Source organism: Rhyacophila brunnea, unplaced genomic scaffold (genome assembly GCF_057557595.1).
Source record: "Rhyacophila brunnea isolate RB1 unplaced genomic scaffold, BYU_Rbru_1.0 scaffold_9, whole genome shotgun sequence".
NCBI lineage: Eukaryota > Metazoa > Arthropoda > Insecta > Trichoptera > Rhyacophilidae > Rhyacophila > Rhyacophila brunnea.
The window spans coordinates 2,796,215-3,372,930 of record NW_028233361.1 but is presented as its reverse complement, the minus strand read 5'-3'; the positions used below and the strand labels follow the sequence as shown (position 1 = coordinate 3,372,930).

General features: G+C 34.2%; 10 protein-coding genes across 16 annotated transcripts; 4 read left to right on the top strand and 6 right to left on the bottom strand.

Annotated features, from left to right (window-relative positions):
- Nucleotides 1-189,517: 189,517 nt before the first annotated feature.
- LOC147063174 (adenosine 5'-monophosphoramidase HINT3-like) lies at nucleotides 189,518-196,215 on the bottom strand. The gene is made up of 3 exons (XM_085959734.1): nucleotides 195,914-196,215; nucleotides 192,757-192,953; nucleotides 189,518-192,083 (listed from the first exon to the last, which is right to left on the bottom strand). Exons 1-3 carry the CDS (start codon nucleotides 196,185-196,187, stop codon nucleotides 192,057-192,059), a joined length of 498 nt encoding a protein of 165 aa, XP_085815860.1. The 5' UTR covers nucleotides 196,188-196,215; the 3' UTR covers nucleotides 189,518-192,056.
- A 278-nt stretch (nucleotides 196,216-196,493) lies between these two features.
- On the top strand, nucleotides 196,494-424,006 carry Prp16 (ATP-dependent RNA helicase l(1)G0007). The gene is made up of 21 exons (XM_085959963.1): nucleotides 196,494-196,912; nucleotides 197,755-198,039; nucleotides 199,213-199,452; nucleotides 200,790-200,923; nucleotides 201,042-201,244; nucleotides 201,944-202,042; nucleotides 206,765-206,894; nucleotides 207,367-207,480; nucleotides 208,674-208,805; nucleotides 208,901-209,053; nucleotides 212,507-212,700; nucleotides 358,903-359,082; nucleotides 376,535-376,618; nucleotides 412,632-412,782; nucleotides 415,122-415,219; nucleotides 416,029-416,256; nucleotides 418,100-418,271; nucleotides 419,559-419,700; nucleotides 420,718-420,878; nucleotides 422,507-422,747; nucleotides 423,716-424,006. Exons 1-21 carry the CDS (start codon nucleotides 196,596-196,598, stop codon nucleotides 423,915-423,917), a joined length of 3,660 nt encoding a protein of 1,219 aa, XP_085816089.1. The 5' UTR covers nucleotides 196,494-196,595; the 3' UTR covers nucleotides 423,918-424,006.
- On the bottom strand, nucleotides 216,488-237,072 carry l(1)G0469 (lethal (1) G0469 NlpC/P60 domain-containing protein). 2 transcript variants are annotated; one of them, XM_085959965.1, is made up of 5 exons: nucleotides 236,323-237,072; nucleotides 234,943-235,118; nucleotides 228,271-228,378; nucleotides 227,990-228,061; nucleotides 216,488-217,777 (listed from the first exon to the last, which is right to left on the bottom strand). In XM_085959965.1, the coding sequence occupies exons 1-4, from the start codon at nucleotides 236,687-236,689 to the stop codon at nucleotides 228,026-228,028; spliced, it is 687 nt and encodes a 228-aa protein (XP_085816091.1). In that variant the 5' UTR covers nucleotides 236,690-237,072; the 3' UTR covers nucleotides 216,488-217,777; nucleotides 227,990-228,025. The 2 variants fall into 2 exon arrangements, with proteins under 2 accessions (XP_085816091.1, XP_085816090.1); XM_085959964.1 differs by lacking the exon at nucleotides 227,990-228,061.
- A 3,211-nt stretch (nucleotides 424,007-427,217) lies between the features above and the next one.
- On the top strand, nucleotides 427,218-442,252 carry LOC147063170 (ras-related protein Rab-10-like). 2 transcript variants are annotated; one of them, XM_085959648.1, is made up of 5 exons: nucleotides 427,218-427,401; nucleotides 429,977-430,176; nucleotides 431,299-431,388; nucleotides 432,283-432,511; nucleotides 442,120-442,252. In XM_085959648.1, exons 1-4 carry the CDS (start codon nucleotides 427,275-427,277, stop codon nucleotides 432,478-432,480), a joined length of 615 nt encoding a protein of 204 aa, XP_085815774.1. In that variant the 5' UTR covers nucleotides 427,218-427,274; the 3' UTR covers nucleotides 432,481-432,511; nucleotides 442,120-442,252. The 2 variants fall into 2 exon arrangements, with proteins under 2 accessions (XP_085815774.1, XP_085815773.1); XM_085959647.1 differs by lacking the exon at nucleotides 442,120-442,252 and having other exon boundaries at nucleotides 432,283-433,748.
- LOC147063171 (uncharacterized) lies at nucleotides 435,775-438,737 on the bottom strand. The gene is made up of 2 exons (XM_085959646.1): nucleotides 438,642-438,737; nucleotides 435,775-437,334 (listed from the first exon to the last, which is right to left on the bottom strand). Exons 1-2 carry the CDS (start codon nucleotides 438,709-438,711, stop codon nucleotides 436,235-436,237), a joined length of 1,170 nt encoding a protein of 389 aa, XP_085815772.1. The 5' UTR covers nucleotides 438,712-438,737; the 3' UTR covers nucleotides 435,775-436,234.
- LOC147063169 (uncharacterized) lies at nucleotides 439,963-444,335 on the top strand. 2 transcript variants are annotated; one of them, XM_085959643.1, is made up of 2 exons: nucleotides 439,963-440,044; nucleotides 442,120-444,335. In XM_085959643.1, exons 1-2 carry the CDS (start codon nucleotides 439,984-439,986, stop codon nucleotides 443,307-443,309), a joined length of 1,251 nt encoding a protein of 416 aa, XP_085815769.1. In that variant the 5' UTR covers nucleotides 439,963-439,983; the 3' UTR covers nucleotides 443,310-444,335. The 2 variants fall into 2 exon arrangements, with proteins under 2 accessions (XP_085815769.1, XP_085815770.1); XM_085959644.1 differs by having other exon boundaries at nucleotides 439,963-440,514; nucleotides 442,120-443,607.
- tilB (touch insensitive larva B) lies at nucleotides 443,296-449,951 on the bottom strand. The gene is made up of 6 exons (XM_085959642.1): nucleotides 449,774-449,951; nucleotides 446,019-446,219; nucleotides 445,671-445,920; nucleotides 444,965-445,189; nucleotides 443,603-443,872; nucleotides 443,296-443,475 (listed from the first exon to the last, which is right to left on the bottom strand). The coding sequence occupies exons 1-6, from the start codon at nucleotides 449,949-449,951 to the stop codon at nucleotides 443,310-443,312; spliced, it is 1,290 nt and encodes a 429-aa protein (XP_085815768.1). The 3' UTR covers nucleotides 443,296-443,309.
- A 1,743-nt stretch (nucleotides 449,952-451,694) lies between these two features.
- Nucleotides 451,695-462,307, top strand: LOC147063167 (uncharacterized). The gene is made up of 10 exons (XM_085959641.1): nucleotides 451,695-451,936; nucleotides 453,282-453,399; nucleotides 454,252-454,408; nucleotides 454,655-454,778; nucleotides 455,115-455,236; nucleotides 455,913-456,061; nucleotides 456,145-456,281; nucleotides 457,048-457,281; nucleotides 458,444-458,636; nucleotides 459,041-462,307. The coding sequence occupies exons 1-10, from the start codon at nucleotides 451,841-451,843 to the stop codon at nucleotides 460,378-460,380; spliced, it is 2,670 nt and encodes an 889-aa protein (XP_085815767.1). The 5' UTR covers nucleotides 451,695-451,840; the 3' UTR covers nucleotides 460,381-462,307.
- A 1,458-nt stretch (nucleotides 462,308-463,765) lies between these two features.
- Nucleotides 463,766-517,332, bottom strand: Elys (AT hook containing transcription factor 1 homolog). Of its 4 annotated transcripts, XM_085959637.1 has the most exons (35): nucleotides 517,195-517,332; nucleotides 514,086-514,185; nucleotides 513,359-513,491; nucleotides 511,871-512,166; nucleotides 510,212-510,603; nucleotides 509,583-509,732; nucleotides 507,170-507,332; nucleotides 505,858-505,974; nucleotides 505,002-505,175; nucleotides 504,427-504,617; nucleotides 503,374-503,698; nucleotides 502,582-502,768; nucleotides 502,191-502,316; nucleotides 497,996-498,157; nucleotides 497,409-497,520; nucleotides 494,779-495,091; nucleotides 494,089-494,233; nucleotides 491,984-492,198; nucleotides 490,588-490,667; nucleotides 489,694-489,818; nucleotides 488,397-488,625; nucleotides 487,692-487,804; nucleotides 485,829-485,952; nucleotides 485,022-485,158; nucleotides 483,162-483,683; nucleotides 481,440-482,616; nucleotides 479,583-481,039; nucleotides 477,353-477,564; nucleotides 472,887-472,982; nucleotides 472,425-472,502; nucleotides 469,235-469,386; nucleotides 468,186-468,246; nucleotides 467,921-467,983; nucleotides 465,347-465,491; nucleotides 463,766-464,143 (listed from the first exon to the last, which is right to left on the bottom strand). In XM_085959637.1, the coding sequence occupies exons 2-35, from the start codon at nucleotides 514,177-514,179 to the stop codon at nucleotides 464,005-464,007; spliced, it is 8,205 nt and encodes a 2,734-aa protein (XP_085815763.1). In that variant the 5' UTR covers nucleotides 514,180-514,185; nucleotides 517,195-517,332; the 3' UTR covers nucleotides 463,766-464,004. The 4 variants fall into 4 exon arrangements, with proteins under 4 accessions (XP_085815763.1, XP_085815764.1, XP_085815765.1 ...); XM_085959638.1 differs by lacking the exon at nucleotides 467,921-467,983; XM_085959639.1 differs by lacking the exon at nucleotides 472,887-472,982.
- Nucleotides 517,333-534,640: 17,308 nt separating this feature from the next.
- Nucleotides 534,641-576,012, bottom strand: LOC147063165 (uncharacterized). The gene is made up of 8 exons (XM_085959500.1): nucleotides 575,402-576,012; nucleotides 549,439-549,548; nucleotides 546,785-547,046; nucleotides 542,653-542,935; nucleotides 541,947-542,054; nucleotides 539,667-539,866; nucleotides 538,488-538,675; nucleotides 534,641-536,742 (listed from the first exon to the last, which is right to left on the bottom strand). The coding sequence occupies exons 2-8, from the start codon at nucleotides 549,514-549,516 to the stop codon at nucleotides 535,696-535,698; spliced, it is 2,166 nt and encodes a 721-aa protein (XP_085815626.1). The 5' UTR covers nucleotides 549,517-549,548; nucleotides 575,402-576,012; the 3' UTR covers nucleotides 534,641-535,695.
- Nucleotides 576,013-576,716: the final 704 nt, after the last annotated feature.

Sequence of the window (576,716 nt, the reverse complement as noted above, 5' to 3'; positions counted from 1 at the left end):
ACAAATTTAGTCATCCAGTGGTATCCAAGAGGTACAAAACGTCCACAAGGTAGACCTAGAGGCCACTGGATCGATGAAATGATAAAGTTCTGCGGAACTGGCAAACTGGTATCTGGCAACGCAATGCACTGGATCGAAAGAAGTGGAATCACCTTGGAGAGGCCTTCATCCAACAGTGGATAGATTCAGGCTGATGATGATGATGAAACAATTTGCAAATATTTCAATATTCGATTTCGCTTCATTGTACTATGTCTTTCACTTATTTTATTTTTACCTGCAGTATCCTAACCATACTCGTAGGTGAATCGCCAGCAATGTTTATATGTAATTTTAAATAGATATTTTATATATTCGAAAAGTATTATTTATATAGTGATTCCGATACAGTGTGCGGCGTGCTCATTCAGCGAGACGGCTTCAATTCAAGCTTTTTCCCGCCGCACACAGAGAAAAATCATTACCTTTATGAAAAAACAACAATGAGGAATATTTTCAATTTAAATATTACGCCTATTGTTGAAGGTGAGCCGGTTAAATAACGGAATAAATTCAATTCCGACAGCGAACAAAAATATTTTAAAAAAACCCTGTGGCATATTGCATTATAAAATATGCCACAGCCCGTTTCGGTTAAACAACCTTTTTTTTTAATTCATGGTCGTTTAACATATTCACGGCTTAACTTTAGCATTGTTATGTATCAATTAAATTATTTAAATTAATAATAAACGTACCTATCGCAATTTATTTATTATTGTTTCAATTATTCATAATTTCGTTATTAAGTGAACAGGAGTTCACGCGGTAAAATAATATTATAATGGATTTTTACTTTGAAGTATGGTACACGTTTTATAATTTTTCACTTTTTACTACACTGATATTCCTCTTTGCTCGATTACCTCGTATACGATTAGAAAAAATCGAGTGTGTTTAGGAAAAAGGGCGTAACCCTCGATTTTTTTCGAAAAGTGCTTTTATTAGATATTAACAATGTATACAACTAAATACATATTCTATAAAAAGGAAGTAAGCCGCAAATGCCGAATTATTATCTAAATTCAGGTTTTAATTGAGATTAATTCACTTTTAATTTAAGGAAAAAAGCATTTACCCTCATTTTTTATGATTTTTCTGTAATAACTTCTTTAATTATTATTAGATCAAAAATATATTACACCAAATCATCAAACATCATGCACTCAATGTATGTGCCTATTTTAAAAAAAATATTAAACTAAAATCATTCAAAAAACGTTTCTTGCTCCTCCTGTAAAATTTGTTCTGTGAGGGTTACGCCCTTTTTCCTAAACACGTTCGAAATGATATTCATCTCTATCAATATATTATGTAGAAATAAATAGGCAAATAAATTGATAATATATTTTTAAAATATAATTATATAATATATTACATAATCTTCATCTTATAGCCGGAGTGCAAAGTAGCAATTCTACGCTGAATGATCACCTTATTTTAAGAATTTATAATTGGCATCACCAATAGCCAGTTATTTCTGCACCTGAAAACAAATAACTGATGCTCCAGATTTCTAAGATATTTCTCAGGAAGAAATATGTCAATACTAACAAGAATGGCACAGTCCTCATTTATACCGCGTTTAAGTCGGAAAAAATATTAAAATTTGAAGTGATTCTGACACCGGTTAGTAATTAAGGTAATTTAATATTTTGATTTAAAATACAAAGGCCGATTGCACAATAATTAGTAACGCAATTTAGAAAGTGGTTTAGAGAGTATTGTAGAAACGATTTATTAAATTTTTACGATTATATAAGGTACATATAGCATAGTGGTCAGTGCACATGGGTGCGATTCAAGAGGGGTGCAACTTCAAATCCTGCTGGGGAAAAATATCTTTCTCAGAAGTGTTTTCAAATTATGTATATATTTTTATAGTTACGAGTCAAGTCAAGTGTTTGAGTAAATATTTATCAATAATTAAAGCACGAGGACCTTGTAAAGTAAAATCATAGAATTTCAGAGGAAATCAAGGACGACGTGGTTCTAATAAAACTATTCAAGCTACTCTACTCCTGAAAAATATATTAAAATTTAGCTTATTGGCAACATGCAGTACAAAACAATATTTTAGACGAAATAAACTGTCATATAATCTATTATTACTAAAGAAAACATGTGTTTAAATTTTGAATATTTATAATTAATTTGATGACAAAAAGGTACGAATAACACCATCTTGATAGATATGTGAATTGATTTTTTGTTATATCAAAATTTCCAGTAAATATTATATTGTGTAACAAGCGATCCGTATAGTTCGATACCTGGTGAGAGTCGATACTACTTATATTACATTTTGAAATCTGTGAGTTTCTGTGATTGTTTCACTTCTACAGCAATAGTCCATATCGCTACTTTTTGTATTGCGTAAGAAAAGTTTAAACGTATTAAACATACACGGTGGATATATTGTCCGTTAAAAAACTATCAAGTTAAATAACACAAACAAACATACCTACATAATTTGAAAAAATCTCTTATATTTTCTTCTTCTTCTGACCACGTCCGATCCTAACACAAATTAAAAAACAATATGTGTATTCACCAGACTCATAATACGAACCTGGGACCCACGACATTATAATTCTACGCGTAAGATACTCGACCACCGTAGGCGTACCCATAGGGGGCCGGCCATATACCCACTACAAAAAATCTTTTTTTGACAAAAAAATTGTTCAATATATAAAATGTTACGTTCTCAAATCTTGTCTTATTCGTTGAAAAAAATAAACAGTTTATTAACTCAAATAAATTAGAATTAACAAAATCATTGATTAAAAACCATTACTAGTTCCTGCTTGGGTTTATTCATTCATGTAATGTGAGATAAGCTTATTTATTTACGCAAGAAATTGGGAATAGGTATTTACTCTATTTACTTACTACGTAGATGAGATTATGATCTGCACACATAATAAAAAAAATAGAGAGAACGCTGTCTATAATATTTGCAAATTATTCTTAATTTACTATACAAAAATTATGTATAGTTTTATTACCAAAATAATGTATGCAATGTAAGTACAGGTTAAACAACCTACTCTTGCTTAGGCACATCATCTGGGTGAATTACATTTACAAGCTGGTCACAATTTTGATCAAACATCAGTGATATTACGTAGACGACCAGAACACATTAGGTTAAAACAGTGATGGTATACTTAACCTACCTATTTTAATAGTCTAGTAATATTATAAATATAATAATCTGCTGTTGGGGGCAAAGGTTAGGCAAAACGTTAGGCAAGAAATGTATTATTATTTAATACTGAATAGTTATTATTATTTGATAGCACATATTATAGTATTTGAGATGTTATAAAATTAATTTATATATTTTTTTTTAATAAGTAAACAAGTGGCTACGTTGCTTATGTATAAATAATTACAAGATAAAAAGAACTTTTTATATACAACGTTTTTAAATTTTCTGTTGAATCATAATATAAACTTGACTTTACTAGCTTAAACGACCAAATAAAAATTTGTACTTGATAAAAATAATACTGAAATGTCATTTTGACATGTCATATTGATTTCCATAGTAACGCACGTATATTTTAATAATTTAGTTGCTAGGACCCCAGATCCCTAGCAACCAATAATGGTGTCGAAATAATTTTTCATACAAAACAGAATTAACTGAAAATGAATTCAATTCTACCTAAAGATGGCCAAAAGTATTAAAAATGCATTGGCATCGTGTTCTGATATATTCTAAAAGTTTCAAATGTCTATCTAGTCGGGAAGTTAGTTAAAAATCGATTGCAAAATTTGTACCGGACAAAGAACCACGGGACAAATAAGAATACGAGCTAAGAAAAACGTTGTAAAATAGATTAAATGGAAGGTATTGCAAACAGCAATGTTTAAAATTATAATATAGTAAAGCCTAACAAGATAGCGATAACATAAAATAGAAAGAAATTAGAAAAGAAAAGTATAAAAAGAATATTGAATAATTACAAACGAAAAGGTAACATTTCATGTATGTTGAGTATTGTTAAAATTTATACATATTATGAGTAATGTAAAAGAAAACAGAAAACGAGAATAATACGGAAAGAGAAAAGACATACATTAATAATTATTGAAGTTCGGTGAGTGTCAATTGAGCGTAGTTATACGCAAAGCAGCCAGTCCACACAAACCTCAAACAGATATAGAAGCACTTTTATGTAAAGTATGTTTCTTTAAATCCACAAAGCCTCTGTATACTGTTTATACCTTTTGAATGATAGATGTTATATATAATATAATATAATATATATGATTTTATGTAACTTATAAAGAGATAAAAGCATAAAATTTATGAAATTTGGTGTTTTAGCAGTCCAGGCTGTTTTCGTGGAAAACGGGTTTTTAGAATGTTCATTCTTGAATGCAACTAACTCTTATTTTTGTAAGAAAAATCGTTATTTTTGCATCTATTTTCTTTAAAAAAAAACCTTCTAAGTTATTCAAGTATTATGGGAATTTCAAAGATGAAAATAATTTGAAAAACTTGTAAATTATACATTAACATTTAGCTGTCTGGCACTAATTTGTACATGAAAATCTATATATTATATCATAATATATAATAAAATGAAAAACATGTAATGTAATTGAGAAAATAATTTTTATTAATTGAATATAGAAAAACACAGCTTACAGTCAGGATTTTAATAATTAGGTAAGTACATAATATTATCATGTGGTTGCTTTTTTGCAGATCGAATATGGCATATTTTTAGAACGCATTTATATGACATTTTTGTGTGACAGCAGCTTGGTTGCTTTATGCAGATCGAAAATGTCACATTCTGCGATTTGCAAAATCTTTAAAACGCATTCATTTGAGATTTTTGTATGACAGTAGCATGGCTGATTTGTACAGACTGTAAAACAAACGTGTGAGATTATGGAAATCACAATAACTCATTTTTTTTCAAAATTGTGGCCTGGCTGTTTTGTGTATAACTACGCTCAATTATACATTTTTTTTGAATAAATCGCATTTAAATTAAGCAGGTAAATTATTGAATGGATCAACGGTGGAAAAATAACTATCAGAATTTAAACCACAGAGATATAAGTATACCACAAAATAAAATATGTTATTGGTATTTATCACGTATTCAAATGTATTTATTTACATTTGTTTAACTTTACAAATAACAAATGCAAGACATTTACAATATGATATTTTAAAACACCGAAATAGCATTAGAACTGTCGGTATAAATAAAAAAAATAGACGCAGTATTAGAAAAACAGTATAAAGAGTAAATACAAAAATTATAATGTACATATTTTATTATGTACATGGAATTACACTGAATGAACTAAGTGTATCCTATTTTATGAATTTATAAGACGACATCCACCTACACTCATCCTCACGTAAAAAAATCATGAATAAGCTAAGCTATACATTAAAATTATCTTTATTTAAATCATGAAAAAATACAAAAAATAAAAATATACTGTTTATTACTATTATACTGTTAAATATATGTAATGAATCCAAGTTCAATTATTTATGTGTTTGGTTCATATCAGTAGATTGTGTTTTTTTTATTTAGCTTTAAAGTAAAACCTATTTTTTTGTCAATGGTTATTATGAAAAATATAAATTTATAATTGATATTTATTTTTAGGGTTGTCCAAAACTGGTCTAATGCATTATACACAGTCATCGAACAGTATCAGCGGTCTAAGGCCAAAACATTCGACCTCAAAGTTTACCAACCCTCCCCACGTCTTTCAAACCTGAACCAAATGGTCAACACTTCGATGACCGCCTTTGCATACACTGCCTTCAAAGAGCTTTTGTTTACTAAGAAGCCCACGCTAATACACATTACTAATTAACTACTCGTATTCAACATTGTCATAATGGGCCATTGATAGGCTGCATTTCCTTTGATCTTATTACCTAAGTAAATTTGCTTCCTTTCGATTTTTCTTATTTAACTGTAATTATATAAATATAATAATGTATGTACATAATTTAAGTAATAATAATATAAATTCTAACAGATTTAAGTTTTGTACTATTCTATTTGAGTCTTTTTTGCGACCCGGGTTTCATCTTTCGGCATCTTCAGGCATTGTGTACACTCACCAAAAGGCAAACACATGCTGACAGTGAATATAATTAACTGTAACTTATATAAATAATCAATACAATAGAGTAGGTAAAAACGTTATCATCTACCTATTAAGTCAAGGATCACAATGAAAACATAATAATATGTATCAAACAAATTATTAATTATGGAAGTATTTATAAAAAAAAACTATATCAATAATAATACACTAGATAATCTATATAGATCGTCAAAACCTAATAATCGATCAAAAGTAATTAAAAACAATAAAAATACTATACTCAAAGGGTGTAAAATCGTCCATTCTGGGAACAATGGTCACTTATTGGAGTTAACTATAGGTCGCAAAAAACGACTCAAATAGAATAGTACAAAACTTAAATCCATTCGAATTTAAATTAAAATTCCATCAAGTACCTTCGGTCGATAGTATTAATATTAATATAATACTAATGTATTATTTAGTAATAACTAACGCGAAATTGGTAATCCATTTAACTCAAAATAAATTGAAGTCACTAAAAAGATACCAAAAATTAGTAATACCTATCTCTCATTTAGTATCACTGAGTATATTAATATGTATTTTATTTGAATTGTCGTTTACGTGGTAAAACTCCAGTGTAATGGTTTTAATTAATAAATGGATAGTGCGAGACTAGGGAATCCAATCCCGAGCCAAAATTCTGATCTCGGGATTGCGGGATTACAATTTGACAATCCCGGGATCCCGGGACTTGGCATTTTTTCCATAATTAATATAAAATTTTTATATTTATAAATAACATTGATAAAATCGGTCAAAAATAAATTTAGTATAATTTATACCATTTAAGACATTTATTACTAATATTGTATACATAAATCTTGGAAATCTCATTGACTTAGTCAATAGGCCTCCAGGCGCAACACAACAGACTCCTACATTGTAATCTTAGCTAAATATGTTTTATTATTAATTTAAATCGTACCTCATTATCTTTTTGCATGGGGTGTGAAAGGTCCCGGTTTAAAGTTCGGTTAAGCTCAAGTTGTATTTAATTACCATTAGTTTGACATACTTTTAATTATCAATGTTGTAATTTGGGAATCCAATCCCGAGCCAAAATTCTGATCCCGGGATTTCGGGATTAAAATTTGACAATCCCGGGATTGGCATTTTTTTCCAATGTTAATAATATAAAATTTTTATATTTACAAATAACATCGATAAAATCGGTCAAAAATAAATCTAGTATAATTTATACTATTTAAAACATTTATTGCTAATATTGTATACGTTCAATCTTGGAAATACATAAGTTTAATGGAGTAAATAATATTGTAATATAAATAATAATGTAAATTTAATATGAGATAGATGAGATTTCTGATAGTAAAGACTTAATAAATGGGTTAGCGAGATTTAAAATAGTAAAGCAAATCATGGTGTATGGCCTTTCCGCTTCATACATCTAAAAAGTCAGCCAAATATGAAACTGCCGTAAAACGTATGAGATCATGGTAGAATTACTTTGTTAAAAGTACGAAGCATTATTTTTTCCAATCTTTCTCATTTTTATTAATCTATGTGAAAAATAAAATGAATCAGCAACTTAAACATGGGCATAAATCAAACTTTATTCAAACTCAGTTTATATCTAATGTAGTTATTTGTTATTAAAAGTATTTTTCTGTTATATTTTCGTTTTTATTTTATTTTCCATAAAAATTGATAAACAAATCAATCCCGAAAGTTTCGGAATTATGTTTACCAATCCCGGGATTCATAGGTATCCAAAATAGCTCGGGATCCCCGAATCCCTATGCGAGACTGTCACACCAGGTATGGTTTGTTTCTGAATTTCAGTTTCTTGGATCGTTAATAAGCCACCCCCATACCTATAGTAATAATATTATTATACTACGAGTATAATAATATTATAGTAAAATTTAAACAAAATACATGTTAGTTCTATACAGCGTACAAACATTGTAATATAATATAATATCAACAGCCTTATGGCTGCGATGATTTTAAAACTGTAGTGTCATTTGTTTATCTAGAGTTCCTTGTCACAAACACAAATAATATAAACGATGAATACATCGCTAAATTACTTTACTTGAGTGCGTCACGACGTCGGTCCCTTTGCTTACCAGCCATAAAAATTTTAAGATACTAAAACAAGCTTCTATTGATAGGTTCGATTAAGACCGGGTGTTGTGCCAAATAGAATTGATTAGTGAAAATATTTAAGAATCCACTTCATCAATATCTATTATTTTCTATAAGAAAATCAAAACAACTGCCTATAAAACTTATTTGCACCCAGTATTAACTTATAAATCGGCTAACTCTACAGGTGACAGAAATTTTGGAGTCCTGAATAAAAAATTTTGAGCCTGTTACAGAAAATAGCATTTAGAGTTTGAGAAAATTGAGCGATGCGCAACTTTATAATGGCGAAAATATCACATGGCATATGAAAGGTAAGAGAGAGCGCTGAATTTATATATATACCAGAAGAGTTGCTTGCAAGGTGGGCTATGTTCGTATCCTCAATTGAGATGACTGTACTGCACCACGTAGGAAGTGAGGATACTCAAATTAGTTCTTAGAATGTACTGAAAATTATTATAAACAGATCTCATGACATATTTTCATTATTCAACATATCCTGTGACCATAATCGTACCCATCGATTCAAAGATTGAATCAATGGTTTATCTTAGTTCAACACTAACTCTGTTCAACCAAATCACTTCGGATAATGACATATTCCACCTGCATGAGGATGAGTATAGGTGGACATTGTTTTATAAATTCTTAAAATAGGATCTGCCTAGCTCAATCGGGTGTACTTCCTTATATCTAATTTATATTGTTTGTATTTACACTTTTCTACTGTTTAATGCTGATTTATTTCTTTTTTTTTACATATAATACTGTTTTATTAATATTTATTTTCTTCTAAATGTCATGTTGTGAACGTCTTAAATTAATAATTTGTAATGTTCACCACATATATATATATATATATATATATAATATTTGAATTTTGAAAAACACTATTTTCTAAAGTGTAAAGTTAGAGTTTTTTATTTATTTATTAATTTGAAGTGTTTACTTTTCTGAAAAATACCCACAGTGCGGTGATATTATCCGATGGGGCGATACTGAGAGTGTTCAATTTTCCGATTTAATTTATTCACGATAAAAGCGTATTCTTGGCGAAGTTTAAAGCCAGCGCGACGCACAATGGGTGCATGCCCTCCGGAAGCAGGCCTCTCTCTTCTGGGAAATATCGATTGTAAACTTTAAATCGATCGAGTTAATCTAATTATATTTTAATAGCGTCGGGGAACTTTTTCCGGCATGGTTTAAATATAACGCTTCAGAAAGAAATTTTGTTTTCATAATTTTATTCAACATTGGTTTTCTTAAAATTATTTACTGTCCACAATTCAAATACTACTGACTTCAATATTAATTGAAATACGTGCTAGTTATATTTTATCGGAAAAATAACAATATTTGTATGGCTGTCCATAATAGTGGATTGGATTATAGATTTATTCCGAAATAAGTTTTCATACAAAACAGAATTAACTAAAAATGAATTCAATTCTACCTCAAGATGGCCAAAAGTATTAAAATAATGCATTGGCATCGTGTTATGATATATTCTAAAAGTTTCAAATGTCTAGCTAGTCGGGAAGTTAGTTGAAAATCGATTGCAAGATTTGTACTGGATAAACAACCACCGGACAAACAAGAATATGAGCTAAGAAAAACGTGGTAAAATAACAGTAATTCAAGAAAAATACCAATTAAACAATAAAATAGAACTTTAAAAACAAAATACATAAAGCATCGCTAAAAATGTCATCTCTTTGTTATATTAGTTGTTATTTGTAATTAAGATATTTCTTATAATTTTGTATTTATTATGTATTATGGCGCATTGGCTAATCGCTGTAATGCTGTAATACTCTAACTCTACTTCTAAATAAATAAAGTACATTGACTAGCCGCACAGCCCTCGCTATTGGTGCCTGGACAGACTGGCATGAGGACACAGCTTTCACCCAATATAATATAATAATGTATTGTGAAAGCAACTACGATAAATAAATAAACAGTCGAACCTGCTAATATAATAGTATTACTATATAAAATAACTGTATGTATTATTTATCCATGTCTGAGACTCTTAAAACATTCGTAGTATGCTACACATGTTCTACAAGCATACTGTATTCCGGCATCCTGAAAAGCGGCTAAATACAATCCACAAGTTATTTATAATATCCTAAAACTATGAAATGCTGACATGTCAAAAAACTGACGTGTGACGTTTTTTATTTTCTTCGCCATAGAAACAGACATGGACAAAGAGGATAATACATTTTATTAACTCTTACAAAAAAATGCGTATTTGTGCAAGTTCAATATATTATATAATGTTTGAGGCTTCCACGGTTGTTTTTTATATAAACAATATTTGATATCGAAACAATATTCTCAACATCGACAAAGGTCCGAAATATGTTAAGACCAGTAAAGGACTCGCAACCTTTGGACTCGGCAGGTGTATACCAGTTAAGTTGTCGCAGATGCCCAAAAAAGTATATAGGCCAAACTTCTAGAACAGTAAAGAAGCGTGTGAGTGAACACGAGAGGGCATACCGACTTAAACATTACACGATGTCAGCAATTTCCGAGCACTCAATGGATACAGGACACAAATTTTACTTTGAAACCAAGATATTGGGTCGGAATAAAGGATATTTCGCACGATTGGTACAGGAGGCCATTGAAATCCATAGAAACCCTGAAAATATTAATAGGGATGATGGATTACGGTTAAAAACGTCATGGCTTCTGGCACTATCAGCAAAATCCAATATTCGAGCCGGTATCCCTGGTCGTAACGATTGACAGATTACTCTGAGCTACGTTTGCTTTTAGCTAATCGGATTCCTTTTGACATTCTTAGAGCAATGTTTACATTTACATACCTACACTACATTTTCATCATAAAACATATTATCATCTCTTGATAATGGCCTCTGCAACGAGTCCGAAACGTCGAGTAAAGAAGGAAGAAGGACACACGGTGGAAACCCAAAAATCTACTACGATCAATATATTATACTTGATACAAACATATCGTCTTAAAAGTCTCCCATTCACCCCCTCTTCCCTAATTCAGAATATGCCTCAGACTCTTAGTAATTGAATTTCTGGCGACTGTATCATTTGACACCGCTGAATACATTATTGACATCTTAAAGCCATCAAATTGAATTTGTTTCAACACACGAGATGATAGATTGTCGCTTGAAAATGGAAATTTTAGACTCGGGGGGACGGGGATTAAATTAACTCAAAACAAACGCGTTCTTCGAAGAATTTTCGTTATTTTTTTTTACTCTTTTTAAAAGCTCTTATCGAATCTTATATTATTTTGGATCAATTTTCACACTATGAATAATTGACTAAGCAATTTTGTTTATTAGTAGGTACCGAAGGCAGTTACAGAAGAAGGATCGTTATTACGTTTTTTTTTATTAAATAATAAAATAATAATCACTTTGTGGTGTGCAATAATGAAACTGAAAATTTTTTTTAAAGCAATATAAAAAACAGTTTTTGTTCACTCGGCTTAGTATTAATTCATATTATACTATCCGTGGTTTTATCCAACTGGCTTTCTCCTAGGTATGCTTACATACTGTAATTTAAATACTAGAAGATATCAATATTTGGCAACGTATTTTTTTCGACATACGTGGTGTAAATGAGAACTCAGCCATTCTTGGTAGTATTGACTTGTGTGTCCCTGATAACTATCTTAGAAATCGGGAGCATCAGTTGCTTGTTCTCCCAAGGAGCGGAACTAACCCGCCATTGGTGATGCCAATTGGGAGGGCGATAACAAAATCGCTTCGGATATTGATATATTCCACCTACGTGAGGATGAGTATAGGTGGACGTTCTTTTATAAATTCTTAAAATAGGGTTTGCTTAGCGCATTCGGTGTACTTTCTTGTATCTAATATATATTTTTTTGTATTTACACTTTTCTACTGTTTAATAACTTAATACTGATCTATTTCTTTTTTTTATATAATACTGTTTTAATAATATTTCTTTGTTTCTAAATGTCATGTTGTGAACGTCTTAAATTATTAATTTGTAATGTTCACTATTATGTTAAAAAAATGAATTTGAATTTAAATTAAAAGATATTATTAAAGGTAATAACAAAACTATTTTTACCTACGTACCCTTTTATGTTCCACATTTTTATAATAAACCGAAACCGTTTTCGTTATAGGACATGACATAAAAAATACAACATGAAACATAGAAATTGTTAATTATGTAGCTAATTAATTTAACTATCATAATATTATCCTTCACCTAAATACATAATGGTTATTTTACAGAACCTGATGGCTATTTTAATGTGATTAAATTAGTAGCTTTGAAACGGCACACATATTATTTATTTTTCCCTAATATGCAATGGTGATTGGAGATAACCGATGACTCCTGACCACTACTGTCACCCGTCAATTTTTGACTGGACATGGTGGATTTGCTGCCAAGCTCCACATGCTTGAATATACCACTCCACCAACAGCATGTCCATATAGCGGACAACTACAGGAAGCAAACCACATCCTCAGGACATAACCGAAAATATGTCCGACTCCGAAGAGATGTTAAAGATGGTCCAACAAATTGTTGGGCCCAGGCCTTGGTTGCCACAAAGGCCAACTTTATTGCTTTAAAAAAATTGCAATCTCTTGCGGATGTGAATAACATATATATTTTAATATCTATTTTTGTTAGTTCACTGTTATACTCCTCTGTACCTATCGCACGTTTTGTTAAAATCGGTCAAAGCACATTTGAGAACATGGCGACCTTAGTCTTGGGTACCTATCACTGCTTCCAAGACATTTCCATGAGCAAAAAAAATGTCGATGCTTCATACTAAGCGTAGAGCCTTGCGATTCGCTCGTTTATGACTGATTGGGCGGCTCGGTTTGGAGGGGTCTATGTCGATGTGTTGGTAGATTTAAACAAGAATATTCTTTACGTTGGCGGCATAGACTTAATATAATATGTATTTGGTCACGCGTCTTATTTGAGATTTTCTGTAATTGTTCATCTAAATATTTTGAATATTGATATTGCAATGGTATTTAAAAAAACTTTTTACGAAAAGGTTTTTTTATCGGCATTATATACCGGCAAATACATTTTATTCATCAACTTTACTTATTTTAATATATTTAGTATTAATCTAATTTAATCAACTATAAATCTGATAAAGGGGGAGTGTATTACTACTAGTCTATGAACTAACAGATAATTAGCATTTTAAATAGCTCTATTTTTAAGAAATTTAATACAATAATTGGCAATCGATTGTGTTATTAAATTACATTATTCTATACCGTGAAAATGGTATGGGTTGACAATATAGGTACCAGAATAAATAAAATAATGAAGTAAATATTGTAATATTTCATTTGTATTCTGTTAAATATTCTATAATAATAAATAGAAAATTAACATATTCTCTGTAAAATGGATATAATAAAATGCAGTACGAAATGTGTGTTCGAATACCTGATAATAATAATATAATATACCTATACTCTCCACATTCGATCTGAAGTTAGCTGTGATGGGGTAGATCATTACCAACAGCCGCCAGTTGACATGTGCTGCCATCTATTAGGTAAACGATGCGACAGACCTTTGGCTAAACCAAAGCATTCTGTAGTCAGGCCAGGACACGTGCAAACTTCTCAACTATGATGCCAACATAAGTATTCTATTAGTTTGATACTTGAGATGCAAATTACTTAATTGCATCTTTCTCCAGAGGAATATTCTGAAATTTACATTTAGCGTTTTTTAATACTTATTCTTAACGCTAATTTAATGAAATACGGGGATTTCATAAATGAATATGTTTAGATATTTGAAAAAAATGAGCGTCCGAATAAACGAAGTCAAATTAAAATACATGCCTTTTCTATATAATAGCGCTTGTACATGTGCATGGATTTACTTGCAGTAATAGTGTGTATTTTAAACTATCTCAATAATAACTGTTCACACGTAGTTGACTGTCTCTCCAATCTCATTCTTCAAGAGTAAGCGAGACGCGATGTTATCATTTTATAGTACTATTTGACAGGTCGTGAAAATTGGTTAATTTTAAAATGAGTCTGCACGGTGTAGCTCGTTTTTTACGGGCAGGTTTGCCACTATCGTTCTATTGCGAAGGCGCAGCCGCGTGAAAATTGAGAAGCTTCCCTACTTTTTTGAATCATGCATGCGATCTTGTAAGTTGCATGATAATACATGTTTACACGTGCATTTTCTTGTGATGGCCGCGATAATACGTACAATCGATAGTAATAATTCCATGCACGTGTAAACGGGGTAAAATACATCAACAAATTTGATATTTAATATAAGTCGAATCATTGTCGTTCTCCAAATGCTTCTTACGTCTTGAAAAGTCAACTTTATATAAAATCCTCTTGCACCCTATATTATGGATGGATCGCAATTCCGGGTACACAGCAACGAGATAAAGACGTACCTATATCTATAGCGCGCCTATATATATATAATAATATACAAGTACGATACCCAAGAGATGCAGGTTCGATTCCTACGAGGTGTCTTACTTTTTTCAAAAAGATTTTTTCTATTGGTTATATTTTATTTTCTCAGAAATGTTTTCAAAATTATTTACGTTCAAAAAAAATACGTAAAAGTAACCATTTGGATGTTAAAGAAATTTTCATATAAAATTACAGAGACTATGCTTTTTTCTTCTTCTTCCTGCATACTCGTTGCGTGGTGTATATACTGTAATCCATATCGCTCACCAGTCTCATCGCTTCTTTTTATTGTACCACAAATAATTTATATTAATTTATTAGCAAGTACGATTGCATCAAAATTAAATAGTTATTTTATATATTAAACCATTATATTTTATTGTGTATGTTGTTAGCACACAGTATCATCTTTCAAATAATTTATGGCGTTCTGTATAGCATTAAAAACACTTAAAGTCCTAAGTAATAACATCTTTTTCATTGTATGAAAATATATCTAATGAAATATTCAGCACTACGCTTGGATCTCGCATTTTCTTCATGTAGCCTGGATATAGAATATAGATGGCCTTTGGATAAACGTACCTGCCGGAGATTCAGCTGCAGCGAATGAGATCTGCGGGAATTTCCTGAATGCTATCTGGATTATATGGGCAATAATCACTGCACATGGCATTGCTGCAATTTTCAGTTCATACCAGATGGGTTACCAATATATTATTATTGAATTTTATGGGACTCTATTGCGTCATCAAGGAAAAAGCTCGGGGCTTTCCGAAATTACTATTATGCTTTATCAACATACAATAATTTTAAAATGTACATAAATTATTATATATTTCCAATATTGCCTGCGGTAGTATGGTACGATTTTTGTGTTATGTGGTGGTGGTCTCTATAAATTCTTGGTGGAAAGACGTTGTATTAATTAAAATAAAGCACACTATACAGTACGTCTTATTTCATAAAACTTAACAACGATCAAGGCCAATTTCGTCTACTTTAATTGACATTCCTAATCAATTTTAAGATAAAAAGACATGAAACTAATTAATTATTCTAGGAAAATATCAAATTGAAAAATATGTCAATAAAACTAACCCGGTTTTACCTAATTCGTTAATATAAATTGTCGATAAGTACGATATTAGGTCGTGTAAAATGAGTGCAAATGGTAATTTTTTGCAGTTTACATTTATAGCATTTTTTGATATAGCTAGTGTCATTTACTGTCAGTCTCGTATTTACTTTCTTTAATAGATAAATACGTTAAATACATAAATGTATTCTGTCAATTATCTTTATTTTTTCGATTCACTTTGTGAACATCTTGAAATTTTAACACTGGACATAAAAAAACTTAATTCATAATAATACTAATGTTTTATTTTATTGACAATTTATTGCAACATAATTAAAAATACCTACTTTAATAGTTCAACCAAAATTATAACAAAAACCATCAAATTATTCGTGTTTAAACCTTCCCTAATGATGCATAAAAATTGTATACGTAATGTTTTGATTATTTTATAAATTATTATATTATGATGAAGTTCTCAGTTTTCAGTGAAAATTCATGAACAGTATTTTAGTTCAGGCTACTAAACTGCATTTTAACGACTTCATATTTCAAAATGCTTTTCCAAAAGTTATTTATTGCATCTGGTCTAATATTTTAGCATGAAAGTTGTTAATGCACAAAATTAAAAACCGATTTGGATAAAGTTTTAAATATCCTATCATTCAGACATGTTGAAGTTATAACGACCATATTTTAAAAACATATGAATATCGCTTATCTATTTTTTTTTTTCAAATAATAAATAAGCGAATGAACGAGAGATTTAAGAATTTAAGACCTTCTGGATAATTTCCATTCAAAATAATCAATATTTGGCGGTTGATGATGAGATGGAGAAGATAAAGGTAGATATATGTAGCTTGGTTGTTGAGAGGAGACAGTTTTTTTTTAGAATTATTAATAACCATGTCCTTGCTTTATCGTACAAGGTGGTTTTGTGAGTAATTTTGAACAATCACAAACACCCAGGCTTTGAGAAAAACACATACATATTGTGTTGTCCTGACCGGAAATCAAACCTAGAGTCTTAGGTGGAAGAGGAGATAGTTTATTGATCGTTACAAGAATGCACTGAATACAATATTATAGTAAGGATGATAATGAGAGATTATAATCGCGGGTAATAATGTAGTGGTGAGATCGATGTGATCAAGAGATTGATTATATTAATGAACTGAAAGACTTCGAGTGAAAGACTCGTGACAATAGTAATGCGTCTCGTGATGGACTCCATGAGTTGAGTGAGGATTCCTGCATTATTCTTCCAATTTATACAAATGCAGTACATTTATTATTACGAGAGATATTGTCGAAATTACTAACCATAACAGACCCTATGGATCTAGTTATGATTGAAGAAATGCTGACTAATATTATCGCTCTATTGTTTTGTTTTGACAACAAAACATACATATTAAAGTGCGTCACTCATCTGAGTGGTATAATTGCTTGATTTTTCATTTTTTTGTATCTAAAAATAAATATTCAATTTAGAAAAAAACTAGACAAAGTGTGCGTTTTTTTTTTGAAAACTGATTCTATTAAAACATCATTTTATTTTTTAGTTATTTAGAAGGTGATAAAATTATTTCTGAAATAAAATGTATTTAACGTATCTTGTTTCTAATTTTAAAAAAAACATAGATTTTTCCAGAAAGTAGGTATAAATGAATGTAACTTGAAATCCTTCAAACTCAGGTATCTATGTATGGATGTACATGTACTATATTTGATGAAGTTCGCAAAATAAAGCCGAGCTGGAGTTCTCTCGGGTGCCTAAATAAGTCTTCAAATTTAATCTGAACTCACATTGTGACGAATCCACAGTAAGTAATTTCCACAATCACACAATATAAAATGACAAAAAAAAACCTAATAATTAGTAATTTAAAAAAAACAGGAGGAAAGTTTTCTGGAGTCCGAATCCAACAAATCCGACCAAGCAGCGGCTCCCAAAAAGTATAAAACATTCGAAAGTTAGATCTACATGTAGGTATATCAACAAAATAGTTGAGTTCAGCGGAAATATATGGCAGTACAATTCAAAGGATTAAAAGGAATTGAATCAGCTTGAAGAGGCATTTATCCGGTAGTCTATTGATCTAGATTCTAGTATTTCATGATATTTTGTAGTTTGAGTTTGTAGACTAGTTAGCTAAAACCAGCAATTTCGTCTGTATCATTTATTCACTTATATAATCAACGGTTGGATATAGGCGCACATCATTCCATCCACAACTCAATTCATAACTCCACCACTGCTATCTGACATACTCGTAATGAAATTTTACAAGTGCGTTATTTTCGAGTTATTTTTTATTTTACAAGGTTTTTTACAAAGTTTTTATTAGCTCGTATTCTTGTTTGTCCGGTGGTTGTTTGTTCAATACAAATCTTGCAATCGATTTTTAACTAACTTTCCGATTAGCTAGACATTTGAAAATTTTAGAATAAATCAGTACACGATGCCAATGCATTCATTTAATACTTTTAGCCATCTTTAATTCGGAAAGAAAATTTATTTCGGAAGAAATCCGTAATCCAATCTACTATTATTGGTTGCTAAGGGGGTGTTCTTAGCAACTAAATTATTAATATATATATATATATGTATTACTATGGAAATCAAAATGACATTTCAGTATTCTATATTTGTATGTTTGTTGCATAATAGCAAAAAAATGATTTGTTGACAATTGCCTTATTTGTCCTAAATTATTAATACATAGAATTGTCAAGTTTATATGATTCAACAGAAAATTTAAAAACGTGGTATATAAAAAATTCTTTTTTATCTTGTAATTATTATAACTTTAGAATGCCAATAACTATTATATTGGTACCAACTATGTATTCTATCAGCTGTGTAAGTCAATATTGGTTTAGAGCTTTTTTCGTTGTAAAGGAATATGCAAACAGACATAAAACATATTTTGTGCTCTAATGAAAATACTTATAACGATGATCAAAGGGAAAATATTTTGGGCAAATATTAACAGATATTTTTTTTACTATCTATCAAATTATTGCAGTTAAAACAGTTATCCATCTAAAATGCGAAAGATGACGTATATAAAAAATTTCTACTGATTCATTTGTTTCGCTTGTCTGTTTTTGCAATTTGAATTCGTATTTGGAACGATTTTCTATATATTTTGTCGTTATCTTTTTTATTATATACATCCAAATGTCAATAGAAATCGAGCAGCTAATAATATTACTAACAAATTAATTTCGTATATATCGCACATGTATTTCAAAAGTGACACAACTCAAAAACCGGTATTTTGAGAAATAGTCCAAAACCGTTTATGAGCTACGTAGAAGAATATTTGCAAAATAAATAGTATTTCCAATTGTAATGGACGCTAAGAAACATTGATCAAATGTCATTTTTGATATATTATTTGACATATTTCGATTCATCAGCCTTGAAAATCCCACTTTTTGAGGTGTGACGATTTTGATGTTCAGTTAACTCCCAAAGGACCGAATTATTTTGAGTTGTGACACCTTTGATTTTTATTTGTATCAGCCAAAATGACAAAATTAGAAATAATTTTTTTTTTTCATTCTTCTACCAACAAAAATGTCTTGACTCTAAATGTTGCGTCTAAAAGCTCTACGATTCGCCCATATAAATGACCAAACTCAAGATAATACAGTTTTGAACTTTAATCTGCACACAATTTCACCACGTGTTTGAAACAACAAGAATTCCACATGCGCCATCTGTCCGGCTATTTTTGAAGGAAAATTACTACGCTTTGATGAGTCATAGAGAATCGTTACGCAAACTCGTGCATAGTGATAACTAAAAAACACGATTTTTGAGTTGTGTCACTTTTGAAATACATGTGCGATATGTTCAATCAACGTGATTGAACTACCATATTATTAGAGGGTGAAATATGATCTGTCGTATTACAGCATGCACTTGAAAGCAATTCAAATCAATAGAATCAATAATTATATCAGATTACCATCGAAATGGATATTACCCATTTATAGAGGTAACGTAACCATAGGCTACGTCTTTAACATTATCTACTTTGAATAAACTTGGCGTCTCCATGAGCATGACGGGGACTGCGTTCATCCAACTGTATTATACCTATGCAGGCCGTCAATTTATTATATGAAAAAAGCAATTTCAGTATTGTTTAAGGCGTGGCTATAGTGTACCCTTATTTGACCATGACACATCGTATCTGACAGAGGTTTGATGGCCTCAATTTTTGAGTTTTGAGACGGGTGGAATCTTGGGGGACCACTAAAATTATTGCATCAAAAATATCTGACTTATAAAACTTAAATGATAGTAGTGTAATAGTAGTACTGAAACGATTACATAAACGCCCAGGCATTAATAAAAATACATAATTGTATTGTGATCTCACCGGGAATCGAACCCGAAGCCTCCGGGTGGAAAACCAGCACCTTACATACTAGACTGTGAGAGCCATAACCAGACGCGCCAGTCCTTCTTGACAGATAAAATCATGAAAACGAATTTCACATGTCTGTCGCATGTATTTCTAATGCTTCCCGAGAGTGGACACTGTGCAGTCATGTGGTAGGCAAAGCATGTTTGTCAATCCTATTATACTCATGTGCACTACAAGATAGATCTACGTGTTGCAATTTTAAACATACCAAATGGCGGAGGACGAGACGATACCATACCTTTATGCTAAAACATAACAGAAGGATAATCAGTAACGAGGAATCTGTATAGAATAATAAACTATTCGAATACCTACTGTATTGACATACAGAATTAAAATAATCAAATAAATTTTAAAAAAGTCTTTTAAAAAAACGGAAAAAGCACTACCTATATATGCCAGAGGCAGTAAACATTTTCCCTTATCGCCAAGTGCCCATTTGGGATTCATCGAAATTGTCGATACGTTATACGGGCGTATAGGTTCGGAAAATGTCCAGTTTCATTATAATTTTACTGCCATATTCGCGTCGAAAGCAGTCTCTGGAATTCGTTTTCATATATATATATATGCAATATAGTGTTCTATAGAAAACCGATTGTTGTATAACTCTACCCAGGATACGTAGATATTACATTATAAGTACTCGATTTTGTCACACATTGTAGTCGATAATTCAGTACATTTCACTTCCAATCTATGAGCGCCGGGTTTGAATTACATTGACTAGGTTAAAAATGACATTTTGAGATATATAGTCAATATACGTATTTATAACCAGGACATATCATCACACGAATCTGAAAATGGCTAATAACTTAATATCTTCGTGGACAAATGTTTCGACCAAAACTCACTGATAATATATTTAATTTTCAAAGTTTATATAAGAGGATATATAGTTACATCTTACATTGTTTGCATCAGTATGTAATTAACAAAAAGAAATGAGAAAATCGATAAGTCCACAGTATTATCAAAATATTGGATAAAATAATATGTAAATTTATTTTCTATGTTACATAATTTCACAGAATGTATATTGATCTATCGTTATAAGATGTGTTATTATGTAATATTGACAAATTTTTGCTACATTTTCTTTCATGTTATCAAACGGTATCTCCGTCTGTATTAAAATAATGCATAAAATAACACCTACGCTGGCCTAGCGTTTTCGGCTTATAATTCCATCGGTCCCGGGTTCAAATCTAGGATCTGGCAAATTCATATATTGTTTTTCAATGAATGTTTTGAGCCAGCGTATAAACCTAATAGGGAGGCCTTTACTAAATTCACCAGAGCGTACGGAGAGCGGGACAACCCCGACTCCCCTTGCGACTCGTCAAACTAAAGACACTTTGATAGTTGCCGATAAATAAATAAAATCCATTTACTTTTGCACTTCGGTGCAAGGTTGCATCACCAGTTCCGTACGGCTCCGCTCGGGACAAAAATGAGGGCTTAAATTCTTTGAACTGGCACACTTAAGGGTTATGATAGACGGTCGCGCATCGACGTGACTGCATATATATAACGGGAGCGAAGGCGGGAACCTTTTCCAATACCTAATAGGTTGTGCAAGAGGCTAACATCAATTTCTCATAAATACAACCTCCACACTTCTCCACAATTCTTTTAGGATCGAACATGTGTATTATAAAATAATAACCTTATTATTTTTTATTTTTTCATTCATTTTCAATTTATATAAGTAAATTGTAATTTTTAGATAGTCACAATTAAACATTATCGTCAGTAAATCTTATAAAACTCAAAAATCCAATATTAGGTAATATTGAGATGTATAATTATTAATAATATGCTAGTAAGATGTGCCGCTCTGTAAGATTCTTGCACCCATACCAAGGCCCACTACAGTTAGGCCGCGGCACTAAGCTGTAAATTTAAATCGTAGTGCTAATGATTGCTTATACTTCGTATGCAATAATATGGATGATACTTGTTTCATGTTTAAATAAATGGTAATATGTATAATATTGATTTTTACATGCACTCGAAAATCTTCGTTAACTACGAACAGTTTACCGCATTGCATTTGAAAATAACCAATAACTAGCACTACCATTGCGACTCGCAATTAAGTTCCGCGGCCTTGGCCCATCTAAACGATCTAAACGTATCAAAAACAAACTTACAAAACCTATTTTTTTATTATTTCTATTACAGCGCATCTATTTTTATACACCAGACTGGTTTCGGTCGCTATCTAGGCTAGGTTTGTATCAAAGTATTAGCAGTTATTGTAGCAATTACAATAAGTTAGTTGTAATTGTTACAATAAGTGCTATGTTTTAACAGCACCTCTTTTGGCTGTGGTAAATTTTAGAGCGAGATAGACAGTTTTGACTGTTTAGTCGGCTAACTTATTGTAACAATTATAATACTTCGATACAAACACATGAAAAAACTACCCTCTATAGCCGCCGATAGCGGCCGATAGCAGTCTTGTGTATATAATAGATGCGCTGGGGACATTATCAATAAAATTGGTAACAATAAAATACTTTCTACAAATAAAACGATAACTAAACATTTAAAAGTGTTTTTTATTTCTGACTTTTTAGACGACTAACTTATTGTAATTGTTACAATAAGTTCCTAATACTTCGATACAAACCTACCTTAGATAGCTGCCGTAGTCGCTGAAAGCAGTCTTGTGTATATAATAGATGCGCTGACAATGTAAAATAGCAAATGTCTTATATAGCAGGAATTGTTGCATTTTTTATAGTTTTTTTTTATTTATTTTTTATTAAAATTCGACAAATACAATTTTTATTGTCTTCTGAAAAATAATTGTTTTGAATTTAAGAGATTTAAAAAATAAACGACATAATTATTAAATTTAATTAAAAAATACTTTCCAGCGCACGTGGTCACACCAGTAAATGTTGATGACTTTATAAAACTAATAATTTATCACTTTACGAACGGTTTATAATAAAGAAATATTTTTTGGATCGAGTTACCTATCATTCTCCCCATCGCAGGAAAGATGTTTCTGTAGATAACGGATAACGAATAGCGACTAACGGCTAACGATACGTCCAGCATAACGGCAATTGCGATTCGTTTCAATCGTATTTTTATTTCAGGACCATCTAACCACCTACAGCAGCATTCGTGAAAGATAAAAATACATGAGTTCATTTCTATATCGACGTGTCACGTGTGTCTATAAACAATTCGTCCCAAAAATCTTTCTTAAATAAAACATCCATGCAGTAAACCGGACCATCTGCCTGTATAACTGTTTCATGACAGATCATGACAAATCATGACATTACCACAAATATTATGTATCATGATTAAAACTCAGTTGAAATCAGGTAGATCAATTGTTCGTTCCCCATAATAGTTGAAGCAGAAACCAGTATTGTTTTTTCAGTGGTGCTACAACCCAAATCGAGCCCGGTGATCTTCAATCCACGTCGCCCGTGACACTCAGTACTTCACTGCTACCCTCCAGTCGCCCAAGAGCATCAGCTCCCTGGCATTCCTTACCACCCCCACGTTGTCTCTCCAACGAAGTATCGGTCTTCCAACGTGTTTCTTCCTCCTTATGATTCCATTGAGCATCTTCTTTTAACATGGAAGCTTAGACTATAGATACATCTTGACGCAACCCATTGCATTGCTAAATGAAGCTGAGTGCCGTGCGTTTGGTTTGTGGGCGAGCGAACGCATTCGTATACAAATGTTTGAGACCATATAACATTTTGCTAGTGCTCGCCCAAAGTGCTCGCACTAGACGCTCAGGATTAAAATATCATTTTCTATTTTTTTTTTTACGTTATATAGTATTTTTAAGCGGTCAAAATGCAACCGTTAGGTAAAAATAACCATAATTTAAGTTATTTTAAAGAAACACTAGGTCACTTGATATTAAACTATATAATAATATACAAATAAATTATCACGAACATGTATCAACTTACATATGAAACTTAATACCATCTTATTACTTATCAGTACGGGTACCACATTTTAATACAACACACATATCCATTTTTTTCTACGTAATTAACTAAAAATATTTAACACTGACTTATGTTAAACACAAAAAATATCAATTTTAGCAACACGCGCTCGCCGGTTATCGACGCTTAGTTAAGCAACAAACTAAGATTTGGCGGCGACAACATATCAAACCATCTCACACATCTGTAAACCTTTTATCTTACTCTAGCGCATGTCGCAGAGATTATAAGGGTGCCAAATACTTTCTCACTCGCACTTATGCATCGTTTTTGTTCAGGGCTTGCATGGAAGTCATTTATCCGTTTCAGGTGTCCCAGCCATCGAAGCCCAACCATTTTTATATATATGAAAAGTCACGAATCCTTGTATACCTATTCTAAAAAATTCATCATTACACCAGATTTTTAATATTTCTCATAATTTACAAGTAAGAGTATAATATTATATATTTATCGCAGGATTTTTCTTTCGAACCAATTTAATATATCGGCATTCATCATCGACATTGTTCGGGATTTTGAAACCAATAACTGTACGAAATTCTTAAAATTGCTCCGGATTTCGATATATTCTACTTGCATTGCATGCATTGTTTTTTTATTTAATCCAGCTTGTTTCTTTAACACACTAATTATAGATGTTTGTAATCACACTGTTTTTATTGACCAACTAATTTTTCCTTGCATTAGTACCTATGTCATGTTAATTTCATCTTGTTAGCATTATTATTGATTGCATCTGTAGCTTAATAAGTAAAACACAGAGCCCTATTTGCGATGGTTCCAGGTTCAAATCCTATTTCGTGGATTTTTTCTTTATGTATGTATAAATTATGTCCAAATATTCAATAAAGAACGCCGCATTCTTCAATCTTGTGCATTTTTCATGTCTATTAACTCATTCGCTGCTGACTAGATAATAATTTTTGAATTACCACCTTTAAAATGCACGTTAATTACATCGATCGGCCGCCTGGTCATTACGCGCCAGGTGCGTCTTCAGCTTCCAAAGTATTAACTTATTATAGAAATAATCAGTAGGTATATTTTTATAAGATTTTAATTACATAAAAGATTTTTTTAACTGAAGACATTACCTCAAGCGTTGGACTATAACGCCGTGGGTCCCAGGTTCGAATCCTGGGTCTGGCAAGTACACATATTGTTTTTCAATTTGTGTGTGAGTCAGGGTATGGACCTAATAGGTTGAGCAAGTGGCTGACATCCATTTCTCGTAAAAACAAAAAGCTCTCAATACAAACCTCTACTCTGTGGAGGCCCATATGATCCTATTAGGATAGGATATGGTCAAAAAAAATATTGTTGCAACATATGCTTTATTTTTAATAGATTTCCCAAAACAACTCAACATTGTGGTTATTAGGAGTGGAAGAATTCATTGTAATACAACTAGTATCCACTACAAGCCCTAAGTATAAAAATAGTAAAGCATAAGGTTATTAAGGATTCTATAGTTAAGTTAAGGGTCGAACGACATTAAATCATCAAGAATACACATGTCTAGGAATTATGGTGAAGAGACAATACTTCGTGACAATGGCTAAAAGATTATAGTCGGAAGACATCACCTAATGGACACTACCAAAAAGATAGACCTCATATCGTACGATCCAAATAACATTGGGCAAAATACATTCTCCATAAAACATATACGTGGGGGTTATAATCGTGAGATAAAAACGGAAATATATTTTCAAAGGGACAATAGCCAAGAAAGACTTATCAAGTCACTGACTAAAGTTATCGAGATCTTCATTCTGAAAAGAAAACGACGAAGAATATATTGCTCATTGTAGATACTGTCAATGTTTAGAGTCTAGACAATTCACCGTCTAGACTCCAGACGGTGAATTGTTTGTGAGCTGAATATTTCAATCGAACTTTATATTATGGAATAGGGCAATGGATATTTTTCTCTTGGGAAAGGAGGCTTTGGACCAGAAAATAAATTGAAAGTACACATTAAAAGACGTTTATACCAAGAATACGAGTGTTTCTATCACAATATGTGTAACACACCTACACAAAAAACTGGGATTGGGATTTTTAATACAAATTATATCAGACTATATTACTTAATGCGTATGTACCTACTGTTTAATATTATTTTATGTAATAAATATTTCAGTTACTGTCTTATTTTTAAAATGCTACTGTTTGGAGTTAAGCCAGTGTATTAATTCTTAGCGACCTCGCACATACAAACTTTGCATGACTGTAACCCATCGACACTGTGTATGAGATTTAGTTAATATTCACAAAACAACAAAACACACGTGATGTAACATAGCGATGGACACGGTATTGATACAATATTTTTCGTTGAAAAAAAACAGCCATTTAACTAGCGAAATAATTGGAAAGCGATCAACATGAATGTCGCTTAGGAATGTAGCTTAACTCATTTGCTGCTGACCTGCTGACTAGATAATGATTTTTTAATTACCACCTTTAAAATGCACGTTAATCACATCGATCGGCAGCCTGGTCATTACGCGCCAGGTGCGTCTTCAGTGTCCAAAGTATTAAATATTCGCCGCCACCGTTCTGTCAAAACTCTCATAACTCACATTATTATAGTAGGTATTCTTATCGCATATAGCTGTAATTTAGATAGCCATTGCGTTATTTTGTCAGTTGTTACTTTACACAAAACATGAAAATGACAATTATGGCGATCGTAATAACATTTTTTTGTACACGAACATAAAAAGTATCCTAATGATACACCCCTGGGGCATTTGTCCCGCTTATTCCTTACTTCTTTATTCTAATGTCGAGTAAATATATTATTATTATATTGTATTATCATTCATCTCATTCACACCGCACAGTCAATCCTTTCACACTAGTATTTATAATTATTTACATGTTAAATACAGGCATACATTCTAAGTTATATATTTCTATTACAAAAGTCAAATCCATTCATCATCATTCATACCGCCTGCCAGCTGTTCGCCTTACATTTACTGCATCGAAAGCATAAGGTATGGGACTTACTCCTGAAAATAATCATTTTAACTAATCAAGGAATTGGGCATAAGGTTCGTTTAACCAAGTGATTATTTGATGAGTTTACATGTTTAGGCCTTGCAATTGTTTCTTGGTGGACGTTAGTGGAGGACCAATGCCCCAAAAAAACTGTGCATTCGTATATTTTGAAATGATAAAAAATGCACCCATTATATCGATATATTCGTTATCGTTCTTAAGCACTAATATAAACCAGCGTCAGATGTCTGTGTACAGGGTACCTTAGATTGTTATTTATTTATTTAGAAAAAGAGTATTACGGCATTACAGCAATTGGCCAATGCGCCATAATACATAATAAATTCAAAATTATAAAAATGTCTTGATTACAAATAACAACTAATATAACAAGAAAGTAGAAAAAACAGCATGTGTTTATGTAAATATTAAAGAAACATGATATATATAATTATAACTTTAACCTATTTAACACGTCCACAAACATTATATAGTTAATAAAAATAAATCAACCTTTATGCCATCAAATAAGTTCATCGCAAGATACACAGCATCATGAAACATAACATCTGTCCTGCGACGAGGTATCTTGAAGACCGTAGAGTTACGAGTGATATTGGTGGGAACATGAAAATTAATATTTGCCAGTATTATACGGATTGTAAATGAACCCATGAAGAAGTAAAAAGAAATGCTTTAAAAGAGCTATCACTCGTCGGGTGGACAGGGATTGCATTGATAGCATACCCAGATGAAAACGAGTCAGGTCATTTTATTATCATAAGGAAAGAACCCGTGCATGTGAAACAATATTTTCTGTATACACTTAGAGGAAGCATACTATTATTTATTTATTTTATATTTATTCATTTACTTATTTGAAAAAGACACGTTGAGTAACAAATTATTAATTCAGTACGTTCACAACATGACATCTAGAATAAAAATTACAAGTAATCAGTTCGGAAAATCAGAAAAAACAAAGTGGAGGAAAAAAGAAAGCAAAAATAGTTTTATACAATAGAAATAAAATTTAAAAAAAACAACAATGATTCAAAAAGTACAAATTAAACAATAAAATAGAATTTAAAAAACAGAATATATAATGGATCGCTAAAAATATCTACATCTCTAGGGAGTGCATTGAGCAACCGCACAGCCCCAAAATAGGTCATGGCTGCGACCACGCATGTAATTGACGGGTGCGTAAAAAATTAAATTTTCTAGAATATCGGGATTGAAAATGATACCACGTGAGAGCAGGGAAAAATGCTTTAAGAGCAGAAGTGACCTACAAGCTTCAAGAGAATGAAAGGCAAGCATGCCTTGAAGAAATTTAGTCGGAAAAGACTTGAGAAGGTTGAGAGGTCAAGAAGTTGAGAAGGTGTCAAAAGGAAAATAATTATAAACTTTAAAATAGAGATGACGAAGAATTTTTTTCTGAACACGCTCTAAAACAAGACATTTAATTATAATCATTCGCGTCTCTCATGTATGACTAATGTGTTAGGTACTACCTTTATATAGCTCTTAAACTTAGTAAAGATGGAGCAGAAGTTAACGAAGTATTGATGTATTATGTTATATTTAAGAAAATATAGTAAAGTAAAGTAGAATGAAATAGAAATGATTTACCATTGTATTGAACAATAGTTAAACATGAAGTGCCAACTAATTTAATCGATAGAACATGAAATAAAGTACTATTTAATCTCAAGACGTATAGACTCGGCTTTCTGCCAACTTAACTTTCTGCAAGGAATGTATCATCCACTATCTACCTCAAATAAACTGTTACTGATGACCTCGTTTAAAACATGAAATTATAAAATTTGGGCGCCTTGAAAGTGTGTATTTTACAAATAAAATTAGCAAGGAAAAATAAGAATATAGCGTAGTTTGTTAAAAGAGTTATTTAATTACACACAACACAATTACGTACAACAAGCATACAACATTGGAATTTAAAATTAATACAGAAAAATAGAAATTTAATACAAATTTGAGGTGTATTTGTTTGGTACGGGTCATAGAGTATTTAAATGGTTTTGATTGTACTTAACTTTATTTTAAATGAAGGCTGCTATTACAACTTGGCTGGAACTGTTGTTAAAGATACTTCCCGTCCAAAGGTAAGCATCTTTAAATGGCGTTGAACTGTTACTATACGTTGACCGGGTCACGTCGATACTGCATCAATACTCAACTTGGAGTGATGATTTTTGCGGCCGGGAATAGTTTGTTTGTTATTTCCCCTTCCCCTTGTGACAGATTATTCCATCATGCTTTAAAAAGCGGGAAGACTTTTTATTGGTTGATTTATAACGGTTTATTGTTTTAAGGTGCAGGGTTGACACACAATGTTAACAAGGTTGTGCCAAATTTATTTGTTAATTAATTAACGATATTTATTTAAGTTTGCGTTTAAGATGTAGACATGTCACATGAAATGTAACATGACAATTATTATACTTATTTCGCACTATACCCATATATTTATATTCATGGCATGACATGTTTACAATGTATTCGATATGTTTATATCTTTATCTTAGAGCTAAAAGTTCGGAAGTCACATTTTATCATTTTTGAGTTATGTATGCAGATTTAAATGTGGATTCACGTTCTCTTAATGCTTAAAGTTTAGGAGCCCAATATCACATGGTTTTCAAGTTACTTACTTCTAAAACGACAGTAGTCCAATCATTATATACTTTAGAGCTGAAAGAGTGGATTTACAATTTAAGTCATTTTTCCTTCATTAATACTCACTGAAGCGCTTTCTAAATTGAGCTACTATTTGGCGACTAGATTAGATTAACTATGTTAAAACTGCTCTCCTGCAAAACATTGAATATGTGACTTCCAGACTTTCTGCTCTAAGGTAGGTACAGATCATCAACATAATAATATATTAATTAAATTGGCGTTTACGTGATGGAATTGCATTATAATGAACAAAAACATTTTTTAACCAATACAAATATTGCATAAATTCATATTAAATTGAGTTTTGAAGTAGTGTGTCAACTTATCGTATGTTGAATATTAAACATAAAAAAAATCGGTACAAGTCGGTTACGGGAAAACAAGCGGCAAACACATTTTGAAAATAGCCGATATACTGGATTATTTGTTAGGTTGGGTTAGTTTAAGTTATGTTTAGTTAGATAAGGTTAGGTTAGGTTTTCATTCTTGAATTTTGCCAAAATCTGCTATGACAATTAGCGCGGTTCCCACCTGGCTTCCCCATAACCGACTTGTACTAAAAAATCTAATAAAAAAAAAACAATATTCCAAGAGCAACTTCGTGGTAATCTCTGTCCCAAGGGAGGATTTCAGCTCACCAATCCGATAACGGAAACCTCTTTTCTTGTCAAGCCGTCAATGTAGACGATTGCCTACCTTTCACTAATTGGTATCCTTCGCTACTCTCATGCAGATCTCGAGCCATCCTATAAGAGTCCAATTTTTATCCCACTTCTTCTTTGGTTATACTGTTAAGTAGTTTACCAGTTACCCAATTTAGGAATCATTCGCCATTTTACTTATCGTTTCTGCGTAATTAATGTATCTTTAATGCTGTAATTATATTGGTAACATTTTCAGAGTGGGTATTTTATAAATAAAAACTACAAATCAATTCTCAAAACTTCTGTACTAATAATATAATAACACATATTTATTACAATAAATTTCAAAATCGTAAATACATAAAATTATTGACGGAATATAACACATTGCATAACCTTTTCTTGTAGGTATTATCTTTATAATAAAAACACTTGGATAATATTATTACTAGTGAAATATAATCGGGGTTATAATATAGGTACATCTAATAAAAAAAAAAAAATAATAAAGCTTTTAAAATTAAACTGACGGGTTCGCTTTACCTGAGCGCTAAACGGCGTAGGTAGATATAAATATTAAGAGTAAAATAAAAAAAGAAAATACAACCCCTTCGAGAGGAGAATTTAAAATTTCCACCCTCAGCGCACGTCGAGTCTTAAAAGCGTCTCGGTACTAAATCACGGTCACTTGCCCACTGGCGCACACTTTGCCAAACTTATCGAGCTCAATCCCCGTATTTTCGAAAAAAACCTTCATGGCCCTTATATTTTCGAATCAGAACAAAAATATATTCTTACCTAGGGTTGCCAACTATTTTCGAAAACAATTTCAGAAAATTTTAAATTTATAATTTCATAATATTTTCCTCTCAAAAAAATGATCTTAACATTTATGTTTATCCGAGGTTTTTTTATTATTTTCAATAATTGTTCTCGTAACATCCCCAAAACCAGGCCAATATGTGTTCTATGTCTGCCAGTTTTGCTACATATTTTATTTTTTATTTATTTCATTATTAAAAACCACAACAGGCCCTCAAACCCAATCACAATGGAAAAGCTCTCAGGCTTGAGGAATTCACATAATATAAAATATATGAATATATATTTTGATCTCACCAGGTTGAATTCGGAGTCCCCGGATGATGACCAGCATCTTGCGCACTGGACTACGAGGTCGCCAATTCCATCCCATGCATTGTTTTGGAGAAAAATGTCATGATTCTTATCACATTAAGAAAGCAAATAGGCAATTATGCGTACTTAATTTAATATCAATAAAACCATTTATCTATAGTGGACGTGTGGGTATTGGCTGATTTGGATAGACGTACAATTTCTGGCAGGATACATAGATTCTGGGAGGCACCGCATAGTATAATATATATCCAATATAATTCGAACAATTAAGATAAATAAAAAGAACATGATGCTGTATCTATAGTCACTAATATTTATACATATATTATACATACAACTGCACAAAATATTGTACTTATTCTAAAAACTGGTTTTTCCTAGTACTATCAGTATAATTGAAATATTTTCCATTTTAAGTTGACTGAATCCGTTCGTACAAAAAGTGTGTTAATTTAAAAAAATATTTCTTATCACACCCACAGTTTATCTATCTCTGAACTTGCGTATTTACTTTCCCTAGCCCAGTTCAAGTAATCAAGTATGACTTAACTGAAATAGAGTGATGTAACGGTTTTACTATTTAGTGTATAATTTTATAAAAAGGCTTTCATATTGCAAAATTATTATTATTTTTATTCTTTTCATTGTCAACTAAAACATGAACATATTTGCAAAATATATCTTTCCATATGCTGAGGTAAGAAATAGTGAATTTTTAACCACAAAGAACAGCTGTTAAAAATATAATATTCTAGGCGGTATTCCCCTTGGCGTATCACCACGTCCCGCGCTCCTTGCCAAGTGTGTTCGGAAATGTTGTATGAATGCAGTTTACTGTATCACAGATGGCCGTATTATATATATAACAAATTAATATCTAAATATAACACTTAAAAATACGAAGGTATTAATTAAAACCTGCAGAATTCTAGTTATTTATGTTAGTAAATTATAGATACAATTATATCGTATATATTTATGTAAAATATTGGTGCTCAGAAGTATCAAGTCAAACCTATCAAATATCTGATATTTGACTGATATTTGATACCAATCATAAATCTGACCAATGTTATCTTTGAATCCAATAAAATTGGAACGTCTGAAATGTCCCACGATCAATGCATCATTTTTTTAAGCCCAATGCAATAGGTACTCTTTCCGGTATGACATCTCACTGAGCTTGCAATAAACTATACAGCGAAATATTAATTTACATGTAACCGTAATATATACATAACGTATTACCAATTCTATAGTTCATAATTATGAAGTTATACATATTTTATTTGATACGAAGTTAATGATTAAAAAAAATGATATAAGCGATATTGAAAAGATTTCAAAAATAGTGCAGACTACCGGTGATAACCATATGCTACGGAATATGTTTCCATACTGCTTGTATGGGAATTTCGCGACTCTGTGTCGCAAACGACGAATGCATGTGAATTGCTATGGAGTTTGAAAACTCTATAGATAGACGGCGTGACTAAACACTCCCACGTTTTTGTTACCAACATTACCACGCATCATTGATCCCATCACAAAACTCCACATTTTTCCGCGTACATCACCCATGTCCACAACCTAGCCTATCCTAGATATAACCACTCACCAATAACTCATTTCAACCTCTCGTATCCGCACATAGCCACATTATGGCCTAACTTTTTTTAAATTGCGTAAGTATTATTTACTTACCTACTTAAGCTGTCGCTACAGACCATTCAAGTTCATGGCTGACTGGACAACTATCCTCCAGAAATCTCTGTCGCGAGCAAGCACTCTCCCTCTCTCTCTCTCTCTCTCTCTCTCTCTCTCCAATCGGTCACACTCAGCCTCTCTACGCCTCTCATAATGTTATCCATACATCTCCTCTAAATGACTTTTCGCGTTTTAAGTCACTGACTATATCAGACTTAGATTGTTCGCATTCATACGGATGACCTTTGGTAATAATATACTATCTGAGGCTTTCACATTTGTTTGTTGTCGTATTAGGTTTTTCCATGACGTTTTGAGATCATCGCAGAGGCCATTCTGCATGAATCCATAACGTCAAGGAAAGAAGGAAGAAGAATACAAGGTAACAATTCAAAAAACTAATACCAAATTAATACTATACTTAACTTAACCGTAACTAATATTAAAGTATTACATAATAATAATTTATTATCTGTCTCTAATGATATGTAATGATAAAGTAGTCGATTAACATTAGATGTCAACTCTTTACCTAGGTATCTCAATGAATTCCAAATACGATTCCATATTATTTGCTTGCACGAAACTAGGAAAAGAAGACAGGCCGCCTGTAAAACTCGAAACGTGGATAAAAGTGATACATAAAAATATTGTACTTGCAGGAGCTTTCATTGTTTTTCGGGGCAAATTAACGAGCCGACTGAGCTTTCAGCTTTTCAGTGACATACTTTGCCACAGACCGGGTTTTTAATCTCGCTGAGATACTCCTCTCTTTAATGTCACTTAACATTTTGCACAAGCAAAAAGTTTTTTCGTCGCGTATAGTTATTTTTTAAGTTATGTTCGCCTCTAATTATATTACGTTCATTTTGTAATATTTTGGATACCTAATTTTAATATTATAATGTAATCTAGGTTATATAGGTTAATATACGGTAACAAATCGTAACACAATTTTTTATTTTACAACGTTTATTCTCCTTTCAATTTTACACAAATTAAATTGCGATGGAGTCCTCTTAACTTCCTCTATTTATAAATGATAAATCGTAGGTGTCTCGAAAAGTATACGGTATATTTGATTTTATACGGTAATAGTACAATAATTTAAAAAATAAACTATTTTTTTTATTCAACGAATAAGACACAAAATTTCAGAATATAACATTCTATATACTGAATATACATAATTTGAAAACATCTCATGCATATACACACTAGAAAAAATCGTTTATGTAGAAAAAAATACGACGTCAGTATGTTTTACCATTAAACTACGGACGCCTTAGATAATTACGATGATTTTAACTAGTAGTTGTTACATGGAATGCTTATCGAATGGCGTTATAAGGTTGGCTATCGGTTTTGGTATATTAAATTATTATTCTACATAAACGATTTTTTCTAGTGTGTATATGCATGAGATGTTTTCAAATTGTGTATATACAATAATTTAATATGCGCGAGTATAATAAGTTCGTGGTAATTTATACTGGAACTACGGCATAGTCGGACCTTGCGCAGTCGAATAGCTCACTTGACTCTGATAAGGCTTACGGCTATCCGTTTTAAGAGTGCAAGCAAGACCACTGTGGTGAATTAGGTCTCTTGATGAAGCCAAGCTCAACTCAGTTCTAATTGACAACTGAATCAAATATATATATGTATAGTATGAGTCACCAAGGCCAAACGGCCTTTTATCCACGTCATCTGTAGTACTCGCATTTGTATACCTATTAGCGAAGAGCGCATGGTTCTTCGTCGTGGGTCGAAGAAATATATAAAATATAAAATATAGACTTATAATAAAAATCTCACCAAAAATAGAACATCCAGCAGAATTCGAACGTACGCCATTCGAGAATCGCGCCCATGTGCACTAACCACTATATGCTATACGTGTTTTATCTAATTGTGACCAATTGAACTAATGCTTTTACAATGCTATCTGATGCGCTATTTAAATTGCGTTACTTATTGCCAATCGGCTTTTATTTTAATTTTAAATCAAAGTATTGAATTACCTTAATTACTAACCGGTGTCAGGATCACTCCAAATTTCTATTATAACGTACTTGCACTTGCTAATTATTAAATATTATAATTTTATTAATGGTCACGGACAATATTTCAAGTTGAAGGCAAAGCGAGGCAGACTGCTAAGTACAAGAGAAAAAAATATTAAAGATTGCGAAAAGATCGCGTCAATTTAGTGTTGCCAGTAATTTTTAGAATCAATTTATTCCCAAACTGACCACACTGTTATTTTCATTTTATTAATTAAATTGATTTTTATTCATTAAATAATACACCAGATTTAAAAAAATAATATTCACATAATAACATATTTTGAAATATCGTCAGAAACATACATTTAAATATTTACTTGATTAGCTACTTACCTAAAAACAATAATATTGTAGATGTTGTTACAAGATTTTTCATGTCTTCATTTGATGATCCGTTTTCACTGTGTACCTACATAATTGGTTCCATTTTTAATTTAAAAATCGTAGAGAACAATCTCTTAATAAAGATTCAAAATAATGCCAATTTCATGCCGCAATTATGCGGTCTGGCCGCCGCACCCCATCCCCTCCCAGCCGCATTTAATAAAACGTACCCGAAAAGGGTTTTAAAAGCCGAAACACCATAAAAAACCATAATGGTCATTAACGTAAAACAAAAAGCTTGTTACACACAGGTACCAAGCTCTCGCCTACCGCGGTTTCGCCTACCTGGGCGCGAATAAAGAAACGACGTACTATCACACCTGGTAGAGTAAGACAGGTGTATCTTTTCATATTGCGTGTGAGCTGGCAAACGATTTTTGAAAGTAGGGTTTTTGTTAGTTTTTTTAACTCCTCCAATCTTTATCTCAACATAGAGTTGACACAGTCAACTATAGACCCCGATGTATGGAATGACGAAAACAACTATACATATCTGAAAATGTACTGACAGATAGATACTAAAACTGTGACTAACACAATAGAAAACTATTAAAATACTATGTGTTTTTCGTAAGTAAAACGGTAACCTTCATACTGATATAGAGATAGAGTGTTTCAATAAGAACTGTCTGTTTTTTGGATATAAAGTAAAGTAACAAATATTTGTGATTATATAAATGTATTGTGACGCTTGTTTTCATTGGTTTATTTCACAATATACCCACTGTGTTTTTAGTTTAAAGTTAACTAAAAACATCTTTCGATCAGCTTGGTGGCTATACGAACTATGTCTTATGTCATATTTTTGTAGGTACCTACTTCAAATACATATCACCGGAAACTGAATATTGTATTTACTTATTTTTAAGTTAGTTATTGTATTTTCTAGCATATATATTATTCTTATAAATGCAAGTATTATTATAATAATACCCCGTTTACACGTGCATGGATGTATTGTGCACAGTTAGAAAATGTATGGGGAAACATGTATTATCCTCCAGTTGGCAAGATTGCGTGCATAAATCAAACAAGATTGAAAGATTCCAAATTGAGATGATTTATTGCGCGCAAGTAAGATTATTTTCGATCTGCGCCTGCGCAGTAGAGCGATAGGGGCGAACATGCCGGTAAAAAAACGATCTACTCATTTTGAGCACCGATTTTCAATACGACCGGTCAGATAGTAGGTAGTATAAAATGACAACCTTGCGTCTCGCTTACTCTTGAAGAATGAGATTGGAGAGACAGTCAGAACTTTTACGTGTAAACAGTTATTGTTGTGACAGTTTAAAATAAGCACAATTGTCGACAGTAATTCCATGCATGTGTACAGGTGCTATAAAGGCAAGTATTAAAGGGACGTTCTACAGAATTCGCCTTGAGAATTGAAAATATGATTTTTTAACATGTGGTCCATAATATCTGGTCTACTAGTTAATATAAAAAGGTCGTGTCAAAGTTGTTTGTGTCAATAAATTTGCTCTATAACTCGATCCGACTCATATTTCATCAGGGCTGTCGAAGACATAAATCATAAATATTTATAATTTAAAATTTTTATTTATAATATATATTATTTAAGTTTTGTGCATCTAATGCCGGGTCTACACTGGCAACAAGTTAAGTTGCTGGCAACGTCGTTAGATTTTACGATAATTATGATGATTATCGTAAATTTTTTTAAGCAATTATGGTAAGTATCGTAAAATTTTATGAGGTTGCCAGCAACTTGTTGCCAGTGTGGAAATGGCTAAATATCCACTGTGGTTCACGTAGTGGCATGGACCTGGGGTTAACTAATTCAGGAAGTCAACACCCATGATAGAATTTTTTCCAGTTTTGGTTGCATTATATTCCAAAACTCTTCTGTAAAAATCGTTTCCGATTTTATAAATGGAAATTTCTCGGTGTACATAGTAAACAAACCTACGAATAAAAAAGACAAGAAGGAACATACTGATTCATCGCAGTAAAATCTGGCAATCAAATTCGCCATTTTGAAAAGCGACGATTTTGCGTAAACAAATATGTATGTAGTATGTTTGCTACAAAATCCACCCAAGTTATCAGTACGTACTTGCACAGGTTTGACTAAAAACTATGATGAAATTAACATTTTAAAAATATTAATTCATAATATTATTTTGACAGCCCTGTTTTCTGATCGGCGTACATCTTGCAGGTGTTTATAAAATAATAATAATGTTCAGCGGCAGACAATATCAATAATAATAATAATGTTTCTTGAAATATAATCTCCGATGATTAGTGATTTTTGCGAAAAGATCGATTTAAATTAACGGACTTACGACGCCGAGGTCCTTTTTATACTAAATTATATTTAAATGTCAGGCTCTTCAGCCCCCCTTTAACAGGACAGCATTGACTTGACGCGCAGAGGTCGGTCGAAATCCGAATCTAGCGGTTAATTGAAAGCCAATCGACAATCGTAAAGTTAAACAGAGTATCTTTTTTATTCAAAATGACAATTTTTGATCGGGCCAGATGATCAGTGGAATTCTGCAAATCTGCTCGTGTAATTTACCCAAAATAGATGTGAAAGCAAAGCTAAGTTTTGTTTAGATAATTATAATCCATAGTAGCTAAATAATGACGTTTAGGTCTGATTATCGCGTAGTTTTTAAACTTTTCTTCTACTTTCAAAACTAAACGCAACTAAATGTCATAATAATCAGTTTCAGGTGTCATAATTTAACGCGCTCACTGTAACATAAAATTATCAAGATGTAATATTGCGCACGAAGCTCAGGCCTCTTTAAAATGACACTCAACGACCTGAAATGGAATTAATAAACGTCCACAAAGGTTAAATAAATGAAAAAAGGTCGAGAAGCCATGAAGAGTCGTACCTAAGAAATTATGACACCGGCCATCTTAAGGTTACAATTCGCAAAACTTAGCCGCTAACACGTTTTTAATTCACTAAAAAATCATTCAAAATTCACAAGTGAATGTAAATCACCACTCACTATCCAACATATAGTGTAGTAAATGTTATAAAATCATAAATATGCTTAATTAACTATCTATGATCAAAATCTTACACAAACACCGTGTAAAAACACATAATAATAATATTAGCAATAATGTGAGTTAACCCACTCACTACATAAATCAAAATTGAATTATCCATCGTACAAGTGTACAGACGGTGGCACTCAGTAGCGCACCCAGGGGGGGGGCCAGGGGGCCTTGGCCCCCCCCAAAATATGAAAATCATCAGAATGATTTTACATATTGAAATCGAAAGCCAATAAACTATACCTTGGGCTTAGACAAACAACACGGCAAAAAATGATTTGTAATTCTCCAGCACCCTTTTTAGTAATATTTCTTAGATTTTAATTTCTAATACAAAAATTTCGAAACACTAATGTCAGGTTTTTTTAGAAACCCGTTCCCTAATGAAATTCTCGGTGTCCACCCGAATTCCGGAGTGGTATAGGTCATGGCTGGGGAGGGTTGACAGGTCTAGCCTGGGGGCCCGGGCTGTGGGGGGCCCGGCGTGTCGAGTTGACCAGATAAGTGAGATAAACACATATCATAAATTAGCTTTAATAGTAAAAAAAGTCGCCTGCGGCGCTATTATACTTCATGACTGTGAACATTTTAATTTATATAAATGTCCAATATATTTTCTGATTATTATGTGTCGACAGCTCCATTATTAAAGTAGATGACGTACTGAAAATCGCCAATAATTCACTGTATAAGTACCCTCAATTTGAACTAAAACACAATTTGAAAAACGTTAATGTAGTGTTTCACACTGCCTTTAATCTAAGCGGTGGATAGGGGGCCCGTCAAACACCCTAGCCCAGTGGTCGGCAAACTCATTAGTCAATAGAGCCAAATATCAACAGTACAACGATTGAGATTTCTTTTGAGAGCCAAATTTCTTAAACTTAAATTATATACGTAGGTAGTTTAGTTAAAGTCCTAATTAAATTATAGGTAGGTACACTGAATAAAACTGAATATCATACGTAATAATGATCTTATTTATTAATAAAAATTAAATTGTAAGTAAGGTATCCATACAATTGAATCATGACAATGACTGACAATTTCAATGTGAATAATGGCCTTGCATCTCCTTGTAAAGTTTGGGTAAGTCAGGTTAGTATGTTGTTGATTTAATTTTAAGCACGATTACAGGTTCTCATCAATAAATCGATTTCTCAATTTACTCTTGATTTCCTCTCTTGGAAATCTTTTTACTAACCACAAAACTTGCAATATTAACATTGTTGAAAGATTTTATTCAGTACCTAATTAAATACAGAACTTTATTTTTCTTGACTCTTCTCCTCAGCTGCTTTCTTCCTTGCATCATCGACAGAATATTTAGCGCAAAATTACTAGTTTTTAGTTGTAGTATCTCTCTAAATTTGAATGCGTCAATTTTTCCCGACACATAAATACAGGTCGGGAAGCCATTTAAGTTTTGAATAAACGCGAAGTCTCGGTCTACTCAACATTACATTTACGGTTATCCTCTTCCATTTTCTTTGCTTCTTCTTTGTAGCCATGTCAAATATGACAGAGAGCATCTGTGGCAGAGCCGCACTCAAAGGGCCAAAGAGCCGCAGTTTGCCGACCACTGCCCTAGCCTGAGGGCCCGTTTCAGGATGTGGGGGCCATGGTGTAGGTACACCGAGTGCAATAGACAAAAGACCGATAAACGATATAAGGCTGTGTTGTATTGAGTAGGTTGTGTATAATTTAAAGGCAATAATACTTTTTTTGTCCATTTTCAATTAATGAACGAATTAAATAACGAACGAGAACGACTACACCCACTACGGTGGTGGTGTAAATCAAAAGAACATTTTTTTCGGTGGAATTCGGAATAAATATTGTATTGTAGTTTTAATTTAATAAAACGTAATTTTTTTTTAGTACTTATACCACTTTTATTAAATAGATTAGGACCGGTTTCGTCCGCCTCAGAGGGACATTTTCAACTAGTTGAAAATGCCCCTATGTATATCGCCATGTATTGTGAAAATATGTAAAAATATTTATATGAAGAAGAAAAAGAGCCTATAGGACTAATTTACATTCTCCTTCTTGGGCCCCCCCAATAATAATTCCTGGGTGCGCCACTGGTGGCACTTATAAAACTTGACGTAGATTATAATAATTTACCAATATGTTTAGACCAGGGCTTTTTATAAGTTGACAATGTTGCAACAAAATGTTTGTTAATCCCAATTTAAAAACTTATTCTAAGATCATTAACTTGATAATTCAATGGATAAAAATATTTTTTTGCATTGAGACTTTTAACGTTCCAAATTTGTCTGTTTCCATCCATAATATATTATTATGAACTAGGTTCAAACTATTTTTTACCACGTTTTTATTAGCTCGCATTCTTGTTTGTCCAGTACAATTTTGTTCTTGTTTTTCCACATCTTGCAATCGATTTTTAACTAACTTCCCGACTGGATAGATATTTGAAACTTTTAGAATATATCAGAACATGATGACAATGCATTCTTTTAATACTATTAGCCATCTTTATACAGAATTGAATTCATTTTCAGTTAATTCTGTTTTGTATGGAAAGTTATTTCGGAAAAAATTGTAAAAAGTAAAACACTATTATTGGTTGCTAAGGGGGTCCTAGCAACTATATTATTAATATTACGTGCGTTACTATGGAAATCAATATTAAATGTCAAAATGACATTTCAGTATTCTATTTATTCAGTATTTCTATAAAGTACAAAAAGTATTTATTAATACATAGAATTGTCAAGTTTATATGATTTACCAGAAAATTTAAAAACGTTGTATATAAAAATTTCTTTTTATCTTGTAATTATTTTAAATAACGAAGAAATTTTCGATGAAAACTAGAAACCCACTTTTTAAATTTAGAATTTTAAAATATACAACAGCTTTCTGAATATATTTTTTTTTATAATTTTGACGAACGAAATAATATTAAAATGACGTCTGTCATTTAAAACGGTTTCAGCATTTTAAAACAAATGAAATATTATGGCGATAGTCGTAGATAGTATTATTTTTAGTTTGAAATAATTCGTGCTAGTTAATTGAATGTGTCAAATTCAGCATTTTCCAATACATTGTTGTTTATTTCTCGATCAGTTTTACAAATGCGATATGAGTAGTTATTGAATAAAATTACTGTTTCGACTCATTTTAATAATCATATTTTTGAAAAATATCACGCAATTCGGTTGATTACAATGTTAGATAATACACAGCAGAATATTCCATATTATATACATATTATATTTAATATAATAATTACATAAACTGATCTATGCATGCTATTTCTAGACATTATTTTTACGGTATGATAATATACCTAATTTGTTTTATATCATTACATAAAAATCGATTTTAGCAACCTGGATATTTGGCCTTCTATGTTTCTTGGTCTATGAGCGTGTTTTGATAATTAAACAATCCAAAAACAAAAACAATTTTAGCCAGCAGAATTTTGATAATTTTTCAAAATGAGCTCTTTTTAGTTCGACACACTTAGTTCAACAATATTCGAGCGATATTACGCGATTTGTATTGAGTAATATTATTTTCAAAATTCTATATTTTTATCAATTTTCAGCAAATAATCAATCATTTCACTGATACACGAAAATATAAATAAAATTTAGTTGTAAACTTTACAAAATATATATAGATTGCCCAGTATTGAACAGTAACAACTCAAAAAATCGGAGTTTTGAGATTTTACTTGAATATTCTACAATACACAAAATTTGACAAGTTTTAAAAGGAAACATGTCAGAATGTATCTATTTGAAATTGAAACGTATGGCCAATCGCCAGTTTTAAATGGAAACAATTTGAAATGGATCTGTATAAAACTGGTTTTGTTTGTTGTAAAATTTCATATAGGTTTTTTGGCTCTCAAGGTATCTAAATTATTTTTTTCGAATTGTTTCTCTACAAAACTGGCAAGAGCTCATTTTTACGAATATTTTGATAGCAATATCGTGAATGTCAAATTTTTGACTTGTTACCGTTCAATACTGCGCCATCTATCTAAGATTTCTAATATTATAATATGATGTTACCCATTTTATAATGGTTAAACTAAAGGTATTCAAAAATAGAATTATAAATTGACGTGAAAGTTACCATAATTTTTCTCAAACTCTGTTAAATGAAGAGCTCAAACTCGCAATCGAGACATCATTTAAAACACTTTTATTGTTCAAAATAAGCAATCGCTGCACCCACTACAAGCCAAGATACTTCTCTCCAAAATTTAAGTGTCAAATATTTTTCATATCCTTAATTGAGATGCCGACCAGATAACCGAGACTTGTGATTTTATGAAGCATCCAAGGAAGTTGCAGCAGAAAAAAAGCGTCGGCGCACTGGAGTGACCGTTTGTAGGAGATCACTTAAGGCAGACTTTGCCCTAAGAGAAGCAGAGGGTCGAGAGGAGTGGAAAGTCTCGGACGCTCAGAATTTGAATTTCAACCAAGGGAACAACCAAGAAGAGACTTGAGACACAATAGTTGGTGAAACGGCCGTCTTTGGGTGAATATTTGTATAGTATGCATGGGTCTAGGGATTGAATTAGCGGCTGGTCAAAAAATGCATGTTATTGAGTTGATTGCTTCTTTTGGGGTGTTTGGTAGAGAGTGAAATTGAGAACTGCGCGAGCACACCGTTACGAAAGTGCGTGACAGTATGAAGTTAGCAGCGAATCAGTCAGTTGTATACAAACGCAATTTTGATAGTAGAATTGTTCCGTTGAACGAATTTATTATTGTCGGCCATTTGCAATTCCTTACGCAAACAAACGATTAAACGTCAGAGTGACAGTTGTTACTTTAAAAATAAAAACAACGAGAAATAATTATATTATTTAGTAATGTAGGCGCTTTTTCTTGAGTGTGTAATTTAACAAGATAATTAAGAGCTAGTCGAAGAATCTAGGTTTATGTATTTTAATATAATGGGTTGATTGAACAGCTCACAACTATTCATCGTAAAATGACAATTAAAATAATCTTCACTCAGGGGAGATCCATGTTTTCTAATTATGAAAGGACACGGTAATACCTATCCTTTTATTTTTTAAACTTGAGGTTTTTACTGTTTATGCTTTATAATATAACTTTCAAACTTAGGTCGACCAGAAGAAAATGTAGTTTTTCCGGTTATTTTTTTCCTCATTTCTATAAAATCATTTTATACAAACATTTTGACGTCGATAACAGATGTAAAAAAGATATGAAAATAACATTGCTCTCATTCACATTATACCCCGTTTACACATGCATGGATTAACTGCTGACAGTACGTATTATCGCGGCCATAACAAGAAAATGTACGTGTAAACATGTCTTATCCTGCAGTTGGCAAAATCGCATGCACGAATCACAAAATTTTGGAAGCTTCTGAATTTTCATGCGACAGTTGAGAAATTTTCGATCTGCGCCTGCGCAGTAGGACAACAGTGGCGAACCTGCCAGCAAAAAAAGGAACTACGTATTAATTTGAGGTTAACCAATTTTCACTACCTGTCAAACAGTACCATAACATGACAACATCGCGTCTCGCTCATTCTTGAAAAATGTGATAGGAGCGACAGTCAGTACTTTTACTTGTAAACAGTTATTGTCACGATAGTTTAAAATACACACTATTGCTGGCATTAAATTCATACACGTGTACAAGCGCTATTACACACTTAAAAATAGTTATTAAATGCATATTACAAATTGTGGTGGTTCCTTAAAATAATGGGGAACATTTTGCAAAGCATAAAAATGATTTATTTAAAATTGTAGCCTTTAGAAGACATTCTGGTCATTGGATGACTTCATTAATTATGATGTTCTGAAATAATACTTTTACGTACTTTCGCAATATTATTTTCTTTGGATGTTGTAAAAAAATGATGATGTGATTAGTTAACAACTTTATAGTTAGAATTTAAGCAATCTTTTTCTGCTATTTTACATATTGAAGCACGTTCAAATATTAAAAATGCCTGTATAATTTTCATAATAATTTAACAGGAATTTAGATATTTTTTCGTATATCCTTGGATCAGCTTTCTATTAAGTTATAATATGAATATGCATAATATATTATGCATAGCCAAAAACTAATAAATAACATGTAAGACATAATTTCAAATGCTCTAGAGCAGTGTTCTTCAACCGGTGGTCTGCGGACCGGCGCCGATCCGCAAGAATTTATTACCGGTCCACGAAAGCACTCACCATGCTATCAACCGACTATATCGCTACATGATTCGGGGAATTCGCTCTAGAATCTAGCTAGATAAAATGCTGGGAGAATAAATTGTTGAATGCTGCTAAGGCTGCGCGCACACGGCAAAGCGAAGTTTCGGATTCATCCGCCAAACGTCGTTTGCGGGTCGAACGCGTTTTGTTTGCGTTTCGTTTACGGCGATATATCGACGATGCTGTCCAAACATCTGGACAGAGAAAACACAGTTTTCAAGGAGATTCATAAACGCCTTTTTTTGAAACTGCACCCTGCTGCGAGAGTATTTATCTCTCATTACAGTGGTGTACAAGGGTAAATAAATCAATATAAAATCAGTACATAATATTGCATTATACCTACATTTATTTTCCCACTATTGCTTCTTTTGGAGCTGGACTGTTTTATATCGATAGCGTTTTGAAAATTACCTATTATTGTGCCTATTATGTATCATCATAAACTTTGTCTGATCAATACTATCGACCGAGGGTACTTGATGGAGTTTGAATTTAAATTCTAATTGATTTAAGTTTTGTACTATTATTATTTATTAATACAATAAAAAAAAAAGATTATAAGTTAATACACGAAGAAAGGGTAAAAACCTTATTACCTAGATACCCACTAAGTAAAGGATGAAGTATAAAAACATAATATTGTGAATAATTTGAATACTTGCATTGTTTCTAAAAACTTGTTGTAAATACTATTAATACATTCGGTAGGTAAGCAGTTTTACAAAATAAAATAAAAAGTTTTGACACAGCACAGCTATGAGAAGAAGTATTTCATCAGAAGAAAGGCTCGCCATAACTAGAAGGTAAACTAAACTAAACTAAAAAACATACATATACCTATACAAGTACATAGGCACATACCTATCAATAGTAGCAGGTAGGTATTCATTATTCTCACTACAATATATTATTATTGGTACCCGTTTACATTTTAGTGTATATATATATAGATCATCTAGATGAACAGATTTTAAGGGATATATTTCAAATGTTTATTTATAATATGTGACAAAACAGAACACCCGGAAAAAACCTGGCTGTTCTGTTTTATCATGTTCTGTATTGTTATTGTTTTGTTTTGTCATGTTCTGTTTTGTCATGTTCTATTTTGTCATGTCCTGTTTTGTCCGGTTACCATCTAAGTCATACCACGTGTCTGGGCAGTGTAAAAATAAAACCCAATCATGATGAATTGTTTGCAACCAGAAAGATTCACTTGAATGCTTAATGCTTATTTGGACTATGTCTGCATTTGCATATAGCTAACAAAAATCTGATATATGTATATAGATCATCTAGATGAACAGATTTTAAGGGAGATATTTCAAATGTTTATTTATAATATTATGTTTTAAATATTTATTTGATAAAAGATACAATAGGTATAATAATATAATACATTGTTCTAACAAATTATATACAAAACATCTATAAAATATTTTAATTAAATTATATCTGTTTTTTCCCCCATTGCATAAACGCCACTGTGAAATTCTTGATGACACTAATTATTAAGAAAGAAGGATTTTTTCAAATTTTTCGGACTAAAGTAATAAATTATGTCATACAATATGTGCCTTATTGTGTTCTGCAAACTGATAGTAGTAGTCTTTGTTTTCACCCCTAGTGTTATTATGGAAGAATTTATTTATTGCACTATCCGAAGAATTAAAAAAAAACCTTTTTTTGTCTCAGAGGCCAGTGGCGAACTAAGATGTAAACATTACCTACATATTATTAAGTATTTCTTTTTTACCGTTTTACCTTGATATTTTCATAGTGTAGAAATTATTTCAAATGACTTTCATGCAGATTTTTGTTAGCTATATGCAAATGCAGACATAGTCCAAATAAGCATTAAGCATTCAAGTGAATCTTTCTGGTTGCAAACAATTCATCATGATTGGGTTTTATTTTTACACTGCCCAGACACGTGGTATGACTTAGATGGTAACCGGACAAAACAGGACATGACAAAATAGAACATGACAAAACAGAACATGACAAAACAAAACAATAACAATACAGAACATGATAAAACAGAACAGCCAGGTTTTTTCCGGGTGTTCTGTTTTGTCACATATTATAAATAAACATTTGAAATATCTCCCTTAAAATCTGTTCATCTAGATGATCTATATATATATACACTAAAATGTAAACGGGTACCAATAATAATATATTGTAGTGAGAATAATGAATACCTACCTACTACTATTGATAGGTATGTGCCTATGTACTTGTATAGGTATATGTATGTTTTTTAGTTTAGTTTAGTTTACCTTCTAGTTATGGCGAGCCTTTCTTCTGATGAAATACTTCTTCTCATAGCTGTGCTGTGTCAAAACTTTTTATTTTATTTTGTAAAACTGCTTACCTACCGAATGTATTAATAGTATTTACAACAAGTTTTTAGAAACAATGCAAGTATTCAAATTATTCACAATATTATGTTTTTATACTTCATCCTTTACTTAGTGGGTATCTAGGTAATAAGGTTTTTACCCTTTCTTCGTGTATTAACTTAAAATCTTTTTTTTATTGTATTAATAAATAATAATAGTACAAAACTTAAATCAATTAGAATTTAAATTCAAACTCCATCAAGTACCCTCGGTCGATAGTATTGATCAGACAAAGTTTATGATGATACATAATAGGCACAATAATAGGTAATTTTCAAAACGCTATCGATATAAAACAGTCCAGCTCCAAAAGAAGCAATAGTGGGAAAATAAATGTAGGTATAATGCAATATTATGTACTGATTTTATATTGATTTATTTACCCTTGTACACCACTGTAATGAGAGATAAATACTCTCGCAGCAGGGTGCAGTTTCAAAAAAAGGCGTTTATGAATCTCCTTGAAAACTGTGTTTTCTCTGTCCAGATGTTTGGACAGCATCGTCGATATATCGCCGTAAACGAAACGCAAACGAAACGCAAACAAAACGCATTCGACCCGCAAACGACGTTTGGCGGATGAATCCGAAACTTCGCTTTGCCGTGTGCGCGCAGCCTAATATTAACCAGAAAGTCATATTCAACATCATAAGCCAACATTTAAAAGTGTTACCTAGCTGAAAACTTTAATAAATACTTCTCTGAAAATTAAGATAGTAAGTAAATGCAGATCTCTAACCTCTGGATTAATAATCCTTTTTTAGAAGATATTAAATCATGCGCACTTGATCCTCGTGAGAAAGAAAAGCTGATCGAGCTATTTTCTGATGTCACTCTGGTGTCCAGACATAAAATGCAATCATTGTCCTTTGATAAAGAATATCCATCTCTGAGTTATAAATATCAGAATATTGGTAATTTTTTCGACTTCCTATTTATGTGAAAAGAATTTTTCATCTATGTCAGTAATAAAAACCAAAAAGAGAAATCGAATGGATGTTAATGCGGCGCTTCGTCTCTCAGAAACAATGCTGCAACCACGTATATCAAATTTGCTTACAAAGAAGCAGCAGCAGATGTGGCACTAACCAGAAGTTGTAATTTTAAAACATAAGATTTAATAAATAAAATTCTCTCTATAATGATTAATATTTCTAGCTAATACCGGTCCGTGAAATATTTCTCCTATGTTCTCCGGGACTCGGGTGCTAAAAGGTCGAAGAACACTGCTCTAGAGTCTAGAGTAATAGTAATTTAAAATAAATGTATGAAGCATACTTTTATTTATATCATCATCATCATCATCATCAACAACCTGAATCTATCCACTGCTGTATGAAGGCCTCTTCAAGCTGCTTCCACTTCTCTTGGTCCTGTGCATTACATTGCCACGTACTTCCGCAGAACTTTATCATTTCATCGATCCAGCAGCCTCTTGGTCTAGCTTGTGGACGTTTTGCACTTCTTGGATACCACTGGATGACTAGATTTGTCCAACGACTGTCTCTTCTTCGAGCTATGTGTCCAGCCCATCTCCATTTAAGGCTTTTAATAAACTCTATTACATCGCAAACCCTTGTCTGCTTCCTTATCCACTCATTCCTTTTTTTCCTTTCGCGTTATGCCCAGCATGCACCTCTCCATACCACGTTGTGCTACTCTAAGTTTCTAGACCTCTCTTTTACTTAGGATCCATGTTTCACACGCATATGTGATCACGGGAAGCACACACTGGTTGAACACTTTGCGCTTTAGGCACAGTGGAAGGTCACTTTTGAAGACATAATACAGGCGGCCAAAAACACTCCAGCCTAGATTTACTCTGTGAACAATTTCATCGAATATACATCCATCTACAGACACTTGTTGTCCCAGATAGATGTAGCTTTTCACCTGTTCGAGCTGAGCGCCATTGATGAGGACCTCTTTTTGGCCCGCAAAGCAGTTCAACATGACTTTCGTCTTTGTTACATTTATTTTCAAACCTACTTTGAGACTAAGGCACAGTGGAAGGTCACTTTTGAAGACATTATTCATAATGTTTATTATAATATAATTTAATATAATATGTATTACATAATATTTATAGTATGCTTATTATTGTAATAATAGAATAAGAAAGAGTAGTAGATACCCAGGATGGCCTAACGGTGATCACTTACAAAGAATTGACTTTTTCGCTCATATTAAGTAAAAACAACTTAAATACATTGAGAATTACGTCGCACCAATTGCCCCCATTTAAAGTAAATTCAAAATAATTAGGTTTTTCGATATTGCACGAAATTTTCACATGTTCAAAATATTAAAATTTAATAAAGGTTTCAAGAGGCTTAGCGTCCCAATTAAAATGGGATTTAAAAAGTATATTATAATCCCTTCATTAAAAAGTATTCCATTCCATGGTTGGTACGTGAAGCGAACATTTTTTTAACATTTATTTTTACATCATTGTATATAGTTATTTTTAGTTAGTACTTCAACAGAATCAGTTTTTTAATAGCGTCATTTCTAAAGTAGGTTTAAGGCGTTGAGGCATGGTCTAAAAACATCGTGGCTAGGCGATGCGCGGATTGTGCAAATGACGCGTGCTGAATGAAATATAATTTGTCATATAAATCCAACATGCGTCCATTTAATGTTATTTTTATTGTTATATTACTAATAATAATAGTATCTTCATTGACAAGTTTTCTTTTTTAAGTACATACGTAAAGTTTTTTAGTTATCTTTACACTATTTAAAAATATTTTCATCCGAGCCATGACAAAACAAATCGACGTGCGGACACCTCGACGTTCGGTCTCCGATTGGCGACTAGTGAGAAATTTCGTGGCACCTACTGTTGAAAATTATTTGCCAGCGTCAGTAAAATGTATTTAATTAAAAAGGATGCCGCATTTATTGACTTAATTAATGACCTCAGTGATTAGTACAAGTGCAACTCCACCAAACTCTTCCGGGTAGCTGATGACAGAACACGGATCGCCTGACGGTGACCGTGAAATGAAATTTGCGGTGAAATTAGAACATATCTATATGAGTTTATCAAAGCACGTGTATTTCTGTAATTGTTTCACTGATATTACTACTACACTATCTACTATTATTCGGCCCGTGACCTGATGTAATATTAAAAAAATTCCATCTAAAAATATATTAATTATACGATTTTGAAAACCAATGCCAATTTAATTTGAACGTAAACAATACGATGCAATAAAATGTCAAAGCAAGTGATTTATTGGGTTGTTACCTTATAATATAATTCAATTTTTAAGTAAATCATTCAAATAATATGTATTATTCGCCAAGTGGCCGGTATAGCGCAATCGGCAGCGTACGCGCCTGTCATCAAAAGATCTTTGTATTTACCCATTGCCCACTGAAGAAGGAAGCCGCTACTTTTCGCCCCTCCCGTTGTCTATGGATGACCTGTCATTGTCTATAGAGTACTCATACTGACGCATCTGTCGTGTTCACTTGTCGGAGTATTCTTAGTTTCAGATTATTTTAACGTATCTTGGAGACCTTGGAGTTCATCTGATTTAGTGGTTATGTGTTATTAATAATTTGAAGTGACGATCATAGTAAGTAAACTTCTTCTGTGTATCATAATACACTAGGACGTTTGTCAATGTGACAGTCGATTCTAAACGACAATAACTAAAAACTTATTTATACACTTCAGTCATTATAGAATACTAAACTCTGCTTGCTAGTATGTTACCAATAAATAGTATGGCAGTGGACCACTCGTTGCTTGTGCAAAAAGTTATGCTCATGCTTTATTAATCTAGAGATGGCGGTGATTTAGCCCATTCGCTACCTTTATTTTTTATTTCGTTAGTCGAGTAAATCATAACTAATTATTCACAAAATAATTGTTAATATTGTTTATCTATAAATTGTATTGAATATACATTACATATATATGCAATAATATAATATGTCCTCTTATATATTCGAAATTTAAAATCACTAACCTCTGACACAGGTTCCACGTTTCAAGTTATTCGCCGGTAATACGTTCATGTAGGTGCAGTTGCACTAGGCAGAGTCAAGAGTGCATATCGGTAAGAGGGAGCAAGTAGAGGCCTTAATTGGGGGTGTAAGTCTCGCCGCCGAGTTTGATCGAGAGTTACGACATCTTGAACCGGCCCCGGCTAAGTGGGACCATAATTCTCGTTCGATATCGGCTCGCCCGCTACATTATGTGCGGTGCAAACCGTTTCTGCATCCCTGATCGTAATTTGTAAACATCTAATAGATAACACTAATAACTATCTCTGTATTATAACCTTTAACGTCATAATATTGTTCCTAAAACTCTAAGTCATCCATGCAATTATTATACGTTAAAAACAGTTGAATTTTATTTTTATTTTAATTTAGAATATTTTTCAGTGAATACCACCACTATTAATTTTAATAATTATCTACCTGCTTAATGTAATTGAGTCGCCTAGAGCAGTGGTCGGCAAACCACGGTATGCGAGCCACATGTGGCTCTTTTACCCCTTGGGTGTGGCTATGCTACAAATGACCACGTACGACCTAAAACAGTGAAAGATATAACAGTCAAAATGTCTTCGAATATAACCAATTAGCAAGTCGAAGTTCTTTAATTGGTTTCAGCTTTATCCATAGCAGTTAACGAGTCTTGTGACATAAATTATACAGCACAAGTTTCACGTTTTCTACGATTTATTTCATCTACAGATCCTAAAGAAGAACTTGTAGGATTATTGCCACTTAAATATCAAACACGTGGAAAGGATATTGCAAATGCTGTAATTGAGTATATTATGGAAAAAAATCATACTCCACTCGATAAAATTGTGTCGATTTCAACAGACGGGGCGTTAAGTATGACCAGCGTAATAAAAGGGGTTGTTGCTATTTTGAAAGAAAAAAAATCACGAGATACATGCTTACCATTGCACCATTCATCAAGAAGAGCTTTGTGCCCAGACATTTGCAAAGTTATGGAATTGGTGATTAAGATTATCATCTCTATTATAGATAAAGCTTATGGATAAATAATTATGGAGTTCTAAATTTGAACATCTCTGTGCTGATATGGACATGATGGATAAAAACAAATGTGAACATATTTCACAGCACAAGTTTAGTAGTTGAAAGACCTGGAGAAGGAAGACATGATGATTTTTAATACCTGGAATAGTATTCCTGACTCATATGATCAGTTGAAAAAACTTGCGTTTGCTGTTCTTTCTCTTTCCGGTTCTACATATTCATGCGAACAATGAATCTTTTTCAAGCATGAACCTTATCAAGAGTAAATTGAGAAGTCGTTTTATTAATGAGAACCTGGAATCGTGCCTAAAATTAAAGAAAACAACATACAAACCTGACTTATCCAAGCTTTTCAAGGAGATGCAAGGCCATTGTTCACATTAAGTTTTTGTTAGTCATTGTCATGATTTAATTTTATAGATACCTTACCTACAATTTTATCAATAAAGAATATCATTATGTATTAAGAATGATATCACGTTAACAGCGTACCTACCTATATAGTAAATTTAAGAAATTTGGATCTCAAAAAAAATCTCAATCGTTATACTGTTGATATTTGGCTCTGTTGACTAATGAGTTTGCCGACCACTGGCCTAGAGTCATAACTCACATTTTGCAATTGTCTTATTTTTTGAGTTATATATACCAAATGATTCAAAAAGCATTATTATATATATAGTTGGCTATCAAAACTCACTTTAAACCATGTGAAAATCGTTGATAAAGTTGGCTGTTGGTGTCAAAACTCACATTTTTCAATGAATACTATGAGTCTGTCAGCAAGATCTTTCTAACCAATCAGCGAGTTATATTTCTCTTAGTATGCCGTATGTCTGCAGCAGTTATGAGTATTATGTATATATCAGTGGCGACCGGTGAGTTATTTTACTGGGAGTTCACTTTTTTCACCTTTTGACTGCCGTAAAAAGGCATTTGCCTTCATGAAAACTTCACCAAAAAATCAAAAAAAAAAAAAACTATTGGTTTTTTTAATTTAGTACATTTGAAAGAAATAATAAATAACTCACTATTTATTATTTGTTGTACCTCTAAAAACAGTTTTTCTTGAAAAAAAAATGGATTTTAAACTTTAACACAAACTATTTTGTTTTGACCGAATTATTAGTAGTACTGAAATATCTCGTATCTGGCAGTGACCGGGATTTATTGTTCATTTGTATGAGAAATCCATTCTTCTGTTTTTCATCGACACAAATTTTTCAATTACGCGTTTGTTGAAGTCAGGAATCTCTTGTATCATTCTTTTTTCGATACTGAGCATACATAATGCGTTCAATCTTGATTGCGCGATGGTGTTTCTACTAAAACACTTGATCCGTTTGAGTGTGAAAAAACATCTTTCGCTTTCCACTGATGTCATCGGAATAGTAAAAATTAAATTTAATAGTAAAATCGTTTCCGTAAATGTGTCAATGAGATTTTTTTCGATTAAAATGTTATATAATGCTGAGGCGCCATCAGCATTATAAAAATTATCCAAGCTGTAAATAACAGACAATTCATTTTTGAGTTTATTTTTATCTCAAAAGTCAGACGTATTACAGAGCTAGTTTGAAGAGATATCATAATTGATAAACATTTTGAATTTAGTTATCAAACTGAAAAAAAACTTGAAGTTTATTTTTAAATTGTACTTCGCCTAAATTTGAGAAATGTTGTCAACATGTGCAGAAATTTAAATGCGTACTGTGAAAAGAATTTATTTTTATAATAATATTGAATAAAAATTGTCATACAATAATTGTACGTGTGATACGGGCTGTATTGTTTTAAAACCGACGAATCTGCGTTCGGGCCGAGAGCGACTTGAACTGTCGCTCCCGAGCACGTAGAAAAAATATTTACGTATTGCTGTTCCACGCGCCAGACGACGCTCTTTCTCATTGCAAAGAAATCGAAATTAGATTACTGGGCGCTTTGGTCGAGCGATGGCGAATATCGCTCACATCAAAATATAATATTATTATTTAAAATAGCCGGTTAAAAACACATATTAGAATTTGTTTTTGTATATGAATTATTGACTACGGTAATAGATCAGAACACTTTTAATTAATCAAATATAAATTAAATACTCATTTAAAAAAAGTCTTTTCGCATAAATTGAGTGGGTGGGTGTGCACCGCTCCAACGCTCTCAAGGGAGAATCGCCACTGGTATATATATTTTAAAAAATTATGTAAATTGACTCACTCACTCATTAATATTCAAGAGAGTTCAATACTTTTCTTCTAATTACAAAAAAACAGTGCTCTGGTGGTTTTTTGCTAATATCTCAAAACTCGATTTTTTAAATATGTGAGTTATGACTCTAGGCAACTCAATTCTCAATGGCTCATTTTACCCAAGTTATTAATATGTGATTAATAGCATGTACATGCAAATTTTGTCAATCGAAAATAAAATATTGTATTCTTTCCAAAACTCATGATATATTTTTCCCCAAATATATTTACATTCATATGCGGCAGTTTTTAAAAATTATTTTCAATAAAATTATAATTTATTTAAACGCTCGGCATGTTTTGTTATGGTCAACCATTTATGGACCGTAAAAATGTAAATGTGGGCTGCCGATTTCTGACCCTTGAATTTTAGTGGAACTAGCATTCGAACGCACTCAGCAGACTGGACCAAAAGATGGAAACATATCTACATGCCAATCCCGCAAAAGTTTGGATAAAAACAGACCTAAAGTTTTAAAATAAGAATAAAAAGAAAGCTTAGCTGCGATTACAGACCTATAATTTCATAATATTTTTTTAAATGTCGCTAATTTCATAGTTTATTTATTTTCTAGTCATTATTTTGTACGACAATATTATATTATGTCTTGTACCTCACAAACAGAATGATCCAGTCGGTGTCATAACAACTATGTTCACGTTTGCAGAAAGAGTCATAGCTCGGACGATGATAGGGAAAATCAATCCGTTATTAACGTTTCCTGGCTATAAAGTTTAAAATAATGATATATTACTATGCAATCAAATTACGTGAGCTTGATCTAAAGTAGTGTATATTCAATTTATGTGTGTGATACATATTAGTTTTCCATGAGAAGAGTTTTGAGATGAACTGTAAGTAGGATTTGTTTAACAGAGTAAGAATTATTATATACATACTCAGTGTCGCACTCAGGATTTAATATTAGTCCCATAAGCTCTTTTTCTTCTTCATATAATTATCTTTACATTACACGGCGGTATATTTATACAGTTTCTCCTAGTTTTTATTAAATTGAAGGCATAACGGCGGTAACCGTTGAGCATGTCATCAGCGACTGGCGGATTGGAAGTGACTAACAGCGACCATGCTGGACATGTGCGCCTAGTATGCTAAAATATTACTCAAATATTATCGGCTGTGCTACCCGCTTGGTCTAGAGAACTACAATATTTATGCCGAATTCCACTAAAAAAATGTTCTTTTGTTTTACACCACCACCGACTAGTGGGTGTAGTCGTTCTTTTCGCGGAATGTTTGTCGTCGATTTTTGGTTTTTTAATATTGAGGTTCCAAAATATTGATTGAAAATGGACAAAAAAAGTATTAGTGCATTTAACTTATACACAAACCTACTCAACACAACACTGCCTAATTTCTCGTTAATCGGTATTTTGTCTATTGCACTCGGTATACCTAGAATATGGCCCTCAGATCCTAAAACGGGCCCTCAGGCTAGGATATTTGGCGGCCCCCTTACCTACCGCTAAGATTAAAGGCAGTGTGAAACACTACATTAACGTTTTTCAAATTGTGTTTTAGTTCAAATTAAGGGTACTTATACAGTGAATTATTGGCGATTTTTAATACATCTACTTTAATAATGGAGCTGTCAAGTATCGACATATAATAATCAGAAAATATATTGCACAATTATATAATCTAAAATGTTCATGGCCATGAAGTATATTAGCGCCGCAGACGACTTTTTTTTTACTATTAAAGCTAATTTATGATGTCTGTTTATCTCACTTATCTGATTAACCCGACACGCCGGGCCCCCCACAGCCCGGGCCCCTAGGCTAGAGCCCTGTCAGCCCTCCCCATCCATGACCTACACCACTCCGGAATTCGGGTGGATACCGAGATTTTTTTGACAGTTCCATTAAGAATTCGGTTTCTAAAACAACCCAAAATTAGTGTTTCGTAATTTTTGTGTTAGAAATTAAAATCTAAAAACAATCCTAAAAAGTGGGCTGGAGATTTACAAATATTTTTTTTTTCCGTGTTTTTATTTGTCTAAGCCCAAGGTATAGTTTATTGGCTTTCAATTTCAATGTTTAAAATCATTCTGATAATTTTCATGTTTGGGGGGTGCCAGGGCCCCTTGCCCCACCCCCCTCTCCGGGTGCGCCACTGTACTTACTTCTTGACTAATTTCGTTTTAAGATTAATGCGTAATTGCATGTATGTGAACTTTCAATTTTCGTATCCCATTGAACGCGAGAATAATCAGGCTGCAACTTTGATAGAAAATGTCAATACATTATAAAATTTGATGGAAACGTTTATATGAAAAGAAAATAACTAAGTACTTACTTTGTAATTAACTTCGCAGTGTTATTCCCAACGTTAAAAAATCGCTAAGCACTCTCAGTAGCTTTCTTTTAACAGCGCTCTGTTTTAACGAAAGCAGTAAAACTGTAAATTTCATTTAACGATGTAGCATGAATAATCTATAAAACTCTAAATTTATCATAAAATATAACCAGCATTACCTGCTTGGTAAAATGTTCAAAGTATTCGTATACGCCGATACCGAATAATTACCTAGAAACACATATTTAATTAATATATAGTACTATTATTAATAATTATTACTAAGCATTTAGACTATAGCTAGAGGAGCCATGTGAATATTTTGTATTACAATAATAAATGGCGAACAGGCAAACTTTTTTTAGTTTGGTAGAGCCTCAAAACATGTAGGTATGTTCTGTACGTTAGCAGGTTTGAAAGATTGTGACTATAAATTCTTTATTAAATCCCTTTGGTGAATATTTCGTTATTACACCCGTATGATATTTATATACGATGTTTGAGATTGCACATCTAAACATTCTAAATAAGTATGATTCAATAAATGTGTGTATATTCACACTTGTGAGACATATAGGTATAACAACCGATGGTTTGTAGGTAACCCGTGAAAAACGATTTGATACTTGATATATTTTTATTTTCGTTGATTATATATTTAGAATTAAAAATTTATGTATTGGAGCCTTCCCAATGTTGACAGAGAAAAATCATATACCTGAGTGTCACTAAAACTTTGCATTTTTTACGATATAGAAAGAGTATTTTTAGAGAAGAACGTTTTGTGAAAAAATTCAAAATAATTATATAAACATTCAAAATAAGTGAAATGAATTGACATGTTTCAAATGGTAAATGATATGAATACTTTAATGGTTAGAGAACTGATATCAATCAAGTAAATTCTAACACGATATTGTTATTTTATAATATCACACATAATATGTACGTACAAACAACAAATAACTTGACATGGTTCAGTGTAACATGCCTATTATAGATCAAGAGGATTGTATAGTCTTGTACGACAGGTGGTAGTGTGTCTGAGACCCGGAATTCTTAGAGAGTCATTACTAATTCACAATGCTTTTACCCCTCGCCGATAAGACCTCAGTAGGGTGGCAGAAGGCTCCATACGTATCCGCATTATTGTGCTGCAAGGGTTGAAAATTCGCCGATCCTAACAAATTAACTTTATCATCTTTTCCTACTTGTTCAATTTTTCTATATAAATTTTGTTACTATATCAATATTATATTCTTTTTTTAGGACTAGGACTATTATAGATTTTAAGAAATTTTATAGTCCCGAGAAATGTATAGCAGAGGAAGAGGCGCATCTATTCCATACAGAAGACTGCTGTCGCCCGCTATCTAGGGTAGAAAAGTATCCAAGTATTAGCACTCATTGTATAATTACAATAAATTAGTTGTAATTGTTACAATAGGTTCTATGTTTTAACAGCATCTCTCTTGGCAGTGATAAATTAATATTGTAGAGTGAGATAGACAGTTTTCAGACGGCTAACTTATTGTAATTATTACATTAAGTGTTAATATTTCGATACTTTCCTACCCTAGTTAGCTGCCGTAAAGGCCAAAAACCGTTGAGTCGAACAATATGGCAAGATCTTTTAACTTAGATTATATAACTTATTTTAAGATTATAAAATAGTTCTCGCAATAACCAATGTGTTCTTCTCGGCTTTAAACTGTGATGTAAGTAACGTTTTTGTTATATATTATATTTCTTATTAAACTTCCAATCAGCTGGCAACCCTTATGATTATAAAACGTAACGGCCGCTAATGACAGCTTTATTGTTTGTTGATGTAAGTCTAACAATCTAACGGTCCGTCAAAAGCTGTACGTACCGGCCCCATGCCTTATTTGCTGGATTAATGAATAAACTATGTGAACAAAGTGAGACGTGAAACGTATCTCACAATATACAGCTACTTTAGTGTTCCTTGACCGATCCCAGAACTAAATGACAATATCGGGAGTCTCTTTGTTTTAAATAATTACTAGAACAACATAGACCTTTTGAACACAGTTGAGAAACTTTATAATAGACAACTTAGTATAAATTATTGTATTGAATTAGTATGAAAAACATTGAAACTTAAGTTTTTGTAACAATCAAAATGTAAAATTTAGTATTGACAATAGCGTGACATTTCAAATAAAAGTTTCAATTTTCATTACAATTATAATTCAAAACGTAATTATAGAATTATTCGAAAACAAAATTCTTCATTAAAATTGCCAAAATAAATTACCATAAAGTTTATTTTAATATTATTTTTAATGACTTTATCAATACAGATAATAATGCTATATAGCAGTGATTTCTAACCTTTTTTTCTTTGGCACTTCCTTGAAACATTTTTATTAATTTTTCGGGACCCCTAATTGGCTGACACGTGTTAAGGTACATGGTGATAAATTACAAAATGGCCGTACCTACTAAATTTAAGTCAGTCACATACTTAAGTAGACAGTCGACTGGGGCATGTCTCTCTTTCTATATTTTAGTCTCAAATATTAGCACAATTCATTACATACTTAAATTCCTATGTTGCTTTCTGAAACAGATAATATATGCATAGGGAATCCTAAAAAATATGATATTCATCTATATAATCGTATAGAAAATTAACGCCGTAGGGAAAACATGAAATCTTCAGGATTTATCATAAAAAATTGTATTATTCATAGTCTTACTTCAACCTGTCCATTTTTAGAATGTCATGCCCTAAGTAATACTCGGTCTGCCTACCGGTAGGGTTAGTAAACAATAATTAGTACATACATATCTATTATAAAATATATTATAAAAGTTGATAATATAATTTAATTCCTCATTTTTTTTCCTTCATATAGCTGTTAAAAAATTCTCTCACCAAGTAAAATTCACTCTTCTCCAATAATAACTATGATACGATATCTATACATAAACGTGCTCAATTTGCAATGTAGGAAATCTATTGCATAAATGCAGGCTACCATAAATGTTACTTTTAGCCTATTACAAAAAAGGTTGAGATACCTTTGGATGAGATTTTTCGAATTCTCGCGGAGCCCCACGGTTCCGCAAAACCCCGGTTGAAACTGAAACAATTTATAAAACGTACTTTACAGCAAATAAATTATTATCATCATTTATATATCAGAGCAAATATGAATACTTTTTCAATTATTATTATTAAATTATATATGAAACTAATAAAAATAAAGCTCTAATATGGTTTAATGATAATCAGGACCAATTTATAACTGATACAAAATAAACAATATTACAAATATATAATGTTCTAATTATCCATTCACTTTGTTGAATAAAAGAATTGTGACATACCAAATATTTACGAAAAGGTTTAGATCAAATACATACTTATTGAAAAAATAACGCGGAGTTTCAACCAGAGCGTTGGAGCGGAGAGCGGAGCAGAACCACGGAGCAGTGGAGCAATGGGGTTTTATCCGTAGCAGGAGCAGAGCTGGAGCACAGTAAATTTGTACTGCTCCACTGCTCCGGATGTTTTTTTTATTATTAAATTTTCGTCCTATAATCCGATGAAAATATTATATTTGACACTTTGCAACACTGGAATTATTTGACAAAAACTTTTTTTTTAAACTTGACTTTTAACAAAAAAGGTAGATAATGAAAGACGATTTTCTGTCGGTTTGTATAATAAAATCAATAATTTCAAGATTACTTATTAAAAAAAAAATGCATTTGTATACATATAACACCTATTAAAACTTTTGACTCGGAGCGGAGCAGACCCTGGAGCGGAGCTGGAGCAAGTATTAGGTTCCGGAGCGGATCTGGAGCGGAGCAACTCAAAAAAGGGTCTGCTCCAACGCTCTGGTTTCAACCCACACTCATGACTTTAGATACAGTAGCTGAGTGGCTGTACCAAACAATCTTTTGTGTCCAGTCGATTTCCATTTAAGGGTTTTAGAGAACTACACAATCCAATAATTTTATGTTTTATTCTTTCGCGTTATACGCAGCATGTGCCTCTACCATACAATGCTTTTCTAATGCTTCTAATAGGAATACTATATAGGCACACGCCAAGAAGTCAGAAAATATTTTTGAACAGCAAGAATGCCTCAAAATAAAGTAGGTCACTACGGAACATATAACTGTGCGCTGCCCTCTCTGGGGAGAACCTTCAAATGCCGTTAGTACGGCCATCTTTGTGATACAGTCACCTCGTAGGACGTCGTTAGCGATAAGGCGTCGGACTGAAGGCGTCGCGACGGTGTCGTTTTGCCGCCAAGTGCCGCGCTCCTTCCAACGCGCGTTTATGTTCAATTATTAATGTGCAATTTTCACCGATATTATATCAACAATATTGCTATAGAACCATTTTGAGTAGAGTTTTTTTATAATATGTGTACTGCGCGAAACGATTTTCACTGTGATGAATATTTTTACTTCTTCATGTATCATCTTCTAACAACCATTTTCGTAGTAATTCTATATTGACACAAAGTGATTTATATTTAAAGCAATTTATGAATATTTAAAAACATAATAATAATCAATTAATTCTAATTGAAATTCAATCAGCGACCGAATCGTCTTTTGTTGGTCACAAATTGACAATGTAACTCCAACTTATTAATGTCAAAGATACGTATGAATATTTAAAATACTTTAAGACGTAAATTTTCGATAAAATCTATTAATTTGCACGTTTCGTAAGTTAAAGTATTACAAAATGTAAGTATATACATACAGTATAGTATTCTTTTTAACAGTATACCAGGCCATGAGGTCCAATGACAATAGTGTAGTGAAACAGTAGATTATTTAGTAACAGAAGCGAAACGATCACAAACAACCTGGATTTGAGAAAATCACATAAATATATTGTAACCTCATCGAGAATTGAACCTGGAGCCTCCGGATGTAAGGCCAGCGTCTTACGCACTGGTCTGCAAAGGTCGCTCGATATATTCAATTCGATAAAACGATATCACTGCATTTTCTCTTAATAATGCACCATTTAAAATAAATAACATGGAAAACCATATCATATAAAGATCATATCAGATAAATCATAGAAAAATTGAAATGTAGTTTATACTACATTAGAGTAGCGCTAAATATTTTTTTATTATGTTGGTTTAGCATTTATTATGCCTATTACTGTTTATTTAACTAATATCACATGCATAGATTGTTATCAGAAATTGGATCATTATTTGCGAGGTTTTAATAACGCACCTTTTTATACGTGAATTTCTTGAAAATTTCATTTCCTGTACTGGCTCAAATGTCCAGTTTTCCTGTCGTCTAATCGTCCTGGCATCCAGTCAGCGGCAACGGATTGTATGGGACCCAAACAAATTTTTGTCGAGCAAAATATACATATTTCCAACTATGTTAGATGTTTTCAAATACCATCAATATATCGGGGGATGAACGTAGTGTTGTTCTTACCCCCGATGTTGAGTTTAAATTTAGAAGGTTGTTTGATGGCTGTGTGACATGGTATGTTCAGGCATGATGAAGAATACACGAGTCGGTATTATCTTAGTATTATTTTGAAGTAACAATGTTCGGATAAACAAGGCACTAAGAAATGATTGTCACATTGATTTTAGTTTGAGTTGAAAGGTTTACTTTAATTTAGAATTTAGATATGGTGAGAGACACGGAAGTGGCGCGTGTCGACTACATTGTAGGAAGGCCGAAAGACGACTGTGTCCTAGCCTTTTCAATACCGGCAAAAAATAAATAGAAAACCCTCCCACACCGGCATGATTTCAGAAAAATCTTTCATTACATAGTGTTGTACTAAAATGCTTACAAAAGATATATTTATGGAGACATTGGAATAAAACTCAGATTTTTTGACAATGCAATCAATGTTTATTTATTGTGTGGTATTTTTGCCAGCATGATCCTTTTTGTGAAGAGGCACATTGCACTCTTGACAAAGGTATCTGGTCTCTCCTCGCCTCTTATGCGCAGCACATACTTGGCAGACTCGCGATGGATACTGTTTTTTGCAATCTGTGGAATCACCTTCAGAGTATGTCTGGACATTATTCCAGACAATCTATTATTGCCGGTGAATTCATTTAATTCGGGATTCGGAGTATCCGAACTGTCTCCAAGTGTCTCCAACTCTCGCCAACTGTCTCCAACTATCTCCAACTCTCGCCAACTGTCTCCAACTCTCGCCAAATGTCTCCAACTGAGTAAAACTGTCTTCAACTTCTCCAACTCTCGTCAACTGTCTCCAACTGTCTTTAACTCTCTCCAACTTTCGTCACCTGTCTCCAACTATCCCCAACTCTCGCCAACAGTATCCAAATGTTTTCAACTGTCTTCAAATGTCTCCAACTCTCGCCATCTGTCTAAAACTGTCTTTAACTCTCGCCAACTGTCTCCAACTATCTCCAACTCTCGCCAACTGTCTTTAACTGTCCCCAACTGTATCCAAATGTTTCAAACTGTCTTCAACTGTCTCGAATTGTCTAAAACTGTCTCCAACTCTCGTCAACTGTCTTTAACTCTCGCCAACTGTCTCCAAATATCTCCAACTCTCGCCAACTGTCTTTAACTGTCCCCAACTGTATCCAAATGTTTCCAACTGTCTTCAACTGTCTGCAATTGTCTAAAACTGTCTCCAACTGTCTTCAACTGTCTCCAACTCTCGTCAACTGTCTCCAACTCTTGCCAACTGTCTCCGACTGTCCCCAACTCTCGCCAACTGTCTTCAACTGTATGCAACTGTCGCCAACTGTCTCCAAATATCTCCAACTCTCGCCAACTGTCTTTAACTGTCCCCAACTGTATCCAAATGTTTCCAACTGTCTTCAACTGTCTGCAATTGTCTAAAACTGTCTCCAACTGTCTTCAACTGTCTCCAACTCTCGTCAACTGTCTCCAACTCTTGCCAACTGTCTCCGACTGTCCCCAACTCTCGCCAACTGTCTTCAACTGTATGCAACTGTCTCCAACTGTCCCCAACTCTCGCCAAATGTTTCCAACTGTCTTCAACTGTCTCCAATTGTTTAAAACTGTCTCTAGCTGTCTTCAACTCTCGTCAACTGTCTCCAACTCTCGCCAACTGTCTCCAAATGTTTCCAACTGTCTTCAACTGTCTCCAATTGTCTAAAACTGTCTTCAACTGTCTCCAACTCACGTCAACTGTCTCCAACTCTTGCCAACTGTCTCCAACTGTCGCCAGCTGTCTCCAACTTTCGCCAACTTTCTCCAATATCTCCGATTCGGAATTCTCCAAATTTTTCAGAAAACAAAATTTTTCGAAAAATTCTATAGATAGCTGAAAATATTAAATTAATTACGGCCAGGAAAAAAACCGGAAATTTCCGGGTCCGGTATTAAAAGGAATAAACATTAATCACGGAAATTTCCGGGTCCGGTATGATAAGGGCTAGGAAGGCTCATTGACAACTGATTCATTTCCGTTTGCGTTATTGTCTATGCTCTATCAATGACCATAGACAACAACATGAGAGTTGTAGGGTTATATACAAAACCTCTACAAATAAATGCCATAAAAAATAAATTTAAATTAATAAAATTACTAATAAATTTAATTCTTAAATGGCTTCAGGATTGCTCCATGTCATAGTTTTGACGTCCATGTACTAGCTAAAGTTTTGTAAAAATTATTTTTTATTCAAGACGACATTAAACAGGATTATGAAGTATAATTCTTCATGTGTGCTTGAATCACAGTTAGTTCATGATTTTTTCAAGGATTTTTTATTGTAGTCTTCATAATATGTATAATAAATGACAACGTATGTAAGTAATATAAAGATAACCACGACCTATGTTTAGCAAATGGATTACATCAATTTCTCTTAAAGATAAAAATCTTTTAATACCAACCTCCACTCTTAGATGCCCATGTGATCTTATTAGGATCGGACATAGTCAAAAAAATCCAAAGAATATTAAGTACATAGTAAAACTACATTAAAATGATTTTCAAGCAAAGTCATTTTTATTAGCTCGTATTCTTATTTAACCGGTGATTGTTTATCCAGTACAAATCTTGCAATCGATTTTTAACTAACTTCCCGACTAGCTAAACATTTTAAACTTTTAGAATATATCAGAACACGACGCCAATGCATTCTTTAAGTAGAATTGGATTCATTTCCAGTTAATTTTGTTTTGTACGAAAACTTATTGCGGAAGAAATCCGTAATCCAATCCAATATTATTGGTTGCTAAGTGGGTGGTCTTAGCAACTAAATTACTAATATATACGTGCGTTACTATGGAAATCAAAATGACATTTCAGTATTTTATGTTTGTTTGTTTTTTATTTACTTCATATTAAGTACACGTTTGAGCATATTGAGCCTAATAATTGAACAGAAAATTTAAAAACGTTACATATAAAAAGTTCTTTTTATCTTGTAATTATTATAATTCTACTTTAATAATTGGGTCATTTACTTTGACAGCTCGGAAGAGTCGACTATAACTAGTTGAAGACTCGGTTAACTTGTTTCCAATCTCTGACTGTTGTGATAGAGCATGAGAGATGGTACTATATTATAATAGTTATGTAATATCCTAATATGTGTTTCTCGTCTCTTTCATTCACTGTGGCGTAGTCCTACTCAATCTTATTTAAGTAATATTGTTTTTTTATTTATATACATATATATATTATATTATAAGCACACACATATATTATTTATTATACATACACGTTCATACTCATTCAAATATATACATAGGTACATATCATTATAATATCTAGTATTATATTTGTATTTTTCTTTAAGGAGCGGACTATTAAATAGGTTAACATCTATTTTTATAGGATGATCTCTGGACTCTTGTTTTTAATGTAGGTATTTGTTAATCTCAACTTTCCCCTTAAGTTTGAGTCGGTGACCCTTGTCATATAGATGTCAACGTAAATAACTTTGTTTCAAAACCATTGTATTATAATAATAGTGGAATGAGTACCTGCTAATAAAAAATAATTGTAAGTACCTAACTAAATATTTTAAAGTGTTGTTTATTTTGAAAAATAATTAAATTAAATTAATTAAGTGTATTCGGTGAGTGATGAAATAAAGAGATATGGAATAAAATGCTTGTGCTGAATTACCGCAAGCTCTTTCTACTGTCGGCCAGGGGGCACTGTCTAATAAAGCTTTTCACATTATTTCAGTTTAGTTTTACGGCGAAAGCTTTTGTAGGCCAGTTACCTTTTTCATTCCGAATTAAGTATGCACTCTTCCTTAATTATATAAAAGTACCCTGCGTGAAGACAGGATAATACTTTTAAAGTATGACAGGCCGAAATATATAAAGATTTTATGGTCTGAGTGGACTTAGCCTCCTCCCGTCTTATGAAGTTTTAATTTTCCTCGAGATTAACTTTTTTACTATCGCTTTATACTATATAATTAATTAGCCATCTGAATTTATAAATCTTGCCTACGTATTTTCTATCATCATCATCAATCAACACACCGCTGGATGAAAGCCTCCCAAACCTCATTTAAATATAATCGGTTGTCAAAAATCCGAATGAGAACTCAATAATTTACATAATATTATATTGCATTTAAGTGTTGTACTATTCCATTTGAGTCGTTTTTTCCGACCCATGTTTCGCCTTTCGGCATCTTCGGACACTATGTGCACTCTCCAATAGGTAAATACACAATGACAATGTATATAATTAATTCTAACTTAATTATATAATAAATTAATAGAATAAAGTAGGTAGAAACTTTATCACTTACCTACTAAGGATCATAATAAAAATATAACAAATAAATTATAAACAGTTGGAAGTGTTTGTAAATAACCCCTATCAATAATAACACAATCCATAAATACTGCAATCAAGAGGTGTAAAATCGTCAATACTGGTAAATAATGGCAAAGTGTCGGAAATTTAATGGAGTTAACTAATGAGTTATATCAATAATAACTATCAGTCTTTAAAAACGCAAAACCCGGGTCGTAAAAAAGACTCAAATGGAATAGTACAAAACTTAAATCCATTAGAATTTAAACTGAAATCCTGAATTCAAAATTGTATGATTTAATTGCATAATTTTTAGATATTTTATATATATACGAGTATTTTTTACTATTATCAATTATGGGTTGGTTTTCCCAGGGCTTAATTGAATTTTAAAAACTAACCAACATCATTTGTAAATTGTAGTCTAATTTCAATGAAAACAAATACCTATGACTGACAAAGTTTAGTGTGCACTATTAATGGCTGATCAGCCTACCTCTACCCTTCGCCACTGGTACCTAGGCACATACAATGTAAAAATCTTTATAACTGAGAACTGTTTGTTCGAGTTAGAAAAAGTTATCTTCCCGGTCAACGACAGATAATAATTTGTAACATTCAAAGTTTTGACTTTTTTATATCCGGATGTATCGCCATGCCATTTCGAAAGCGTTATATAGGATAACAGATGTTCTGAGAATACAATAATTTTCCTTTATAAAGGATTGTGAAAAAAATAACGGCCAGCGATGGTATTGTGTTTTAGCGTTTGAACTTGTTCAAAAGTTTTTTTGACAGCTCCAGAAAAATTCAGAATTAATTATTGTTAGGCTTAAAAATTACTTCATCCTTTCATGACGGCTCCAGATTGGAATAATTAATTATCATTTTTATCTTGCCGAAACCAAATAAAACATTAAGATTTTTTGGTGACATTTTTCTTTTAAAATATCCACCAAATTCTGCAGCAGATCTGTGAGTACAATTAATTTTGTGTACCTAGATTTGTGAGGAAATTATATTTTTCAGTATCTGTGAAAGAAAAACTTTTGTTAAACATTCAACATAATTATATACAGAATTACTATGTTGCATCGATTATAAAAAAAACTATTTTCACCATATAGGTATATATCAGTGGCGAAGGGTGACTTTTGGAAAGAGGTAGGCTGTGGAGATCTTATAAAAATAACACATTTGTCAGGTATACTTACGAGAAATAGGAAGATAATGACGACACACTAATTTAATGAAACTTTAAAAACTCACTGACGACATAAAATTAAACGATCAGTTTAAATTAAGGACGTGTTTTTTCAAAACATTTATACACATCAAAAATCATTATTTTTAAAAACAGTCTATATTTTATTTGAAACGTAATCCGACCTTTATTTACGTCAAGACAGATGGTGCTCTGTGGTACAATTATTAAAACCTTTGCTGATTGTTTTGTTATTATATGTGTAATTAATACATTCCTACACATACGGCATCTCTCGTTGGCAAAATAAATTATCTTATGGAATATAGGTATAATCAAGTGATTATATAAATAAGTCAATACGTAATTAAAAAATCAAAGCTTCAAATAATCGCCTAGTATGGAGTCTTCACCACTGGTATATATACATAAACTAAGTCATTGATCTATGCACTTTCCCATAAAAGATCATTTTTGACAGCAGTTATAAGACGCTATCGATTATAAAACGTACTCCAAATTGAGAAACACCAAATAATATAAAAACACCATCGCCATACAATTGATGCAGTATGCTAGATTTTCATCGGGTCTACATTGCAATATGAATATTGCCTATCTCCCGAAAAAGACTTTTTAGAAAATGTTCATTAGCTACTCACTTAAGTTCATGTGATCTGAAAGCAAACATATATTCGAAAAAAGAAACAACACGCGAATTATCCAGATTCAAACCAGTAACCCATGATCTAACCGGATCCGGACATATGACTATTTATAGCATAAGTCAAATTGTCTATTATAGATATCAGCTCGACTCACAACCACAGATTTTTATGCCACACTATGCCTTTAAAGATATTTATTTTCATTGATTATAAAATCCGATATCCTCTGATATACATAATATTATTCTTTTTGTGCATTAACCATTATCAGGCGAATGCGATGATTTTTGTTATTTCATTCCGTGTTTGTTGCTACTCTAAATAGGAATGGAGTGCTGAGCTCAAACCAATATCTGAGAGTCTTGTGTCATGCTTGATGTAACTAACTATCCAATATAACTTGAAGATATAAAAGAAGTCAGTGAAAATCATTTACTAAATCCGTTTAGGCTGTATTTTAACAGCGACTGACGGATTTAGAGGCGAGAATTTTTGGCACTGCTCCAGTGACGGCCCTATCCGAAATGCCGCCCTTGGGCAGCGCCAAAATGTCGCCCCATTTTTTATATAGTATTTTGTATCTTCCGTGTAGGGTGTCATTTCTCGTCACCATGGACGTCGAAAGGAAACTGAAGTAAACTAGACATCGCGAACTCGACAAAAAATACAGTCCTGTTAAACATTTTATGTTAATTAATACATTTAATATTATGATATTTTTCGTTATTACTAAGATTAGATAGCTATTTCTATATATACCAAATAATTCTCCTCGATTTATCGCCCTTCAAGTAACTGCCACCCTCAAGCGACTCAACCTGCCTACCCCCACCGGACGTCACTGCACTGGCTCCACTTCACTCTAACCACGTAATATCTAAAAAAAAAATACACTCAAGAGTTGATAATATCACAAAACCGACAACTCGGCTTGACTTGACAATTAAATGTCTGAATGAACCAACAACATTTAAGCGCAACAACCAGTTCAAACAATTTATAATAAAATTAATTATAATATGTACTTATATTTTTATTTTATGAGGTTATCAACTGTGAATACAGCTTAATACACCAATCTTGAATAAGGATGATCAATACGTTCTCTAGAAACTTAGACATTCTGCTTTCAATAATGTACTATGCAATTCATTGTATCGTCGGCAACGGCGTCGAGAGTGGAATCCTTTCCGGAAGGAGTATCTGATCAGGATGGGAAAAAATAAAAGAAGATGGGACCTTGAACGACAGAAAATGCATGGTGTGGGTTGTTACCATGGTTGGTACAGTTGTGATTTCTCATCTGAGCTACATATGCGTATAATAATATGTCAAGTTTGCGTCAGCCGCTTACTTAAAAAAAATTCTACCATATGTGCTTCGAAACATTTGGGGCATTGCTACCCTATGATGTAAAAAATAGTGGCAGTGATTGTATAATAATTTAGCGGGGGGAAAAGGGGAAAATTCAAAGGAGTAAGTTGTCTTGGGTGTACTTGTTGGGTCACTAGTGTGGTGTTCGATGTATAGGTAGAGGATGATGATAACGAAGTCTTCGATGTAGCAGGGTGAGATTTATTAGCAGCGTATCGGTACAATAGTATATTATACATGATAGTTACGAGCTAGGTACTTGGATTCGAGTGACATTGAGATAAATTGTTCTTCGTTATTTATACACTAAAAAGTAATACATTAACATTAAATTCTGTTACATAATCATATTGAACTAAATATAGAGTCAGCGTTTTAAATTGAGTAGCGAAATGAAATATTATTTGTTATTACAGTTGTACGAAAATATAGTACTATAAACATGATTATTCAGCTAATACACCGTAATGGTATAATGTGCTGTGATGTGATGTAATATTACACCGTCTCTAATTTCGCCAATCGACTTTCTGGTCTAGCTGAGTTGTTTACTGGAAATGGATTCGCTGGGAATATATTACTGCAAATTAATTTGATATTTTTATAAACAATAGATATATGCTATTATTCTGCAGCTACATACTTAACGTATGTAAGAAAAATTACTGGTAAACTGTACCTAATATATTTTTTGTCAATATAATGTTTTACTACACTCAATATTATATTTAAAAATCGAATTTATGTACCTTGTTATTGAAATATCGATATTTTGTAGTAATATTTACGTTATGTTATGTTATGTTATATTATGTTATGCTCAAAGCTTGAATTCGGGTTCGAATCCCGGTTCTGGAAAAAATGTCACATGTTATTTTCCAATGTGTGATAGCCAGGTGGCTAATGTTGATTTCGCGTAAAAAAAACAAAATTCTGTTACTAAAACCTCTAATCTTTGAAGGCACACATGATTTTAGGATCAGACAACCTGAATAGTATTTTCAAAGTAACTTCCCACTGTGTAAACTGTGTTAAGTGTTCAATCAATATGTGCTACTAGTGCTCACGTATCCGTGTGAAACATGGACTCTTCTTGTAAGAAAAATCGAAAAATTACCAGTTGAGCAACGTGGAAAGGTACATGTTGGGCATAACGCGGAAAAACCACAAAATAAATCAATGGCTAAGGAAGCAGTCAAGAGTACGCGATGTTATAGAAGTCGCGAAGCAGGTTTAATGACAATGGACTGAACATACCCCTCGGTGAGTGGACAACCACTAGAAAAATGCAAGGTGCACAAAGCCACTATAGGGACGCTCTAAAATCCACTTGCTTGACTAACTTATAAAGCTCGGTGGATGTATGTGGCGCAGCGAAGAACAGGAACTGAAAATAGTAGAGGGAGCTATGGGAGGCTTTCATCCAGCGGTGGATCGACCCTTGCTAATAATATTAAAATAAAATATAAACTATCTTGTTGAAATTTGTATTTGTGTAGTGAAAAAAAAATGTAATAAGCATTACTTTAAAATTAAAATAAAACAAACTGAATTTTAATCCAACTCATTTTAGATAATTTAACTTAAAACAGACTACATTTTCTTGTTTAAAAAAACTAATAAAAGTGCTTAATTGAAACACTTAAATAAGTACATTGTTCGGATTTATTTATTCAATAGCACTATAAAAATGTTTACGCACGAAGTTGGGGCAAGAAATTAGGAATACTCTAAACAATGTTTTACTGGCCTCTCGAAATAAAGCCAACTGCACTTAAAGACTTTATCTACAACTGTGACAGTTATAAAGTTTTGAATGGTTGGCATTAATTTGGAATTGCTCGGGAAGTTCCTCGCTCGTCACTTTCCACAGTTTTTGTTGATTCATTTAAAATACAATTTAGTCTTCTGTATATTCAAATGATTCTAATTAATCACTGAGCGTTAAACAAAGTTCTCAATGATCAATCATTGTAGCTTAAGTTAATTGGCGGACTTAAACAAGTTTTTCTGCAGATCTGACAAGAGCTTTCACCTTCTCTCCAGTACAACGGTGTACAGGAAAAAGAATTCTACGGCAAAAAACCAAATGTGTTGAAGAAAACCTTCACTGTTTAATAATTAAATTATGATTTTTTCATTCGATACTGAATACATACAAGGTTTAACAATGTTATAACAACATAATTTAAAAAAAATAATTAATTTCTTAAGTTTCCCAACACTGTATTTTTAATAAAAAGAATCGAACATTCTAGAAATTTTATATTATATTATATTCAGTACCTATTCATATTGAATAAAAAATAGTAATTTAATTAATAATTATTCCCAAGTGCAAAAACGTCATGAAACCAAACGCCATCCATAATTTGGAGTCCTTATGAGGTTTTCTATAAGCTTGTTTTATAGCGTGTTCAGAAAAAAAATCTTCAACATCTTTATTTTAATGTATATAATTATTTTCCTTTTGACAGCTTCTCAAACGAGTATTTTCCGACTTACTTTCTTTAAGGTATACTCGTCTTTCATCCCCTTGAAGCTCGTAGGTCACTTCTGCTCTTTAAGCATTTTTCAAGCACGTGGTACAGGTTTCAATCGCAATATTCTGGTAAATTTGAATTTTTATGCACCCGTCAATTACATGCGTGGTCGCAGCCATGGCCTAATTTGGGTGAAAGTTGTTTCCTCATGTCAGGCTCACCAGGCACTAATAGCGAGGGCTGTGCGGCTGGTCAATGCACTCTCTAGAGATGTAGACAATATTATCGATGCATTCTGTTTTTAAAATTCTATTTTATTTTTTAATTTGTATTTTTTTTTTTTAAATATTATTGTTTTCCATAAAATTATTTTTTTTACTTTGTTTTTTTTTCTCTACGTTGCTTTTTCTCTAGTTGATTTTTACTTGTACTTTTTATTCTAAATGTCATGTTGTGAATGTCTTGAATTAATAATTTGTTGCTCAACGTGTCTTTTTTTAAATAAATAAATAATCATGTTAGTAATATCATTACATTGTTTAATTTTTAATACAAACTTGGTAGTGAATTTGAAAACCTAAAATAACTTGGTTATGAGAATTATTTAATCATACAAGGATCCGACTGGTAGCTTAAAGGGAATGAGCACTCGCCCGTGCAATACAAAGTGTAACTATTAATTCCACACGGTTCTATTTTTTAATATTTTATATGTATCTGAGAATTTTAAAATTGTGTATTTTATTTTGTTTTTAGTTTCGTAGGCTCTGCAGTCCGACATAGATCTTGACTACCCCATGAAGAGATTTTTGTATTAAATATTTTTTATACACGTCACCGGAAAATACTTATTTAAATGACTACAGTCATTTAAAAACTGCGAGGACGTGTTGCTGAAATTTATTGATGCTGTGTTAAATATAAACTAAGTGGTAATTATTTTTAGTTAATTTACTAGAAAATATGGTTAAATATGTTATGTTTAAATTTGGCAGCCGTACTGAGAGAAGCAACATGGTATAACGTTTCATAGTTAAGTTAATAATAAAATAATTACAAGATAAAAAGAACTTTTTGTATACAACGTTTTTAAATTTTCTGTTAAATCATATAAACTTGACTTGACTAGCTTAAACGATCAAAAAAAATATACTTGATAGAAATATCGAATAAACATAGAATACTGAAATGTCATTTTGACATTTCATATTGATTTCCATAGTTACGCACGTATATATTAATAATTTAGGTGCTAGGACCCCAGACTCCTAGCAACCAATAATAGTGTTTTACTTTTTACGGATTTCTTCCGAAATAACTTCTCATGCAAAACAGAATTAGCTGAAAATGAATTCAATTCTACTTACAGATGGCTAAAAATATTAAAATAATGCATTGGCATCGTGTTCTGATATATTCTAAAAGTTTCGAATGTCTAGCTAGTCGGGAAGTTAGTTATAAATCGATAGCAAGATTTATATTGGATAAACAACCATCGGACAAACAAGAATACGACCTAATAAAAACGTAAAAATGAGGTTCTACTGCGCGTTATCCGCAAAAAACACGGCTTCATTTTGCCGAACAATAGGTACCGACTCTTTTTATATTATTATTCTGAGGTGCAGGTATTATTTTTATTACTGTCGAAATTGGGAGATACTACTATTTTCGCTTCTGTTTTTGCGACAACTTGACTATCAGTGAATGAATATAATAATTTTGACGCTGGTTATCAAGCTGTTTTCAAACACCACCGTGCCTTACATACAATACTTTTTTCGCGTCGCTTAATTACGACCGCTGTATTCGACGGCGAATCGGATACCGTTATAGATGTGTTAACAAGAGTTGAGGCGAAGCAATATTCACACAGACGTATTGTTTACAAAAAGGATGTTTCAAATTTTTAAATCGACATCAACGTATATGCACGTTGTCTTTTTTCACTATAAGAGCAATACTATGGAAAAATGAAGTTTGTTCAACAACATTTAAACAAAAAAAACATTTTAAATCATATCAAAACCTCAGTTGTCTAGACTTGTATGCTGTCCATCTATCGACTAATCTAAAAAAAAACTTGTGGTTTCAAACATGGAATTAAAACTTCGTATTTCACAACCTGTGTTAGCAGATTCATCGATTAGAGAGGTATATAAAATATTATTTTATTACGTTTTTTTCTTCCCCTCAACGTTCTTCTCAAACAAACTTACAAGGTTTTAATACTAAGATGACGATTTTGCGATTTTTAAATCATCTCAAACCCTTCGCGTCTTCTTCTTGGTCGTACACTCGTGGCTGAGGATCGTGACCACTTTTTGATTTTGCCATCCTTTGAGCGGCCAAGACTTTACATCCTTCTCGATCTTCCGCTTCTCTCAGGGCAGAATGAATGGTGCCTCCAGTCAACTCTTTCACTTGGTCACTCCAGTGCGCAGGCGCTCTCCTCTGCTTTGCATTCGCCAAAGCCACCAGTCTCTCAAGGTTATCTGGTCCGCGCCGGACAATATGTCCGAAAAACTGCAGAATGCATCTTGGACATACGGTCGAGCTTGTAACGCTACAAAAAAAAAATTTCGACCATGTTCGATCCTAATAGGATCATAAAATTATGGGCCTCCACAGAGTAGAGGTTTGTATTAACAGATTTTTTTTACGATAAATGGATGTCAGCCACTTGCTCAACCTATTAGGTCCATACCCTGACATAGACAAATTTAAAAACAATATGTGTACTTGCCAGCCCCAGGATTCGAACCTGGGACCCACGGCGTTATAGTCCAACGCTTAAGCCACGCGGCCACCGTGGGTGTCAAACATTTATTTATATATAATTTTGAAGTAAATTGTCTACTTTGGAAATGACAAACGTTATTTAATTTCCAAAATCCTTAACCGAATCCTTTCATTAAGAAATAATTGTCTTTTCCACTCGTTAGAATTGTAATTTATTATTCATAACATATTATTTGCGACAGAGCTTTTGAAATAAAAATTAAGGAGCAAAGTGAAAATCCGGTCGACATTTTGACTTTAGGCTAAACTTCTCCGGGACTAGATTTCCGGCCGAGCTAAAAGCTTTGCGTTGTCGACTTTTTTACTTTCCATTAATTACAACGCTTTCTCTTGTTAGTTTCTCTTCTCTTAATATACCGCTAAAAGATTCTTAGCATCGGAAAAAACTGTACAAATAATATCTCTTGCAGAGTGCATTTTTTAAAATAATTATTTTATACAAAAACAAGCAAATTTAAAAATTTATTTCAGTACAAGCGTTTCTCAAAAACTTTGTTTTATATCCTTCAAAAACCACCAATTTTTCTTTAAAATATAAATGCGTTAAAAATGTAACCAAAGTGCATCTGTGCAAAAGTGCGAATGTATCACTTCAATGCAACTAGCACTATTACATCGTTAAAAACCTTATTATTTAAGTATACACGGTGGCCGCGCGGCTTAAGCGTTTAACTATAACGCCGTGGGTCCCAGGTTCAAATCCTGGGTCTGGCAAGTACACATATTGTTTTTCAATATGTGTATGAGTATTTGACCTAATAGGTTGAGCAAGTGGCTGACATCAATTTCTCGTAAAAATAAAATCTGCTAATACAAACTTCCACTCTGTGGAGGCCCATATGATCCTATTAGGATCGGACATGGTCAAAAAAAAATTCTCAATCATTAGATTTGCACCGGCTCGTGCGAATCGGTTGGTAAATTATACGTTGTTTTCTGAACCCTTCCTTTAATTATTATACTAATGACTTCATAATCATACGGCATATCATAATCATAATCATAAATCATATTTATTATATTATTTAATCAAGAGATTATAAATCGCTAATTCCATTAGATGGAAGTAAGATGCGAACATGTGATCGAAGATAACTCCATAGCCCAGACCAAGGATTCAAATACCTATGATAGATCTGCTCAGTTACCAATATATCGAAAGGTAGTGAAATTAATAAAACTACAGCCATCCTAGTATGTGACATTGTTTTAAAAACATAAATTCAATTTCAATTTATTTCTTTTTTAACATATTGTGGACATTACAAATTATAAGCTTAAGACGTTCACAACATGACATTTAGAAACAAAGAAATATAAAACAGTATTACATAAAAAAGAGATAGATCAGTATAGAGATAGATAGTACGAGTATGTTATTAAAGAGTAGAAATATGTAAATACAAAAAATATTAATTAGATAGGTACCTACAAGGAAGTACACCGGATGAGTTAAGCAAACCCTATTTTAAGAATCTATAAAACAACGTCCACCTAAACTCATTCTCACGTAGGTGGAATATATCAACACCCGAAGTAATTTCGTTGAACATAGTTATCGCCCTCCCAATTGGCATTACTAGTGGCAGGTTGGTTCTGCACCTTAGGAGAATAAACAACTGATGGTCTCTATTTCTAAGATAATTATCAGGGACACACAAGTCAGCACTGCCCAGAATAGCAGAGTTCTCATTTATACCTCGTATAAGTCGAAAAAAATACGTAGCTTAATAAAGATTTGTTCTAAATTGCAGACTGCCGTATGTAAGCATGCATAAGAGAAAGTCAGTTGGATAAAGTCACGGATAGTATCCATACAACCTCAAGTAAAGGAGTCTCAAGAATTTCTTCTGAACCCTCTCCACCGTAAGGCCATACTTCAACTGATGCGGTGCCCAAACAATAGACCCACTCTCAAGTCTGCTTCGAACTAAAGAATTAAATAAAAAAAATAATACCGTAACATCCGAAAAGACCCGTGAAGTACGCATGACGAAGCCCAACATTTTAAGCGCCTTATTACAAATGGCAACTATATGGCTAATAAATGTCAGTTTACTTTCAAACGTAATGCCAAGATCCCTTACAGATGATATTCGTGACAGAACTCTGCCATGCATCGAGTATTTCAAAAACAACACTTTTGAGGCTCTGGTAAACGACAAAAGATTGCATTTATCAATATTGAATTCTAGTTTGTTACGCCTGCCCCAATCTAATATATTATCTATATCAAGTTGGAGCTGACGACAATCGTCCAAGGTGACAACTTCCAAAAAGAGTTTCAAGTCATCAGCGAACAACAAAAACATAGCATTTTTTATTACTAATGTTATGTCATTTATGTAAATAGACAATAAAACACGATTTTCCAAAACGTACCAAAGACCAATAATCACGGGATCGAGGCAAGAGACGATAAAAACAAAACTAAATGTCTATCAAACTAAAGACAGATGAAACACCCCTGAAGAACAACATGAAAGATGAATCAACCCGAGAGATTCGAGAAGTTGAGGATATGGTCAGATTGGGAAGAAAACGAAGAAAGGATATGGTGAAATTAGATTACCACACAGTGTAGAATGTATGGTAAATTGTTGGTTGTTACTCTGGATGCAAGCATCTTACTTGTATTACTGGTTATGTTGAACTAAAATCATAAACTGGTCATGAAAATAAGACAGTATGATTAATATTGATTCGATTATTTAGATTAAATTAATTTATTAGGGTGGATTTGAACTACGCGACATTTTGATACTTGGCTATAAATCCAATTATACTATATTGACTGATTGATTCGAGAACGGAAAGTTATTTAAATCGGATATGTTTTATTTGTTAAGTTGATAGAATAGTTGTAGTATTTCCAGCTGGCGGTTATTATATAATATAACATATAGCAGTAGCGAAGAGTGGAGGTAGGCTGTCAAGATACGCCATAAATAGTGCACATTAATCTTTGTTAGTTATACGTATTTGTTGTTATTGAACCAATTCTATAATTTACAGATGTAGTCGGCTAATTTTTAAAAATCAATTAAACTCTGCCTAACCAAACCATAATGGTTTTAGTATACGTTGGGCGATATGACCAAATTGTGCGCACTTTTTCATTTATACTTATTTGTTTTCGTTGGATTAAGAATACATATTACACATATTGTTGGTTCATTTTTTAAATTCACTAAGCCCTGCCTAAACCAAACATAATATATAGAAAAATATCATTATATCTATAAAATATCTAAAGTTTTGTATGATTCAATTGCATAATTTTAGATATTTTATAGATAGTTGAGTATTTTTTGACTATTAAGATATATGGCTTAATTTTCGCAGGGTTTAATTGAATTTTGAAAACTAACCAACACCATCTGTAAATTTTAGTCTTATTAACAAATACGTATGACTAACAAAGTTTACTGTGCACTGTTCATGGCGGATCTTAACAGCCTACCTCCACCCTTCGCCACTGCTATATAATGATGACTGATAACATAGTATCATTTATTTTATAGAGAGAGATATTACAACTCATGAATCAGAATCTCACCATGCCAAACTCTTTGCGACGGTTCGTCTACTACGAGATTAAAATTAAACTACGAGCCGGTAGTTATAAAATTAGAATGACAGCAATATTTGTGAGGCAGGCGGGCATTCCGCTATATTGATTTAGTGCACTTTCCAAATGAACAACTGCCAGATGATGCCGTCATAAAATAGGAGTAGCTCGTGTGGGCTTTTAGGGCATATTTATGTCGTGACTATTATAGCCTATCGCACTTACATTGGCATCTATACTTTATGCCGCTGTATGGTCGAGTAGCAGTATCACCGTCATCTCCCAGTGGACCGCAACTAGGCATGTCTAACTACACGAATATATTGATAGCCGGATAGTCGAATATTTTCAGATTCATTATCCGGTAACCAGTGCTCGAAATGGAAAATTTCACGAACAGGAACGTTCTATAATTTTCCGAAAAAACGGTATGCTTAATTTTTTTCTTTACATACGTACGTACGTTGGATGTATAAATGCAACAATAAACTTTGAACTTCTTATGTGGATGTATATTGAGCAAGTGGGCAAGGATTGTCAGCGCCGCAGGCGAAAGAACCTCGTCTCAACAAAGTATACTGTCAAGAATTGTATTATTCTTTACTCTTACTTTATCTACCACCCATAATCAGCAGGCATGTTACTTCTACCACCACTCGTCACTGCTTATAACTTATATTACTGTCTCATTTGGGATAGTTCAGTTTGTTAATTAATTAAACTTAAAAAACAACATATCCACATACCTACCATAAAGATTCAAATTAAAAATTAATTTATATATAACAAATTTTACAGATTATAGATTCAAGACGAGCACAGAATATTTAAAAAAAAATCAAAGAAATAGTGTTTAAAATAAAGAAATAGATGCAGCAACTATTAGAAAAAATAGTAAGTACCTATACAGAGACGAGTAAATACAAAATTTATACAGTACATATCTGTACACCGATAGAGCTAACTACGCCATTTAATTATTTAAGAAGTTATAAAACAAAGAATTTATAAATCGTTCACATAAACTCGTTCTCACGCATGAGGAATATACCAATATCCGAAACAATTTGGTTGAACACAGTGTGTAAGCGTTCTTAAGATAAATCAATCGGATAAAGCCATGGATGGCATCCACACAGCTTCAAACAAAGGATCCTCAAAGATTTCTTTTGAACCTTCTCCACCATAAGGGCCATTAAGCCATACCTACTTCTAAGAAAAGCTTCAAGCCATCATCACCAAACTACGTAATTATAGCATTTTAAATTACCAATGGTGTATCATTAATTATCGGCTTTTGAGCTTTGAGAATCGATGTCTCCGCCGAATCTTAGGGGTACATTGGTACGACCGCGTTACAAATACCCGAGTTCGTGAGCACAGCAGCCTTCGGTGATTGAAGTTATCACGAAAAGACGATTTACGTGGCTGGGACACGTATTCCGGATGCCGCCAAAGAGTGCGGCACTTCGTACCCTTGTGGCACAGTCTCAAGGGTTCCATCGCCGTGGCCGCCTCTCCCTCACCCTGCAGCGGTGCTACAAAAGCGACCTATTTGCTGCAGGTCTGACATGGCGGGAAGCGCATGGCGATGGAGCGAGGGAAGTGACGCAAATGCTTGCCCTATGCCCCAATATTAGGACATGACAGGGTAGAAGAAGAAGTATCATTAATTATATAAGATAAAACATGACGGAAGGTGCAACTCAAGTTGCTAAACACGATTCCTATAGAATAATATAAAATTGTCATTAATCAGTAGGTACCTACCTATATTCAACATTATAAGGACTAATATTGTAGTGTATGTATATACCTATACCATAGGCCCCATATCGTGAAGCTGGCCCCCAGGCTAGGATCTTTGGTGGGGCCCCCTTCTTATCGCTAAGAATAAAGGCAGTATGTACGGGGTAACAATAATCTGTATATTTAGTGTTTTATTGTATATTTTAAAACATCCATACGAATTATGGAGATGTCGAGTATTGATAAACAATTAAGAATTGTTTCGTATAACCACATAACTATAAATAATAGTATTGTAAGAAAATTCTTTTTTTTACTATTAAAGCAAATTTGTGATGTGTGTTTATCTCACTTATCTGGTCGATTCGCCTCGCCGGGCTCCTCCTGAGCACGGGCTCCCAGGCTAGAGCCCTTTCAGCCCCTCGTTGTGGAGACCATGACCTATATGTTACAATGATGATGCTTTGGTTACCATTATTGTAATATACCTACACTTACCACCTCAGATTAAAGAACTTACCACCGTATTTATTTAATCTATGACTACCATCTAAAATTATTTGTTGTCGCACTGAACACGTACCTACCTAATTTGTGAGTGTATTTTAAACTAAACGATTCAATTTGTGATGTTTGTCCTTACCTAGTCTCATTATAGTCATTATTATTGCCACGGTGATGAATAATGATAATACAGAACAATAATTTATTATTATGATAGTAATACAATTTTATTGGAGGATATTCCTTTTTTTTAAAACAAAATTACAAACAAAAATTAACTAAAAGTTCTCTACATAGTAGGTATCTATTATTTCTATTATTTTTAAAGTAGCAAGTTACAACGTATGTAATTATAACACAATAGAAACGTGCCTTAACAATAAACTAATTACGGTAGGCTATTCAATAGTTTCATACCAACAACATTTTTGTAGGAAAATGGCATAATGGTGCATTTATTTATTATTCATTGTAAAAATAAGGGTTTACGACACGTCATAAATATTTTTTAAAACGTCGAGTCAATTGTCGAAATGACATTGAATCAGAAAACCCTGTTTCAACTGTATTGTCGATCTTAAATGCTTATCGGAGTGAATTCTTAATGTTTTAGCAGATTTACACGAAGTACCTACTACTTAATTAAACCTTCATAAAATTTATAAATATCCACTCATATTTATCATTTTCAAAACGAAAAAATTCTGCTTGTGGCCACTGGTCAACAGCATTATATGTTAAATCAGTTTGGATAACAACGACAAAAAATATACTTATATGTAATATATAGAAAGGTATCGCCTGCTGAGATGTTTAACCAAATTTTAAGAGAACAAATTTAAATAATACAAAATGTTTTAAAAAACAAGCGACTATCACTAATAAGTAGATTTTAGCGGAATTTTACGATTTAAATTACCAAACTTTATCATATTAATTTTACCACCGAAAATTTTGCCCGCAAAAATAGACGTGGGTATAAAATTAACACGACGATTGGATGGCGATGAAAATAAATAAGTTTTATCACTCACAATAAAATATAAGTTATAAATTAGTAGGTAAGTAAATTCGCAATGCATACCAGTCAAAGGTAAAAGCGAGACTGTACTGAGATGTTTCATACTTTAGAAATTATTATACAAATATGTAGGTGCCAACTTTATTTTTTATTGAATTTAAGTTATTTAAGCACAAAAGGTTTTCAAACAATGTCAGCAAAGGCACAATTCTTTTGTAGCTTGCAGCTGTAGTTACTTTTTTTTATGTAAGTATGCAATTATTTGGAGTGTTTAGGCAATGCATTTAGACACGGATGTATCGACACAAAAAAGAAAATTGAAAGAAATTTAGGGATGTCATAAATTTTATTTTTAACCCTTGCACGCCCGGCATGACATAACTGCGTTAATTTTTAATTTTGAGAAAAACTTTAAAAGATACATTCACAAATAAATATCTCAATCTAACGAACCGCAACGCAATTTTAAATGAATCCACGAGCCGGAACGGTATATTTTGGAATTCCACGAACCACAACGGCGCTCCGGTGCGTTCCTATCCATTTCGAGCGCTGCCGGTAACTAATGGCTTTATATTTTTGATAATAGATTACGTTATAAAAACTCAAGATAGCATGCATATAATTTTTTTGACACTTTCCATTGCGCTGCGGACAGGGTGATTATGAATATATGTAATGAGGAATATAACTAAACTGATTATAGTCGGATTGATTTTTATCAATTCGACTAACTCTCATTTTGTAAGGCAAATTACCATGTTCACTAGTAACTACTAAACCGAGTATAATATGGGTAGATAGGTATCCAAAGTAAAGGTTATTTTTAACGGACGATTTTTACAAGAAAAACATTGTTGCTGGCTATTCACTCTTTAATAGGTAAAAACATAATGTTGGAGAAACCCGATATCATGTAAACTAAGACCCGTTTCACACCTTTTTGGCGCGAACGGCGTGGCGAGATTCCACATTTACACATAACTTAATGGACGCATTCAGACGTGGACACACGAATGTCGCGTTCATTTATGTATTTATTTGTAAATACAGAATCTCGCCACGCCGGTGGCTTGCCGCAGATGTCCCATGTGAAACGGCTCTAACTATTACCTGGATCCAGACACACACACACACACACATTCATACACATGTGTATAATATAAATATATGTATACAAAAAAATAAACTAAACTTTCCGGATATAAAAAGTGGAACAAAACTAATTGTTTGGCGGTAGCTAGCACATACATCCATGTATACCACATTATCAATCTTTATTATTAAACCGTATTATACGAAATAATAACATTTAAAAAAATCGTTATCATTAGTCTGGATGAATTACATTCTTTTTGGTCCCGGAATTCTATTTCCATATATTTTCACATAAGGACTCAGACATATTATATTCACATAATGTCCACAATATGTTAAAAATAAATAAATTGAAATTGAAGTACGACATCCTAATTGGATGCATCTGGAATCAAGTAAAACCTAAGTCGATGCATGCAAACTGCAGTGTCGTGTGTCTGAGCTCTAATTCTTATTCCAGTGCGTAAAGCGCTAACCCTTCATTCCGGAGCTCCAAGTTCGACTCGCTGAGGTCACAATATATTTATCTGATTTTCTCAAAACCTGGGTATTTCCAATTGTTTCTCTTCTATTACTAATTAATAGACTACTGTTTAACGATACAACACTACACTGTTTAAAAGAAAGAAAAAACTTAAATATCTCTTCGATCCAACTGCCTCTCCATGGTATGTCTACTTTTCGGACTTTTTTACTGGTCGATTTCAGCTATCGTTTTTTCTTTAAGCTATGTGTCATACCCATTTCCATTGTAGGTATTTAAAAGACTCGATGATATCATATATTGTCGCTTGTTCCAGTGTAGGGATTGCAAAACCGAATGAATATATCAATACCGTTATTTTGGTATTTCTTATTGAATACCGGTATTAAAACCGGTATACTTCAAAAAATATTATATGAAGAAGAAGTACCTATCAATAGACATAACTATTAAAATCTATTTAAAACACTATTTTATAGCAACCTAATGAAGTACATACACACATTTATTATGTTGACTTTTGTAAATATGTATAGATCATAATATTTTAGAACTGCTAATTTTTTACAAATACTATAAGTCTCGGGTACAGAAAAATCTTTATGAAATTCAAACAATTGGAAATATTTGCCTCGAATGTTTTCTTTTTCGAAATATATTAATTCATCGGAACAATTCTGTACGGATATTGGAGGTATTTTGTTTTAATTTTATTGGTTTCCAGTCAATATATATGCGTTTTGGCAGGATGAAACTTAATTTAATATATAATACAGTAGTAAGTAATGAAAAATGACATAAGTGTATGTTTTCTTAATACCGAAAATACCGGTATTTCGGTATCGATAAAAAAAAATACCGGTTTTGAAATACCGGTATTGCAATCCCTAGTTCCCATCTTGTGACCACCATGCAGCTTTCCGTGGAAATAGTGATTTTTAAACCTTTCTGGGCGTCTATTCTAAAGAGTGTTCAAGTTTTGCATGCATATGTGAATACAGGTATACAGGTAATACAAGTACACAATGAATACTCTGAATTTTAGGCACAGTGGGAGGTCACTTTTGAAGGTATTATTCAGGCGGCCAAAAGCACTCCAGGCTAGATTTAATATTAATACGAAAAGACTTAAGTACATCATTTCCAACATAACGTTTTTCTCCAGATCTAGCATTGAAATTTGTAAAATTTGCATCTGGCTTATCATGTCAAATCTAGCGTTTTAAACTCCTCAAACAGCTTATTTTTTTAACAACCTATAATATTACATTAGATTATCATTGAAATCAACATGCTAGCCTATTATACCTTATATTTTTAACTAAGAAAATAAATATTACCAACAATAATCAATTGAACAATCTCCATGGCTTGATCCAATTAACCGTTAAAATTTGTTGATTTTCGGTTAACCAAAAACCGCAAATTAACTGGTTAATCGTTAATCGAATGGCCATTTCTAACTACAAACTTATAAAACATGATAAGTGTACTATATATAAATACATATAACCCGAATATATATTATGAAAGTATAAACGTCAAAGGCGTTATCTGTATACCGATAGAGTCAAACCAAAACTTTGAGAGAATATCATGCGGCAGAATATCGATGTTGACGGTACTAGAAGGTAGGTTTCACATATTATTATGTTCTTCTTCTTCTTCTTGCGTTAATCTTCTCTCGAAGGCTATCGACAAATACTTAACTTATCATAGATGAATTGCTTCAGTCTTCCAACATAATAAAAAAAATTACAAGATAAAAAGAACTTTTTATATACAACGTTTTTAAATTTTCTTTTGAACCATATAAACTTGACTTGACTTGACTAGCTTAAACGATCAAAAAAAAATGTACTTGACATTTCATATTGATTTCCATAGTAACGCACGTATATATTAATAATTTAGTTGCTGGGACCGCAGACCCCTAGCAACCAATAATGGTGTCGAAATAACTTTTCATACAAAACAGAATTAACTGAAAATGGATTCAATTCTACTTAAAGATGGCTAAAAGTATTAAAAAATGCATTGGCATCGTGTTCTGATATATTCTAAAAGTTTCAAATGTCTAGCTAGTCGGGAAGTTAATTAAAAATCGATTCCAAGATTTGTACCGGACAAAGAAAAACGTTGTAATAAACCAATTTCTGAACCTGTATAAATAGCCAATTTTCTTATATTTTACATTTCATAATACACGAAGTTTCCTTGCATTTGTCATTAATAATTATCATATTTAAAAGATAGAACATTATTTACGGAATTATTACATCTCGTACCCAAGACACAATTATATAATGTGCCCCGATATCAACGCCAAAATATAAAAAGAAAATGTGCTTGTTGCTTCCTCAGTAGGACTTTTATATTTCCCCGCATCCTTTCATATTGCCCAGACATTTCATACAATTAACATTTAGCCAGAAGTTTAAGCCACACTCAACTTCAAGAGCACATTAATTTTATTATTTCATGTATGACCTACTAGTATAAATTATCGTAATTAGATAGGAGACTCGTAGCATAATTAGTTATTCCACAGATTGGCGCGACACCAATGGTTATACGGGTTCAAATCCCGTTGAGTTTCGTATTTTTTTCAAATATTTTTTTTTTCTGGTGGGTATATAATATATATCTGAGGTGTTTTCAAGTTATGTATTTTCAATATATGGAATGTTACATTCTCAAAATCTTGTGGATTATTCATTGAATAAAAGAAATGGTTTAATAATAAAGTTAGTTGGTTTTCAAAGGTAGGGCAAAAATGGGTTTCGACTTGTATTCGGATTTTTTTTAGAAATGCAGAGGGGTCTAGCATGATTTTTGCATATAGACCGAATATTTGTATCGACGTCACTGTTGCAGATATGTACATTTTAACCAAAATATTCCGTATCATTTATACTACCAGCTGTATTAGAATTTTCCGTAATGGAACAGGTTCAAATCGGTAAAACAAAATGTATTTCAGCAATTGTGAAAAGTGCTTTGAATGTGGTTTGAATTTGGCAATGGTAATTTGGAAAGCTCAACCAAAAGCCTGGCTTTATCAGCGAATACATTAAGCAAAATACATTGTATAGCAGTCGAAGATTCCATGATAGGGAAATATTTATCGATTGTGTACATTTTCGCTCGTAAGTACTTGAAATTATTCCAGCACCTAGCTACGTATAATTATTGGTTTATATAAGCATTTCAAAATCGTTTTAACACAAGATATACCTGAAACAATGACATCTTTATTATATTATACAACAGTAGCGAAGGGTGGAGGTAGGCTGTTAAGATCTGCCATAAATAGTGCATATTAAACTTTGTTAGTGATACGTATTTGTTTTTATTGAACTAAGACTATAATTAAACCCTGCCTAAACCAACCCATAATAGTTTTGGTATATTTTGGACGATACGACAACATTTTGCACACTTTTCCATTCATACTTATTTGTTTTCGTTGGATTAAGAATACATATTACACATATTGTTGGTTATTTTTTTTAAATGCAAGCCCTGGCTAACCACACTTTAATAAATAAAAATATATTATTCTATCTATAAAATATCCAAAGATACGTATGATTTAATTGCATAATTTTATATATTGTATAGATAGATGAGTAGTTTTTGACTATTATCTATTATGCCTGGTTTTCGCAGGGCTTAATTGAAATTTAAAAACTATCCAATACCATCGTCTTATTTCAATGAAAACAAGTACATATGACTAACAAAGTTTAGTATGCACTATTTATGGCTGATCTTAACACCCTACTTCCACCCCTCGCCACTGATAATGCCATAATTATAATAAAGATTCCAACATTCTTAAATCTTAAAATAAAGATTCCAAGCTGTACCGTCGTTCACTGCCAATCACTAATTTTATACACCAGAAAATCCACACCGACACCCTCAGCTCATAGAAAACTATGACATTTAACAATCGCCTTGGGCTTGGCACAATATCTGCTTAATATCCCATAGTTGTGCTGCACGTGTCTTTCCTACCAAAGTCGTCCAATCAAGATATGGTAGGTATGCGTTGGTATCATTCTTGTACAGTGTCTATAACTTTTGATTACATCTTTCTGGTTTTTAGGTTTTTCCCAAATATTTACTAGCCAACAAGTGATTGGTGCTTAATAAGTATATCAGTCTTTTTTTATAATTAGATATAATCAATTAGAAATAAAAAACACTTTTAAATGTTTAATTATCGTTTTATTTGTAGAAAGTATTTTATTGTTACCAATTTTATTGATAATGTCCCCAGCGCATCTATTATATACACAAGACTGCCATCGGCCGCTATCGGCGGCTATAGAGGGTTGTTTTTTCATGTGTTTGTATCGAAGTATTATAATTGTTACAATAAGTTAGCCGACTAAACAGTCAAAACTGTCTATCTCGCTCTAAAATTTAGCACGACCAAGAGAGGTGCTGTTAAAACATATCACTTATTGTAACAATTACAACTTACTTATTGTAATTGTTTCAATAAGTGCTAATACTTCGATACAAAACTACCCCCAAAAGCTGTGGATAGCGGTCGATAGGAGTCTTGTGTATAGAATAGATGCGCAGAACGAACCCAATCTAAGTAATATAATATTATTAATTATAATTATTATATTATGGTATAAATACATCATAAAACTATGTCTAACCATTTAAAGTATAGTGTGTTGTTTCTAATAACATATTGTAACATTAGGAAACAATTATTAGTGATAATTATAATCAAAGTAATAATTATTATGCTTTTGTTTCAAATAAATATCATAAAAAATTACAAGATAAAAAGAACTTTTTATATAAGTACAACGTTTTTAAATTTTCTGTTGAATCATAATATAAACTTGACTTGACTAGCTTAAACGATCAAAAGAATTTGTACTTGATAGAAATACTGAATAATTAAATGTCATTTCATATTGATTTCCATAGTAACGCACGTATATATTATTTAATAATTTAGTTGCTAGGACCAATAATGGTATCGAAATAACTTTTCATACAAAACAGAATATACAGAAAATGAATTCAATTCTACTTATAGATAGCTAAAAGTATTAAAAGAATGCATCGGCATCATGTTCTGATATATTCTAAAAATTTCAAATGTCTAGCTAGTCGGAAAGTTAGTTAAAAATCGATTGCAAGATTTGTACCGGACAAACAATAATACGAGCTAAGAAAAACGTGGTAAAATATATAATTGTTTTAAGTTGCGTAGTTTGAACCCAGACCTCTGCCTTTAGAGACCAGGGCCCCGATTTCCTAACTATCGACTCGTGTGGCACCAGACGACATGACGTAATTGTGACGTCAGCCAATCCACGCTCGCGGCATGCCGCCCGCGCGCAGTGCTCACCGTAGATAATTATTACGATGAAACACCTATATGTGTATGGTGACAATGAATAGCGCCGCTGTCTGAGTAGCGTGATTTTTTCGAGTGCTATTATCACTCCGGTAGTACGTCACAATGATGTCATATGACGTCATGTCGACCGGGAAGCTTGCACTCGCAAGTTCTAACATAGGGCCCCTGCATTCTACCAACGGGGTTCCAAATAACAGTCGCTACATTTTTTCTAATCCTTATAAGTTTACTTGAAAATTAAAAGCCATGACTTACTCTTACCAACTCTAATTGACTAAAAAAAATGCATATCGTTTGAAACTTTTCCGAAATAATTTTCTGCAGAATCCTCGAAAGCCAGCTGAAGGCATTCATAAATCTTGAAGTACAGTACGTTCGTAGTGATATAAAAGAATTGTAAGTAGAGAAAACGTGTTTACGACACTCTCGTTCCATATAATGCATCATAAAATGCCACGAGACAAAATAAAGTATGATAACGCGAAGTGCAGAGAAGTCTATGTGCGGTTATAAACATCTTGCCTCGCCACATATACGATCATAATAATATCTTATAGCTAGATAATATACCACCATATCTTTCTTTTAAATAACACCATATTTTTGGCATTCCCACCAATTATTTTGAAGGTTATTTCATACTATTATGTTTTGAAGTAAAACTTATATAGCGGTGTTAGCGAAAAATGTCTCAAGGAAAGAAATATAATGAGTCAAAAAGTAATCACGAAATATCATAATAATAAATATAGTATCAAATGAGCGTAATACCCCGTTTACACGTGCATGGATGTACTGTCCACAGTAAGGAAATGTATGGGGAAACATGTATTATCCTGCAGTTGGCAAGATTGCGTGCATAAATCAAACAAGATTGGTAGATTCCGAATTTCCAATGCGACAATTAGATTATTTTCGATCTACACCTGCGCAGTAGAGCGATCGTAGCGAACCTGCCGGCAAAAAAAACGAATTACTCATTTTGAGCTCAGATTTTCAATACGACCTGTCAGATAGTAGTATAAAATGACAACAACGCGCCTCGCTTACTCTTGAAGAATGAGATTGGAGAGACAGTCAACACTTTTACGTGTAAACAGTTATTGTCATGACAGTTTAAAATTATCACAATTGCCGACAGTAATTATTACATTCATGTGTACAGGCGCTATTTAATAATATGCAAGTAGGTGTTCGATTCGATTCAAATGCAATAAGTCTGATGTAGCAAAAATAGAGAAAAGTATTTAAAATATAGAATATAATACTTATTTGAAACAAATGAATTATATTTTTCTGCCAAATCAATAAATTGATAAGGTATGTCTAACAAAATGAGTGCAGATCGATCTGTTTTCGAAAACGGAAAGGCAATTTTCCCGAGCCAATTGCTCAAATAATCACATTAATTATTCATGAAGACAGTGTTGCATGCTGTTGAGGGTACAGCTATATTTAAAAGAAACCTGGATAAACTACAAATGATTTCATATGAAAATTTTAATACGACGTCTACACTTTTCATACAAGATGAACTGGTAAAGTTTCTACTTAATAAATTTATTTTTAAATTTCAGGTGAGTCAACCACGAATAATGAGTACCTATTCAACAAAAAAAAATCAAATCTCTTAAGATTATATCATATTTTAATTATCATAAAATAGTAGTTATGTCATCCTCAGACTGGAACAATAGATATTGTTATAGAATAAAACTTGAAATATTTTATAAATTACATTCATTTTATGTGTTATAACAAAATTTATAACCATTATTTGTCTATCTTTCATAGCCACGTAAGGCACTGGTCTTTTATCTGAGGGCACCGGGTTTAATTTCCGGTGAGGTCACAATAAACAATTCGTTTTTCTCAAAGTCTATGTGCTTGTGTTTGTGTTCACTTCTGGTTTCTGAATGACACTATTGTCATTGGGCCATATGGCCTATTGTATTAATTGTTAAAAAGAATAATATAATATTTATTATGTGTGCTTTATACCATCTATCATTATTCTTGCACTCATAGCAAAGACGTTTTACATCTGCCACTCGTGGAGTATTTATTCCTGTATATTTTTTTAGCATCGTTACGCCAAGTTAAGATTCAGGAATCTATTGTTATGCAATATAATTAATGACTATATATAACTAATATAATTAATATTATAAATGAATATTCACACTTAAAATAATAAATATTTCAAAATTGTTAAGTGTGTTGTAATTCGAATAAAGTACTTTAGTATATTCTTAATTAATTTAGATGATTCCGATAAATTTTCTGACGAATATCGTATTTTCCTTCTGATAATATCCAGCAACACGGAGCTTAGCGGATTTTTTTCCTCCCAGAGGATGGATTATATAAATAGTTTTCTGTGTGCGAAGAAATACGATATCTTTTCCTACCCCACTTTTGTGACCTACAATGACAAAATATGGTCCATCGATTGCCTGGGCTGGCTCACATACGGAACATCTTTCTTCATAAAAACTAATGCCTCGGCTCATGTGGCCGTACCTTAACAGACCAAACATATTGCTATACGTACATATTAAATCTTATACTATACAAAAAATCAAAGCCATTATTAACGTTAATAAACTAGTATAAAGTAATAGATAAATAGGTGAAGCGAATAAGGTTAAAAAGCTAACATAGCCCCATGATGTTTAAAAAAAATATTAAACCACCGATATTATGTACGTTTTATTTAAATAAGATTTAGGGGTGAGTTAGAAATATTGTCACGAGTTTGTGTACTCAAGTCTCGGATGCAACTACCCATACTCAGTACGTATGGCCCAATAAACTTGTTCCAAAAAACTAGTACGAATGCATGCGATGATATCATCGCAAGTTGCTCACTAGTTGGTAGACTTTCAATACTATTCACATTTAATGCGGGCGAGCAAGATAGCACTTCAATACAAGTACCTATATTTTGATTTATTAGTCTATGCATTCGAAAGACATAATCTTATGTATGAAAAATATGTCATACACGTTGTGTAATTGGCAGCACATTCACTCGGAAATGTGGTGAGGTGGCGGCACAGGCTTGTTATGACAGATCAAAACATGTTTAAAATTTAAAAAAATCATTGTATATTCATTTTATGTTAACAAGAATATTATAACCGAACATAGAAACAACTCATAAATTTAAAATGTGTTTAAAATTTTATAATAAATGAGACATTTCAAAAAGCCGAGCTCACTGTATTTTTAGCGATTCTATTGAAGCCGATATTTCAAATACTAGTATGTATTTTGGAACAAGTTTCGATACTAAGTATTTTTTTTACTGGTAATAAGTATACTTAGTCTTCAAAATCGACCAGTTTTCCCAACTCTAAAAGATTCCTTTCTCTCCCGTCTTTTACGAAAATATATATATAAAATATATAGAATAATCATAATTTACATATATATGCCTACCAATAATTATTTATGCATGGATAAATTATTATGGATAAGAAAGTTATCGATATTTTCTACCTCTTGTAGACTTGTCCAGGGATTATTTATCCTTTTATCTATGTCTCTCCTACCTCTATTGTATATGTTTAACAAACTCTATTAAAATGTATACTCTTGTTTGCTCTCTTTTTCCAGTAGTATTCAAACTGTGTGGCGATACCCAGGAGAGACGCAAACTATTTGGGGAAAAAAATCGGTGTGTGTACTTATGTACGCGCGTTCGAAGCTATTCTTCTTTGGCGTAACAAAACAAAAAACTCATCTTTGCCATACAGCAGTTATAATCGATTCAGAAGTGCCCATGATGAATTAATAAAAAATCAAATTTTATTGGCGTGTTATTATGATTATATTCATTTCGGTCTCAGGGGTATTTTATCTTTATAGTTACCGTCAGGAATAATATTATGTATGCGAATAAATAATATGATTGCAGAATGTACCTACTTTGGAAGAAAAAAAACTCAAAACCTGTTTTTAAAAATTTAGCAAACCGTTATTTCGATCATTTTTGCTTGAACAGTGATGACTGTACAATCACTTTCGTTAACAATAATAATTTATTACAAATCAAAAGTAAAACATAGCCTATTTAATGGTTTAACTAAAACGTGATATTGGCTTTTGTGATGAAACATAATAACTATTATTGTCTTCAACTATTATAAACCGCTAAAATAAATTGACATGGGATATACGACACGTATTATCCTAAACTGTAAAAATATGTAGTTTTGTATATGAAGTGTCTAAATATTGTAAATTTACAATATATCATTGTTTGAATTATTTATCAGCTCAACATTCACAAAATATATTAATTTATTGATATATAATTTTACTCATAAATAATACTTACATAAATATAGCCTCAAATCTTAATGAATAATCGCAATGAAATCATAATAAAAGTTGCAATATTATTTGGAACACCCGAACGGCGCCGCGCAAAATAAATTATGTTGCATCGCCGGGCAAAACTTCCGTCCCACGTCCCACGCCAAATTAATGCGTTACATTTGCGCGCGTCACACGCCAAAAATACACCCTGATCTGGTTATCTGTACACCATGTATACGCCAATGCACAATCATCACCAATCATACCAACTGGTTTCAAAAATACTTTTTGGAAGATCATTTGAAACAGTTCACATGGATTCAAGCAATGCTGATCTCACCATACATAGTATTTTCATTTTCGATTCACGTTGATGTCCATTAAACGAACTTACACTAGTGGCCAAAGCATTTACGCTACAAAAATATGTTAGTACACGTGTTTCGCTCATACAGTGAGCTTCATCATGTATTGCACTTAACACTTTATGTTTAGTTAAGTGAAAAAAATAATTCGTATTAAATTCATTAGAATAACACACAAAATTAATAAGATGCTTTTTTTTTTGAACATAGATAATTTCGTAAAAAATGTAACAATGGAAAAAAATAACCGAGCGGGTATCTATCGAAATATCGATCCTGCATCCATCGAATTCCTACCAATATACTTTACTGATTATGTAACCTGCAAAATACTAATTAAGTACGTCAAAATTTACAACATAACAAATATGCGCCAAAACTGTTTTCTCCAATTGCAGTAATTTTGGCAATTTATAATATAATACATAATATAATATTTTGTGATTTTGCGCGGCTTAAGCGTCGGCCTATAGCGTCGTGTGTCCCAGGTTTGAATCCTGGGTCTGACAAGTACACATTGTTTTTCAATTTGTGTATGAGTCAGAGTATGTATCTAATAGGTTGAGCAAGTGGCTGACATCCATTTCTCGTAAAAAAAAAAAACAACATCTGTTAATACAAACCTCCACTCTGTGGATGCCCATATGATCCTATTAAATTGGACATGGTCGGAATAATCGGAATAAAGTTATTAATAATAGATACAATATACTCACATTGATTACTAAACAGGTATGCAGGTAGATTTTTTTATAAATGTATCAATTCGTTTTAATCGTAATTGTGAGCACGTTGTCTTCAAATACAGAAGATCGCCATAAAATAATATCGTTGATTAAAAAAAATGTTCCATTACTGCGTTATTTCAACGAATAAATATTTGATAGAACGATATACAAAGGAAGCATTCAGATTTTTATTCTACAATATTTTCCGTTTCACAAATATTTCGCAAACAAAAAATATCACCCACCTGGCTGGTGCAAATTTTCCAATGACGCTGGAGATTCGTCAATTCCAACAAAACGCGCAGCCATCTCCCTCAATTATAATTGGAGTAGTCTACTCGTATGATGACATCTATTGTCATTTTGACTTCAATCCAATCTGGAATACCCACGCATCAAATGAAAAATCAGTAGGTATTTGCACAGTACCTTTATATAAAATTGTTACCATTTTATTTCTATCAGGAATTGACTAACATATTATTTTGTCAAGGACCAAATAGTTTTTAGCTGTGCAGACCAAGATGCAAACTCTATCACGTGACGTCACAGTAAGCTGCAGCTACGAGAAAAAAGGGTGTAATGTCGTTTTTCTTGGTTTTTTAAATGTTATCAGACTGATACTCCTATCCCGTAGCACACTTTGAACATTTAAACGAACATTGTCAGTTATAAAAATCTGCCGAAATCACCAGAACAACAATGAGGTCACCTCACGTTGAACTGCACTGCATCGACACCTGCATGACTCAATGAACGTTTTTATCATCTTCTACATGCCTACACTTTTTCGACTCTTATCAAAATCACGTTTTGTTTGTTTTTAACGGTTGGCACTATGTATTTTCTATAAGACTGTTGTCTATTATCTATGGTTAGCATGTTGGGTTCTGTTAAAAATATTATATATGTATGTCATGTCGCAAGTAATTTTAACGTGCGCACATGTAGAAACTGTTAAAGTTAATTATTGGAATTGGCATGAATAATTGATAATAATTCAAATTACTAATACATTATAGTTGGCACTCTTCATCAGTGCCATTCTTCAGTGAATTTCCAGAGATGGTGATCGTTCAAAATATTCTGCAAAATGACGAAACCATAGACTAAATTTGTCGCCACGACAGCATGACAGTAAGCGACATATAGGCGACATGCACCTCAATTTGATAACAATTTCAGTGAAATAACAATAAAAAGAAAGTTTTTATCAATTTATTGTACATTTTAAAATTTCCTAATTAATCTTATTAAATTCTATTAAATCTAATGAAATTAATCTTATTATAAATTTTAATCTAAAATTGAAACGAAAATGATACCTGTGAAAACATTAGTGTTCTTCATATTTTTGTACGGTGTCAAAACAATTCATTTAAGGAATAAAATATCAAAAAGTAGATATGATATGGTACACAAGAAGAGAAATAATAAAGTCACATAAAGAACATAATATACAACGTCGGCATTCAAGGAAACCCATTACCAATGCCAGTACGTCACGTATAATATACCTAAGTACTTATATTTAGGTGTTGTACAAAAAATGTATATATATATATATATGTACCTAAACCATATTTGAACTTTAAAACATTCAAAAATATTAAAAATGCAAAATAAAAAATATTTCTTAGAAAACAAATAATATCCTTTGTGCTGTCTCACTAAAAATTCCAGATGTTTGAAGTATGAAAAATCATTAATTTAACTCTCATATAAGGTTGATATTTTGGACTTACTGTAGTTTACCTCTCGCATACATTTATTATATTATTATTATGTTATAAGTCTGATGCAATGCGCAATGAAAAAAAATTATTTTAAGAAATTTCTTTGGTGACAATAATATGTGCGTAAACTTCTTTTCACACTATACGGTTTTAACCGTAAGGAAAAAAATCGTACGGTAAAAATCCTAATCGGCAACAAGTTCGCGCTTTTTTCTCACTATACGGTTTATGCACGGTTTTTTTCCGTCACTAACTCAGTTTGTGGTTGAGTGTTGTACAGTTTGTCCGATTTACGGTCAAAAACACGTATAATGTGGAAGGAGCGTTCACCGAGCTGCCCTTAAACATTAATACAATTTTATTGTCACCAAATTAACACGTGTATACCGTAAATAATTGTATATTTCTCTCTGCCGTGAAGTGGGAGTTACAAAATATAAAATATTTAATGGAATAACATAACGATAAACTTTGATTTTTAAACTATCAGAAATAATGTTCGTTTAATACCGAGTCTTGCCATACGTCAGTAGATGATTAGAACAAATTATTACATTAAAATAAATTATAATCAACCTAACTGAGAATTTTTTTCATTTACTAGTGCCTGCTGTGTAGTCTGGAAACCAGTTGACGCGTCTTCACGAACCGGTAAGTCTTGGTCTGGACATTCTTCAGAATTTACCTGCAAGTAACTTGGCAGTATGTAAGGATCAGCGAATATGTCTTCATCGCTACCCCCACCTCGTGAACACGCCTGCAAGGACGACAAAGCCCCGGAAGATCGAGATTTAGGAACGGGCCGCCTAAAATCGTCCGCACCCCGTGAAAACACCCGCCTGGCTTTCTTTTTTTTGGATAGTTTTGTTCCCATTTTTCTACTCACGGATTACCTGAAATGAAAAGACATACCTGCATAATATAAAATGATATAAAATTCAAATTTATTCGAATTACTTTTAAAACTATATTGTTTTTGACGTGATTTGACATTTTGAAGATTATCGTGGTTTTTCGTACGAGAGTCCTGTACGATTGAGTGCAAATAAAATCTAGAATCTTCAATATCTTCTCCACCTGAGCCACGAACTGAACAACCCATCGACCTGCTGCTTCGCTGATTGCTGATCAATTATTGATTAAGACTTGTGCATCGCAGGTTCATTTAAATTCAAGAGAACTTCACACTGCTACTCTGTCATTAGTCAATAATTTCACACTCACCTGAATAGTTAATTACATGATTATGTGTAGATAATGCCATAATAAGACGTGGATATTCATAGAATTGGATAATATATCCCTACTTCAATTCTGGATTTCATGTATTTCACAAAAATCTCCGTATCAAAGCAGATATTTGATTTAGATATAATAGTGGTGGAAAAGTAAGCAAAACTAATCCATTGACCATTATGTTTAATGTGAATAATAATAATGTAGGTACGTAGGTTATGTAAACAGGCTCCAAACTAGAATGCGAGCCGCTTTTTTTGGTTTTTGGGGATGCCAATAAAATCAAAAAAATTAACTTATTACATGCAATCATACGTACAATCATTTCGTCTGGGTGTCAACGCTAATGTTTGGCTTTGGTCTACGTGAACATTAAATTCTACTATGGAAAATTACAATAATTACTGGCACACGCATGTCAAAAACATCACCATTTATTTTATTTTAAAGAATTGATCTATGTACAAAGACGTATGTACGTAGACGAGTATGTACAATCCAAACACAATATGTATAATAATAATTGAAGAAGAATATTACGAGAAATGAATATAGAGCTACTGATTCAAACCAGTGGCCTAAATCCATAGTCAGAGGAGGACATTCTATTCCCAACTTTACTCTGGGTGAAAACAAGATGTTTTAAATTTGATATAAATTAATATGAGACGCGATAAAAACAGTCCATAATGAAATATATTTTGTCTATATGATTTATCCACCACATACAAAGATTACAAGCAACCATTGTTTCATTCACTTTACTTTAAAATATTCATTCCGAAATTTACATTTGAGTTTATAATATTATTGTCGATACTGTATGATAGGAGTAGAAAAAGAGTTGCTATGTAATATGTAAAAGAAGGACTTCGTAAAATGAAAAAATAATGAGCAATTCAGAATAAAGGCATTAGGGTAAACTCATAAAGCTAGAAACTACGCACTTACCTTTATATAGCAGTCACTGGCAAAACAATAAACTAACCGTGCCTTTTGAATAATATTAATTATCTTTAAATGAAAATGAAGTCATAATTATTCAATGTGTTAGACAGAACCGCAGGACTGAGTGGTGAGTTCCCTTTTTTATCAATGAGTCCTTATCTATTTCCGGAAGCATGACAACTTCATTAATGATCAAGTATGAATTTAAAAAACGTGCTGCACTGATTTTAAACATAATGATAATAAATATAATTAGGGATTGCAATACCGGTATTTCAAAATCGGTATTCCAGTATTTATCAATACCGAAATACCGGTTTAAAAAATCCAAAATACCGGAATTTTTGGTATTATAAACGATACTTGTTTACATTTTTGAAAATGAATTGAATGTTATTTCTACATTACTTTATACTGTATTGCCTATTAAATTTAGTGTATAAGTTATGTGCTGCTAAAATGCAAATATATTTACTGAACCCAACAAAATTGTAATAGTAATAAAACAAAATCCATCAAATATACCTATTTATAAAATTGTCGCGATAAATTAACATAACATTATTTCGAAATATCAAACATCCGTGACAAATGTCCAATTTTATTACCCTATAATAAAATTGACTGTACAAGCGTTCAATTAAGGAAGCATTTCATGCAAACGCACTTATTTGCACGTCATAATGAACTAATCTTTTTGAGGATGTTAGTTAAAATTATCAATTTATTCAAATTATTTGTAAAAATCACCTATTCTACAATAATATTATCAATACATATTTTAAATGTCAACATAATAAAATAAAAATGTAGGTAGGTAGGTTTTTGCTATAAAATAATATTTTAAAGAAATTTTAATAGCTATATTTACTGATAAGTACTTTTTTTGTTTCAACGAATACCAGTATTAATACCGGTATTCATTAAGAAATACCTAAAAACCGGTATTGATATTTTCATTCGGTATTGCAATCCCTAAACATAATATACGTATTAATATTGAACTGACGTTTAAGCTCGATGGTTGGTGGTTTTTGATAGAGTGATTTTGTTTACTCGGCAATTTTCGGGCTGCAGCTAATATTTACAATGATCATAATGAATAACAATGATAGATAGTTCTGAAGATGTGTTTGTAGCTAAAACAACTACGAGTAACAACGTCAATAACTCGGGCAAAGAAAAGTCCTTGATTATGTCAATGGCGTTATTTTGATAGATTTATTATTGCTCTACATTTAAATATGCAAACTTTAGAATTTAATTATTTTATAATAATCTCAGATTAGTGTTAACTTGGTAGTCATCATTATCAGCAGCCTGAATCTATCCACTGCTGGATGAAGGCCTCTCCAAGCTGATTCCAGTTCTCTCGTACTTCCGAAGAAGTTTATCATTTCATCGATCCATGTCTACCTTGCGGACGCTTTGTACCTCTTGGATACCACTGGATGACTAAATTTGCCCAACGATTGTCCCTTCTTCAAGTTATGTGTCCAGCCAATTTCCATTTGAGGTTTTTTGTGAACTATATTACATCGCAAACCCTTGTTTGTATCCTTATTCACTCATTCCTCCTTTTGTCCTTTCGCGTTATGCCCAGCATGCACCTCTCTATACCACGTTGTGCTACTCTAAGTTTTTGGATCTCTCTTTTACTTAGGATCCATGTTTCACACGCATATGTGATTACGGGTAGCACACACTGGTTGAACACTTTGCGCTTTAAGCACAATGGGAGGTCACGTTTGAAGACATTATTCAGGTGGCCAAAAGCACTCCAGCCTAGAGAAGAATTTCATCAAATATACATCCATCTATAGACACTCCTGTTGTCCCAGATAGATGTAGTTTTTCACCTGTTCGAGCTGAGTGCCATTGATGAGGATCTCTTTTTGGCCCGCAAAGCAGTTGAACATGACTTTTGTCTTTGTTACATTTCTTTTCAACCCTACTTTGTTGCTTACTTCAGCGAGTACTTGCGTGTTACTTGGTAGTATTTCATGATAATTTATAAAATGAGTTTAAAACTTGGCATTCACCATATTATATAGGTAAAAAAGTACAATACTTGTTTGCTCAGACGATGAATGTTTTCAAGTATGACTACCGAAATTAATATTTGACTTTATATAATTGTATAATTACTGTCAATATTGGTGGTGAGGAAAGAAAAGACATTAATATAATGTGGGAAAGTTATAGTTAAGTGGAGGCGGTGGAAATTTTTAGGAGTGGGTTTTAATTAATGTTTAAAATATTGTAAAAACCCGTTTGTTTAATAAAATACACAAAGTAAATGATAACTTATTAATTTTTTGAAATCGTGTATTTGTCGAATATCATAATCGACTGACTGACTGACCTTTTGATTCAATAAATAAATATCCAGTTCATAAAATTTATAAGATTATAAATAACTGCTTATTTCACACTTAAGATTTTTTAAACTTGATTTTTTATGTAAGTATTATAATAATGTTGCAATCGTTTTGAATTAATAATTTATACTATCACATTATATATAATAATGTATCTATACTATATACTACAACTAAAAATAATGGTGATATTGAAAGTTTACATTTGGATGCCTACATATTATTATAATTCAAATTGATTTATTTTACATAATGCACATTACAAATTATTATAAACTTGCATTACATAACATGAAAAAATAGACTACATAAATAACAGTGTTAACCACAGAACAAATTAATAAATACAATTTAAACAGACTATACACCAATATATTACATTTTGAAGCAGGGTTTTGAATATGTGAGTGTCCTACAAAAATGAAACACATATTATAGACGTGCAATAGTGTGTGTTGCAACCTTCAAATAGACTAATATTGAAAGAGTGCCAGTGCATAAACCAAGAGCGGTTGTCAGAACTAAGAACAAGCTTAGAATAACGTATGCATGACACGTGTTTAAGTTTATCTCATATTTGTCCACACTCGAGATCGGTTGCCATTTACTCCACACCCGTTGGGTATTTTAGTTTCCATTAATTCTGTGTTCTCTAGTGCTAACAATATTTAAATAAAATATAGCGTAATAAAAGGAATAAATATGTATTGAGGGCAATGAAAGGGCGGATGATCTGTCAAAGGAAGCTGGCCATTCAAGGATACCATATCAGTGGACACCAGAAAACCTGGACTGGAATGAGGCCATAAGAAAAATGTGCCAAATCATGCGAATAGATTTTCACCATAGGGCATCCCTAGAAAAGGGGAAATGGAGTAAGTCCATTTTACCATCCCTACGGTTGGTGCCCTGGTTTGGACAGTCTCCTTTGAAGAGGATTGAGCTTATTCTAATACTCAGGCTAAGAACAGGGCACACAATGGGTAAAAGATTTGATATTCTCATGTGAAGAAGCGATTCGCAGCTCTGCGATGAATGTGATGATTTGGAGGACATGTACATATAGCAGTACAATGCCCTAAATATGAACGACACAGAGTACAGTTGCAAATTACGGATATCTTTGAGAATGTCGACGAATTGAAAGGTGCCCTGGCGGTGGGTAAGACGGAAGATCTTGGCAAAATTGTAAAGTTCGACAACAAAATTGGACTGAGGACTTGATCGGCGGATCCCTTTCTATAAGAAAAGAGGCGATATGACAGCGAGTCGCAGTCAAAGCCTCAGTAAAATCATAAAAAAATGAATAAGTACAAAACTGAAAAAACGTCACATAGAAGTACACCATTTGAGTTATAAATTATATAGAGACAAAGTAAAGTTAAAATTAAATCAAGACAAGTATCAAAATCGAAGTAATTACTGTAAGTAATCAATCATCCAGGAGTGTTAGTTAACCACTTTCTTAGAAAGTGTGAAAAACTTTGGCGCAAAAACAATGCATTTTACTTTGCCAGTCTTTTGTAGAAAATTTGTTATTTTCCAGAAAGTTTTTATTGTTAGCTTCTGCCATTGTTCCCTTATAAAGCCGCAAAATATTGTGGTGTCAAACGAAAAGTTAAGTGGTTATCCGATTCTTATAGACTTCATAATATTAGGTGAATTTATTATTTTTCTCTTGTAGTGTAATCGATCATATATTATTCACTAATTTTATCAGCAAGTCATAGTTATAAATTGACTAAGATAAGTGTATTTAATAAAAATAATGACAGTTAATTTGTATTATTCGTGACTATAGATCGCCTGTGATTTCATCATAAAAGTATACATAATATAATATACAGCAGTGCTCCGCAACCGGTGTGCCGTGATACGATGATAGATGTGCCGCGATGCATTGCTTCAAAAAAAAACGCAAATAATTTTGTATCAAATTTGTATTTATTATTTGTATAGGCTCCGATAAAATCAAAGGATTCAAAAATAAACTCAAATCTTGGCAGAAGGAGTTTAAACAAAGATCTCTACAAATGTATCAAAGGACCTACCAGACCTCGATTAAAAACAAACAATTAATTTTGGATCTGGCTCAAAAATATTCGACTATGCTGCAAAATAAATTTGATCATTACTTTCAAGTTTCATACAGTTTATACGGAGTAGTACGACTGGATTCGACACATTTTTGCAACCGAAAACAAATAAGTATGAATGAAAAAGTGTGCACAAATTTACCATATCGCCCAAAATATACCCAAACTATTATGGTTTGGTTTAGGCAGGGTTTACTTGATTTATAAAAAGTAACCAATACCATCAGCTGTAAATTATAGGCTTATTTCAACAAAAATAAATATGTATGACTGACTAAGTTTAATGTGTACTATTTATGGCAGATCTTAACACCCTACCTCCACCCTTCGCTACTATTGTTGAGACAAATTGATAGGCACAACAAACATAGAGATCGGTTTCGTTAAATCTGAAAGTATGTCAAATAAAAACTTAAGCAGCAAGAAACAGCGCACAAAATTATATGATATTACAAAATAAAACAGTAAGGTAAATAAAAGGCTTTCACTGAACTTTGACTTGATAGAATCGGGCAAGGTACAAGCGTAGATAGATATTTGGTACTGCGATACTCACAGATAATGTCTGAAATTGACTTATAAACCCTATGAATTTCATGAATGCATTAACTAAAAAGTTTCTAACCACTTTGCCGGAGTTCAAAGAAGAACTTAGTTCACGAAGCTTCCGGTTGCAAATTTACTTTGCAGGTTGAGCTTTCACACCTAGAAAATATAAGTTTATATTATGTACCTAATAATAGTACTTATATTCTTTTCTTTTGAACACAAAACCATCACAGCCATGGTAGTAATTACTTTTATTAATAGTTATACATATTTTTTTAATTTAACAAATATATACCTATACTACATTGACTGTTTATCAGAAAGCTATCGTGAAAAGAGTAGGTATAGATAATATTTGATCAAAACTTTTTCTTACGATAGTTTTGTCTTACGGACATAAAAGAGATATCTCGCGGACTTGGCCTACTTCGACTTATTAGTGTCAAAATTGTGTTATTAAAAAATGTTGATCGTTAACAAAACCAACAAAAGCCGAATAAGGATTTCTGAAATAAATATTGAAGTTATACTTCTTTTGACGCGTTTAGGAAATCAGGTCAGAGTGTATTTTTGGCGTGTCACATGTGACACATAATTTATTTTTTCACACGAAAACAAACGCACTCGATTGGATTCGAACGACCAATTGTTCGGTTATCAGCCGAACGCACTACCTTTACGCCACAGTATGATACTGCAATCGCGAAGATTATACAGTATAATATTATAGTTTAGAATTGTTCCGTTGCCTAGGCAGCGAATTTATTATTGTCGGCCATTTGTAATTCCTTACGCAAAGCAAACGATTAAACGTCAGAGTGACAGTTGGTACTTTAAAAATAAAAACAACGTGAAACCATTATATAATTTAGTAATATAAGTTAAAGTGTATAGAAATAAACCAACGGCGTTCCAATAAGCGGTCCTTTTTCTTGAGTGTGTAATTTAACAAGATAATTAAGAGCTAGTCAAAGAATCTAGTTTATCACAAGTTTTGTTTTTGTTTTGTTACGCCAAAGAAGTATAACTTCTAACGCGCGTACATAAGTACACACGCCCATTTTTTAATATAATATCATTAATACTATGTATATTTTTCTTGTAATTCCTATTATAAAACTAGTTATGAAATTATTATTGTTTCCATGTTTTAGTTTTAAGGGAGTGAAAACGGAGAAAAAACGAAAATGATGCTGATACAACATTAAGAATATCTATGACTTTGAATTATTGATATAAGTACATAGCTCAAAACCATGTATTTTATTATTCAATTGATACGATTGTACATTCTCAGTATGAAATATTCTTTATTAAATAAATCTTACAATAATCAATATTATTTTTTACCACGTTTTTATCAGCTCGTATTCTTGTTTGTCCGGTACAGATTTTTTTCTTGTGTGTCCAGTATAAATTTTTTCTTGTTTGTCCAATCTTGCAATCGATTTTTAACTAACTTCTCGACAGCTAGACATTTGAAACTTTTAGAATATATGTAAAAATATATGAACAATGCATTCTTTTAATACAGAATTGAATTCATTTTCAGTTAATTCTGTTTTGTATGGAAAGTTATTTCGGAAAAAATTCGTTACTAAGGGGGTAAGTAATTTATTAATATAATATACATGCGTTACTATGGAAATCAATATGAAATGTCAAAATGACATTTCAGTATTCTATATTTATTAATACATAGAATTGTCAAGTTTATATGATTCAACAGAAAATTAAAAAAACATGGTATAAAAAAGGTCTTTTTATCTTGTAATTATTTAAGAATTAGTCAATAATAAGAATGCTTTGCAGACCATTACTATTAAATTATAATATATCTGTCTTGATGTATAAGAGAAAATATTATAATTGTGAAAATGTGGAGGATTGAGTGAAACATGCAACCGACGTATTAAAAGTAAGGTGTGAGAAATCACGTAAACGCAAATTCGAAATATAGGAATTATTGTTTACTATAAAACAAATGGTAGGATACTCTCAGTTAGACAGATGTTACGCTCCTTTCACATTATACGGTTTCGAACATACGGCAAAAAATAGAACGGTGGCATTCTTTTAGTGGCGTGAAGAAGAGCATGGCACTTTTCACATTACGCGGCGACGGTTAAAAACCGAAACGGCGCCGTATAGCTGCTGTACTTTCTACTGTATTCACGTCACCCGGATTTTCACCGATGACTCAGTGGTGTACGTGACCTAATGCACGCTTTCACATTAAAAGGTTTTAAATCGTACCGTCAGTACAACACTCAACCACAAACTGAGCTTGTGACTTTTGACGCTTGCATTCTGACGGTGCTGCTTTACGGTAGTGAATCGTGGCACCTTACGAAGGCTCAGAGAAACCGTATACTGAGCCTCTAAAACAGATGTTTGCGACGGATTATGATTTTAGGAGCGATGGGGAGATAAGAGAACGCACCGAGCAGCCTCTCATTACTCTGAGAGAAAAGAGGCGATGTTGGACCTGGCTCGGCCACGTGATGCAGATGCCAGAAGAGAACCTCAACCTGGCTTGCCTGTTCTTCAAGCCGTTCTTCAAGCCAACCGGATTCCGGCGTCCTGGAAAGCCGCTAAATACTATCTATATAGTGTATACGGCGGAGCTATGGGATGCTGGTATGACCTGGAATGAAGCAAGAAAACTGGCGAGCGACAGGAATTCTTGGAGGCGCCGCGCGGTGTCCATATGCTCTAACTAAGGGGTGGATATGGCCTAAGAAAACGAAGGGCCTTGTTTTATATGCCGTAGTAGCAGATATTTTCGGAAAACCGTCATGACCGACTCGACAAACGAAATAAAAATCAAAGACAGTGGGCTGGTTCACTCCACATACATTTTCTAAGATTTGTGCCTGTTGCTTCGTTCTGGACATCGTGTGGGTGACATTTTTAAATCATACAAAACTATAAATTATCGATTTTTATTATTAATTTCAGTTTGTGTTAGTATTAACAGATGGCAATAGATAGTTGTTCCGGCCTTTTCATAACAAAGAAAGTAAAAAAAAATAATTCAAATAAAAATAGGTACTGATTAAATTAATACACTTCAAAAAATACGTCATGTGCAATTTACTTTTAATAAATACATTCGAGATTGGAGTAAACAAAAAGTTTCACGTATATCATGTGTGCTCGCTACACACACACACACATTTCGTTAGACTTGTGTGATATTAGTAAAATTTGCCCTCTGTGCGTAATATTATTATAAATTTTTCTCTTTCAACCATCTCCAATCCTAATAGGATCGTATGGGCCTCCACAGAGTGGAGGTTTGCATTGACAGATTTTGCTTTTTACGAGAAATGGATGTCAGCCACTTGCTCAACCTATTAGGTCCATACCCTGACTCACACACAAATTGAAAAACAATATGTGTACTTGCCAGACCCAGGATTCAAATCTGGGACCCACGGCGTTATAGTACAATGCTTAAGCCGTGCGGCCACCGTGGGCTTTATTATAAATTTAATAACATAAAAATTCTTTGGCATCAGCTGCAAAAAAAATGGACGCACATAACATATCCGATATGATTGTCAGGTCAGCCGAGGAAAGTACAACATTAATCACAAAGATTTCTAATGTCCTACAACACAATACTATTATAATCATGTAATCAATTTACATACCTTATCATTGATTTAAGGGACAACAATATTATTGTTGTTGAATTTATGAGCTAAATTCAATTTTTGTGCAGTCCTGTCCATAGTTAGTATGCAAATTCAAAATGGACGGAGCTCCGTAACCCGTTTCACAGTCGTATTTTAATTTTAAACGTTTCCTGCAGATGAAGGGATTTCGGTGCCGATATGCTTGCTTTATATTCCGCCTTGGAAATTGCAAAAATATTCACGTCCGAGGTACGTGCCCACTTTAATTGAATTTTAAAATTTACTCTTTTAGCTTATTAATTAATTTAAATTAGATCATTTGAATAATTTAAGAGCTTTATTGCTCTTATTACTTCCGAAGTGAGTTTGGTTTCCTTAAAATTAGTTTAATTCGAAAAGCCAAAGTTGCTTATTAAAATTTATGTGCACTAGGAAATAATGTTGCTTCAGCGACTTTTATAATAACTTATTCATATATTTACTTTCCAGCCTGATATCCAAGCACTTGAAACGGAGCCCAAAAGGCTGAAATGTTATTTTAACATCTTCATTCATAGATTATCCAAGTTCTGTAACAAATTTGTTTTTTACACACAATTAAACCAGTGTTTCATGAGTTGTATAGCATGTGGTCATATTCTGTTAAAACCACATATTTTCTAAATCGAAAAAGTCAGTTATTATTTGCCTGTAGCGGCCGTCATTGACGGTAAAGCGCGACCCACGTTGAGATGCATATCACGGTGCTTGTCGCCTACTGTCACGGGCTGCCGCTATGGAAAAAAAGTGTATAATGTCGTTGTTCTTAGTGTTTAAAATGTTATCAGACTGATACTCCTATCCCGTAGCACATTTTGAACCTTTAAACGAACATTGTTAGTTGGAATAATCTGCCGTAATCATTAAAACAAGAATGAGGGCACTTCACGTTGAACTGCACTGCATCGGCACCAGCTGCATGACGTTTTGAACGTTTTTATCATATACCGCACTTTTCGAATGTCATGTCAAAATTACGTTTTTTTGTTTTTAGCGGTTGGCACTATGTATTTTCGATAAGAACGTTGTCTATTATCTATGGTCTGCAGGTTGGGCTTTATTATCTACGAATTTCATGCCGCATGAATTTTAACGTACGCACACGTAGAAACTATTAAATTAATTGAAATTAGCAGGAATAATGAATAATAATTCAAATTACTAGTATATTATAGTAGGCACTCTTCATCAGTGTCATTCTTCAGTGAATTAACGAGATGGTGCACGTTCAAAATATTCTGCAAAATGTCGAAACCATATACTAAACTTTCACCGCGACAACGTGAAAGTAGACGACATGCACCATGACATGTATCTCAATGTGGGTTGCGCTTAACGGTCGCTCTTTTATAATTTTGAAGAATACAGCCAGATGTTGCCTCCAGCTCAAAAACAGCACCAAATAGTAACTTTCGAAGCTTGTAATGGCCTCTATTGAATCACTTGTAGGTTTTCCTTGCCCCAAATATGGCAATTTTGCTTATTAACATACGAGGAAAATGTGCCTCATCAATTACCTTCTCTTCCAAGACCCAATCGGCAAATCTGCTATTCTGCCCGTGGTCTATTGACTTTAGTTCAAATCAAGATTACAATTTATTTGTCCAGCAGTTTATACAGCAGGCAGAAGATTTATTACTATGTATAAAAAGAATTATATTAATGGAAAATACAGAAGTCACAATATTAACAATTATTCGGCAATCACTTTAGAATATTGTCGATTTAACTTTTAACTCATGATCATATTATACATATATATCTATGTGACAAGGATCGTCGATTAAGTTGAGATTTTTAAAAAATACGTTGTAATAAAACTCCAGAGATGACCAACATAACCTGTTTGATTAATAGTCCTCTCTTAAAACTCTTTACCACCCTAAGAAAATTCAACTGCGTAGAAATAAGTCCTTCTAAATATATAATATAAAAATAAAGAAAGTAAATTAAATTACGCTGAGACTAAAAAATGGTGCCGCTTTACGGTAGCGAATCATGGCACCCTACGAAGACTCAAAGGAACCGTATACTGAGCTTCGAGAACAGATATTCTTGACGGATACTGGGTACTGCGCAGCTTAAGCGTCGGGGTATAGCATCGTGGGGTCTCAGGTTCGAATCCTGAGTCTGGCAAGTACACATATTGTTTTTCAATTTGTGTATAAGTTAGAGTATGGACCTAATAGGTTGAGCAAGTAGCTGACATCCATTTTTTTATAAAAACACAATCTTTTAATACAAACATCCACTCTGTGGAAGCCCATATGATCCTATTAGAATCAGACATGGTCGGAATGAAAAAAAAATGGGTATCGGTTAGGAGTAATGAGGAGATAAGAGAGCAATCGAAACAGTCTCTTATTACGTAGGTGTAAAGAGGCAATTTTGGACCTGGGACGACTATATGCTGTAGAAGCCTGAGGATAACTTCTATATGGCTTGCTTGTTTTCATACCAACCAAATTCCGGCGCACTGGAAGGCCGCTAAATATTGTCTACAGAGTGTGCACGACAAAGTTAAGGGATGCTGACATAAGCTGAAATGAAGCAAAAAGACTGGTGAGCGACATAGATGCTTGGAAGCGCCCTGTGGTGTCCATAATATGCTCCAGCTAAGGGGCGGACATGGCCGAAGAAGAAATTGCGCCACAATTGTGTGAAATAAAGCAAATCGGTTTTTTTTAATGTGTGTCGGAATTGGACATCCAACCGTCCAGCATGACTTGGCAGAAAACCATTACATATTTCTTGACTATAATTTATATCGCAACACCTTATTTTTTTTAAATCACAAAACAACACTTATAGTGAAGCATGGGAGCCCATTCCCTGCGGACCAGCTAATTACAATTTAATTACCACATTTAATTAACATACCAATAGTATATAATGGCCATCTGATGGCAACGCACCAGCTGATTTAGCAAAAGTGATATTAATTATTTATTCACAATTTACGAAACAAAACACACCTAACTAATCAAACGTGGATTTCATTGTTATTTCAAAATAGTAACACGATGCAGTTTTTCAACCTATAAAATGCTACACAAATATGTACTTTTAAATGCTCTCTCAGACACTCTCAATATCATTTCCATTAACATGACGTATGGCGTCACATGTGTTACGTCACTCACCGTCATTTCATAATAAAAATATAATTTGCTTGTTTTACTACGGCCATCATATTTCTGTTATTAATTGTAATTTTATTTGATTCGCAGTCGTACTTTATAGTGAATTTCCTTTTTGTAATAATATTTATATTTATGGGGGAATAAACTGTGTATTTTTCTCAATCACATACACCCTATCTGATCTTCTCATTTCAACCTCATTACCCTCGTCCTTTATTCTAATCCCATATTATGTGTTTCATATTATATTATGCTATGTTGTCTTTATCGTGTAATTTGTAATGTTCACATAATAAATAAACAAATGAATTGAATTATTCTGAAAGAAAGCATATTGTAAATCCAAGACTTTCGCAATTAACATCTGGAATAAGTCTCAATAATAATTTGACAGTAAGGTTTTCTTTGAAGACTGAGAAAAACATTGCAGAAGACATTGCAATATTATCGCTGCGCCTCCATCATAGAAGTACAACAACTGTATGGACGCCATACTGTTTACGAGCGAGCAACACGGCTTTTGCTTTGTGCGCTTTCGACAAAGGCGTGCGATTAAATTTTGATTGGATTATTATTTGAAAAGCATTCACGGGACAACCAGAACCGCTCTTCATAGCAACCAAATAATATGAGATAACAAGTATGGGGTAAATAATAATATCTTTATTTACTTCACTTTTAGCAATTCATTTAATTAATAATCTTGCAACTAATTAAAACATTTTGATTTAAGTTTCGAGTATAAATAAGTAAAGATTTGGAGTGATCCGGACGGCGGTTGGTAATTAATGCATTTAATTTATACCTACGTTGATTTAATACACAACAACGGGTAACCCATATTGGTTGGGCCAAATATGCTAGCCCTCATCCTTTCTTCCCACCTACCCTCGTATGCATCATATCAAGTATGGCACGATAGTTTTAACAACCCTACGCGCTTGGCTGTCTTGATGAAACTGAATGTAAATTGCAATCACAGATTACTTCATGACCCGTAACTGCCGGTCGCCCTGGTCTGGCGACAATAATAAATAAGGATTCGAGGGTAGGTGGAAAAAAAGGACGAGGGCTAACATATTTCGCCCAACCATATTCTCCCCGACATCATATAAGCATTTCATATAAGAACTAATAGTAAAATTCGTCATAATTAAGTAAGATGCCCGTAGCTTAATTATTGCAAAATAACATTGACGCTAACTCAGTGTTTACAAGTTCAAGTCCCGTCGGGTGGTCGTATTTTTTTGTTAAAAAAACATTGTTTTCTAGTTAGTATATATTATGTTGTTCAATAATAGTATACTATACTATAACTTTACGCCAAATAAGGCAACAATACTATAATTTTGAAGGATTTAAAACGAAATATGTTCTGTGTACTATAGTTTTCTTAAAACACTATATTTTTTACACTTTCAACTCAATGCGGGGTGTCTGGGACTCACGATTGTACTCGGTCAAAAAAAATGCCGCCTATTTGACGTTTTACGGTGCTGCTTTACGGTAGCGAATCATGGCACCTTACGAAGGTTCAGAGCAACCGTATACTGAGCTTCGAAAACAGATGTTTGCGACGGATACTGAAGAAAATTTCAACCTGGCTTGCATGTTCTTCAAGCCAACTGGATTCCGGCGTCCTGGAAGGCCGCTAAATACTATCTATAGAGTGTTATATACTGCGGAGCTACGGCATGCTGGTTTAACATAGAACGATGCAAGAAGACTGGCGAGCGACAGGAATTCTTGGAGGCGCCTCGTGGTGTCCATATGCTACAATTAAGGGGCAGATATGGCCAAAGAAGAAGAAGATTAAAATTAGTATTATAAAAATATGACAACACTGCTTCACATGAAAAATTTTAAACTATTTGAAATAATTTGACGTACAAATGTAGACAGTAGGCGCGGTAGGTAACACGCTTTCAACCTAAAGCATGTGCAAAACTACTCGGTGTTAATACTAGAATTAAAAAGTTGAACTGAAGTGGATGATGAAGTGATCAAATTAATGCAGACATAGCTACTGATGTTTTATATCGTTAAGGCATCGGTGATTCCAAACTAATAGTGGACTTTGTACGATTCTCAATGCTTCCACGACCACATTATGCTCCAATCCTTTCTTTCCAAAAATATCAGTTTCAAAATAGTTTAGTTTACGACGGGGATAACTTCAATAAAAAATTAGTTACTCTAATCCACTCCTGCCCTGTTCCGGAGTTTCTATCATCGCAGCTCCAGTAAACGACTCGCTTAAAAAGGGGGCGCGAATTAATTTCGGACAGAGTGGAACTGGAAATCTATCCGACGAGCTTTGCATTTGCAAAAGTTCTTACTTAAAATAATTTAGTGCTAATGATTTCAAATATTCATCCCTTACCATCATAAACTTGAAACTTTATAAATAGACTCAAATGAAAATAGCTGATAAAATTTATTACTTACATAATTTGGAACAACCTCATAATAGGCGGCTCTCGTGGTGCAGTGCGTAAGGCGCTGGCTTTTCGCCCGAGAGTTCTGGGTTCGATTCCCGGTGAGGACACAATATTTATGTGATTTTCTCAAGGCCTGGGTGTTTCTGATTGTTCAAAAATTACTAATAACCACCTTGTACGAAAAAGCCACATGAAGCGTGTCTTCGCGACTTCTTCCATCACTAGTCTTTATAGAGAATTTATAACCTACATGGGCATGGCGAGGTATGCAGCTAACTTGTCGTTGTGGAGGTAAACATTGTGTTGAGTGAGAAAATGAGAGATGTGGCAACTGAACAAAACTAAAAGGTTTCGATTTATTTTTTAGTTTTGAAAATGGATGTCCGTCGAATATTCAGACACTGATACCACTGCGTTACAAATACTCGAGATTGTAAGTAAATACGTCAGTCTTTGGTGACGGATGTAAACACGAAGAGGTGCTTCAAATGACCTCCAACGATATGACGATGGTCAGAGGGAAGTGGTACAACCTTATGCTTTACTGGTGGAACGTGACAGAGTGAATAACAACGGTTGTATGTGTTTATTAGGGTACACAAGGTTTCGTGACAACTGTGTTTAAATAAATAAAATTTTTACTTTACTAAAATCTTCGAAAGGCGTTTTCTGTCCACAAAAGGTTGGTTACTGCTATACAAATGTTTAGTATGCAGAAAAGCGGACATGAACTTGATTGAAAACCATCGACAATGGAGCCAACACCTGGCCACGATTTGAACATATTTGCATGCTAAAACGTCAGCCATGGGTGGCGGCGTCCTTCATGGCGTATAGTAATTATTAGTTGTCGTCGATTTGCATGTTTATTAATATTAATTAAACCAAATTTGAGGTGTGGCTAGGAAGTTTATATGCCAGCGAGCCGATCTATTGCGTTCATTATCGAATAAGGAAGGGGTTTCATAAGTAAAGTTGTCTCACACATGAATGTCAATTTAGCCCTGATTTTTTTGAATCGATAGTGATTCCATAGTTATTCTTTTTCTGTGCCCTAGATTTAAGTTAAATCTAAATAACGTCAGTTTAACATGCATACTATACAAAAATATTACGACAGTTTCTAATCTCTTAATTTTTAGTGATACCAGCGCATATATTCTAAACATAAGACTGCTATTATAATACTGCCCTCCCAAGGAAGAAGACAGTAACTCGCAAAATATGTGAAATTGAGTTATAAATGCCATCCGTTAGGTAATTATGAAAGTTATATATTCGGTTCACTTTAAAATCAGTATTATTGCTAAAATGATGCACATTTCTTAGCAAAAATGCAGTCATTGCACCTATTTATTGCAGTTACTGCTTGTTTATTATTTATTTTTTGTATTTTAACATACTACTAAAAATTTCACCGTTTTTTTATTAACTCACAGTACTAAAATTTAAAAAAAAAAAAAAACACATTATGTCATTTATCTCGAAATGTGTGAGAGTCAGTTACTGCCTTCTTCCTTGGAAAGGCAGTATAGGCCACTATCGGCAGCTATCGAGGGTAGTTTTTCATTTTGTATATCGAACTATTAGCACTTATTGTAACAATTACAATAAATTAGTTATACTTGTTACAATAAGTGCTATGTTTAAACAGCACCTCTCTTGGCTGTGTTAAATTTTAGAGCAAGATAAACAGTTTTCACTGTTAACTGTTGACCGGCTAACTTATTGTAATTGTTACAATAAAAGGTAATACTTTGATACAAAAAATGTAAAACTACCCTCCATAGCAGCCGATAGCGGCCTATAGCAATCTTGTGTACTTATATAATAGATGAGCCGATCACGTTTCATCATCATTATTTTGCCATTTATGAATTTTCTATTCTTGACAGACCAGGCTCAACGACTGACAATAAATTTGTCAATCTCAATACGTCACTATCTCGTGGTCTTATAATTATCGCTTGGACGTTGATCATTATTGGAACAAAAAATAATCATATAAAATAAAAATATAATCAAGTTCTTGTTCTAGTCCAAACACAATCTTCAATATTGTATTCTAATATTTAAAATCAAAAAATAAAATGAAAGCATATTTGAGTCGTATCCGGAAATTTGTACGTAAACAGTTCACCGCAGGACACTTATTCGTGCGCCACAGTACGTGAAACATGAGTTCGTGTAACATTTAATCAAATGACGAGATCTTCGTTGAATATTTCACCGTGGAGTATATTTGTACGTATGCTACAACATGTGGCGAATTTTATGAGATGTCTTTACTAGATTAGGTTAGGTTAGGTTAGGGTTAATCTAATTGGAACAGTACTATTTTCAAACTGTCGCCGCATTTTTTAAGATACGTACAAATGTTTTCCACGGTGAAATGTTCAACGAATAACTAATCATTTGATAAAATGTTACACAAACTCATGTTTCACGTACTGCGGCGCACGAATAAGTGTACCACGATGAACTGCATACGTACAACTTACATGTAACCTATTTGAGTCGCCTAAAGTCATAACTCATAATTCACATTTTTCAATGTTCTGTCATCAAGGCCTTTCTAACCAACCAGGGAATTATATTTCTCATATTGTGCTGTGTCTGCAGCCAGGAGTATTAAATATATATTTTTTTTAAATAATGTAAATCGACTCACTCACTCATTAATATTCAAGGGAGTTCAATACTTTTCTTCTCATTACAAATGGTGTCTTTATGCGATTATCTCAAAACTCGATTTTTGGAATATGTGAGTTATGACTCTAGTCAACTCATTTAATATTGCCAGCAAGATGGTCAAAGGAATCTGTATGTATAACAGAGATTTTAGATGTGCAATAAACAAAATTGTTCACGACGATGAGTTTTGGGAATTCAGACTGGTATTACTTTAACTTAACAAATAGGTATATTGTAAACTTCTTCATCTTTTTATTCTTCCTGGTAGGTACTTGAAACCTCTCTCTAGCATCCACATCTAGCATAATCTTCACAAAGATGATTCAAATTGATGGACTGTATGATTTACCCGCTATTCAACAAAGTCTACAACTCTTTATTGTATTTCCATCTCCAGCCTGACAGTTTTCCCGCCGTCGTGTATCAATTAGGCCATCCGCTCACGTGAATACTCAAAAAAGACGAGACTGAAACTCCAATATCTATGTATTTCAATGGCGGCTCGCTGACGGCAAGACTGGAATCTCTCAATTTCAAATCGTTCGCGACTGAAACCGAAAAGACGCGACATGCTAGTCTCCCAGTCTCCCAGTCTCTCAGTTTCCAGTCACACATAAAACAATAGTACCAATACCAATATCAGTAAATTCGATAAATAATCATATATTCTTACCAAACAAACGAGCAATAACAAGTCAAGACGTCAAAATTTAAAGGTGGGCGAAAACGGCGTTTAATTTAAAATATGTGGCAAATGTTGAGAAATACTCCTGCCTGTATAATTACAGGCTGTCAGAATATTTTCGTAAAGATATTACGGAAAAGCTTAGAATAGAGTAGGAAAGACAGAAAAGTAGGTTTGACAGTTTGAGGTTATGAGATTATTAGGTTTCAGTATCGCCGTATACGAAGCATCAGTCACTGGCCAGTTTATGAGTTCATCATCCCCAACCAGTTCGTTAGATTTCAGTTTCTGCATGAGCGGATGGCCTTAGTACTTCCTTAGTACCTTTATTAGAAATAGCGAGCGATTAGAGCGGTTAGAGTGTGATCGGCATAATGATACAGTACAACAGCAATCTCCATTCAAATGAGCCCAGAAAAACACTCTTTTAATCACTTATGGACTTATGTAATCTCTTTTCTGGACAATGTTTTTATGGTATCATTATATAAATATTTATATTTCTCTTTTTCTTGGTCGTGCACTCATGGCTGAGGATCGTGACCACATTTAAATTTCGCCATCCTTTGAGCGACCAAGACTTTCCATCCTTCTCGATCTTCCACTTCTCTCAGGGCAGAATGGATGGTGCCCCCAGTCAGCTCTTTCACTTGATCCCTCCATCGCGCAGACGCTCTATTTCTGCTTCGCCTTCCTTGGAGGCTACCTAAAACTACCAGTCTTTCCAGGTTGTCCAGTCCGCGCCTGACAATATGTCCAAAAACTGCAGAATTCTTCTCAGACATATTGTCGAGAGCCGTTCCTTTATCTTCAGTCTCTGGATGATTGACTGGTTTGTCCTGTGCTCCGTCTAAGAAATGCGAAGCATTCAGCGCCAACACCACATCTCAAAGGCATCAATTGGTATTTAGTGATTCTTGAAAATACAACAATGTACGGTGTTTTACGGTCCACCTCGAATATCAATAAAATCCAAATTGCATAGAATTACCCTGAATCGTTTCAACGAAGGCCTCTTGGCAGGCTAAATCACAACCTTACAGGGTTTAAAACGCGATTCACAATATAATCGTGCAATTATTTCCATACAAAACCTCTGTGTAGCATGTATCGACTAAAGGAAAGCTTTGAAAAGCTCGACACAAGCTTCGACAATACAGTTTCATTTTTAGTAGTCTATAATGACCGTCGCAATAGGTATAAGCAGTATACGAGCGTTATTTATACAATTATGCCAAGTGCCTCGAATAGGGTAGGCTATAATTATCAGTGGCGGAGGGTGACTTTTGGAAACAGGTAGGCTGTGGAGAAAGCACACTTGTTAGATGTATTTACGGGAAATAATAAGATAATCCGACATAACTACTGATGAATAGGTAGGTACACAAAAACCGATGAAATTTCAAAAGCTCACTGATGGTATAAAATTAAGCAATTAATTTGAATTATGTATTTTCTTAAATATAAACGCAAGATACGCTCAAAATATATTGAAAATATCCGTTGTTGTGAATCTATTCCATAATAATTTATAATTTAACCCGTAAACTAGACATTTTAAAATACTTCTATATTTAAAACACAGACTTAGATACAATATCAGATTTTAACTAACATAATTGGCTGAATAAATTGTTTTAGTCTATGAATAAACTAACTGACAAATAAAAATCACGAGATAAATAATTTACTATTTTTAACAACAATCAATATTTATATGTGATTGAATCCCTAGAAATTATTTTTTCAAATTATCTTATAAATTATTTTGAATAAATGTGCACTTACGTAATATGTAAGCGTAAGCGCTCCATAAATAGCTTACCAATTTATATGGGCCGCCGCAGACGTCTTGAAATTGTGAGAAACAAACTTCATATAAAAAAAGTTTTCGATTCACGCGAACGTATCCATACAATATGTGAAGCGAAACGAGATGTCGCTTATTTTTTTAAACCTTCGAGACATTCAATAAATGGTGCTTATTGAAATAGTGGAAAAGATCGTAAAATTATAATTGCAATTATACGATAGATGTCGTTGGGCATATTGAATATATTATTATATTATTTAATAATATGTCAATATAAAATTAAAAAATATTTTTCATAAGAAGGGTAGCCTTTAAATAATCGCCTAGTATGGAGTCTTCGCCAAGAAAGACGGGGACAATATTATTTGTAATTGGAAATAAAACAAGGCGGTAATACGGGGTGCAAATACGAACTCCTTCATTTTTGCCAGTATTTGTGTGTCTCAAAATCAAACCGAAATCAGGAGCATCGGATATTTCTTTTCCAAAATTATTGTAGTATTGGTGATATTTTGTTAGCCATAGTTGTATTTACCGCTATAAAAAAGTTAATCTGAGCTTGAAGTTAGATGGACTTTGTTTTATTTATATTTTTTTTCAATTAAAATCGGTTTAATATACTGTTATATTATATTGAATTAATAATTTGGATTGTTTATATTAAATTGAAATGAATGAATTTAGACTGAAAATTATTTATGTGTGGTTGTTCACCGATCATCTGACTTTATGCTATGACGATCTACTCTATATTAAGATTATGATACATTATTATTACCTTCCAAACATCGCAAGGTAGTAAGTGATCCAGTAAGCTCTTTTATTGACTATATGCAGGACATTGACAAGATAAATAAATTGTCAAAGACCGAAATAAAATCTAAAACTAATGATTTGAGATATCTTTGTGAGTCATTATTTAGGTGAATAAAAGATTACTTATTCTTCTTCTTCGTCGAGACCTGATAACTGAGGATCGTGACCCAAATCATTTGGCTGTCTAACAACCTTTTCAACGGATTGAACCAACTCCTCTCGGTATTCTACGACAAGCAAGGCCTGTAGTATCACTCTCGGGTTGGTGTAACAATCTGGAGCATCCAATGTTTGCTTTTAACATTCTGATGCAGCGTATCTAAAAGACAAGATAGCGCCAACGAAATGAACAGACTTTAACGATACTAATAATAATTATTATTATGATCTCTAATATCACACGCACTATGTAACCACCTTTGGATGTGGCAGGTCGTAGCAACTCTTAGCTGAGTACCCGATGGTGATAGCTAGACTCAAAATGCGAAGTGTCTGGATATGGGAAAATGCGGATTCTTATAATAATCTTTCATTATTATTATCCTAAGAGATTTTGGAAAACGCACTAACGGCTCATTTAAGCGACATTTTATTGTTATTTTTACATCTTCACTTCGAAATGTGCGCTACCAATTCATCTACCGTTTGAATTGACCACATTTCACAAATTTTCAATGATTTTACAGGTACTTGACGTTTATATCCGATATTTTCTTACACACCGTATACGATCGCCATATTTACTGTCCACGCCTGTCAGAATGACGTCTTCGTCGCTTAAGACCTTCTAATCCTTTATTTGACAAACGAATTCGATCATTTTTATTCAAATATCGTAATGTAGGCATTGGCGCACTTTTTCCAGTGAAAAAACCATAATCCTGATACAATTTACTACGTATAATATCTTATGACAGCGGGGTACGCCACTGACGGCCATTTCATAGATAACGTGATATTCGAAATTTGATTTTTTTTAAATACTTTGTGGCTGTTCACTCAATCCTTTTTTATTAAATAATTACCTAGGCTACTAATTTCCATACTAAAAAAGTTGCCATTGCAAACAATGAAAGAAATTAATACGAATTGCTATAGTTATCAAAATGTGTGATATTGTATAATATCTACCTATTTTTTTCGTCCCTATCATCATCAATCTTGACCTATACACTGCTGGATGAAGGCCTCCTCAGCCTTATTCTACTCCTTAGTCCTTACTTACACATGAATTGTTATATTTATCAAAATCAGTGATTTAATATTATTATCTACCTATCTATATATAATGCCATTATTATCACGAGCCTCAATAAATCCACTGCTGGATGAAGGCCTCTCTACGTTGATTGTATTCTTGACAGTATTTAATTTCTAATGTTATTTTTCTACATATTCATATCGTCATCATAATCATCATCATCATCAACTAGGATCAATCCACTACTGGATGAAGGGTTCCGCAACCTGATTCTACTACTATCGGTTTAACGAATTTGTGATATTATACCTATTTCTATCATTCTTATATCATCGACCTGAACCAATCCACTGCTTAATAAAGACCCCCTTAGCCTAATTCTCCTCCTTTCTGTCATATGAATTTCTGTATTTATCAAAATCGGTGATATTATATTTATCTACATATTCATATCGTCATCATCATCATCATCATCGACCTGAACCAATCCACTGCTTAATAAAGACCTCCCTAGTCAGATTCTACTCCTTTCTGTCATATGAATTGCTGTATTTATCAAAATCGGTGATATTATATTTATTTACATATTCATATCGTCATCATCATCAACATTGACCTGAACCAATCCACTACTTAAAGACCTTCTTAGCCTGATTCTACTCCTTTCTGTCATATGCATTGCTGTATTTATCAAAAATCGGTGATATTATATTTATCTACATATTCATATGGTCATTATCATTATCATCATCATTGACCTGAACCAATCCACTGCTTAATAAAGACCTCCCTAGCCAGATTCTACTCCTTTCTGTCATATGAATTGCTGTATTTATCAAAATCGGTGATATTATATTTATCTACATATTCATATCGTCATCATCATCATCATCGACCTAAACCAATCCACTGCTTAATAAAGACCTCCCTAGCCAGATTCTACTCCTTTCTGTCATATGAATTGCTGTATTTATCAAAATCGGTGATATTATATTTATTTACATATTCATATCGTCATTATCATCATTATCATCATCATTATCATCATCATCATCATCGACCTGAAACAATCCACTGCTTAATAAAGACCTCGCTAGCCTGATTCTACTCTTTTCTGTCATATGAATTTCTGTATTTATCAAAATCGGTGATATTATATTTATTTACATATTCATATCGTCATCATCGACCTAAACCAATCCACTACTTAAAGACCTCCTTAGCCTGATTCTACTCCTTTCTGTGATATGAATTTCTGTATTTATCAAAATCAGTGATATTACATTTATCTACATATTCATATCGTCATCATCATCAACCAGGATCAATTCACTGCTGGATGAAGAGTTCCGCAACCTGATTCTACTACTATATTATACCTATTTCTATCGTCCTTATCATCATTGACCTGAACCCATCTATTGCTGGATAAAGGCCTCCCATGCCTGATTCTCTACTCCTTTCTGTCATTTGAATTGCTGTATTTATCAAAATCGGTGATAATATATTATATCTATTTATATTTCCATTATCATTATGAACCTGAATCAATCCACCGGTGGATGAAGGCCTCTCTAAGTTGTTTGAATTTCTGTCGGTCATATGAATTACTATATTTATCAAAATTGCTGATGTTATATTTTCCCATTCATAATATCGTCATTATCATCATCAACCAAGATTAATCCACTGCTGGATGAAGGTTATCCCAACCTAATTCTACTCTTCTTGGTCATATAAACTGCAATATTTTTTTAAATTTGTGATTTTATATCTCCTACCCATTTATATCGTCATTATCGTCATCAACCTGTATCAATCCACTGCTGGATGAAGGCCTTTTTAAGCTGATTCCACATCTTTAGGTCTTATTAATTCCTATTCTTATCAGATATAATATGTATTACTTCATTATTTATCAACATTTGTCTCGATATGAATATCCCACACCGGGAAACTATATTGTTTAAGGTTAATTTTTAAAACAAAATATGATTTTTAAAATATTACTCTGTGGCTCCAAGCATTTATTTTTTATAGACAATGAAACAAAATAATGTTTAAATTTATTTTTTATGCTGCTAACTTTTTTCTATTATGTAAATGGGACACGAAAGAGATTAATATTCGCGTTATATTGGATCGCTATTTATGATAATCACGATTGAGATGTATAACTATTTATCATATTTAAATGCACATACCTACACATATATTGTATTAAAATTAAAATGACAGTGGTAGCAATCGGCGATTGCCAGCTGTTTTGCTAGGCTTAGCAGCCTGAAATGGTGTCAGATGATATTGAGAAGGCCAGACTCCAGAATAGACTACGCACATGACTCCAAATTTGTATTTGCAGTGACGACATGCATATCGTAAAACTGACAAATCAGATAAATTTTCAATTGTCTGACGTGAATGAAAATCCATCCCGAAGGGAAAACTATGGCGCCGTCTATACACACTTTACAATTATTATATTAAAATCCAACACCAAGTCACTATGATGAAAAGCTGTCTGCAAGACCTAGCGAGACAGACTGGCGAGAGCCAGCTGGCTCAGCTAGTCTTTCATTATTATTATCCTAAGAGATTTTGGAAAATTCACTAACGGCTCATTTAAGCGACATTTTATTGTTATTTTTACATCTTCACTTCGAAATGTGCGCTACCGATTCATCTACCGTTTGAATTGACCACATTTCACAAATTTTCAATGATTTTACAGGTACTTGAGGTTTATATCCGATATTTTCTTACACACCGTATACGATCGCCATATTTACTGTCCACGCCTGTCAGAATGACGTCTTTGTCGCTTAAGACCTTCTAATCCTTTATTTGACAAACGAATTCGATTATTTTTATTCAAATATCGTAATGTAGGCATTGGCGCACTTTTTTCCGGTGAAGAAACCATAATTTTGGTACAATTTAATACGTATAATATCATTTGACAACGGGATACGCCACTGACGGCCATTTCATAGATAATGTGATATTCCAAATTTGATTTTTTTAAAATACTTTGTGGCTGTTCACCCACTATTTTTGTTATTGAATAATTACCTAGGCTACTAATTTCCATACTAAAAAAGTTACCATTGCAAACAATGAAAGAAATTAATACGAATTGTTATAGTTATCAAAATGTGTGATATTGTATAATATCTACCTATTTTTTTCGTCCCTATCATCATCAATCTTGACCTATACACTGCTGGATGAAGGCCTCCTCAGCCTTATTCTACTCCTTACTTACACATGAATTGTTATATTTATCAAAATCAGTGATATAATATTATTATCTACCTATCTAAATATAATGCCATTATTATCACGAGCCTCAATAAATCCACTGCTGGATGAAGGCCTCTCTACGTTGATTGTATTCTTGACAGTATTGAATTTCTAATGTTATTTATCTACATATTCATATCGTCATCATAATCATCATCATCATCATCAACTAGGATCAATCCACTACTGGATGAAGGGTTCCGCAACCTGATTCTACTACTATCGGTTTAACGAATTTGTGATATTATACCTATTTCTATCATTCATATATCATCGACCTGAACCAATCCACTGCTGGATAATGGCCTCCCTAGCCCGGTTCTACTCCTTTCTGTCATATGAATTGCTGTATTTATCAAAATCGGTGATATTATATTTAAAAACATATTCATATCGTCATCATCATCATCAACCAGGATCCATCCACTGCTTAATAAAGACCTCCCTAGCCTGATTCTACTCCTTTTGTCATATGAATGTATGTATTTATCAAAATCTGTGATATTATATGTATCTACACATTCATATCGTCATCATCATCATCATCATTATCATATACCTGAACCAATCCACTGCTTAATAAAGACCCCCTTAGCCTAATTCTCCTCCTTTCTGTCATATGAATTTCTGTATTTATCAAAATCGGTGATAATATATTTATCTACATATTCATATCGTCATCATCATCATCGACCTGAACCAATCCACTGCTTAATAAAGACCTCCCTAGCCAGATTCTACTCCTTTCTGTCATATGAATTTCTGTATTTATCAAAATCGGTGATATTATATTTATTTACATATTCATATCGTCATCATCATCATCATTGACCTGAACCAATCCACTACTTAAAGACCTCCTTAGCCTGATTCTACTCTTTTCTGTCATATGCATTGCTGTATTTATCAAAATCGGTGATATTATATTTATTTACATATTAATTCATATCGTCATTATCATCATTATCATCATCATCATCATCGACCTGAAACAATCCACTGCTTAATAAAGACCTCGCTAGCCTGATTCTACTCTTTTCTGTCATATGAATTGCTGTATTTATCAAAATCGGTGATATTATATTTATCTACATATTCATATCGTCATCATCATCATCATCATCGACCTGAACCAATCCACTGCTTAATAAAGACCTCCCTAGCCAGATTCTACTCCTTTCTGTCATATGAATTTCTGTATTTATCAAAATCGGTGATATTATATTTATTTAAATATTCATATCGTCATCATCATCATCAACCAGGATCCATCCACTGCTTAATAAAGACCTCCCTAGCTTGATTCTACTCCTTTTGTCATATGAATGTATGTATTTATCAAAATCTGTGATATTATATATATCTACACATTCATATCGTCATCATCATCATCATCGTTATCATATACCTGAACCAATCCACTGCTTAATAAAGACCTCCTTAGCCTGATTCTACTCCTTTCTGTCATATGCATTGCTGTATTTATCAAAATCGGTGATATTATATTTATCTACATATTCATATGGTCATCATCATTATCATCATCATTGACCTGAACCAATCCACTGCTTAATAAAGACCTCCCTAGCCAGATTCTACTCTTTTCTGTCATATGAATTGCTGTATTTATCAAAATCGGTGATATTATATTTATCTACATATTCATATCGTCATCATCATCATCATCGACCTAAACCAATCCACTGCTTAATAAAGACCTCCCTAGTCAGATTCTACTCTTTTCTGTCATATGAATTGCTGTATTTATCAAAATCGGTGATATTACATTGATCTACATATTCATATCGTCATCATCATCAACCAGGATCAATTCACTGCTGGATGAAGAGTTCCGCAACCTGATTCTACTACTATATTATACCTATTTCTATCGTCCTTATCATCATTGACCTGAACCCATCTATTGCTGGATAAAGGCCTCCCATGCCTGATTCTCTACTCCTTTCTGTCATTTGAATTGCTGTATTTATCAAAATCGGTGATAATATATTATATCTATTTATATTTCCATTATCATTATGAACCTGAATCAATCCACCGGTGGATGAAGGCCTCTCTAAGTTGTTTGAATTTCTGTCGCTCATATGAATTACTATATTTATCAAAATTGCTGATGTTATATTTTCCCATTCATAATATCGTCATTATCATCATCAACCAAGATTAATCCACTGCTGGATGAAGGTTATCCCAACCTAATTCTACTCTTCTTGGTCATATAAACTGCAATATTTTTTTAAATTTGTGATTTTATATCTCCTACCCATTTATATCGTCATTATCGTCATCAACCTGTATCAATCCACTGCTGGATGAAGGCCTTTTTAAGCTGATTCCACATCTTTAGGTCTTATTAATTCCTATTCTTATCAGATATAATATGTATTACTTCATTATTTATCAACATTTGTCTCGATATGAATGTCCCGCACCGGGAAACTATATTGTTTAAGGTTAATTTTTAAAACAAAATATGATTTTTAAAATATTATTCTGTGGCTCCAAGCATTTATTTTTTATAGACAATGAAACAAAATAATGTTTGAATTTATTTTTTATGCTGCTAACCTTTTTCTATTATGTAAATGGGACCCGAAAGAGATTAATATTCGCGTTATATTGGATCGCTATTTATGATAATCACGATTGAGATGTATAACTATTTATCATTTTTAAATGCACATACCTACACATATATTGTATTAAAATTAAAATGACAGTGGTAGCAATCGGCGATTGCCAGCTGTTTTGCTAGGCTTAGCAGCCTGAAATGGTGTCAGATGATATTGAGAAGGCCAGACTCCAGAATAGACTACGCACATGACTCCAAATTTGTATTTGCAGTGACGACATGCATATCGTAAAACTGACAAATCAGATAAATTTTCAATTGTCTGACGTGAATAAAAATCCATCCCGAAGGGAAAACTATGGCGCCGTCTATACACACTTTACAATTATTATATTAAAATCCAACACCAAGTCACTATGATGAAAAGCTGTCTGCAAGACCTAGCGAGACAGACTGGCGAGAGCCAGCTGGCTCAGCTAGTCTTTCATTATTATTATCCTAAGAGATTTTGGAAAATTCACTAACGGCTCATTTAAGCGACATTTTATTGTTATTTTTACATCTTCACTTCAAAATGTGCGCTACCGATTCATCTACCGTTTGAATTGACCACATTTCACAAATTTTCAATGATTTTACAGGTACGTGACGTTTATAACTGATGTTTTCTCATATAGCGTATACAATTCGCCATACTTCTTTTAACATACAGCAGAATGACGTCTTCGTCGCTTAAGACCTTCTAATCCTTTATTTGACAAACGGATTCGATTATTTTTATTCAAATATCGTAATGTAGGCATTGGCGCACTTTTTTCCGGTGAAAAAACCATAATCCTGGTACAATTTACTACGTATAATATCTTTTGACAGCGGGGTACGCCACTGACGGCCATTTCATAGATAACGTGATATTCCAAATTTGATTTTTTTAAAATACTTTGTGGCTGTTCACTCAATCTTTTTTTATGGAATAATTACCTAGGCTACTAATTTCCATACTAAAAAAGTTGCCATTGCAAACAATGAAAGAAATTAATACGAATTGTTATAGTTATCAAAATGTGTGATATTGTATAATATCTACCTATTTTTTTCGTCCCTATCATCATCAATCTTGACCTATACACTGCTGGATGAAGGCCTCCTCAGCCTTATTCTACTCCTTACTTACACATGAATTGTTATATTTATCAAAATCAGTGATATAATATTATTATCTACCTATCTATATATAATGCCATTATTATCACGAGCCTCAATAAATCCACTGCTGGATGAAGGCCTCTCTACGTTGATTGTATTCTTGACAGTATTGAATTTCTAATGTTATTTATCTACATATTCATATCGTCATCATAATCATCATCATCATCATCAACTAGGATCAATCCACTACTGGATGAAGGGTTCCGCAACCTGATTCTACTACTATCGGTTTAACGAATTTGTGATATTATACCTATTTCTATCATTCATATATCATCGACCTGAACCAATCCACTGCTGGATAATGGCCTCCCTAGCCCGGTTCTACTCCTTTCTGTCATATGAATTGCTGTATTTATCAAAATCGGTGATTTTATATTTAAAAACATATTCATATCGTCATCATCATCATCAACCAGGATCCATCCACTGCTTAATAAAGACCTCCCTAGCCTGATTCTACTCCTTTTGTCATATGAATGTATGTATTTATCAAAATCTGTGATATTATATGTATCTACACATTCATATCGTCATCATCATCATCATCATTATCATATACCTGAACCAATCCACTGCTTAATAAAGACCCCCTTAGCCTAATTCTCCTCCTTTCTGTCATATGAATTTCTGTATTTATCAAAATCGGTGATAATATATTTATCTACATATTCATATCGTCATCATCATCATCGACCTGAACCAATCCACTGCTTAATAAAGACCTCCCTAGCCAGATTCTACTCCTTTCTGTCATATGAATTTCTGTATTTATCAAAATCGGTGATATTATATTTATTTACATATTCATATCGTCATCATCATCATCATTGACCTGAACCAATCCACTACTTAAAGACCTCCTTAGCCTGATTCTACTCTTTTCTGTCATATGCATTGCTGTATTTATCAAAATCGGTGATATTATATTTATTTACATATTAATTCATATCGTCATTATCATCATTATCATCATCATCATCATCGACCTGAAACAATCCACTGCTTAATAAAGACCTCGCTAGCCTGATTCTACTCTTTTCTGTCATATGAATTGCTGTATTTATCAAAATCGGTGATATTATATTTATCTACATATTCATATCGTCATCATCATCATCATCATCGACCTGAACCAATCCACTGCTTAATAAAGACCTCCCTAGCCAGATTCTACTCCTTTCTGTCATATGAATTTCTGTATTTATCAAAATCGGTGATATTATATTTATTTAAATATTCATATCGTCATCATCATCATCAACCAGGATCCATCCACTGCTTAATAAAGACCTCCCTAGCTTGATTCTACTCCTTTTGTCATATGAATGTATGTATTTATCAAAATCTGTGATATTATATATATCTACACATTCATATCGTCATCATCATCATCATCGTTATCATATACCTGAACCAATCCACTGCTTAATAAAGACCTCCTTAGCCTGATTCTACTCCTTTCTGTCATATGCATTGCTGTATTTATCAAAATCGGTGATATTATATTTATCTACATATTCATATGGTCATCATCATTATCATCATCATTGACCTGAACCAATCCACTGCTTAATAAAGACCTCCCTAGCCAGATTCTACTCTTTTCTGTCATATGAATTGCTGTATTTATCAAAATCGGTGATATTATATTTATCTACATATTCATATCGTCATCATCATCATCATCGACCTAAACCAATCCACTGCTTAATAAAGACCTCCCTAGTCAGATTCTACTCTTTTCTGTCATATGAATTGCTGTATTTATCAAAATCGGTGATATTACATTGATCTACATATTCATATCGTCATCATCATCAACCAGGATCAATTCACTGCTGGATGAAGAGTTCCGCAACCTGATTCTACTACTATATTATACCTATTTCTATCGTCCTTATCATCATTGACCTGAACCCATCTATTGCTGGATAAAGGCCTCCCATGCCTGATTCTCTACTCCTTTCTGTCATTTGAATTGCTGTATTTATCAAAATCGGTGATAATATATTATATCTATTTATATTTCCATTATCATTATGAACCTGAATCAATCCACCGGTGGATGAAGGCCTCTCTAAGTTGTTTGAATTTCTGTCGCTCATATGAATTACTATATTTATCAAAATTGCTGATGTTATATTTTCCCATTCATAATATCGTCATTATCATCATCAACCAAGATTAATCCACTGCTGGATGAAGGTTATCCCAACCTAATTCTACTCTTCTTGGTCATATAAACTGCAATATTTTTTTAAATTTGTGATTTTATATCTCCTACCCATTTATATCGTCATTATCGTCATCAACCTGTATCAATCCACTGCTGGATGAAGGCCTTTTTAAGCTGATTCCACATCTTTAGGTCTTATTAATTCCTATTCTTATCAGATATAATATGTATTACTTCATTATTTATCAACATTTGTCTCGATATGAATGTCCCGCACCGGGAAACTATATTGTTTAAGGTTAATTTTTAAAACAAAATATGATTTTTAAAATATTATTCTGTGGCTCCAAGCATTTATTTTTTATAGACAATGAAACAAAATAATGTTTGAATTTATTTTTTATGCTGCTAACCTTTTTCTATTATGTAAATGGGACCCGAAAGAGATTAATATTCGCGTTATATTGGATCGCTATTTATGATAATCACGATTGAGATGTATAACTATTTATCATTTTTAAATGCACATACCTACACATATATTGTATTAAAATTAAAATGACAGTGGTAGCAATCGGCGATTGCCAGCTGTTTTGCTAGGCTTAGCAGCCTGAAATGGTGTCAGATGATATTGAGAAGGCCAGACTCCAGAATAGACTACGCACATGACTCCAAATTTGTATTTGCAGTGACGACATGCATATCGTAAAACTGACAAATCAGATAAATTTTCAATTGTCTGACGTGAATAAAAATCCATCCCGAAGGGAAAACTATGGCGCCGTCTATACACACTTTACAATTATTATATTAAAATCCAACACCAAGTCACTATGATGAAAAGCTGTCTGCAAGACCTAGCGAGACAGACTGGCGAGAGCCAGCTGGCTCAGCTAGTCTTTCATTATTATTATCCTAAGAGATTTTGGAAAATTCACTAACGGCTCATTTAAGCGACATTTTATTGTTATTTTTACATCTTCACTTCAAAATGTGCGCTACCGATTCATCTACCGTTTGAATTGACCACATTTCACAAATTTTCAATGATTTTACAGGTACGTGACGTTTATAACTGATGTTTTCTCATATAGCGTATACAATTCGCCATACTTCTTTTAACATACAGCAGAATGACGTCTTCGTCGCTTAAGACCTTCTAATCCTTTATTTGACAAACGGATTCGATTATTTTTATTCAAATATCGTAATGTAGGCATTGGCGCACTTTTTTCCGGTGAAAAAACCATAATCCTGGTACAATTTACTACGTATAATATCTTTTGACAGCGGGGTACGCCACTGACGGCCATTTCATAGATAACGTGATATTCCAAATTTGATTTTTTTAAAATACTTTGTGGCTGTTCACTCAATCTTTTTTTATGGAATAATTACCTAGGCTACTAATTTCCATACTAAAAAAGTTGCCATTGCAAACAATGAAAGAAATTAATACGAATTGTTATAGTTATCAAAATGTGTGATATTGTATAATATCTACCTATTTTTTTCGTCCCTATCATCATCAATCTTGACCTATACACTGCTGGATGAAGGCCTCCTCAGCCTTATTCTACTCCTTACTTACACATGAATTGTTATATTTATCAAAATCAGTGATATAATATTATTATCTACCTATCTATATATAATGCCATTATTATCACGAGCCTCAATAAATCCACTGCTGGATGAAGGCCTCTCTACGTTGATTGTATTCTTGACAGTATTGAATTTCTAATGTTATTTATCTACATATTCATATCGTCATCATAATCATCATCATCATCATCAACTAGGATCAATCCACTACTGGATGAAGGGTTCCGCAACCTGATTCTACTACTATCGGTTTAACGAATTTGTGATATTATACCTATTTCTATCATTCATATATCATCGACCTGAACCAATCCACTGCTGGATAATGGCCTCCCTAGCCCGGTTCTACTCCTTTCTGTCATATGAATTGCTGTATTTATCAAAATCGGTGATTTTATATTTAAAAACATATTCATATCGTCATCATCATCATCAACCAGGATCCATCCACTGCTTAATAAAGACCTCCCTAGCCTGATTCTACTCCTTTTGTCATATGAATGTATGTATTTATCAAAATCTGTGATATTATATGTATCTACACATTCATATCGTCATCATCATCATCATCATTATCATATACCTGAACCAATCCACTGCTTAATAAAGACCCCCTTAGCCTAATTCTCCTCCTTTCTGTCATATGAATTTCTGTATTTATCAAAATCGGTGATAATATATTTATCTACATATTCATATCGTCATCATCATCATCGACCTGAACCAATCCACTGCTTAATAAAGACCTCCCTAGCCAGATTCTACTCCTTTCTGTCATATGAATTTCTGTATTTATCAAAATCGGTGATATTATATTTATTTACATATTCATATCGTCATCATCATCATCATTGACCTGAACCAATCCACTACTTAAAGACCTCCTTAGCCTGATTCTACTCTTTTCTGTCATATGCATTGCTGTATTTATCAAAATCGGTGATATTATATTTATTTACATATTAATTCATATCGTCATTATCATCATTATCATCATCATCATCATCGACCTGAAACAATCCACTGCTTAATAAAGACCTCGCTAGCCTGATTCTACTCTTTTCTGTCATATGAATTGCTGTATTTATCAAAATCGGTGATATTATATTTATCTACATATTCATATCGTCATCATCATCATCATCATCGACCTGAACCAATCCACTGCTTAATAAAGACCTCCCTAGCCAGATTCTACTCCTTTCTGTCATATGAATTTCTGTATTTATCAAAATCGGTGATATTATATTTATTTAAATATTCATATCGTCATCATCATCATCAACCAGGATCCATCCACTGCTTAATAAAGACCTCCCTAGCTTGATTCTACTCCTTTTGTCATATGAATGTATGTATTTATCAAAATCTGTGATATTATATATATCTACACATTCATATCGTCATCATCATCATCATCGTTATCATATACCTGAACCAATCCACTGCTTAATAAAGACCTCCTTAGCCTGATTCTACTCCTTTCTGTCATATGCATTGCTGTATTTATCAAAATCGGTGATATTATATTTATCTACATATTCATATGGTCATCATCATTATCATCATCATTGACCTGAACCAATCCACTGCTTAATAAAGACCTCCCTAGCCAGATTCTACTCTTTTCTGTCATATGAATTGCTGTATTTATCAAAATCGGTGATATTATATTTATCTACATATTCATATCGTCATCATCATCATCATCGACCTAAACCAATCCACTGCTTAATAAAGACCTCCTTAGTCAGATTCTACTCTTTTCTGTCATATGAATTGCTGTATTTATCAAAATCGGTGATATTACATTGATCTACATATTCATATCGTCATCATCATCAACCAGGATCAATTCACTGCTGGATGAAGAGTTCCGCAACCTGATTCTACTACTATATTATACCTATTTCTATCGTCCTTATCATCATTGACCTGAACCCATCTATTGCTGGATAAAGGCCTCCCATGCCTGATTCTCTACTCCTTTCTGTCATTTGAATTGCTGTATTTATCAAAATCGGTGATAATATATTATATCTATTTATATTTCCATTATCATTATGAACCTGAATCAATCCACCGGTGGATGAAGGCCTCTCTAAGTTGTTTGAATTTCTGTCGCTCATATGAATTACTATATTTATCAAAATTGCTGATGTTATATTTTCCCATTCATAATATCGTCATTATCATCATCAACCAAGATTAATCCACTGCTGGATGAAGGTTATCCCAACCTAATTCTACTCTTCTTGGTCATATAAACTGCAATATTTTTTTAAATTTGTGATTTTATATCTCCTACCCATTTATATCGTCATTATCGTCATCAACCTGTATCAATCCACTGCTGGATGAAGGCCTTTTTAAGCTGATTCCACATCTTTAGGTCTTATTAATTCCTATTCTTATCAGATATAATATGTATTACTTCATTATTTATCAACATTTGTCTCGATATGAATATCCCACACCGGGAAACTATATTGTTTAAGGTTAATTTTTAAAACAAAATATGATTTTTAAAATATTACTCTGTGGCTCCAAGCATTTATTTTTTATAGACAATGAAACAAAATAATGTTTAAATTTATTTTTTATGCTGCTAACTTTTTTCTATTATGTAAATGGGACACGAAAGAGATTAATATTCGCGTTATATTGGATCGCTATTTATGATAATCACGATTGAGATGTATAACTATTTATCATATTTAAATGCACATACCTACACATATATTGTATTAAAATTAAAATGACAGTGGTAGCAATCGGCGATTGCCAGCTGTTTTGCTAGGCTTAGCAGCCTGAAATGGTGTCAGATGATATTGAGAAGGCCAGACTCCAGAATAGACTACGCACATGACTCCAAATTTGTATTTGCAGTGACGACATGCATATCGTAAAACTGACAAATCAGATAAATTTTCAATTGTCTGACGTGAATGAAAATCCATCCCGAAGGGAAAACTATGGCGCCGTCTATACACACTTTACAATTATTATATTAAAATCCAACACCAAGTCACTATGATGAAAAGCTGTCTGCAAGACCTAGCGAGACAGACTGGCGAGAGCCAGCTGGCTCAGCTAGTCTTTCATTATTATTATCCTAAGAGATTTTGGAAAATTCACTAACGGCTCATTTAAGCGACATTTTATTGTTATTTTTACATCTTCACTTCAAAATGTGCGCTATCGATTCATCTACCGTTTGAATTGACCACATTTCACAAATTTTCAATGATTTTACAGGTACTTGAGGTTTATATCCGATATTTTCTTACACACCGTATACGATCGCCATATTTACTGTCCACGCCTGTCAGAATGACGTCTTTGTCGCTTAAGACCTTCTAATCCTTTATTTGACAAACGAATTCGATTATTTTTATTCAAATATCGTAATGTAGGCATTGGCGCACTTTTTTCCGGTGAAGAAACCATAATTTTGGTACAATTTAATACGTATAATATCTTTTGACAACGGGATACGCCACTGACGGCCATTTCATAGATAATGTGATATTCCAAATTTGATTTTTTTAAAATACTTTGTGGCTGTTCACCCACTATTTTTGTTATTGAATAATTACCTAGGCTACTAATTTCCATACTAAAAAAGTTACCATTGCAAACAATGAAAGAAATTAATACGAATTGTTATAGTTATCAAAATGTGTGATATTGTATAATATCTACCTATTTTTTTCGTCCCTATCATCATCAATCTTGACCTATACACTGCTGGATGAAGGCCTCCTCAGCCTTATTCTACTCCTTACTTACACATGAATTGTTATATTTATCAAAATCAGTGATATAATATTATTATCTACCTATCTAAATATAATGCCATTATTATCACGAGCCTCAATAAATCCACTGCTGGATGAAGGCCTCTCTACGTTGATTGTATTCTTGACAGTATTGAATTTCTAATGTTATTTATCTACATATTCATATCGTCATCATAATCATCATCATCATCATCAACTAGGATCAATCCACTACTGGATGAAGGGTTCCGCAACCTGATTCTACTACTATCGGTTTAACGAATTTGTGATATTATACCTATTTCTATCATTCATATATCATCGACCTGAACCAATCCACTGCTGGATAATGGCCTCCCTAGCCCGGTTCTACTCCTTTCTGTCATATGAATTGCTGTATTTATCAAAATCGGTGATATTATATTTAAAAACATATTCATATCGTCATCATCATCATCAACCAGGATCCATCCACTGCTTAATAAAGACCTCCCTAGCCTGATTCTACTCCTTTTGTCATATGAATGTATGTATTTATCAAAATCTGTGATATTATATGTATCTACACATTCATATCGTCATCATCATCATCATCATTATCATATACCTGAACCAATCCACTGCTTAATAAAGACCCCCTTAGCCTAATTCTCCTCCTTTCTGTCATATGAATTTCTGTATTTATCAAAATCGGTGATAATATATTTATCTACATATTCATATCGTCATCATCATCATCGACCTGAACCAATCCACTGCTTAATAAAGACCTCCCTAGCCAGATTCTACTCCTTTCTGTCATATGAATTTCTGTATTTATCAAAATCGGTGATATTATATTTATTTACATATTCATATCGTCATCATCATCATCATTGACCTGAACCAATCCACTACTTAAAGACCTCCTTAGCCTGATTCTACTCTTTTCTGTCATATGCATTGCTGTATTTATCAAAATCGGTGATATTATATTTATTTACATATTAATTCATATCGTCATTATCATCATTATCATCATCATCATCATCGACCTGAAACAATCCACTGCTTAATAAAGACCTCGCTAGCCTGATTCTACTCTTTTCTGTCATATGAATTGCTGTATTTATCAAAATCGGTGATATTATATTTATCTACATATTCATATCGTCATCATCATCATCATCATCGACCTGAACCAATCCACTGCTTAATAAAGACCTCCCTAGCCAGATTCTACTCCTTTCTGTCATATGAATTTCTGTATTTATCAAAATCGGTGATATTATATTTATTTAAATATTCATATCGTCATCATCATCATCAACCAGGATCCATCCACTGCTTAATAAAGACCTCCCTAGCTTGATTCTACTCCTTTTGTCATATGAATGTATGTATTTATCAAAATCTGTGATATTATATATATCTACACATTCATATCGTCATCATCATCATCATCGTTATCATATACCTGAACCAATCCACTGCTTAATAAAGACCTCCTTAGCCTGATTCTACTCCTTTCTGTCATATGCATTGCTGTATTTATCAAAATCGGTGATATTATATTTATCTACATATTCATATGGTCATCATCATTATCATCATCATTGACCTGAACCAATCCACTGCTTAATAAAGACCTCCCTAGCCAGATTCTACTCTTTTCTGTCATATGAATTGCTGTATTTATCAAAATCGGTGATATTATATTTATCTACATATTCATATCGTCATCATCATCATCATCGACCTAAACCAATCCACTGCTTAATAAAGACCTCCCTAGTCAGATTCTACTCTTTTCTGTCATATGAATTGCTGTATTTATCAAAATCGGTGATATTACATTGATCTACATATTCATATCGTCATCATCATCAACCAGGATCAATTCACTGCTGGATGAAGAGTTCCGCAACCTGATTCTACTACTATATTATACCTATTTCTATCGTCCTTATCATCATTGACCTGAACCCATCTATTGCTGGATAAAGGCCTCCCATGCCTGATTCTCTACTCCTTTCTGTCATTTGAATTGCTGTATTTATCAAAATCGGTGATAATATATTATATCTATTTATATTTCCATTATCATTATGAACCTGAATCAATCCACCGGTGGATGAAGGCCTCTCTAAGTTGTTTGAATTTCTGTCGCTCATATGAATTACTATATTTATCAAAATTGCTGATGTTATATTTTCCCATTCATAATATCGTCATTATCATCATCAACCAAGATTAATCCACTGCTGGATGAAGGTTATCCCAACCTAATTCTACTCTTCTTGGTCATATAAACTGCAATATTTTTTTAAATTTGTGATTTTATATCTCCTACCCATTTATATCGTCATTATCGTCATCAACCTGTATCAATCCACTGCTGGATGAAGGCCTTTTTAAGCTGATTCCACATCTTTAGGTCTTATTAATTCCTATTCTTATCAGATATAATATGTATTACTTCATTATTTATCAACATTTGTCTCGATATGAATGTCCCGCACCGGGAAACTATATTGTTTAAGGTTAATTTTTAAAACAAAATATGATTTTTAAAATATTATTCTGTGGCTCCAAGCATTTATTTTTTATAGACAATGAAACAAAATAATGTTTGAATTTATTTTTTATGCTGCTAACCTTTTTCTATTATGTAAATGGGACCCGAAAGAGATTAATATTCGCGTTATATTGGATCGCTATTTATGATAATCACGATTGAGATGTATAACTATTTATCATTTTTAAATGCACATACCTACACATATATTGTATTAAAATTAAAATGACAGTGGTAGCAATCGGCGATTGCCAGCTGTTTTGCTAGGCTTAGCAGCCTGAAATGGTGTCAGATGATATTGAGAAGGCCAGACTCCAGAATAGACTACGCACATGACTCCAAATTTGTATTTGCAGTGACGACATGCATATCGTAAAACTGACAAATCAGATAAATTTTCAATTGTCTGACGTGAATAAAAATCCATCCCGAAGGGAAAACTATGGCGCCGTCTATACACACTTTACAATTATTATATTAAAATCCAACACCAAGTCACTATGATGAAAAGCTGTCTGCAAGACCTAGCGAGACAGACTGGCGAGAGCCAGCTGGCTCAGCTAGTCTTTCATTATTATTATCCTAAGAGATTTTGGAAAATTCACTAACGGCTCATTTAAGCGACATTTTATTGTTATTTTTACATCTTCACTTCAAAATGTGCGCTACCGATTCATCTACCGTTTGAATTGACCACATTTCACAAATTTTCAATGATTTTACAGGTACGTGACGTTTATAACTGATGTTTTCTCATATAGCGTATACAATTCGCCATACTTCTTTTAACATACAGCAGAATGACGTCTTCGTCGCTTAAGACCTTCTAATCCTTTATTTGACAAACGGATTCGATTATTTTTATTCAAATATCGTAATGTAGGCATTGGCGCACTTTTTTCCGGTGAAAAAACCATAATCCTGGTACAATTTACTACGTATAATATCTTTTGACAGCGGGGTACGCCACTGACGGCCATTTCATAGATAACGTGATATTCCAAATTTGATTTTTTTAAAATACTTTGTGGCTGTTCACTCAATCTTTTTTTATGGAATAATTACCTAGGCTACTAATTTCCATACTAAAAAAGTTGCCATTGCAAACAATGAAAGAAATTAATACGAATTGTTATAGTTATCAAAATGTGTGATATTGTATAATATCTACCTATTTTTTTCGTCCCTATCATCATCAATCTTGACCTATACACTGCTGGATGAAGGCCTCCTCAGCCTTATTCTACTCCTTACTTACACATGAATTGTTATATTTATCAAAATCAGTGATATAATATTATTATCTACCTATCTATATATAATGCCATTATTATCACGAGCCTCAATAAATCCACTGCTGGATGAAGGCCTCTCTACGTTGATTGTATTCTTGACAGTATTGAATTTCTAATGTTATTTATCTACATATTCATATCGTCATCATAATCATCATCATCATCATCAACTAGGATCAATCCACTACTGGATGAAGGGTTCCGCAACCTGATTCTACTACTATCGGTTTAACGAATTTGTGATATTATACCTATTTCTATCATTCATATATCATCGACCTGAACCAATCCACTGCTGGATAATGGCCTCCCTAGCCCGGTTCTACTCCTTTCTGTCATATGAATTGCTGTATTTATCAAAATCGGTGATTTTATATTTAAAAACATATTCATATCGTCATCATCATCATCAACCAGGATCCATCCACTGCTTAATAAAGACCTCCCTAGCCTGATTCTACTCCTTTTGTCATATGAATGTATGTATTTATCAAAATCTGTGATATTATATGTATCTACACATTCATATCGTCATCATCATCATCATCATTATCATATACCTGAACCAATCCACTGCTTAATAAAGACCCCCTTAGCCTAATTCTCCTCCTTTCTGTCATATGAATTTCTGTATTTATCAAAATCGGTGATATTATATTTATCTACATATTCATATCGTCATCATCGTCATCATCATCGACCTGAACCAATCCACTGCTTAATAAAGACCTCCCTAGCCAGATTCTACTCCTCTCTGTCATATGAATTGCTGTATTGATCAAAATTGGTGATATTATATTTATCTACATATTCATATCGTCATCATCATCATCATCGACCTAAACCAATCCACTGCTTAATAAAGACCTCCCTAGCTTGATTTTACTCCTTTCTGTCATATGAATTGCTGTATTTATCAAAATCGGTGATATTATATTTATTTACATATTCATATCGTCAATATCATCATTATCATCATCATCATCATCGACCTGAAACAATCCACTGCTTAATAAAGACCTCGCTAGCCTGATTCTACTCTTTTCTGTCTTATGAATTTCTGTATTTATCAAAATCTGTGATATTATATTTATTTACATATTCATATCGTCATCATCATCATCAACCAGGATCCATCCACTGCTTAATAAAGACCTCCCCAGCTTGATTCTACTCCTTTTGTCATATGAATGTATGTATTTATCAAAATCTGTTATATTATATGTATCTATACATTCATATCGTCATCATCATCATCATCATTATCATATACCTGAACCAATCCACTGCTTAATAAAGACCCCCTTAGCCTAATTCTCCTCCTTTCTGTCATATGAATTTCTGTATTTATCAAAATCGGTGATATTATATTTATCTACATATTCATATCGTCATCATCATCATCGATCTGAACCAATCCACTGCTTAATAAAGACCTCCCTAGCCAGATTCTACTCCTTTCTGTCATATGAATTTCTGTATTTATCAAAATCGGTGATATTATATTTATTTACATATTCATATCGTCATCATCATCATCATTGACCTGAACCAATCCACTACTTAAAGACCTCCTTAGCCTGATTCTACTCCTTTCTGTCATATGCATTGCTGTATTTATCAAAATCGGTTATATTATATTTATCTACATATTCATAAGGTCATTATCATTATCATCATCATTGACCTGAACCAATCCACTGCTTAATAAAGACCTCCCTAGCCAGATTCTACTCCTTTCTGTCATATAAATTGCTGTATTTATCAAAATCGGTGATATTATATTTATCTACATATTCATATCGTCATCATCATCATCATCGACCTAAACCAATCCACTGCTTAATAAAGACCTCCCTAGCTTTATTCTACTCCTTTCTGTCATATGAATTGCTGTATTTATCAAAATCGGTGATATTATATTTATTTACATATTAATTCATATCGTCATTATCATCATCATCATCATCGACCTGAAACAATCCACTGCTTAATAAAGACCTCGCTAGCCTGATTCTACTCTTTTCTGTCATATGAATTTCTGTATTTATCAAAATCGGTTATATTATATTTATTTACATATTCATATCGTCATCATCATCGACCTAAACCAATCCACTACTTAAAGACTTCCTTAGCCTGATTCTACTCCTTTCTGTGATATGAATTTCTGTATTTATCAAAATCGGTGATATTACATTATTCATATCGTCATGATCATCAACCAGGATCAATTCACTGCTGGATGAAGAGTTCCGCAACCTGATTCTACTACTATATTATATCTATTTCTATCGTCCTTATCATCATTGACCTGAACCCATCTATTGCTGGATAAAGGCCTCCCATGCCTGATTCTACTCCTTTATGTCATTTGAATTGCTGTATTTATCAAAATCGGTGATAATATATTATATCTATTTATATTTCTATTATCATTATGAACCTGAATCAATCCACCGGTGGATGAAGGCCTCTCTAAGTTGTTTGAATTTCTGTCGGTCATATGAATTACTATATTTATCAAAATTGCTGATGTTATATTTTCCCATTCATAATATCGTCATTATCATCATCAACCAAGATTAATCCACTGCTGGATGAAGTTTATCCCAACCTAATTCTACTCTTCTTGGTCATATAAACTGCAATATTTTTTTTAATTTGTGATTTTATATACCTACCCATTTATATCGTCATTATCGTCATCAACCTGTATCAATCCACTGCTGGATGAAGGCCTTTTTAAGCTGATTCCACATCTTTAGGTCTTATAAATTCCTATTCTTATCAGATATAATATGTATTACTTCATTATTTATCAACATTTGTCTCGATATGAATGTCCCGCACCGGGAAACTATATTGTTTAAGGTTAATTTTTAAAACAAAATATGATTTTTAAAATATTATTCTGTGGCTCCAAGCATTTATTTTTTATAGACAATGAAACAAAATAATGTTTAAATTTATTTTTTATGCTGCTAACCTTTTTCTATTATGTAAATGGGACCCGAAAGAGATTAATATTTGCGTTATATTGGATCGTTATTTATGATAATCACGATTGAGATGTATAACTATTTATCATATTTAAATGCACATACCTACACATATATTGTATTAAAATTAAAATGACAGTGGTAGCAATCGGCGATTGCCAGCTGTTTTGCTAGGCTTAGCAGCCTGAAATGGTGTCAGATGATATTGAGAAGGCCAGACTCTAGAATAGACTACGCACATGACTTCAAATTTGTATTTGCAGTGACGACATGCATATCGTAAAACTGACAAATCAGATAAATTTTCAATTGTCTGACGTGAATGAAAATCCATCCCGAAGGGAAAACTATGGCGCCGTCTATACACACTTTACAATTATTATATTAAAATCCAACACCAAGTCACTATGATGAAAAGCTGTCTGCAAGACCTAGCGAGACAGACTGGCGAGAGCCAGCTGGCTCAGCTAGTCTCCTATATATTATTATCCTAAGAGATTTTGGAAAATACGTCAACTTTTTTATTTAAATACCACTTTGTTGATTATTAAAGGAATTCACTTCAATTTTTGGAGTCCCGAATCTACTTCCATTTGAATCGGGCACAATCTGATAAAACTCGACACAATCACAGATACTATCGTTTTTAAATCGCGTTTTATATCCGTCACCATACATTTTCGCATCTTGCAGTCCGTGTACCTCAAATTGATTATAATGTCGTTTAATACTTTTTATATAATCAATATTGCAAAATATCTAAATTAATATTCCACAAAATTATTCAAATCTGTAAGTAGCACATTGGCGTGCTACAAGAAATAAATACATCTTTCCTCACTAATTACTACGAAAATATAATCTAAAACCATGTCACTGCTTTTTATTTGTCAAACTAATAGTCTTAGATTGTCATTTGTTTTCTTTCGCAAAACAAGTTCATTTGACGTGTCAGAATTCAAATTTAGAATTTGCAGAATTAATCGAAAAAATGTGAGATTTCTATTAGCAGCCATTAATAATCAATTTCAATCAAGACATTTTTATTGTAAGATGAGTTTTCTATTAATTAATAACAAATTTGTTTTTTTTAACTACTTCTTTGTGGCTGTTTACGCACTATTTTTTTTATTGAATAATTATCTAGGCTTCTAAATTCCATAGATGTAGTCATATTAAGTTGCCATTGCAAACAATGAAAGAAATTAATACGAATTGTTATAGTTAACAAAATGTGTGATATTGTATAATATCTACCTATTTTTATTATCCTTATCATCATCAATCTTGACCTATCCACTGCTGGATGAAGGCCTCCTTAGCCTTATTCTACTCCTTACTTACACATGAATTATTATATTTATCAACATCAGTGATATTATACTATCTACCTATCTATATTTATAATGCCATTGTTATCATGATCCTTAATAAATCCACTGCTGGATGACGGCCTCTCTACGTTGATTGTATTATTGACAGTCTTGAATTTCATCATCATCAATCCACTGCTGGATGAAGGGTTCCGCAACGTGATTCTACGACTATCGGTTTAACGAATTTGTGATAATTATACCTATTTCTATCATCTTTATCATCATCGACCTGAACCAATCTACTGCTGGATAAAGGCCTCCCATAGCCTGATTATACTCCTTTCTGTCATATGAATTGCTGTAATTATCAAAATCGGTGATATTATATGTATCTACATAGTCATATCGTCATCATCATCAACCACAATCAATCCACTGCTGGATGAAGGGTTCCACAACCTGATTATACTACTATAGGTTTAACGAATTTGTGATATTATACTTATTTCTATCATCCTTATCATCATCGACCTGAACCAATCCACTGCTGGATAAAGGCCTCCTTAGCCTGATTCTACTCCTTTATGTCATTTGAATTGCTATATTTATCAAAATTGGTGATATTATATTATATTTATTTATATTGCCATTAGCATCATGAGCCTAAATCAATCCACTGATGGATGAAGGCCTTTCTAATTTGTTTGTATTTCTGTCGGTCATATGAATTGCTATATTTATCAAAATTGCTGATATTATATTTACCCATTCATAATATCGTCATTATCATCATTAACCAAGATCAATCCACTGCTGGATGAAGGTTATCCCAACCTAATTCTATTATTCTTAGTCATATAAACTGCTAATTTTTTATAATTTGTGATTTTATATGCCTACCAATTTATATCGTCATTATCGTCATCAACCTGTATCAATCCACTGCTGGATGAAGGCCTCTTTAAGCAGATTCCACATTTTTAAGTTTTATAAATTCCTGTTTTTATCAGAATTAGTCCATTCCTCTCATATATAATATGACGTATTGCTTTATTGTTTATTAACATTTGTCTCAATATTACTGTCCCGCACTGGGAAACTATATTGGTTAAGGTTAATTTTGAATTCAAAATTTGATTTTTTAAATATTATTCTATGGCTGCAGGCATTTATTTTTTATAGACAATTAAACAAAACAATGTTTAAATTTGTTTTTTATGCTGCTAACCTTTTTCTATTATGTAAATGGGATCCGAAAGAGTATAATATTTGGATATGATGGATCGCTTTTTATGATAATCACATAATATTTCTGTATATTCGAATGAATGAGATGTATAATTATTTATCATATTTAAATGCACATACCTACACATATATTGAATTAAAATTAAAATGTCATTGGTAGCAATCGGCGATTGCCAGCTGTTCTGCTAGGCCTAGCAGCCTGAAGTGGTGTCAGATGATATTGTGAAGGCCAGACTCCAAAATAGACTACGCATATGACTCCAAATTTGTATGGCAGTGACGACATGCAAATCGTAAAACTGACAAATCAGGTTTACCGAATTTGTGATATTATATGTATTTCTATCGTCCTTATCATCATCGACCTGAACTAATCCACTGCTGGATATAGGCCTCCTATGCCTGATTCTTCTCCTTTATGTCATTTGAATTGCTATATTTATCAAAATCGGTGATATTACATTTGTATATCTATTTATATTGCCATTACCATCATGAGCTTGAATCAATCCACTGGTGGATGAAGGCCTTTCTAAGTTGTTTGTATTTCTGTCGATCATATGAATTGCTATATTTATCAAAAATGCTGATATTATATTTACCCATTCATAATATCGTCATTATCATCGACCAAGATCAATTCACTGCTGGATGAAGGTTATCCCAACCTAATTCTACTCTTCTTAGTCATATAAACTGCTATATTTTTTAAATTTGTGATTTTATATACCTACTTATTTATATCGTCATTATCGTCATCAATCCACTGCTGGATGAAGGCCTCTTTAAGCTGATTCCACATTTTTAGGTTTTATGAATTCCTATTATTATCAAAATTGGTCTATTCCTCTCGGATATAATATGTATTGTTTTCTTATTTATCAACATTTGTCTCGATATAAATATTCCACTCAGGGAAACTATATTTGTTAAGGTTAATTTTGAATTATAAATTTGATTTTTAAATATTATTCTATGGCTGCAAGCATTTATTTTTTATAAACAATGAAACAAAATAATGTTTAAATTTGTTTTTAATGCTACTAACCTTTTTCTATTATGTAAAAGGGACCCGAAAGAGATTAATATTTGGATATATTGGATCGCTTTTAATGATAATCACATAATATTGCTGTATATTCGAATGAATGAGATGTATAATTATTTATCATATATAAATGCACACACCTACACATATATTGTATTAAAATTAAAATGTCAGTGGTAGCAATCGGCGATTGCCAGCTGTTCTGCTAGGCATAGCAGCCTGAAGTAGTGTCAGGAGATATTGTGAAGGCCTGACTCCAGAATAGACTATGCATATGACTCACAAATTTGTATTGGCAGTGACGACATGCAAATCGTAAAACTGACAAATCAGCGAAATGTCTGACGTAAATGAAAATCCATCCCGAAGGGAAAATTATGGCGCCGTCTATACATACTTTGCAATTATATTAAAATCCAACACCATGACATTATGACGAAAAGCTGTCTGCAAGACCTAGCGAGACAGACTGGCGAGAGCCAGCTGGCTCAGCTAGTTATTATTAATAAGCGTAAAAAGTGCAGGATACTAGCTACTACTCCGCCTTTTTCCCCTCCTCCATAAAAAATCTATTATGAATATGGTGGATCCCTCCGTTTAATTTATATGTGTGCGTTGTGATTTAAGCCTGAATACTGTGTAGGCTTTATAGGAAAGGTGTATGTATCTTCATGATCCCTTATCTTAAATTTTAACAATCCATAATCACACAAATGTATAATTATTATACTCCATAAAAAAACTATAATTAGGTATCTTGTTAAAATTGAGAATAAATGCATATCAAATACATCAAATTCCGTAGTTATAGCATTTTTTTAAATATTATTTTGTCATCATTTTTAACTAAATCTTTGTAATTTATCGGTATCTGTATTGCATTTTTTTCGGATGCTTATGATGGGTTTTGGCAATTATATATCAATATAATATATAGATTAAGACCTCCTAAGTCTGAAATTATCGAAAAATGAAGTTTGTTCGTCATCAGTTCTCTCGATTAGTATGCTGTCCATCTATCGAGGATTTTTAAAAACTCGTGGGTCTCGTGGTTTCAAGCATGGAATTAAAACCTCGTATTTTACAATTCATCGATTAGAGAGGTATTTAAAATATTGTTTTTATTACGTTTTTTCCTTCATCTCAACATTATTCCCAAACAGATTAACGAGGTTTTAATAGTAACGTGACGATATAACATTTACGTAGTTTTAGTTAAATTTTGATCATATGCGGACTTATCGGTACCTAGTTGGAAATAAACGTATTTTATATGAATACCTTATCTGCACAATTTTAGTGGTTTTATTCAGCTATATTTTCCATCTGTCTAACAATCCATCAAGCCAAATTGAAACAGGTACTGCAACCACCATGATTTACGAGCTAAAAGCATTCGCATTCGGGCGATATTGAGTTTAATACTTCTGATATGAGCCAAAAACGCAAAAATTCTGGCCTCCTTTACCCCTAATCGTCCATTTTATTGGATAAGGTAAAGGGGATTTTTTACGCCAAGCGTTATAAAGTAACCTTTTACTTGATGGCTCGATTTTACAGGGGGATATAACTCTCGCTTTATATTCATGAAGTTTGTATTTATGTCTGGTGTTGGCATCACGTTGTATTGCATGTGAAATGTGGCAATCAATATCGCGAAGTAGCGTCCGCCGTGTAAACGATCCCCTGAATTATGATAGCCCATCTATTCAATGCTGGTTCAATACAAGAGTTCAAAAGCTGCGAGTTATATTGAAAGCTATTACACACAAGTCAAATACCATTCCGCTCGTCTGTTCATTAAAAGTCTATGCTATACTTACCAATAGCATTTATTTATTTACACGAATATTTAATATCACTTTAAACCAGTGGTTCTCATGTGCAACCACCAACAACATGTTCAGTATTTAATTTAATTAACTGGGCTAACGTTAAATATGCGTTATTGGAAATGAGTCATGACCAAGTACTTGATCGAAGTTATACGTTGACCAAAAATCAAGTCAATTCGAAGAATTGGCAACACTTGCTTTATTAATATTGTCATTTTTTTCCTACTACTGTACCTGTACCTATACTGTGAAAAATCATTCAGTCTAATGCATTTCATAAAAAAACAAATGTCGAAGCCAGTTGACAGAATCTATAACTTAGAATATGTAAACTTAGAAGCAGCCATGCGGCTCGCATTGGAAAAAAGGAGTGTTGAGGAATTTCCATTTACATTATTTTTCAATAAATATATATGTACTAAAATGTTCAAGTGTCTTTTATTAATAAGACTTGTCTATAAATAAATTGATCCATTTTTTTATACCTAAATAAAATTTAGTTTAAAATTTTTCAATCACAACGAAATTTGGTGCGACCACCGGACGTTTCCATGGAACTGTCAATTTCAATTGTGCGGCCATAGTTCAATTTCACTTGAGAACCACTGCTTTAGACCTTATAAATACTAAATGTATTTGGAACACTATTTTTTTCCCGACCATGTCCGATCCTAATAAGATCGTATGGGCCTCCACAGAGTAGAGGTTTGTATTGACAGATTTTGTTTTTTACGAGAAATGGATGTCAGCCACTTCCTCAACCTATTAGGTCCATACCTTGACTCACACACAAATTATAAAACAATATGTGTACTTGCCAGACCCAGGATTCGAACCTGAGACCCACGGCGTGATAGTCCAACGCTTAAGCCGCACGGCCACCGTGGGTGTTAACCCAAAAAAGGGCATAAAAAAATTTGGAACACTACGTATGATCAACATTTATGGCACTACAACCTTTGGCAGACCTTGGCGCCTATAATAACTTTTTTCCATTCTAGACTATCCAGCGCCTAGCGTTCTGATTGCTTTCTCCGGGCATTCTTAAATCTCACGTGGTGCAGTCCAGCAATCTCAGTTCCGGCGCCCAGATCTACTCTTGCTATCAGGAGATAATATGAAGGTACATAACTCATATTAAAGTTTCCGCTCGTCAATATGTCACTTTATACTTTGTAAAATCGGTTTAAAATGCACTCATCCTATATTAAAAAAAAACGGTCGGGATGCGCCTCCCGACTCTTCGACTCCCTCCAGAGGCTTCACCCACCCTTTTTATACACGACAATGCACAATAATGAAATATTTAAGTTTCATTATCTGAATAAGTAGATTGACATTACCCGTTCATTTCTGGAAACTTTCCTTGAGGAATATATTAGTGAAAGTTTCAGATCGATATCGCCATTAACAAAAGGAATGTTATATGGAGGACTCATGTTTAGAGTACCGGACCGCCCCCAGATTTTAACAAAATCTATTCATTACATTAGCATGCATGTAACGAATTTCAAATATCTATATATGGGAGTAAAAAATTGACCTCCGGTACGATTCATGAGTAAAGTGATTTGTGCTAAATAGTTTTTTTTAAATCGTTTATCGCCAAGTAATCGCTGAATATCTTAAAAGGATACAGTACATCTCCCGAACCTTGGCCAATCGTATCTGATCATCAACGTCTTTGATATTAAGCCAGAGGTTATGTAACCAAGAGAATCTTCTTTTATCTATACCTCTGCCTTTTCTTGAATGATGAGCTGGGGTAGATCACATTTCTCATTGCGGAAAATATAGGTGAGGTATGCAGCATTGTTGCATTTGTTTTTGAATATACATAATTTGGAAACATACTAATCACAAAACTATATTAAATCAGCTAGGTACTAGATAATTTTTGAAGTAACACTTCTTTAGGCGCGTTTGGAAAATCAGATCAGAGTGTATATTAGGCGTGTGACATGTAACACATAATTTATTTTTTCACACGAAAAAAATCGCACTCGATTGGATTCGAACCACGATTGTTCGGTTATCAGCCGAACACACTGCCTTTTCGCCACAGTATGATAATGCAATCGTGACGATTATACAGTATAATATTATAGTTTATTCCGTTGCCTAGGCAGCGAATTTATTATTATATGTACGAAGAATTGTTCCGTTGCCTAGGAAACGAATGTATTATTGTTGGCCAAAATAAAATAAAAACAACGAGAAATAATTAAATAATTTATTTAGTGATATAAGTTAAAGTATCTAGAAATAAACCAGCGGCACTCCAATAAGCGGCCCTCCTTTATTCTAGTTTTTATTGATATGGGGCTATTAAAACGTCAATTCTATCTTATATCATACTTTATTATTTGACAGATCTGAAACATGATGTCTCGCGCAATGATGTGATCTTAGCCGACCATAGTGACAATAGCTAGGTGAAAAATATTCTTTCGCGTTGTGAATTGTATCTACTCCTTTTTATATGTGATTAGCTTAGCTTAATATTTTTAAGTGTGATAGTTACGTTACTTTTGATTGGTATTACATATTTAGTTTAAGTGAAAACTATTTTCTAACTGTTTGAATTTGGCGAAGGAGTAGCATTATTGAGGCGCAGAATTAGACTCATGTCGCTCAACGCGGCCATTAAGACCTGGCAGCGAAAGTGGGACGAATCGACCAAGGGCCGGCACACATATACGTTTTTTCCAAACATACAGTGGCGAATGGAGATAACCAAATATCTGACTCCAGACCATTACACCAGTCAATTTGTGACTGGTCATGGTGGTTTCGCTGGCAAGCTCTTCGAGCTTGGACTTGTAAGCCGTCCGACATGTCCATGCGGAGGGGAAATACAGGATGCCAACCACATCCTATGGGAGTGTCTGAGTATGTGCTCCGAACGGGAGGAAATGCTCAGGTCGGTCCAACCAGCTGTTGGACCCATCGGCCCGTCCGACCTGGTTGCTACTAAGGCCAATTATCTTGCTTTCAAAAAATTTGCGGCGTCTTACTACGGGCGTGAAGATCTCTTCACATAAATTTTGCTGCCTGTATGATTAGCTTCGTTCTTTAATTTAATAAACAAGTAGGTTCATTTTCTTTTTAGTAATTTCCATGTGCTTTTCTCTCCCTGGCACTTTGCATTAGAGTAAACTCAGTAAACTCAGTCACAGCTCACTTTGAGCGTAGCAATCTAAGTCTTGGGCATCTTCTCCCAGGACACTCCCAGGCCAATTCTTAGATGCTTCACATCACCAATTGATGGGTCCCGTGATACTCTCGATTAAGACCGAGGGTGGTACGGGGCGGGTTTGGTGGAGGGACTTTAACTTCAATGTTTGAATTTTTTGGTTGATGTGAATTTTGACTAACGCGGTGTGCAAATATTTTATTTTGTTACGCCAAAGAAGTATAACTTCTAACGCGCGTATATAAGTACACATACCGATTTTTTATACATGGAGTGTCATAAATTATGTGGAAAAGTTTTCATTTTGATATATATTATATTTATATTAATATAGACATGCTTTTAACGCGACGTATCTACGTCTTACATCGTATTTACAAATGTTTTACTGTGGGTACGTACCTATTTAATCAGGTGGTTTATTTAATTATCTTTGGAATAGTGCTTCGGATACGATAATAAATTGGCTGCATTCACATATTCTCGAATAGCATGCAAACTTGAGATTTAATAGTCACTTAAAGCTTCTGAAATAAAATTTCTCATGCTTGTTTATTAGCTGGAAAGCTTTTCAATTAAAAGCTCATGCATAAGGAAGAATACAATTCTACGGCAATTTTGAAATGTTCATTGTTTATCATGCTAAGCTAGTACCTACTATCTATCACTATAATGCTATATTTAAGTATTTAAATTGATAGAAAATTCTACAGTATTCAACATTTAACGTATCAGTGACGTGGGGTATCCATTGTGCATATTATCTCAAATTGACTTCAATATTATTTTTAATGAAATAATTGTATGCAGGTACTCAACTTGCTACTGATAATGCCAATATTGAGACGGTGATAACTATGTTCAATCAAACTGTTTCGGGTTTGCGTGAGGGTGGACGCTATTTTAAAAATTCATAAAATAGGGTATCCTTAGCAAACTCGGTGTACTTATTTGAACTTATATGTATGTATAATTGTATTTTCACTGCTTTTGTATATCTATATTTTCATTATTATCCTTTTTATTACTTTTTTTCTTTCTTCTTTATAATAATGTTTTATGTCATGTTGTGAACGTCTTAAATTTACAATTTGTAATGTCCAAAAAAAAAAAAAATATATAAATAGTCAACGATATCGTTTATCTTGACTCTTGGATACGAACACCAGAGTTTGAAAAAAGGAGAGTAATGGAAGAATAAGCATCGCAAAGAGAGCTTGAATAAACTATGGAAATGCAATGTCATATCACATTTGCGATAGCCGAGTGGCTAATCCGTCGGTTTGTAATGTCGTGCGTCCCAGGTTTGAATTATGAGTCTGGCAAAACATAAACTATTTTTCAATGTGTGTTTAGAGTCAGAGTATGGACATAGTATGTTGAGCAAGTGGCTAACATCGATTTCTCGTAAAAAAAGAACAAAAATCTGTTAATACAAACCTCCATTCTGTGGAGGCCCATAATATGATATTCTTAGGATCAGACATGGTGAAAAAATCATTTAATTGGCTTTACACCAAAAAAATTAATGCAGGCAATTTAACACGTACATATTGTTAAGTTTTATTTATGGCAAAAAAAGTGGTGAAAATGCAAGTACTGTTTTGGAAATGTATCAATTATTATTTGAAATGATTGTTTGTCCATAGTATTACAATATATAAAATGTCATAATAGCAAAAATAATTACAAGATAAAAAGAACTTTTTATATACAACTTTTTTAAATTTTCTGTTGTATCATAATAATAATCTTGACAATTCTATGTATTAATAAAAACTTTTTATTGTACTTGATAGAAATACTGAATAAATATTATAGAATACAGATATGCCATTTTGACTTTTCATATTGATTTCCATAGTAACGCATGTATATTTTAATAATTTAGATGCTAGGACCCCCTTAGCAACCATTAATAGTGTTTTACTTTTAACGATTTTTTTCCGAAAGATACAAAACAGAATTAAATGAAAATGAATTCAATTCTACTTAACGATGGCCAAAAGTATTAAAAGAATGCATTGTCGTCGTGTTCTGATTTATTATAAAAATTTCAAATGTCTAGCTAGGCGGGAAGTTAGTTAAAAAATTTGTACTGCACAAGAAAAAATCTGTACCGGACAAATAAGAATACGAGCTTATAAAAACGTGGTAATAATATGCACGCAGTCGATTGATTTACCGATCGCCGTTCAATTATTTTTTGTATTATTTAATAAACTCATTACTTTATGTACGTACACCACTGGATGTTAAACAGCATTGAATGGGTTACACGCGATAATTCAAAACAATGCAATTCAACCATTGACACGCGTACCAAATTACACTAGTACAAGAAGTCATCATTGCAAATTGGAAAGCAACACCTAGTCTAGATTCATTGTACTACCTAACCCGTAATTTCGACAGAGCCGAGCCTCGAACCGAGCAAAGTACAAACTACGAAACTATTTCAAAACCTACCCGTTGAATGGATATTTAAATTTGTATGTATTTCGCTCACATAGTAAAGCTCACACTGTTTAATATTATTTACAACCTGAACTGGAATGAGGCCATAAAGAAAATGAGCCAAAGCATGTGGATAGATTTTCACCAACGGCATCACTAGAAAAGAGGAAATGGAGTAAGTCTATTCTACCACCCCCACGGTTGGTGCTTTGATTTGTAGAGTCTCCTTTGAAGAGGAACGAGCTTAAGCTAATGAGGCTAAGAACAGGGCACACAATGGGTAAAATATTTGATGTCCTCATGGGAAGTTGCGACTGAACTGTCGAGCCGTGCAGACGTGTTTTTGCATCGCTATTATTTCGCTTTCGTTATCTTCAATTTTGACCCTGCTATTCACAAGTTTTTGATCCCGTTTCTTTACTAATACCTTCGCCTGCCCTTGGAATACGATTTGTGAAGCTTTTGTGTGTTTTCCCCTTGGACTTTCCCGGGAATTGTGACTTTTAATTCATTTAATATTAGTTACCTAATTATTGTAACAATAATATTTATTGTGCGATAAATTGTGTTTGAGTGAGTGACGTGTGACGAGTGTTACCTAGCGCCATGGTCAACCACAAAGGGGACCCCATGCAAGTGGAAGGAATGTCCACTAGGAAGCGGAAGTCGGACGTGGCTGAGGGTATTGGTGACCCAAAGCAGGCCCCCAAGGTCAAGGATAAAAGGCCTGAGAAAGAAAAAGAGAAAGACAAGCAGAGCGCTTCCACTTCAAAGGGCAAGGGCGTTAAGTCAAGGGCTGGTTCAGCCTCAGCATCTTGCGAGGAGATCAGTCCCGTGGCTTTGAGTATTCTCTCTGAGTCTCAGGAGAGTGCGTCCAGGGCGACGATTGCCATCAAGAGGGCGTTTGCCACCCTCGAGAAGGACAGTCGTATTGCCAGAGCAACCGTGAACGCAGTAGCCGAGGAGCTTGAGATGGCAATCACTGAAACGTGGGCCATGGCGATAGAGCTGGAGGCGCACAAGACAATTGTGAAGGATCGTGCCTCCTTAACGAGAGCCATCATCCAGGCTCCTTCTAATGCTCCTCCCAGGGCTCTTTGGAGTGACGTAACTCGTAGAGAGGCTCAACCAACTAGAGTCTCCGAATGGCCACCAGTTCCTCCGAAAACTGTCGCCAGGCCGGGGGTAATGTTTTATCCGACTAAGGAGGGCCAAGAATCGACTGCCACAAAGGAAGCGGTCATGAAAACTATTGTGCCTGAAACATTGGGAGTGCACATCACCGGGGTACGGAAGATCCGGGGAGGCGGGATCATCGTGCATCCCAAAAGTGACGACGAGGCTAAGCGGCTCATGGCTGCCCCTGGGCTGACTGAGGCCGGCTTAAAGGCCCAAGTCACGGGGAGAAAGCTTCCCCGCGTCATAATTTTTAATGTACCCATTGAGACAACAGAAGAGCAGCTCAAGGAGGCAATCATAAACAATATCCAGGAGGCGTCTGGCCTTGTATCTGAGGGTTACGCTGGAACCAAACTGAGCCACAAGGCGGGACCGAAGACCGAACGTTGTCATATGATAATGTCGATCCCGGGAAAGGCTCGAGAGGCGCTGCTTAATGATGGCAGACTTTTCATGGGGTGGAATTCGTTCCCTGTGCGTGACTTTTGCGGAGTTGTCAAGTGTGGAAAGTGCCACTTATACGGACACATGGCGAAGGCTTGCAACGCTAAGGTTACAACGTGCGGCCACTGCACTAGAGAAAAGCATGACAGAGCAGACTGCCCCACCGCTGACGAACCGGGCAAGTACCCTGCGTGCACGCGCTACAAGAAACCGAACGGCCACTTGGCCACCGATCCCGACTGTCCCGCGCGCCTACACGCTATTGAGGAGGAAAGAAGCCGCACTGATTACTGTCCGCAATGATCTCCTTTGCTCAGATCAACGTGGGCAGAGGTCGAGCCACATCTGCCGAGCTGCTTGAGGTTGCTCGGGATCAGAATACGGATATAATTATGATACAAGAGCCATACGCCTTTGGTCCCAATCGGGGCCTAAGCGGTGGCCGTATCATACAAGCTACCCCGAAATCTCTAGCTTGTATATTTGTAATTGACACCGCACTGACTGTGTTGCATCTCTCGCATCTATCCAATGAGCTCTTCGCGGTGGCGGAGATTGCTAATAACAGAGGGCTCTCCATTGTAGTTATATCTGCGTATTTTCAGTACAGTTCTTCTACCCTGTATTGCACAAAACAACTGGAGAAAATCTTATATGCTTGCAGAGGCAAGCAGATAATTGTTGGGGCGGACGTTAACGTCCAGTCTTTGCTCTGGGCCCCCTCTGGGCCCAGACGTAATAAGGACAAACCTGGGCCACTCGAGGAGCTCTTGGCCGCCTTTGATTTGACGGTGCTAAATGGCCCTAACGGGCCGGCCACTTTCTCCACCAGAAATGGTGAGTCACATATTGATGTCACTCTGACATCCAGTATCGTTGCCAGACGCGCCGTAGACTGGCAGGTCCACACGGACGCGGTGGCTAGCGATCACCGTCTGATCACATTTTTGTTCAGAGTTGCGGGAGATGCGGCCCCATTGAGCCAAACCGAGGGCGTACTACTTCCCAGGCGTTTTCGGACGAGCGGTGTCAATTGGGATACTTTTGACGTCAAAATTGGTGGACTGGCCTCTGCCATGTCGGCTGACGATCGCCACCAAAGAGCCAATGACTTGACTGCGTTCATTACCCAAACTGCGGAGTCCACGCTGGGTAGAACCTCTCTGAGGCCACCCAACCTTGCGCCATGGTGGATACCAAAATTGACGTCTTTCAGAAGGACCATGAGACTTGCCCAAAGAAAATTGCAAAGAGCTAGAAGATTTTAGAACGACTTACCCAGAAATGACAAACCTACGGAGATTGCTTATAAATCCGCAAGGGCAAAATTCAAAAAAGGGTTAAATAAAGCCAAGAAAAAGCACTGGCGGGATTTTGTCTCTGAAATGGGGGGCAATGATCCGTGGGGACCGCCTTTCCGCGTGATAAAGCTGGGTTCAAGGCCTGGTAAAGTCATAGCGGCTATGCGGCGCCCCGATGTCACCTTTGCGATGGACAGCGCAGAGTCTGCATCCATACTGCTGGAAGCTCTAATTCCACAGGACATACCTACGGCACATGAAGATGACAGAACCTGTCAAATAAGACTATCTGCAATCTTGCCGTTGGAGACTCACCATTCTCCTGAGCTTACCCAGTCGGAGGTGGGATTAATTTTTGATGGCCTCAGGGCGGGAAAAGCCCCCGGACCTGATGGGATCAGCAATGTGATTGCCAGAAGGGCGTGGCTTCGAGCACCTCATGAGATAGTCAGGCTGTATGCTGACTGCATGAGCAGGGGCATCTTCCCAGACTGTTGGAAGAAGGGTCTCCTTAGGATTATACCTAAGATGAGCACACGACCACCGCATGACCCAAAAGCGTACCGTCGAATCACTCTTCTGCCAGTGCTGGGTAAGATATTGGAGCGGTTAATCAGCAGAAGGCTGGAAGACTACCTTGAGAGAATCTACCCTATCTCGGAGAGGCAATTTGGCTTCAGACCCGGCAAGTCTACTGAGGACGCCATCAGATTTGCACAGAAATTTGTTGAGGACTCAGAAGGAGTCATTGTGGCAGGCTTCTTTTTGGACATAGCCGGTGCCTTCGACACCGCATGGTGGCCATTAATTCTATCTAAGCTTCGGCTTCGACAGATCCCGGGGGACCTCTTTGCTTTAGTGCAAAGCTATTTTAATAAAAGGGAAGTTAAATACGACTCTAGCACTGAATTGATTTACAGGGAGACCACCATGGGGTGTCCGCAGGGTTCCGTGCTTGGCCCCTTGCTATGGAATATACTTTTTGACGATGTTTTGACGTTACCTCTGCCACCGGGCTGCGCGCTCGTCGCGTACGCTGATGACCTTCTTTTACTAGTTGGCTCGTCGAGCCGTCCGACACTCAAGCGCGTAGCTAAGGACGCATTATTGAGAATCCTTAACTGGGGTTAGCTTAATAAGCTTGCATTTGCACCTGGCAAAACGGAAGCTATCCTCCTCAAGGGCAGCTCAAGGATAAACATAAATAAGCGATCACCCGCAGTGCGCTTCGGCGACTCTGCTATAAGGTTTTCTCGAGAGGTGACCTACTTGGGGGTCGTTCTGGACGAGAAGCAGATCTTTTTGAAGCATGCTAAAGTAATTGTGGCTAAGGCCAACTCAGCCTATCAGCAAGGTTGTTCGCCTGGCGGGCAACAATTGGGGCCTAAACCCTCGGGCCCTGAGAATCGCCTACGAGGCTATATTCATGGGCATCGCTGGCTATGCCCCAGCGTGTGGCACACCAAAGCCTCGCTGACAATTGTGAAGAGGGCTCTGCTTGGCGGACAAAGGGCTGCTCTGATTGGCCTTACTAAGGCCTATAGGACCACATCTTCGGATGCCCTGGCGGTCCTTGCGGGGGTCTTTCCCCTCGACTTGCACGTTCAAATTAGAGGATCGATCACTCTCCTTATGAGGAGGATCAACACAACTCTCGCCGGTGTCCCTCTGACACCGCCATCGAGAGTGGAGGGCGTGAGCTACAGAAAGACTGTATCTGAGCTGGTCTACAAGACCGCATATGCGGCATGGCAGGCAAGATGGGTGGCCTCCTCTAAGGGCCGCCAGACTTTTCTATACTTTCCAGATGTCTCGGTGAGACACATGACGAGGAGACTGGTGCCGACCCACTGGACTAGTCAATTCATGACTGGCCATGAAAACTTTGCGGCCAAACTACAGGGGTTTGGCTTGGCAGGACATGGGTCGGGTTGCTCATGTGGACACGACCAGCAGGACGCAGAGCACGTCCTGTGGGACTGTCCACTTATGGGCCCCGAACGAGCGGAGTTCTTTGCCCGGGTTTGACCCCATTCGGGCCCAATAGGACACGCGGACATGGTAGCAACCGAGGCCAATTTTACGGCCTTTACTAAATTCGCCAGAGCGTACGGGGGGCGGGACACTCTCGACTCCCCTTGCGACTCTTCAAATTAAAGTCACTGATAGTTGCCATATAAATTAACATCATGCATTCGCACTTCGGTGCAAGGTTGCATCACCAGTCCCGTGCGGCTCTGCTCGGGACAAAATTAGGGCTTAAATTCTTCGATCTGGCACACGTAAGGGTTATGTTAGCCGGCCGCGTATGACGTGCCTGCATATACATAACGGGAGCGGAGGTGGGAATTTACACACCATGTCTTCATGGGAAGAAGCGATTCGCAGCTCTGCGATGAATGCAATGTTTTAGAGGTCATTGTACATATAGCTGTGGTGTTGGCGCCGAATGCTTCGTATTTCTTGGACGGAACACGGGACGAACCAGTCAATCATCCAGAGACTGCAGATAAAGGAACGGCTCTCGACAGTATGTCTAAGACGCATTCTGCAGTTTTTGGACATATTGTCTGGCGCGGACCAGACGACCTGGAGAGATTGGTGGCTTTGGGTGGCCTCCAGGGAAGGCGAAGCAAAGGAAGAGCCGTATACAACATACGGCCGTATGTCGTAGCTTCACCACTGGAGAATGCCAAAAGAAATGGCGTAAATGGAATAATAAAATGCCTAATTCTTATCAAATTTGGGATCACAGAGATTATCAATATAATTTTTTATCGTAAATATTTTACTAAAATTATCTCGTCATAAATTATAATAATGGTTTTATAAATGCGTTTAAAAATTAATAAATGTAAAAAATTTTAACACCACTGCACAGTTATGTACCGAAATATGACTATATTCTAAAACATTAGAGCGAGAGGTTTAAAAGAATACTATTTTATGTAATAAAAATACTTTATGCAGTCATCAAATGTTTAAAATAAATATAAAGGATAATAAGGCTTCAAAATTATACAAATAGATTATCTACAACGTTTAAGGTATGTCCAGGATCATGCTTTGAAAATAGAAAAAAAGCTCCATTTTGACCCACGCTGAGTACGTCCGCCCTTAACAGAATTGGCCACAGTTAAATTTCACGTGAGAACCACTGATCTAGAGGGAAACCTAGAAATATTGTAATTGATTAAATGGAGAAAAATAGGATATCTTGGAAACTGGTACAGATTGGCTAGGTATATGATTCATTTTATGACATTCGTGTAGATATCAAATCCCTGCCTTCATAGGATGCAAATCAGAGAAATAGCAAGAACAAGTTACTATCTATAATAATTATAATCATTTTGCGGCCACATTAGGGGGTAACAGATTCGATTTCGCGTAAGGTCACAATGTAGGTATATGATTTTCTCAAGCCTGGATGTCTCTTCGTAGTTTGTTGTACCGTATAGAAATCAGCCGGGGTCGATCAACTACTGGACGAACCTTTAGTTTTACTTGCTTCCTCGGTTTCTAGGTTTTCAGTCTCGCGTATATCCGCCGAACATCGCGTACCGACTCCTATTAGCCGTCATATCTACTGGTTTCTTGGTTACATGTAAATTGTACGTAAAACATTTCACCGTGGCACAGTTTTTTATTAGATTCAATATGAACATTAATTCAATTTTCATAGCTGATTTTGGCAAAATTCATGATTTCAAGAATGAAAACCTAACCTAACCTAGGCAGCTTTCGTGGTGCAGTGCGTAAGGCGCTGGCCTTCCACCCAAGAGTTCTGGGTTCGATTTCCGGTGAGGACACAATATTTATGTGTTTTTCTCAAAGCCTGGGTGTTTGTGATTGTTCAAAATTACCAACAACTGCTTTGTACGAAAAAGCAATAACATGGTTATTAATAATTTAAAAAAACCTAACTTAACCTAACCTAATATAACCTAATATAACCTAACAAATAATCCAGTATATCGGCTATTTTTAAAATTTGTTTGCTGCTGGCTTCCTGTAAAGAGTGTAAAGCGACAAGAACCGTGTTTTATTTAGACATGAATGTTATGTCAGTACAATACGACCTAAAGAGCTTGGACGATCTTTAATATAGGGCCATATATTTCCGATACAATATTTCACAGTGAAGTGTGATACGGCGAACTGCATACGTACAAGTTTCCAGATACGTGGTTTCTTTTGAGATCTTTTCGAATGATCCCACTCATAGTTTTAGGATCTTTCTTTTAGATTTTACTTATGTAATCATAATATCATTTAATAGCGTATAGATCTCCAAACTAATGTTCGAATATTATCAAACTTATGAGTAATTTACCAATACATTTATCAGTAACATAATATTATTACTTTGATTCAACATTATGTGAAGTAGTAACTACTTCACATAGAGATTTCGTATTCTCACTTTCTCTCCCCGAGGAATCAACTTCGTAGGTATTATATTTGATAGTGAGAATTCCTATTATTACATTATAATAATATTGTTCAATAAGTTAACGTGAACTCGGTTATTACAATATTATCTTTGTTATGTTATATAATAAACGTATTTAGTTTTTCTTTTGAACATTGCAGACATAATCATCATCATTGATTCTACAATCCTGGAGATCTCTCCATACCTGCCTATCCTGATCTGTAGATCAATTTTGAAGAACCATTGTGGTGGTTGGTGTCTGAACTAATGCAGTCAAACCATTTCAAATTAAGTTTCAAAATTAATGTGTCTTCATCCCCTCCAATTTGATTTCCATAGAAATTCACGACAGACATAATAATATTATTTATTTTTATTTCACTTTAAATAATAAAATAATTCTAGATTTAAATGAGTTTAATCAAATTTAAATAATATTATGCCAGCATCGTGTAGAATTCATAAAATTTACCAAATGCTTTTCATTAAATTCTTATGTATGTACCTACCTGAATCAATGAAAAATAATACCACCGTACCATTTTTTAACACCCACAATGGCCGCGCAGTGGAAGCGTCGGCCTTTAGCGTCGTGGGTCCTAGGTTCGAATCCTGGGCCTGGCAAGTTCACATATTGTTTTTCGAACATACATAACCTGAAAACACCTCAGATATATACCCACTAGTAAAAATCATATATGAAAAAAATACGAAACTCAATGGGATTTGAACCCGTATAACGATTGGTAATTAATAGTCCTTGATTTAATACACAAAAACCGATAGTCAATATAACGCAATTTGATAAGCATTTCATGTATATATGTAAAGATAGGAGGCTCGTAGCATAATTGGTTAATGCACAGAGTGGCGCAACATCAATATACGGGTTCAAATCACGTCGAGTTTCGTATTTTTTTTTCAAATACGATTTTTTCTAGTGGGTTTATATCTGAGGTGTTGTCAAGTTATGTATGTTCAATGTATGGAATGTTACATTCTCAAAATCTTGTGAATTATTCATTGAATATAAGAAATGGTTTATTAAATATTGTTTTTCAATTTATGTATGAGTCAGAGTATGGATCTAATAGGTTGAGCAAGTGGCTGACATCCATTTTTCGTAAAAACTAAATCTGTTAATAGAAACCTTTACGCTGTGGAGGCCCATATGATCTTATTAGATCGGACATGGTCAAAGAAGACCATTTTCTAAATGTTTCTTCTAAAGGGATGAAGTTAAAATAGGTACTAGGTATATGAAATTGAATCTTAAAATTACCCCATTTCTACTAATTTTATTTCAAATTCTGAAGAGTCAAAAGGCTTTAATTGATTATCACGTGGAAAAATGGACATTATGACAATCTAAAACTTCAAACACTTACGTACGAATTACTCCACGTGACCAATTTACTATAGTTTTTTATATAACGTTTTTAATAATCTACTCTCTCTACATCAATAATGAAATAATGTTTACCTGTGCAGGTCAGGTTGTAAAGGAATCGTGTATTGATAATGAGAAGTCTTTTCATACAACAAAATCCTTACCTAGATGACTATGTAGGTCGTTTTAAGTAGTACTCCCATGAAACTTCTTCGAAACTATTTTCTCAATAAATACGGAAGCTAAACGAATCATTATAAATAAAAAGGTCAACTTTAATTGGTAGTCTTTTAGTAAAGGAAAAGAAAACTCCGACATAAAAGCACCTGAGTTTTCGACCTATTTAGATATACAACGACGGTCTTTTTGAGGTCATGATAAATTCGTTGAAAAATTTACGGCAGGGATTGATTGATTTTTGATATACTGCTAACAGTGCTAACATCGGTAAAAACTGTGGAAACACTTTTCCTAAATGTTTTCATTCAAAGAATGATCTGTTTTATACATGATCCATTTTCTTTCATTTATATCTGCTTACAACGATTTATTCAGGGCTCGAAATGGATCGGAACGCACCGGAGCGCCGTTCCGGTTCATAAAATCCTCAAAATTATCGCTCCGTCTCGTGGAAATATTAATTTGATCATCTGAGCTAGATATTTCATATAATAAAAAAAAAATAACACACTTATTTTTATAAATCACATTTACAATTGATGTAGTATGGTATAATTTAGTTGATATTTTCGTAAAATTATCGAGCACTCCGGTCCGTAAAATTTTCCATTTCGAGCGTTGGATTTATTTCTATCTATTGTTGACCCTCTTAGGTAAGTAAATATCTCCAATTTTTAAGACATGGTCTACCCAAGTAGCGAGTTAATAGTAAAAAAATAAAATACCATATTCGGTCATATGCAGAGCATATGGGCCTCCACAGAGTTAATAGTTGTTAGTCATCACAGAACCCACTGAGTCCGTACTCTGAATAAACTATACATTGAAAATTATCATAGGTGCATTTTTTGACTATATATGTACAAAGACGGCGGCTCTACGCACCAGGCTAACGTGAGTGCAAGAGACAATAGAGAGATTATTTAACAATGCAGACAGCCCGTGGTTGTATCTTCCTAATCACGTGACGTCCTTACATTCTACATCTTGCATATTGGCGACTTTTTCGTTACCAACTAACTACCTACATCTAAATTCGCGGAAACATAGTAACTATGTAATTAAATTATTGGTTGCGCTTTTAGCAGTGGACTGTAATTTGAAGGTAATGATGGTGGATTCCTGATCTAGGGGGTGGGGTTTAACAGGATTCCAGACACTAACCTTTTATGATATTGATGATGGCTCCGTGGTCTGGTTGCACTATCACTCGCGCGGTATTGTTTGTTGGGTTACCCAGTGCGCTGCACTTGACAGAACACTGCTGAAGGATGATATATGAGATTGTTGAATGATGATGATAGGTTGTATGAATGATGACAGCCGGTATCACGGCTTGCCAGGTATTCATAAGTATCGCTTGGACGACGTTCACACTATATCAAGCTGACCCGGCCTTAGCCCACGAACAATTTCTGAATCAGTCTGTAAAATTGAATTAATCAAAAAACTGTGGTTACAAACTACACGCACCAGTTGTCTTGAGCTAACGGAATGTTATTCGCAATCACGGTCGTCTTATGACCCGTAATTGCTTGTCGTCTGGTCTTGTCACAATAGTAAATAAGGATGTATGGTGGGGGAATAAGGAATGATGGCCACCATATTTGGCGCAACCAACTATTATTGCAAGTGGAACAGTGATGCCAAATATCTAATATTATTAACTCTAGTGAGGGCACTATCAAGGGAGCCAAGAAATACAAATTCGTATGAAATTGAATAAAGTAAAGGAGGTCACAATAATGATTAGGGAAGTCAAATTTTGTAGAGGGGACAAGAAGAAAACTGGTGAACGAGTCAATTCACTATTATTTACTGTAACGAAATCTAGCGGTTTAAAATGAAACGAAAAGATTTCGAGATGCAAAATATTGTATAAAATAATATGGCATATGACCCCCCGAAAATTCCACGTATGTATGAACATCACTAATGCGGCCATCCTTGGATGGAACCGGATATATATTTGAATTATTAGCTTTCGTATCTATAAAAATAAAAACATCCGATTAGGGCCACTTACTGCATGGTACAAAGGGTACCTTGTGAAACATGATGTCCTGGAACATCAAGGGTGTATTTATCTGTAAACGAAAACCGTATTAATTTTGAAAAAAAACATGTCCATTTTTACTCTCAGTAAGTATATTTATTTATTATTAACATTTTTATGACAGTATGTAGCAGTGGAGTAGGGGAGGTAGGTTGTTAAGATCAACCATAAATAGTGCACACTAAACTTTGTCTGTCATGCGTATGTGTTTTCATTGAAAAAATCAATAACTCATGTAGTGTTTGAAATAAATCAATTACAAATCCGTTGTATTTTGGTGGAACCTTCTGAGACTGCATTTCATAAAATGACAAAAGACGTATCAGATGGTAATGATTGTGTATAGAAATTAGGGTCGGTTATTGTGTAGGTATGTCCTTTAACTTTCACGTGCTTCTTATTATTGTGTGCACAAAAAATATTTGGCCACTGTAACATACCTAATATCCGGAGTTAGGGTTTATAAATAAATGTACCTACAGATATTTCACGGGCCCCTTACCTATCGCTAAAGATAAAGACAGTTTGATGCTCTTTTCCAAATGGTGTACGCAGTAAAATTAATGTGTGTTTTTTTTAGTGTTTTTGTATATTTGAATTCATCTATTTGTCTTTTTTTTACTATTTGAGAGAATTTTGTGATGTGTTTAAATCACTTATCTGGTCGATTCGCCACGCCGAGTCCTTCCTGAGCCCGGGCCCCAGGCTAGAGCCCTGTCAGCCCTCCCTTTGTGGGAGCCATGTCCAGTGGTATCCAAGAAGTACAAAACGTCGATCGATGAAAATGATCAAGTTCTGCGGAAGTACGTGGCAAAGCAACGCACAGGACCAAGAGAAGTGGAAGCAGCTTGAAGAGGCTTTCATCCAGCATTGGATAGATTCAGGCTGATGATGATGATTATCAAACTTAGGGTAGGGTTTGTTTGCTATATTTTAACAGCACCTATCTTGCTGCTCTTAAATAGTATAGCATTTATTGCAACAATTACAAACATCTTATTGTAATAATTGTTACAATAAGTGTTGGTCTCACGTTGGATTAACACAACATTAAAAAAAACAACATATGTTTTTTATCCAGTCACGGGATTGAACCCACTCTTTTATATGGAACCGCTCTGCCAAGTCGGATACCATACCTGTATTATCAGGATATGCTAAAGTTAAAGTACCTATGTAGTAGTACCTATCTATAAAGTTACAAAGATCAATCATATCCAAAATGAATTCAATAAATGCAGTCATCTATATAAGTAGGTATATTTATTTTTAAGTTCGTATTTTCAATAATATCCATTTACAAAAAGTTTCAAACCAACATTGTCCATAATATTATTTTAAATAATAATCAAGAAAAATAATAAGAACACACATTTTTTATAATACTATAATAAAATTTTAACATATTTGGTAGTTAATTAAAATAAAACGCAATAAGCCACATTAGACACATTTTAAAAAACAACGTGTATTTTGGTACATCCGAGGGATCGAACCCACTCTTCATAAACGAGCGCTCCGCCAACTCGGGCACAAATATTTAAAATTAAAGTAGGTACTACGTACTTATCTATAAAAATCAATAATATCCTAAATGAATCAAGTAACAGCATTTATCTACATACATATGTACCTATATACATTTATTTTTTAAATTAAAGTAGGTAGGTATTGCCATCTTTGTATTTTCAATAATGCCTTCTTAAAAAAGGTTTCAAATCGACATGCCCATTGTGCACACGCAAAATTTATGTGTATAGAAACATTTAATCTGTTTTTATATACAAATATAAATATACATATTAATACAATAAGAGAACATTTTACACATAATTTTTTTATTCAAATGTTTTGGTAAGATTATAGGATTCTGAATAAAACATTTGAAACCATAATATTCTAATAATAAAGATAATCTCCTAATATAATATTTTACCAATTACCACCAATAAATAGCTGTTGATAATTTATACCTTTAAAGTGCAATATTACTCACTAATATACTAATACTAATATATTACACAAGGAAATTATAAATATAATATTATTTATTAATCATATTTAAAAAATATATCTATTTCGGAAACTGACAATACTAATGTCTAAATAAAACACTTAAAAATACGTAATAAAACCATCGTAATACAAGGAACACACATTAGAAAATAGGTAGGTAAGTAGATTATGAATACAATCACATCGTATAGGTAGGTATATTATTTATGTAGTTTCAACATTAAATTATTTAAAACCAATAAAGACATCTCATAAAATTCGTATTGAATCTAATTGGAACAGCAAACTAGCGCCACATGTTGTAGAATACGTATTCCACGGTAAAATGTATTCCACGGTGAAATGTTCAACGAAGAACTCGTCATTTGATAAAATGTTATACGAACTCATGTTTCACGTACTGCGGCGCACGAATAAGTGTTCTACGTTGAACTGTTTACGTACAAATTTCCGGATACGAATTTAAACAGTGTTGGTTAGTTTTTTAATTTCGATTATTAAACCCTGAGAAAATCAAGCCACATAAGATAGATAATAATCAAAAAATACTTGTCAATCTATAAAATATCTACAATTATGCGATTAAATCATACATAATTTTGGATATTTTATAGATAGAATAATATTTTTTATTTGTTATAGTTTGGTTTAGGCATGGGTTTATCTAATATATAAAAATTAATATATGTTTGTTTGTTTGTTTGTTCGTATTGTATGCACTGCCATACTGTTCATCCGATTGCGATAAAACTTTGTTAACTTATTGCTTGCACTTTCGTGAAGAGTATAGGCTATATCTTATATATAAAAATGAATGTCTGTCTGTCTGTATGCCTGTTTGTCTGTCTGTCTTTCTGTCTGTCCCGTATGCGTTCCTATACCATTCATCAGATTGCGATGAAATTGTGGTAAGTGGTTGTATGCACACCCGCAAAGGTTTATAAATTAAAAAAATCATCATCTTCTTCTTCTTCATCATTCTATTTTCTTTTATTCGTATGGTTCCTATACCATTCATCCGATTGCGACGAAACTTTAGTCAGTTATTGTACACACACCCGCAAAGGTTTCTAAATTAGAAAAACCATCTTCTTCTACTTCTTCTTCATTATATCTTCTTTTATTCGTATGGTTCCTGTACCATTCATCCGAATGCGATGAAACCTTCGTCAGTTGTTGTGGTAACACCCGCAAAGGTTTCTGAATAAGTACAACTATCTTCTTCTTCTTCATCATTATTCTATCTTCTTTTATTTGTATGGTCCCTATACCATTCATCCGATTGCGATGAAACTTTCGTTAGTGGTTGTGCCAACACCTGCAAAGGTTTCTGAATTAGTACAAACATCTTCTTCTACTTCTTCATTATATCTTATGGTTCCTATACTTTATACATTATTCTTTATACGTTATATATTATTCGTATGGTTCCTATAACATTCATACCGATTGCGATGAAACCTTCGTCAGTTGTTGTGGTAATACCCGCAAAGGTTTCTGAATAAGTACAACCATCTTCTTCTTTTTCTTCATTATATCTTCTTTTATTCGTATGGTTCCTATAACATTCATCCGATTGCAATGAAACCTCGTCAGTTGTTGTGGTAACACCCGCAAAGGTTTCTGAATAAGTACAACCGTCTTCATGTTCTTCTTCTTCATCATCATTCTATCTTCTTTTATTTGTATGGTCCCTATACCATTCATCCGATTGCGATGAAACTTTCGTTAGTGGTTTTGCCAACACCTGCAAAGGTTTCTGGATTAGTACAACCATCTTCTTCTTCTTCTTCATTATATCTTATGGTTCCTATACTGTATACATTATTCTTTATACTTTATACATTATTCGTATGGTTCCTGTACCATTCATCCGATTGCGATGAAATCTTCGTCAGTTGTTGTGGTAACACCCGCAAAGGTTTCTGAATAAGTACAACCATCTCCTTATTCTTCTTCTTCTTCAGCATTCTATCTTCTTTTATTTGTATGGTCCCTATACCATTCATCCGATTGCGATGAAACTTTCGTTAGTGGTTTTGCCAACACCTGCAAAGATTTCTGAATTAATACAACCATTTTCTTCTTCTTCTTCATTATATCTTCTTTTATTCGTATGGTTCCTATACCATTCATCCGATTGCAATGAAACCTTCGTCAGTTGTTGTAGTAACACCCGCAAAAATTCTGAATAAGTGCAACCGTCATCTTCTTCTTCTTCTTCGTCATTCTATCTTCTTTTATTTGTATGTTCCCTATATCATTCATCCGATTGCGCTGAAACTTTCGTTAGTGGTTGTGCCAACACCTGCGAAGGTTTCTGAATTAGTACAACCATCTTCTTCTTCATTATATCTTCTTTTATTCGTATGGTTCCTACACTAATCATCCGATTGCGATGAAACCTTCGTCAGTTGTTGTGGTAACACCCGCAAAGGTTTCTGAATTACTACAACTATCTTCTTCTTTTATTTTATATTCTTCTATTCGTATGCATTTCTATTCCATTCATCCGATTGCAATAAAACTTTTGTCAATAATTATGCCAAAACTCGCAAAGGTTTCTGAATTAGAAATAACCATCTCCTTCTTCTTCTATTATATCTTCTTCTATTTTATCTTCTTCTATTTGCAATGAAACTTTGGTGAGTTGTCATGCGCATGCCCACGAAGATTTCTGAATTAGAAAATCATCGTCTTCTTCTATTCGTATGCGTTCCTATAACATTCATCCGATTGCGATGAAACTTTTGTCAATTATTGTGCGCACACCTGCGAAGGTTTCTAAATTAGTATTATATACAATACAACGTTTATTGTTTGTTTGTTCCATGCAATTTTGATTTTTTTTACTACATATTAATGACATTAATAACGTTTGCATATTTTGGATTCGATTTTAATTTAGTGGTCTTTTGTTTGACCTTTACTCCTATTAGAATTATTTTCATATTGCCATATTGTATAATATAGATATTTAATATTAAAAAAATAATTACCTTTTATTATTTTTTAAATATCTAAGATAAATACAACCACGAAGCGAACCTGTGCGAAGCCGGGTACTTCAGCTAGTGAATTTATAAAAATGAACCAACAATATGTGTAATATGTATTTTTAATCCAACGAAAACAAATAAGTATGAATGAAAAAGTGTGCACAATTTTATTGTATTGCCCAAAGTATACCGTAACTTTTATGGTTTGGTTTAAGCAGGGTTTAATTTTATTGATTTTTAAAAACTAACCAACACCATCGGTAAATTGTAGTCTTAGTTTAATAAAAACAAATACGTATGACTAACAAATTTTTATGCGCACTATTTATGGCGGATCTCAACAGCCTACCTCCACCCTTCGCTACTGGTAGGTAGCTCACATTTACAATATTGTATGGTGGTTTAAAAAAATGTTAATTCCATGATATGAATAAACATGGAAAAAGATTCAAAACAAGATTATATAATACCTTATTATATAATACCTATCGTAAATTAAATATTATAGAAAACCACACCAAATAGGATAGAAGATCATTTCACATCCCTTTCTGTAACGTATATGTGATGAAATTGACTGAAAACCAGATGAGTGATTCCTTAATTTCATCATGTTTTTTATATTGCAACTAAAAATATATACGTTTTTTTTAATATCACAACTCACAACAGAACGTGAGGCCCAATGACAGTAGAGTAGTGAAATAGTTGTGTAGTAAATGATAGAGGGTGTATCCCACGATGGCCGCGCGGCTTAAGCGTTGGCCTATAGCGTCGTGGGTCCCAGGTTCGAATCCTGGGTCTGGCAAGTACACATATTGTTTTGCATATTGTCTATGAGTAGTATGGACCTAATAGATTGAGCAAGTGGCTGACATCCGATTCTCGTAAAAACAAAAATCTGTTAAGGCTATACCTCAGTTGAGGCATGGTCTAAAAAGATCGTGGCTGGGCGTTGCGCGAATCCAATGAATTCAAATCCCACACGGCACCTGTGTACAATGTTTTCAAGATTTTTTTTATATGTAGGTATGTTCCTGAGATTTAGGAACTACGCCTGTACACAGGCGTAATCTACATTTAAAAAATAACTTTTCAACAGGAGGCTTAGCAATTCGCATCCTGAATAAAGCGGGAAGAAGAAGATTCAAAATTAAAACGGTTGTGATGCGTTTCAAATACAGTGACAGTTGCCTTCTGCAGGCGCACCGACTGCCCGCCGCAAATCCAACAATGAAACACGTATTCTTACAGCGACGGATGAAAAACAATTAATTAGGGTTGAATGGAAAACAAACGAGGGGTGTATTTGGACCATTAGTCAACCCGGTGGCGACGTGTGGACGACAGGGGTGGGGCACGCCCTTACCCCCGCATCACGCTTAACACTTGCTTAACTAGAAGCGAAATCGGTAATTGAATTTTTCACGGTGGACAGGACCCTAAATTGTAAGTGCTACGGCGTAGATGGCTGTAGCGCTACGGAGGGCTCTACAGCGTAGAGGGTGCATAATGCAATAATCATATTACTTATGATTTATTGAATCAGAATCGTGGAAAGTGGTTATTAAACAAATATTTTATTTCTTTTAGCAAGTTATTTCTTACTTAACAACGACTACAAAAAAACCATGTTAATTTATCAATTAACAATTAAATAACAAAAAACACCGAGTACTTACTTTTGTATATATATTTGCTTGTATTCAAGGCGTAATGATTGAAAATACTAAAAATCATTCCAAAGTATAATTACCATAGATTTCAGTTTCAATTTGTATTGGTCTCAATATAATATTATGGTCAATATAATTTACTAATTAACGTATTATGTTAACATTTAAGCGAGTCACGAGGAGGCATTTTATTACAATGTTTTTATTAGGTCGTGTTCTTGTTTATCCGGTGGTTGTTTATCCAGTACAAATCTTGCAATCGATTTTTAACTAACTTCCCGACTAGTTAGACATTTGAAACTTTTTGAATATAACAGAACATGATGCCAATGCATTCTTTTAATACTTTTAGCCATCTTTAAGTAGAATTGAATTTATTTTCAGTTAATTCTGTTTTGTATGAAAATTTATTTCGGAAGAAATCCGTAAAAAGTAAAACACTATTATTGGTTGCCAGGGGTCTGGGGTCCTAGCAACTAAATTATTGATATATACGTGCGTTACTATGGAAATCAATATGAAATGTCAAAATGACATTTCAGTATTCTATATTTATTCAGTATTTCTATCGAGTACAATTTTTTTGATCATTTAAGCTAGTCAAGTCAAGTTTATATTATTCAACAAAAAATTTAAAAACGTTGTAAATAAAAAGTTATTTTTATCTTGTAATTATTATCATTTAAATTAGAGTCCTCTGCTAAAAGCGCCACCAGTGATAATATTTTGATTTTATTGATATTCACTGTTATGGGGGCGAAAAGATCACGTTACATTTAAAAATCCAGACTGTTCTAGATCAGCTTTTTACAGAGAATTCCGGAGGAACTGAAGTTAAGAGGCAATCTGGACGGCAGAAACAGTGATGGCTGAATGGAGTATTTGTGAGTTAGGGGAAAGTAATTCAAAATCGGTAGCACTGAATCGTTTGGAGTAGACGAGACGAATGCTTGCGAAGGGTTGTAGTACCAACAATAATAACATGGCTCAATTATCTTTATTTTTCTCATTTTCCTTTTGGGTATGAATTTCACCGCTGATTGGACGATTGACATACGGATATTATTAAGTATTAGATAGCGCTTCTGGAGGGTGGAAGGAGTGGAAATGGTGACGATATCATTATAATATCCTTCACATTATCTAGTAAGAAACATAAAAAGACTTCCCACAGAAATTTATTGGCGAAAAATAAACAGAGAAAAATAATATATTTGTATCTAATATAATGCTCAGAGAATTCAGAAGAATTCATAAATATTATATTATATTCCAAGTATTTTACTATTATTTTTTATTTTATATAAGCCTGTCAGTGAAAGTATAACTCTTTCAAATATTAATCAAAAAAAAGTCTGATACAAAAGTTGCGTGCCGAAAACGTTCAACTTCACACTTGTAATGTATTTAGCTTTTAATACAATATATTGTATTTTTCTCGTCAAGAACAGAGGCCCCCGTTGGCTTTTGTCTGTGTTTTTTCTGGAACCACTCTCTGTTGAGAGGATTTAATATGAACAAAGCAAACTTAATGACAATAACTTAAAATGTTTGCAATGTCGACGGCAACCCCGCGACACTTGCTTGCCATGAGTGTTTTTGTTGCCTTCGACGCCTTCAACGCAGAAGTTTTCAATCTAAAACATTATTTAAATACCTTTCGTTTTTTACAGAGTAAGAGGCCTCGCAGATTTATACTCAAAGCAACATCATTTTTAAAGTTATCCTGAAACAAATGATATTATTTTGACACCGATCTTGCCGGTACACACCTCGTAATATTCTATAAAATGCCCTTTTATGTCATCGTGATAGACAAAATTGTCGCTAGATTTCAAAATCAGCCAAGTCTATAATGGATGAATAGGAGAAAAACAGCTTTACATTGTTAATGTGACTATGTGAGAATGAAAGTTTATATTATTAATTTCGAGTATAGAATATATAAAATTAATATGTTCCACATTTCGATAATGCAGAAGTATTAGAAAGCAGAAGTTCTTCAGCAATTCACAAAACAGTAAAAAATACCTAATGGTGGACTTGGCTGGTTTTGAAATCTAGCGACACAATTTAATATTAGATAACATATCATCGAAATCTTTCGGTATATAACAATTTTCTCGTTTGATATTGCTAAATATATGAAGTGAATGATACTGTACAATATTATGTCATCTCCCCATACCGTTTGCCTCTATTAAGAGCGATTTTCTTTGACGTAAAGGACGCAAGCGATTCATCACAAAATTTAAAAAAGGGCCTCCAAATACCAGTAATATCATTATTGAATTATACCAAAGTCAAAGAAAGATGGACATTTCTCAGCACAGCTCCGGTTCATGAAACCCTCGAGTCTACTCCTCCATACTCTACGAGCTCTATCTCATGGAACACTTTTAAATGGTGCAGCGGTTAGGCATTATTTAAGGATATAATTACATTCGCTTATATTATTAATAAGTTTTAATAAGAAATTTTGGTACAAATCGGTTATGTGGAATACAGCGGGAAAGACAAATTGAAAATAGCCGATATACTGGATTATTTGTTAGGTTAACCTAACCAAACCTAACCTAACCTAACATAACCTAACCTAATCTAACCTAATCTTACCTAATCTAACCTAGCCTAAACTAACCTAAACTAACCCAAACTAACAAGTAATCCAGTATATCGGGTATTTTCAAAATGTGTTTGCCGCTGTATTCCACATAACCGACTTGTACCGAAATTTTATATGTCACACGCCCCTATTTTTACAAACAGATTTTTGTCACAAAGATTTTTAGGTGATCTTAATATCTATTTCATTTCGGCTTTCAGTGAACAGAGTTCGTTTTTTTTATTAAACGTTCCTCATAAATACAAAGTCTATCAACACGTATACTGCAGATAAAGTAACGATAAATAATAATAGTATTTTTTACAGCATATTTTGTAAAAAATACTCTTTTTGCCAGCGGCGCTGAAAAACGTTGCCTGCTCAAATATTTATTAGTAATTTATATCAGATGTGTACAGACTGTTATATTATTGTCCGTCTAAAACTCCAAGGTAATTAGATAGGTATATATGTTGTATTAAAAAGCTCTCACACTTTTTGGAAAATTATCGAGCGCTCCGTTTCATAAACTTTCCTATTTCGAGCGCTGGTTACATGCTGCCAACTGCTTATTATAGATTTATCAGTAGTGTTTTGGATCGCATTCATAACATATAATTAAATAGATTCTTGCAATAATGCCAAAGGAGTGCAAAGCCACTGCCAGAAATCGTGTTTTTGCAAAACTTTTGAACGGTATATTGCTAAGCTTCTCTCGACGCTAGAGCCAAGTTTGTTGAGCGTCTTATGTCATTCTCAACGAAATAATAATAGCGCATTACCTACCTAAATATTGGAAATAGCAACTTACAATATTATCCAATTGGATAATATACGCAGTGTTTTCTATATTAAGTATTTTATTAGATTTTTCCAATGTTGGCACTTGTAGAATTCATAAATCTTGCTAACGTAACAGGAATGCCACTAGCATATTGTGAAATTCCTCGATATGACCACATTTCGTGTACAAAGAATTTCAGGAATTACTGGAAGGAGCTGCCTGATATTATTATTAACAAATTAATATATATTTTTATTAAAAAAGGAGTAAAACTATATAATATGACTTTTCTGAACATTAATTATTCATCTGACACGAAGTAAATGTATTGCATAAGGGCGGCACATTATAAAATACGGCGAATGAAGGAACGGATCATAATCAGTGACGTCCCGTGGGGGTAGGCAGATTGAGCGTCGCTTGGGGGCGGCAGTTATTCGAAGGGCAGCAAATCGAGGAGAATCGATAAATATATATATATATATATGAATAGGTACCTAAACTTAGTAATAACGGAAATATCTTTCCATTAAAAAAATTAGCTCACTGGTTGGAAACAAAATGTACCTATTAATTAGCATAAACGGTTTAATAGGACTGTATTTTTTCGTCGGGTTCGTGATGTCTAGTTTACTTCCGTTGTCTTTGGACATCACTCCTTGATGACCAGCAATGACACGTGCAGATTTGCGAATTATATTTGAATTATAAGTAGGTACATACTTAGGTACCTAATTAATTTATCCAAATATTTTTGTCAGTCATTCGCGAGTTCTGAAAGTTGTCAGGTGTATTTTTAAATGTATCTGAAACCGTGGACTCGCAATATTTTTTATTGAAGTAGAGATGACATTTAAATTATATTTTGTGGTACATATTTTGTTAATAATGTATTTCTTAGATATTGAAGTCATGAAAAGATAATAAAAAATATTGTATGATGGGGTGGCATTTTGACGCTGCCTAGGGGCGGCATTTTGTCCAGGAACGTCACTGATCATAATACGAAAACTTTTAAGAGGAGTAGACAATTATGTCGCTTCATTCGAAAGTATGGACAAGTAAAATACTCGAAGCATAAAAAATACTGACATTTATTATTATCGTATTGTAATAGCGATTTTTCGCACATACAACATTTGCGCAAGGGTGCGAGTAGGGATTGCAATACCAAATGAAAATTTCAATACCGGTTTTTCGGTATTTCTTATTGAATACCTGTATTCATTAAAATATTAAGAAAAACAAAAGTAGGCACTTATCAGTAAATATAGCTATTAAAATATCTTTAAAACATTATTTATAGCAAAAACCTACCTACCTACTATTTATTATGTTGAATTTGAATATATTGATCATTTCAACAAAAGACCTCAAAAAGACTAGGTCATCAAGTGCAATAAGTCCGGCTGCAGGAAAAGTTTCTTAAATTCAACGCTTGTACAGTCATCAATAATTATACAATAATTGAATATTTGTCACGTATGTTTTCTATTTTGAAATTCGACAATTATATAAACATACTAATTGATGAATTTTATTTTATTATTATTTCACCTATAATGGATTAAGTCAATATATTTGAATTTTAGCAGCACATAATTTATAATTCATTTTCAAAAACCTAAACGACTACCAAAAATTCCGGTATTTTGGATTTAAAAAACCGGTATTTTGGTATTGACAAATACTGGAATACCGGTTTTGAAATACCGGTATTGCAATCCCTAGGTGCGAGTGATACAGATCTCCGCGTACCTTAAACCACTATTGATTGAGATTATATTTTACGGAAATGCTTTAATAGTGTTTCTATCGATTTAAAGATTTGTTGTATATTAATTAATATTGTCTTTTTAAAATAAATAATATAAAAGAAAATACGTACCTAAAGATTTTGCAGACAATTTGAAACTAAAATGAAAGAAAACAGCATTCTAGTTTGCGTAAGAGCGACACTTTTCCTTGGGATGTCACTGAGAAAATGCCAGGTCCACCCAAGTATATTTATTTCATAATATACATAATATATTTAATATTATTAAACATAATAATTATACATTTTATTATACATTTTACAAGATTTAAGAATGTAGCACTATTATTTGTTGAATATTTGTTTTCGGTAAAACCTCAGAAACATACCTTCTTTTTTCGACCATGTCCGATCCTAATAGGATCATATGGGCCTCCACAGAGTAGAGGTTTGTATTGACAGATTTTGTTTTTTACGAGAAATGGATGTCAGCCACTTGCTCAACCTATTAGGTCCATACCCTGACACCCACAAATTGAAAAACAATATGAGTACTTGCCAGACCCAGGATTCGAACCTGGGACCCACGGCGTTATAGTCCAACGCGGCCACCGTCGGCGCTTAATATACCTAAGTATTAGAAAAATTGTACCGAGCGGGTCCTGTATCCATCGCATGAATGTACCTACTTCACCAATTAAACACTGCAAAATGTGTAAAATAATTAATAATAACTGTTTGCTTATAATTCTTGGTAAATCGCATTGCTTGGAATGCATTGGATCCAAGATGAGCCCCCTATATAAAACATTTTTTCTAATGCATAAGTCTTAATACTATGGTATGTTTCTGAGGTTATTATATAAAAAATATATATATAAATAATAATATGCCACAATTCGGGATGCATGCCCCGTTTGTGAACAGATAATTAATAAATTATGATTAGTAATATTCATAATCCCTGTATCAATTGGTTCCATTCAGATATACATTATCATCGGGACAGTTCATTTACCTGGTATTTTTAAAACTAATATTTATTGCCATTTAAATTCCTACGCTATAATTGAGTACAGGGACCATGCATCACTCGTAAATCAGACCGAATCGATTATTGCCATTGCCGATGCACCTGTACTGGACAGTGGAGTGGCGTTCTGTGAAAATATTTTCTAAATATATTTTTCAACAATGTCCAACTTCGAATAGGTAGGCTGTGATCTACTAGAACTAGTCAGTGTCAAAACTTACAGTAATCTAACACATTCTCCCATTGTTCCTATTATTTTACTTATGGTGGTAAATAACTCAATCCGTGTCAGCATTTATTGATAGGCAATATTAAATAATATAATACCGGAATTACAAATTCTCTAATAATATCAATTGTCCAATTATTTTAAACTCAGTAAATAGCTTACTGCAGATTGTTACCGCGATATCCATTTTTCCACATAGTCAGCTATATCCGATGACGCAAACTCCATATTATAGTAGCTGACTCAAGTACAGTGTGAATTATTCGTTTGAATAAAAGAAATAGTTAATTAAAAATTATTAGCAAGTACAAGAAGTTGCTTAAAAAATATTGGAGAAATTCCTAGACGTCGGTTAGTAATCGTTGTATAGTAACATAACTACCTACTTTGATTAATAAACAAAAATCGATTGCCGAAGTAACATGATTTCGAAGAGCGCTGAGTGGTAGGTATTTAATAGCCAATAGCTTAAATATTGTCGTCATTAGTATGTCTTCCGTAGCATAATGGTTGAATGCGACGAGTTTGGGGCGTTTACCCGTTGGAAATGCCGGGTTCGATTCCCGACCGGTTGGCTTACATTTTTCAAAAAAAAAAGTTTTTTCTATTGGTTGTGATATACTCTCTCAGTTGGTGTTTTTCTAAATTATATAATGTTCAATAATCAGAATGATATATTCTTAAATCTTGTGAATTATTCGTTTGAATAAAAGAAATAGTTAATTACTGTAATTATACTCTTGTACTGACTGTTTACACTGCAAATAAAACTCGCTCCTCCATCCAACGGAGCAAGCACCAAATCTCGACTTCTCATCTCTCCTTCTGACGACCTCATCATCCATCCACACCATCCATGACTCCCACAACTTATATTTGGCTGACAATAAATTATTATTAATACACGCATGTTTTTCTGTAATACTCAATTTTCGATTCGTCGTTAAAAAGGTTTTTTTTTTGCACCCACTGTCATACTTGCTTTTCCCTCCACCACCCGCCACATCTCCACACCCATTATGCAGGCGTATACCGTGGCGAAACGAACGTTAGGCGTTTTTGAAATTTGTGCCGAAAATATCCCAGGAGCACTAGAACAGGACACTAGCAGGGGGGGGGGGGCAAACTTTTTGGATGGAGGGCCAAATTCAAGAATTCAAAATGAGCGGCGGGCCGCAAGTAAAATACCATTTTTAGATATACCTACACTATTTATTATCACGAAAAATAAACATTTTTTTTAAATTCAGGTGTCAATTTTGTGGTTGATATTCTCAAAACTGCTTGTAAATGGGCATCGGAGATATTTGATCGTAAACAATTTTTATCGAGGTTCATGATCAAAAATGTAGGTTGATCCAAAAATAACGAACATTTTTCTTGCATAATCTTTAAGTTGGTCGAATTTGTCTGAATTAAGGGCATTGTAAAGTTTGGAGACTTCACTTCACGACGATGCAATTTTCTTAAATCAGTGTCACACTGCAGATCAAAAATCTCAAGTTGTAGCTCTGTCGGTACACTATCAATATATATTGAAAATGGATCGCGTACTATTGCTGAACTTGTCTCAATTTTTCGGAAGTCAACAAATCTTTGTGAAAAATCATCATTCAGAGCTTTAATAATTTTACCATATTCTTCAAATCTATATTCTGATATATTCAGCAACTTCAAAGATGGAAAGTGATCCACGTCGTTATTCGATATTTGTCGAAGGAATAACTTGAGTTTTAATTGAAATCCATTCAAACTTTTTACCATATCATAGGCATATATTTTTTTTCCTTAAAACGCGGAGTTAAAAGTATTTAAATGTGTCACGATCTTCAACGTAGAAAATAGTTGTTACATAGTGTGAGACGAGACGCAAGGAAGACGTACTGAGATAATACATTTACGAAACAACAAATTCTTCAAATTTTAATCTATTGTCAATATTTTTTAAAAAATTATAAAAAAGTTATTCGTAATCAGAAGTACAATGATGGCGGGCCACAAAAAATACCCGGCGGGCCACAGTTTCCCCCCCCTGCACTAGAGTTTGCGTGATTTCTACCTTCTCGCTCGCCGTAAAATGCCGCAAACTTTTTAAAGGCTGAGAAATTTTCTCTCGTAGATACCAAGTCGCAATGGCCGACCGGTCCAACTAAGGGTCGGATTGACTTGAGAAGCTCTTCCCTTTCAACCGACATATGGGGACACTTCCAGAGGATGTGACCGGCATCCTGCAATTCGCCACATAAGCAAGTCGGAGATTCTTTTAGGCCAAGTTGACAGAGCTTGGAGGCAAAAGCCCGTGGCCGGTTAAGAACTGAGAAGTCCAATGGTCTGGAGTCAGTCTGGTTATCTCCATGCACCACTTTATATTATCAATACTGTGAAAAGAACATATTGCGTGATGATAAGGGAACTACGCCTTTGCGCCTTGCGGAGATTCACATAATCTCTCTATCTCACTCCTGCTGTAGGCTGTAGATGATGTAATACGAATCAAGTGATACGATGAGGTTGCGCGGGTTTCCTCGAGGAACTTTTCGTACCTACCTAAGCAGGTTAAGGAAATAAAAAGAAGAATGGTAAATGCTTCCCTTCAACATCTCACTGAAATCATATTATTATATGACTGTAATAATAATAATAATAATTATTATTATTGTTTTTTTTCTGGTAATGTAGCGTTTTTATTCTTTTTCTTCTTTCACCCTGTCACGACCAAGCGCTGGGGCATGGGGCAAGCATAAGTTCGCGCCATTTCCCTCGATCCATCGCCAACTCTTGAGCCTCCCGCCATTCCAGACCTGCAGCGCGTAGATCGCTTTTGTAGCACCACTGCAGCGTGAGGGAGGGCCGGCCACGACGACGGAACCTTTGAGGCTGTGCCACAAGGGTACGAAGTGTCGCACTCTTTGGCGGCATCCGGAACACATGTCCCAGCCACGTAAAACGTCTCTTCGTGATTATGTCAATCACCGAAGGCTTCTGTGTCTGCTAACGACCTCGGGTGTTTGGTATTTGTAACACGGTCGTACCAATGTACCCTAAGATTCGGAGGAGACATCAATTCTCAAAGCTGAAAAGTCGAGACCTTTGAAGCTTAGTAAGATGACATGTCTCACAGCCATACAGGAGCACAAGTGGCATTTTTTATTAGGCAAGAATAATAATTATTATATATAATGTACCCGCAACTGTGTCTCAATGCAAGTTCAGTGTGCACGCACAGATAAAATTAAATGATAAAAAGCAGACATTGCACTAAATGTGTGGATGCAAAGGCCAGAATTCAATGAATACGTGAATAGGCAAACAAATAAATCGCTGCGATAACAAAATTTGACGGGAATCCAATTGAATAGCTGGCCCGACCTATGCTAGACGTAATATAAAATTCATAACCATTTTTACAACACAAATCGATGTGTTCGAAAATTGGTTACACCGCTAATGCATTTGCGGACAAACTACGCGAATCGGCGCCAATATTTTAACGTTTTTAATTCAGTTGCGCTTGTCCAGAAACGAATTTACTATTTTCGATATGAATGACAGTAAAGGACAGAGTGTTCAATGATTTTTGTAAATTGAGTTTTATTGACAGAGGCAATATAAAAATAAATTTGATGGACATTATTTGAGGGTATTGGTCGCTTGAAAATTTATCAGTTTAGTCCAGGGGTTCACAAAGTGTGTCCCGCAAGATTTATGTTAAATCTGTATTATTTTTTATTCTTCATCTTGAATATTAAAAATTACATTTGAAATTAAATATCCTCTGGCAAGAATGAATGGTCAGACACTTTGATATTTGTGTGTGCGGATGGGCGAAGTGCTGTTGCCGTAAATATACAGTTGTGTAGAGAATGTGTACCAAGCAAAAGTATCTTATCGTGATAAGAATTTAATTGAATTTTACAAAGGACTTTCAATTGAGGTATATCCAATTATAGTTAAACATGCTCATTAAATGGGTTCTTTATTTGGAAGTAGGTACCTATATTTTTGTAAAAAAACATTTTCTACAATGACCATTAATAAAAATTAACAGACAACCATATCGCATCTGTTTTGCGTATTCACGCCACAAACTTTGAGCCTAGATTGCAGGATTTAGTTTCAAATAAACAATAATTGCATAAATCGCATGGTGAAAAAATTAAATATTATTTTTTAGTATAAGTATGTATTAATAAGAGAAATAATAATGTAAGTATATTTAGTTAGAAATATAAGTTTTACACAAAATGTTTGCTTTTTTTTTAAAAACAAAAAATATTTACAAAATAAAGGGCGGCCCGCCAAATATTTTTGATGTCAAAATTGTCCCTTTGACGAAAAAGTTTGTGAACCCCTGGTTTAGTCAGTAAAATTTACTTTATATTTTTGTTGTTCAAGTGGGTACTTTTCTAGCAGAATCAATTAATAAAATTGGGCACTCCGAATTTGGATCGATACTTGTCTGACGGCCCTAGTAAAGTCAAAGATTATCAATTAGGAGGGGGATATAATATTATTATTAAAATTACACTGTGTTACAGTGTAATAAATTCTGTGATCTCTTTCTAGTTATTTTTTTAATCGAATAAATAAATAATAAAGGGCCTCGAAACAGTTCAAACTAGTCATAAAATTATTAAATCACAAATTGATTATGAAATATTTCCCAAAACATGACCAAATCCCTGCAATATCAAAGAGGCCTATGACATAACCATGCAAATAGATACCAGAGCTTGATTTGGAAAATTTTACGAACATTTATCTAATTTTATCTATATTTTATAAAAATTAGTGTGCTTGATTTTGTGATCAAAATAATTTTCCAGGAGACGGCGCGATAATCTCCTTTAACGAACCGGAACTACGCTTCGGTCATTTCGAGCCCGGATGCATACTTGTATACAAAAATTAAATAAGACCACTCACATTATTATTATGACATCACTGTAAAATCAAATCAAATCAAATCAAAATTTATTGTCACTATCACTGCCTATGTCTTCAATAATAATTGGAGAGGGAATATATTATCATACATTGGTAATTTTACCAATATTTACCTATTTTAGTATTTGAATGTATGGATTTTATTTTTTATCGCGGGGGTCTCAAAATCAATCAGTGCCTCGGGTCTCCAAACCCGCCATTGACTGAGATACTTTCATGAGCTTTCAGATTGGTTCATTTTGACTTATTATGGTCTTTTATTATGAATTACTTTTCACGCGATGGAACACTTCGCAAATTCTCACATTTTAATGGAACACCTTGCTTAATTTGTAGATTAGGTAAATAATACATAATATTTTTTTAAAAATGAGAAAAAACAATAATTATTGATGTAATTATTTTTAAAACATAACACATAACTTCGATGATTTTGGGTCCTAGAATTGCAAATCTTCTTGATGTCACGCACAATATTAGAAAGTTTAATTCTTATATCTAGTCTGGCGTCGAGCTTGGACTGTCGACTTCGTTGCAGAATAATAAAAAAATCCTGCTTCGCATAAATATGTTGCAGTAAACGGAAGTTAGCTTGTTTTGACACGCTGGTGTATTCTTCTGATAAAATTGAGGAACACCTATTAACGTCTCACGTTACCATGTAAAACATGTGTATCAGAGGATACTGATTTAATTAGTGCTATCGATTTTTATACACATTCTTCCTGACGAGGAATATGAATTTGTGTAAAATTCCATCAAACACTCAATTTTACATTTTTCTGAAGACTTATCAGGGACACAAATACAAGTATTTATGTAACAATACACCACAATTTCATTTTCAAATGCAATACACAAACTCTCAAGTAAAATCACTGCCATTTATTAACATTCATGATTCAATTTCAATAATCGCAAAGAAAATTCTTTCCTACTAAAAAATGGTCATATGCAATTCAGTTACGATGATCGCATAAGTAAAATCACACCTGAACTGCTTTCAAATTTGTTTAATTTTATTTTATTCTAGAAATACTCCATAAAGTACACACAATTGATTTACAATCCAGGATAGGCGTTTGGTATAATTCACATAGGTTTGACACGCTACCTATTGACATTTTTTGTAAATTAATTGGACCATTAGTATGCAGTTGGTTTGAAACTAATGACATTTTATATTATTAAGTCAAAACTGAAAATAGGCTTCTGTATGATTTTTCCCCATACGGATGTCTCCATCAGTAACCTTCATATAATCGTGACAAATAATACAGAACACAAAACATTGCAATTTCTTCATAATTACAAGTAAATTTCCAACTCCAGTATAAAATTTACCGAATATAATATTCTACCATGTATAATGTTTTTTATTTACTCGTTTTACTTTAATAACTATAATATTACTACATCTATTTCTTTTTTTATATTCATACTGTTTTAATACTATTTCTTAGTTTTTAAATGTCATGTTGTGAACGTCCTAAATTAATAATTTGTAAAGTTCACTAAGCATATTATGTAAAATAAAATTTTAACTGTTGATTAGTAAAATTAAAGCTCCAAAGCATATTATTACGAGGATGGGTCAATAATTCCTTAGAAAAAAGCATTAAAACAGTTTTTATTTTTGTATTTTTTTTTATTTCTCAACATAATCTCCTTGGAGCTCAATACACTTGGTTAGACGTTTCTCAATATTTTTTAAACCGTCAGAAAAATAAGTTTTCGGAAGGTCCTCAAAATAAGCATTTGTCCGATCGATGACTTCTTCATTTGAAAAAAAACGTTGTCCACTTAGCCATTTTTTTAAGTTTGGGAAAAGGAAAAAGTCACTGGGGGCTAAATCTGGCGAATACGGTGGGTGGTCGACCAATTCGAACTTAAATTCTTCAATTTTAGCCATTGATCGTAAACATGTGTGAACACGGGCATTGTCCTGATGAAAGAGGATTTTTTTCCTGTTTAAATGAGGCCGTTTTTCTTCAATTTTGTTTTTTAGCTGGTCCAATAAAGATGCATAATAATCCCCTGTTATTTTTTTTCCTTTTTCCAAATAGTCAACGAAAATAATTCCACGTGCATCCCAAAATACAGTAGCCATAACCTTACCCGCTGATTTTACGGTTTTCGCCTTCTTTGGACATGGTTTGCCTTCGCAATCCACTGCTTTGACTGTTCTTTCGTCTCGGGAGTATAGTGGTGTATCCATGTTTCATCTACAGTCACAAAGCGACGAAAAAATTCATCCGGGTTGCGTTGCATGAGCGACAACAGGGCTTTAGAGGCCACCATCCTATTGCGTTTATTGTCGACTGTGGGCAAACGCGGCACCCATTTTGCAGAAATATTTTTCATGCCCAATTTGTCATGTAAAATAGAAATGACGCTACCTTTTGAGATCCCTGTAACCTCAATTATCTCACTCAACTTTAATCTTCGGTCACTTAACACCATATCGTGGATTTTATTGATCATTTCTGGTGTAGTCACCTCTACAGGACGTCCTGAGCGTGGTTCATCCTTTGTTGATGTACGACCACGTTTAAATTCATTTAACCAGTTATAAATAGTTGCAAGTGAAGGAGCAGATATGCCGTGAACTAAATCCAACTCATTTTTTATTTCCTTTGCTGTTAACCCTTTTATTTACATTTAAAGAGGGTATATTGTGTGCCCGACCATCAATAATTGCTCTAAGCGAAACATGGCTCGACGACACCATATCGGCCAATGAGCTGTTCGGAAGTGAATATTCTGTGCATAGAACAGACCGTCGAAATGGTAGACGAGGTGGGGGCGTTTTGCTGGCAATTAGAAATGGGGTAGCATTATCCACACAAACTTTATATCCAACCAGATCAAATTTAACTGAATATGATTTTGATTTTAATTTGTGTAAAGTTAATTTTAACTTTTGTTCACTGTACTTGGCCGCTGTATACTTCCCTCCCGGCAGCTCAGCGACTACATACAGTGATTTTTTTCACATAATAGAAAATTTGGTACTGCCCAACAAAAAACTAATTATTTTGGGAGATTTTAATTTGTATTCCGCTGGTATAATTGAATCTGATTATACCAGCTTTAATAATTTATTTAATTTAAAACAATTTTCTTCTGTGAAAAATAGTCTCGGTCGGACGCTTGATTTGGTGCTATCTAACGTTGGTTGCACGGTGGTCAGCGCGTGTGATGAGCCTCTCGTTCCTGAAGATGTCTATCATCCCTCTACTTGCACAATTTTATCTTTTAAGCATGTATCGCACAGAAATGATTCGTCGATTCCTCCACTGAATAGGCATAATCCGCAATGGAATTTTTCAAATGGAAATTTTTTAGCGCTGTATAATTCTTTGAGTACTACAGATTGGACCTCTTTATATGAACAAATTGATGTAAACACGGCATTAGCTATTTTTTATAATAAATTTTATAATAGTCTGGACTCCTGTTTCCCTCGCCGGCTCGTTCATCTACCGAAGTACTCATATCCTAAGTGGTTTACGCCAGAAATTATTTATAATCTAAGGTCAAAGGCATATTATCATGCACTGTGGAAAAAACATAGACGGACTGCAGATTATAGTAAATTTTCCTGTCTTAGAAACTCATTGAAGTGTGACATCTCTTCGGCTCACAAATCATATCTAACGTCGATTGGTCGAAATATTGTCTCAGATCCTAATTGTTTTTGGAAATATATTCATTCGCTTAGTTCCAGTAGTACTACAAAAGACAATGCCATGATGACGTTGAATAATGATCCTATAGAGAACCATGTTATATCTGATGCATTTGCTAAGCATTTTGAATCACTTTATAGCTCAATAGAACCGCTACTTGACCCCGATTCTGCTGGTCCTTCGTCTGCAACGCAAGATATTCAAATCTCAGCTTTTGACGAGAAAGATATGGAATATGGGTTTTCAAATTTGTCTCCCAAAAGTTCATTTGGTCCAGATGGCTTGCCACCTTATGTGGTTAAGGGCTGTTACGAACATATATCCTTTCCGCTTAAACATACATTTAATTTAATCATAGCATCCAGCACTTTTCCTGATGCATGGAAAATAACCCGCCTAAGGCCGCTTCATAAAAATGGATCTAGATCAGAGATCTCTAACTATAGGCCAATAGCAGTTCTTTCGGCTCCATGTAAATTATTTGAATCGATATTACATATAAACATCAACCGTCAAATAGACTCTCGCCTCTCCGATTCGCAGCATGGTTTTCGACTTAGGCGATCCACAGTAACAAATCTTATAGTGTATAATAATTTTATTTCAAATTCTATGGATAAGTTAATTCAAGTTGATTCTGTGTACACAGATATTTCCAAGGCATTTGATCGTGTTGATCACGATATTTTATTACAAAAGCTTTGTACATTTGGCGCGTCATATAGTATAATATGTTTTTTTGCTTCTTATTTGAAAAATCGCCGTCAATTTGTTGATTACCATGGGAATGAATCGCGGATTTTTAGAACAAACTCTGGTGTTCCTCAAGGTTCAAATCTTGGCCCAATTTTGTTTTTAATATTTTTTGATGATATTGTCAAAGTTATAACCAATTCTTCTTGTTTGCTATTCGCAGATGATCTTAAACTTTTTCGAACTATTGAAACCCCATTATGCTGTGCGATGTTGCAGTCTGACCTAGATGCTATCTCGCAATGGTCTATCTTAAATAAACTTGAATTCGCTACCTCCAAATGTAATATTATTTCATTCAATCGTTCAAGGCACACCTTATTGTTCCCATACACATTGTCTGGTATAATATTGAGTAGGGTAACGGAGATAAAAGATTTGGGAGTATTGTATGATACAAAGTTCACTTTCAATCAGCATATTCTTAACATCAGTACTAGATCTAGCAAAATGCTTGGTTTTGTTATGAGGGTTTCAAAATCATTCGAAAACGTCCGAGTGCTACGTACATTATACGTATCATTTGTGTTGAGTATTCTTGAATATGCCAGCATTATTTGGAGTCCTAATAGGTTCATGCACACAATTAAGCTGGATCGAGTCCACAATAGATTTCTTAGATTTCTCTACTTAAGAACATACGGGTTCTTTCCTTATGATAATGACAATAAAATGAATTTCCCGACTCGTTTTCTTCTGGGTATGCTATCAATGCAATCCCTGTCTACCCGAAGAGTGATTGTTCTTTTAAAGCATTTCTTTTTACTTCTTCGTGGGTTCATTTACAATCCGCATATACTGGCAAATATTAATTTTCATGTTCCCACCAATATCACTCGCAGCTCCACGGTCTTCAAGATACCTCGTCGCAGGACAGATGTTATGTTTCATGATGCTGTGTATCGTGCAATTAGCTTATTTGATGGCACCATAAAGGTTGATTTGTTTTTTATTAATTATATATTGTTTGTAGACGTTTTAAATAGGATAAATTTATAATTGTATATATTATCATATTTCTTTAATATTTACACATGCTGTCTTTTCCACTTTCTTGTCATATTAGTTGTTATTTGTAATTAAGATATTTTTATATATTTGTATGTATTATGTATTATGGCGCATTGGCCAAAAGCTGTAATGCCGTAATACTCTTTTTTATAAATAAATAAATAAATAAATAAATAAATAAATATTAAAATGTTTAAAAACTCAATTTTCTCCATTTTCTATTTTTCCATTTTCCACAAGCAATTTTTTTTTTAAATGTACGAGAAACACACAACAACCCGACCAATCTGATTGAAACTTCGCAGCATACTGAATCGGTAGTGCCGCTGCATGAAAACAAACCGCTTACAGTACTAGTCGCGCCACCTGTCGGCTTTTCTAAGGACTTATTGACCCACCCTCGTACATTGAGAAAAGAAAGTGTGCTATAAATATGGATATCCAATGTACTGAAATACCACTTTATTGTCAAAATAATAAATACTTACTCTTCTGCAACATCTTCTTGGCTACGCTTCTAGGCGCTGTTGTCTACTAAATGGGAGGAGCTTGTTAGTTTATAATGGAAGTGCGGTTAAAAATGGGAGGAGCTTTACAGTTTTAACACGTAGCCAAGAAGATGTTGCTGATGAGTAGGTAGGTATATGATTTTAGTATATTCTATAATAAACATACATAATTTAAAAACATCTGATGCATATACCCACTAGAAAAAAATCAATTTAAAAAAAATACGAGGTTTATATTATGAACTTATTAGGATTGGATATGGTCGGGGGAAAAAAAAAGACATACATACATACGTATTATTTCCTACAAAACTGTTTTGTGATTCTGCATAATAGGATATTATTTTTCTTTTTTACACTGTTTTAATACCATTTCTTTGTTTTTAAATGTCATCTTGTGAACGTCTTAAATGTATAATTTGTACTGTTCACTGTATGTAAAAATAAATAAATTTGAATTCTAATGGATTCAAGCTCTGTACTATTCCATTTAAGTCGTTTTTTGCGACCTGGGTTTCGCCTTTCGGCATCTTCAGGCGTCGTGTACACTCGAAAGGCGAAACCCGGGTCGCAAAAAATGACTTAAATGGAATAGTACAGAGCTTGAATCCATTAGAATTTAAATTCAAATTCCATCAAGTACCTTCGGTCAATAGTATTAATATTGAGATAAGGGATGGAGTGATGGGGGTAGGTAGGTTCCAATGAGTAGAAGGATTTTTATGCGTGACAAAGTAATCCCAGTTTATTTCCCTTAACCATCAAAAAGATACAATAGTTAATACAGATTCGTACAATGAGATCAATGAATTTTACAATTAATAATTACGGAGATTGTGTTGCGAGAAAAGTTACCAATCGTGAGATTGTAGATGCGACTGTAGGTTAGAACGGCTTTAGGACTTGGTGTTAATTTGATCATTCGCACCCTTAATTTTTATAGTGAATTGAGACAAAGGAAACGCCAAGTCGGCTTGAGACAAATGACCGATGAGTGTATGTCATTGTAAACAATTTCGTAGAATTCTGTCTCTGTTTGCATTATTACTCAACGTTATCGATTAATTTAATATTTTGATAATTACGATTCTTTAAATTATAAACAATTGATTTTAATTTGAACAATTATACAGTTTCGATAATTGAGTAAGATTGATTTTCATACAAACAACTTTGGTGCGTATCATAGCAAACTTGCATACCTAGCATTATTTCTTAATTTGTGATTATTGATTCATTAAATTATTATATTATTTTGCTACATTAGCTTTCTATTGAAATTTGATTGACTCACATAAATCGCTCGTTTTGTAATTTTAACAATATTATGCTGCAAGATACATTGTAGTTTTAAATTAATGGTTATGGTAAAGGGTATTAAAACAAACTTAAGATGCTAACTAAAATGGTACACTCTGTCTGGAGATTCTTGTAACCCCTACAATATTATTAATAAATAAATTTGAATTTGAAAAGTCTGCAGATTGTTCAGACTTAGCTCCGAAAGATAATGCGAATTCTTAATCTTCAACCTTATTCTCATTATTAAAAGAATAAAAAAAAATGTGGGTAATAAATAATAAATAAAAACTATGTAATAGGTACAAAATCATTTATTTTCTTACATTATAAACCGGCATTCAATCAATACGACAGCCAATGTCAATACATAAGTAGGTACATATATAGTAAAAATGTGTAGACAATATTATTAAAAATGGAAGGTATAATAAAATGTAGCTGCAAAATATAAAATAAATTTACTACCTACATAATCTATTGTTATATTTTTAGATACATAGTTTGGATATTGAGTAATAAATTGAAATAAAGAAAATTGCCAGGTTGAAATATCAGCTGTTTATTTAATTAATATAAATTAGGAAGAATATTTTGCGGCAATAATGAAGTCTAATACTCTCATTATTTCTTACGCCAGCATGCACTGATGCAAGTGACGCAATGATCAGAGTCATTGTGGCCACCGATGTTCATCAATTAATTTTAAATCGTGCTATTCAAATACACGTTATAAAACATGATGTCATATTAATTTATGAACATTGGCATATTAGCATTATTAGTGTTATTATGACATATGTGAATTATGTACACATTCAATTATAAATTTACTTATACTCTAAGTTTCACAATTTGGTCTTAATTTTTCCATATTCAATAATAGGTTATTATTACTAGCTAAAAACCAAAGCGTAAACGAAACTCTTCTTCTGCCAGATGGAGAAGTCCGATTTTTCCATGCAACACCAACCCTCTAACTCAAACGCAAACGACTCATATAAAATTTTGTGGATATCAGGATTTTTTTTGCTTCATCCTCATATTTTTGGATTCATGATGGCATGTCCAACTTCAATTAGGCTGTTATCTACGATCCAGTATCAAAGCTGGCAGTGATCGATCATATACCCCGTGTTTACACATGTAGGGATTTACTGCTGACAGTACGTATTATCACGGCCATAACATGAAAATGTATGTGTAAACATGTATTATGCTGCAGTTGCAAGATTGCATGCATGAATCAAAAGAGTTTGGAAGCTTCTGAATTTTCATGCGACAATTGAGATTTTTTCGATCTGTGCCTGCGCAGTAAAACGATAGTGGCGAACCTGCCGGCAAAAAATAGGAACTACACCGCGGAGAGACTCATTTTGAGGTTAACCAATTTTTACAATCTGTCAAATAGTACCCTAAAATGACAACATCGCGTCTCGCTTACTCTTCAAGAATGAGATTGGAGAGACAGTCGGCACTTTTACGCGTAAACAGTTATTGTCACAATAGTTTAAAATATACACTATTGCTGGCAGTAAATCCATGCACGTGTACAGGCGGTAATACTCTCCCGTTTTCATTTTTCAACTTGAGCGAATGTATTATATTTGGCTTAGGACACTGAGGCGTTACAAATTAAACAACGTCTTTCGCCATTACAAAGAAAACTCAATTTGTCATTCGTCATCGAAATGATAAGTTTGGTCTTCTTTTGGTCACTCATCAAACTCATCGTCAAACTATTCTCTTACTGTGCAAAGAGCCTGGAGGATTTAGATCTTTCTCAAACTTCAGCAGCAAGCAGTGATTGATGCAATACAAATAGAGTAATAGCGATACGACAAGGTCACATAAACTTCCTCATGGTTAATTTGAAAACATCTTTCACGTAATCTGGTTAAGGAAATAAAAATAGGAATTATTGTCAATGGTTTCCCTTCAAAATCTCAATAAAACCGTATAATATTACAACTAAATGTACATACTTTTCAGATTTTATTTATTTTCCTATTCAACATGCGTGTTATTAGAAGAAGGTTTCCTTCGACACCTTTGATAAAAACAAAAACCGGATACTACATAGTAAGAAAATTGATGGCTAGTTACTATTGCTTTGATTTCTAAAATAATCACAGGCAAGATGAGCAATTTATTCTTGTATACAGTATCCACATTCACTGCTGACGAGTTAATTACTATTCAATTACCACATTTAATTATCATGCTAATTGTATCTAATGCAAACGCGCCAGTCGCGTTGTCAGCACTAAATGAGTTAAATGTATTTATGCTGTCCTTCTTAAATGCTGAAAGTCTTACCTAATAGACATGTTCGTGTAATAAAATTGCACCGATAAAACTGGTAACTTTTTTAGGTACCTAATTAATAAATATTGTAAATATCAGACCATTAGATGGGCCAGCCTTGTCCAACATACAAAACTGCAACAAACAGCCATAAGTCAGCTTTCGAAGCATAATAGTTTGGCTGATGCAATACTGGGAGACTGAACCATGGAGCAAAATACATTCAATTGGTATATCAGATTGAAGAACGGCTTCAGTGAGTTCATGAGGTAGCGAGGGCTCACCACTGAATGTAACTTGATGGATGTATATAAAATTGAATAGTTAGCCGAGTGAAATATAAACATGTTTTGTGTATTTTCTTTCCGTCGTCAAACCATCCATCTATTGCCAGGTGACTAACCTAACTAGAATATTGACCTACCCCTAACCTAACTTGATATACCCTCATAATCATAGTAATGGTGTCCATAAAAACATAAGTGTATTTTCACATAAGCTCATTATCTAAATCAGCTTCCCGCCATTTCATAGTCTGGAGAGGACGTATTCGGGCTGGAATGAAAAAAAAAAAATTCAGTTACACAATTTTGTAAAACCTCCTGGTATTCTGTAGTAAATCTATTGTATACAACTTTTACTGCAGTGTCTGCCAAACTGTTGCCTTATGAGGTTCCAGGTATGCCGAATAGCGTACCATAATTACTTGATTATGGAACATACAAGTGGGTCATTAATCCTTTGGCAATATACAACGGTACATCTTAACCCAATGCTTACGGGCCGCACAAAATTGTGTTTTTGCTAATTGCTTTTCAAATGCAAATCACACGTTAATTAAAAAATTAATTGAAAGAGCCCGTAAACATTGGGTTAAGAGTGTGAAAGAAAATTTAATATAGGTACTTAAAAACGATTCTGTGCAAAAAGCCTAATTTTCTAAACTGGAGTTCTCAGCATTTTGGATTTCGGTATTGAGTCAATATCTTCGATTAGCAACTACAACCTACAGTCATTAAATCTATCTTGCTGTATGGGTCGTGAATTTCAAATTCGACAAATAGTTGTCTTGTTATTGACTTACATTCAATGAAACATATCGGGGAAAGACGATATTTGAATTATTCCAAACTAAACTTTTGTCGATCATTTACAAAAATAGTTCACTCGGCATTCCACATACACTGCCAATATGATTTCATCATTAATAATACAGAAAACATCTTACCGACACAAACCAATATGAGTTTTCTCTGAACACCCAATATTTGGATAAGTAATTCATTTCAGAAGCTGGTGATATGGCATGTAAATGAAGATGTGATATTGAGTTGAATGGTGGCCAGTGAAATCCATAACGAACATCGGATAAATCATCTCCGAGCATTGTCAGGGCTTCTTTGATGTCCTTTAACATGTCTTCAACTAAAACAAATGGATTTTTTAATTAAAATCAATAGGTAAGTATTTGTTGCTTCATTTATTTCCGTGGGACAATGAAACGTTGGATTCTTTTTAACAGCACTCGATAAAAAGCACAACAACCAAAATCGATTTGATTTCTAGAGGATTTTACTTCTCAAAATGTAAGCCTATTTTTGATAATGTATGGTATATTCAATTGAATAGTTTTAAAATCAGTCGCATAGGACCAAACTCAATAAGCATGCAAGCTACTTTTGAAATTTAAATTTTCTAATTCCTACATTGGCATTTAGTTTGAAAACGTGATTCACAAAAAGTATATACATCAGTTGAATATGTTCTTTTGGGGTCTAGGACGATTTGGCACCGGACAACTGGACGCCACGGAATTCGAAAATAAATAGACGTTATGTACTTATAGGTACTTTAAAAAAAATATTCAATATTATTATTTATACATACTTCAATGATTATATTATGATTTAATAGTTGGTAAGAATGTAAATATGCAGACGTAAACAATGATTTAATCGTGCATATGTTTAAGTTCCAACGAAAAAAGAGTTTTTTATTTTATATAAAGCCTTAGGCATGGTAATTCTCAATCCGCGGTAAAGAATACATTATGTTAAGAGTAAAATGAATTCAAACTACTAAGTAGTAGATAGAAACTGATTAAAATACCTCGTCTACACGTGTCTACGACAGTGCGGCGTCCAATTTTCCGGAGGCCAGTCGTCCCATTCTCGTTCTTTTGAAGCGGACAAAACTATTCCTGATCAGTATTAAATTATACAGAATAAGTAAGTACTACGTAGTATTATGTTTTATTTTAATCAACACAATGTCTTTCCACTACAAATTAAAGTGAAAAATACATACTTACTTACTCGTACATGTCAAACCTTTTATACAAGTATTCATTTCAACAATGCAATAGTATGAACCCCATCTTTTAAGACCCACATGTTGCCACTGTGACAATGACTATAAAGAACTGTATGAAAAATGAAAAAACCAGTGAGCAAAAACAATGTTACTATTAATGGGTAGGTATATTGAAGTATTAAAAAGAAATATGTTATGTGATAATGTTATCACAGCTTAGACTTGCATATTATCAGAAATGCTTCATGGATTTTTAAATTATTAAGATTGTACTGTCATTATGAGAACAAATTATCATAAGCGATAATACTATGTCAACCATAATTAATTATCTATTATGAAGTGACGGTGATTAGATAGCTATTGTTATTTCCAATGTATCACAATATAATAAAAGTTACCCACAACTTGTACTAAATTATTATTTGCACTCAAAGGCTTGCATGTTCCTCTACAGCAGTGATTACCAAAAAGGTCTGCGAGAATGGTTAGACTTTTTGGTAATAGAGTAAAAACGGTTTATGTGGCCTATTAATAAACAATTAAGTATTTTAAAATCAAACATGCTTAAATATCATAGGTGTTATGTCATAGTTATTATTGAAATACCTAACGAGAGTTTTTACTATTGTGCCAACAAGGAATGAAGGATTCAATATCAATAAGTAACGTCACCGCTTACTATGTAGTTTCTTTTATTTCTGCCAAAGCTTTTAAAATGTGCATGCTAACGTTACAGTTACAGCAAAATATTGATTTACAGCTATAGTGTTTATTGCAATGTGGGTTTTATTAACAGGCCCGTTAGTTCTAGATAATGTAGAAATATGTTAAAATATCTCGTGTATCCAAAGATGTCGCACCCTTAGAACAACACCGCCACAAACCGAAAAATGCAGGTTTTTAGCTGTGAATGCCAGATCAACTGCCTGGTCAGTATTTATGATTATGTATGATTGCCATATCTCTAGGTAGTACCATGTGTAAGTTATACGAATTATTGCTGTCTCAAATATTTTAAAAATATCTGGAATAAGACAATTAAACTATGGCTATGTAGTACCAGGAAATATTTTATATTTGTACCTTAAACAAAATGCAACACAGCCATATAAAAAGCTAAATAATGTATTCACTATCCATGTGGTTTTTAATTTATGCTGAGACAAAGAAATAAGGAAAGTTGAAAACTTCAAATGCGATTTACTTAAAACATGACATTTGAGATTGTGGCAGTGTTGTTCTAGGGGCGCGAGTGTATCTGATAAATACTCTTCAAAGTATGTTATTTACTAACTCTATTGGCAGTGATGTTGCATATGGGTAGGCAGTTCATGCCATTACTCAGGAGTGGCAGATTCTTATGAGACAGAAAATTAAGAAATGTATGTGAATACATAATTTATATTCTGGGAAAAGAATATTGTGCGGGTATGCATGTAATACAAGAAAAAATTTTCTATGGACCAGTTTAATATGGCTATGTATAAATATTAAAATGTGGTACTTAGGTAGGCAAAGGATTCACAAAAAAATTTGACTGAAAATTGTAAGGGTGGCATGTTTATTTTGCTAAAGGCAGAGCTGCCTAAGTATGTCACTCTTCGCTTTACACAATTTTTATAGCTTACCCCTTTGGACCGTTATGTGTTTCGAATAAGTATTAGTTCAATGTTCAAATGCTTCAGTCTTACAAAAAAGGTTAGGAATTACTGCCCTACACCGTACAAACACATGTGAATTTGACCTAGCTGCGGAATTCGAATCCACAAACCAAAGCAAATGCCATCCTCTGCTCCATGGTAAGTGCAAATAAATACAGAATCCCACCATAATAATATGACTATAACTTGTGGTAGGTAACCAAATCTACAATTTCTAAAAAAGAAATCTAAATTTTTCATAAGAATTTGGTACCTACTTACATACTTTTATGCATCTTAGAGTACACTGGTATAAATAGATACTTTTGAAACAGGATTGGTATGGACCTGGAGTAAATTGATTTTTATATACAAAAATGTATAAAAGATTGACTATTTACAATACGATTAAAACAGTAATCATCATACCTAGGGGTTTGTCCTTCGAGGTCAGAGATTTAGCGTCTTTGATGTGTACTTTGGGGATCGACAATATGTGATTTTTTGCAGCTGGTCGAATGTCACGAAACACCAGTACTTTTTCATTTTGGTAAACAATGTCAGCCTCTCCAGTCCCATTTACGATATTGCAAAATATACATGTAGATTTATCGGGAGTCTCACTCGACATTGTATATTTAATTGCGCCTAAATATATACAAATTGTCAGGATAGCGAGAGAAAATACAGTTCGCAATGACATCTGTCACTGTGAAATTGACATTATCTCTAAAATTGACACAATCATCTGTTGTGTCAAAATCAATGTTGCTACTGTAGTTAAACTAGTTAACGGTACAGTATGCCTATTATTTTTCAGATTTAAAAAAAATATCTATAAATAATATAAATTTATATTTTTGGTCATTTAACTCATAATGAAACTTTAATACTAAATAAACGATAAATAAATACAATAATTAAAGCATTTTGAATTAGTGAATAAAAATATTATAAACCAAATATTTCATAACGCTGGTAGCACTTTACGAGTATAACCTAAAAATTTGGATGTTTGACGGCTTTGACGCAGTTTGACGTTTGTATACATTTTGTTCGTGGTTTGTGATCATAACTGTTGCAATAATTGTACAAATAAATCTTTTCAACAATGTCAGACGATGACACGGGCGTTCATCGCCTGGAGGGGTCGACATCTATCGCTGGAGGTTTGATTATCAAGAAAAAATCCAACCCGAGCGAAACTAAAGTGTCAAAACCGTCACTTTTGGGGTTAGATAAATTGGCAGCTTCAAAGCGAGATGAGAAAAGCCGGCTCATGTCATTCTCCCACGACGACGGAGATGACATGAAAAAGTCAGATTCAAAGGGACCTCGTAATTACAGAGTAGGCAATGAAGAAACTCCTACGTATACTGGAGGATTATCTGATGAAGCGAAGGAAAGGATGCTGCAACGAATGCAAATGTAGGCTATTTATTATTTTATTTATGAACAAAGTCGTATTTTATTTGGGTAAATGTGCTGCAGATGCCGTCATGAGATTTTATTTATATTTCTTTTTAGACCAAACCAAACCTAACCTAACCTACCCCAACCTAATATTACCTAATATAATCTTAGTTTGTGATAATGATGCATCAAAATGAGTATGAAAATAATTTAATTAACAATTATTGTATCGAAAAGCCTATGCGCCGACAGAAAAAGGTATTTATTATAATTGTCTACATGGAATAAACTGATTTCGTAAAACAATTACCTTTATTTGTATTCAACCTCACTTTTATTGCTAGTATTTTACCATAGGAAACCGCAATGACTTAAATGCCTGTGCAATATTTTTATCTTTCATATATCTATATCAGATAAACATCATTTTTTTTATTCACTCTATAAGTAGTGGATTATTAATACTTACTTACTTTACCTGGCACTACAGAAAATTCAGATTTATAGAAGATTGCACAACCGTCATCTCGGATCTCTATCCTGAGCACTGTCTTTCCAATCAGTCATGCATCTTGTCGTTGTTTGCCCATCTTCTCTGAAGGTGGCCCAGGGACCGAGTGCTTACTAGGACTCCTTCAATTAACATGTGGTGATTTTTGATAATAGGAATACTCTTTAAAAAAAAACTTAGCCACCTACTATTTGGACCATATTATCTACTAAGGCATTTTGTAAATAATTTGAGTCTTGACGAAAAAAGGAGGAAGAATGCACAGTGACAACCCAAAAACCAAATATAATATCGACCTCATCACATAATATCAATGTCATCTAATATATGGTTTTTCTGTTTCTAGGAAACAATTAGAACATTTTGAACGAGGCATATACAATTCGTCAAAGGAAGAAAAGCAGAAAAACAAATCAAGCAGACATGACGACGACGAAAGTGACTATAAGTATGATCGGAGACACAGAGATAAGGAGCGGGAAAAGCGCTATCACGGCGACAGGATTGTCAGAAATCGCAGCGATGACAGAAGTGATCGAAGCGACAGGAAAAGAGAATACAGCGAACGGTCAACTGCTAGTAGCAGCAGAAGTTACTATCCCAGGTTTAAAGATGAGCCAAGGACACCGAGGTAAATTGTTATTAGGTTTATACATCCTATAGATTTTTTAAATTCCATGGCAATCACCATTTCTGTCGATTGATCTGAAAATGATTTTTTTTTCAGTTGAGGCAAATAAAAAATTCTTTTATTGTTTTCTTAGTTATTGTACATTGGCTACATGACTGATTTAGAAATCAAATGATATGCATTTGAATTAAAATCTAATTAAGATAATTTTGTGTTTTGTCTCGACTATAAAAATTGTTCTCAAAGCCCAGTATACGGTTGGTCTGAGCCTTCGTACTTTACCATGACTCGCTATTGTAAAGCAACACTGTCAGAATGCAAGCATTGAATAAGCTACATTTGGTTTTAACTGAGTACAGTCGTGATTTACAGACCACAGACATTCTGCATCGATTAAACGAGCCTTTCCCATACGGGTAGCAAGATCTCTTTGCAAAGAGCGAATGTATGTTTGCGGCGGATACTGGGTGTGTATAACTTCAGGAGTATCGAGGAGATTAGAGAGTGGATCAAGCAGCCTCTCATCACACTGAGAGTGGAGAAGCGACATTGAACCTGACTCAGTCACATGCTATGGATGCCTCAAGAGAATTTCAATCTGGTTTACCATTTCTTCAAGCTAACCAGATTCTGACATCCTGGAAGGCCACTAAATACCATCCACAGTGTATACTATACGGGATGCCTGGCATGACCTGGAAAGATACGAGATGACTGGCGGGTGATAGGGATTTGGAGGCGCCGTGCGGTATCCATTTGCTCCAACTAAGGGGTGGATATAGTCGAAGAAGAAGTCAAAGTTGCATTTTTCGATCAATCAATTAACCTCTTGAATCAGGACATTCTGTCATACAATTTTCATGGATTTCAATTTTAATTGTCTATTGATTGAAAAATTGTACAGGATTTAAAATCTCAAACAAAGTGTCTGTCCATACAACTTCAGGAGACTACTAAGATCCACAATAATTACTCACATTATATAATAAATGGAAAAAAAGACAAGGTAAATGCAAGGGTTCTGACCTGAATAGGTATATGACATAATTAGGTAATTGACACAATTTTTTTTTTTATATATTTTGGTATGCTATAATATTGTTTTATTGTAAGCAGTAAAATGAAATCTTCATTGTATTTTCTGAATCTAAATTATTTCTTATTCATTTCCAGCCTAAAAGCGGCAAACCCTACGGATTCGACCACCTGGGACGAAGATGACGAAATATTTAAAGTCCCCTTAAAAAAGTCGACCTGGGATTTTCCCACTCCCAACGTTCATGAACCTGGGGAGGGCTCATCGGAACGGTCATACAAGTCCAAATATGAGCCTCGGAGCAGTAACAGAAAGCCAATACAGGACTATAAAGGGAGGCCTTATGATGACACAACTCGTGGAACACCTGCTCATAGGTAAATAATAATACATATTCAGATGTGCATTTATGCAATGGTGATCGGATCTAGAGACCGAAAAGTTTAACGTGAGGCTTGGCGGCGGCGCTCGTATTGTTTTCGATTTTGAAGTATTGTGAGAGTATTGCCAGGATTGGAAGATATTATTTCCCACTTCCTTAAATAGGTATATATTTTTGCAAATTTCAAATACAATGATATACATTTTTTCCCAATAACTTAGGATAAATTTTATATGGCAACATTAAAATTTCTAGTGTGTTTTGTACTTTGTCATTGTGGCAACTCTTTCGATAACGTTGAAGAGCCGAATGAGTTTATTTTGTCGTTTTTCTTCTTAACAGTAGGAGATAAGATGACTTCCTGTTGTCACTTTTCAAAACTTTTGCTATTATTAACATGTCTAAATGACCGATACCGCGCACTTGTAAGAAACGTCAAATACTTTCAAGGTGAGGGGAATGAATACTGAAACGCGAGAGGAGGGGATTCTAGTTCTTCAAGCCACCCCACATCAACTTAACTTTTCACACTCTAGTACAGTGTTTCTGAGAAAATATGAACATGAATAATAAAAAGTAAAATGACTTGTACTGATAATTCAGTGAGGGAGAATGACAGGATAATTTTATTTGGTCAGTAGGACTAGTGTCCATCTAGGAATGTGGAATAAATATGGTAGGATATTCTGTGTTAAATTTTTGTCATCTTCAGTGTTCGGTATTTCGAATATGAAAATGCTTTCCCCCCTAAATTTTTTTTTATCAGGGCGTAAGTGTCCAACTTTATGATTTTGCTAGGCCACATTGAGTTAAGAGGAATAACAACCCAGCTCAAGAACTTTTTTTAGTTACTTTCCAAAAAGCTTCTTCAGTGTGATCAGTTTTTCCGAACAACATTGGACACGCCTACGTTAAGAGCTTTTCTTTAGCTTTCCTGCCAGAGTCCGAACTGATTTTCTATTTGCCACGTACTACACACCATCGGTGCCCTTAAAAATTCTGGGAGTGTTTGTTTTATCCCTATTCCAAATTTTTTCGTGTACCATCAAAATTTCCGTACGTACCCGTTAGTTTGCTTAGAGTGGGGGACTTATTATTTTGCTGTTAATTTATTTTATTTAGGATACTCTGTTAGAAGTTAATCTGTTACTTTTTATTTTCCATCAAACAAGTGCATAAAATTTTGTTCTTCATTGTATTATTAAAGTTTCTACGTCATAGTTAATCGGTATTTTATTATAAATTTAATAATATTTTTGGGATTTCCTCACTATTAAAAGTTCTACAAAAATCATACAGTAAAAATAAAGCTTTGTGATCACTTCATTTCAGGTATAACAGTTGGCAAGGAAGCAAAAGGAAAACTGAGAGTACCCGCATAGGCAACAGTGGAAGTGAGTCTGAAAGAATGAGCTGGCAAGAAGAGGAACAAAGACTCGACCGGGAATGGTATCACATGGGAGAAGGCTAGTCCGATAAATCTTATTTTTTGTTTATTATTGTATATAACATGTTTCAAGTCAAATCAACAGAATGTGATATATTATGCCTAGCCTTGACATTCCATCTTTACTTATATTTCAGGTTATGATGAGGAATCAAATCCTTTTTCGGGATCAAGCGCAGAATATACGCGAAAGAAAGAAGAGCAAATGGAGCAGAAAAGGAAAAAGAAACTGTCAGCTAAACGGCAACAGATCAACAAAGACAATGAGCTTTGGGAGCGGAACAGAATGTTGACAAGCGGTGTTGTACTAGCTATAAATGTTACGCAAGAATTTGACGAGGTAATTTTAAAATATCTAAATGCAAGATATCTTTTATCTTTAATTTGTATCTTGGTAATGAACATCAGAAACTTTCTTCAAGTCCAGAATTGTTTTCATTCAATGAATTATGAGCCATTCTCTATGTACCTCTGGACTAAACCCCTCCTATTTCTCAAATTTATTTCAAAGAGATTATTTTGATTATAAGTAATTCAAAGCCATAATGATCCTGTAGTGTAAGAAAAGCATCTAATATCACAAATTGTTAAATTTTGGCACTCATACATGAAAAAGCTTACTACTAATAAGAGTTTTTATCAATCGAAAAATATTTTCAGATTTTTTTAAAATAAAGAATGGATGTTAGCCATTTGCTCATTCTATTAGATCCATGCCCTGGACTAAACGCACATTGAAAAACAACATATGATTTTTCCAGATGCAGGAATTGAACCTGTGACCGAAGATATCATAAGCAGACACTTTATAGATCGCACAACCCGAGTTGAGGCAGCCGAATACTCACACAGACGCATTCAAAAAAGGAACAGCCAGTAAAAGAATACTGTATTCTTCAGAAATTCACCAATACACACAATCTTTTGCATCTGTGTCGCACCAACTCTGGTTGCGCGATCTATACCACTCGTCTGATAGCAGAATTTTAAGCCCATTGATTCAGTCATATAATTATGTAAATGATTTCTCTGCTTCCAGGAAAGTGCCGATCGTGTCCATTTACTTGTACACAACTTGGTTCCACCATTCTTGGACGGAAGACTTGTGTTTACTAAGCAACCAGAACCAGTTATTCCAGTGAGTTAAAAAACTTTGCCTTTCAGCTTCCAGAATACAGTTTCTTTGTCATGTGTAAATCGTCCATCCTATATACGTGGCCCAACCATCTAGGGCGGCCCAATTTAATGGACTGTACAGTATGCGGCAGTGGCGAAGGGTGACTTTTGGAAAGAGGTAAGCTGTGGAGATCAGAGAAAAAGAGCACACTTGTCAGGTAACTTATGGGAAATAAGAAGATAATACTTACGATATTACTGCTGATGAATAGGTGCACACTAATGACAACGACACACTGGTCATAGGTTTCACCGCTGAATTTTTCAAATTATTTAAATCACTTATGGCAGTAGAATTCCACGCAGACTTTTCTTAAGCAAACAATACGCATTGCCAACAAAAAAGTTTGTTTAATGTATAACTGCCAGTTAAAAACAAATAGTTATCATATAAATTGTTGTGAAAATGTCTAATATAAGTTTTTTTGCTGTATTCAAATCTAAATGAACCCTTGGAAGGTCAAGCTTTGATAATTTTTAATTTTTGAAGAAACGTCAAACTCGGGAATGATTTTTTTTAAATGCAATCGTTCGCACATCTTCGATCGGGACACTACACAATTTAATAAATACTCATATATTTAAAGCACTGGCGAATGATTTCGGTACAATATGAGATAATTTATCCACATTCAAAACACAGTAACACACTGAATTTTGTATTATAAAATAAAACTTTATCACCGCTTTGAAATGTCAATATGACATGAACTGTGAATAGCATGTTATGTCTGTCTATGACTGAAGTAACCTAAATAATAATCGCGAATTAATACAATATTTATTTTTAATAACAATTTATAAATTATATGTGATTGTTACACAATAGTTTTTTTTTTTTTAATCATCCTTATTATTTATTATTTGCTTAAAAAGATAATCATCGACAATAAACAAATCAACATAGAGCATAAGCATGTCCTGTAACGCTTCCAAGTCTGGAACAAAAACGCAGACATGTATGAAGTTGGCAACTGAATTGCGGTAGAAAATTCGGCTTGGATTATGATCGACATAATTCTAAAAATAGCACTCACGTTGTGACGTTCCGTCATTTATTTTTGATTCGAAACTTGACTAAATTAAACGCCCTACTTCTAAATACCGACGATTGATGACAATCAATATTTTTATTATAACCTAGTCCTAGACAATATAGTTAATTATTTACTTAAATTAAATACTTGAAAATAGAAGGTAAGCTTTAAGGGGGGACATGCTCGTCGAAGGTCAAAATTGAGTTTTTATTGTATTTTCAAACCATGATCCTGGACACTCCTTAAACGTTGTAGATAATCTATTTATATAATTTTGAAGCCTTATTATCCTTTATAGTTATTTTAAACATTTGATGACTGCATAAAGTATTTTTGTTACATAAAATAGTATTCTTTTAAACCTCTCGCTCTAATGTTTTAGAATATAGTCATATTTCGGTACATAACTGTGCAGTGGTATTAAGATTTTTTACATTTATTAATTTTTAAACGCATTTACGAAACCATTAGTATAATTTATTACGAGATAATTTTTGTAAAATATTCACGATAAAAAATTATGTTGATAATCTCTGTGATCCCAAATTTGACAAGAATTAGGCATTTTATTATTCAAAAAATGGGCAAGATTAACACATTTGAAGATGATTCTAAAGATACTTATTATAAGCTATGTCTTTGACCATTCAAGTGTGATAAACATCTTATGAATAATGATTGTTTTATAATAATTATTGACCTAAGAATAAGGTAGTGTTTTTTTGAAATACGCCATTTCTTTTGTCATTTCCTAGTGGTTAAGCTACAACATACGGCCGTAGCCATAAATCAATAAACTATAATTAAAGTAGGGAGTAAAATTATGTTAACGCGCGTGTTTGAACATGTACCTAACCGATTTTTTTTTTAAACGGTACATGTTCAAACACGCGCGTCAATATCATTTTACTCCCTACTTTAATTATAGTTTGTCAATTTATGGCTACGGCCGTATGTTGTAGCTTAACCACTGGGGAATGACAAAAAAAATGGCGTATTTCAAAAAAACACTACCTTATTCTTAGGTCAATAATTATTATAAAGCAATCATTATTCATAAGATGTTTATCACACTTGAATGGTCAAAGACATAGCTTATAATAAGTATCTTTAAAATTATCTTCAAATGTGTTAATCTTGCCGATTTTTTGAATAATAAAATGCCTAATTCTTGTCAAATTTGGGATCACAGAGATTATCAATATAATTTTTTATCGTGAATATTTTACAAAAATTATCTCGTAATAAATTATACTAATGGTTTCATAAATGCGTTTAAAAATTAATAAATGTAAAAAATCTTAACACCGCTGCACAGTTATGTACCGAAATATGACTATATTCTAAAACATTAGAGCGAGAGGTTTAAAAGAATACTATTTTATGTAACAAAAATACTTTATGCAGTCATCAAATGTTTAAAATAACTATAAAGGATAATAAGGCTTCAAAATTATATAAATAGATTATCTACAACGTTTAAGGAGTGTCCAGGATCATGGTTTGAAAATACAATAAAAACTCAATTTTGACCTACGACGAGCACGTGGGCCGTTAAATAATCGCTTAATATGGAGCGTTCGCTACTGGTATGCGGTCTCCTGTACATGAGGCATTCTCCTCTAGTTTGGTTTCTAACATACATAAATGTAAAATTGACTATGTACATCCTGTATTTGTATACTGAGCTTTGAAAACAGACTTGCGGTGGATACTTGATGAGCAATGATATGACTTTGTCAGAAACTAAATCCCATCCTCAGAGTGTATAGGGTCGAACTATGAGAGTTAAGGCCCGGAGAGACAAAAAAATTGGCAACTGACAGGGATTTTCGAACGTGTCCACATTCTCTAGTAAGGAGTGAAAACGAACAAAGAAAAACAATTTGACACAGCCTCAGAAAAATTCTTATTCTTCTTAGCTACATAGTATTAATATATGGATAACATGCGGTGTTAAAAATCCCATTGTTCCGTCATATACACCCTGTGGATGGTACAGAAGTTAAAGTCCCTCCACCAAACCCGCCCCGTACCACCCTCGGTCTTAATCGAGAGTATCACGGGACCCATCAATTGGTGATGTGAAGCATCTAAGAATTGGCCTGGGAGTGTCCTGGGAGAAGATGCCCAAGACTTAGATTGCTGCGCTCAAAGTGAGCTCTGACTGAGTTTACTGAGTTTACTAAAAATTGATACTTGAAATTACTAAAAAGAAAATGAACCTACTTGTTTATTAAATTAAAGAACGAAGCTAATCATACAGGCAGCAAAATTTATGTGAAGAGATCTTCACGCCCGTAGTAAGACGCCGCAAATTTTTTGAAAGCAAGATAATTGGCCTTAGTAGCAACCAGGTCGGACGGGCCGATGGGTCCAACAGCTAGTTGGACCGACCTGAGCATTTCCTCCCGTTCGGAGCACATACTCAGACACTCCCATAGGATGTGGCTGGCATCCTGTATTTCCCCTCCGCATGGACATGTCGGACGGCTTGCAAGTCCAAGCTCGAAGAGCTTGCCAGCGAATCCACCATGACCAGTCACAAATTAACTGGTGTAATGGTCTGGAGTCAGGTATTTGGTTATCTCCATTCGCCACTGTATGTGCACATATGTTACACATGCTGGTGTTCCTCTCTATTCTGGTTGATCCAACTCGAAACTCGATCGATCTATTTTTGAAATAACTTTGAATTGACGCGAACAAATTTCCTGGTAGTCTCTTCAGCCCGAGCTTTTGAAGTATAAGAGGCCAGGATGCACTATCAAACGCACCTGCAATGTCCAGGAAAACTCCTAGGACGTATTTACGGCGGGAATTTTCAGCAATGGCAATCACATTCCTTATGGCGTCGACTGTTGATTTGCCTCTTCTGAATCCAAATTGTTTATCGGAAAGCGGCGAGTGTGTCTCCAGGTGGGCTTCAATCCTGCGGCACAGTAGCTTCTCCAGCACTTTGCCCAGAGCGGGCAGAAGTGTTAGAGGGCGGTAGGCTTTGGGGCTAGACGGTTCTCGGCTGCCAGCTTTGGGGATTACCTTAAGTAAGCCCCTCTTCCAGCAGTCGGGGAACGTGCCGCTCCTGATGCAGTCACTGAAGAGGGCTGTAATCTCTGGCGCGGCGATGGCCCATGTGCGTTTGACAAGTAAATTGTCAATGCAGTCCGGGCCTGGGGCTTTGCCAACAATCAACGTGCGTACGATGTGGTTGATCTCCTGTTAGGTCAGCCTCCTGACCTCCTGACAGCCTTCCATGACTTCGGAGTCCGGTTGGGTTGGAGAAAAGACGGGTTTGTTTGAGACTCCTCAAGCATTTGTAGAACGAGGCTGAGCCAGGTCCAACGTTCCATGTGACTAGAGTTGCATGGTCTGGTCTCTTATCTCTTCATTACTTTTATACTTATACTACCGAACACCCAGTATATGTCGTAAACATATGTTTTCAAAGCTTAGCACACGGTTGATCTGAGTCTTCGTAAGTTGCCATGACTAATAACCGTAAACCAGTCCCGTCAGAATTCATGATGTGAACAGACGGCATTTCGTTCTGATTGAGTTGAATGCTGCATAAATAATTTCCATTCTAATGGATATAATAATAATATGTAATATATCAAATATATTATGTCTTTTAATGTATCATATAGGTAAGAGATCCAACTTGTGATATGGCTTTGAATGCACGTAAAGGATCTGCATTAGTGAGAGCATTTCGGGAACAGAAAGAACGCAAAAAGGCCCAAAAGAAACATTGGCAACTTGGTGGTACTACAATCGGTATGTACATATTACATAAATATATTATTATTATACCTACAATATAATTTAGGTACCATTTACTTGCCACAATTCCATTTTTCAAAATGATAATATAATGTATTAAATTCTACTGGTTGGTTTATTAGTCGATAACCATTTCAGTTACCACACAGTCTTGATAGGTGTGACAAACAAAATTCGTAACTATCTAATTAATAAACCAACCGGTACAATTGAATATAATTGATACATATTATTGTTTTACATTACGGGCCTATGCAAAGCCATACTTATGTGGTACTTAGAATGAAAATTATGTCCACTTATGTATTTACACACGTAAGACTATGCATACAGCCTTAAGCTATTACATACCTGTATTTAACAATATATTAAAGAGTAATATTATAATGTTCCAAATGTTATTCTCACCCCATTGAACGTAATTATTTCTGTATAAATTTTATTCATTATTCTTGTATGGCCATAGGTAACATAATGGGAGTCGAGCGTCCACCTGACGAGGAAGATGTCAAACTCGATCAACTAACCGACAGAACCGACTACAAAAGCGATCATAAGTATGCTGAGCACATGATGGTTGGTAAGTATAATTTTAGTTTTTTTATTAGTGGTAGCAAAAACTGACTCAATTGAAATACTAATAAGTCCTCGACTTACGTGATTAATTCGTCCCGAAAATTTTCGTGTAAGTCCAAAAATCGCGAAGTCGAATAAAACTTAAAATCAAGCCATTTTTTAAATAATATGCGTTAGTTTTAAAAGATAAGTAAAAATAAAATGGACCTACATAATATTATGTACATACATTTAAGAAAACATTATTGATTGATAAAGGGCTTGATTTTGAAATCCCTAGCAGCATTTCCACCAAGTAAAAGGGTTAGCATATCTTTAGACACATGAAACCTAGCATAGATTTTTCTAGTTGGGATGTATTATATGTCAGATCTGGCATTTTTTCCAATAATCCCAGTTTCGTCCACATTAAAAATTTATTGTGGCAGGTAATCCTCATTTTAAGATTTTTGCTAGACTCTTGATGAAATTCATAGCTTCCTCTGTATCTGCACAACTCGGCAGCCTCACCTGTTACTTTGATGTTGTGTAGTTTATTACGGCTTTTAAATTTTTGAAACCGTCCGTGGCTTGCAGTGAATGTATTAGTTTTATCATTATCATGTTATAACACTATCATCATTTATACACTTAACGTCTTTAAAATGATTCAAGGCTTTATCCTGTATGAATATAAGGCTTATTGGAATTTGTTGTTGCTGTATATCTTCCATCCATATAACCAATTTTTTTTTTCCATTTCTTCTATTATTATTTCTCTTTTCTTGGTAATTATCGTAGATTACATTACTGCTAATTTTTTTACATGATCCATAATATATAACATAATATTTGATGTAAAGTGCAGAAAAACAAATTGCAGCTTTGTTTTTCAAACTATCCTACTATCACATTTAAATAAAAAAATTTAAGCACATTTTGTACCAAAAATGAAAATATAATTAATATTAAATTCTACAGGTTTTTTTTTATTAAAAAAAGGTTTGTCGATAGCTATTTCGGTTGTAACACCATTATCAAGACTACTACTAGATAGTCTTGATAATGGTGTTACAACTGAAATAGCTATCGACAAACCTTTTTTTAATAAAAAAAACCTGTAGAATTTAATATTAATTATATTTTCATTTCTTGTAAAATGGAATTCTACCAAGTAAATGCTAACTCAATTAATATTTTGTACCCTCTACTTTACAGATCAGGGTGAAGGCAAAAGCGAGTTTTCAAAGAAGAAGACAATAACAGAACAGAGGAGATATTTACCCGTCTTCGCTGTGAGAGAACAACTCCTCAACATCATCAGAGAGAATAATGTGGTCATCATTGTCGGTAAGTAACATACATATAATAATAATTCTTATGAAAATAGAATATCTCATCTTCTTTGCCACTCAGCTATTTATTTATTTGTTTGTTTATATTAGGTGAAACTGGCTCCGGTAAAACGACCCAACTGACGCAGTACTTGCATGAAGAAGGATACAGCAAAATCGGAATGATCGGATGCACTCAGCCTCGAAGAGTTGCAGCCATGTCCGTTGCCAAAAGAGTGTCCGATGAAATGTCAACTAGTTTAGGTATGATAACATGTTATATTAACTTTTTGAATGTGACTTTCAATTTACAAGCATCCAGACCTAAGTTTTAAATGAAACAATATTTTTTGGCCACCTTCAATTTCCATTAAATACTGGTCGCAAGGGTCAAACAAATCCATACATCGTCTGAAACTGATCTTAAACTAACATTTCTGATTATACTTTAGTTAGATAGATCAGAACGTATTGTGACCAATGGTACTTATCGCAATATAAGTACGAAGTAAGTAAGTTTGATGTAGGTACATAATACATCTCTTGTACCAAATGAAGAATCACAGTATTGTGACAGTACGATTTCAGTTGATGCCAATTTAAATAGTGAAATTTTGTAACATGTTTCAAAGTGCCTACAGTAACTTATTGTTTACTTGACATGCATTCTCCCTCCATCATGATCCTCCATCTTTGTCTTTTGTGTGTTTAATGTAGAAGAGACTGAATTGCTTTCTGAGACATTCGGGCGTGTCTTGTTCCGTGATTCAGACTTCAACATCCTCCTGCAGAAATCTATTTTTTTTTTTTTTTGACAATGTTTGATCCTTCATATGGGCCTCCACAGAGTGGAGGTTTGTATTAACAGATTTTTGTTTTTACGAGAAATGGATGTTAGCCACTTGATCAACCTATTACGATTCAACTCTGACTCCAAACACAAATTGAAGAACAATATGTGTATTTGCCAGACCCAGGATTTGACCCTCGGACCCACAACATAATTCGATGCATTGTAATCTGTTTAGCTCAATAATTTTTGTATAGTGACTGAATAAACTGAGGCTAGGATGCCAAATAATGTGTTTACGCTTTATAGTAACCCATAACTTCCAAATGTTTGCCAACTGTCTTGGCAAAGAGGCACTGTCACTCATCCTCCATCCTCATCTGAAGTGTCGTGGCTAAGAGGTATCAGTACACAGTGTGCGATTATTATTGTGTGCAATATATTTACATAAGATTTACCTAACATACAGTACACTCTCAGTAATCCGCCGGTCGATTATCCGACAACTACTATAATCCACTGTTATTTTTACTAGTTGACCGGTATTCGATTGTCAAATTCAGTAGTCCGCTGCGTACAAGTATATACAACTAGGGAACTCTTGTTCTGTGTATACAACACAGATGAGATGGATTTATTTTGGAAACTTCTCCTTCGTAAAACGTACGTTCATCGCGAAGAAAGTAATGTACCAGGGAGGAAAGTGCCCAAGGACCGCATCACAATTATGCCAAGCTCCAATGCAACCGGGACACATATAATGAAGCTTTTGGTCATAGGGAAAGCCAGGAATCCTAAGTCATTCAAGAATATCTGCCTCACTGAACAACAAGTTGTGTCAAGTGATTTATTGTAGAGGTGATTTAAAAATACTGTCACCAGTTTGCATACTCAAGTCTCGGCATGTACTACACATACTCAGTACGTGTGGCCCAATATAATAAACTTGGAAGTTCGAACGCATGCTACGAGTCTGAGATCTTACCGTCCTCGATACTAGCGAGTCCGCTAGTTAGTTGGTACTGTTTCTACCTATGACATCATCGCTGCGGATGCCGCGACTCGCTTATGTATAAACATGGTTAGGTGATAAATTTTGTGTAATTATTGGATTATATATTAAATAAATAAAATATTAAAGTTTGAAATAAAAAAAATCATTGTATATTCATTCAAGAATATTATAACCTAACATAAAAACAGCTCATAAATTTTAAATGTGTTTAAAGTCGATTCAGCGCTCAGTGTATTTTTTAGCGATTCTATTAAAGCCGATATTTCAAATCGTCATTCTCTCTCTTTCTCCCCAATTGTAAAGTCGGTATAGTGAAGGACAGAAATGGTGACTATACTGTAATAATATGGAGTTAGTTTTAGTTCCAGTTGAGTATGTATCACTAGTAAGTATTTTGGAACAAGTTTCGAAACTAAGTATTTTTTTATACTGGTAGTAAGTATACTAAACTTAAGCCCAAATTCCATTGGCAGATTGCGTCTGGCCCGATCGTCTGCCACGACTGTCAAACTCTATTCTCTATGGTTTTTAAGGATCGTGAGCGATCGGGACTAAAGTGGAAAATTTTCTATTATTCCGTCGTGCGATCCATTCATTATCAAGCGAAGATTGCCGAAAGCGTACGAAAATAGCCAAATACGCGCCTGCTCGCGAGTCATGCAAATGGTCGTTCATTTCATTCTACTGGTCGATTTCAACTGAACAACTACAAGATGGCGAAAACTCAAAAAAATTATATGGAGTATCACCGAGGACACAGTCCTCGTCGAATTAATACACGCCAAAGATATAGTGTGGAACGTAAAAAACCCGCTTATTCAATGGCGATCACGCTGTTCTTCAGTTAGCCAACTTTTGACCCAGTGTTTTCGTTTACGGCGAGTCCTGACCGCCTGAGCCAGTTGAAATATAGCCATACTCACTACAATAAATTAGTCTTTGGATTATTCGATTTCGATATTCGAATTACTCAATTGGTTTATAGATTCAAGCTCGCCCAGTTATTCATGATGTAAATTAACAATAAGTATACAAACTTTCCATAAATGTCAAACGGCCGCGTAAATTTTAACAGATGCTCGCTAGGTTTGACAGCTGACAGCACAGTTTTTTTGACGTAAAATTGCGCGGGAATGCGTTCAGTGTAGCCACCAATCTAAGAAATATCTAGTTTTCGGTCAACCTAATTAGAGGAAAACCTAAGTAAAAACATATTTTTAATAATAGCAACACTATGTTTCCAATCAAAAGCAAAGACAACACGATTGAATCGTTGCGTGTAATTGCAAATAGTGTAAAAACATTGGCGACGACGGTCGGCGTGGATCGTTGGATCGGGTTGGGTCTGCGCGTCTGCCAATGTAATTAAGCCATTAGTCTTCAAAATCGACCAGTTTTCCCACCTCTAATTTATTGTTTAATATTTTTTAGTTAATAAACTTAGTTGATGAATACATATAATTTAGTAAATACTTGATTTTGATTATAAATAAAACCGTAATTTTCTGGTACAAATTTCTTAAAAAAACTATTTTACGAAATATCTGTTTTAATTTTTACCATATTTTGTGTGTATCCACTCTAATCCGCCGCTTTCACTAATTGGACTTGTCTGGTTTTTCGGATGACGGATTACTGAGTGAGTACTGTATTATACATCTCAAAGGCATCAAACTTATGTCTTTCTTTTTTGTATGGCCAAGTGTCAACACCATAAAATAAGATCAAAAAGACCTGAGACTTGATCTGGCAACCTTTGGTCTATTTTGATATTGCACTACTTTTTCATATTTTGTTTCAATGGGTCTATTCTATGGCTATCGACAGTAGTTTATCATATTTATGTATTGTTATCACTCAATATTTACCTGCTTGACCAGCTAATTTTTACTTGAAATTGTGTATTGTGTAGGTGACGAAGTTGGTTATGCAATCCGTTTCGAAGACTGTACATCAGAGAAGACGGTAATCAAATACATGACGGACGGTATTTTACTACGTGAGAGTCTGCGAGAACCTGATCTGGACAACTACTCTGCAGTCATCATGGATGAAGCTCACGAGAGGTCTCTCAGCACAGATGTTCTTTTTGGACTCCTGCGAGATGTGAGTGACACTTTTATATCATATTTTTATTAGTGCCATCTTTTGTCTGTATTAAAAATTATTCAGTGATGTAGAGAAATTGTATACATATTATGTACTTTAAACTGCGATCTTACTGTGTGGAAGTATAGATGTCAGATATTTCAACTTTCTAGAAATGGGTGGTTTTTTTATAGGAAAAATTATGTTTTTCTGCCTGTAAGAAAATATATAGTGGAATCCCAATTTTACATGCCCGGAATTCACGTTTTCCCGCTATTTGCATGTAATTTCTGCAATCCTCTTTCAATTTAGAACATTTAATTCCCAGTTTAATGTTTTTATTTCCTGCAATTTACGTCTGTCAATTAATATTCAAAATTCAATTAAAATTGCATATTAAATTTATTTGAACACATTGAAATGAATTCTTGATGCATGTGTGTGTTTCTATTTATAGACTTGTCTTGCAGGATACAAGACTGAGGTAATGCAATGCGATTGTATTAATTTTTTGTTAGTCACACCCATGTCTCAGCAAAAAACATTCTCAGTTGAAAAAAAAAGATTTTTGACTAAAAAAAATTTTTTTAATTTCCATATTTTCTCTTTAATTGCATTTTTCTTTGTCCACCCCTTCAAAAACTTCAAATTGAGGTTTTACTCTTTTTTTATCACCTATCAGATATTGCTTCATAAATTCGTTACCAACTCTAAAAATGTAGGTAAATACCTACTGTTTATCTTAATAGAAGTTTTTATAAACAAATAATATAATATAGTCGAATTTGATTATTACGAGGAAGATGGGACCGACTGAATTTGCCCGTTATATCAGAGAATAGGTATTTTTAAATGAGCGGTCACATAACACAAAAAGTCGAAAATAAAAAATCTGAAAACTGGGTACAACTGGATGACTAAATTTGTCCAACGATTGTCCCTTCTTCGAGCTATGTGTCCAGTCCATTTCCATTTGAGGCCTTTAGCGAACTCTATTACATCGCAAACCCTTGTCTGTTTCCTTATCCACTCATTCCTCTTTTTGTCCTTTCGCGCTATGCCCAGCATGCAACTCTCCATACCACATTGCGCTACTCTAATTTTCTGCATCTCTCTTTTACTTAGGGTCCATGTTTCATACGCATTTGTGATTACGGGAAGCACACACTGGTTAAACACTTTGCGCATTGAATAATACCGAATAAAAAATGTTTGAGTAAAGGGAATGAGTTGCTGGAGGGCAAACTTAACACATTCGCGGACACATGTTAGTGATATGATACATTAAGATGTAAATTTTTTAAATTTTCGATTTAGACATATAGAAATGAGTCACCGTGACATAAGTAGCAGGGGCACATATTGTTTTAATCCAAAATACGACTTCTATAAACGTCGTGTCGTATTCCGTTCCAAAGTACAGGACGTCTATGGACGTCCTGTCATATCACATCTCACAAAATACGATGCATATAGACGCCGGCTGCGCGAATGTGTTTTTACACAAAAGTGGATGCGGAGTCGATTTGAATCTGAATTCGTGTATATTGGCCATTGCAACTACTATGAAAATTGTTGCATTGTCATAAATACAGTCAATTTTTTTCTAAAACAGCAATAATTTTCGATAATAATCTGTGGTTATTTTTCCTTTTCCAAGATTCATAAAAATAATCACATAGGTATTCCAAAAATCGAGTTTTGAGATAATCGCAAAAAACCACCAGAGTGCCGTTTTTTGTCCCTTGAATATTAAGGCTATACCTCAGTTGAGGCATGGTCTAAAAAGATCGTGGCTAGGCGATGCGCGGATTGCGGGTCGCGGGTGCAAATGACGCATGCCGAATGAAATATAATTTGTCATATAAATCCAACTTGCGTCCATTTAATGTTCTGTTTATTGTTCTATTAGTAACAATAATAATGTATTCATTGACATATTTTCTTTTTCATGTAAGTGGGTAACGTTTTTAGTCATCTTTACACGATTTAAGAATTAATACCACCATCGCCATCACGAAACAAATTGACGTATTCACACCTCGACGTTCACTCTCCGAATGCCAGCGAGTCCAAAATTTCGTCGCGCCTGTAGTTGAAAATTATTTGCCGGTTTCACTGATGTATTGTCTTAATGAGTGACGAGTCGATTTACATTATTTTTTAAATATATATAATGCTCTGAGGGTGCAGACATATAGCACACTATGAGAAATAGAGCTCCCACATTGGTTAGAAAGGCCTTGATGACAGAACTCAAATTATTCATTGAAAAATGTGTTATGACACCAACAGTCTTGTCAATGTCAATGTCAACTTTGTCAATGGTTTTCACATGATTTAAAGTAATTTTTGATAGCCAAGTATTTTTATTTATACAGGTTAATACCTTTAGAATCACTTGGTAGGAGAATATTTAACTTAAAAATGACAAGATTGCAAAATGTGAGTTACGACTCTAGACGACTCATATTGCATAATATTATGCATACATGGCAAAGGGAATGAGTAAAATCAACGACTATATTATTATTTGACCTCTAGTTAAACTCCTCTATTTTCCTTTTGCCAAGTATTTTTTTTGTTTTGTAACTCAACACAAGTACCACATACATCCAATGCCATAAAATTTAATGTGGTATGCACAGTCCATTGTAAAAATGTTATCTCTGTAGCAGATTCCAGCGACTTTGTGGCTACGGTGGCACCGGTTCACGTTTCTGTGTCAACTACTTTGATTTTTCTTTATTTCAATTGTATAGTAGTTGAGCCAAGACCAATCAGCAATGTTAAATTGTCAAGAAAGTTGTCTATTATTTTGCTTGAAATGCTCCAAACTCTCCATTGAAACAAACATAATATATTCGAAAATGTTTATGGTCCAAAATGAGCAAACACGGCACAGGCACTAATTGTGTGCAAAATTTCTTCACACCTAAACTATCGTGTCTAATAGTATGCATACATTTAGTTGATAAGCATACTGTATTTAGCCCTGGGTGACAACATGATAAATCCGCCCCTGTTTATGTGGCAGCCTAGCTGGTTTATTTTTCTGAAATTAAGTTATTTTATAAATACACTGAAAAATCTGTAAGGGTTGGCTTGATAGTACATTTTAAAATTATTTGACATGTGTCATGTTATGTTGGAATGGTTTTGTCATTTTGCAGAATATTTTGAACGATCACCATCTCTGTAAATTCTATGATGGATGGAGAGTGCCAACTAAACGTATTATTATTCAGTATTCAGGCTAATTTCAATTAATTTTAATAGTTTCTATGTGTGCGTACGTTAAAATTATTTGCGATATTACATCCATAGATAATATTTTGAACAGAACCCAACCTGCAGACCATAGATAATAGACAACATTCTTATAGAAAATACATAGTGCCAACCGCTAAAAACAAAAAACACGCAATTTTGACACAAGTCAAAAATGTGTAGGGATGTAGAAAATGATAAATAACGTTCATTGAGTCATACAGGTGTCGATGCAGTGCGTTATAATGTGAGGTGTCCTCATTGTTGTTCTGGAGATTTCGGCAGGTTTTGCTAACTTGCAATGTTCATTTACACTAGTTTAAAGGTTCAAAATGTGTTACGGGATGGGAACATCAGTCCGATAATATTTTTAACACCAAAAAAATCGACATTCAACGCTTTTTTTCCATAGCAGCAGCTTACTGTGACGTCACATGCTAGTACGCGACGTGCAGCATAATATAATCATAACTTTACTTACATAAGTCTATTTCTTGACAATAATAAAGACACCAAAGTAAAATAATAGACAATATATTTTTTAATACCTTTATTAAAAAATTACAGATATTTTGTTCAAAAATATTCATAATATGGTGTTAGCGTAACATGATAATATTTTCAAAACATTTCTGCAACGAGTATTGCCATAATATCTCATTGTTTTATAAAAATCTATAAATGACCTCGACACCTTCAAGCTTAGACATATTCACAGCAATCCAAACTGACATTGCTCATACCTTCGCGACTCCTCCGAGTACCGACTATTGCATCACTAAAACTATCGTTAGTCTCAAAGATGATGTGATTACTTGATTCTTTTCTATTCGACCTTTTGCAACAAGTACACCATTCCAGGAATGTGTTACAATATGATAATGTCTATTCTTCATTCCGCGTACAAATATATTAAATCACAGTCAGTTATAACTCCTAACTTATTTTGACTTATCTAATAATAAAAGTGAAAAATTAAGACACAATAATATTATAATATATAATTACTTTTTTTCAGTATGTAATACTTGCTAATATTTACTTCACAATTAGAAATATTAACTGGTGTATTTTAAGTAATTACTGTAATAATGGTTCGAAATACTTTTATATTTATAATAGTGCTGCCTGAAGCTCGCTTGAGTTAAAATATTTCTTAGGTCCGATTTATTTCATTTGAATTATTGTCTCAGATTAATGAGATATTCCTTGCAATTATTTTTTTCTCAGAAATATAGTACTTTTATTAATAAAAGACATCTATTTTCTAATGTGGAATTCTTTGTTCGTTAATTTAAAGTGACAATCGATAATTTCATATCTGTGAATTTATAAAAATTATGATAGTAATTAATTACTCCAGAGTCATAAATACTCATCACAAACCCGCGCTATAGCGGACACTTGCAGCTAATTTCATGTTAAGCTGGTATTCATAAAAAAGCGTTCTTATTTACGATGACTTTGTACATGTTTATGTTATAATACAGAGGCTCTTTCTTGCCAATGTGACGTAGAACGATGAGCGGCAACGCTGTTAATCTTTCTCCCTCTACCGTCGTGGCTCGGCTCCCCGAGGGGACTCCTAGCAGATGCACAGTTTAAAAAAAGGGATGCCGCATTTGTCAGCGGCGGCGGCGGGCGCGGACGCGGTCACGGGTAAAGTCCCGGGCCGGTCCTCGCCGGACGATTTGGGGGGCGAGAGGCAGAGAGGCGGGGCCTCATCTCACACAGATTGAAGATGCCGCCGGTGTTGCTGGTTGTGTGCGATGAGTAGCACTCCCATGTTCATGCCAACGTTGCCCCATTTCAAGGTCTCGTTTATCTGCAACAAGAAAAACGCCATTATCATTACACGCCAAATGTAACAATACCAAACCCCACCCATGCTGCCCTCTCAATTCAGCCATGCATATTACAATAGTATTTTAATAGCCCATGAATATATATGTATATCAGTGTTTTATGTTTCTCATTTGTCCTTCTCGAGTCAATTAAAATTATATCTAAAGATTTACGATGGATGAAACTGAATAGCCAAATGTGAAATTGAAAAGCTTTCCTTATCAATTTCAAAATATTACCTAATTGATTTTCAGTAAGTTTCTTATCGTAATCCAAATAATATCCGTTTTCAATAAAATATATTGTATTGGCCGTACTTATTATAGATTTGTGGAATGTATTTACTAGTTATCAGTCTATAAGTGAATTTGGGTCACAGATGTATTCGCTTCACTTCTATTCAATAAAAAAAAGTGTTTATGAAGTGCGCAGGTACTCGCTGGGTATTCATTCTGTTATCAATATTTTTGCACATGCGGCATTAATTGCCAAATAAACAAATGTTTTATTTACACATTTTGTTATTTATTTGTCACAAGTTGTCGTTAAACATGTATATGTGAGAATTGATAAAAATGCACATGTAAATTATAATTCTCAACCAATAGGTAGGCAAATAATCAGAATCAAATATATAACTTATTCACTGCGGAGCATTTAATTACTATTTAATTACCACATTTAAATAACATGCTAAATATATCTAATGGCCAACTAATGAGGACATAAACGCTGTGCCGTCAGCGCTGAAAGGATCAAAAAATAAAATATTGTTTTCACCTAACATACATTATCCATTGATTATCATTTTATTTCCAATTAGTTAAAAAAATAAAATAGCCGTTAATAATTATTATTAATAATATTGTGGTGATCCTGTTATTCATATAACTATAGGGTTCACCTACTAAAAATATAAAGTCATGATAGGTACTTATTATAGTTTATAATATTCTCATTCAAATGAACCTTTTTCAATACCGCATGAACTTTACCATACCTGTACTCTATACAAAATACTGTTCAGACTGCTAACTTCACCTGTTGTGAGTTTATTGACGTTATGTCAGAGTAATTTCATTCCATCTTCCATGCATAGTTGGAACAAAAATAATAGTGTAGGATGCTCTAGTTGCGCAACAGTCAACACAGGCGTTTCCCGGCGCATGCGCAATACCAACGCACTGCCTGCAAACCGAACATTATTTTGAAGCGCGCGGCAAATCGCACGTTCGCCAAAGCCGTTCTCACAAACCGTTGTTTTATGAATACGGTGTTCGGAAAATTACGTATTATTAATTTTTGACACCTAATGCCGGGTCCACACTTGCAACAAGTTGCTGGCAACCTCGTTAGATTTTACGATAATTGTAAAATTTTATGAGGATGCCAGCAACTTGTTGTCAGTGTGGCATAATGCATTCGTCAAAATGTATGATCATTCGACATCAACATTCACCATCAAATCATTACCCGAAAATTATTACATTTAATTTTGTGTTATTTTGCAAAATAAAATAAAAGCAAATTAATTCGATTAGGTGGGTACGACATATGTAATTATATTTTCATATGCGTAAATTCATTTCCCTAAAAATAATATTAATCGTAGGTATATAAATATTTAGATACTGTGGTGTAGTCATTAGGCAGGTATTTCAATAACAAAATTACTCGCATTTTGGTAACAGGTGTTGAAACAAAATACTATTAGACTGACTCACGAATATTTTTTTGTATTGTTTTAACAGGGGTGTGGAACCTCGGGCCTTAAGGCCACACGTGGGGCCTTGTAGCCCATTAACTACGGCCTTTTGTTTTGAATGAATACTGCATGAACTAACATCAAAAGGTTACGCAACCCTGATTTAAACTCTACTACCTAGGTATGTGGCATATAAACAAAGAGATTATCATAAAATATTATTAATGTTAAATGAAAGTAACAGCGACTCTACATAAATTACCTAGGTACTAAATAAATTAAAACGAAACGTACATACCTATATTTCATTTCCCTACAGTGAAGTCATAAACTCGTTCTAAGGTAAACATACGTAATATCCGTTTAGTATTTTCTTCACATCACAAAATATTTTGCGGGCACCGTGTGCATCAGACTAAAAGCTACTTTGCATTCATAGATGGGGTATTTAAACGAACATTGTAGGTGTGGTCTCCACAGCGCAGAAGCACGCAGTGGGTACCTACAGACATTTGTTTACACACGACCATAATTAAAAAACAAATACGGATTTAGAATATGTGTCGAGGGCACTGGTCGAGTCTGGTTTATATTAGACAATATATTGAATATACAAACCCACGACTAAATAATATTATTATCATTAAAATTTCTAATACGAAGCCTTGAATAAAAGCCCTAACGAATGAAAATAAATAACATTATGTACTAAGCAAGATATTGCATAGCAATTATCATGATGTAAACATGGTTTTCATCTTCAATTTAGATTTTAACAATTAGGTATATCCATCGATAGTAAAGCTAATATTTGAATACGAATAGGTAACACCTAGTAAATAAGTAGGTATTCCGTTTGTTTTCACCATTTTTTTATAAATTAAAAAAATGTCCAGGAGCAATAGGGTTGACCTCATATAGGCGTTAATTTTATACAATATAATATTATCTGCACTGCGAAATTTTTCAAACATAAAAACATTTTTACTCCTAGATAGTGATATCTACTCGGAATTATAATTTTACAACAAAAGTTGACTGTTTTACTGTTTACTTTGTTGAATAAATAATATAAACCTTTAAAGATTAAAAAAATCAAGATTTTTTTAGTAAAAAAAAAAATATACGATAAGTATCATTTTACCTACCTATAATTGTTTAAAATACATTAACATCATCGTTCGTCTCCTTTCAAAATACAATAAAAATAATGGCGCCCAAAATTGTTAACCACAATTGAATTTATTTAAATATATACTTAAAATATAAGCAACTAGGTAGATAGGGGTATACACTTGTCGTTGGTCTAGATTAGTATATAAAATATATCAGCCAATAACAAAGTTATCATAGCTGTTAGATAAAATGATCATAATAATTAAAACAATATTATTACCTAGCAATCATTTCTACTTTTTTTCTAAATTTGTACTTATGTACGTATCTGTTATTATTATTTATGGTCTGGTGCACACACATTTTTATTTCCTGTTTTTTCTGTAATTTGTATGGCACCAAAATGCTTCGCGCATACCTAAAATGTTTTCCGTAATTTTTATGTTATTTTTTGGTAATTTTAGGCACCTGTTCATTGAATAAACATACCATTATTATCTATCTACATATACCTATATTATAAAATACTTACTGCGACAGTCGCCAACCACACCACAATCGCAAGAAAAATTAATCAATTCCAAATGCATATGCAAGTTATCATTATTATTATTATTGGTGTATAGCTTTTTACATTTGGATGGAGCTCCGGGGCTGGGCCCCCTATCTCCTTCATCTCTTGATCGTTGATATGAAAGCTTTGGCTGTTAGTAGTATTAGTTAACAAGTGGTAGAACAGATGTACATGATGATAATAAAAATATTATCTTCCTCCGATGTCCGATTGTATCACCCGAGCAGTATTTTATCTTTTATACATTACATCCCCCTAAAAAGTCAGGGGAGGAAAGTTTCTTCCGTCCGCGCAATAGCGAGTCTGTGGTAGGGATGTGAGGGGAACTATGGTGGCTTGTCGTCAAGGATCGCCCTCGGTCTCCTATAGACGTTATCTGTATCGCTTTTTTCGTAGGTTGATAGGTTTAGGATGGTCGGGTTAGGGTGGCCTGTCATGGATTTGTAAAAATTTTCTGACAATTTCATGACGTGGTCGTGGATGGATTCTAAGTTGAGATCTCTGTGCAGCGTAGAACCGCGCACGAACCAGGGTGCGTTTGTGATTCTACGCAGTGTTTTGTTTTGTATTATCTGTAGAGTTTTCAGGTGTTTTGGGTTTGAATATGCCCAGATGGGGCATGCGTATGTCATTATGGGTCTAGTGATTGCAGTGTATAGCAGAAGTTTTGCTCGCGTAGACAGTCTACTTTTGTTACCCATCATGGGTTGAAGTCGTGAGTTTATTACCTTGGCTTGGCGTTTTTTGATATTAATGTGTGGGTTAAAAGTGAGTCTTTTGTCGATGGTGAGGCCTAAATATTTAACTGATTTGTCCCAAGGGATGGGGTGTGAATTCATTACAATTTTTTTAACGTTATGTGAGTGTCTTCTGTTTACGCGTTTGGAAAATATGACGGCTGAGCTTTTTGAAGGGTTAATTTGAATACGCCATTTGTCGCACCAATTGGAAATTTGGTTTGCCGAGGTCTGGACTAATTTGGTGGCGTGATTGAGGTTGTGCGATCTTGCTATGATAGCTGTATCATCCGCGTATTGTGCTAAGATGGTAGAGCTACCGTTGCTGTCTATGGGAATCGTGCAAGTTATCATATTAATGACAATCCCTAAATAATTTTAGCCTAAAAATGAAATGTTATTAGATCTTCAACTGACACTAATATGTGTGCCAAAAATGAAGACATACCAACCTAGTAAAACTTAACATTGATTTATGGCTATCATTCATAATAGTATACAGCTGTTTATTATGTATCATGTATTGGTTTTTAGTCATTATTTAATTTTGTAGTGCCATGTAATTAAAACGGTATACCATTTATTGTGTAAATAGTAATTATATAATTAGTTTATTAACACATGGATTTATTTAAAGACGTCCTCAACGCTAATATTCCATAAATCATTATAATTACCTACTAGAACAAGCAACAGGAGAACATTCAATTTTAAATCTAAATTTAACTTGTTTTCGCCAAACCAAATGGAAAACGTTTTTTTATTACGCGGCGCGTCATCTCAGAATGGCACAGTTATTTTTTTATACATCTGGCACTTTTCTTCACTTTCTATTGACAGTTTGCCTTGACAAATAGGTACGTTTCCCGTTTAAATTCGGAGGAAATTTTCACTTTCACGTGTGGAGACAAGACAGTGGGGATTGCGTATATCTATCTATATGTGATCAATTGTATTATAATATACCTACCTAACTAAATACAAGCACTAAATAAGAATTCAGGCAGGTAGCAGAATAAGAATGGAAATTTTAAAACTGGCTATATTTTTCGAGAGTTTTAAAATTATTTACTATTGCAATACCTGAACGTAACTTTGTGTAAGTATAAAATATGGTTTGACACATTGATAAAAAAAAGAAAAAACGTAAATAGTCGCTCGTTCTAAAACACACCAAATCAATTACTTATCTGTTTTTGGTTTATTCCAAATAAGATTAGTACTTATTCATAAGCAAAGTAATCCAATGAGATATTTGCCATTCCTCAATGCAATATTATATTTTACGACAGTTATAATTAATTCAAGCATTGCCAAAAAATGGCCACGGATTTTGGCAAGTGACAAGATGTTTATGACTGACCGTGCCCCACACAGTCGTAGTCGTGTAGAACATTTTAATGGCGTCAGATGAGATGCTAATCACAGCAATTAACGTCAATCGGTAGTATCATTTTTTTTAAACCATTAACTAAATATTGTTATCTACAAAATCAAATTCAATCACATTTGTACATTCTGATAGTTTCGACAATATTACGTGTCAATATAATATTGTCATAGTCCTAATTTGGAATCAAAACAAATATGGTAGGTAGGTAGGTACCTACATAAATAATGCAACTACTAGTTGGCGTAGTGTTAAATGCGTCTTTGAATTGAAACGATTGGAAATGTAAATATTTGGACAGGTTGCAGAACAACAAGTCAAGGACATCTGCATCATAAAATTCGGACAATGACAAGTGGCAAGAACTACCCGGCCGACAATAATTAACGTCAAAGGATTAATGAAAAGCGCTTTCTTATTCAGAACAAGAATTGAACATCCTACTCCAAATTGACTAATGGAGGACGAATTTATTTTTGTAACGGATATGTGATTTAGAAAATAAATATACCTATAAAATGCTTTTCCTTTACGAACGATGTAGGTATATGTATCTAAAGTAAAATTTTCAATTTGCATATAGATCCATCTTTATATAGTACATCGTCGTTGATGGTATTGGTGGCGAGCACTTACTATATTCTGAACAAACGATGATGGCAAAAAGGCATAAGTGCTCGGCACTACGGAAATCCTAAGGGGCGTATTTACCCACTCATAAAATCGTTGCGTGCATTATTGTATCAGTCAGCTAGTGCTGATGACATCCTAAATTCAGTAATCAATCTCGATGTAAGTTGTCCATCGTGAAGACAAACAATGATGACTTTAATTTGCATGTACATATTATATTATAATATTACTAGCAGAGCCAGCTGCCTCGCTAGACCTTGCAGGTCGCTTGGCGTCCTAATCTAATAGAAATAAGTCTTGGATTTTAATAAAATGATGAAAAAATTCTAATCATCATGAAACCCATTACGACAGGATAGTTTTATTTTTCGTTCATTTAGATCATTGCAGTACAAATAATACGTTTTGTTCATTCAATGGAGGAAGATCCCATTAGATTAAAAAAATGTATATTATGATATAACTTTATATATACTAGGTATGTATTCATACAATTAAGGAGTAAATATGGTTTCGCATCACTGAGGCAGACGAGTCGCCAGACGGGCAGACACTAAACTAGTCATTCTTAGTCACGAGGTGTGGCGTAGCCTGTCTATTTTCTCAAGTCCAAGGGTTCGCTGATTTTCCCGGCGTCTAGGTACATTATTTTCAATCATCGTAAAGAGAAAACAAAACAAATGGAAACTATACCGCGTTCCATTTTTGAAAATGATTACGCTTCAAAGACAACAGAATATTATTTTGTTTGGTATACTGTAACACGGGGGACTTTTTTCGTCGCTAAGTAGATAAATCTGTTCGTATTGTACTGTCAAATGGTTGCAACTACAACTTCAATAAATGATGAATTATTATAATCAATCACATCTTTGACATGTTATATACATTGAGATAACATGGTAATAACGTCAGTATTTTTTCTATTGAAATTTCGCTATATAGAGACGACATTAGGCAAAAATAAATTGAGCTAAGTTGGTTGGTTCTTAATCTACCTATTTATTGTAACTACTCTTGTGACAAATAAAATGAATTTAGTATTATTTATTGTCTGTGAAAATATAAGTAAAATGATGTAAGTAGTAGCTACCGAATGTAAAATTACTCTTTACAACGGACACAGCACTTTAACCAAAGTAACTAAAAATTGAACGTGTTCGCAAAATATGGACGTAAATATGGAAATAATCTAACGTTTTTTTTACAATATTATCATACATATAGGTACCTACTTACAATTTATTAATAATAAATAATATATGTATATAAGTAAGTAATACAAAGTAACGAGACCGATAACGATTGAAAACACACTGCTGAGAAAATACGATAAGCCTTCTATTTTTGATGTGTTAAAAGACTTTAACATAACAATAATATTAGATTAAATTGACAAATTAATAATAAACACAAACTGTCAAAAGATTATGGATATAATAAGTATGTACCGACTGAATCCCACTATATTTTAGATTGTAACATCATTAAATTGTATCATAATACCTACGTATTCAATCGTACTATAGGTACCTACCATACAACATAATATATATATTATATAAACCATTTCTTTTGTTCAACGAATATGTAATTCACAAGATTTTGAGAATGTATCATTCCATATATTGAACATACATAACTTGAAAACACCTCAGATACCTATATACCCACTAGAAAAAATCATATTTGAAAAAAAATACGATGATCGACGGGTTTGAACCCGTATAACCACTGGTATCGCACCAATTATGCTACAAACCTATCTAATTACGACAATTTAAACTAGTAGGTCATACATGTATGTATTGTTATGATGGTTACTTTAAATTCCTTTCAATGTTTTCGTACAACGCATGCAATATACGTAGGTACGCGTACTCAATACAACGAATACAAGTACGTTTAATGCGTGCGCAGACTGCTTGCGTTGAACAGTTGAACACAACAGCGAAATCAGTGAAAATTTCTGTTCAACAACTAACTTGTTCGAATTTATAAAGCTATACTATAACTATAGCATGAATAAAGATTATTTTACTTCCGACAGAATTGTAACAACCAGAGAGTAATCTTCATAAATTTACAAAGATAGCGAGTGTGATTTACATAGTTTGTAAATGAGTTACAAAAATGGATGAATAAATTTTAAACTTTTTATAGACTCGAATCATTATTATGTAGATATCAGCGGATTTGCGCAATTCGGGCGTCATAATTTGAATGACTTAAATTTCCATTGTGTTCAGAAGATTTGTAGACATGTTTCCATCTATTTGGACGCGACCAGATGTGTTAATCGTTTCATTTAAGTAATTTTCAAATAAAAGATCAGAGAAAAAATACAGGTTAAACAAAAACGAAATTAGCTAATAGGTTAACAGTTTTAAAAAAAAATCATGTACTTATACATGCATACAGTTTGGTTATTTCCCTCGTTAAAACGATTTTTAGATCTTTAATATCGAATATTGTAATATTATTGTTTGCATAGAAAAATAATTGTCATTAATATTGAGTTTAACAATGCAGATAAGACTATCGACAAATATGATAACTTTAAATAAAATCTAGATTACTGTGTACCTATCTAAAACGACAATATTATTATTAAAAGTTACACATACAAGGAAAACATTTACTGTTTCACATTTACACTTCTTTTTATTTGTTTATGAAATTGTTTTCATATCTTTTCAATGCCATTTAAACATTTTATTGGGCAATTTAAATTCTTCCAATTCGTTTTTTTTTTAATTATCTATGTGGCCTACAATGGAATGCAATAAGTTGCCTGTACCAAAAATGCATATTCAAAACGTCATATTATAAAGTTGATAATAAAAAACTACGAAATTATCAACCGTTAAGCATACATAATGAACACGTATCAATTTTGTTTAAATGTGTATAGGTAAATTTAATCTATTGCGTCGCGGCCAAACCAGTCGAATTGTAACTCCCTACATTGGTTTATTTAAATAATTTCTTAATATAAACCCGAAGACAACAACTTTAAATTCATCTAAATTTGGCTTCAAAATCCTAAACAAGTATTGTTTTGATCGTATAGTGACTAATAAACGTAGTGGAAAATCGTTTTATTTTCTATTAAAAATACGACGCGGATTTTAATAATAAAAAAAAACTAGTTTTAATATATTCAAACAGCGGCCGGCACATTTTTTTATATTCATAAAAACAACAATATGCCAGCTTAGCTAAATTCCTTATGTCAACATTCTATTTCGTTTTAATTGTAAAAGAGTACCTATTAGGTATATCTTTTCGAAAAAGTTTTCAAAGTTTAAAATACAAATTTGACAGTTCAAGATATTGTGTGAATACCGGTTTGTTGTGTCAACACTAAATAAATACGGTCTGTCAAAATTGAGATTATTTTGAATGAAGTGATCACATGGCATGCTATTATACTGGACATTACGACAACTAATAGTGATGTCTTGGTCACTGTGATTACTGATTACACTGATTTACTGTCTATTTCGTAATCATTTCGTGCTAGTTGATTAAATTTAATCGTATTTAGAGACCAATTAGGTGCATATTTACGCAGTTAAAAGAATCTTCGAAAAAAAGAAGTCAGTCTAATATTCTTCTAATAAGTACCCAGATCGTATTTAAAGACCGTAAATAAAATAATGAGAATGATAATTTATAAATAATAAAACAATACATAATGGTTTTCTAATCTACATTGCATCTACTTCTGGTAGCAATATTATAGCACGATTTTTATCATCCTGAAAATTCAAGAAAGTGGCGTTTAAAATAAATCACCAAAAAAATATTGACAATTATTAAGTTGGTTGATTTAGAAATGTCTCCATCTCGAATCTCTTGGATGGTAAATTCGCTGTTCTGTAATAATGCTGCCATACTTGTTTAAAATTAAAATCAGCTGTTGTGGTTCATAACGCCTTCGTTATCTGCTGACTGTATGCTGAAAATGGTAATAAATCTCAAACAGGCGGTATATAAAATGTCCTCGAAAGGAAAAGACCAAAATGTCTCACCGTTTAGGCAAACTGCACCTCTCGGGATGCAGTCAATCAAACGATCGTCCACATTGCGGTCGGCCAGCTGACCTGCAACCAAAGTTTTTTCTTGGGGGACAAAGCGAAAAAACAATCCAATAATATTGAAATGTCAATGTGCGTGAATGATGAAAAACAAACAAACAAACAAAAAAGGCTTGTGTTGGTTTAATTTTAGGGCTTTTTTACTCGTCAGTCAACTCTATTTTTTGTTGACTTTTGTTTTTAAATACGTTAATGGGTGTTGAGTGATGCCTCACCTGTCTAGAACGAGCCTGCTCCGGGGTTTCTCCGTATCGGCACCAGTGGACAAAGTGAAGACTGTTGTGCCAGTTTCTGTCATTTCGGCTTCTTCCGACGGAATCCAACTGAAACAAAGAAGGCAAAAACGAAACCGTCAAATACAATTCTCAAAGGCATTGTCATAATGGGTAATATGGAATAGGATCTCAGGATTAAGAGAAAATAAATAGATGAAAAGAGGTTTAAACATATTGGCTAACAGGGTGGAAAATGGACAAGGAAGAGCAAAAGTTTAAGTGGACAGATATGAAAACGATAATATTGCATCTATAGTCTATCTATACCAATGTATTGTTGTATCTAATATTTTCGTATGACCTTATTGTTTGTATAAATTATTCATCTTACTAAATCTCAAAAACCGAAGAATTTTGGAAAAATGTTTCAACAGTGAGATAAACCTCATGGTCAAGAGTTTTTTTTCGTAATTTGTCCGATTTCTCGGCCATTTACCTGTGGGTAATTGAACATTTTATTGCCTTATGCCAGTGGTTTCCAACCTGGGAGGCGCGCCTCCCAGGGGAGGCGCGATCTATTGCCAGGGGAGGCGCCAAAATTTTTTAATAAATTAATTTTTATACCATAATATCTACAAATAAATAAAACTTCATATCTTAACGTAACAGTGAAAATTCAGTGCATTAATGTTTATTTTAATATATAATACATAATACATATATTTAAATGCTATTAAAAAAATATTTGGAGCGGAGAAATTAAAAAATGGCGCTTTTGCAAACGCTCTGTTTCGGTAATGCACAAAACGACCGCTGGTTGCATGAAAACAATAACCTCAAATTTAAATGTCACTCGTAGCTAAAGTGTCAACTGAAACGTGAAGGCAGGGTGTGATATTGTTTTTTTTAATTGTTTTTGACGTGATTTCTTTAATATAATATAACAATAATACATGTCTCCACTTTTAAATGATTTCTACGCCAGATATATTGAAGCAAACAAAAATCTATTTCCTGAGTTCTTGGTTAGTTTGCTAATGCATTTTTCATATTATTTTATTATTAGTAAAAAAAGTCGCCTGCGGCGCTTCTTTGTTTCGGGACTATTAAATATTTTAAATATATGGGTGAAAGATCCTGGCCTGTGGGCCCTATTCAGTATGTGGAGCCCATGATAGAATCCATTAATTTTTGTCAATGAACGATGATGAATTTGGTTGACTTCTATTAAAATTGATTGTGGTAATAAACAGGCTCATTCGTCGCATGAAAAAAAATTTATTAAAAAATGAATTTAATATAAGTAAGTAGTAAAAACTTGTGTGTTAAAAAAGTGTCTGTATTATTTAATGAAATAAAGGGGGGGAGGCGCCAAGATTAGATTTTTTTTAAAGGGAGGCGTAGTAACATAAAGGTTGGAGACCACTGCCTTATGCAATATCTTTTAACAAATGCTATTCGTTCGACAAGCAACTGAATATCCATAAAAAAACTTGTATTTGGAACATTGCACTTTACTGACCATTGAGTGGATTAAATTATATATATTTACTATTCTTTTTAAACATTATTATCTCAATCGATAGGTAATGAACTAATTAATATTGTAGGTACCTAGGTACCTACCTACCGTGTCGGTAACTAACTAATCTAATCGTATGAATTACGTGGCTTAAATAAATGTACATATTATGTTTACAAAGAAGAGAATTTATTTTCAATTAGGGAACCTAATAGAATAATAACACGCACTAGTATGTTTACATTATTTCGTAATTACTAATTACAAATCCGTTGAAAGCAGATGTACACACACACATTTATAAATTGATACAAAAAACAGCTTCTAAACATTCACTATCTGGTGAAACGTCCGGTGATTGGCTCAAAGAGATTCGAATTAAAGTAATATTATGACCGTTGCTCGACTTCAAATAAATGTACCTATACCAATCAAGGCCGCGATAGATCTCTGCCAGAATTTCATTGGGAAGCGGACTGACGCGACACTCGTCTTGTTTTTCACTTCTGTTATGGTCCAATAGTCATTTTTATCGACCATTGAATTCTTTTTCATAGTTATAAATAATATATGCTTTTCTGGTGCCAATCCAATCGGATTAAATCATTTGTCAATATTTTTTGAGAGTCAAATTAAATCCTTTGACTCCACTCCACTCGTGTGGGTCTGTTCATTTTTTACTTCATTTACGTGACAGTTTAAAATGCGTTCGATGAAATGAGTGGTACCCAATCAATTACGGCATCTAATTATGTAGGTAGTATGATTCTCTCTTGTATTGAGTGTTTTCGGTTGAGCATTGATGCGGGGCCATACCTGAATTGAATGTTTAATAATGCTATATTGTATTATCTCATACCTCATAAATGGAACACAAACCAGTTTAGATGCCAATTTAGTGCACACTATTCGCTGACAGACTGCTAATCATACCCTGAATGAATAACGACGCCATTCACGATGTTGACCACAATCAATACCTACTACAAATCCAGTAAAGACTTCACTAATGTCTCCATTGATAAGCTGTTTGCCTAATTAAAATGAAAAGATGAATTGAGTTGTTCGCGAAATTGCAGTGTACAAACTTTGACCTGAGGTCATTACTTCTTAATTGTTGACGTAGATTGAGAACATGATATTTTTTCTTATTCGTTCAACTAACCCACGTGGCCTTTGAGTGATGCAAACAATCAATGGCGGCTCTTGTATGATTCAATTGAATTATAATTGCGTAATAATATGACAGACATTAATTTATTTAGAGATTGAACAAGAACATTGGACTCGGTAACATTAAATATGTACTATGTCTGTTTACTAGCCGGCGCCGCAATCCACCTCCGCACCGCAGCCAGGTGAATTGAAAAAAATCGTGTCCGCTGTCACGTTGCTTCTACGTGTCAGCCTTGGATATATTTATAAACCGAACAATTATTAACGTTTGTTATGTCACCTGAATTCTTAGAAATGTCGAAAATTTTGAAATGCTTTCTCTGTGTAAATAAATTAATGTCACATTTATCTCTTGTCATTAAAAACAAACGGCACGTTTTCAATAATAATTGTAACGGTACTTAATCTAGATTAGAAAATCCGTGATTTGTTTTGTAAACAATATCATGTTTTAGTACTTTAAAATAAATCACAATATATTGTAATTTTTTCTTTCTAATTGTAATAGCATGAATTTATCTCACGATCACCAATCCAAGTATTTTATAAATATTCCAATTTCACAATCCCAATGGTTCTTTTTAGTTTTTATTGTAACCTTTACCATGTTATGTTATTAATTAATATATGTCTATTCTTTATAAACGCTACTGTCAAGGGGCAGTGAATAAATTTCTCCAAGCCGATGTCCGCGACCTTGCACCATTAAAATAGCAGCAATCACGTTTGAACCTTCTTTCAATTTGCTCAATTGTAGACAAAGGCGAATGGCATAAATACTTATAATATACTTATGCGGTTTTAAATCATTTTCATGGCCGACAATAGTGTCAAAAGAATTTACATTATTTTTTTGACTAGGTATATGAAAGACTTGTTGAAATAGGGGAGAGATCCCTCGAAGTGGACGCGTTATACACTTCCGTGTCATTTTCTGCAGAACTCTAGAACTTCAAATTATTGGTAAAACTGACCTCTTTCTTTTTTGCAATTTTTCGTTTTAGTATAAAATATGTCATTATTTCGTATACACATTATAATCGAATCAATGCAATGTAATTATAAAACAAATCGGTAGAAGGAAATAACTAATTTTGTTATTTTGGGGATTTTCTAAAATGGTCATATTTTAACTATCTATTTGTCATACAATATACCTACATATTTATCAATAACCACTCATAAAAGTAATATTTCAGGTCAGTGACTGCATTCCTAACGTATACCTATTCCAGAAGTAAATAAACAGTCTCGAGATAAGATTTTAGTTCGACGTTCCGTCTATAATGACTTGCAGCATAACGGATAACTTGTTAATATTATGCATACGGTATGTGTATAGTATTATTAGAGAATTAACCATACGGAAAAAAGAAACTCGGAATAGGTACGCTTAGTAACTTTCCTTGCCCATTTTCTATACTTCGCAATGAAAATAGATGTGGAGAAAATAGATTATTAATTAACAATTATCACTAATTATTGTAGCTGATCCCATTCTGTCAAGAGTATTGCATAAATTAACAATATTATAATAATGGTTGCTTTATTTATTGCTAAGATATTTTGTATTACAGTTCCTAAAAATCTTTTATGTGTGCGTTTATTATTTTTTATGTTAGGAAATTGATGTCAATAATTTGCAGAATTTTATGACCTTTTACAGTTTTCACTCGTCAATTATTTGCAATCACATCTGTTTCCGCAAATAGGCGAATGATAATATCTGACTTTCCCCCTTTGAATTTTATATCAATAATTTGACTCAAGCAACAATGAGAATGTTGATTATTAGGTACTTACTGCATTTATGTATTGTTGTGCAACATTAAATTTTAATTCGACCTTGCTTTTGCGTTTAGATTAAAACTACGTTTTTTTAATGTTTGAACTATGCAGGAAAACTGTTTTAAGTTATTTTTAAAACAAAGTTATTTACGGCATAATAATATCAAGTTGTTCAAAGGTCACGTTTGTATACATACAGACATCGACCATTATGTCATAAATGCGTCTCACTATCGTTATTTTAATATAGCACACAATATGTACATACCTTTACCTAGTCGGATAATTACGAGAAATTGTACACAATACTAAAGGAATTTATGTACCTGATTTCAAAATATCAGTGATTATTTAAACATTTTTTTCAATTAATCGTTGGCACATAATAATTTATAATACAATAATAAAAATGCAAATGCCTCAGTGTTGTTTTGATCTCAATTTGCGCCTGATCAACATTTGTAATCTGACCATAACTAAATTATTATCCGTACCTATTATTTGTATGTTCAGACTATCCGATGTCATACAAGTGTGGTGGTAGGCGATATCCTTGACACGAAAAAGGTATACAACCTGTTTGCAGGATTATACCAAGTTACTAATACCACAAGTTGCCGTAAAAAAGAGACATAACGAGCGATCTCATCGCATTGTTTCTTGTATGTAGTATATTATTATTATATAGTAGGTAGGTATCCATTTCGTCGGTATTACCATTAGTGAGATGTACCTACACTTTTGTTGCTATCTTTATGTGATACCTATCAATTATCATGCAAATTGTTGTTTATTTCCTTCGCGCGAAGTAAATAAGTACCTATATAGGTACGGACTGTTTTTAAGGGGCAGTAATATAAAATTACGCTTCGCTAGGTAGTTGGTAATTTTAATCTAAAAATAGAGTAATACATAAACAACATTCACAGACAACTAATGACTATTGATTGCGCCATAATTTGTCAACAATGTTCTATTAATAGTAAGTATGAGTAAGTACGTTCTGAACTCTGACAAGATAACTTCTAATATACTTTTTACTTTGAATTCGTGGGCATACCTACTTTGAATCAAGTTTTTTAGGAAATGATATAGGTAAGTAAATAAGTTAGTTTTCCGTTGTTCATTGGAGGTTTAAAGGAATTTGAATGGTTTTTTGGCATGATTATGATAGATATTTTGCTCATTAGTTCAATAACTCCAAAAAATTTGATCAACCTCGGCAAAAAGAGAATGCGGCCGCCCCACCGTTCTGGAACTTTCGATGCTAAGCGAATTAGTTATTCCGACCGACCACTCTGTTTGCTTGAAGCCATGATAAGTTTTTTCGTCCATTTTTAGAAATATTTATTCAAAATGACGATGTTGTACATTCGCAAGAAAACAAAAGACGAATTTTCTCACTTCTCAGCTTATAAACAAAGAATGCAACAGTACAGCATAGCGATTATTATTTATAACAAAGAATAATAAAACAAAAAACAGAAACTAGCTTACTTTGACTCGGAGACATCTACAATAATATGCTTATTATTGAAATATTGCACTGTTGTGTAAATAATAGAAACCAAAAGACCGTCAAAACACCTGTAGTGAGTTATTTACCTACCAGAGGTGTTTGTTGTACGTAGCAGAATCTAAAAAAGGACCTACGCAATAAGATACGGATCGATAACCATTTGATTTGTATCGGAATTTTAAGTTTTTTTCTGCATTGCCTTTATACTCGAATATCCAAATCATTTAAGTATGCGATATTTACAATAATTCTTTTTTGTATAACTAATAATGAAAATACTGAGTCATCACAATCCGCATTTTGACAGTTAAATTCGATGGTTCAAATGTGTCCACGTCGTTCAAAATCACCAGCATGCGGACAAGAGTTTGAATTTCGAATCCATCCGTCAAGGGAAGAATGTTTTTAGATGAACCCAACTTCAAGTGTTCCAATTTCAAATCCACATATAAAAAGAATTAAATAATAATGCATCTTATTTTTAATATGGATATTTTTTTAACATTTCAAGTTGTTGACTTCAGTATAGTATTATAATAAAATATAGGCTAAAACTTAAAATTCTCGAAGCGTTCTCTCTCTGGCCATCTTAGCAAACGTTTCAGTTACCGATCTGGTCCTTTTCAACGTGGATAATAAGACAAACAAGCGCGTGTTTGAAACTCACCTTGGAACGGATATCCTTCTCTGAATTTGCCTGTTCCTGCTTGTCAGCGACATTGTTGATGCGAATTATAGTTCCGCTCTTCCAGAACGACTTGAGCGTCGTTCTATAGACCCTTTTGCGCGTGGACTTCTCGTTCAGCGTGTAAACCTCTATCTGTTCGGCATTTTTGGTCTTTTCTGCGTGAATAAAAAACAAACCAATTACTTGTTTACCTTCTGTTCCAATTATCGTCTTTACTTCTAGGGTTTTTCTTTGTAATGTGTCTGAGGAATGATATGTGTAGGTATGCTTTTATCTCTTCGTCGCCTAAATACAAATGCCACTATGTTTGCCTTTGATTATAACTTCTCATTTGCTTTACTAATTGAACCGGTCTGTAATTACTAATAACATTATAATTACTAATCTCTTTAAAATACCTATATCATCTTCTTACAAAACAAGATTATTAAAAATAGAATTTTAAAATTATAACAATAAATTTGAATGTTATATATTATTGTCATTTTATTATGAAGAAAACTTTTAAAACAATATTCTATAGTTCTTTTTACCATTATAAGTAATTATTAATGACATTTCCATCTGGACGACTCGTCTGATATTGATTGACTGTGGAATTAATGTTTTTTCGAAGGTTGCTTATCCATGAATGTGTGAAAAGTTTATTTTATGTTCTCAAACGAAAATGGCACATTAATGATTTTAGAAACCACGGTTATTTGAATATCGAATTGAATCGCGCCAATGATGCATTTTTATGTTAATTGCATGGTGTGCATATTATAGAGCCAGTATGCAACTCCCCTCTTATTAATTTCGTTGTACAGTGTGCAATGATGGTGGACGTGCTATTTTTAGCTGTCGCGGTTTATGAGAGAGTGTGCGAGTCGATTGTATGTGTGTACGCTTGCATACGTGTTGGTTTGTGATACGTCAACTTGCACTCAGTGTTTACGTTGAACGCAAGCACATTGTGAAGGTTGGCCTCATGTAAACATACCAATATTTTTTGTTGCACCTTTAGTCATACTTACTCAAAACCGTCTGACATCGAAGTCGATCTGTCGGAGGCAGAGGCGGAGGCGAAGGCGGAACGCCCCACCGCACCAATCGCCATTTACTTAATTACAAACCTGATTCAGCTAATGCCGGTCCCCTGTTTTTGAGCGCCACCGATTTAAAAAAAAGCAGCACGAATCACGACGGAATGTTTACACACAACAGCCTGTGTTGAATGCAAATTTCGTGATGCTCTTTTAAAAATCGAAACAACTTACCTGTGTGCAGGGAAAAACCTTGAGCAGCTTCGCCAAACTTACCTCGTTTAGAAAACCGTGCGACGCCAACGATCTCTAGCTAACCCGTCATCGGACGTACCTTTGCCTTTCTTCCAAATGGCGACTCCGTAGCCGTGATAGTCGGAGGGGACGTTTCCTTCGACGGTCTCGTCGGCCTCCGGATCAGCTTTGATCTCGACGATGAACCCGGACTCGAGGACCGCGCACAGGATCCCTTGCTCTTCATGCCTGAACCACTTGGTCTCCCTGAGCTTGTGTATCGCCACCGAACTGCCGAACCTGGATTTCTTGGGACTGAAAAAGGCTTGAGCCTGACTTCCGAAACGGGAGAGCAGGCTCCTGGGACTCTTGGCCGGCTGCAGCGGGGGCAGGGGCGCCGGCAACGACACTTTATCCCCCTTTGAACGCAACGGGACACCTCTACAAGTAACGAAGTGTGCTTCCATTGATTTCCCTTTCAAGTTCAAACTAAAATTATACCCCAACTTTTTAAATAAAATAAAACCACACCCACAAGCGAAAACGTTAAATTTTTCGCTTTATTTATTTTTAGTATAAAAAATACAAAACAAACAGCCGGGGTTTTACTGTCACGTCTGTTTGTGTTCACGAATGTTCAATTATTATAGTGTTCTAATTTCACACGTTTTTCTGTAAATTGAAAATTCCAAGACGGTCACTGATCTGTTTTCGAGAGTATCTCTCGCTTTTGAAATCTCACAACTGTTTTAAGTAACTGGTTTTTCGATAGAAATCGAACTGGTATCGGCTCTTTTAGCGAGCTTTCACGTATTGAAGTATGCACGTCTGCGGTGTAACGTCGACTGGCGCGAAATGCCGTCGCGGCCGGCTTATGAAGATAACTAAGCGCGTCTGCTCCGCGACCCGCTCCCTCCCCTCTCAACGTTTCTCGCCCTCTTTCTGCCTCAAAATATACCGCAGTACATAACCATTATTATATTATTAAATTATTTTTATGTGCCTATGATATAAAAAATAGGCGCCCCACGTTGGGCGCCGCTTTATTAAGTGTGTGTGAATGTTACGTATATGTGTTGGACGAATTTTTGGCATACATTGTCAAATCTAATTCTTTTGCAATTTGCAATTTAATTATTAACGGGCGCATTCAGTTAATGATATGGTACAAGTATAGTATTACCAGCCAAAATGATATTGCGTCCTGCTACTAAAATTCAATAAACAAACCACATAATATCGTTGAGCGCATTCAAAGCCGGATATATGTTTTGTGCGAGACAGACAACAAAATACATCGCAAATTTTAATAACAGTGTCTTACAATATGGAACTATTTTTTAAACAATTCGAGAGAATACGTGGCTAGTTTTAGGAGAGGTCTGGTGAAGCGAGTCGACCAGATAAGTGAGATAAACACCCATGACAATTTTGCTTTAATAGAAAAAAGTCGGCAAGGGGGTTATTTTAGTTAAATAATGTTATTGTTTAAAATTATGTGGTTGTACGTAAAAAAATTTAATTGTGTCTCGATACTTGACAACTCCATAATTCAAATGGATGTATTAAAATATGTATAAAAAAAAAAACACTAAATATACACATTAATTTTACCGCGTACACATTTAAAAAACGCTATTGTAGAGCGTCACACTGCCTTTATCCTTAGCGATAGGTAGGGGGCCCGCCAAAAATCCTAGCATGGGGGCCCGCTTCAGGATGTGGGGGCCATGGTTAGTACACATTATTGCCATGAACGACATTGTGTAAATATATTTATGTACTTACTTCTTTTTCACTTATTACCGGTTATGTCACAATTCTTATCATTGAGTATCCACAAAAGAAGTAGATCGAGTAATGTATACCAGTAGACTATGTGTTTTTAATCGACGTTACTTATTTAATCAATGGTTCTTTTAACTATACCTACTATGCATTAATGTTTTTATTCAAACTATCTCCAATGAAAAACATTATAATAATTTGATGATCACTATAATGCTGTTAACTGTAAATTATTGATGGATACACACTATATTAACACACAATACTTACTCCAACTCCCAATAATTTAAAAACGATTGCCACGGGATTCGACCAATTCTCGAAATTCTCAACTCAGAACTCGAATCTCTCAGTTGAGAAACTCTCATCGAAGCGGACGAAACTGGCCTATTTAACTTATTAAATAAAATAAGTATTACATACTTATTGTGTTTTATGTTAATTAATCAATTTAAACACTTAATAATAGTATTCTCTTTAATGATACATGCCGCCCACGATAACCGACGGCTTACGCGTCGGGTTATAATATCGTTTCGAATCCTGGGTCTCGAAAATAAATTCACATATTGTTTTTCAATTTGTGTTTGGAGTCAGAGTGTGGATCATATAGGTTGAACTGAGGAAGTGGCTAACATCCATTTCTCGTAAAAACAAATATCTGACTCAATACAAACCTCCACTCTGTGAAGGCCCATATGATCCTTTTAGGATCGGATATGGTCAAAAGAAAAAGAATAATGATACATAGATTTTAAGTTTTGCATTATTCCATTCTCCGCTCCAGGATGAAAAAAACGGTAAAAAGTGTTAAATATGTATAGTACCTATGTACTTATACAAATGTTAAAAAAATAAGTAGTTTTGAAATAAGGTTTATTATTCGTCCTTTTTATTATTAATTATATTAAACAAAATTGCCGAACACCTTTTATTATCTGCCTCTTCTGTCGAAAAAGTGAGGTTATTTATTACTCAACATTGTCAAATAATTTCAGTGTTGCAAAGTGTCGAATATAATATTTTCATTGGATTTTAGGTCGAAAATTTAATAATAAAATAAACATCCGGAGCAGTGGAGCACTACAAATTTTCGGTGCTCCGGTCCGCTCCTGCTCCGGGTAAAACCCCATTGCTCCACTGCTCCGTGCTCTCCTGCTCCATGCTCAGCTCCAACGTTCTGACAATAACTAATGAATAATGAGTACCTATGACGACTCAAATAAAATTTTAATTCAATTTCTATCAAGTACCTACCGGTTGATAGTATTAATAATGATATTCGTAGGAGGTACCTATATTTCTTCAAATTCAACAAATAATTCACATGATTTACCAGTGTAACAAACAATCTTTATTCAATATTAATAATTATTTGGAAACTCTTCAGAAACACACACATTTATTAGAAAAAATAACCTTGAAAAAATCAAAAACATATACCTAATATGGCGGCGAACATGTGGGTAGTACCTACTAGGTGGGTACATAGTTTATAAATAATTATGTTCATGCGATGTGACTTCAATATTACTTTAAAAAAACATTTTCTTTGTTATTAAGTATATTAATCATTCTTTTAAATTTAGTTTATAACGCGTAGCCGGGGCTGGGTGGAGTGGGCTATTTTCATAAGATAATAAAATAACCTTCAATATTAGCATGAGTAATTAATATTGTTACTTTTTTTAGTAATGAGTAAAATACTTTATATATATATCCTATATACATTATTGTTTTTCTTAGATATATATCTTCCAAGTAAGGAGAGGGATTCGGATGAGTCTAGACAAATAATGATATCGTACTATTGTTTAATATTAGTAATAATTTTCTTTAGAAAATGTTATCGAAGCATTATCAAATGCCTGTTGAAAATTGTAATAATCAGCTGATATTATAATTTATAATATCATATCATTCATATCTACATCAGACAACTCAATAAATTGTCGCGAAGCTACGAGATACGTATATAGATATTTCAAAAGGAAAACCGTGGTACATACCATATAGATATTACAAGCGGTGATTTTCTTTGACGCAGATGACGCAATCGATTCGTCGGAAAATTTGAAAGTGAGCCTCATACAATTATTAAATTACATATACTAAAATCTAAAAAAAAAATGGAGTGGACATAAGTACAATATTACCCAAAGCATAACGAAATTCTTCAAAAAAATATACTTGGGTATACTTACGTACTTTTACACAAAAAAAAATAAACCGCTAATGATATGTACTTATTATTTGTTACTAATGTCATATTCAATAATAATAAAATTATTGAAGTTATACTTCTTTTAGGGCGTTTGGTAGAGAGTGAAATTTAGAGCTGCGCGCGCACACCGTTACGAAAGTGCTCGACAGTATGAAGTTAGCTGCGAATCTAGTAGCGAAATAGTAGAACTGTTCCGTTGCCTAAGCAACGAATTTAATATTGTCGGCCATTTGCAATTCCTTACGTAAACAAACGATTAAACGTCAGAGTGATAGTTGTTACTTTAAAAATAAAAACAATGAGACATAATTATATAATTTAGTAATATAAGTTGAAGTGTATATAAATAAGCCAACGGCGCTACAATAAGCGGCCCTTTTTCTTGAGTGCGTAATTTCATAATTAAGAGCTAATCGAAGAATCTAGGTTATCACATGTTTTATTTATGTTTTGTTACTCCAAAAAGTATAACTTTTAACGCGCGTACATACGTACACATACACACACCTATTTTTTTATTACAGGATATGATTCTACGAAATAAGAGAAATTGGTATTTTTACTAGTAGTTACCTACGTTGGATGTTGAAATTTATGTTTTTTATTTTATTTTTGTGCTTCGGGAATCCACGTCCCTAAACCCGCCACTGGATTTTAGATATAGTGGATATAATATAATTAAGGCCATGCATTAATTGAGGCACGGTCTAAAAAGATCGTTGCTAGGCGATGCGCGGATTGCGGGTCGCGGGTGCAAATGACGCCTGTCAAACGAAATATTATTTGTCATATAAATCCAACATACATCCATTTTATGTTCTGTTTATTGTTCTATTAGTAACAATAATAATATATTCATTGACATGTTTTTTTTTTAAGTAAATGGGTAACTTTTTTAGTCATCTTTACACGATTTTAGAATTAATTGACCCGTCGCCGTCACGCAGCAAAGTGACGTGTTTCTGGCTCGACATTCTCTCACTGAATGGCAGCGAGTCCAAAATTTCGTCGCGCCTACAGTTGAAAATTATTTGGCGTTTCACTGATGCGTCACCTTAATGATAAGATAGGTAAACTTCGTTTACATGCCCTAAGACCTAAGATTTAGGGCCCCTGTGCATTATGCCGTCATATCGACAGAAAGTATCGATCGAAAATCTCTCGCAAACAACCATCGATACCTGTTATCGCTACATTTTTGACGACCCTACCTACGCATAGCCTTGCTTAGTAGCATAAATCAGTATTTCTAACAACAAATATATTCAAAGATTTTCTACCTCCTCCTTCCAACAATGTTTTCCCTCCGATCCCATCGGCTTTTCCACCTTCTCTAAAATCAATGTCGAAAGATTTTTTCAACCTTCCTTTATAAAATCTGACTCCCTTGCTATTTATTTATTTATCCATAATCTATATTTTAAATAAGTATGTATTTTTTTAAAGTTTTTAAGCTAAAAAAACTACCCTTAATACACGCATCTTTATTTTTTTAACACACAGTATTCCCACATAAAATGTTTTTTATTGAAAAAAAACCTCTGCATATATATATATTTTTTCTTATAGGCAGTGATGGCTAGTCATCAGTAGTATGCGGTCCATAGATCCAGTGAAGGCGGCGCATGCCTTGTTTATTCTAAAATATAATCGTTTAAATAACCAAAAAAACAATAAGAAATAAATTCGATGACATATTAGCTGCGTGATACTTCTCCTTATGAGAGAAAATGTGCTTATGCTACTTACTATTTGTTAGTGTGTTTTTCATGCTTTGAAAACAGTTTCACATTATGTAAATATGTCGTTGTCAACTTATAATTTCATTAAGAACCGATAACAGCACCACTACATAATCTGTAATCGTGTATTCAGAAGAAATATTGAATTTTAAAATTTTAATATTTGCATATTACCTATGCTTTTGAAGAGCATGCCTGATTTCAATGCACGCCATTGCTAGTATCTAACATATTTTAAATATCCCAAGCCCACGGTTAACTCAACGTGTCATGGAAAGGTGCATGTGGAACATAACGCAACCACAAGAAAAACAAATGACTACCTATTGAAGCAAATAAAGCTATGGTGAGGTGGTGGAAAATCAACGTATTATGGGAAATGGACCACGGCTAATGATAATGATGACATCAATTTCAATCCACATGTATTACGATGATTATTATAATTCATTAGAATGAAAATGAATGATTCACATTAGTACAGATATGACAATACTATCACAGAATGAAAAACAACAGGAAAGCGTTTTTTTTTTCATTTATGTTTTACGGAAATTTAGTTCTATCTCTGATTCAGTTGTTATTTTTATATGGTACTAAGTCGCACTATCGGTTCGTACCTGCGTAGACTACTTTTAGTTACCAGGCTATCTAAGATCTTATGATTTCAAACGAAATCAATCAATGAATTTATTATCGATCCACACAGAATCCACTCTCTCTACACGTGGCTTCAGACCAAAACATTTAGATTTCGGGCAGTTTCGCTGGTCTAAAGTCTAGAGAAAACGTGCATGAAAATTCCTATGCTAAATACAAATCATTAATCTTACTTTATGAATCTTTAATTACATTATAATTAGACATTTACATATGTCACTAAGAAAAGTCATACTATTCTATAATACATATTTTACATTTTCCTTAAGAAAATAAAACTCAGAACTACATCGCATTCCTATTTTTTATAGTAAATTACATAATTAAGTATAAATAAAAGTTATATGTACTAAACATGAATATAATCAATGGTGGGTACTAAAAGTCAATCTACGATACAGATACTATATTTTATTTGTTTTTTTTCCACTTTTGTGTGAGAAGTCTTTTGCGTTGCAGTGTTACCTGTTATTTACTTCTTAGGTAATAATCTAAATACATAACTGATAATATATTTACATTAAACAAATAAAAACTCCTACACATATATTAATACGAATGGGTACAATCTTAATTGTTCTTAAAACCTGTTATGTATAACTAGGCTGGACTTTTAAATCCTGTAGGAATTTTAGATTATAAAATATGGGCTACAATGCTGCGGAGGTAGGCTGTGGAGATCTGACATAAATAATATAAAATAAACTATGTCAGTTATACCTACTCATTGAACTAAGAATACAAATTGCAGATGATACTGGCTAGTTTTTAAAATTCATTTAAACCCTGCCTAACTGAACCATCATAGTGCAGGTAGGCTGTGGGGATGCGACAAAAAAAAGTACACTTTGTCAGTCATACTTATTTGTTCTTCGTTGAATTAAGAGTACAAATTGCAGAGGGTGTCTGTTGGTTTTTAAAAAATCATGCCTAAACTAAATCATAATGGCAAAATTTTGGTATTTTCTAGATCGATGAATATTTTTTTGTCTATTATCTATTAATTGTGGCTTGGTTATGCAGGGTTTAATTGAATTTCAAAAACTAACTAACACCGTCTGCAATCTATACAGAGATGGAAACAAATAAGTGTATGACTGACAAAGCTTAGTGTGCACTATCTATGTCGAAACTAAACAGCCTATTTCCACCCTACGCCACTGTTACAATGGGTCGGTCACATGGCACATATGAATGATCATAAAGCGCGGGTGAAGCGCTTCACGTGAAGTTGGCCATGAAGAAAATGGAATGCGGAAAACCACAACATCGGTGGCTTGCTCGACCCGTCGCACTTAGTGCACTCTGCAGTGTTAGATCACATTGTATTTTTGTTGAATGGTCGATTCTCTCGAAAAATTGACCCGCGCGCCGTCACTCCGCCGCCCTTGCATGGTGCAGAAATCGCATGTCCTATGGGGAAGGTATTGACCAACTTCAATATGAAGTATTCTACGTCACAACGCTGCATTCATTGACACCGTTACGTCGCGTGGCTTTTGTGCGCGTGCTCTTTGCGTGTTGACTTGTAGCATCATAGCAGATACTCTATCTCTGGCACTATTCAGGAGAATGAAAAGCTTTCTTTTCTGTTTCTCCTCCGCACAATATTTCTACATTCGAAATAGTGCTCGTCGTCAGCTTCCGCAAATGTTAATAACACTCCACGCGATAGCAAACATACACCGAATTATGGGCACGGGGAAGTTAAATGCGGGGGGAGGATTTTAGTTCCAGAATCGACCGTGATGACATAGAAGACTTCATCAAGAAGTCACACTGTAGTACGTGCCTATATTCCGGTAGTGCTTTACGTTCTCCCATTCGTGTAGGAATTATACGCCATATTCTTCTCTTGCCACCCACTATCAGTTGTCGGCTGCCATTGGGTCGATCTTTGCGTTATCGTCTTCTGTGTGAAACAGTTCGATGTAGCTGCACTCGTACCAAACATGGATGTTCGTATGCCATGAAATGCGGTGTCGTCCTCTGCTACGTTTACTGGGATAATGCGTTGGGGAATGTTGCGCTGTTTTGCTCTTATAATATAGCTGAAGTACTAAAGCTTTCTGGTTTTGATACTACGCTGAACATCGCGGTTCTTTCCCATTCGTTTCGAATACGTCATCATTTATCTTCTTTCTTCTTCGGCCATATCCGCCCCTTAGTTGGAGCATATGGACACCACGCGGCTACTCCAAGAATCCCTGTCACTCGCTAGTCTTCTTGCTTCGTTCCAAGTCAAACCAGCATCCCTTAGTTACGCCGTATACACTATAGACAGTATTCAGCCCCTTTCCAGGACACCGGAATCTGGTCGGCTTGAATAACAGGCAAGCGAGGTTGAGGTACTCTTCTGGGCTTCTGGCATCCGCAGCACGTGGCCGAGCCAGATCTAACGTCGCCTCTTCACTCTCACCGTGATGAAAGGCTGCTTGGTGCGTTCTCTTATCTCCTCGTTGCTCCTGAAGTCATACCACCACCGCACAGCCAGTATCCGTCGCATTGCGACTCGCAAACATCTGTTTTCGAAGCTCAGTATACGGTTGCTCTGAACCTTCGTAAGGCGCCATGCTTCGCTACAGTAAAGTCGTCAGAATACAAGCGTCGAATATGCGGCATTTATTAGTAATCACTTGTTTGTAGGAGTCCCAGACACTCCGCATCGCGTTGATTGTTACTCCAATCACCTTGTCAGTAATTTTAAGGATACAACCTATCTCAAAAGCCTCAACTCTTCATGGCGTCTCCTGGCTTAGAGTCGATACTTTCACGAAAGAAAATGATTAGGAGAACAAAACATCATCCGCCTTATTAAAATTATGTATAATATGAAAATAGTGAGGACCAGTGACCTAGATAGAAAGATATTGATCTTAAAAAATATTCAAAATGGTAAAGAATTTATGCTATCGTTATGGACCAAGAGTCAAACTGTCTTCTTTTTGGTTGGTAACCCTCCATCCGAAATGTCAAACCATGAAGATGAATTATTCGAAATAAAATTACAATAATTGATCAATATGTTGATATCGTAGATCATCGCTTCGATTAAAAAATAACACATAGTAACTCAGATCAGGTATTTTTTTTTTCAAATCTTTTTCTGTAATTAAGGGAAAATTTTATATTTATTTTTTTCCGCCATAGATAATATTTAACAATAATGAAGATAAGACAATTACAGTAACGTTCGCATATCTACTAAATACACGAAGCGTGTTGATGATTTATTTTTCCGATAACGCGTGTATTTTTTATTGTTTCCAACTGCATTTAGATATACCATTTTAAATTTTTTTGAAGTTATACTTCATTTGGCGCGTTTGGAAAATCAGATCAGAGTGTATTTTTGGCGTGTGACATGTAACACATAATTTATTTTTTCACACGAAAAAAAATCATTCGATTGGATTCGAACCACCGATTGTTCGGTTATCAGCCGAACGCACTACCTTTATGCCACGTTATGATACTGCAATCGTGACGATTATACAGTATAATATTATAGTTTAGAATTGTTCCGTTGCCTAGGCAGCGAATTTATTATTGTCGGCCATTTGCAATTCCTTACGTAAACAAACGATTAAACGTCAGAGTGACAGTTTTATATAATTTAGTAATATAGCTTAAAGTGTATAGAAATAAACCAACAGCGTTCCAATAAGCGGTCCTTTTTCTTGAGTGTGTAATTTAACAAGATAATTAAGAGCTAGTCAAAGAATCTAGTTTATCACAAGTTTTGTTTTTGTTTTGTTACGCCAAAGTATAACTTCTAACGCACAAGTACAAGTTCAAGTACACACACCGATTTTTTTTTAAAGCAACTACCTATATGATTAGATACATTTTGAATTTTTGACTAAATTAGGGTCCATGCGTATGTTCTAAATTTGATAAATACCTAAAAGTAATAAAATTCACTATATTATACTCCCTCGTGAGAAGAAAAAGGGCACAACTGGTTTGATTTTATCGTGGGCAAAAGCGTTTCACAACTCTTAAATGAATGTGATGTTTAGCAAGACATTGTACTTAGTAAGCTGCGGCCTGCAAATATATGTATTTGAAAACGCTGGCATTAGGTAGGATAAGAGAAATTACATAATCGATCAAATGAAACCAAAAAGCATACATCTTTTCACTGAGTGCTCTTATCCAATTGATCTGTCGGCCCACATATCACTAATGGAGCGTAATAATATGAAAGTGAAGCATAAAATGACCCCGTGTCTACTATTTTTCATAGAAAATAATTACCTAAGGATTTTGAAAGGATGTTATTTAGAAAAAATGGCACTCATATCAAGATGGGACTTGTTTCGACGATTTTAAAGGCTTTATCATGCATAATATGCAACTACTTTAGTTTTCAGTCACATACTTCATCCATGTAATAGAACATTTTAATACAAATTATGTAATGATTATGAATCTATATAATATCATTTGACGTAAAATCAATATTAATTGTTTTGTGTCGTAACACGAGCGCAGAGACTATTTTTTATCATGGTCGTTTCACGTTGTCCTAGTGCAGGGGTCGGCAAACTTTTGGACCACAGGAGCCAAATATGAGTAGCACAACGGTTAAAAAAATTCGAGAGCCATATATTTTTATAAATATGATTTATTTAAATAAATTAATTACATGTTTAAATTGTTTATTTATTAAGCGAAGAAGATTTCCCGAATAAAACTAACGTAAATATATTATGTTTTTATTGTTGAAATTATAAATATATTTTTTACAGAACATGAATTACATATATTTTCTGTATGTTTGTTATGTAACTTGTAGTTTTTAATTTTAGGCGCGACTCCAAATTCTCCTCGGTTATTTTGCTTCTCTAAATGCTAATTATATTGTTCATGTTTGAAAATGATTGTTCACATACATATTATGTAGAGTCGAACATGAACTATTCCATGTATTTAAAATCGTAGTATCTACTTTATGTCGATCTTTTAGAGCACTCCACTTGTGTTGTGAAATTAAATTGCATTATTCTCTCTCCAAATCCTCAATATTGGTGGCAAGACCTACAAATTTGGAGCTCCATAACTCTTTGATTATTAAATCCACCAATAAAATTGTATTTCAAAAGTGCTCGTGTCAATATCAAATAGAGAAAAATTTAAGTTGTCGACTTTTACAATGGGCAGATTTAAAACAACAACAACCAGACCTTTTTGCATCAACCATCAGGGAGGGAAAATTAGTCTCGCGATAATGTCATTATAATTAATATAATAAGTGTACAAATCAATGATAAAAAATAAAAATTGTGAATTCTGCCAAAGTTTTTATTGTGAATTGGGAATTTGGTAAAGCGCCGCACGCCAATACCAAAAGAGCCGCATGTGGCTCGCGAGCCGCGGCTTGCCGACCCCTGTCCTAGTGAACTATTTAACAGGACCCTTTGACCGTATCGATTTGAAAAAAATGTGACAAGCTTGTAGTGCAAACTTTATTCGTAAGTTTAACATCTTTGGATGTACCCACTGAATTATTTACGTTGCAGTGACGCAATACACAGTTTACTAGATCAAGGCATTTGATGTCTTGTATTTCATTTATTCTATTATTTTTTTTAATTAACGAATATCGTCGGTGTTTTGTAAAAAGGGCGAATTAACCAAAATGCTACTTTACAGGATGAGGGTTTTTCACTTTTAACATGTATTTGTTTTTTACCTGGGGATGATTATAAACATCTAACAAGTTTATAATAAAGCTTAGAAAGAATACTGTCATTATAATAGGTATTATTATATAATATTTTAAAATGCTCATATGTCACATTTGCTTTTTATTTCGTAATTTTAATTAATTTAATTTTAGTTGATTATCGTTTTTAAGTACTTTCCTGTGGAGATAAAAATTCGCCGTTTTTACACAACAAAGCTAGTGGGGTACATATTGTATTTTCATTATTTCGCCAAAATGGTTGATTCGCCCTTTATACAAAACACCGACGATATGTCGGCACGCATCTAGATATCCGTGACATAATGTCACATTTAATACTATTTATACCAATATTACCAAATAAATAATTAACTATTCTTATATAGCATGCATAACTATCTAAATATACCTACGTCCTAATATAAATATTTTCAAATACCTATTTACCATTTGAGTAGCATTTTAAATCATGATACTATTTGTAAGCACGAAATAAAAAAAAATTGTCGGTCACTCTGTACCTATATTTGGTCCAGTGACGCTCAAAGGGCGGCAAATCGAAGTGAATTATTTTGGTGTATATATAAATAGCTAAAATTATTTTTTTTACGCGTTCTAGGTACACAATAGCATAGTAAAAATGCTGTGAAAATAATAAATCTGTGTATTGCTGAATGGTACAAACCAAATGTGTCAGAAATATCAACCAAATAAGACCTCAGCTCTGGTGATTTGGGTAAACTGTCTAACTTATATTATATATTTTGGTTAAATTTAATTTTGTATATTTTAGTGGTACGTACTTATATTTTTTGTTAGTAATGTATCCATACAACATATTTCTTAGATATTGGAGTCATGAAAGGCTGACAAAAATATTGTATAAAAAATGGAGTGGAATTTTAGCGCTGCCATGGGGTGGCATTTTTTCTAGGGACGTCACTAATTTAGTCCGTTTTTGACTTAAAAAAAACTATTAGAACAATATTGATCAAATTTGTATACTTAGCTTATAAAGTATATTGTTGCTACTAATTTAGTTTCATCTTGATATCTAACTCAAAAGTTTAGATAAACTTCTCTAAAATAACGCATTTGCAACAATTCAGCACAAGTAGGTAGAATGGTTAGTTATCAACGGTAGGATGGGTTGCGCGTAGAGGTGCGCGCTCCTATATCCGTCGTAGTCGATCGTCCTGGCTTAGTCTCTACGCCACTATCCTACATAGCGAATTCATATATTTGTAATATATTATAGCCTTCGCTGCCAAAGTTCTGTTGGGCATGATCAGTGTTTTCTATAACTTTATTTTGATTTTCCTTGATATGAGTTTTGAAGTTGAACGTAGTAAAATTTATTTGCCAGTGCACCTAATAAATTCTTCTAGGAACTTCATGGCTGATTCATGCCGCATTTGCATACATGTACCTCAGTACCTGCCTGTTTTGTTTTTGCTTAAGAGCATACATAAGTGAAATGGCAGATAATTTTCAACAGTAGCTGGAACGAAATTTCGCAGTCGTCACCAATCGGAGACTGTCAGTCGAGGTGTGAGCACGTCAATTCGTTTTGTGATGGCGTCGGAGTAATATATCTTAAATCGTGTAAAGATGACTAAAAAACGTTCCGCATGTACTTGAAAAAGAAAACATGTCAATGAATATACTATTATTATTACGAACATAATAATAAACATAACATTAAAAGGACGCATGTTGAATTTTTATGACAAATTATATTTCATTCGGCTCGCGTCATTTGCACAATCCGCGCATCGCCTAGTCACGATCTTTTTAGACCATGCCTCAGCTGAAGTATAGTCTTAATTCGCCTGGAGTCCCATTTACTTTGGAGCACTTTTCACCGCGATACAAGCCCCTTTTAAAGCTGATTGTCATTTTATTTTTTTATTTGCAAGCAAGGCATTTCATAATATATTCCTATCCAATCATACTAAAAACATATGGGGGTCTATTTATCAGGTGGTATAATAGAAAATCTTCAAGTTACTCCCGACATTGTGGTAATTTAATCTCTTTGGTTAAAAGACATGGTATAATACTGAATCAACATAATTTAATAAATTACTATCAGACTGGTTTTATCCTCTTAGATAAGTATATAAAGCAGTTCACTTAGAAAATACATTATAACTTATGTATTAGATATTAGAATATTAGATGATTCATTATTTCAAATGCATTATCGTCACATTTTGCACGTCGTACATACTGATAAAAAAATATATTCCATTCAAACAATACCGAGTGGGCATGTATTGTCATTGCGAGCATATATAAGTAAATATAATAGAGAAAATGCACGTGAGTCGGTGTGTTTGTTTACTCTGAAAATACTACTGAAAATGCATGCAAAAAGCCGGTACCGGCGAGCGCTTTTATTGATCCCGGGAAAGTGTGACGTAGCTTCGCACTAGAAGCTCCGCCAGGAATCGTGTATAGTAGCACGCATACTGTGAAATATTGAGCTTTAAGCTCAGTGTTCACTTAGAGAATTCTGTATATATATATATGTAGAGTATATATATGTAGAGTAGAATTATCGCGCATAAATGAATATCACTCAGCATGAATGTGCAACGGTATTTTTTTGGCATTTTCCTTATCTTGTCTGGCCCAGTTCTCTTTCGATTAAATATTATAGGCGATAAAATCGGTACCAAGCGTATCGTTTTATTAATAATTGTGTTTCAGAGTCAGGTTTAGTTTAATGTCGCTAAATAGGTATGGAATATATTCAATTCTTAAGCTATATACAAAATAGTCGTTGGTTAATATTTAAAACACATGTTTTGTAAATAAAGACTAAATGAAAGGAACTAATCATAATGATTTTTTTTTAAATATTATGTAAATACGACATGTGCTTTATTTACGTAGTGAACTTTGTCAACCTATTTTTATTGTTATTCAAGACTGAATATAACTTCAAAATGTTGCACCTAGCAGTCTTCATTGATAATACATAACTCGAAGTACCTTCAGAAAAATACGTTTTATAAGTATTATTACTCAAATTCATTTTTTTACGTACCGTGAATATTACAAATTATAAGTTTAAAAGATCCATAACATGACATTTAAATACATGACAGTGTAAAGAAGAAATAAATATATGCAGTATCACAAAAACAGTATGAAAAGTAAAGTAAAAGGTACAAAAAATATAAATTATAAACCATGGAAGCAAGGCAAATGAGCTAAGTGGACCCTATTTTAAGTATTTATAAAACAACTTCCATCTATACTCAACCTCACGTCGGTGGAATATATCAACATCCGAAGCGATTTGGTTGAACGAGTGCCCTCCCAATTAGCATTACCAATGGCAGGTTAGTTCTGCACCTTGGGAGAATAAACAACCGATGCTATCTATTTCTAAGATAGTTATAAGGGACACTCAGATCAACACTGCCCAGAATGGCAAAGTTCTCAGTTATACATCGTATAAGTCGAAAAAAATACGTAGCTAAATAAAGATCTCTTCTGAATTGCAGACTGCAGTATGTAAGCATACCGAAGAGAAAGTCAGTTGGATAAAGCCACGGATAGTATCCATACAACCTCAAGTAAAGGAGTCTCAAGAATTTCTTCTAAACCCTCTCCACCATAAGGCCATACTTCAACTGATGAGATGCCCAAACAATAGACCTAAAGAGTTTCAAGACATCAGCGAACAACAAAAACATAGCATTTTTAATGACCATTGCTGTCATTTATAAAAATCGTAAACAGTAAACAGTGTAGGTAATGTAATTAGTACTTAAATTGTGTATTTTATTATAAACTATTACTACACTACTGTTTCACTACACTACTGACGTTGGCCCGTATGACGTGTTTTAGTTCTAAAAATAATGTAATAGAATATATAAAATAAAGTAAATTAAAGTAATTTCAGCACTTCAATTTTAATCTGTGTTATAAATGATCCTTATTGGATTATCATTACAATATGAGCAATATAAAACGGCCTTCATTCCCAACCACGTGCTGTCTGTCAAATTCTATTCATAAATCCACGCACAAACAGAACTTAACCAGTAACCCCCGCATATATAATATATATTATGTTATATATTATAATATGATACGTACTAAATATATGCCGAGGCGACTGTGCCTACCTGACTATAGGCACACACCCCTAGCCTGTATTCCCCTATTCTATTCAAGCCGGGTCGATCGGTCGACGCAACTCTCTCCCGCGCATGTTTCGATTTTCTCGTTTTCCCGCTCTTTTACGGCAAGCGACGCCAATTCTGGCACGTAGAATACGATTTCGAAAACACCAATATATAACATCACATGGGATACAATATAAGTTTTTTTCTCTCTTCTGTCTGTCGTCTATTTTCTCCCATTTTTTTTCTCAATACTATATACTAAGGAGGGGTTTTTCTTATTTTGTATAATATATTGCTTGTCAAATACTTACAAACTCTGTGTCCGTATTATGTAACATTGTATAGATTAAATATTAGTATAGTGTGTTTATAACGCACTCGAACCTGTTAATACACAAAAATACTAATTCAAAACTCCTCCTCTTCGAAATTTTTTTGTACAAAAATATACCTCTACTCTATATTATATTATATGGGTACTGACATACGATAATTTATGACCCATTTCACGTTGTATTTTATTTATAAATCAATCTTTTCAGTGCATTTTTGCAATTCCAAGAATTCGTTATATTATTCCAAATGAGTCATCTATTAACATGTTCAATTCAGGCACTAAAACATTGCACTAAATTAACTAAATGAACCTTTTTTGTTGAATCCTCAGCATGTATTTTGTCTTTTATATAAGTAAGTTATTTTTTTTAATGTCTTATATTTTGTTTATATGAATTGTATATTGAGATTCCAAAATGCATTCACCATTTATAAATAAATAAATTATGAATAAAGAGACATTTTTTTGACAATTCAGCAGTACATTTTTTAATTCCAAAAATTCGTTATATTATACCGAATGGGTCATCTATTAACATGTTCAAATACATGAAGGCACTAAAACATTGCACTAAATGATTTTTTGTCTTTTTTATAATGTCATAAGCTCATTTTTTTAATCTCTTATATTTTGTTTATATGTATTGTAGGTATATAAATTGACATTCCAAAATGCATGCACCGTTTATAAATAAATAAATTATGAATTTAAAGACATTTTCTTGACAATTTAGGGTACCTACTGTCTAAAGACTGCTGGATTGGCCACATATAACGCTCAAAGAGTAACCAGAAAGGCGTGTCATGTACGCATTCTCTGAGATAAAAACATGTCCTGGACATTCAAGACTGTGATGACTGAACTACGCCATGAAATTTTTGAAGATTTGAAGATGCTCTGCCTATTGAATGCTATGCTATTTGAATAATCGGAAAGCGACGACGTTGGGTAGTCAGTATAGTTGAAGTTTCCGTTTGGACGCCAAGGTCCTTGTAGATCAAACAATGAGGGTTGGGGTGTAATATGTATCAAAGACATTTAGTGACGTAAATACAAGACATGCAATTAAAATATTTATTACCCCCGTTACAACCCGTTCGACTAACATGTCATCATTGACATCACGCTGGGTGTTTTTCCGAGAAAAATCAGCCCTCCAAGCTTATTCTTCAAACGTACTGAATAAACACACTTTAGTTAAAAGTTTTTCTTGTCTTTCTGTAAATTAATATAAAAGAAACGTATGAATAATAATTTTCTTTTCATATTGAAAATACCTGAATTTATTGACAATTTACTGAAAATTTATTACCTATAACTTTTCCGGACCTGTTTTTGTGATATTTTTATCCGTGAATCTGCAAAACCGGGTTGACACACTGTACAAATGTATACTGTCAACTACGTAGGTACAAAAATTACGCTGTTGACATTCTTAGGTACATTCCGATATTTTTTTTCAAAATGTATTTTTTTTAACTCGTGACATGTTTTACATTTTTTGTTCAATATAACATTCCAATGTTTCACGCAAACAATTGCGTCTTAGCACTTAGATTGGTTTTTATTACATATTATATTATATCACTACCATAATTATTAGACTTCTAGATAATCTCCCGTACAAAATGATATTTAATAAATCCTAACTTTACTTACATGATTCTACCATATCTCCAGTGGTTTAACAATGGTATTTTTTTTCATTTAGATGCAATCCTCAATGACACTTTCTCCTTCATTTCCTCCCTAACTGTTAAAATAATGTACCAATTACATTAAATTCCGAAAGATATTGTGAAATCATGGTACAAAACAAGCACTTATACCACATTTTTAACGGTATAAGATGGAGCATAATATATGCCTCCATTTAATTGAGGTTATCTTACGAGGAATGATTGTTAGCCTTTCGCTCACCTTAACTATTTAGAAGTGACCAAAATCAAAAAACCTTGGTTCCAAATTCACTACATAAGCACCTATTTATATGTTGACTAGTTTGCATCCGTTTAATTGGTTAAATTCGCCTGGCAAATGATATATTATATACGTTCGAAACCTACTCTTTCTAGAAGTGGTTGTAGGTTAATAGCAGTGACGAAGGGTGGAGGTAGGCTGTTAAGTATTGGGTAGTTTTTAAAATTCTATATAAATCGATCATTTACAATATTTTTAGCGAAGTAGATAAAAAAAATGTCAAAATGTGACAATGATGGTAAAGGAAGGGACTCCTGGGACGTCATTTACTACATCTAAGCTCTTTTTACCAGATTCTTATAAAAATGTCGATGCGTAGTAGGTACTATTGTATTGTGAAAGTATACCATCCATGTAGGTACCCATATAATCAATTACATTTCCAGGTTAGATAATATAATCTTGTTTACTTTAAAATGGCGAGTACCTACCTATATCTCCTTTTCAACTACGCAGTTAGCAGTATCGACACTTGAATCTTTATGGAAATTTATACAAAATTCAGATTATGTATAATTACAAGAAATTCTACGGAGTATATCAGTCAATTTATTAATTTTCTACGTTGATATGCATAGATTTTCGAATCGTCGAAAGTTAAATCGAAATGACGCCGAAAACCATGCATATACACTAAATGGAATAACACGTTCGAAAACCAGGCAACGTTACGTTCCGCAATCCGAATTTTTGCCATTTTTTAAATTCCGATTGCCATACGATGGTAAAAATACAAATGTAATAATTATAATGATAAATATAAATTAAATAAATTAATGGTTTATTTATCAGTGGCTAATTGAATAAATTGTCGCATTGCGGATACAGTATACCTAACGTGACCATTTATTTTTTTCCCCAAACCGGGACACCTAAAAGAAGGTAGGTACTTATCCATTTTAGGTGCCTCACACATTCATACAATACAATTATTGACAAGATAGTAATGTTTTTTCATGTCATATTAGGTTACCTATTTTATTTATTTATTTGAAGATTATCGGTAGCAGTGGCGCACCCAGGATTTAATATTGGGAGGGGGGCCCAAGGAGGAGAATGTAAATTAGTCCCATAGGCTCTTTTCCTTCTTCACAGCCTAATTTCTCGTTTATCGATCTTTTCTCTATTGCAATCGGTGTACCTATACCATGGTCCCCACATCCTGAAACGGGCCCTCAGGCTAGGATATTTAGCGGGGCCCCTACCTACCGCTAAGATTAAAAGCAGTGTGAAACACTACATTAACGTTTTTCAAATTGTGTTTTAGTTCAAATTAAAACTTAATTATACAATTAAATTACTTATACAGTGAATTATTGGCGATTTTTAATACATCTACTTTAATAATGGAGCTGTCGAGTATCGACACTTAATAATCAAAAAATATATTGCACAATTATATAAGTAATTGAAAGTGTTCGACTTTTTTACTATTAAAGCTAATTTATGATGTGTGTTTATCTCACTTATCTGGTCAACCCGACTAGCCGGGCCCCCACACCCCGGGCCCCCAGGCTAGAGCCCTGTCAGCCCTCCCCAACAATGACCTACACCACTCCGGAATTCGGGTGGACACCGAGAATTTTTTGACACTTCCATTAGGGATTGGGTTTCTAAAAAAACCTGACATTAGTGTATCGAAATTGCTGTGTTAGAAATTAAGATCTAAGAAATTTTTCTAAAAAGGGTGCCGGAGAATTATTACAAATCATTTTTTTGCCGTTTTTTATTTGTCTAAGCCCAAAGGTATAGTTTATTGGCTTTCAATTTCAATGTTTAAAATCATCCTGATAATTTTCATGTTTGGGGGGTGCCATAAGATCCTGCAGGTAGATTTTATGAAGAAATTTCAATGTCTTCTAAAATTTTCACCTATCTTAAAATAATATTCATATCGCATATTTTGAAAAAAATTTATCAGGCTCGCATAGAACCCTGCGGGTAGATTGTTTTAAAAAAAATGGCAATGTCTTCTAAAATTTTCACCTATCTTAAAATAATATTCATATCGCATATTTTGAAAAAAATGTATCAGGCTCGCATAGAACGCTGCAGGTAGATTGTTTTTAAAAAAATGGCAATGTCTTCTAAAATTTTCAACTATCTTAAAATAATATTCATGTCGCATATTATGAAAAAAATGTATCAGGCTCGTATAGAACCCTGCAGGTAGATTGTTTTCAAAAAAAATGGCAATGTCTTCTAAAATTTTCAACTATCTTAAAATAATATTCATGTCGCATATTATGAAAAAAATGTATCAGGCTCGTATAGAACCCTGCAGGTAGATTGTTTTTAAAAAAATGGCAATGTCTTCTAAAATTTTCACCTATCTTAAAATAATATTCATATCGCATATTTTGAAAAAAAAGTATCAGGCGCGCATATAACCCTGCAGGTAGATTGTTTTTAAAAAAATGGCAATGTCTTCTAAAATTTTCACCTAGCTTAAAATAATATACATATCGCATTTAAAAAAAAAAAAAGTATTAGGCTCGCATAAGATCCTGCAGGTAGATTGTTTATGAAGAAATGACAATGCCTTCTACAATTTTCACCTATTTATTACTACGCTAAAAATAATATTGATATTCCATATTTTAAAAAAATGTATTAGGCTTTCATAATATAGATAAGGTAGATTGTTTGTGAACGAAATATAAAATCATCATAATGTTCTATTTTTCAAATATTATCGGTGCAGTGGAAAAAAAGTATTAGGCACTCATAAACTTATGTAGGTATATATTGCTTTATAATCAAATAAAGACGATTCGTTTTTGATTATTGTTTAATAGTTACCATGGTAATTTCTTTTAGAATTTTCGCATTCTTACTAAATTTAAATAATGAATAAAGATATTTTCATACTAGGCGAATGTATTAGGTTCTTATAAAATCCCTGTATAGTGTAGGTAGTAGATGATGGTTTATGAAATACAAAAGTAGGTGTCATGATACTATTTACTTTAGTCTACATTCTTATAAAAGCACTGGAAAATGTCTAGGCACTCATACAACCCAGGCGATGCTTTTTTTTGAAGTTATACTTATATTGGCGCGTTTAGGAAAACAGATCAGAGTGTATTTTTCGCGTGTGACCAGCCGCGATGTAACACATAATTTTTATAATTTATAATGCATTCTGGTTGCGTAATACTTTGAAATATAGATAGTTCGATGAACCAAAGAAACACTTTTATTTATTTTGTCAACCTGATTCTAAATCACCACACCAGAGCTAGCCGAAGAATCTAGGTTATTACAAGTTTTGTTTTAGTTTAGACGCCAAAGAAGAATAACTTCTAACACACCGATTTATGCAATATTTTTGTTTGTTTGAAACTAAATACTGTAATCTAAGCTCAAATTTTGTGGTGTGAATACGCAAAATAGATGCGATATGGTTGTCTGTTAATTTTGATCTTAAGTTTGATTTATTAATGCTCATTGTAGAAAATGTTTTTTACTTAAGGTACTTAAGGTACTTAAGGTACTTCCAAATAAAGAAGCGTTTTTAACTATATTTGGATATACCTCAAGTAAAAGTCCTTTGTAGAATTCAATTAAAATCTTATCATGATATAGATACATACTACGAAACGGCCACAGGGTCGCCTTAAAAGCCGCTGTATTGACGAACTGGTAAAGTTCGGCGGAAATACGTGGCAGCGAAAGACACAGGACCGAGAGAGTTGGAAGAAGCTTGGGGAGGCCTTCATCTAGCAGTGGATTGACCCCGGCCGATGATGATACATAGTTCATATCACAGAATAGATTAATAAATATCATTCCGATAGTCTATTCCCCAATACATTACATTTTGAAGCAGGTTTTTGAATATGTGAGTGTCCTACGAAAATGAACCAAACATTATAGACGTGCAATAGTGTGTGATGCAACCTTCAATACACCAATATTGAATGAGCGTCAATGCATACACCGAGAGCAGTTGTCAGTATTTGACGTGTGACATTCTTGACACGTCGTGTTTAATTTTATCACATATTCTTCCACACTCGCGATCGGTTGCCTGTTACTCCACACCAGCACCGTCTTTAGATTAATAAAGCCTGAGCATATCTTTTTGCACAAGCAACGAGCGGTCCACTGTTTAGTTGTCAAAATCAGATCCCAGATTGCTTGACATATTGATTCGCCCTTTCTCGTTTCAAATTGAATTATACAAACATCTCAAATCAAAATATATTAACTATCAGTGTTATTTATAAATAATATACATTCCTGTTATTCATCACCAGGTCAAAGTCAGACTAGTATTTCACACAAAAACCGTTGGTAATATCGATTTCCAAAAAATATGTAGCATTGATCTATGCATTACATTTGTAAAAGGTGTGTTAATGCTAGTGTATTATTTATCATGTAACTTATCTATTCAAATCAAACCATTCCCTGTGTGAACACGACAGACGCGTCAGTATGAGCACTCTATAGAACAATGACAGGTCATCCATAGACAACAACGAGAGGGGCGGAAAAAGTAGGACCAGTCGTTGTGAATGTATCGGCTTTCTACTTTAGTCGCAAATGTCCACACTCAGAGTTCCCTGATAGAGTATATGCTTCATAACTTTGCACTCCAGCTCTAGGATGAAAATGATTTAAAATATTCAAAAAAAAATTTTTTTACATGTATTGTTTGTCTATTTATTTATTAGTAAATAATATATTATATTAATACAAGTAAATATCATTTGATCTAATTTTATGCGAGGTAATTACGCAAAGAGGCTTATCTGTATAGTAAAGAGTGCAAAAAAGTGCAAAGTTATAAAACGTTTACTCTGGCAACCCTTCGATATGCAGTAATAACTAAATTAGCCGTACAATTTTAGAATATTAATGGAAGGGGGTGCATTATTTTATTCTGCTTTAGGGCGGCACTTTACCTAAAGACGTCACTGTGTCTATGTGCTTGGTCAAACGGAATCTTTGATGGAATCTACTATTGTTATTGAATATATATACAATTATAGTTGATTACAGTGGCGCACCCAGGATTTATTATTGGGGGGGGGGGGGCGAAGGAGGAGAATGGAAATTAGTCCCATAGGCTCCTTTTCTTCTTCATATAAATATTTTTACATAATTTCACAATACACGGCGATATATTTGTACAGTTTCTCCTAGTTTTTATTAAATTGGAGGCATAGTGGCGGTAACCGTTGAGCGTGTCATCAGCGACTGGCGGATTGGAAGTGAACAGCGACCATGCTGGACATGTGTACCTAGTATGCTGAAACATTGCTTTAATAATATCGGCTGTGCTACCCGCTTGGTCTAGAGCAGTGTTTCCCAAAGTGTGGTACGCATACCCCCTGGTGTACGGGAAGAGTTTGGTGGGGGTACGTGCTGCACCGGGTTATAGCTACGCCTGGTGCAACAAGCATTAATACAACATCCATGCTAGGTTTATCGCATGCGGAAGAAGAGCAATTGTTGGAATTACTAGCTTCAGACGGATTCTTGCAAAATAAATATAAGGAGTGTACTTAAACATCATTTAGGTTGCAAATGCAACATGTTTATCCAGTTTTAACAGAGAAATTCCTGAAATACATTGCCTTTTTCAACTTCATATCTATGTGAAGTTGCTTTTTCAGCATTTGTAGACATTAAGTCAAAAAAAGGAACAGCCTTTGGGTGTGGAACCGCATCTCAGATTCAAATTAATAACCAGGGAACCAAATTATGATGATCTGTCGTTTCAACATAAATAATTTCATCCTTCTCATGGTTTATAATGAATGTTATTTTTTTATAATATAACTTTGATTTATATTTTATTATGAATGAATTTTATTTTTCGTTTATTATTATTTTGTTTATGTACTACAAAAGGAATATATTTTGATTGTTATTAAAGTACTTATATGCATTTTTCTTTGACGAGGAGTACTCAGTGTTACGAAAATTATAGAAGGGGTACACATATGTCGAAAGTTTGGGGAACACTGGTCTAGAGAGCTACAATATTTATGCCGAATTCCACCGAAAAAAATGTTCTTTTGATTTACACCACCACCGTAGTGGGTGTAGTCGTTCTTTTCGCCGAATGTTTATCGCAGATTTTTGGTTTTTTAATATTGAGGTTTCAACATATTAATTGAAAATGGACAAAAAAGTATTATTGCTTTTAAATTATACACAACCTACTCAATACAACACAGCCTAATATCTCGTTTATCGGTCTTTTGTCTATTGCACTCGATGTACCTACACCATGGCCCCCACATCCTGAAACGGGCCCTCAGGCTAGGGCAGTGGTCGGCAAACTGCGGCTCTTTGGCCCCTTGAGCGCGGCTCTGCCGCAGATGCTCTCTGCCATATTTGATATGGCTACAAAGAAGAAGCAAAGAAAATGGAAGAGGATAACCGTAAATGTAATGTTGAATAGACCGAGACTTCGCGTTTATTCAAAACTTAAATGGCTTACCGACCTTTATTTATGTGTCGGGAAAAATTAGCGCATTCAAATTTAGAGAGATACTACAACTAAAAACTCGTAATTTTGCGCTAAATATTCTGTCGATGATGCAAGGAAGAAAGCAGCTGAGGAGAAGAGTCAAGAAAAATAAAGGTCTGTATTTAATTAGGTACTGAATAAAATCTTTCAACAATGTTAATATTGCAAGTTTTGTGATTAGTAAAAAGATTTCCAAGAGAGGAAATCAAGAGTAAATTGAGAAATCGATTTATTGATGAGAACCTGGAATCGTGCTTAAAATTAAATCAACAACATACGAACCTGACTTACCCAAACTTTACAAGGAGATGCAAGGCCATTATTCACATTGAGTTTGTCAGTCATTGTCATGATTCAATTTTATGGATACCTGACTTACAATTTAATTTTTATTAATAAATAAGATCATTATTACGTATGATATTCAGTTTTATTCAGTGTAAGTACCTATAGTTTAATTAGGACTTAAAACTTTAACTAAAGTTTATTAAGTAAATTAGCAGTGTACCTACTTACTACCTACGCATATAATTTCAGTTTAAGAAATTTTGCTCTCAAAAGAAATCTCAATCGTTGTACTGTTGATATTTGGCTCTATTGACTAATGAGTTTGCCGATCACTGGGCTAGGATATTTGACGGGCCCCCTATCCACCGCTTAGATTAAAGACAGTGTAAAACACTACATTAACGTTTTTTAAATTGTGTTTTACTTCAAATTGAGGGTACTTGTACAGTGAATTATTGGTGATTTTCAATACATCTACTTTAATAATGGAGCTGTCGAGTATCGACACATAATAATCTGAAAATATATTGGACAATTATATAATTTAAAATGTTGTGATGATGTGTGTTTATCTCACTTATCTGGTCAACCCGACACGCCGGCCCCCCACAGCCCGGGCCCCCAGGCTAGAGCCCTGTCAACCCTCCCCAGCCATCACCTATACCACTCCAGAATTCGGGTGGACACCGAGAATTTCATTAGGGAACGGGTTTCTAAAAAAACCTGACATCAGTGTTTCGAAATTTTTGTGTTAGAAATTAAAACCTAAGAAATTTTACTAAAAAGGGTGCTGGAGAATTACAAATCATTTTTTGCCGTGTTGTTTGTCTAAGCCCATGTCAGGTATAGTTTATTGGCTTTCGATTTCAATTCAATTCAATTTCAACCCCCCCCCCCCCCGGGTGCGCTACTGATCGGTAGGTATGTTTGAGTAGGCGCATACAACGCTTAAGTTCCTACATATGTTTTAATAGTACATACATAGTATTTTATTTATTAATGAAAATTACACACAGATATGAAAACATGAAAATTTGTATATATGGTGTTGATTTCAAAAACAAATGAAATTCTAGGCAGGATTTTTTCGATTTTATAATTAACATTGCTTTAAGGACATCTACTTCTAATTGTGTTTTTTACTCGTCTACAACTTATTCATAAGAGAGAAAACCCTTTCTACTGGTGCATTAGTGCCGGGCAGACATAAAATATATTCAATAATTATACGAAATTTTGTGATCCAAATTATTGGGGTGAAAGTGTTTGAACAACTCCACCCAACGACTTTCGGTTGAAACATTCCCAGTGTTCCATTCAGACACTTTTTGCGGTGTAATGTAATTATAAAAAAGTGAATACTCATCAAATATTTCTGTATCTTCAAGGTATCTTCTATGTATCTGTATCTTCTTCTGTTCACAAGTTTGTTTCTTTTCGAAAACGGGACACTTTGGCGTCCCGAAGCTGTGTTCGGGGACACCGGGACACGCCGCCTGAAAACGGGACGTCTGGTCACATTAAGTATACCTCATTGGCGAGGGGTGGAGGAAGGCTGTTAAGATCCAACATAAATAGTACACATTAAACTTTGTCATACGTATTTGTTTTTATTGAACTAAGACTACATTTACATAATATGGAGTTGGTTAATTAAAAAAATTCTATTAATAGCTAATAAACATAATAGTTTTGGTTTGCTTTGGGCGATCCGAAAAAATTGTGCACACTTATTTTTGTTTTCCTTGAATTAAGAATATGTATATATTACACAATATGTTATTGGTCAGTTTTTTTTAAATTCATTAAGCCCTGCTGACACCAAGCCATAATATATAATTATATTATTCTATCTAAAAAATATCCGAAATTATGTTTGATTTAATGTCATAATTATAGATATTTTATAGATAGACGAGTATTTTTTTCGGATAGTACAAGTATATTTTATTGATATCACAACAAGTTCTTATATTATATTCCATCTGTTTATATAAGTATGTATCAGTGGCGAAGGGTGGAGGTAGGCTGTTAAGATCCGCCATAAATAGTGCACATTAAACTTTTTCAGACATACATATTTGTTTTCATTGAAATAAGACTACAATTTACAGATAGTGTTGGTTAGTTTTTAAAATTCAATTAAACCCCGAGAAACCAAGCCATAATAGATAATAGTCCAAAAAATACATGTGTATCTATAAAATATCTAAAATTATACAATTAAATCATACATAACTTTGAATATTTTATAAATAGAATAATATTTTTTATTTATTATAGTTTGGTTTAGTCAGGGCTTAATGAATTAAAAAAATTAACCAACAATATGTGTAATATGTATATTTAATCCAACGAAAACAAATAACTATGAATGAAAAAGTACCCACAATTTTGTCGTATTCCCCAAATTAGACCAAAACTATTATGGTTTCGTTTAGGCATGGTTTAATTGATTTTTAAAAACTAACTAACACCATCTGTAAATTGTAGTCTTAGTTCAATAAAAACAAATACATATGACTAAAAAAGTTTAGTGTGCACTATTTATAGCGAATCTTAACAGCCTACCTCCACCCTTCGCCACCGGTATGTATATTATGTCTTTTTTTTATACTGAGACGGCGCCACCCGGAGGTGCACTTCAACTGGATAAGGGGACACACCGGGATAGAAGGAAATGAAAGAGCTGACAAATTGGCTCGGCATGGTGCCTCTGAACCCAAGACCGCGATAGCTTATGACAAATTTCCTCTGAGCTACGCGAAAATTACAATTTCAGAGATGGTGAAAAACGAATGGAACTCACGATACATAAACTCATCGACAGGGGAGTTGACCTGAAAGTTTTTACCTTCAATTTTAGCAGCACGAGACGTCAGGGTCCATAAGGGGCTGTGTTTTGAGATGACTCAGATTCTTACAGGTCACGGAGTCATGCGAGCATACCTGCACCGGTTTAAAATAACAACTGATGGAAAGTGTCCATGCGACGACGGAAGCGACCAGGACGTCCTACATTTACTCCTAGATTGTCAAATCTTTAGCAAGGAGCGGCACAACCTGAATGTATATTATGTCAATATTGTGGATATAACGTTGGATGTAGCGATAACAATATTGCGGAATAATACGTATTTGATACTGGTAGTCTTTCGTATTGGCGAAAATAATCGATCCCAAAAATGCCCTTTATCGGAAAAAAGGTAGTTACATGAAAACTATTTATTTAGAGCGGAATGCAGAAACATTTGTCATAACTAAAATTTCCTTAGCAGAAAACACTATGCAGAAACACTGTCCTTAGTTAAGATCATTTTTATTGAAAATAATACCATATTTAAAAATTCTCGTTAGGTAAATTAGGTAAATTATTTTATAATTGTTAAACGATGACAAAAATATGACAACTGCATTTTATAAATGCAATAACTATAAATACATATTAATATTTAATTATAATACTCTTATGTTTCCGTTATAAGTCATTATACGTGATTCCACAGGCACCACAAGATTTTTTTTTAACATGGTAACACTAGCATCAAGTGTCATTCTTCATCTGGTATTTTGTATTTCTGCGGGCTGGCGTATAAAAATAAAATAATATTCTGCAAGTACATGCCAAACGAATTAACACTATCAATATCTATATTGAGATACATTGTTAAATGAATTTGAGTGTATGGACTGTGTTAGAGACATGCGAATTTATTTTGACAGCAGCTGTCAGTGGTAAATGGTAATACAGAAGGGGGCGTGTTCATAACAAAAGTAGTCTATGGTTAAGGATTCCTTAACTCTATACTCAGGATTGTCTATAGTTAAGTCATGCTTTTCGGCGACTTATCCTTAGGAACGAAATCTTAGATTGTGCATTCCGCTCTTAATGTTTAGTTAAATGTGAAACCGGCTATCAGATTTGCGGGTTGTTCGTCCCGTGCGCATCTAATTGTATGCAAGTAGCCCGCTATAAACACTATACGCTAATAATTATTAAAAACGGCACAAAACGTGGCACAGTCTCAAGGGTTCCGTCGCTGTGGCCGGCCCTCCCTTACCCTGCAGCGGTGCTACAGGAGCGACCTACGTGCCGCAGGTCTGACATGGCGTGAGGCGCAAGAGCTGGCGGTGGACCGAGGGAAGTGGCGCGAACTTGTGCTTGCCCTATGCCCCAATATTGGGTCGTGACAGGGTGGAAGAAGACGAAGAAGAGTTAGTGTTTAGTGACGTTCTATGCATCTAAGCCAGAGTTGACGAACCTTTTTACGTATGCGTGCCAAAATTTCCCAAATATTATTTTTCGACTGTCTGACGTGCCGAGCGGTTTTTCACAAGGGAAAAAATAGTTTTTAAGAATCCAAGTTCTAGATACCACGCACAGAACATAGCACGCGTATAATAGCTTATCACTTTTTTCAATTACGCCATAAATTTAGGACCGCCAATTTTGAAACTGTCTGCCAGAATTACTACTACTAGCTCCACCAAGTTTTTGTTTGTTATTTTATTTTTTGTGGGTTGAAATGAAATTGTTTGTTAATATATTCACTATTTAAGTTCTTTACGCGCAAATTGACAACAGAATTGCTCCGATTAAATGAGGCATTCTCTCGCTACAGTGGCCTCAAGCATTTTAAATCGATCAAAATTAGAGGTTCGCGGCGCGACATCCACCGCCGCCTGATGAGGTTAGTGCGTTAATATGACAGGGTGCATAAAAACAAGAACCGACCAATACAATTTTATATTTACATTAAACGTAATGCTTATTTTTGAAGAGTATTTGCCTGCTATTTTTATACAATGCGATCTTCGTCATTTATTATTATTATATGATTTTATAGGTTCGCCACCACTGATTAAGCCCTAGTTTAAATAGGATCTTCTTTTCTTCACATTCGCTGCTGTCTCTATTTCATAGCTATGCATTTAGACCTTTATAATATGAATACACCTTGCGTTTGACCTGGCTTTCTATAAAATGCTAGTCCTTTTCATTTGCACTTGCAAGCAATGCAAATCACTCAAAGTAGGGCGATCGTTATTCTGACGGTAATTTATTACCCCTTAATAAAACAGTAATATGGAGCTACATATGGTGTACTAATAATAATTTAAGAAACAGACATACATAGGTAACTTCAGTTTTTTTTTCCAAATAATATACTGAATGGGACGTGAGCTTTACCAATTGCCACACTTGCAGATATTTCCTAACCAATTATACAATTTGAGGTGTTCTTTCGAATTCCGTTAAATTTGGCGACCATCTTTTTTTAATCATAAATATCAACAAAATTAACTTTGATTACTAAACAGCGTTAAAATATTCCCCCAATGTTGTGTACATGCACTAATAAAAACCATACACTGAGTCTTAAAAGAACGCAATTTCCATGATTTTAAATGTGTAGTTACGGCTATTTATTTCAATAATTTCGGATTTCTATTATAAATACAATCAAACTGTGGAGTGGGCCTGACAGAATATATTATAATTTAGATACAAAATCTGCACTTACCACATTGTCGACAACAGGTACAGTATTCTAATGGATTTAAGTTTTGTACTATTCCATTTTAGTTGAGTACAAAACTTAAATCTATTAGAATTAAAATTCTATCATGTACCCTCGGTCGATAGAATTAATATTAGGTACAGATAATATATTCAATGTAACATTCCTTATTGAACATACATAATTTGGAATACCTATTGCAAAATTCGACGAAAAAATGTACCATTAAGGCTTTTTCCAAGGTTGTCAATCCATTGTTATTATAGCAGTTTATGTAGGTAGGTACCTATAAAAAAATCCATGCGTTTATTTAAACAACTAATGTTAACGGGCTTTAAAAAATATTAATATAAAAGAGATGGGTTGGTAGGTAGTTAAATAGTCAAAACTAGATAGGGATTAGTCAGTTTTTATGTATTTATTTTCAATACTTACTTAAGATGGCGCTACAGACCATACAGGTTCATGGCTGTACCTGTGCCTCCAGGAATCGTTATCCTGAGCCCTATATCCATATCTTTCTCTCTCTGCGTCCCTCTTAACGTTATCCACCCATCTCCTCCGGGGCTTAAATTCTCTCCCGTATTTATTTTTACTTCGAATGCATATATTTATTATTTTTTTTCATATTGACGTATTTCTCTACAACTTCCATGTTATTTGTATTAAAATAAACGTTTCCAAGTATGGCGGAAACTCTGCGGTCTGTAATAAAATTTATGAATGATGATAAAAATTCTATATATATTATTCAAGTTTAACTCACCTCTTCAATAAAATTCTATGCGGTATAGTTTGCGGTTTGCCATTTACAATTACTCTTATTACTGGTATTGGATATACATATCAATGACAGTTGACAAGTTTTATATTTGCCGCCATTTTTCAAACGATAATAATTATTTGAATCTCTTAAATAAACGATTCAAATTAAATAATAGAATCGTTCTATGTGTCACATGTATTGTTTTCTATTTTAAACATTATTCTACACTAAACAGTATTTTAATGATCTTGTTTTTCTGGAATTACGTGAAATTGTTTTTGATTTATGTAATACGATTTTTAAAACGATAATAAAATATCCCAAAAATCGCGGATCTCGTATTAGATGTGTGTAAACAATTTTCCGGAAGATAATTTCATTTCTTTTCTAACTCTACAGCAAACAGTGCCAACTCATTAGTATTAAATCATAATATGCATACGCGAACCCAGGAATAAGATAATCACAATACTATTGTTCTTCCAGATAGGAAGAGGTTAAATGGAGAAACTACAACCCCACAAACAAAGGGAAGGTCGTCTTTTTGTATTCTGTGTGTAACGAACGAGAATTGCCATTCAAAATTGTTCCGAAACTTGAAAGAACTTCTGTATTAAAATGTCCTATTAAGTGTGTGGAAGATTCTTATTTTGGCGTATATTATCACTTCGATCAAGGCTAGATGAAAACATATATTCTCTCCTATACATATAACGTCGCAAACCTAATAAAACTTACATATTTAGCCCCTCATCGAAACCACGTCTCAATAACAGATCACCGCAGCCTCCACCTGCAATTCGGACATCTTATAATATAATTATTAGAGAACACTCTCATAGAATGTAACAGGTATCATACGATTTGCCTAAACCTAAAGCGAGAATTATTAATGGTAAAATTGACAAATTGTCCACCTATAGCAAGTATCTTGTCGAGCCTTCCATGGAGAACAAAACACAGGCGTTGTAATAAAAAAATAATCGAATGATTTAAGTAACATGCAAATTGCAAATACAAAATAAGATTGGCAGGATTAATGCAGGTGTCGCCAACTCAGTACGTATTTAGTGTTGTTTTCCTCTTATAATTCAGTGGGTAACTGCGTATTTAATTGTTCGTCGCCTGCTATTATGTACTCACTTCCGCGAGACAAATTCATCGCGCTACATTGCAAACGCAGTCAAATGGTTCACTTAATCTGATTTGTTTATCTTTTAGTCTAGCGACTCCCAATGTTTTTTTTTTTATTTATAACTGATAAGTATATTTTTTTCAAAACAATATTTAAACACACTTGTTGACAATGCCCCTATACGCAGTCTAAGTGATCGAAACTGGTCCTTATTGATGTAGAATTACGTGGAGTCTTTATCAATTATAAATTGTTTATATTTCAATTCATGTTATTCTGTCTTATAGGAGGTTTCAATTTGGTAAACGATTTTTATTTTGACTTCATTGTATCGCGATTTTCCCATTTTCCTTATAATCCCTTGCTTAGGTACTCCTGATTCAGCGGCTATTAAAAGTCCATAACCAAATAGTCCTTTTAACAAACCTTTTTTAAATGTCATCCAACACGGCTTATTCACAAAGATCCAATACCTAGTTAAATTTAAATTATCTAACATTACCAATACCGATTGAACACAGAAAACAATAAACACTTAATTGAACATGCGATCACTTCTTTCATGATCTTGTAAATCCCCAATTGCTGCTTCTTGAATTTTTTTTCTTTCACTTCTCGGTGTTCCTAGACATTTTAAACAGCCATTTCAACATTCAATACATCATGTAAATACTGCATCCACAAACGCCGTCCCTCCAAACCCATCTACATATGTAGATAGATCTTGGCAGTTAACTTTTATATTTTTTGCATGATATTTAATATTTCTTCTTACGTGGTCAATGAGTATTTATGCACTTTCCGCTATGTACTAAGTATTATCATCCTTCAATCAATCCACGATGCGGCTACAAATAAAACCACATTTCATATAAATCAAACTCCTTGATATGGAATATATAAATAGTCTTAAAAAATCACTTCTTTTTTTAATTTCCAATGAAATGATTCATTTTCTAAACTCAGAATATCAAATTTAATCCGTCCGTACATAAAACGCAAATAACTCTGGTTGAATTAACTATCATAATCATTCACAAAAAAATAAAATCATTCACAAACTTTCCAGATTTGGCACCACACTATATACGAGATGCAGTAATGCAAGAAAATATTTTATAGATAATGTTAAGCGGAACGATGATATTATTAAATTCGTTTGATTTTTGGAGCCATATACACATCCATATAAATAAATACACACAATAAAATAGCGTCTTGCGAACGAGATACAGCTCAGGGCCTTTTTACCTGTTTGTTGAGACAAGAATAAGACATCATGCGGGTAGTATCGCAAAGATCGATAAAACGTAGAAGTAAATTTGTAAAACCACACCGTATCTTCAAAATTGGAGTACCACAGCACATGATAGGCAGATTAGGCAGGCGCGAAGAGATGTCAAGTTAGACAGAAAATAAAACGCCAATTCAATAAATAAGTAATATTTTTATTTAACCTTATAGCGGCGTGACTTTGACGTGAAAAGAGACCCATAGATGGCGCTGCCCATTGATTGGACGCCGCAAGCGCTATGTAGACAGATTAGGATTTAACTCTATGTTAACTCCGTAATTTTTATCTCAGTCTTGCAGCCAGTCAGTTTAGTCTGATGAGCTCTGGCCCTTTTGATCATACAGGTCCTCTATTTTGAGACTAAGCACCTTACACTATCGATATTCGTTTCTAGTGATAAGTATGGTATCTCGTTGTCAAATGTGATACCTACCTGAACTAATCCTTTGGCAAGTTCATCTGGTTATTTGGTCGAGCGAGTCATCTTATCTTGTTAATTTGTTTTCGTGTACCGTTTGAAGTATTCTCTGTTATTGTCGATTGATCTCTGTGAATTCTGAATAAATACTACACCGGAAGTGTTTATATTTTATAAATACTATAACATACTATATCTGGCGACCATCGTGGGCCCAAAGTGTTTCATATGTTATAAATAAATAAAACCATCATTATAACCTATGTTATGCTAGCGAGATAACCGACAAAATAACTTATTAATTTAAATAAAGTTCCATCTGAAGAATCTATTCGGAATCGGTATCGGAAACCGGATGGTAACCGATACCTTTCTTTTATAGCAGTCAAAGTCCATAGAACATTAAAATTTAATGTATCATGCAATTCAGTCAACTCTTGAATCACCATTACATTGCGTTCTTACAAATATTTTTAATAAGATTATTCACGAGAAAAAAACATTAAAAAAACACATAACACGACTGTCGATTTAGAACCGCTTTAAAAAAATCCGAAGTACTGGACCTTCAAAAAATAACTTCACTGTACTTTTAATCACCGAACGCACTCTTCCTGTCGCGTACTTTCTTGGCACGCATTACTTCCTGCGAATTCATGAAGAGATTGTATCATCAAAACGGCATAATTATGTGTAGGTATAAGTATATCAAAACCAAGGATTTTTATCACGAGAGGAACAAAATTATCTGTCATAATAGAAAAGGTTTTACCTTAAAAATCTTAAATTGATCCATGATAGTTAAATTCTAATTGATTTAAGTTGTGCATTTGTGGGTTTCGCCTTTCGGCATCTTCATAAACTATGCTCGGCATTATTTATTTTTTGGCCAATAACGGTGCAAGCGGAAAAAATCAATGATGGCAAAGTAAAAATTCGAAAACAGCACCCCAAAGTGCAAATTACCAAAACTACCGCAAAACTTTCTAGGTAAACACCTTTTAAAAAGGTACCAGTTCTCCTTTTCATAATCATAGTCAACTGCAATAAAATTATATTATAGAGTATATTTGTAATAAACATCCACGCCGACATAATATAATTCTAAACTTTAACCTAATCAATGATTTGTTGGACATTTTTGAAACCCAGATACCCTACTTCAAATCCCTCGTAGGTAGGTACTGCAGGTATTATAAAACACTTTCATTTGACGTTTGATTATAGGCCCCAATGTTCTTAATTCCAACTATTTAAATTTGGACCAAAGACGTTCCTTTTTCGAAAAGATTCAAAATTTAAACTTATTTAATTTTCGTACGTTTCACTATTACCTATTACATTTTTCTATTCGTGTACTAATCATTATTTTAATGATTTTGTTTATGTGGAATACATGAAAGTGTTTTTGATTTATGTCACTATCTCAAACGTCAATAAAATGACGATATTATCACGAGCATTTTTTTTTGTTCAATATGGCCGGACGCCAAGCCTTGTGAATTGTTAGATTTTTTTTCAATACCAACTGGCAACATTATCTTGTCGTTGGTGGTATTAATTTTATTATATTGCCGATTTTATTTTCTTTCTTTCTTTGCAAAATAGACAATTCACAGCGCATGCGGCGAATAAATGATTTAAAAAAAAAATGACAAGCGACATTATCATAAGCTTGTTATTTATTTACGCATGAGTATTTATGTAAGGAGCATTAATCCAGTTGCAGACACCCTATCATTTTTGATTGTTAATATTTTTTTCCTCAACCATACTATATCCGCTTTAAACAAAAAATCAATTCAAATTCAAATTCAAATTCGATTTCAATATCACTTGTCTTGCTCCCGATTTCTAAGATACCTATCTGCGCATCTATTCTACACACAAGACTGCTTTCGGCCTTAGCGATGGTGCCCACAGACGCGTCGGGCGCGCGAAGTCGGCGAATGCAGTGTTTATTCATAACCATAATCACACGTCTCTTCCCGCGCATTACCCTTCACCTATGTTATAAGCGGCCCAAGCAGCACAAAATAAATATTATTACAGCGCCTCTCATAACAAAGCAATAAAAATATTATATTATTTCGGGGCTTGTAATTAAAATTTACGATGACATTATTCAACCAGCGATAAACTGAACACGCAATAAAATAAAACAATGACTTCTCTGTAATTAAATAATTGCTTTCCGCCCGTCGATCGACGATGCCTCGCGCAGCGTGTTTTTGCTCGCTGTGTTCAATGAATGGACTCATTGTATTTTCTTTCATTCGTATCGCCGAGAAGCGGTGATTCGCGAAAAAACGATGATTCATGCGGCGCGCGCGTATAATGCGTCGCCATATCCAGTGGGCGCTGGCGTATTTGATTACGTTGTATTTTCAATGATTTATGCGCCACTTGTAGAAATTTTGCGCGAGTGCGGCGCCCGACGCGTTCTGTGGGCACCATCGCTAAGGCATAAAGCCCATTGACGCAGCGAGTGCGGCGCTCGCGCAAAATTTCTACAAGTGGCGCGTAAATCATCAAAAATACAACGTAATCAAATACGCCAGCGCCCACTGGACTTAACGATGCCTTGCGCGCCGCCTGCCGCATGAGTCACCGTTTTTCGCTTCTCGGCGATACGATTTAATGAAAATACAAAGAAGTCCATTCATTGAACACGGCTACCAAAATTACGCTGCTTGAGGCCTCGTCGATCGAGCAATTATTTAATTACAGAGAAGTCATTGTTTAATTTTATTGCGTGTTCAGTTTATCACTGGTTGAATAATGTCGTCGTAAATATTAATGACAAACCCCGAAATAATATAATATTTTTATTGCTTTGTTATGAGAGACGCTGTAAAAATAATTGTTTTGTGCTGCTTGGGCCGCTTATTACATAGGTGAAGGGTAATGCGCGGCGAGAGACGTGTGATTATGGTTATGAATACGCCGACTTCGCCCGCTCGACGCGTTCTGTGGGCACCATCGCTAAGATACCTATCTGCGCATCTATTCTACACACAAGACTGCTTTCGGCCTTAGGCTATCTGACTATATCTAACTATCTGGCTTATGTTTGTATAGAAATATTAGCACGTAACAATTAAAATAAGTTAGTTGTATTTGTAACAATAAGTGCTATGTTTTAACAGCACCTCTTTTGGCTTCGGTAAATTTTAGAGCGAGTTTTGACTGTTTAGACGGCTAACTTATTATAATTGTTACAATAAGTGCTAATACGTCGATACACACCTACCCTAGATAGCTGCCGTAGCGGCCAAAAGCAGTATGTGTATAGAATAGATGCACTGGAATACACAGAATGACGCAGTTCTCATTTACACCGCAAATGTGTCGGGAAAATGACACTATCTTATATCCAGAACCAGTTATTAGCTATTTCCACAATCTTTACAAAACAGTTACGGAGAAGGGTACAGACAATGGATGACGGGCAAAGCGTTTGGTTATTTAAACAATAGTATGATTTTTTTTTAATTCAGCGTAGATTTTGCATCCGATATTTTGAAACCTAAAGATTATTAGGACTGTTAATAATAGGAAATATATTATTTTTAAGCTAACATAAATCTTTCTTCAACGAATAAATAATATCATGTAAGTTCGGTTTCGATTTCAGATCATTGATGTAAAATTATCAATGTTTCAGATACAGAATTTTAAAAAAGATCAGAAATCTTTATCAATATAAAACAATGATGGGGCAATTGTAAATATATTATTGTGCTGGTTAATTTTTATTCTTCTACCTGACCTACCATGAGTGAGTTTGTTACACCCCATGTTTAGATCGGAGTAAGTACCCACATTTTTTATATATAGCATCAGGATTTTACCAGTTTTTTGTTTTCAAAAATATTAGTACCTACAAGGACGTTAAAACAAACATTTCGAGGATCCCGACGCTATCTATGAATTTTAATTAAAACGATGTTACCCGTATTGACAGAGCTTGGCAACACATATTTATTAGATATTATCCGTAAGGACATTTATTTGCTTAGGTAGCTTAATAGATAAAGCACTCGGCCGGCAAGCAATAGTTATAAATTTAAATCCCACTCTAGCCATGTTTTTTCTGTAACTTTTCTGATATGTATGTTTTTGAGGCTGATCCAACAATCTATTAATTTTCAAGAAATAGCTACATTCGATTTTAAAACACAGTATAACTGCGAATATAATATTTACCACCCAATTATTCTGTCTAGTTTTACCATAATATAATTCATGTTTTTTGCTTTTTTAATATAACGGGTGAATTGTAATACGATTTTATTTATGTTGTAGGTATACAGTTTTCCAAAATAGTCAATAACCAACGAATTTGCATTACACTAATTTTCCTCAAATACACATTTAGGCAAAATAATCCATGCTTAGGTCTACATTTAAAAATTCAGATATTCAGAGACACCATGAGTTAATGGGTTGAAATTGCCTTAATTATCTATATTTATCATTCATGTGATGTGTTTATTTTAAATTGATTAGGTATTATTTATTATTTAATTAAGACCAATCCGTGAGTATAAATACAATTATGTGTAACTATAATTATCCTTGTATTGGTATATTTTTTGGTGTGCAGTTCATATAATCATCAACATTCTCCACATTGCCAACATCGGTTGACTCGTTCAATTTCTGCAAATAATTAGTAAAGTTATTTCCACGACAACTACACGATATCTTTCTGTCATTCCTTATTCCTACTAATGTCAATACAATAAGTTGCACAATCAAGAAAATATTTACATAAATGGTTGGTAATGTAGTACTCAATCTCGCATTATTTGCAGGTCTGTTTGTTGATAGGTAAGTATAGGTACGATTACGCTATTGCCATGATAGTCCAGGATCTCATAGACTTTTCGTATACATAATATGCGGAACGCATTCTGACAATTGGAATAGGTTCTAAGGGTCACAAATATATAATGTCGATGTTGCCAGGCGATACTAGTGGTCAATTTTTTTTATTGATGTTTACAATTATTGCATTTTAAATCAATCCCTGATTCGGTCTTGGTTTTATTGAAGAACTCAGAACAATGTTTGGTGGGTTATAAGAAAAAAATTAAAACATCAATAAAAAAAAATACCACTAGTATCGCCTGGCAACATCGACATTATATGAGGCGCCGAGTGCCAAAGGAGCTTAAGCGCCAACTTTACGATTTTTGACATTTGAATGTAGGTTTTTTCTATAAATCGATATGTATCATGCCACAAAGTCTTATCGCTCAAATAATTATAGATATTTTACAATAAAGATTTATTTTCTGTGGCATAATTGTTTTGGTCGTTATGTCGACACGCCACAGAAGCTTATCCGCCAATATTCTATGGAGAGCGCGAGACCAAAACAGCTGTCAGATTTGTTTTATTGAATATAGTTCTCAACAGTGAAAAAAACTAAAAATGAGCTAAAGAAGGATTAGAAAAATAGTTTCGATGTGTGTTAAACCTGTAAACGAGGAAAATCATGGTAAGTTTAACATGTTTTATCCGTTTTTCTTTCACATACGCTGTTGTTTAAAATATTTTAGATTAATTTTGAAATATGGTTATTAACTTCATTTTAGTAATTATGTCCACTAAACTTTTACTTCCATAAAGGAAAATAACTCTTATTTCTAATTTCATCTTATTTTATATCTAATTACGAAAGATATACACTAAAAAAAGTATTTAACACCCGAATCCTTGAGAAAAAATGATGGTGTTAAATTTGAATAATGATTTTGTTATTTTGGCCAGTTTGGAGTAACGATTTGATTTAGTATTATTAATAATATTGGGTATATAGACGGTTATTACAAAAAAAAACCATCCAAAAGCTTTGAAATCATTGCTGTAATGGCAAAAATGTATTTAATATTATAAGGCAAATTTTATGCCAAACAAACTCATGTAACAATCATAACAAATTTGACCATTTTTTCAGTGTTTATTTGGCATAATAAAATTTGTTTATATCAAAATGTTTTTTTATTGCTATCCAAATCCCTTACATTAAAACATTTTTTTTAAATGATTTATTTTTTTAAATTAATGCCATTATTTGAGTTTGAAAATGTTAATGCCACAGAAGCTTATGCAACAAAAAAAAGTATCAAGTGCCACCTTTTTTCATTTTTCTATATGCCAAAGGAGCTCAAACACCATTTTTTTTGGAATCCAATAGATATTTTTCAATAAATGTTATTGCAAATAATACTTTGATTTTTTTAAATTTGCTTTGCTTAGAAAATAATTGTCCATTTCAACATTCAAGTTTAAAATTAAAAAAATAAATTCACTGAAAACTTGTCGGCCATTTTGTAGCACTTTTGTTAAATGGTGCTTGAGCTCCTTTGGCGCTCGGCGCCTCATATATCTTTGTGACCCCTAGAACCTTTTCCAATTGTCAGAATGCGTTTCGCATATTATGTATACGAAAAGTCTATGGGATCCTACACTATGGGCAACTTTATTTCGTGTCAACGCGTAGATGAATCGGTCATGACGTTAATAATACAATCTGCCCCTACACAAATTTACCTACATGCACATTCAATTTGAAAGTTTTCAATCTATACCTACATCCACACCTGTAAACTCATTTGGATAGTGCGCACTGCGCAACCTACAAATTTGCGCGCTTTATTCAAATCAACATTACATAGGTACAACAACGTGTCGCTCCATCCGATGAAATACTAAAAAAATGAGCCACATTTGTCAGTACATTTCCACATGTTATTTGCACATTCACATGTTAGTCATTTATATAAAAAAAAAAAAATTTTCAAATCTACTACTCATTATATAGTTGTTATAATAAATAATCTTTCTTCGAGTGTAGGTTGGTTATTACCAATCTATCTTATTTCTGATATTTTTCTTTAAATATGTACCTACATATTTTCTATAATAATAAACTATCATTCTTACATCTTGTACTTATTCGGTATCGAATTAAAAAAATATATGTGTATTTATCACCTTTAGGATAACAAGAATTTTCTTATGAAGAATAAATCCAAAACTCAACTGTGGTGCGTAACGCTACAGTATCATAATGCAAAATGCATATTATAATAATAATATGTGCAGCAAAACTTCACGCCTGTTGCATTTTCTAAAAATACATTGATAAGTTTGTTTTTTTCAATCGCAGCCCAACGATCAACATTCATGTTTTATCAGTTGTCACATAAATATAATTAATAATGATATTATGTTATCAGTGTTATTATGACAAATAGACAGCACTGAATATTACCAAACCATAAAAATATTTAATTTTGAGAGGTTATGTGCCAGTTTTTTTTTCTTTCAAAAAAGCCTAATTTGACGGCAAAAGAAAACCTCTTTCTGAAAAACAATGACTTTAAAGAATACATATTGACAAACATATTGTATGAGAGCCTTCACACCCTTAATCATGGCGTACCTAACAAATGAGTGCTTCTTTGACTGGCTGCCAATACAAACTTGGAACCCTAGTTGTGAATGATATACCCTATATATAACACGCGTGATTCCTAGTTTGGCGACTATTCTAGGACCATCATAATATCTAGGCTGTGGTTTTATGGCGATGTATGCATGTTAAAGACTTGGGTGGGGGGTTTGGAGAGTAGATATATTACCTACGTGCTAAATGAAGTGATACTCTGAAGAGGAATCAATTAATTGAAAGAGTAAATAATATGTTGGATTATCCAAGTTGTATGTTAATTTATTGCTTATGCACATATTCGTAATGAGTACCTCCGTGGAGTTAGTTATTACATTGTTTTTGAAGTTATACTTCTTTCGGCGCGTGTATTTTTGGCGTGTGACATGAACACATAATTTATTTTTTCACACGAAAAAAAACGCACTCGATTGGATTCGAACCACCGATAGTTCGGTTATCAGCCGAGCACACTACGCCACAGTATGATACTGCAATCGTAACGATTATACAGTATAATATAATAGTTTAGAATTGTTCCGTTGCCTAGGCAGCGAATTTATTATTGTCGGTCATTTGCAATTCCTTACGTAAACAAACGATTAAACGTTAGAGTGACAGTTGATACTTGAAAAATAAAAACAACGAGAAACCATTTTATAATTTAGTAATATAAGTTATAGTGTATAGAAATAAACCAATGGCGTTCCAATAAGCGGTCCTTTCTCTTGAGTGTGTAATTTAACAAGATAATTAAGAGCTAGTCAAAGTTTTCACAAGTTTTGTTACCCCAAAGAAGTATAACTTCTAACGCGCGTACATAAGTACACACACCGTTTTTTTTAAATATAAAATACCATTCCACCAAATAAATATATACCTATTATTATATATATTGTATACTTACGTGATATTTGTGGTTGTTGATCCAAAATTTATAAAATCTTTATTAAATACATCATTTTAAACTCAGTCGATGCACAGTCATACGTTGCGACCTCAGTCTTAGGTAACTGCTCCTGAGACATTTCCAAATGTAAAAAAAAACTGCGGATGCTTCATCGCCAAACGTAGGACCTCGTGGTACGCTCAATTAAGACAGTGTGATGCCAGGCGGTTGGTTTGGTGGTACCTACATGTTTGTGTTATTGGTCTATCACTCTATCACAAATGCAATATTCGAGGTTTATCTTGACTATAACTTCACATTACAATAATTTGTGGAATTTACTGTTTGAGTGAATCTAAAATTCTGTTGAAATTCTTGTAACTTTTGACAGATTAGGCCGACGATAACATGAAATGAATCCACAATGCGAAATATCTTTCTTGCAGCTCATTTAAACACAACTCCATGACTTTATTATTTTCTCTTTCATAATATTTATAGTTAGTCTACGTTCAGTATAATGGGTTTTCTTCAACGTGTTTACAGTCACCTTTAAATGATTTATAAACGATTAATAATAAATTGTCATTTGGTTTCCAATATTCGTTACCTACCGAATTGGAAACCACTAAAGGCATTTATATTTGTTCTATAATAATTAATTACTTAATCGATTTTTGTGTTTTTTTTTTCATTGCTAAAATCGGCTTGCTTTTCCAGCCGATCAGCTACGCTTTTGGTAAAAACGACCGAATCCAATCCAGCTGACCAAATCGTCCATCAACCCGACTTCGGACAAACCGGATTCTCTTCCCACGATTCCGAATTCCACCGCCATTACTGTCTTGCGTCCTTTTTAAATCGTAGCAATAAATAATACATACCCTTTTTTGGTTCATATTTAATTTAGAAACAACAATTTTGAAACGGTTTTACATCGGAACATACCCTATGTAAAATCGTGTCTAACTAAACCATAATAGTTTTGGTATATTATTTTGGGCAATCCAACAAAATTGTGCACACTTTTTCAATCATACTTATTTGTTTTCGTTGAATTAGAAATACGTATTACGCAATATGTTGTTGGTTATTTTTTTTTAATTCATTAAGCCCTACCTAAACCAAACTATAATAGATAAAAAATATTATTCTATATATAAAATATCCGGAATTATGTATGATTTAATGACATAATTTTAGATATTTTATAGATTGACGAGTATTTTTTGAATATTATCTATTATGGTTTGATAATCGCAGGGTTTCATTGAATTTTAAAAACTAACCCACGCCGTCTGTAAATTGTAGCCTTAGTTCGATGAAAACAAATACATATGACTGACAAAATTAGTGTGCACTATTTATGGCGAATCTTAATAGCCTACCTCCACCCTTCGCCACTGATATACCTACGGATATTACGCCCATTTTCATTACACAGTGTTCACCGTCAAATTATCATCCTACTGTACAATCCCTACTATTCGACGATAAGAGAAACTGCGCATTTGTTTAAAGCGCGAGGATTCACATCGTCTCTTTATGTCACTCCTGCGGTAGGAATCAAGTGATTCTACGAGGTCACGAGCTCTTTAAAAATGATTTTCACGTAAGCTGTTTTTTACCATGTTCGATTCTAAAAAGATTATATTATGCCCATGGACTGGAGAGATTTTTATTTTTGGGAGAAATTGATGTTAGCCACTTATTCAACCTGTTAGGTCCATACTCTGGGTCCAAACACACATTGAAAAACGTCATGATAATAAAAATATGTAAGATTAATAATTTCCCTTCAAAATTTTAATATGTCATACCAATTACAACTGAACGTACAATATGCTTTTTACAATTTCACGGCTAAATTCATGTAGGCATATTATGGTACGATAGATCAAAATACACCCCGTGATCTACACACCTTGGACACGCATCATCTATATTATAGTAATCCATGGAATTCATACATTTCCGTAGATATTGTTTTACGTGGTTGGGCCATTTATATTCGCATTCGTCATTTCTTTCCACCAACCTCAAATCCCCAATCATTGTCACAAGACCACCAGTGGCGGGTCATGATCGACCGTGATGAAAGTTAAGTTCAGTTAGCTCAAGCCAACATGTGCGTGTTGGCCTATTACCGCTAAACCACAGTTTTTTGGTTAATTCAATTATTATACGGACTGATTCAGAAATTGTTCATAGGCCACGGCTGGGTCAGCTTGATATAGTGTGACAGTCGTCCAATCTTCTGAATATCTGGTAAGACGTAATACCGACTCTCATCGTTCATACAACCTATCATCATCATTTATCAACCTCATATATCATCCATCATCAGTGTTCCGTCAAGTGCCGAGCTCCGGGTAACCCAACAAACAATACGCGCGATTGATAATGTAACCAGACAGTGACGTCCCTAGACAAAATGCCACCCCTGGGCAGCGCCATAATGCCGCCCCATTTTTGTATACAATATTTTTTATCATCCGTGCTCGTGTCGTTTCTGGTTACCAAGGACGTCGAAGGGCAACGGAAGTAAACTAAACATCGTGAACCCGACAGAAAGTTCAACCTTTTATGCTAATTAACACATTTACAAGTACTCAGTTTAGGTAGTTATTTCTATATCTACCAAATGATTCTCCTCGGTTTGCCGCCCTTCAAGTGACTGCCACCCCAAGCGACGCTCAATCTGCCTACCCCCACGGGACGTCACTGTAACCAGACCACGGAGCAATCATCAACATCATAAAGGGTCAGTTTCTGGCATCCTGTTAAACCCATCCCCCTAGATTACAGTAAAATTACAGTCCACTGCTAAAAGCGCCACCATTACAATTACTTATATTACAATTTATATTAATGTGTTATGTTATTTATTTTCTTAATTTATATCAGATGTTTTCCTTTATTGGTTGTTCATTCTTTAATTTATGCAGGTATTTGAAGAGGATGGATAATCGGAAAAACCAAGTTTACTATACATTCATAACTGACGTTTTATGTTATGCACTGGTAACTAGAGAATCATAGCTATTATAATTATATAATAATCATAGTATGATAATTTCGAATGGAATGTTGTATATATTTTGGTTACCTTTTTATATAACATAACTGAAAAATATATGTCAACAAATTTAGAGTTGTATAGTAAACGTATAACAAGTTCCTTCATCCGTGATATCCTGCACGTACGACTCGTATAAAATTCTGTCTCATGTTTGTTGTTTTGTTTAAAATTTATCACATTTACTGAAATTCAAGGCTTGGTCAAGCGATAAACAGTTTGTTATTTTAGCTAACTCAAGAGTGCATGCAAATCTGACATATTTTAATTTAATTTGTCGCATTTATGTATATTTTTTTCGAATGAAATATTATTAGAAATACAATAAACTGTTTAGTTACATTTTTGTTATATTTGTTGTACTTATTCGATAAGATCTGTTATTTATCTTAACTGATATTTTCATTGGTTAACGGACATTTTTTTGACACAATAATTACAGTAGAACTTCGATATAACGGACGTCGGATATAACGAACAAAATATCTGGTCAAATGTGAAATTGTTAAAAACATCCTGTTAATGTTGTACAATGTACATGTTTAAATCTTGTAAACAATATTCTTCGCATGATAATCACGTCTTGCAATGCTGGCCGCTAATTCACACAGCTGCACATCAGTTTAATTTGTTCACTCGAAGTGAATGGATGCATTTATTAATCCATGCAATAAGTTTACAATGGTTATAAGTATATGAAGGTGACCCTGGGTATCATCACATCATGTCCAAAAGTGAAATAGCAGATGACGAAGAAACAACACAGCCAACTAACTAAATTCAACTAAATAGTACACGCATTTTAGGAATTTTGGAGAGTTGATTATAAAAAACAGCAGACTCTAAAAATGCAAACAAAACTCGAATCTTTTTTAAAAGCAGGATTCCACAACGGGTGCGTCTGGATATAATCATCCGAAGACGAATAAACAAGATTTGGTTTGTGTTTTTATATAACGGACTTTCGGGTTTAACGGACACACCCGCATTCGTCCGTTATATCGAGGTTCTTCTGTACATGCAATCTCTTTTGACACATACAAACGTCTTTAAACAATTCTAGACAAAAAACATCCCAAAAATATAACTTAATATGATAAAATCAAATCTAAATGTTACACAATGGGCACACAATAGGTTATATCTGTATAATATTTAAAATTTATGAAATTGTAGGTATGTGTAAACAAAAATTGTAGATATAAATATATTGTGTTGAAAAACTATCTGTTATGAATAAATACGAAAAATAAATTAATATAACTAAGCAGTTTGAAGTGTTTGTTTTTTAAATAATATAATATTAATTAATCATCATCATCATCATCATCATCAGCCTGAATCTATCCACTGCTGGATGAAGGCCTCTTCAAGTTGCTTCCACTTCTCTCGGTCCTGTGCATTGCGTTGCCACGTACTTCCGCAGAACTTTATCATTTCATCGATCCAGCGGCCTCTAGGTCTACCTTGTGGACGTTTTGTACTTCTTGGATACCACTGGATGACTAGATTTGTCCAACGATTGTCTCTTCTTCGAGATATGTGTCCAGCCCATCTCCATTTAAGGCTTTTAATAAACTCTATTACGTCGCAAACCCTTGTCTGCTTCCTTATCCACTCATTCCTCTTTTTGTCCTTTCGCGTTATGCCCAGCATGCACCTCTCCATACCACGTTGTGCTACTCTAAGTTTCTGGATCTCTCTTTTACTTAGGGTCCATGTTTCACACGCATATGTCATCACGGGAAGCACACACTGGTTGAACACTTTGCGCTTTAGGCACAGTGGAAGGTCACTTTTGAAGACATTATTCAGACGGCCAAAAGCACTCCAGCCTAGCTTTACTCTGCGAACAATTTCATCAAATATACATCCATCTATAGATACTTGTTGTCCCAGATAGATGTAGCTTTTCACCTGTTCGAGCTGAGTGCCATTGATGAGGATCTCTTTTTGGCCTGCAAAGCAGTTGAACATGACTTTCGTCTTTGTTACATTTATTTTCAAACCTACTTTGTTGCTTACTTCAGCGAGTTCCTGCATTCTGCTTTGGAGGTCTTCTGAGTCTTGCGAGAAAATTACTATGTCATCGGCAAAGCGCAGATGATTCAGGTATTCTCCATTTATGGCGATCCCTTTGTCATTCCAGTCAAGTTGCCTGAATAAGTCTTCAAGGGTAGCTGTAAATAGTTTAGGTGAGATTGTATCACCTTGTCGGACTCCTTTGCTGATAGGAAATCTGCGCGATGGTTTATGGAGATTTACAGATGCTGTTGCGCTACTGTATATATTATTGAAAATATTTATATAGCGTCCAGGGATTCCTTGTTTTCTGAGTGCGTCGAGTATTGAACATTTCTTTATCGAATCAAACGCCTTCTCATAGTCTATAAAACCCATGCATAGTGGCAGTTTGTATTCCTGGTACCGCTCTATGATTTCTCTGACGACTTGGATATGGTCCATAGTGCTGTATCCTCCTCTAAATCCGGCTTGTTCTCTCGGTTGGTTCTCGTCTAGTACATTTTGCAGACGGTTTGAGAGAATTTTTGTGAACGTCTTGTAGAGAATAGGGAGTAGACTTATTGGACGATAATTTGCTAGGTCTTCTCTGTCACCTTTTTTGTGAAGAATGACAATGCTGGCATTTTTCCATACCTCTGGGACATCCTCTTTGCATATGCAGGCTGATATTACCAGGTGGCAGTACCACCTGTCAACATTTTCTCCTCTCTCTCCCCTGCTCTCAAACATTTACGTGTATATTCTGTCTTTCTGTCTTCGTTCTGGTATTTCCGATTCAATTATGTGAGTTGCTGCATCAGACTGGCGGGGTCCTGGCTTTGCCGAGCATGCCATCGCTGAACTCGTTCATTTGTCAAGCAGCGACACTTAGCTGATGATTCTTCCTTATAGATAATGTTTCTATTTATTGGTGGATTGTGTATGTTTCGTGTGGTTACAGTCGGTTACACTGGTTACAGCACCCTATCCACATTATAAGTACATATCCTTAAATTTGTTGATACTCTAATCATTCGATATACTATTATCGCACTGTAAGCATCTGTCAAACTATTATACGGCCCGATGAAAATAATCGATTCCTCAGATTTCTCAAATTTAGAATTGACTTTTATTTGTGTAGTATTCTTTCTCCCTGTCTCGCTCTCTCTTACAAATTGTGATATGTTTTCTCTCAAACGTTACAGATAATTGAAAACATAATATTATATCTCTATAAAGTAATCATATTATTACATCTATAAATAAGTACACCATGTACAGAATTAGCACCAATAATCGTATTATTAGGTTGATTCATATTTTTGTTTTTGTTGATAATAAATAATATACATCTGCTAATACCTACTTATAATGATAAAACAGTATATATTCATTGATTAGTACTTTTTAGCATAATACTCTTGATTATTTTCGAATTATCTCTAATTTTATTAAAGTTAGTGATAAAATGGTTTTTAAAGATTAATAATAAAAAAACAGTAATAGAACGTAGCCTAATACGCCGTTTACACGTGCATGGATTTACTGTTGACAGTAAGTATTATCGCATCCATAACAAGAAAATGAATGGGTAAACATGTATTATCCTGCAGTTGCTAGCTTGCATGCATGAATCAAAAAAGTTTGGAAGCTTCTGAATTTTCATGCGGCAGTAGGGATTTTTTCGATCTGCGTATGCGCAGTGGAACGATAGTGATGGAACTGCCGGCAAAAAAACGAACTATACTCATTTTGAGGTTAACCGATTTTCACTACCTGTCAAATAGTAGCATAAAATGACAGCATCGCGTCTCGCTTACTTTTATTCTTACTTACCTACTTACTTACTATTACTCTTACACGATAGTTTAAAATACGCACTATTGCTGCCAGTAAATCCATGCACGTGTACAGGCGCCATTAGTATTTCTGGATGTCCATGCAAACTTATCATAATAAATATGCAATCCATCCCGTATCGGAGGTTAGCCACAAAGTTTTATTATAATATGCTTTGTAGCTGAGTTTTCCTTGCTTACGAACATTGTTATACGAACGCTGATCTTTACTTGAATATTCAGCGGGTCAATGTAGTATTTTTGTCATCTCATAATTTGGCCGAGATAATGTAATTTCCTAGTTTTAGTACTGTGCAGATTTCACATTTATTTGATGAGGTCCAAAAAAAATGAGGATACTCATATAGGTTCAAATAGGTACACATCGAAGTCTTTAACCAAAGCTATTGATGAAAATCTTTTTAAATATTTGAAAGTGAGACCAAAAAGGACTTCCGATTTTCATACAAACTCGAGTATATAATGTGTTGTTTGTTTGTTGCACACAAAAATGACATTAACATCTAACTGAAATGTACTGTACGACGTTTATACGGTAACCAGATAAAGGTCCTTCTGGAAGATCAACATCTTTGATCTCTCCGTGGTCTTGTCTCGTTTAGCGACCGACCATAGATACCTACATATAAGTAAACCATAATCAATCTTCGGTTTAGGTTGAGATCCCCATAGCTGATGTAACATTTTTAGCAAGACCTGTAATTTAAAATATTTTTTTTTATTTAAAAATAAACCTACAATTATCAAAAAACTGTGAAATACGTGTGATTAATTGAAGTCCGTTTTTTATTAGTAGGTACATCGTATTTTATGAATATTCATATTAATAAAATATAGTTCGATTAGTTTATTAGACAGTGACAAAACGATTTTAAAAAGATTCATAGTTTTAACGTATTTTTTATTTATATCAAATCGAACTTTGATGCGGTCACAATACCAAAGTGTTAATTTACATTGCAAACATTACAATACATTATAATTATAATATTATTGAACATACATAATTTTGAAAAACACTTTCTGAGAAAATATATTATAACCAATAGAAAAAATCTTTTTGAAAAAAAGTAAGCCATCCCGGCATCTCCTGGGTTTACGCCCCGTCCGCGCATTACCTCTATGCTACAAGGTGACGTACTAATTGCGACAAATTTTAACTATTGGCCTTTTTAATACCCACTCATCAGCGTTCTTCTAAATCTAGCTACTTTGGCAATCGGTTTTTGTTTATTTAATCAAAGCAGATACTAAAACCAAGGAGATGCAGGGTTCGATTCCCTGCCGGGGTGGCTTACTTTTTTCAAAAAGGTTTTTCCTATTGGTTATAATATATTTTCTCAGAATGTTTTTCAAAATTATGTACGTTCAATAATTAGAATGGTACATTCTTAAATCTTGTGAATTATTCGTTGAATAAAAGAAATAGTTAATTATAAATTATATTATTGTTTATGGTTTCATACTATGAATAGAAATCTTAATATTATAAGTATTTATTCATATTTGCCTTATTCCGCCCATGCGTGTAGCTAATATAAAATGAATAACACGAGGTCTTAATATAATATTAAAACTGTTTCAATGACCGTACTGCAAAACTGATTAATAATGTGTTGAAAATTTTCCAAGGTTTTCTGTACATACAGGAAACGCTGCGAAGAAAACAGATGACCACTATCAAGATGCTATCTCCTTTCTTGGCGTGCAATTGCCATCGCAGCGTGTGACTTTTATGGAAACGTCCACCTTCGTCTTCATAAGGCGACCTTCCTTGGACGCCTTTCCTGGCCATTTATAAAATAACATGATTCTCTTCGGTGGAATTAAGTATTATAATTGGGTGGCATCTCCATATTATTATAGCAATGCAAATTGTATTTATGTTTTAATGCTATTATACTATTATATTAAGAGTTGAAACGTAAAATTAGGTACGTCTGACACCTTCGCTCGTACAAATACGGCATTAATAATAATTATTGATGTAGGTGCATTTGAAATTTAATAAGATTTCCTTTTGACCTTGAATTATTTTTAATATGTAAAAGTCACCGTAATCATCATCAGCCTCGATCAATCCACAGCTGGGTGAAGGCCTCTTACGCTAATTCCAATTCCAGTCTCGGTATGCTATGCGTTCCTGCCAACTTTCGCAGAACCTAAATCTAAAAACTATGAATTTATACTTACTAGTCTACCTTTCGGAAGTTTGCAACACCGTACCAAGATTTTGAATCTCTTATGTTTCGCACGTATTTATGCTTTAATCTAAGTTCGCACGCATAATTTGTGTGATCACAGGAAGCTTCAAATTTTCATTTTTTTTTTTACATTATAGTGAACATTACAAATTATTAATTTAAGACGTTCACAACATATCATTTAGAAATAAAAAATATTATTAAAACAGTATTATATTATAAAAGTTATTAAATAGTATAAAAGTGTAAATACAATATATATATATAGATTACATAAGTACAAGAAAGTACTCCGAATGAGCTAAGCAGACCCTATTTTAAGAATTTATAAAACAATGCCCACCCATACTCATCCTTACGCAGGTGGAATATGTCAATATCCGAAGTGATTTGGTTGAACATACTTATCAATAAGTTCACAATGATTAAACATTTTATGCACAATTTGAGTTCACTTTTGAAAACCTCCTAAGCGCTTCAGCTTAGCTTTCTACTTTAACAACTTTATCAGACATTCATCCATCTATAGACTATAATTGTTGTTGTACCAGATGCAGTTGTTAACGTGTTCGAACTAAGTGCCATCTATGACGATCTCTTTTCGTTTAACACAGTACCTAGTTAAACACGACTTTCGTCTTTATTACATCTTTATTTATAGGTAACTAGCTGACCCGGCGAACTTCGTACCGCCTCAGAATCAATAATCTTGTGATAACTTATTAGCTGAATTAAATTCAGTTTTTTATTAAGGTAAAATGAATACTCAAAATGAATTAAGTTCAATAAATGTGAAAAATCAAAACAAAATGAAATAGATTACATACTTTTGGTTGGTTTAGATTTCGAAGCACGATGACTACCGAGCCAACCTTCAGTTTTAAATTGTGTGGTGGCTAGCCAGGCAGATCCAATGAGTTTAAAAATTCAGTTGGATAGTTGGTTGCTTCGTCTTCGTTTGTTACACGATCGATAGATTTGAAGGAATGCAGTGGACCAACGATTTGATTTTGAATTGTGAAGTTTAGGTTATCCACATCTTTGTTCTTTGCCGCAAGAATTGCTCGTTCACTCAACCAATTATAATTTTTGTGGTTAGCAATGATGTTCGGGAACATTTTGTTGATGAGTTCGTCCTTAGTTGAGACGAAATTGCAAAAAATCAGCGGAAACGAAATCAATCCGTTCGATTCATCGACAGGAACACGGCCGTTACCGATAGTCAGCAATTGCTTGGAGAAATCTTCGGCAGATGGATCGTTTAGCAATGCAACTCGCATGTTTGTCGTCAGCTGAAGTTTCTTCACATAGCGCCACAGAGTCGATGATTTGAGGCAAGCATTTATATCACCGGCAGCGGTCGATCTTGGAATGACTGGTAGTGTTTGGCGGAAATCGCTAGATAGTAGAATCATTGCGCCTCCAAAACTTCTTGAGTCATTGCGCAGATCTTTCATAGTTCGATTGAGTGCTTTTAATGCGCGTTTGTGCGCCATTGTGCATTAATCCCAGGTGATGATTTTACTTGCTACCAAAACTTTGGCCATTGCTGAGTGTTTCGCAATGTTGCATGTCGGTTTCTCAGTCGTTTGAAGGTTTAAAAGCAATTTCAACGTTGAATGAGACGTTCGGCATCCTTCTAGCAACGTGGCCGCTATCCCAAAAGAAGCAACTGCTACACCATTTTCGGTTCTCGCACGAACAGTAGCCAAAATCAATGACATGAGGAATGTCTTCCCATTCTCGATTGAAAGCATCGTTCATTCCACGATGTGGCGTTGGCATTCCTAACTTGACTAACAAACTGCCGCACACGAGGTAACACATGTCTTCGATCAAAAGCAAAGCCTGGTTATGTATCTCCTCATTCACCACGAGATCGGGATTCCCTGAACTGACACGAATTCGATGTAAAATGTCTTCTGACATGTCACCCTTTTACTTGTTCCACAGTTCAGGTGGATTCGATGGGAAGCATGTCGAAATAATGATAGCAAATAATGTGCGTATCTGACTTGGAGATGCAGAAACAATTGCTTCAGCGATTGTCATATCCCAATGAGTATCGTTTTCAAGCAAATTGAGCTGTTGACATGAAGCACGAAATGTTGGGCACACTACACCATTGACAGTTAGACATTTCGACTATCATTCTTTCTTTTGTTTGTTTGTGTCTTGTTTATTGTTTCTGTCATGTATCAGAGATGGCGTTGTGTACGAATTTTTGTTTGTGATTTTCTTACTTTTCGAATGCGCGAGGTTCATCGTTCAAATTTATCGATATCAGTCAATATCCGTTCCATACAAAATGTAAGAGAAAATGAATTTTCTTCATAATTTATTTTTTCCGTGATTTATCCGATGTTTTAACAGTTATTCTGCTATTCGGTGCGGAGACAAATCCAACAAATCAAAGATAATAAAAATCGGTCCAGCCGTTCTTGAGTTATAAATGGTGTAACTAACCCGACTTTGTTTTATATATATAGATTATATACCAAAGTACCAACATGTAGCTGCCTACCTAATAATGTTAGTATCGACACTAAAAACCTTTTTTTAGCCAATTAATATTGCTAATCATGTGTGTTTTAATGCAGTAGTATTTAAAATATGAGGGCACCCTGGATCGATCCTTGATTTAAAAAATGATAATCGGTGGATAAATCGTATTTATATCGAGTCAATCGATTTCTTCATTCCCTATACATGTGTATTTTTTCTTTCTGTATTTCAAGCAGGGGCTCTATGTTAGAACTTGCGAGTGCAAGCTTCCCGGTCGAGATGACGTCATATGACATCATTATGACGTACTACCGGAGTGATAATAGCACTCGAGAATATTACGCTACTCCGACAGCGGCGCTATTCATTGTCACCATACACATATAGGTGTATCATAATAATATTTTATATGGTTATTCTGTGCGCGGTCGGCATGCCTCGAGCGTGACGACACAATTACGTCATCTCGTCTGGTGCCACACGAGACGAGAGTTAGGAAATCGCGGTGCGGGGCTCGATTTCCAAACTATCGTCTCGTGTGGCACCAGACGACATGACGTAATTGTGACGTCAGCCAATATATGCCGCCCGATCGAGCGTGTATTGGCTGACGTCACAATTACGTCATGTCGTCTGGTGCCACACGAGACGATAGTTAGGAAATCGGGCCCGAGCCATGGAAGTCGCGAGCGGTCGCGAATTTTATTCAACATTTTATTGTTCGATTTACAATGTCTGTATTTATACCTAATAATATATATGACTAGTTAATATTTATTTTCTTCGTTCAACATTCATTTCATTATACTAGAGCTAGACCAGCAATGGCGAACCTTTTTTTGCTTACGTCGCAAAATATTCGTAATAATGAGTGGCGTGCCAATGGCTAATATTGGGGGTAAAATATAAATTAAAAACCGCATTATGTGCACATTAGTAGTAGCGATTGATTATTATAAATTTATGGAAATACATATTTTTTATTTCCGCCCTCCCGTCTTCATAAAGTGAGAAAAATGTTTTTAAATGCGATATTTGTTATTATGAGATGTTTGTCTAGTTAAACATACATATTCATTAGATAAACCGAGGATAAACCGCAAGAGATACGATATTTCTTAATTTACAAGTAGATGGTATAACCAATGACATTATTAAGGTATAACCAACCAAAAATACCATGATGCTGAGAAAACTGATGACCTGCGATTTACATTAGATACTTGTTTTATTAGAAATTAAACAACTTGTGAAAATCTATATAAATGCGACCGTCATGCATTTAAAATTATTAGAACCTATGACCATCCAAAAACATGTACTGGTGGCAAACCATTTAATTAAATGAAATGCTTGTTCTTATTATTACAATAACGACCGCCCGGCCGACTCAAGCGCAATATTGTAAGTGTGATGAATAAAGACCGGATCTTTCGAGTCTTTAACCGTCAACCCATAAAAAAACACATTAAAATGGTGGACGAATCCAATATCCTAAGGAGACTTTTGCCCAAATGATTCTTAGTATGGATTTCTACAATTAGTCAGTTGTTTTTTCTGGCAGCTCAGGTGCGATGGTAATTATTGTAATTAAGATAATCGTCTTGCCAATATTTTAACGCGACGTGCGGGCGACTCACACGAATTCAAATTCGCAAACTGTAATTAAAAAGGTCGCATTACAAAATTTATGGTTTGTTTTATTGCAGGTAAGTAATGGTAAACCATTTTTATAAAATGCGTGTAGAATATGTTTTTTCATAATTAAATATCGAATAGCTTTTGCGTACCTACCACTAATATAAATACAAATATTGAAAGATTTTGTCCGCTGACCCGTTTTATGTTCTAAGTGTATCATATTGATACCTATTAGTATTACCAAGCAACAATACCGTACCTACATATCGATAAAAAAGTCACATACCTACTTGTTTATTTCTTTAGATATTTAAGTATTTTGAGGATGCTCTGCCCAAACTGGTCTATTTGATTATAAACTATTGACATTGAAGAATTTCATCAAATCGATCGTAAGAAATTTCATCTTCAAAATACCAGTGGCGTACATCTGTAGATGCGAAACATCCCTGAAAATATTCGTTTGAACCTACTATTATAATATTATGTATTGCGTAAGCCGTAATTGCATTCTTCTAAAGGTTTTGCAATATAATATTGCTTCAGATTTTCACTTAGTCATTGTATTACGTTAATATTTATTGTTGTTTAATTTAATAAAACGCATTTTTTTGTGGTACTTATTCCACTTTTAATCAATAAATTAGGACCGGTTTCGTTCGCATCAGAGGACATTTTCAACTGAACAAGGGAAGATTCAGTTGAAAATGTCCCTCTGAGGCGGACGAAACCGGTCTTAATTTATTGATTAAAAGTGGAATAAGTACTACAAAAAAATGGAGCCATTGTCGAAAACTACCCAATCAAGACTCGTAACTGGACAAAATCTAACATTCGAATGAAATTTTCAAAATGGCGTCCTATGGTAGTTCGTAGTTCCATTTTTGGCCATTCTACAGGTAAGTTTGTAGGTGTGTAACGTTAAAAAAAGTCCCGCTGTCCCATTTAATACTTCAGATTTTCACTTAGTGATTGTATTACGTTAATATTTATTGCTGTTTAATTAAAAAAACGCATTTTTTTAGTACTTATTCCACTTTTAATCAATAAATTAGGACCGGTTTCGTTCGCATCAGAGGGACATTTTCAACCGAACAAGGGAAGATTCAGTTGAAAATGTCCCTCTGAGGCGGAAGAAACCGGTCCTAATTTGTTGATTAAAAGTGGAATAAGTACTACAAAAAAATGGAGCCATTGTCGAAAACTACCCAATCAAGACTAGTAACTGGACAAAATCTGACATTCGAATGAAATTTTCAAAATGGCGTCCTATGGTAATTCGTAGTTCCATTTTTGGCCATTCTACAGGTAAGTTTGTAGGTGTGTAACGTTAAAAAAAGTCCCGCCGTTCCATTTAATACATTGTACGCTAAAGGCGCGCCGATTAGGCGGCCATTCGACATAATTAGCATTATATTTAAATGTTGTTATTAAAAAGTAATTATCTGATATATGATTATATTATGTATTTGATTTAAATACTTACATATTATAAAGTGTAAAGAACTATTCATCACATAAAACGACTGGTACCTAGATAAATATTTCATTAAAACACTTTATAATATGTACTTTCGTACTTTTTCCACATTTATTCCATAATGTTGATATTCAACCGATTTTATCCTAATGGACATTTTCAATTGAATAACAGTACAAAATATAGGTAGGTACATATTATTGCATATAAAGTCAATTAAGTATAGAGGACGTGGGAGTCGATTGTTTACTTGAACTAACTTGTTGGTGATATTTGTCCTTATTTATTAAATGACTGATTTATATACATTAAGAAATAGCGTAACTTCAAAACTGTGAAAAATTTGCTGTGTTTAAAATTCACCTGCCGTAGGTGTATGTATCAAAAAAGGTTCCCGACCAATGACAAAAACTTGAAGACGATTTTATTGCTTTCGTTGCATGATACGTACAAGAAGTTCACAACTTAAAAATGAATTATTTTCCATACGATAGTATGTATCATCATCAGCTGTAGTATATACCAATATTGTATATAAATTTATGTTTACATTTTAGATATAATAGTGCAACCATCTATAATACCGTGGATTTACAAGAATAAAATTACAAAGCAAAGGATAATCTTAAAAAAATAACAATGCCAATGTGCTTTTAAAATAATATGAACGGCAGGTTTACATAGGTCGTAAGTGCATTTGCTAGTCACGCAGGCTTCGCTATCGAGGCTTGATAATTATATATTATATACTTACACAATATTATATATGTGACATATTATAATATTTAGGAATATTATATTTCATCCATTGTTGTTATTTTTAAGTTAATAAGTCAAAAGAATAATATCAACTAAGATTTAATAACAATAAACAAAAATGCAAAATGTACAAAGTGTTTAAAAGTACCTTATATACCTTCTAGAGGAAAGTGGTATAATGGTCCCTATATCTAACGGGTACGAGTGGCAAAAATATTAATCAATAAATTCTAATTGATTTATGTTTTGTACTAGGTATTCTATTAGTCATTATTTACGACCCGGCTTATGCCTTTTGGCTTCTTCGTGCACTATGCGCACTCACCGATCGTAAATGCACATTGACATAATAAAAGATTGTTAAAACCTTCTTACCTATTAGTAAAGGATCAAGTAAAAAACAAATTTTGATTATCTGAAGTATTTGTGAAAACCCGTAATGAATATATTACATACTATTAATACATTCAATATGTAAGCCCGTTAAATCGTCATTTCCCGTAAACAATGGAACCAGCTAATGTGAAATATCACAAAATATACCTACTCACTAAATAAAAACAAATAAACAATTTTAAGCTATAATCCATAATCGTGAAAACTGAGTGATCTCGGATTTTAAGAAAATACGTAGATCAGTTAACAAACGCGCAGGTTAAGTTTTTTTTGTTTTTTCTACCATATTACTATAACATCAAATTATAGTTTCATGTGTGAACTCCCAGATTGGATAAAGCAATGAACTATTAGAACCAAGGTCAACTTGTTAAGGCAAATGGTAGGCACTGCAACTGTGTTATACCTATTTATATCTAATATTTTCTTGATAAAATAATTTATTATCAATGGTATTAGGTACTATATATACACAATGTATCAATGTCGACTAATTATGATTTATTATTTTGATAACTTCCGAAATATAATTATATCGGGTTTATATATTTCATTGAAATAATACTATGATATATAATTTATAGTATTAGGGAGTAGCAATTAACAGAAAACGCATGTACTTACATATTTTGCATGATGAATATAAAGTGTTTGAAAATGGCCTATAAAATGTCAAAAAAAACATTACAACATCAGTACCTATATATTAAAATTGAATATCTCAATATGTCCAACCACTTGCTTGAAACACAAAAGTACGATTTGAAGTATCTTTCGTACGAAACTTTTTCTAAAGGGTTTCATTAACCACGTAGGTCCGATATTCCCCATTTTACCTATCCATAAATCCATATAATATAATAATATGTTTTCATATTATATATTTTCGTAGTATCAACATAATATACGAAATCATTCAGAATTGGTACAATTTTAATAATACACTAGCTGTCAGGTCCTTCTCATTATGGGAGCAAGTGTGATTTGTTATTTGATAGTGAAAATAAAAGTAGTTTAGTAGAAATTTTAAACATTGATTTCAATAATAGGTATATAAGTGGAATATTATTAAATATTATAGATATTACTATTTACAACTAATTCTTCCACTCTATACGTAAGCGCTTCATTAATTTCTCTAAGTAGTATAGTATATCTACTAATAGCAGCGTTTCTATATAATTAAGTATCGATAAAGTCTCTTGCACATATTATCAATATCATTTATTTCATATTTCATTGTACCTACTACATCGTACAACTTATTTTTCTGAAAAACATAGGTTCCATAAATTATTAACGCATTTTTTAATTAAAAAATGTTGTAATATTCGAGTCCGTCCCAAAAAAAAAAGGACTCCAGATGTCCGGTGTCTAGTGATGAAAAATAGTCAATATTATCTTGTAAAAATCCAAAATTATTTTTTAATTGATTTCATCTAAGATTCTTTCGCGGGAACGCGTGCCATAGGTTCGGCAGCGTTGTACTAGACCAGGGTTTCCCAAACTTTTTCTGCAATGATTAGTTTATTTTGTAGGCTATTTATAAGCGCAGCTAACCGTTCTGCCGTTTTTGGCAACTGTCGTTAAACTGACAAGACTTGTCAGCCGCTCAGTTAAAAACAATATACCCCACCTTTTTCATGCGCACGGTGTGATAAAAGATGGTCTTTCATCTGTACCTAGATCATGGCCCCCACATCCTGAAGCGGGCCCCCAGGCTAGGATCTTTGGCGGGCCCCCTACTTATCGCTAAGGTTAAAGGCAATGTGACGATCTACAGTTGCATATTCCAAATGGTGTTCGAGGTAAATTTTTAGTGATTTTTTTGTATTTTTAATACACCCACTTTTATGTTGATATGTACAATTATGGACGTGTCAAATATCGACAATAATCAAAAATTGTAAGCATGGCAAAACCACATATTACCATATGTTAGTACGCTTGAAGTGAAACAGCGCCGGCATTTTTTTTAACTATTAGTGCATGTTTGTGATGTGTGTTTATCTCACTTGGATGGTCAATCTCTCACGCCAGGCCCCCAGGCTAGAGGCCTGTCAGCCGCCCCCCCCCCCCCCCCCACCACCATTGTGGAAGCCATAACCTATCTAGATACTTATAAACATCAGTGGAGTTTGATCATCACTCGCCTTTCAATATGAAGTAGATTCTTTAATTATTTTAGTTCTACCTATTTTACTTCTACGTAGTAGAAGATCTTTACATGTGTTGCAGTGTATAAAACCTTTCCAAATGGTCGCGGAACACCTATTCAGGTTCGGCGGAACATTGGTGTTCTGCGGCACATAGTTTGGGAAACCCTGTACTAGACTATTAATCGATTAATGAACAATTTTAAACACCGCAAACCAATAAATTATGTATGTATTGGCAAACCTTTTATATTGTTTACTGTCAGTTAAGATCATAATATATCTGTAGACTTGCCCTGACTGTAGACATCTCCCCCTTGAAGTATACATTATTATAATAGTCTTTACAACTCTGAACTTTAAGCCAAGGTAGACTTGTAAGTGATAAAGGTATAATTTGTCTTGAAATTTTAATATTCTTGTCACACAATATAATATGTAAATTCCTTCGATATATACTATATTGTACATCCAATATGTTTAGATATTTTGCCATTGTCAGAACAGAGACACTAAGGATTTTCCAACCACAAGCACACTACTTTATATTTTATATCAATTAATATAATATTTATTCGGCTGCAGATTATGTATACATACTTATTTTTATTTGTATTATGTCCTTTATAAACGAACTGAAAACTGTACAATCTCAAGATACAATTATATTTAAAAAACGTTGTTTAGGTCAAGTGAAAAATACACGGTTTTCACTTTAAGGGCCCACATGCCCAACGTAGATCAAAATGGAGCTTTTATGGTATTTTCAAAGCATTGGCCTGAACATTTCTTAAACGTTGTAGATAATCTATTTATATAATTTTGAAGCCTTGTTATCCTTTATATTTATTTTAAACATTTGACATGAAACATTAAACATGGCTGCATAAAGTATTTTTATTACAAAAAATAGTATTCTTTTAAATCTCTCGATCTAATGTTTTAGGATATAGTCATATTTCAGTACATCCATGTGCAGTGGTGCAAGATTTATTAATTTTTAAACGCATTTATAAAACCATTAGTAAAATTTATGTTGACATTATTATACTTAGTGAAATATTAAGATAAAAAAATATATTTATAATCTCTGTGATCCCAAATTTGACAAGAATCAGGCATTTTATTATTCAAAAAATGGGCAAGATTACCACATTTGAAGATAATTCTAAAGATACTGATTATAAGCTATATCTTTGACCATTCAAATGTGATAAAACATCATACGAATAATGATTGTTTTATAATAATTATTGACCTAAGAATAAGGTAGTATTTTTTTGAAATACGCAATTTCTATTTGCATTTCCCAGTGGTTAAGCTACAACATACTGCCGTACCCATAAGTTGACAAACGATCGGAAGTATGGAAGATGTCGAAAGTTACTCCAATTCATAGGAGTGGTACGGAGTCATCAGTGGAAAACTATAGGCCGGTAGCTGTCCTCTCTGCACCAGCAAAAGTTCTTGAGATGATCATGCATAGCATGATTTCTCCAACGATTGAGTCATTTATAATGAATGAGCAGCATGGATTTAGAGCAGGCCGTTCAACGGAAACAAACCCGATGGTATTTACTGATTATGTGTCGTCAGTACTAGATAGAGGCAGCCAGGTTGACTTCTTACAATGATTTCTCGAAGGCATTTGACAGAGTCGATCACGATATTCTAATGGAAAAACTCCAACTAATTGGATTGTCTGATCGATTTCTCAGGTTATTCGGGAGTTATTTTAAGAATCGTCAACAATTCGTATCGTACGGCCTTTATCGGTCACAGACATTTGAAACATTTTCTGGTGTGCCTCAGGGCTCAAACTTGGGGCCATTGCTGTTCACGGTTTTTATAAATGACATAGCATTGGTAATTAAAAATGCTTTGTTTTTGTTGTTTGCTGATGACTTGAAACTCTTCATGGAAGTTGTCACCTTGGACGATTGTAGTCAACTCCAATTTGATACAAATAATATATTAGATTGGGGCAGGCGTAACAAACTGGACTTCAATATTGATAAATGCAATGTTTTATCGTTTACTAAAGCCTCACGAGTATTGTTTTTTCCAGTATTCGATGCATGGCAGAGTTCTCTCGCGAATATCATCTGTAAGAGATCTTGGAATTACGTTTGACAGTAAACTGACGTTTAGTGGTCATATAGATACCGTTTGTAAAAAGGCGCTAAAGATTTTGGGCTTTGTCTAAAAATTCTAAAAATTCTCTATAACTCATTAGTTAGAAGCAGACTTGAGAGTGGGTCTATCGTTTGGGCCCCGCATCAGTTGAAGTACGGCCTTATGGTGGAGAGAGTCCAAAAGAAATTTTGGAGACTCCTTTACTTTCGGCTGTATGGATATTATCCGTGGCTCTATCCGACTGATTTTTTCTTAGGGATGCCTACATACTGTAGCTTAAAATTTAGAAGGGATCTTTATTTAGCTACATATTTTTTCAGACTTATACGCGGCGTAAATGTGAAGTCTGCCATTCTTGGTGATGTTGGCTTGTGTGTCTCTGATAATTACCTTAGGAATCGAGGGCATCCGTTGGTTGTTCTCCCACGGTGCAGAACTTACCTGCCATTAGTAATGCCAATTGGGAGGGCAATAACCATGTTTAATGAAATCGCTTCGGATATTGATATATTCCACTTACGTGAGAGTGAATTTAGGTGGACGTTGTTTTATAAGTTTTAAAGATAGGATCTATCAAAGTTCTCTCTGTGTGCTTCCATCTATTTTTACTTTGTTATTTTTGTTATTTTATTTTATTTTATTTCTTTTCTTATTTTATTACCTATTGTATTATTAACTCCACTTCTCGGTATTTTTTTTTTTTAATTATTAACACTTATTTTATGTCATGTCGTGAACGCTTTGAATTTATAATTTGTTATATTCATTATATGTAAAATAAATAAATTTGATTTGAAAAAAAAGTCTATAGATAAGTCATCCTTTTCGGCAACTTATCCTTAAGATCGAAATATTGGATTCTGCATTCCGCTCTAACACCTTTGTATGTATGTATAGCAGCCATCTGTGCTCTTTATATGGTTAACATTTTTATTACAATCTTTAATTCGGGAATGGGACGACTGGCCTCCGGACAATGGACGCCGCACTGTCGTAGACACGTGTAGACGAGGTATTTTAATCAGTTTCCATCTACTACTTAGTAGTTTGAATTCATTTTACTCTTAACATAATGTATTCTTTATCGCGGATTGAGAATTACCATGCCTAAGGCTTTATATAAAATAAAAAACTCTTTTTTCGTTGGAACTTAAACATATGCACGATTAAATCATTGTTTAAGGGGGGACATGCTCGTCGAAGGTCAAAATTGAGTTTTTATTGTATTTTCAAACCATGATCCTGGACACTCCTTAAACGTTGTAGATAATCTATTTATATAATTTTGAAGCCTTATTATCCTTTATAGTTATTTTAAACATTTGATGACTGCATGAAGTATTTTTGTTACATAAAATAGTATTCTTTTAAACCTCTCGCTCTAATGTTTTAGAATATAGTCATATTTCGGTACATAACTGTGCAGTGGTGTTAAGATTTTTTACATTTATTAATTTTTAAACGCATTTATAAAACCATTAGTATAATTTATTTTGAGATAATTTTTGTAAAATATTCACGATAAAAAATTATTTTGATAATCTCTGTGATCCCAAATTTGACAAGAATTAGGCATTTTATTATTCGAAAAATCGGCAAGATTAACACATTTGAAGATGATTCTAAAGATATTTATTATAAGCTATGTCTTTGACCATTCAAGTGTGATAAAAATCTTATGAATAATGATTGCTTTATAATAATTATTGACCTAAGAATAAGGTAGTGTTTTTTTGAAATACGCCATTTCTTTTGTCATTCCCTAGTGGTTAAGCTACAACATACGGCCGTAGCCATAAAATGACAAACTATAATTAAAGTAGGGAGTAAAATTATGTTAACGCGCGTGTTTGAACATGTACCTAACCGAATTTTTTTTTATTTTTTTTTAAACAGTACATGTTCAAACACGCGCGTTAATATCATTTTACTCTTTACTGTTCGTATTCCGTGGCGTCCAGTTGTCCAAAATGTCCTAGACCCTGTAATTCGCATCCCCTCAATTATTGTCATTACGTCTTTACATTACGTATTTATTTACAACTCCGAAATATGATACAATATCCACTGAGACCAATGACATTAATATGGACGAATCATCTGGGGGAAAAAATGACACTCACTTTATTGTCGGGTCTGCCGAATGGCATAATCTGTTCTAACGCCATTACAATAAAGGTGATATTGCTATAAATTCCTGATGCTTTTTGTTGGATCTGCCGGATGGTTCGGTTTGAACGGGTTCGCTCAAATGAACATTGACATTAGAAACACTGCTCTAACGCCATTACAATAAAGGTCATATTGCTATAAAATTCCGATGCGTGATATCGCATTGATATCGCATAATGGAATTGCGTGACGTCTACCTATACATGCGAATTTACTTGCTAGCTACTGTTTTGAGTGCGTCGTCCATTAATAATGTCATTGACTGAGACACTTCAAATGTCTATTAATGGAGCCACGAAGAAAGTTACACAACTCAATGTTAATGCGAATGTACGTCAATGCCGGATATAAATAGATAATTTCACCATTACGTGAATGGTGCTTGAAATTATTCTGAATATTATTTATAGACTCGTCCAAATCCATGTTTTTGATGTGATAATATCTCGAATAGTGTGTTATTTTTAATCAATTATCTATATTTTATTGGATAACTATTCAAAGCACATTAAAATGGCTATTTTGAACATTCTAATGAATCTTTCCAACGTACTATTAATTAGTCTTGTTATAATTAGATGTCCAATCTAACCTAATGCAGGGGTTCACAAACTGTGTCCCGCGGGCCAATTATGTAAAGCGTGACTTTTTGATGTGTTTATTTATGCGCGAAATTTATGTTAAATCTGTATTTTTTTTTATTCCCGTAAATATGCAGTTTGAATTGAATAGATTTGCAAGAGAACGTGAAAGCAAAATAAGAAAATCGAAGTAAAAGTCGTTAATAACATCAGAAAACTATCAAACTATAATTTTTAATGCATTGGTTTAATTTATGTGCAAAATAGCATTTTCAATTTGAGGCGTAAGTAGGTACCTACTTTTTAAAATGTGAAAATATGCACAGCCCACACGGTTATCCCTATTGTTCAGTAATTGATTTTGATTCATGGTTTAATCATAATTTATCTTGAAAAATACTTTTTTTCTTAATTTTACGATATTTTTGTTATTTGTGTTATTTGTGATGGCAGTCATTTGGGATTATAACATGAGTGATTCACAAGCATAGTGAACCAAGTCCATTCTTGTTTTTCTGAGTAAGCTAGGTTCAAACATAATAGTTGAGTATTTCTAATTCTGTAAGGGTATGATTACAATCCTAAAGTGTTATTTTGAGTACATTTAAGTATTTTAAGAGTTATTATGTAATGGAAATCATACTCAATGAATAAGAAATAAGTACTTATATTTATCTTTGCTTCCCCCATAAAGTTTAGTCGACATGGATGCACATTATGTTTTCCGCGAATGCGTGTACTCCTTAATACTTGATCCTGGTACCTAATATTTTTTTGCCTTCTGGACAAGTTTTTTTTTATTATATAGTTTAACTGTACGTAATGACTAAATCATGACTAAAATTTTCATCATTCTTTACAACTCTGTTAAGAATATCTTTAAACGCTAATGTATTTTTTTGTTTAAACAAATATTTATATCAGCATATTTTTTTGCAAATATCTGTGTGTAGTTGATTTTTTTTATTTTTGTCAATCCATTGATACTTGACTCATTTTCACAAAAAATAGTCACAGTTCAGTAGACCTTTTCAAGGCCCATGTTATACCCTTCTTATTTACCTCATGTTGAATATATATCAACATTAACATACTGTAGACTTTGAACTTTTATAATCAATAATCCAATATAATGTCAGTGATTTTATGGTTAAAGGCCGACGTACAGGTCCATAAAGGTCGAAAATTAAGACTGTTGAGTATATTTGGGAGCTAAGCTGAAACAATATGTAGACTATATATTACGAAAGATGTATTTGTCATTATGATGTCCTGTCTTTTCTTATTGTAAAAATTATTTTACGGTCATTAAAATATATATGATCGTAAAAAGTTAGGAAATAACATGTTACGACCACAAAAGTACTTTTATAAACTTCGTCGTTTTAGAATTAATAATAAAACCATATTTTGGTACATAAGATGACCGAGGTATCCGTAGTTATACCGCTTTTTCAATGTATCTGTCGATACATAAATTATACATTTGATTTTATGTTAAATTAACATCATAATGTAATATACCTACTAAAATATGTATGGTAAACTTTCCACTGGAGTTTGCAATAATTGACTCGTAATTTTAGAGATATTCGTATTAGGAGATCTGTGTTAATGGCACCCAACTCGAGCAAGTCAGCAGCTACGTCTATCGTCTCAACACGAGAGATATCCAAAAGCTAAGAGTCACACAGCGAGGCATGGAGAGGTGTATGTTGGGCATCCTGCGAAAGGACCGTAAGAGAAACGAATGGGTTAGGAAGCAGACAGGAGTACGCGATGTAATAGACGTTGCCAAACAGTGGTACCCAAGGGGCACGAAACGGCCACAGGGTCGCCCTAAAATCCGCTGGATTGACGAACTGGTAAAGTTCTGCGGAAATACGTGGCAGCGAAATACACGGGACCGAGAGAGTTGGAAGAAGCTTGGGGAGGCCTTCATCCAGCAGTGGATTGATCCCGGCTGATGATGATGAATTTTGGAGAAATTCCAACACTTTAGTATCTGTATTTTATTATCATTCAAAAATTATTGCTGAAAATAAATTATCAATAACTAATGTTATCCTAAATGCTGTTTGATGATGGAACATGATTTAAAGAAATCAAACGCTGTATAATAAAATAATTTTAAACACTTTGAATTTGGTAGTGAAAATATGTTGGCACCATAATAATTGTCTAGTAACTAGTTGAAGCTCTTCCACTTTCTCCTATTGCTAACCAAATAGTTTAATTTTTTATATTATCGTCCTCTGAAAACAATTAATCCAAATGACCGAAGTAAATTCTGACCGACATTAAACCCGACTATAAAGTAGAACGTTTTATTTAAACATACATAATTAATCCTATTGTGTGACTGTGTACAATAATTTACTGGACATCCTAAATTCCCACAGCGAAAATAACTTTCGCGATAGTTGTTTGTCGAGAGATCTGTTAAAAAAGTCGCCTATATGTATTTCGGATGTCGTAACGATCATTGGCTCCCGTCCCACTTTTCGCCTTCGCATTAACTGCGTTAAATATTTTATTATCAAAGTAAAATCCTAAGTGAACCACATTTCTAAATTTAACCCAGAGCCGCTCCTCCTTTCACATCGCGAAAAATATTGGCGTGCTTGTGAAAATAAAATCTACACAATGAATTTTCACCCACCTACACAGTTTTTAGTGCAACACTTTGTGCTCGGCCGTAGTGATTTGGCGGGCACGGCGCGGCGGCGTCTTGCGAAACTCAAACGTATAACCGTGTGTAAAATGTTCGTAGACAGTGTCTTTTTTTGGGGCATAATACACACGGTTATACGTTTGAGTTTCGCAAGACGCCGCCGCGCCGCCCCCGCGCGACCACTACGTTCTTGCACTTTCTGCCATCAGTGAAAATTTGTTAAACCAATTATTTTTTTTTCTAAAAATTAGATTTTTTTTCTACATCTTTATTGTGATACCTAACCTTTTCTGTATAATATCGCTTACTATTAATATTGCATTGTTTACGAGCTCTCTAAATTTTACATAAAATAATTTAACCAAATTCAACAATGACTCAAACAATTTCATATTCGACTGTTATAATATATAGATTGATCTTCTTATGTTATATTATAAATATAATGATGAAAGGAAAGTTAACTCTAACTATTAGTAATTTTAAAATATTCTTGGCTGCAAATATCACATCGTCCGGCTATATTAGTTTCAAAGACCACAAATTGGAAGCAAACCCAACACTTTAATTCAGTACTTTTCAAACTGGGGGCGCGCGGTCTCCTAGGGGGCCCTTGAACTCCTGCCAGGAAGCCGCGAAATATTTCAGTATTTGTAAAAAAAAAACATAGAAACGTGATCACTGGACGATACCTGATACAAGTTAGTCAAAATCTCGAGGTCTGTAATAAATTTGAAGTTAAGTAATTTTTTAAATTGTTGCTTTACAAGCAAGTAAATGAAATGTTCTATGTATTATTTTTCATAAAAATGTACTTACCCATAATGATAATTAATGGTAAATATATTTTTGGGGACAGGAGCCTTTTTTCTGATTTTAGGGGCCGTGGTATGAAAAAGTTTGAGAAGCACTGCTCTAAATGATAAATTAACACGTGTTTTATAAAAAGAAAAGAATGTGCGAATAATATTTACCCGTAATTAGCTGACATAATTATTATAGTAAAATATAACTTTTTGCCTTTGTATTTAGTATACAACCCACTATGATGAACTATATAATAAATAAAATGCAATCATATATTATATTATATGTAATACCATGGGTGAACGTAAGTACCAACTAGAAATTCTAACTTCATCGAATATAGTGAATCTTTCAAATTGTTGGAAGAATTTGTATTAGGTTTTTGTATTAAATTCGAACTCTGTATATTCCAATACGAAATATTATCAAATGTAAACTTTTTTCATTTTCCCCTCAAACTTCCCAAATATATTATATAGGCATTTCCCTTCTCCCTCCACTGCATTGTCACATGCCACCCTATCTAAACTATCCTGGAAATCATCCAACGATTAAAAATAAATTAATCCTCAAAAAATATCTCAAACACCGAAATGGTTAACATTTGTTTAAGTTTAAATTGAAGTATTTATCTACATACCGGAGAGATTGTTTTCTATCGAAACTCTGTCTTGGTCTAAATTTATTTTTAACTTTGAAATCAGCTAAAACATTTCTTTTATATCCAACCTGTGTGTTATATCGCGCAGTTTTCTCTGTCTGAGGTCTGCATTTATATGAAGAGAAATGAAAAAAATCAGTTATTTGTTAATAGAATTATCACTTTCGAGCTTCTAGTGTTATGTTTATTAAAAGTCTCCATAAATTCGTCAGTTTAATTTCTCGACTTACTGTGGTTCAGTTTCTTTATAATTTGAGAGTTTTATAAATAGATTTCGTCGACGATCTAAATTGAAATAAGACCGTTTTTAATCAACGTTGAAAAATATTGTAGGTTGTTAGGCGATCTAATTTTATCACAGTTCTTTACGCGGAATATTACATTCATATATAGTAAACCGTTTTGGGACATGTTTTTTTTTTGTTTTTTAACTATTGTAATGGGATATTCAATTTCAGTTTTTAGCAAATAGCTAGGTATATCTGTGTTAATGTTGTGTACAGATGTTGTATATTATCCAGTTTTGTGTAGGAATCAATTGAAAATCATAGCCCGTAATAATATGATTTAGGTATTAAAATGAGGCAATGTCTTCTCCAATATCCTATTTGGGCGTAGAATATTTTTACATAATTTACATACATCAAATCAATTTTAAATGTCCTAGCTATTTTTTTTAATGGTCATGCATAATATACATTCTGAGAATGTCCAAAATGTTGTTAAATTACATCGTATTACAATGTGTCCTGTCATGTTAAGTGACTGCCAACTCCTTATGCATATTTAAAGATTCATAGGAACGTCTAGAGTAAAAACATTAATAGACATTCTTGATTCAAAAGTTCTGGAAATGATTTCCAAAAATAACAGAACATTTTTCCTATCGCGTTGACCGTCGAGACATTGAAATAGTTCAATAATAAAATATTCAATTAATGCCTTGGCTGACATTATTTGGGAATTTTGTGAAAGCGCCAAAGGTTGAATGAATTAACGCGACCTTCCATCATTTTTATTAATCTTTTAATAATTGATTTGTATCTACGGTATCTACGGTTTAAAATAAACCAGACATTTCTTCTCGTATACGATTTAAAAAATATATAAAATGTTTACTTAAATTATACAGCGTTCCTAAATCTGTGTCATGGATAGACAAATTCTTCCCAAATGCTTATATTGTTTCAAACACTAAATCAATCGTATCGTATAATATTATGTATGTGATTAATTATTTTTGTGTACATATTGCTGCTCATGGGTGTGTATTTGTATATCCGTTAAGAGCATACATCAGTGAAACGGCAAATAATTTTCAACAATAGGTGGGAAGAAATTTCGCACTCGTTGCCAATCGGAAAGCGATAGCGAGCTGTGAGCACGTCAATTTGTTTTGTGATGGCATCGGAGGAATATATTTTTAAATCGTGTAAAGATGACTGAAAAAAGTTACTCATTTACTCGAAAAAGAAAACATGTCAATGGATAAATTATTATTATTACTAATATAACAATAAACATAACATTAAATGGACGCATGTTGAATTTTTATGACAAATTATGTTTTGTTCTGCACGCGTCGTTTGCACAATCTTCGCGTCGCGTAGTCACGATCCTTTTAGACCATGCCTCAATCTATCTATAGCACCTTTCTCTTTAAATTCTTCTTCCTACATAATACAATTTTATTATTATTTTAAAATGGTGGAATATTAGCAGGCTAAAAAATGTATTAACCCAATTATAGATTTAACTTGCGGCCTATTGCACAAATGTATATTATACACCCAAATATACAAAACATATACCATCCACTTGTATGATAGTGCTTATTAGGCCACAATGCTATGTAAGTATGCAACTGAAAAATGGCCACTACGCGATGTGGACGATTTACAAGCTTTTAAACTCCTCGGTGTCCTTACTCAGTTTGTATGAAAATAAATAGACCAGTCGTCCTTTTTTTTGCTTCTCATTTTTAATATACTTGTAACAAAATCGAAATAGCAGCTATCACTTTCAACGTTTAACCTTGTCGGGGGAAATACTCTTGTACAAGGACCAATGTCTCTTGAACTCTCTTTTCTTCCCATAATAGGAAATGCGTTTATGGCATTACTTAAATCGCAACAATTATTTATAATGCTCTTTGCACTGCCTGTAATTTATAATAATTACATTGCCCTTTGCCGCCAATCTGTTTAAATTTAAAAATGTTTTATCGTTTCTCCACTCCACTGACAACAAAATATTAATCACAGTTAGTATTGCAATATTAAATCTGCAAGTTGCCTTCTGAGGAAAGGCTAATGACAATAATATTATAGTCCAGATGGACAGTGGGTCTGAGTATAGGTACATTCCATCAAATTCAAATTTATTTATTTTACATAATAATGAATATAACAAATTATAAATTCAAAGTGTACACGACACCACATAAAATAAGTTAAATAAAAAACAATTTTTTAAATAAAATTAGAGGGTAATAAATATCTAAGTAATAAAATAAGAAAAGAAATAAAATGGAACCACTAGGTTGATAGACCCTATCTTAAAAACTTACAAAACAACGTCTACCTAAATTCACTTATGTAAGTGGAATTTGTCAATATCCGAAGCGATTTGATTAAACATGGTTATTGCCCTCCCAATTGACATTACTAATGGCAGATTAGTTATGCACCTTGGGAGAACAAACAACGGATGCCCTTGATTTCTAAGATAATTATCAGAGACACACAAGCCAACAGCACCAAGAATGGCAGAGTTTCCATTTACGCCGCGTATAAGTTGGAAAAAATATGTAGCTAAATAAAGATCCCTTCTAAACTTTTAGCTACAGTATGTAAGCATACATAAGAGAAAGTCAGTCGGATGGAGCCACGTATAATATATACACAGCCGAAAGTAAAAAATAAATGAGGGACGCGATTCATTTGTGATTCGTCTACCTAACACGATAGTGTACACGAATATGGATAATATGGAGGACGTATTATCTTTTGTTATAATTATTATTATTATCGCGAAGAAGTGAAAACGGGCTGAAATGTTGATGTTCAAATAAATCTGGTGTAAAATTCGAGCTTTTTCTGAGAAATTTTAAACTGTTTGTGAGTCGAAAAACGGTAGGTATATTTAACGCCATATACCAGGTTCGTGTTTTGCAAACCCTTGTGTCATTACATAAAAAAATAGAATATGTAATATTATTTCAAATAGACCATGCTTCCTTGTTGAACATACATTTGAGGGCTAGATATAATTATATAATTAGCACAAATCAATCAAATAGCAAAGACAATGATGCATCATATAATTTTCAATAAATCAAGCCATATCAACAATTTTATAAATAACAATCATCATTGATATTTTTTCATCACATAATCTTATTATGCAAAGAATATTATTAACATGTTGTAAAGAATATCGCCTTACTATGTACATAATATAAACGAACTTTGATATCATTGGCATAGATACAGACATTATGTGGCATTCATAGATGTGGCATTAATTAATTATTGCTGTCTGGGCAATTTATTAATTATATTGCCGTTTACGATTCATAACAGAGAAAGTTCATTGGTTGTTTTCCTATTTAGGTGATTTGTTTATGAATGAATAATTAAGTCTTTCTGATAAGTGAAAATATATTATATTGACTGCCATGGGAGACAAAAAAATAATAACGAATACACATCGTAACTATTGGATATTCATGGAGCAAAATATTCTTCTTCTTGTGCGATCTTAATGTCCCTCTGCTACCCAGTTCTGCCGATGTTCTATGGATCTAAACATTGTGCTAATCACGGAAGTTCTTAAGGGGACGTTCTACAGAATTGGCCTTGAGAATTGAAAATATGATTTTTTAACATGTGGTCCATAATATCTGGTCTACTAGTTAGTATAAAAAGGTCGTGTCAAAGTTGTTTGTGTCAATAAATTTGCTCTATGACTCGATCCGACTCATATTTCATCAGGGCTGTCGAAGACATAAATCACAAATATTTATAATTTTAAATTTTTATTTATAATATATATTTTTTAAGTCTTGTGCATCTAATGCCGGGTCCACACTGGCAACAAGTTAAATTGCTGGCAACCTATTTTACGATAATTATGATGATTATCATAAAATTTAATGAGGTTGCCAGTGTGCAAATGGCTTAATATCCACTGTGGTTCACGTAGTGGCATGGACCTGGGGTTAACTAATTCAGGAAGTCAACAACCATGATAGAATTTTTTCCAGTTTTGGTTGCATTATATTCCAAAACTCTTCTGTAAAAATCGTTTCCGATTTTATAAATGGAAATTTCTTGGTGTACATACTAAACAAACCTACGAATAAAAAAAGACAACAAGGAACATACTGATTCATCGCAGTAAAATCTGGCAATCAAATTCGCCATTTTGAAAAGCGACGATTTTACGTAAATAAATATCACGTGGTCTGTACGTGTGCGGCAAACTTCGAATGTGTTTGTAATTTTGTGTATTTTATGTTTGTGTATCACGCATTGTCGGCCATATTTGCCGGCCTTTCTGATTGCCGTGATTTGTACACATCTTCCTTCCTGTCTTTTTTTATTCGTAGAAACAAACAGTATTTTTTATTAGTTATATGAAGTTGGCCTTGAATCTGTAATAAAATAATACACAATTAAAAGATTTTGAAATGGAAAAAAACACATTTCCAAGCTTTCAGCCGTGCTCACTCATGAATGTCATTCGTCATTTAGATAAGTATATACACATTTTGATGTTATCTTGCAAAGTGCGAATGTAATGTTTTCAAATAATTGATATGGATTAATTATACCATCGTATTATTTTCTCGAAATCATAAACATACTACAATAGTATTTGAGTATTAACCTATGTTCAATTTGAATTGGGTTATAATAATAATATACCCGTATATATATATCAATAGTATGTTTGCTACAAAATCCACCCAAGTTATCAGTACGTACTTGCACAGGTTTGATTAATTATACCATCGTATTATTTTCTCGAAATCATAAACATACAATAGTATTTGAGTATTAACCTATGTTCAATTTGAATTGGGTTATAATAATAATATACCCGTATATATATCAATAGTATGTTTGCTACAAAATCCACCCAAGTTATCAGTACGTACTTGCACAGGTTTGATTAAAAACTATGTTGAAATTAACATTTTAAAAATATTAATTCATAATATTATTTTGACAGCCCTGTTTTCTGATCGGCGTACATCTTGCAGGTGTTTATAAAATAATAATAATGTTCAGTGGCAGACAATATCAATAATAATAATAATGTTTCTTGAAATAAAATCTCCGATGATTAGTGATTTTTGCGAAAAGATCAATTTAAATTAACGTACTTACGACGCCAAGGTCCTTTTTATACTAAATTATATTTGAATGTCGAGCTCTTCAGCCCCCCCTTAAGCCACACATGAAATACCTACAAAATTTTCTTCTGATATATATTATAAAGTTTTTTCCTTGTCATAACGAGCTGAGGAATGCTGTAATTATTTGTCTTCTCTTAATGTGATCGAAATACCTACTGTAGTTTCCTTGTGTTGATGATGGTACTGTTATGTCCCAGTGATGAGTAGCTTAATGGAGTAGGAGATCTGGATTGGCAGGTCCTGTATGGTTTGATGATATTAACCTTCCTTAAGTTTCTTACCAGAATTGGGACACTCTGTGAATCTCCTTGATGTAATTCTTCACAGTTTTCTTGTACGGTTATAGACGGTACGTCTTGAAGGTAGTTTTGTCAGGGGATTTACCTTCTTAGGATGCTTGAGCGGTGGGCGTTTATAATTGATTATGAACACGATGAAGAATAGGGTTTTACGCGAAGTAAAACATTACTATTTATTTCAGTAATAATTTTAGTACAAAGTGTTTGGCAGACATAAGTTACGTACAGTACTATGGTTGGAGACTAAAGACAAATAGGGGTGGCATTTCCTGAGGTTTTATACTATTCTCTTTAATGGGTTTTTGACTTGAACAGACTGCACGTGTGCATTATGATATATGCTTTTACATTAACAAGAAATAACATTTATGACATATTTCGACTGTGCAGGTGTCCATAATCGCATCTACTTACATCAACAATAAATAACACTAGTAATGGTTAGTGAGTTTTCTAGTTCGGGTAAAAAGGTTAAAGAGTGTGTAGGATCTGAATATCTAACCCAAAAAGATGCACATTTGTGTAATCAATATAGATAACAAATTGCTTTACTTCAAATATAAAACATAAGCTCGTAAATAAACTGATAATTATCAGTTAAGTGCTTTTTTCTGGTTTATCTCTAAGCTGCAAAAGCGTGAGATAATGATGCATCTGTTTAAATCAACATATTTATCTGCAGGTGTTTTTACCCCAAAAAGGTGGGAACAGATTGCATGAACTCGTAAATAATAACAGTTAAGTGTATTTCTTAACTCGTGTCAGTATTTAAAAAGGGGGTGAGAAAGATGCAGCCTGTTGAGAGATTTCCTTAATAGCACTTTGAAGTGTCATTTGTGTAAAAAGGTACATATATCACTCTATTTATTACTGCAGATGCGCTTTTGGTTTAATGCGTTATTTTAGTTAATTTACTGCTTTTAAATGGTGATTTGAATGCTGTGAGATCACTCTGAATATTTCTTAAGTTTGACACATTCAAGTGGGTGCATAAATGTTTATATTATATTATGTTGTTTACTTTTAAAAGCTTTAAGTTTATATGATGCTATAATCAAATAGCATTGTAAATTAAATAGGTGTGATGTATTATTAATGTATATAACAGTACGCAGGAGTTTTCTGTCTTTTCCCATTAATTTGAGGAAGTCAAGATTAGGAGGCGCCTAGTTTCAAATCCCCCTAAAACGGTTTTTGATCAATTTTGAGTTAGATATGTATTTAGATAGATATTTTTGTTATCTATATAGGTACTCTAGATGCGCGGCCCTTAACTCGCACCTCACCACTCTACCGCGTCTACTGTCCACTTTACTCTTCGTGAAGAATACATTGATAATATTATGAAGTGCGTTATTTTCTAAAAGTTTTATCTTATCTTCGAAACTTTTTGAGATATCGAGGTGAAACAAATAATTTATTTATCCAGTCATTTATAGCGTGTTGATTCCGGGATAGATTTTAGTCGATCGCACCATACGCCCATTTAAATCGAATAGTGAACATGTAAAATATGAATATATTCAGCTGTTATATATTATAATTTCAATAGATTTTGAATAGAAAGCATTAACCATTTCTATTTTTATTCCCTTGACCAGTTTACGTGAAAGACATTTTCAAAGTAACGATGTGAGTAAGAGCAAGAGAAGATGTGAACCGTAGCGCTTTAAACTGAGGTGTAATACCCCCATCGCGCAGTGGGCTGTTTATATACGAGGGTGGGTCAATAAGTCCTTAGAAAAGCCGACAGGTGGCGCGACTAGTACTGTAAGCGGTTTGTTTTCATGCAGCGGCACTACCGATTCAGTATGCTGCGAAGTTTCAATCAGATTGGTCGGGTTGTTGTGTGTTTCTCGTACATTTAAAAAAAAATTTTGCTTGTGGAAAATGGAAAAATGGAAAATGGAGAAAATTGAGTTTAGAGCTGTTATTAAACATTTTAATATAAAAGGGTTAACAGCAAAGGAAATAAAAAATGAGTTGGATTTAGTTCACGGCATATCTGCTCCTTCACTTGCAACTATTTATAACTGGTTAAATGAATTTAAACGTGGTCGTACATCAACAAAGGATGAACCACGCTCAGGACGTCCTGTAGAGGTGACTACACCAGAAATGATCAATAAAATCCACGATATGGTGTTAAGTGACCGAAGATTAAAGTTGAGTGAGATAATTGAGGTTACAGGGATCTCAAAAAGTAGCGTCATTTCTATTTTACATGACAAATTGGGCATGAAAAAAATTTCTGCAAGATGGGTGCCGCGTTTGCTCACAGTCGACAATAAACGCAATAGGGTGGTGGCCTCTAAAGCCCTGTTGTCGCTCATGCAACGCAATCCGGATGAATTTTTTCGTCGCTTTGTGACTGTAGATAAAACATGGATACACCACTATACTCCCGAGACGAAAGAACAGTCAAAGCAGTGGATTGCGAAAGGCGAACCATGTCCAAAGAAGGCGAAAACCGTAAAATCAGCTGGTAAGGTTATGGCTACTGTATTTTGGGATGCACGTGGAATTATTTTCGTTGACTATTTGGAAAAAGGAAAAACAATAACAGGGGATTATTATGCATCTTTATTGGACCAGCTAAAAAACAAAATTGAAGAAAAACGGCCTCATTTAAACAGGAAAAAAATCCTCTTTCATCAGGACAATGCCCGTGTTCACACATGTTTACGATCAATGGCTAAAATTGAAGAATTGAAGTTCGAATTGGTCGACCACCCACCGTATTCGCCAGATTTAGCCCCCAGTGACTTTTTCCTTTTCCCAAACTTAAAAAAATGGCTAAGTGGACAACGTTTTTTTTTCAAATGAAGAAGTCATCGATCGGACAAATGCTTATTTTGAGGACCTTCCGAAAACTTATTTTTCTGACGGTTTAAAAAAAATTGAGAAACGTCTAACCAAGTGTATTGAGCTCCAAGGAGATTATGTTGAGAAATAAAAAAAAAAATACAAAAATAAAAACTGTTTTAATGCTTTTTTCTAAGGAATTATTGACCCACCCTCGTAGCATAATAGTGTAGAGATATTACCCAACTCTACAACTGCCACTCCATTGTCTATGCTCATGTTTGGCGCATAGACAATGGCGAAACGGATATAAAAAATCTGACAGTTATCTAGAAACCTCGTTCCTGTGTAGAAGTTACAAGGACGCTCCAGTCCTTCGCTGAATTATCAAGTTGATAGATTCATGTTAAACCTTGGTGATATATTATAATTTAACATCGTGTTACTTGCCGTGTAATAGCGCCATAATACAAACGATATAAAACAATCTCGTGCGTTATCCATATCTACCTGAACCAGTGGCGCACCCAGGATTTATTATTGGGGGGGGCCGAAGGAGGAGAATGGAAATTAGTCCCATAGGCTCTTTTTCTTCTTCATATAAATATTTTTACATAATTTCACAATACACGGCGATATATTTGTACAGTTTCTCCTAGTTTTTATTAAATTGGAGGCATAGTGGCGGTAACCGTTGAGCGTGTCATCAGCGACTGGCGGATTGTAAGTGAACAGCGACCATGGTAGCCATGTGTACCTAGTATGCTTAAACATTACTTAAATAATATCGGCTGTGCTACCCGCTTGGTCAAGAGCAGTGTTTCCCAAAGTGTGGTACGCATACCCCCTGGGGTACGGGAAGAGTTTGGTGGGGGTACGCGCTGCACCGGGTTATGGCTACGCCTGGTGCAACAAGCATTAATACAACATCCATGCTAGAAGGTTTATCGCATGCGGAAGAAGAGCAATTGTTGGAATTATTAGCTTCAGACGGATTCTTGCAAAATAAATATAAGGAGTGTACTTAAACATCATTTAGGTTGCAAATTCAACATGTGTATCCAGTTTTAACAGAGAAATTCCTGAAAAACATTGCCTTTTTCAACTCCATATCTATGTGAAGTTGCTTTTCAGCATTTGTAGACATTAAGTCAAAAAAAGGAACAGCCTTTGGGTGTGTAACCACATCTCAGATTAAAATTAATAACCAGGGAACCAAATTATGATGATCTGTCGTTTCAACATAAATAATTTCATCCTTCTCATGGTTTATAATGAATGTTATTTTTTTAAATATAACTTTTATTTATATTTTATTATGAATGAATCTTATTTAATAAATAAAGTTCTGTATTTAATTAGGTACTGAATAAAATCTTTCAACAATGTTAATATTGCAAGTTTTGTGGTAAGTAAAAAGATTTCCAAGAGAGGAAATCAAGAGTAAATTGAGAAATCGATTTATTGATGAGAACCTGGAATCGTGCTTAAAATTAAATCAACAACATACGAACCTGACTTACCCAAACTTTACAAGGAGATGCAAGGCCATTATTCACATTGAGTTTGTCAGTCATTGCCATGATTCAATTTTATGGATACCTGACTTACAATTTAATTTTTATTAATAAATAAGATCATTATTACGTATGATATTCAGTTTTATTCAGTGTACCTACCTATAATTTAATAAGAACTTAAAACTTTAACGAAAGTATATTAAGTAAATTAGCAGTGTACCTACTTACTACCTACGCATATAATTTCAGTTTAAGAAATTTGGCTCTCAAAAGAAATCTCAATCGTTGTACTGTTGATATTTGGCTCTATTGACTAATGAGTTTGCCGACCACTGGGTTAGAGTATTTGACGGGCCCCCTATCCACCGCTTAGATTAAAGACAGTGTGAAACACTACATTAACGTTTTTCAAATTGTGTTTTAGTTCAAATTGAGGGTACTTATACAGTGAATTATTGGCGATTTTCAATACATCTACTTTAATAATGGAGCTGTCGAGTATCAACACAATATAATAATCTGAAAATATATTGGACAATTATATAATTTAAAATGTTCATAGTCATGAAGTGTAATAGCGCCGCAGGCGACTTTTTTTACTATCAAAGATAATTTATGATGTATGTTTATCTCACTTATCTGGTCAACCCGACACGCCGGCCCCCCACAGCCCGGGCCCCTGACACACACATGATTTTCCGCCCCTGTGGGGGGCGCTCCCATAAGGAGTAGTGCTCCCCAGCCGCTCGGTCTGACCCTGGTAGTCAATGTGCCACCGGTGGAATGATGATGACCCTCGACAGGGCCGAACAAAAACATACAAAATATGACATATATGTATAAGTCCCGCAGTTTGCTCTGGCAGGTCCCGCTACTTCCCAGGGTGAACTGCGGATGTATAAGTCGGTCACGGACCATGTATATATAAGGTAAAGTGACATAGGATTAAATTTGAATTAGATATATATTGGATAAAGGGGTTAATTAAATTAGATTAGATGTAATATAAGATTTGATTTGTTATTATAATAGGCACTGTAAATTGTAAATTAATATGTAATGCAAGGGTTAACGAGGTAATAAAGGGGGACTTATTGATGGGCGTTAATGTTATATAGTAATTAAGGAATTAATGTAATTTAAGTAATATTAATATTAATCATATTATGTACATCGATATCACTATATGTTTGGTTGATAGACTGACATCCGTCAACCTTATATAAATGTGTAGCATATGGCGGTATCGGTTTTGAATTGGTAAGAAATACGACCACCCCTAACAGATAAAAAGGCAAGATTATTAAATCCAAAGTCAGTCTGTTTTGTCACTTGTGGGTTCCGGAGGTCGCTTCGGCGACGTTTGTTGCCCCGGGACCCTCACGATCACGTCTGCATAACTAATTAGAAATAATTAAGTTAATGTTAAATAATTAGTTAATAATAATCAAGTTAATTTTTAAATAATTAAATAATAATATTCGAATTAATTTTTAATTAATCAGTAATAAATGTGGTTATTTTTGTGACTTCGGATATTAGTTGACTCTTGTTTATTGAGACTTCGAACTGTGAACTTCGAATATTAATTGATTTGACTTTTTCTTTTTTTACTAATTGTGGTGTATGGATAATAACAATAAATCGAGTTTCTTTTAATTATTATAACCTTTGGGACTTTCGATACCAATGTGAATGATACCTTTGGACTATAATCCTTGATGAAGGAATGCCATAAGGCCAAACATATTCTAATAACAATAAAATACGAGTTCTGAAGATTTCATCTGGTGTTTAATTGACTTTGTGCCCCGTGACTTCTTGGTTACTCCACGTCCATGAGGTTCCTGCCTGTTCCTCCACATTAATGAACCTCCACTTCCAAGTGCCTGAGCTAGTCAGGAAGTCGGAGGCCTTCACCCCCAGGCTAGGGACCTATACCACTCCAGAATTCGGGTGGACACCGAGAATTTCATTAGGGAACGGGTTTCTAAAAAAACCTGACATCAGTGTTTCGAAATTTTTGTGTTAGAAATTAAAATCTAAGAAATTTTACTAAAAAGGGTGCTATAGAATTACAAATCATTTTTTTCCGTGTTATTTGTCTAAGCCCAAGGTATAGTTTATTGGCTTTCAATTTCAATGTGTAAAATCATTCTGATGATTTCCATATTTTGGGGGGGCCAAGGCCCCCTGCCCCCCCCCCCCCCTGGGTGCGCTACTGACCTGAACGCATGTCACACACACAAGAGCAACATTTCTGATATCCAACTAATAACGGATGTAGTTGGGACAAAGTAATTAAACAACCAACATCCTTATAAGTGATGGTATCGACGATAGGTGCAATGAATGCCCAAAATAAGACCAAAAATTCATTTTCACGACGAATTTCTTTGTACGTTTTCCATTAATTTAGATTCTAAAATTTATCTAAATGATTTCTTAATAATAAATTGTGTATGTTTGCCCTCATAATACACATTCTCTTCCATTCGTCTGATAACATATGCCTCTGATAGAGTTTTGGTATTCGTCTGTAAAGCAGCCATATTTGAAAGATCTAAATTCTCAGTGTTGAAATATGTCTACGTGTAGACATTCCAAATATTATTTATAACAATAATATTAATGTGACTTTCCTTACTTAAAGATTTTTTTAAATTTATCTTGTGGAAATAACGATAAATTTTTTTAATGTGATTTTAATCGTGTTATTGTTCTACACGTGGCCAATGATTAAAATTAAAATAAACGACCATGTTAAAAGATTTTTTCGTAAACAGCAGACTCCCACCTATTTTATTTCGTTGTAAATTATTGTTTTCAAGTCTTTGCAAACACATGCAAGGTTGTCGAAATTACAATTAGATTCCTACGTAACATGCGGCTTATATTAGAGACCACAGACAAAATAAATTCAGTTACGCAGTATTTAATTAACGGCATTCTAGATATAGGTGTTAAAAATACTTAATGGGTGTGGCAGTATTGCTGGCTAAATATCGATATCGGGGTTTTCAATATCGATTACTTACCAGTTAATATGAAGATACTTTGGACACCAAAAATAATGAATATTTCCACACCTGCGCATCTATTTTATACACAAGGCTGCTATCGGCACCTATCGAGGGTAGTTTATCATATTTATGTATTGAGGCGGTTAATTGTTACAATAAGTTAACCGTCTGAACTGTCAAAAAGTGCTATGTTTTTACAGTTCCTCTCTTGCATGTGTTAACTTTTAGAGTGAAATAGACAGTTTTAATAGTTTAGACGGCTAACTTATTGTAAGAATTATAATACCTCAAATCATAAATATGATAAACCACCCTCGCCTTGTGTATGCAGTGTTCTTCAACCTTTTAACACCCGCGGCCCGTGAACATAGAAGAAATATTTCGCGGACCGGTATTAGCCAGAAATAATAACCATTATAGATAGAATTTTATTTATTAAATCGTATGTTTTAAAATTACAACTTTTGGTTAGTGCCGCATCTGCTGTTGCTTCTTTGTAAGCAAATTTGATATACGTGGTTGCAGCATTGTTTCTGAGAGACGAAGCGCTGCATTAAAATCCATTCGATTTCTCTGTTTGGTTTTTATTACTGACATAGATGACAAATTCTTTTCACATAATTAGGAAGTCGAAAAAATTAACAACAATCTGATCTTTATAATTCAGATATGGATATTCTTTATCAAGTGATATCCAAAATTGAGACAATGATTGCATTTTATGTCTGGACACTGGAGTGTCATCAGAAGATTGCTCGATCAGCTTTTCTTTCTCACGAAGATCAAGTGAGCATGATTTAATATCTTCCAACGAGGGATTAATAATCCAAAAATTAGAGGTCCGCCTTTATCTTAATTTTCATAGAAATATTTATTAAAAGTTTCCATCTAACGCTTTTAAATGTTGGCTTATGGTGTTGAACATGACTTTCTGGTTAATCATCAGCAACATTCAAAAATTCTCCCAGCATTTCATCTAGTGCGATTTCCCCGAATCGTGTAGCGATATAGTCGGTTGATAGCATGGTGAAAGCTTTTGCGGACCGGTAATTAATTCCGGCGCCGGTCCGCGGACCACCGGTTGAAGAACACTGGTGTATAGAATTGATACGCTGAGGAAATAAAACTAAGCAGCTGCCTCCCTCAAATATACATATTATTAATTTTTCTTCGTAAATTTCTGAAGTTCTTTTGTGACATAGTGAGAGAAAATTGTGATAATTTAGAGAGGCTCGTTTTGTCAGAAAAAAACATCTGGAATGCCAAAACGTTAGAACGATGGAACAAGGGAAGCCTTTTGAATGTAGGCATAACCATCGACGATGTGAAATATAATGAACAGTGTATCGACACAAACGTATCGAGAGACAGAGAAATAAAAAGATACCTAGCAGACGAACATTGGTGACAATCGGTTTTGAAATCTAATAATCCATTTGGCACTATTGATTCGTATCGAATACCTAGAAAATAGTTCTCGTTTGGTATCGCATCTCTAAAATTAGGTCGATGACTATTTGCCATAATTTATTAAATTCTTGAAGGGATTGGATATTTGCCAATGAAGTAACTTTTGTCGCCGAAAACAAAACTTGCAAATTACTGAGGTTTTTATAATTAAATCCTAGCGAATCAACACCACCTACGTAAATGTATTTACTGCGTGGCAACAAGATGATATTCTATATTTTAACTCTGTTTCTAATTGAATTACAAAACTCATTTTCGTAATATAAATTTCCTTGTTTGAAGAAATCATTTTGAATCGTTTTATAATCAACTTTATCATGTTAATGGAAATAATATATACCTACTTATTCTACCTGTATTTATTAAAAGAATAACGTTCGCAAATTTATCGTTCATTGATTGTTATTTTGTTAAGAAATTAAGTATCAATTTGTAAAACTCTGGTGGCGGAACATGTGTTCGAATACATATTGGTAAATAAATCTATTCTCACTATGAATATTCCTAGTTTTCATGCTCCCACTGTCAGTGACGTCCCTAGACAAAATGCCGCCACATTTTTTATACAGTACTTTTCATCATCCTTTCATGACCCAAATATCTAAGAAATGTGTTGTATGGATACATTACTAACAAGATATAAGTATACAATTAAATCTAATTTAAATGCTATCTCTGCGTCAATAGACAATATTGCGAGTCTACGGTTTCAGATACTTAGGTACTTACATTTAAAAATACACCTGACAACTTCCAAACTCGCGAGTAACTGGCAAACATATTTGGATAAATTTTAAATTAGCTATGCACGTATCATTGCTGTTCACCAAGAATGTGACGTCCAAGGACAACGGAAGTAAACTAGACATCGCGAACAAAAAAAAAGTCCTGTTAAAACTTTTATAGTAGGTACCTAATTAATATATAATTATTTTGTTTCCAACCAGTAAGCTGAATTTTTTAATGGAAAGATATTTCCGTTATTACTAAGTTTAGGTAGCTATCTATATATACCCAATGATTCTCCTCGATTTGCCGCTCTTTGGATAACTGCCGCCCCCAAGCGACGCTCAATCTGCCTACCCCCACGGGACGTCACTGCCCACTGTTGATTATTATGACTAGTTTCAAATGTTTTATTATCCCGACCAGTAGCGTACCACTTCTGACTATGTAGGGCGTAGGCAAAAAACTGCAGAATTCTTTGGATGCATATTTTAGAACCAGAGTATTCACGTTTATTTCATTCATAACAGAGATTTTCGTCTTTTTTGTCCGTGGCCCATAAGACCACATCTCAAATGCATCAATCTTACATAATTCATTTTATTGTATGATCTATCTCTCGACGCCTTAAAGAAAGACGGAGAAGACCAGAATCTTGATCAGTCGATCTTTGGTCTATTTTCATGTGACATGTTTTTAAATATTTTTATAAGCCTGTCATTTCTCCCATAGCGGTGCTTATTCTACATTTATTTTCCTTTCCGCATCACCCGATGTTTGTAATACAGAAAATAATCGAGATAAACAAATCATCAACCATGTCCAGTCTTTGGGCTACGTCGTTATTAAACCGCTGACTGCTTCGATATATTATAATGATTTTAGTTTTGGAGTCATATAGAACTCATGACTGCTTTCTACCTCCGTTGTAATATAAAGTTGAATAGTTACTGTCCACCTATAAACATATCTCTTTCGCAGTTCTCAAATGATGTCCATGTTACATTATGTTATCAATAATTGATGTTTAAAAATGTAGGTGAGATTGTGCACCCTTGTCTACCACCTTTTTCCACTTTGAACATTTGGTGTAATTCACTCGTACCAGTGCAGAGCTTTGATTGTATAAAGTTTCCATCACATAAACGAAATGTTGGTACATAATATTATTCAGAATATAAAAATAAATTACAATAATTGTTAATGAGAAGCACAATATGGACTTTGTAGAGGTATCTTTGCGATTTTCAACTCTTATTCAAGGTGGGGAAGAAAGTAGGGTGAATAGAATAAAATTATTAATACTCCCTGAATTCAAACGTGACTTCTTCTTCTTATTGTGCCATCCCCTAGCGGTGGTCGGCACCATCAAGGCGATCTTATCTTTGTCGTCTGCTACCCGGAACAATTCAGTGGAGCTGCGCTCGTACCATCACGGAGGTTCTGAAGCCACGAAATGCGGCGCCGTCCTCTGCTACGCTTCCCATTGATCTTTCCTTGAATGACAAGTTCTCATAATGTGGCCGAGGTACTGTAGTTTCCTGGTTTTAATACTACCTAGAACTTCTCGGTCCTACCCCATGCGAATGAGAACTTCAACATTTGTCACCCGGTCAGTCTAAGGAATTTTGAGGATGCGTCTATACAGCCACATCTCGAAAGCTTCAAGTCTCCCTGACATCTCTTGGTTTAGCGTCCATATTTCCATACCATAGAAAAGAATTGAGAAAACATAACAACGTACCATACGCAGTCTCAGACCTAGGTTAAGATCTCGATTGCTAAGGAGACGTCTCATTTTGAGAAAGGCGCTCCTTGCGATCTCAATTCTAGTTTTTATTTCCTGTCACACGTTCGATTGGTTCGCTGTTAATGACAAAATTTGTGTTGGTGTCTGGCGTCGCTATTTTTGATACTAGTAATAGTTTTGTTTTCTTGAGGTTCATTTTTAAACCATAAGAATTACTGACCTCATTAACCTTTTCTACCAGTTGATGTAAACTCTTTAAACTATAAGCAATCAGCACAGTATCATCGGCATATCGTATATTGTTAATATGTTTGCCATTAACCAAAATACCCACCGATTTACCATGTAAGGCTTCCTTAAAAATAGCTTCTGAGTACATGTTAAATAGCAGAGGTGACAATATACACCCCTGTCTTACACCGCGACAAATTTTTAAACGTGACAAATAATCTAAAAGATTAAATTAACGAATAGCTGTTAATAATTTCAAATATTTTCTACTTACCTCCTTATCATAAACATTCAAATCATTGACATTAGTATGTAATTAAATAAGGAACATAAATATCACTAAAGGGTGATAATTGAAAAGGGATATTTTAGGGTTCTCTGTTACTTGAAACATTTATACTTAGAAACTAGTTTGACAATCCACTTAGTTAATCAAACACATTTGTTGGGTAAAGTGAAGTAGTTATATATAAACTTGTAGGTAGGCATCTATATATCTCGTAAGATCATTTATATTTGATGTTTCTATATTTTTTTTATGTAGGTACTAAACACACTGTTAACAGACATCGTGACATATAAATTGCTGCATTTAGTTTTCATTTTCAATTTTCAAAATCATTTTGTGAGCATAAGTCACTATCGTGTTTATTGATTTTTAACGTGGTATATCTAATATACATTTCGCTAAAATTTCGCGATTTTTCACATATTCTCTTTAATATCTTGTTGCTTTACGTAATTAATTAAACTACTGATGCTAAATTTTTAGTATACAGAAAAAAGTGTAATATTTAAATGGGAAGATGGTGCAAATTATTTTCAGATTAATGCCACAGTTTTTGTGTTCCGAAAAAAAAGACAGCGAATATCGCACTTATGACTATATGACAATATGACTGTCTCCCATATATTAATCAATTTATTTATTCCATCCCTATAAAATAATCGAAATTTAGGTTTAAAAAAAATTCATCAAGGGATGTTTTGACCTGCTCTGTTGAACTATTTTTTTACCATTTAAAAAAAATTTCAGAGATCGAAATAAATGGTAATCGCTAACTTCCAAGTCCGAATAGTATAGGGAATGCTGTGAAATGACCTATTTTAGGTAAATTAATTTTCTTTCGGTGATTGATCCAACATGACGTGGTCTGCCATTATCTTGATGAGAAATAGCGCCTTTTCTGTTTATCAAATGCAGTCGTTTTTTGCATTAATGCCTAGTTGAAATTACCCAATTGTTGACAATATTTCACAGTATTTACTGTCTCATTCGATAAAAGCTCATAATAGTCATAATACACAATGTCCTGAATATCTCACTACACAAACAACATTTCTTTTATTTCGGCTTTAGGAGTAGAGAGGGACGCTGATCCAGGAATTGACCATCGTCATTTTCATGTAACATTGTTGTAAACATTCCACTTTTAATCACCCGTTATAATTCGATCCAAGAATGTACCCTGATTTTGTCTTGCGAGGATTGATCCGCAGATAGTCAACAGATAGTTTTTCTAGTCCCAGACCAAGTTTCATAAATGTGCGTGAACTATTGTGTAAAGTAAACTGTAAACAGTGGACTGTGCACAGACATTTACCTTGGGACATATTATGTTTATAGAGCTTTTGTTTTTTTTTACGCATTTAATTGGTCCCACTAATTATATGTTATAATGACCTGCCGTATCTAGGTACCTATAGCAGGTATGCATCACTATGTTTGCGTCACATCTGCATTCTTATAAATCACCTTATCAAGTTCTTTCATATAATGTTGCTTGTTATCTACTTTCTGTTATCTTTCAAATATACTTTTTTTTGCAAAAATATTTAATTACTTATCTTCTTTATCTTCGTCATATAAAACACGACTTTATCACGGTATTAATTGTTTTCTAGGTCGACAATCTCATATAGAGCTAAGTATACATACATTTTATACATTATGTACATTGTTACAAACATAATACCCACCTACGTATCATTATACTTTTGTCGTAGATACTTATATAAGTAAGTAGGTATCGCAAAAGAAACATCATTTAAATTTATAAAATTCCGTTTCCTCTTTTCAGTTACTTATCAATCTAGTGCAGGATCCCATAGACTTTTCGTATACATAATATGCGGAACGCATTCTGACAATTGGAATAGGTTTTAGGGGTCACAAAGATATATAATGTCGACGTTGCCAGGCGATATTAGAGGTAAATTTTTTTTTATTGAGGTTTTAATTTTTTTCTTATAATCCACCAAAAATTGTTCTGAGTTCTTCAATAAAACCAAGACCGAATCAGGGATTGATTGAAAATGCACTAATTGTACCATGGCATCGGCATGATCGTAGAACGGTTCGTCCCATTTGAAAAAATAAAAATAGCGGGTAGTGCAATGTGTTCAAAATTATCGATTCTTAGGATCTTCATTGGCTTAAATTATTTTATTTAGTAATATTTTTGTATAGAATCACCCAGATTGGTTTCTTTACCATATATATGCATATGACATTAGTTTTAGTATAATGGTCAATCCAGAAACAGTGTAGGTTGCACATATAGGTATGTGAATAAATGAAATAACGATAACCATTAACCACACTAAGTGCACTTTATTAAAAAAAAAAAAAAAAGAAACAAGTCAAGTGCTCAAACTGCTTTAAGTATCATGATCACAGTTTTTACAAATACTACTTACAGATTTGCACAATGATATAGATGTCAAAACCGATTTCTTATAACTACATGATAATGTACGGCAGTTAGAATTACATTTGCATGGTTTAACTAAATAATTTGGTAGAGGTTCATTCGTCATTTGTCTTGGATACAAATTATTTTCTCGTAACTCATAGCCAATTTGTAGGAAATCAACAGGCTCAAATAGTGGATCAGATGAGCTTTTCCATAAATAAACTTGTGCTGAAGCCCTTAGTTTGAAAGTTTGAACACTTAACTTGTTTCTTTTTTTTAATAAAGTGCACTTAGTGTGGTTAGTGGTTATCGTTATTTCATTTATTCACCTACCAATATGTGCAACCTGCACTGTTTCTGGATTGACCATTATACTAAAACTAACGTCATATGCATATATATGGTAAAGAAACCAATCTGGGTGATTCTATACAAAAATATTACTAAATAAAATAATTTAAGCCAAGGAGGATCCTAAGAATCGATAATTTTGAACACATTGCACTACCCGCTATTTTTATTTTTTCAAATGGGACGAACCGTTCTACGATCATGCCGATGCCATGGTACAATTAGTGCATTTTCAATCAATCCCTGATTCGGTCTTTGTTTTTTTTGAAGAACTCAGAACAATTTTTGGTGGATTATAAGAAAAAAAATTAAAACGTCAATAAAAAAAATGACCACTATATATCGCCTGGCAACATCGACATTATATATCTTTGTGACCCCAAAAACCCATTCCAATTGTCAGAATGCGTTCCGCATATTATGTATACGAAAAGTCTATGGGATCCTGCACTAATCGTAGAATGTGGACCTCACAGAGTGCGTGTTACCTTTATACGATTAATCGGAATTTGATACATCCTTTATTAAATCCACATACATTGAAAAACAACATGAAATTTGATCTACCCACGGCATTCGAACCCGCAACTCGATGATTATGTGGGCTATTTACTACTTCGAGAGTGTCGACAGCTTTAAATACATGAAAGTGCACATCACGGGAAATGGCACTTTGTAAAGAGAGCTTGCAACATTCAACTCGATGACGAATGTCACGGCTGTACTCGGATAAAATTAGTCGCTTAAATTCTAGCGGTGGTGCTTTAGGCAGCGAGTCATGTCACCCTACGAAGGCTCAGAGCAAACGTAAACTCAGCTTCGAGAAAATATGTTAATGGCGGATACTGGGTGTGCGGTGGTATAACTTTAGGAATAACAAACAAGCATTCTTTCATCACGATTAGAGTGAAGAGGCAACGCTGTGCCTGGCTCGGCCATGTGCTACGGATACCTCGAGAGAATGTCAACCTGATTTGTCTATTCTTAAAGCCTACCGGATTCCGGCGTCCTGGAAGGCCACGAAATACCATCCGCAGAGTGTATACAGCGGAGGTACGAGATGCTAATTCTTGAAAGCACCGTTTGGTGTTTATATCCTCAAAATGGAAGCGAATTTGGTAAAAAGAGGAAGAAGACATTAACTACTTTACTTGCGTCATCATAATTATCACCCAGGGTCGATTGACTACCGGATGAAGGCTTTATCTAACTGCTTCCACTCTACTCCGCCCCTAATGATTCGTTGTCATCTAGATCCGCTAAACTTAAATAATTCGTCGATCCGTCTGGTTTTAGAATTTCGTTTAGTGTCTCGTATATACCACATGTGTACTACATTTTGTCCAGCGGTTATCCACTCGCCGAACAACTTCTCCGGCCCATTGCCATGCCATAAACTTAGTGATCTCTATTACATCGCACACTATTGTATGCCTCCTTATGCATTGATTGTTTTTGTGGCTTTTCGCGTTATACTTTTACTAGTTTTTAAAATTTCTCCCACATTAGGGGTCCAAGTTTCAATATATTATGAATAAAAAAAACTGATCTATAAGAAATATTTATCCAGCAAATATCATTCCGGTATGGGTCGTGACCTGGCATAGTCTCCCAGCGTAGAAACACCTCCCTACTTCAATTATAGTTTGTCAATTTATGGCTACGGCCGTATGTTGTAGCTTAACCACTGGGGAATGACAAAAGAAATGGCGTATTTCAAAAAAACACTACCTTATTCTTAGGTCAATAATTATTATAAAGCAATCATTATTCATAAGATGTTTATCACACTTGAATGGTCAAAGACATAGCTTATAATAAATATCTTTAGAATCATCTTCAAATGTGTTAATCTTGCCGATTTTTTGAATAATAAAATGCCTAATTCTTGTCAAATTTGGGATCATAGAGATTATCAATATAATTTTTTATCGTGAATATTTTACAAAAATTATCTCATAATAAATTATGCTAATGGTTTTATAAATGCGTTTAAAAATTAATAAATGTAAAAAATCTTAACACCACTGCACAGTTATGTACCGAAATATGACTATATTCTAAAACATTAGAGCGAGAGGTTTAAAAGAATACTATTTTATGTAACAAAAATACTTCATGCAGTCATCAAATGTTTAAAATAACTATAAAGGATAATAAGGCTTCAAAATTATATAAATAGATTATCTACAACGTTTAAGGAGTGTCCAGGATCATGGTTTGAAAATACAATAAAAACTCAATTTTGACCTTCGACGAGCATGTCCCCCCTTAAATACGTCATCGTTTTAGATGAGGTGGTCTTATTTAATAATTGCATCATTGTCAGTTTATAATCTTATTAGGTCTTGACATCTGTGTTCAATTCCGAATTTATCACAACTTCCTGATAGGGTATTGCGCGATATTTTAACCTTGTCTATAATAATATATTGGCTTTGCAATATTAGTATGTATTTTTCTCATAACTCATATTAGCCAAGGTTAATATTAGGTATTAGTATGTAAATAAATATAATCGTAATTACATGCCCTTAAACAACGTAAATGTAAATATTTACTAGCCCTTTTCCTAGTTTTTCTCGGAAATTGAGTAGGTAAATATTCTAGTTCTTTTTAAATACTATTTAGATCTGAGTGCCGATAACAGATTTTTTTTTTCTAAAGTAACACGTGGTAAAAATTGATTGAAAACATTTCATTGAACCAATTTAATCAATCCAAAACATAAACAATCGAAGGACTCGGTACTTAAGTACTACTACGTACTTATAATATCCAATGTGCAGTAGGTATTGCTAATAAAAAAATAACTGAGTAGAACGAATAGTATAAACGTAGATAGATGACGAAAAAGTGAACGGGAACTCTATATAAATATATTATCATTGCCATAATTTGTAAAATTTATTTCGTATGTATATAGGTATGAGAAGGGCTTAGATATAATGTTTTTATTATTTTTACTCATGACCGAATTTCTAACACTTACGTAACTTGGTAACATAGATATTGTAACAGAAACATACATGTTGGAAAAATTCAAAAAAAAATAAGAAAAATCCGTCAAATCGTATGTATTTATATGGAGGAAAATAGCTCTGTGGTGGTCAACATCCCCAGGTCGTATCAGCAAAAGCTCCGTGGTACAACAACGCGATAATCACCGATTATCTTATTATTCTGCAAGTGCGACATGCGTCGGTGAGGGTCGACAACCCCAAGCGTTGTCAGCGAAACGCTGCGAGGTGGCAGCAACGCGGCAGTCAGCATATTACCCAATTATGACATACATCAATAATAGCTTGCCGCAATTTATCGAATATTTATTTAAATAAATAGCGAGACACAGTTAATGGGATATGGCACTCTACCAACACGCCTCTGACGGTGGTACTCACTATCATAACGTATCGGACTGAATAAACCTCACCGCGTGTCACTTTGCATGGTTCATACCTGTAATTGTATTTACTTATCAGTAAATAAACGCTCTCTTCACCCCAAAGCTCAATGGCTAGACCACTCGTCCGGCAAGCGAAAATATCTAATCTCACTCGGTCCATGTTTTATTGAAGCATGTCCAAGCTATGTAGGTAATTTCACCACAATTATCTAAATCCATGGAATTTTAACTCTACACACTATTTAAAGTGGAACAACTTAACCTCGAAATTGCGCAGATTGCGATTTATTTCACTGCGCACGATAACAAAGAGTAAATTTAATTATTGTTACCCCTATTATTTCCGACTATTCTAACGTGAAGCTTATTATCGTTATCTCTCGCTCAGCGTCTCTTTAACTACGTCATATTTATTGTCAAAACTATCGAAGTTCACGCTTATGTGGTATGTATATACATTCAGTCGACAGCTGTGTCGACTTCCCAAATATACGCAGATATTATGATTCAATGACTATAATATACCTTCTCTCTTTCTTTCTCTATACAGGATTATTAAGTGATGTTAAATTGTTTACAATAATTGACAATATTTTTTCAAACGGAATAGCTATTGCTTTAACTTAAGCAACTTGTAGAATTATAAAAAATTCAATGCATGATAGGTACATTAAGAATTGAATAAACATATTTCAATCATGCTATATTTAGTCAACACAATTCCGACGTTCAATGAACAAAGCAACAACCCTTATTTAAGACGAAGACATATTTACGAGGTGTCAATGTTTTTCATTGAAAATGCTTCATAACTTGTAACCATAACATAAGATGTAAATTTGATGTTGCTGCTTTTTTTCAATGTAACATTCTTTTTTTGGTAACTGAAGTTCTTACAGTAATCGGAATTCTGAATGATGATTACCGTGTGCGTTTCTTTCTGGTTTAACTGCAAACCGCTACCGGCTACACGATCTACCGGTCGGACTCATCTACTATAATTTACAATGATTAGGATGTTATTAAGTACGTGTATTCAGTGACGTCCCTAGACAAAATGCCGCCCTTAGGCAGCGCTAAAATGCCACCCCATTTTTTATACAAAATTTTTTATCATCCTTCTATGACTCCAATATCAAAAAATGTGTTGTATGGATACAATACTAACAAAATATATAGGTCTAATTTAAATGCCATCTCTACTTCAAAAGACAATATTGCGAGTCCACGGTTTTCAGATACAATTCAATATACACCTGACAACTTTCAAAACTCTCGAGTGACTGGCAAAAATATTTGGATGAATTAATTAGGTACTCTCCAACAAGAAGATTTAGGCAAAAGCCGGAAGGCGCTGTTGTCGACTAAATGGGAGGAGCTTGTTAGTTTATAATGGAATTGCGGTTAAAAATGGGAGGAGCTTGTAGTTCGCAGTTTTAACACGTAGCCAAGAAGATGTTGTTCGATTATAAGTACGAGTATGTACCTACCTATAATTCAAATATAATTCTTAAATCTGCACGTGTCATTGCCCGTCATCAAGAATGTGACGTCCAAAAACAACGGAAGTAAACTAGACATCGCAAACCCGACAAAAAATACACTTCGGTTAAACATTCCATATCAATTAATACATTTTGTTTCCAACCAGTTAGCTGTATTTTTTAATGGAGAGATATTTCCGTAATTACTAAGTTAGGTACTTACCTATTTCTATATATATGATTCTTCTCGATTTGCCGCCCTTTGAGTAACTGCCGCCCCCAAGCGACGCTCAATCTGCCTACCCCCACGGGACGTCACTGCGTGTATTTGACTATAATTAGGTAATCATAAGTATGTTGTTAAAAGCGCTCTCCTTTTCTGACACTAACTATACGAAGTATTGATTATTTTGAAATGTTTACGCTTGCACTAATCCGTTCCTCATCTAAACTATATTATATAATATGCGTTGTTAAAATATTATACTCATTGCTAGTTTGCGTTGCATAATAATATGCAAACACTTACTGCTATACATTGAAATAACGTTTGTATAAGTGTGTCTTATATGCTTAATCAACGACTAATTATTAATATTAGACCTACTTTGATATTATAATATACTAATGATGGACCCACCACCTGCCTTGGTCGCGCAGCTGGAACTTCTAGAACTTTAGAACTTCAAATAATACTCGTATATCTAGAAAATTATGTAACTAAATCATACTTAACTTTGAATATTTTATAGATATAATATTTTTTATCTATTATAGTTTGGTTTAGGCAGGGCGTAATGAATTTAAAAAATGAATCAACAATATGTGTACCTAATATGCATTCTCAATCCAACGAAATCATATAAGTATGAATGAAAAAGAGTGCACAATTTGTCGTATCGCCCAACCAACCATGTCCGATCCTAATAAGATCATATGGCCCTCCACAGAGTGGAGGTTTGTATTGACAGATTTTTTTTACGAGAAATGGATGTCAGCCACTTGCTCAACCTATTAAGTCCATACTCTGACTCATACACAAATTGAAAAACAACATGTGTACTTTTCAGACCCAGGATTTGAACCTGGGACCAACTACGCTATAGACCGACGCTTAAGCCGCGCGGCCAAAGTATACCAAAACTATTATGGTTTGGTTTAGGCAGGGTTTAATTGATTTTTCTAAATTAACCAACACCATCTGAAAATTGTAGTCTTAGTTCAAGAAAAAGTAAATACTTACGTATGACTAACAAGGTTTAATGTGCACTATTTATGTCGAATCTTCACAGCTTACCTCCACCCTTCGCTACTGGTATAAGGAGACTGGTGCAAAGAGTTCCATCGGAATTGTGTTTAAGTATCTACCTAATCCGTTTCCGCTCTTCCTAATGCAAAAGTGTGCTCATCGGTTCCTGTTCCTGTTGACTGATTTAAATTCATATGTTGTTTTCTTTTTCTCCACTCAATATTATGTAGGTATATACGAATTCGGATCATCAGCCATAAATCAATATTAATAAAACAAATCTGTTAAGGTAAGACACCTCTATAATTAGATACCTATCCATATGGTACGCCGTGGAGTAGAAGTGGTAAAGAATTATTCGTTGACTATATTGTTAGAATTTCATCTTGCTTTATTCCAAACTAATATAAACATAAATGTAGGATGGTAGGGTTTGGAGCGAACCTAAAATTATCGATCCACTGACAGCTTTTTCATACTTGTGAATATCAATAGGTACCTTTTCTCAATACTTGCATATAACAGAATGAATACTATTGTAATAGATTTTCGGGTTTCCGCCGTGTGTACTTCTTGCTTCGACGTTTTGGGCTCGTTGCAGAGGCCTACACATTATAGAATGAATATTTTTTCAGAACCTACTGATACCTACTACAGCATGAACCAGAGAGAACTAATGATTTTCATATACTTATTTATTAACGACTATTTTGACTATTGGTCATAAGTGATTGGTGGGAAAAAACATAATATGTAAAAAATAAAACACTAGACCAGTCCTCATAAATATGGATTACAATATTGGGTAATCAGTAATAAATCTGAAAACTGTTTTCTGGTGAATGTCGCACATGCATCACAACTGAAAACTTTGCGAAAAATTTGATCAAACCATCAACATTACTCATCGACCAAAGTGGGATAGTCGTGTTCGACGAATGGACTTGGCTGACTAGCCTGATAAGTTTTTGATGCCTACTAGGGCTCTAGGCGGAAGATTATTGGAAGACGAAAATTGCGGTGGTTGTATGCCATGGCCCAGGATGCATGAACAATCTGAATTTTAGATTACAAGAGGGTTGCTGAAGATTGGCCAAACTGTGGATGACGCGACCATTTAAGAATTAATAGACGTGTGACGTTTACGTGCAAATGATTAAAACTACATGAGTTAGAGTCAGTCCATTAATCAGTCATGCATCTTCTACGCGTATGACTCATGATGATACGTCACTGAAAAGCTACGTTTCCATACGCAAGTTTTCATGATTCATGACTTGATGACATGTTTCTTCGAGAATAATGAACCGACACGAATGATGAAAATTAAAAAAACCGACTCACATGGTTAAAATGCTTTTGCACAATACATTTTTGTTTTCAACTGACTCAAATGAACTAACTAGTCAGAACGGATCATTACGTCTATTGTACAAGTTTCCGAGTCACTATTGGGTGACTCCATTCCCAACTACATTTACAAAACGGTCAGGTCTCTTTGGCCCACGCTGTACGTACTACCTGATTTCAAATATTGAATGCATAACTGGTATAATAATATTAACCAAAGAATTAAGAGTTTCTGTAAGTAGGTAGGTACATAATTACAGACACAACAAAAAGTCAAATTAAAATATACCTCATAAAGTATGACATCCGCAGCTTTCGTTTTGACAACACAGTTATGTTATCGCATTGTTTGTGTTCAGTCTTATGACATGAGTATGACAATGCCTTTGAAAAGTCAATTTTTTTATCTTGATCGTGACATTCGAGCTCTCGTGTCTATTTTTGTAAACGTAAACCGTAATTTGTGATGACGCACGACACGACTCGTCCGGTCCGCCAGCATCGCAACATGGCGCCTTGTCGCCATTTTCTTTCAAACCCGTCGAATCACTAGCTCAAGAAAAGTTAAAGAAAATTCAGAACCTGCTGTAGAAATCATTTTTCATATACACACACCGGTGTCATTTTATTTTAAAACATGAAAAATTAACAGTAGCTACGTTCTCATAAAATATAATAATATTAATATGTAATCAGGAACGCACTGAAAATCATGTTTCATGTATGCGTCGACGACTATTATTAACTTATTTACCGGATAGCAAAATACACGTATTCCAACCCCATTCCGTCAAGCGTTGTGTTACTTTAATGATTTTAAATTACTTAGGTACATTTATTTTATTTATATATCTAATATTACAATAAATACTTAAACTCATTGCATGATCTGTCCTAATCGAAAAATATTAATGGTGGTGATTCAGATGTTTTTTGTACTATTTGTTATAGGTAATATATAAATTATAAAAAATAAACAGTATCGATTATGGAATAAAATTAATAACATCAACTAATTTTAATGAAATATACCGACATATTTATATATTAAAGGTGATTGTGGGGTGTTAAGCAAACGTCACACGAAAATACTTATTATATTGGAATAATTGTAATCGATCATATATATTGTTTTACATTATTATAAATTAACTTCGTCACATAAGAATAATAACCAAAACTCTTTTGTTAACACATTTTGTACATTACAGAGAACTGCTACATTTTTAATAAAATTTCATTTACAAAAATAATTAATACTCAATATATTTTGTTGACGATAACAACGCCATGCATTAAAGGTCAACTATTGCTTTATTGGTTTACATACATTGAATTAATTAAATTAAAACTCGATATAATTGTGATAATATGTTCTAATTCCTCAATTTAAAACGATCGTAGATGTATCGATCATATTATTATCTTGATCATGTATTTTTCTTAGGGTTAAGAATGTCGTATTAAAGCAGACGTAACCGGTCATTGTTTTAAATAAAATATATAATTAATATGTTGTAAAATATGCATATAATTATGAATGTATTTTAGTCTAGTGGACGTGGACCCGGAGTGTTTGCCTCAATTACCGTAATATTTTAGCATGTAAAATGTTTTGTAGTATTTTACACTTTTCATTACAAGTAGAGTGCCGATTGCAACTGTAATTTTTTTGAAACAAATAATATTAATTATACTATCTAGGAATGCTGCCATTTCTCTTTATATTTTTTTAATCAATGAGTTGCTGAGGATTAAACGAATGCAAGTACGCCAGTGACGAAGTTGAATAAATCGACTTCAAATTTAAATAGATACCTACCAACCTACTTTAAAATATTTAAGTTAGTTTAAATTAATAATTGCATTATATATAGATTTACTGCTTTCAACACTTTGTAAATTATATCTTGTTCCCAAATAATCCATTATTCGGCACTGATTTGCACCATTTCAAATTTCAATTAATCGGTCTCTGTTAAGTCATAAAGTTTTTAAATATCATTTTTCATGCGAAAGTTACATATTATCATTAGCCATTACTCAATAATGTCACTTGTAGACAGTGTCGTATTCAATGACGTAGAGGTCCAACGCACTGGCTGGTTTAGAGTCCCCCTACAATAAAAAATATCAATATATTTTTTATTTACCAAATTTAAAATGCAGGAATTTTGTTATGCTTTGGGTAATATTATTTTACACGCAGTTTGTGAGATTTAAAGATTTAATTTAAAAAAATATTTTTTTAATTTCAATACAATTTTGTAATTTTATGACCTGTTTTAACCCTTTTTTAATTTTCTGACGAATCGGTTGCGTCATTTGCGTCTGAAAAATGCGCCGCTGCTTGTAGGTACCTACACGTTTAATTATCATTATTTACCACTCTTATTATTATTATTACAGAACTCGTGGCTCGAAGTATGACAACAATAATATTATATGTAACCCAATTCGCAAAAAGTCCATAGTATCTACTCGTTCATAATCTAGATGTGCGTCTACAAAATTCTCTTCGGTAAAGGTAATTGAAAATAATTTATTGACTATCGATATAATTGCCGCAATTTGGCACAAGCGATATCGATATTGATAAGCGATATATGTATTTTCAATGTATCAATTGAAACCAATCAATGGAGCAGAATATATTTTTTCGTCAATGTGTTTATTTATTGTTATTGCCAGTTATTTGATATAATGCGGATGATATTACTATCAATTACTAAAAATTTATTATAGTAATCGCGTCGCCCTCAATGGAATAGTGAACCGACGCACCCGTCTCCAATAATTAGGCCATATCACATCTTGAATACGGAAATCATAATACAGTGGCATCATGGGTACGGTCGAAGAGATTCGCATTTGTATTAGTGGTTTGCGATAGCGTTATACTATAACTTGCAAATCATCTGTGGTGCCACTGTAGAATGATTCCACCTTAATTTTCTATACTTTCATCCAGTGATTTATTTTGTGCTCATACTGCGTTTTACACAATATGCACCTTCCCATGACACGTTAATTCAGCGATTTCCAAATTGGGAGGCGCGGAGTGTTACAAAGGGAGGCGCGAAAAGTTTAACACAATTAATGTAGCCACAGGTTTGCAGTTTGCAAATGCATAATTTATAAAACTGCTGCTAGTTATAAACTACACAAAAATCATATAAAAGGTTGTTTGCAAACCTGTCTGAAAATATGGAGACTAATTTTATAATACCTCACTTCTATACTATTGTGAAGTGCGCTGGCTATCTCGCGAAAAAATGAAATAAAAAGGTCAAATCACAATATTGAAATTTGAGGCAAATTTGTTTAGGAACGATAATTTTGTTGTTAAACTTGTCTATTTGGTTGAAATTTAAAAAAAAAAACTCACTGAATAAATCAATGCAATGACCACTAATCCATTCACTGATTTAAAAAGACAAAGTGAAGACGTTCATAAAAAATTGAAGCTTTAGAAATCAAAATTACAAGAAAAATAAGTTTGCCATGTCTCCACTTTTAAATGATTTCTATGCCAGATACAAAAATCTATTTCCTAAGTTCTTGGCTAGTTTGCTAATGCACTTTTCACATTATTTTATTAATAGTAAAAAAGTCGCCTGTGGCGCTGCTTGGTTTCAGAACTGTTAAATATTTTAAATATGTGGTTTAAAGATCCTGGCCTGGGGGCCCGCTTCAGGATATGGGATCCATGATAGAATCCATTTGTCAATGAACGATGATGAATTTAGATTGACTACTGTTGAAATGGATTGTGCTAATAAACAAGCACGTTCGTGGCATGAAAAAAAAAAATTTAAAGGTAGTAAACCTTGTTTATTTTTCATTTTTGTATTAGTAGATACATTGTTGACTATTTAAGAAGGTGTCAGTTATATTTAAATGAAATAAAGGTGGGGAGGCGCCAAGATTAGATTTTTTTTAAAGGAGGCGTAGTAACAGTAAGTTTGGAAACCACTCGGTTAATTAATGAATTTTACATGCATACATTAACACACGTTTGTTGAGTACTATAAGGTTATTCTTTAAGGTGCCATTCAAGCTACCGAATCCGTGTAGATGGCAGATCATGCATCATCTGGACGTTTTAATTTAAGAAAGATAATGCGATTAATACATTTTTTATGAATAGATATCATAAAGTTGACAAAATTGCAAAATCCGAAAATAAATAATCGTGAAATTATATATTGTGTAGAATGGTTTTACATAAAAATAGTAGGGGCTGTATCTATCGTGGTACCTACTTTGCTTTTGTGCACTAATAATTCAATATATTATTATTTACCCTCACAGATATTAAGAAAACACTAATAAAAAAATATTTACAATATTTTATCCTATCAGAATGATGTTTAAACTTTAAATGAATACATTTAGTTTTCGTTGAGTAAAATAATATCCAGGTACACATATTGTTTACTTTTGTAAGGATGTTACGGGGTATTGTATCGATGATGTACCGGAAACAGATCACACGGCCGCCGTTTTTTGGCGCCTGCGCATTTCGTGACGTCCGTTACACCTCCCACGCGCGCACGGCGGCCGATTCGCCCTCCCAAATATAAACATTTTTTACATTTTCAATTTCCCACGTCCTGCGGTTTCAACATTATTCCAGAACATTGCTCACTGACGCTCGCATACTTTAAAATACGCCAAGTAATTTAAACTGTTCGTACGAATAACATTATACGACAGTTCTCAGTAAAATCAAAATCGTTGTAAGTACATATTTTGTATACATATCTGTAGGTACATACGTCTTTTATTTTTCTATTAACTGTCAGAATATTGAAATCAGAAGCATGATTTTTTAAGAAGGAAAGGAAAATGAAATCAAAGCTCGTCACAAAATGTCATTATTCATTAATTAAGTACCTATCAAGCCAGCATGACACGCAATTAGATACTTATTCGAGTATATGACCAACCAAGTTAAGAAATAAAATAGGGTACCTACATTTCTTTAAATATAGAACATTCGAAAGACTTGATCTAAAGTTTCCTGTCGGATCAAAAATGAATAACACAAATGCTTATTTCGACGTTTTTATTAACTCGTATTCTTATTTGTCCGGTGGTTGTTTATCCAGTACAAATCTTACAATCGATTTTAACTAACTTCCCGACTAGCTAGACATTTGAAACTTTTACAATATATCAGAACACGATGCCAATGCATTCTTTTAATACTTTTAGTCATCTTTAAGTAGAATTGAATTCATTTTCAGTTAATTCTGTTTTGTATGAAAAGTTATTTCAGAAAAAATCCGTAATCCAATCCACTATTATTGGTTGCTAAGTGGGTGATCATAGCAACTAAATTATTAATATATACGTGCGTTACTATGGAAATCAAAATGACATTTCAGTATTTTATATTTGTTTGTTTGTTTTGTATTTGGGCATTTTCGCCAAAGTTTGTACATTGCGTTTTTGGCATGTCCCATGACTTTGATTGATTTTTTCATAGTTATTATATTATAAAATGTTGGAAAGTTATGTACTTTTAACATGCAAATTTATTAATTTACTCTATTCAATCAGTTAAATACAACTATCTGACCTGTATATATTTTTAATTGATTATTTAGATCGAAAGGTAGTGCGTTTTTACCATGTCCCACCCATAAATTCAAATAAACAAAGTCTGATTTCGTCATTAATTTTGAGTGTGTAAAATTAAATTCGTAGTGTTTTCAACAGCTTACATTATATATTTTTGGAAAATATATAGTTTTTTCGTAAATTTGTACCAATATTGAAAAAAAATCACGTTTAAAGTGTGTCCCAGGATATTTGAAAAAGTGGAACTCCACATTCCGTTACCACGATTTTAGCATGAAGGCGAAAAATTTTCACTATAAATATGTTTTTTTTTAATGTAGCAACATTTTTGTATAACACTGATCGCCATGTACACTTTAAATTGTTGGTGTGTGTCGGTATCGCTATCGGAACAGGTTGCTTTCTGGGTTGGTCATTTAAGAAGTTCCACTACTGTTACCACGATTTATAAGGTAAGAAAACACATATTTCTATTTCACATACTACACATATGGAGCTTATCTTTCATACTACAGATATAATAAAACATATCGCAGGTTTAACAATAAAACTAAGCTAAATTTTGGCTTCAAACACTTCTGAAACAGAATCCGTTACTTCCACTCCGAAACTATATTGGTGGTAACGTATATGTGGAATGTAAAAGTAACGAAATGGCATGCATAAAGTTGGGTTTACAGTGTGTGTTTAGTTCTTCATAGATTATAAAAAAAATTATTTTGTCTGTTCGTATGAAAAACAAAAATATTTTCATTAAAAAATATAAAAAATAACCTGACTATAATATAATAATATAATAAAGATTAAAAAAGTATGTGATATGTCTGAATACGCAAAAATAGCGCACATAAAAGTATGGAGATAAAAAAAAACAACAGAAGGAAAAGAAAAAACACCAGACTGAAATAATTGCGAGACAGGCACTGGCTCTGTCATACTCTTTCTGTTATACGCCACCAAAATTTTAAAACTTCTCCATACATTTTAGGCATAGAAATTTATAAAAATGTATGAAAAAGTATTTTTTTGTCACGTTTAACAGAAATGTGTACTCGATTAGATTTAATACCTAGAACTGTAGGTATTCACGAAATGTCAGAAAAGTACGTCTTGATTACAATCAACCTGTATAGCTACATTTTATGTTGATGAATACAATTAAATTTCAAGACAACATAAAGTCGAACTTGGTTATTACGAGGAAGATGGGACCGACTGAATTTGCTTGTTATAAGCGTTACTCGTTATATCAGAGAATAGGTATTTTTAAATGAGCATGTCACATTACACAAAAAGCCGAAAATAAAAAATTTGGAAACCATCGTAAAAATCCCCGAAACGAGCATGGCATTCATAAACTACAAAAGAAGTTGTTTATTGTAATTAACGCTGGTAGGTACCTACGGACTTCACAAACCTTGGATTTTTCAACCATATGCGTGGATACTTTTTTATTATTGTCGGTGAAACACCAATAAGGTAGGTACTTAGACACTTTACTAGTGTCATAAACGTAATCCGACCCCGGCGGCATCCTGTCCAATCGGATTTTATTGCTTAGGGTCGAAATGTTTTAAAACGGTCGACACATTAACAGTATTTTAGCTCGGTATATCCGATAAGTTGCTCGTTATAACAGTGAAAGAATTAAATGTATGGCGAAAATCATAAACCAATTGTCAACAAATGTTTCGTTATTACATCCGAGATCTCGCTATGTCAGAGATCGTAATAACCGAGTTTGACTATAATTATTTTCGTAAAAGTTATATACTCCGTGCCGCGCTAGGAACTCGCGTCTGAATCCCTTGCTGATTTTTTTTTTCATATATTGTTAATTTGCTTAAAAATATTTTTTATCTGAGTTACAAATAATATAAATGCCAAATAAAGTTATGGTAATGTATAGTGTGTCAAAATTATTACCTACCTTATTTTACAAGTATTGTGAAATTTATTATAAAATATGTCTATTTTAGTGATTAAGTTTGATTTGTTTTGTTATTTTGACGCACGTTGAATATTTATCTGTCTATCAAAAAATTCAAATAAATTTCATAAAACAAAAATTTGTTTTTATGGTAACATGTAACTTAAGCTTTACAAATTACACTCCGTTACCATTTCGTTCCATTCCGAAAATGTCCCCAAAAAAGTTGAACGTTAACTATTTTTCATTTGATTATTAAATAACGAAACTTATTTATTTTTCCAATAAAATTTAGTAAAAGTGATTATTGTCTTTAAAAAAATAGCAGAACGAACATTGATTGGTTTTTTCAAATACTAAAGGAAAAATGCTCTGCCATTATAGACATAGGGTAACGGAGGGGAACGAAATGTGCCCAAGAATTAAAATTCAATAATATTTTTTGACTATTTGTAGTTTTATTTTGAAGTGTATGGTTTTTTTAATCTAATAGAGCTCTTTTAAGTGATAAAAAGTGTTTCATTCATGTTTTAAAAGCTAAGTTTCGTAGTCACGGAACGGAAACTTATTATGCCCAATTTCATAATAAAAATGATATAAATATTGTATTAATCAATATTTTGCTGAAAAATTGCTATCACCAATTCAGCAATAGAACAAGGAATCTGCTAGCTATATAAAAATGGTTAATTTGAGTGAAAAAATAATATTACCCAAATTTCAAACATGTACAAACTTTGGCGAAAATGCCCATTTACTTCATATCAAGTACAAGTTTGATGAGCATATTGAGCGTAATAATTGAATACGTTAAAAAATAAAATAATTGAAATTAAGTTTTACTTCTACAGCACGTAGTGGCCACGAACATTTTTGTTATCATAGCTTACTTCATTTTCAAAACTGTGTTGACACTGCTATCTATTTGTAAGGGAAAAGTATTTTTGTAGTATTTAAGTTTATTAAAGTATTAATCCGTGTCTGATCTCTGCGTATTACGACAGTTTACAAAGCAGACACTGATAATTCACAAGTTTTTTCTAAATATGTTACCTCCAAACCATCATCTCGAAAGTAAAATAATAACTATAATTATAGTGTTTTGGCAGCTCCGTGTCACCTCAATACTTTAATAATGCAGCAACCATAAGGTAACAAGATATAAACCGTTAAAAATCATGGAATTACATATATCGTCTCCCCCGTCCATTAAATGTGTGATATGCTAAATTTTCCGCGAGCCAGATATCTGATATTCTCTATATGTACCTATATTGTATATCGACCTTGGAAAGGAAAAAGGGCGTAACCCACACAAATCAAATTTTACAGGAAGCACAAAAACGCTTGTAATGGTTTTCGGTCAAAGTTAAAATAGGTACAAAATAGACCTTGAAGTGCATGATAATTAATAATTTAGTTTTTATATCCCTAATCTGATATTAATTATTGAGTTAATTCAAATAAAACACAACGAAAACTATGGTTAAGTCGTTTTTCCCACATCACTTCTTTTTTATTATTATTGTTAGCTAAATTTAGATAATAAATCGGCATTTGCAACTTACATCCTTTGGAGACAACAATATTTAGTCATGTAAAACGTTATTATGCAATAAAACCTATTTTTAACTGAGGGTTACGTCCATTTTCCTTTCGACAGTCGATATACCATATACTTGCACTTCATATAAGTACATGGACGGAAAAGGCAAGAAATATACCAATTTATGAGAATCTCATGGTACATAGATGAAGAAGAAGAACTAGTCGCCTGTCAACGACCTGAATATGCGTGACTCTCCTCCGTGACTGCGGTTTGCCTGCACCCTCTCTGATCGTGTAGCTATGTAACATAGAACGGAGATAAAGCTCGTAGTCTGTAACTCTGCCAGATCAATGGAGAAGACGAAGTAATCTTTTCTATGTGAATAGACGAAATTATGACTTCTTCAGCATTATAGGCATGGCCTCCACAAGGGGGGGGGCTGACAGGGCTCTAGCCTGGGGACCCGGGCTTAAGGGTGGCCTGGCGTGGCCAGTTAAGTCAGAAAAACCCACCACAAATTTTTGCTCGAATAGTAAAAAAAGTCAGTAAAAAGGCGCTATTTTCCTCAAGGGATATTTACAATTTAAAATACATGGCTTTGCGATGCAAGAATGCGTAGAATTTTATTTTATAATTATTTTAAGTGCGTTTCCCGAGTATTTACCCAATATGGCGAAGGGTTGCTTGTTACTTGGCTACTACATAAGGAGGTCACGATCAGTGCTTTATAACATGATGATGAGTGCTGGATTTATTTATAAATCGCTGACAGAATCACATTAACCCTGGGGCCCCGCGGAAACCATTTGAAGAACACTACTGTCGAAAATCAGGGCCCCGCCATACATCCTGGCATGGGGGCCCGTTTCAGGACGTGGGGGCCATGACTATAGGTCATGTGTTGTTTAAATTCCAAGCCGTGGAGAATTCTTGGTGAAGTCTGGTCAAATCATCCAGGTGACTATCCTCGCCATGAGGTTTTAATGTCGTATAATATTATAATTTTATTATTATTGATGCAATTCTATAAATTTTATACTAAGATACTACGACATGTGACAATGACACACATTGTTTAATTAGAATAATCATTCGCAATCTCACATTTTTATGATCGTGTAAAATTTCCTTAATTTTTTTCCATTCAGCATTTTTATCACGCGTGATTTTTTCCTACTGAAGTCGAAAACCTGTTACATTTTTATAACCCCTCATTTAAATTTCGCATTAGATATACCTAACATGAATCTGGAAGCAAGTAAAGGTCTATGAAATCTTATTGTTTACGTTCTGAAGTTTTTGTCGTTTTGTCATAGTGTAGTGAGTAGTCAGTCGGAAATAATAAATACTTGTTTAGTGTTTACTCATTCACTCACTTTACGTTCAACAACAAACTAATCATAATGTCATGCACTTTCGTCAGACTCTGACGTGCACTTTTACTTTTTTTCCTGCATCTCTTCCCGTTTTACCAAATTGTCTCTGTATAAAATAATATTCGTCGAACTTCAAATTTAAAATTCAAATTTTATTTATTATTGCATATAGTGAAAATTACAAATCATTAATTTAAGACGTTCACAACATGACATTTAGAAACAAAGAAATATTATTAAAACAGTAACAGTAAAAAATAGATCATCAGTGAAACGGCAAATAATTTTCAACTATAGGCGCGACGAAATTTTCGCGAAAAGCGACTCGCTGGCATTCGAAAAGCGAACGTCGAGGTGTGAATACGTCAATTTGTTTCGTGATGGCGACGGGGGTATTAATTCTTAAATCGTGTAAAGATGACTAAAAACGTTACTCATTTACTTGAAAAAGGAAACATGTCAATGAATATATTAATATTGTTACTAATATAACAATAAACAGACCATTAAATGGACGCATGTTGGATTTATATGACAAATTATATTTCGTTCGGCATGCGTCATTTGCACCCGCGACCCGTAATCCGCGCATCGCCTAGCCACGATCTTGACCATGCCTCAACTGAGGTATAGCCTTAAGTTATTAAACAGTAGAAAAGTGTAAATACAAAAAAATATAAATTAGATACAAGGAAGTACCTACACCGATTGAGCTAAGCAGACCCTATTTTAAGAATTTATAAAACAACGTCCACCTATCTCATCTCACGTAGGTGGAATATATCAGCATCCGAAGCGATTTGGTTGAACAGAGTTATTGCCCTCCCAATTGGTATCACCAATGATATTTTAATTCTGCTCCTTGGGAGAACATACAACTGATGCTCCCGATTTCTAAGATAGTTATCAGGGACACACAAAAAAAAAGAATGGCAGTTTTCATTTACACCACGTATACGCCGAAAATTATACGTGGCCAAATATTTTTTGAATTTGTTTGAGATGCATAAAATCGTAGGTTACATGTAAGTTGTACGTATGCAGTTCTTCGTGGGACACTTATTCGTGCGCCGCAGTACGTGAAACATGAATTCGTATAACATTTTATCAAATGACGAGTTCTTCATTGAACATTTCACCGTGGAATACATAGACTATAGATACATATAGACGCCACCCGTTGCATTGCTAAATGAAGCTACGTTCCGTGCGTTTGGTTTGTGGGCGAGCGAACGCATTCGCCTATAAATGTTCGAGACCATAGACCATTTCGCTAGTGCTCGCCCAAAGTGCTCGCACTAGACGCTCAGAATTAAAATATAATTTTCTGTTTTTTTACGTTATATAGTATTTTTAAGCGGTCAAAATGCAACCAATTAGGTAAATATATCCATAATTTAAGTTATTTTAAAGAAACACTAAGTCACTGATTTTAAAATAAATAATAATATACAAATAAATTGTCACGAACATGTATCAACTTACCTATGAAACGTAATACCATCTTCTTGCTTATCAGTACGGCTACCATATTTTAATACAACATGCAGAACCACCTTTCCTACTTAATTAACTAAAAATATTTACCACTGACTTTATGTTTAACACAAAAAATAGCAAATTTAGCAACACGAACAACACGCTACGTGAAGCGATTCAGCACAATTTGCCGGCGATATTTTTGGAAACCAACTTAAAAGTATGTAGACCTTTTATCTTACTCTAGCGCGTGTCGCAGAGATTATAAGGGTGCCGAATACTTTCTCACTCGCACTCATGCATCGTTTTTGTTCAGGCCTTGGTGGAATACATTTCACCGTGGAATACGTATTCTACAACATGTAGATTCAATACGAATTTTATGAGATGTCTTTATTGGTTTTAAATAATTTAATGTTGAAACTACATAAATAATATACCTATACGATGTGATTGTATTCATAATCTACTTACCTACCTATTTTCTAATGTGTGTTCCTTGTATTATGATGGTTTTGTTTTAAGTGTTTTATTTAGACATTAGTATTGTCAGTTACCGAAATATATATATTTTTTAAATATGATTAATAAATAATATTATATTTATAATTCCCTGTGTAATATATTAGTATTAGCTAGTATTAGTATATTAGTAAGTAATATTGCACTTTAATGGTATAAATTATCAACAGCTATTATTGGTAAAATATTATAGGTATTAGGAGATTATCTTTATTATTAGAATATTATGGTTTCAAATGTTTTATTCAGAATCCTATAATCTTACCAAAACATTTGAATAAAAAAATTACGTGAAAAATGTTCTCTTATTGTAAAGGTGTTTTTTTAGAGGTATAGAACTTTGAAATAGAATAAAACAAAGATGACTTTTTATATTGACATGAAATTTACTTTATTCGAAAGATGCTCTTCTGGCATTATAATTTAAATATGACTTCTGGCATATGACCGCCACGGCTGGCTCGGACGTAGTCTAATCTGGAGGTCCAATTTTCGATGACTTTTTCCAACATTTGTGGCCGTATATTGGCAATAACGCGGCGAATGTTGTCCTCCAAGTGGTCAATCGTTTCGGACTTATCGGCGTAGACTAGCGACTTCACAAATATCCCCACAGAAAATAGTCAAGCGGCGTTAAATCGCACGATCTTGGAGGCCAATTCACGGGTCCGAAACGTGAAACTATGCGGTTACCAAACGTTTCCTTCAATAAATCAATTGTGGCACGAGCTGTGTGACATGTTGCGCCGTCTTGTTGAAACCACAGCTCCTGCACATCATGGTTGTTCAATTGATGAACGAAAAAGTCAGTAATCATGGCTCTATAGCGGTCACCATTGACTGTAACGTTCTGGCCAGCATCGTTTTTAAAGAAGTACGGACCAATTATTCCACCAGCCCATAAAGCACACCAAACAGTCAATTTTCTGGATGTAACGGTGTCTCAACATACACCTGAGGATTATCATCACTCCAAATACGGCAGTTTTGTTTATTGACGTATCCATTCAACAAAAAGTGAGCTTCATCGCTAAATAAAATTTGCTTATGAAAATCGGGATCAACGGCAATCTTGTTTTAAAATAAATTTTCACAATTTGGAAGCATTGTTCAGGCGTCAGTCTATTCATGTTGAAATGCCAAACCAAACTAAACATAAATCACTTAACAGCTGACAAAATGGCCGCCAATTAAAAAAGTGCTGCCAGCTTAAAGTTCTATACCTCTAAAAAAAACACCCGTTATTAATATTTTTATTTATATGTGTATATAAAAACAGATCAAATGTTTCTTATACATATAAATTTTGCGTGTGCACAATGGACATGTCGATTTGGAACCTTTTTTAAGTAGGCATTATTGAAAATACAAAGATGGCAATACCTACCTACTTTAATTTAAAAAAATAAATGTATATAGGTACATAGGTATGTAGATAAATGCTGTTATTTGATTCATTTAGGATATTATTGATTTTTATAGATAAGTACGTACCTAGTACCTACTTTAATTTTAAATATTTGTGCCCGAGTTGGGGGAGCGGTCGTTTATGAAGAGTGGGTTCGATCCCTCGGATGTACCAAAATACACGTTGTTTTTTTAAAATGTGTCTAATGTGGCTTATTGCGTTTTATTTTAATTAACTAGCTAATATGTTGAAATTTTATTATAGTATTATAAAAAATGTGTGTTCTTATTATTTTTCTTGATTATTATTTAAAATAATATTATGGACAATGTTGGTTTGAAACTTTTTGTAAATGGATATTATTGAAAATACGAACTTAAAAATAAATATACCTTCTTATATATATATGACTGCATTTATTGAATTCATTTTGGATATGATTGATCTTTGCAACTTTATAGATAGGTACCTACTACTACATAGGTACTTTAACTTTAGCATATCCTGATAATACAGGTATGGTATCCGACTATTTATTACTATTTCGACTATGTCGACTATTTCGACGATCGAAAGGTTGGAGGTGACCGTGAACAGGCTAGCCGCGAACTCGATGCGTGTGGGTCTTCATCTGAATGCCGCTAAGACCAAATCCATGTGCAGTGCTGCTTGCATCGACGCTGACACTCCTCTGCGGGTTTCTGGTCTGCCCGTCGAGCTGGTGTCCAGATTCAAATACTTGGGTGCCACGGTTGCCGATGATGGTGGTATTTCTAGTGAGCTTGGAATCCGCATGGGTGTGGCGGGCTCTACGTTCAACCAACTTGGAGTCGCATGGAGGTCAAGGCTGTATTCTGTGAGGACCAAATGTCGTTTGTTTAACGCGTGCGTGCTACCTGTGCTCCTGTATGGCTGTGAGACATGGCATCTTACTAAGCTTCAAGAGCCTCGGCTTTTGAGCTTTGAGAATCGATGTCTCCGCAGAATCTTAAGGGTACATTGGTACGACCGAGTTACAAACATCCGAGTTCGTGAGCAGACACGACAGCCTTCGGTGATTGAAGTTATCACGAAGAGACGAATTCCGTGGCTGGGACATGTATTTCGGATGCCGCCAAAGAGTGCGGCACTTCGTACCCTTGTGACACAGCCTCAAGGGTTCCGTCGCCGTGGCCGGCCCTCCCTCACCCTGCAGCGATGCTACAAAAGCGACCTACGTGCTGCAGGTCTGACATGGCGGGAGGCACAGGAGTTGGCGATGGACCGAGGGAAGTGGCGCCAACTTGTGCTTGCCCTATGCCCCAATGTTGGGACGTGACAGGGTGAAAGAAGAAGAAGATCCGACTCGGCAGAGCGGTTCCATATAAAAAGTGGGTTCAATCCCGTGACTGGGTAAAAAATACATGTTGTTTTTTTAATGTGTGTTAATCCAACGTGAAACCAACACTTATTGTAACAATTATTACAATAAGATGTTTGTAATTGTTGCAATAAATGCTATATTTTAACAGCAGCAAGATAGGTGCTGTTAAAATATAGCATACAAACCTACCCTAAGATTGGTAATCATCAGCCTAAATCTATCCAATGCTGGATGAAAGCCTCTTCAAGCTGCTCCACTTCTCTCGATCCTGTGAGTTGCTTTGCCACGTATTTCCGCAGAACTTGATCATTCCATCGATCCAGCGGCCTCTAGGTCTACCTTGCGGACATTTTGTACTTCTTGGATACCACTGGACATGGCTCCCACAAAAGAAGGGCTGATAGGGCTCTAGCCTGGGGGCCCGGGCTCAGGAAGGGCCCGGCGTGGCAAATCGACCAGATAAGTGATTTAAACACATCACAAATTCTTTCGAATAGTAGAAAAAGACAAATAGATGAATTCAAATATACAAAAACACTAAATATACACATTTATTTTACCGCGTACACCATTTGGAAAAGAGCATCACACTGTCTTTATCTTTAGCGATAGGTAGGGGGCCCGTGAAATATCTGTAGGTACATTTATTTATAAACCCTAACTCCGGATATTAGGTATGTTACAGTGGCCAAATATTTTTTGTGCACACAATAATAGAAGCACGTGAAAGTTAAAGGACATACCTACACAATAAACTGACCCTAATTTCTATACAAAATCATTACCATCTGGATACGTCTTTTGTCATTTTTATTAAATGCAGTCTCAGAATATTCCACCAAAATAAAACGGATTTGTAATTGATTAATTTCAAAACACTACATGAGTTATTGATTTTTTAATTATATTTAGGACATGTTGGTAGGTACTGCATACTTTACATACTTATATAAAGACCGATATTATCCTAAATGAATTAAATAACAGCCTTTATCTATATACCTACGTAAAAACATTTACTTTTTTAAATTAAAGTAGGTATTGTATTTTCAATAATACGTACTTACAATAAGTTTTAATTCAATTAGTCCACTGTCCGCACGCAAAATTATGTGTAGGAGAAACATTTGATTTGTTTTATTTATACTTATACCTAAGAGAATATTTTTCATATACTTACTTTATATATATATTTTGGTACTGTTCGGTTATACGAAATACAGCGGAAAACAGATTTTGACCCGATATACTGAATTATTTGTTAATTTGGGTTAGTTTAGTTTAGGTTAGGTTAGGTTAGTGAAGGCCTCCGACTTCCTGACTAGCTCAGGCACTTGGAAGTGGAGGTTCATTAATGTGGAGGAACAGGCAGGAATCTCATAGACGTGGAGTCAGTGGCGCACCCAGGATTTAATATTGGGGGGGGGCCCAAGGAAGAGAATGTAAATTAGTCCTATAGGCTCTTTTTCTTCTTCACGGCCTAATTTCTTGTTTATCGGTATTATGTCTATTGCACTCGGTGTACCTACACCATGGTCCCCACATCCTGAAACGGGCCCTCAGGCTAGGATATTTGGGGCCCCCTACCTACCGCTAAGATTAAAGGCAGTGTAAAACACTACATTAACGTTTTTCATATTGTGTTTTAGTTCAAATTAAGGGTAGGTAGGCCCCCCACAGCCCGGGCCCTTAGGCTAGAGCCCTGTCAGCCCTCCCCAGCCATGACCTACACCACTCCGGTATTCGGGTGGACACCGAGAATATTTTGACAGTTCCATAAGGGATTGGGTTTCTAAAAAAACTTGACATTAGTGTTTCGCAATTTTTGTGTTAGAAATTAAAATCTAAGAAATTTTTCTAAAAAGGGTGCTGGAGAATTATTACAAATCATTTTTTTGCCGTGTTTTTATTTGTCTAAGCCCAAAGGTATAGTTTATTGGCTTTCAATTTCAATGTTTAAAATCATTCTGATAATTTTCATTTTTGGGGGGTGCCAGGGCCCCTTGGCTCCCCCCCTGGGTGCGCCACTGCGTGGAGTAACCAAGAAGTTACGGTAGAGAAAGAAAGTCGATAACTCAAGAAAACACTGGTTAAACTTCATAACTGGTATATTATCAATGTTGTTACACAATTTAACGTATGGTGTCATATTAGAAAAATTGGAAAGTGTAAAATGTATATACCTAGTATGAATGATAATAGTAAAAGAAGTTTAATAATTGTAATGCACAATTATTTAACATGAAGTGCCAACTAATTCAATCAATAAAACATGAAATATTTAATACTATTAATCTCACAGCTTATAAGATTCGGCTTTCTGCCAACTTAAGGCGTATGGGTTTATTCGCAAGAATCAAATTTGACGTAAGCGCCATGAAAAATAACAATGCTCGAAGCGTAAAAAAACAAAAATCGCTTCGCTCGGCTTCTCGCGTAGTAGATACGAAATCAGAGGTTTTAAAAGTGTTGAATTAATAATATTTTTTTCCTAACAAATTTTATAAACATTTTTGTAGTCGGTAGAATAAATTATAAGAATAAAAATAGTAGACCTCTAAATAAGACCCTCATATTATTGATATGCTGAATTTGTGAAGTGACACCTTTTCTTGAACCTATCATATTTAGGTTCAAATTCAGTGCAAATATTTTTCAAAAAAAAAATCTAATACTAAAAAACACGAAAGTGTAAACAAATATAATTTTATTCATTTTCATAAGCTAACATTACAAATTATAAGTTTAAAACATTCACAAGATGGCATGAAAGATTTCTGTTATTTATTAAATTATAAAAAAATGACTCATAAAAGAAAGCAATTCAATGAATATTTGTCGAGGAACGTTTTTTTTTTAAATTTAGTACACAACAATTATGATTTAAGAAACAATTATTATAATAGCATGTATTTGACGGCAGTACGTTTTGGTCGCCGCGGAGGATTTCGGAACATTAGTGTATAGAAAATTAATAATTGGTTCCTTAATTAGTGTATTGGTTTAACGGTATGCAATGTATTAGAATAACTATTATACATTGTTTTTTTTATAATTTTATTTTCTTTTCTATTGATAGCTATTAATTGTTAATTGATATTATTATATTGATAGATATTAATTGTTAACTTGATAATTATTATATTGAGGGTTTCTTATATCCATCGACCGTGTTAGTCTAGGATCAACGAGTTCAGGCAATACACAATTCATATAAATCTTGTCACTTGTGATGTGAAGAGTAATATTGTTTTTATTATTCAATGAAATAGGTTCTTACCTCAATATATGTTTTACTTGAGTTAAATAATTACTAATAAATGCCTAAGGTGATTCCATTCAATTCAACTCGGCATTAAATATATTAAATTCTAAAAGTTTTGTACTATTTCATTTGAGTCGTTTTATGCGATCCTGGTTTCGCCTTTCGACATCGTCAGGATGCGCACTCCTCAAATATACACTGACAACGAAAGCAGCTAATTCTCACTTAACAATAAATTAATACAATAAAGTAAGGTAAAAACTTTATCACCTACCTATTAAGTCAAAGTGCACAATGAAAAATTTAACAAACAATTAATTATGAATAGTTGAATTGTGGCAGTATGAAAAAAAGAGATTTTACCACAAACCATCTGAAAAATACATACATCATAAAACATATACGTGATTTTGTGCCCCAAAACACTTATTTTATTATTATTTTGACGATTAGGAAAATTATGACACATGTTTCAGTGGCCATTACTATGACAGCATTCGAAAACGTATTTTACTTTAAATTTTCTACAAATTTACTATTTGTGACATAAACCACTTAAGATCGATAATAAATAGACCTTGAAAAATAATATTATTTTGTTTCTATTGATAATGCCAATAAACATACTCCTGGATACGTCCCTTTGAAAATAACAAAACATGGCGACCCAGGTACATAAAAACAGTATTAAGTACATGCAAAGTTTTTCAAATCGTTTAAAGCCCAACCAAGTAGGTATTTATCAAAATAATTAAAGTCCACCTATATTTTATCTAAACTGCTCAAGTCCAAAATATTTTTTTTTATAAATGTTGCACCGAACGAATACCTTTAGGACTTCTTTGTAGCCATCGTGGTTATAAGATTCAATTATCTTACAATATCTCACATGCTGCAACCATTTGTATTACAAGATAATAAATAATATAATATAACTACATTTTTCTCAGTTTGACATTCACTGGTATTTTATGATGTTTGATTTGTCAACACAAATTATAACACCTGGTCTACGTCATGTGGTCTTGCCAATTTGATTGTTACTGCAATGCGAGTAAAGGTCATTTTTCTATGAGTTAAAATACTGTTCGCGACGGATAAAATTTTGGAAAAAAAAGACGTCCTCACCCGTTGAAATTTAGAAGCCTACTAAGGTTAGAAATGAGAAATTAGAAAAACTATATGAATTAATCGATCAAATGGTCTCTTTTTGTTAATTTTGCAAAATAATTATATATCTAAATTGTCTGAAAATAGGATAAATACATGAAAACGTACGACGTGTTTTGGTAATATAGCGTCACTAATTGTACCGAATTTATAGGGTTTTACTTATTTTTTCATTGTTAATTATTATTTATAGTATTACGGAAATGTTATATTATAATAAAAAAATATTTTTATTGTGCAGTATATATTATTTTGTGAGAAAAAATCATTCAAAATTGGCTGATGTATACTCAAACTAAAATGGCTTTAAAATCATTATTTTTCTGAAATTAAAAAAAGTACGTGAGTTAATCAATGAAATGTATTGTTTTACCCATTTCTTTCATACAATATATACCTGCAAAACTATTATTAAGTTCAAAAATTCACTGTGGCGTGACAGTCGTTTTGGCCAATTTCGAAAACAGGACCGACTATTTGTCATTTATTTTAAAAAGTAAAGCGAATCAGAAAATTTTAATGACAAAAAGTGTTATTTGAATATTATTTATTAGATTTTAAATAAATAAAGTGTTTATTATGTGTCAATTCGTGTTAAACGTCCTTGCCATTTCCACGATTCTGAGAAGACAGGAAAAAACGGGTCCAATGGCCTTAACCCTGTGTAAAGAATGCTTTATAATTCATTTATCTACCTCAAATAAAATGTCATTTGTAAACTCGTTGAAATATTAAATTATAATTTTTGGGCGCCTTAAAATGTGTGTATTTACAAATTAAATATAACAGTATAAAAATAAGAACACAGCTAATCGTTAAAAGTGTCATTTAATTACACAAAAACAATTTACATTGAAATTTAAAAATGATACGGAAACATGTTAAAATTCTAATACAAATTTGAGAAGCGTTCACTTGGTACAGTACATTAGAGTTTTTGTTGTAAGATGGTAATTATTACTTAGCTTTTAGTGTGATGGCTGAAATCTCATCTTGTCTTCTATCTTTCCGTCCGAAAGAAGAAGCGTCATCTTGCGTTGAAACTGTCTCTATTATGTTAACCGAGTACGTCTGATCTGAACTGAATCTAATCTTGGAGTGAAATCTTCTGGGCGGAAATAAGTTATTTGTTGACAAGACGCTTTCAAAAAGGCGGGAAGAAACCCCATTGGCTCATTTTTTAACCGTCATTGTTTTAGAAACAAGGTTGACACATACTTTTAACAAGGTTGTGCCAAATTTATTGTTAATTAAATTAACATTATTTATTTAATATCTGCGTTTGAAAAGTAGACATGTCACGTGAAATGTAACATGACAATGGTCACCCTTTATTCAAAAGTTTATAATCAAATGTCAATGAAATAATGTTTATATGTAACTAGATTCTCGTTAAACAATCACAATAAGTCGAATGTCGAAATTATTTAACGTCTACAAGCCACAATTATCTAAAAAGAAAAGGTCTGAATTGTTCGCATCCGAAATTCTCAAGTAAATTATGAAAAGTCATTTATTTAAATCTCGAAATTAAAAAAAACTTTTGAAAACGTCCGATTTATTTATATCTCGAAGTCCACAAAAATAACTACATTTATTACTGATTAATTAAAAATGAATTCGAATATTATCAATTAATTATTTTAAAATTAACTTGATTATTATTAACTTAATTATTTCTAATTAGTTATGCAGACGAGATCGCGTGGGTCCCGGGGCAACAAAGCGTCACAGAGACGCCCCCCGGAAATCCACAAGCAGACTGATATCGGATTTTAGAATCTTGCCTTTTTATCCGTTAGGGGTGGTCGTATTTCTTACCAATTCACACCGATACCGCATATGCTACACATTTATATAAGGTTGACGGATATCAGTCTATCAACCAAACATATAGTGATATCGATGTACATAATATGATTAATATTAATATTACTTTAATTACTTAATTATCATGTACTATTAACGCCCGTCCATATGTCCCACTTTATTATTTCGCTAACGCATTGCATATTACATTTCATTAACCATTATATTACAATTATACATTACCAATTATCTTACAACCAAATCATATTTTATATTTAATCTATCTTAATTAACCCTTTACCTAAGCATATTATATTTAGTCAAAATTTAATCCTATTATCTTATTACCTATATGTACATGGTCTGTGACCAACTTATCTCTTCCACAGTTCACCCTGAGAAGTGGTGGGACTTGTCAGAGCAAACTGCGGGACTTCTACATATATTAAATATTGTTCTGCTTTGTCGAGGGTCGTAATCATCTAACCGGTGGTACATTGACTACCAGGATCAGACCGAGCGGCTGGGAGGCACTACTACTTATGGGAGCGCCCCCCACAAGGGCGCAAAATTAAGTGTGCGTCATTAGGTTAACCTTACAAATAATCCAGTTTATCGGCTATTTTAAAAATGTGTTTTCCTCTGTATTCCGTATAACCGAACAGTACCCATTTTAAATATCTATAGGTCATACCCTTGTCATACCATAGAACTGATTAATAAGATAGAAATGCGAAAGCCAGTCACCATCGATCAAGAATTTGAAACTAGCATCGCAAGAAATACTAAATCCGTTTAGTGTCTTCAAATATTGCCAATATTGAATGCGCGTTTCGTTTATGTTAGAAACTTTAATGCATATTATGATAGTGTTGTTTTAATTTAATAAAACGCATTTTTGTAGTACTTATTCCACTTTTAATTAGGACCGGTTTCGTCCGCCTCACAGGGACATTTTCAACTGAATACATTTTTTAAAAACAATATTTATCAAGCAAATTCCAAAGCGACAGAAATAATATAACAACAACAATGCAGTTCCACCATGAATTGACAGTAAAGTTAACAAAATCAAACCTATCATGATACTTACATAATGTAAATAACATATTCTTTATCACGTGGTTATTGACTATACTACTACCACTTTACTTGTATTAAAAACAACATAAAAAAACTATAGTGTATATTATTATTTAAATTATCAATTAATGACTTTGAAAGGCATTAAAGAATCGTTTGTACTGGAAAAAATGACATACCGACATAACCACTTCTTTTACGAATGTAAAGAAATATAATATTTTTTATTTACAATTTTGAAGTAAATAATGCTATTTCGGTAACATATAATATTCATGTAAAATTAAAATACTTAAACCATCGGAGTATATGGGAAAGACGGAAGAAAATAAGTAGGTTACTAAATTATAAATACTTTCATATTGTAATTATATTTATGTAGTTTCAACATTAAATTATTTAAAACCAATAAAGACATCTCATAAAATTCGTATTGAATCTAATTGGAACAGCAAACCAGCGCCACATGTTGTAGAATACGTATTCCACGGTGAAATGTATTCCACGGTGAATAATGTTCAACGAAGAACTCGTCATTTGATTAAATGTTGCACGAACTCATGTTTCACGTACTGCGGCACACGAATAAGTGTTCTACGTTGAACTGTTTACGTACAAATTTCCGGATACGAAAATCGTATGCCTACGTTATGTACCTAAAACCAATTAGTTAAGAACGCTATGTATGGTGAAGGTTTAATTACAAAACAGTTACTCACATGGCAACTTCAACTTCGACGATTACAAATATTATACTTTTAAATAAAATTATAAAAATTGCACAATATACCTACTCGTAAATCGAATTATCATAAATTAATATTTAATATAAACTTTAGATAGTTTAATGGTTTCTTTATCAGTGCTTTAATAGTACAGGCACGCTCCGCAGATACAGTATTCCCACCATTATTTGTTTTACTTATTGTTAACATGGCAACATTAATAATTTTATGTATAAATATTTTTCACAAAATTGAGTTATTGATCGAATAAAAATGCTTGCAGATTACTTATACTTTTTTTGTTGGTGCTTACGTAGGTCGTATGGCGTAGAACCGTATATGATCCAATACAATATTGCAGTATTCTTAACCATATTAGGTATTACTATTTTTGTTTACAAAACATAATTATTTGACAGCAAGTCAGTTTTTTGTAATGTACCTGTTTATCTTTATACGTTAGTTATTAGGTTTTTTATTTTTTATCCGAATGTCGGCTGACTAAAACATCAACTGACTTATTTATTGCAATTAGTACGATGTACATACTATGCATATGACCCTCAGCAAAAGAATGTTGTTTATGTTTTCGCGAGAAGTTTTTCACTGAATTGATTAATATAACTACCAGATAAACCTTATACTACCTCTGGCGTACTATTTCTTAAACTTTTTACATCCTCGGACCATAAAAAAATCAAAAAATGTTTTTCGGACCATCAACATTTTAATAAAATAGTAAAAAATTATATAATTGATTTTGTGTCCAAAACAATTAATTTTGCAAAACAGTATACCGATATAATTATATCCAAGTATAAAAGTTAATACAAACCTCCACTCTTAGGAGGCCCATATGATCCTATTAGGATCGGACATGGTCAAAAAAAAAAAGATTAAGAAAAAAAGATTAAAACAGACAGTAAAAAAATATAATTTAAAAAATTCATAAAATACAACATAACATTCGATTGTTTATCGAAATAATAAAAATCAATTAGGTATTATATGAGTTTTCAGTATTATTTATAGATATTCCAGAATATAAGCTTTTAAAAATCGATACTAACTATTTTTGAACTGTAGAAAATTTTTGCGGCCCACCCAAAAATTCTCGCGTACCACCGGTTAAATAACTGCTCTGGCGTACTTTTTTAGGCTTCGAAATCAATATACTTACTCAGAGAGATGATATTATGGAGCTTTTGCTGTTTATATACTGTACGGCACTGATTTCTAAACACATTGTAAGAACAGCGCTAATGCTGTAAAATAAAAAACCATAGATAAAGACTACAACACTATTAATTATTGTGAGCAATAAAGATAGTTGGTATTTTTATAGAACAAACAATAGAATTAACAATAAACAATGTTTCAAAACTACTAATATTTTAGGGAAATGCAGATTCTTTCATTTATAAAACGGTTCGTGTTCAGAATAAACCCATTATATTTATTTTGTACTTATAATTTATTCTTGTCTTAGTATTGCCTCTCCAGCGATCCCAGCATTCCGCCATCTGCATTATATGTAGGTATTAAAAAACCTGCAGCATCATTTACTTGGTCGGAGCATCGCATACTAGACCTCCTTTTTCATCTTATATTCTATATAAAATGTGACAAAAATTCACATAGTTTAAATTTCCATATTTCGTTTCGTTCACAGGTCGTAACGCGCCGGCATGACCTGCGTCTGATCGTCACATCGGCGACGATGGACTCCACCAAGTTTTCGTCGTTCTTCGGAAACGTGCCCACCTTCACGATTCCTGGTCGCACCTTTCCAGTCGACACACTTTTCAGCAAGAACGTCTGCGAGGACTACGTGGATGGAGCTGTCAAACAGGTATGCCAGTGATGCTTCTTGCTGCAGTCAACTGCATTTATGTGATGCAGCCATCGTATGAGACACTTCTTTAGCAACGAGACCTTGTCCTGAGACTGGAAAAAAATAAAGCTTAGGCTTTCAATGTGTGTCTGTGTGTGCATAGATGTATCATTGAAATCCTTTTAACTGACATGGTAATGAAGAAATAGTGTAGTAGGTACTTCGGTCACATTATGAGAAAACGGAAGGTCTGCATTCCCCGGCTGATTATCAAAAAAAAAAGCAGACGACACCACACTTCGTGGCTAAATAATATTCACGATTGGTATGATTCCACTGAATTGGCCCACGTAGTATACTATAACGAGAAGATTGATATGATGGTAACCGCTTTCCAACAAGAAAAGTCGTATTTTACCAAATGAAATCTCCTGGTGGTTTGCTGGTCATATTCAAGCGAGCGATATATTATCTGATGATTGCCTTAATGAAAGAGTAGCGATATTTAAACACAGTTACTTAATTTGAAAACACCTCAGAAAATTAGAAAAACAATTACGACACCAAGCGAGAACCCGCGACCGCTGGAATGTGTACACGACAATGTAACGATGTGTTAGTACCATGGCCCCCACAAAGGGGGGGATGACAGGGCTCTAGCCTGGGGGCCCGGGCTCGGGAAGGGCCTGGTGTGGCGAGTCGACCAGATAAGTGACACAAATTCTCTCTAATAGTAAAAAGTCGACTGCGGCGCTATTTTCCTTCAATAATGTTATTATTTAAAATTATCTGTTTGTACGATACAATTTTTATTTGTATATCGATAATCGACAACTCCATAATTCAAATAGATGTAAGTATTAAAATATCAAAAAAACACTAAAAATATACACATTAATTTTACCGCGTATACCATTTGGAAAACGCTACTGTGGAGCGTCACACTGTCTTTATGTTTAGCGATAGGTAGGGGGGCTGCCAAAGATCCTAGCATGGGGGCCCGCTTCAGGATGTGGGGGCCATGGTTAGTACATATTATTATGTTATATTATGTCATATGTTTTACGTTTTGAATAAATAAATGTTGCAGACAGGATTTTTAAAAAATATAATAAAACAATTTCGATTTAAAACTGGAGATATGATATCTATGAACTAGTGACTAACCCATCGAAATAATTATTATAAAATGATCTTCGGCATATTGAATATTCGCAAATATAATTTTGACGTAGGTACACAAAATGTTTACTATATACATTGGTGTACATATTAAACAACCGTAAGTACTGTCGAAGGGCTTCCTACGCATTTGATGATGATGATTTGTGACGTCATATGTAACTTAAACTGAGGATTTTAATAATATATTATGAAATTATGATACATATGATGAAATTACTTTTAACTTTTATTCTTGGCAGCCAAAAATTTGGCCCGTTTATTGACTGTAATAAATAATAATATAATATATTATTATTTATTACAGTCAATAAACGGGCCAAATTTATTATATTATATCAAGTGATCTCATTAAATTTGTATGTTGTACGACAGGGGTTCACAAATTGTGTCCCGCGGGCCAATTATGCCCGCATGACTTTTTGATGTGTCCCGCGAGATTTATGTTAAATCTGTATAATTTTTTATTCTTCATATCGAATATTAAAATTACATTTGAAATTAAATATCCTCTGACAAGAATGAATGGTCAGACACTGTGATACTTGTGTATGCGGATGTACCTATCTTATCGTGATAATTTAATTGAATTCTACAAAGGACTTTCACTTGAGGTATATCTAAATATAGTTAAACATGCTCATCAACTGGCTTCTTTATTTGAAAGTACTTACCTATATTTATGAAAAAGCATTTTCTATAATGAGCATATTAGTATATCAAAATTAACAGACAACCATATCGCATCTGTTTTGCGTATTCACACCACACAATTTGAGCCTAGATTGCAGGATTTAGTTTCAAACAAACAATTACACCAATCACATGGTGATAAGCGTAATAATAATGTATATTTAGTTAAAAATATAACTTTACACAATGAAGTATTTTTTTTTTGCCAGAAAATATTTACAAAAGAAAGGGTAGCCTGCCAAATATTTTTTATTTCAAAATTGATTGTCCCTTTGACGAAAGGGTTTGTGAACCTCTGGTGTACGATGTACATAGATCTAGAATAGTTTTCAGAAAATCTACATGTTCACCTATTTATGTACGTATGTATATAGAATTAATCGGTTTCGTCTGACCTTTACCCCGGCTTGGGGGATGGGCGGATAAGGTTATTTCTCCCACATATAGGTACATAATATATTGAGAAGAAAATATGGAGAATAGAATAGATATAACTGGAAAAAATCAAGATAGGGACTATTAATATATTAATAATTATAAATCTGTATAGTCAGTATCAGACGAAATTCTAAGACCATGGCGTATAATATAATTCGGAGCTTAAATGATTCAAATATTTGAGATGGTGAGTAAATCGACTTCAAGTTCAATAATAATATATTGGTATAAGTATTATATATAACTGTTTATAATTATTTCTGTAGTCATTCTCTAAATGAGGTCTTGCTCTTATAGGTGTGATCCTTTATTACCATCCCAAGATAAGAACACTTCATACGTTTCTGTATAGTCAGGCATGGCATGAAAATGTGGACACATCGGACAAAAGCACTATTTTTTCCACATTCAACTTAGGGGCTTAGAGCGGAATGCAGAATCCAATATTTCGATCTTAAGAATAAGTTGCCTAAAACTATTGACTATACTGATCATAGAGTTAAGGAATCCTTAACCATAGACTACATTTGTTATGAACAAGCCCCGTTCTGTATTACCATTTACCACTGACAGCTGCTGTCAAAATAAATCCGCGTGTCTATAAAACAGTCCATACACCAAAATTCATTTAACAATTCATCTCAATATGGATATTCATAGTGTTAATTCGTTTAACATGTACATGCAGAATATTATTTTCCTTTTTATACGCCAGTCCGCAGAAATACAAGATGCCAGACAGAATGACACTTGACGCTAGTGTTACCATGTTAATAAAAATATCTTGCGGTGCCTGTGAAATCACGTAAAATGACTGATAACGGAAACATAAAAGTATTATAATTGAATAATAATTATGTATTTATAGTTATTGCATTTATAAAGTGCAGTTGTCAGTTTTACAATTATAAAATAATTTACCTAAACTATAGGAAAAAGAATTTTTAAATATGGTATTATTTTCAATAGAAAAAACGAACGAAGCTTTTAAGACGAGGTGAACCGTAGACAACATGATCTTAACTAAGGACATGTTTCTGCATAGTGTTTTCTAAGGACATTTTAGTTATGACAAATATTTCTGCATTCCGCTCTTAGCTTTCAAATTTTGGGAGGGGTCTCCTCCTACGAAGACCATATTGTATTTTATAGCGGCCATCTTGAAATAACTATATCCAACTTAAATGATAAATATACATGTTATACAAGGAATACAAATAGACATTGTTTATAAATGCATCCACCGAACTATTTACAAAACGACATGACGAATAGTTCACAAGATTTGAGAATTTAATATTCCGTATCGAATGTAGGTACATAATTTTAAAACACCTTAGATTTATATAGACATAGTAGAAAAATCTTTGAAAAAAAATACGACGCCCGACGGGACTCGAAGTCGTATCTACTGAATTCGCGCCAATGTGCTTTACCAATTGATCCACGTGTGTCCTTTATAATTTAGACGACATTAGATAGTATTTCATAGAACCGACGCGCTTCACAAATTATGTTAATTTTTACAATTTTTTATTTTGTTATTTTTTTTTTCTTTTCTGGATTGTATCAAGGTACCAATATACTTACCTTGATTGCTTATCTTTCTTCAGGATTAAACTACAAAAGCAATTGGCGTTAATCCAGTTGATACGGGTTCGAGTGTCGTCGGGCGTCGTGTTTTATTTTCAAAGATTCTTTCTGGTATATACCTATATAACCTATTGACACAAACAAAAACGCCGACCTTCAGTTAGTGTTTATGGCAGAGTATGGTTTAACGACATAACTATACAAATCTAGCCTTGTAGTCAATTCTACTTCTCAAATAGCCGTGCGACAACCTCACGACGAGGTACAAACAGAATATATAAGTCCCATGGTCCTAAACTATGGAAGAAGCAGAGAAGAAATGGTCGAAAAAGACCATGAACAGGTAACCAGTAGCGTAATCGTTTAGTATTAGGAAGTAAAATGTATGTTGTTAACCTTTTCTTTGTAAAATGTAATAAAATTTTACGTAAAAAATTTCGCCTCGGAGAATCGAGACTGTTCAAGTGTAATTGGAACGCTGTGACCACAGACCTCGAAATGACACGCCATGAAATTTCAAATCGATCTATTTCGGAAATAATTTCCGGGAAATCTCCATTAAACTTAGAAAATAAGTTATGGGAGAGATTGTTTACGTAAAGTTAAGCAAGTACATGCTTCAATAACTTTTATAGCTATAATGGAAGTGTATGAAAATTGGAAAAGAAAATTGAATATTTATAAATTTATATACTGTATAATTATGAATAAGGAATTTTAATACTAATTTTATCAATACAAGATAGAAGTTAACTACCGTTATAAAAATATTGTAAACGCGTACCTATATCTATAGACGCGTAATTATAATTATAGATTTTGTTAATGCTATAACTTGCTGACTATAATGAATATTGTAAAAGTAACAATTGGAAAAACTTGAGATTCTGGTATAGATGGGTTTCTACCCATAAACAATAATAAATCTTAATTGCCTCCTAAGTAATAAAAGAATCAAATACTGCGACTAAAAACACAAATTGGCGCGTGACCTTGAACCTTAACTGAATTCTGTTCGACTAGAATTTACGGCCCGGCTGTGTTGAGTTGCCAGATAAAAATAGATTCAAGGTTACGTTTAGATTACTATGGAAAAGCCACTATTAAGGACGAAATAAATTTGTAGTCGCTTGTAAATAACATCTTGTTAGGATTAAGCATTTATATATTTAAGTTGAAATGTTAAGTGTAATATTATAGTATTTTCACGTAATAATGTTCGTCCGAAAGGTAAATATCGAATGAAACGTTTTCTGCGGCTCCAAATAGTTTTATTAAAACTTAGTAAAATTCTATTGGCCTAAAAAGGCCAAGAGTGGTGGAAAGGACTAGTACGTGGGTGTCAACCTTTCATTTTGACATTTTAAATTTAAAGACTGCCATTCCCTTATTTAGTACACGAGTACCTATTCTGATACCTCGTTGGAAAGCTAAAAACTTTCCCCTTCGTTTGAACACGAAAAATCATATAAAATCAACTATTTTGCTGACGTCACCGTAACTACGTATTTAAAGGACATGTTCTAGAGGGTGCTTAAAACACCCCTATTAAGTCTTAATTTTGCGGAAATAAAGTAGAGTAAATTTAACCCGATTTAATTAGAAGATATCTCTATTAGAAAGTTACCAGGAACGGGAGATATACGTAAATTTATCCCGTGAGAGAAAGATATACATCTGCTATCCCTTACGGACTGTTTCCTGTTAAACCTCCATCCCGAGGGTATAAAAGGTGACATCCTTTTTCCGTAAAATCATTAGTTTCTACACTTCTCACCGGCGATCTTCAGTAAGCAGCAGACCTCTCTGCGAGCTTGTGGGACACGGTTCTCAGTACATTCGCGATTCATACGTACCAGTAAGTCCCCTTCGACGGGCAAAACGTAGCGCGAATAACTCGTATCTGTCGGTAGTGACGTCGGCCGCCAAAACGTAGCACGAATACTACGTATCTGTCGATAGTGACGCGCCGCGGATTAATTTTATTTTTCATTACTCATCATACGAGGTGACGTAATCGAGATAAATTACGCGATCGAATTTGTTTTATAAAAACAAATTAATAAACTCAGTCTGTAATAATAAATTTTACAAATCTTTTCGGGATTATAAAATAAATTTTTGAAACTTTATTAAGTAAACATAATTATAAAATAAATTTTTGAAACTTTATTAAGTAAACATAATTATAAAATAAATTTTAGTAAACAAATTCATAAACATAAAAACAAATTTTAGTAAATAAATTTGTAAACATTAAGCAAACCTTTTGTAAACAAGTCTGTAAACACAAATAAATATTTGTAAATACACTGTGAACATAAATAAACTTTATAAACAACAATAAAATAATTCTATTCTTTTATAAACCTAATACTGTGTGACCAAAGAATAATTTATATTTTCTTTCTTATGGGAAAATATTTCATGAATATCCAAAGAACATCTGCGTATACATTCTCTGAATTAGGTGTGACTTTTTTGGGAATTTGTGAAAGATTTCACAGAGATCCTATAGTGAACAAATAAATAGTTTACTGATACTTTAATGAGATTTAATTACGGGAACAATGACAGTTAACCTTATTGTGTGACCGTGAACTCTAGTACCTGAATAAATTCGGCACCACACCAGCTGAGAGTTTTATTCGGGGATTCAAAAGTTGTGATACTACAAAGGAGATCCACCTCTCCTAATTCATCACTAGTCTCCTCAGTGGCGGCCCGGTAGCATTACTGAGCTAGCCGTGAGCCGGGTCATGTCATTATGGCGCCCAAATGCGTGCGGCATCTTCAGGTTGCGAAAACCTGAACGATCCTACAACTAAGATCTACTAAAAGATTTTAAAAACAATATATTGTGAAGTGTATCAATGAATTGTGGTTACCTGAGAGGTTTTAAGAACCTTATACCGGAGCTACAAGAGCGATCTACCTCAACTTTATAAATGTGAGTACAATGAAATAAAGTGTAACTCGCATTAACGAGGAACCAGTGATGAATACTTTTGAAAAATATAATTTGGAGAAGAATATATACGTAAAGGCAACTATATATAGAATACTTTTCTTGATATACTTGGAAAAGGAAAGAATAAATAAAATAAATACTTTTGGTAATTTATTAGAGTCAGATACCGACATTAAGCAAAAGTATGTCGATGAGACTATCCAAAGGATCTCTCTGACCCTTTTAAGCCATAAAGAAAGTATAAAAATAAATTGTGTTACTCACCGTAACAGAAATAATAGAATTAAGAATAAAATGCACAATAAAAATTTCGTGTGAATTTTTAAGCTTTTTTCTAAATTAAAGTTGAGTACCATACAAGTATAGGTACAAGAACCCAGACAAAGAAAAAAATTTTTGAAAAAAATAAATTTATACTACTTTGTATATTAAAATCTCGATAATTATCATAACTACCGTGACGTCATGGGTATAGGTACATGAAGGCCTGTACCTATTACAATATAAGATTTTAAACGGAGAAGATTGGACGCTTGTAACAGGAGTTGCAAGCCTTCAGGGTTATCAGCGACAAGCAGCGCATGCCCTCAAAATACTTTAAACGTCGATTGCGGACGAACGGGTGGTCGTAGGAAGCTGAAAACCGGCGCAATCGATAGCTGAATTTTTATATGAATTTACGGTCGAAGGTCCGCTTCTTCCAACTCCAGGGGACGGAGGAATTCGAAGAAATTATGCCGAACCCTGTTCCGGGTCCGAGTGTAGAAGAAGACTTCATATTGGAAGAAGGCTTGCAAAACGCGCAAGTATTCCCCGAAGAGGATTCATTTTTGCAAGTAAGCACGTCGGATCCCAAACAAAAAATGGCACCACCAGAACCAGCCGTATGTACCCCGTGCCATGTTAAGCCGGAACTCCATTCCACCTATGAGGGTAGCCCAAAGCAGAGCGTTGAACTTTTTCTCCGACGCTGCAGAGAATATTGCGAAGCTGTGAAGTACCCAGTTGAGAATTGGACAGAGTTGGCTATACGTCAGCTCAGAGGAGAGGCCAAGACTTGGGCCAAGAATATTGACACATCGGACAGTTGGCGGTCGTTTAGTAACGACCTGAAAGAGCACTTCGAATCGCCTTCAAGACGTCGTGCTCAACGAACGGAGCTCGAACATAAAGAGCAAGGACCTCAAGAGGGAGCTTATGGTTTCCTCCTGAAGAAGATGGAGTTAGCCGAGGTACTCCTTCCAGAGATGAAGTCGGAAACCCTGGCTTCGACCTTTTATGACCTACTCACTGTGAGCGATCAGATAAGGGTTAATCAAGAGAAATGGAAGACGATGGACGAGCTGCTTGAAGTAGCTCATACACTTCGACCATTGAAATCGGCATTGGCTTCCGTGCCATCTCCAGCAAATGCCGTCAAGGCGAATAATGAAAAGAGGCCCGCTCAGCAAAATACTTGGCGCGAGAAGCCGCGTTCGGTACAAGAGACTAACGCGAAATCTGATAAGACCACGGAGGCTGTTGATAAAAGGCCTCCACGGCAATCAGACCAGCAAAACGATTCGGAAAGACCTGCGTACCGCCCACGTCCTCGCATTGATGAGCGAGGCGGTGCCAGACAAAGGCGCTGTCAACATTGTCCTGGCTTCCATGAAAACAAGGATTGCCCAGACAGGCAAGCAGCTCAGCAGACCAGAAAGGAGCCATGAAGACGGCTCGCGGGCCGGGTTGATCGTCGATGGCTCCAAGACGACGAACACTGGCGGACCGCCGAAGAGAAGACTCAAGAAGGTGACACGAACGTTCCTCGAACGCCGTTCAGCCGAGTTCTAGCTAGTGACATAGACGCTCTTCTGGCGAATAGGGTTAACTGTGAAAGTGAACTGAAGGACACCCTTCCGGTGAAATCATTTAACCCTAAGGTTCACTGTGAGGTCGAAGCTGGCCCCAGTAACCAAGTTAATCTTTGTACAGGTCCTCTTGTAAAGGATAGCAGCGTAAGACCGGAGAATTATCGCAAACGCGATATTAATAATTCTGCTAGTAAAATAGTAGAAAATCTTAATAAAAAGAATAGCGGTAAGACGTTGTCCAATGTTGAGACTTCGCGAGCTAATAATTCTTTTACCGGCGGCGAAATAGAATATAAAAAGTTTTTAGATAAATCAGAATTAGGAAGTTATGAAATAAATGTTGGCAACAAGGAAGAAGGTTATCAAGATAAGCAGTTAAAGACAGCTAGCGGTGGATGCGGCGAAGGCGTAAGCAGTGGCGCTCTTGGTGTGCTGAGAACATCGGCAAACGTAAGTAACTGTAGTCTCGTCGATACTGACGACAGATCTCTTGTAACAAATAATTTAACGAATTATTGTGCTTCCGCTAACCATTTGTGTAAAAATATTAATAGTACTAACTATACTAAAGCCGAAGCTGGCAGTTTACTTGAAATTAATAGCGATGTATGTAGTTTAGATAGTCGATCGTCGTTGCAATCGAGCAACGAAACTTTAGGAAGGGACTCACCTTTTAAATTAGCGAACAGACCCCACGAGGCTGACGTTAAGAATATTATTAGGAAGAGTCGAACTAATCGTCGACTACAAAACATTAATACCTTCGGTAAATTAAGGCGAAATAAACTTAATGAAGAAGAGCTCATAGCATTAGATGACTATAATCGTTATCTTAAACAAAAATCAAGTAAATGTAAGTCCTTTAGTATTAAGAATGTTAAAAATAAGTTACGTAAGCTTAATAGGATTAATTTTGATAGCGTTAAGTTTGAACTAAGAAACATGAACTTAATGTATATAGATAAAGCTAGATATAGTGACGAAAGAGTTGTTGTGTATGATCATCGTCTCAAAGGCGGTGATATACTCAATAACGGAGAACAAGAGTTATGGGACTCAGCTACGGCGGCCCATGACCAACAAAGCAAAATATCTACGGATTTTCTCGGTTCTGTAAATATTTTAGATCCTAGGGACAGGTGTAGTCGGGGACAGAACTTTGCGGCGTGTCAAAAGACACTACCATCTGTAACGACTGCAGACCGTCCAAATAGCGTAGTCAGAAGTACGTGGACAATTGTAGGTAGTACGTTGGATGCGCCGGGTGAAGAGAAATTGCCAACTACTGCAATTGCACGTAATAAAAATAGTTTACCTCCTAAAGATTTAAATATTAAATTTGATAAAAATGTTAGTAATAAGAGTGTTTTAAATACTAGTATTAATTTGATATATATGATTATGATAAGCGTGATATACATATCAGTGATAAGTGTAATATACTTTAAATTAATAACGAAGAGAGTGTTACTAGTTAAGGCGTGGGGAAGCGCATGGCTTCCACGCTAAGTCCTTTACTAGTATTCGGAGCTGCGGTGCGCAATAGTTTGAGAAGAATCTGGCTAATGAAAGAGCAGACGACCCAGTGGAACCGCCTGCACCGCTTTCCGAAGCTACCAACGACAGAGACGAGGGAGTGCACGCCCTGTCAGAACGTCGTATGGATGCGCAGGAATGTGCGCGGGAAGAACTACTGACGAGTTCAGGAACAGATTCCGAACTTAGCGATGGGGAAGCTGAAGTAGAAAGAATTGTTGACTCGACAATATCTAATGAAGAGATGACCCTTGGCGAGAGGCTGGATGCGTTGGACGCAGTCCTACGGGACGCCCCCATCAAGATAGCGCCCCCCAAGAGAGAATCTAGGAGGATGGGACGATTGGGAGGGCGGCGCCCTGCGAGGACCGACTTCCCAACGCCCTGGAGCAAAGATCAAGGTACTACCTTTGGCGAGTGGCGGGATGCGTTGGACGCTGTCTTACGAGACGCCCCCATCCGGAATGCGCCCCCCAAACGTCAGTATCAGCGTATAGGCCGATCAGGTAAGCGTCGCTCAAAGCGATCGCTACCGCCATCGCCTGTAAGCTAAGTCTCTAACTAAACCGAGCTATAAGTCTTCGAGAGGAGCGATAAAGAAATAAGTCTATTATCGAAGCGAGCGATAAGACTTCGAGAGGAGCGATAAAGAAATAAGTCTCTGATCGAAGCGAAAAACAAGTCTTTTCTCGAAGCGAAAGAGAAATAAGTCTTCGGGGAGAGCGAAACGAAGAACGTGTTGCTAATTAAGGCGTGGGGAAGTCCGTGACTTTCACGCTAAGTCCTTATTAGTATTCGGAGCTGCGAAACAAACAAGTCTTCGAGAGGAGCGATAAAGAAATAAGTCTATTATCGGAGCAAACCACAAGTCTTCGAGAGGAGCGATAAAGAAATAAGTCTATTATCGGAGCAAACCACAAGTCTTCGAGAGGAGCGATAAAGAAATAAGTCTATTATCGAAGCAAACCACAAGTCTTCGAGAGGAGCGATAAAGAAATAAGTCTATTATCGAAGCAAACAACAAGTCTTCGAGAGGAGCGATAAAGAAATAAGTCTATTATCGGAGCAAACCACAAGTCTTCGAGAGGAGCGATAAAGAAATAAGTCTATTATCGGAGCAAACAACAAGTCTTCGAGAGGAGCGATAAAGAAATAAGTCTATTATCGAAGCAAACGAGTCTTTTCTCGAAGCGAGAAAGAAATAAGTCTTCGGGGAGAGCAAAACGAAGAAAGTGTTGCTAATTAGGGCATGGGGAAGTCCTTGACTTCCACGCTAAGCCCCTAATAGTATTCGGAGCTGCGAAATGAAGACGTGTTGCTAATCTAGGCGTGGGGAAGTTCGTAACTTTCACGCTAAGTCCTTATTAGTATTCGGAGCTGCGAAATGAAGAGAGCGTTGCTAATTTAGGCGTGGGGAAGTTCGTAACTTTCACGCTAAGTCCTTATTAGTATTCGGAGCTGCGAAAAATAATTCTCTTGATTGGGATTGATTTCAAATTCTTGTAGAATGTAATATATAGCTAGGAGTATTGAGCGTTAGATTGAATAGGTTTAAATGACCCTATGTAATTTAATGTTAAAGGTATTGTCAGGGGAGTCTCCCTGGCATATCATGGTACTATGCCGTATTTTCTAGTAAGCGGGAACGTGATTCGCGACGGGAAGTCGAACTCTACTTCTGTCCATGGGTCGTAAAGGGAGCGTCTCCGTGAGTCCTCTTCCTTGCGGTTGTCCCTCGGCAGGAAAAGCAGTAGTCGTCCCATACAGCACTCACCGTCCTCAAAATAAAATTTTTAACTTCAGAATTATTGAATTATATAATTTTCTTTTATTAATTAGAATTTTAAGACCTGAATCTGGGCGAATATTAATTATAAAAAGTAAAAGAAAAACTTTGTGTGCATGCGCAGATTTTGTATATTTTATTTTGAATATGCTTTACTGTTGCTTTATCGCTTTGCATATTACTGAGTCCTGAGGTGTGGCAATGGTGAATTGAGACTAGACATATACAGTTATGTCTTTATTAAGGGTGGGCATTTGACACAAACAAAAACGCCGACCTTCAGTTAGTGTTTATGGCAGAGTATGGTTTAACGACATAACTATACAAATCTAGCCTTGTAGTCAATTCTACTTCTCAAATAGCCGTGCGACAACCTCACGACGAGGTACAAACAGAATATATAAGTCCCATGGTCCTAAACTATGGAAGAAGCAGAGAAGAAATGGTCGAAAAAGACCATGAACAGGTAACCAGTAGCGTAATCGTTTAGTATTAGGAAGTAAAATGTATGTTGTTAACCTTTTCTTTGTAAAATGTAATAAAATTTTACGTAAAAAATTTCGCCTCGGAGAATCGAGACTGTTCAAGTGTAATTGGAACGCTGTGACCACAGACCTCGAAATGACACGCCATGAAATTTCAAATCGATCTATTTCGGAAATAATTTCCGGGAAATCTCCATTAAACTTAGAAAATAAGTTATGGGAGAGATTGTTTACGTAAAGTTAAGCAAGTACATGCTTCAATAACTTTTATAGCTATAATAAAAGTGTATGAAAATTGGAAAAGAAAATTGAATATTTATAAATTTATATACTGTATAATTATGAATAAGGAATTTTAATACTAATTTTATCAATACAAGATAGAAGTTAACTACCGTTATAAAAATATTGTAAACGCGTACCTATATCTATAGACGCGTAATTATAATTATAGATTTTGTTAATGCTATTACTTGCTGACTATAATGAATATTGTAAAAGTAACAATTGGAAAAACTTGAGATTCTGGTATAGATGGGTTTCTACCCATAAACAATAATAAATCTTAATTGCCTCCTAAGTAATAAAAGAATCAAATACTGCGACTAAAAACACAAATTGGCGCGTGACCTTGAACCTTAACTGAATTCTGTTCGACTAGAATTTACGGCCCGGCTGTGTTGAGTTGCCAGATAAAAATAGATTCAAGGTTACGTTTAGATTACTATGGAAAAGCCACTATTAAGGACGAAATAAATTTGTAGTCGCTTGTAAATAACATCTTGTTAGGATTAAGCATTTATATATTTAAGTTGAAATGTTAAGTGTAATATTATAGTATTTTCACGTAATAATGTTCGTCCGAAAGGTAAATATCGAATGAAACGTTTTCTGCGGCTCCAAATAGTTTTATTAAAACTTAGTAAAATTCTATTGGCCTAAAAAGGCCAAGAGTGGTGGAAAGGACTAGTACGTGGGTGTCAACCTTTCATTTTGACATTTTAAATTTAAAGACTGCCATTCCCTTATTTAGTACACGAGTACCTATTCTGATACCTCGTTGGAAAGCTAAAAACTTTCCCCTTCGTTTGAACACGAAAAATCATATAAAATCAACTATTTTGCTGACGTCACCGTAACTACGTATTTAAAGGACATGTTCTAGAGGGTGCTTAAAACACCCCTATTAAGTCTTAATTTTGCGGAAATAAAGTAGAGTAAATTTAACCCGATTTAATTAGAAGATATCTCTATTAGAAAGTTACCAGGAACGGGAGATATACGTAAATTTATCCCGTGAGAGAAAGATATACATCTGCTATCCCTTACGGACTGTTTCCTGTTAAACCTCCATCCCGAGGGTATAAAAGGTGACATCCTTTTTCCGTAAAATCATTAGTTTCTACACTTCTCACCGGCGATCTTCAGTAAGCAGCAGACCTCTCTGCGAGCTTGTGGGACACGGTTCTCAGTACATTCGCGATTCATACGTACCAGTAAGTCCCCTTCGACGGGCAAAACGTAGCGCGAATAACTCGTATCTGTCGGTAGTGACGTCGGCCGCCAAAACGTAGCACGAATACTACGTATCTGTCGATAGTGACGCGCCGCGGATTAATTTTATTTTTCATTACTCATCATACGAGGTGACGTAATCGAGATAAATTACGCGATCGAATTTGTTTTATAAAAACAAATTAATAAACTCAGTCTGTAATAATAAATTTTACAAATCTTTTCGGGATTATAAAATAAATTTTTGAAACTTTATTAAGTAAACATAATTATAAAATAAATTTTTGAAACTTTATTAAGTAAACATAATTATAAAATAAATTTTAGTAAACAAATTCATAAACATAAAAACAAATTTTAGTAAATAAATTTGTAAACATTAAGCAAACCTTTTGTAAACAAGTCTGTAAACACAAATAAATATTTGTAAATACACTGTGAACATAAATAAACTTTATAAACAACAATAAAATAATTCTATTCTTTTATAAACCTAATACTGTGTGACCAAAGAATAATTTATATTTTCTTTCTTATGGGAAAATATTTCATGAATATCCAAAGAACATCTGCGTATACATTCTCTGAATTAGGTGTGACTTTTTTGGGAATTTGTGAAAGATTTCACAGAGATCCTATAGTGAACAAATAAATAGTTTACTGATACTTTAATGAGATTTAATTACGGGAACAATGACAGTTAACCTTATTGTGTGACCGTGAACTCTAGTACCTGAATAAATTCGGCACCACACCAGCTGAGAGTTTTATTCGGGGATTCAAAAGTTGTGATACTACAAAGGAGATCCACCTCTCCTAATTCATCACTAGTCTCCTCAGTGGCGGCCCGGTAGCATTACTGAGCTAGCCGTGAGCCGGGTCATGTCACTATCTAAGGTGTTTGGAAATGATGTATATTGTAATAGTGTTTGTTTATGTAAGTCACATTTAAGATATTTTTCTTCTTCCCCTTTCTTCGGTCGAAGGTTAGCTACCAAAATTGCAGAAGACAGATTTGCCTGTAATGTCCCAGCCCACATCCCGAATGTTGAACCAAGTGTTACAACTAGGGAATCCAATCCCGAGCCAAAATTTCGATCCCGGGATTTCGGGTTTACTATTTGACAATCCCGGGATCCCGGGATTAGCATTTTTTCCATAGTTAATATTAAACTTTTATGTATACAAATAACATTCATAAAATCGGTCAAAAATAAATCTAGTATTATTTATACTATTTCAGACATTTATTTTTAATATTGTGTACGTTCAATCTTGGAAATACGTAGGTTTAATGGAGTAAATAATATTGTAATATAAATAATAATGTGAGAGTAAAGCTGTTTTATTTATTTATGAAAAGATAACAAATAAAATACAATTTCAATTAAAATAAAAAATAACATATTTTGTTGAAAAAAATTAAGATTTAAGTAATTAAAACATTATTTTGAATAATATGCCCGAGTAATCTCCAGAATAGCATTTTTTGGTAATGCGCAATGGTTTTCTTTCTATAAAAAAAAGTCAGCTTAGGTGTAAATGGCCGAAACCTATAACTAAATGTTTCTTGATTTATTTATTATATTTCTCAAATTCACTTTACGGATGTTACCTGCATCGTACATATTTTGTGGAATTTTTAATTTATGTTAAACTATTTACAAATCTAAACTATTTTCATTTATGAAATTTCGTAAAATCAATATTGTGTTTAGTGTTTACATATATTAGGTATATGAGATTGCTGTTACTGATAGTAAAGACTGAGAATGGGTTAGCGAGATTTAAAATAGTATAGCAAATTATGGTGTATGGCCTTTCCGCTTCATAAATCTAATAAGTCAGCTTAACATGAAACTGCCGTAAAACGTATGAGATCATGGTGGAATTACTTTGTTAAAAGTGCGAAGCATTGTTTTTTCCAATCTTTCTCATTTTTCTTAATTTATGGGAAAAAATAAAATGAATTGGCAACTTACACATGGGTAATAAATCAAACTTCATTCAAACTCAGTTTTTACTAATGTAGTTATTTGTTATTAAAAGTATTTTTTCTGTTATATTTTCGTTTTTATTTTATTTTCCATAAAAATTGATAAAAAATATCAATCCCGAAAGTTTCGGGATTATGTTTACCAATCCCGGGATTCATATGTATCGAAAATAGTTCGGGATCCCGGAATTGGAATCCCTAATTACAACGTCGACGTTCTCTAATTACTTTATAATTAATAAATTAATTAACTGCGGCAAAAAATAATTTTAATTAATTTCGGACACGTTTAATAATAATTACCCTGCAAGATTGACTCGATTCTTTAAGTTTATCTAATATTGTAGTATAGTATCGTTGTTAGTATTATTGTTCACATACTCAGCGCAGTATATAATATTGGTGTTAACTGTCAATTCATGGATAATAATATGTAGTATTAATTATTTTACACAGTTTCATTGTCATTCATCAGAACCGGTTTAAGCATTATAAGGTTGGCACCTAGTTAGACATGTATAAGGGCTTGCGCAGACAGAGAGCGGTCGGAGTTCTGCGTTCAACCGACCGTTGACCGCTAACGTTCAGGGACAGCAGACAGGTGGCGGTCAACAATAAGCGTTCCATTTGTATACAAACGTCGTTGTGACACAGGCGCTGCATAATGCGAGACCGCTATATTCCGACTGCGAGTGGAAGTGAGAAAGCACCGCTGTTGCGTACTCACTCCCCCGTGTGGTTTCGCTCTATGTTGTGTGACTGCTCAAATTCCTATGACGGGACTGGACGGGAGGTACGGCGTTCTTTGTAATTCCGGGCATAGAACTCTAGAACTCTAGCGTTCCAATTGACCGGCGCGGTCTGACCGCCGGCTGTGTACCCATACAGTATGAAGTCCATACAGTACAAAGAACGCCGAACTCCGAACGCGGAACGCAGACCGCCTGACCGCGCTCTGTCTGCGCAAGCCCTAAAATAAAATATTAATAATTTAATTACGCAAGCTATGAGGGATTCAATGAATCGTCACGAAAATCCGTCCAAATATTGCAACTTCGACTATTATCAATTCAACAGTCTTCAACCAAATCTCATCTCAAAATAGAAATCAGATATCGATAAATTCTATTATCTCATTTATTTTATTACTCGATCGATTCTCTCTAATCTGTTATTTTATGACTAAAATTAGATAGTTACAAAATTTCAAAAAAAATTATCACCATTCGGAATCAATTTTAGCGACACACAATTTATTATTATTATGGCAACAAATAAAAGAATTCGTTGTATTTTATAACAATGAAATTGTTTACGGACGTAATTGAAAATTTAATTAAATTTCTCGCTTTCTCTGTTCGTGCGAGAAGAGATAGTAGAAGAAAAATAATGAATAATAAAACTTTTTTCATATTTTTCCAGGCCCTCCAAATTCACTTGCAGCCGACTGACGGCGACATTCTCATTTTTATGCCCGGACAAGAAGACATCGAAGTAACATGCGACGTGAGTATTTATTTTTGTTTCATTTTCGTCTAACAAACATTCGTTAAATGATAATCTGCATGCTAATATCGCGTGTCGGATGAAAACACGCAAGTGACAATGTTTGATCCATGCTCACTAAATAGTAAATAGCATGAGAGACAACATGCAAAGTCCAGGACCATCTCACAGTTTAGGCCACGAGCACGCCATGCTGCGACGGGTCGCAGGCCGATTGTTCATTCGTGTAGTATCTAGACACGAGGAATTAATGTGGGTATCCTGATTCGGAAGCAACAAGGCATGGTAAGGGAATAAGCGGCAGACACGACTTTGACATACTGCAGTCTGCAATTTAGAAGTAATCTTTATTTAGCCATTCTGGGCAGTGTTGACCTGTGTATCCCTGATAACTATTTAGAAATAGAGAGCATCAGTTGTTTATTCTCCCAAGGTGCAGAACCAACCTGCCACTGGTAATGCCAATTGGGAGGGCGATAACTATGTTTAACCATATTGCTTCAGGTGTTGATATATTTCACTTGCGTGAGGTGATTTTAAGTGGACGCTATTTTATAAATTCTTAAAATAGGGTCTCCTTATCAAACTTGGTGTAGGTACTTCTTTGAACTTCTTAAGATGTATAAATATATTTTCACTGATTTTGTATGTTTATATTATGTTCTTTCTTTATATTTTCATTTTTATCGTTTTTATTACTTATTTTCTTTATAATAATGTTTCATGTGATGTTGTGAACGTGTTAAACTTATAATTTGTAATGTCCACAATAGGTTTGTTAAAAAATTAATTTAAATTGAAAAGAATAATGCTTACGGGAACACCTGGACTGATGCGACAGGGAAATGAACATTTCGCCGGTTGTTATAACTGATGCTCTTGGAGTTATTAAATTGTGGAATGTGTGGCCATGAAGGAAGCACGCAGAAATGGTGTTCGTGTTTGAAGCTACGAAGCACAGTAAAGTAGCAGGCTAAGTATGAGCGGTTCTCAGACGCATCAGCTGGCTGTGTAGTTTCCAAACTCAGTAGTGAGTCATATTCGCCTGTCTACGCATGTATACGGCGTCTTATACAAACAGTTTAAGAAATGCAATCCGCAACGTGTTTTAAACCGCTAGTAGCTGTATTATGGTCTTGTCTTCGGATAGTGATAACGGTAACCTAGCGCGAATCTCCTAAAAACATTCACATCTTCGGCTCATCTTTTGTTATGTTTTAGGTACATATTATGTACCTACCTATTTAATAAAAAATATTTCAATATCTAGAATACAGTGGTATATAATTTCAATATTATGTAGTATGACTTCGTGGTGGCCTGGACGAATGGTAGTGTCCTTTCTGATATTGTGTGTCGCTTATTCGAATCCTGCTTGTGGCAAATTCACATGTCGTTTTTTTTTCAATTTTATACTTTGACGTAACAATTTAGTATTTAATATGTTATTTAATACAAACCTCCACTCTGTGGAGGCCCATATGATCTTATTAGGATCGGACATGGTTTAAAAAAAAATATTTTTAAAACGTATTTTTGTTTATTCATCGCTACAAAATTAAAAACCTACCAGGCCTACCTGCAGTCATGTGATGGTATTATTGGATCAGCGGAACAATTTTTCTCCCTCAGAACTTTTAAAATGTATTTTCTCTGTCGACTTATGATAAATACTAAGATATGAATTGCTCATCTAACAAAATTGCCCGTGGAGGGAGCAAGGTGTTTTTTTTTATTATTCACAAATTAATTAATAATAGTGATGAAATATATCATATTATAATCAAAATATATACTTTTATCTAATATTAAAACCAAAATTACAAATTTACACTGTAGCAATTTTATTTTTTCACTATCGAATGATAAATAATTATTCTCTGTCGATTTTTAAGGCTATACCTACTTCAGTTGAGGCATGGTCTAAAAATATCGTGGATAGGCGATGCCCGGATTGTGCAAATGACGCGTGCCGAACGAAATATAATTTCTCATAAAAATTCAACATCCGTCCATTTAATGTTATGTTTATTGTTATATTACTAATAATAATAGTATATTCATTGACTTGTTTTCTTTTTCAAGTACTCGTACATACATAAAGTTTTTAGTCATCATTACACGATTTAAGAATATATTCATCCGACGCCATGACAAAACAAATCGACGTGCGCACACCTCGACTATCGGTCTCCGATGAGTGCCAAATTTCGTCGCACCTACTGTTGAAAATTATTTGCCGTTTCACTGAAGTACGCTCTTAATAAATATTCATTCAAATATTTGCCGAGCAAAAGATACATAGGTACTTATTACAATTATTGCCCATCTAACAAAATTGCGTATGGCGTGGGCAAGATAAATGCTTGTAGGTAGCGTCTTTTCAATATGTATTTATGTATTATTTCACTTGTATGTACTTAACATTAAAACCAAAATTTTAATTCCACTACTTACACCAGTTTTTAATTTTTCACTAAAAAATGACAAATCTCATACCACACCACTTTTACTCCCATAGGGACTCGTAATGAGCAGCTAGTTAATCACTTAAAGTTATACGACTATATAGACTAAAAAATCCTGAAAAAAATAGGTAAAACCGAATACACAATAGATTTTAGATATCCGGAGAAATGAGGATGGGTTATTATCGCTAAAAGCAATAGCGTGGCGAGACTTATCGTATTTCTTGTATTTATAATTTTTCACCACCCAAAACGAGAAAAGAATGCCGGAGAAGATATATACATAATATATTATTAGATAACTCAAACTCGATTTAAACTCAAATTCTTCAGAGCCGGCACACTGATACCTATCCTACCCTATCTGGTGACAGTACATAATAAGTATTATATAATTGTACAATATTAACGTCCTACAGCCCTGTGCGCCCTGAAGCTACAGTATATTTAATATATTATTATACTGGAAGGCGGACCTGTGCATAATTTTAATGTCAACATAGAATTCTAACCTAAATCACTAATGGTTGCGTCTATAATTTGTATTATCAAGGAACTATAATTTGCTAATTAATTAATTTAAGGTATGCACTGGTAAGCTTCAAATATGTTGCTTTTTAATACATTTCTAATACTGAGTATAATCTTATTAAACCAAATAAAGTATGGTAACTAAACAGACACACTTCAAAATATGTCTAACACACAAGACAACTAGACAGACAACTGACATAGCTGAATTTAACTGTTTGTACAACATAATTCACAATATTACCATATCTTAACAATATATCAACGTAAATTCACGTATTATGCAAATAAAATAATAAATATTGTGGGTGTAATATTATCAAACATCGTAACCCTCGTTTCATAGCGGGTTTTTTTGTTAGTTAGAATAATATTTTGTGAAATTACATCGACTGAAGAAAATTATTGCCTTATGCTATATTCTAACTCAGGGGTTCCCAACCTTTTTGTACTCTAGAGCACATTCTAAAATATCGGTAGGGTGGCGGGCACCACCTATTTTTAATCAATTAACTCCGTACATAACTTTCCCATAATTTATTTTCTCATATTCATAATTTATTAATAAATAATACACAAAAATGTTTCAAAATAATAAAACTATTATTCTAATTGCATACACACAGAGAAATGTATTTACAAAACGTAAACAAAGTAAACAAAAAACACAAATACAAAGAAAACATTTTATAAAAAAATAGAATATCAATATGTTAATGTGATCTTTGGCATTGCATATCATTGGCCAGTGCCTCATAATTAGGAGAGTATGACGATAATCCTGTTAGCAAACAATCATAAAGATGCTCATCGGTGAGTCGAGATCTATATCTTGATTTTATTAAGTTCATGTTTGAAAACAATGATTCGCATAAATATGTCGAACCGAAAAATGATTCAATTTTATATGCCGCTTTTTTCAAAAATGGGAACTTTTCTCTGTCCACTGTATTCCAAAAGTCCTCTGATATTAAAGATTTAAGCAAAATATCATTCTTAAGCTCCAAAATTTCTAACTCTAGTTCTTCTGTCTTACCTTGAACAAAATCTGCAATACATGCGGCCATTTCCATTACATTTATTTGGCAAGTAAAAGGATTGATACAGAAGGAAACAATTGGCTCGATATCTGTAAACTGCAAAAATCTCTCTTCAAATTGTTTTTTTAACACTTGAAGATGCTTAATAAATAATGACCCGTTTAATTCATTGTTACCTAGCATTTTATTCATATGTGGGAAATGCACTAGAGAATTGATCTGCAGGCTAGCGTGAAAATTCTGTCTCTGTCGAATAGTGGCGGGCACATACGAATCGTTCCGCGGGCGCCATGGTGCCCGCGGGCACGGGGTTGGGAACCCCTGTTCTAACTTAACCCTTATTTCACACTATACGGTTTTAACCTTACGGAAAAAATCCGAATTGGCAGCAAGTTCAGGCTCTTTTCCCACTATACGGTTTATGCACGGGTTTTCCGTCACAAGCTCAATTTGTGGTTGAGGGTTGAGCTATGCCGTACGATTCAAAATCGTCTAATGCGAAAGCGTGCAGGTCAGGTACACCACTGAGTCATCGGTGGCCGTCCAGGTGCTGTGAATATAGTGGAAATGGACGGCTGCTATACGGCGCCGTTTCGATTTTTAACCGTCGCCGTGTAATGTGAAAATGGCAATGCTCTTCTCCATGCCATTAAAAGAATGTCGCCATTCGTTTTTTTTTCCGTACGATCAAAACCGTATAATGTGAAAGGAGCGTCGCGCTCGCGTTTATTGTTGGGCGAAATTTTGCACTGTGCGTGCACTAACGAGTGAAGTCAAATCTACAAATTACTGTAGACAATTGATTCAGCTGGAAAACCAAGTTTAAATTTAATAAAACATACAAAATAACTTATAATGGATTTAAGTTTTGTACTGTTCCATTTTAGTGTGTGAGTGTGATACCATGTCCGATCCTAATAAGATCATAATATGGGCCTCACAGAGTGGAGGTTTGTATTAACAGATTTTGTTTTTACGAGAAATGGATGTCAGCGACTTGCTCAACCTATTAGGTCCATACTCTGAGTCATACACAAATCGACAAACAATATGTGCACTTACCAGACCCAGGATTCGAACCTGGGACCCACGGGGTTATAGGCCGACGTTCAAGGCTATACCTCAGTTGAGGCATGGTCTAAAAAGATCGTGGCTAGGCGATACGCGGATTGCGGGTCGCGGGTGCAAATGACGCATGCCGAACGAAATATAATTTGTCATATAAATCCAACATGCGTCCATTTAATGTTCTGAGACTGTAAGTGACATTGTGTACAAGACCGCATTTGCGGCATGGCAGGCGAGGTGGACCGCCTCCCCCAAGGGGCGGCACACTTACCGTTTTTTCCAGACGTATTCTGCAGGCACCAAACTAGAAGACTCCAACCTTCGCACTGGGTTAGCCAGTTCCTCACCGGCCATGGCAACTTCGCCGCCAGTCTCCACGAGTTTGGCTTGATAGTAGATGGGCCGGGTTGTACCTGCGGGCATGACCACCAAGATGTTGAACACATCCTCTGGGATTGCCCGCTTATGGAATTCGAACGAGCGGAGCTGTTTGCCAGGGTCCGTCCTCACACGGGCCCAATTGGTCATGGAGATCTGGTAGCAACCGAGGCCAACTTTGCGGCATTTGAGAAATTTGCAGCGTCGTATGGGGAGCGGGATAGTCCCGACTCTTCTGTAGACTCATCCATTTCAATTCGTGACACTCAGTATGCGGGTACACAAAGCGCTTAACGTCAGCGGACAGCAGAGCCAGTCCAAAAACAAACATTTTCTTTCTTAACTTTCTTTTTTCAGCACTACGGTGCATGGTTGCAGCATCAGTCCCGTGCGGCTCCGTCTCGGGACGGAATGAGCACTTAAAATCACTTCTTTCAGACACGTTTAAAGCGTCATAGAAAGCGGCCGTGCATATCCACGGTTGTGCATATATGACGGGTGGTGGTGGGCACTTTAACGTATGTTCTATTAGTAACAATAATAATATATTCATTGACATATTTTCTTTTTAAAGTAAGTGGGTACGTTTTTAGTCATCTTTACACGATTTAAGAATTGATACCCCCGTCGCCATCACGAAACAAATTGACGTATTCATAACTCGACGTTCGCTCTCAGACTGCCAGCGAGTCCAAAATTTCGTCGCACCTATAGTTGAAAATTATTTGCCGTTTCACTGAAGTATCGCCTTAAGCCCCGCGGCCATCTTAGTACAAAACTTAAATCCATTAGAATTTAAATTCAAATTCCATCACGTACCTTCGGTCGATACGTAGTATTAATATAATAAAAATAGACGTTGACATTTTTCAATGGTTTGGATGTGAACTTCATAATTCGGGAACCATAATTTAGAAATTTATTCCAGAAGTGGGCGCACAAGTGAAATACATAAGGGTCTAATTTTATTGTTAAGGGGACGTTCTACAGAATTGGCCTTGAGAATTGAAAATATGATATTTTAACATGTAGTCCATAATATCTGGTCTACTAGTTAATATAAAAAGGTCGTGTCAAAGTTGTTTGTGTCAATAAATTTGCTCTATGACTCGATCCGACTCATATTTCATCAGGGCTGTCGAAGACATAAATCATAAATATTTATAATTTTAAATTTTTATTTATAATATATATTATTTAAGCTTTGTGCATCTAATGCCGGGTCCACACTGGCAACAAGTTAAGTTGCTGGCAACCTCGTTAGATTTTACGATAATTATGATGATTATCGTAAAATTTCTTAAGCAATTATGGTAAGTATCGTAAAATTTATGAGGTTGCCAGCAACTTGTTGCCAGTGTGGAAATGGCTTAATATCCACTATGGTTCACGTAGTGGCATGGACCTGGGGTTAACTAATTCAGGAAGTCAACACCCATGATAGAATTTTTTCTAGTTTTGGTTGCATTATATTCCAAAAACTCGTCTGTAAAAATCGTTTCCGATTTTATAAATGGAAATTTCTCGGTGTACATAGTAAACAAACCTACGAATAAAAAAAGACAAGAAGGAACATATTGATTCATCGCAGTAAAATCTGGCAATCAAATTCGCCATTTTGAAAAGCGACGATTTTGCGTAAACAAATATCACGTGGTCTGTACGTGTGCGGCAAACTTCAAATGTGTTTGTAATTTTGTGTATTTTATGTTTGTGTATCACGCATTGTGGGCCATATTTGCCGGCCTTTCTGATTGCCGTGATTTGTACACATCTTCCTTCCTGTCTTTTTTTATTCGTAGAAACAAACAGTATTTTTTATTAGTTATATGAAGTTGGCCTTGAATCTGTAATAAAATAATACACAATTAAAAGATTTTGAAATAGAAAAAAACACATTTCCAAGCTTTCAGCCGTGCTCACTCATGAATGTCATTCGTCATTTAGATAAGTATATACATATTTTGATGTTATCTTGCAAAGTGCGAATGTAATGTTTTCAAATAATTGCTATGGATTAATTATACCATCGTATTATTTTCTCGAAATCATAAACATACTATAATAGTATTTGAGTATCAACCTATGTTCAATTTGATTGACGCCATCTATGGAATAATTAAATATATCTGGTTGCTTTTACTGGGAAACCTAATAGAAATAATATACATACGCCTCAATTCAAACAAGCCTTTGGAAAAATCAACGCATAATGATTTGTTTACTTGAGGTTGTCTTAGCGCTATATCCAGAAGTCTTAATATTAGATTATCATTCGTTAAATTATTAAATACGTTCGTAATCTAATAGTCTTATGGAAGCCTTACAAAGATGTATAAGGGCATTTTCGCCAAAGTTTGTACATTGCGTTTTTGGCATGTCCCATGACTTTGATTGATTTTTTCATAGTTATTATATTATAAAATGTTGGAAAGTTATGTACTTTTAACATGCAAATTTATTAATTTACTCTATTCAATCAGTTAAATACAACTATCTGACCTGTATATATTTTTAATTGATTATTTAGATCGAAAGGTAGTGCGTTTTTACCATGTCCCACCCATAAATTCAAATAAACAAAGTCTGATTTCGTCATTAATTTTGAGTGTGTAAAATTAAATTCGTAGTGTTTTCAACAGCTTACATTATATATTTTTGGAAAATATATAGTTTTTTCGTAAATTTGTACCAATATTGAAAAAAAATCACGTTTAAAGTGTGTCCCAGGATATTTGAAAAAGTGGAACTCCACATTCCGTTACCACGATTTTAGCATGAAGGCGAAAAATTTTCACTATAAATATGTTTTTTTTTAATGTAGCAACATTTTTGTATAACACTGATCGCCATGTACACTTTAAATTGTTGGTGTGTGTCGGTATCGCTATCGGAACAGGTTGCTTTCTGGGTTGGTCATTTAAGAAGTTCCACTACTGTTACCACGATTTATAAGGTAAGAAAACACATATTTCTATTTCACATACTACACATATGGAGCTTATCTTTCATACTACAGATATAATAAAACATATCGCAGGTTTAACAATAAAACTAAGCTAAATTTTGGCTTCAAACACTTCTGAAACAGAATCCGTTACTTCCACTCCGAAACTATATTGGTGGTAACGTATATGTGGAATGTAAAAGTAACGAAATGGCATGCATAAAGTTGGGTTTACAGTGTGTGTTTAGTTCTTCATAGATTATAAAAAAAATTATTTTGTCTGTTCGTATGAAAAACAAAAATATTTTCATTAAAAAATATAAAAAATAACCTGACTATAATATAATAATATAATAAAGATTAAAAAAGTATGTGATATGTCTGAATACGCAAAAATAGCGCACATAAAAGTATGGAGATAAAAAAAAACAACAGAAGGAAAAGAAAAAACACCAGACTGAAATAATTGCGAGACAGGCACTGGCTCTGTCATACTCTTTCTGTTATACGCCACCAAAATTTTAAAACTTCTCCATACATTTTAGGCATAGAAATTTATAAAAATGTATGAAAAAGTATTTTTTTGTCACGTTTAACAGAAATGTGTACTCGATTAGATTTAATACCTAGAACTGTAGGTATTCACGAAATGTCAGAAAAGTACGTCTTGATTACAATCAACCTGTATAGCTACATTTTATGTTGATGAATACAATTAAATTTCAAGACAACATAAAGTCGAACTTGGTTATTACGAGGAAGATGGGACCGACTGAATTTGCTTGTTATAAGCGTTACTCGTTATATCAGAGAATAGGTATTTTTAAATGAGCATGTCACATTACACAAAAAGCCGAAAATAAAAAATTTGGAAACCATCGTAAAAATCCCCGAAACGAGCATGGCATTCATAAACTACAAAAGAAGTTGTTTATTGTAATTAACGCTGGTAGGTACCTACGGACTTCACAAACCTTGGATTTTTCAACCATATGCGTGGATACTTTTTTATTATTGTCGGTGAAACACCAATAAGGTAGGTACTTAGACACTTTACTAGTGTCATAAACGTAATCCGACCCCGGCGGCATCCTGTCCAATCGGATTTTATTGCTTAGGGTCGAAATGTTTTAAAACGGTCGACACATTAACAGTATTTTAGCTCGGTATATCCGATAAGTTGCTCGTTATAACAGTGAAAGAATTAAATGTATGGCGAAAATCATAAACCAATTGTCAACAAATGTTTCGTTATTACATCCGAGATCTCGCTATGTCAGAGATCGTAATAACCGAGTTTGACTATAATTATTTTCGTAAAAGTTATATACTCCGTGCCGCGCTAGGAACTCGCGTCTGAATCCCTTGCTGATTTTTTTTTTCATATATTGTTAATTTGCTTAAAAATATTTTTTATCTGAGTTACAAATAATATAAATGCCAAATAAAGTTATGGTAATGTATAGTGTGTCAAAATTATTACCTACCTTATTTTACAAGTATTGTGAAATTTATTATAAAATATGTCTATTTTAGTGATTAAGTTTGATTTGTTTTGTTATTTTGACGCACGTTGAATATTTATCTGTCTATCAAAAAATTCAAATAAATTTCATAAAACAAAAATTTGTTTTTATGGTAACATGTAACTTAAGCTTTACAAATTACACTCCGTTACCATTTCGTTCCATTCCGAAAATGTCCCCAAAAAAGTTGAACGTTAACTATTTTTCATTTGATTATTAAATAACGAAACTTATTTATTTTTCCAATAAAATTTAGTAAAAGTGATTATTGTCTTTAAAAAAATAGCAGAACGAACATTGATTGGTTTTTTCAAATACTAAAGGAAAAATGCTCTGCCATTATAGACATAGGGTAACGGAGGGGAACGAAATGTGCCCAAGAATTAAAATTCAATAATATTTTTTGACTATTTGTAGTTTTATTTTGAAGTGTATGGTTTTTTTAATCTAATAGAGCTCTTTTAAGTGATAAAAAGTGTTTCATTCATGTTTTAAAAGCTAAGTTTCGTAGTCACGGAACGGAAACTTATTATGCCCAATTTCATAATAAAAATGATATAAATATTGTATTAATCAATATTTTGCTGAAAAATTGCTATCACCAATTCAGCAATAGAACAAGGAATCTGCTAGCTATATAAAAATGGTTAATTTGAGTGAAAAAATAATATTACCCAAATTTCAAACATGTACAAACTTTGGCGAAAATGCCCATAAATCAGAAATTCCGTCTGGCTTATTTTGCAAGAACTTCGTCGAATATTCGCATAAGCAAGGAGTTTATTTTTAGTCTTGTCGTTTGTGAAATCAATACATGTCGACTCGGTTTGCGATTAGAAAGCTCGTCACCAATACACTTTAATATTCTATTCACTCCTTTTATTATTTGCCTATTGGAGTTATTTGCTGGATGATAACGTATTAAGTAGATAATGTCGACATTGCATTGCCAATTTAACGTTTTTCTTGCCAGTTTTGAGTTGTCATCTAACCTGCGAAAATTGTATCTGGCATATGACGTTAAATCTAGAGTTTTTCACGATACATCTACCTTTAAAGTTAACTGTCAAGAAAGGTTTTACGATAAATGTATTCACTAAGTACATCTGCCTGTTTACCTAAATTTACAATCTAGAAGATTTTATGTTGTTACTCCTTAAAAATATTCAATGTTCCTTGATTTTGTTCGGTATTTTACTGGAAAAAATAAATATAGACTTTCACATTTTATATTGAATGTTTTTTTCAGAAATTTTTCAGCACAGCTAAAAAAGCTAAAACAGCAAGCTTTAAACAGCTGTTGCACCCAAGTGCAGAACTAACCTGCCGTTGGTAATACCAATTGGGCTGGCAGTAACTGAGGTCCACCAAAAAACTTCAGCTATTGATATATTCCACGTACGTAAGGATGAATTAAGGTGGTCGTTGTTATTAATTCTTAAAATAGCGACTAAAACATCTTTTCGAGGTCTTCAAAAAAAATATTTTAATATTGTAATAATAAAAGATATAGAACAAAATGTCTTTCTTAACAGGAAAAATCAATTCTCAAAACAAAATTTGAAATGTTTGTTCGCTTGGTCAGTGAAACATTGTCTGTCAAATCGGATTTTGTCCTCTTCAAGTTCCTATTAGGATCGGTCGCGAGCTAATTTTTTAAGAAGATCGATTTTATTAATATATTCGAAAACACAATCTGCGCATCTATTCTAGACACAAGACTGCTATCGACCGCTACCGGCAGCTATCGAGGGTAGTTTTTCATTTTTGTATCGAAGTATTACCACGTATTGTAACAATTACAATACGTTGGTTGTAATTGTTATAATACGTGCTGTTTTAACCGCACCTCTTTTGGCTGTCCTAATTTTTAGACCGATATAGACAGTTTTGTCGGTTTAGACGGCTATCCTGTTGTAACAATTATAATACTTCTACCTACCTGATAAACTACCCTCGATAGCTGCCGATAGCAGTCTTGTGTATAGAATAGATGCGCTGATAAATCTATTTACTTTTCAAAAAATACGTTTTTATGAACGTTTCAAAGCGTGCTATGGCAATGCTAATCGGCAGAATGTTATATAAGGAAGTAGGTAATTGTTTTGTTAGTCAGTGGTATGTTTATATAATATTATAATTTTGTAAAATTGAATTCTACCATATAAATTGCTTACTCAATTAATAATCCAGCTAACGTTATAACATAACGGACTGTAGACATGAATATCAAATATAGCTATTTCCGTCGTTTTAATTACTTTTCTTATCATTATTTTGGAAAAAGCTTTACTTTTCATGTAATCATATTAGCTTATACATAGTGTTGTTATCACCGCTGGTGGTTGCACTCATGTTATCATCAGTATGACAATTTATATTATGTCATAAAATGGTAGATAAGTAATCATTGTATTTTTTTTTTGCAAATGATCATTTCACAATCTATTACAGGTTGTAGTCATACTTTAGGCAATATTGATATTAACGTCACCCCGATTCTATGACGTTTGAGATTGGATTCTTCTATCACTGTGTTATCCGCGTTATTGTTTTTCGTGACCTCCAATGACGGACAGGGCTTATGCTATTATCAATCTGAATACGTCAGGTACTTACAGATTTTAAGTGCATATATAAAAGTGAGTCATATTCTAGGACCTACTAGAAGACGGGTTCCCAACTCATAGGTCGCAAGGTGTTTTCATAATATTTCACAGAACCACCTTTATCGCGGTTCTTTCAATTCACTATCTGTCTTCTAGTCATAATCTTTCAATGTCAATAGCAGTGGCGAAGGGTAGATACCTGAAAACATGTACTAGGACAACCATATTTACAGTAGGTTCTTGAATTTGAATTTTGTTCAATATTGTAATGAACAAAAAATATTATATTTTACCTTTTTATAATAGAGAGTAGGTACACAAAGAGACACCATTTACTAAAACCGCAATTCAAACTCAAGCTAGAAAATTGTGCTATCACGAGAGTCGGACGCTTAGACCACGAGACTGCGGGACGAATCCAGCGTGCCGAAATGATTGTATACATATACAAAACTAAGGGCATGTTAGGCTTTATACAAAAAGCCTCAGGTCACGTGATAGTATGACACTGGTTTTTACTTAGTTAATTGTTTGAACACTATTACTGAGCACAAAATACTATAACTGAGCCAATTATGTGGACCTTCTCTGTGCCTCAGTACAGTACTGACAGGTAGTGCTGCTCTCTGATAGTCCAGATTTAGAGGGTATTTAGTTTATACCTCAAGGCTCCGGATAACCTGGAATCACTCATCCAACCGAAACCGTTGGTTCTCCCCGGGGTCGGGTTAGCTGACTGCCGCCCTGGCTCGGCATTGAGTATCTTTTTGTCACTAATGCGTCAATTACATTGAGCTACTTTACGAGCTGTTGGCGAATTTAAAAGCGAGCGAATTAGCTACTGCGATTGTGATGATGACAAACAAAACTTTCCATTCGCTGAGAAGCCAACAAGCTAGCGACTATTTTGACACAACGTAGTTCGTTTTTTACCGGGAGGTCGCTACTACGCTTTACTGCGCAGACGCAGTAGGCCCATACGCCGGCATGTAGCGTGTAAAGTTGACCGACTTTCAACTTTTCTAGGTAGATTTTTTACAATCTGCTTGTTAGCCATTAGTGCTTGACTAGTGGTTGACATAAGTGCTTGTTAGCTTGTTTGATAATGACACTGGGTGACTTTACAGGCAGATTGTAAATTCGCCAACAAGCAGCTCGTAAAGTAGCTCAATGTAATCGACGCATTAGATTTAGTTAAGCGGCCAGGGTATACAGCTAGGATGTGGATTTTCTTCACACATGTAAATATAAATTCACTGATCACTACCCTTATTAATGAGGCGAAGGATATGAAAAATCACTTAGTTGAAGCTTTATTTCAAATGCCTTATTTTTTCTTATATAAGCTAATAGTTTTCTTATTCCACTAATACACTGATTTTCTACCACCGTATATGTATTAGCATTAGAATAGATATCTGCCAATAAATTTGTAATGTGGCCAATAGTCGCCCACGTGATATTATTTCCCTTGCCAATATGTTTATGTAGTAGGTACCTACCCATTCTAATAAATCTTAATTTCCAAGAAATATATTCACAGGTCTGCGTTAAATCATAGATTTCCTGTTTATCGGTATCTATTTCTAAACAATAACACAATTGGCGTATGACGCAAAACTGTGCTCTGATTTCCCAAAATTTTGATCCCACCAAGGGCCAACGTTCAAAAAATCTGTAATTCCGAAACACTATAGAACAGTGCTTCCCAACCCTTTACGCAGCACGGCACACTGTTTGGTTGGGTCAATATTGGCATTTATCCTTTCTTTCCACTTTCTTATAATTGCTCTCTTTATTACGCATTTGATCATTTTCTTTTAAGTTGATGGGATAATTATTCATCAAAAAAATTTAAAAAAATTATTTATTAATACATAGAATTATCAAATTTATATGATTCAACAGAATAATTTTAAAACGTAGTATATAAAAAGTTCTTTTTATCTTGTAATTATTTCTATTTTATTTTTCTAACAATTAAAGTGACATGTTCTCCAGGCGTTCATATCTTTGAGATTTATAGCAGAGTAGACTTATTTTCTCAACTAAGTAACACATTACTATGCGTCGACAATATCTTATCATTTTCATCACAGCACAGTAATTATTTCTCTCTCATAGTAATAAAAGTAGGAACTACAGAAGAATATATCCGTCCAAACTTCCTCAATGTATGAGATATTTTATATTTCTTTCATAGTTAATTCAAGTAAACAACTTAAAAAGTAGACATCTGCACGTTTACGCTATAAAACAATAAACGTAGGACGTAGGTATAAGGTGTATTTTCATTTGAGGTTTTCGTTGATATACTTTTTTGCTATCATAATACAATTGAAGTGTCTCTCTTGATGATTTCTAAATATTAATTGCCTTTTGGTTAGCGTTTTGATACTTACCTAAGCACAAAATAATATTTTTTACTTGCAGTTTATTTCGTTAGGTATAACCCAAAAACTACGCATTTTTCGATTGGTATCTAGCTTGCAAAAAACGCATGTGGCTTATGGCGTTGTTACTAGCGTTTTTTTATGCCTCCGACAGCTTTAAATATTTTGAAAAAACGCTAAATATTTAGTTTATGTAGTTTCATTTAATACTTAATGCGGGTAGATCGGTACCGATTTTAGTGAGTAAATGTTTTTGTTGAATCTCCGCGTATATAAAATAATAATTTAACAATTATCCATCTAAAGGGTATTTTCTTTAATTCTCTATGTCTGTCCTTTAAAAAAGAAGCTCTTGTCTTCAAACATGAAACGAACGACAAACGTGAAACGAAAAACGAAACGAACGTTGACACGAAATGGGTGTTTCTTGTCAATTTTTAAATATTTTTCTGTTTTTTCGATACGCGAAAGCAAAGGTATTGACTTCGTTCTTGGTAGAATAAGTAAATTTACTTGCAATTTTATTTTCACAAAATCTAGCGTTTTATCCTACCAAATAGTTTGTTTTCATACCTCGTCTGGCATTTTTTCGTCAACGACATTGGCAACACTGATCGATAAATCTGCATCGTTCTCGTACAGCTTATAAACTCATCTCCTCGTCTCAAAAGATTCTGATGTTAAACATAAAACTTCTCCAGCGGCAAAGATTCATTACGACTTGATAAAGCGGTCAGATAGCCCCGATAAAGTGGTGTGGGGTGCGGGTAGAGAAACCAACAGTTGCCAATCGCAAAGTCTCAATCGAGTGTGATATGTACTATATAACGCACGTGTAGGTACTGACAGGACATTCGTAGAAATGGAACGGATTGGAAGAGAGGTGCGTGCCCAGATCCAACCGCTGTGCATATCATTGATATTTAAAAAAAATAATATGTGTATTTCACGTGGACGAAGTCACCAGCTTGTGCAAAAGAACATAATATTATTTTTCCACGAATTACTTAATACGCTATTATCTATGATATATGTATGTTATTATTAATTTGTTCAATTTTTAAATACATTCTTATGATGTTATCAATGTTACTATAATCATAATTGTATTTTCGATCGGAATAACAAGTTATCTTTATCTTATCTTCTAAAATATGATGTGCAATCGATAATCTTTAAAACGCATATTTATTATTGTCAGTTTTCGAAATGGAAAAATTTACGAACCGGAGCTCTCGATAATTTTCTGAAAATATTTTTCTGTTATATACATAACATGCGTTTTGTATTAATTTCTGAAAAATATATAAATTCAATGATTTTTTATAAAATTTTCCGAAACGGAGGTACCTATCGTCGATTATTTCACGAACCGGAGCTGCGTTCTGGTACGCTCCGGTCATATTGACCCCTGATTATTATCGTAAATGTCATTTTGAATCACGCAATGGATGACTCCGTTATCATCTGATGAATCTCCGATATATTTAATGAATGAGTCAAGAATTAATATTAGATGCTGTAATATAACTAGGTGTTACTTCATCCATTAATATATTATTAATAAAAAAGTTGTAATAATTTTTGCGTGTTTGGCGTATTGGTGTTCAAAAGCATGTGGAACTGTTGAACACAAATGTTTGAAGAGTTCAGTTCCGACTTGGTTCCCAAATTTGGTCAATATATTTTAAATAATAAAATTATACAACCAGGTGTTCAACATTCACAATTTCAGATGAGAAAATATTTTATAATATATTATCTACTACTTCTGTAAAAATATGAACTGTATACCTACTCATAGTATAATATTCGAATTGATAAATTTATTTCCCTTCTCAATATTTAAGAGACTCGGGGTCTGATATTTTAATATGCCCAAATAAATAATAAAAAACCATCGCCATTTTTATTTACGGCTTCCACGAGACATGATAATAATATTATTTATTATAATTTAAACTTCGTTTCGAGTTCAGTGAAACTGCCAAGGCCAAATTTATTCTGCCCTTTACTTATTTAGATTTTTCAGGTATCGTTAATCGTTTGGTTATGTCGTACAGATACCTATCCACATAGTCATCGTCGTGACCTCAAGGTTTCGTACCTCCATTTTCTTTTTTTCTGCTCGTTTATTATGGGTTTACACTTGTCTCAAACGACTGTAAAAAATCACGATATTGTTAAGTACATACAGTTTTTCTTAAATCTTGGTTTTATATCTACCAGTTTAAACTTATTGTGGTTTTCTAGTATTATTGTCGTGCTGGAACAAATTCATTGATTTTTTTTCGAGTTGAGCACAGATTTTTTAAGCCATATTTTTGTCATTTTGTTATTATAATTAAAATTTTATGAGTGTGATGTGGATTTAATATTATGCTTCTCATTAATATGACAGACGTCTCGCTAATTATTCTAATAATTCGGCACTGTGATAGCAAACGATAATAACTGGTGTTTACACAATTTTACAGGAGAGCAAAAACAAAGTTTTGAAATCAGTCCGACAGGAGTTAGTTTATAAGATATTTTTAAGTATTTCATATCAAAATAAGCAGAATTAGCATACATACACAAACCTCAAATCATTTCTTTTAACCTATCTTTTTTCCATATTACTTTTTTTCACATTTTGTCACACAATTGTAAGTCTTTGTAAATAGTCCTTGCCTGTGTAATAATTTATGTAATATCAAAAAACAAAATAGGTATCTGCCTTTATAAACAGTGCGATTAAATTAAGATATTATAGTAGGTCTAAAAAATACGATTACCGCTTTTATTTCTTTAATATTTTGACGCAAACTTTTGATATTTTGTTTGACATGGTGCTTAAATAACGTTATGCTTAAATAATTTGATAACTAAACGGAAAAAATACATATAAGATTCATATTTTATTGTGGTCATTTATTCGATGTTTTTTTTATGCGAAAGGGTGATTCTAACCCCGGCGGTTTTCGCGTTTAACTAAAGTTTCCATTTGCCTCGGACTGAGGTGAGTTTTAGCATTATGTGGAAAACGTCTATAATTTCACTATAGTGACTAGGTACATGCGATTTTAACGTAATTTTCGTGATTTTCCACAGTATTCCTTGTTACGTTGTAGGTATAACCTATATATATTATGATGAGGTAATAAGATTTCCAGCCATCCCCGAAATTCTCTGCGCTGGATCATATCAGGGACGCAAATTGTACCAGAGATATCCATCGACCAATATTACCCCATAAAATAATAATGACACATAGATAAAGAGATAAAGTTAGACTGCGCTTTTTAGCATTATCAGGTGCATTATTAAATTATTAATTTACGGGTCTGATAATAATATTATTTTAAGTCCTAAAGGTCACTGGTGATCGATTAAATATTGTTGTCTGTATGTTCATACTTATATGACAGCTCGTAGAGCAATGAACCGTGTTTGTACCTATCTAAAATGCGAACGTCTATAACAGGGGCTCCCAACTGGTTTGTGATCTGAAACACATAATTTTATGAGTAGCGGCCACATTTTTTTCCAATGACAAAGAATACTATACATATATATTATTAATTATTTCCGATACAACATTTCACGGTGAAGTGTGATACGGCGAACTGCATACGTACAAGTTTCCGGGCACGGTCAAATAGTACTATAAAATGACAACATCGCGTCTTGCTTATTCTTGAAGAATGGGATTGGCGAGACAGTCAGCACTTTTACATGTAAACAGTTATTATCGCGATAGTTTAAAATGCATACTATTGCTGCAATAAAATCCATGCACGTGAACAGGCGCTATAAAGCTATAACACTTTTTATAAAATGTCAATCTAATAATTTTTTTTTTTGGGGCCCAAGTGTAAATCCGACCACGAATTATTTGACGTATTGTTGGTGTTTTTTTTAATAATTTCTTGTCATTAACCCTGTATTAATTAAGAATTATAATAATATGAATATAATATGAATAAATAAGAATTATAATAATGAAAATTAATTTGATAATAAATTGTAATTGTGTAATTACTTTATTATTTAAAAATATATAGTCATCACATCATATTCTTAGAACGAATAGAAGTATATTAATAATTGTATTAGTGTGAATATTACAGGTCCATTTCTTCGATAATTGTTTCATTATTAGCATGTACGTTGATAATTTTGATATGCCTATTCGTAAATATTCATTGCGATTGATCAGTGAGAATCGATCTGTTTATCGATTTAATTATGTTCAATATTGAAAAGAACGATTCGCATAAATAAGTAGAACCAGACATAAATTCTCTACTTTTAATGGTTTTTGTGGTCCACCAGTTTCCTAAAGCTTTCTTCTGTTTTTGCAAATGATTTTAACATTATAGTATTTTGAAGTCCAATATCTCATCTTAGCTTTTTGCTCAAATAAGTACCGACTATCATAGTATTGAATCAGTAGATCCACATTGTCAATAATATAGATTAGAAACTACTTTCACATCGTTCTAGAAGTTGTCGGAAATATGTAATATAATAAAACATGATATATGATATACTTAAACCATTTGGACACGGTACTTTCTTCATACTTAAAAACGTACACGAAAATCAATACTATTTTTTTCTTAATTGATTTCACAGAGCTTTTCATTTGGTTGAGGCAATTTATCTTTCTGATGTATTCGTGTTTTAAACTGTTGGTAAATGAGTCCGCGGGCGCAGAGTTGAGAATCACTGGTCGATAATATTAAATGCAATGCACTGGCATATTGAGTTATCGTTTGCAACTGTCTCGAGATTAATCACTGTTGTCTGTAACACCAGTTTAAGTTGCCAGCTTTTTCACTTTTGTTGAATTGCCCAAATAGGGAAATTCAATTAACTTATCAGGAATAGGACACATATTTCTCCTTTTACTTAGCAAGTATGTAACATTAAAAGAACTGTGTTAATACGATACCTGCCTGTTTTTTTAAGGTAAGTATTTTAAAAAAATGTAGATATAGGTACTTATACACTGCGCATTCGGCTATCATCCGTGGAAGGGAATAAATTTATTACAATCCATATAACTTAGATTTGAATTCACTTTAAGGCTACTTTAGTGGCGGAGCACACTGCAGCAAGCCGTGCAATGCGCCCACAATGCAGACGTCCTAAAAGACACTTGCTTTGCGCACTACGCTGTGCGCAAATCAAGTGCTTCTTACGCCTATCGCGCCACGCACACATCCCACAGCCACTCGCAGGTCGCTCTGGTCCTTAGGGTCTTATTTTAAGCATGTCACTGTAAGCACAGGACAGGTATAAATAATTGTACATATATGTAAGTGCACACTTAAATATGACCTTTCTATGTAACGATTTTCATATCAAAGCAAAAAAAAATTATTATTAATTGAGAATATCGTAGATGTAAAATAGCTTTGTTCTACCGGTAACTCTTTATTTCGTATGTAACGTTTCGTATACATATTACAATATCAAGGATGCTAGCGATATCTAGGACCAGCATAAATTATTTATGGGCTCTTTAAAGTAATATCTTTAGTGTTCCACACGGGCGATGGACCACCTCTTCCATGGGCAGACAAACGCATTTGTTTTTTCCTAATATTAAGTGGCGCATGGAGATAACAAGATTGACTCCAGACCATTGGACTTCTCAGTTTTTAACCGGACACAGTGGTTTTGCCTCCAGGCTCTGTCAGCTTAGCCTAATAGAATCTCCGACTTGCTCATGTGGTGAATTGCAGGATGCCGATTACATCATCTGGGAGTGTCCCCATATGTCGGTGGAAAGGGAAGAGCTTCTCAAGTCGGTCCGACCCTCAGTTGGTCCGGTCGGCCATTGCGACTTGGTATATACGAGGGAAAATTTCTCAGCTTTTAAAAAGATTACGGCATTTTACGGCGAGCGAGAAGGTCTTTTCTCGTCGAGAATTGACCGTAATTTATTTAGTATATCGAAGTAGGCACGCCAACCAAGTCTTGGGAAGTAGCTCCTGGAACACACCGGCACAAATTTGAAGAGCGCCTAACTTTCGTTACGCCACGGTATACGCCTGCATAACGGGTGTGGAGACGTGGTGGGTGGTGGAGGGAAAAGCAAGTGTCCCACACGTATGTCAGCTAGAGTTATATTTTTTGATAGGGTATGTACTTACTACAAAGAAATTGAAGCAACCAATAAAATTCCTATTTGAAATTGCCTTCCTAGTTACCGGGGTTCTAGGATCATAAGGGCGAAACTACAAAAATGGCTGTTTTGAGTTAAATATTGCATTGTCTTGCTAGAACGCAGTTCTATCATATGATCAAAGATGAAACTCGTACGTATAGCGGTTTGCCAGATATTACTTGGCGTATCTACAAATCCACATGGAATTTTAATGTCATATGGGTGAATGTCCTCTTACACCTGTGTGACTCTGACATTAATGCCGATTAATCAAGGACACTTCGACGTAAGCGGCGTTTCGCCTTTATGTCACTGACATAAAGTTTAGTTTATGGAAGTTTCGTAATTTTTAGTTTGGCGTAATATGTTGTCAATTTGACTTAAGTAAACACTTGTTATCGGTTCATATTTGCATATCAACAATGTTTTGGAGATGTAATGATTGTGGATATCTTTTAACAGAACCAACGTACAAGCATGCGAAGTAAGTAATTACTTATGTATATATAAGTTATGTTATTTCGACTCCTAACCGGTCAAATTGTTTTTAAATGAAATCTGATTAAATATTTATATACTTACAGCATCATTATAAATCATGTTTTTGCAGATCGAAATACAGAATTGGAAGACGAAGAACTGAATGTTTTGAACTCAAATCATGTACCAGATAATACACCGACTAATGATTATAATTTCAAGGAGAATAACTCTGATAAACAGTTAACCTTGATGAAACATTATAATGAATTGTTCATTTGTTCAGATATGGCTTTATCCACTAGCTGATTGTATTAAAAATACGATTTTTTTTTCTCAGACATGCATATTATCATCTTAGGAGTTACTTCGTGGTTGCAGAGCTCAAGATAATATTTTCGAGAGTTTCTCCCTGATACGTTACCAGGATGGCCAGTGAAATGAATGACTAATAGAAAATAATGCAGAATATTCACTCATCATAAAAGACAGAATTGAACTCTATTACGAGGGTGGGTCAATAATTCCTTAGAAAAAAGCATTAAAACAGGTTTTATTTTTGTATTTTTTTTTTATTTCTCAACATAATTTCCTTGGAGCTCAATACACTTGGTTAGACGTTTCTCAATTTTTTTTAAACCGTCAGAAAAATAAGTTTTCGGAAGGTCCTCAAAATAAGCATTTGTCCGATCGATGACTTCTTCATTTGAAAAAAAACGTTGTCCACTTAGCCATTTTTTTAAGTTTGGGAAAAGGAAAAAGTCACTGGGGGCTAAATCTGGCGAATACGGTGGGTGGTCGACCAATTCGAACTTCAATTCTTCAATTTTAGCCATTGATCGTAAACATGTGTGAACACGGGCATTGTCCTGATGAAAGAGGATTTTTTTCCTGTTTAAATGAGGCCGTTTTTCTTCAATTTTGTTTTTTAGCTGGTCCAATAAAGATGCATAATAATCCCCTGTTATTGTTTTTCCTTTTTCCAAATAGTCAACGAAAATAATTTCACGTGCATCCCAAAATACAGTAGCCATAACCTTACCAGCTGATTTTACGGTTTTCGCCTTCTTTGGACATGGTTTGCCTTCGCAATCCACTGCTTTGACTGTTCGTTCGTCTCGGGAGTATAGTGGTGTATCCATGTTTCATCTACAGTCACAAAGCGACGAAAAAATTCATCCGGATTGCGTTGCATGAGCGACAACAGGGCTTTAGAGGCCACCACCCTACTGCGTTTATTGTCGACTGTGAGCAAACGCGGCACCCATCTTGCAGAAATATTTTTCATGCCCAATTTGTCATGTAAAATAGAAATGACGCTACCTTTTGAGATCCCTGTAACCTCAATTATCTCACTCAACTTTAATCTTCGGTCACTTAACACCATATCGTGGATTTTATTGATCATTTCTGGTGTAGTCACCTCTACAGGACGTCCTGAGCGTGGTTCATCCTTTGTTGATGTACGACCACGTTTAAATTCATTTAACCAGTTATAAATAGTTGCAAGTGAAGGAGCAGATATGCCGTGAACTAAATCCAAGTCATTTTTTATTTCCTTTGCTGTTAACCCTTTTATATTAAAATGTTTAATAACAGCTCTAAACTCAATTTTCTCCATTTTTTGTAAACAAGCAAATTTTTTTTTTAAATGTACGAGAAACACACAACAATCCGACCAATCTGATTGAAACTTCGCAGCATACTGAATCGGTAGTGCCGCTGCATGAAAACAAACCGCTTACAGTACTAGTCGCGCCACCTGTCGGCTTTTCTAAGGACTTATTGACCCACCCTCGTATGTATTATGTAATTTATATTTTATATTTTTTTTAGAAAACCGGATTCAAAATATCTGTCTTTTGTATTAAAAATACTATTTCTTTTCTTAGACGTGCACATCATCCCAGAATTTACTTCGTGGTTGAATAGTGAAACAGGATTTTTTAAAGAGATTGTATTTGAGCCATTACCAGGACATTTGGAACAATTATTATTGTCAGTAGAAAATATATTAGAACCTACGAATGAACCACCATTATATGCTGAATTTAACCATGGTTCTTCATAATATTATATTATGAAAACAGATAAAAGTGAGTTAATTCATCGATTTCCTGTAGAACAAACTCATTTACAGCATCTCAGGAATTACTACGTGTTTGAATAGCTCAATCGGTTTTTTGAAAAATTTAATGGATGCCCAGAAGAAATTACAATAAGAAATAATGTCGGTGATGTCCGATAATGTTCAATTCAGAAATAAGATTGTGTTTTTGATGAGTTAAATAGTAAACGAACACGTATTGCTAAGCCCTACGAATGGAAAAGAAATAAACATATAACTAATAGACAAAACGGAACGTTATATGTTTCAGTTACAGGTAAGCAAATTGAAGGAAGTTATTTAAAGCCCAAAGACTGTTCTAAATGTCCCAGAAAGTGCAATAAGAATTTTACCGAAACAGTACGGCAGACAATGTTGAATTCATATTGGTCTTTAGGCGATATTGAAAAACAAAGACCGGATGGTGCCACAAGATGTTCATTATAAAACATAGTCGTTCCCAAAAAATCCGTTAGTTAATCAAATGTTCTTTGAATCCGGTTACTCGCAAATGAAATAAGATTCCGTTCATGCGAGAATCGAAAACTAAAGCATTTGGATATAAATACCATCCATCCGCATGGTACTCTGCTGTTCAGATGGCACACAAAAAATACAATGTAACTGAGATGGATCAACAAGATTTTCTTGATTTTTCTGAATTACAAAAATGCATATAAGAAATATAGAATAAAATAAAAATAAAAAAGAATAAAAATAAGAAGATTGATGCGGATGGAGAAAGTGTTATACGATTCATACGGATTGATACGGATTGATACGAATGGAGAAAATATGGATTTGACGAGCCATTCAAAATGGTCCAAGTCATACGAAGAGAAACCAGAATAATTAACCATTCATCTTTTCGACTCCAGCCTAAATATAACGCAGCACTTTCCCTCACTACGAAAAAGATATCAATGGGCATTATTCACGAACAATATCATTATTTTTACGATTCTTTAAAGTTGTCAAATCTTGAAAATAATTAGGAAAACATGGATGAAGGAGATGCATAACAAAATTTTGTATATACTTAGATTTAGGAATAGAATTTGATGAAAGATATTTCGCCTATGTTTTGTATTATCTATATTGTATTGTATACCTTATTTGAAAATATTTTAAGAGACAAAAGGGCGAATGTCTCCCATTAATTATATTTTATTTTTTTCCAATCTAACTAATGTCTAAAATGACGATATTGATGCTCTATATTACTCTTATGAATATGTTACAACAGCTTTAATTTTTTTTTTCTGTATTTTTACTGTGAAATTGTTTTTTTTAACAATAAAAACTATTTTACCCTATTTTCCCATTTATCTCAGTACAGTGTTTTTGTAGTTTCGCCCTTATGATCCTAGACCCCCGCCCTTTTAAGCTTATCATTTTCGATGTTATTATAAAAAATACAAGTGTGCATGTAATACCTTGTATCGTACCTATCTATTACATTAACTCTCTTTATTATTGGTGTGTGAAATTTCATTCAAGGTAGTCTGTCATCGTGTCTACTCGTGTCCGTTGTAAATTAACCTTTATTTTTCGCAAACAATACCTACCTTTATAAACATATAATTCACTTGATAGTTTTATTCTTCTAATTGCATATTTGCAACGTTTATTGACCAACTATTATAACAACCAGCGTATTATCTACTTATTGAAATGCTTTACTATAACTGGTTCCATAATATTAAACAGCGTTTCTCAATCTCTGGTAAAATGGAATCTGATTTCACAGGTAATTTTATATTGTTGATGTAAAACATGTTTAGCTGCGATAACGAAAACTTGCCACAAGTAAAGGAGTACGGGACCGAAATTTGTCGGGAAAGTGTCGGGGCCCTGAGTTAGAGATGGAAAAACTGGTCGATTTTGAAGACTTAAGTATACTTACTACCAGTATAAAAAAATACTTAGTATATAAACTTGTTCCAAAATACTTACTAGTATTTTTTATACTATATAGAGCGTTTGACGTGCGTATGCGACAAAAGTTTCATACTCAACTGAAACTAAAACGAACTCCATATTAGTATTTGAAATATCGGCTTCAATAGAATCGCTAAAAATACACTGAGCTGAGGTTTTCGAAATGTCCCATTTATTATAAAATTTTAAACACTTTTTAAATTTATGAGTTGTTTTTATGTTAAGTTATATAATATTCTTGTTACCATAAAATGAATAAGAATGATTTTTTTATTGTAAACTCAGTCACCTCACCATATTTCTGAGGGAATAATATGCTGCTATAGAAAATTTTTGACCTATTTGTTCATACATAAGATGATGTCATTCGCATGCATAGACTAATAAATTAAAATATAATTGTATTCAAGTGCTACCTCGCTCGCCCGCATTTAATGTCGATAGTATTGAAAGTCGACCAACTAGCCAGCGACTCGCGATGATATGATCAATATGATCACAAGTTTTTTGGAACAAGTTTATTGGGCCACACGTACTGAGTATGGGTAGTTTCATCCGATACTTGAGTACACAAACTGGTGACTGTATTTCCAACTCACCTCTACCCTGAGTTCGAACTCGGTGAGATCACAATATATTTAAATAAATTACAAAGTTACGGACGTTCCTTGTCTTAATTTGAAATGCCATGAATAATAGGCATGAACCATAGATGGATCATTAATTAAATTGATAACAGCACTCACTCGCACTGTTATACATCCTCCCGAGTTTCAGAGTATGTTATATCTACCAAACTTTGCAATTTAATAAGGGTTAATAAACAATAGCCGTGTAATATGATGCAATACCTACATAATTGTTATAACTTGATAAACACAAGTATGGGGCATCAGACGGTCATTTCACTATGGACCCACGCCAGATATCACACACAAGACGTCAATAAACTAATTAAAATGTTATCACCAAAAATGTATAAAAAGGGACACGCACCTCGCGCCCTTCGTCTATTATTTTTTATTCTTTGTAATGCGTATATCTTGCCCCCTGTATTTGTAATTACATTTCCGTTAAATAAACTTTAATAATTAAACTGTTGTTTGCGATCATCTTCTCGCCATCTAATCTTAATACATCCTTGAAGGTAAATCACCTGGCAAATACCGACGGAAAAAGGCGACGGTGTTCAAACAGCTGTGAATATTACTCAGAGGTTGCACATAATTTCAGTCTTTGGTAAGGAGACCAAGCAAGGATAACACCATCACACCACATCAGGTTCCTGACAACCACACTTTTTCCCTGAGAAACATAACAGTACGATGAAACCAACGATGAAATACGTGAGTTCGAAACCCACTCATATTATATTCATGATCTTCGTTAAAATGAATTCACGTTTTAGAAAAGCTTGACAAGGTTTGGGAAACGCTGACCGATATACATTGTACAACTACAACACGTAACGAAAGTTAACTGTCATTGCAGTTGAGTTATACCTAGTTGCAATTTTCTCCCAGGTATTTTAACGGTCGTTTTTAACTTTGTTTTCACTTTTGAATGAATAACCTTCGATGCACTTCGCAAGGTATTTTGTTTCTTTTAAATTATATATTATCACTCGATCGATCGATCCATCAATCACTTGTCAAACACGTGTCTTCAAATTGAAATCAGATAAAAGATAACAATTTATTTTTTATTGACTTTTAAACATTCGATATGTACATAAACACGTAACATAAAACACGAAAACAAACTTTTATTAATTATTGATCTTCATTTATTTAAAATTTTAAATCATATTATCATAAATATGTTGAAGAAACCCTTCTTCCGCCAGATGTAATCCTCTGTGGTATCCATATAAAAGTCGCTGAAGCAAGTTCCAGTTTGTCGTAATGCCATTTTTCTACACAACAAAGAACGAATGCCTTAAAAACCATTCAAAGTTTATATAAAATTTAGCAGGCGTGTGGTCCTTTTCCTTCATTGTATACGCCATCTCTTTAGCATCTTTGTATTATCCACGTAAAAATTATTAATTCAAGATAGTCTCAACATCTGAAATTTTAAAATAACAAGTTTTCTTGAATGAGCGTAATGTTAACCAATACACGTTACTATGGTCTCCCAAAGCACCTCAGAAGAAAGACCAAATGTCGAGTATGGTATACAAGACACTCATCAGACTCATCCTGGCTTATTGATCAGAATGCTTGGCGCTCAGTCAAAATAACGAGAAGATCCTTGATATGAATATATTATATTCGAGAGATATAATATCCAAATACGAAATTTTGAAGTCATATAAGAATCTGGAGGCAAGAGTAAAAGTTAGCAGATCCAAACCTTGACTTGACTGCGTTCATAGAGATCCACCCACACTGGCTCTTTAAAATTGAACGTACGGTTCGGGTAGGCAGACTGGAGGCGGCCAAGAACCACATATAATTGTAAAAACAAAAATTAAATCAAAAATTAGTCTTGTAGTTAAAATAAAACATGACAATACAATACCTGCACAGAACATCACTAACAATCTCTACGTCTATAAATACCTAGATGGGGTATTGATTAATCTTGCAGCCCCCGCTATTGGTGCCTGGTAAGTTTTATACGAGGATATAGTTGTTATCCAGAAGATGCATAAAAATTCATATTTTTTCGGAACATTGGGATTGAAAACTTTACTTACCACGTGTGAACATACAACAATGATTTGGCGATCTACAAGTTTCAAAAGACTGACTAAGAAAAAACAAATTATTGAAATGAAAGTATGAAGATATCATTTGTAAAAAACCGTATATAGAATTATTCATTATGGTTATGTTTCTAAACATTTATAGCGACAATGATACACGTGTAATGTTACCATTATACCTGTACGTTTCCTTAAGTCTGATAACTTCATGATTTATTCTTATTATAATATATAATGGTTATAATTTAGAAGTTATTTTCGTAAATAATGTTTTTCGGTGACGGTGACTGGTACCGAAATATTGAACGTTTCAAAATTATTTTTCGTTTCTCAGTTATAACTTTATCCTTAAAATCTGTACCTATTATTTAATATGTATATTTAACTTATAAATTGTTATCTTCTTAAAATAGTATAAAGTGGCGCACCCGGGGGGGGGGGCAAGGGGCCGTGGCACCCCCCAAACATGAAAATTATCAGAATGATGTTAAACATTGAAATTGAATGGCAATACTCTATATCTTGGGCTTAGACAAATAAAAACACGGCAAAAAAAAATTGTAATTATTCTCCAGCACCGTTTTTAGAAAAACATCTTAGATTTTAATTTCTAACACAAAAATTTCGAAACACCAATGTCGGGTTTTTTTAGAAACACAATGCCTAATGGAACTGTCTAAAAATTCTCGGTGTCCACCCGAATTCCGGAGTGGTGTAGGTCATGGGGGAGGTCTGGAGGCCCGGGCTGTGGGGGGGCCGGCGTGTCAGGTTGACCAGATAAGTGAGATAAACACACATCATAAATTAGCTTTAATAGTAAAAAAAAAGTTTATACTTCATGCCATGAACATTTTAAATTATATAATTGTTCAATATATTTTCTAATTATTATGTGTCGATACTCGACAGCTCCATTATTAAAGTAGATGTATTAAAAATCGCCAATAATTCACTGTATAAGTAGATACCCTTAATTTGAACTAAGACACAATTTGAAAAACGTTAATGTAATGTTTCACACTGCCTTTAATCTTAGCAGTAGGTAGGGGGCCCGCCAAATATCCTAGCCTGAGGGCCCGTTTCAGGATGTGTAGGTACACCGAGTGCAATAGACAAAAGACCGATAAACGAGATATTAGGCTGTGTTGCGTTGAGTAGGTTTGTGTGTAAGTTAAATGCAATAATACTTTTTTTTGTCCATTTCCAATTAATATTTTGGAACCTCAATAAAAAAAACCAAAAATCGGCGAAAAGAACGACTACACCCACTACAGTCGGTGGTGGTGTAAATCAACAGAACATTTTTTTTCAGTGGAATTCGACATAAATATTGTAGCTCTCTAGACCAAGCGGGTAGCACTGCCGATATTATTTGAGTAATGTTTTAGCATACTAGGCGCACATGTCCAGCATGGTCGCTGTTTGTCACTTCCAATCCGCCAGTCGCTGATGACATGCTCAACGGTTCCCGCCACTATGCCTCCAATTTAATAAAAACTAGGAGAAACTGTAAAAATATACCGCCGTGTATTGTGAAAATATGTAAAAATAATTATATGAAGAAGGAAAAGAGCCTATGGGACTAATTTTATTTTCCTCCTTGCCCCCCCCCCCCCCCCAATATTAAATCCTGAGTGTGCCACTGCGACTAGGTACACAATTATTATTTCATTTTGACCATTCGTTTTTTTAAGACAAGTCTTCGTTTATATGCTTGTCTAACTATGATATTTCAAGCTGAAGTTGAGCTCAACTATATCTTGTGATCTAGGTGATCTTTTCGGGAATACTCAAATTAAGGATTTTTTCTCGAGAATCCTCGAGAAATACCTACTTATTATCTTTTTTTAAATCATCCGGACCAAATTTTCTGCCTGCTGAATCCATTTGAGATCAAATTCGAGACTTTTTAGGCTTTTCTTAAACTTTTCTTTTTCTTTTTCTAAAAATATTCACCGGCGAATTTACAATACTCTGTTCCATTTGGTATTTTTCCTAACAATTTTTAGAATTCTCGAGATTCTCATTGATGATTTCTCGAAAATTAATTACGGTAAGTAATTTATTTCTCGAGATTCGACATTCAGTTTCTCTGATTATTGCTCGAGAATTCTCGAGACGAGATTTCTTGATCACAACCTCTAGGCTCAACCGTAAGATGTCCGTAATGTTCGGTACTAATATTTTGTAGTCGTTATAGCTATTCCGTATTCGTTTATTAGTGTCCAATAATTTCAATTTACAACATAGGTACTAGACTGTTATCAAAATAATAATGTTGAGTATTTTAAATATACATAGTTGAATCGTTCCATTTTCATAACAAACTCGTAAACATTGATTTCAGATTACGGAATTGTCAATCATAACATCCGATAAGCTTTTATTGTCTGACAGTATTTTTAATATACAATCAAACATTTTTATTTTGATTTTGGACCTAGTAATTACAGAGGTTTTCAAACTTCTACGTTTCACGACGACCTCTGCATATTATAGTTTCTTTTCACGGCGCCCCAAAAATGTATGTTCTGAGCAGCCAATTGAAAAGATTCTCTTCCTATCAGAATCAAGACATTTTTTCTATTTGCCAATCTATGCGCAGTAATATTTGTGTATTTTCCATTTTTCAAAATGTCAACGAAAATAAGGACTGACTTCCAAAATATTGGATGAATGGTTACCGTAGCTATTAGAATAAACAGCTTACGTTATGTTATCGTCTACATAAAACATCCACTGAAGCATACGAATGTAGCAGGTGAATATTGCATAATTCACACCCAAATAATATATATGTCCATAAACAAACACATGTTTAAACAAACTATGTATGTTTTTTGTTGTATTTCACCGCAAATGGAAAACAATATGTCCAAATAAATATATTGACAAACAAGCAAGTGTGACTAGAGTTGGGTTTCGGGAATTTCCCGACGGGAATTTTTCGAGATTTTCCATCCCGAATCACGAGAATTGAAATTTTTAACATTTCGGGAAATCCCGGATCTCGAGAATCTTTTCTTGAGATTCGGGATTTCTTTATTATCAAATATTAATTGAAAAAACGATTTTTCTATATGAAAAAAGTAGACAGAAAACATAAAACGTTCAAAGACTTATCGGGGCATTTAACACAATTAAGCCAACGTCGACTGAAAATGAGCGCAATTTTTCTCAAAAATTTGTTCTCTACTAAAAACTCAAAGGTTTGTGTCTCAAAAGCGTACGTGATTGTCAGGCGCAGCGATTGACAGTATGTGTTTTTTTTTTAAATTCTATTTTAATGAGTAACGTTTTGAATTATTTTTGTTTTCCTACTTCTACTTGTCTGTCTTAAATAAATTTAAAAAAAACATTTTTTGGAATTTGTCTGTTTTTACACTGATTTTAGGATTTCTTCAGTTTTTTTTTAAATTTCCCGATATCTCGAGAATTCTCGAGAATTCTTTTCTGGAAATCCCGAATCTCGAGAATTCAAAATTTCATCATTTCGGGAAATCCCGAATCTCGAGATTAAGATTTTCTCGCGAAATAACCAACTCTATGTGTGACCATATTTATTGTTTACTATGGTCTATGGACGATGTGGACTATCCAAACTACATTCAATTTTATAGCAATTTTTACAGGTGTGCTGAATTTTGAACAATGATTGTGCACGTAAGTTTAGAAACCATTGTATATGCTGTAAGATGGGAAAAAAGGTCAACAGCATTGTGAGAAAAACAAAGTTCATAATTAATAGCTTTTAAACAAAATATATATTTTTTGTTTAGGGACAGACATATTATTATCCTGGTCTGGTAGGCAATAATGTGACACTAAACGATGATTATTTTTATTTTCTTAATAATTTCACCAATCATAGGTTTTATCCAGTGCTCGAAATAGAAAATTTTACGAACCGGAACGCTCAATATTATTTCAAAAAATATGTGCAATATTCGATATAATAACTGTGATACAAAAATATCTCAGTTTTACATAATGTACTTTACAAAACATTTTCATCACCACATTCGCCCGAATCAGTTGTTTGTGACATCAAAATATATAGTAATATAAGTTTACGAAATCGTTTACAAAATCATAACATTAATATAAATACAAAATAAATATCTAAATGTATATGAATCTAATTGGAGTAGGAAACATAACAATACATGAAATAATGGACAAACCAATACAATTTCCCATTGCTTTCGTCAGTAGTTTCAATAAATTATAAATGTATAACAAAGTGTAGTTAGAAACATGAGTAAAGATACCTTGTCGTAATTGATTTTTGGGTTTTTACCAAGTGTACTTCTTCCTTCTTTCCTCGATATGTTATAATATAATTATTTTGTTTGATTATGATATTATGATATCTCTTAATAATGGCCTCTGCACTGCAACTAGTCCGAAACGTCAAGGAAAGAAGGAAGAAGTCCATGCGGTGAAAACCCAAAAATCAATTTCGATGACTAACAACCGTGAAAGTCTCAAACAGCTATTGAGATAGATACAGACAAGACACATGCTACTTTATTAAAAGCTGTGATTTTTAGTAAATTGGAAATATTTTAATAAAACTATTTTTAAATCAAATCAAAATCCAACAGGTACGAAAAAGCAAAAGCATCAAGCATCAAGAACACAGTATGAACATCATAATAAATTAATTTTATAAAATTAGGTACTCAATTAATACATAAGTTTTATGAATGTAGCATTCTTTATTAAATATGCATACTTTTAAACAAACTTAGACCTAGATATCTTTGACTAGCTCTGGTGTGGTGATTTAGAATCAGGTTCACAAAATAAATTGTTATGGATCTGTAACTCCCCTCTGTATGATATCTCCCCAATGACAATAAATTGTCTTTTGTTTGATTCATCGATACCCTAACTTACTAATAATGTACTATTGTTAAGAATATTTGATTGGTGTGATTTCGACTATTACAATGTACCTACTCAAAATTATATTATTGATCAACCCCAATTTATCCACCCTATCTAGCTGTGTTACTACACACATATAAACCCTTGTACATGAACTAAGTGTCACTAATATTACTTACTTACTATTTCATATTAATACTATTGTAAATGATCCTCGGATTCATTTAACTCGGACCATTCAACTTGTTCAAACATAATTCAGCTCTGCTCACCGAGTTGTTGAACTGCGGATCGAACTCTATTGAGTTCTTTCCCTTTTATTTATACACCATGTAATTGTAAATTGAGTATTGACGAATAAACATCCATCGAGTCTTATTACTGACATGAACCTTCCACTGGATCACGTGAAGGATCGGGGCCCGTTGGTAAGGATTTCTGTTGCCGAAAACATAACAAAATAAAAGTGTTCCTTTGGTTCATCGAACTATCCAAATTATTTGTTTTTCTTATTGGTAGGAAGTTGAAATGGAGTGCCGCTGGTTTATAATTATCTTATTGCCTAATTCCGTATTTATTAATATAATTTACTATTACTATTTTAATTATCTTGTTAAATTACAGTCAGAAAAGGGCCTCTTATTTGAGTGCCGCTGGTTTAAAATCATCATATTCCGCCTAACACAACGATAAATATTTTAAAGTATTACGCAACCCGAATGCAATATAAATTATAAAAATTATGTGTTACATCGCGGCTGGTCACACGCGAAAAATACACTCTGATCTGTTTTCCTAAACGCGCCAATAGAAGTTTAACTTCAAAAAAAGCTTAAAAAACAATATAAACACCTGCATAGGTTGTATGAGTGCCTAGACATTTTCCAGTACTTTTATAAGAATGTAGACTAAAGTAAATAGTATCATGACACCTACTTTTGTATTTCATAAACCATCATCTACTACCTACGCTCTTTTATAAGAACTTAATACATTCGCCTAGTATGAAAATATCATTATTCATTATTTAAATTTAGTAAGAATGCGAAAATTCTAAAAGAAATTGCCATGGTAACTATTAAGCAATAATCAAAAACGAATTGTCTTTAATTGATTATAAAGCAATATACCTACATAAGTTGATGAGTGCCTAATACATTTTTTTCCAGTGCATCGATAAGAATGTAGTGAATATTTGAAAAATAGAACATTATGATAATTTTATATTTTTTCAGAAACAATCTACCTTATCTATGAGCTTTATATTATGAGAGCCTTATAATTTTTTTTTTTTAAATATGGAATATCAATATAATTTTTAGCATAGTAATAATAGGTGAAACTTGTAGAAGGCATTGTCATTTCTTCATATACAATCTACCTGCAGGATCTTATGCGGGCCTAATACATTTTTTTTTAAATATGGATTATCAATATAATTTTTAGCATAGTAATAATAGGTGAAACTTGTAGAAGGCATTGTCATTTCTTCATATACAATCTACCTGCAGGATCTTATGCGAGCCTAATACTTTTTTTTTTTAATATGTGATATGATTATTATTTTAAGCTAGGTGAAAATTCTAGAAGACATTGCCATTTTTTTTAAATAATCTACCTGCAGGGTTATATGCGAGCCTGATACATTTTTTTCAAAATATGCGATATGAATATTATTTTAAGCTAGTTGAAAATTCTAGAAGACATTGCCATTTTTTTAAAATAATCTACCTGCAGGGTTATATGCGAACCTGATACATTTTTTTCAAAATATGCAATATGAATATTATTTTAAGCTAGTTGAAAATTCTAGAAGACATTGCCATTTTTTTAAAATAATCTACCTGCAGGGCTATATGCGAGCCTGATACATTTTTTTCAAAATATGCGATATGAATATTATTTTAAGCTAGGTGAAAATTCTAGAAGACATTGCCATTTTTTTAAAATAATCTACCTGCAGGGTTATATGCGAGCCTGATACATTTTTTTCAAAATATGCAATATGAATATTATTTTAAGCTAGTTGAAAATTCTAGAAGACATTGCCATTTTTTTAAAATAATCTACCTGCAGGGTTATATGCGAGCCTGATACATTTTTTTCAAAATATGCGATATGAATATTATTTTAAGCATAGTGAAAATTCTAGAAGACAATGACATTTTTTCATGAACAATCTACCTGCAGGGGTTTATGAGGGCCTAATACATTTTTTTCAAAATATGCAATGTCGACATTATTTTAAGCTTAGTAATAAATAGGTGAAAATTCTATTTTTAAATATGTATCCAATATAATATTTTAAGCTTCGTATTAAAAACGTGAAAATTTTAGAAGGCATAGCCATAACCATGATAATTTTTAAATAATAATAAAAAACTATTTTCATTAATAATTTGATTATAATATCGTCGGTTCCTATTAAAAAAGTCGGATTTGCAAAAATGCTATTTTTCAGTACGAGCAATCAAAGATGTTTCATCAAATATCCTTTGTGACCTATTGCTTGCCATAATTAATAAAAATACGGGTTATAGAAACTTTTCTAAACGTTTATAAAAACATCCGTCTGTCTGGTGAACATAGCAACAACTGTCAGATTTGACGCATCTTGCTCACCCACGCCCAGCCAACAATGTCGGTTGGTAAGAACCGACATTGTTAATTCGGACACTCTCGGTAGATCCGTCATTTTTAACTTGTAGATTATTATCTAATTGTATATTATCATTTAATTTATATATTATTATCTTTTTCAGGTTTTGTCAGAACGTCTGGCAGAAATTGACAATGCTCCTCCACTCTCGGTGCTTCCAATTTATTCTCAACTTCCATCTGATCTTCAAGCCAAGATCTTTCAAAAGTCTCCCGATGGCATCAGGAAATGTGTCGTTGCCACTAATATTGCAGGTAAATCTCCAAATTTAATAAAGGCATTGTACTTCAATACACAGAATTTTTGTTTAGATTTTAGAACAATGCCATATTCTGTGAAATCATAATATTGCAAAAAATATTTATTTAATATGTGATTTATCTGATTACTATCAATCAATTTATATAATATCTAGTAAATTAATTGAGCCCCTCTGGAAAAGTAGGGTTATTCTGAAATTTTCAGAATAGCTAGACCCGGTATTCGAACTCAAGACCCACGACATTATAATCCTGATGCCTATGTTCGCCCATTGTGGTCATCATAATGTACCTACCTGTGAACATAAACCATTTATTGTAGTTTCTTTTTCTAGAAACTCTATTTTTCTTGACTAAATGAAAATTTTAAACCCAAATATCTCCAAAGAAGCACTTACAATCATTGTTTTATACTGACGGTGCGATATATGCATACGGCAGTGGCGAAGGGTCTAGGTAGGCTGTTAAGATTCGCTATAAATAGTGCACACCAAACTTTGTTAGTCATATGTATTTGTTTTTATTGAACTAAGACTACAATTTACAGATGGTATTAGTTAGTTTTTTTAAATCAATTAAACCCTGCCTAAACGAAACCATAATAGATTTGGTCTAATTTGGGCAATACGACAAAATTGTGTACAATTTTTCATTCATAGTTATTTGTTTTCGTTGGATTAAAACTACATATTACACATATTTTTGGTTCTTTTTTTTGATTCATTAAGCCCTGCGTAAACCAAACTATAATAAATAAAAAATATTATTCTATCTATAAAATACTCAAAGTTATGTATGATTCAATTGCATAATTTTAGATATTTTATAGATAGACATGTATTTTTTGACTAATATCTATTATGGCTTGGTTTCTCAGAGTTTAATTGAATTTTAAAATCTAACCTACACTATCTGTAAATTGTAGTCTTATTTCAATGAAAACAAATATGTATGTCTGAAAAAGTTTAATGTGCACTATTTATGGCGGATCTTAACAGCCTACCTCCACCCTTCGCCACTGGCATACGGCATATATGTACATAATTTGGAACTCATAAAAACATCCATATTAGAAAATATTTTTTGAAAGTTTTTGGTATGAAGTGTGACTTGAACTTGCATCCATTGGATTCTGGCCAACATGCTTTACCAATTAAGCCATCTGTTCCGTACATAATCACAACGAAAGTAACTCATAGCCAGCTCTCACAACAAAACTCGTCTCGCCTGCAACGTGTCGAATACATCGATGTGACGTCATCATTATTCACAAAACACATGCTGCCAAATGGAGCTCTGCAGATTGGTCGAATGCGACTGTTTAGTTTGAAAAAAATATCTGCATTGGTCATTCCTATACCGGCTCGCCGATCGCCCCATCCAAATATCTACACGTTTCGAAGCTTACGTGCGACTATCGCTAGGTAGATCTGCGCGGTCTTCATACGCAACCCCGGATCACCATTCTTGGAAGGTTTGATTTATGGCTGTGGGGCAGACGAGGCGAGTTTAGTTGTAAGAGCCGTTTTAGACATGCGACTTCAGTGTTCATTACTGTCGGCGCCCGGATTTTGTGGTATGAATCAAGGTATTAACTTATCTTGATTTCTAGATAGCTTCAGGATCTCTCTATAAAATAACTAAAATTATGAACCACGTGTGATTAAAATAAGAATAGTAATAGTGTCATAAAAAATAAAGTGACTTTCTGTTATTAACAGTGGTAAAAAGTCCCTCGATTTAGGCCCGAATACTTGTTATAAAATGTCTAAACAATGACCCAAACAATGTGAATCTAACACATATATTTATTTTGTTCTCGATTAAATTTAATAATTTTCTTTTGTTAAATATATTTCCACGTAGGGACGACATAAAATACCGATTCTTCTGTTTTCTTTTTAAATTAATCCTTTCAACGCGTACGGCACACCTGGTTGTGCCCTCATTATTTGGCCATTCGATATAATTCGCATATCATTTAAATGTAGTAATTAAATAGGAATTAAATGCTCCGCAGCCAATAAGTTAAAAATAATCACGTGATTTACGTATAATGTAAACCTCTCTCTGAAAATATGTGATGGTGAAGCACCCCCCAAGCTTATTTCTTTAGTGACTTGTGGGTAAGGATGACAATAGGTGATGCGAGGACTTTTCTCCTAACGCATTCTTTAATCATATTATGTCACTTGTACTCGTTTAATCCTCGGTATTCATTCACAATTCATTATAATATTATGCAACTTTCACTAATGTTGCCAATATTCTGTGAATCTAATAATCATTGTTTTTAATGGATAAATAAATAAAATTGTTGTTTTTACTTTCAGAAACATCACTTACGGTAGATGGAATAATATTCGTGGTGGATTCTGGTTTTTGTAAACTGAAAGTGTACAATCCTAGAATTGGTATGGACGCATTACAGGTGTGTAAACTTAATCTAATACTAACCTGTATAAATTTGTTTAATCTAAATATTGTAAAACATCCTTCAAGTTATTTCTTTTTCTTCTCTCGGTGCCGTCCTCTATTGAAAGTGGTTGAAAAAATTACAGTACATATACCGCTAATGATTCAGTTGTATCAGATCACCGATACCTTGGAAATTTAGCCAGTTACGGAGGATACGTATCCAAGAGATTCTCTTCTTACCTTCCCCTATACTGCCCTCTACCTTTTCCTGAATTATGAGGAATGTATCGTATCATCATCATCGACTCAACAACCCACGTTGGGTATTACCCGACCCTGGACACGTCTCCACTCCCCTCAGTCTGCCAGAAATTCCCTCTGCTGCCTTAGCCTCAGGGATGTGTCTCTTTCTACACAGAGTCTATATATCCTGATCTTCCCTTTCCCATCTGATCTATTATCTCCGGTCGTCGGCTGTCTTCCATACTTGAGACATGGCCTGCCTGACAAAGTCGTCACACTTTGTAGTGATGACGGGACATCACTATACAATACCAAAGCCATCTATAGCTAGGCCGCGACATGAAATAACCAGTTCCAATTATTGGCTCATTATCGCTTATACTTCAGATGCAATGTAGATTTTCTACTAATTTTTTTACCATTTTTGCAATATCAATACAATCAATTCCCACAGTCATTCTAAACATTAGCAATAATTGGCACTACGATCTAAATTCATAATGCAACACTGTTAGTTGTGGTTGTAAGGGTAAATCGTATTTTTTTACTTTGTTTGACCGTATTTATATATTTTTTTAGATATACCCTATCAGTCAGGCGAACGCTAACCAGAGATCCGGAAGGGCCGGTCGAACGGGACCCGGCCAGGCGTTCAGGCTCTACACCGAGAGGCAATACAAAGACGAGCTTCTCATCACTACTGTTCCTGAGATCCAACGAACCAATCTGGCTAATACGGTGTTGCTGCTCAAGAGCCTCGGCGTTAAAGATCTACTGCAATTTCATTTCATGGACCCCCCTCCGCAGGTAGGTGTGTTGCCAACTTGGTGCCAATTTGATGATTATTTTTTAAACTGTGTTTCAAAGTTTTTTTCAATATTAATAGGTATAGATCAAAAAATAATCTCTATATGGGCGGAGCCTATAAAAGTGAACCTGAATGCTGATTCATTTGTAGCAATCTTTACACTGCCATTGTCTGTATCTGTCAAAGTTTGCAAGCATTTCAACACAATTTCAGATTCACTCAAACATTGTTCATTCGATAAGATGTTAAATGCCACGATAAACCCTGACTTTTTAATTTGTCACGAATGGATTGAATCCTTTTATTAATTGCCAAACATTGACCATATTTCCATTGATTTACCATACAGGATAGGTTTTTAGCTAAATTCACAAATTGACATTTCGTAATGCAATCAATTGGTGCTATTCATTGGTTGGTCAATTAGTATTAGTCAGTATGCAATCAATAAATTGTTGGCCCATTGATAGAGCGGTTTGCAGCATTTGGTTTTATATTGCTAAAGTGCAGGTAAGTCCAAATTTAGTGTGGGCATATTTACTGAAATATCAAGCGATGTATCAAAAAAAATAATATTAAGGACATCTAGTAAATCGACTTTAAATTTAAAATTACCAAAATTATTGATTTATGATGACTGATAGAGTATTGAATTAAGTGTCATTGTGCTTATTGCAAATCGAGGGTGCCGAGCCGAAGGGGTGTCAGCGACTTCATGGGGAAATGTAGTTATTTATCAAGTTAGATTATTTAAGATGTCATCTTCGGCATCCCAAAAGTATGTTTGTGTAAAAATTATTTCATGATTAAGTTACGGCTATCTTTTGCTGGGTAATTAGTGAAAAATATTCGACGAAACTGATAATATTATTTTTTCAAATTATTGCTTTTTTGCAAAGTTGCAAATTATTAATAACGCCTTTTGGACTGAACAATGTCGATATTATATTATATTTCAGAGCAAGCAAAACTTTGAAGCTGATTATCTTTGTTTCGAAAAAGTGTTAATCTCAATGACATATTAAATGGACAACTCACTTCATATCGGCGCGCATGAGAAATTGTGCATGAAAGTCATTCACAGATGTATAGGTAGACGTCACGTGACCATATGATGTATCCATTTCCATTATGCGATACAAGCTTCGAGAATTTATAGTAATATAACCTTTATTGTAATGGCGTATTAGTGTCATTACTCATTACGTTAGAAACAGATTCTAGGTTACTTACGACTTCTCGGAGATTAGACCCATGCGAGCCCAGCGCATCACAGGCGTCTGTCCAATGGTTTCTGTCATTCAATTGCATTGAATAAACATTCATCAATATCTTAAAATGGCATTTTATCAATAATAAATAATACTAACACATGAAAAATGATATCCCATCTTTCTTGGAGTGCTTAGTAGATTTTTTTTTACAATTTTTAACTAGGCACATTGGCATTTTGTAACACAACAATAACGGCGGAGTCGAAACCTGACAGTCAGAAATTTTGTATGGGCAGATCCAGTGGTGTCGCCAGACCGCTTGTAAGCAGAATGTTCATTTGAGCGTAGGATACCGATATTAAAATATGAATTTCGCTATCCGGCAGATCCTACACAAAGTGAATGTCATTTTATTTTCCAGATGCTTCGTCCATATTAATGTCATTGGTTAATCTTTAATTTATTTGGACTATGTCTTCATATTAAGAATAAAACCTATTCTCTTTAGCATAATTATAATACTATATTATCTTAATACATATTATTACGTATATTAAATCAGTGTGTTCCAATTTATATATTAAAATTGACCTAGGTATTGATCCAGATTATCTTTTATTTCTTCCAGGACACCCTTCTCAATTCAATGTACCAGCTGTGGATCCTGGGAGCCCTGGACCACACGGGAGCCCTCACTCCGATGGGCCGGCAGATGGCTGAATTTCCACTCGATCCTCCGCAATGCCACATGCTTATTGTCGCTGCAAAAATGGGATGCAGTTCCGATGTTCTCATTATTGGTACTTTTAATATGTAGTTCACTAATTATTCATTTTCAAAGTCTAGCGCTTGAGGTTGATACCGCCTAAACCATGGCATCCTCAGAGGATCCAAGGCCATGAGGCCTGAATCATCATTGGGCTGATTCATGCAAACATGAACAGATCGACTGCGAGGCAAATTTCTAGCCCGTAAGCAAATAGTAATTATTAATATCATTTTTTAATATTATTACCTACATTAGCCTTCATTCAATTTTGACCAATAGGTATTAAATTCGTACACTTACCTACATAAATATTGAAAGCAAAGTTCCCAGCCATACAATGTACCTAGCACCTAGAATATCTGATTTGAGATTACTTTGAAAAAATATGTATTTGTACCTAGTTCAAATATTTCAAAATATGTACCTACCTAGCAAAGAAATGCAGTCCCTTTCAAAGCAGGTACCTAAAAAAGGTCTGACTGACTATTTCTGTTGTGAGCGAAATTCTCAGAAATAAGCCAGGTACATAATATGCAGAGTGTTTTTGTCATTTTTGAGTGACAGAATTTGTTTTATTTTATTCTTGCCTAGAGTTGACCTGCTCTCCAAAAAGGAATTATTCATCCCCATTCGGTTTCCGGACTCTCGAGCGTGACGTCGGCTGTAGCGCCGCGCTCGCCGGCGTCACCGCCATTTTAAATTTTTTTTTTTTTTTTTAAATATTTTGTACGCTGTACTTTACTGTATTTATATTCCGAACAATAAACGCCCTGTTTTCGCCTGTACTTCCGCGTTTTCAATCAACACAAACATGTCCCCGAAAGAAGAAGCAGACGATACCACCGTGACTTGACATGACATTACATCATCAGGGGGGTCCAGAGCTCCTCATCCATCACCCCCCCCCCTTTCGGAGGTGACAAGGTGTATGCTCATATTCATATTGTGACAAAATGTGATTATAATAATCTCTCGTTGTCCCCCATGTTGTATGTCGTATATCTATCAAACACTGGATAATATCCAATTAGTAGTCTAAAATTGTACGATTGTACGATCAATAATTTCTGTAATTTACTCATGATATAAATTTTCTCTCACTCTTATAATAATGAAGCTGCCTTTTAATACATTTCAAAATGACAATCCTTTAATCAATATTAAAATAGTATGCATGTTGCAATTAAAATAAACAGTACTTCATAGTGGATTTTAAACTATCTGGGGATATTTATTTATAATATGTTGATAGACTTTTTACTCAGAAGTTAGTCATTAAAAAGTTGCGGTATGTTTATCATTTTTTTTTTGTTTTCAGTTTCCATGTTGTCAGTCCCGTCCATATTTTATCGACCCAAAGGTCGCGAAGAAGAAGCAGACGGAGTCCGGGAGAAGTTTCAAGTTCCAGAGTCAGATCATCTAACTCTTTTACATGTGTATAACCAGTGGAAACAAAATAAGTATGTGACAATGTCGGATACATTTTATGAATTCTCGTCATTTATTGTCAATGTCAATTATTTATACAGTATAACCTCGATTTTCTGGATAATCGAGAAGAACTGCAATCTGAAACTTATTAGTTGTCTTTTCAAAAGACTGTTCAATGATTTTTTCGATTTCATCATCAGTTCACATCAACAGTTTTCTAATACAATAATCTTGTGGGAATCGATAACTGATTATTTTCATAACGATAGTCACCGAAGGATCTGTTTTCAATTTAAGCACTTTAATGTTTCTATTACACCCTAATTCATTGACATATTATAGATATGACATTTAGTGTAAGAAATTTTATTGATGATCATAATATGCTACCAGAAGTCTTTCCATAATTTTAAAACATTGGGATTTTTTGATTTCCCATTAAGGAATAGTGGAGTCTGTGTTTGCATGTTGAACTCGTTTTGTACCCTGCTGCAGTGTTTTCACATCTTGACTCTAAATATTTGCTACATGAAAAATAAATACACCCTTTAAGTACTTTATTTTGTGATATTATCCTAAGATATTAAATGATTAGCATGGCCCCCACATCCTGAAGTGGGCCCCCAGGCTTGGATGTTTGCGGGCCCCTCTACTATTGCTAAGGGTAAAGGCAGTGTGACGCGCTGCAGTAGCGTTTTCCAAAATGGTGTACGCCATAAAATTAAGGTTTATTTTTAGCGATTTTTTGTATTTTTAATATGTGGGTAAGAACATCAATTTTATTATGGAGTTGTCGAGTATCGGCACACAGTTCAAAAATGCATCGTATGTACAACTAAATATTTTTGATTATCGATATTATATTATATAGCAACAAACATCCAGGATCACCAAGGCATTGATTATATCGAACTGTCGCTTATCGACACTATTAATTTTGTCTGTTGAAATTATTTGTTTTGTACAATCTGGGTAGTCAAAGTTCTACTGTATTGTTTTTCTTGCTAAAAATGATTCTAAGACATATTATTCTATAATATTTTCAGCTATTCATCTCATTGGTGCACAGATCATTTTGTTCACTCAAAAGCGATGAGAAAAGTCCGAGAGGTGAGACAACAGCTCCGTGACATACTGCAGCAGCATAAAATGCCTCTCATCTCTTGCGGAACCGATTGGGATGTCATTAGGAAGTGTATTTGCTCAGGTGCCTAATCACAATCTATACTTTTGAATTTGAGTAAAATGTACTGTGATTTTCCAGATTTTCCAGTACCTACTATTTTTCCTATTATATAGGACATTAATATAAGTCCCATTTACTTTCTGACCATATTAAAAGTTCATTTGTATAATCTATGATCACCTACACTTCGGAAAACTCAACATTAATCAGACTTGAGAGTGGGTCTATTGTTTCGGCTCCGCATCATTTGAAGTACAGGCTTATGGTGGAGAGCGTCCAGAAGAAATTCTTTCACTTTCAGCGGTATGGATATTATCCGTGGCTCTATCCGACTGACTTTCTCTTAGGTATGCTTACATACAGCTTAAAATTTAGAAGGGATCTTTATTTAGCTACATAATTTTTCCGACTTATACGCGGCGTAAATGGAAACTCTGCCATTCTTGGTGGTATGGATGTGTGTGTCTCTGATAATTATCTTAGGAATCGAGGGCATTCGTTGTTTGTTCACCCAAGGTGCACAACTAACCTGCCACTGGTGATGCCAATTGGGAGGGCAATAACTCTATTCAACCAAATCACTTCGGATATTGACATATTCCACCTGCGTGAGAATGAGTATAAATAGTTGGGCATTATTTTATAATTTTTTTAAATAGGGTCCTAGCTCATTATGTGTACTTCCTTGTATCTAATTTATGTTTCTTGTGATCTATTTTTTTTTATATATAATACTTACTATTTTATTAATATTTCTTTTCTTCTAAATGCCATGTTGTGAATGTCTTAAATTAATAATTTGTAATGTTCACTATAATGTAAAAATAAATAAAATTTGAATTTGAATAAATATAAATAAGATGTTTGAAAGAAAAAATCTCCGCCGTATTTTTAGACCAATTAGGTACGGCAACATTTAAAGGAATAAATATGTCGGACTCGAAGATTGCAGCAAAGATCAATGAATCAAGATCGGTAGACTAAGCTGGTTAGGTTATGTGCACGATTATTAACAGGCAAAGAAAGTATTGTCGAGCAATCTAATATGTTGCAGAGAGGTGAGCCAAACATTCAATGACTGAACGGAGCTAATGACTGCCGCATATTTAGATTACCAGATTGAAGGATTTGGACCCTGTGCTGATGATGATAATGATACGTCGAGAACAGTGACCCACAATCTTTTTTGCTTGGCGAAACACGGATAAATTAAAAAAAAAAATAGTAGACAGTTATTGATATTGCCACCCCATACTATTTTCATTCTCACAATACATTGGATACCCAGTCAAATTAAATTCATACCATATTCACCCCATTTCATGGTACATAAATTACCAACCTATTTTAATGATGTATTGTAACTGTAACACCTTTTTTACTCTTTTATCAAGATGTTTTTTAGTTGCAATTTTTAGCAATCTTTTGAGAATCCTTACAGAACTCTTGACACGGCTCATGGAACCCTAATGGTATTCACTGGAACGGGGATCATTTTCATGGAAACCACATTTCAAGAGTTCTTGTGATGGCATGTCTGAGTAGTCATGCTTAAACTATATGAACAGCAACCTCTGAAAAGCATAGATGTTGTATAATATCTTGATTTCACACATTTATTGGATTCAATAATTGTATTTATTTGACAGCATACTTCCATCAAGCTGCAAGATTGAAAGGCATAGGAGAATATGTGAACTGCAGAACCGGCATGCCTTGTCATCTGCATCCCACTTCAGCTCTGTTCGGACTCGGCTCGAGTCCTGACTACGTAGTGTACCATGAACTCGTGATGACCGCCAAAGAGTACATGCAATGCGTCACAGCTGTCGACGGTCACTGGCTGGCTGAACTCGGACCCATGTTCTTCTCTGTCAAAGAGACTGGAAGGTTACTCTATTTGCACTATTTTATTAGATACCCGGCCACAACTGAAACTTTATATTAGAGCAATATTAAAAATCTTATCTTAAGTAATGTCTTACCTAGCTATCTTGTGACGGCCACGATGGCCAAGCGATAACCTGTCAGTCTGTACCTAATGTCACGGGTGCTGGGTTCGAATCTAAGATCTGACGTAAAATTTACTTGTTGTTTTTCAATTTGTGTTTGGACCCAGAATATGGGCCTATCAGGTCGAGTGAGTGGCTAATATCCATTTCTCTTAAAAACAAAAATCTTTTAATACAACCACCATCCTGCGGGGCCCATATTATGATCTTAGGATCGAACATGGTAAAAAAAATCCTGTGCAACCCGTTACTACTCTCTAAGCGAGCGTGGTGTACTTTGAGACATGACCTATTCGGTAGTGAAAATAACATTACTATAGTGGAATATTTTAGTCATGTGCTATGAATGAAAATTAATCATAAGTAAATTGATAAAAAAACAAAAATCTGTTAATACAAACCTCCACTCTGTAAAAATAAAAAAAATGAAGGAATGAAAATTGATAATTAATAGCATCGGAAACAAAGGAAACATGTTACATAAATAATTATTGTTATCAAAATATAATTTAATCAGGTTTAATGCAATTAAACACTACATTTCTGTATTCATTTTGAAACTGTCTTATCAAGTATTCAGTAGAAATAATGTATTATACAATATACAAACCTCCACTCTGTGGAGGCCCATATGATCCTATTAGGATCGGACATGGTCGAAAGACGAAAGAAAAGAATGTATTCAATAGCCAGCGTTACGTTACCCTTTACAATCATAAAAAATAACAATCAATTTTCAATCATATTTCATAAACATAAAATTAGTTTTTTGTAGGATTTTTTTACTTAATTAGCTTCTAAATAAAGTATTTAAATGCCTACTTCATATTATTCTTTTCTGTGTAGATCTGGTCGAGACAAAAGGAAGCAGGCGGCTGTCCATCTGCAAGAAATGGAAACCCAAATGCAGGAAGCCGAAAAGCAAATGGCGGAAGAGAAGCGAATCAACTCGCAAATTCTTCCTATCAAACAAGAAGTGGCGACACCGGGAATGTCCGCGCCCGGAACTTCCACTCCTAGACGGACTCCATCCCGTCTCGGGCTTTAACTCGACTTTTAATTATATATTTTTTAATGTATCAAATGTTGAATATGTATTATTAGTATTGCTAACATTAAACAATATTTTAATGATTTGTTGACTTTTTTATTTATTTTGGTTAATTGGGTTAAATTCAATGACATTAATATGGACGAAGCATCTGGAAAAAAAAATGACACTCACTTTTTTGTCGGGTCTGCCGAATGGCATAATCTGTTCTAACGCCATTACAATAAAGGTGATATTGCTATAAATTCCCAATGCTTTTTGTCGGGTCTGCCGAATGGTTCGGTTCGAACGGGTTCGCTCAAATGAACATTGACACTAGAAACACTGTTCTAACGCCATTATAATAAAGGTGATATTGCTATAAATTACCGATGCGTGATATCGCATAATGGAAATTGCGTGACGTCTACCTATACATGTGCGAATGTTGCTATGCGCGAATTTACTTGCTAGCTACTGTATTGAGTGCGTTGTCCATTAATAATGTCATTGGTTAAATTGCACAAAATTTAACTCATTCTACTCAGTTAATAATTATTAATTAATTCTGTATGAAGAGTAACAGACGAGGTCGAAATTCATCATTCACTACTACTATTACACTATGGTTTCACTACTAATACTACACTATTGTTCTGTGGTATGTGGTCTGTTGTATCATAAAAAGGAAAATTAATACATTTGCTACACATATAACAAATTAGCCGCAATCCAAAATTCCTCCAAATTGCATATGACATAATAATATCTTCTTCTTCGGCCATATCCGCCCCTTAGTTGGAGCATATGGACACCACGAGGCGCCTCCAAGAATTCCTATCGCTCGTCAGTCTTCTTGCATCGTTTCAGGTCAAACCAGCATCCAGTAGCTCCACCGTATACACTCTATAGATAGTATTTAGCGGCCTTCCAGGACACCAGAATCCGGTTGGCTTGAAAAATAGGGAAGTCAGGTTGAAATTGAGCATAGTTATATGCAAAGCAGCCATTCCACACCAACCGCAATCAGAGATAGAAGCACTTTTATATAAAGTGTGTTTCTTTAAATCCACAAAGCCTGTGTATACTGTTTATACATTTTGAATGATAGATATTATATATATATATATATGAGGCATCTAATTACAAAAACACATAGGGTTACGTCACGTTTTGGAATTTGTAGATCAATACATATTGTGTAAAATTATACAAAGAATACGTGCGTATTTTTTTCTCGATTTTGACCAAATGCGGACTTATCGCTTTTTGGAATTAGACGCCTCATATGATTTTGTGTAACTTTTCAAAAGATAAAAGTATAAAATCTATGAAATTATGGTGTTTTAAAAGTCCAGGCTGTTTTTTTGTGCAAAACCGTTTTTTTAATGAATGTTCATTCTGGAATGCAGCCAACTCTTTTTTTGTAAATAAGTACTTAAGTAAAATGTAAAATCTTTAAAACGCATTTATATGAGATTTTTGTATGACAGCAGCTTAGCTGATTTGTACAGAACGTAAAACAAACGTGTGAGATTATGGAAATTACAATAACTCATCTTTTTCAAATTTGTGGTTCGGCTGCTTTGTGTATAACTACACTCAATTCTCTTCTGGCGTCCGCAGCACGTAGCCGAGCCAGGTACAACGTCGCCTCTTCACTCTCAGCATGATGAGAGCCTGCTTGTGGCGTTCTCTTATTACACCCACCCAGTTTTACACCCAGTATCCGTCGCAAACATCTGTTTGCGAAGCTCAGTATACGATTGCTCTGAGTCTTGGTAAGGTGCCATGATTCGCTACCGTAAAGCAGCACCGTTAGAATACAAGCGTCGAATAGGCGGCATTTGGTTTTGACTGAGTATCTCGCCCACGATGTGTACTCCAGGTATTTAAAGCTATCGATGCTCTCGATGTTTTACCCCTCGCTAATCAGAGGGAAATCTGGATCAGGACAGGTGCTGTTGCATAAAATGTTGGTTTTCTTCGCGTTGATTTTCAAACCAGCGCTAGAAGAGTTGTCATGCAACCTGTCGATTGTCTCCTGAATGCCCTTGATTGAGTTGTCGAATAGGACAGCGTCATCGGCATATTCCAGGTTGCATATCTTCATCGTGGGGGTAACAGATATGCCTCGGTCAGATGGTATTGACTTCCGTAGTATGAAGTCAAAGAGGATGATGAAGAGAAACAGAGCAAGGACACAATGCTGTCTGACTCCGGTTGTGACCCCGAACCATTCCGTGACAGTGTCACCAATTTTGACACAGCATTCGCTATTCTCGTGCAGGCATTTGATTATGGCAATGATCTTGGGGGGGGATCCCGTATGCTTCCATGGGCGGTGCGGACTGTCGAAAGCCTTCTCATAATCCACAAAGCAGCAGGCCAACGGACTGTTCAGCTCATGGCTCTGCTGGAGGAGACATCGAAGATTGTGGATTTGGTCAGCACACGCTCGTCCAGGTAGAAACCCGGCCTGGTTTTTCCTGGCCTGTATGTGCATTATCGGGTCCCTTATTCTTATCAAGAAGATGATGCATAAGGCATAATGCATCGGTAATTGTCGCAGCTAAGAGGGTCACCTTTTTTGTGAAGTGTGATGATTTCACCGTTCACCCAGTCCCTTGGACAGGGCTCTTCTTCCCACACTTTTGTCATCAAATGAAACATAGGGTACAGGATTGCGCTCACGTACCTACTACTCTTCATTTTCTCTAATACACTTGCTATACTAAAAGTTGAATGTGGCCCATTAGATCTCTCACTCTTAAGTTAAATAATCACTAAAAATAGTCTTTTCTTTTTCTTCGTGAATGAGAATCGTGACCCAAATGATTTGGCCGTCTGACAGACCATGGCTTTACTATATTATTTTGTATCCGCTCGGCATTCAGTGGCATTAAGGACCTTCGTCGATGTGAAACCTATCACACTTTTTATTTGGTCTATCCATCTGAATGGAGCTTCTTCTTGCTCCCGCTGACATCCGACCAGACCCGACATTACGAGGTTTTCCATATCACCATCTCTGCGGACCATTTATACAAAAATTTAGGAGTAAATTCTTAAAGTTTATTATTTTAGATTTATTTACAGGAATTTATCTAATATAATATGATTAACAATAATAATTAATGTTTTATGTAGTAATTTAATATAATTTTATTTTAAAATACAGAATCAAATTTTTATTCGACGAACAATTATAAGTATCCCTTATGGTTTGTTCAATACCATAAATGGCTAATTTTTGCTCAATGCCTTCTTATTCATTATGATTAATTTGAGGTTCGGTTTGTATGACTGGCAACACTCGCCATAACGTCAAATGCGAATGTCTGTAGAGTCCGCGTTCGGTAAGAATAACTTAAAATGGCGAAAAAAACATACGATCTTTTATTTAAATTGTTATTGATCGGAGATTCTGGTGTCGGAAAAACCTGCATTTTATTTAGATTTTCTGATGATGCATTTACCACAACGTTTATCTCTACAATAGGTAAGCAATCGCCCTGTCACGAACAAGGGTGGGTTTCCTTACAATCAATTTTACAATACGAAATACTATTTCACATTGCCCGCGTTGTGAGCGCTTTTATTTACATGCGCAATATTGCGGTCGTCGTAACAGTTTATTTTTGGTCACCGGAGATGCCTCAATTAGTTGTGTCGCATTCTCATGATACATTAAGTATATTGTCCATTGTGTATATTGTATTAAGTTAATTGTTAAGGACTTTGGTCTGACTGCGCGCAATGCTATCGAAAGAAATTAATTATTTTGATTTTTTGCGGCGTATTTGCCAACGCTTCTTTGAACGATGATAATCCATTCGAACACTTCCATTTTTATTTGACAGGCAAAAAAATGCTAAGGTTCTCAAGAAATTCATAATATTATCAATGTATAGCTCAGTTACTAGTTTCCCTTTTGTATTACAAGGATTTTATCAATTGCAAATTAAACATAATCAGTTTACTGAACACTGGAATATTTTATTCGAACATACAGAATTTACGCATGAATTATTGAGCTAGAAGCGATACACTCATTCCTATGGAATTGTTTTCATCCATTTTTTTCATTCCGACCATGTCCGATCCTTATAGGATCATAAGGGCCTCCACAGAGAGGAGGTTTGTATTAACAGATTTTGTTATTACGAGAAATGGATGTCAGCCACTTGCTCAACCTAGTAGGTCCATACTCTTGACACATACACAAATTGAAAAACAATATGTGTACCTATTAGCCAGACCCAGGATTCGAACCTGGGACCCTCGACGCCATAGTCCGACGCGTAAGCCGCGCTGCCATCATGGGTGTTAATGAAAATATAATATTGTATTTTAACTTCGACATAACCTATTGTTGTTACTTACTGAATATATACTTATCTGAATAATAATTTGATAAATAAGTACCATTTTTCACCACATTCATTTTATACAAGGGTATATAGGTAATGTAGGTGCAGGGTTCTCTGAATACTCAAAGTTAATTATCAAGTAATTAATAATTTTCATGATATATTTTATATATCATAAGTAAAATATGAAATAGTGAAAGTAGGTATTCTTCGATACTTTGAATGCATAATGTACTAAATTTAAGTGCCAACCGGCGATTTCTTCGCCATTGTTGAAATTTCCATGAGATTCAAGTGGTTGGCCGGTTGATTCAAATCAAAGAAATCGACTAGTCTGCCTTTATCCTTTCGGTTAACTGTGTACTAAATGCTCACATTTGTCACGGTTTCATTTGATAGCGCTACTTGGCTGTCAGCTGAAAGATCGGTAGTTTGAGGCTGATCGTGCCCTATCATATGTGATTTTTGAATCGGCTATGATGAATTTTTTGTTACACGTAAAAAAGTTTCACTAGAAAATGATTTCACTTTTTGTTGATTACAAATAATGAAAGCGTATCTCTGCCAGCCTTTACGAGTCTGCTGTCTGTTGTCGCACTGCATAAACCCTTTAACAAAAAGAGTTATCACTACTCGCTACTTGCTCGCATATCTGTGACACTATAACAAATGTTATTTTAAAATAAAGTTTTACTTCTTTCTAATCAAAATTACAGGAAATAAATATGCATTTGTTATCTTTTTTTAATACATTTTATTAAATATTAATATATTTACCAATTTGTTACATATTATCTCATGACCCATGTTCACAGTCTCATTAAATAATGTTTTAACACGTTATTCACGTTAATCACCATTCCCTTGTTACTTGCCAAATAACCTCCAGTGTGGATGTGTCTCCACAGGCATTTTACAAGGATCGGTCGCTAGCTATTCATGGATAGCTGGATCCGAATACATATTCTTTGTTGGGATCTCATGATATGATATGACTCGGACGATTCGGTCCTCCGCGGCTCGCTTCCACCCCTCGGCATAAATGCAAATCGGGAAGACGAAAGATCTTATTTGACGAAGTCACTTTGGATACGTTTTTGTTCTTTGAAATTGGTCGCCTTCTCGATGGTGCATTTTATGCCATTTCTGTTCTCCTTTTGATGTCAGCCTCATAACCACCTTTATCGGAGATACTCGACCTGAAATAAACAACCACCTCTATGTCTTTCAACAGTAGATTGGGTTGCTACATGGTGTTCAGTTTTGTCTTGTAAATGTTCATCTTTCAGCCCATCAATTCACTTTTTTTTAAACCCAGTAAAGCAAGTTGCCATCTCTCTGGATGATTTTGGAGTGAGCAATGTGTCATTTGTGTATCTTGAATTGTACGTACAGATATTGAACCCGCAACCCATCGAACCGAACATTTCTGTTTTACATATAATTAAACTGTCTACTATGCAATGGAGTCATAATTAGGTGAGTCATCCTAACGTCGACATCTTTGCATCCCGTCCTCATTCACAAAATTATGTGTAAATAATTTGTCTTTAATACAAATATGTGTTTTATTCATTGAGGTTTGGTAATATAAATATCGTCCATGAAATGACCTAAATTCGTGGTTATTTTAAAATAGTGTATGAATATGTGTAATTATAATTGTTTATCAACAATGCCAATAATATCTCGCTTGTGTTTCAGGCATAGATTTTAAAATTAAAACAATAGAACTACGGGGTAAAAAAATTAAGCTACAAATATGGGACACAGCCGGACAAGAAAGGTTCCATACCATCACGACATCTTACTATCGCGGCGCCATGGGAATTATGCTTGTATACGATATCACCGATGAAAAGAGCTTTGAGAATATAGTTAAATGGCTACGAAATATAGATGAAGTGAGTATTCCTTATGTTTAAGTATAAAATATTATAATCATTGAATTTAATGTTGTGCATTTTTTAAAAGATAAATTTAATCATACTCGTACATAATCTGTAGTCCTTATGAAGTTTCCTACAAGCTTATTTTAGAGTGCGTCCAGAAGAAATTTTTACCATGTCTTTATTTTAAGACAACTATTTTCTTTTTAATAATTCATCAAACGATTACTTTCTGACTGCCTTTCTACAAGGCATGCTCACTTTTCACTCTCTTGAATCTCGTAGGTCACTTCTGCTCTTAAAACATTTTTGCCTGCTATCACGGGGGATGGCGTCCTAAAGAATTAAAATTTATATGCGCCTGTCAATTACCTATGTGGTCGCAGCCATGACCTATTCTGGGTCAGAACTGTTCCCTCGAGGCACCATTAGCGAAAGGATGCAAGACTAGTCAATGCGCTCCCTAAAGACATTGACATTTTCAATGATGTACATTGCACTTTGTTTTTGAAACTCTATTTTATTGTATAAAATTGTTTTTTATTATTATTCTTCTCTCTTGTGAGAGTATTATTATTGTTACAATGTATGTCTCATGTTGTGAACGCCCTGAATTTTGATTTTCCACAATGTTTTGTTTTCGTAAATAAACAAATAATTAATAGTGGTGAAATATTTTTAAATGAAAGCTATACAGACTAGCGCATCTATTCTATACACAAGACTGCTATCGGGGGTAGTTTTTCATATTTTTGTATTGAGATACTATAATTTTAAGGTAGTTGTAATTATTACAATAAGTGCTATGTTTTAACAGCACCTCTCTTGGCTGTTCTAACTTTTAGAGTGAGTTTTGACTGTTAAGACGGCTAACTTATTGTAACAATTAATTCTAATACCTCAATACAAAAATATGATAAACTACCCGCGATAGCAGTCATGTGTATAGAATAGATGCGCAGAGTTTATTTATTTTATACAATATTTACATGCATCTTTATTGACTGGCTAAAAAATTTTACGATTGGGACAATATAGGTACTGGGAGGTATTAAAAATGTGATCGAGCTTCATATACACTATGCAGTCACTAGATATTATTTATTTTTATTTATTCATTCCATTTATTTTCCTCAGCACGCAAATGAAGATGTTGAAAGGATGATTTTGGGAAACAAATGCGATTTGGAAGACAGAAGAGTCGTTAGCAAAGCTAGGGGAGAAGCTGTAAGTTACAAATTAAATATTACTTCTATTCTATCACTGACATAAATATTATTTGTTTTTTGTGATTAATAAACAAAACAAAGATTAAAAACCAATTATAATATCAAACAACCCTGAAAGATAATATTCTGTTAGGAATTACAGGAAATCAATACGTCAAATTTTTGCTTTTAACGTGATCCGCTGATCCATGTAGTTTGCTGATTGTGTTCAGTAATCCATTACACATTAATGTAGAGTTGCCACCGTTTTTGTATAAAAATAAAACCGTGAATCATGAGTTCGACTGGTCAAAAATGCATATTGTTTTTCGATGTGTATTTGATGGGTTGGGCGAATGGCTGACAACTATTCCTTGCAAAAAACTCTTAACACTGCCTCCATTCTGTGGACGTCCATATGCTTCACCAAGGATTGAACATTGTCATTTACTTTTACCTATTTACAAATATTAAAGTCTTCATCAAAAACCATGAAGTGAGTGAGTATGCGTCAATTTGTAGCGATACAAATTGACGCATACTCCTGATACGATATATCTGTTCTTTAAAATAATATTGTCATTGTGACTGCAACACCGCAAATTATTCAGGAGAGACAAAAAACAGTTACTCTGTGAGTTTTCTTTCACAATATGGAGTTATGTCAGAGCTAACCTGATAAGTAAGTAGGTTTTTCGTCTCTCCATTTTATGGTGTGTATGCGTCTTACAGTAAGTAGTATTGGTTTAATTAAGCAGATAACAAGAAAACTATCAGTCAATTCTAAAATTTTTATACACCATTCAAAGTGTCTCGTCATTAAAAAAAAATCAGCTACACCGACAAAAAATCGCGGTTACACCGACAATATCTCTAGATGTAAATAACATGAACGTTTGATATTGTTTCACAGATCGGAAGGGAGTATGGAATATCCTTTATGGAAACGTCAGCGAAAACAGATATGTTCATAAGTGAAGCATTCTGTCAATTAGCTGAAGCTATATTGGAAAAGACGGCAGGGCGAGAGGCCGGAGACACGCAAGACCGCCTTCTCGTGGAGCGCCGCAGCGAGCGACAGGGCTCCGGGGGCAGAGCCTGCTGTTCTTAAGCCGCTTCCCCCGCCCCTGGCTGTCCGGAAGGTTTCAATATTTATCATTTTCATGTGTTGCTAGTTCGCAAAATAAAAGTAGAAGCTGCCAGAGTTGCCAAGTGTCTCGATGTTTCGATTCTACTCTAATGTCTTTACCGTCGGTAACCGATTTTCTTGTATAATATTGATACCGGGACGACACTTTTCAGGGAGACTGAACTTTACGATGCTACCGACAAAATATCTCATCTACTTTTTGTTGTTATTCCAAATTAAACTACTTATTTATTTTTCTCATTGTACGTTTTTTTGTTTTGAATATCGTTTTGAACATTCACATAATATGTAGCTAGGAGAATTTTGTAAGAAATTTTTGCTATCTCCATTTTCGTCTGCTAAATGTCTTCTCGCTTTGCGAATCCTCCTGTGTCCAATTTTTAACCAGAATGACTTTCTCGACAATTTCTTTACTGCGGCCATAGTGAAAACTGACTCGTTGGGCACGATTCCTAATCGCCTGTGTTTAATTAAGCAATTCGTGCATGGAAGATTCTGTGAAGCGAGTAGACGATAAGACACTACTTTCATAACACAAAACGATTATCGTTCATGTGATAAAAATGTAAATAAGCTTCGTTCATATTATTGCAATATGTATAATCTCCATTCAGGCGGTAGATATAATATTATGTATAGTGCACATCGTCTCAAGAATTGATAGCCATTCTCACTGAACATTTTTTTTCATTGAATATTTAATAATAAAACCGAGGACATGTTTAAAAATATATATATGTAACAGAATCATAGAAATAAACAATCCAAGATATTTATTGGAATTTCAGATTACACACTTAATGTCTACAAGACATTTTATAATATGTATGTATGTAATACTATATTATTTAGTCTGCTTTAATTATCATTTGGGTTTAATTTAGGAAGTAAATGTAATCTATGTCCACTGTCCTTTCCCTTTCCATGATGGTACATACAAAGCATAGTATTTTTTTATTTTTAAAATAGACCGTCATTTTTAAGTTAACTCATTTAACCCTCAGTCGCAGGAGTATTGTTCGATTCTATAATTCGTGCTAACCGAAAGATTAATTAGCAAAATAAAAAATTACTCGCAGTCGTGAGCCCGTGAAATGCTTAGTACTATAAGACTATGTAAATGCAAAAAAATATGCTAAAATACTTAGATATTCATCCACATGTGTGTACGAAAAAGACTAGATAATTGAAATGCTGAGGATTGAACGAGTGCAAGTGTTAATATGATTAAAAAACGAGTTGGTAACAGTTTTCTTAACTCTACAGTCTACATAAATGTTCCTATTTGTGTGTGAAGCTGGTTTGTATGAAAAGTTACAACCATTTTATTCCCAACAAAATTGAAGTACCTATACCAACAGTGGCGTATTTAACTTTAAAGTTGTTTTAATCGACTCGGTTACGTTACCGGTTCACATGTATTTGTCAATCGTCACCACCTCAATTATTTTTTTTATACCGGTTATTACGATCAAATAAGCTAAGCGGTCATAATTTATCTCTCGTCAGCAGAACTGTATATTTATAATTTTTCATTTATCAGTTTGTCCATTTGGCAAATATAAATCATTTTTTTGTTTTTTTACATATATCAGGATCGATCAATAATTTTCATATTGTGTAATATATATATTATAATATGTATACTGTTTGTATAATTCTATATTGTGTAAAATGTTATTTTGTACTCTATGTGTCCCTTTGTAACATTAATATGAATACATATTTATGAAATTATTAATTTTAATGCATTATTTGCTGCAGTCGTTCAATCTTAGATGCTGATCATTTTTATTAGAATAATCATTCTTATATTATAATATAATATAACCTAGTTAAAAACCAGATCGGTGATGTTTGTCTAAAGTAGTTTTCCTACTAGCGGCTGTTCTATGTATTACTCCCTATATTTACTATAACTTATAACTAATACCTACTTCAAAAAAATATCTTGTATCGCCTACTTAAAACGGTAGCTGAATAGCTGAATGGAAATCAAATGATTTTATTTATAAACAATCGGTTGTTATGATTTATCCAGAAGAATATCTACCTACACATAATGTCATGTATCTCATATTAATAAACAGTGAACGTAAAATAATATTTAAAAGTATTTTGTGCACATTCATTACGCATTTTGCACGTGTCATTGCATCAGTATCCGATGCAGTTACGTCAGCGGTGTGTATCTCGCGCCGCACGGACTAAATAAAAATGTTTTCAACATAGTCTAAGCTCTTCTGTTCGCCTGTTAATTATAACTGAGTTATTGTGCCGCGACAGATGTCATCGACAAATATGTCGGCGGTCCCCCGGGACGTCGCAGACTGTTTGAAAAAAAATTCAAACAATTAAGTCCGCCGATGCACGATCACAATAATAGGTTTGTTCGCTTCGGTGACTTTTTTCAGGCAATATCGCAAAGTAAATCTTCTCTTATCGAAGCAATAAAATTTATTCATATTTGCGTTATCGTAGAAAAGGGATGCAAGCTCAAAATTTGTGGTGCGCAATACGGATACACCATCTGAGGAACGGACATGGGTGAAGAATATTTTTGAAACCGTCGTCTTTTCAACAGTACCCGATATGTATTATGAATTTGACAAAAATACTGTAATAGATTGTTTCAGTTCAACTTGTACTATTGGTTATTTGACATTCTGTGTGGTATTGTAAGAATCGTTTTGATCACCGAATACTATTCAAGTCGGTATAAGTATAAGTATCTTTTGCCTGTATAAATTTGGTACCTATGCGGTCTCCTTTCTGGGCTGCGATATGTATTTATATTTTAGCTTAATTTTAATTTTTTTGTCACCCATGAGAGTTTTATTTTTATATCTATAAAAATTATTTCTATAATACATAATGAATAGAGTAACACTATGAAAGTACTAAATGATAATATTCTAGATTAAATGTTTGTACGGAAAATAAAAAAAAACAGAATAAGTTTTTATATCAGTTAGGATCTGTTTTATTGTTAATTTATGTTTGTAATGAAATGTAGAACAGTATCTTATTAACCTTTACACAAAAATGAAACTGAAATGAATAGTCTTTTGTACAATAGGTATGTATTTTTATCAATATAATGCAGTCTGTATTTGCAACCATTCTATCGTACATCTTAAACTTTTTTTACAAAAAATTATTAAAAGACCTACCTAATATAGATCTAATTTCATTGTAAACTCAATTTTATTTGGTATAATTATTTAATGAATGTGAAAATAAATACATAAGTACTAGTTTTTGTGAATATTTTCTTTATTTTAAACATGCTTACATAATAATTGCAGATATATATTCTCATCTGTAGGCATAAACATTTATTTGATATTAATTATTCTCGAATAAATCAATTTTTTTTTCTTTTTGCGGATTTATTTCATAGATAAAAAGTGAGATATGTTACCGTAGACTTATTTGTGATTATCGAAAACGAATCGCCCCAAACGCTTCTCATTGCGGTTGTTAGAATACGATTGTGAACATAATTTAAATTGACGAATAGCTTAGGAAACTTTCTTTCAAACCGTACTGCGCTTCCGGCTTTGATATTTTTTTTACTCGTGAGGTTGCAAGCCTGTCAAAAATGTTATATGTGAAAATATTGTATATTATTTGCTGTTAAATACACCCTTTTGTAATTCACTCTGCGTTTTATTGTTATTTATTCTATCGCATCTTAATAATGAAAGCCTTCTCAATTTGTCAAGAGCGGTTTGGATCCCAACAACGGGAACAACTTGAATTTGTCCAAGCTACAGCAGAAAGTATAACCGTATATGGCTCGGTCGTAGTTGTCGCTCTTCAGCAGATCATGGAGCCAAGTGATCTTCGAACAGTCGCCTTCGCAGAACTTTTGAGTCACCGTTTGCTCTCTGGTGATGAAAGGATTGTTCATCACGACTACGGCGACGGCTTGATTTTTGTGTTCATCATTGATGACCGCCCACACATATTGAGGAACGGGCATCTTGTTCTCTTCCAAATACAGCTTAGTCTCCTTGCTGCCGGCGTTCGGTAACGAAAGAGTTCCGTGACTGCCGGAGAAGACTTCGATATTCGTTTTCCTGCCGTCAGCAAGCGATCTGATGTCATTCAGCAGACGTCGCCAGTTACCCGAAGCGACCTTTTGCCAGAGCGAGACGTAGTTGGTGGGGAACTTTTCGACATCCTGGAGCTGGTGACCGTATAGGTCTTTGGAAACCAATTTGACAGCGACCAACGGTTCGTCTGGAATATCGGTCAACAGGGTTTTCAGAGTTCTCATCGCGGACCTCTGCGCCGTCAGGATTCTGATTCTGTGCTGCACGTCGGTGTTACTTGGCAAATTTATTTTGTGCTGCAGCTTCGTATCGGTCTCCGGATTTTTTGACAAGACCATTTTTGTAAAAACCGGAGTGTCCTTTTCAAAGTCATAGCACACCTCGGCCAATTTAATATTCAAACCCTGCTTGCTGTCAAAATATTGGTAGTAAATTCCATGGTAAGGGGTCGCGCATCCGGGAACGGTACTTTTAACTTCCTCGATGACTCTCAAGTCGCAATTTAAGTCTTTAAATTTCTTTACGGTCCCGTCGTGCTTCACTTTCAAGCTGTCATCGACGCACGTGACGGACAAATTGTGCCGCTCCGGATACTTCTTGAACAAGTTTTCGTGGCAATACAGAGAGGCCTCTTCCCCGTGCAGGATCTTAATTTCATCATTGTGCGATGGATATAATACATTTTGGGCGTTATACACGAATGGTCTGAACAACGGTGTCTTTTCTATGTCTGATAGATACAGAATACATGGCTCTGAAACAGAAATGAAAAACCATTAAAATAACATATTTTCGCTCAATATTACGAGAGCTCACCGCGGAGAAACGTCAGATTTTTTTACTCTATACTTGAAAGTATCTAAACGCCACTTTTTGAGCATAGACAACCATGGCAAAACCGCTATTATAAGCGTAGACAATAAGTACGGTCACAGAACAACAAAGCCTGTTGCCTACAACATCGAAATATTTTTAAAGCAATTCCAGAATACCTTTTATTATAATCTTTATTTTTTTTCTTTGGTATAGAAGGAATTATTGTAAAACTTTTGGTGCAAAAAAACCTATTTTGTGAAATTTATGCACATAGCCATTGCTGACTCAAGTAGAAAGCCGATACATTCACAACGACTGGTCCTACTTTTTCCGCCCCTCCCGTTGTCTATGGATGACCTGTCATTGTTCTATAGAGTGCTCATACTGACGCATCTATCGTGTTCACACAGGGAATGGTTTGATTTGGATAGATGAGTTACATGATAAATAATACACTAGCATTGACACACCTTCTACAAATGTAATGCATACATCAATGCTACATATTTTTTGGAAATCGATTTTACCACCGGTTGTTGTGTGAAGGACTAGTCTGACTTTGACAGCTGATGAATAATAGGAATGTACATTATTTATAAATAACACTGATAGTTAATATATTTGATTTTAGAATTTTTTTATAATTCAATTTAAAATGAGAAAGGGCGAATCAATATGTCAAGCAATCTGGGATCTGATTTTGACAACTGAAAAGTGGACCACTCGTCTCCTTGTGGAAAAAGTTATGCTCAGGCTTTATTAATCTAAAGATGGCAGTGACATAGCCCATTATGAAGGCGCAACGAAGATTATTTTATTCTAATGAAAATTATTTTAATTACATTGAAATTATTATTGATCTGTTCAGCCCATACTCTGTTGATAATTTATTTTTGTAATAGGTAATTAATTTTTTCTGATGGTTACTTATTTTAAAAGAGCATGCTGAAGCATAAAATATACATTTAGAAGTCATGTGATATTATATCTCATATATGTATGTATACATTTATAAACAAAGACTTCTGCTGAAACCTTGCATTGTAAATATTTCACCAGCGAAATATATAGATCTGTATTCATTTGAAAGAATTTTGAATGAACTCTAATATGTATACTGATTGCAAGCTCTAAGACTAATTATCTCAGTTTAATAGAACAAAATTAAAAAATACCATGCAAGATGCATTTGTTTAGGAGAGCTACAATATGTATTCAGAGAAAACAAATGTTATTAGATCTTACCGTTACAATAAATTTCCACAAAGGACACGCACAGCACAGCCAATACAAAAAAATTCGACACGAAAGCCATCTCCGTAGAAGACTGCCAATGGGACTAATTCAAAATTCATTTATTTGGCTTATTTAAACGATTAGGTGAGCAGTATCAATGTTATTTTTACAAAGAAATATTTCGTAAATTATAATTGCTTGTTTTCATATTCAACATAATTCTTACGAATCTGAAATCTACTGTCAGTGGTGTTCAATTGAAAAATAATGGGGTTTTTTATTAATAAAATACCCAACCAATCTTTTGTAAAATAACAATTTTTTGCAATAATTTATATCTTTTAAGCATTTAAACATTACCAACCAAAGTTTTATTGTAAAATTCATGAAATAAGTAGTCAATCTTGTATATTTCAATGCGCGGATACACCAACAGTGGCCGAGCCACCAGCGGTAATCACACGCTGCATTACCACATGACAACTGACCGGTTGCAACATACCAAAAACACTGACCTGTTGTACCCCACCTAATTACCTCCTGCCTCACCGCCATACCTGCATATGTTCTCCATACCCAAACAGTAATGCTCAAATGCCTTAAGGAAGTCTTAATCTAGCCTGTCACTGTCTAGCAAGAAGACTGGATTACGGCGTCCTGCATGGCTGCTAAATTCCATCCATAGATGTATATGGCGGAACTTTCAAGAATTAGTCACAAATGTAAACCGGCATTAAGGCGGCTAAAGCCAGATGGTAAAAATTATGTTGAAGCATATATTTTTTTATGCAATCAACAAAAGTGAGTGTCTTCTGCAAATTGTCACTAAATATGCTGTCTACTTGATATTATGCTTCAAATCTACATCTTGTTCAGACAGAACGTGTTGACTCTATAAGGAAGTTATTTTATGACCAATTTTTCATGGATTTGTGACATCGCATTCGTAAAACCTATCTACTTTATTATATGATGAACATCCCTCGCCCGTATTAGTCCGATACATCGAGGCTTTACAATGTCACAAACTACTATGCCACGTAGGTCTCTGACAAAAACAAAACCGTGAACCATATGTCTCATGATGCATTGTACCGTTACCGACCCCTCATCAATAAAATTGGCTATTTACTGCATTATAATTATTAACTTCTGAATTTTTTTGGGGAAATACAAAATAATCTATTCTAAGCATTGATTTGATATACCTACCTACTTGGGAGAAATAACTTATCATAGTTATATTGACATTATGAAAGGTTATCTGGGCAACTTTGATAAAGGGGTTATAGTGCACACAATAATATAATTATTCTTAGTCATTTGAATCAATGCAGAGTGAAACATCAAAATGAAAGTTCCAGGAGTTATTCCTTTATTGTTTTTGTGCTTTGAGCTAATTTTATCTCAAGGTGAGTGACGCAGCATGCATACATACTATAATGTGATAAATAAAATTTTAAAATTCTCGCTAATAAGTGAACTCTGCTTCAAACAAATCATAAATAGGCAGATATTACAGTCTCTTACTCAAAATAATAACTCATTACAATATATTATACAACCTTAGGTATCTCTTATCGTGTCTTTAAAATTGGATCAAGCCAACAAATATTTTTCTTTTAAGACAACTTTACTATTGACAAGAATATTAAACACATCTTATGGTGTATGAAAAAGCGTTTAAATTCCACGGTGTTTACACCGGATACGCTTAAACATTTAAATATAATATATTCTGTCCCGGGTTTGACAAATTCAATTTGTTTTTCAATGGGAATCAAAATCTCTTAAAAATGAAACCTTCATGTGGGGCTGCAAAGATTACCATTGGATTGTGAAGCCAATTAAAAAAAAAAACTGATAATGACAATCAAAATAGGTGAAATAATCTTTTCATTTTAACTTGTATTAATAATTATTAATTTAACTAGCATTCATATTGTATAACTCCATTGTTTTAGTTTTGAAAAAAGTTTTTGTTGATTCTATGATATTATTTGTAATTAAATGAAACACAATTTTATAATACTTATTCCACTTTTTAATTAAATTCTGTAGCGGTTTCGTGCTCTTCAAGGGGACATTATCAACTGATTCTATGATAATTGAGTTATTTATGATGACAACTGTTTTGGGTTACAAACCTCCTATGTGAACAGTTCAAATATAACACAGCAAATATTTGTTTCCAATCTGCACATTATGTCATAATGAAGGGATGTTTTCTTTGAAATACGTCTGCCACATCCATTGGCCACGACAATGTCATAGTCACATATTATTGTCATTTTGTTTCATTTATTTATTTATACAATTCAACATAAATAACTCAAATATCACCAGATCAATTTCCTTACAATCATTATTCTATTTATTTGCATAATATACTTAAATAAAAATTATTATGATACAATAAAATTTTGAAAAAAACATTCAAATTGCTTTGGTGAAAATGTTTGGTTTGTTCATATAACACCCACGGTGGCCGCGTGGCTTAAGCGTTGGACTATCACGCCATGGGTCTCAGGTTCTAATCCTGGGTCTGGCAAGTACACATATTGTTTTTAAATTTGTGTGTGAGTCAGGGTATGGACCTAATAGGTTGAGCAAGTGGCTGACATCCATTTCTCGTAAAAAACAAAATCTGTTAATACAAACCTCTACTCTGTTGAGACCCATATGATCCTATTAGGATCGGACATGGTCGAAAAAAAAAATATATATAAAACTCTTTCCAAAATATAAATTGATTTGACGTTTCGTCTTGTACGTCATCAATATTAGTAGAGTAGATTTTTACACTCTTCATAGACGTGTCCGGAAACTTGTACATATGCAGTTCACCGTATCACACTTGACCGTGAAATGTTGTATCGTAAATATATGGCCGTATATTAAAGACCGTCCAACCTCTTTGGGTTGTATAATACTGACATAAAATTCATGTCTAAATGAAACACGGTTCTTGTCGGTTTACACTTTACAGGAAATTTGCAGACAAATTTTGAAAATATACTGGATTATTTGTTAGGTTTGGTTTTCATTCTTAAATTCATGAATTTTGCCAAAATCAGCCATGGAAATTGAATTAATACCCTTGCATTGTTTTTAAATGAGCAAGCGCGCCAACATTCGAGCCAAAACGGAGAATGACAAAATTACCATGTGCCCACCGAGTGCCTTGTATAAGCTTGGTCTTGTACACTGTAGCCGTGTCTATCAAAAAGGAATGCACATGTATGTCAGCACTGTAAACTCTGCCTTAAACACGGCAGGCGTATTTATAAAGCGAAATCCACTTTCATAAGACTCATGTCTGCAACTTAAATTTCAATGATTGCCATGTATTTATATGCATACACACGTGATTGATTTATTTTTGATCTTAATTAGATTTTGAATATTTATACCTATGTATAGTTATAAGATAAAGAAATGGCTATAATAATTCTGTGATCTAATTTTGATGGTACTTCTTTTACAGCACCATGCATCATAGATATCGACTGCGAAGACTGCCATCCGGACAATCTTCCGTCAGTTGTATCACACATCGCGTACAATAACATACTGACGATACCGCACAACGATTTAGTTTTCTTTCACTGTCACCAAGCAAAATTCACAATGTACCCGGAAAATAATTTAATCAACTCCACATGTTTGAATGGGATGTATCGAGTGGCCGGAGAGACTTCTCTGAAATATCTGAGCGATTTTGGTTGCAAGGGCGACTTTCTCGAAGATATCTCTCACCAAGTGGACTATTGCGAGAATCCATATCAAGGACGGTCTTATCAGTATCACGATTACACGGCATCCACTGTGCTGCATTTGGTGGAAGTATGTTACGATGTCGACGTTGGGCGCACATTATTTACCCACATGTCATTCTATAACAGAAACAATATCATAAAAAATGCCCACGTCGACAATCAAAACAAGTTGAGCATGATGGGAAATTTCAACATGATGTTCGACAACTCAAATAAAATCGAATCGGAGAAGGTCTACGGAAACTACTACACGATGGATGCAAACATCAGAAACAAAATGCGAATGAACAAGTTTCATTTTGATGAGCAGGTCTTGATCCCGATCAAATTGCTGCCGGCGGAATTTTTCGACAACCAGAACGGGAGGATCACGAAAATCGTGTCCAACAAAGTGGCCATGTGGAAGAGTGTGGCCAACGGCAATTTTAAAAATCTCCAACAAGATATCGTGGCCGCTTTCAAAGAGAGCAGCAAAACTTCAAATGATTCCGTGGACGTCTATGTCGGAACGTACGGAACCCTGTCCATTCAAACCGAAGTCGAACATTTGGAGCTTCATCTGAAGCCGGGGAATAAATTCCCCGTCCCCAAATACGTGTGGACGGTTATCTACAATAAAAATCAACGCCAGGCTCTTTCAGTGGTGATTGTGAATAATCCATTTATTTCCATCAGCGAAATCAAAAATGCCGTCTTCTGTCCGAGCTTCTGCAGCTCTATTTCGTGGCTAAATAAGCTGAAAGCGAGTAACAACTACGAACGTCCGGCATACGGTCTCGTGTTCTGCTGTGACATTCAAACCTTCTCGAGAGTGGTGAGAGAAGCCCCCAATATACAGTCGCAAGTGTACACGGGAGACCGTGGTCGCCTCAAAGATGCTTTACCTTCAAGTCATTAACTAAATCAGCGGGGGGACATCAGAATCATCGACGAATTCTGGAGACGGTCTCTTTTCTTTCGGAAAGACGTCTATTCGTCGGAGTGACGCTGCTTTGTTAACTTCTGATATTATTTTTGTGAAATCCAAGGCTTCACAAGAAGATCCAATTTCCAGAAACTCTCTCCTGTCAAAACAACAAACATTTCCATATTAGCAATACTTAGACATAATTTATTTAATACGCAACAACTATAAAAACAATTATAACGATGTTTTAATGTGTTTCATTTCTTATGAATTATATCTCATACCGTCCATCCTTATTTTTTTCTGGTTCCTTTAAATTTGCTGTTTTTGTTATGTTGTCAGTTTGTTTTCCGTGAATGGTATTATCGATAACGATTCCATTCCGTAATTTAGGCATAGTAATAACAAGATGACCCGTTATTTGCGACCTCTTTGCTGTCGACTCGCTAGTTTTGACCTCTTCGGGAAGGCAAATTTGAAATATTTTTGATTTGATTGTGACCCTCACATACAAAGGTTGCACGTCGATGTCAAGCAGGCTCGTATCTAAATACCTAGAGAATATTGTGGATTTATTCATGCTACTAATAATAAATCAAATTTCATTACTTTGTGGTAATTCTTGATAATTTATAAAATTCATCTCTCACTCGGAATTGACGACATACAATCAAACTGATCCAGAATTCCGCAGCACTTATTCCAAAGTGATCACAATCCTCAACCGTGAGAGTTAGAGCACAATGATTAAGAAGAATACTAAGTGATTTATAAAACTATCATGAATTACGAGCAAATAAACGTTGAATTTCTTAAATTGTCTAAACTTGTTAAGCGAAGACTCGATGGTTTGATATGTAGCATCTATTTTACACAAAAATAGCAATGTGTTCATAATTCAATATTTGTGGAAAAGGACATTTTTGTGTTTCAAGAGAAAATGGTTGATTTTTCATTAATTTCTTTTTTCCATCTTATTGCATTTTTAAATTAAAACAACATAATGTATGTCCATTCAACAATAAAATAAACAAACTAAAATTGAACATATTATCGACATTTGTTTCCATCTTTTTAATTGATCGCTTTCTATGTCATTTATTTTTAAACATATGTTTTGGATGTCATCATGTCCGACGTGTCTATCGCGATCGACCGGTGGATCTCGGGATGGATTTTGATCAATCCAATAGGAACTTTCATGAAAATGTAAAATGTGTACATTCAGTTGTAACATAATATGATTTGATGGGCATTTTAAAGGATAAGCATTAACCATTCCAGTTTTTTCCGTCTTGTGTGAAAGTTGTTTTCAATTAACGATGAGGAAGCCCGTGTCATCTTGATTTGTATTTTCATCACTCACAACCAGCCGCAGGAGGGAGAGAAAGAGAAGATGTGAATCCTTTTGCTTTAAACTGAGACATAGTTCCCTTTACCGTAGCAAGCGCTTTTCACAGTTAGTAAGAGAATAGTTTGAGTGTCCAAAGGAGGACAAAAACTTGATTTGACGAGATATGAATGATATTTAGTATTTTTTTGTGATGATGAAAAACTAGTGTAAAAAATTTAAGATAATGTGGACTAATCCTTTTTGGGAAATAAACACTTCAATTTAATGCAAGATAGGTTAAATAGGTACGTACTTGTAAACAGATATATCCAAGGAATATTCAGTCGGATTGTCATCACTGAAAATGAAAGGTATATGTGGCTGGTTAACATTGTAGGCTCTTCCGTCCGCTGCGAACATTGCCCGTTCCCGCTTCTCAGGCTTCTCAGCCGGCTTATGAACATTTTTTTTAAGCTGAGTTTGACGGTCCATTTCGATCCTTGTTTCTGGGCAATGTTCACTTTTTTCACTCCAAAATCTACAAAAGCAATCAACAATGCTGACATACCTATTGTCACAGATGTACAATAGTATATAAAATACTTTTTATTCAGCTTTTACAGATATTTGCAAAGTTGAGTTCCAGCCATGTATTCATCTCTCGGTAGGTCTGCCAGAAAGATGAAGGCCAACGCGTCTTCCATTCATCAAGACGTGCGGGATCCTAGTTTCGTCTGTCCTTTCCATTATGTACATTCCAGATTTTTCTTTGTTTCTATTTAACGACATTCTCGAGTTCACAAAATTTCTTGGACATTTTTTATGGACCCCTAAAGGTTTTTCCTGGGATGCGTCTAAGTGTCTTTATTTCTAGGCTTTGCAACATACATTTTATCTTCAGCCTCGATCCCATAATGTTTCATAATTATTTCACTAAATTACAATTCTACAAATTATACAATATAAAATTTTTTAATTGAGACTACCGCTGCCTTTAAAATACATTTTTACTCACTTACCTCTTTGTCCTTTCATCATCGTCGATAGTTTCATCAGCTTTAGTCAATCTATCTTCATTTTCTTTTGCCAAACGTATTTTTTGGTTTGCACGTTTAATAGCATTTTCACATTGCTGTGTCAAAATGCGTTTCTCGATCTGATCAAATTTTTGAAATGCCGTTATTCTTTCGGATCTTTTGATCTTATTGCTGTCTAAAACTTCCAGTTGTGGCAGGATACATAACGTATATTCTCTGTAGCCTTCGTAATCTGTAAAAAAGGTTGACGTTCAAGACTCCGCTGATGTGCTTTCTTTGAAGAATATAATTTTAGGACATGAATATAATAAGCTAATAAAGCATTCCTACCTGTACAAGGATTCCCATTCATGTAAAGTTGCCTCAGGTTCTGATTATACTTTAGGCTCTCTAAACTTGTCAGTTCTCCTATAAAGTTCAACGTGAGATCCAACTTTTGAAGGGATTCGCAGCGTTCTAAATTCTCTACCTTCTCGATATTGTTTATAGCCAAATTGAGATACTCGAGACTCTTTAGTTTATTCAAATTTTCTAGAATCAAAAGTATTCTTTTATAATATTTTTTTCAACGAATTCTCAAAATATAATATGGTAAAAAACAATCAATGCGACTTGTAGTTATTTATATTACATTAAGTAATATTGCACCTAAGTCAGCCTAGTTGGTAGAGTAGCCGTTTTTGTACAGTGGAACCCTGATCTACCGTTCTCGCATAAATCGTTTTCCCGCACGGATCGTTCCCGGAATCGCCGAAATTCCCGGATCGGAAGTCCCGCCAAACACCCATAAGAACAATGTTAAATAATCCCGCATTAACCGTTCCCCGATTTATCGTTTTCCTCGATCTATCGTCTAAATATTATGGTCCCGTCACAAATATTATCCCGATTGACCGTTTTTGTTGAAATTATTTTTCATTTCGCTCGTAGAATTATTTATGATACATACTATTACAGACCTTTCAGTCGCGTCGCTTTGTTTGCACAGGTCGGTCAACGCTCAGGCTTGCCTCGCATCTCGTATCATGAATTTTTATAAGCTGCAACTAAAATGCCCCCCCATGAAGAAAACTAAAACACTAGCTGAGAAACTGAAAATAATTCAAGACGTCGAAAAAATCCGGGGAAAAACGAGTTTTTTAAAAAAAAAAATTGTTATCCCGCATTTATCGTTTTTTTTTCTAGGGTCCTGATACACCCCTGTTACAGGCGGGCTTCTCCCGGTGTAAAATAATCGTTTAGTAGTCATAACGTCGCTATAGGATTTGTTTCCCGAATATCCATTTATGTCGAAATCGACATTTTAATGCAGTTCAATTTCTTTTATCGAACTCTACCAAAATCATTTATAAAAACAATATATTTTTATCTAGGAACAGAGATATTTTTTTAAAAAACCCGAATACGCCATGTTAAGTTACAATTACTCCGTGGTGTTCTCCCGAATGTCCAACTATTCGTACCTGAATATCCAAGTTAATTTCGGTCGAAATATATCTCTCGCTGAGTGTTTATTTCCCGAATATGACTTTAGCCAATCAAACCGCGCTCACGCCGTGCATCTCGCTCCCACATTCACGCTGTCTAGCTCTAAAACAATCACGCCCACTTTTATATTTTTCGGCCGTCCGGAGACTCTCAAATTTCGTCTTATTGATATTGTTTTTAACATTACTATTGTTTTAATAGTGAATTCATCAAATTTGAAGAGATCATTTATAGCTGATACATCACCAGTTCGCCCTGAACTTAGAGTAGAGTTGTGGAAGTGAGTATTTTAACCTAAATAACTGCATTTTGTTTTGATAAATGACACAAAATCCCAACGGTTATATGAATTCTACAGTATGACCGGCAACTACTATGACGTAAAAAATAATTATTATTTCAAATTATTATTAATCAAACATTGTTTGTCTTTATTTTACTTTTAATCTAGGTATTTCTATGAAAATAAAGGCGATGCTATTATTTATTTTTGAATGCGCTGATAGTTAATTTAATTTAATATGTATGTTAGTAACTATTTATTTGGTGGATATTATATACTTAGGATATTGGTACCTACCTAATATTAGCAGCCAATGGTAATTAATTTATACATGCTATTATTTTGTGTTGTTATTCCTTACAATAGTAAATATATAATATTTATTTGGTGGTTTGTAATAAGTTTAATTGCCAATTATAGAAATATATAGATATAATAATGTACAGATATATATAAATAGTTTTTTTTTTTTTTTGGAAAAAGTATTAATATAAAATTGTTAGCAAGTACGAGTAAGTACCATCATAAAATATTGGAGAAATGACCGTGACGTCGGTTAGTAATTGAAATAGTAGATACCTTATAATATAATTATTTTCTCAGAAGTGATTTAAAAAAATTATGTAAGTATGTTCAATTATTAGAATGGTACATTCTTAAATCTTGTGAATTATTCGTTCAATAAAAAAATAGTTAATTACTTAAAAACCATTTTATTACTTAATCCGAAAAAAACCTAAAAAGTGATTGCCGCATGTTATTATTGCATAAAACTTGGGAAATTACGATCATTAAGTATTTAAATAGTAGAGGTAATTATTAACAATTATCGTGTAAATAAATATAACATTTGAGGCGCGTACTTTTTGACCACTCAGTAATCTGTGGGCCGTGCAGCAATACGCTACGTTCTTAAATCCCGAACGTCCATGTTTTGTCCCGAATATCCATTATTCTGGGAGAGCGCTAAAAAATTCCCGAATATCCACAGTGTGTACTTGTAAATAAAACGCATTTTCTGTGCATTTAATGATTTATACCAGTATATTATTCTTGGAATCTATTCTTAGATAATGTTGCAATCATACAGTATAGAAAGAATGATTGATACATCTACTGATATTAAAATATACGACAATGAAATTTGTTTTTCGTCTCCTGTAAAATTGACATTTGGTCTATTCGGGAAACAAATCCTATAGCGACGATAAGTCGAAACGTAACCCTGACCTCTAGAAACGGCTTCATAAAACATCTAATCTGATTCCTTGCTCAACTACGTAACTTTTTTTATTCATAAGTAAAGGCCTTCGTCCGGTGTGTGAAAATCATATACTGGGCGGAGGTGTAATTAAGATAAATTAATTTTGATTTAAAAAGTATAAATGATGATGGATGAGAGAGATAATTTTAAGACTAAATATAAGTATTCATATATAATAAATTTTGCCACGCTTGCCGGCAACTTTAAAATCTACAGGCGCCTGCGCCGGGGTGGTCCTCGTGATTCGTCAAATCAAAAGCATCACGCGATAAAATTTGGCCAATCACGAGGGTCCTTTTTGCTGGACGGCGTGGGTACGGGGAATTTGAAAAAGAAAAAGAAAGTTAGTAAGCGTCCTTTGTAAACCGTGTACGGACCTGCGTAGCTAATTGTAAAAACAAAATATGTAATGCACTATAAAGTAACGTTGTCCAACCAAATATTAAAATATATAACGCTAAGACCGCACGAGAAAGACTTAGTGTTTTATTTAATTTTACCAACATATATAAATCTTTTTTTTTATCTTTTTTTGTGAATCCGGGGTTCGATGGACACCTGAGCTAGCCGCTGGAACCCCGGACATCTCAGTCCCTTGAAAATCGTAGAATTGGGGTTTCACTGTATACATAATTATGAAACCATCGGTCGCGGGTATCGTGTTGCGTGTGGTTTTTTTCAATGTGCACTTCATCAACTTTACTACAACACCAAATAGATTGAGCATATGGCTATTCGTAAAATCATAAAAACCTCATAAAAAAGTGAGTTAATAAAACATCCACTCTGTTTAAAAGCGAACATGATAACTTTTTTAAAATAATGTTTTAATTTCGTATGACCATGTGCACACGGTGACCATTTGTGAGTGCGACTAGTAGGTGAGCATGGAGTTGTCCATATATGATGTCACATACTTGCTAATGGAGAAAAGGAGGTCAGATATATGTAACTTGATGGTTTGTAGCGCAGAGGATAGACGGGTAGAAGAAAATGTGATATAATTTATTACATCACTGCTTTAAAATAAAATAACATTTACATAGGTACCTATTTTTGATATGAGATTTGATTGCAGTAAAAGTATTTGTAGTTTCGGGCACCAATCTTGAATGAACTCTATTTTTTCAATGCTCTCTTGATGAAGTGATATTTCCTGTAATGGTGCCAACTGCTTATCATGATGCTCGGCTCGTTTTCGCACAAGTTCCACTGAAACTGTATTCATTTTTGAAATTATTTTGATTACTAGACTATCCTCCACGTAACCTTGCCATTGTACATAGTGAGAAGGATTTGTGTGTATACGCAACCGTATAAATGTATTAATAAAAGCCGGGCACTCGATTGGTTTACACATGTACGCCGTATAATTGAATTAGTAAATTCCAAGCACTCAATTGGTTTATTCACGTTTCTATCTATTCATAATGGCAAGGTTACGTGAAGGAGACTAATAGCGCTCAAATCCACCATAATAATGACAAAATTTTTTCTCGTATGAGAAGATTTTCACGAACCTAGGACCTAGATCAGGGGAGGGGCAAACTGCGGCCCGCCTGGTATTTTTTTGCGGCCCGCCACCATTAATTGTACTTCTTATTATGAATAACTTTTTTATCATTTTTAAAAAAATATTGACAATAGATTAAAATTTGAAGAATTTGTTGTTTCGTAAATGTATTATCTCAGTACGTCTTCCTCGCGTCTCGTCTCACACTATGTAACCACTATTTTCTAAGTTCAACATCGATTTCAATAGATATTGATAGTGTGCCGACAGAGCTACAACTTAAGATTATAGATTTGTAGTGTGACACTGATTTAAGAGAATTGCATCGTCGTGAAGAAATCTCCAAATTTTACACTGCCCTTAATTCAGACAAATTCGACCAACTTAAAGATTATGCAAGAAAAATGTTATATATATGTGAACAAACATTTTCGATCATGAACCTCAATAAATATTCTTTACGTTCAAATATCTCCGATGCCCATTCACAAGCAGTTTTGAGAATATCGACTACAAAATTAACACCTGAATTTAAAAAAATGTTCAAAAACAGTTTCATTCTTCTCATTATTTTTTTTGTAATGTTTATTTTTCGTGATAATAAAATAGTGTATGTCTAAAATTGGTATTTTACTTGCGGCCCTCCGCTCATTTTCAATTCTTGAATTTGGCCCTCCATCCAAAGAGTTTGCCCCCCTGACCTAGATGTGTGAAATATTTGCAGGAGATAATAATTGTGATACACGCTGTATGCAATAAAACCTGCCGACTGTCAAGATTAGAGCAGGTAATGTATTTTTTTAATTTAATACACAAAAATTCCATCCCAGATTGTCAACTACATAATATGTAAATTTTACTTAGCCATTAAATAAAACTCAATATTTGCTTTTAAACCAATAAAATTAAATAAACTAGGTATGTGACTAAAATACTCTACCATACACCATTCCAGTAAATACTAGTTTAATTGTAAATATTAAATTTCTAAAGACAATTCAGCGCAACAATGCTTGAAAATTTCACAATAGGTTGTTTGTTTCCATGGTAACAGAATATTTTTTAATTAATATTCCGGTGAAGTCATTGAACATTGGAACAATTTAATATTATAGCAGAATAAACGCTAGTAATGCACAAACACGTAGGTAATGTCTTTGGTAATGCACTAATTTATAGCTGAAGACCTCCCCAAGGATTATTGTGATTGGTCATACATTTGTACTTTCTATAAATATTTTTAACTAATAGGTCTAAGAAAATAAAATGTGGTTTTGGCAATGGGGTATTTTTAGTAGGTAATTAGAATATTTTCAATAACATAAAAAGAGTCAGATGAATCTGTTTGGGTGAAAATAGTTTAGTGTCTATGGTTGTTTTATTTCTGTGGTCTATGATATTTTTGTACGACAAAAAACGTCAAAATATTATTTGAGGTGACGTACAAAAAAAATATCTACCTAACCGTCAAATTGACATTGAGGAATGTTGTTTACTTTCGGCTACTTGTACATACGGCATTCAAAAACGAGCGTCTGGCCTTGCTGAGTTTCTAAATTAAATGAAGGCATGTAAGTTGTAAATATAACGAGAAATCACAAGGGATGCGAGCTATGGGCCCCGTTTCGGGGCAAGCGGTCACTTTAGCGAATAGCATTATCGGTGTCGGTATTCTTGCCATGCCATTTTGCTTCAAGCAGGTAAATATTATGATTTATAAATTCTCAATACATTAAGAGAGTATTCGAATCATTTATATATGTTACGCCGAATGTGCGAAATTGACTATTACATGAAATGGGCTAAATTTTGCCTAAGGGCTTGCGCAGACAGAGCGCGGTCAGGCGGTCTGCGTTCCGCGTTCGGAGTTCGGCGTTCTTTGTACTGTATGGACTTCATACTGTATGGGTACACAGCCGGTGGTCAGACCGCGCCGGTCAATTGGAACGCTGGAGTTCTGGAGTTCTATGCCCGGAATTACAAAGAACGCCGTACCTCCGCTGAGCAGTCACACAACATAGAGCGAAACCACACGGGGGAGTGAGTACGCAACAGCGGTGCTTTCTCACTTCCACTCGCAGTCGGAATATAGCGGTCAAGCATTATGCAGCGCTTGTGTCAGTACAACGTTTGTAAACAAATGGAACGCTTTATTGTTGACCGCCACCTGTCTGCTGTCCCTGAACGTTAGCGGTCAACGGTCGGTTGAACGCAGAACTCCGACCGCTCTCTGTCTGCGCAAGCCCTAAATCATGAAAAATGCAAGCCCGTTGCCTTATTCATGAATTAGACAAAATATCTGGTGAGTGCATGAATTCCGCAGTAATTTTTCTGCCTTGTTCATGCATTGGACAAATTAGATAGTAGCGCTACGGTGGTATTTTTTGCAACTAAACTAAATGTGTGAAATGCTCGTGGATTTGTCAAAATATACGTATATTATCTATGGTCAAAATAGGTGGTCGCGCTCCGGTGGTATTTTTTGCAACTAATCAAACTAACCAAATGAAATGTGTCAGATATCATTGATTATAATATAAAAATATACCAATCAATAATTAAAATGACGTTCATATCCATTTACTATGCGCAAAAAAACTAGAACTATAATATGATAACGGATGAATTTTATTAAAAGGTATTTTCGCGATTTGATTCGTGCTTGGGTATCGTACATGCAATGGTCGATTGTACGTTTTTGATAGTTTGTTGACACTTGTTAGCTAACCTCAAAATGGACATTCAGTTGAATAATTCAGAATTTCAAAACCTAACCTAACCCAACCTAACCTAATAATATTATATTATGTCCAATTATAACTAATAAAATCATCCGTATTAAATTTACTTTTTCTGCTGTCATGTTGACAGTTTAAGAATTCCATGCCCTGGCGACTTCATGTACTCAGCAGAAAATTTACCTTATTCATGAATAAGGCAACAGGCTTGACTATTACATGAATTAGCCAAAATTTAGCCCATTTCATGTAATAGTCAATTTCGCACATTTGGCGTAACATACACATATATCTGATTGTTTTGCAGTGTGGAATTATTCTATCCATCCTTATACTGATTCTGAGCGGATTCATGTCGAGATTGGCATGCCACTTCTTATTGAAATCAGCCACAATGTCGCGGAGGAGAAACTTTGAAGTTTTAGGTATGTAGTCCAAATATGAAACATTAGTAAAAGTAAAGACAATTGAGATAGACCGCAGCAAGCAGAGAGAAAAAAATGACTGACCCAACCGATCTATATACCTATCAACATAGTGGTCGGAAGCTTGTCAGACACAATATGGTAACAGAAATACTATGTCACACAACACATTTTAAATAAACAATTCACTATTTTTTGAAAGTGTTACGGATAACACTTACTTTCAATTTTTAATGCGCTTAATCAACTCGTTTAAAATAAACAGTATCTACTTAATACTGGATTAACAAGTCTGGTTTACTTGTAACAGTCTTGTATTGTCACTTTGATTATTAAATTACAGTTGTTTTACTGTTTGCACTGCTAAATTTGGGAGATGTTAATAACCTGTCGTCCCATTGTTAGCGGCATTTATTTTGAGTTCACTGCAAGACCAATATCTTACATGCGTAGCGGGGTTGTTGGAATAATATTATAGCCACTTATTATTCACTCATCTGCCATACATTTATTTTATCTATGGTCAATTAAATAAAGTGTATTGTTGCCGTTCTCTTGTGACACACAAGCTAACCACTACAAAATATTTTACTTCTGATCATCCGCATTAATCCTAACAGGGGTCTTTAGAAGTTCTTCCTGGGATGCTCCCAGCACAATTTTAAAGAGCATGTTTGATTTGTTACGCCATGATATATGCCTGAAATGATTTAAAAATGTGGCGGGTGGTGAAAGAAAAGCCTGTATGTTTTTTAATATGGCTGACATGTTTTTCTCATTTAAGAACCTCATGTTAAAATAGATTCTGTAGAAATATTATAGGCATGTCGTTTAATCTAAATTTATTTTCAGCATATCATGTGTTCGGGTCCACTGGAAAACTAGCCGTGGAGATCGGCATAATTGGATTTTTGATGGGGACATGCGTTGCGTATTTTGTGGTGGTAGGAGATCTCGGCCCGCAAATAATCGCAAAGATGTTCAACCTCAACCACAGCGACAGTCTCAGGTATACAATCTCATAGCAGTTATTGGTTCTTAAAGACCTTCTGTTACTATTAACAGTACTATATATTATATAGTAATTATTATACTATTAAAACTATTTAATATTGATTAGGTCTACACAATTCCATTAATATCATTTAAAGTGACGGTGTAGCGTATTGCTCCTTTCACCCGATAATACATACACCAATTGCCGTAGCGCCATAACAGAATGTAGCCCTGATTGATGGAATTGTAAATGTTTTAGAACTGGCGTTATGGTGATAGTATCCGTGGTCTGTGTCTTGCCACTCGGCCTGCTGAGAAATGTCGACAGTTTGAGCAATGTTTGTGCGGCGACGATCGGTTTCTATTTTTGTCTCGTTGTTAAGGTAAGGTATATATACTGTTTACCAATAGTACAAAATAATGGAATAGTACAAAACATTGGAATCATTTAGAATTTGTTTTGATTAATTGACTCATATTATCTAGATTTACTAAATGAAATTTAGTGAAAGTTTAGAAACGACGTGTCCATCTAAGGGAATGAAAATGGTTCTGCTTTTTATTTAAATAACAAACGTTAAAATGAACCATTTATGATTGAAACACAAAAACAACGTTTACCATAAAAAATATTGAATTATCGACTATCAGTATTTCGAAATATATGTCTGATGTTATGTGGATTGAGTGTAATGATAAATAATTTAATTTCTTTTCAGATTATCGGTGAAGCGTCCAATCAATTGTTTTCATATGATTGGATATCCAAAGTAGAATTCTGGCAACCCGCTGGGGTTTTGCAATGTTTGCCTATATTTGCCATGGCGCTATTTTGTCAAACGTAAGAAATCTCATCACAGTTTTTCACCACAGATATAATCTAGTATAGTTGTGTTAAAATCGGTAGTAATTAGATATCTAAGATGGTAAGTCCGCAGAGTGTGACAAGGTGACGGCATCACTTTTGTTAATGGTGCTACCGCTCAGACAAAATACTGTGCAATTTTATAGGGTCACCAGTTGTGACCTTTGTGTTATCGGTGCCATCGATCTGAAGTCTTCACCGATCAGTTCTTCGTGGTCAATTTTCAGATAGAAATGTTAAAAAAAAAATATGCCATTAATCTGCTTTCCGAGATGATTAACGGAAAATATTCGGGAAGAGGATGATAACACTGTGACTAAACTGGGATAGCCTGTTATATGAGTTGAACCTGCCACATTGCCTTCTGTGAGTCCTCTGCGTGTCAATATTTAATTGTCTGGTAATCGAATTGTCACTTTGCGTATTGTCTTATTTCTTGATATTTCAGGCTTGTTATCTGTCTATTCTTAAAGACAGATAGTAATGTATGTTGTCAGCTGGATGAATGTGAATGCTGATAAATGAGGATAATGAACAAAATAGTGATACATACCTACTCGTATAGTACACACGAAACGAGCAATAAATTGTATTAAAAATTATAATGATTTGTGGTATGTAACTAATGAATTATTGTTTATTCTATGAATAGGCAACTGTTTGAAATATACGACACACTGCCAACTGCCAGTATGGATAAGATGAACACTGTGACGAAGAATGCAATTCATATTTGCTCTGTGGTTTACGTGCTCGTTGGGATGTTCGGGTACATTGCGTTCTGTAACCAACCTATTTCTGGTAATTGTTTAATTATCAAATATTGTTGTAATAAGTTAAAAATAAATAAGATGTTTGAGGAAAATGACATGTTTTTGTTTTAGGTAATATATTGGTGAGTTTCAGCCCAACCATGGGAAGTGACGCAATCAAAATGGGATTTGTCATGTCACTGGCATTCAGTTTCCCTCTTATAATATTCCCGTGCCGTGCGAGCCTGTACTCTCTTCTATATAAAAAGGTAAGATCTACTCGTCATAAAGCAATAACACATTGATTGAATGGAATTAAATTCATATCGGTTTATATCTCTCTTTATACTCTCCCATATTTACACATCTAGAATTCTGATCCATTTTTATTGGGTGCAGAACTTACTCTCAATTTCTTCAAGGGCTTAGTTCTTCAGAAAATTTTTTATACCAAAATAGCACATTGGATAGTATGATTTGGCGATTTATTTCATCGATTATAAATATTACATATTTGTTTTTATAATAAGGGACCCGAGATAAACAAATGACTCCACAGTTTCAAATGTCTTCAGCCCCTACGATAAAGCTTATATTTATCATATGCAGCTGTGCATATTACATAATGCAGAACTGATTCGCATGTGTGCATTGCATTCATTGCCTTTGTTTATTTGGATGTTTGTAGCGGATATTTTTAAAGAAAAAAAAGTCCACTGAGGACTGGACAATAATATCAATACACTTTACCATGTAGATTGATAAACCATTAATAAGAAAACCAGCTAATAAACGAATAGGTAATACAAAATTATATCTTTCATCATTATCAGCCGGGGACCGCTGGATTAAGTCCTCCCTTAGATCCATCCAATCTTTTCGGTCCACAGTTCTATGCTGCCACGTACATCCACCGCACTTTATGAGTTCCTAGATCCAACAGGTTTTAGGGCATCTCTATGGTCGTTTAGTTTTGTGTCTCTTGGTCTCTTTGGGTAGGCAAAGACGTGTTAACATCCTGCTTTCATTTGACAGGGACAAGGATCGCCGCATGAAATACTGAGCAACTTAATACCGGAGACAAGATTTAGATGTCTTACTTTTGGAATAGTGGCAATCTCATTGTTGATCGGCCTAATGTTGCCCAATATTGAACTGGTGCTGGGTCTCGTGGGCTCAACCATCGGAGTGATGATCTGTGTAATATTCCCTGCGACTTGCTTCATTTGTGTCTCTTCAAAATATACAAACGAACGAGTATTGGCCCAGGTATTTGGTTAAATGTTAATTGTACATATTACATTTTGTCATAGCACAGTTCACTGCGAGCTATCTTATGGAGAGATACGGCCATATAGCATTGAAATAAAAAAAATATGAGTTATTCGTGGAGCATTACGAACGGAAATGCTCAAATTCTATCTAAGAAAATTAATTTCAGATTGATTGGTATCAAATATCTGATAACACTCATTATTATTAGGTACAAGTTGATACTTACGAGCACTTACCACAATTTTGGACACAAAATTAATGGGAATTGGTTTACTCCACTGGATGTGGTCGATCGAGTGTGGAAAAATATGGGATCAACTTTACTTAAACACGTGTTAAATAAGAATATTTTATTTTCAATAGTCACGTGTGTATCATACTAATATTATGCATTAAAGTTTGTCATGTAAATGTAATGCGCCTTCCATATTTGAGGGCAATCGGTGCTCTTTGTTATATAGTAAACTCCCGATTATCCGTGCACGATACGATATTAATAGCTCTTAGGAAAATTCAAACTGATATTAGAAAATCATTAAAAGATTCCTGAAAACAAACCAAAATTACAAATTTTCTTAATAAATAATGAATATTAAACATGTTAAAATAATCGTCTACTTTACAAATGCATATTATGTAGTATTTTAAAAAGAGAAAACCCATAGTTCGGATTATCAGTGTTTTTCGTTTATCCCGACCTTTTATCCGCGACCCGCATTTAGCCGCCTCTCCCCACCATTAGACCGGATAATCGGGAATTTACTGTACTTGAACTTTATGGCCTGAAATACTATACTTCAAAACCTTGTTCCATGGCGATGGATTTAACATTTCTATCATATGATCATAATGTTTCTCTATCGTTCTACATTGTGCAAATCAACATTTTAAAGATTGAATAAAATATTTTTGTACCATCAAATACCTACATAGTATTATTTTAAACATCTTTCTTCTAAAATTGAGAATAAAGCTATATTTTGTATTTTTATATCAATCAAGATTTGATAAAGTTGATTTAGCATGATATAACTATAATAATATTTATAAGTTTACAATGCTTACGATGGCATGATGGCAGGTCAATTTAAATATATGTGTATTATTTTGTCCATAAAATTGACCTAGATTAATTGATTTTTGTTGAATATTTCAGATAGTTTTATGCTTTGGCATTGTAATAATGGTGTTGGGAACGTACGCCAATTTGCAAGCAGCCGAAATCGATCGAGTGGGATTGGAAAGCAAATTGGTAACGGGACCACTCCACGTCAAACATATTCTCGAAAGTAAAGTCATGAAAGCACTGTCACCTGCGCCTGCCATTGACATCCTGAAACTTGAACATAGTAAGATACTACTTTTATACATAATTCAGTATTTATATGAACACACGTTGGGATTCGAATCATTCATCCGGCAAAGATCACATGTTTTTGATCCAGATTGAGGACACAATGGGTTGTGTGAATGGCTAACAACTATTCTTCATGAAAAGGGAACTGTTGATAAACCTTCACTCTGCGGAGGGCTATACAGTTTGCTTGGCAGCAATCATATTAATTTACGTTTACTTATAGACAAGTACTCGGCAGTTGACTGGGTATCGGGGTTTGATTTAACCAATCAGGGGCACCACTCGCAACCCCGATAGATAAGTTTTGTTAATTATTTATGGTTTTCCTTAATTTATGACCACTTCCTGCACGCATTTGCATTTGAAATGTTTAGTAACGTTTTGGTGATATTCTAGGTATAATACATGAAAGTAATAAACCAATTTTAGAAGAGCTTCCATCAAGAGAAGAGAATGTTTTGAAATTACCAGATGACGTAAAAGACGAAAACAAAGACCTTAAAGAATCGAAGTTCCAACCTCCTAATCCTGTTCCGCCTGTCAATAATGGCCAAATGCGCAAAAACAGTGCTGCAAAAATAAAAGAAGCCCAAATTAGTGAAGCTAAAGACAAAGTGCAAATTGAAACTGACATAAAAAATCAAAATGCCATCGATAATGATAATGCCAACAAAGATGATAGGGAAAGAGAAGGAGGCGGAGATAGTGAGGTTCGTGTTGAGAAAGTGGATAAGAAATCGTCAACCGAGACTGATGCCTTACACCGATCGCAAAACGCCAAAACAAAAGTAGAAGCTGAAGATGCTAAAGCTGTCGAAGACGCCGTCAAGATTGTGTTAGAGGAAGAAAGAAACAATGATAAGAAAATTGAGGACTTTAAAAATGAAGAGTTGATGGAGAAGCTGAAGCACCACGAAGAAGAGCAGAGGAAAATGATCAAAGAGCAAGCGGAGATTCTCCACGAAATAAAGAAAACCCAGCAAGAGATAAAGAAAGAAAACATCGTGAAGATGGGAGAGGACATCGGCAAATCGAGTTTAGAAAACAAGAAGTTGGCATTGAAGAGCATTCAAAAGTTGGCCAAACTCGCCATTGAAAGTTTGGGCGTCGATATAAATTTACTGACAGACAGTCCCCCTCGAAACAGCCCTAAAGAGACTCCGCAAAATAATCTCGATAACAACGTTGACGTGGCACCACTGCTTTTGACTGTAGAAAATAAAGAGAAATTGCCAGTCAATTTTCCGGCAAAATATGATCAAAATGAAAATTTAATTTCAAACAATATTCCCAATAATCCTCACATCAAATCGGACAGTGTACACGTACACAAGCAAGATGAACCGGAATCGTACAAAATCGGAGAAGACACTAAAATAGTCGCCGAAAATAAAACAAATATTGAATACGGTCCAAAGATACACCAAAGTAATATCGATAACAATGTTCCCATAGCGATTGCTCTGTCAAAGAAAAAAGCAAATGATTTCATTCATAAAAATGATACACCGAATATTCCACTCCCTTCACCTGTCAAAACGCTGTCCAATAATGAAGGTTTCAAAAATACAAGTGTGGATAAATCACAGCCGTTAAGTAACGATCATTTTGGAGTGGATCGAGATATTTTAGAGGTCAAAACATATAACCCTCAAATTGAGAATGAATTCATACCGAAACAGCGAAGAAGGCGTGCCGCGTCGGACTGTTTGGATAAAAAAATGTCAGTCAAATGAATTTCGAGGATGTATCCGGTGGATGAGAATGACCAAAATAGTTTCAAGTAATCTCCAAACTTTCATAATCGGTTATTGAGAAAAGACTGCATATATTATTAGGTGTAAAGAATGAGATGCTCTATTTTCATGTAGATCTCGAGACAAAAATTGTGAAATTTAGTCTTAGATTTTTGTCTTGTTTATCATTTTTGTATAATAGAATGCTTTAGTTAAATGAGGTAAGATTGTGCCTCACGTGCTCTACTTTTCATTGATAACCTATTTTTTTATGATACTTATTATGCCAGTTTTACAATACCGGTGACAAAATTTTAAATTCTTTTATAGTAAGTATTACATAATATCTAACATGTATCGACTGTTATCAACTAATATATTTTTTTTCTTGCAAAAGCTTAGCGAACTATAAAAGAACAGCGATTTAAGAAAATAAAAGGGTAAGCGACATTAAATACGTTTGTGCTCTAAAATGAATAGAGGCAATCCACTGTTAAATTTTTATTAAATTAATGTCAGTTAGCAAATTCACTAGATTTCTAGTTTAATTTCTGAAAAAACACATTATGGATAACCATTTTTTGAACCCGGGTATAACGTTATCTTTTGAACAATACTTCTTATGATACATTCTGACTTTTGTTTAATTGTTTTGTTACGTATGTATACATATAAAAATACATACATGGTATAGATAGACGAGGCGAATGAAGGTTTTATTTTATTTTTTAAGTGAATACATATTTGAGTATAATATATAATAAATTACAAGTGCGGTTTGGATGCTATCAGTGAGTGGTATTGAGCCTACCCTGAAAATGATAGCGCTAATCTATTATGTTTGAGAGCCAAGAAGCATATTACATTTAATCTAATATATGATTTTATTGTAACGGGAATATGGAAAGGCACAATCATTTTGTTGACAATCAATATCAGAGGTTGTAGGTGCTATTAGCATTAGTCTACTATCTACTAAGGAAACAGCCATAGATTTTCATGTTGATTATTATTAATTTGATTTTAAAAAAAAAATACATTATACTTATTACTGCCTATAATTTATGAATGCCGATGTGTAGAATATAATATGTTATAGACCAATTGGTTTAATTTTAATGCATATTGGCCAGAACAATCAGGCAGAGTATCAATATTAAAAAATATTACTTGAACCGGGTAGTATGTATGCATAATGGTTTTTTACTCTTCGGTCAATCTGATAAGTAAACAAAGAATTCATCATTGAAGTTTCATGCCAGAATGACATGTTTATATCGAAGATGGTAACCGTGCAATTAGCGCATGCTTATTAATAATTAATATTTGAACGAAAATTAATTCATTACATTAATCTGTGTGAAATTCTGAAGGGCTCGGTTCTTCAGGCTTACAAATGTAAAACAGACGACTGCCAATGAATTGATTTTGTTTAACCGAATGAAGGGAGATTGATGTAATCTAATTTCGTTTTAGGTATAATTTAATTGTATTCTTGTTTATATGTAGGACCAATATCTTTATTCAATACCAAGTCTTTACCGACCAAAAGCACCTAGCGGAAAAATATGAGGCTTGCGATTTGAGATATTTTTTTAGATAATTTACAATTTCAACTGTATTAATTAATAAATTTGTATTTTTGACTTTAAATAATAAAACAATGTTAAATAATCCCGCATTAACCGTTCCCCAATTTATTGTTTTCCTCGATCTATCGTCTAAATATCATGGTCCCGTCACAAATACTATCCCTATTGACCGTTTTTGTTGAATATTTCTCATTTTGCTTTTGTAGAATTGTTTATGATACATACAGATGATTGGCTTGCCTCGCGTCTCGTATCACGAATTTTTATAAGTTGCAATTAAAATGCCTTCCATGAAGAAAACTAGAACTCTAGCTGAGAAACTGAAAATAATTTCAGACGCCGAAAAAAATCCAGGAGAAAAACGAGTTTTTTATTTATTTTATAATGTTTTTATATATCCCGCATTTATCGTTTTTTCTTTAGGGTCCCTTAAGTTCCCGTAGAATCGGGGTTTCACTGTACAGTTGAAATTGTAAATTATAAAAAAAAAAGTCTCAAATTGCAAGCTTTGTATTTTTCCGCTAGGTGCCTCTAAGGTATATAATATTGTCGTCAACAATTAATAAAACATTATTGGCCTGAGCGAGTGGCATCATGCGGTCTGAGATGATAACACGTATCCTACGTAAAACTTTAGTTGTGAATTCTTTGTTTACATATTATCATCAGTCATCACTTTGCCCAGAGAGTGAGAAGCATTAAACATTCTGCCCGGGCAAGGTAGGTAATGAATTGAGTTATTTATCACCGCCCGACTGTTCTGGGCATTATGTATAATTAATCACTCGGTCCATAACTGTGTCATCTTGTCGAGTCTATTTAAAATAAGAAAATTACTAATTACACAACCAGACTCATAAATGAACAACTCACGATTCAATTTGTAACACCGATTCGATTGTCTCGATACATGTTTTTTGACTGATTCATGATGTACGTTGTATTACTAGTGTTAAAAATTATTCTTTTTTTGTTGTCTGTATGTTAAAATAACGAATGAAGTCAGGCGACTATCATTATATAAGCAAACGTCAAACTGACAGCATTGAAAGGCCAGACGGTCATTACTAAAAGTCTGTCCTTCCGTTTATCGGGAGGGAAGGATATCCATGGCTTTTTTTCTCATTGGACTTTTGTTAAAAAATAGTTACGACATTTTCAGCAAGTCATTATTAAGTACAGTAAGTTATTGTAATACCTAACCTAACCTAACTAAGTACTTGATAATATTATGTGATATTGTAAGCGTAATATTTTTTTTGCATTGTGGTTAGGTTATTCATTTAATAAATAAATTAAAGTTAATTAAATGGTGTTTTTAATTTTATCAAATAAAAAATGTAATTAAATTGATCTTGCATAAATTAGACAACAAATAATCGCAGCTTGATAAAATTAAAAAATCATTTCCATTATTTAGGTTTTTAACAAATTATAAAAATTATCCGTTAGAACGTTATTTGGTTTTTTATGATATTAAATTCTTGTGAAATGTTGACAGATTATAAAATTGTGTAAATCACCACTGTGCATTTATTTTTAATAAATTATTTTCTGAAACTTTGAAGTTTTTCTTATTCGTGTCATTTTTTTTTTTAAATATTTTTAATACTGCAACATGCCACGAAGCTCTAGTTACAGCAGTGAAATTATCACAGAAACACTCTAGGCTGGAGAAAATCAAAGGTATATTGTAAATTAGAGCAAATCATTCCGCGACAATAGGGACATAGCCGGAATGACCCCAATTATTCCAATGTTTTTAGTGTACCAATAATTATATTATACAGATATAAGTTACACAAATTATCAACGTTTTATTAATTCATAATATTACAGTAACTTTATGTTAACAAAAAATGTGGAATACAATAATTAGATTAATATGCAATCAATCAACAACAAAAATGGAAATGAAATCAACAAAAATATAAGATTAAACTGCTAAAATTATAATTAATTTTACAAAACCTTATCCTACTATTCAAAATAATTTCCTTTTAGCCAGCTACGTATATATGTATGTAGGTAATTAATTCTTTTTCATCACAAACTGTATGGGGTTAGTTATTTTATGTACTGTTCTCCTTCTGAAACGCGGTTTCTCCAATTCGGCCATGTTGATCATTTCCTCCTTGGAGAGAGGAGTCAGAAGTTGAGACATCCGCCCTCTGTAACGGGGAAGAGACAACAATATATTTCTCAACGGGTGAAGAGAATTTTATTTTTACAAATAACTAAATAGTGAAAGCGTGTATATTTGCTTGACACTTTATAACACCGAACATATTCCCCCCCCTGTGTATTTGAATATATATACATAACCAATATACTGCCAAAATACATATAAACCGAAGGATGTTAAGGTGACGCATCAGTGAAACGGCAAATAATTTTCAACTGTAGGCACGACGAAATTTTGGACTCGCTCGTATTCAGTGAGAGAACGTCAAGCTAGAAGCACGTCACTTTGCTTCGTGATGGCGACGGGCCAATTAATTCTTAAATCGTGTAAAGATGACAAAAAACGTTACCCATTTACTTTAAAAAGAAAACATGTCAATGAATATATTATTGTTACTAATAGAACATAAAATGGACGTATGTTGGATTTATATGACAAATAATATTTCGTTTGACAGGTGTCATTTGCATTCGCGGCCCGCAATCCGCGCATCGCCTAGCAACGATCTTTTTAGACCGTGCCTCAACTGATGTACGGCCTTAACAAAAACCTTCTAGAGATGGACCCTAAATGCATGAAAGTGAAGCAAACAATTAATAGAATATTAATATTATCGACTGAAGGTACTTGATGGAATTTGAATTCTAATGGATTCAAGTTTTGTACTATTCCATTTGAGTCGTTTTTTGTGACCCAGATTTCGCCTTTCGGCATCTTCAGGCGCTGTGTACACTCACCAAAGGCAAATGGCACGTGATGGCCGCGCGGTTTAAGCGTCGGCAGCGTCGTGGGTCCCAGGTTCGAATCCTGGGTCTAGCAAGACATATTGTTTTTCAATTTGCGTATGAGTCAGAGTATGGAACTAATAGGTTGAGCAAGTGGCTGACAACCATTTCTCGTAAAAACAAAAATCTGTTAATACAAACCTCCACTCTGTGGAAACCCATATGATCCTATTAGGATCGGACATGATCGAAAGAAAAAGAAAAAAAGTGTAGTTACAACATGTTTGAACTATTAACAGTCAGATAGGTACGGGATATTATATATTTAGTTTTTTTAGCTTCCTGCATAATTTGTAAAAAATCATTTACGGGATATTAACATTAGGCCATCGATAAGAAAGTGGGTTCGTCGATTTTGATGGAGAAATCCAGAAAGCTTCATTTATTATAAAACATGATCTTACTTTCTGGCAGCTCGTGCACGCTTAATATCAGAATCATTCAAGTCGGGTGATGTCATATTGTAACCGTGGATGGAAGCGGCTTTCCTTCCTCTTCTGATCGCTTTCGGAGGTGTCGCTAATGTCAACCTGGTCTCATCTTTGTCATCTGAAATCAATAATAATTATCAGCTATCGAATGAATGAACACTCCTGTGTGATTAAATTACATTAAAATAAAATTACAATACATGTACTAGTGCAGTGTTTCCCGACCACCCGGTCGTTGCCTATTTTAAAATGCCTAGGTATGGCAAAAATTCCAAGCATTACCAACTTAATATTTCTCTCCGGAGATTTTCCACAAATATTTTTAAACTGCGAAATAAGATGGTTGTGTTTAAAATGAAACTGAATTTTTAATTGTCGCTGACGTCAACCGCAAAGTCATAGTAAATATTGTAATAAGTCAGCATTCAAGGGCGTTAATTCAAAATTTTAATCATGGAGGCTAATAACCCTGAAGATGTTATTTCATGTGCAATTAATCATTGAGAAAAAGGAAATGTTATCGGGTCACCTTCCGGTGTCACTCTGGTGTCCAAACATAAAATACAAACTTTATCTCAGTTTTGGATATCAATGGAAAAAGAATATCCATCCATTTCTAAATTATAAAACCGTTAAACTATTTTCCGCATTTTTGACTGCCTATTCGTTCAAGACTTTTTTGACCATGTCAGTAATATAAACGAAACGGAGAAACCAAACGGATGTCAATGCAGCACTTTGTCGATTGTCTCTTCGAAACAGCTATGCCAGCTAAATCAGCTATTCCGGCAAAGAAGTAGCGGCAGATTTTGCATTATTTTTTAAAACTAAATTTCTTTCTTAAAATCCCTGAAGTTCTATTATTAACAATTTATTTTGACTCGTCAGTTTCTGATTATTTTAATTAACGGCCAACGTGCTCGTCGTAGGTCAAAATTGAGTTTTTATTGTATTTTCAAACCATGATCCTGGACACTCCTTAAACGTTGTAGATAATCTATTTATATAATTTTGAAGCCTTATTATCCTTTCAAACACACGCGTTAACATAATTTTACTCCCTACTTTAATTATAGTTTGTCAATTTATGGCTACAGCCGTATGTTGTAGCTTAATCACTAGGGAATGACAAAAGAAATGGCGTATTTCAAAAAAACACTACCTTATTCTTAGGTCAATAATTATTATAAAGCAATCATTATTCATAAGATGTTTATCACACTTGAATGGTCAAAGACATAGCTTATAATAAGTATCTTTAGAATCATCTTCAAATGTGCTAATCTTGCCGATTTTTTAAATAATAAAATGCCTAATTCTTGTCAAATTTGGGATCACAGAGATTATCAATATAATTTTTTATCGTGAATATTTTACAAAAATTATCTCGTAATAAATTATACTAATGGTTTTATAAATGCGTTTAAAAATTAATAAACGTAAAAAATCTTAACACCACTGCACAGTTATGTACCGAAATATGACTATATTCTAAAACATTAGAGCGAGAGGTTTAAAAGAATACTATTTTATGTAACAAAAATACTTTATGCAGTCATCAAATGTTTAAAATAACTATAAAGGATAATAAGGCTTCAAAATTATATAAATAGATTATCTACAACGTTTAAGGAGTGTCCAGGATCATGGTTTGAAAATACAATAAAAACTCAATTTTGACCTTCGACGAGCATGTCCCCCCTTAACGATAGAATTTTCATGTTATATTGTAGCCTGTCATAAATGTCTCTTATGGCTATTTCTTACATTAGATTTTTTAAAAAATAATACAATATTATGTAATAGGTTTTATTTCTGCATTGGCAGTCTGCATAGTATTTCTCATATATTCACTTGCGGGCATGGATAAAAGGTTGGGTAGATAATCGATTATCCAGATTTCATTAAGAGCATCAGAAAAGGGCGAAGGCCAACGGTGAAATTTTCAATTATTCATATTTTATTGTTATCCAGACTACCTCGACCCAAATTAGGCCAGATGAAGTTATAGAGGTTCTACTGTATGTTGTTGGGAGAAAAGCTCCCCATTCACGTACAGTTTGAGTAACATGTTGAACATGCCAATTAATACGTAATGGCGGCCATACAGTTATCTTTGCTAGATATATCTACTGCGCCCATAGACGGACAGTTCTTGTCTGTACCATGACAGACAAAGGGAATATTTTATTCAAAAGAAAAGATTATAGATCATATTTTATATTTACACGAATGTGTATAATATTGTTTCGGTGAATCGATAAAATACACAATCCACTAGTGAAATCATCATTTATTTTACCAACGTCAATGGTGTGTATTTTATGATTTGTTTCTAATAAAAACAATAAATTATAATCATAATAAATTCAAAGTAAAATTATTCGTGTATTAATATCGTTCAAGTATACCCTACTTAAAACTAATTTAAACACTACCCTGTGTATTATCTCCGCGAACCTAACCTCCATAGTTTTTGACGCTTGCTCTGCCACAGACAATAACTGTACGTATATGGGCACCTGAAAGGATAGTTGCAACACTCACCACTTTCTGCGATCGCAAATAATTTTTGAGGCTTTCCTTCCGGAATCTCCGATATTCTGTTTTCTGAAAATGATACAAACCAATATACGGTCATCCGGTAGATAGAATCAGAGCTGTGGACCATGTACAGTTTTTAAAGATACAACAGATCTGGATGGAATATGATTTGCTTTTGGAGCACTAACGTAGATTAGGCTGTTTAATTGCTTTTCTCATGAAACTGTATTTATTTTTATTTATTATCAAGATAGAAAAGATTTATAACCTCTCAGTCGGTTTGGTGTCTTAGATCCTGCTGTCGAAACATCACTTCCGCCATCAATGTCCTGTGAAATAAAATATTTCACATCAATAAGCTAAGTTTAGACATTATGTCATACCTCAAAACTTACGCTACATGCATACTAATGCAGCACTCGCTGCTAATACGGCCAGTCGTCTCTCAGTTGGTAAAGGAATGCAGAAGAGGATGCAACTATTGCGTATTTATATTATAATATTATGTACTGCTGTTCATATAATATAAGGTTGTATTAATATGTTATACATACATAATAGGCTAATGCTTATTCCATATTATTTTCCAAAGTAAAAAAAATATTCTTTGTAACTTTCACCTTCATTGCCTACTTCCAAATGAAACTTTATTTACTTTGATTCTTTTGTTTTTAAAATTAATGTTTCTATACAATATGTCGGAGGACACTATTTCACATCTCTTGAATAGAGTTAACCGTTAACATCTAGATTCTAGTGGAAAGATATTGTGTTAATTAAATTAAAACACGATAATAATGTAGTATCTACTTATTCTGAATAAGTACTACACTTTGTGTTTTATTTTAATTAAGACATCCCACATATTCTCAAAGAAGACTCAATCAAAACTCATATTAACATTGCTAACACGTGTGTTAACTGTAAAACAGGAGACTATTCATACAAATTGTCACACATCCGTAAGTTTTGTCAAAAGCGACTTAGGCTTTACTTTTTACCACCCTATAGCTCTAAGATAAAAGCCTGGTTACGGTTTTGGCTTACGCCGGTGATATTCAAAGCGTGGACTATTCTCAAAGGCACTACAGCCGTTGGAAAAATTACAATTCCAGACAATCTTAATTCAATAACACTAATGCACAATTACGTTCTTCAGGTAGTAATAACATTTAAACTGGTATTCCCAAAGATTTTTTTATAAACCAAGGATGGCAAGCAGCAAGCCTAACGGACAAATTTGTAAATCACCGATCTAAGCTACGTATGTAGATAACACTATAGTCATCGGGCATCGCGGCCTATTATAGTAGAAACCTTGGAATCAGTAGAGGTCTTCCGATTTTTCCTAGGAGTACTCAGAGCTTCCACGGCTCTGTTGAATGATTGCCGGCGAGGTCTAGATGGACTATCCATCATGGAGTCGTCCAGGGCGTCGGTAGGCGTCATCGCCGCCTTCTCGGTCAAATCTGAGAACAGGTATTAACCAAAAATAAAATTTTAATATCGTTTACTTATTTTCTCCGACAGAGGAAAATTATTTTGAGTATTTATGTACATAAAAGATTAGCAGTCTTATTATATGATCCACATGAATGACATTTATGTTGACATAAGACGAAAGATGCTACAATAAAAAATATGTAAATGAAAATATAGCCACGACTTTATCACTGTGCATACGCATACAGTTACAATTAAAACACTTATAAAGTAACCTTTATTAGCAAAAATTATCGTCTAATTAAGGGGGGACATGCTCGTCGAAGGTCAAAATTGAGTTTTTATTGTATTTTCAAACCATGATCCTGGACACTCCTTAAACGTTGTAGATAATCTATTTATATAATTTTGAAGCCTTATTATCCTTTATAGTTATTTTAAACATTTGATGACTGCATAAAGTATTTTTGTTACATAAAATAGTATTCTTTTAAACCTCTCGCTCTAATGTTTTAGAATATAGTCATATTTCGGTACAGAACTGTGCAGTGGTGTTAAGATTTTTTACATTTATTAATTTTTAAACGCATTTATAAAACCATTAGTATAATTTATTACGAGATAATTTTTGTAAAATATTCACGATAAAAAATTATTTTGATAATCTCTGTGATCCCAAATTTGACAAGAATTAGGCATTTTATTATTCAAAAAATCGGCAAGATTAACACATTTGAAGATGATTCTAAAGATATTTATTATAAGCTATGTCTTTGACAATTCAAGTGTGATAAAAATCTTATGAATAATGATTGCTTTATAATAATTATTGACCTAAGAATAAGGTAGTGTTTTTTTGAAATACGCCATTTCTTTTGTCATTCCCTAGTGGTTAAGCTACAACATACGGCCGTAGCCATAAAATGACAAACTATAATTAAAGTAGGGAGTAAAATTATGTTAACGCGCGTGTTTGAACATGTACCTAACCGAATTTTTTTTTATTTTTTTTTAAACGGTACATGTTCAAACACGCGCGTCAATATCATTTTACTCCCTACTTTAATTATAGTTTGTCAATTTATGGCTACGGCCGTATGTTGTAGCTTAACCACTGGGGAATGATAAAAGAAATGGCGTATTTCAAAAAAACACTACCTTATTCTTAGGTCAATAATTATTATAAAGCAATCATTATTCATAAGATGTTTATCACACTTGAATGGTCAAAGACATAGCTTATAATAAATGTCTTTAGAATCATCTTGAAATGTGTTAATCTTGCCGATTTTTCGAATAATAAAATGCCTAATTCTTGTCAAATTTGGGATCACAGAGATTATCAATATAATTTTTTATCGTGAATATTTTACAAAAATTATCTCGTAATAAATTATGCTAATGGTTTTATAAATGCGTTTAAAAATTAATAAATATAAAAAATTTTAACACCACTGCACAGTTATGTACCGAAATATGACTATATTCTAAAACATTAGAGCGAGAGGTTTAAAAGAATACTATTTTATGTAACAAAAATACTTTATGCAGTCATCAAATGTTTAAAATAACTATAAAGGATAATAAGGCTTCAAAATTATATAAATAGATTATCTACAACGTTTAAGGAGTGTCCAGGATCATGGTTTGAAAATACAATAAAAACTCAATTTTGACCTTCGACGAGCATGTCCCCCCTTAAGTCTCTGTTGAAAATATATTTATAATATTATTCAGTTTATACTTTATATTGTGCAGTATTCATACTTTCCTATTGTATTGGATGTCAATTGCAACAATTTTAATTTACAGTTCATTTTATTCACCATTATAAAAATTGTACCCACGCTGGCCTAGAGCGTGAAGAGCGGCCGTCCCTGTATAAAAACGAAGCCGTAAGTCGAGGGTTCGAGCCTGCGGCAGGTCAATAAAAATTACATGTTGCTTTTCAGTGCATTTTTCATCTAGTGTAAGGAGCCAATAGGTTGGGCGAATGGCTATTAATAGTTCCTTGTTAAAAAAACCTAACCTACACTCTCCGGGGGGGCTGTACACTCTGAATAGGTCGCGAACACAATTTTTTTACTGTTAAAAAAATATTGCTATGCAAATGTGGCAGGAGAGGGGTTGCAGGTCGTTAGGTTATTTTAAAAGGCAGTTGTGACCTGGAATAGATTAGTAATCGGGGGTTTAAACTAACATTTATTTTAAAATTACATATTACTTATGAAAAATTATATATATTCAATAAAGAATGCCAAATTTATTTTATTAAAAAATTTATTGTTTAATTAATGATTATTACCAAATGCGAGGTGTGTTAAAAAACTAAAATTAGGAGAGATCTGAAGACTGTCATGGTGGAAGTGCTCCAGTTTCATCGGTACTGTGATGGCAGGCAGTTATAACTGCTGTTTTTTCACTTTTTTAGTTTTCTTCCATAACATGTTCCAAATTGTACATTCTTTGATGTGGCAAAATATTAGAGTTGCATCTTTATTGGTCACAAAGTAACATTAAAAGATATCTGCATCTGACCAAATGTGAAAAACATTGATATGGCAAAAAGATATATCTGCTTAAAATGCAAGATAAATAAAACTTAATTTTTTTAAAAGAAATGCTTTGAGGTTTGTGTTGGGATGCTAATTCCGCTTATTTTGATATATAATAGGTACTTCAAAATATCTTATAAACTAACTTTTGTCAGACTGATTTCAAAACTTTGTTTTTGCTCTCCGGTAAAATTGTGGCCATTACAGTACCAACATATTGTTCGGAAATTTGTTGTGATTTGTATTGCATCAGTTCCTTAGCTGGTAAGCAGGTGCAGATCGGATGCGGTGTATGCAGTTTCAAGGTGCACTCGGTGGAATTTTTTTTTCTAATAGCCGGTATGCATCCGAGTTGTAATCCATAATTATGTACAACAGTAATATGTAATACAGTCGATTTCGCTCACATAAGGTATTATCTCCTGAGGCAATGAAGAAAAATTGATAAAATATTTGTATCACATGAAGCACTCTCAATAATTTGTCTGCGTTAGCCAGAGTAACCGTACCTAGATCGACTGACTTCTTTCGAGACTTCCTCAGAGCTGCGATGCTTCCGGTTTCAGATTTTGCTCGTTTCGGTGTCGCTGCAAAGATAACAATTACACATTAATAATTTTTCAGTTTGAGGAGGTATTACATTACTGCATCTGCACAACTCAACTTACTATTAATTATTTAGTTTGTGCTAATTAAAAATAATTGGGCAATCGGAATTTACAAAATGCAACAATTTCGTTAATTTAGATTTTCGCATCTATCATTCTATTTGGATCTATGGATGGTTTTCGTAGTTATTTAGATTCTATGTATTTGGGTTTAAATCCTAATTCTTGAAATATTTTAGTCATCAGACATAAGTGCATTCTTTTTATAACAGATGTACATTATGTACAAATTTTTGGTCTGCGATGGAAATACATACTGTTCCACAAAACTGTATACGGGTTAATGAGTCTAGATTAGTTTACCTGCGTTAAAATGTGCATAATCTGACGCGATGGATGACGCTCTGCTGGAAACCGATACCGTATCCAAAATGAGACCCTCTTCCGAGTCGGGGATGCCTAAATTAGTGGACAAACCAAGCTTGCAGTCAGAAAAAGCGTTATTTTAGAAACATAGAACATCATCGTCAGCTGAGAAGGGTTGATTTGGAAACAGGTATGGTCATGTCATAATATGAAAATTAATTACAACCGGAGACGTTCACATACACATTTTTCGTAATCAATTGTCACAAAAAGGAAAAAATATTATTTGATTATTTTATGTAGGAATGCGATAACAGATAATGTTAAATGATTAACAAAGTGAGAACTGAAATTAATAACAGATGAGAGAACATGTTAGTACACTGTTAAAGTTGTAGTCAAAGGCATTGGCATATACATTCAAGAAAACCTTCTATAAAGATGGAGTATAGAAACATATTATTATTATGAAAGTGAACCAAAAAAGGACCCCTAGATACCGAAAACTTTAACTTGAGGTGCGGTGGATTGGAGGACTGATAGTTCACAATGCACTGACGGTACTTGCATTTAAATACGAACGGCTCAAGTTATAGTTGTCGGTACTCATTGTTGTATATAAAAATGGTACTTGTAACAAACTGAAACTTTCTTCAGCGATTTTGATAAGGAAACTACAGTAGGTTTTATCTAGGAAGAAGTGTTCCTTCAACATTTTTTATTGGAGTACAGAATAACCTCGATCATTTGAAATCCAAGGGACCCGAAAATTTGATTTCGAATTAGCAAAAATCGCTATACTTATATTGAATTTTCCGAAGAATTTTTTTTTCCGTCAATTTGTATGGGGACAATGTAGTATTGAAAATTAGTGTTACATGGTATTTACCAGTGAAAAAAGTAATTTAATGGTGAACTAGTTCGAAATATGTGTTTTTTACACTTTTTAATTAAGCACTAATTTACTGAGTAATCAGACATCCAGTTAGATAGGTACCTACCAAGAATAAAAATACGTGAAATTAGTGAACTAGTCCTGTCAAACAAAGGGTCACTGTATTCATTATTGCCAGTTTAATCTAAACATTCAGTTGTTATCAACTTAAATTTAAAAAAAGAATCTCGTAGTTATAAAGAAATGTTACAAGTTAGTTAGGTATGTACTTAATAATTACAAAATTTCATGAATAATTTTTTTTTTTCACTGAAAACCATTTAATGGCTATGTGCTAAGATTACTTGTAAAACAGTCATTAAATTTATTACTCTCCAAGAAAATAAGTATTTTACTAAGTATTATTTATTTCGATTCATATGGATAAAAATGGCCTTTGGGACCGAATTCCATTTTGAATTATGAAATAACGAATATTTCGATTTCTACAAACTTTTTGTGTGAAAAATGATTCTTGGGGGTCAAAATTGACGAAAAATTCGAAATATGCCGAAATTCGATTTATCGTTTTTCAAATTATCGTGGTTCTACTGTAGTTAGGTATTTGAATGATTTATGTTTTCACATTTTAGAATGGAAGTTAAGCGGGGTTAGAGATACTATCCAATCCCGTCAATTTGACGTTTTGATTTCAGCTGTCAGTTTTTCGTAAATGTTAACATATGTATTTGTTAAATTGCAGTGGTTACATATTAAGCCACATTATTATTCAATTAAAATTTAAAATCTGAGAAATAAAATTTGTTGAATAGGAAACAGTATTATCGTACCCGTTCCGCCATAGACGAGTGGCAGAATGCTTCGTATTTGGTTTTTGGGCCACTGTGTGTTCTTTTTCTTTTTTTAGAGTCGTTGCAGATGTCATTCTCAAGGGGTAATATAGAAAAGAGTACTGTGAACTGTATAAATACAGACACTGCTATAAATATGTTGAAAAGTGGGGTGGGGTTTCAACGAGAAAGAAGCAAGTTTCCGGTGTATCTCAACGGCCACACGGTGACACACCAAAAACCAAATACGATAACTGCCGACCGTGAAAGTCTCAAGCGATATAATATTATGCCATCACAGCTGTAAGTTTGATTATGACGTCTGGTAAATTTACATGAATGACTATACACAACCATTTCTCACCAAATAATCTGAGGCAGCCATAGATCCACCGATTATGTATGACCAATGGTGAATGATGAACAGTCAAGACAAAACAGCACACGGATAAATACAGCAAACATAATTAAGGCTAAATTCATTGTCACAATTGGCCTAATTTGCCACATTTGGTGGCAAAATTGAGAAACACAACTGCCGGTTGTCAATATAATAAAAATCTAAAGTCAATAGTGTGTATTGTACAGTAAAACCTCGTTAATAAGAACACGGATAATTCGAAATTCGCCGTAATTCAAAATTTTCAAAAAAAAAAGTCCCTTGAACATTATTTTCATATAAAATCATACCTTTAATTCGAATTTCGTAATTTAAAATGATTTCAGAGTCCTGGGGCCTTATGTTAGAACTTGCGAGTCGTGTGAAACAACGTAGTCATTCGCGAAAGTGACGTAGGTTATCGAAATAAGGCATGTCGAAACTTATCACTACCTGAATTAGTCATAATCTGTGTCGACAATATTACCCATACCAAAGGGCACTCGTGACCATAGTCCCCCATACGAGTTGAGTATGTGAGCATGCGCACTGATGTCTCGCGCCGATAACGCAGTTTAGTTTTCAACTGTCAAATAAAAGTGAAAGGTTAGGCTGCGAAAATATAGTATTTTATTATTGGGCTCGCGAGAATAATTACCTACATATTATTATTTTATATTTCGCCAAAGCATTGCTATAGATTTGTATCGTTCACCCAATTATTGTAAAATATGTCAATCCCATAAATAGGTAGTTACTTTTGCGGCACTTTTAGGATCACGTAATCATCCGCGAAACAGATCAAATAATTATGTTAACTTATGTCAAAATGCTTTTTCACTCAGTGATGCACTATTTATACGTAATTTTCGATTAAACAAAGAGCTTGTGAGATATATTTTACAAATTCTCACGCCATATAGGTTTATTAGGTATCTTAAGTTTAATGTTACTACCTACCTACAAGCGTGAAGAGTTTACAATGCGAAAAAATGAATATGGTTGTATAGATTAAAATTAATCAAAGACATAGAAGATGTATGTTATATTTTGACACATTATTACGTTTATAATATTATATCCATGGAGAATTAAAAAGTCGTAGGTAGGTATAATGTTGAGACGGACATAACCTCACCTACCTCATTTCAATTAAGATCACTTAATTGAAACCTCTCCATTCTTTTGCTACTTTTGCACGACGAAGGACGTGAATTCATGTACCTATTACCCGATTTCCATGTTTATTTTGATATTTCGTTTCGTATGTGACAGTGACCTTGAAAATCAAAACGTCAAAATGAATGAGTTCGCTGACGGAAAGAACACGGCATTACCAATTTATAAACAATAAAGATGCCGAATTATTATATTACCTATTCACAATGTTACTTAATACTCTGTTATCTTGAGTTCAATTAATTATGTTAGTGTTTTATAATGGTTTGTAATGAATAAATACCTACATAAAAATAAATGTTATTGAAGACACTGTGTTTATTTTGTTAAATCTTGTTTTACAGTGTAATAATATTATATGGTTTCGCATTTATGTAAGGTTATATTCTACGTACATATATCTATATCATATTATATTAAATCAATCGAATATTGTAGGAATTATACACAAACATAACCAACAAAAATAATGATTTCGTTTGACATTTCATTTTTGACGTTTCATCTTGTACCATAGACACCGATTTTCTCGGTTTTGGCGATGTTGCCAACTAGTCACTCGCGAATTAAAATAGTCCGTAGCGAGTGGCTTCAAAAATAGGTGTTATCGTATACGGTATGAAACGGGCGATACTAACTTGTCATACCACACGGTTTTCGACCATACGACTCGCAAGTTCTAACATACCCGCCCTGGCATAGGTACACTATTTCATGAGCCAATCATTGAAAATTGTGACAGATTTTTCTTAAAACATAAATTACTTATTTTAAGAAGGTAATATAAATAATCCTGACATTTTATGACCCATTGACACACATGGAATCAGAAATTTCGTAGGCACATCTATGATCGTAAACAAAATTAATGAAAATAAAATTTTAAAAAAAATTCAAAATTTTAATATTTTTCCCCATACATTTCATATTTCGCAATTCGAATTATTTTTTTCGATTTTCGGTCCCATGGAATTCGTATTAACGAGGTTTTACTGTACTTCATTATTCGTTAAAATTGTACAACATATTGAGTACCGATTATCGACGGAAACAAATGACAAAAACGAATTCACATACACAATAATCATCCAATTTGAGAGGTATATAAGATCACATGTATGATTATACATTTAGCCCTTAGAATTTATTATAGTGAATATAAAAAATAAACACTGCGCACCTTTGAAGTCTTCTTTATCGAGCAGTTTGATTGGATCGAGAGTGTCACTTGCCTCCGCCTGTCCGTCCGACCCTTCAGATTCCGAGTCTTCATGGATGGTGCTGCCCTCACTACGCAGACTGCTGGCGCGACTCTTTTTGCCCCTCAGCAAATGTCGGCTAGGAGAGGCTTCAATGGTCTTTTCCAACATGGAACGCTGGTGTCTTGTCAGTCTTGAGAAAAGCAAATAAAAATAAAATGCAATAAATCGTCTCCGGTAAGTGCACAATCAACAACAATTCCTACTGTCAAGCATCAGCTTGCGCATTTCAGACAGATTTCTGTAGCTATGACAAATATTGTACATATGAAAAAAAAAAGTGTGGTTTCTGCGCGCGGCAGAAGTAAAACTTAATAAAATAAACAATTGCAGTGAGGTTGTAACATTACTAGATCGCAGAATAGGTATTTGTTTTAAATGTTCTATTTTTAAAATATGTCTTTATATTTGTGTGCGCCGGATACATCTACACTCTTAAAACCACAATCTAATTACTGACTAACAGAAAATGGCCTCAAAATGCATTCAATATTAACGTTGGTTGTATTGACATGCCTATTATGTCCGACTCGCTGCATTCAAATCAAATTGAACACCTCATACATCATGTTGCATATATACTTGATATTTAGGCTTTAACCCTTTCCCGGCGACCGTATTCCAGTAGGATACAGCTAGTACGTAACACATGGGCGACCGTATAGCAGTCAGATACGCAAACCTTGACCTGTGGATAACGCAAGAAATATTTTTCATGCGGCATTGAGAATTTTATTAAAAAATAGCCCGATCCATCCGCCTACTTCCACCTATATAACTTTGTCAAAAATATGTTGTTTTAATTTCATAAACATCGATCTTTCGAACCCTCTCGATCTATTGAGATTCGCCGGTACGATTGCATCAGTTCAAATCTACGCGGTATTTTACAGCGCCTGCGCACTAGGTATACAAAATATTTTCATTCGAGTTGAGTGTGCGCCGAGTGATTTATCGTGTCAAGTTGAATATTCACCGCGATCTTTACAACACTTGTTTGCGGGAATAAAATACAACCAAAAAACCGAACCTGTGTCGTCGAAATATTTATAAATATATACTTGAACTTGTGTTCTGGATTATGTCATTTATTTTTATTACTCATGGTCAGGTGACACCCCAATTGTTTGAAAGTCATAAATCGAGCTCATTATTGAAAGTCGTAATTATGTTAAAAGGTACGTCCACACGGAATGAAAAAATATAATATATTATTATATTTTAGTTAGGACGATTGCGAGTTTTACCAATAAATTACGAACTACTATGAAGGAATATATAAAACGTATAAATAAACGTAAGTATAAAAAAAAACACACGGGTATACAACATAATATAAAATATAAATCATGGAATATTGACTTTTCAACTATATTACATATTATCTTTGTATGCAATTTAATGTTTATAAAATTTTAAAACCTCACGCAAAAAATGTTTTTATAGCACTTTTACAAGCACGCAGCAGATTTTACAAAATAAATATTGTTTTTTTTATAAAACATAAAACGACAATCACTAACATAACACAATGCTCAATAAAACTGAAAAGTTTAATCTAGTAAAAATCCAAATTACACTCAAAAAAGAACATAAGAAATTATTACAATATTTCAACCACTGTGGACTCAACTTTACGCGACCCATAAAACTTGTAATAATATGTGACACAATAAAAGCTATTATTTTCCATATTTTTAACGGCATTTTTAAGTGTTTCTAACATGACTAAAATAAAATTAGTGTCAGTGATTTATTTCTTTTCATAGGCGCACAATCACAATGACGCGTTTTTACGTCACAAACATGGCTGCGTAATTTTTCGGTACAAGGGACTATGGACGATTTTATTCAAGTATTCACAGCTAAATTCAACAATCGATTCTATTTTTTAGTGTGGCACTTCGAACCTTATGTATCCTTAGGCATGATAACAGTAATACCAGCTATTTTTAATTGCCGTATTTATCATAATACAGCGAAGCATAGCATTTAGAAAAATGGTACCGCAGAGAGGGCCCCTTTCATATTGAAACTGACGCGGCGGCCGGGTTAACATACTCTCTTTTGGGTGGCTCAATATACTACTGCAGCGTAGTTTAATTATTGTAGAAGTAGTAAAAGGTAATTACACCAATTAATATAAAATACCTTCTACTGGAAGAATAGTCATTGATAGTCTCAGCAGTGGTGTCTCCTGTCTTGTCCGGTTCCAGATGAGAGACTTCAGGAATGACAGACAGGTTGGGTTTGACGAAAGTGAAAATAGACTTTCGAGACTTGCGACGTGAAGACACGTCTTCGTTAGATGCCGACTCTGATACAAAAGAAGTGTCGAGCTTCGACCTGTCCCTCGGTGACCCCAACGAATTGGATTCGGAAACGACACTATTGTTATCATCGGAGGATGTCGATTTCCTTGATAATTTTCTAGTTTTCGGTTGCTTCTTGTTATCCGTCGCCGATTTATTCAGCCGCTTCTTAGACGCACTCCTCGTAGACTGAGATATGCTGGCCTCTGATAGAGGAAGACTCTCGTTCGGGTCTGCTTCACTGTCAGCGGCAGCTTTCTTCTTACCGGGGGGCGTTTTATTACTCTGACTTGACGATGGAGATACTAACTTTTCTTCGCAAACTTCTTGAAGCAGATCAGATTTCAAATTTTTAGAATGGTCATAGTTGATTACCGTTTTATCCTCAATCAAAGGATCCGTCTCCATATTCTTCGTTATATCTTTCCCGGATGAAGATGAACTTCTTCTTTTAAGCTTGTTTGCGTGAGTTTGACTATGAACAATCACCGGCGGATCAATTGTGTTTTCTACCAATGAAGGTTTTTCAATGGCTTCCGGTAATGCTTTCACATTTGCATCATTTGTGATCGCATTACTTATATTAGATTCAGTTTCTGTTATTACGGGTGGCTCATTTTTAGCAGGAGATGATGCGGATGATGTCATTTTGGTGGACTTTTCTTGATTATTAACTGATGCGAAATTCTCCGTTTCTGTCTTCTCATCACCCACCGGGGGATCATCACAGATAGGGTCATCATATTCAGTCTGGACTTTAACAGCGGGCACTTCATTGGTGTCTTCGTCTCCAGAATATTTCAAACTGAATGAGGAGTCGTCCAAAATCGAACTCTCTTCTGTCATCAGCGATGTGTTATTCATATCAACTTTCGGTTGAGCTAATTCGGAATTTTCTTCAGGTAAATCCGGGGCCGGCTTCAGTATTTCTGACGGTTCGAGACTATTTAAAATAACGTCATCTGCTTGAATTTTACTTATGTCATTTGGTTCATTTACATCAATCTGTTTGTCAACATTACCTGACGGTTCAGCAATATCACACTGGGAAACGCAAACGACACTATCGCCTGTCGGTTTCTCCAGTAGTGTGGATGTTAAATCAGTCTTTCGGCTTATGGAAGAAAATTGCGGTAAAGCTGAGTTACTTTCGGTGTCTGGCGCGACGACATTTACATCGAGCGGTGAGGGTGACTGTGACGTTCTCGAGGTGACTGTTTCTTTTTCCCTTTGCTCGACTGAAGCCTCTCCGTTGCTTATCGAAGAATCCAGACAGATAACATCCGAGCCGGAATCCTAAAATGAATACAAAAAATAATGATTGGGAGTGGCGAGGTAGATTAAAGGATTTTTATCTACCTGTACCTATAATGAAGATCCTACTTCAAAGACAGTGATCAGATGTCTGTTATGGCTATCTGTTATAATATAAAATTTAAAAATTAATAAACAAAATACCATTTGAATATTTTAGTGATTCGTGAAATATTTCTCCTATTTTCACATAATTCCCATGTATCAGTGTTACAATAGATGAGACACCTCTATATATGTACTAGAATCGGGGCCAACAGCTTTGATATTTTTAGTTTCTACCTGATACCAGATGCCCAATAATAAAACAGTCCCGAGGCCAAAGGACAAATTGACACCGATCATCGTGTGATGCAACACATTAAAAAAGGTCTCCACTCACCACATAGGCCTGATTTGCGATGTCCTCTGAACTTTCGTCCTCTGTGCAAACTTTCTGGGAGCCCACCTCGCCGCTGCTGCAGGATTCGCCGGCGTTCTCTTCCGCATCATCACATTGAGACTCTTCTGATGAAACATTTTCCTCATCATCCGAAATCTGTTCGGTTTCGATTTCTTCATCGATATTACCGGACGAGTCGCTATTCTTGTCTTCTTCTTCGGAAACCTCTTCTTGTTCCCGGTCAATCCCTTCATCTTCGGAATTGTTTTGATCGGCCATTTCATTTTCAATATCTACCGAATCCTTTACAGACTGCTTCTCATCAGAATCGGATTGCTGCGCCGAGTCCGCTTTATCGCTTTCATGACTTTCACCGGCGCAAGAGTCACTGTCACTATTCAAAATGGATTCATCCAAATTATTCTCCGAACGATCGGTTTGCTCGTCGATTTTCACATTCTTAATATTTTCAGCATCGGATTGCAGGTCCATAACTAGAGGGGCGGAATCGGATCCGGTGTCGTTCGAAGAACCGCTGTCCACATCGTGATCGTTGTCTTTTTCTCTCTTACCCGGGGGAATGTCCGATTCGTGAGGTTCCAAAGAAGATTTTTCGACCTCTTTCAGTGACTCGGTTTGCAATATAGGTGTGCTGTTATCTTTTAATATTTTTGACCGCATTGAAGTATTCTCTGCACTATTGAAAGAATCATATTTGTTTTCTTTCGAAACAACAGAAGAGTCGTCGCTTTCCAGTCGTGCGACCCCGGAAACGTAAGCGAGGTCGACCGATGGTGAGACGTCCAAAACGTCATCGGCCGATCGATCGCTCCATAAGATGCTGTCTGAGTTCGGACTGGTAATATTTTGCGTCCGCATTGAATCTAAATATTTACTAGCGGTCTGAGAATCACGACGTCCGGTCCCATTTTCAGTGGGCACGTCGAGGACAGCGTTTACATGCGAGGTTTCAAAGCCTGAAAAGCTCTCTGAGATTCCGACTACTTCCTTTTGAGTAACCACCGTGGAAACGATAACATCAGTGGTCCTCAGAATATTGGATTCCATAACTTTCCTTGCGAGAGATTTCCTCGAGCTGGTCTGGAGAGCGATGGACCTCGGGGTGGTAGATTTTTCTTTATTGGGGGATTCGATTTCTGGAGTATGCGACCTCTGTCTATAAAAAAGAAACAGCATAATAATATATATGAACCTTCGAAATACGTATAAAGCTTGAAAACGAGATCTAATATATAAAATATTTATACATTTAAGCCGTTACATATTTCTCATTAATCATATATATGTACATAGTATGTGTTTTCCACCTAAAAATAGTGAACTATCTTATGCATTCATTCAGTTATTGTTGTAAAATAAACAGTCGTTGACAGCGCAGATCAACTGTCATTTTTTATGAGTGACATAATATATTTAGTGGAAACTTCACTTTTCCCATAGCAAACATTTAATGAACAAAACTAATTTGAAAGATTGATATAGGTACTTCTGTGAATAGCGACAAAATATTTTTTTCATACATTTTTACAGGCATTGGAGGGGATTACAGATTATTCTGTAACTAGTGTATAGCTTTAATTTAAAGAATCCCTACAGTTGACAGAAACAGTGGGTACTTTACTATTGTGTCAACTCTAGGGTCACGAAGCTTACACAATCCTTATTGAATCTCATATTATTTATACTAATGATCTTTGATACCTTAAACTCCGCCTAGGCGTGGGTGTAAAATTTGATCCTCGATCGGTCTCACGTTCAGGAGTGTGCCGTAAACTTCTTCTAGGCAGAGGACCTCGAGGGGATATTTGTCGCCGCACATCAGTCGAATAAGATTTATCTGGTGAATTTCTGGAGTATGCTTCTTCGCCCGCTTCTATTCTTGATTTATCTACATCGATTAGTTCCGTTTCATTTTCTGTGACATCTCTGGATAGTTGATTCGCATATCTCTCAGAGACGTTGTTTGCGAATGATTTGGTTATATTCAAGGATCTCTCTTCGATATAACTCTTAATGAAATCTTTATCTGTGGAGATTTCCGGGTGAGATCCGTGATTATTTTTTATTAAATTCAATCTAGAGATGATTTCGGGTATTTTAAAATCTTTTGAAGATATTTCCGGAGAAAAGGTGGCGAGTGGAAGGTTTTCCGCCGATAGTGACGGAGAGCAGACGTCTTCGTTAGCAGACGTGTTCAGACTGCTGGGTGCTGTCACCAAAATCCTGAACAAAAAACTTGATATGAGTAAATATTATCATATATAATACTTTATAAGTTGTGATCGGTGCATCAGTTGCATTGGTTGCATTGTCAATAGAGGTGAGTTGGAAATACTGTGTCACCAGTTTGTGTATTCAAGTCTCGGATGAAACTACCCATACTCAGTATGTGTGGCCCAATAAACTTGTTCCAAAAAACTTGTGATATCATCGCGAGTCGCTCGCCAGTTGGTAGACTTTCAACACTATTGACATTAAATGCGCGCGAGCGAGATAGCACTTGAATATAGGTATATTTCAATTTATTAGTCTATTGCATTGGAATGTATGAACAATAATAATAGGTCATAAATTTTGTGTTGCAGCACAGTGGTGAGATGATGCACAGGTTTGTTATGACCACTCTAAACAGTTTGTGCAAACGACATGTGACGAATAAAACATAATTTGTCATAAAAATTTAACTTGTGTGTCCATTTAATGTTATGTTTATTTTTAAATTAATAATAATAATAATATATTCATTGACATGTTTTTTTTTTCGAGCAAATGCATAACATTATTTAGTTATCTTCACACAATTTAAGAATATATTCCTCCGACGCCATCACTAAACAAATTGACGTGCTCACAGCTTGACTATCGCTCTCTGATTGGCAACGTGCGCGAAATTACGTCACACCTATTGTTGAAAATTATTTGCCGTTTCACTGATGTATGACGAACTCTGGCCAATCACAGCGTCGCTCGCCGACCAATCACAGTGCGCCGTTCTAAAGACACGGAGTTTTCCCTCTAAACACCTTACGCCGATCGAATGTCACGACCCAATCATTGTCAAGCGCGCGTAACTCGCATATTTTGAATATTTACAACGTAAATCGCGGGAAAGAAAAACGTAAATGCGGGTATTAAATGTACTGAAATACATCGGGACTGAAAAAATTACACGCAATTGCCTGGAAAACGTGAATTCTGGGCACGTAAAAACGAGGTTATACTGTATATAGTTAATAAACTTAGTTTATAAATAAATGTATAATTTATTAAATACTTGATTGTAATTATAAATAAAACCGTAATTTTATAGTAAAAATTTCTCAAAAAAACTATTTTTACAAAATTCCTGTTTTAATTTTACCATATTTTATATAAATGCACTATAATCCGCCGCTTTCACTAACTGGATATTGGTTTTTGGGGTAGCGGATTACTGACAGTACTGTATTTATGTCAGTTCTCTGCAGCCTACCTCCGTCCTTCTCTATACATCTAACACTAAGCTACATCAATGGAGATAATGGCAATAAAATTAATCCAAAACAATGAAACAATGAATACCTCTCCCTGTTCTGTGATCTGTCTTTGACGGGAGTGGAGACAGTGTTTGCGATCGACGTGTGAATGTTCTTTTCACATGAATGATGAATGCTCTTGCGCGGTGACGCACCAACATTGGACGGGAAAGAAGACTGATCCTGAAAATCAAAATTTAATATTGGTTTTGTTCAATGGCATAGCATGTTCTTTAACGCCGACGATGGCCGAACGGTTAAGCGTCAGGCTTATAATGGGGTCCCAGGTTCGAATCCGGGTCTGTCAAATTCACATGTTGTTTTTCAATGTGCGCTTGGACCTTGGACACAGAGTATGGAGTAAGTGGTTAACATCCATTTCTTGTAAAAACAAAAATTTGTTAATACAACCTCCACTTGGTTGAGGCCCCCACTTTTACATCATAATCTATTATTTTTAACTATTTTGAGCGCTGAAAGGGTTCCAGAATAATTAAGCGTTCTCTAGATTCCAGGGTTCCAGGTTCCGTATCCAGCTTTGATTATAATTATGATACAATTTTTAGTAATAATAATCACTATCGACTGACAAGGGTAAAAATTTTGTTTTAATTTAATGCTAATATCAGAGTATTTAAGTAAAGGTATTAAGCTCAAAAGTGTTTGTTAATCTTTCTATGACTTTAGAATTAGGTTTTCTTTTGTGATACTATTTGGATCATTGGGCAGCCGATTATGCTATAATTATGGCGACATTCTCAATTTGACACCTGAGTCATTTGTTTTTGCGTTACAGTTGAGTAGAATTCACTGCAGATGCGGATAAACACTTCAAAATGAATTGTCACAATACCTGAGAATGGTGACGGTACGCATGTAGCGAGAAGAGATTGCTGAAAGTCTCGTTCATTTCTATTCCGCAATCTGAAGTCGGCGATGGGGTGCCACTCGCCGAAGGAATGTTGAAACGGATCGATCTATAAGCATTAATATAATCACTTTACCAGTGTTAACTGTTAATTCTTATCTATCGAGGATGCTAAGTAATAAAGGCCAAATGTAGCCAAAATGGGTTACAGTACAGTACCACATTAATTCGAAATCGACAAGATCGAAAATCGAAAAAAAAAAATCGAATTATGAAATACAAAACGTCTGGCAGAAAACAGTAAAACTTTCTAACATTGTTTCTGTTTCCGATACAATTTTTTTATATACTATTATGGTTCATTCATTGAATTAGTGAAAATTGTTATAAATAGATATTACAAACAATGGATAAAATTTTGATTAATGGTGAATTTCGAATTAACCATGTTCGTATTAACAGGATTTTACTGATTACTTTAGAATCCAAATTTGCTAATCAACGTCTCAAAAGTGTATTGGCAAGACTTATTCAATGACAAAAATTACAATGTTATGTTTTGGCACGGTAGGTAGTGATGTTAGTGATAAATATATGAAACCAATTAAATTGATTTTTCAAATGGCGCCCCTGTAAATTTGCACGTAGAGCAATATCGATATGTATAGTACATCATTACATAGTCCACATAATTTAATAGAGATCAGGATTATTTTACCAGCGATGCCCTAGTTGGTAAAGCAGCGGTCTCTGAAGCCATGGATCGCGAGTTCAATTTCAGGGTTGGCAAAAATACTTGTTTATTTCATTATATAATTGATCCAGTGCAAGGACCCAGTCAGGCAAACAGCTTAGAATCATTTTTCCTAAAAAATCTGATGATAGAACGCCCACTCTGTCGGAGTAAAATCGGTCTTCTTATCGTGGCATCCCCTAACGGACGTCGGCCACCATCGGGGCAATCTTGTCATCTGCTACCCATAACAGTTTGGTGAAGCTGCATTCATACTAAGCGGGGAAGTTTTTAAGCTACTAAATGCGGCATCGTCCTCTATGTTTACTGATCTTTCATCGGATGACAAGATGTACATTTGTACTCTTATAATACGGTCGAGGTACTTCACGGTCCTTTCCTATTCGATTGAGAACATCAACATTTGTCACCAGTCCAATGACTTTCGAGGATGCGGATGCGTCTATACAGCCACATCTCGAAAACCCCAACTCTACATGACATCTCCTGGTTTAATACGCAGTCTCAGGTTCAGGTTAGGGTCTTGTCTCCTTGCGACCTCAATTCTTGTGTTTATTTCTTGACATTGGTCCCATTTCTCATTGACTTGTTACTAAATATTTACAGCGGGTGTTCAATGTTTCGTCATTAATAACGAAACTTGGTAATTGTAATTTAATATATTATGTAATAAAAAAAATGATATTCCCACTATTTTGAAATAAATATTGTTATCTCATCTATCTCATTATCTCAAATAAATGCCCATTACAGCCTTGGCAAAGTAAAGTGCTGACGAATAAAAATTCCAATAGGCTTCAATACTTTTCTGCCATTGATATTCCGTGTATTTGATTATATAAGATGTTAATTCATGAATGTGTGCGTTGCAATGCAGGACATCTTTATATAGCTGAGTAATGTACGTGTGCTCCGTCACAAAGCCTGCAGCGGACCGGTTGAGTCGGTGACGCTACAGGACCCCCTCTTGGTGAAACGGTGAATGAAATCAGATCCCCCTCAAGTGTTTTCATACAAATACATACCAGATCCGATAGAGTAGATAAAGTGAGCGGAAATAAGATGTGCATAAGGTAACAGTCGTAGAAAAATACCTGGAGAGATTATCAGATTGAGTTTGCTGACTGGCCGTTTCAATCTCATCGTCCGTCTCCACCAGGTGCCTTCCATCCAGAGGTGTGATGGCGCGCTCCAACATTCTTTTTACCTTTCAAAATAAATAATTTTGTCAAGTAAACGGCAAAACACCAAAGACAACGGTGATACATAATATCATTTTGATGTAATTAACAGTAACAATTAACGCAGTTGCGTTTTAATGCACAGTACAGCAAAATTTCCGGTGGAGTGAAATCAGCAGAGTATTAAAAAAACCTCAGTCAACTCGGAAGGCGAAAAACATCCACAAGTGAGATTGATCGACAAACATTTCTATCTGGAATCGAATGCGCTATCATTGAGCTATATCCCTTTGCTCAGATTCACGGAAATATCTGTAACACGAATACCCTCGGTAGGGCTCGAACCACCAACTTAATGGCAAACAACGAAACATGCTACCCATTGCACCACGGAGACCGCAGCAAGTGACAATTTTAGGAAGCAACAATTACACACCACTACTTAATCAGTTGGGATTCTTGCCTTATTCGAGTCGGCCAACCGACTACGGAAAATAATATTATCAGGACCATTTAATTTGATCATTTCACCACCTATTCGAAGATAATCACTTTTATCACACGTTTGTTGCACACAAACTCATTTTTTTATAATCCGTAAAGTCAATGCACGGTCACCTTGAGAATGCTCTGCGGAGTGGCTTCTCTATGCACCGAAGTCCTGTCTACTGAGCATCTGCGAGACTTCCGCTGAATGGTGGGCGTGTGTAGCAGCTGCTCCATCTCTTTCTTTAATTTAGGATCGAGCACTGCTTCCACTGACTGGCTGTCATCCATCTTCCGCCTCTTCTCTTTCAAAAGCGTGTCCCCGTCTGGAGTCGTGCTCATCTTTTCCACTATGCTTGGCCTGCGATTGAAAGAACATTTATTTATCAGTTCATATAAGACCCTCTTAGAGAGATAACTAGAAACAGATCCAGAGCATCGATAGAGTGTAAACGGAAGACGACACCATTACATTGATAACTCCTACGTAAAAGGTCGGAATTGCTTTTAATTAAATAATTTTAAAGATCAAAAAAATAAAAATTCTATCAATATTCTATAGGTATAACTAAAAAATTACGATTCCAGTATTTAAATTAACGTTGTGGTGTCAATTGCAACATTAAAATCGCTCTACTGAAAGGTTACCATTTTGCAATAGTATTTGAACCCGAGACCGTCGACTGACTAAGCGGATACATCCATCACGGGCGCTACATTAAAATATAATTTAACAATCTTCATATTATGCCATCCCCTAGCGGAGATTGACCACCGGCAAGGGCAATACACCCACGGTGGCCGCGCGGCTTGAGCGTTGGGCTATAACGCCGTGGGTCCCAGGTTCAAATCCTGGGTCTGACAAGTACACATATTGTTTTTCAATTTGTGTATGAGTCTGAGTATGGACCTAATAGGTTGAGCAAGTGGCTGACATCCATTTCTAGTAAAAACAAAATCTGTTAATATACACCTCTACTCTGTGGAGGCCCATATGATCCTTTAGGATCAGACATGGTCGAATAATAATAATAAGGGCAATCTTAGCTTTGTCAAAAGTTAACATTAATGGGAATTTTTTATAAAAGCGAAATTACATTATTTTTTTCATCATCCTTGGTCCAACATTGACACCTCGTATCTGACATTCAATATTTTCGATATTTAATGTCATAGAGGCTCAAAGCGCTGACAGGTTTGGATGCCTGACCAGATACAATTTTTATTACTGTATTATTAAATAAGTCCTTAATATCCTATTTATATATTTCACAAAAAGATGAGTGTAAAATTAGTGAAAACTCCTGAAAGATCGAATAGCGCCATTTTCTTAAACTCCACTGATGCTGTCATTTCGCTGTTTTGGGCGAAAAAGAGATCAGAGGAGAATGGTGATGGGTTAATTAAAGTGTCAAGCGTGCAGTCAAACCTTGAGTGACTCGGCATCTTGGGAGAGCAAATAAACGGAGTGTTTTCCACCTGCAGCACCCTGTTGAGACCGTGAGCGATTATCGGTTTTTCACTCCACGTCTGTCTGGCTTTATCAATGTTCGCCTGGAATTCAAAGATATGTACAATTACAATTCCCTAACAAACATCGATACGGTAAAACCGGTATGCACATATACATAATAAGTAGGGCACGGCATAAAATACAAATAACAGTTTATTAACAAACTTAACAAAATAAATGTCATACAAATTTGTAATAAGCTGAAAAAATAACATTAATTTTTTGTTTCATGTTGCAAAAATGAATCTACGTTAATCCTGTTCGGCCTATCTGCGTAATGCGAATGACAGAGACACTATTTTCATTTGATTTTTTCACCCGTCAAACCACAAATTATCGGTAGTTTGCAGTTGAATAGTGCATGCATGCAACCAAATTCGAAAAGACAAGTAATGCGGAGGTTTCCTATGATCTGTTTAAAAAATAAACATAAATAAGTAAGTACACAATACTAAGTACATATGAAATGTTTTGGTTTATTTATGAAAAGTTTCAATTTAATTTTTGCCGAATATAATATGAGGATTAATATTGTCCCCAATCCTTAATATGTGTATGCATGCGGGTCGCATATGCAAACTCAAAACAAATGAAACATGTGACTTTGTCGATCTAATTTTGTCGTACAAAACACATTTAACTTAATGTAATGTTGTTCATGCCACCGACATTGTTAATTGGAAAACATCAAGAATGTCGTTGAAGTGTGTAGTTCAAAAGCTAGTGCCGCCACGCACAGAATCGTTGAACGAATTAGTATGTATTCAAATTAAAAGTGTAATATGATTTACAAAAAATTTGCTTACTAACCTGGATGACTGAAGATTTATATGACACCTGTTTGGAGTTGTTTTCTTGAATATTTACAGTCATGGGAGTCGGCATGAACACTAAAACAACACAAATTTCATATGAACATTCCAAAAATAACTGCTACAATTAGTAATAGTCTAGGTAAACCCACAATAATGTTAAAAATAAAATAATATATCACCGGGAAGGTTGTTGTGCATTCTCTGAATGTGTGAGAGTGATCTAAAATAGTAAATAATAAAACAACTAATAATCATGCTTATGGTCTTTCCACTTCATAAATGCAATTAGTCAGCCATTTCTCATTTCTATTAATTAATAACTAGCATCACGTGTGTAATATTTATATAGTAAATCAAACTTCACTCAAACTAAGTTTATTTCTAATGTATTTATATGTTATAATAGTATTTTTTCTGCTATATTTTCGCTTTTATTTAATTTTCAGCTAGACTGCAAAATCTTTAACGTGAGACCTGGCGGCGGTGCTCGTATTGTATCTTGTCTATGGTTTCAATTTCGAAGTATTGTAAGTACTAAAAACCGAGAGGAGGGGATGCAGTTCTCCAAGCCGCCGCCTATCACCGTAAAGATTTCGCACTGCACAGCCTACTACTTCTGTATTGGTGTTATATTTTTTTTATTATATTTAATGTATTTGAAAAACAGCAGTTTCTAGTTTCCTAAAATGTTGGTGACTCCTTAAGTGCCCATACGGATTTGCGGCAGGCCGCCTATCGTTTTTTGTATGCAAAGTGCGATATGCGGCAGGCCGATGCGGTTAGCCGGCATACAAAAAACGATAGGCGGCAGGTCGCCGCGGCTAGCCGCGAGGCGGCCTGCCGCAAGTGCGTATGGGCACTAAAAATGTCTCATATCTTTCTTATAGGTACAATTTTTGAAAAAAATATTTATAGACGTACTAATAATATGTATATAAAATTTTACAATACATTTTTTTAGAAATTATAATTATAAAAGAGATATAAGTACTTTTACCAACATTTAAAAAAAATAGGAACTGGCATTTTTGTTTCTAGAGTCCTCTAATGACGACGTAGCTAGTTTAGCGCTACTCTAAACTGTCTAAAAATGCTACACAAAATGCCACTACAGGAACACAGACCACCATCTAAGTGGTTTTATAATGACCCTAGAGTAATCCTATGCAAATTGAAAATCGCATTTGGATCGGAATCGTTTTGCGCACGGTATGACATATGAAAGGAGTATGGTTCATAACAATGCCAGATCTTCTACTTCGCAACGTGAGTGATACACATATGAATAACAATGAAAAGTTGAGTGATGTCTTAAAAAATGCAGGCAGTGCATTGCATTTGCATGGTATTAGAGGAGCCGCCACTGGTTGAAATGAATGTTCTTGACTAACTTTTGTGATTAGAAGTATTTCCGATGGAGTAGTGAGCAAGTTTCCGAGTGATACGCGGCAGAGTCTCATAATACGATTCCACGAGGAGATCTCTCGTATTTGTTTTGTGCACATGTTCCATTTTCATAGTGAAGTCACTGGTGCAGTCGTAGGGTAGCTGCCCTTTACCCGTGAGATGTTTCATTTCCTCGTTAACCACCCGGGCTTCGATGTATCTAAAAATATATGTATATATTAACTGCTGATATGCATAAAGCTCAAAAACCATAATATAATTTGGATTGGAACTAATCTTTCTGAATAATTTTCAGCGACTAAATCGTACATTACACAAAGTTATTTGAAACTCGATGCACGTCCACTGCAAACACTACAAACATTGATATTATAGATGTTATATTATGCGTTTTGGATTATAAAAGATACTACTATATATCAGGGATGGCGAACCTTTTTACGTATGTGTGCCAAAATTTCCCAAATAATATTTTTCAACTGTCCAACGTGCCAAGCAGTTTTTTTATGGCGAATTTTTTTTTTATTAAGTTTTCTAAAAAAATAGTGAAGAATTCTATTAAAAAAGTTTAAAAATTACAATTGCGTTATTGATATTCTATCTTTCACCATATTTCTAGCCGAAGGGATATCTTTTTTTCTTTGAAATTTTTTCCTTGTTTTCAAATTACTCAAAGAGATCGTGGAAGCATTTATACCACTCTTCTTTCATACTATATTCCACATCACTGTGCGGTTTTCCATTTTTAGAGATTATGTTAGAGGTAAAATAACAAGCAGTTATTATATTTGAATGACTGCCGATAATTAATTTCATAAGATTTGTTGATTTTATATTTTTATGTTTAATTCCCCGATCCTAAGGATCGACCTCTGCAATCGAATATTTACATTAAACATAACGATTATTCTTTAAAATGATTTGCCTGCAAATTTTTATACAATGCGATTTGTCATTATTTATGCATGAATTTCGTCGCTTCCGTTTGCACATTGATTGGTAAGATAATATAAAAAACCGAAGAAAATACGCATGGCTATGTCGTCATTATTTTTTAATATTATATACAAGTAAGTACTCAAGTATATATTTATTTGTAAATCTTTTTTATAAATTTTTTTTTTTAAATATACTTATATAAAATAGTAATATTTCTTTTCTCTTCAAAATGAAATATTCGCGTGCCATGCAAAATCATCTCGCGTGCCACTGGTGGCACACGTGCCATAGGTTCGCCATCCCTGCTGTATATTATAATATTGTTACTGTTACCTATTTATTATAATCCACTGTTAATTAACATAATAATCACATAACACTTCATACTAAAAATAAGAAGAATATTAGTTTGAATATTATAATAGAGCAGTTGTTATTTGTTCTGCGTCTAACAAAAGAGTGTCCATTTACAGGTGAGAATTTTCAATAATAAACAAAAGAAAATCTGTTGGGCAAATTCAAATTTGACAAAAAGTAAAACAGGTGAATTCCATTTTCAGCCGTCAACGAGGGTTGAATGCCAAACGATAATGTGTGACTCACTCGAGACTGCTACTCAACTTAGAGTAGACATAACATAGATTTGAATGTAGTATGAACACACTGCACAACACCATAAGTTGCTACTTCCAGTGAAAGAGTAAATTTTTTTTAACTAACACACCCACACTCGCTTGTGTGTCAGTGCATTTGCACATGTTGTCTATCTGCGGCAGTGTTGCCATCTTTTTATATGCTGATTATAGTACAAAGGCGTAAAAAATATAGTATTTCGGAAAAATATATAGTACAGGAACATTTTTCGTCTTGAATCCTTTAAAATTATAGTATTTTGGTGTATTTGGTGTAAAATTATAGTATTTTACATTTTTCGCAGAATCAAAATTATAGTAATGTACTATAATTATAGTACGGTTGGCATCACTGATCTGCGGCAGAATACAAATTTTTTTATATCTCTGGGAGCTAATTCTGATCAACGATGTATCAGCTCTTCTAGAGATTATTAAAAGAAAAATGAAATCATCACTTGACAACTCGATTGATTCTGTGAATGCATTGCAAATAGAAAATAAAATTTGGTACATACCTCGATTTCTTCAAATAATACATAACTAAGAGGTCATTCGTATGTGAATCATTAAACATTTTCAAGTATTTGATAAATACTTCTTCTTCATGGTGCGAAAGTGTCATTTCCAACAATTTTGAAAGCGATTTTGTCTTTCTGCATCCTGAAACAATCAATTTAACAATCCCACGATGTAATGATCATTTCAATCACGAATTCAGCTACATATATAATATATCTCTTTCTAATTTCGGAATACGGATTTGATAAAAAAAGTTGCGATGCAATTTCTATGCTTCTATGGTTAAACACATACATGGTGGTAAATACGTAACTACATTATTTGGTAACTTCGAGTAATGGATTAATGCATGGTATTTAACACAGATTTTAAATTGAAAAAATTGTATCGGAAATTTGGTAGCACGTCTATGATTGTAAACGAAATTAATATTTGCGTGTGATTTATTTAATAAAATTTTTCAGGGTATAATGCGAACGACAGCAACGATATTTTCATTTATTTTCTTCATCTGTCATAATATTGTCATCATTTTTCTGGAAAATTTAATATAAAATTTTTGACAATTAAGAATGATTTTGACGCTTCATTGGTTGGCAATAATCGGTGAGGCAGTGTGCAGTCAATGAGGTTTTATATCGTTGTTGTGCAGACTTCACAGTTATCAATCGAAAACTAAAATTTACCTTTAAAGAAAACCATCAGTCTTTTTTCCTTGACGTCCACCGTTTCATTTGTGAGCGATTCTCTGACGTGATTGAACGCTTGCAGAAGCAATCCCCGTGAGAGATAGAGATTACAGCAGGCCTCCCAATCGTCGTACTCAACACTTGCAGAATTAGCAGGGTTGCGTGCAGAAGACGTGGGCTTACGAACATGTAAGTACTGGAGTGCCGACTGTGTTTTCTTTTGCACCATCAGAGACGACAGGACTATGTTGTGTTGCCACTGCGTTAGACATCCGCCGGCTAGCACGCGTTGCAGTTGATTTACTGCAAACTACAAATACATAGGAAACTATTATAAACATATACTTTATTTTTTTTATGAGCACACATTATTTTCGTTTGTGAACTGTTACCAACACAATAATGCATCGGTTGAAGCCTGCGATTCGTGTAGTATTGTGTTTGGGATTCAATTTGGCAAAAAAAACACATTTCACATTTCATCATTCTTCGCTCGTCATCGCAAGTAAAACAAAAGTTTCTCTTGAAACTCTTGAAAAATTTTCCCCGCATGCTATTGGGGGCAGAAAAAAAGAGCCCCTTGTTTTGTGTTTTAAAGTATTATAGCCAACTGTGTAATTCCCTGTATAAATTATTGCATATTATAATATGTACGTATCTGTCATTTTAAGCCACCCAACTTCAAATTGAAATTACTATTTAATGACCCTATTTAAATAACATGCTAATTATATCTAACGGCCCCCTAATGAGGACACTACAGGTGTGCCGTCCGCGTTGAAAGGATTAATGAAATGAAAGGTAACTGGAAGTCGGCCAGCAATATAAACATACCCATTCATAAATTTTGATCTACAATAATTTATTGTAACATTTGAACGTTTAATGTTAATTACGTAAAATGCGTAAAACATACAGATGGAAGAACAACTTAGTACCGATTTGTTGCCGCGTGCACACCGACCAAAATGTGTTCGAACACATGAAGCGTCTAGTTACAAAAAACGATAAAACCACATTTTGTCGAAATCGAGACAAAAATACGTACGTATTGTACGCGTAATTTTACACCATGTGTGAAAATTTTATGTTTCTAAACCCGATATAAACCTACAAAAAAAATATTTAAATTCTTAATTTGGTACAAAAAGCGATTTAATCATACATCGGAATATTTTAAATCTGGTTAATTCCGCGCGCATTTCTGTCGACCAATCAGCGAGCGGTAAATATTAAAAATGGCGTCAGAACTAAATCTCAAGTTTTATGCTCAAGGTGACAGTTATTCGGTGTATTCATTTTGTTTTATCACTATAAATAATGAGTGACTAACTCCACTAATGTCCACTAATGAAGTGTCTAGAAAGCGAATACAAAACAAAGATTCATGGAAAAAAGAACAGGAGCGCCGTATAAAGTAAGTAAATTTTGTACTACATGCCATGTACAGTGTAACCGCTAAATATATATTTTTTTATTTTTAATTAGTATTTTTTGCGTAATATTTTTGTGTATACGAAGTGTTATGTCAGTAAATGTTTGTTTTTAATTTTTTTATGTGAAATATATTAGATTTTAATTGATTATAGTTCATGCATTTTCTTACGTTGAGTGTTTTCAACAAACAATTTGTTAAAATGAAATTCCAGTGGATTCCAAATGCATCTGGTGTTTATTATATTCTTTCATCTTTATAAAAATTATGATTAAAATTAAACTGTTCCCATACATATATTATACTAAATAAATTGCTTTTTATTTTTTTAGTTACAACCCCGCTAATTTGCCTGGTCTCTCACCGTGCCGACACAATGCAAGGGGCTTTAAATGTGGTACCGTAACTGTAGACAATTATTGTGTGTAATTTTAATTTGTTAGCATTTATGTATTTCATCTAAATATGTCATTCTTTGTATGTCAACTATGTAAAATAAATATTATTTTAATCGTTATTTAATTTCATTATCTTTTAATACCCTATAAAATTTTGGTATTTTCTACCCTTCATATTCTGTGCCCATCCTTTCATGGATTATGAGTTCAGGGAAATTCCTAATCACGCTTAATTCCGAAAAAAAATATTAACATACATTTCGTCCAAAATAATCTACAATAAAATGTTCTGTTCTACATTATTTTACTTTCTATTATCTAAGCTTTTGTTTATTCCCAGTTTTAATTTATAATACTTACATGTAAATCTTTAGAAAAATTTGTGTTACCATGCTAATATTTTTTTAATTCAGAGCAAAAAATAGCATTAGTTTTAGTACAAACTGTTTCCTAACCATGCTGTAGCTTCTCGTCGGCGCGTGCCGAATGAGAGGGGAGTTTGCGCCAATCCTAAAGTCGGTTACAAATCGCGATATATACACCAACCCTGGTTACGCCACTGCTCAGACGCGTTGATGCTCCGCACACACAATAGAAAAATTAGAGGGAACGTTGGATGCCACCAGTCTGCACTTGCTTCAATCCTTTTCCAATATTTTCCGTAATATTTACAAACGCTAATTAGCTGATAAAGACGTCATTTCTTTAGGTGAAACCGGTCCCGATTCATTACATATCAATGTGTCAACGTGACAGGAATAAAGTAGCTAGGTACCGAGTAGAAGATACTTTACCTCAAAATCTCTGTGATCCAGATGCCAGAATGCTTGAGTAACTTTTATTGCCGTGTTACTGAGACCGAACATTGCAGGAAACTGCATCAATCTTCGAATTACACATTCGAATCTAAAAAACGGAATATGAATAAAATTATGAATTCAATAAGCATCATGAAAAAGATTTCCATTATGCCATAACACTAAAATTGTCTTCCACTACCTTCGTCCCTCTTATAAATGCTTACAAACAAACGTATTGTATATCATCTATGTTCAGGCAAAAGGGATTAACCCTCGCAAACAAATTTTATAGGAGGTACAAAAAAGGTTTTTACAATTATTTTAATTCAACATATCGAGTACTTATATGACAACCAAAAAAATCTATATTATCAAATAATAATTATTGTGTGTACATAAGCCTTCATAAGGTGTTCATAAGCCACGGACGGCCTCAATGGTGCAATGGGTATAGCATTCGTTTTTGTTTTTCAAATCGCTTTGTTTCAGCTGGCAGCGAAATCTGTGTAGTGTGGCATGAGAAATTTAAGTTAAGTCTAGTAATAAATAATAAAATTAATAATGAAATACTAATACTTTACCTATTATCATCAAAAATCATAGCATAATCTACTAGAAGATAGAGAACCAACGCGTGCTTGATATCTTCCTCCATATCAGGAATTAGATAAGTCCGGAGCAGCGAATACAGCGACGGCGGAGGATATAATCCATTTATAATGCTGCCATCCTCAATCCACAAGCTGTCAACAAAAATACATTATCAATTACTTACTTTAATCAGATATGTACATATTATGTAAATGAATGTCTTATTAATAGAGGTACATACAAGATACGTGTACATATATAGTAGATTTAGCCAGAGATGCAGAATACAACATCAAAATGACATGCATGCATAAATAATGACAGGTAACACCGCATATCGATGGTGAAAAATTGACTAGTCGTAACCACCATTTTCACTACTTCACAGAGGAGCGTTAAAACTGAATAAAACGAAAAGTATTGAAAATAAAGCAAAACCAAAATACACTTTGTTTAAATAGTGAAACAATGTTTTTATTTATCAGATAATGTTAACATTTTTATGAAATATAGAAGTTATCGACGTAAATATATCTTACGAGGTTACAATATGCGACGAAAGAAGCTTAATTCTATGATACGAGGAAACAGTTCATACTAAATGGAACTTCTCAATCCCATCTCAATCAGTTTGATTTATTGTGATGAGGGAGACTACCATAGAATGCGTGGTACATAGAACAGGTATTACATTTTTTAATTCCTGCAAATCTTGAAATTTTTAAAAAACTGCCAAACGTGTCACATACGAGCTACTAGCTTTTAAAATGCGTCATTCTACAATGCAATTAAGATATTTAATGTTGACACCTCGTAAGCCGTAACGTTGATTCCTCGTAACTTAAACTTTTTACATTAACACCTATACATTATGGTTACAAGGTAACTACTTTTGTTATTATGATCAGTTTTATGACGTTTCTTGTAATTTTGAATTAACAGATAGGTAGGTATTGAAAATCTGAACAAGATGGCATTCATAGTCCATATTGGCCAAAAAATCGGTTACGAGGGGTCAACTTTAACGCGAAACTGGGTTACGAGTAGTCAATTTTCACCATCGATATGTACAAAGTCAGAATTCTTGCCATTTAATTTCAATTTCCGATGACTATTTAAATTTCTTTGCATATACGATTTGTTACGATGGTAAAAGTATGCGAATGGCATATTATAAATTAAAAATGTGTAGTTGTAGGTATAAACCTTTACATAATTTGATCATTGTTTTATCACTAGTTAACTGAGTTAATCGACCTGTTATAGGGTATACCTACCTACTGGATGTATATAGATATAATATATATTTTTATTTAACAAAGAATAGGAAGAAATTCATATTTCGTTCTGAAATATTGTGTTTACGAAAGTAAATATCAACTGCTAATTAATTGTTCGCACAGTAAAACCTCGTTAGTAAAAACACTGATAATTCAAAATTCGCCGTAATTCGAAATTTTCCCGAAAAAAAACGTCCCTTGAACATTATTTTCATATAAAACCATACCTTTAATTCGAATTTCGTAATTCGAAATGATTTCAGAGTCTCTGGCATATAAAATATTCAATAAATCGTAATAAAGTACACTATTTCATGGGCCAGTCATTGAAAATTGTGACAGACTTTCCTTAAAACATCAAAAATTACCTATTTTATGATGGTAATAAAAATAATCCTGACATTTTATGACCCAATTCAGTAGGCACATCTGTATTCAGAAACGAAATTAATGAAAATCAAAAAAAAAAATTCAAAATTTTTATATTTTCTCCCCATACATTTCGTAATTCGTAATTCGAATTTTTTTTCGATTTTCGGTCCCATGGAATTCGTATTAACGAGGTTTTACTGTATTTACTTGATACAGTAAAATACCTCGTCAATACGAATTCCACGGGACCGAAAATCGAAAAAAAATTTGAATTACAAATTACGAAATGCATGGGGATAATATAAAATTTAAAAAAAAAAAAAATTTCATTTTCATTAATTTCGTTTCCGATCATAGATGTGCCTACCGAAATGGGTCATAAAATGTGAGGATTATTTATATTATCTTCTTAAAATAAGTAATTTATGATGTTTTAAGAAAAGTCTGTCACAATTTTCAATGATTGGCTCATGAAATAGTGTACTTTATTATGATTTATTGAATATTTTTATATGCCAGGACTCTGAAATCATTTCGAATTATGAAATTTGAATTAAAGGTATGGTTTTAAATGAAAATAATGTTCAAGGGACTTTTTTTTCGGGAAAATTTCGAATTACGGCGAATTTCGAATTATCAGTGTTCTTACTAATGAGGTTTTACTGTATCATGAATATTTCAAATGTTTGCAAGGTAATTAATCATAGGTTTTGCATATTTTGAATGGTAGATGTCATTTGTTATTTGTCGTAAGTGACCACATTTGGTTATATTTTTTTCGCTAACCGTTGAAGAGCCGATAAACAGCAAAATAGCGTATAGTTATCGTGACATTTCATGCATCTCTTTAGCCCTGGCACTTGTGAGATTGTTTCAACCGCGAGCGGAGCGTGGGGAAATTACTGAAATCTTTTGAATTTGAACCTCTTATATAATATATGTAGGTACATATCGTCGGTGTTTTGTAAAAAGGGCGAATCAACCATTTTGGCGAAATCGAGATTTTAATGAAAATACAATATGTACCCCACTAGCTTTGCTGTGTAAAAACAGCGAATTTTTATCTCCACAGGAAAGTACTTAAAAACGATAATCGACTAAAATTAATTTAATTAAAATTACGAAATAAAAAGCAAATGTGACATATTAGGCCTTTTAAAATATTATATCATAATACCTATTGTAATGACAGTATTCTTTCTAAGCTTTATTATAAACTTGTTAGATATTTATAATCATCTACAGGTAAAAAACAAATAAATGTCAAAAGTTAAAAATCCTCCTCCTGTAAAGTAGCATTTTGGTTAATTCGCCCTTTTTACAAAACACCGACGATATGTTACTTTTGCAATAGCTCACTGCACCGGCACAATACCATAATATCTTAGCGCATGAATAATGAATTCCGATCGTAACGTAGACAATTTTCATAATAGGTAAACGATTCATCATGCGGTGAATCTGATACACGTCACGGTAAAAAGCTCAATTGACAGAATTGTAGGTACCCATCGATACATAAAATTTGAAAAGGGTAAATATATTTATATAATACATAGTGACGTACGGAATCTTTTCAATTCATGTTATTATGTAAATATGTAGAGCGATTAAACTTTTTATAAAATTATCAAAACCAAAGAAATTTTCGGTAGGTACTTACTCGGTAATTTTAATAAGAACTCTATACAGATCTCATCATAAGTGTGCATGGTTTCTAGCCTCAAATGCTATAAAATTGGTGTTAACAACTTATTTTTTTAATGTATTTTAGTGTATATATATTTGAGTCGCTTAGAATCATAACTCACATATTCTAAAAATCAAGTTTTGAGATAATCGCTAAAAACCAACAGAGCACTATTTTTTGTAATTAGAAGAACAGTATTGAACTCCCTAGAATATTAATGAGTGAGAGAGTCGAATAACTTTTTTTTTTTTTTTTAAATATATATACCCAATACTCTTAACGTTGCAGACATACAGCATACTATGAGAAATAGAGCTCCCCGATTGGTTAGGAAGGCGTTGGTGACAAAACTCTATTCTTTAAAATATACGACATATTACACCAACAATGAACTTTGTCAACGATTTTCACATGGTTTAAATTGACTTTTAATACTCAACTATTTTTCGGTATATAGATTAATTCATTTAGAATCACTTGGCATATTTAACTAAAAAACGACAAAATTGCAATATGTGAGTTATGATTCTAAGCGACTCATTTGTTGTTACATATACTTTTCTGTTAGCATATTTTGCAAAATGAGTCATTCACTCAATTTGTCATGATTTCCTATGTCTCGGTCATAACAAATGTATTAACTTTAAAGTTACTTTTGCGTATCTACTTTATAACCTGCAACATGTCAAAGATTGTCGAATTGCTATCTGTTTCCGAAAACACTTGGACGCCTTGTTTAAAAAATACACCTCTACATGAGACAAGAGAGAAGAATGATTTAATTTTATGTAGGACCATAAAGGAAATTCAAAAATGGTTTCTGAATCTAGTTTTAACACTTACGATTTAAGTTTTTCCTCGGCGCATTCAATTTTGATGAACTGATCGATGAAGAGAAGCGCACAACTCTTGTCTTGAAGATTCTCAGTCGCAGGATTTTCTCCGGCCAAACGGTGAAGATTAAAACGCCTGCAAGCAAATTAACATTTCCTAAATAGCTTCGACAACCCAATCGACCACATTCAAAAGACAATCGATGGGCTTGCGGCAGACACCCGAGGAGCTAAGGGAGCAAATTGTGCAGTCTCTCGCCGGGTGAAAAGTGAGTATGTGATTTTAGCCTTGGCGGCGTCCCGAGAGTATCTCGACGTGGCCCGCCTATTATTCAAACCGGCTATTAAAACATGGTTTATTGATGAATACATAATTAGAATGTGTTATGAGAAATTCTTACCTATTTTGGTAAAATCTAACTAGTGAATCGACAGGGTAAGACAAACGTTCATCGCTCTCTTCCGAGTGTGTCCGATTGTCGATATGGAACTCCGGCAGAAGACCGACGTTCAAAAACCACTGGACAACTTGAAAGTAAAGAGACACTATCTGCACCGCTTTCTGACGCTGCATGGTTTCTTTCACCGCTAAAATAAATAACAAAAAATTACAAAATACATGTATGCCCGAGAACTCTAGAAGAAATGTATTTATACAGGGTCCCATTTTCATTTCAGACGACCGCGTCTCATTCTATGATTTTAATACTTAAGCATAGACAAGTCGTTAATTTTTGTTATCTTGATTGCTAATGGTAATGATATTATAGGTACATAATGGTGTTACAACCAAAATTGCTATCAACTAAAAAAACAACCTGTAGGATTTAATGTAATTTATAATAATCATGTAAAATGGAATTCAATCAAGTAAATGCAAAATATATATTCTGACAACTTTTATTTCAATATTTCGATGTAAACTTTTGGTATTTCAATTGACATGACTTTCAAAAAACAGTTTCAAAACATTTTTCGTTAGACTGACCATATATGGACGCCTCATCCACATCCTCATATCTATTCATATATTGTTTCATTCATAAAATGTTCGCTATTTGGAAAAGTGTCACTATTTAGCTTTATTAATCTGACACTAGTTAGCGTTTCACTGAGATTTCGACTTAATGACAGTAAAATGATGTTCTGCCTTTACAATTTTGAATTGTTAGGGTGGATAATGCCAGACTCACCTTCTGGGAGCATGAATAAGGAGCACTTGAGAACGATGGTGTGCAATAGGGCGGCGATGTGTCCCAACTGCGTGGTGCAGCTCTGCAGTGCACGCGCCGAGTTGGCATCGGGCAGCTGGCCCGAGTGGTCGAACAGCGGCACGCTCAGACGGTCCGCGTTCGCCTTGAGCGTGAGGGCGCGGCGCCATGCCCAATCCGTCAGCAGAGGCAGCGTGCAGCCCGCCGAGCTGTGCCCGCCTGCCGCCCATGCTGACGCGCATTTCTTCACCATCTCCGTTAGGCGTGCCTCCACCGCTACCGACAGGATCATCTGCCTCTGCAATGCCTGTACAGCACGCGTTTACCACATTAAGGGGGGGTATTGACTCGACGTTCAGTAAATATCAATGAAAGCTTTCAAAACTATTTGGCCGAATGGATTGTAGTCCAAGCATTTGGTAGTTTTTGAGTGGATGGTAAAATCTCAAGTGGCAAAGTGAAAAATTCGAAAACAACCCAAAACACATAAAAATGCAAAACCCCTTTTTTGACATGTAATGCCTGGACTATAAAAAAAATCACTTTGTTTCAATTTTATGAGATATTTCACGTCTACTTCAATATGGCTTTGATATATACAACTCCACCTAAAAGCAGCAGAGGTATTTGACTTTGACCGCTTGCCATCAGAGGCGCTAGTTTGTTTCCGGTGGCTGGCCATTTTACTATTTTGATAGAAGCAAATGTTGAACTGTCAAGCCAACTAATATCACAACAGTCCATTATTATTAGTGTTTTAAATATTATCATTGCAAGTGTTATTTTGTATTTAAATTCATATTTAAGTATATATTGTGATTTTATAATATACATAAGTACATATTTTATTCATGTTAGGTTTGTAAAATATATCGGGAGTTCTATTTATATTCTCATATTAAACAATGTAATATCATTAGGTAAAGGAAAGGCATCACTTATACATGCTTTACATCTTGAAATTAGCGTTTTCAATAATTGCATTTAATAAAACATGAAGTCTACATTAGGTTCAAGTAATGGAGTGCGGCTTACCACCGAAGTTTTGAAAGTGGGCGTGGGTTCGATGTAGAGCGGAATGAGTCCCGAGTTGACGCACTGCATAAATAGCTTGGTCGGATGCAGCAAAACCGACGGGCCTGTCTCATTGATGGAAGCCAGTATTTGTCCCTGGACACCCGTCGTGCAGATCCTTGTTATGTCCGTATTAGTCAGGCAGCAACATTCTGAAAAAACATTCATTCATTTTAAAATAAATAAATTTGTGAAAACGTTAATAGTAGTAAAACAGTAGAAAATCAGAGTATATTTAGAAGAATTTGGTGAAAAAGTTACTCAAATGTAAAAGTAAAATACCTAAGTAAATAATATAACATGAGGTATAGAGAGAATTTTTAGTCTGAGAAAGATGATTTTACATCCAGCATTGAAATCCAGCGGGATAAAAATTTAAAAAAATCGGCGTCTTCCGCATTTATTTACTTGAAATTGTGTTAACTCAATTTAATACTAAAATAAAATGTTAAAAGTCACTTCGCTCTAGAGTCTAGAAAGCAATCAAAGCCAATCAAAGTTGACTAATGGCCAGTACGAGTGGAAAAGATCATTACCATATCCCAACGCATTCGGATAGAAGTGTTCTTCAAGCCTCTGGACTGCGTAATAGGGCGCCAAAGATTCCGTGTTGATTCGCACGTCACATAAATATGAACTTGCCGTGTGCGCGAGAGGGTTGCTTAGGTTCACCACTGACATGTAACGGTTCGTTTCTAACGTAGAGCAATCTGGGAATAAAAATAAAAAAGATTTGAAAATTCTGACAAGACCGACGGTTCCGCCACTCACTGAATTATTATTGATCTGTCAGTATAAATCGTCAACTGCATGAGGGCACTAAATTAAACCGTTTAGTATATTATTCAGAATTCGAACAATGGGTGATTTATATTCGTATATCTATAAGAGGTATGTTTCACAGATTACTAATTACACAATACATACACATTGATGATTCATGATTACAATGAATGTATTGTATGCCGGTATTCGTGAAAAATATTAAAAAAACAGAAACAAATATAGCTATAAAAATCTCTTTAAAATATTAATATTTTAAAGGAAAAATATCTAACTTTTCAGAAGAGCCAAAGGAAGATTGATTTTTTGGATAACTTTGTTTATATTATGTAATATTGACCAATTCAGAGACGTCAATTTGACTCATCCCCATTTTCCCTTATTTTATACATTTTTCAACATTTTAGATTTTCACCCAGATTTGATGGTTGCATTGGATTGAATGATCAAAGCTCATCATAGTAAATCGGTAGCAATGGATAAACTTATACACGTGCCATAAATTTGGCCTCAATACGGTCCACTGCTTCTTTTCGAACTAATGCAATTAAGTATTAATAGAATTCTAACGCATAATAATAGGTAATACATAATTATAGTCATAGTTACCGGGCATCTGTTCCTTGTACCATTGATCGATGTCAAACAGAATCATGAGAGATTGAACGGGAGCGATAGCACTCTTGGGCCAACACTCCCAAACCATTTGGCAAATATTAAGAACGCCTGAAAAATAAAATAATAAATTACAAAGACAACGAAGAGACGATGGAACCTAATGTGTTCTGAAAGTCCACTCGTCCAATTCTGATGCGTTTCAGATGAAATGTATTGTAGGTAGGTTCGTAATATAGAAAGAAACAGTATCGCGTACAGCATACTTGTATTCGTATCGCATCCCAACAAGAGTATTAATACTGTTTTGAAAAGCAAAAATTATAATAAAAAACTAAATTTATATATGTATACGTGTATGTAGTCATTTGGGACGGCTATTCAACAAAATTTTAAGCTCACATACAAAAACTTTTTTTTTTTATACAATCGAACTTGGTTATTACGATCACGGAAATAGCGAGATCTCGGATGTAATCAGGAAACATTCATTGACATGTTAGTTTATGATTTTCTCCATACATTTATTCACTTTTATAACGCGCTACTTCTCAGGAATACTGAGCAAAATTGTTAATGTGTCGATTGTTTAAAAACATTTTCGACCCTAAGCTATAAAATTCGACCGGGCAGTTACACTAGTTAAGTGTCTAAGTACCTAATTGGTGTTTTTGCCGACAACATTGAAAAAGTATCCACGCATATGGTTGAAATTGCATGTAAAAATCCAAGCTTTGTGAAGTCAGTAGGTACATACCAGCGCCGGCGGCTCAGCACTTCATTACAATAAACAACTTCTTTTGTAGTTTATGAATGCCATGCTTGTTTCGGGATTGATGGTTTTCAGATTTTTTTTATGTTCTATGCTAAATAGAACGTGGCGCGAAAAATGCTATAAAACGATATAATGAGTAATGCTTATAACGAGCAAATTCAGTCGGTCCCATCTTCCTCGTAATAACCAAGTTCGACTGTATTTATTTGTTTATGCATCAATAAAATAATTTCTATACAGAATGCAGTTTGGGAGTTTTACATTTTCGACAATGAACTCAAAACAACTGTCAAATTACTAACATCAAAAAGGTGTATCAAGTATCAATTTTATTTATTGGCGAAAAGCGAATAAAGAATATTAAAAAAACATTAGAAATTATGCATAGCAAATGTTTGTTCATACTATCTATTCTTCCCCGCTTAAAATCTATTGACTAACATATTATTATTAGGAGAGGCCTCCTGCGGGGTCTGCAAAGTCTCAATACCGCCTTGGCGATAAGTAAAGTAAAAAAAATATGGATCTCACTCTCATCACCGTGGTCAGCATTGACGGCATCTTTGATAAGAGTGTGGCAAGCTAAACTACGCCCTCCCACCATCTCCTTATGGATACTATTTGCATTTTCCACCTGCACACCGCTTACGCTCGTCAAGTCCACATTGAAGCGAAGATTACATGTGGCGAAATTCTGCAACAGTCAATCAAAAAAAGACAATTTTATGCTTATTCCATTTATCTTTTGTTCACTGGCAGAAATAAATGGATGATTATTTTACTATTCATACATGTTACACGTTAGTTCTGACACCCCGATGTCACAGTCACCACCGGTCGATACCGTGATAGATTCGGTTGTAATACAATATGATTTTATTGAGATTTTGAATAAGGAGCGTTCACCATTTCTGTTTTTATTACTTCTTAAACCAGGTTACGTGAAAGTCATTTTCAAATTAACCATTAGGAAGCCCGTATAACTTTGTTCTTTGATTTGTGTTACGTCATGCACAGTCTGCTGCAGGAGTGGGAAAAAGGATGTGAATCTCGCACTTTAAACTGATGCGTACATAGTTCGTCCTTACCGTTGCGCAGTAGGCTCTTTGTGCAGTAGAATAACAGTTTGATGATAATAATTACAAGTGCCCAAAGGAAGGCAAGACGAATGGGAAATTGATTATTTTTCTGTGATAAGTGTTGTTTAATAATTGTCCTCAACCAAATCTAATATTATATAAAAATCAATATTTGTTTGGTTTTTCGTATTTTATGCGCTGCCATACCGTTCATCCGATTGCGATAAAACTTTGTCAACTTATTGCTTGCACTTGCACGAAGTGTATAGACTATATCTTATATATAAAAATGAATGGCTGTCTGTCTGTGTGTCCTGTATGCGTTCCTATACCATTCATCCAATTGCGATGAAATTTTGGTTAGTGGTTGTATGCACACCCGTGAAGGTTTCTGAATTAGAAAAATCATCAACTTCTTCTTCATTCTATTTTCTTTTATTCGTATGGTTCCTATACCATTCATCCGATTGCGATGAAACTTTCGTCAGTTATTGTACACACACCCGCAAAGGTTTCTAAATGAGAAAAACCATCTTCTTCTTTATTATATCTTCTTTTATTCGTATGGTTCCTATACCATTCATCCGATTGCGATGAAATTTTCATCATTGGTTGTGCCAACACCCGCGAAGGTTTCTGAATTGACACAACCATTTTCTTTTTCTTCTTCTTCTATTCTATATTCTTCTATTCATTTGCGTTCCTATTCCATTCATCCGATTGCAATAAAACTTTTGTCAGTAATTGTGCCAACACCCGCGAAGGTTTCTGAATTAATACAACCATCTTCTTCTTCTTCTTCTATTCGTATGCGTTCCTATACCATTCATCCGATTACAATGAAATTTTGACCAGTTGTTGTGCGCACGCCCGCGAAGGTTTCTGAATTAGTACAACCATATTCTTCTTTTTCTATTCGTATGCGTGCCTATACCATTCATCCGATTGCGATGAAACTTTTGTCAGTTGTCGTGCGCAGACCTGCGAAGGTTTCTAAATTAGTATTATATAAAATACAAAGTTTGTTGTTTGTTTGTTCCATCCAATTTTGATTTTTTTTTACTACATATTAATACTATTAATAACGTTTGCATATTTTGGATTCGATTTTAGTTTAGTGTTCTTTTGTTTGACCTTTACTCCTATTAGAATTATTTTCAAATCGCCATATTGTATTACACAGATATTTTAATATTAAAAAAAAATAATTACCTGTTGTTATTTTTTAAATATCTAAGATAAATATAACCACGAAGCGACCCTGTGCGAAGCCGGGTACTTCAGCTACTATAATATAAAAATGATTCTTGGGTGTTAAAATTGATGAAAAATTCAAAATATGGCAAAATTCAATTTAGTGAGTTTCGAATTATCGAGGTTCTACTGTATTCTTTTAGGCACATGATATTCACAAATGCCATTATCAAAATGATTCATACGGCGGCTGCTTTACTAATCTTTAATACTCATTCTAGAGCTCAAGTCGAAGATACGACCTGGAGTCAGATGACCGCGCGCGCAGTAGAGGAGTGATATCGAAAATCGAAAAAAATCATATTACGAAATACACAATGAATGTCGAAAAAACTTAAAAAAAATGTTTTTTTTTGTTGCAATTTTGTAGCATTGGTTCTATTTCCCATACAATATTTTTTTTCAGATTAATGTCAGTGGTGACAATTATTTGTTATTCAACAAATTATTGGAGATCTCATGATAAGTAGACTTGATGAATTTTAGTGAATATTTCGATTTGCAGGGAATTTCGAATTAATCGTCTTCAGATCAACAGGGTTTTACTATACTGTATCGCAATACTATATGTCCAGATAGACTATACAGCGGATATAAAATGAATCGCTTACCTCATAGAGAGATCCCTGACCTTTGAGAGTGGTTTTCCCGTGATATGTTAAGGCGTACATTGTCGCCAGAGGAAACCCTTCATCGTGTCTGTCTATGGAAGAATAAATGGCCCACAGATAACAGAATGCACGGGGATCATCACACGGTTCCTAAAGGACATATTACAAATATTACAACAGATTATTGTAAATAACTCCTTTTTTGCCAACAAACATCAAACATTCAAAATTATATTCAAGTAATCTCTCATTAATATGACGTAGTATATAAATGCAAACCCGTTTGAAGTCATTAAAATATATAAATAGATAGATTAGCTCAGTAGTATTCACAATAAGCCATATTTGAAAAAATACACAATTTAAGTTCATCACTCAATTTTATATTGTTGTTGATCTCTGATCTCAAATGTTGTAGTCATCAGTGTGTACTCATTCATCGCTAGTTAAATCATACTAATTTATCTTCTCAAGTCCCATAAGTATGACAATCCAAGTGTGCACTATTTATTACGTTCACTGATCGCTTACCCTCAACTGGCACTCTGCACCACTGTTAATTACGAAAGGATATCGTTGTAATAAATAACATTACCGTTGTAAAGTTTTATGCTGACAAACATACTAACCAAGAATCCCAGATGAGTAATCGGCACCTTATCGGCATTGACGTGTGACGTGAATTCAAGTTGCAGAGTTAACAAGTTCCATAGCTGAAAAACTCCAAAGTTCAATCCCAATATGACACTGTTCAGTTGAGGCACATATAATAAGCTGCTGACGAAAACATTTTCTCTGTCGTCCCGCAACCGGATCGTGTTGTCAGGATTGTGCAGGATATATTGCAGGTTATGAATGCAACCTTCGTTGATTTGAACGGCGATGTGATCCTCTTTGCTGCAGGCTATCTCCCGTTGCTCCGCGATCAAGCCGATGTCATCGATGGACAGAACAACCAAGTTGGCGACGTTCGACTCGTCTTTTATCAAATCCTCCAAACCGCTGCTGCCGTTTAGGATTGCTGGAAAATTACAAAAATATTTCAACTAAAACAATATACAAAATTACATAAAAAAGATTTTGTGAACAAAATTTTAAGTTTTTTTTAAATTAAATAATACATTTTTTATTGTTGCTAACATTTATGTATCAACATATCATCGTTCCCGAGGTTGGTTTTTGGGCTGTCACCATATTATATTCTTCCTTCTTCTTTCCTCAGCGTTTCGGGCTCATTTCAGAAGCCATTCTCAAAAGGGAACATTAGGTGTATGAATGCGAACGCTCTATCGTGTTGAAAAGCGTTCTGTTTAGTTAACAGCGAACATTACCCAGAGTAAAAAAGGAAAGACAGTTTACCGTGTTAGCTACGATCAGCGTTGCCAAATCAGACATTGGATTTTGATGAAAAGGCCAGTACTGATGACGTTTTTAAACGTAGCATGCTGTCCCAATCAATATTGTCATATTCCAATGTATTTTGATGGCCACCTTTACGATGCACGAAAAGTACTCCTTGTTCTGGCCCAGTATCCCGGTTTCGAAGTCAACTTTGCGATCTGTATCTGTTGAGTCTTGGGCAACTGCTGACATTTGAGTAATGCTATATGTAACTGGTATTTCCTTTCCCTCTCATATTCACTGCTCATAATATGCTTTTTAATCGTCCGCGACGTGTGACCAAAATAATTCTTCGGACATCCGTGACAGTTTATCTCGTAAACACCTACATACATCATATGTGCCTGATATCTCGAGTATCGGTAATGTTTTATTATACATGGCATGACACACGATTACACGATTCATTACCGTACATACTTTATGGACAATTACCATTATTTTCTTCTCTTTTTAATAAATATTGATGACATCAAAAACATATTTAATATAAGATGTGACAGAATATTTCATTCATTCATTCATTCTTTCTTTCTTTCCAATGCAATTGAAAGGATTGATGAAAATTCAACGGGAAACAGCACAAATTAATTCAATGAGCTAATTTCTGAGATCACTTTAGAAGAGTTTAGAGCACACAAACACATGAATTAATACAGATCTAAGATATCTCTTAGCTCTCACATCTTTTTGGTGTGTAAAGTGTTATTATTTGTAGATGTTTATGTAAATCCAAACCGATCATAGCTTCTTATCGGCATTTTCGTGCTGGAACATAATAATATATTGATTAGAAGTTCAAAATAGCACTGAGCCAGTGTTCATGAAAATGTGTTTATCTTTCGAAAGAAAGGGAAGCAAAGTGACTGATGATAATATCTCCTTACCTTCGACGCAACTCTGCCTGTTCAAATCGAAAGCGAGCACCGCCCCCCCGTGAGTTCCGATGATCACCGTCCCGTCGAAGCAATCCAGGGGACCTCCGGGAAAGTCTTCCACGTATTGGAGACGGGTGACTCTGCAGGCCACTTGGACGGCTCGGATGATCCGAGAGCCGTTGCAGTGAAACAGGCAGACCATGCCTCCGATCAGCTCGCACTCTAGCCCGATCAGGATTTGCATGGTGTAATTCAACAGCGGCGTAGGCAGTTGATGAACGCATGTTATCTTGCTTTTAAAATCACTGAAATAAATCAAATACTTTGCTAGTATTAAATCGGAATCATACATTAAAGCGGTGATTCCCATCCTTTTTTTCCGGCAGAAACCCTGATACATTTTCAGTGTCAGTGTATATTTTGCACCAATTTTACTTACCCCAATTACAACAATTAAAATTGTTTATTACAAAATGTTCGTTAGATAATCTTGATATATTTAACCAAAGTGGTGTTTACTTATTAAACTGTATTGTACTGTACTGTTTATTTTAGAGAAACAGGACGATCGTATAACATTAGAATCAAAGAGAATGTAGCTTGTGCAAAAAAGGGAGAGTTGTCTTCTTTTGGCAACTATTTATTTCTAAACAATCATACATTTGACATCGCTAAAGATTTTAAATTCTTATATTTTAATCTCAAAAGCTTGAACACGAAATTTATATATAGATATAAATGTATGCCTATAAGTGAAAACACCACTGTGATCATCGCATACATATTATCTTGCGCTATATGACAATATTATAGTCATATTTTAAAAATATTTTATATAAAATAGAATTAGAAAATTGGAATTTTAAAAATGGCAAGACTTTCGATCGTAAAAACCGATGTCATCTTAAATATCGTTTAACTATCGACAGTTAGCCGGCTCGCACATGTAAAGTCACCTTGTCTGCCGCAGTCATAATTCAAACCTTTTAGGAACGTCGCACTGAAGTTGCACATGAAGACCGTGCACATAGGTGCCTAGAGACAGTCGCGAGTAACCTCTCGAAACGTGGATGTATGGGATGCGGCGACCGGCGAGCTTCGACGTCTAAAAAGGAAAGATCAGTTCGTAGTGTGTGCATATGCGTACTGACGGCTTCGACTCGTCGACGAGTCCGAGACGCGTGCGATTTGTTGCTAGCAACACTAGATTTTTTTTTTTCAAACTAAAAAGTCGCATTCCACCAATGTACGGAGCTCCATTTGGCAATGTGCGTTTTGTGAATAACGATGATGTCACATTGACGTATTCGACATGTTCCAGACGAGACAAGTTTAGATGTGCGAACCGGCTTAGGTTGACTTGAAGATGCCATCCTTGTACCTGGCCATTAGGGTTTTTAATGCCGTTATTGAGGTGATGCAATAGGAGTCAGTGACATTTCGTAGGAGATATGATGAAGAAATGAAAAAGAATAGCGCTAGATGATTTAAATTTACCGTAATGTGGATCCGAATGTCCACGCTGCGATTTTTAGACCAGTTGCAACATTGACAACGGTAAACTTGGAGCCACTAGACAACCAGGCATACTGTGTATCCTGGAGAATGCCTCCATTGACAATGCATTCATCTGCAATGAAAATCGAATAGTTAATTCTTGTACATATACATAGATACTTGAAACACCTCAGGTAGCGTAGTTATTAGCAATAATTTAAATCGAAATCAGACGAATAGAAAGGTTAATGGATAAGAGTGCTCACCCACACATGACGTACGTCAACTGTCCACAATTGTACATCAAATAGCTAACAATTTTTCACGGGAAGCGGTGTTGTCGTATTTTATAATGCTGATTTTAATACAAAGATGTAAAAATTATAGTATTTTGAAAAAACAAGTGCACAGAATACCTCTCGTTTTAAAAATCCATCAAAATTATAGTACTTTTGGCGTAAAATTATAGCACACTATTATGCATTTTTCACGGAATCATTCGGTTGGCAATACTGACATGATGTTGAAAAGAAGTCCATCGGTGATGGTGCGCAAACACTTTCATTATGAAAAACGGCCAACCGATTCGAGACTGGCAATACACAGGCTACTAGTGCACTGCAATGCGTTCATCTATGAAGAGTGAACCAAATATTCTAAAGATGTTAATTAGACGATAATGGACTATCATTGATGTTGCCGGCTTAAAAGAATGAATGCGACTCACCTTCCGCTTCTGCATTGTTTTGCAGATACGCTGTTACAGACGGTGGTAATTTAACAGCTCCGGTGACAATACTGACAGAATCCTGAGGTTTCATCTCGACCTGAACAAAATAATGAATTGCTTTTTACAAATGGACAGTGTTAGGCGACAATTTTTGATTTTTGCGATTTTCATAGAAAAGCCAAGGTAAATAAGACATCTTCATTTTACAATAGGCCATTAAGAGGGGGCTGAAGAGCTTGACATTCAAATATAATTTAGTATAAAAAGGACCTCAGCGTTAATTTAAATCGATCTTTTCGCAAAAATCACTAATCATCGGAGATTTTATTTCAAGAAACATTCATTATTATTATTATTGATATTGTCTGCCGCTGAACATTATTATTATTTTATAAACACCTGCAAGATGTACGCCGATCAGAAAACAGGGCTGTCAAAATAATATTATGAATTAATATTTTTTAAATGTTAATTTCATCATAGTTTTTAATCAAACCTGTGCAAGTATGTACTGATAACTTGGGTGGATTTTGTAGCAAACATACTATTGATATATATACGGGTATATTATTATTATAACCCAATTCAAATTGAACATAGGTTGATACTCAAATACTATTATAGTATGTTTATGATTTCGAGAAAATAATACGATGGTATAATTAATCCATATCAATTATTTGAAAACATTATATTCGCACTTTGCAAGATAACATCAAAATGTGTATATACTTATCTAAATGACGAATGACATTAATGAGTGAGCACGACTGAAAGCTTGGAAATGTGTTTTTTTCTATTTCAAAATCTTTTAATTGTGTATTATTTTATTACAGATTCTAGGCCAACTTCATATAACTAATAAAAAATACTGTTTGTTTCTACGAATAAAAAAAGACAGGAAGGAAGATGTGTACAAATCACGGCAATCAGAAAGGCCGGCAAATATGGCCGACAATGCGTGATACACAAACATAAAATACACAAAATTATAAACACATTCGAAGTTTGCCGCACACGTACAGACCACGTGATATTTGTTTACGCAAAATCGACGCTTTTCAAAATGGCGAATTTGATTGCCAGATTTTACTGCGATGAATCAGTATGTTACTTCTTGTCTTTTTTTATTCGTAGGTTTGTTTACTATGTACACCGAGAAATTTCCATTTATAAAATCGGAAACGATTTTTACAGAAGAGTTTTGGAATATAATGCAACCAAAACTGGAAAAAATTCTATCATGGGTATTGACTTCCTGAATTAGTTAACCCCAGGTCCATGCCACTACGTGAACCACAGTGGATATTAAGCCATTTCCACACTGGCAACCTCATTAAATTTTACGAAACTTACCATAATTGCTTAAGAAATTTTACGATAATCATCATAATTATCGTAAAATCTAACGAGGTTGCCAGCAACTTAACTTGTTGCCAGTGTGGACCCGGCATTAGATGCACGAAACTTAAATAATATATATTACAAATAAAAATTTTAAATTATAAATATTTGATTTATGTCTTCGACAACCCTGATGAAATATGAGTCGGATCGAGTCATAGAGCAAATTTATTGACACAAACAACTTTGACACAGCCTTTTTATATTAACTAGTAGACCAGATATTATGGACCAAAATCATATGTTCAATTCTCAATGCCAATTCTGTAGAACGTCCCCTTAAATATAAATTGTCCAGAAATGCTACATTCTAAAAGCAAGTTGTTGACATTAAAAAGTGAACAGAAGGTCGATTTTTTCTGCTTAAAAATATAGATTTGCGCACTTTGGTCCGATGGAAAAATGTTGTCCGAAGAAAAAATTGTCGGCTTGATAAATGTAACAGCCTTCATTCCCAAAGATGCTGAACCTTTTTATCGTTTCCTGAAAATCTCCAGTGATGTCGATGGTTATGGAATATGTTTGGATTTCGACATAGAAATTAATACAAATTAGCATTAGGTAAATACTTCAGCACAAAGTGACTAGGTATGTCACTTGCTCTTTCGGTATGTTCTTTTGCAATGATTTAAATTTAATTTTCATTACTTCTATTACTTACTTAAGCCTCAATTACATTGAGCTTCTTTACGAGCTGTTTATTGGCGAATTTACAATCTGCCTGTAAAGTCGCCCAGTGTAATCATCGAATAAGCTAATAAGCATGTTGTAAACACTCTGCCGAGAAAAGTTGAAAGCCGGTTAACTTTACACGCTACACGCCGGCGTGTGGGCCTACTGCGTCTGCGCAGTACCAACCTCCCGGTAAAAAAAACGAACTACGTTCCGTCAAAATAGTCACTGGCTTATGGCTTCTCAGCGAATGGAAAGTTTTGTGTGTAATCATCAAATCGCAGTAGCTGAATCGCCCGCTTTTAAATTCGCCAATAAACAGCTCGTAAAGAAGCTCAATGTAATTGAGGCTTTACTGCTAATTCCGCTTATAAGTATTCCTTTACTCATCAACATAATAAATAATATTATTATTGTAACCATATTATTATACAAGAATAAAAATATTTTAAAAATACCTACCTACTGTCGGATAGTGAAATAACACATAAATATGATAAATTAATTGATGTAATAATAGTTCTAAAAATTATGATAAATTGGTGCAAACATAAGTAATATTAATAAGGTAAAATCAGTTGTCAAACTTTTGTCCCATAAGTAATTGGTTAATGACCTGACAACCTGACTTTTTACAATGATATTGAATACTGTAATAATTGTATTATCATTTTAGTGATATCATAATATTATACCAAGTAAATCCATGGTAAAAATTAGATCTCTGAAAGAATAATTCAAAACAGAAATTATAATTGCACCGATTACCGTGATTTAATGGAACACATTTAAACTTGAAACGTCAATAACGCAAAACTCAACTTCGGTAGATAAATGATTATCGCTCAACGTCGTTCAAAATCTGATTAATACTCAAATGAAAACATTTCCCGCCTAACTAATTACCATTTTGTACCGAACTAGGAGACATTTATTTAGTGATAGTTGTCAAACGTAGCAATAGGGTTATGTTGTTAGGGAAAACTTGTATTCGATTTATGTCATACGAGTATAAAGAAAACAATCTTACCGCTAAACATTAAAAATTATTTAAAATACATAGTCGACTGCTGTTCGTATTTATATCATTAAATCGATTGATTTTAACTGTTTTTGCGAAAATTTTCAAAAAAACGTTAACAGCGCTGTGGCCATCACACTCAGTGTTACCAGCATAGACTAATACAGTGTTGCCAAGTCAAAATTTTTAATTTCAGTAGAATGTGTAAAAAAAATTCAGTAAAAAAAATTTCGCCGCGGGCCGCAGGTTCCCAATTTTTCATAGTCGGCTTGTTTTTTTTAGGAAAATTATTTCGTCGCGGGCCGCTGGTTCCTTATTTTTCATGGTCGGCTCGTTTTTTTAGGAGAAAAATTTCGAAGTTCCCAAGTTTTCAAAGATGGCTAATTTTTTTCCCGGCTGGTGGGAATTTTATGAAATGGAGAAATATCAGTAGATTTCAGAAAATATCAGTAGATTCAGTATATTGCCAAAAATATCAGTAGATCTACTGAAATTTCAGTAGACATGGCAACGCTGGTCACTAATATGCAAATATGTTACCAGGTTACCATCTTTTTCTTTTATACATCTATTGCCATCAGTCATTTATCAGTGCTGCCACCTTTTTGTCACCGAAATAAAGTACGCAGTCGAAGTTAATAAAATTATACCTAGTATTCCCACCGAAATAATAATACGTCTGTTAACTGTTGAAAATGTATAGGATTTTTATTTTTCTCAAAAAGAAAAATCGGAGAATTTCAGAAATTCGGAGGTCTTTTTTTACTTTTGCTAACTACCTACCTAGGTACCTCTTCTGACCAAAAATGTTTAAGCCGCGTTAACACGGTCCAAGTACACTTGGACCGAGTTCCATCCAAGTGCACTCGTATGAGACATCTTCATACTAATAATTATTCTTATCCAAGCTACTTGGACCGCGTCCTACTCATCAAAGTTAGCTTGGATAGGAATAATTAGTATGAAGCTGTACTTGGATGGCACTTGGATCGTACTTGGACTGTGTTAACGCGGCTTTACCGGTGAACAAAGAGATTGGACTCCTCCCAATCTTCAATCTCTTTGCCGGTGAATCAAATAAATTTCATTTTAAACCAGTCAACGGCTTTAATGTTACCTCTTTTTTTCTTGATTCGCCATTTTTTTTTCTATTGCGAAATTATAGTAGGTGGTAACTACTTTACACCAATTTATAATAAGTTAGTAGGTACGGAAATATCGAAATTTCATTAGGTAAGGTGAGTAGGGGTAAGTGTGACACAAAGAGATTGGAAGTCTAATCTCTTTGGTGTGACATAATAATTCAATGAGATGAATTTCAACGTAGTTCATGATGAATAGGTGTGTTTTAAACAGTTGAAAACTTTACCGTAGGATCTACAAAACCATTACAATTAATATATAGAAGGAACCCACTGTATATCTTACTAAAATACGAAATTTGAAAATTTTTTTGATCACTAGTCAGTTTGTTACACTATTACCCTCTCTTTGCGCTTACCCCAATATTGGGGTAAGTGTAACTAAATTCATCTTTATTCCAAAAGTACTGCAAAACCATAATGTATTATATGCATAGAAAGGTAATATTATTTTCATTTAATGGATATTGAGTCTTGAGTTAAAACTACTGTATAGAATTTCAACAAAATGGACTAAAACATTTCTTTTGGGGTAAGTGTGTCATACTAATGTATGAAGCGCTAGTGATGTCCCGAAAGAAAAACGACGCATTTTTTATTAATTAACGTAGGTAGTTGACGGAAATCTGATGACACTAACGAGTTTACTTTTTGAAGGATCATGGGTAAAACTTGATATGTCAAGTTGACAGTCAACATTATATCGTGGATAATCCTTTAAATTCAGGTTGATGATTGTACTGTTTAATAAGACAAGTTATAGTACCAATTGATTACAAAAGGATCGCAAACTTTTTTCAAACATATTCTACGGCTTGCGGTTTTTAGCATGGAACATGCTTTTGTCTTGACCACCCAGCCGGATTCGTTACGAAAACATCGCAGAGGCAGCGGTAACGAAAACAAAAAATACGGCGCTTCGGGAATAACGCGTGACCCGCGCCCCGCAATTTATTTTATTTTCCTTCGAATTTGGACAACCAGCATTCAGAGAATCAATAGGCAAAGCATGTTCCATGTTTAATAATTTTAGCCGTTAGGGTTTAAGTAACCATCATCCTTAAATAATAACTTATTTCTTTTAATAAAACCTATACACCAATTGTCTCCGGGTACTTCGTTTTTAAACAATTGATTCGAGGACTACTTTTTTGTGAAACATGCTTTTCCAACGTATGCAAATTTTCTGCAAAAGATGTTTCAATCTCTTTGGGTAATATTGTACTTCTGCTAAAACTGTCTTCTTTTCTTTCGTAAACATGATTATACATATCCATATGTTTTTTTACACATTCAACTGTTTTTTGTAATTTTCCTTGGTCGTAAGCTCCTTTATCTGTCTTTCGTTTATATTTACATGTGGAAAAAATGCTCATTAATTATTATTACATGTTAGATAAGCACTTATTTTAAAAACTTGTGTATTAAATTGAAACACATGCACTCTTCCGCTAACATAAAATTATAAACATTTTATTTCAATTGCGAACATTTTTTCGATCGATATAAATAATGCGTCGCGTCCAAAGAGATTGGACTCCTAATCTCTTTGGTCGTGTCCCATCACTAGTTAAAATAATGACTATGCGAATTCATAGAAAATATATGGGGGAAGTGTGACACAAAAGTATTATAATATAATGTTCATTAATGACTTTCATAACGGGCAGCCATCGAGTTTTAGGCTTAAAGCTTTCATCACTAGACTCATACCATTCACTCTCTGCTGAATATGAAATGTCAACACTTGGGTTAGAAGACTCAGAAGAAAAACGCATTTTCTTCTTGACTGCTTTCAATTTCCTCATTTTTTTCTTCCTTTGCTTGCTCTTTCAGTTCTTTCTTTCTTTGCCTCTCTGCAGCTCGTTCTTTTTTCAACCGTTTCATTTCTTCTTTCTTCCTCTTTTTTTTTAGGAAATACTCCTGGCACAGTTTACCGGAAACACTGGTTGGGGTTTTTTCCCTATTTGCTTTCTTATTGAATTTTTCTTCCCCTTCACCGGGGAAGAAAAAAATGTCTCTTGAATGGATTACGAACATTTGATGGACCAGCCACGGGTTCACTTGCGATTGTAGACGAAGTATCATTACAAATCCTTATACCAGCCTCAGGTGCACTGGCAATTGGAGACGAATCACCATCACAAGTCGTTAGACCAGCCACAGGTGCCCTAGCAATTGGAGATGAAACATCATAATAATTCATAGTATTCCAGGTGGCCAAAGACATCATATCATCGGATTCCTCTTCTTGCAATGCCTCATCGATGAGTCTGACCGGCTCAGGTAGAGTGATATTTTCCAACTCATTTTTTACTTTTCGCCACAGTGCGAACAGTGACTTGTCATCTTGATCAGGTTCATTGTTTTTGCGGTATGATTCAAGATTTTCCTCATCAATGTTTTTACTCAGGAACTGCAGTCCTCTCTCTAAATACCGCTTGCGTTCCTCTAATGTAACCATTGAAGGCACACTTTCAGATTCTCCTGGTACAGTTACAGCTTGAGGGCTCCATGGACAAAGTCCACATTTTCGGAAATTTCTTGAGGAATTCTTTTGTACTTGTAGAGGACTGTCGTTGATGTGACAGCCCCAACAACACTCCCTGTTACTATGACGGTTATGCATTCTTTATCGTCGGCATTTACCTGCTGGTACACTGTCTTGTTTCCTTTTTTGGCTAAGACCCTGCTCCCCTAGTGGCGGCAGGTTATATGAAAGTATGCTGAAGCAGGCAGGTTATATAAAAAAAGTATGGTGAGGTAGGCTGATAATCAATTTGCGGCAAAACTAACGTTAACATTATTAATTATATGGGTACGTTGTAATGACCAAAGTAAATCCTCCGTGATGCCCTGCATTTTTTTTATCGCGTCGCTATTTCTCGTAAGTTATCGGCTATTGTTGGCCTGCTTCATTCAGTTGCTATATATTCAGGGCTATATTTCAAGAAATTTTGTTTTACGAAGAAAATATACACAAACCCGTTGCTGAAAAAATACAAAAAAACGTTGACCCCTAGGTCATCTACTGGATAGAACCACCCTAGACACTTCTAATTAATAAATAATCATTGTTTCATACTTATGAATGTAAAAATTGTTCAAAACTAAGTGATATAATACCACCCTGGTCAGTGGTTGACCACCCTGGTCAACCACTGAAAAAGTATTAAAAAAAGTTTGAGTAGTTGACCCCCCCACAAACGTGCTTCCTTGTAAATATAACTTAAAAATTACAAATGATCTCGATACTTCAATATTATGACTGCCCGTAATGCATTAACTTGATATTATGAAGTCAAAAACATTAAATTGCCATGTGCTTACATCCCAATTTACTTAAGAAATTAAAAATAAAATGCTTACGGCGTGATGTGTTGTTTTCAAATAGCTGCTATGACGCTCCTATGACATATGGTGATGTGTTAGTTCCTTAATCCGACCACAGATGGCTTCACTTGTCTGAACTTTACAATTTAGAGCAATCCCGCGTCTACGTTTCTTATTTTGGGCATTTTATTGAAAAAAGGTCAACTACTGGTTACAGTGGCGCACCCAGGATTTAATATTGGGGGGGGGGCAAGGACGAAAATGTAAATTAGTCCCATAGGCTCTTTTTCTTCTTCACAGCCTAATTTCTCGTTTATCGATATTTTGTCTATTGCACTCGGTGTACCTATACCATGGTCCCCACATCCTGAAACGGGCCATCAGGCTAGGATATTTAGGGCCCCCTACCTACCGCTAAGATTAAAGGCAGTGTGAAACATTACATTAACGTTTTTCAAATTGTGTTTTAGTTCAAATTAAAACTTAATTATACAATTAAATTACTTATACAGTGAATTATTGGCGATTGTTAATACATCTACTTTAATAATGGAGCTGTCGAGTATCGACACATAATAATCAAAAAAATATATTGCACAATTATATAAGTAATTGAAAGTGTTCGACTTTTTTACTATTAAAGCTAATTTATGATGTGTGTTTATCTCACTTATCTGGTCAACCTGACTAGCCGGGCCCCCCACAGCCCGGGCCCCCAGGCTTGAGCCCTGTCAGCCCTCCCCAGCAATGACCTACACCACTCCGGAATTCGGGTGGACACCGAGAATTTTTTGACAGTTCCATTAGGGATTGGGTTTCTAAAAAAACCTGACATTAGTGTATCGAAATTGTTGTGTTAGAAATTAAGATCTAAGAATTTTTTCAAAAAAGGGTGCCGGAGAATTATTACAAATCATTCTTTTGCCGTGTTTTTATTTGTCTAAGCCCAAAGGTATAGTTTATTGGCTTTCAATTTCAATGTTTAAAATCATCCTGATAATTTTCATGTTTGGGGGGTGCCAGGGCAAAAGTTTAAAGGGTTTAATTTTAATTAGGTTTTAATAACTGACCAACACCATCTGTAATTAATTGTAGTATTATTTCAATGAAAACAAATACGTATGACTGACAAAGTTTAGTGTGCACTATTTATGGTAGATCTTAACAGCCTACCTCGACCCTTCGCCACTGACTTATGGTGGCACGTGCATTATACGTATGCAGATCACCGTGAACTGTTGCACTGGGAAAAATGGCCGTATAGCATTGAGATAAAAAAAATGACGCGTTGTTCGTGGAGCATTTCACCATGAAATAAGTTGAATGTATGTTGGAAATGCCACGATTGTTAGCAGACTGTAATGGTCCAATTTTATTAGATTTAACAATCAACATACACTTGACAGTAATTGTTGACATGAAATATCTGGTTACAAGTTACAACGTTGTCATTAATAGATATTTGATACATACGAGCACCTACTTACTAACCTACTTTTGAATCATTCACAATTCTAGATAAATATAATATTATACAGTCTGATTGTATATCTCATTTACTTACATATTTTCTTCTCTCTACTGGTGATTTTTATTACTTACCTATTGTTTTAGTTATTAGTGTTTTATTTATACATTAATCTAATCTCAATGCTATACGACCATCTGTTTCCGATCAGCGCTCGGAATGGGGCAGAACGCCCTGGAGCGCCGTTCCGGTTCGTGAATTTCTCGAGAATACCGTTCCGTCTCGTGGAATCCTCGAATATACCGTTCCTTCTCGTGGAATCCTAGAAGATAGCAAGATGTCTCGTAAAATTCTCGAGCGGTTCAAAATATTTTGAAAAAATAATAATATAATTATCTTTCTATAAAACAATGATTTTACTGGTTGAAAAACCCTGATTATTGTTCCTACATAATAATATGTTGATACGAAAAATGGGTGCCACAATTAGCCAAGTTAAAATTTTGTTCTTGGAAATGCATCGAGCTAGGTAAGTATATTTTTCCCCAACAATGCATATCTGACAACCCATGTGTCTAATAATAAAATATAAAGTTTTTATTGAAGAAAGCACCTTAGATTTATTGCTCTCTTCCGTTTTCTTATAATACAATATGAAATAATAGTATATTAGTATCAGTGACGTCCCTAGACAAAATGCCGCCCCATTTTTTTATCATCCTTTCATTACTCCAATATCTAAGAAATGTGTTGTATGAAGCATGGCCCCCGCATCCTGAAGCGGGCCCCCAGGCTAGGATCTTTGGCAGCCCCCCTACCTATCGCTAAGGATAAAGGCAGTGTGACGCTCTACAGTAATGGTTTCCAAATGGTGTACGCGTTAAAATTGATGTGTATATTTAGTGTTTTTTTGTATATTTTAATACACCCATTTGAATTATGGAGTTTTTGAGTATCGCTACACAATTATAAATTGTATTGTGCAACCACATAATTTTAAATATTAATAATATTGAATAAAATAGCGCCGCAGGTGATTTTTTTGCTATTAGAGCAAATTTGTGATATGTGTTTATTTCACTTATCGAGCCCGGGACACAGGCTTGAGCCCTGTCAGCCCCCCCTTGTGGGGGGCATGGTGTGGATGGATACATTACCAACAAAATATATACCTACCACTAAGCTGAATCATAAAAAAAATAATTTAGATATTAATAAATAAATTAGCGAATAAATATAATATTAGTTAAACACTTACCCAAATCACCAGAGTCTGAGATGGCATTTGGTTTATAGGTATGTCTGACACATTAATTTAGTAATACCTACGCAGACGTAATATTTTTAGTTTTCTATGCTATTATTGTACCCTACAATATGTAAACACAATAATTTTCCTCAATATTTATTTAATATAAACCTATTTTTTAATCATAAATACACTATTAATTAATAGTCTCGACACTCAACCGTTGACGATTGAAATAAAATACCCAAATCCACACTATATCAGCACAAAATATGTTTACAAAAAAATGACTTAAAAGAAGGTATTGTTATTCACAGCACGATAAATACGATATAATCTAGGTAGGTACCTACTAGTGTACATTTTTATTACAATAAATCACAAAATACATCATTTATTTAGGGTACCTGGTATGATGGGTATAGATTATAGAAGGACGTAAGGTAGATGGTTTGTGAAATACAAAAGTATCATGATGCAGTCAATCCACTTTTCGAATATTCACGTCATTCTTATAATAAAAATTATACAATGGAAAATGTGTTAGGCACTCATAAAACCATTGCAGGTAGGTGTATATTGGCATATTATAATCAATTAATGAAAATAGTTTTTTATTATTATTTAAAAAACTATCATGGTAATGGCAATGCTTCCTAAAATTGTTTTTAATTATAAGCTTAAAATATTGATATTGCATACAATATATTATTTAAAAAAATGTATTAGGCTCGCATAAGATCCTGCAGGTAGATTGTTTATGAAGAAATGACAATGCCTTCTACAATTTTCACCTATTAATTACTACGCTTAAAATAATATTCATATCGCATATTTTGAAAAAAATGTATCAGGCTCGCATAGAACCCTGCAGGTAGATTGTTTTAAAAAAATGGTAATGTCTTCTAGAATTTACACCTAGCTTAAAATAATATTCATATCGCATATTTAAAAAAAATGTATTAGGCTCGCATAAGATCCTGCAGGTAGATTGTTTATGAAGAACTGTCAGTGTCTTCTAAAATTTTCACCTATCTTAAAATAATATTCATATCGCATATTTTGAAAAAAATGTATCAGGCTCGCATAGAACCCTGCAGGTAGATTGTTTTTAAAAAAATGGCAATGTCTTCTAAAATTTTCACCTATCTTAAAATAATATTCATATCGCATATTTTGAAAAAAATGTATCAGGCTCGCATAGAACCCTGCAGGTAGATTGTTTTTAAAAAAATGGCAATGTCTTCTAAAATTTTCACCTATCTTAAAATAATATTCATATCGCATATTTTGAAAAAAATGTATCAGGCTCGCATAGAACCCTGCAGGTAGATTGTTTTAAAAAAATAACAATTTCTTCTAGAATTTTCACCTAGCTTAAAATAATATACATATCGCATTATTTTAAAAAAAAGTATTAGGCTCGCATAAGTTCCTGCAGGTAGATTGTTTATGAAGAAATGACAATGCCTTCTACAATTTTCACCTATTTATTACTACGCTAAAAATAATATTGATATTCCATATTTAAAAAAAATGTATTAGGCTTTCATAATATAGATAAGGTAGATTGTTTGTGAACAAAATATAAAATCATCATAATGTTCTATTTTTCAAATATTATCGATGTACTGGAAAAAATGTATTAGGCACTCATAAACTTATGTAGGTATATATTGCTTTATAATCAATTAAAGACAATTCGTTTTTGATTATTGTTTAATAGTTACCATGGTAATTTCTTTTAGAATTTTCGCATTCTTACTAAATTTAAATAATGAATAAAGATATTTTCATACTAGGCGAATGTATTAGGATCTTATAAAATCCCTGTATAGTGTAGGTAGTAGATGATGGTTTATGAAATACAAAAGTAGGTGTCATGATACTATTTACTTTAGTCTACATTCTTATAAAAGCACTGGAAAATGTCTAGGCACTCATACAACCCAGGCGATGCTTTTTTTTGAAGTTATACTTATATTGGCGCGTTTCGGAAAACAGATCAGAGTGTATTTTTCGCGTGTGACCAGCCGCGATGTAACACATAATTTTTATAATTTATATTGCATTCTGGTTGCGTAATACTTTGAAATATTTATCGCTGTGTTAGTCGGAATAAAATAATTTTAAACCAGCGGCATTCAAATAAGGGCCTTTTTCTGACTGTGTAATTTAACAAGATAATTAAAATAGTAATAGTAAATAATATTAATAAACACGGAATTAAGCAACACGATAATTTTAAACCAGCGGCACTCCAATTCAACTTCTTACCAATAAGAAAAACAAATAATTTGGATAGTTCGATGAACCAAAGAAACACTTTTATTTATTTTTTGAACCTGATTCTAAATCACCACACCAGAGCTAGCCGAAGAATCTATGTTATTACAAGTTTTGTTTTTGTTTAGACGCCAAATACGAATAACTTCTAACGCGCGTACATAAGTACACACACCGATTTTTGCAATATTTTTGTTTGTTTGAAACTAAATACTATAATCTAAGCTCAAATTTTGTGGTGTGAATACGCAAAATAGATGCGATATGGTTGTCTGTTAATTTTGATCTTAAGTTTGATTTATTAATGCTCATTGTAGAAAATGTTTTTTTCACAAATATAGGTACTTCCAAATAAAGAAGCGTTTTTAACTATATTTGGATATACCTCAAGTAAAAGTCCTTTGTAGAATTCAATTAAAATCTTATCATGATAAGATGTTTTTTTACTTCCACGTTCTCTTGCAAATCTATTTATTAAAACTGCATATTTACGGAAACAGCGTCTGTTTTACATAAAAAGGGATCTTGAAAAATAGATCCTTAGCAACCAAGGAATTTCCAGACGCTACATAAACATATTGAACAGTATATACAGTGATGCCACATCATGCGTGAAACTCCACAAACGTTCGTGTAAATTCCCCATTAACAAAGGTGTCCGCCAAGGTGATACCATTTCACCTAGACTATTCACCGCTACTCTTGAGGACTTATTTAGGAAACTTGATTGGGAGGAGAAAGGTGTTCCAATTAATGGGGAGCACCTCAATCACCTGCGCTTTGCAGATGATATTGTTATACTCTCACAAGACCCAAAAGAGTTACAAGGTAGAATGCAAGAACTCGCGGATGTCAGTCAAACGGTCGGCCTAAAGATAAACGTCTCAAAGACAAAAGTGATGAGGAACTGTTTTTCGGACCCTGCTATTATCTCTATTAATGGCACCCAACTCGAACAAGTCAGCAGCTACGTCTATCTAGGACAGCAGATGTCCATAGACGGAAGCATGCACGATGAAATTGCTCGCAGAACAAGGCTGGTATGGAGTGCTTTCGGACGTCTGTAACGACGGACTGTAACCGGACGAATAGTATCTTCAAGAGTGACCTACCATTATGTCTTAAGCGCAGGGTGTTCAACCAATGTGTGCTACCCGTGCTCACGTATGGCTGCGAGACGTGGACCCTCAATACGAGAGATGTCCAAAGGCTAAGAGTCGCACAGCGAGGCATGGAGAGGTGTATATTGGGCATCACGCGAAAGGACCGTAAGAGGAACGAATGGGTTAGGAAGTAGACAGGAGTACGCGATGTAATAGACGTTGCCAAACAGCTGAAATGGAGATGGGCGGGGCACATTGCTCGCCGAAAGGACGGCCGCTGGACAAACGCCGTCATTCAGTGGTACCCAAGGGGCACGAAACGGCCACAGGGTCGCCCTAAAAGCCGCTGGATTGACGAACTGGTAAAGTTCGGCGGAAATACGTGGCAGCGAACGACACAGGACCGAGAGAGTTGGAAGAAGCTTGGGGAGGCCTTCATCTAGCAGTGGATTGACCCCGGCCGATGATGATACATAGTTCATATCACAGAATAGATTAATAAATATCATTCCGATAGTCTATTCCCCAATACATTAGATTTTGAAGCAGGTTTTTGAATGTGTGAGTGTCCTACGAAAATGAACCAAACATTATAGACGTGCAATAGTGTGTGTTGCAACCTTCAATACACCAATATTGAATGAGCGTCAATGCATACACCGAGAGCAGTTGTCAGTATTTGACGTGTGACATTCTTGACACGTCGTGTTTAATTTTATCTCATATTCTTCCACACTCGCGATCAGTTGCCTGTTACTCCACACCAGCACCGTCTTTAGATTAATAAAGCCTGAGCATATCTTTTTGCACAAGCAACGAGCAGTCCACTGTTTAGCTGGTCCCAAATTGCTTGACATATTGATTCGCCCTTTCTCGTTTCAAATTGAATTATACAAAAATCTCAAATCAAAATATATTAACTATCAGTGTTATTTATAAATAATATACATTCCTGTTATTCATCACCAGGTCAAAGTCAGACTAGTATTTCACACAAAAACCGTTGGTAATATCGATTTCCAAAAAATATGTTGCATTGATCTATGCATTACATTTGTAGAAGGTGTGTTAATGCTAGTGTATTATTTATCATGTAACTTATCTATTCAAATCAAACCATTCCTTGTGTGAACACGACAGACGCGTCAGTATGAGCACTCTATAGAACAATGACAGGTCATCCATAGACAACAACGAGAGGGGCGGAAAAAGTAGGACCAGTCGTTGTGAATGTATCGGCTTTCTACATTAGTCGCCAATGTCCACACTCAGAGTTCCCTGATAGAGTATATGCTTCATAACTTTGCACTCCAGCTCTAGGATGAAAATGATTTAAAATATTCTAAAAATATTTTTTTTACATGTATTGTTTGTCTATTTATTTATTAGTAAATAATATATTATATTAATACAAGTAAATATCATTTGATCTAATTTTATGCGAGGTAATTACGCAAAGAGGCTTATCAGTATAGTAAAGAGTGCAAAAAAGTGCAAAGTTATAAAACGTTTACTCTGGCAACCCTTGATGGAATCTATTATTGTTATTGAATATAAACAATTATAGTTGATTACAGTGGCGCACCCAGGATTTATTATTGGGGGGGGGGGGGGGGGCGAAGGAGGAGAATGGAAATTAGTCCCATAGGCTCTTTTTCTTCTTCATATAAATATTTTTTCATAATTTCACAATACACGGCGATATATTTGTACAGTTTCTCCTAGTTTTTATTAAATTGGAGGCATAGTGGCGGTAACCGTTGAGCGTGTCACCAGCGACTGGCGGATTGGAAGTGAACAGCGACCATGCTGGACATGTGTACCTAGTATGCTGAAACATTACTTAAATAATATCGGCTGTGCTACCCGCTTGGTCTAGAGCAGTGTTTCCCAAAGTGTGGTACGCATACCCCCTGGGGTACGGGAAGAGTTTGGTGGGGGTACGTGCTGCACCGGGTTATGGCTACGCCTGGTGCAACAAGCATTAATACAACATCCATGCTAGAAGGTTTATCGCATGCGGAAGAAGAGCAATTGTTGGAATTATTAGCTTCAGACGGATTTTTGCAAAATAAATATAAGGAGTGTACTTAAACAGCATTTAGGTTGCAAATGCAACACGTGTATCCAGTTTTAACAGAGAAATTCCTGAAATACATTGCCTTTTTCAACTTTATATCTATGTGAAGTTGCTTTTTCAGCATTTGTAGACATTAAGTCAAAAAATGAACAGCCTTTGGGTGTGGAACCGCATCTCAGATTAAAATTAATAACCAGGGAACCAAATTATGATGATCTGTCGTTTCAACATAAATAATTTCATCCTTCTCATGGTTTATAATGAATGTTATTTTTTATAATATAACTTTTATTTATATTTTATTATGAATGAATTTTATTTTTCGTTTATTATTATTTTGTTTATGTACTACAAAAGGAATATATTTTGATTGTTATTAAAGTACTTATATGCATTTTTCTTTGACGAGGAGTACTCAGTGTTACGAAAATTATAGAAGGGGTACACAGATGTCGAAAGTTTGGGGAACACTGGTCTAGAGAGCTACAATATTTATGTCGAATTCCACCAAAAAAAATGTTCTTTTGATTTAAACCACCACCGTTGTGGGTGTAGTCGTTCTTTTCGCCGAATGTTTATCGCAGATTTTTGGTTTTTTAATATTGAGGTTTCAACATATTAATTGAAAATGGACAAAAAAGTATTTTTGCTTTTAAATTATACACAACCTACTCAATACAACACAGCCTAATATCTCGTTTATCGGCCTTATGTCTATTGCACTCGGTGTACCTACACCATGGCCCCCACATCCTGAAATGGGCCCTCAAGCTAGGGCAGTGGTCGGAAAACTGCGGCTCTTTGGCCCCTTGAGCGCGGCTCTGCCACAGATGCTCTCTGCCATATTTGATATGGCTACAAAGAAGAAGCAAAGAAAATGGAAGAGGATAACTGTAAATGTAATGTTGAATAGACCGAGACTTCGCGTTTATTCAAAACTTAAATGGCTTACCGACCTTTATTTATGAGTCGGGAAAAATTAGCGCATTCAAATTTAGAGAGATACTACAACTAAAAACTCGTAATTTTGCGCTAACTATTCTGTCGATGATGCAAGGAAGAAAGCAGCTGAGGAGAAGAGTCAAGAAAAATAAAGTTCTGTATTTAATTAGGTACTGAATAAAATCTTTCAACAATGTTAATATTGCAAGTTTTGTGATTAGTAAAAAGATTTCCAAGAGAGGAAATCAAGAGTAAATTGAGAAATCGATTTATTGATGAGAACCTGGAATCGTGCTTAAAATTAAATCAACAACATACGAACCTGACTTACCCAAACTTTACAAGGAGATGCAAGGCCATTATACACATTGAGTTTGTCAGTCATTGTCATGATTCAATTTTATGGATACCTGACTTACAATTTAATTTTTATTCATAAATAAGATCATTATTACGTATGATATTCAGTTTTATTCAGTGTACCTACCTATAATTTAATTAGGACTTAAAACTTTAACTAAAGTTTATTAAGTAAATTAGCAGTGTACCTACTTACTACCTACGCATATAATTTCAGTTTAAGAAATTTGGCTCTCAAAAGAAATCTCAATCGTTGTACTGTTGATATTTGGCTCTATTGACTAATGAGTTTGCCGACCACTGGGCTAGGGTATTTGACGGGCCCCCTATCCACCGCTTAGATTAAAGACAGTGTGAAACACTATATTAACGTTTTTTAAATTGTGTTTTACTTCAAATTGAGGGTACTTATACAGTGAATTATTGGCGATTTTCAATACATCTACTTTAATAATGGAGCTGTCAAGTATCGACATATAATAATCTGAAAATATATTGGACAATTATATAATTTAAAATGTTCATAGTCATGAAGTGTAATAGCGCCGCAGGCGACTTATTTTACTATTAAAGATAATTTATGATGTGTGTTTATCTCATTTATCTGGTTAACCCGACACGCCGGCCCCCCACAGCCCGGGCCCCCAGGCTAGAGCCCTGTCAACCCTCCCCAGCCATCACCTATACCACTCCAGAATTCGGGTGGACACCGAGAATTTCATTAGGGAACGGATTTCTAAAAAAACCTGACATCAGTGTTTCGAAATTTTTGTGTTGGAAATTAAAATCTAAAAAATTTTACTAAAAAGGGTGCTGGATAATTACAAATCATTTTTTGCCGTGTTGTTTGTCTAAGCCCAAGGTATAGTTTATTGGCTTTCGATTTCAATGTGTAAAATCATTCTGATGATTTTCATATTTTGGGGGGGGGCAAAAAATTGTTTGTAGTAAGTAGGTACTTGTCTTTATTCCACTTTAATAAATGAATTTGGACTGGTTTCGTCCACCTCAGAGGGACATTTTCAATTTTCGTTTTTTCAAACAATTTTTCCTCCCATTTAAATAAAAATCTTGTAACGCAACAGTTAGCTCTTCAATAATTGCGTAGATACATACCGAACATGATTACTTAAGCTAGATACATTATAATTTAAAGCAATAATTGAATAATCGTGTTATAGAGAACTACTATTATTGCCAAAGCAAGTATTATTAATGATTTATTAAGCTATTATTAAAATTTCAAGTAAAGAAACGAACCTCCCGCGAATACTTAAACTAGCTAAGATACATAACAGAAATATTGCTATAATTTAGGGAAAATCCTGAATATAAGGGTTGTTGGTGCACCAAACCAAATGTAAATTCTGTAGTGTAAGCTTTACTCCAGAAACACAGGACATTCTAAAGATAAAAAAATATTTAAAAAGTAGGTCAGTATCAATGGATGGCGGACGATTATACGTGAAAGCTGTCACTGTCACTGTCACGTGGCCACATCACAGCGCTTGAGTGTTAGGATGATTCGATATATAATTGCAGCGGTTCCCTGCAAGTCACTTAACCCGTGTGATAGTCTTTAACACATTCCATTTTTTATGCAGATATAAAATCTTTATGAAAAATTAAACCCTTTTTCCTTGAAAAATTTTAGTATTCTAGGCTTACTGAACATTTTTAAATGTCGTACATACCTAGTATATGGGCCAAAATTATTGTACAAACACTTCGATTCTTAATTAATCTGATATTTATCACATTGACGTGGCCATAATGACAAAAATAAATGCTAATGTAAACACTTATTATCGTGCATGTTTTGCAAGACTGCATGCAAGGATCAAAACAGTTTAGCGGTTTCTGAATTTTCACGCGATAGTTGCATATTGCATGATGTATGCGCATGTGTAAATCCATATATATTGTGTACTTACAGATGCTGTGACTTTACGAAAAAGAATGGAATTATTCTTAAAGCGGTCAATTTATTTATTATATTGAGATAGTTCTGGCTTCTGAGGATGAGTTTATGATCCAAAACCACTATAATGTAGAATCAACAAACTCTCTATTTCAAAACCATTACAAAACCATTCTGCCTCACATTAGTAACTAGCTCTATATTAATAATCATATTTCACATATATTTCAGTTTAATTTAATTTAATATGAAATCAAACTTTTAAATTTTTGATAGTATATTTCAAAAAGAAAGAGAATTTTCTCACGTGGCGCTGAAAAGCTTTACCCTCTTCATTGAATAATAAATATGCTAGAATATGTTAGAAGTTTAAAAACTGTTGCATTTATTAAGTTTGTTCGTCCAAGATATAATAATATAACAAAATATGAACACATCTTTCCGAAAATTATCGAGCACTATGGTTCGTAATATTTTCTATTTCGAACGCTGGTCCTGATGAAAAAGAAGAATAAAATTATTTACTTGTGAACAATATTTTTTTGAATTTATTCGTCTTATATAGACAGGGTATTTATTTCCTTGCTATTGAGAAATGAATTTCTTCTCAAAGGATTTAGGACGGTGATGTGTGATGGGTGACGGGTGCATTTCAAAAGTACAATAACTGCAAATGATATCGTTCTTATGTAATATAAATATTATTTATTATTTTCAGACATCTCGAAATATTGTAGGTACATATTGATGATTTCACTGACATTATCACGCCATTTGGCACCGTGCCTAAAAGGCGTCATATTCTCAGGATTACAAGACAATTGAGAGAAAAGATTTGGCACTCAAGTACAAAAGATACATAACTTACACTTAACTCTTGGCACATAGCTTATTAAAAATTAAATTGTATATTATATTATGACACTAGCGGAGACTTTAGTCCTTTTTATAAAAAAGTTCTCCTAAAAATATACCTACTTATCGATTAATAACATGGCAATATTCATGGCCCTGCCCAAATTGTCCAAAAACAAAAATGAAACGTACCTATTAAAATACATGGGTAATTTTATTGTGAGTATGCGATGCGATACATTATTCATTGTGTAAAATTGAGCTTCAAATCTACTTTAGTGATTTCACCAAAGTATTATTATCAATTGTCGATTGTCGATACAGTCTGGTACATAATGTGCATTCTTAATAATACATCATATTATTATGAAATATATGAAATTATTATTATTAAGAAAATATTATTTTAGAAATGAGAAAATTATGATTCTTCCTTCTTAAGATTAAAAATATATTTTCATTTGAAAATTCTCATCTCGCCATAACTGACCATGTATTTAGCTGAATGTGTGGTTTCATAATATTATTATTCATATAGTAATTATTATTGTATCATCATTGTACATGTACAATGGACATGGACAGGAGCAGATTGAACCAGTCGGAGCACCTCTCTACTAACAGCTAATATAAGTACTTATAGTGGACTATTAAATGTTTCCAAAATATATAATCTTCAGTATCATTGAATATCTTTTTTCGTTTTTATTACTCGGGAGACCTTGTCGCTGCGGGGTCACGCTCGGCACTCAGAGTGCTGGTAAATCTGCCCCTACACGTGAATAATTCCCCAAGTAAATCTTTCATATGTGTTATTTTCAACTGAGCACTGACAAACAGGCGGAGAGCTTGAAAGAAATCTCATATGCCTTTTCCCTCTCCCCCAGATGGTTACGATTGCCTCTTATCATTCCTCGGTATTGCACATAGAAACATCAAACAAGATTTAATGAGTTTGTTTAATGAATTTGCATTTGTTAATGATGTAAATCTTCAGTGGAAGAGTCGCTGCTAAAATATATTTAGTTCAATTAAATTATCCTACTGATAGATAAATTGTATATAATTCTATGGAATAATAAATAGTAAAGGTAGGGTTTGGGTATAATAGTAGTTAGGAAAAATATTTGTTTGTATAAAGAGTACAAAGTATCAGATCCTCCCAGCCATATTATAATAATATCATTATCATTTATTATGTCTGAACATCATTTTGGTGTGGTTAAATATAGTAAGTTTCATCATATCTCCAAAAATTGTAATGCAAAATTAGTAGCCAATAATTGCAGCAAAGATGATGATTAAAAATATACTGAGATGCCTTAGGCTCGCCCCTCCTATTGCGATGGCTAGACTCAACCACAAATCGAAGAAAGTAGCAGTCTAGGTCAACATTTATTAGCCTGTCGGACACTATGTTGGAGGATGGAGGATAATATGTTGGGGGTGTCGCGCTCCCGTGGATTCGCAAACCGCAGCACTATTGAAAAGACTGCAGCTGGACGGTGCGGTTGTATGGGCGTGGGATACCTCTGCACCACCTGTGAAATATCGCCATGTCCAACCGTGGCAGAAATGTTTACCGAATACTGCTACTTGTTGCAATTTGTGGTTGCGTCCGGCCGTCGTAACGGCCGGTGGGCCTTACTCGCTTACTCAATAGGGAGTAATAACTGTGGCAATCAATTAATTGTTAACTACATATTATCAAGTCAGTCATTTTATGTCTGGCATAATTATAATGTTTTTCATTTACAGGTTGATTTGAAAATCATTCTGTGATTCCTGTTTTGCTTTCGATCAACATTTTCTTTATTTGCATTAAAGATTCTTTTTCGGCCGGATCAAGTAAGTCGTCCACTTTTGACGGATGGTCTCCATTGGACATCGCTCCAAGCCGGACCATCTGCGGATTCATGGCTCTCTTGATCTTGCTCATGTTGGACGGCAGAGAGGCATATGGGTTGATCCTCATCTTTCCTTGGACGACGTTGACGGACGAATCGGACAAATTTTCGGGGACGTCAGCGATTTCTTTTGCCGGAGCGACGGCGGAGCCCACCGGCACTCCATTGGCGACGTCGTAGGGACTGTCCTTCATTGGAACGAAAGATTTGTTGGCGGCCGCTCTGTTTTGATTTTCATCTCTGAGTCGTCGAGCTGGGGCTTGCATCTGCGGCGGAGATTTGCTGAGAGTGGTCGTCGACGTCGAAATCGAGTTCTGGTGCAGTTTTATAGAGGAGTTCCTTATTTCAGCGGATTTGCTGAAAGTGTTTTTGGAAATTAGTAAATTTCCACTGGAGAAAATCCCGTTCCCGGCTGGTTTCGGTCTACCGGTGACAACAGCCGGCGCACCGTTGAGTGTAGTGTTTTGCTGTAAATCCTTTTGCAACCGTTGACTCGGATAAGGAGCGTTGGCGGGAGTGGCGAGTTGACGCTCATTGGAAGACGCAAAGGCAGACGTGCGATCGTTCACCACTCCATTTATTGTGGGCACTTTGAAGTCGATGGATCCGTATGCGCTGTCTTTGGTGGACGCCTGGGATGGGCTCTCGTCTTTCACGGGAACACAGCGGGAGCCGGCATCGATGTGCGCGAGCGGCCGGATCTGCCGCATATCGTACGACACGGAGAGGGGATTGCCGCCGGATGATTTTTCTTTGTCCAGCACCTCACCGGTTCTCGGGTTTATGTGTTTTTCATTTGCGTACCGGAGAGACGACCAGCGTTGGTGATTTTTTTCGACGGGGTGCAGGCCATGTCTCACATTTTCTTCTTCTTCAGACGGGAAATGGCCATTGGAGTAACTGTCTTCATTCTGAAAAAAACAATAGAATAAGTTTTTTTTTATTTCTAGTGGGTAGTGGGTATTTCAGCGGAGTCGCAATGACTTTCTTCTGATTACTTTAATCAATCCACCAATATATATAGGATTTATCCTGCGGACAAAATGAATATTTTGTAATCAAAACCAATATGGAAGCTCAAGGATTAAATACAGTCGAGCTCGGTTATTACGATCACGGATATAGCGAGATCTCGGATGTAACGAGGAAACATTCGTTGACATTTTAGTTTATGATTTTCTCCGTACATTTAATCACTTTTATAATGAGCTTCTTATCGGATATGCCGAGCTCAAATATCGTCAAAAATTTTCTTAAAACTTTTAATGTGTGGATCGTTTAAAAACATTTCGACCCTAAGCAATAAAATCCGACCGACATGATGCCGCCGGATTCGTGTCTAAGTACCTACCTAATTGGTGTTTTCGCCGACAAGATATGAATAAAAAATACCAAAGTTTGTGAAGTCAGTAGGTACCTACCAGCTTCTTTCTTAGTTTATGAATGCCATGCTTGTTTCGGGAAAAAATTCTAATTGTGTATTTTTGTTTGAATTTCGACTTTTCGTGTTTGTGACCACTTATATAAAAATACTTATTCTCTGATATAATGAGTAATGCTAATAACGAGCAAATTCAGTCGGTCTCGTACTCGTACTCGTAATAACGAAGTTCGACTGTAGTATCTAGTCAACAATAAATTAATTAAGCAGTGGGTACCACAATCCACGTGGCTACCGCTGTCTATGATCAGATTGGATTCGCTGCCAAGCTCTTTGAGCTTGGATTTGTCACCCGCCCAACATGTCCATGTGGCGGAGATCCACAGGATGCAAGCCGCATCCTTTGTCCGAGAATTTCCTCTGTGGGGAAGAGATGCTCAAGTCGGTACAACAAGTCCAACCTGGCCACCATAAAGGCCAAGATCTCTTCACATAGTTTCTGTATATCTGTATAGTTTAGCTTTGTTTTTGTATTATATTTAGGTATAATTCAAATTCATTTTCTTTTATGTTAGTTCTCTGTGCCTTTCTCTCCCATGGTACTTTTTATTAACTCAAGTCAACTCTGTAAACTCAATATCTTTTATTTTGTTAACTGTCAATTCATGGTGTAACTGCATTGTATTGTTGTTTAATTTAATAAAACGCATTTTTTTGTGTAGTACTTATTCCACTTTTAATTAATAAAATAGGACCGGTTTCGTCTGCCTCAGAGGGACATTTTTAACATTTTCAACAATGTTGAAAATGTCCCTCTGAGGTGAACGAAACCGGTCCTATTTCATTAGTTAAAAGTGGAATAAGTACTACAAAAAAAAAAATTGCATTTTAATAAAAATTAAACAACAATCAGTAAACTCAGTCAAAGCTCACTTGAGAGTGTGGCGACCTCAGTCTTGAGTATCTGCTTCTGAGACATTAACAGGTGTTAAAAAACTACTGATGCTCCACATTCAAACGTAAGGTCTCGTGAAACAATCGATTAAGACCAAATGTGGTGCGGGGCGGGTTGGTTTGTAAGTAACTTATTTGTTTGTACTCACCCGAGGTCGGGTCAGGTCACCCGAGAATGCAACATTCCATAGGTACTCTTGTGATACGGCCACCCATGGAAGTAGGCTCAGGAAACGGAGACGTACACAGGGAAATGGATGTCCCTCCTTGTTTTGATAGTGGAGCGTTATAGGATGAATAATTTGATTAAATTTAACGAACCTCAGTTTCGTCTTCCTCTGCAATGACGCTGTTTTGGATCCAATCTCTAATCCTGGCTTTTTTGGCCACCCTGTCGACAGTGGTTTCGATGCCTTGTTCGAGGAGAACGTGCAGGAGCTTATTCTTCTCGTCAATGTCGCTGTGGAAGCTGTACATCGACGGACACAGCTCGTCCACTTCACTGCCCGCTGCAACGTATTTAAACTTTATAACAATACATAAATATATACACTAGCTAAATAATACTTATTATAATATACAATATTAACCAAAAAGTACACAGCTTCTCATAAAAGAGTATGTATAGGAATATAACTTTAGAACGAACTAACTAACTTTATAAGTTGTATGATTGATAATATCTATGTCAATGTGTATAACCGACAAAGATAAACCTACTGCTGATACTGTTTAAAATAAATAATATTAAATTAACTGCATAAAAGTACAAAAAGTACAATAAATTAATATCTTCTCTGTATGTCCTCAGACTTCCCATCTCTTCTCTTCTACTTTTAGCATACAGGTTCTCAGACAACGATACCGAGATGTAAACTTGAACATATTTTTAGGATTCATTGATCTTGAGAAATCACTTAAAGGTATATACACTGTGCAACATGGTGAAATGATTGAAGTTTTAAAATCTATAGAGATTGAGAATAAAAAACGTAGACTAGTTGCACAACAGAATGCTACTGTTAAAGTCAGCAACAAGAACTAGATTCAAAGAGGAGTGAGGCAGGGCTGCATCGTGCACCGTACCCCCAATGATATTTTATATATTATTATAGTTGTTAAACTAAGATGTCGATACTTTATAATGAAGCAACCGCACCATCTGCTTCATGGAAAACCACCACTGCTCTCAAAAGTTGTAATATTATTTGTATTCGTTGCAATGGATCACCTGACATCACTGGGTCGAACTGCCCGATGGGGCCAACAGGTGGTTAAAGTGACTTGTAAAACGCTTCCCTTTTCGTACACATTTCAGGACTTTCCCGTCTGAAGTCAAAGCGGCTATCCCCATTCTCCATTTAATATTTGAAAAGAAAACAAGGATATGGGCCAGCTCTTTACGAAGGCGTAGCGTCTGCATTGCCAGGTTTTTATCAACGTGTCACTTCTGCAAATAAAAACACTATAAAGTTTAGAATATCCTAAGGTGAATATTACCTGTGCCATTTTTTTCATTTATTCCCTTGGCCATCCATCGGTCGTCCATATATTTCTGTAAGTCCGCCAGTCCCGAGGGTCTTTTCTCTTTTCTCGGTTCTAGAAATTTTTTGAACAGTCTTTGAGCTCGCGATGATACCAGTTTGAACAGTTTCGGTTGTTTGCGCAACGGGTTTGAAGTGTTATACCAATTCAAATATCTAAAGAAAGAAGCACACTTAAACACAAAAGGTTATAATCAGATTTATAGTAAAGGTAAATCATCATTACTGCTTCGACACCTACACGGTACACCGTATGGTGACTGGTGAGGGACCATATTTAGGGATATCGAAGCATCTGAGTAAACTGTTTAGTTTGACATTCGTTTAAGCCTCTGGATTCATGCCCTCGATCCAAGCACACGTCAATATGCTAGTGCATGGTGATCTCCTATATCCAGTTTACTAAGTTTTGAAAAAATCTAATATCAATGATAATATTATGAACTGATTGAAAATCAAAAGCAAAATGGACATTATGTGTATCTGTATGAAATAATAATATCTTCTTAAATACCCAACATGGACATAATATAATATTTTTACAGCATAAAGATATGATGCTGTTGGGTATTTTCTGTTTAATAATTCATACAATATCAATGCACTAATTGCTCATCAACATATTCATTGAAATAATAATGTGAACTTTTGCTCTCGTGAGCACTAATAGGTACATGTCATTAAAAAAAATGTCATAAAGATTAATATTTTACAACATTTTTATAAGCTCGTATTCTTGTTTGTCCGGTGGTTGTTTGTCCATTATAAATCTTGCAATCGATTTTTAACTAACTTTCCGACTAGTTAAACATTTGAAACTTTTAGAATATATCAGAACACGATGCCAATGCATTTTTTAAATACTTTTATTCATTTTTAAGCAGAATTGAATTCATTTTCTGTTAATTCTGTTTTGTATGGAAAGTTGTTTCAGAAAAATCCGTAAAAAGTAAAAGACTATTATTGGTTGCTAAGGGGTGGTCCTAGCAACTAAATTATTAATATATTATACGTGCGTTACTATGGAAATCAAAATGAAATGTCAACATGACATTTCAGTATTCTATATTTGTTTGTTTGTTTTTTATTTACTTCTTATCAAGTACAAGTTTGAGCATATTGAGCATAATAATTCAACAGAAAATTTAAAAACGTTGCATATGAAAAGTTCTTTTTATCTTGTAAGTATTTCATTTTTAAAGTCAAGTTGACTCTTGATTTACCATCGTGTTAACCGGATGGGTGAGGTGATTAACTGCGATGGAACAGAAGTGAACAAAATAAAAATACTTGTGCATTTGAATTAAATTTTATTGGTCTATGGTCGCCTCACTGAGAACTGCTAAGAGATGTACTATTGTTATTATTATATTTTTACTTATGACTGATTAGTGATTACATTACCTATCATCGTGATTGATAGCTGTAAATGTTCAACACATGCAGTCAAATTATTCGGATGATATAATTGTACCCATCTTGGGGACAATCGACTCTTAGGGCCAGATGCTTAGTCACAATTACGTACATATTAGGTGACCGTTAAGTAACATAGATGCCTCAAAAGTCTAAATTGTAGGTATCAGAATGGCAGATGTCAAAGTAATCGAGTGAACCCTGTGTACGCTATTTGGGAAAAATATATGTAGTAGATAAGTATTATATTATTAAGTATTTCGTTAAGAATCGAAATTTAGGTGCATTGTTTATCTTAAGTATGAATAAACGAAATACGATTATATAGGTATTAAAATTGGTTTATACTTGATTATTTTGACTTCTACCATTTACATTTCTTAATTTTGTCAATATTTAGTAGTTGTGCCACTTATGAAGGATATTATGGTAAATTTAACAGTAGCATCTCTGCACCTGGTCATTAATATAACGTCGCTGTAGGATTGGTTTGTCGAATAGACCAAATGTCAAATGTTCAGGAGACTAAAAGCAAATTTGATTATCCTATATTTAAATATATGAAGGTATTTAAATTGTTGTTTTTACAGCATATGAATGCTGTTTTCATTACAAAGCAATTTAAAGAAAAGGATGGTTCAGGTCCATTTAGATACAAAAAATCATTCTGCATTCAAAGGTCGATTTCGACAAGCCAATCCTATAGCGACGATATATATTATTATATACCTAATGTGATATAATAAATTGTCATATCGACTGATTGGCAGAGAAAAAAAGTACTCACACTGATGGTGAAGTTAGGTATTATGAATTTTACCTGACATATCGAGGGTCATCGAACGCAGCCTTTTGCCACGGCAGGCATCCTGTTAGGCACACGAAGATGACGATACCGAATTGCCAAACATCGTGGGATGTTATCGCCCTGAAAATTGATAAAACGGTGTGATTGGCTTTACTATCTACGGTATTAATATTATTTTCATGACATGCATTAAAAAGAAGAAAATAGATAATAATATTATGATCTCTTCAAATTTTGTAAGACATATTTATACAATCCATCAGTAGGTAGTGAACTTATGTCGCAATGTGCATTTAGTTCATGATATTATTGTTCTACTTATGTCACCAACCAAACGCGTTGTTAGCATGTCTGTGTAACTGCCATTATACTATATTAATTTATACTACGAGGCGAGAGCACTCACCCGGAAAGTGAAATAGGTACATGAGTTTGATTCCCACTCAGTCCAACCTTTTTCAAAACAAATTTTTCTATAATAAAGAATCTATCATTCATAAACCTGTGTAGGATATTCAGTAGGCATTGAATAAAAAAAAAACTTTCATACTATATAATATTTAGCCGCATACATAGAATAAGATGTTCTTGAATTACTTTGAAGGGTGTGGAGACGTGGCAGGAGATGGAAAGAACACATGCGGTAGCCAACTGTTACCGTAGTAGCCAAGTAATGATTGAAGTACTTTTTTGAAACAGTGATGGTTTTTGATCTCACTTGTACGTTTCTTCGACTCTGGTCTGTAGCACTTCTGGGGGTGAATAAGGCAGCCATTCATTCCTCCGTCGAATGTCGGTTTGTGATTTCCTCGTCTCACCAAAGTCGCACAGCTTTATTCTGGAGAAATCTGATTTGAAGACTAAAATGTTATCGAGCTTGACGTCTCTATGAACCAAGTCTCTGGCGTGGAGGTGGTCCAGAGCCGCAGCGAGCTGCTTCGCGACGCGCTTCGTGTGCAGCTCGCCTATCCCCGTATCCGACACGTTTGACGACAGGTCACCTGAAAAGTAAATAGCACACTTAAACATCATAGCTCATTATTAATTATTGGGCTTTTCGATTCTACTTTAACAGTTTCTTTTTATGTCTAATATATAGGTATGTTTGGGCTAGCCTTCTACCGGCAGCAACCATACTTCAAACTCTAGAAACACTGGACGAGTTTGCATATTTCGTATCAACCATTAGTCGAAGATGCGAATGTGAACCAGAAATAAGAAGGTGCATGCAGATTGCGAAAAATGCGATCACACGTCTTATCACTATATGGAAAGATCGAGGAATTTAAATTGCCACGAAACTGATGTAGATGCGAACTTTCTTTTTCTTCTTTCACCCTGTCACGACTCAGCATTGGGGAATAGGGCAAGCACAAGTTCGCGCCGCTCCATCGCCAACTCTTGCGACTCCCGCCATCCCAGACATGCAGCGCGTAGATCGCTTTTATAGCACCGCTGCAGGGTGAGGGAGGGCCGGTCGCGACGACGGAACCCTTGTGGCTGTACCACAAGGGTACGATGTGTCACACTCTTTGGCGGCATCCGAAACACATGCCCCAGCCATGTAAAACGTCTCTTCGTGATTACCTCAATCACCGAAGGCTGCTGTGTCTGCTCACGAACTCGGGTGTTTATAACGTGGTCGTACCAATGTACCTAAGATTGGGCGGAGACATCGATTCTCAAAGCTCAAAAGCGGAGACCCTTGAAGCTTAGTAAGATGCCATGTCTCACAGCCATACAGGAGCACAGGTACCACGCACGCGTTGAACAAACGACATTTGGTCCTCACAGAATACAGCCTTGACCTCAATGCGACTCCAAGTTGGCTGAATGCAGCCCGCCATACCCATGCAAACTGATGGATTTTGAGACAGCGATAGAAAATAAAATAAAAACCATAAATCACACTCTTAACTAAACATAATTATTATTGAGGATTACATTGATGACACATAACAGTACCTACAGTGGTTTTTTTGTATAGGTACCTACAAGTAGGTATGTAACTGTGCTATGATCCCCTTTGCTATTAGGTAGTTGCAAGAATTTCGTTATATTTTATATTCAATCTAATATATAAAAATTAATATTTGTGTGTTTGTTTGTTCGTATTTAATGCGCAGCCATACCGTTCATCCGATTGCGATAAAACTTTGTAAACTTATTGCTTGCACTTGCGGGAAGAGTATAGGCTATACTAATATATAAAAATGAATGTCTGTCTGTCTGTCCCGTATGCGTTCCTATACCATTCATCCGATTGCAATGAAATTTTGGTAAGTGGTTGTATGCATACCCATAAAGGTTTCTGAATTAGAAAAATCATCATCTTCTTCTTCTTCTTCATTATATTTTCTTTTATTCGTATGGTTCCTATACCATTCATCCGATTGCAATGAAATTTTGGTAAGTAGTTGTATGCACACCCATAAAGGTTTCTGAATTAGAAAAATCATCATCTTCTTCTTCTTCTTCATTCTATCTTCTTTTATTCGTATGGTTCCTATACCATTCATCCGATTGCAATGAAATTTTGGCAAGTGGTTGTATGCACACCCATGAAGGTTTCTAAATTAGAAAAATCATCATCTTCTTCTTCTTCTTCATTCTATCTTCTTTTATTCGTATGGTCCCTATACCATTCATCCGATTGCGATGAAACCTTCATCAGTTGTTGTGGTAACACCCGCAATGGTTTTTGAATTAGTACAACCATCTTCTTCTTCTTCTTCTATTCTATATTCTTCTATTCGTATGCGTTCCTATTCCATTCATCCGATTGCAATAAAATTTTCGTCAGTAATTGTGCCAACACCCGCAAAGGTTTCTGAATTAGTACAACTATCTTCTTCTTCTTCTTCATTCTATCTTCTTTTATTTGTATGGTCCCTATACCATTCATCCGATTGCAATGAAACCTTCATCAGTTGTTGTGGTAACACCCGCAATGGTTTTTGAATTAGTACAACCATCTTCTTCTTCTTCTTCTTCTATTCTATATTCTTCTATTCGTATGCGTTCCTATTCCATTCATCCGATTGCAATAAAATTTTCGTTAGTAATTGTGCCTACACCCGCGAAGGTTTCTGAATTAGTACAACCATCTTCTTCTTCTTCTTCTTCATTCTATCTTCTTTTATTCGTATGGTCCCTGTACCATTTATCCGATTGCGATGAAACCTTCGTCAGTTGTTGTGGTAACACCCGCAATGGTTTTTGAATTAGTACAACTATCTTCTTCTTCTTCTTCTATTCTATATTCTTCTATTCGTATGCGTTTCTATTCCATTCATCCGATTGCAACAAATTTTTCGTCAGTAATTGTGCCAACACCCGCGAAGGTTTCTGAATTGGTGCAACCATCTTCTTCTTCTATTCTATCTTCTATTCGTATGCGTTCCTATACCATTCATCCGATTACAATGAAATTTTGATCAACTGTTGTGCTCACGCCGCAAAGGTCTCTGAATTGTTACAACTATTTTCTTTTTTCTTCTATTCTATCTTCTTCTATTTGTATGCGTTCTTATACCATTCATCCGATTGCGATGAAATTTTGACCAGTTGTTGTGAGCACGCCCGCGAAGAGTTCTGAATTAGTACAACCATCTTCTTCTTCTTCTATTCGTATGCGTTCCTATACCATTCATCCGATTGCAATGAAACTTTGGTGAGTTGTTGTGCCCTTGCCCGCAAAGGTTTCTGAATTACTACAATCATCTTTTTCTTCTTCTATTTGTATGCGTTCTTATGCCATTCATCCGATTGTGATGAAATTTTGACCAGTTGTTGTGCGCAAGCCCGCGAAGGTTTTTGAATTAGTACAACCATCTTCTTCTATTCGTATGCGTTCCTATACCATTAATCCGATTGCAATGAAACTTTGGTGAGTTGTCATGCGCATGCCCACGAAGGTTTCTGAATTAGAAAATCATCTTCTTCTACTATTCGTATGCGTTCCTATACCATTCATCCGATTGCGATGAAACTTTTGTCAGTTGTGTGCGGTTTCTAAATTATTATTATATAACATACAAAGTTTGTTGTTTGTTTGTTCCATCCAATTTTGATTTTTTTTTTTACTACATATTTATAACATTAGGTAATAACGTTTTCATATTTTGGATTCGATTTTAATTTAGTGTTCTTATGTTTGACCTTTACTCCTATTATAATTATTTTCATATTGCCATATTGTATTACACAGATATTTTAATATTAAAGAAATAATTACCTCTTATTATTTTTCAAATATCTAAGATAAATATAACCACGAAGCGACCCCGTGCGAAGCCGGGTACTTTAGCTAGTAATTTATAAAAATTTTACGCATCTTTTAAAATTTTTGGTATAATTTTATAATTAAATGACAGGTTTGTATTTTTTCGAGGCTCCCGTTTAAATCTTCCGATGAATCGATCTCATCATCATCATCTGCGTCAAAAAAGAAAATCACCGCTGTATGCGTATTCAGGGCTCGAAATGGACCGGAACGCACCGGAGCGCCGTTCCTGTTCGTGAAATCGGTAAAATTATCGCTCCGTCTCGTGGAATAAATAATTTGACCGTCTGAGCTGGATAGGTCATGTAATAGAAAATCTAACACACTTATTTTTATGAAAAAACACATATACTTTGATAACTTTACTATGTAAAAATATTCAGAAAACTGTCGAGCGCTCCGGTTCGTATTTTTTTCCATTTCGAGCGCTGTGCGTATTGCAAAAAAGATTAAATATTCAAACCCATAAGGATAAGCCAACAATCATGGACCGATTACGCTAACATAATAAATGTTTTTCAATATGCGAAAATAATGTTGTGAATATAAAAGAAAATATACCTACCTAGCGGGGCGTATTCCTGGGAGAAGACATAAAATCCGGCCGTCTCGAAGGCGACATCGTAAGTGGTGATGATATTTTTGTGGGCACCGAGATGCAGGCCGTAGTGGAACTCTCTGTAGAAGTCTCTGAGGGCGATGTAGGGCTTGGGGAGAGCTTTGAGGACCATCTCCGTGTCGGTTCCTCTGTGCTCCACGAGCAGGATCTTGCCGAACCATCCTTCCCCGACTATCTGAAGAATGTCGAACTCCTCCGCAAGACATACCTTTAATTTTTAAAGAAAAAATAAAATCATCGAATATCATTTTAATGGCGTTAACTTTTGTTTACAAAACTTTGAAATATTCATAAGACGCTGATCTGATCAATATTGACCGGCGGGTCGAAACTTTTGACTATCACCAAGGTCAAGAGTAAGGTGCAGTGCAAGATATATGGGTCCATATTAGAAGGAGAAGAATCGCGACAACATAACCCGAAACAGTGACGTCCCTAGACAAAATACCGCCCCTAGGCAGCGCCAAAATGCCGCCCCATTTTTTTTAATACAGTATTTAGAATTCTTTCACGACTCCAATATCTAAGAAATGTGTTCTACAGGGCTCGAAATGGACCAGAACGCACCAGAGCGCCGTTCCTGTTCGTGAAATCGCTAAAATTATCGCTCCGTCTCGTGGAATAAATAATTTGACCGTCTGAGCTGGATAGGCCATATAATAGAAAATCTAACACACTTATTTTTATGAAAAAAAAACAGAAACTTTGCAATGTAAAAATCTTCAGAAAACTGTCGAGCGCTCCGGTTCGTAAATTTTTCCATTTCGAGCGCTGGTGTTCTATGGATACATTACTTACTAACAAAATATATTATACCACTAAAATATACAAAATTAAATTTAGATATAAAAAGCGAATAAATATAATAGGTTATCATGTTAGATCCCAAATTACCAGAAGTCTGAGGTTCTATTTGGTGTATATTTCCGACACATTTGGTCTGTACCATTTAGCAATTTTTCCGACCATGTCCGATCCTGATAGGATCATATGGGCCTCCACAGAGTGGAGGTTTGTATTGACAGATTTTGTTTTTTACGAGAAATGGATGTCAGCCACTTGCTCAACCTATTAGGTCCATACCCTGACACACACAAATTGAAAAACAATTTTTTTGTACTTGCCAGACCCAGGATTCGAACCTGGGACCCACGGCTTTGTAGTCCAACGCTTATGCCGCGCGGCCACCGTGGGCGTTACCATTTAGCAATACTATATTTTATTATATATAATATTGCAAATAAATAATTAAAATATACCATTTAGCAATACTATATTTTAATTATTTATTTGCAATATTATTTTCAGACCATTTTTACTATACGACACGTAAATAAAATAATATTAGCTATTTCTATATATACCAAATGATTCTCCACGATTTTCCGCCCTTCGATTAACTGCCACCCCAAGCTATGCTCAATCTGCTACCCCCACGGGACGTCACTGACCCGAAGCTTTAGAAGCTCTTCCAAGAATAATGGATCTCCACATACGTTAAACTTGGTTGACTCCGATGGGCGGACCATGTAGCAAGAATGGACTGTGACCAACCTCCAATGGGCATCCGGGGTAATAAACGAGGTTCAGACTACGGCGGTTGGATTGTATCAACATAGAGGCTAGAGCGGCCGATGAAGACATCTGGAGGACAGTGGCCCAAGCTAGGAGAGATGGAAGAATTCTTGGAGGAGGATAGGGTCCGCCCTGGGTTGTTGTCACTGATGATAATTATTAATCAATCGCAATATTATATAAGTAGGAAGGTACCTTACTCACATAATATCAGAACGATACATTAAATTTAATCATATCGGTCAGGAATAGTTTCTTTGTGGTAATTCAGTAGAAAATATCTGTCTATATACGGACAAAAGCTGTGTTGATCGTTATGAGTACACAGGCAGCGCTCGAAATGGAAGATTTTACGAACCGGAGCGCTCGATAAGTTTCCGAAAATATTTACATATTTATGTAATAATTGTATGTATTATATAGAAATATACCTACCAAACTCAGTCGATAAAATGAAGTGACTATCTTTTAACCTGTGGCAAGCAAGATTAGGGCATAATGTTGTCGGCCCCGCATACAAAAATCCAGGTTTACGTCATAAATATATATTTTTTATTACGAGTTCGACAAGTTTCGTATAAACTTTTTAAAAAAAGTATATGAAGTAAATAAATTTCATAACTTTTTAACATTTCACCTTTTCCACGAGACGGTGCGATAATTTTGGGGATTTCACGAACAGGAGCTGCGCTCCGGTGCGTTCAGTCCATTTCGAGCGCTGTACACAGGTAGGTAGGCACCTATATTGTGTTTGATTTTAATTAAGTAATCCTTTTCATTTAATATGTTTCTTATGATTTAATTAACAGCGATATCTATTAATTTCGTACATTTAGTTTTATATTTACTTTGTGAATTATGTTTCAGTCTTTTAAGTGTGGCAGAAAGGATCAATATTGGTTGTTTTTCGAAAATATCGCTTGACACTACCTACATATTGTGGGTCCCCGATACTTTACAGTCTACACAACTCGCATTACCTACCTTATTCACTTATTTTAGAGGCCTCTGTAATTAATACTAACCTTCTCTAGTTCAAATTCCCTTATCCGATGTATGGAGCCTGCTATCGCCTTTCTCGCAGGCGCTGCCATATTTTGCATGGGGCCACTATTTCCCCATTATCGGTTGTTGTCTGGAACATAATAATATACAGAAATCACTAAAAACTATTTCGGAAAACAGCGTTTTGAAACATTTTATGGAGGTAGGTACGTATTTAAATAATACAATTAGAAGACGCGACTGATTCTGATCAATGCATTGTTTACAATAATTAGACAGTGCAGGCTGTGATAGGCTGTCATTTTCTCATGTCTTTAAAATCATAAACCTTAGCTTAAAACCAATAGTGTGCAATACGATTAAGTATGAGATAATTGACAACACCATACTTATTCTGCAACCAAACCCTATGTCCGGGCATTCAAAGGAGGGTGATCATTTTCTATATTGTGTATTCATCGTCAAAACCTGGACGTCGATGGAACCGGCCATCATAACACCGGAGGGCGGAGGCTTTTAAGATGTGGCTGTATAAATAGGTATTGTTTGGATTAGCTAAGAGCAAACGTTGCTCAGAGTAATACAATACACTTCATCATAACACATAGATAATGGCCTCTGCAGCGAGTCCGAAACGTCGAGGAAAGATGGAAGAAGTATACACGGTGGAAACTCAAGAATCTATTACTTGATTTTTGATTTCCAGTGGGTGGCCCAGTAGCAGCGGCAGTTTTTCATGACGTACAAGACGCGGTCGGAAGACCTGGTGATGGCTTCGATGTCCATAAACCCGCCATCTAACATTGCTTCTCGAAAGGGGCTTTGAGAAATGCTTCAATAATAAAATTGTTGCGCAATTATTGTATCATTTAATATGTCACAGGAAAAGCAACATTTTCCTATTGATCTTATGATACAATTTCAGGTCTGCCAGCTCGTAAAAGTCTTCATGTTTACATGAGATGAAAATATTTTTTTATTCTGTAGAAAATGAGTTTTTTAGTGGCAGAACGTATTAATTCATTGTTTCAGCAAATTGGATTACGCGTTGCCAGCAATTTCAAAACAAACCTTGTTTATTTTAGCCAAAAAAACGGTGAAAGAGATTGTGCTTGCGCGAGCGTTCAATTTTTAAAATAGATACTTTTTTGACCGAAGTTTGTAAACTGTTCGTTCCGAATCGATATCTAATATTATTATTAGAGTGAGATTAAATATGTCGGGAGAAGGTTCGTCACCGAAGCGAATACTAATTGCTTCTGTTTTCGACTCGAGACTCTCTATACATGAATTGAATGACATGAATTGAAGGCAGTCCTTCTCTAGTGCTGGTGTTTTGACAATAGTACCTACCTAATATGATTTTGTATTATTTGTGACTTTGTGTGAGTTGTTTGAATATCTGTATGCTGTCACCTATACCCTGCTGCCGTATGAGTGAAAAATTGAGAGGATGAAATATGGATATAAAGATAATCATCATTTAACATGAGGGTCATCGACGATCGATCACACATTTTCCCACTTTTCTGTGTTTACATGTAAGTTCGCAATGATTACGTTATTTTCTTTTGCGTTACAGTTTATCATGTAAATTATCAGTCATCAACTCATTACTAGTCAGTGTCTGTTTCAGAGCGGGGAATGGAACCGGAACTGAACCCTGGAGCCATGAGAATCCATTAATGATTTTGGAGCCGTAACCATTACTTCCGAATATTGAGAACCCCGAACTGGAGCCGAAACTGTAAAAATGATAGGGTACCGGAGGTTCCACTATTCTATAATCATTTCATATTGAAATCAGTTATGACTGTACTGTACTGACATAATGTTTTACAAAAGTTATTTACTAATGTGGTTGAATATCTACAAATTATGGTGTCCATATAATATATTCCACCTAGATTTTAAATTGAATTCCTAAATTATTTTAGTAGTATGGATATTATCATCATCATGGTACCTACCTGTATAGTTTGGACAATACACCATGGCCCCCAAGTATTAAAAGTACACTAAATACCCTTAATTTTACCATGAACGCCATTTGGAAAACGCTACTGTAGAGCGTCACACTGCCTTTAACCTTGGCGATAGGTAGGGGGGTCCGACAAAGATCCTAGTCTTGGGGCCCGCTTCAGGATGTGGGGGCCATGCAATACACTATGCATGTTTCTTATAAAATGGTAGTGGAACTTTGATTTTTTAACTATATACATAGTTGTGGTAAAAGTTTAAGAAGATTATTTTTGTATTCAATACTTTTGTTGAATACACAATTGATTTAAGAATTATTGATTAATTTAAAAAACGCAAAATATTTTTGTACTTATTCCACATTTGAGGCGGACGAAACTGGTCCAAATTTATTAAATAAAAAAGTGGAAAAAGTACAAAAATATTTTGCGTTTTATTAAATTAATCAATACTACAATGTAGTTACAGCATATATTGACAGTTAACACATTAAAAGAAATGATTTAAGAATGTTAGAATTTTTATTATAGAAAATACATAATTTTAAAAAACATAAAAAGTATAGGTACCTATTATAAAAAAATGCAAAAAATGGAGCGTGTAGGAAGGTCGATAAAACTTGGCTGACATCTGACGTCTGTAATTTACATTAATTGATTACAAAGGTGATCACTGATCGCCTTCTAATTGGCATATTATTTAGTACCTGCCTAAGATAAAACGTAGTCATTAGAAATAATTTACACGGATCATAGACGGATTCATAGCTAGAGCTAGAGCACTCACCCGGGAAGTGAAAGATGTGAGTCCCAGTGCCACTCGGTTGAACGTTTTTTCTAATACGTATGTTTCCAAGCTGTAATTTAGAATTAAATTATTCAGAAGATTAATTTAAACAATATTGAAAAAATAAAATATATTCTGAAAGCAGCCGCACTGTTGTGCATGTGAAGCACATTTTATGCATTTTAGGGTAAAATGCTCTTATATTATTATGCAATATACAATGCGAATACTCACTGAAAAAATATTGAAACTCTTATTTTATGTCTAGTACCTACCTAGCAGTGGCGAATGGTGGAGGTAGGCTGTTAAGATCCGCCATTAATAATGCACACTAAACTTTGTCAGTCATCCGTATTTGTTTTCATTGAAATACGACTACAATTTACAGGTGGTGTTGATTGGTTTTTTTAAATTTAATTAAACCCTGCGAAACCAAGCCATAATAAATAATAGTCAAAAAATACTCGGCTATCTATAAAACATCTAAAATTATGCAATTAAATCATACATAACTGGATATTTTATAGATAGAATAATATTTTTTATCTGTTATAGTTTGTTTTAGGCAGGGTTTAATGAATTTAAAGAAATGCAACAACAATTATATGTGTTATATTATTATGTATTATTAATCCAACGAAAACAAATAAGTATGAATGAAAAAGTGTGCACAATTTTGTCATATCGCCCAAAGTAGATATACCAAAACTATTATGGTTTGGCTTCGGCAGGGTTTAATTGATTTTTAAAAACTAATTGACACCATCTGTAAATTGTAGTCTTCAAGAATAACAAATACCTCCCCTTGACTAACAAAGTTAAATGTGTACTATTTATGGCGGATCTTAACAGCCTACCTCCACCCTTCGCCACTGTTACCTAATAAAAAAGGTTAAAAATAGTATTCACAATAATAAGGCAGTTGTACGTTTGCATCTGGAGAGAGCCGTGCATATAAATAAAGGAATGATTGCCAATGTTCAAAGGCGTGCAGTCAATTTCCGGGAAGGGGCCAGTCGTATAATTATTCTGGTTCGTGTCGTCCTAATTTTGATTTAAAGATAGATTAAAATACCAAAAGGTGAGTTGAGTTCGTTTTCTTCAAACCGTTTCCGGGTGCTTGCCGCTAGTCGGTTGCACGTCGCTATCCATTTATAACCGAGTGCAATACATCAATATCGCTCACTTAGTATAAATAAGAAATTATTTTTACTTGACTATACTTCGTCACTTATTTACTACGTATTTACATACTTATAATATCGACTGTAGAAATGAAAAAGGGCGTAATCCACACACATCAAATTTTACAGGAGGCACAAAAACGTTTTTGTTATGTTTTTCAGTCAAAGTTAAAATTCAAAATAGATATAACCTTAAAATGAATGATTATTAATAATTTGGTTTTTATATCCTTAATCTGATATTAATTATTGAGCTAATTAAAAAAAAACAACAAAAATGATGGTTAAGTCGTGTTTCCCACGTAACTTCATTCTTTTTTTAAATTATTGCTAGCTAAATTTAGATAATAAGTCAGCATTTGCAGCTAACATCCTTTGTTACAACGTTATTATGCAATAAAACATATTTAGAAAAAACTGAGGGTTACGCCCTTTTTCCTTTCCAAAGTTGACATTTATATAAGAATTAATTGAATTACTTGAATTAGTAAACACATCCTAACAAATAAAACTAAAATAAAGCCATACAAACCCTCGGGCCATGATCGACTGCATATTGACATATACATCGGACTGTTGGACCTTATCAAAAAATGTGAGGACGCTAGATATCTTCGAAAAGATAATATCGAGAGAGATATCGGAGTCACATGGCACGTAGTGAGGAAAATGCAACCGTGAATGATCTCCCTGTCATCTCACACGTGAAAGTGTGGGGATCGCTTTGTGTTGGCCGTGTCTCAAGGATGGAAGGCACATAACCATCCAAAAATTTCTTTTCCAATTTACCAGAAAGTAAAGGGATGGGAGACCTAAACTACGCTGGTTATAGGAGGAGACACGTCATTCCTGAGGGTAGGGCGGTAAAAGAGTGGAGACTTCCACAAGGAAAATATTGGTAATATCTAATGAACATTGTGTCATTAAATGGTGCTTATAATTTTCATGTTATTATAAAGTTTTGTACAAAGCCATTATTCATCAACAAATAAGATATCCGTGATTGTTGTATTTTTTTAATTTATTTTTTTGGCTATTTTATTTCGATAAATATCTATTGTACCATAAAATATATTTACTAAAACATGTCTGTTTGTAATTATCTATTAGAAGTAGGTAACTGAAAATTGGAATCAATATATTTAAAAAAAGATCTAGCAACATGTCATATTTTTGTTTGATTTTACTATAAACGAATCTCTCTACAACAAAAATGTCGCATGCGACACAATTTAATTCAGTTTTTATCATCATTACATAGTACAATATATATTATTGATATTTGATTTCAGGTTGATGAATAATTTAAAAGCACTTAGATATTGTTTAATTATGTGCTAATACTGTCAATCGTCGTTGAAACTAGAAAATTGTGTAACTCCAAAACTCCTGTAAAACAAATCTAATATAGTTATGGAGAAATCATCTATGATTTAACAATAATACGAATTTTTTTGAATTACACTATTTGCAAGACGGGTGACAATGGCCACCAGATGGCGAGTTACACATTTTTCTAGTTTCAACGACGCAATGTATTTCTGTGAACTATTTCCATACTAATATCAGGATCCGCTAGTGGTGAAAGTATATACCTACATACATTGTTAAATTTACATTAATATTATTTAAATCAGTATTACCGAGCACTGTTGAACTTATAAGTAGGTACGTATCTGTTACAGAAACATTTGTACAATAAATGATATTAAAAAATATATATAAGTAATCAGGGCTCGCAAAGGACCGGAGCGCACTGGAGCGCCGTTCCGGTTCATAAAATCCTCAAAATAATCCCTCCGTCTCATGGGAAAAAAATGACCGTCTGAGCTAGATGGGCCATATATAACAAAAAATCTAACACACTTATTTTTATATAATACATATAAAATTAGATAACTATGTTGATTCTTTCGTAAAATTATCAAGCGCTCCGGTTTGTAAAATTTTCCATTACGAGCGCTGCAGCTAATGCATTACGTTGAGGGACTATTTCTTTTCATTGTGGGCACTGCAGTATCTAGTTCCGCCCCTGACTATAAACATTATTGGCAACCCACAAATCTAAACAAATTAATAAAATACAGACGTAAAATGGTGATATGAATACTATGAAACAAAATCAAAATAATATCACGCGTATAATAATATTATATCCTAGTCCAATAAACTGTACCTATTACAAAAGTCTCACTTGGACGTTTTCCAATTGTATTCCATACTTTTCTGAGCTTTATTTAATGTTGTATTAAATGAGCACAATGCTATTGAAAAAAATAAAATTGAAGTGCCAAACTAATTGTTTTTTTTTATGTAATCGTGAGTGTTCAAGGCAAACTTAACATATCTAGATGTCGTCTAGGGTCTAACTAGACTCTAGACCAGTGATTACCAACTGGGTCAGCGGAATACCGGGGTTCAGAGAGTAGTGTCAGGGATTTCGTGAGAATTCGCATAAACTTGTTGGTAATAGAGCAAAGAAAGGTTTAACATAACTCTATACCTATACCCACGGTAGTCGCGCGGCTTGAGCGTTGGACTATCACGCCGTGGGTCTCAGGTTCGAATCCAGGGTCTGGCAAGTACACATATTGTTTTTCAATTTGTGTGTGAGTCAGGGTATGGACCTAATAGGTTAAGCAAGTGCCTGACATCCATTTCTCGTAAAAAACAAAATCTGTTAATACAAACCTCTACTCTGTGGAGGCCCATATGATCGTATTAGGATCGGACATGGTCGAATACCTATTTCAAGTAGTTTTTAAAATATGTTGCTTGATTAGTCAAACGTAATATCATTGTACTACTTAACTTAGCGAGAATTGTATTGTACTTAGGAGAGATTTTATCGCAACAATGGATGACGGAATACTATTTGAGGAGTGGTCGGTAATTGAATTCAATTTATTCAATTTCAATTCAATTTATTTATTTTTTTAACATATTTTGGACATTACAAATTATAAGTTTAAGACTTTCACAGCATGACATTTAGAAACAAAGATATATAAAACAGTATTACATAAAAAAAGAGATAGATCAGTAGATAAATTAGATAGGTACAAGGAAGTACACCGGATGAGTTAAGCAGACCCTATTTTAAGAATTTATAAAACAATGTCCACCTAAACTCATTCTCACGTAGGTGGAATATATCAACACCCGAAGCAATTTCGTTGAACATAGTTATAGCCCTCCCAATTGGCATTACAAGTGGCAGGTTGGTTCTGCACTTTGGGAGAATAAACAACTGATGGTCTCTATTTCTAAGATAGTTATCAGGGACACACTGGTCAACACTGCCCAGAATGGCCCATTTTCTCATTTAAGACAAAGTTCTCATTTATACCTCGTATAAGTCGAAAAAATACGTAGCTAAATAAAGATTTCTTCTAAATTGCAGACTGCAGTATGTATGCATGCCTAAGAGAAAGTCAGTTGGATAAAGCCACGGATAGTCAAATTTAATCAAATCAATCAAATTTATTTATTTTACATATAATGAACATAACAAATTACAAATTCAAAACGTTCACGACATGACATAAAATAAGTGTTAATACATAATTTTTAGCTAACCGGCAACCGTGGAGTTTCCACTCTCGACACCCATTCTTTTATGAATGAGTGAAGTGGCCAGTTATCCGCCCTCAAAACAGTGTCCGTGACTTCAGAAGGGATACCTACCTTGAAGGATGCGTAGTCACCCCTTGATTTAATTTTCACGACTGTGAAATCAGCGGTACATAACTTATTTAAATAGGTTAAAACATCAGCCGTTGTTGTATCTCTGTGAAGCGGGCAGATGTGATACTGCTTCACAACAGTTTTCGCTCGTCCAGCGAGGTTTCCCCGAACCGCGACACGCCGCTTCCTTGCAACGGTGGCCCATCCATCAACAATCCTAGGCGTAGGTAAATCTTCAGCTGGTTTCGGTTGTGAGGCCTCGTGTGACGATGAGGAGTCCTCTTCTGGGGCGACTGCTGGAATAACCCCGAGTGCAGGATAATTTTCTATTTTTGTTTTAATTTTCGATTGCGACCGTGTCGTCCTCGCATAAGTTGGTGGCGGTGTCGATCTCGGTGCCGGCACAGGAGGCGAGAGCGAGAAGCAAACAATGTCGTTCGCTCGCTCGTTCGCTAGTGCACGCGCTGCCGGTGTAGGCGATGTCGCTGGCAACGGTACGTCTACTACAATTGCACTGGGCTTAATTGCACTTTTAAATGACACTGATTTATTTTTATAAATTTGGTGATCAGTTAGAATTTTTTCAATTGATTCTACCTTTTTTAACAACATGGCAATCATTTCAGACTGCTGTCTTATAACACACAACAAATCCACATTTTCCATGGTATTACCGATGTTTTTAGACATTGTAATTCAGTTTTATAAGTAAATTATTGAATTTAAACTTAGAGCGCAGACTTGCACGTCTTGTCAGAATAGCGGCGTAACCGCTAACCTCTAACCTCTATCCGTACAACCTCAAATAAAAGAGTCTCAAGAATTTCTTCTGAACCCTCTCCACCATAAGGCCATACTTCAACTGATGCGGTGCCCAAACAATAGACCCACTCTCAAGTCTGCTTCGACTACTATGTACAGTAACGTTACAGTTCGTGGTCTATCGGAAGAGGAAGAAATACATATTTTTTGATTAAATATTCATTAATTAATTAATAACTTACTGACTACCTACCAGTGACGAAGGGTGGGGGTAAGCTGTTAAGATCTGACATAAATAGTGTACACTAAACTTTTTCAGTCCAACTTATATATTTTCATTGAGGTAAGACTACGGTGTGTAGATAGTATTCGTTGGTTTTTTTTAAAATTCAATTAAACCCTAGATACCTTATCCAAGCCATAGATAATAGATAATAGTCAAAAAATATTCGTTTATCCATAAAATATCTAAAATTATGCCATTAAACCATATATTATTTTAGATATTTTATCCACCAGTATAAGTTGTCCGCTGAGTTAGGACGCACATGCTAACATTTAACATATCATTCAATCATTTTTATACTGTGATGAGCTTAGTTCTAAGTTCGGACACCGGATAATTTATGATGGTATAATTATAGAATATTTTTTATCGATTTTGGTTTTGGCGTAGGCATGGTTTAAACGTTTTAATAATTTTAAAAACTAACCAGCACCATCTTCAAATTGTATTCTTAGTGCAATGAAAACAAATAAGTATGACTAACAAAGTTTAGTGTGCACTATTTATGTCGAATCTTAACAGCCTACCTCTACCCCTCGCCACTGCTACCTACTAACTATCAGAGACGTTCAATGCAGATAGGTAGATCGTGCTCTATTTAGTGATAGCACGAAGCGGCGATATTTTAAGGAAGGAATGCAAATAATATAATCTTTTGTGAGTAGATTCTGTGGAGTGTGTGCGACGCCAACTTTCTTTAAATATTTGTGAAATTGTAAATCATAATTTTAATGAATTTGTTTTCGTGTATCTGTTAAAGTTAGCCATGATAGGGAGAAGGGTACCTACTGAAAAAAAATTAAATTTGAGACTACCGATAGTAACGTGCGGCAATTTTAATCTGCTCATAGGCAGTACCAACTTTGCTTCAGCATGTCACCGCTCACTGACTTATACGTCTGTTTCATACTTGTCTGGATCTAAATAAGTGTTATTTATATTTATTATTACCACTTGCTTATACCAAGATTCAAAACTCTCTACCTTCATAAAACTCCAGAGGCTAAACTGGGCAGGCCATGTCCAGCGCATGTCTGATTCACGGATACCGAAGAAGATCCTCGAAGGAAACCCAGGGGGGAAAGGCCAGTGGGAAAGCCACGCACACGATGGGGTGATAACATTACAAAAGATGCCAACCAGCTGCTAAAAATCAGGAGCTGGAAAAGACGTGCGGAGGACCGTTCCGGCTGGAGGACGGCGGTGGAGGAGCCAGGGCTCGACTTGAGCTGTAGCGCCATCGAAGAAGAAGGAATAAGTGTTATTCGGGTAGTGGTTCCACGAGATTTTCCAAAATGCTCTAATAGTACCGCCTACCAAAAAGTGATGGAAATCAATCCACCACTATGACTAGGTATTTACATAAAAGCATAAAACACAGTCACAAACATTCAATAAATTTTCTGGTGTCCCTCAGGGCTCAAACTTGGGGCCATTGCTGTTCACGATTTTTATAAATGACATAGCAATGGTCATTAAAAATGGTATGTTTTTGTTGTTCGCTGATGACTTGAAAATCTTCATGGAAGTTGTCACCTTGGACGATTGTCGTAAACTCCAGCTTGGTATTGATAATATAATTATATTAGATTGGGGCAGGCGTAACAAACTGGATTTCACTGTACTCTGGACTTCAATATTGGACTATATACTTCACTTCATAATATTATACGTATATACTTAATCACTGGACTTCAATATTGAAAAATGCAATATTTTATCGTTCATCGGAGTCTCGCGAGTATCATTTTTCCAATATTCGATGAATGGCAGAGTTCTTTCGCGAATATCATCTGAAAGGGATCTAGACATTACGTTTGCCAGTAAGCTGTTATTTAGTGCCCATACAGCTATCATTTGTAAAAAGGCGCTACAAATATTGGGATTCGTTCTACGTACTTCCCGGGTCTTTTCGTATGTTACTGTATTTAAAATCGATTATAATTCCTTCGTTAGAAGCCGACTTGAGAGTGGGTCGATTGTTTGGGACCCGCATCAGTTAAAATACGACCTTATGTTGGAGCGAGTTCAAAAGAAATTTTTGAGTTTTCTGTATTTGAGGTTATATGGATACTATCCGTGGTTTTATCCAACTGGATTTTTGTAAGGTATGCTTACATACTGTAGTTTAAATGACATTCATATTTGGCCATGTATTTTTTCGACTTAGGTATGTATACGTGGTGTAAATGAGAACTCTGTCATTCTTGGTGGTATTGACTTATGTGTTCCTGATAACTATCTTAGAAATCGGGAGCATCAGTTGTTTGTTCTCCCAAGGTGTAGAACTAACCTGCCATTGGTGATGTTAATTGGGAGGGCAATAACTCTGTTCAAGCAAATCGCTTCGGATGTTGACATATTCCACCTACGTGAGGATGAGTATAGGTGGGCGTTGTTTTATAAATTGTTAAAATGGGGTCCACTCAACTAATTCGGTGTGCTTACATGCTTCATAATGTTTATAATTTTGTACCTATTTACTTTTCATACCGTTTTTTGTGATACTGTATGTTATAGGTATTTCTCTCTTCTTTACACTGTTTGAATGTCTTTACGCTGTTTTAGTGTTATATGTTTTTTAAATGTCATGTTGTGAACGTCTTAAAATTATAATTTGTAATGTTCATCGTATGTATAAAAAAAAAAAAAAAACTAATTGAGAATATATTTTTCAATAGACTAGAACATTTTGTAATAGAATCTTTATAATAATATAGTAGGTACTATATTTACGTAAATTTTGAGAGAATATGGACGTACGATATCGTCTTTTTTATTTAAACCCTTTGGAAAATATATTGTAACAACTAATACATGCATACATATTATAGAATTATAAGATAAGCATTGGTATCTTTAAAAAATCCCCATCTCTGCATATATACATTGTTATTTATTTATGTATACACTGTATCCATAGCCCCCACATCCTGAAGCGGGCCTCCCAATCTATTGCTAAGGTTAAGGGCAGTGTGGTGTTCTACAGTAGTGTTTCCAAACGACGTACCCGCTGTTCCGCCGGTTCCGTGTAAAATAAAGGGTAAAATGTATATTTTTAGCGATTTTTGGTATTTTTAAATAGATCCGCTTGAATTGTCGGCACTCAGCGTCATATATTGAAGCTCTGATCGCGACCCCCTTTTGTGATAGCTAAGTAACAATATGCCATGTTGGATAAATAGTCATTTTTATTAGTCAGGAAACACATTAAAAGTAATTATAAAATAAAATTTTATCCGTGTAATAGCAATTTTTTTCCTATTACAGCAAATTTGTGGTCTGTGTATATCTCGCTTAACTGGTTGACCTGCCACGCCGGGCCCCTCCTAAGCCTGGGCCCCCAGGCTAGAGCCCTGTCAGCCTCCCCCCCTTGTGGGGGCCTTGACTGTACCTGTATCAATACAACACGATTATGTACCTAAGTACGGATTATTTCTTAATTATTTTTTTTTAATTTCTTAAATTAAAATGACCCAGATACGTCATGTCTTATCCACGTAGTTTGACAAAGATGAAGGTCAGTTTCACCCACTTTCATGGGCTTATTGTCTAGATCAGCTGTTGATATCGAGAAAAAATCTAGATTGTTTCGATGAAGTACTGAAGTAGATAGATAGATCATAATTTTTAATCATAATTTTATTACGAATGAGGTGAACTGGAAACAGAATATTCTGCACGTGGGGAAGAAATGAGTGTAACAATAATAATTATTCATTGTTTGTGTGAGGAAATAAATGGAAAAAGCTCTCCATATAACGATATTTACAATTTACTTAGGAAACTGCAAAGATCTCGTAATCCATTATTCTGCATAGGTACCTATAGATGTCACGGAGACTTGAAGCTTTCGAGATGTGGCTGTATAGACGCATCCTCAAAATTCATTGGACTGACCGGGTGACAAATGTTGAAGTTCTCAATCGAATGGGGAAGGACCGAGAAGTTCTACGTAGTATCAAAACCAGGAAAATACAGTACCTCGGCCACATTATGAGAGGACAAAAATACAGCATTCCCCAACTTGTCATTCAAGGAAAGATCAATGGGAAGCGTAGCAGAGGACGGGGCCGCATTTCGTGGCTTAAGAACCTCCGTGATTGGTACGAGTGCAGCTCCACTGAACTTGTACGGGTAGCAGATGACAAAGATAGCATCGCCTTGATGGTGGCCAACCTCCGCTAGGGGATGGCACAATAAAAAGAACCTATAGATATTCGGTTGGTTAGTCGGTTAGTGGAAGAAAGGTGGAAAGAGTTTTGTGCAAGTTTATGAATTCATTCAAAATAATGTTCAAATGTCAAAAAATTAGTAAATGTACGAACTTCTAGATGGGAATTGGGAGCTCTATTTCTAAGTATAATTGCGATGAATAAAATTGCCAAAGCGAAATGTCAATTTGCACATAATCACGTATCAAAACATATTTCCGTACCACCGTATCGGTCAAGATATTGATAAAACAATGATTTCTTCTCAAATAAAAAACAAGCAGAGTAATATGAAAAGAAAAACATTGTTTTTTAATAATGTTTCGTCGTTTCAGGCGTAAATCTGGTCCTGAATTTGGATCATATTAAATTATCGCAGATATCTGGTGCTTGTAGTCTTCATTATCTGGACTTCGTATCACAATAATTATTGCTGTACATTTTTTAGAAATATCTTGAACGCGTGCCAAAATTCTCAGACTTTAAATTCCTTTGTTTGATTATTTTATGTATCATTTGCATGTTTTCACAACATTCGGAGACTGCTTCGATATGTTACCTGTCAAATTTGTAATAAAACCAATATGAACCGCTTGGAAATGTATTGAGTGTGCACAGACGTCTGATTCGTATACATTTTTGGCGAAATTATTATCTCAAGCGTATTTTAATATTATTTATACTACAACTATTTCAACAGCTGATATCATTTTAAAATTGGTTGCGAACTAGTATTATTATGAATAATAGTAGTTAGTCCAAGTGCCGAATTGATTTGAGAATGCATAATCTGAGGGACAGAGTATCTTTTGTGATTCGTATACTTGTGACAATAGTCTGTATAGGTACACGAAAAGACGTCATGATGCCAACCCTAGAAGTGATCGTGGCTTTCACTTCTCACCATATTGACGAATCATGACTGAGGATCGTGAAAAAAACGATTTCGCCGTCGGGCCTTTTCGACTGAAGTTGGTACTGATAGGATTGATGTAGACTAAGGTCTAGATCTAACACTAACAAGGTCTAGGCAAGCTCATTCTGGAACGCTCCGAACAGAATATTGAATGGCGATTTTCGTATATTACCACACGTTATAAGACCAAAAGGGTGTGGAGGTGTAATAAGGTACTTATATATTTTTTAGTAAATGGGTTATTCATTTGGTAATTATTGGATTTCATTTTACATTTAAAATGTCCGTTATACAAAACATAATATTATGTGACTTTCAAATTATGCTGCTGACGATGATTTGGTGTGTGGAATGTGCCTTATGCTAAGGTTTCAATTCCGAACGCAGATATCAAATTATTTTATTGGTCTTATTAATATAATATCAATAATTATTCAGTTAAATTGAATAGTTTGGATAACACTATCGTACCGTGTCCTTTCCATGGCATCTTTATAATTCTTTTAGTTTAAATTTGTGTTTGAATCTGAAGATCATAATAAATACGTCTTAATGTGACATTATTTGACATCCGGGTATTAGCTATAACCAAATATGTAGAAGAAATCCTTCTTTTTATAGTCCAATTTCGTTTAGTATAACATCCTGATACATTATAATAATTATAAAAATGTTGTCAAGTGGGTAGGTACTACAAATTCGGACTAGTTTAAATGTATTTCTACCAGTGGCGAAGGCTCCATACTAAGCGATTATTTAAAGCCTACCTTCAAGAAAACTATATCTTCAAGTATTTATTTCAAATTTAAATACATTAATAAAATGAGGAATATTTTAAAATATTGAGTCATCTATGGTCAGAATTTGAATTTACAATGGCGACTGATTATTAGTCAAGTTTAGAATCAAACAAAAAATTACACGCGAGTAGCGTCATCTGTTTTTGTTCTTTGAATGACATCATAATCGAAAATTATTGTTTTCTATACTTATGATTCATCTCTTCAGGCAAGTCTACAAATTTTGTCTCGTTTGGTAAGCGCTTGAGACACCGCTTATAACTCTTTATGCAAATTTTCTTGTCTATGCCTACCGCTTTAATGCTTCAAATACACTCTATGACGATCGGTCATATATATGTCGAAAAACCCGTTTCTTATGTTGGCGTCCTGTGTCACAGGGTGTCACAGAGTGTAAATACGATGTCATAGCTGTCATACAATATGTATGTATAAATGTAGGAATGGCATAGATTTGGTCATAGACACTAAAACGCTTTTAGCATATATGTGCCCGATCGTCATATAGTCTATTTGAACCTTAAGCAAATAATAAATAAATAAGAAGATTTAAAAAAAATAATGTCTATTGGGTTCAATCAGATATAATTATTAATTGTTTTTAAAAATAACAAATAATTGTATCTCGTGCTTATTATTTAGATTAGTTCAATCATAGACAAACATAAATTATATCATTTTAATTCAGTCAGATTGTTGTTCCAAACACGGTGGTAAAGTTTTATTTTGTTAGACAAAATTCAGTGATTTATTGTGTTCTGAATGTGGATAGATTATTTTATTTTGTACCTTAATTCATTTGTCAGTGCTTTAAATATATTTATTAAATGTCTAGTTTTCCGATTGATTTTGAAAATTGTTATAAGTACGACAGACCAAATTTTAAGAATATCATTCTCAAGTTTGACGTTTGTTAAAAAAACATATGTTATCAAAGCTGGAAGGTCAAGGGTTCATTTAGATTTTCACACAGCAAAAACACTTATATTAGATATTATCACAACAATATATATGACAAATATTCGTTTTTAACTGGCGGTTATGAAATGATTTAGTGTGTCGTTGTCATTTTAGTGTGCACCTATTCATCAGTAGTAATATCGTAGGTAAGTATTATCTTCTATCTCCCGTAAGTATACCTGACAAGTATGCTCTTTTTCTCTGATCTCCACAGCCTACCTCTTTCCAAAAGTCACCCTTCGCCACTAATTTCTATCGATATTGAGGCATGCTCAACTTGCTACACTTACTATCCAGTATCCTGGCAGTTAAGATTTATTTTAATATTCAATTTATCTAAAATCAATGGAATTATAAAAATTACTTCATCTGGCATAACTGACTTGTTATCAGCGTTAGAAAAGAGTGACAATTTGAATTATTTTTTTCGATAAACCCATAATAATATGTTTTGGTACCTATATGAATAAAAAAGTAACAGAATATAAATGGAAGTTTTACCCAGTATATAGAATAAACACACGATTTATACTCATATACGCTTACCCTTCATCCTGATTTGATCGGGGTTGTCCCGGTTTCACGATAGGTTCCCGGCCGGTTTGTCATTTTGTCCCGATTTATAATATTATTATATACGTATTCTCTGATCCACATGCAAGACACTGGTAATTTAAGCCCTAAATGCTATATATTCTATGTTTTTAAAACTATATAGAGTGCACATAAATTTAGGAAAGATTACTAGCTTTTATAGAGGTGTCACACCATATCACAAAATAAAATGTGTGGATTTTTCTCACTGTTATATTGTTAATCATCAGCAGATAGTGCAAAAAAAAAACGCTGTTAAAAATTGTTTAGTTTTTGACATATTGTTTATTTAATATTATAATGATAAGTACCTATAAGTTTCAAAACGTTTTATTGCAATTCTAAAATAATATCGAAGTTTTTCGATTTTGTGAATGCTTAAAATCTAATAAATAATGTCTTATTTAGATCATACATTATTGTTTTTAATTTAAATTTAGTGATTTTTATTCGAAAAATAATTCTAAATTTTTTCGTTTATTTTATTTTCTCCCGGACAGGAAAAAAATAATTACAGTAAGCTTAATCATGTACTTACCCAATCTTCTATTTGCTGCATTACATCGTAGCTACATTGTATTTTTACTATTTATTTTTACTACATATTCTACAAGACAATTATACACATCAATACGTCATATTATTATAATCATAGCTATTTTCTTCTACGGCGCGTCACATGAAAAAACGTCAACTCACAATGTACATAATATTATAGTATACTAATATATTATTATTTTGGTATGACTATTGTTGAGTCACCAGTTTGGCAGAAAGACGGAATAATTCGTCATTAAAAATAACTCTTTTAAATTATATTAAAAAAAAACAGCTGATTAGTTTCTAGACTATTAGGAATTGAATGCAATAAATAATATGAAAGACGGAACCACAGTCGTACCTAACCTTTATTTGGGAGGCATTTATTTTCAGACAAATAATGCGATTAATTTTTAGGTTAAGGGCGGACGTGCTCAGCGTGGGTCAAAATGGAACTTTTTTTCTATTTTCAAAGCATGATCCTGGACATACCTTAAACGTTGTAGATAATCTATTTATACTTTTTTCATTAATTATAATATTTATTACATGAATTATAATAAAACTATTCTATTAATGTACATACAAACGGTAAATAGAATTTTTTATCGTAAATATTTTACTAAAATTATCTCGTCAAAAGTTACATATAACGCAAGAACATTGTCCAGCGATGCCAAACTTGTAGAGTTTCAAGAAGAGCTCCGGAATATCCACTGGGATGTTGTCGGACTCAGCGAAGTAAGGCGTAACGGTGAGAGTATTATTACTTTACAAAGCGGACATGTACTGTACTCCAAAGGAACCGATGAAGGACGCACGAGCGGTGTTGGATTTGTTGTCAACAAAGCCTGGAGGGACCGCATAGTCGAGTTCAACTGCATTTCTGACAGGGTCGCAAGCGTGATACTTAAAATCAAAGCTAGGTACCGGATTCAGATTTTGCAAGTATATGCTCCGACACAGAGCTATCCTGATGAAAAAGTGGAAGAGTTTTACGAGGAAATAACATCCTTGAAAAATAAAAGTAAATGCCACTTCAACATCATAATGGGAGATTTCAATGCACGTATTGGATCATACCAAAGAGATGACGTAGCGGTCGAACATTTCGGACATGGCTCAAGGGATGGTAGAGGGGACATGCTTGTGGAGTTTGCTGAAACCAACAATCTTCACATCATGAATTCCTTTTTTCAACATAAACCTACACGTAAATGGACGTGGAGAAGCCCGACAGGAAGGACCAGCGAAATCGATTACATCCTCACTGACAGAAAATATACATTTTTAAACTGTAAGGTGATCAATCAGTTTAACACCGGCAGTGATCACCGGATGGTGAGATGTAAGATAAGATTGAACGTCAAATCAGAAAGATCCAAACTGCAGAAGAAGTCAAATGCTCGCGTATACCTGCAGAACAATAATGAATTCCAAAATGAACTCAAAAATGCACTATCGGCTTTCTTAGATGAGAACGAAACCGTTTCCCTATCCAACGCGGAGGATATAACGAATATTATTCTACAATGTGCAGAAAAAACAGGCGTAAAAAGCTCAGAAGTTACAACTTCCACCAAGCTTTCGAAGGCAACATTGAATCTTATGGAGCAGAGAAGGAAAACCAAGAGCGATAGACAGGCACAAAACGATATGGAGTTTTCATCACTTTGCAAAACCCTCCGAAGGAAGATTAGAGAAGACCTTCGTAAATTCAATGTAAACCTCATACAAGCAATTGTGAAAGCAGGCAGAAGTTTAAACAAAAACAAGCAATGCTTGTCGATAGGAAAACGTCAAATCACAGCACTAAAAGCAAAATATGGTTCTATCGTCAGAAATTGGGAACACTTGTTAAGCCGAGTTGAAGAGTTCTACAGCGATCTCTACAGTGATGACACTGACAATACGACTATAGACTTAGATCTTCAGAGAAATGGAAATTCGGAAGACCATACTCCCGAAATTACATCCTGGGAAGTAACCCATGCTTTAAATTACATGAAAAGTGGGAAAGCCCCCGGGGAAGACGGTTTAACGATAGATATCCTCAAAAAAGCAGGAAAGGATGCAAATGATGTACTAGGATGATGTGGAAGGATGTACTTGCACAATTGTTCACAGCCTGCATATGCAAAGAGGATGTCCCAGAGGTATGGAAAAATGCCAGCATTGTCATTCTTCACAAAAAAGGTGACAGAGAAGACCTAGCAAATTATCGTCCAATAAGTCTACTCCCTATTCTCTACAAGACGTTCACAAAAATTCTCTCAAACCGTCTGCAAAATGTACTAGACGAGCACCAACCGAGAGAACAAGCCGGATTTAGAGGAGGATACAGCACTATGGACCATATCCAAGTCGTCAGAGAAATCATAGAGCGGTACCAGGAATACAAACTGCCACTATGCATGGGTTTTATAGACTATGAGAAGGCGTTTGATTCAATAAAGAAATGTTCAATACTCGACGCACTCAGAAAACAAGGAATCCCTGGACGCTATATAAATATTTTCAATAATATATACAGTAGCGCAACAGCATCTGTAAATCTCCATAAACCATCGCGCAGATTTCCTATCAGCAAAGGAGTCCGACAAGGTGATACAATCTCAACTAAACTATTTACAGCTACCCTTGAAGACTTATTCAGGCAACTTGACTGGAATGACAAAGGGATCCCCATAAATGGAGAATACCTGAATCATCTGCGCTTTGCCGATGACATAGTAATTTTCTCGCAAGACTCAGAAGACCTCCAAAGCAGAATGCAGGAACTCGCTGAAGTAAGCGACAAAGTAGGTTTGAAAATAAATGTAACAAAGACGAAAGTCATGTTCAACTGCTTTGCAGGCCAAAAAGAGATCCTCATCAATGGCACTCAGCTCGAACAGGTGAAAAGCTACATCTATCTGGGACAACAAGTATCTATAGATGGATGTATATTTGATGAAATTGTTCGCAGAGTAAAGCTAGGCTGGAGTGCTTTTGGCCGCCTGAATAATGTCTTCAAAAGTGACCTTCCACTGTGCCTAAAGCGCAAAGTGTTCAACCAGTGTGTGCTTCCCGTGATGACATATGCGTGTGAAACATGGACCCTAAGTAAAAGAGAGATCCAGAAACTTAGAGTAGCACAACGTGGTATGGAGAGGTGCATGCTGGGCATAACGCGAAAGGACAAAAAGAGGAATGAGTGGATAAGGAAGCAGACAAGGGTTTGCGATGTAATAGAGTTTATTAAAAGCCTTAAATGGAGATGGGCTGGACACATAGCTCGAAGAAGAGACAATCGTTGGACAAATCTAGTCATCCAGTGGTATCCAAGAAGTACAAAACGTCCACAAGGTAGACCTAGAGGCCGCTGGATCGATGAAATGATAAAGTTCTGCGGAAGTACGTGGCAACGCAATGCACAGGACCGAGAGAAGTGGAAGCAACTTGAAGAGGCCTTCATCCAGCAGTGGATAGATTCAGGCTGATGATGATGATGATGATGAAGTTATACTAATGATTTTATAAATGCGTTTAAAATTAATAAATGTAAAAAATCTTAACACCACTGCACAGTTATGTACCGAAATATGACTATATTCTAAAACATTAGAGCGAGAGGTTTAAAAGAATACTATTTTATGTAATAAAAATACTTTATGCAGTCATCAAATGTTTAAAATAAATATGAAGGATAATAAGGCTTCAAAATTATATAAATAGATTATCTACAACGTTTAAGGTATGTCCAGGATCATGCTTTGAAAATAGAACAAAAGCGCCATTTTGACCTACGCTGAGCATGTCCCGCCTTAAAGAAATGTAGGAATTATAATATAACTATTCTATTAATGTACACACAAACAGTAAGTATCTACACTACCCACCTACTAATCGGTGTTGTTAAACAAATAAATTTGAATATACATAATTTTAAAACACATTAAATACGTAGAAAAAAAAGATTTCCTAGTATTTCAATATGAATAATGTCACAATCAAATCTTGTGAATTATTCGTTGAATGGAAGAAATAGTTTATTAAATAATTTCGATGCAAAAACCTAGAGCGTATGATTGATGAATCGTAAAAACAATTTAATTGTGAGTAGGTAGGTGTTGATATCTATTACAATGCCATTGTGTGCTAATGATTATAATATATTTATAAAAATAATGTATTTACAAGTTGTTGGTTTTTGGCACTTGATTGTAATGTAGGTGGGTTCGTCTGCACTAGAACTATTAATTGATGTGACTAAAACGGTGGCAATAACAAAATACAATTGACATGTTCATATACATAACACTATTATCTATCGATTAGTGTAAGTACATAATTATGTTATATACTATATCTGTGAGAACGTCAAATTTGCGAATTTTCGAAAAAAGCGAATGAGAAATATATTACATTATTATATCTACTAAGCCCAAAGCTCAAAAGCCGAGATCCTTGAAACTCAGTAAGATGCCATGTCTCACAGCCATACGTACAGGAGCACAGGTAGCACAAACGTCACTTGGTCCTCACAGAATACAGCCTTGACCTCCATGCAACTCCAAGTTGGTTGAATGCAGAGCATGCGAATCCTTTTGAGCTTTGAGAATCGATGTCTTATCCGAATCTTAAGGGTACATTGGTACGACCGCGTAACAAACACCCGACCTCGTGAGCGGACACAGGAGCCTTCGGTGATTGAGGTAATTACGTGGCTGGGACACGTGTTCCGGATGCCACCAAAGAGTGCGACACTAGGGGCGGCAGGTTATAATTATGAAAGTATGGTGAAGCAGGCTAGTATGGTGAGGCGGGCTGGTAATCAATTTGTGGCAAAATTTGAACGTTAACATTATATTATATGGGTACGTTATAATGACCAAAGTAAATCCTCAGTGATGTCCAGATTTTTATTTAATCGCGTCGCTATTTCTTGTAAGTTGTCGGCTATTGTTGGCCTGCTTCATTGAGCTGTATGAGAAAGCCGATTCCTTGCCCCTCTTTTAATTTAATACCTCTATGGTGCGACACTTTGTACCCTTATGGCACAGCCTCAGGGCTTCCGTCGCCGTGGCCGGCCCTTCGTCATCCTGCAGCGGTGCTACAAAAGCGACTTACGTGCTGCAGTTCCGTCATGGCGGGAGGCACAAGAGTTGGCGATGGACCGAGGGAACTGGCGCGAACTTGTGCTTGCCCTATGCCCCAATGCTGGGCCGTGACAGGTTGAAAGAGAGAAGAGATATCTACTAATAATAGTAATAATTGATTTTATTTGGATAAGACAATATCTTGTAAAATACGATAATTAGATAAACACAATTTTTTACAGTATAAAGTATAGAGGTACGAATGCAGACGGGCATCTCTTGTATAATAACTCAATTTCGGTAACAAAAAAAAAACACATGACATACACAACACAATAGATATATTATACACAGCTATAATAAACGAATAAATCTAAAGATTACCATTGAGGAGATCAAGTATTTAAGAAGAAGATTAAACACCCAGGAAGCATTTTAATGTTCGAGAGCATTACTGTTTTAAATTATTTGGGGACCGACGTCTTCCAAGTGAACGAGATGAACCTAGAACTCGCCGGCAGACTGAAGAGTGGGAATATAGCTATCGTCGCACGGAAGAGTCTATTCAGGTTCAAGCCATTGTTCAAAAATACAAAACTCCAGATATAGGCAAATCGTGTCCGTGAAACCAATCTCTCTGTATGGATGTGAAGCCTGGAGCAACGGAGAAACAAGAGAAGATTATTTAAGTATTCGAATAGGTACTTGAACCGGTTAAAGAAAACTAACCGTGGTGCATAAGTCCAACGTCGTTAATGTCTTGAGAGCGCGAAGACTCACTTGTTCGATGCCATGGATATAGAGGTCTCCAAAAAGTTTATGAAGGAACCCCTCGGCCATCCCCGGGGGGGATGGGCAGATAACGTCAGAGAGTCTGTGGGGATAGGAAAGACGGTTGTGCAGTCGGCCATAGACCTGAATAGTATGTAGTGCCAGCTTAATGAAGTAAATAAGTATCCCAAAGTATTGTCCGGCAACTTCATCTTGGCTACGTGGCAAATCTGTGAACTACGTACACCTAATCGAATTTCCGGTTTCAAATTAGGAACGCCCCCAAATTTTTCATTACATTTTTGACACTTCGTATTGGACGCATCTATCAATTTACGTAATTTGAAGCTTTTTATATTCAAAAGATGTCTAAAACAATACAAAATGATATTCGAATTATTATCAGTAAACTTTTGATTTATTGCGAAGAAGAAAAAGAGTCGTATTTAAAAGGCGAGCTTATACAATACTTTCAACAAGCCCATTTTACGGGTTCCTGTCATGTCAGGTATGTCAAAATTCAGTGTTGTAATACTAGAAATATTTCCCCAAATACTGGAAATTATGTTTGTATATTATAAAGTTATGTGTATCGTAATCTATTTTATTAATATTCTTAGACGTATAATAATTAAGTATAAATGATCATTAGTTAGTAAAGTTAATGAATTGTCCTATTTTTTCCTAATTATTTTCCTAATTTTTAAACCGATAAGTAGGTACATATTGTTTTAAAATTTATGTAAGGTGGATATAATTTAATTTATAGAAAATTATTTTCACAGTATGTGTTTCTACAACAATTTTACTAAAAATACGATATAAAGACATCATTTGTAAATTATAAAACATGTGATTGGGTCATCAATATAATATTGAATATGTTATATCTTTCACTTCTACTTTTTTACTCATAATTTGTGTTCTAGTTATTTAATTAATAAATACCTGCAGCAATATTATCAGTTAATGTGGGTTCAATGATACATTTCCTTCCAAATTCAATAATTACGCTGTATTAATTAACCTAATATAATAGTAATAATTAAGAGGTGAAATTATTTGAAACAAAAAATTCTATTGATATTTATTGAACAATAATTAGACTTATAAATTAATGTACTTATAAACTTACTGAGAATAGAATTGATATAAACTTAAAACCTAATTTCGCGGGATATGTTTTCTCAAAAAATGACAACACTGTGAAATATTCTATACGCGATAAGAGCGACTTCCTGTTGTCGCCGAAATAATGTTGTCGTACAGTAGTACCTATCATTATAAATTAAGGAAATGCAAAAAATAAAATGAATATAGGTACCTACCGATGTCTAAGATTTCTGCAAGAGATTACTTTTTCCAAATTTTGAGTAAATTTGTATGTTTTTCCGATATACAGACGATGGATCTAAAATAAAAATGGATCGTGTGATTTTAACATTTGAATAGCCAATGACCGACAGGACAATATTTACGTGTTCTAATTTTAAAAAGTCATTACTGTCATTCATTGAATCATTAGTCATCAGCGAGGAGTTACAAAGTATAATAACAAATTCAACTAATCTAAAAGTGTCCGATAGGATGTACAGAGCCGGTCCTAGCAAGCGCGAGGCCCGATTGAAGCACTGGGCGAGACCCCTAGCTCTACGGGCTAACGGTTTTAGAAATTTAAGCAAAAACCCTATGTTTGACATAATGATCGAATCGAGGTTCTAAATACTGCAAAACTTTTCTATGAATTTTCCACATGTATTCGTTATAGTAGACGAAGTAGATACGTCTTTCGATTTTGTTATCATTGTGCGCAAAATATTTGGCGACTACTTCTCGGATTCGACCCCTACCTTAATCGAGCTGTTGTAAATTCGGCGTAAATTGGCTTAAACGACATACATGGAGCGTTTTTATTTTATCGATTTTTTCAAAATTATATTACAGGTACCCCACGTTTAAAATATCTTACAATTTAATATTTGATAAAATTAAAAACACATAAAATTTAAAATTCGTCTCGGGTAGTTGCATTATCTTGTTTTTTTCCATGGAGCAATCGACCCAATTGATCCAATCGTTTTACTATAAGGCCACCTGTGCATCTATTCTATACATACGACTGCTATCGGCCGCTGTTGGCAGCTATCGAGGGTAGTTTTTCATATTTCAGTATCGAAGTATTAGCATTACAATACACAGTGCTATGTTAAAACACCACCTCTCTTGGGTGTGGTAACTTTTAGAGCGAGAGACATTTTTGACTGTTAAGACGGCTAACTTATTATAACAATTATAGTACTTCGATACAAACATATGAAAAACTACCCTCGATAGCTGCTGATAGCAGTCTTGTGTAAAGAATAGATGAGCTGGTATGCATTGCTATCAGTACCTACTAAAGTTAATTTTTGTATTTAAAATTTAAATCGTTTTCACACACACCTCGAAACTGGTATATTTTAGGTACATACTTATATCTTATTATGTTTGAGACTTTCACGGTTGTTCGTTGTCGTAATAGATTTTTGGGTTGTCACCACTTGTTCTTTTACCTTTTTCCCTCAATGATTCAAGCTCGTTGTAGAGACCATTCTCAGGACATAATGTACTGAAGTGTACTACAGTACATACATTTACGGGCGAATACACACGGCACAGCAGTTCAAACGCGTTTTACTCGATTCCAAATGCATTCGATTAGAATCTCCAATTGGATACAAAAAATCAATCTCATGAATCGAAAAAAGTCTCGAGGCAGGTGCTGGTACGCACCATTCAAATGTATGATTATGTCAAATATTCTATAGATGTCTGTAAACCATCATTTTGATTACCTATGTATTACTTTACCAACTAACGAGATTATCAGCCATATCCATAGAATAATAATCTTAGAAAATTAACTAACTTACTTCGATAAAAGTTAGACACTCTATTTGCTCTAACAGTCTAACACGTCAATATCAAAACAATATAGGTTTTAGGTACCTGTCTATTTTTTTGTAATGCAATAATATTATGTAGTAGCTAATTGGTAGTAATATTTACCAGTGCATAATTAATATGTCTATCGTAGCATTTATTAATGTATTGCTGTGTTTAAGTTCCTAATTAGTAGGTTACTCACTTGTATTAAATAATAAAATTGTCGATAATAATAATTAATAAATAATTTACTCAATCGGTTGTATGTCCTGTGGTAGACAGTTTAATCTCAATGGACTAATCATAATAAATATTTTATAGACGTGTACGTATCAAAGCGGTATTTAACACTCAAGTTCGCATAACTTGAATACTTTATTACGTTATTTCGACGTCAGTGATCTTGGAAACAACTCAAATATTTTTTGTTATTTTGAGTGTTAATATGCACCTACCTCTTACCTATTTGTTTCGCGTATGAAAGGTTACATACTTACATGAGAGGAGATAAGTGATCAGCACTTCCAATGATTAATCCACAGTTTTTACACTCGATACAATTTCCACAAATAAAATTCACACAGAAAGTGTTCTCCAAAGATTGGGTCATTCACGTCACTTGTAGAATTGCCAGGGAAAAGCTCTCATCACCATTAATCAAAAATATAATTTAAAATTTCCTATCTAAGATAATTATTATACACCCACTGAAAATAGTGTGTTCGATACAAAACTACACGATTGTTTTAAACATATTTTAATCATAATCATGTTATCATTATTAATTCACTTTCATTTTTATATTATTCAATAAACCTATCCACTATTATATAAAGTTTGAGAGAGATTTCCTTTTGTAATGCAGTATCACAACTCACAGGTGAACTTATTTAAATGAGGTATGCAGTTAGAGGCGAACTGGGATTTGTTAGGTTACGTTGTATATCGAAATAAAAGTTGAAGATGTCGAGTAGATGTGATCTGTGGACGTTCGGTTACTGCCCGGGCGTCCCGGCGCGCCGTTTATTTCTGTAAAGTTCGTGAATCCGACGTCGCAAAATTACCGCGATCGGCGTCCGGACGTCGCCTAGTCAAAAACATATGCTGCGTCGTTTTTTTCCTATTCCCGATTAACGTCTCGTTACTCCCTCCCGCGGTGATTTTTTTGAGAGCTGTCTGAAAAATTTTAAACACAACTTTGGAGTATTTAAGTTTTTGTGAATGGGACGAACCGAGGTCGTTCTGTCTAACAACGTAAGAGTTGTTGCGCGTAATGAGTTATTTTATGAATTATCCAGTGAAATTATATGACGTCTATTTTGTATGGAGATTAGGTATGCTCACATGCTGTAGATCCGCAATCTTTTCTCACCCACGGCACACCAAAGGTCTTCTCAGTATTCCACGTAAAACAATGTACCTATACACAAGAACATGGACCCCACATCCTGAAGGGGGACCCCAAGCCAGGATTTTTGGCACCCCCCATCCCCACCTATCGCTAAGGTTAAAGACAGTATGATACTCTAAAATAGCGTTTTTCAAATGGTGTTCGAGGTAAAATTAATGGTACCTATTGATTGTATGTTTAGCACCTGTCCTGATTCAGATTTCCCTCTGATTAGCGATGGACAAAACATCGAAAGCATCGACAGCTTCAAGTACCTGGGGGTACACATCACGGGAGATGGCATTTTGCAGAAAGAGCTCGCTACCCGAATGGGAATGGCTGGAGCAACATTCAACTCGATGCGAAATATCTGGGACTCACGATTGTACTCGGTCAAAACCAAACCCCGCCTATTCGACGCT

Bases quoted from the DNA above. Each gene is read 5' to 3' on its own strand.
- LOC147063170 (XM_085959648.1), top strand. From the start codon at position 427,275: ATGGCGAAAAAAACATACGATCTTTTATTTAAATTGTTATTGATCGGA. The intron at 427,402-429,976 runs GTAAGCAATCGC...CTTGTGTTTCAG, and splicing joins AACGTTTATCTCTACAATAG to GCATAGATTTTAAAATTAAA. The intron at 431,389-432,282 runs GTAAGTTACAAA...ATTGTTTCACAG, and splicing joins GCAAAGCTAGGGGAGAAGCT to ATCGGAAGGGAGTATGGAAT.
- LOC147063174 (XM_085959734.1), bottom strand. From the start codon at position 196,187: ATGTCATTGCGAACTGTATTTTCTCTCGCTATCCTGACAATTTGTATA. The intron at 192,954-195,913 runs GTATGATGATTA...CATTTGTTTTAG, and splicing joins CTCGAAGGACAAACCCCTAG to TTGAAGACATGTTAAAGGAC. The intron at 192,084-192,756 runs GTAAGATGTTTT...TTTTCATTCCAG, and splicing joins ACTCATATTGGTTTGTGTCG to CCCGAATACGTCCTCTCCAG.
- tilB (XM_085959642.1), bottom strand. From the start codon at position 449,951: ATGAATACAGTTTCAGTGGAACTTGTGCGAAAACGAGCCGAGCATCAT. The intron at 446,220-449,773 runs GTACCTATGTAA...TTTTGATTCTAG, and splicing joins AAATCTCATATCAAAAATAG to AAAATTTGAATAAACTAAAG. The intron at 445,921-446,018 runs GTAGGAATGCTT...CCTTTTTTACAG, and splicing joins GAATGGGAATCCTTGTACAG to ATTACGAAGGCTACAGAGAA.
- LOC147063171 (XM_085959646.1), bottom strand. From the start codon at position 438,711: ATGGCTTTCGTGTCGAATTTTTTTGTATTGGCTGTGCTGTGCGTGTCC. The intron at 437,335-438,641 runs GTAAGATCTAAT...TTTCTGTTTCAG, and splicing joins TGTGGAAATTTATTGTAACG to AGCCATGTATTCTGTATCTA.
- LOC147063165 (XM_085959500.1), bottom strand. From the start codon at position 549,516: ATGCAAAATATGGCAGCGCCTGCGAGAAAGGCGATAGCAGGCTCCATA. The intron at 539,867-541,946 runs GTAAAATTCATA...TTCTTTCTTTAG, and splicing joins GATGACCCTCGATATGTCAG to ATATTTGAATTGGTATAACA. The intron at 538,676-539,666 runs GTAATATTCACC...AATACGTTGCAG, and splicing joins AAATGAAAAAAATGGCACAG to CGGGCAGTGAAGTGGACGAG.
- Elys (XM_085959637.1), bottom strand. From the start codon at position 514,179: ATGAAACCTCAGGATTCTGTCAGTATTGTCACCGGAGCTGTTAAATTA. The intron at 509,733-510,211 runs GTTAGTATGTTT...TATGTCCTTTAG, and splicing joins TTACTCATCTGGGATTCTTG to GAACCGTGTGATGATCCCCG. The intron at 502,769-503,373 runs GTGAGTCTGGCA...TATTTATTTTAG, and splicing joins CTTATTCATGCTCCCAGAAG to CGGTGAAAGAAACCATGCAG.
- LOC147063167 (XM_085959641.1), top strand. From the start codon at position 451,841: ATGCGAGCTATGGGCCCCGTTTCGGGGCAAGCGGTCACTTTAGCGAAT. The intron at 453,400-454,251 runs GTATGTAGTCCA...ATTTATTTTCAG, and splicing joins GAGAAACTTTGAAGTTTTAG to CATATCATGTGTTCGGGTCC. The intron at 455,237-455,912 runs GTAAGAAATCTC...TTCTATGAATAG, and splicing joins ATGGCGCTATTTTGTCAAAC to GCAACTGTTTGAAATATACG.
- Prp16 (XM_085959963.1), top strand. From the start codon at position 196,596: ATGTCAGACGATGACACGGGCGTTCATCGCCTGGAGGGGTCGACATCT. The intron at 212,701-358,902 runs GTGAGTGACACT...TTTCGTTCACAG, and splicing joins TTTTTGGACTCCTGCGAGAT to GTCGTAACGCGCCGGCATGA. The intron at 419,701-420,717 runs GTATGTGACAAT...TAATATTTTCAG, and splicing joins AACCAGTGGAAACAAAATAA to CTATTCATCTCATTGGTGCA.
- LOC147063169 (XM_085959643.1), top strand. From the start codon at position 439,984: ATGAAAGTTCCAGGAGTTATTCCTTTATTGTTTTTGTGCTTTGAGCTA. The intron at 440,045-442,119 runs GTGAGTGACGCA...CTTCTTTTACAG, and splicing joins TGAGCTAATTTTATCTCAAG to CACCATGCATCATAGATATC.